Source organism: Schistocerca piceifrons, chromosome 3 (genome assembly GCF_021461385.2).
Source record: "Schistocerca piceifrons isolate TAMUIC-IGC-003096 chromosome 3, iqSchPice1.1, whole genome shotgun sequence".
NCBI classification, from domain to species: Eukaryota; Metazoa; Arthropoda; class Insecta; order Orthoptera; family Acrididae; genus Schistocerca; species Schistocerca piceifrons.
In genome coordinates this window covers 537,985,754-538,437,359 of record NC_060140.1, presented here as the reverse complement: position 1 = coordinate 538,437,359, position 451,606 = coordinate 537,985,754, and the positions used below count along the sequence as shown (strand labels likewise).

General features: G+C 41.2%; 4 protein-coding genes across 4 annotated transcripts; 3 read left to right on the top strand and 1 right to left on the bottom strand.

Moving 5' to 3' along the window:
• Positions 1-21,692: 21,692 nt before the first annotated feature.
• LOC124788816 lies at positions 21,693-24,095 on the bottom strand. Its single transcript, XM_047256097.1, has one exon. It carries the CDS (start codon positions 24,093-24,095, stop codon positions 21,693-21,695), a length of 2,403 nt encoding a protein of 800 aa, XP_047112053.1.
• A 25,482-nt stretch (positions 24,096-49,577) lies between these two features.
• On the top strand, positions 49,578-137,733 carry LOC124788815 (acetylcholinesterase-like). Its single transcript, XM_047256096.1, has 10 exons — positions 49,578-49,619; positions 66,593-66,727; positions 82,814-83,090; positions 100,625-100,810; positions 108,893-109,092; positions 113,537-113,687; positions 114,099-114,280; positions 121,862-121,991; positions 129,096-129,234; positions 137,568-137,733. The coding sequence occupies exons 1-10, from the start codon at positions 49,578-49,580 to the stop codon at positions 137,731-137,733; spliced, it is 1,608 nt and encodes a 535-aa protein (XP_047112052.1).
• A 639-nt stretch (positions 137,734-138,372) lies between these two features.
• LOC124788814 (juvenile hormone esterase-like) lies at positions 138,373-239,966 on the top strand. Its single transcript, XM_047256095.1, has 5 exons — positions 138,373-138,387; positions 188,170-188,304; positions 193,525-193,801; positions 201,505-201,690; positions 239,845-239,966. The coding sequence occupies exons 1-5, from the start codon at positions 138,373-138,375 to the stop codon at positions 239,964-239,966; spliced, it is 735 nt and encodes a 244-aa protein (XP_047112051.1).
• Positions 239,967-240,121: 155 nt separating this feature from the next.
• LOC124788813 (juvenile hormone esterase-like) lies at positions 240,122-412,558 on the top strand. Its single transcript, XM_047256094.1, has 14 exons — positions 240,122-240,322; positions 241,693-241,843; positions 244,115-244,296; positions 254,220-254,392; positions 271,604-271,739; positions 312,437-312,571; positions 335,307-335,583; positions 355,279-355,464; positions 359,545-359,744; positions 368,716-368,866; positions 384,236-384,417; positions 391,047-391,176; positions 398,472-398,610; positions 412,390-412,558. The coding sequence occupies exons 1-14, from the start codon at positions 240,122-240,124 to the stop codon at positions 412,556-412,558; spliced, it is 2,412 nt and encodes an 803-aa protein (XP_047112050.1).
• Positions 412,559-451,606: the final 39,048 nt, after the last annotated feature.

Here is a 451,606-nt window from a genome sequence, read left to right as displayed (position 1 = left end):
GTGATGACTCGGAGGCTCGGCGCGAGCATTTCGGAAACTGGATGACCTGTAAGGTGTTCGAGGACTGCTGCAGTGAGTGTCTCCAACCCGTGGTGAAACCAAATTGAAACCAAGTCCAGGCGTCGTGGATTTAGGAGGCTATTCCAGACGTCGTACGCAGGGCAGGCTGGTAAAATGAACCCACAGTGCACCGAACACTCCTAACAGAGGGCCCCCACAGCAGACGACCCACGCAAGCACCAGTGATAACATCACGACATTGGCAACTACTACTGAAATGTGCACGTGACAAACGGCAGTGGACGTTGGCGCACTGGCAAAGCGCCCCGTGGCCTGGTGAATCCCTGTACCTTCTTCAATATGCCGACGGTATAGCGCGAATCTACCATCTTACTGCGGGACGGTGACAAGCTGGTCGTGGCTCCATTATGCGCTGGGGAACATTCATATGGGCATTCATGAATCCAGTGGAGCTCGTGCAAGCCACAATGACGGCCAAGGAGTATCGTACACTGGTTGCAGACCACATACATGCCTTCATGACGACCAATTTCCCGACGACGTTTTTCATCAAGATAATACGGTGTGTCACAAGGCCAGTAAGATGATGGGGTGGTTCGAGAAATACAGTGGTGAATTCCAGTTAATGCACTGGCCATCCAACTCGCCAAATCTGAACCCGATCGCAAACATCTCGGATGTGATTGCACGTGGCGCCAGAGCTCATCGCCCCGTCCACGGAATTTGCGGGAATTAGGTGACTTGTGTGTACAGGTGGGATACCAACTTCCTCCAGCACCTACCATGGCCTCGTTGCTTCCATGCCACCACCCGTCGCTGCTGTTATCCAAAGGTGGATATACTGGCTACTGGGTGGGTGGTCGTAACGGTCTGGGTGATCAGTGGGTTTGCTGGTGGCAGTAACTTGTTACTTTGATATAATTTTACGAAGTTGTTCTACATTTTCATTTGTTTGGATACGCAGTGGGAATGGTATTGTCTCGGCGGTGACAACTTTGGATTCACATCCGGCTATCTGCGTTTGCGCAGGTACCACATCGTACGGACGGTTGTCCTTCTGCTGTATTAGTCTTTCATGCATTCGCAGCCTAGCTTCATCTACAATACAGTAAAATCCAATTTATCTTGATGTCCGTGACGATACAAAAGACATAAGAGACGAATGTCTCATTCAAGCGTCGAACGTGTTTTCTAGATCTGTGGAGACAACTAGCAGTATTAGCAACAAGAGCATTTCCGGCAACAGCATCAACAACATCAGGAGAAACGCTAAACATCCAATAAATTTTGGAAAAAGGAGTCAAACTGGAATCATTCGAGTAATGACAGCTGGTCTCTCTAAAATTAAAATAGTGTCTTCAGTCTTTCTTGTGTCTAAATGCTTTCACAGTCTACACATCTCAGTAAGGAAACTGTGCTGTACTGGTTCAAAAACCAAATGAATGGGAAATATGTCACAGAGGAAAATAAGGAGAACACAAAAAAAGAATAAATGTTAATAGAGCAAATGGTTCCTGGAATGGGAACAACAGAATGGTTATGACAGAGACTGGAAAGAGGAAAAGAAAATTAGCAGGTCACATGTGATGAGTTTCGCTGCAGTGAGAATAATAACTCTGGAAATAGCCAAGAGGAAGTAGAACCTAAACAATTCCAAAGGCCAACAATTATTTACACAAGTTTAGTAAGGAAACTCACAATTATAGACCTCAACTACAACACGTAGCAGGGAAAATACATCTATAAGAAATGGGACCTTGGGTCGACACGACGTAGACATCAGCAGCAAATGAAAAGAATGGGAAGTAATATTATCTAGGAAACTCTTCCTAATGTTCCTCAAAATTATATTTATTTAATCACAAGGCAGCGTTGATCTTCTTGGGCATCTTCATTTGACACCGGAAGATGGCCTAAGAAACCGAGAACCGGTTTGTGAACAAATAAATATAATTTTTCAGAATATTAGGAGATATTTTCTTTTTTATGTTTTAGTCATGTTCTGCCAATCATCAACGGAAAATTCAGTTAACGTTAGAGTCCAAAGAGTTTAAAATAGATATAATACTGGGAAATACTAGAATACGAAAATAAACGAAACTAAGAATAAGGGGGTATTCTGGTGAGTAGCGAATCAAGAAAATTTAGAGAGAAAATTCTAATATACAGTAATAATTCCAAGATTCCTACGTTGGTACCATTGGAAAAGACTTACACATCACATGCAGGCCAGTCAGACAGTTTGAAGTGAAAACTATGAAATACATGAACAGGTGAACCACACAGTTAACAATATCTGTAATATTGGTGATGGAGGAATTCAATTTACAGAAATGAAACGTGCTACTGACAGTAATTTTGTGGTAGAGAAGGAAAACATGATGAATTATATTACACAAGCTCATATATGTGCCAGTGATATTGTTTGTGCCGACAATATTTAAAACCTTTCAATGCAAGGTAACATGTCACTGATGTAATTGTTAACTGATATGAATAAAGTTTCTGGTAATGAAGATTTTGTGGCAGCAATCGATTCTAGATAAATAATCAATCCTAGTGTCACATTACATTAATACTTGTTCCATAGATGAAGAATACGAAATTTCGCAGAGATGTGGAATGTGTCAGTTTGATATAAATATTATTCACGCGATTTTTTTTCTTTTTTGTTTTTACAATTACTGCTTTACATCTAAAAATTACCCTATTGAGTAGAAGGTGTTGTCATTCAGATATTCTTTTAATGTGTTTTCGGATGCTGGGTGGCTATCTGTCAGACATTTAATGCTATTTGGTAAATGACTAAAGTTTTTTGTGACTGCATAATTCACTCATTTCTATGCCAAAGTTAGATTTAACCCAGAGCAGTGAAAATAACGCTTCCTCCCAGTGTAGTAGCTATGCATTTTGCTGTTACTTTTGAATGGCGACGGGTAATTAATATCCAATTTCATAAGTGAATATATGTATTGCGAAGGTACTGTAAATATCCCGTGTTCCTTAAATAAATGTCTGCAAGATGATCTTGGGTGCGGTCCAGCTATTATTCTCGTTACACGCTTTTGTACAATGAATACTTTTCCTCTTAATGATGAATTACCAAAAATGTGTTGCCATATGAAAGCAGTGAATGAAAATAAGCATAGTAGGCTAATTCACATATACATTTACTACCACAATTTTCAATAACCCAAATAGCAAAATAGCTGAACCTGTTTCAACAGATCATCGATGTGTTTCACCAATTAAATTTTTTATCAGTGCACACACCCAGAGTTTTGATTGTTCTGCCTTAGCAACAGACTTCCGTTCAAAGCCTATTTTTAACAATGGTGTTATGCCATTTACTGTACATAACTGTATGTATTGTGTTTTCTCAAAATTTAGTGAGAGTCCATTTGCAGAGAACCACTTAATAATTTTCTGAAAGACATTATTTACAACTTCCTCAGCTAATACTTGTTTGTTGGGTTTGATTACTATACTTGCATTAGCCGGCCAGAGTGGCCGTGCGGTTATAGGCTCTACAGTCTGGAACCGAGCGACCACTACGGTCGCAGGTTCGAATCCTGCCTCGGGCATGGCTGTGTGTGATGTCCTTAGTTTAGTTAGGTTTAATTAGTTCTACGTTCTAGGCAACTGATGACCTCAGAAGTTATGTCGCATAGTGCTCAGAGCCATTTGAACCATTTTATACTTGTATACTCGGCATCTACATGAATGTAGAATGGCATGTGTTTAGTACATACTGAGGACAATAAGGGACCCAAGACTCACTCTTTTGGGACACCACATTTGACACATCTCCAGTTACAGGACTTTGCTGCTTTTTACAGACTATCTCTACTGTTAATTTCAACCTTCTGCATTCTTACAGTTAATATAAATTATACCATTTGTGCACTGTTCCACTCAAGCCACAATACTTAAGCTTATCTTGCAGAATTTCGTGATTCACACAATCAAAAGCCTTTGAGAGACCACAACAAATTCCAAAGGGTGATGTTCGGTTCTTGAGAGCATTTAATATCTGAACAGCGAAGGCTTAGCATTTTCTGTTGAACAGCTTTTCTGAAAACTAAACAGACATTTTGTTAGTACTTCATATTTACATATACGTAAAGTTACTCATGAATGCATTACTTTTTCAAGAATTTTGGATGAAACCGTTACAATTGAGATTAGGAGATAGTTGTTAGCATCATATCTAACCATTTTTATGCAATACCTTAACAATAACACATCTCAGTCAGTCCATTAAAATGTTCTGCTTCATAGAGCTACTACATATGCGGCTGAGAATCCTACTAATCTCTTGGGAACAAGGTGTTAGTACTCTGCTGGAAATGCTAACAATTCCAAGTGAAGTTTTACTTTAGAGTGAATTTATTATCTTCCTAATTTCAGTAGCAGAGGTGTGTTGAATTTCAGTTTTATCAGATTGCATAGGTATTGCTGCCTCCGTATACAGCCTTGCATCTTATAATGAACAGCTGGAACCCGTACTATCCGAGTAGAAAAGTCGATCACTGATGTCAAATTGAAAGAAGAAAGTAATACTTCAAGGTCATTCTTTCTATCAGGCTCTTTCACAAAATCTACATTGAAATCCGCACAAACAACATTTTGTTTCCCCCTGTGTGACACATAGCACAACAAAGAATTAATGATGTTAATGAAGTTTGTTTGATTGAAGAGATACTGGCGTATGTTTTTGTGTAAGACCGTGGACGTATTCTATTTGATAATGATGTTAGCAATGAATGAATGTCAAGAGAGGAAATAAATTGCATCAAGGTCTTGGTGCCAAAATTCTTTTAAAAAACGTTTCAGAGTAGATAAATATGGGATTGCAAGTAGGACTACAAGGTGAACGAGAAACAAAAAGTAAAACTTTTCTTCGTTCATATCTTTGTGAACCTGAAGATACTTAACCAGTGTATTCAACTGGCGATTTCAGTGTAGAAGGAATGTGATGGGAGGAAGAAATAGAATGTGGAAAATTATAAGTTGGAAATGTTGAACCTGTCGTCACTATAGGTGTGGGAAAGGTAAAAGCGAAGCTCAGTTAGCAGCTGCAGTGAGTGTGCACATAAATCTGAATATTTTCTTGGACAGGTAAGAAGTTATAGTTCTGTTGAACTTCATATAAACAGTTAGGAGTATAAATTTAGGTTGTAGCTACAGAAAGTCAATGAATAAAGAAATATTTCTAGAATGCTATACAGAAGAAAGTAATGTGAGTTTTAATTGTGTTGCTGAACACATGCAATCATTTTTTGGTGGGCAGATTTTTTGTGTATCCAAATATGAGGATGAAGGCTGGTAGAAAATGTGGATAAGCCATTACAGAAAAGGAGAAAGCCCTGGCTGTGTGTACAGTGGAGTTGGTTAAGAGTAAGCGTACTGAAATCAATTATGTATCCAATCACTTGACCTGAATGGATAGCTGAGTGCATTAGCATGCTGCTTCTGGGATTCCGAGGGGCACACTAGCCCCAGGTCGAATCCGCCTGATGCATTAACGACGAAGGCTGATGTGCCATCCAACCTGGATGTTTTAGTCGGTTTTGCACATCCACCTACGTGAATGCTGGGATGCTCCCTATTTCTCGCATCAGATACATGATTTCCAGACATTTGAAAACACGTTCTCACATATTGACATAGGACAACATGAGAGGGAGACAGATGGGGTGTAGTAATTTCGTACTGCGAGGGGTGGTGGGGGGGGGGATGCATGGCGACAGGAAGAGCATACGATCATCCCCTTATACTAATATGGCCAAATACAGGTTGATAGCTAACCCTGTGTATATACGGGATAAGGCCAGGAAACAGAAGCAGTATCTAGAAACTGTAAGGAAAAAGAATTCGATGCTTTGTGTAGACGTACTCACGCATTTTGTTAATAGCAAGGACAGGTTGTAGATTCTGAATCTTCTTTTAAGATAATAGTTGTATATTACTGTTAATTATATTTCATTAGCTTCCGATATCATTATTCTTGTTACTGGATTCATTAGTTAAGGCAAGTGAAGAGCTTATGATCGTAATCACTCGATTTTGCATCGCATTTCTTGCCATTGACTTTGGTGTTTTTGGTTCGTCGCCCAATCGAAGCCAACAGCACAAATTGTCTTTTCGAGCTCACCAGAAAAAAAAAGGAAACGACGACTTCATGATAGTCGACAGTGCTGCTTTACGTAGGTTGTCTGTAGCCTCTGTGTCCGCCATACTTTCCTCAAGTTCTTGAGCTCAGCTGTTTGCCACGTTTGGAGGTGTTCTACCACGCTTGTTTAGCTACTAGACACAGCTGTCGAACGGACACAAGTGGACGTTCATTAAGACGAGAACTGATATTCAAAATTTAATTGCATCTGTCTCATAACTGGCGATTTATACAGGTTTTTAGTCAGATTTTCAATATACCACGCAATACAGAGCACATATTGCTTTCGATAAAATACCCACTAGCATCTGTTCAGAGGGCCCTAAGGGTATAACCCGGAAGCATAAGGGAGACAGCAGCACTCCTCGGTAAGGATATATAAATCTGATATAAATCCAATATAACTGATGTTCAAGCTATACAGTCTGACACATATCACAATAGGCAACACACATACAGCTAAAAAATTAAAATATAATTAAAGTAAGATAAAAATCTTTATAATCAGTATTTTTCAATTTTGACCAGTTATACTAATAAAGATATTTAACTACGTAATACCTTATTTTGTATTTAGATAAATTTCGTTTTCTACAGTCAACGTACGCAGAGCCTTATTCATCCAGATATAGGAGTAGCAAAAACTGTAACAGCAATTCGTTTTACATATCATTCACTTTCGTTTTATTGAATTGTAGCTTTTTGACATAATGTAACTAGAATTCTGTCACGAATGTATTCAGAATTAATTTATTGTGACCTCAATAGCAATTATCAAATTCAGTTTTTCGCTACTTTTTATAACTACTTCCTACATTTTTCGGGCTTAGGTTATTTTCTTAAATTACCTGCATTGTCTTGCGTATTTCATTGCTTGGAAGTTTCCTATGAACAGTCAGTGTAAAATCTGCAATAATTAATTAATTCGGTTAAATCCCGTATTGGACATTTTTTTCTGTAACAGGCTATGGCAAGGAATTTCTGTACCAAACGTTTCGAGAATGTACGTAATTTCATACTGGCCAGTGTATGTGATTCAACATATTCAAGTTTCATTTCTCTGCCTACGTGTTATCAAACTGTGGAAAAATGGAACACATGACGCTAAAGAAGCCCTTGGACGATTTTAATTCGTCTACTGAGAGCGACCAAATGGCCTCCAACTGGAAACAGTTATTACCAGTATATACGAGTATATTTCCTACATGCTGACTTATTTTTGTTCATCCTAATTTCGATTACATTGATGTCAGCGTCATGGATGTTCTCTAGATATAAAATTGATACTAATTTCACGCCAAGGATGCTTTATCCCAACCACAAATGCAGCATACATAATTACTGAAGTGCCATTTCGTTTCTTGCAGCAGAATTGGGGCTACAGCTAAATAGGCGAGTAATGTTTTTCTGACAAAACACACTGAAAACTATCAGCCTACTGCTTACATAACTTACGGGAATACAGCCGAGTAATGTCGTCTACAAATGTCGGTATTCCGACAGAAGAGCACCCTGTCATTTTCTAGGCAAAACTGCACCCGGATTCATTCCCGTAAGTTATCTGTACATTGCACATGGCAGGAAAAACTAAGATCTCAAATCTGTGTATTGTATGTATAAAGTTTCATCTTTCTCAGAGGCATGATACTGGTATCTCTGTCTTGATGATATGAAGAGTGGCATTTAAATTTATCTTATCACGTAGACAATTTACCCTCTCTTCCTTTCAGACCCGGAGAGATAAATCGATTCAGTTAAAATTAGACTGGACTTGTGTCAGTAGAGAAGTTGGCATAGTAACGTCTTTTTCGCATTACGAGTATATATAATTAAAGAAATATCAGAAGAATCATACGTCACTTGCCCATAGGGGTTCGTGCGTTACCAAGGATAGGTAGTGATGATAAATGCTTTGATAAAGTGCTTATCCTTTACTTTCGAATAGTCCTTGTATCGCAAGTAATTCTAGATTGCTTGGTTAAACTCTCAATTTTCGGCTTGTTATGAGAGCGACCGTGAGATAAATATCAGCAAGTTTTGCCCATTACAGAAAAGGGAGTTTTATGAAGTTTGCGAGTGCAACACTTGCACTATTTATTTACTTATTTATGCATTTATTTTACCTGGCAAGATTAGGGCCTTCAGGCCCTCTCTTACACCTAACCAGGCATACTCAGATTCAACAAATTTCAGTTTCTACAGAACATTAAGGATATATAACATGTTATACAGTATTAATGTTAAAGAAAAAAATAGAGATTATAAAAGTAGTACAATGATAAGTATAACAATCAAAAAATAATTATAACAATCAATAATAATAATAATAATAATAATAATGACTATGTATATGAAAGTAAACATATTTTTCTTTTATGAATGTCAGTCCTATTGCTAGTTGGGAATTTTCTCGTTATATTCTTGCAGCTTGTGAGTTATTCTCATCAAGCAGAGACATAAGACGATGGAATGGGGTGAAAGACATATAGAAGAGGTAGATAGGTTAGAGGAAGAGAAATAGAATGGTAAAATTCGAAGCTATTATGGAGAGTAGAAAGAAAAAGATGAGAGGGGCACAACAATGGTGGCTATACCGTCCCTAATATGTAAGTCTTAAGTTCCCTCTTGAATGTTGAGTGGTTTTGGATAAGACGCAGATCACAGGGGAGCGCGTTCCATAGTCGTAAGGCTCTCATGGAGAATGACACGGGGAAAGATTTTGTGTTATGTAAAGGTACAGCCAAGATGCTAGACGTATCCGATCTGGTATTGCGGTTGTGGAATGATGATAGGTGTTTAATGTGAGAAGATAAGTATTGGGGGCACCAGTGGCTAGGAAATCGATGAAGTAAGCACATCGTGTGGAGATCGCGTGCCTTATGTGGGCGTATCCAACCTAACTGGGAGTATGAAGGACTGATATGATCATACAACCGTATATTGCATACGTATCTAACGCAAGCATTCATCACTAGCTCGAGGCATCTCGAATTTTCACTATTTGTGCCGTGTTGAACTACATCACAGTAGTAAAGATTAGGCAAGACTAGTGTTTGGACTAATTTTTGTTTAACATGGGTTGGAAATATTTTTCTAAATTTTTGAATTGCATGTAGGGAGGAGAGCGATTTCCGGCAAGCTGTGACTGTTTGTTCTTCCCAGTTCAGATGTTCATCCAAGATTATTCCAAGGTCTTTCACTGTTTTTTGGTATGGTAGTTGGGTACCATTGAGGAGTATTTGAGGGACTGTTTCGCGAAAGTACCGACTGATTAACTTTGGATGAGATATAAGTATGACCTGGGATTTCTTGGGGTTTAGTTTCAGACCTAGGTTCTGTGCCCATCGAGAAACAGAGCAAAGATCTGCGTTCATACTCGCTACTGCGTCAGCAATGTTCTTGGGGCTTGCACTTATGTACAGTTGGATGTCGTCAGCATATAGATGGTAGTTGCAGGAGTGAATCACGGAAGAAATATCATTAATGTACAGTGAGAAGAATAATGGACCAAGGACGGAGCCTTGGGGAACTCCAGAGTGCACGTTTTTCCATGATGACTTTTCCGACTCACAAATGACTTGTTGACTTCTGTTTTTGAGGTAGCTGTCGAACCAGTGTATTGTGCTGTTTGAGAAATTCAGCTGCTTCATTTTAATTAGTAATATATCAAAAGCCTTGCTAAAGTCAAGCAGTGTTAGGATGGTAGCTTCACGTCTGTCCATAGCATGTTTAATGTCATCAGTTACTTTGATTAATGCAGTTGCTGTACTATGGTGCTTTCGAAAGCCTGACTGATATTTGTCGTGGATGTTATGAGTTTTGAGGTAATCCGTCAGCTGTTCATGGACGATGTATTCTAGGGCTTTAGATATTGCAGGAAGTATGCTGATCGGCCTGTAGTCACCTGGCGACTTAGGGTTGTCAGTCTTGGGTATAGGTTGAATTAAACTTTGCTTCCACTCAGTAGGATATGTACTACTGACAAGAGACAGGTTGAAGATGTCTGTGATAGCTGGAGAAATAATGTTTACGACGTTCTTAATCATGCCAATGCTCACTCCATCATTTCCTACTGCCTCGGAAGAGATTCTCATAATTGCCTTTGTGCCGGTAGTGCCATGTTTTACGAAAAACTTGTCTCTCGAGAGATTGATATCTTGGGGCTGGTAATTTGTCGCTGCGTGGCAGTTTACGGCTGTTGAGAAGAAATCGTTTAATTCTTCTGCAGACGCTTGATAAACAGCCTCAGATCTTCGCTTCCCTATACCGAAACTGCGCAGCTTTTTCCACAGTGCAGCAGGTTTTGATATGCCGCATACGACAGAGCGGGCATGTCTGATTTTGGCATTCCTCACGCTTTGCTTGGTTCTATTTCGGAGTTTCCTATAAGCTTCGTACGCCTCGGGAGTTGGGTTACGCTTGAAGGCCCTATGTGCAGCATCACGTTCATTCATTAACTGGAGTGATGCAGTGGTGAGCCACTGAGCGGGAGCTCTCTTTACCTTGACAGTGCGTTGAGGAGCATGTTTATCATACAGTGCAATAATTTTGCGACATAATTCCCGAATTTTTCCGTCTAAAGTCGGTTCATTTCTTATATCATGCCAAGGGATGTCTGAGCAATCCTTTTGAAGAGCGTCATGGTTAACATTTTTTAGGTTTCTGTAGGTTACCAGGTGAGATTTTTCTTTGGTAGTATGCACTGAGTAATTTAAGAATATCACGTCATGAGCAGAGAGTCATGGAGCGGATGTCTGATAGGCGCGAATTATTTCATCTGGTCGCTTTGTTGCTATTATATCTATGAGTGTATGGCTGAGTGGCGTGTGATGAGTTGGGTCCAGCGGTGTTAAACTCATATCATTGGAGTGGAACAGTCTCCTTAGTTTTTCTGCAGAGGGAGATTTTAACTGTAAGTCGATGTCTGTCTCGCCCATAATGATTATGTGTTCATACAGTATCACGAGCGAGGACAGGGCAGACTGAAAGGAGGACATAGCACCGACGTTTGGAGGTTTATAGATTACTCCAATTAGCAGTTTCTGATTTGATGTATTTATTTCGAAAAACAAGAACTCTGCTTCTCCTTCGCCCTTTGCATCCGATGTGCATAGTATAGTAGGTCTCAGATCAGAGCGAACATAGGCACCTACACCACTCCCGCGTGGTGTTTCACGATCGGCCCTTAGGAGAGAGTAACCTGTGATTCGGATAGCGTCCGAAGAAATGTTTGGTTTCAACCAAGTTTCAGAGACGAGGATAATATGGAACAGCGATTGGCAGAACAGGTCACAGAACTCGTCGAAGTGAGCCGTTAGCGACTGAGCGTCCGCGTGGGCCACAAAGAGCCCACCGCCGGAACCGGTCCGTCCCATTGTGGCCGCCTGTAGGACCGAGCGCGCTCCGTCTACCTGCTGACCGGAAGAGGGACAAAAGTTGGATTTCGCGGGGAAGACATATTTACAGGTGTGTCCAAGGTCGTGACTGACTCAAGTGTCTGTGGGCTAAAGGTGAAAGACAAGCTAGAGGTATCGGAGAAGGGAGCGAAAAGAAAGATGGAAAGTGGCAGTAGTGGTTACGAAAAAGATAGTAGTAGTAGCAGTGGTAGTGACGAGGATGAAAATAACAGATATAGAAAGGCGGTTTTAAGAAGATTCCTGTTAATGGAGAATGTTAATTCCCGTTTGACTGACAATATGAATATACATGAGCACTTATGATAGACAAAGAAGCAATATTTATGTGAAACAATTGACTGATTTTAAATAGAGTACTTATGGTACATATAGAAATAACAAAGCAATATTTAAGTAAAAAAAATGAAAAGAAAGAATAAAAATTAACTTATATTAGACAGAGTACAATATGAGACTTTGTGTCCCGCGAGATTTCGCTCAGTCTTTCAGTTCGGACATATTCGTCACCGTTTTCCTCCCTCCTTCCGTCTTGACTACGATCCTGCCATCCTGGGTCCATACATTTTGAAGGCCGAACTGTGTGATCGCAGTGTTCAAAACTTTTAGTCTTTCGCACGTCAGATCTTCCCTCAGGGTAACCCCACTTTTGGCGAGTTTTCTTTTCTGAACAAACACTTTAGATCTTTTCCGGTTTGACACAAATTTAATTATTATGGGCCTGGGTTTCATCGCACCTGGTATCATGCGCCCAACACGGTGGCTTCTGTCAATATCGGCCACGTCGATCTGCACGCCAAGTTTCTCACGCACGAGGCTAATGGCCAGGTCGTCGGTGTTTTCACGATCGTTTTCAGCTACCCCGAACAAGCGCAAGCTGTTCCTTCGCTGATACTGCTCAATTTCATCGGTGGCCGCAGACAGTTTAGCTTCTAGGTCGGCGGCTTTTTTCTCTTGTGCGGCCAGGGACTTTTTAAGAGACTGGATTTCGGTGCTGTTGCGCCCGACAGACTCTTGCAGTTGTCCATGACCGCGGCCGTCACAGAGTCCGTGATGGATTGCACTATTACGTCTAGCGTGTCCTTACTGTGCAGCGCCGCACTCACCTGGGACCGGACGAGCTCTCCGATGTCGGGAAGCGAACGTGAAGCGAAGGAAACGTTAGCGCTAGGATTTCACCCGGAACAAGTCCCGCCCACTCACCCCCACCGGCCACCGGTTCACCCCCGGCACTCACCCCCACCGGCCACCGGTTCACCACCGGTTTTCCCAGTCTTTGTTCGTGGACTGGGCATCGTTTCAGTTGACCCATGTGGTTTCCGCGTTCGGCTGCACGTTGCGGTAGAGCATTGTTCTTTTAGCCGATTTATTTAACATATTTCGCGTGTGAAGTGTTTTGCTTGTTAGAAGTGTTTCATCGTGTATTGCGTGTGAAAAGTGTTAAAAGTGTTTTATAGTGTTCAAAGTGTTTTGGGTGTGTTTTATCGTGTACCGTCTGTGTGTGAACTATTCGTGTGAAGAGCGTTTCGTGTGTAGTAATAGTGTTTAATAATGAGTTCTTTTAAGTGTGAAGTTTGCGGCAACGAGTATAGTTACCGCAAGACTCTGAAGAGGCATATGTCTACAGTCCATCCACAGAAGCTGAGCGAAATGATGCCTCCTGTTACAGATAAGGAACCTTCGTGTACATACCAATGCTACATATGCGACAAGGATTTTACTTGTAAAGGTAGTTTAAAACGCCACCAACAAAATATTCATGGCCAACCGCAACAGCAAGGGTTTAAGTGTACAATGTGTGCATTTGAAACCGATTCAAAAAAGTGCTGGATCGATCATTTTCAGTCTGCACACGGATTATGTGTGAAACCAGAAGCCCTGGAATTCTCCAGTGAAGAAGAATTTTTAAAATGGAAAGAAGAAATGGAATGTGCTACACATTCCAAATTCATTAAAAGCTGTGGCACTAAATTTTACGATGAGGGCCCCACATGTTATTACGTTTGCCATGGCTCAGGTCAGTTTACCTCCAAAGGTGATGGGAGAAGACATCTGAAATTGACAGGAAGCAACAAAATTAATGGCAAGTGCCCTGCAGAGATTAAAGTGCAGTACAAAGAAGGAAAATGCCACGTAACTTTTGTGTCCACTCACGTTGGTCACGATCTGGACCTAAGTCATCTCAACCTGACGGAAAAAGAACGGATGAAGATAGCTGAGGACATTGCTGCAGGAATCCCATTTCCTACTGTCCTCCAAAAAATTCAAGAAACAGTGCAGAGTTCGAATTTGGAGAGAGTGCATCTTATAACGATGCAGGATTTGCATAATATTGCAGCTGCGTATAACCTGTCTTCAAAGTCAGTCAGACATTCAAATGATGCGATCAGCGTTGAAGCTTGGGTGCAAGAAGTGCAGCAAAGTGACAATCCATGTGTATTGTTCTATAAGCCTCAAGAAACAATTAATGATCTGTACCCTGAACTGAAAAGTGAAGACTTTGCATTAATTATAATGAACAACGCACAAGGCGAAATATTAACAAAATATGGAGGTGACTGTATTTGTGTCGATGGAACTCATGGCCTAAATGGCTATGATTTTGAAGTTACAACATTACTTGTACTGGATGATATGAGGCAAGGATTTCCATGTGCTTTCCTCATATCTAACAGGAATGACTCAGATGTTTTAAGTATATTTTTCAATTGTGTTAAGTCTCAGGTTGGACAGATTTCCCCAAAAGTATTCATGACGGACCTGGCAGAATCGTATAGTATCGCTTGGAACAAAACAATGGGACATCCTGAAATGAGACTTTTCTGTACCTGGCACGTCGATAGAGCCTGGAGGGCCAATATTAAGAGCAAAATTAGAAGTTTGGACAAGAGAAACGAGGTGTACAAACTTGTTAAATCGTTAATGCAGGTAAGAGATGTTGCTGTGTTTCAAGAATCGTTGGTAAAAGCATTGCAGAAACTCAACAGCGATCCAGAGACTTCTGAATTTTTTCACTATTTCGAGACGTATTATGAAAAAAAATGTGAAGTGTTGGGCATATTGTCATAGGATGCGATCTGGACTCAACACAAACATGCACCTGGAGAGCATGCATAAGACATTGAAATATATACATGCTAATGCAAAGCAGGTAAAACGTTTGGACAAAGGTATATCCGCTTTGATGTCGCTTGTAACAGCAAAGCTGTTTGACAGGCTCATTGTCAACGTGAAAGGGAAGCTAACAAGTAAAATGAAAAACATTCGCCGTAAACACAAATGCAGCATTCTGATGAATAAGGACTCAATTAGGAAGGTAGGCAGAGGTTGGGAAGTGCCAGCCACAAAATCACATGAAGTTTACCTTGTACAAGAAAATAATATCTTCTGTAACTGTAAATTAGTGTGCACTGACTGTAAAGTGTGCATTCATAGGTATTCCTGCACGTGTATTGATTATAGCATTAAGTTAAATATGTGCAAGCATATACATAATGTTTGCCAACTAGACAGTACAGAACAAAATCCTTTTGAAATTTCTGAATTACAAGATGCAGTAGCTACAGATGTTGGAGATATGTCTTGCATTAATGAGAAAGAAGTGATTTTGAAGCAAGTAAGTGGAAATGCTAATTCCTGCACCCCAGAAGCATTGGCAGAAGAGAAGAGAAAAATTATTTCTAGGTTTTCAGAAATTGTTTCTGGTATGTCAGCTACTGAAGTTCAGCTGGCTAACAAAATGGTGACTTCGTTGAAGGTTCATTAGCCCACAAAGAAGTCTCAAGAGGAAACTTTTGCCCCAGAGGAGGCTGTTTTCAACAAAGAAGACAAGTTCCTCAAAACGCATATCCATGGCAGTTCCTAATGCAGAAGAAACCAACAACATCCTGAGAACACTTCTGGATGGAGGTCTGTACCATTAATTTGCAACTATTTGCACTTAATATTAAAATATTTTAAATGTTCATGTGCCCAAATCTGTTGTGATTAGTTCTACATTGGGATGTAGTATGAACATTCTGACATGAAAATCACTTCAAAATTTTATCATTACATAACATGCCTCATACAAATGAAGATAGAGACATAAATTCCCTATCAATTCCACCTCTTTATACAAACTGATAACCATAATCTAGGTTATAATACATATGTAGTTACTCCTTCAGGTAGACAATAAGGCAATAATCTATTGTGGTAGTGCATATGGTGTTACTTCTTTAGACAGATAGGGCTGCTACTTGACATTATTATCATTCGGTACATTTTCTACAGTATGACATAGTATCAATATCCTTCAGATATCTTACCATGTGTGCTTCAGTATTATTATTACTATTTTGTCATACTTCCCCTTTCAGATTTTATTTATAAATTTCATGTTCATGTGATGTGGAGTTTTTTCATGTAGTTCTAGTCTCTGGCTGAATCACTCTCACTGAAAAACCTGTGTGTTATGTTTCAGCTCCCACTATGGCTCGGATAGTATTTTTTGTAGTCTAAAAGCATTGAGGAAATTAGTTTTCTGAGAACCCCAAAAAATAATACATTAGGTGATGATTGAAATAAAATATGCACAAGATATATTTTTTTAAAATTTAATCAGTGATATTATTTATGGTGTTCATGATTTTGTTTTGTTACTTAGTATCCTGCATTGTTAACTCCACGATATCATTTTAATTACTGGTACACATATCTTTTTGACACATTTTTTGTATCAAATAGTGTATTTCACATAAACATTCCACAGCCTTTTTTTGTGGTGAAGTGAACAATTCCTGGGTTAGCACAGTTAAATTATTTTTTATTTGCTGTGGTGTGCTGCTGTATTTCCACTCAGTCATTCTATCAGTATTGCTGGAACCTGCAAATAAGTTTTAACTTAGAGTACACAATGATATGTCATGCTTTGTTCAGTCTGATACCATCCTCTACACAGATGACTCACAAGTAATAGGCTGCTATAACACTGATGAAAATTTAATATGCCGCATTGAGTAAATGCTTGGAGAATAATGTGCTTTCTCTGTATGGCAGATTAAGTATACCATTAGAATTACTGAGTGAAAACACAGTGGCACACACAGCAGTGAGACATGCAACAAGCATTACCTGGTATGTGATGGTAATTCCATGAAATGGACCACACTTCATGTGATATATCTTCTATTTCACACATCTCCAGTGCAATTTTTCTGTTCTATGCATGGAACATGATTTATAATCCTGTACCTGTCAGTTCGTATGTGCAACAAACTTTGAGTCAACCAATGCAGCAACAGGTCCAAAATAGCACACCAGGTATTAGATTAATTCTGTGTTACACACAATACTGAAATGCCTTGTGAGACATCTCTATATTCATGTATGCCCAATGTTACTTCCCTGTTCCAATATACAATGCCTGCATTCTGATTTATTGTTTAATTGTTTACTTACAGAGCCTGCCACAGAGTGTGATCAGCAAGGTTTTGGTATGCCATGGCAGCAAGACCTTCCACACACCACACCAGGTATGAGATTAATTCTGTGTTAGGCACAATACTGAAATGCCTTGTGAGACATCTCTATATTCATGTATGCCCAATGTTACTTCCCTGTTCCAATATACAATGCCTGTATTGTGATTTACTGTTTAATTGTTTACTTACAGAGCCTGACACTGAGTGTGATCAGCAAGGTTTTGGTATGCCATGGCAGCAAGAGCTTCCTCACACCACACCAGGTATGAGATTAATTCTGTGTTACATACAATACTGAAATGCCTTGTGAGACATCTCTATATTCATGTATGCCAAGTGTTACTTCCCTGTTCCAATATACAATGCCTGCATTGTGATTTAATGTTTAATTGTTTACTTTCAGAGCCTGACACTGAGTGTGATCAGCAAGGTTTTGGGTTGCCATGGCAGCAAGACCTTCCACACACCACACCAGGTATGAGATTAATTCTGTGTTACACACAATACTGAAATGCCTTGTGAGACATCTCTATCTTCATATATGCCCAATGTTACTTCCCTGTTCCAATATACAATGCCTGCATTGTGATTTACTGTTTAGTTGTTTACTTACAGAGCCTGACACTGAGTGATCAGCAAGGTTTTGGTATGCCATGGCAGCAAGAGCTTCCTCACACCACACCAGGTATGAGATTAATTCTGTGTTAGGTACAATACTGAAATGCCTTGTGAGACATCTCTATCTTCATATATGCCCAATGTTGCTTCCCTATTCCAATATACAATGCCTGCATTGTGATTTACTGTTTAATTGTTTACTTACAGAGCCTGACACTGAGTGTGATCAGCAAGGTTTTGGTATGCCATGGCAGCAAGAGCTTCCTCACACCACACCAGGTATGAGATTAATTCTGTGTTAGGCACAATACTGAAATGCCTCATGGGTCATCCTTATATTTATGTATGTCCAATATTTCTTTCCTGTTCCAATACTCAATGCCTGCATTGTGATTTAATGTTTACTTACAGGACCTGTCAGTGAATGAGTTTAGAACGGTGCTTTCGATAAACCATGAAAGCAAGAGCTTCCACACAGCACATCAGGTATGAGATTAATTCAGTGTTATGCACTATACAGAAATGCCCTGTGACTCATCACTAAATTCACATATGCTCAATGTTACTGTTCTGTTCCAATGCACTATGTCTGCACTCTGGTTTAATATTTACTTTCAGGGCCTGTCGGTTTGTCTGTGTGACACAGCAAGTGTCACTGAAAATGGCAGCAACACATCCAACATGCCACCTTAGCTAGCTATGTCTGTCCCAGTAGCTGTGTGGTTAGAGAGACTGATAGGTACGCAGGGTCTCAGGTGCAATTCCTGTCCAAGTCGGAGAGTCTAGCCTCTCGGGGGCAGGGTTATGTGTTGCCATTATCACCATTTTACCTTTTTATCAAATGCAAATCACCAAAGTGGCATCATCTGGTGAAGACTTGCAGTAGGCAGCCGAATGGTTCTGCATAGGATCTCCCGGACAGAAATGCTATACGGTCATTTCGTTTCACTCTAGGTAAGAGACTGATTCTATGTTATGCACATTTTTGAGATGAGTTGTGAGTTATCTCAGAATTCGTATATGCTTAGTATTTATTAATATTTATTTGCAGGACTCTAGAGTAAGCAGTGCGTAGCTGTGTACACTATGATGCTTTGTCATGACTGACACCTAGCATGGCAACACAGCATGCCACTATAATGGTGTCAACAGTGTTGGATAGTTTGTCTGCTCCAATGGATGGTGGTGCATGAGAAATAGACTTGTCAGGAAGGCCAGTTGGACCTCTGTACCCCAGGTTTGCAGTTTGGCCAGTGGATATTTGGAGCAAATCCACTAACACGCAGGTATTTAAAAGTTTATTTATTTATCTTTAACATCACAGGATCATGTTTCCATATCTGCATCCATCCCTCCATCCCCCGTCCCCATTCCCCAGTGAGAGGAGTCATAACTACTTTGTGAGGTCATAACTATTTTGTGAGTTTGTGCATGGAGCACATAAGGCTCCTAGTAATTGAATCCTTTCTACTTTTCCAGGCTGCATTAACTCTCCCGTGCTCATCCATCCCTGTCCTCACTTCTTTCCCTCTTCCCTTTCTTTATATCTCTGTTTCCTTGCTTACACTGGCCTGGCAATCCTGGTTTTTATTCTTCTTGCTTTTCACTTTCCTATTTGGAGTGTTTGGTCCCTCTTTGGAGTTTGAACTCCTCTAAATTTGGTCTCCATGGTGTGAGCCACAAGGGGAACACCACCATACATGAAGTCTTTGGCATGTGGCCTTACCAGCTCTTCCATTTTTTACCTGAAGCCATTGTCCATTTCATGCTCTACAGCTAGCATGGTGCCCATTTCATGTGCTTAGGGTGTTATGTACTCTTTTGCTTGTGTCCTCTGACAACACAGGGATCACAGTTCTGATACTTGAGCTGCTACCTCCCTGTGTATACCTAGGAGTAGTGGCTTGTCGTTCTGGAGCATTGGAACTCTCAGCAACAGCTCATATTCCAGGTGGCCATTGGTGTGGCTGAGTAGTGCATTTTGATGTCCATTACTCCTCAATAGCCTTTGAATATGTTTCAGGGTGTCATTTCTCATAGTGACCTCATCTTCCAAACTGGTGAACTTCAGGGCAGTCTGGAATGGCAAGGCGTTCATTTTGTTCAGAAAGGCTGTAAGGACAACCACATTGATAATGACCACTTTATTCGGGTGTCAAGGTTATGGTTTATCAGTGTGATGCGAAACCGTATTGCTTCACATCAGATTCCTTTTTGCTCAGTCTTGGGCTGACTCTTTGAGTCCACCACCTTCCCAATAAACTTCTTGCAATAAGGGGACTCGTACCGCATGGCCTACAGCGGATCTACCCTCCTCTGCTATCTTTGTATTGGTCATACCAGGTTGACTCAAGCCTCTTACTCCATAATGATCTGCCCCCGCCCCCCACCCCTCACTGTAATCCATGTTTTACTAGACTCCCCCATCTTTTGGCCTTTCGCATTAAACATGCTCTTCCACTCTTCATTGTTACAGACATTAGCAGACGACCTTGCGTAGTTACATCTGTCTTCGGTTATCATCCTAAAAGTGGTTTGTCCCCTATATTTAAGTACCTGAATTTTCTTCCATAACTGGAGGCCTTCATCATTGCCTTCATTCCGGCCAGGTTTCCCGCCCCCATTTCTCTCCATTTTGTTTGGAATTTTGTGCTGTTTCCTCCCCACCTCCTCTTCTTGTGTCATCTTCCCCTGGTGTTGTCCCGATTGTCACAGTCATGGTATGATGTGGGGACCGGCGTGGGTTTGCAGTGATTCCAGCACCCTGTTGCACATAGCATGAGTGAGGCACATTATGATCTCCCCCTACTCCTGTTCTTTATTCTTCCTGCAACCCCAGGGTTCCTTCTGCATCTTTGACTGTTTTCTTTTGCCATCGACTAGACTGTGCTGTTGGTTTTTTGCTCCCGCAGCCTCTGACATTTTGGAACTTGGGACTGATGGCATCACCATTTGATCCCTCTCCCCATTCAAACAATCAATCAATATCTGCATCCAGCAGACAGCCAGTGAGACTTAGTATCTACTCTGTTAGCATCTGTGTCAGGATGTTACTTGGATTAATGACAAGTTTGAAATTATTACTTGTTTCCAAATACAAAAGGCATTTTTGTTCCCTGATAAATTAGGGGTACAAACTATGTGCCAGTATTATGGAAATAACAACCAGTTAAAAATAAAACATTCTGGAATATGAGACATTTGGTTACAGATAACTTTTGAAATAGGGGATTTAAAAAAAAAGTAAAATATATACTACAAAGTGGAATCAAAAAGGCTTTCAGCTGAGTTGTATATCAGAATGACTTATCCACTCATTCCTAATTCCACCTCCATGTGTTTATACGGATCATGAAATAATATTTATTTATGAAATTTATTTTTAGGTAAATGAGTTACATTATCAGGAAAATTGATTGTGAACAATCAGATGTAGATATTTTCCCAGCTAGAATAAGAAAATATTTAACCTGTTTAACAGTTGTATGTGTGTTACTCATCTAGCTGGATAAAAAATAAATATATATTACAAGTTGATGATTGTAACTTACTCTGTTTTAATTTAGGGATGGGTGACAAATGCATAGTCATCAACAGGTATTACACTGAGCCTGAATCACAGTCATCACTGCCCAGCTCGGCTTGGGAGCGGAGTGACCTAGCAATGCTACCATTCTAGGCTGGTGGCAAAAGCAGCATCAGTTCCTGGCAGTGCATAATATCCCACACAGCAGCAGAACTGCCATACCAGAGGATGGTGAAGATGTAAGGAAGATTGATGTTTGACATCCTGTCAACAGTGAAGTCATCAGAAACAGAGCACAAGCTGTGGCACTTTCAAGGACAGAGAAGAAAATCTGCCTTGGCCTTTCAAAGGAACCATCCCAGCATTTGCCTTCAGTGATTTAGGGAAATAATAAAAAACCTAAATCTGGATGGCAGGACACAGAAGAGAACCAACATGTTCCACAATACGAGACCAACATGCTAGCTAATGTGCTATAAATCTTCATCCAGAAGTGTTCTCAGGATGTTGTTGGTTTCTTCTGCATTAGGAACTGCCATGGATATGCGTTTTGAGGAACTTGTCTTCTTTGTTGAAAACAGCCTCCTCTGGGGCAAAAGATTCCTCTTGAGACTTCTTTGTGGGCTAATGAAAGAGATACCACTACTGGTGCGAACAGCACCTACATTAACCTTCAACGAAGTCACCATTTTGTTAGCCAGCTGAACTTCAGTAGCTGACATACCAGAAACAATTTCTGAAAACCTAGAAATAATTTTTCTCTTCTCTTCTGCCAATGCTTCTGGGGTGCAGGAATTAGCATTTCCACTTACTTGCTTCAAAATCACTTCTTTCTCATTAATGCAAGACATATCTCCAACATCTGTAGCTACTGCATCTTGTAATTCAGAAATTTCAAAAGGATTTTGTTCTGTACTGTCTAGTTGGCAAACATTATGTATATGCTTGCACATATTTAACTTAATGCTATAATCAATACACGTGCAGGAATACCTATGAATGCACACTTTACAGTCAGTGCACACTAATTTACAGTTACAGAAGATATTATTTTCTTGTACAAGGTAAACTTCATGTGATTTTGTGGCTGGTACTTCCCAACCTCTGCCTACCTTCCTAATTGAGTCCTTATTCATCAGAATGCTGCATTTGTGTTTACGGCGAATGTTTTTCATTTTACTTGTTAGCTTCCCTTTCACGTTGACAATGAGCCTGTCAAACAGCTTTGCTGTTACAAGCGACATCAAAGCAGATATACCTTTGTCCAAACGTTTTACCTGCTTTGCATTAGCATGTATATATTTCAATGTCTTATGCATGCTCTCCAGGTGCATGTTTGTGTTGAGTCCGGATCGCATCCTATGACAATATGCCCAACACTTCACATTTTTTTCATAATACGTCTTGAAATAGTGAAAAAATTCTGAAGTCTCTGGATCGCTGTTGAGTTTCTGCAATGCTTTTACCAACGATTCTTGAAACACAGCAACATCTCTTACCTGCATTAACGATTTAACAAGTTTGTACACCTCGTTTCTCTTGTCCGAACTTCTAATTTTGCTCTTAATATTGGCCCTCCAGGCTCTATCGACGTGCCAGGTACAGAAAAATCTCATTTCAGGATGTCCCATTGTTTTGTTCCAAGCGATACTATACGATTCTGCCAGGTCCGTCATGAATACTTTTGGGGAAATCTGTCCAACCTGAGACTTAACACAATTGAAAAATATACTCAAAACATCTGAGTCATTCCTGTTAGATATGAGGAAAGCACATGGAAATCCTTGCCTCATATCATCCAGTACAAGTAATGTTGTAACTTCAAAATCATAGCCATTTAGGCCATGAGTTCCATCGACACAAATACAGTCACCTCCATATTTTGTTAATATTTCGCCTTGTGCGTTGTTCATTATAATTAATGCAAAGTCTTCACTTTTCAGTTCAGGGTACAGATCATTAATTGTTTCTTGAGGCTTATAGAACAATACACATGGATTGTCACTTTGCTGCACTTCTTGCACCCAAGCTTCCACGCTGATCGCATCATTTGAATGTCTGACTGACTTTGAAGACAGGTTATACGCAGCTGCAATATTATGCAAATCCTGCATCGTTGTAAGATGCACTCTCTTCAAATTCGAACTCTGCACTGTTTCTTGAATTTTTTGGAGGACAGTAGGAAATGGGATTCCTGCAGCAATGTCCTCAGCTATCTTCATCTGTTCTTTTTCCGTCAGGTTGAGATGACTTAGGTCCAGATCGTGACCAACGTGAGTGGACACAAAAGTTACGTGGCATTTTCCTTCTTTGTACTGCACTTTAATCTCTGCAGGGCACTTGCCATTAATTTTGTTGCTTCCTGTCAATTTCAGATGTCTTCTCCCATCACCTTTGGAGGTAAACTGACCTGAGCGATGGCAAACGTAATAACATGTGGGGCCCTCATCGTAAAATTTAGTGCCACAGCTTTTAATGAATTTGGAATGTGTAGCACATTCCATTTCTTCTTTCCATTTTAAAAATTCTTCTTCACTGGAGAATTCCAGGGCTTCTGGTTTCACACATAATCCGTGTGCAGACTGAAAATGATCGATCCAGCACTTTTTTGAATCGGTTTCAAATGCACACATTGTACACTTAAACCCTTGCTGTTGCGGTTGGCCATGAATATTTTGTTGGTGGCGTTTTAAACTACTTTTACAAGTAAAATCCTTGTCGCATATGTAGCGTTGGTATGTACACGAAGGTTCCTTATCTGTAACAGGAGGCATCATTTCGCTCAGCTTCTGTGGATGGGCTGTGGATATATGCCTCTTCAGAATCTTGCGGTAACTGTACTCATTGCCGCAAACTTCACATTTAAAAGAACTCATTATTAAACACTATTACAACATACAGCTACAAGTGGTAAAAACAGCCACAATGTACAGTATATCTTTAAATCAACAAAATGGTTGAAATGGCTCTGAGCTCTATGGGACTTAACTTCTGAGGTCATCAGTCCCCTACACTTAGAACTACTTAAACGTAACTAACTTAAGGACATCACACACATCCATGCCTGAGGCTGGATTCGAACGAACGAGCGTAGCGGCCATGCGGTTCCAGACTGTAGCGCCTAGAACCACTCGGCCTCTCCGGCCGGCTTAAATCAACAGCTTAGTTCATGGTTCATTACTAGAAATAAGAGTAATCTACAGTAAAGATGCAAATGTAGTTACTTTGGTGTTGAAGGTGTTCATTGTTCAAGAACACACCACTTAAATAATTTGTCTCTTCAAAACATGTAACTAGTAATACATTCAATTTAAGGGAAGGTTAAATGGGTTACTGGTGGCTAACTTCCTCAACTCCATTCACAAATTTATTTGTAGAACTAACTGATGTACCAAGTCTACCAAATAACACAAACTGTTTGGAAAATTTTACCTCTGTACATGTTCGAATGAGAAATATATTCTGCATTAGTAAGAGCGGACTCTGATTTTCTGTTTGATGGTGCATGTCTACAAAAGGTTAAGAATGTTTTGTACTCCAGTATATTGTGGATTTACATATTGTCTTTAAAGTTTACTATTACTTCTTAAATGATGATATGTTTAGGACTTATTTATTTACTTCATGTCCATGAAAACCACTTCACATAGAATCTGTGGATGATTTATTAGCATATTTATTCTTTTGTAAATAGATGTATCATGTATGTTCTCACTGTGAGCTTGTATGAATGTATGTTTCTGTGTAAATGAAAAATATTATGTCATCTCTCAGTTCTCACATTTTGATCAGTGTAATTTGGCAATCTCATTCTAGATTTGCTATGTTATTGGTGCCCAGTATTTTTGTTTGATTGTGTAATGTCCATATAATGACATATCGTCATTTACTACATTTTGGCACACTGTAGGATATAGTTTAATGTATACACTATTTTATTTTTTATTTGTGTCTGTTACTTTTTTTAATAAATGACCTTTGGGAGTTATTTGTCCTTTTATATAATTAGACTCATGAGTATTGTCTTCATTGCTTAAGTCTCAGAGTATTTTTGGAAAATGGGAAGTGAGCCAGTAATGATATTTGGCTCCCTCAATAAACAGTAATCATAATTTAATTGGAGTTCTGAGTTATTTCAAAACATTCAAGAAAGCTTATTATTTTGGGTGAAGCTGCAACACATGCTTCTGTCCCTTTGGAAATGTTCAGAGTTGTTTCACTGTAGTAAGCACTGAAAATCTTTTAATCATTTATTATATATAAATACAAAGATGAGGTGACTTACCGAACAAAAACGCTGGCAGGTCGATAGACACGCAAACAAACACAAACATACACACAAAATTCAAGCTTTCGCAACAAATTGTTGCCTCATCAGGAAAGAGGGAAGGAGAGGGGAAGACGAAAGGAAGTGGGTTTTAAAGGAGAGGGTAAGGAGTCATTCCAATCCCGGGAGCGGAAAGACTTACCTTAGGGGGAAAAAAGGACAGGTATACACTCGCACACACGCACATATCCATCCACACATACAGACACAAGCAGACATATGTGTGGATGGATATGTGCGTGTGTGCGAGTGTATACCTGTCCTTTTTTCCCCCTAAGGTAAGTCTTTCCGCTCCCGGGATTGGAATGACTCCTTACCCTCTCCTTTAAAACCCACTTCCTTTCGTCTTCCCCTCTCCTTCCCTCTTTCCTGATGAGGCAACAATTTGTTGCGAAAGCTTGAATTTTGTGTGTATGTTTGTGTTTGTTTGTGTGTCTATCGACCTGCCAGCGTTTTTGTTCGGTAAGTCACCTCATCTTTGTATTTATATATAATTTTTCCCACGTGGAATGTTTCCTTCCATTATATTGATATCATTAATTTTAATCATTTATAATAGAGTTAACACACCAAAATTATTTCTGACTGTTGAACTTCTGCATTACTGTTGTGCATATCACACTACCAAAGCCAACTGACTATTTGACCTATCAGATGTCCACTTGTATGTCACTTACACTTTGTTTCCACATTTGTTTGATTCTGATGTATTAAGTTGTTATAAAAAATTTACTGAGGCAATAAAAGTATGTCGTATTAGAATTTGTGCTTTTTTATTATTTCCTTGCTCATTTCACATAGTTCCAAGCTAGTAATTTTGTGCGAGATCTGAAGTGGTGCTGCAGAAACTTCACAATAATGTAATAGCTTTGTGATTTTGTTCTGCATAAAAGACACCAGTATTTGAAGACCCCTTCATTTGGATTAGTATTGTTATTTTGGATGACAAGTAACTTCATAACCATTTCTTACTAGCTGACTTTTTCAGATGATCTTTGTAACAAGTTTGCACTTATGCACCTGAAGTATGGCAAGTGGTCTCATTAGCTACAGAGAAATGAAAGTGCTACCCAAGAGCCTGTTTATATGGTCTAGGTGTGACTGGATGTAATCTAGAATAACAAAAATTTTCATATTCTCAAAATATTTTACTAGCTCAAAAAACTATTTACTAAAATAACCAAACCTTTGACATGAACAAGCAATTTTTTGACACTTGGAGCACTATGCAGAAGGCCTTTGAAGAGAAGTGGCAATACTAGTGATATTTGTCTCTGTTAGTTACAATAAATTTTAGATAAATCATGAAATATATAATCATTACAAGTTACAATATGCAATACACGTAGGCTTCCCACCCATATTCAAATTCTAGGGAAGTGCTTTTGTTGTGTTACAATATACTTACAACACATGTGAATGTTAGAGTTTTGAACCAACATGAATTTAAAACCAAGCTAACTGCATAACTCAGTAATCATCATTTAAAGTTATGGATCTGTAAAAGACTATGTTAATCCAGAGTCACTATGTAGGCTACATATCAGAGAAAGAATAAATTTCTTTTGTATGTACCTACTTGTGCATTTACTGGTATCAACAATTCATTAATACCTTGACTGCAGCTGTTCCAAAAGTGGCAGCTTCTATGAGAGCAAATATTGACAACATACTTCACTTCCAGAAGATCATTTTATATCAGATGGGTTGGAACTGTGTATTTGGTCAATTGCCTGACAAATGTAATGAACACATTCATTAATGGTTCACTCGATGAAAACAACACAAAAGGTAAGCATTTTCAACTAAAATATCTGATTTCTTTCACACTTGCTGCATTCAATGATCATGGTTAGTGATGAAAAACTAACAATCTGTAGAAGTATATGGCAACTCTGTGGAAATTTACAAGTTTGGAAACAAATTAACACATTTCAAGATAAATGACTATAATTATTATTCTAACACATGTGCAGCAATGGAAATCCTATTACTGAAAAATAAATTTGCATGGTTTTATACATGAATTCACTTACTCCAGTTACCCTTCACTGTGTCCCTCCCTACTACAGATTTGTATTGGCTAAGAATAAAGATGGCCATGGGTGTGGTGCACCTCTGTTAATTTCAATTTGTTGTTCTGTGGTTTCCTTTAATTGAATAACATGCAGGAGTGTATGATATCTTTCACTTCCATTTTCATCAGTAAAATAAATAGCTGGCCAGTGTGGGTGAGCAGTTCTAGGCCCTTCAGTCTGGAACCGCGGACCTCTACGGTCACAGGTTCAAATCCTGCCTCAGGCATGGATGTGTGTGATGTCCTTAGGTTAGTAAGGTTTAAGTAGTTCTAAGTTCTGTGGGACTGATGACCTAAGATGTTAAGTCCAATAATGATCAGAGGCATTTCAACCATTTGAAAATAAATAATTGTCTTTTTAATCAGTTTATTTTCTTAAATGCATAGATGATACAGCAATCCATTCGGGTGGTTTGTAATTCCACAAACAGTCAAATAAAAAAGCTTGTCTTCCCGTGCATCAGTTCAAAAGTCATAATGTACAATTTCTGAAATTATACAATACTTAACACTATAAAGAGGTATAATTTATATTTTTATAGAAAATGGGCAGATGATGATTTACTGAAAATGGATAAAAACCATGACTTTTGGTACACTGCATTTGGTATAAAATGTTACTTTGCTATTTCATTGTTTTAGTAAATCATTTAGAGACCACCAAAAAATTTCATACAATATTTGGAAACACCTTTTTATATTTTAGAAATGATACAATAAAGTAGTTCATTTAACTCATTTACTGCCATAATTTTATATTTAACACTATGGCTGCAGGTTCCCACAACAGAGGCTGATGCTGTGTGCTTGCCAGCATGGTGGTGAAACATCCATCACTGTGGATGCAGCATTCAGAGTGTTTGAAGGAAACATTATTGTGCTCTCCAGACTGATTTAAGTGAGATCATATTGGTCATCAGAATGAGTCAAGGAGTACACGCTGAAGTAATAAACAAATCACTATTTACACAGTAGTCAGTCCAATTTCATATGCCATTGTATCTGATTGTCTGCAAGATGATAAGCTAGGTGTTCATGCTATTAATCAGAAAAGAGTACTTCATGAAAAAAAACTTATTATCTTAAAGTGATGGAAATATTCTGCGATGGAAACAGATCATCAGGTTTGGCTTCGCGTGAAAGCTAGACAAACTCTCACTACTGACTGCACGTCTTCTGTGCAGTGTACAAACTCCCTAAATAAAAGTTGTAATAACGTAAGTTCCAGTGGTGAAGGTGAAAACCTGAGCTGACCAGGTACAGCTGCACCGGAATAACAACAGGTCTCTCCCAAGCACTCAAGTGCACAGTCTTTGTACCATCAGGAAATGAACAGTAAAAGAGATTGTTGTTTGGAAATGGCACAGACTTCCAGTTCATACCTAACAGCAACCAGAGTAATCAAGAAGAAATATTCCTAAATTCTTTCATTGTGTGTTACATTAGTGAAAAATTGTCATTGTTTAATGTGCAGTGGGTTATTATTAAACCAGATTCTGAATGAGGACATTAGCACTAATTTGTTGGACAACATACCAAGGAACAACGTGAAAAAAATTTAGTTAAATCGCTTGACAGAAAGGGGAAATAATTTGTATGGCCAAAAGAGGATGATACAAGTTGGCAAGAACCTATCACAGAATATAGGGAAAGATTAAATTTTTCAGTACCGAAATTAAATCTTTCATATTAAATCTGTTATTTTAATGCTCTTCATTTGGTCATAAACCTTAAACTGCACAATTATTTTAACATTTCAAGTATACAATCCAGTCTTTCACAATAAGTTATACTAAACATGTTACATCTGCAACATTTCATATACCGAGTTCCACAAGCCCAACACAGAGCCAGTAGTATTATTAAATTCCCTCATTCTATATTAACACTAACTTCTATTTTTTTTAGGAGAAGATGTGTGTGGAGTGCTTGATAAGATCTTGGTTGTATGTTGTTCATATTGAGGTATCTCCATACAAAACTAAGTAGCATATGGATTTTATTTTCATGTTATTCCTTCACTTTCAATAGTACCAATGTTATGTCTGTAAGGATGGAACTGTCCACAGATGTTTTAAAAAAATTATAGTATACAACCTATCTCTCCCTCACACCCTATTATCAGCACTTTGCCAGTGGAATTAATGTAAGTTGTAGAACATACAATGATGCAGGTACTCGTTAACATATAAAAACAAACAATTAAAAAGCAGAAGTGCCTCTTTATTCATATTGTGGCGAAGTATATATGTACAGTTCAAAAGTTTTTCCAGCACATTAAAAATTGATTCCAAGGCACAATTGTGAAATTACAATAGATTATGCAAACAGACATAATGTTCAGACTTTTTGGAGTGAATGTTAAATTAATATCTTCTTAGGTGTTAAATTTTGCCAGATAGTTAGAAGGCATGTTACAAAAAACGTCCACAATTGGTCTCAGATGTGCCAGCTACTTCCACAGCAAACATAAGAGAAAACAAGTTAGCAATGGATTCTTTAAATACGAGAACTCAGTATTCACATGAACAGCCTATGAACAAACATGCTTCTATGCGAAAAAAAGCACCCAAAACTAAAACTGGAAAAACCTACCCTAAAAGAATAAATTGTTTGGAGAAAGTGGAACCACAGTATACTTGACACTTCAGTTTCAGAACTCAGACAATATATGTGAAACAAGCACCAATGTTCACTATACTTCCAAAGGGCATCAAAATTACTTTGCACCACATGAAGGACGTTTTACATATGTGAAACACTGCAGCATGTATTTCCTCCATAGCTACTCAGTGACAAACAGACATATCATCATCATTATTATTTGTAAAAATGGTTTGAATGACATTTACGAAATTAATAAATCTGTTGGTTAAAAACAGACAGGGCAGAGAATAACGACAGATTATTTTCCTGAAACGTTTTCAACTGCATATAGGACACTAATCACACAGAAACAGCCACAATTCTTTATAACCTCGTTTATAATGCGCAGGGATGGCATTGAAAGAATTTACAAGTTAAAATTCACCCATTACCCATACAAATACTAACGAAATATGACATTTAAGCAAATATCTTACTGCTTTCATTAAGCATATCTACTTTACGGTATTATTATATTCTTTAATGTTCGTGAGCTACTATGAGGGCCTACATAAACAAAACGACTTTGACTTATATCTGTATAATGTTAATTTTAGACAGTAGAGTTATTCGACTGCTTCCGTGGTTTTACTACCAACATAACAGATTGAAGACCATTGTTTTCGCATCGTATGTTTGCTCTGTTGTATCCCTCAAATGAACGTATTATAATAAGTGAGTTAGTTAATGAAAATTTGTCATTATTGCCCTTAAATAACATCACGTTATTCTTTAGTTTTCTCTTGCTGGCGATGCTTTCAATTCTCTATAAATATTTTTATTTCTTTATTAATACACATTCATATTATATTACTATACAGAAAAACTTAAATTTCTTATCATTACTTAATTTCATCGCAGTCTAAAGTGTGTTGGAATGAGACGATAGCAACTTCGCTGTAGCTTCCAGTTCGCGGAACTGGCGGCTGTTTAGGGGAGGGCCTTACACTACGGATAGGCATGGAGGGGGGTGAATGGGCGGGACTTGTTCCGGGTGAAATCCTGGCGCTAAGGGCACGTGGGAAGCGAGGCCTCACCTGCCGCCGGAGACCGGGCGCCCGCGCTGCCTACGCCCATGTAGCCTCGTCTGCTGCCGCTTACTCGTGCTCTACCCATTTTTCACTCACTTATCACTTATCACTTGTGGTAATCAACGGAGAACAACACACCACGGCAAGTAACACGGATGCACACGTTGTGGACTGCCGCACTTCTCTGTAACACCTTCAATGAGCGGAAAAACTCGCGAGCCAAAGAAACGCGCGTCACTCAGTGGCCGCCATCTTACAAGTGTTTTCATTCACAGACGTCATAAAAAGATGGCGGTACAGCTCTTTTGAATATACAAAGTTTCATAACAGAACATAACACCATCAGCGTTATAATTACGCCAAATTTTTTGTCTTACGAGAACAGAAAATTTCGCAAAGGAGGTCAGTTAGGAATTTAAGGGTTTTGGGATTTTAACAGGAAAATATTTTCGAAATATCTTTTCTTTATGAGAGATTTGGGACCTCTTTCCTGATCCCGGCGGTTGCGAAATTAAGTCCTGGAATGTAAAATCTGGGCAGAATGGATGAAGATATGAATTTGAAGGGCAGGGAGTTGACAGGAGGCAGTTGTATGATCAGTTTTGTTTTGTGGTACTTTAGTAGTTTAATGGGGGACTGTTTTCTATCCTGGCATTTGTGAGATTCCTTGGGGTCGATAGGATGAACGGGTGTTGGTGATTTGATAAGTAGCACGGTATGTCGTTATGTATTAACTGTGGGTCACCACACAAGGCGTCTCTTCTCAAATTTTTCAAGGGATTCATTAGTTATGCGATTGGCAATGTGAGGCCACAATGTAACCCTCGACACACTTTACAGCGATTACCCAAACAGCTGTCTTGCACAACTCAGTCCCTTCTTTCCCCTTGGTAACGTTACGGGCATCATCAAGATCATGTTCTCTTCAAACATTAGACCTTTCAGTTTCTTTGCGTGTTACGGTACCCGACGTCGACCATTTTAACTGCTCTTAAAAACATCATCTCCGTTTCTCGTGTGCGACTTTCTTGACATTTACTTGTAAGTCACGACGGTCCTTCTTAAACAAGCAATTGAACTGCCCTTGCCGTATAAAATTTAAGTCTTGTTTCTTTCTCAATTTTAATTTTTGGAGATCTGTTTATTGTTCCACATATATTCCCAAGCTTTGCTAAGTACTTCTCTACATCTTCATCATACTCAAATATGACTTCACAAGTAAATAGTTAAAAATGTTTGCCCATCTCCATTCTCTTATTATTCACAATTTTTATATTTCCTGGATGTTTTCTTTCGAAAACCATTGATTTTGCCTTGTTATCTGAAATAGTCCAATGAAGAGTACTTCACGGATCCTACGTAATAAATGTATTCGCTTTTATAATTCATCTTCATTTTCCGCCAACAATGAGGCGTCGACTGCATATTAAGAGCAATTGAAACAGGATTTCCCAAATTAAAAATCTACTTCAGTTTCTGAATTGCGTCATCTAAATAAATGTTAAAAATTGTGGGTGAAATCCTGCAGCCTTATCTTACTTCTTTGTTTCTGGCTATATACTGTGTCAGAGTATCACTTACGTATAATATTACAGTCATGTCTTTGTACAGACTCTTTACAATGTTTAATCCTCTTTTCCTTGTAATTATTCACAGTTTCTTTCTATGAAAATTGTCGGGTGTCTTAATAAAATCAAGGAATGCTAAATTCATTTCAGTGTTATACTTTCTTTGTTTTTCGAATATTGTAACTACTGAATCTGGCTCCGACTTGCCCCTACGAAAACCCATTTGTTCTTTGCCTAATAAACTCTCAATTCTAATCTTTAATCTCTTGTTCACTATACTTAGGTAAGTTTAGTATGCGGTGTCCAGTAAGCTAATTCCTTTGTTGTTCTCGAAGCTGTTGCGGCCGCTTTCTTTAAATAGTGATATTACTTGACTTGCATCTGGAATGCCACCACTTCTCCATCACATATTACATACATGTTGTAGCCTGTTCGTAATAGTGTGCCTCCATATTTTAGCATTTCAGCTTTTATATCATCTAGACAAGTATCTTTTTATTCTTTGTGGAGTTGAGGGCTTCTCCTAATTCATAAATACATAAATCGTCTACAGATCCTATTTGAATTTCATTCTCTTTATTCTCTGTGGAGAGTGTTTCTTCATACCACAAGGTCTAATAACGTTCTATCTATGCCGCTTGGAGGATGTTGCTTATTTGAGCAACTTCTTTTCCTGTTTGACTGAACATTTTCATTGTTTTGTAAACTTTCATTTTCTCTCCGTGAATATCACCATCTATTCCCCTTATAAAACTACGTCAAGATGGCTGAACAATTCGTTTGTTCGATTTGCCACAGTTCTGTCTGGTTATTTTACTTTGTTGGTTAACTGAGATTCCTAAAACTCTCTCTCTCTCTCTCTCTCTCTCTCTCTCTCTCTCTCTATATATATATATATATATATATACGTTTATCTAACTTTAGTGTCCAAATTTTTAAACCTTTCTTCCTTTCTTCTTTTCGATCTCTTTCTTTTGTCCTAGGGAGATACGATACTGCGTGAAGAGTTTGACAGAGCACTGAAAGACATGAGTCGAAACAAGGCCCCCGGAGTAGACAACATTCCATTGGAACTACTGACGGCCTTGGGAGAGCAAGTCCTGACAAAACTCTACCATCTGGTGAGCAAGATGTATGAAACAGGTGAAATACCCTCAGACTTCAAGAAGAATATAATAATTCCAATCCCAAAGAAAGCAGGTGTTGACAGATGTGAAAATTACCGAACAATCAGTTTAATAAGCCACAGCTGCAAAATACTAACACGAATTCTTTACAGACGAATGGAAAAATTAGTAGAAGCCGACCTCGGGGAAGATCAGTTTGGATTCCGTAGAAATACTGGAACACGTGGGGCAATACTGACCTTACGACTTATCTTAGAAGAAAGATTAAGGAAAGGCAAACCTACGTTTCTAGCATTTGTAGACTTAGAGAAAGCTTTTGACAATGTTGACTGGACTACTCTCTTTCAAATTCTAAAGGTGGCAGGGGTAAAATACAAGGAGCGAAAGGATATTTACAATTTGTGCAGAAACCAGATGGCAGTTGTAAGAGTCGAGGGGCATCAAACAGAAGCAGTGGTTGGGAAGGGAGTGAGACAGGGTTGTAGCCTCTCCCCGATGTTATTCAATCTGTATATTGAGCAAGCAGTAAAGGAAACAAAAGAGAAATTCGGAGTAGGTATTAAAATCCATGGAGAAGAAATAAAAACTTTGAGGTTCGCCGATGACATTGTAAATCTGTCAGAGACAGCAAATGACTTGGAAGAGCAGTTGAATGGAATGGACATTGTTTTGAAAGGAGGATATAAGATGAACATCAACAAAAGCAAAACGAGGATAATGGAATGTAATCTAATTAAGTCGGGTGATGCTGAGGGAATTAGATTAGGAAATGAGACACTTAAAGTAGTAACGGAGTTTTGCTATTTGGGGAGCAAAATAACTGATGATGGTCGAAGTAGAGAGGATATAAAATGTAGACTGGCAATGGCAAGGAAAGCGTTTATGAAGAAGAGAAATTTGTTAACCTCGAGTATAGGTTTAAGTGTCAGGAAGTCATTTCTGAAAGTATTTGTATGGAGTGTAGCCATGTATGGAAGTGAAACATGGACGATAAATAGTTTGGACAAGAAGAGAATAGAAGCTTTCGAAATGTGGTGCTACAGAAGACTGCTGAAGATTAGATGAGTAGATCACATAACTAATGAGGAAGTATTGAATAGAATTGGGGAGAAGAGAAGTTTGTGGCACAACTTGACCAGAAGAAGGGATCGGTTGGTAGGACATGTTCTGAGGCATCAAGGGATCACTAATTTATTATTGGAGGGTAGCGTGGAGGGTAAAAATCGTAGAGGGAGACCAGGAGATGAGTACACTAAGCAGATTCAGAAGGATGTAGGTTGCAGTAGGTACTGGGAGATGAAGTTTGCACAGGATAGAGTAGCATGGAGAGCTGCATCAAACCAGTCTCAGGACTGAAGACCACAACAACAACAACAAGGCTCCACCAACTGCTTTCTTAACTGCAGTTTTCATATTTTTACATTCCATCTCTGTTTATTCCGCTTTTCCCTTCTGCTCGAGTTCTTAATTAAGTTTCCTCCGGTACAGTTCTCATATACTCGTGTTTAGTAGATGCACTTTGTGGATTTATTCCTTCATATAATGAAATAATAAGCGACCAATTGCGTAAAGGAAATCTTCACCGATTTCTGACACTTAGTGCCCTTCTTCAGATGGTACACCTTTCGCATTATTTACGACTGTCAATAATAAAATGCATACAGAAAAATGCTATGGCCATGCTGTTCATAGCGTCTGTATAAAATTAGTATAAAGAACCAGGGCATACATCATGCCAGAAGAGGAGCTAATCAGCTAATCACTCGTTTCTTCATCTTTTCTACAGTCAACTTTTTGTTCTTTCGCCGTTGGGGGAATATATCTATTTAGACATTACCAAGAAATGTTCAGAACCTACCGTGTGTCACATCTCCAGTACACACTCGCGTCGTTAGTTGGTCTTCTAATTTTTCATTAACGATAATAATGTCAATGATGGGTATAAGGCCTTGAGCTGACCATGTGTAATTATGTGTACTTTCTTAAGAAAGAAAGCATTGGTTATTTCCTCTTTCTTAAAAGAAACAATATCTCTCAATGTTCCATTGTTAGTTACGACGTTTTCTCCCACTTTTCTCACAACCTTTGGGTTAGATTTATTCCCCACTCTTGAGATTAAATCTCCTGTCAACATTATTTGAAGATTATTGTTCTACTTGTCTGCCATAAGAATCTGTAGGCTCCTATTTTTTCTCCGCCAGCTACATAAAGTGAAATGAGAGTCAAATTTTGTCTCTCGTCTATGACAGTTAAATCGAAAATTCATTATTTTATATGTCTATACACTATAATTCTCTTTTCTTACCTCTTATATACGTAAATGGCAAGGGGCATTATGGGCAACTCAGTGGAGTTGAGGTTCGCGTGAGCGAATTCGGCGAAAACTCGTCTTACGTATCAAAAGTAACCTTGATAAAACTAGTAGTAGCATCCGCCACAGTTAGAAGAATCTTGAGGACATGAGTACCTGTTTAGGAATAGATTACTTAAAGTAACGGGTGAGTAAGTCGTCTAAAGTGCCGGGCCATGCGTGATATAGTCACTAATATCCTAGCTCCCTTTTGGGCCAATGTAACCCCTTTATATTCCGCACAGTGGTTACCAGTAGAACTGTTGGAAACCACCCAATCCCTGGCTTAATGTTCCAGGGTAGCGGACGTTGTCAGACAGAGTTGACAGAAATCGTGCCAATACGAGTGGTAATGCAGTAATCGGAGCAAAGACTAAGAACTGGGATAACTTGGGCGTAACTGGGCAAAATCTGGGTGAGCTCATGGGAACGTAGGATCGACAAATAGCACGTCTGGACAGCTGCGTTCTGTAGGCTTCTACGGACTACAATTCCGCGTGGTGCTCGTTGTAAGCGTGTCGACGCTGAGTTACGTTGCTGCAACGGTCCAGTGTAACTTGAACAAGGTAGGTCGACCCTGGCTATACCTGGGCGCTGGTCACAGGTGCAAGATTGGCGGTCGTTGCCTAAGAGCGTTCTCCACTTGCACGGTCCGACCAATTGTTAAGAGATATTTTTCATTTTTATTTATTTATTTATTTGAATGCCTGTTCCTTCGAAAGAATGGACACCAAGCAGAACTCGCAGCTGTGAAACACTATATGTTAATTGCAGGGGGATGACTGCTATTAGCTGCAGCGGGACATTAAGCGGAATCAGCGGCGAAGAGCGAAAATGTGTACCCGACCGATATTATAATCCGGGATCTCCTTACTGGGCAGTGTGGTAACCACTGCTCCATCCGGGGCACGGCGTTATCGCAGCTGCACGGTCTGTGTCGGTTCGCCTCACGGCCAATCCAGACTGAAGCGCCTAGAACCGCACGGCCACACTGGCCAGCAGCAAGGATCACTCAGGTGGCTAGCGAGCAGCGAGGACACCGTAAATACGTCAAACTTCAAAAAAGTCGAGTGTATTTTATAATTCATACAGTCCCACAACAATATCTCTGTCCGTGTGGATTCTTGTCTTGTTGCAAATAAGACCAAGCTGTACGACATCGTACGACCGATAAAACAATGTGTGCACTTGTGACGTTAGTCGCGTGCGGCCGTTGAAATCCTACATAACGTTAAAGTGACTCTCCTGAAATTATCGATCACTTACTCGGATGACAGTCGTGGATCCCGACCAATTCGAAGAGCAATATGATGGTACGACAATCTGTACTGTCAATAAATCACGATCCTGCCACTATGAAATTTCAACATGTGGCTTTAGACGTTCCTACTTTTGACACTAGACGTAACCCAATTTCCTCACAAGCAACGTAGATCCAAACAAAATACGCGAATGAGAAACTCACTGTGAGATCTTTCAATAATTACGCGTTGCAGACGGAATTACTATTACCAAATGTGTGCTTTTATACTGAAATTCTAGTCATTTGCATTGCCAAGCACGTACTACCCTCCATACCAATTTCACGTTTGTTTCGCGCCACCTTCATTGGCTTCTAATTCAGAAGCCTGCAGTGAAGTGTATGACAAAAGAGGTGGAATAATGTTGGAAAAAATATTGACCTTCAAGTTGCTGTAAGTTTGAATGGAAGCCAATAATTTTTTGTAAGTGAGAGTTATATGTGTTGATGCATTGTTTGTTATTCTTTCCCAGGAATCGCCGCTTCGCTTGTGGGAACATTACGTGTATGATCACTTTGCTATATCTTTTTGTAATTTTTCGGTGCTACAGTCCTACTGTTCAGACGTGTGGCGCTACACAAAAGTACATATTCCAGTTACTGTTTTGTTATCTCTGAAGAGTAAAAGCGTCAGATTCTTCCACTTAATCAGTTTCTTGAATTCAATCAACAGAATAGACGTTTTATTAATGAATATGATTAAGATCTGATAATCCAAATATAATCCAAATGTGGCGCACAACGGACGCTGCCTGTGTTCCGTTTTTCCCTCCTCTTGTTAACCTGATGGCCTCCGTACAGCGACGTGCTGACTGGGGACGTGGCTGTTAGCTTGTGCCGCGGTTATAAGCCACGATATTTTTATTTTATAATTTAATTTGAATACTGTATCATCCATTTCAATATCAGTTTGGTTCAAATTAACTTGACACGATTTTGCTCCCCCTGACTATATATGATTAATTTCTTTACATTATCTGCAGTTCATTTTAAAAAGTGTTTTTCTTTTTGTGTTCCAAATTCTGTATAACAATTACTCCATGTTGTTGTTGTTGTTGTGGTCTTCAGTCCTGAGACTAGTTTGATGCAGCTCTCCAGGCTACTCTATCCTGTCCAAGCTTCTTCATCTCCCAGCACTTGCTGCAGCCTGCATCTTTCTGAATCTGTTTAGTGTATTCATCTCTTGGTCTCCCTCTACGGTTTTTACCCTCCACGCTTCCAATACTAAATTGGTGATCCCTTGATGCCTCAGAACATGTCCTACCAACCGATCCCTTCTTCTAGTCAAGTTGTGCCACAAACTCCTCTTCTCCCCAATTCTATTCAGTACCTCCTCATTGGTCACATGGTCTACCCATCTAATCTTCAGCATTCTTCTGTAGCACCACATTTCGAAAACTTCTATTCTTTTCTTGTCCAAACTAGTTATCGTCCATGTTTCACTTCCATACACGGCTACACTCCACAGAATTACTTTCAGAAACGGCTTCCTGACATTTAAATATATACTCGATGTTAACAAATTTCTCTTCTTCAGAAACGATTTCCTTGCCATTGCCAGTCTACGTTTTATATCCTCTCTACTTCGACCATCCTCAGTTATTTTGCTCCCCAAACAGCAAAACTCCTTTACTACTTTAAGTTTCTCATTTCCTAATCTAATTCCCTCAGCATCACCCGACTTAATTCGAATACGTTCCATTATCCTCGTTTTGCTTTTGTTCATGTTCATCTTATATCCTCCTTTCAAGACACTATCCATTCCGTTCACCCACTCTTCCAAGTCCTATGCTGTCTCTGACAGAATTACAATATCATCGGCGAACCTCAAAGTTTTTATTTCTTCTCCATGGATTTTAAGACTTACTCCGAATTTCTCTTTTGTTTCCTTCACTGCTTGCTCAATATACAGATCGAATAACATCGGGGAGAGGCTACAACCCTGTCTCACTCCCTTCCCAACCACTGCTTCCCTTTCATGTCCCTCGACTCTTATAACTGCCATCTGGTTTCTGTACAAATTGTACATAACCTTTCGCTCCCTGTATTTTACTCCTGCCACCTTCAGAATTTGAAAGAGAGTATCCCAGTCAACATTATCAAAAGCTTTCTCTTGCTCTCATCACAGCACGTGCCCCAGAAGAAACTGTCAGCCCAATAAATGTTCTGGTTTTTGCTTACAATACACATTACAATTCACATACACTGAGTCAAATGTTATACGAAACCTTGGCAATTCTTTTACTTTCTCAGAAACAGAGTCCACAAAGGGGTCAATCCAGTGATGCCGCAGTACAACTGTTTGGGTGAGGCTGATGTGTAAGTCGCTGTCAGGTTTAAGTCCAGCTATGCTCTCCAACAGATTACAAAATACCTCTAGCAAAGTATGTAGCAAAGGCGATGGATCACATGGTGTATATACAAATGTCATTCAGTTTCCTCTTTGATGTGGAAAGGATCTTACTCGTCCTTCATGAAGCGATGGATCATCATCTGTTCTTTCATGTTCATCTTTATTACAGAACGAACGTAGAGCAGTTGGAAGAGGCAATAATATCTACATTCCTTTTCTTTTCTTCTGTTGTATTCCAACTTTCTGGCACTGTTGTCTTCAATGAAACTCTGACTGAACTGAATCTTCATCACTGTTATCACTAGAACCGTAACCACTTAACGCCAGTTGAGGAGTCTCGGAGTACAGCAACCATGCAGGCAATACAAATGTCTCCCACGCGTGTCCTTCTGCTGTTCTGGTTAGCGGTCACTGTCAAGTTAAACGCAGCCCCGCTTTCAGTGAGTTATCATCCGGATAGCGGAATAGTTCAAGATGATCCTACACTGATAACAATCTGCTTTCTTAGAATAGACTAAGATATGGAGCATCCTTGAGCGTAAAACGAATGTCTGTAATCCTTTATAAAGGCCTGCGATAATAACAGAAATACAGTTCCCATCCTCCTTGCGTTCTCTCGTCTCTGATTTGCATCAATAAGCCTGTGATCCATAACCACAGGTATTGAGTATTTGACAGTCAGTTGAAACCTGTTCGATGCGTCGGAGACCTCATTGTGAGCATACACCTTGTCTCTATCGAAACGTTTCCGCTTGAGGGCATTGCTGCCTCTTATATGCAAAGCAGTGCTAATCTGATTCAGGTGTATAAGCACCGACCTGTTGGTGAGGGATCAGTGCAGCATTCCTATCTTCCCGACGTGAGTGCAGTGAATGCGGAAACGTGAACTATGGCGAGGTTATTACCAAATGTGACCAAGCAGGACCAACGTGCTGGCTGCCGAAGGGCAAACAAAAGTAGACTTCCATCAGAGAAAGAAGATTGTGTGTGGAGCATCATGTCTGCCTAAATCCACCGTTTTGGAATGGTGACCCCAGCGGTGGTGCTGCTGCATGACATTGCAGTCACGATAACGCAAATGTCGTAGCGCGGAAGTTACGCCAACTGAATTTGGAGAGACTCGACCGCCCTCCCTATAGGCCTGACTTCTCGCCATGCGATTATCACGCCTTCGGTCTCTAAAACCGATTTCAAGTCGACGTCCCTTGTTGGACAAGGATGTGCAGCAGGCAGTTACGTACTTCTTCACGCAGCAGGACACGGTGTTTTAACAAAGTGATATCTTCAGCCTGGTGCGTCGAAGGGATGATTGCCTCAATGTTCACTGCGATTTTGCCTGTTTAGGAGTACCGATTCTGCACTTAAAGCCTTCGAACCGAAGCCCTCTGATTGTCTGAAATATTTCATCGTTGAAGACTCTGCACTTGGCTTCGACGGCTTAAGATTCTAAAATACAAAGTATTAATTTCTGCAGGATAATAAGTATATTCAGAAGTGCCAGATTTATGTCTCGTGTCAGAATATCCTTTATTTACGTTTAGCGCTAGCAGCTGACTTTGTCTTTTTGGCATCAAAGTATCATAATCTTCATCTACATCTACATTTATACTCCGCAAGCCACCCAACGGTGTGCACTTTACGTGCCACTGTCATTACCTCCCTTTCCTGTTCCATTTGCGTATGGTTCGGGGAAGAACGACTGCCGGAAAGTCTCTGTGAGCGCTCGAATCTCTCTAATTTTACATTCGTGATCTCCTCTGGAAGTATAAGTAGGGGGAAGCAATATATTCGATACCTCATCCAGCAAAGCACACTCTCGAAACCTGGACAGCAAGCTACACCGCGATGCAGAGCGCCTCTCTTGCAGAGTCTGCCACTTCAGTTTGCTAAACATCTCCGTAACGCTATCACGTTTACCAAATAACCCTGTGACAAAACGCGCCGATCTTCTTTGGATGTTCTCTATCTCTTGTCAACCCGACCTGGTACGGATCCCACATTGATGAGCAACACTCAAGTATAGGTCGAACCATTGTTTTGTAAGCCACCTCCATTGTTGATGGACTACATTTTCTAGGGACTCTCCCAATGAACCTCAACCTGGCACCCGCCTTACTAAGAATTAATTTTATATGATCATTTCACTTCAAATCATTTCGCACGCATACTCCCACGTATTTTACAGAAGTAACTGCTACCAGTGTTTGTTCCACTATCATATAATCATACAATAAAGGATCCTTCTTTCTATGTATTCGCAATACATTACATTTGTCTATGTTAAGGGTCAGTTGCTACTCCCTGCACCAAGTGCCTATCCGCTGCAGATCTTCCTGCATTTCACTACAATTTTCTAATGCTGCAACGTCTCGGTATACTACAGCATCATCCGCGAAAAGCCGCATGGAACTTCCGAAACTATCTACTAGGTCATTCATATATATTGTGAAAAGCAATGGTCCCATAACACTCCCCTGTGACACGCCAGAAGTTACTTTAACGTCTGTAGACGTCTCTCCATTGAGAACAACATGCTGTGTTCTGTTTGCTAAAAACTCTTCACAGCTGGTCTGATATTCCGTAGGCTCTCACTTTGTTTATCAGGCGACAGTGTGGAACTGTATCGAACGCCTTCCGGAAGTCAAGGATAATAGCATCTACCTGGAAGCCTGTATCTAATATTTTCTGGGTCTCATGAACAAATAAAGCGAGTTGGGTCTCACACGGTCGCTGTTTCCGGAATCCATGTTGATTCCTACAGAGTGGATTCTGGGTTTCCAGAAACGAAATGATACGCGAGCAAAAAACATGTTCTAAAATTCTACAACAGGTCGACGTCAGAGATATAGGTCTATAGTTTTGCGCATCTGCTCGACGACCCTTCTTCAACACTGGGACTACCTGTGCTTTTTTCCAATCATTTGGAACCTTCCGTTCCTCTAGAGACTTGCGGTACGCGGCTGTTAGAAGGGGGGCAAGTTCTTTCGCGTACTCTGTGTAGAATCGAATTGGTATCCCGTCAGGTCCACTGGACATTCCTCTGTTGAGTGATTCCAGTTGCTTTTCTATTCCTTGGGCATTTATTTCGGTCAGCCATTTTTTCGTTTGTGCGAGTATTTAGAGAAGGAACTGCAGTGTGGTCTTCCTCTGTGAAACAGCCTTGGTAAAAGGTATTTAGTATTTCAGCTTTACGCGTGTCATCCTCTGTTTCAATGCCATCATCATCCCGGAGTGTCTGGATATGCTGTTTCGAGCCACTTACTGATTTAACGTAAGACCAGAACTTCCTGGGATTTTCTGTCAAGTCGGTACATAGAATTTCACATTCGAATTCACTGAACGCTCCACGCATAGCCCTCCTTACGCTAACTTTGACATCGTTTAGCTTCTGTTTGTCTGAGAGGTTTTGGCTGCGTTTAAACTTGCAGTGAAGCTCTCTTTCCTTTCGCAGTAGTTTCCTAACTTTGTTGTTGAACCACGGTGGGTTTTTCCCGTCCCTCACAGTTTTACTCGGCACGTACACGTCTAAAACGCATTTTACGATTGCCTTGAACTTTTTCCATAAACACTCAACATTGTCAGTGTCGGAACAGAAATTTTCGTTTTGATCTGTTAGGTAGTCTGAAATCTGCCTTCTATTACTCTTGCTAAACAGATAAACATTCCTCCCTCTTTTTATATTCCTATTAACTTCCATATTCAGGGATGCTGCAACGGCCTTTGATTCCCTGCGCTTACAGACTCGAAAAGTTCGGGTCTGTTTGTTATCAGTAGGTCCAAGATGTTATATCCACGAGTCGGTTCTCTGTTTAATTGCTCGAGGTAATTTTCGGATAGTGCACTCAGTATAATGTCACTCGATACTCTGTCCGTACCACCTGTCCTAAACATCTGAGTGTGCCAGTCTATATCTGGTAAATTGAAATCTTCACCTAAGACTATAACATGCTGAGAAAATTTATGTGAAATGTATTCCAGATTTTCTCTCAGTTGTTCTGCCACTAATGCTGCTGAGTCGGGAGGTCGGTAAAAAGAGCCAATTATTAACCTCACTCGGTTGTTGAGTGTATTCTCCACCCATAATAATTCACAGGAACTATCCACTTCTACTTCACTACAGGATAAACTACTACTAACAGCCACAAACACGCCACCACCGGTTGCATGCAATCTATCCTTTCTAAACACCGTCTGTGCTTTTGTAAAAATTTTGGCAGAATTTATCTCTGGCTTCAGCCAGCTTTCCGTACCCATAACGGTGCTTTCCATCAGCGCTTGAAGTTCCGGTACTTTACCAATGCAGCTTCGACAGTTTACAATTACAACACCGATTGCTGCTTGGTCCCCGCATGTCCTAATTTTGCCCCACACCCTTTGAGGCTGTTGCCCTTTCTGTACTTGCCCGAGGCCATGTAATCTAAAAAACCGCCCAGTCCACGCCACACAACCCCTGCTACCCGTGTAGCCACCTGCTGTGTGTAGTGGACTCCTGATCTATCCAGCGGAACCCGAAACCCCGCCACCCTATGGCGCAAGTGGAGGAATCTGCAGCCCACATGGTCGCAGAACCGTCTCAGCCTCTGATTCAGACCCTCCACTCTGCTCTGTACCAAAGCTCCACAGTCAGTCCCGTCGACGATGCTGCTGGTGGTGAGCTCTGCTTTCATCCCGCTAGCGAGACTGGCAGTCTTCACCAAATCAGATAGCCGCCGGAAGCAAGAGAGGATTTCCTCCGATCCATAGCGACACACATCATTGGTGCAGACATGAGCGACCACCTTCAGATGGGTGCACCCTGTACCCTTCATGGCATCCGGAAGGACCCCTTCCACATCTGGAATGACTCCCCCCGCTATGCACACGGAGTGCACATTGATTTTCTTCCCCTCTCTTGCTGCCATATCGCTAAGGGGCCCCATTACGCGCCTGACGTTGGAGCTCCCAACTACCAGTAAGCCCACCCTCTGCGACCATCTTGCAGACTGAGGGGCAACCTCTGGAACAGGACAAGCAGCCATGTCGGGCCAAAGATCAGTATCAGCTGGAGACAGAGCCTGAAACCGGTTCGTCAGACAAACCAGAGAGGCCTTCCGTTCAGCCCTTTAGAATGCCTTTCGCCCCCTGCCACACCTCAAGACGACCTCCCACTCTACCACGGGTAAGGGGTCAGCCTTAATGTGGGCAGTAACCTGGGCAGCCACAGCTGTAGTCCAATCGGGGGATGTGTGGGACGAGCTGGCCATCCCCGACAAACCCCCATCCGGACCCCCACAGTAATGCCCATTGGCAACAGCCTCAAGCTGTGTGACCGAAGCCAACACTGCCTGAAGCTGGGAGCGAAGGGATGTCAACTCAGCCCGCATCCGAACACAGCAATTGCAGTCCCTATCCATGCTAAAAACTGTTGTGCAAAGAACGTCTGAACTAATCTACAGAGAGCACAAACAATTCGACACAAAATTTAAACGGTTATTAAAATACAAGATTGCCTAGTAAATGCAGTAATGCTGCTACTTGCGCATTGCTGACACACTGCTTGGCGGCGGAAGGAGACTACGCAATTTTACACTATTCAGGTACTAAAACGTGATGCTACAACTCTCAGATACTATAATACGCCCGAAATTTATCAATTAAACAATGCAAGTACCCAAAAACACGCAAAGAAATTAAGAATTAAACTATGTAACAAATACGTGAGCTAAGAGTATACGACTTGCTGCTGGCAGCTGCTTATCCAACGGCGGCAGGGAGCACACTGATGCTTTTGGCTTATCAGTGTATTACGGTATAGTCCGGTATTTATGGAGAAAAATAAATTAGTCTATTTCTGCTACTACGTTTCAAAGTGCTAATACCGTACAAAACGTCTCACCGTACATAATCTTGGTGCCTTTACGCTGGTTTACAAGATTGGCTGCCCGTTCTCCTATTTGTGTCTGAGAACTTTTTTAATTTTCATTCTTGTTCTTTACGCTTTGCATGTGAGGAGGGGAGCAATGTATTCCGCGTGAAAGAAAGAAAGATCTGGAAATTTAAGACACAGGGTGTTTAAAAATATTCATCGTATTTCACAAGATGACACGAATGAAGATTTGTAGAAAATGTTTACTTACGTACTCAAAATAAATGTTTACCTTGGCGCCAGTTGTAAGTTAATGGTTTATGCAGTTGCCAGTTGGGTCTCGCACGAACAATTTAAAGACATCTGTTGTTTATACAACGGGACGTTGGACGCATTCACGCACTGAGTAGAGTTTTGCAAGTAGTCCACAAAACTTGTTTTGGCAGCCGAGAATTAGTCATTCCTCGTGTATCTGTCGGTGCGTTTTTTTGTGTCGGTTGTTTTTCAAACAATACAGGATTCCTGTAAGCGGAGGCTTCCGTGGTCATTGTCACATTCAATAAACTACTTCTGGGTATGTGACCGTATAGCCAGTGTGTAAAAATGTCGGATGTTTCGGCCACTGTTTTAAATGGTCTTCTTCAGCGTGCTTTCTGTGCAAAAATACCCTGACGAAGACCTTTTGCAACAGTGACCGAAACGTCGGAGAATGTTATACATTGACAATACTTTCTCATACTTGGAAGAATTTTATTGACTAATACAGGAGCAACAAGCCCTTCTTGATAGTGATAGACCATGTTGGGTTATGCGTCATTCTGAGCCTGGACATGGGTGAATGTAATACCGTTTCACGTTTACTGCTCAGTGATGAAACTACGTTCCTTTTAAGTGGGAAAGTGAACCATTACAGGCCAAAAACATGAAGAACACAGATGTCAGATGCCAACGGCGAGCACGACAAATAGTCCCAAAGCTCCACGCGTTTTGCACCGTTTAACGAGAAAAAAAGATTTGCGAACCATTCTTTTCTTGTCGACGTGTTGGGACAAGTCTTCCTCCTCTATTCTGAGACCGTTTCGAAAATGATGCAGGACCATGACACTGACAGCTGCATGTAAGAGCATTTCTTAACAATGAGCTACATGAATGATGTGGATCTCGCATTGCACTATGTGCCTCTGTAATGATTAGGTATTTAATTTCAAGACATAAATGTCCTCCAGAAAGTACGATATACCATGAAATCTCTCTAAAGTACGTAAATCATTTGTTTTCTAGAAAAAAATTGATGGACGACTTAGTCTTGCATCTGCTCTTGTCTTTTGCTCCCTGTTTGCTCTCTCGAATGGAGGCACAGAGAAGAAGGTTCTGTACTCCATTTTGTAATGTAACTAATCAATGGGAATGCCCTTTGTTTCATTCGTTTTCATAATTTTTGTGATACTTTCCCAATGACTGTTAAGCATTGATATGTTTCCAGCTAAGTAGAGCGTTGGATGGCGATGGTTGGGTGACACAACCATCACGCGCCATCAGCGCGCTATCGAATATGTTAGGCTGATTCACAAGTTCGTAGCATTTTTGTTTTTCGTGTGGGTATTTATCAACTATCATTTTTTATTTGTAGTTCACTGTCGCTATTTGAGTTTATATGTTTCTCATATTCTCATTTTAGATAGTGAATGGAACTGTGGACGCTAGAAAATGGAGTGCCAAGTGAAGAAATCGAAAAAATTGCGACATATTCTTCAGTTTCAGTTCAGCAGAGGGGTGACAGCATCGGGGACAGCGAGCAACATTCGCGCTGTGTTTGTCATTGGAAGAGAAAGGCAAGAAAATAGTTTTCTCGTTTTGACATTAGTGACTCTCCACGTTCAGGAATACCTTCGGCGATCGATGAAGATCGTTTAAACGCATCATCCACAATGATCCACGTCAGTGTACTAGAACCTCTGTTTGCCGGGAGGATTCTCTTGTAATGAACAGATATTTACTGAAGAATGTTGTTGATATTTAATAACAAAAAATTGCTAGTAAACATAACAAGAAAGACGTTGTATGTTATTCCAACAACGCGCAGTATTGTTCGCTGCACTTTCATTCACATCAGTGAATACAGAAAGCAGGGAAAGTGTGTGAAGTGTAGTACCTATATTATTTAGAGTACCAAATAAGCCACCACACCTGAATCTGAAGGGAAAACTACATAGACTTGATAATAAACCTCAAACGTATTAGGGCTGTTTTCCAAAGCAAGAAGAAATCGTTTCCACAATTGTTGCTAAATTTGAGGCACAAAAAGGAAGAACGTTTACCACTTTCGATTTTGAAGCAAAGGTAATTACACATATAAAAATATTCGTGTATTAAAAAATCGAATAAGCCCTAGTAATGGGCGAATCATTAGAAACCAAAAATTTTGTATGTGTCAAGAAAAATGCCTGTCATAGTAAGAACAGACAACTACATAAATATATGCTTTACATGCACAGGATATTTCAGCAGAATAAGCTGCAATTATACACATATTCGTAAGTATTTCTTCAAGAGTAAATTCTAGCTTACGTCCCTGAATCAGTGAGCTTTGGCTGTTCTTACATTTATTTCACAATTTTTACTGGCTTCTGATATTGCACAAACTCTTGGAGGCAAAAAAATAAAACACGTATTTCGTAAATCACGAAGAAAAGAGATGAAAAACAAACACTAGCCCTACGAACCAAGTGGCTGTGCTTTCTCACCGACTGAAGTGCTATAGCTGTTCAAGCTATCAAACAGTAACACCTTTTGCAGCAGAGACTGTCCTGACTGTATACATTAGACTGTGATAACTATAATTTGACAAATGGTAAATGTTTTCGGATGAGTTGTGAAACATATATATGCGTTCCGAAACAACTTTGTGATCATTAGGATGTCAATTTTCAACTTTTTAAAAAGGTGATGCTCTTCGACTATCGAGTTCTAGTATTTTCATTCAGGTTTTAATTTTTCGGTTTTGTTATTTTAGTTACAGATACTTGTAATCTCTGATAATGTAAGTCAATGCCAGTTTCCATAAATGTAATTAGTATACAACATATATTTAAAGGGCGGAAGAGTTGCTGTTGCAAAGTTAATACATAAAGAAAAATCAGCTAACGTTTGCCATGTGAATTAAATTAAGGTACGTTTCATAAAATTATTATCTGAATTTAAATTTTTATTACCAATATCTGTGATTCAGGAGGTTGTGAGGATGAATTCCCACTGTAATGCAAAATTATTTAAAGTCTATAAAGAACACAACGGTTTTCAACAATATTACACTACAAGTGTGGAAAATCTCGTTGAAAAATCTCTATTCGGAGCAATGAAGGAAATCTATGAATTCATGACATATCTCTTTCAAGGTTAATTTCTCTTACCTGAAGAGCAAAATTATTCTTTAAGAAGAATATGCATTTTCATTCCTTGAATGGAAGTATGAACATTGTCTCTGCTATCAGAAGCAGTTAAAGCAATTTATCATAATTTCCTATTCGAGAGTCAGCTGATAAATTATCAGAATATTGAAACTTCCTGGCAGGTTAAAACTGTGTGCCCGACCGAGACTCAAACTCGGGACCTTTGATTCAAAAACCAGTAAGAATGTAGCAAAAATATTATACAACCACCTCTGGTGCTAACTCCCTGAAATTATGTCTCAAACAGAGGCTAATGATAGTGTTCAAAAAGTGATTTAGGCTAATATGGCTGAAGTGATGCTGGAGGCAGATGGAAGTGAAGAATGGGTAAAAAAAAAAGGCAGAATAAGTAAATTACGCATAAGGCTGTCTTTACTTAGTTTGCTAACATCGGTTGCCCGCCATGTTAATCTCCAGATGGAAAAATTTTCTGCAGCCGAATTTCTGTCAACACCAACTTCGACAAAGATCCTTCAACATAGTAGAATGATCCTACTTAAGGAAGTGGAACGGGTAAATTTCGGAAGATGATTGTTGTCAACAATGTTGTAGAAACAGATATCTTATAACACTATTATTCAATCAGTCATGTAATTCATAAAAAAAATTTGCCTTTAATATTGGAATGCTTTTGCATTGTGTGGAAGTTACTGTAGGAAGCAGAAAACGTGGCGTAATATGGGATGAATTATAAATCATTACTGAAGTGCCAATTAGTTGTTTCCTTGCAGTGGAACTGGTGCTAAAACTGCGGTTGCAAAAAAAGGAAGGAAGAGTTAATGTCTGGTCAAGAACGGGGTCATTACAGACGGAGCACAAGATCGGAGAAGGGAAGAATGGAGACGGTACTCCATCCCATTTAAAAGGAATCATCCCTGAATATGCCTTAAGTAATTGAAGTAGATCACAGAAAACTTAAATCTGGGAGGCCGGATAGGGACTGAACTGTAATCCTCCCGAATACGCGACGTGGGTAACTTTATACAAACTCATTGAAGTACCTAGGCATTACAATTATGGGGAACTTAACCTTGATCTATTACATGTATAATATTGTGGGGAAGACAGCATTTTATTGGCAGAACGCTTAGAAGATGCAGCAGGTTTATTAAAGAGACTGCCTATGCTACTCTTGTCCTTACTTTGGAACAGTACTGCTGTGCAGTTAGCGATCCTTCCCAGATAAGACTGACAGAGGACATAGAAAATTCCAATAAAGGACAGCTCGTTTTGTATTATCCCAAAATGGAGGAATGAGTGTCACGAATATGAAAAGCGAATTGGTTTGGCAAGCATTAAAACGAAGACGTTTTTCTTTGCGGCGAGACATTTTCACGGAGTTTCGATCACCAACTTTCTCCTCTAAATGCGAAAATATTACACTGTCGCCAAGCTACTTATGGAGGAATGATCATCATGATGAAATAAATCAGAGCCTGTACCGAAAGATTTAAGTGTACATTTTTCCTACTTGCTGTTACCGAGTGAAACGATAGGGAACTAGTTTGAAGGTGGTTCGAAGTACTCCCTCCCACGCGCTTATGTGTGAATTGCAAAGTAGGCACGTCGATGTAGATACAGATGAAAGAAAAATATGTAGTAGCTGCCTAAAGATCTTCCTTAGTCAGGTACATGGCATCGATGTTTCTGTCTAGTTAATATAATGATTGCCTTTTAAGTTTATCTTATCAACGAGCTACACCTTGTAAACTAATTATCCTCTCAAACCTGGAAAGGTCAATTGCATCAGTACTAATTTCACGACGATCAGAAAATAAGCTGACATTATGCAACCACGTACATATTGTGAATATAGAGGATATAATGGATTTATAGTACCTTAGATAAATGTGCTGATTGTTTTTTTCTCTGTGTCAAACAATCTTCCCACAAACCCATCACATATTTCACTACCTGATCTTTTCTACACAGTCCTAAGAGTGCCACTAAATGGTCTACGCCTGCAGTACGGACTAAATGTTTTGCATCCACATGTCCACACTACAAAGTCTGGGGTGCCGTCAGGGGCAACAAGAGTTAATGGCTTGGTCTTGTCACGTGTACTTCGAGATACTAATTAACCTAAAGACATACTATTCCTAAAAATATAATTATTAGTGCGCAAATGAAGTAAATAGTTATGTAATGGTGTTCAGTAAACTGTCCTCGGTCGCCAATAAAAATACGGGTACCGTTACACTCTGCATATCTTAAGAAACACTGAAATAAGTATCCCACTTGCTAACAGGCGTTTATATGTTAGCAGTGTTACATAGTGGTGATTTTTTCTTTGAATAAGTACTTATTCTCTCATTTCATTTGGTGCTCGATTCACAAGTAACCGTAGAATACTTAACTACAGTCTATATTTCCCGCTTGCTGTACGAGTAATCGTGACTTAAATATTAGAAAATTTTGCACGTAGTAGAAAACTGATTTTTATGACGTTTACGAGAGCAACACTGAAACTGTTAAGTGTTTCCATTTTCACACATCATAAAATAATGGAAATGAAGTCCGTTTCTACACAGGTTGTAAAGATTGCCATTACTATGAAAAACAGAATCACCGTTATTGTGACGACAAATTTTTTACCGAGCGACGAAAAGATCTGCAAAAATTTGAGAACGTGATTTAATATCTCGAAATTGGCGATGCGAATAAAAATACAATACATTTTCTTCCGGTAGCAGCAGATTTTGCGAAAGAAGTCAGTTTGGAATTTAGGGTTTTCGGATTTAATTAGGAGAATATTTTCGGAATATGATTTATTTTTTTGAGAGGTTTGGGATGTGTTTCATGATCTCAAGTTCTTGTGGTATATCAGATCTGGGTACAAGACGACGAGATATGAATATGGAGGGCAGATGACTGAGAGGACAGAATAGTACGGGCAGTTTCAATTTGTAGTTTTTTAGGGATTTAGTAGAGAACAACTTCTCACGCTGCTGTTTTGAAGACCCTTCGAGTAGATGGGATCGGACAGGGGTTGATTTTGGGCTGGTAGGCGGCCTTGTACTGTATGTCGTAGTGTATGAACTGCGAGCCATTGTCTGAGGTGTTGGGCTGCGAATTCGTCAAGGGATTCACTTGTGGTTCAATGTCAGTATGGGACCACGATGTGACACTTGGCACACTGCACATAGAAAGCTGTCTTGCACCACCAATCCATAATTCGCCGTTCCCAGAGTAACGAGCGTCACAGGCAACAAATACGTGCAGTAGAGATTAGCATAAACGACCTCATTCTCAGGAGAGTAATCGTGTTGACACAAGTAGTATGTGCCTTGGATAGACTATGGTAAGACAGTAATTTGAAGAGTAATTCACTAGCATCCGAGACTAGACTCTTCAGTGATCACAAAAAATACCGCACGGTATTTACCCAAAACTACTAGAAAACAACCAGTTCCAAAACATAGCACAACGGTCATTCTGCCGTTTAGTGGGAGTTGCGTTAGAGGAAATGCGACGACATTTTTGAACGTGACTCGTCGAATGTGGTGAGATGAATTATGCCGCAACGAGTGTCTGCTTTGGACTTGATTACCAGAGGTAACGTCAGAGTAAGTCGTCTGAAGTTTTGGACCACGCTTGGTAGTCACAAGTATCTATTTACTTTTGTATACAATGTAGCTCCTTGGCAGACTGCAGGGTGGTTACCAGTAAAACTGCCTAAAATCGCCCTATTGATGCTTTAACGTTCCAGTGTAGTGGACATTGTCGGATAGTAAGAGGTGTGTGGTAGAGGTAACTTGTAAACTTCTTCGAGTGTTATTCGCTAAAGGAGGTGAGAGAAATTACGCAACTGAAGTATTAATGTACTAATATAAGCGAAGACTAAGAACCGTGACAACAAGAAGTGGCAAATCCGTTCCAAAGAGGAAAAGAAACTTGTCGAAAAGAGGAAAAAGTCACACAATGAATGTTTAGAAATCTACTGAAATTAATTGTAGATGTTCCTAAGCAAGGCTATGGAAACATCAGTAGAAGACTTTTTGCAGACCCTGAAACTTCAGCAGAAAAAACAAGTGTAGATCTGCAACTCATCTATCGTTTCAGTGTCATTCTAGAAGCTATTGCTAGTAGACATAAGACAGAAATAATAAGTTGATTTATATATATATCCATATATGGCCACACATATATCCGTTAATACATATTTATATCAATGGCATCGTATGTACAAAAGATTTTGGTGTCTTCCTCAACTGTCATTGCATATTACCCATAGGCAGTTTATCAGAAGCATCAGGGGAGGCCTGCAGTTAGACATAATAAGCTCGCTACTAATGACACCTGATCTATTAATAAAAGGTACGAGGCCGAAGTCAAAAGAAACAAGGAAATCTTTCTCAAAAGAAAGATTAGATTTACTGCTCTCAGGTGCATGACGGATTAGGCATGTATCTCAGGCTGAAAATGAAGAAGAAGAGGAGTCCCCAGTAAAAAAGACTGCTCAGATGAACAAGACTAAGAGGCATCATTTGAATAATACATAGTATTGTAGTCAATAAATAAAGAATCTAATGAAAAAAACAATAATTTTGTTTAGTTCATATTATAAAGTATGTAAGTACGTTATTACCCTACAAATACGTACAAAAAACCACAGTAATTTTGGACTACTTTTGCATGAAATCCTATCTGTGGCGTTTAGTATGGCTCTTCTGAAATAATCAATTCTGTATTGGCATGACAGGCGTGGATCATAAGCAGTTTAAACAAAAAATCGCTGCTTGATAAATCGCTGTGTCGATGCACGAAGTACTTACACTAGGTGTAGCACAATCTTACAAACAACGTAGATGCAAACGCAGTACGTGCGTGTGAAGTTAACGGCGCGACCTTCCATTATTTGCACATTGTGCATATATTTTCTCTCAACTGTTAACGTTAAAGCTTCTGTAAGTTTGAATGCGAGAGAATAATTTTCTATGACTGAAATTTAGGCGTGTTTCTGGTTTGGTTTCTATGAATAACGATAACAAATGGCCTTTATTTCATCAATTCTGATAAATATCGAATAATATAGACGTTTTTTTCGTAATACGAAACAACAATAATATCTAAAAGGAAAAGGGAAATGCAACACATACTTCATGAGTAAGAGTGATTAATAATGTATTCTCGAATGGAATGCAATTGAAGTACGTTGCAGTAAGTAAACACAATAAAAAAATAAATAAAAGGAAATAAAAAAAGCCCACAGAATATACTCGAGATTCCCTTTTATAGCCTTAACGCAAACTACTTCGATATATTATAGTTGTGCTATATAGAACGAGTTACAATTCATTGATTAATGGATATTTAGTACTGTCATCTTTTGTTGTACGATTTTCATTCTCTTCAAGAGACCACATTTCTTCCTCTTATCTGCCTACGGTTCACGTAACACTCAGTAATGTCGAAAATTTGTCTTCGTTATTTCCCAAAAATCTCAACTATATTTATGGAAACACTCCACGTATGACTACTTTGTATCATCTCTGTGTAATTTTCGCTGCGCAGTGCTAACTATATAGACACTTAGAACATGCAGAATTACGTAGTCCAGTTGCCACTTTGTTATCTATGAAAGCTCTCACTTCAATCAGTTTATTGCTTTATTAGACCCACTCAACACAGAAGACTGTTTATTAAGTAGGTGATTAAAATATGATATTTTAGATACGACAGCTAGGTGCAAAGGACGCTGTCTGTTTTCCCTTTCTCCCTCCGCCTGATAACCAGCTAGCCTTGGAACAGTAATGTGCTTACTGGAGACGTGGCTAATACCTCGTGCTCCAGTTGTAAGGCAGACGGGAGTGTCAGAGCACGGCAGCCATGCAGGCAATCCGAAAGTCTCCCACGTGCGCCTTTCTGCTGTTCTGGTTGGTGGTCACGGTCAAGGTAAATACTGCCCTATCTTCAGTGATATCTCACCCTTGACAATGTTTACGCTGAAATACAGAAAAAAAATTTAAGAAGAATCTACCTCAAGAGCAACAACCTGCTTTCTTAGAAGCAGACTGAGATATGTAGCATCTTTGAATGTAAAATGAATGTTTATAATACTTTGCATAGTCCTGTGTGGATAGTTGAGGTTACTGTTTCAGTCTCACTATGTTCCTTCTTTCCTGATCTGCATCAATAAGCGTCTGATGCGTATCGGCAAGTCTTAAACATTTTATCAATCAGGTTAGCCCTTTGGATATACTGGGGATCTTACTGTGGATTTACGCCTTGCCTCAATCATTTTCGTCGCTGGAGGCTGTAAACTCGGCTTTCACATCATTTCATTCTAAAAAAATGTATTGTTCTGTCCAGAAAATACCAATAGTAATCTCTCGTAAAAGAATACCGACTTTTTCCCGTCAAAATCTCATTATGTTTTGACTTGTCAGTTTCTTACGGTACACTCCAACATTTACGTAGCGAAATAATGTACTCTGTTTCTGCCACTGAGTTTTAAATCGTGAATCCTGTACAAAACGCATCACGATGCACCGTTCAGGCACCAGAGTTAATCCTGGCTTCTGAACGGTGGTTTATAATCTACCTTTTGTTCCTTCTCTAACGTTTTTCTCTCATCGTTGAGCTTTGCGTGTGAGTAAGAATGTAATATATTACCCCTAAAGGAAGGGAAGGTCTCGAAATTTAAGATAGAGGGAGTATAAAATGATTCATGATATTTCACAAGATAAAATGATTGACGATTAAGAAAAATCTTTAATCATTGAAACTAATTAATTCCCTTGGTACCGGTTGTAAGTTGCTGATCTATGTGGTTGTCGGAAGAGGTATTCCTGTACAGCTCCCAAGCTAGCTCATTCATTGCCCAACGTATGTAGTGTCGAAATGCTGATAATAAAGTAACAAAAGGCGTTTTGGTTAGTCCATCTCACAGGATCGATTAAGTTACAACTGCGCGGCGTGCGTTTCGCCGCAAGTACGTCACTATAAGTCACAGAATTTGACGACGGTACCAGTAGTTTCAGGAATATGTTTGTTTATGTAAGGGAAAATCTACTGTAAAAATCATTCTACAGATGTAAATAACAAAAATGTTCTTGAAAATGTAACGATTATAAGCCTGAAGATGCGTCTATACTGTTGTTGTTGTCTTCAGTCCTGAGACTGGTTTGATGCAGCTCTCCATGCTACCCTATCCTGTGCAAGCCTCTTCATCCCCCAGTACTTACTGCAACCCACATCCTTCTGAATCTGCTTAGTGTATTCATCTCTTGGTCTCCTTCTACGATTTTTACCCTCCACGCTGCCCTCCAATGCTAAATTTGTGATCCCTTGATGCCTCAGAACAAGTCCTACTAACCGGTCCCTTCTTTTTGTCAAGTTGTGCCACATACTCCTCTTCTTCCCAATTCTATTCAATACATCATTAGTTATGTGATCTACCCATCTAATCTTCAGCATTCTTCCGTAGCACCACATTTCGAAAGCTTCTATTCTCTTCTTGTCCAAACTACACTCCTGGAAATGGAAAAAAGAACACATTGACACCGGTGTGTCAGACCCACCATACTTGCTCCGGACACTGCGAGAGGGCTGTACAAGCAATGATCACACGCACGGCACAGCGGACACACCAGGAACCGCGGTGTTGGCCGTCGAAAAGCGCTAGCTGCGCAGCATTTGTGCACCGCCGCCGTCAGTGTCAGCCAGTTTGCCGTGGCATACGGAGCTCCATCGCAGTCTTTAACACTGGTAGCATGCCGCGACAGCGTGGACGTGAACCGTATGTGCAGTTGACGGACTTTGAGCGAGGGCGTATAGTGGGCATGCGGGAGGCCGGGTGGACGTACCGCCGAATTGCTCAACACGTGGGGCGTGAGGTCTCCACAGTACATCGATGTTGTCGCCAGTGGTCGGCGGAAGGTGCACGTGCCCGTCGACCTGGGACCGGACCGCAGCGACGCACGGATGCACGCCAAGACCGTAGGATCCTACGCAGTGCCGTAGGGGACCGCACCGCCACTTCCCAGCAAATTAGGGACACTGTTGCTCCTGGGGTATCGGCGAGGACCATTCGCAACCGTCTCCATGAAGCTGGGCTACGGTCCCGCACACCGTTAGGCCGTCTTCCGCTCACGCCCCAACATCGTGCAGCCCGCCTCCAGTGGTGTCGCGACAGGCGTGAATGGAGGGACGAATGGAGACGTGTCGTCTTCAGCGATGAGAGTCGCTTCTGCCTTGGTGCCAATGATGGTCGTATGCGTGTTTGGCGCCGTGCAGGTGAGCGCCACAATCAGGACTGCATACGACCGAGGCACACAGGGCCAACACCCGGCATCATGGTGTGGGGAGCGATCTCCTACACTGGCCGTACACCACTGGTGATCGTCGAGGGGACACTGAATAGTGCACGGTACATCCAAACCGTCATCGAACCCATCGTTCTACCATTCCTAGACCGGCAAGGGAACTTGCTGTTCCAACAGGACAATGCACGTCCGCATGTATCCCGTGCCACCCAACGTGCTCTAGAAGGTGTAAGTCAACTACCCTGGCCAGCAAGATCTCCGGATCTGTCCCCCATTGAGCATGTTTGGGACTGGATGAAGCGTCGTCTCACGCGGTCTGCACGTCCAGCACGAACGCTGGTCCAACTGAGGCGCCAGGTGGAAATGGCATGGCAAGCCGTTCCACAGGACTACATCCAGCATCTCTACGATCGTCTCCATGGGAGAATAGCAGCCTGCATTGCTGCGAAAGGTGGATATACACTGTACTAGTGCCGACATTGTGGATACTCTGTTGCCTGTGTCTATGTGCCTGTGGTTCTGTCAGTGTGATCATGTGATGTATCTGACCCCAGGAATGTGTCAATAAAGTTTCCCCTTCCTGGGACAATGAATTCACGGTGTTCTTATTTCAATTTCCAGGAGTGTATTTATCGTCCATGTTTCACTTCCATACATGGCTACACTCCATACAAATACTTTCAGAAATGACTTCCTGACACTTAAATCTATACTCGATGTTAACAAATTTCTCTTCTTCAGAAACGCTTTCCTTGCCATTGCCAGTCTACATTTTATATCTTCTCTACTTCGACCATCATCAGTTATTTTGCTCCCCTAATAGCAAAACTCCTTTACTACTTTAAGTGTCTCATTTCCTAATCTAATTCCCTCAGCATCACCCGACTTAATTCGACCACATTCCATTATCCTCGTTTTGCTTTTGTTGGTGTTCATCTTATATCCTCCTTTCAAGACACTGTCCATTCCGTTCAACTGCTTTTCCAAGTCCTTTGCTGTCTCTGATAGAATTACAGTGTCATCGGGGAACCTCAAAGTTTTTATTTCTTCTCCATGGATTTTAATACCTACTCCGAATTTCTCTTTTGTTTCCTTCACTGCTTGCTCAATATAAAGATTGAATAACATCGGGGAGAGGCTACAACCCTGTCTCACTCCCTTCCCAACCACTGCCTCCCTTTCATGCCCCTCGACTCTTGTAACTGCCATCTGGTTTCTGTACAAATTGTAAATAGCCTTTCGCTCCCTGTATTTTACCCCTGCCGCCTTTAGAAAGAGAGTATTCCAGTCAACATTGTCAAAAGCTTTCTCTAAGTCTACAAATGCTAGAAACGTAGGTTTGCCTTTCCTTAATCTTTCTTCTAAGATAAGTCGTAACGTCAGTATTGCCTCACGTGTTCCAACATTTCTACGGAATCCAAACTGATCTTTCCCAAGGTCGGCTTCCACCAGTTTTTCCATTCGTCTGTAAAGAATTCGCGTTAGTATTTTGCAGTTATGACTTATTAAACTGATAGTTCGGTAATTTTGACATCTATCAACACCTGATTTCTTTGGGATTGGAATTATTATATTCTTCTTGAAGTCTGAGGGTATTTCGCCTGTCTCATACATCTTGCTCACCAGATGGTAGAGTTTTGTCAGGACTGGCTCTCCCAAGGCCGTCAGTAGTTCTAATGGAATGTTGTCTACTCCCGGGGCCTTGTTTCGACTCAGGTGTTTCAGTGCTCTGTCAAACTCTTCACGCAGTATCTTATCTCCCATTTCATCTTCATCTACATCCTCTTCCATTTCCATAATATTGTCCTCAAGTACATCGCCCTTGTATAGACCCTCTATATACTTCTTCCACCTATCTGCTTTCCCTTCTTTGCTTAGAACTGGGTTTCCATCTGAGCTCTTGATATTCATACAAGTGGTTCTCTTTTCTCCAAAGGTCTTTCTAATTTTCCTGTAAGCAGTATCTGTCTTACCCCTAGTGAAATAAGCCTCTACATCCTTACATTTGTCCTCTAGCCATCCCTGCGTAGCCACTTTGCACTTGCTGTCGATCTCATTTTTGAGACGTCTATATTCCTTTTTGCCTCCTTCATTTACTGCATTTTTATATTTTCTCCTTTCATCAATTAAGTTCAATATTTCTTCTGTTACCCAAGGAGTTCTACTAGCCCTCGTCTTCTTACCTACTTGAGCCTCTGCTGCCTTCACTACTTCATCCCTCAGAGCTACCCGTTCTTCTTCTACTGTACTTCTTTCATCCATTCCTGTCAATTGTTCCCTTATGCTCTCCCTGAAACTCTGTACAACCTCTGGTTCTTTCAGTTTATCCAGGTCCCATCTCCTTAAACTCCCACCTTTTTCCAGTTTCTTCAGTTTTAATCTACAGTTCATAACCAATAGATTGTGGTCAGAGTCCACATCTGCCCATGGAAATGTCTTACAGTTTAAAACCTGGTTCCTAAATCTCTGTCTTACCATTATATAATCTATCTGATACCTTCTAGTATCTCCAGGATTCTTCCATGTATATAACCTTCTTTCATGATTCTTAAACCAAGTGTTAGCTATGATTAAGTTATGCTCTGTGCAAAACTCTACCAGGCGGCTTCCTCTTTCATTTCTTAGTCCCAATCCATATTCACCTACTATGTTTCCTTCTCTCCCTTTTCCTACTCTCGAATTCCAGTCCAGTCACCCATGACTATTAAATTTTCGTCTCCCTTCACTACCTGAATAATTTCTTTTATCTCATCATTCACTGCTTCAATTTCTTCATCATCTGCAGAGCTAGTTGGCATATAAACTTGTACTACTGTAGTAGGCGTGGGCTTCGTGTCTATCTTGGCCACAATAATGCGTTCACTATGCTGTTTGTAGTAGCTTACCCGCAAACCTATTTTTTTATTCATTATTAAACCTACTCCTGCTTTACCCCTATTTGATTTTGTGCTTATAACCCTATAGTCACCTGACCAGAAGTCTTGTTCCTCCTGCCACCGAACTTCGCTAATTCCCACTATATCTAACTTTAACCTACCCATTTCCCTTTTTAAATGTTCTAATCTACCTGCCCGGTTAAGGGATCTGACGTTCCACGCTCCGATCCGTAGAACTCCAGTTTTATTTTTCCTGATAACGACGGTCCTCTTGAGTAGTCCCCGCCCGGAGAACCGAATGGGGGACTATTTTACCTCCGGAATATTTTACCCAAGAGGACGCCATCATCATTTAACCATACAGTAAAGCTGTATGCCCTCGGGAAAAATTACGACCGTAGTTTCCCCTTGCTTTCAGGCGTTCGCAGTACCAGCACAGCAAGGCCGGTTTGGTTAATGTTGCAAGGCCAGGTCAGTCAATCATCCAGACTGTTGCCCCTGCAACTACTGAAAAGGCTGCTGCTCCTCTTCAGGAATCACACATTTTTCTGGCCTCTCAACAGATACCCCCCCCTGTTGTGGTTTACCTACGTTACGGCCATCTGTACTGCTGAGGCACGCAAGCCTCCCCATCAACGGCAAGGTCCATGGTTCATGGGGTGACAAAATTATTTTCGGTGAAAACCGGGACACATTTACCCAGCTGCCAATGGACACCTCAATTCACATGTACCCAGGTTTCTTAGTTTTAAATATTAATGTTTTGTTGATACATTTTGCTAACCCGATTATTATAACTAATAAGAGGATACAAAAGATTGATATAATCTAGATTATCTGTACAATTAATGACATTTGATAAACATATACAGTAATAAAGAAATGTATTACGATTTTACAAAATTTTACAGCCATTCAAATTTTAAACAATTAATATTAACATGAGCTTTAATATTACTGAGCACTTGTAGATGGAATTGACTGTCCTTGGAGAGAGGGTATTTTTCACTGCCTCCGGCCTTCTTGATCATGTCTTTGTTCTTTGAGACACAGTGATAAAACTCGGCAAAATCTGTTTTGTAGTTGTACAGGATCTGCAGGATTGCTTCAAGAGAGTCCACCTCCATTCTGTTTCTTTCATCAGTCCACTGGATATTCATGAACCAAAATATTCTTTCCACATTGGCATTACGGGCTGGGATTGCAAATAAACACCTTGCAATTATTACCAACTCAGAGTAATGCTGCGACAGTCACAGCTTTTAAAAAAACTCACTCACTTCTCATGACATTCCAATGGTGTTTTTTTTTTCATCATTCCACTTGTGAAGAATTTCTTCAACAAAATTTGTCAGTATGCCGAACTGATCAAAGAGAATGGAATCATCGATTTCAATCTCTTTATTCTTCAAATAAGAAACTGTCTCTTCGACACTTCCCTATTTTGGAACTCTCTTCAGTAACATCCAATCAAACACCGGCGATGAGGGTAAATATGAGGCGCTCCACCTGCTGAGATATTCTACACAAGTGACATAAAACTTGTTATTCTTCTCTAAAACTCCTTTCCGCTGCTTCTGATACTTCTGCTCTTTTAAGGACAGATTTAACATTAAAAGAAATGAACTGTTGTTCTCTCTTCTTAGTAACAGTTTCCAGAGTATTTTTCAAAACATCGTTTACTTCTGTTACACTTTTCGTGCTTCCCTCAATTTCCTTTATCGCATGCTGCAAAGTGCTAAGCTGACTGTGAATGAACCATAAGTAGGCTTCACTTAAAGGGTTACTGAAAAACTGAACCAATGTTTTGGGGGTTTTGTCTTCATTTAGGAAAAAATTTTTTAACGGTTCAAACAGGCGGATTACTCTTTCAACTGCTGGAAATAGTGATAACCAGCGAGTTTTCGAGTGATACATTACATTCATATATTCAGTTCCCACATAATCACAGTACTCCTTAAGCCTCTCTGTTCTAACAGTATATATGTAGAAGTGTGAGTATACCTTCATGACGATAGTTTCAACATCACAGCTTAAACTGCCAGCAGATGTCTGCACGCTATTGTGTAAAACATGTGCAGGGCACCCTATGCCTTCAATGTTTTCATGCAATGTTGCCTTTTATTTGGTAAATACGTTGCATTTGCCTTGTCTTTTTAAACCACCAAAGTTTGTGTTGGTGTTATCTCCACAAAATGCCACACATTTATTTTTCTCAAGATCAAACATTTCGATAGTATTCATACAAATTCTTGAAATTTCGTCAGATGTTTCATTAGGTAGGGAACTCACCTTCAAAAGTTTGGTCTGAATTCCCTGATCAATATCGAAAAACTGAACAACAAACGGAAATATTTTAATGCCCTTATGATTGCTGGCATCAGTGGATATCCCGTAGAAAGAAAAATTTTTGATGTATTCAACGCTTTCCTTTACACTCTGGGGAGTAATAACTGCTTTCACTAATGCTGAGACTTAAGTTCTTGCTGAACTAAACTTTTTTGCAATGGAAGAATCATCAAACATAATGCTGTTAAGCTTATTAGTGCAATCACTAGATCTATAAGTTTGGTGATGTTTTACCGTGTGGTAGGATAGTGTAAGCTCGGCTGCTCCAACTTTCGTCTTTTCACTTGACTGATGTTTCACAAAATAAGTAGAGTTTTACTGCAGCTCGGTGCAGTGTATCTGTTAATGTGTTTCTTTGACCTGATGTCATCAACTACGTCGGAACGTCCACCATGACTTATACTAATAAAACAGTTACATACGGAACACTCTGCTTCGTAATTAAAACGACTGTTTTTAATGAAATTCCATTCCTTGGAATAACAGTCACTGAACTTGCAGACACATTTCGGCATTACGTCTCACAGTACTGCAGCAATAATACCACTAATATGAGAAAAAAAACTACTGCAGTTTGTCTGACAAAACATCAACTACTACACTGTTCTGACAATGAGTGTGTGAGTAAGTGGCGCGACAATCGGACGGTTTCATAGTTGTGTTACAATAATGCAACTTACTACTTGTTGGCCAAAGTACCGCTCAAAGTAAATTATTGCCTGAGTGTATCAATACTGATACTGTGATTATTAGTATGGGACAATGGAGGTTTTTGACAAATAAGCTAAAATATATTAATTTCTTGGGTTGTATTTCCTTTAATATAGTGAAATCACAAAAATTTGAGAAAGTTTCGGGACACCGGAACATAGTGATGAAAACCGGGACAATCCCGGTTTTCCGGGACGTTTGGTCACCCTAGTCTATACTGACGTGAAACGGGTAGTTGTGAATAAGGTTCCTTATAGATTTATGCAGCTTTTCGACACACGTCATCATTTCTGACTTTTTTAATTGTTGTAACTTTTACGAAATTTAAATTGGTATTGAGTGAAGATTCTATTCATCGATATTCACAATGCCTCAAATCTGTATTTACCCTCCCCAGAATGTTGTTTGCATCATTGAATGGAGTTTTGCGTGTAGTGCTCATAAATAAACTCGTCGTGCTAGGCGGGAGTTAGCGATTCCTCGTGGGGATGTCGGAAGCATTTTTTATACGTTGTTTGCTTTTCAAACAATGACGCCAACGCAATAATTCCTTCATGCATGGGGTAACAATGTGTAGAGTTTAGTGTCATTAAGAGTGTGGAGATAGAAAACAGAAATGTCATTTCAAGTCTAGTGTTCAGTGATAAGGCAACAACGAACGCGAACTGTTACAATTTTAAAATATGGATAACACAGCAAGGTCGAGCTTGAGTCTCAGAGCTGCGTAGTTTTACGACCGTTTTCCGAAGAAAACTGATCGATGGAAAACACATCGATGTACACGTGGCATCTTCCTCAGATATGAGAACATGTCGAAAAGGTTACAGCACCACCACACTGGCAGCTGCATCTAACAGCATTTCTTAACAATGGGCTGCCTGAATGATGGGTGGACCGTGACCGGTGTACGGATCTCACATTGCACCGTTGGCCTCCATTGTTACGTGACCTCACGGTACGTGATTTCTTTTTGGGATGGTTTTCGCGTGAGTTTCTGTCTACGTGGCTCCCCTTCCAATTACTTTGGACTACCGTCTGGATGTTTTGTCGTGTGGTCCATGGAAGGACATTGAACATATGTGAAAGTGGAATGAGACCATTGGTTTTAAACGTATTTGTAAAATGTATCTAAGTGGGGTATGCGCATGCAAGTAAAATACAATGCCTAAGTTCAAGTTGGAGAGGGGAGAAAGGAAATGAAAGGGACTGTTAATGATAGCTACATCGGGTCTTTTTACGGAGTGGGCGGAGAAAAGTGAAAATGTGTGCTGTACTTGGATTCGAACCAGGGATCTCCTATTTACTAGGCAGGTACGTTAAACAATGCGGTGCTCAGACACCGTGTTTATCGGAACTGGGAGGACTATTTCGGTACTCCTCCCGGCCGACCCACATTGCCAACTAGTGCCAACTATCAGAACTTTCCGTCCATGACCTCCATGCTCGCTAACTTGAGATGCCAGCAAGAGGGTGGGCGTAATTGCGTATCCTCTCTGACGGTAGTAGATTCATTGCCCATCTAGGCTAATCAGTTATGTGAAGGCGTGGTGTCTCTTCTTCCGGACGTGTCCAGGTGTCAGCCCAAACAAATTCTGCTCATCTCATTTTTCATACAACGCTCAGCGGTGACAGAATGCTTGGGTTTGTTTCCCCTTTACAAACAAAATGATTTATAAGTCGGAATATTATATGTCCATTTGATAGGGCGCTACCACGTTATTCTTATGTGATATTCATTTAACCGATATCTATTAACAGGAACAATATAACATGAAGAATAATCGGTATTCCAGCGGCTATTCACTAGCGCACTTTTGTACGGCGGTATCAGTCAGCGCGAGCGAGGGCAGAGCTGTAACTACTTGTTACTCCTCATGTTTTATTGTCCCTCTTAACACATATCGGTAAAACGAATATTGCGCTATGCTAACTTGTTTGGGCTGACTCCAGCAAGACGTTGCAAAAACAAAATTACAAGCATCTGTCGAAACACCAGAGAAAATGGCCCTGACGGCTGTTAGGAGAGTCAATTTGTATATCCTTGTAAAATCGGATGGGTCTCCGACAAATAAAAACTTTATAGTAGTAGGCACAAGTTAAAATTCATCCCAAGTTTCTGTCCTTGTGCATGTAAAAGGTATAGTCTTCTGAATCTGGATGAACCTTTTTGAATCACGCTGTAGAACCCTTTGCATGAAGTACAAGATCTTGTTTCAGTGCCTCCCAATGCGCTATACTGAGTAAAAGTAATTTAGCAAAGGTTAAACGATTTTACTTGAACTACAAAACGCTACGTATGCTATCCTCCAAGCATTCTCTATGTTTTACCAAAAGAACGTCGTCTTTCCTCAAGGGATTTCCATTAGAGTTCGCGAAGCATTTCCGTAATACTCGCATTTCGACCTAACATACCGGTAATAAAACACTTTACATCATCGTAGGTTATAAATTACGTAGACTAAATTCCACTGATTTGTAACGTATACACATCAGTAATGCTCATTCCACTAAGAGTATTGTTTTTCGCGATCATCTCTATTTAAGTTAAATTATTAGATAGAGATGCAACCTCGTTACCGTATTTACTACAGCAAAAGATATTCGACACGTAAACTTGCGGAAATACCAGTAAACAAACAAGTAAATGAGCAACATTTAAATCTGCTGCTACAAATCACGAAAGGAGTACTGCTTCACACTGTTAATGTTTTCGGTGTATAATTGGCAGGCAGAATACGCAGTATATACAAGCAATACACATAAAAATATAACACAAAATGTTTAGCAACAGTACTTATGTAATGGAGAAAAGAAATTTGGAAAATGCTGCAAAAGAACTCTGCACAGCTAAACAACCAAAGACAAAATAATAATACAAACCAGTAAAGCAAACGTGGTGGTCAACAAACTAATCGTCTTTCTCGTACGGCAATGTTAGGATAAAGCGTTTTGTTTACAAACAAGTACTTCTCTAAAAGGTGCGGAGAATTGTCCACCAATGAAACAGTTGTTCATATTTGATGCATCCACATATTTTAGGTTTTGTATTTCGAATTTTTGAACGTTCGCTTACTCAAATATAACAACGCTCCGACAGGGTGAAGAGGTGCTGGTGGCCGTGCGGGAGGGCGTACTGAGAGGCAGCACAGCCACGAGCGCCTACAACACGACGTACTCCACCTTCCTGGGCATTCCTTACGCCGAGCCGCCGGTCGGAGACCTGCGCTTCGAGGTGAGTGGACAGACGGACAGCACTTGTATCATTATTATTATTAAAAGCTCGCTTACAGTGAGATTACTTTCTCTCAGATCGGTTCACGGAGAGCTGTGAATGTATCCCGTGAGCAAGTTACAGTAAACTGGTTGATAGTCAAATAAATGTAACACTTTATGAATCCAGAATGAGATTTTCACTCTGCAGCGGAGTGTGCACTGATGTGAAACTTCCTGACAGATTAAAACTGTGTGCCCGACCGAGACTCGAACTCGGGCAAAGGTCGAGTCTCGGTCGGGCACACAGTTTTAATCTGCCAGGAAGTTTCACTTTATGAATGTTTGCTTGTTCAGTGGACGTATGGCACACGAATGGAATGAATCTTTGATATACCCTATTTGAAAAAAAAGGCGATAAATTAAAATGCCAAAATTACCGAGAAATAACTCTACAAAGTTCATGCTGCAAACTGTAGGCTAAACTTACAAATAAGACTTTAGTACCAATAGTGGAAGCACGTATGTTGGAGGTATAACATGGTTTTAGGAAAGGTACATCATGTTCGGCCTTACTTTTCACTTTGGCACAAGTAACCGTGAAAAGAAGGGAGTTTAGATTGCCAGCTTACTATGTTCTTTTTGAAAAGGCGTTTAACAAGGTTGAGTAGAAAAAATCTATGGGAATCACCCTTTCTCCGCCATGTGCGTTATACGCCTATGTGATGTACACTGATTTTTCAGTTTTCGCCGTGTGCATCATAAGCGATCACGTGAGGACTCGTGAGTATTTGTCTGTGTTGCATATATTATCAGAGTTGTGCTGAAAACAAATGGGCGCCACTTTCTACCGGCCAGCGGCAAAAGTTCTTTGATGGTTTTGTAGTGCATTACTGGATGACTGGCAGTTGTTACCTGGTTACGATACATAGCACCTGTATGTGATCCTTGCTGGCAATGGCGTTTCGATTACATGGTTGGCGTTGCGTAGTCCTTGTCTTCAATAAGACTTTGTGGTTTTTCGTGAAAAATGGATTCACAAGAGCTCAGATCCAAAAATGATTGAAGGAATCGAGCTTAAGTGATGAGTCACTGTTCGGAAGTGGCATTAATTCCCACGAAGACAATCGTCCTCGTTCCTGGAGCTAGAGTAGTAGTGAAGATGAAGTAATTCCATTAAAGAAACAAAACATACACATGCAAGTTACGAATGATACGTCCATAAGTTGGGAAAACGAAGTTCATCTTCCACTGACCATAACAGCAAAAGTGAGCTGTCACCTACAGAGATATCGTGTACTGATGGGCTCCCTACTTCACGAATAAAGTGGTCTGACGTGCAGGGGAAAGTAAACTGTTTTGTTATTTCTGGTAACTGTCGATTGGGCAATGCACTCTTGGTTAATCTTCCAGCAAATATTCGTCTCATTGACGTTTATAATTTTTTTCTTGATGAAGAAGTATGCAATTTCATTGTGAAGGAAACAAACCGTTAAGCTGAACAAAAGATTTTTACTGGAACAAATGCAGAGACATTACCACCGTCATCAAGACTGACGTTATAAAGTAATATCAGCGTTGATAATTTGAGGAAATTTATGGGACCTTTGTTGTGGATGGCTCTTGGTTAGAAGCGATATTAGAGCCGGAAGCTGCTTTTTAAAAACCAGGTATCTTCTACTATGTCCCGAAATACACTGAAGCGCCAAAGAAACAGGTACAGGGATGCGTATTCAAATACAGAGACATGTAAACAGGCAGTGTTGTGTACATAGTTCCGCGTAGTCAACGCGTACACAACTTTCCCACTAGAGCGCGCCCCGCTAAGCACAACAGCGCAGGCGCAGCGCTCGTCCGTCTCCGCACTACGAGATGGCGCTGTCATAGAAACGGACCAAATTCTGCTTCCGCCGATCCGCGTATTAATATATAACGCAGCCAATGAGATTGCTGCTAACGTAGAACCTTTTCTCCTCGCGGATCACACTCGCGCAGTGATACCTGAACGCGCGAGGTATTATAACGAGTGTACAGACCTCCGATTAGTCAGTCTGCATTGGTCTGCACCAGTCTGTGCCAGTCTGCATTTGTCTATACCAGTCTATAGTCAAGTTTCAGTCTGCGCCTAATAAGATTACCATATTCCTGTACATAGCCATAAAGATAAATGTATAGACACTTCGTCAAGTATCAGAGATATGTGAGAATAAGATTAACGTACCAAGACCAAAGGAACTTCAGATTGTCAATTGTAAACAGCATCCAGAATCAAGTTAAGTAATGTCTATGCTTTTTATTATTTTAATAAATGTGTGTGAAAATTAATCAAGTTCTGTTTAAAGTTGGTCACCGTCAATCTGCTACTCTAAGCGTGCAAGTGGCATTTCTATCGTCTGACCTAACGGCAGAAGACAAACACGCCACGATAAGACCATGAGACATGTTGCTGACACTCGCCTACTTCGTTAGAACGACAAGTCAAATAATATGATGGTGTGTGTACCGAAGGTGTTACAGTACGCACACCACAGGCAGAATACAGCGCTACGGTCGGAAACGCCTCTGTAATACAAGGGTCTGTCGCAGTTGTTAAATCGGTTGCTGTTGCTACAGTGGCAGGTTATCGAAGTTGAAATGCGTTTGAACATAGCGTTATAGTCGGCGCACGAGGGGTGGGACGCTACATCTCCGAGATAGCGATGAAGTGGGGATTTTCCCGTACGACCGCTTCACGAGTGTACCGTGAATATCAGGAATCCGGTAGAACATCAAACCTCCGACATCGCTGCGGCCGGAAAAGATCTTCCAAGGACAAGACCAATGACGACTGAAGATAATCGTTCAACATGACAGAAGTGCAACCCTACCACAAATTGCTGTAGATTTCAGTGGTGGACCATCAAAAAGTGTCAGCGTGCGAATCATTCAACGAAACCATTAGCTTTATTAGCTTACCTTTTTACATTAAGGTGTATGATGCACGTTAGTTTTTGATACCAAAGGAATCATCGATATGGGCTTTCGGAGCCGAAGGCCAACTATTGTAACCTTGGTGACTGCAGGACACGAAGCTTTACTCCTCGCCTGGGCCCGTCAATATCGACATTGGATGTTGGTGACTGGAAACATGTTGCCTGATCCGAAGACTCTCGTTTCAAATTGTAGCGAGCGTATAGACGTGCACGGGCATGGAGACAACCTCATGAATCCATGGATCCTGCATGTCAGTAGTGGACGGTTCAAGGTGGTGGGGGTTCTGTAGTGGTGTGGGGCGTGTGCAGCTGGAGTGATATGGGACTCCTGATACATCTAGGTGTGACTGTGACAGGTGACACATACATAAGCATCCTGTCTTATCACCTGCATACATTCATGTCTATTGTGCATTCCGTCGGACTTGGGCAATTCCAGCACGACAATGCGACACCCCTACACGTCCAGAATTGATGCAGAGTGGCTCCAGGAACACTCTTCTGAGTTTGAACACTTCCACTGGACAGCAAACTCCCCAGGCATGAACATAATTGAGCATATCTGGGATGCCTTGCAGCGTGCTGTTCAGAAGAGATCTCCACTCACTGACACTCTTAAGGATTTATGGACAGCCCTGCAGGATTCAGGACGTGAATTCCCCTCATTGCTACTTTAGACGCTAGTTGTCCATGCCACGTCGTGTTGCGGCACTTCCGTGTGCTCGCGGGGCCGTACACGATATTAAGCAAGTGTACCAGTTTCTTTAGCTCTCCAGTGTATGTTGGATTTGCTACTTCGTTGTACATTTTTGCGACAGTGAAAATATAGATGAATATGACTAGGTTTTCAAAATGACGAAGCTTGTGAATCGTCTGAACAAAAACTTCAAAGAAGCTTTCACTCCAGGTGAAGGAGTTTGTACCGATGAAACAATGGTTTCATTTCGTGGAAATTTATGCTTTCGCCAGTTCGTTTCTGGAAAACGTTTTAAATACGGACAGAAATTATCCAAAGTGGGTGCTGTAGGCGGATATACACTACGTGATCAAAAGTATCCAGACACCTGCCTGAAAATGACTGACAAGTTCGTGGCGCCCTCCATCCGTAATGCTGGAATTCAGTATGGTGTTGGCCCACCCTTAGCCTTGATGAGAGTTTCCACTCTCGCAGGCATACGCTCAAGCAGGTGTGTGTGTGTGTGTGTGTGTGTGTGTGTGTGTGTGTGTGTGTGTGTGTGTGTGAATTCCTAAGGGACCACACTGCTGAGGTCATCGCTTCCTAAACCTACACACTACTTAAATTAACTTAAACTCACTTATCCTAAGAACAACACACAGACCCATGCCCGAGGAAGGACTCGAAATCCGACGGGATGGGGCTGCGCAATCCATGACTCTGCGCATCAAACCGCGTGGCCACTCCTCCTCATACAGTTGCTGGTCGGTTTCTTGGGGAATGGCAGCCCTCTCTTCACGGAGTGCTGCTCTAAGGAGATGTATCAATGTCGGTTGGTGAGGCCTGACGACAAGTCGGTGTTCCTAAACATCCCAAAGGTGTTCTATAGGATCCAGGTCAGGACTCTGTGCAGGCCAGTTCATTACAGGAATGATACTGTCGTGTGACCACTCCGCCACAGGACGTGCATTATGAACAGATGCTCGATGATGTCGAAAGATGCAGTTGCCATCGCCGAATTGCTCTTCAACAGTGGGAAGCAAGAAGGTGCTTAAAACATTAATGTAGGCCTGTGCTGTGATAGTGCCACGCAAAACAACACGGGGTGCATGACCTCTCCATGAAAAACACGACCACACCATAACACCATCGCCTCTGAATTTTACTGTTGGCACTACACACGCTGGCAGATGACGTTCACCGGGCATTCGACATACCCACACCCTGCCATCGGATCGTCACATCGTGTACCGTGATTCGTCACTCCACTGTTCAATCGTCCTATGTTTACGCTCCTTACACCAAACGAGGCGTCGTTTGGCATTTATCGGCGCGATGTGTGGCTTATGAGCAAGCCCTCGGCCATGTTTCTCACCTCCCGTCTAACTGTCGTAGTACTTGCAGTGGATCCTGTGTGATGCTATGGATAGACGTCTGCCTGTTACAAATTACGACCCTCTTCAACTGTCGGCCGTCTCTGTCAGTGAACAGACGAGGTCGACCTGTACGCTTTTGTGCTGTACGTGTCTCTTCACATCTAGGGAAGTTTAGGAGTGTGGAAATCTCGCGTACAAACGTATGGCAACTGACTCCCAATTAACTGACCATGTTAGGAGTCCGTGAGTTCCGCGGATTGCCCCATTCTGCTCTCTCACGATGTTTAATGACTGCTGAGGTCGCTGATGTGGAGTACCTGGCAGTAGGTGGCAGCACAATGCACCTAATATGAAAAACGTATGTTTTGGGGGGTTTCCTGATACTTTTGATCACACAGTGTGCTTAGAATGTCAAAATGTACCGTGGAAAAGAAGTTAATGTTATAAACGTAACAGCAAATGTTTTAGAGTTAATGGAATCGCTTCTGAATTCTGGGAGGACATTCTTTGAGGATATGTTATACACTTCTCATCTAGTGGGAACACTCCGCGGGAACAGAATGGGTAATCCAAAAACTATTATCAGAAAAAATAATGGAGAATTGGGAAATGGCGGATGCGAACAGCAACAAAAGGTGGTTATCCGTAAGTGGCGTGCATTGCAGTCAAGCTCATGCTTGAGGAAGTCACTGAAGTGGTACCGCAAAGCGCCTTTGAATGATTATTCAATAGCACTTTTGTAAATGATGGTACTTTGTATCTTCAGATTACAAAATGAAAAATGGGTATCAATGCTTTCCATGAGGCTACTGCTAATGAATTACTCGGGACTGGCGATGTTCAGGGAATCACGAACTGGTTGTAACTGCAGAGAGACCACTTTGTTAACAACTGTTAGCACAAACTCTCAAAATGAGAGGGTGAAACGATGCTATCAAATACATCAAGCTGGTGTCACTGAAATGCCAAATTTGTTCTCAGAGTTTCATGCACAAGTGTGTGATAATGTCAGTTTTCTATTTTGATAATCAAAGAAATTATGCCGGCCGTTGTGGCAGAGCGGTTCTAGGCGCTTCAGTCTGGAACCGCGCGACCGCTACGGTCGCAGGTTCGAATCCTGCCTCGGGCTTGGATGTGTGTGGTGTCCTTAGGTTAGTTAGGTTTAAGTAGTTCTAAGTTCTAGGGGACTGATGACCTCAGACGTTATGTCCCATAGTGCTCAGAGCCATTTGAACCATTTGAAAGAAATTATGTAAGACGCAGTTGGAGGTTTTACTTGCCAGTAGTAATGTCTTCCTCAGATATATGAGTATGCATCAAGAGTGATGCACATTGCCATATAAAGCATCTAGTTGCATCTTAAGTTTAAAATGGGTCATGTGCATCAAATCTGATCACACCGTATTTAGCAAGTTAATACCGATTTTTTACAGTTTTACACGTGATCGACTTTACTAACTTAAATTTTTTAAAGTAATATGAAGAAAAAAGTCATGGTCAAAACGGAAAATTTACCGAAATGATACCGGCAGTCCAAGTGTTAAGGAATTGGGAGATCCTGCGCATCTTGTTGAAGAAATTCAGTCATTATATAAAAATAATAATACAAGGACCCGTACTGTGAGTAATGGGACGGAATCTGCCGATATTAATCAAGGAGGTAGACAAGGCTGTAAACGGCCCCCCTCCACCCCCCACCCCCCCGTTCCCACCGTTTAATTTTTACATTTACGATATAGTTAGAAAATAATTGACTTTATTAAACGACACATTATGACTTGATACTTTTAATTTTATGACTATGCTGTTTGCTGATGATCAGAATTTAACAGGAGAATCTAAAGAAAAGGTTCAAATTTCGGAACACAAATTGAGTCAAATTGCCGCTAAATTTGGAATGGGGATATCGACAGATAAAACAAAAGTGATGCACTTCAAGGATTGGAATCCACAAGGGCGAAATTTGTTATAAATGGTCAACTAATTAAACAAATAAGGCAATTTAAATATTTAAAATACAATTTTAAATTTCCAGAGTCACATGATGTAGAGATCAAACTGGCCAGATACAGACATTTCTGTGGACATATACAACGTACATTAAAACATAACATACGGAAGGAAACATTAGCTGGCCGGTGTGGCCGAGCGGTTCTAGGTGCTTCAGTCTGGAACCGAGCGACCGCTACGGTCGCAGGTTCGAATCCTGCCTCAGGCATGGATGTGTGTGATGTCCTTAGGTTAGTTAGGTTTAAGTAGTTCTAAGTTCTAGGGGACTGCTGACCTCAGATGATAAGTCCCATAGTGCTCAGAGCCATTTGAACCATTTGAAGGAAACATTATTTAAACTCTACAAAGTAATATTGTTCGTTAGTTTGATGCTGTATGCTAGAAATGTTGAAAAGTAACATGTGATTAACTACGACGAATCGAATCATCAATGATAAAATTCCTCCACTTCGTAGCGGATATTCGTTGTTGGACCACTAGAGAAATGATGATATTAGAGAACTAGAAGTTGAACCTATTATAACTACAACTGAAAAATACCGACCGAACTGAGGAGACCATATCCCACTTATGTCTAACGAATGAATAACTAAAGCGGCAGTACAATGTAGCCCAACCGGCGAGATACGTAGGACGTTCCTTAAAACAGATGCCATGAATAGCTCTGAGGCGAAACATTCCAAAAGACCTAATCCTTGAAGACGATGATGATAAATGTAACATCTGAAACAACATGTGTCGGTATGAACTTACTCTTTGATGGCGAGCGGCATGGATTTGTTGCAAGTAATAATTCCAGTAAACTATTTACGTTCCTTGGAAACGTATATTTAGGTACGTGGGATGACAAGTTTTGTGACTGACGACTGACGACTGACTGATTATTTCGCAGGAAAGTTTAAGTTGCCACCAACCATCCGAATTAATGTTTTTCCCATTTCACTGTCACTGCAACTGAAGTTCTGCACTAGCAGCACGGTGAAAAACTTTAAAAAGATACATTTTTCGGTCTACAGCATTGTAGATGGCGTATAAGTTGCACCAGCCGTTCATGTGAACGTCCACAGGTCACGCAAGTCGTGAGAATCAAGTGGGTGGCTATGTGACAGTTGGTTGTGTAAGATCAGCCCGGTGAGAAGAGTGAAAGTGGAGAAAGAGGCAGAGTGACGGAAAGGAGCTGCCGAGTATGGACTTTTCCCTGAACACTACGGGTATAAAGTTGATGGATTTCTTGGTGGTTCAACAGGCCTGCAAGGAATACTGTATCAGCTGCAGAAATGAATACGGTCCTGAAAATATCCTAATTGACAGGTTCCGGAGAGCAAACGTTACAAAGGGAACTGAAATCAATGGACTTTTGGAATCTGGTACCTTGCTTAAGGGCACTGCTCACAGAGGAACATTATAACTTGCAGTGATCGAAATTTTATGCAATATATTGAGTGTACTTTGAGTTCAGGATTTGAGTATGAAACAAAATGTAACACAGTACCTTAAACTGCACTTATGTACGGCATTTGCATGTTAAACAGCATGAATCAGAATATCTTAAAAAGCTCAAAAAATCTGGAAATTACGCAGTTAGGAGCGACAGCCACAAGGCTGTAAATGGAATTAGTCACAAACATTTATTTTTATAAACGAAATTGCTTTTCGACTAAGGCTCTCCAAGTACTATTTATAAATTGCTATCATAAGTGAAAAGGAAATAATGATTTGCCCATCAGTAACAAATTTCTCGTGCTTGTAGCAGGGCTTCCAGTGTTGTTGCTATGATATGAGAGCCTCACATGAATGAGAAGGCTTTCAAGCAGGCAATAGTTAAGCTACTCCTGGAGAGACTGGAGGCGTCCTCGAGCAGGCAAGCTGCGTCTTGTGGCAGTATGAAGGCAGTGGATGGATGTTCTTTGGTCGTCGGGCCCCGTCTGCCAAAGTCCGGCGACAGGAATGTAGTGGGTCCGCTACTGCTCCCACTATTCCCTCAGCAAGAAGCCACTTACAGACTTTGAAAGTATTTCTAAAAAGCTTTTCTTCCCTTGGCAAAATGCATGTCACATATTTGACTTCGGCGGCCCATATCCTCTGGGAGTGTCCAGCTGTCTACTCTGTCCCTGCATTTGATAACGTCTCCTTTTTGGCAGTCTGATAATGTGGATCTGTGCCCCTTCAACACTTCTCAATAGCAGAGACCGCTCACTGTGCTCCAAAGATTTTTGTTCCACTGGCACACAATAGCGGCAGTGTGGAAGCCATGGGGTCTTTCAAATGTGGGCAAGTGTGCCCCACAGGTGGTGGCGTAGCCACTTATTCAGGGGTCGATCAGCTGCTTGTCTTACACTGAAGAGAGAGTGTCTGGAGGGGGGCAGCCAGGGTTCTGTAGAGGCTAGATCCCTTCATAACGTCCATATTATATTGGTGACACGACATCCAGAGACGAATACATTACGTTTCTCCCGACTTAAAACACGCAAATCTCAACTGTACCCAAATTTCTTCCATAAAACTGGCAGTAGCCTACACAAAAAGGTCTTACACTGTCTTTCTATGACCCATTCACATTCAAATAGTTGCACTCCATGTTTGTCCCGTAGTGATCAAAATCTGTATTTAATGTCCCTAACACTGGGCGTCTCTTATTACTTGTACAATCATAAAAATTGTATCTCAGTGGCTATACAAGGGGTTGCCTATTCATAGTGCATTGTTGCCAGATATCACTCATCCCCTCCCCTCTCTACCTCTGCCTTCCCCCACAACATCATGCAATGTTACCAGATTTCTGAAGGTCAATTTCTCCATTGTACAAAATGGCGGAAAATTCAAATTTTGTTGGGAAATTCAAAAACAGGCCAATTATGCCACCCATATGATGTCACCTAGGAAGCAGGGCTGTTCTCTTAACTATAAATAGATAGCAAAAAATCCAAGATGGTGTATTGCCATACTTGAATCAAAGAGAGGGATACTGGCCCAACTTGCACTGTGGCCCAATATTCCCCTGAGACAAAGAATGTTTGTTTGCCCTACAGGCCAAAGTCTGCGATTTTGGAACAAAGTGCAAGATCACCCCTATCTCCTCTGTATCAGTTCCAGAACAAAGGGTATTTGTTTCCCTTGCAGGTGCAGGCCTATGTGCTAGACAGAAGAGGCCAGTCTCAACCTGAAGAAGTTTTTCATCATTTAGGTAGTAACCAGTCTGGTGAAGTGCTTTCAGTGATATGAGAACAGGGTTTCCCAAACTATTAACCATTCATATGTTTAGGGACCTGCAGTCATGATTGTCACACCATGGTCACCAGGTTCTACCTTGACATTCTCACCGCTCGCTCCAAGTTGAGGTCCAGCTATCCAAAGCTTAAAGCAACCCCCCAACTCCTCTGCTGCCGAAGTATAAACATTTAAGTCTCCTGTGATGTAACCGTACGTTGGATCCTAAATTTAAGTCCACCTATGCTACGCTTAAACTACTGCCAGGAATAAGATAGTAAAAATGTTGTACCTTTATTTAAATGAACACCACACTATAGAGTGGCCCCTTTGCATCATGGCAAATTTCATGACTGCCAGACCAGTCAAGAAGTCCTCGATTATTGACTGCCTTGTGAGAATAAATTAGCTGCCCTTACGACGCAACACCGTATCAAGTGTATTCTTTGTTTCCTCGACGTACGGTGTGCAGCATACTTCACGGTGCAATCCGACAAAATCCTAATATTCCTAAGGGATGTATGGAGTTGTGTATCTGCAGATAGGAATTAGAATTTCTGATAGTCTCAAAGATGGCGAATGAATGATGTACGCCACAGTTTGAGAACTTGCATAGTTGCAGTTTTCAAGACAATGAAAATTGTTGATTAAGAAATGCACTTGTGCTACTGATGCCAAGAAAATGACAACGAATAGGGATTCAGTGGTAAGTATTCCTCTGAGCGACGGTGCTGAGAAGCGAATCTGCATTTTGTAGACGTGGCTGCCACATATATAGGAAGAGAATTTCCCATCATGTAAAACACATTCAGTTTATTTGACGGCTTGCTATCACTTGTTTATGCTTTTGTGTTGGATGAGCAAGTTGGTTGCTTAAATGAAGAATGACCAACACTTTATTAACAATTTTTTTGTGACTGCTGGGAAGTCGGAAGTTTGTGATGACTGATTAGCTGAATAAAAGATAGTTATGGCGTTAAGTTCGACGAGAAGTGTAGAAGAACAGGGGTCGTTCATGACTGGAAAGATTTGAGCACCGCAATTCTGGTGCAATGAATAGGAAGGGAACCGAAGTGTAAGTGGCTAGCGTACACCCACTAGTTTCGCGAAATTTTGAGTTCTGAGCATTCAAATGATTATGTAACAACCGGAAAGCTAGAATCGAGAGAGTTTCTTGTAAAGACAAGATAAATATTTCACTAAGGAAAGCGCTTTTCTTTTCCTCTGTACAATCCAAATTGATGTAGCTAACACGGTGTAGAGGGACGTCTTTGTTTTCCTGATTCTTTGGAACAATTTAATGGCATCTTCTGAAGGAGGGAGAAAATAATTGAAATATTTATTATATTTTACGGGTTTAAATGTAATAAACTCGAACTCACTCCTTTCTGTTTACTTTTTGGTAAATCACTGACCACATAAGCATGGACTAATGATAATTTTAACCTCTGTCAGGTAACACAGTGGGTCTAGATGGTTACAGGGCTCTGCAGTGGCGGTCGTGAGCAGCTCAGCCGTACTTTTTTCTCATATCACACAAAACTGTCACGCAAGGGTAGCTGCACACCGTGAGAGTCTGAAATGGACATTGAAATGTACGTAATTAGTGGCTCTCCCCCACATTGTTAGTAGAGGCCACTCCAGCAACCAGTATAAAAAAAAAAAAAAACACCCTTACGGACATGCCATGAAGAACAGGCACTGTCACATGTTACGTTAGTAAACAGAAGAATAGGTAGGTGTATGTAAGTGATTGGACTGGCATTAGAGTTCAACTGGATAGTGAGAAATTCAGAATTGAAAGATAAATTAGGTAAGAAAATTTAGCGCCACAAAAACTATTCAAAGCATTCATAATATACACTCCTGGAAATGGAAAAAAGAACACATTGACACCGGTGTGTCAGACCCACCATACTTGCTCCGGACACTGCGAGAGGGCTGTACAAGCAATGATCACACGCACGGCACAGCGGACACACCAGGAACCGCGGTGTTGGCCGTCGAATGGCGCTAGCTGCGCAGCATTTGTGCACCGCCGCCGTCAGTGTCAGCCAGTTTGCCGTGGCATACGGAGCTCCATCGCAGTCTTTAACACTGGTAGCATGCCGCGACAGCGTGGACGTGAACCGTATGTGCAGTTGACGGACTTTGAGCGAGGGCGTATAGTGGGCATGCGGGAGGCCGGGTGGACGTACCACCGAATTGCTCAACACGTGGGGCGTGAGGTCTCCACAGTACATCGATGTTGTCGCCAGTGGTCGGCGGAAGGTGCACGTGCCCGTCGACCTGGGACCGGACCGCAGCGACGCACGGATGCACGCCAAGACCGTAGGATCCTACACAGTGCCGTAGGGGACCGCACCACCACTTCCCAGCAAATTAGGGACACTGTTGCTCCTGGGGTATCGGCGAGGACCATTCGCAACCGTCTCCATGAAGCTGGGCTACGGTTCCGCACACCATTAGGCCGTCTTCCGCTCACGCCCCAACATCGTGCAGCCCGCCTCCAGTGGTGTCGCGACAGGCGTGAATGGAGGGACGTATGGAGACGTGTCGTCTTCAGCGATGAGAGTCGCTTCTGCCTTGGTGCCGATGATGGTCGTATGCGTGTTTGGCGCCGTGCAGGTGAGCGCCACAATCAGGACTGCATACGACCGAGGCACACAGGGCCAACACCCGGCATCATGGTGTGGGGAGCGATCTCCTACACTGGCCGTACACCACTGGTGATCGTCGAGGGGACACTGAATAGCGCACGGTACATTCAAACCGTCATCGAACCCATCGTTCTACCATTCCTAGACCGGCAAGGGAACTTACTGTTCCAACAGGACAATGCACGTCCGCATGTATCCCGTGCCACCCAACGTGCTCTAGAAGGTGTAAGTCAACTACCCTGGCCAGCAAGATCTCCGGATCTGTCCCCCATTGAGCATGTTTGGGACTGGATGAAGCGTCGTCTCACGCGGTCTGCACGTCCAGCACGAACGCTGGTCCAACTGAGGCGCCAGGTGGAAATGGCATGGCAAGCCGTTCCACAGGACTACATCCAGCATCTCTACGATCGTCTCCATGGGAGAATAGCAGCCTGCATTGCTGCGAAAGGCGGATATACACTGTACTAGTGCCGACATTGTGCATGCTCTGTTGCCTGTGTCTATGTGCCTGTGGTTCTGTCAGTGTGATCATGTGATGTGTCTGACCCCAGGAATGTGTCAATAAAGTTTCCCCTTCCTGGGACAATGAATTCACGGTGTTCTTATTTCAATTTCCAGGAGTGTATGTTTTCACATCCCTAACACGGGAAAGTAAAAGACGACTACTAGTTAATGGAAGGTATCTGAACATCTTAGTTTTACTGATGACGCTGTACTTTTTGCCTTCAGCGCAGAAGTAGTTCAGCAACGAACGCAAGCTAACAAAACTATTCTGAAAATAGGCTTGAATACTACTTACCATAAAACGTAAATAATGTGTAAAAGGCGATAAAAAATTTTCCGTTTGACGGCGTTAATGCACCGTATATGCAATGTAACGCGACTCCAATGCGTACAAGCACATACATGCAGGAAAGGTATTAATGTGGATCCGTGTCTTTCCGACGTGCGTGTTGTAAATGCGAAAACGTGAAATATGACGTCTTTATTAACAAATGCGTCCAAACAGGACCAAATTCCTGTTATTCTTCTCTTACAGTTAGCGAAGGACAAACACCGGTAGACATCCATCACATGTTGAAGGAAGCCACCGTTGTGGAATGGTACAACAAGCTTCGTGCTGGTTGTGATTCAACACAAGACGCTGGTCGACCTGGGGGGGGGGGGGGGCAGTCTGATCCATTACCGACAACAACAAGCCGCCCTTTGACGATGCTGTGATGTTATCCATCGTCCTCTCATTCCAACTATCTTCCAGACAGCTGATGTCCTCCCTGTTCGCTGATGACCGGGACTCACTGCTTACTGATTTCAAGGTACCTGGTGTCTGCATGAATGGAGAACTGCATTGAGAAACACCGGAGAGATTATGGCGTGCAATTAAGGCTAAACGTCAGGGAAAACAGCGCCAAGGGCAGCTGAAGCTTGATGATAATGCACCTCCCCAAATCGCAAATGTCGTAATGGAGAACTTACGCCAACTTAAGAGGGAGACACTCGAGCGCCAGCCCTACGGTCCTCATCCCCCCCGTACGATTATCACGCCTTCGGTCCCTTAAGAAGTGTCCTGAAGGGTCGACGATTCCCGTTGGATTAGGATGTGCAGGAATAAGTTGCACGGTGTTTTATGAAACGGGTATCTTCGCTCTGCTGCGTCAGTTCGATGAATGTCTCAGTGCTCAAGGTAATTTTGCCTGATTAACATACCGCTTCTGGACTGTACGATCTTCGAGGGAAACTTTTTGATCATTCCTTCTTTTAACCAACGTATAGAAATGAACGTGGTACAAATTAACAGTGAAATCATAGGATCGGGTGACATGTTCCGATTGTGATAGACGATTACTGAACAGAAAGGAATAGAAGTAAGAAGAATTTTGTGGTGTCACCGCCAGACACCACACTTGCTAGGTGGTAGATTAAATCGGCCGCGGTCCATTTAGTACATGTTGGACCCGCGTGTCGCCACTGTGTGATCGCAGACCTAGCGCCACCACAAGGCAGGTCTCGTGATACGAACAAGCTCTCGCCCCAGTTGTACGGACGACCTAGCTAGCGACTAGATGTACGAAGCCTTTCTCTCTCATTAGCCGAGAGACAGAATAGCCTTCAGCTAAGTTAATGGCTACGAACTAGCAAGGCGCCATTAGCCTTACAGTGATTGTAATTAAAGTCTCCTGTGTATCGTCAAGAGCGATGTACCACAATGATTGATTAAAGATAAGTATTAATCCAGCTACGTACTTTTCTTCATAGCATTAATTACGTAGCCTGTTCCAGTATTTCACGCCCGTCTGCGTTAGTCTAGCGTGCATTTTCAGCCATCTCGACCTACAAGGTGTTGGCCCAGCTGCCGACACATCAAATTTAACTGGTGTGCAATGCTTTGGTAAACTAAGTGGGGCTGTTACTTGTGATCCTCCAGTATGTAGACGAAGGAAACCTTATAATCAGTTTCGTTACAAGTTTTGAGTTAAGCACGTGAGGCGTGGAATTTTAATGTGCAGAGCAGTTGAGGGTTGATTAGCGAGCAAAGAGGCGATGCCGGGGATTAATACAGGGAAAAAGAAAGGAAATAAATGGGCTGGGGAATGGACTAGAGTGGGGAACGAAATGCAAATGGCAAATGTAGCCAGAAGAATTGATGATAGCTGGATTCCAAGAGATAGGGAAAGACTAAGACGACAGCCTAATGTAAAGTGGGTGGACGATATTATAAAACTTGTATAAGTACTTTTAAAGACCGTAATTCATGGAAAAAGTCTATAGGTTGACCTTAACAACCAGAGGTTGCAAAGCAGTTAATGATGATATTATACAGGGTGTTTCGGAACCTCACTGACAAACTGTGAGAAACGAGAGGCATACCAAGAGGCTCAATTTGATTAAGGAACATATTGCTCTCAGTCCGTCATTTAAGCCCTCTGGATATCATATGGCTGATGCTGGTGATAAGAATGAATGATAATAACTAAATTCGTCATGTCTATAAGCACAATCGAACTAAATATCAACAAAAAGTATATATATATATATATATATATATATATATATATATATATATATATATATATATATATATAACAATGGCTACCATTAACACCAAAAACACCCCAGTGGTACAAGACAGTAGCGACTATGAACAATGTCAGTATAATTGTCATCGAGTTTCTTCTCATATTTCAACCAGAAACTGATTTCTGTCAGGCGCCACGACCAGTAGCGGCCTGGGAGGGCGTGTTCAACGCCACAGAATACGGCAGCGACTGCGTGCAAGAGGACGGCACCGGTTCTGAGGACTGCCTCTACCTGAACGTGTACGTGCCTGGCGTTCCGGAGGAGGGCGCAGGGCTGCCCGTCATGTTCTGGGTGCACGGCGGAGGCTTCTCACACGGCAGCGGTGCAGGTCTAAAGTTCGGGCCTGATTTTCTCGTCTCGTATGGAGTCATACTCGTCACTGTCAACTACCGATTGGGCCCGCTCGGTAAGTACGTGTAACAAAAGTAAAGATGGCAAATAGCCCTGCGATTTAAGTAAAAAATAAAATACACTGACGAAAAAAATCGCAGCATCAAGAAAGAATTGTGCGACATAACCGAAAGTTGGTAGGCGTGTTTGTACATCTAAAAGATGATGTCTATTCAGATTTCGCACCAGTCGTGTACGGATGGTGCTAGTCACGCCGCCACGAGGATGCAAATCAGGTTTGTTTTAAATACAAGCTGTAACTCAAACGGTCATAAGCGTTACTTACCTATGAAATTGGACGTGATGATTTGATGTCAGTCAAGAACGGCTTTAAGGCGAAAAAGACGCAATTGTCAGTACCTTACTCAGTTTGAATGAAGTCGTGTAACAGAGCTACAAGAATCTGGATGTTCCCTTTGCGATACTGCAGAAAGATCTGGCAGGAATGTAGTCACTGTACATGATTGCTGGCAGCGGTGGTCACGACAATGTACGGTGACAAGATGAGCGGCTTCTGGACGGTCATGCGTCACTACCGAGAGGGAAGACAATCGTCTACGGCTTATGACTCTGGCGCATCCTACTGCATATTCAGCAGCATTTGGAGTAGCAGTTTGCGAACTGTTACAAATCTCTTACTTCAGGCACAGGTCCGGGCAAGACACCGTGTACCGTTCATTCCACCTACCAAAAAATACCGCCGTTTGCGACCTCAATTGTGTCAAGTAAGAGCTCATTGGAAGGCAGCGAGGGAGGCAGTTATGTTTTCTGACGAAACTGGTTCTGCCACGGTACCATTAATTGACGTGTGTTAGTCAGAAGCAGGCCAGCTGAGGGCCTGCAACCAACCTGTCTGCATGCTAGACACACTGGACATACACCTGGAGTCATCCTAGGGGTACGATTTCCTATAGCAGCAGGGGTAGTCTTGTGGCTGTCCCACACACCCTGACTGGAAATACGAACGTCAATATGGTGATGGGAGCTGTTGAGCTGCCATTCATGATCTGCAATATTGGTCGATCAAGTGCAGCAGGCATGGAACTCCATCCCACAAACTGACATCCGGCATCTGTACAACACAATTAATGGACGTTTGCATGCTTGCATTCAACATTGTGGTGGTTACACCGGTTATTAATGCACCAACAATTCTCATTTGCAATGGCTTATCTTGCACTTACAATAAGCTATGTTCTTGCACTTAAATAACTTACCTAGAAAATGTATTCCAATAATTTCATTACTCTACACTAAGTAGTAGTAGTAGCTTTATTCATCCGTAGATCTCTTTTTACAAGGATTTAGGACATGTCAGAGTATTTACAAATTTAGATCAATTTAAAATAAGCTAATTCATATAGCATATATTTACAGACTTATAGTTAGAGACAATCATTAGATTTACTCCTGATATACAATACTTTTTTTTACAAATGACTTATTACATAATGTAACGCCACATTGTTCACTCATATTTCATTATCAGTCACAGCACACATTATACACACATTGTTTCATAACACTTCACTCACTATACACACACACACACACACACACACACACGCACACACACACACACACACACACACACACACACACACACACGCGCGCGCGCGCACACTGGTGACCTCTGGGCCATTTTCTGTACCGCAACTTCCCATTTGCTATTCTGAAGAACTTATTCAGCATCCCTCCATAATGAGTGTGATGTTGAGCTCAGAAAGAGGAAGAGGTATTGGTACTGTGTTACGCACAGCTTGGGGGTAATTATTTCTAGAAAGGAAAAAAGAAGGAAAAAAGAAGGTGTTATATGGAATGTTGTATGTTTTATAATCATTATTATTATTATTATTTATTTGTATAGCATTTGTATCAAACCCCTACTTTTGTTTTAGCTAAGTAATCCTTCAATGTATAATATGTATGGCCTAACAGGTACTTTTTAGCTGCCTTTTTAAATAAGTGTATTTTGGCAATTTCTTTAATCTCTTTTGGTAATTTATTTTAGAGTTTTATTCCATGGTAGAAAATGCTGTTTTAGTTTTACGTTTATTTTTTCTTGCTAAATGTAAGTTGGGTCTATCTCTTGTTGCATGGTTATGGACAGAACTGTCTGTGCAGTGATTACCAAAGTTATTTTTGATGTGTAGAACTGACTGGTAAATGTATTCGCATGGAGCAGTTAAAATCCCCAATGTTCTGAACAGATCTTTATATTGAGCTCGACTAGTATTTTTGATTATTATTCTTATGGCTCCATTCTGGCGTTCATATTTTGTGCATTTGTTCCCCAAAAAAGAATTCCGTAGCTAACAACTGAGTGTACATATGAATAATATGTAACTAAAAGACACTGCATGTTACACATTGATGACAGGATTCTGAGGGCATAACATGCTGATGCCATTCTGTTTGCAAGTACCTTTGTGTGTTCACACCACTTTGTTTGAGAATCAATATTCATTCCTAGAAATTTTGCATTTGTTACACAGTCTATAGAGGTGCCATTTACATTTAATTTAACATTGTCATTTTTCCTCTTCAAACTGAAATTCCGGGCATTAGTTTTCTTTATGTTCAATGCCACTTTATTACTTATTGACCAACAATAAACTTCCTTGAGGGTTTCATTTGCTTTCTCGACAAGGAGTTCTCTTTTTTTCCCAGTCATTATAATATTGCAGTCATCAGCAAAGAGGATTTTTTCACTATGAGTAACACTACTGTGAAAGTCATTGATGTATATCAGGAACGGTATTGGTCCTTACGGAACTCCTATATTAATGTATTTTGATTCTGGAAAGTGTTTTACTAAATGTTTATATCTATTTAAATTCATTAATCTATCTTTCATAATTGCTTCCATTGTTTTTGAGAAGACTGAAAGCAGGGAAATGGGCCAGTAATTTTCTATGTCTTCTGCATTACCTTTCTTAAGCAAAGGTACAACTCTTGCCTGTTTTAACTGCTCTGGAAATGTCCCTGATGTAAAGGATTCGTTTATTATATTTGTCACTCGGTCTTGTATAATCCCTTGCATTGTTTCAGTACACACATTCGTACTTCATCTAAGCCTACTGACGTTTTATTTTTTAGTTTTTGAATTGTTTTACTGACTTCATTCTCTGTGGTTGAAAGTAACATCATTGTATTTAGTGCAACATTATTTAAAGGTGTTATATTTGTTTGGGGGAACTTTCGCTGTAACTTCTCTGCAATACTTGAAAAATGCTCGTTTACATAGTTTGCTAAGTGTTGTGGATAATTTATTAGTTTATCCCCCTCCCTAAGCAGTATGTTATTCTGTGTTGGTTAGCCTCTCCCCGTTTCCTTTTTTATAACATCCCGGACTGCTTTGCTTTTATTCTCTGCATTATATACACTCCTGGAAATTGAAATAAGAACACCGTGAATTCATTGTCCCAGGAAGGGGAAACTTTATTGACACATTCCTGGGGTCAGATACATCACATGATCACACTGACAGAACCACAGCCACATAGACACAGGCAACAGAGCCATGCACAATGTCGGCACTAGTACAGTGTATATCCACCTTTCGCAGCAATGCAGACTGCTATTCTCCCATGGAGACGATCGTAGAGATGCTGGATGTAGTCCTGTGGAACGACTTGCCATGCCATTTCCACCTGGCGCCTCAGTTGGACCAGCGTTCGTGCTGGACGTGCAGACCGCGTGAGACGACGCTTCATCCAGTCCCAAACATGCTCAATGGGGGACAGATCCGGAGATCTTGCTGGCCAGGGTAGTTGACTTACACCTTCTAGAGCACGTTGGGTGGCACGGGATACATGCGGACGTGCACAATCCTGTTGGAACAGCAAGTTCCCTTGTCGGTCTAGGAATGGTAGAACGATGGGTTCGATGACGGTTTGGATGTACCGTGCACTATTCAGTGTCCCCTCGACGATCACCAGTGGTGTACGGCCAGTGTAGGAGATCGCTCCCCACACCATGATGCCGGGTGTTGGCCCTGTGTGCCTCGGTCGTATGCAGTCCTGATTGTGGCGCTCACCTGCACGGCGCCAAACACGCATACGACCATCATTGGCACCAAGGCAGAAGCGACTCTCATCGCTGAAGACGACACGTCTCCATTCGTCCCTCCATTCACGCCTGTCGCGACACCACTGGAGGCGGGCTGCACGATGTTGGGGCGTGAGCGGAAGACGGCCTAGCGGTGTGCGGGACCGTAGCCCAGCTTCATGGAGACGGTTGCGAATGGTCCTCGCCGATACCCCAGGAGCAACAGTGTCCCTAATTTGCTGGGAAGTGGCGGTGCGGTCCCCTACGGCACTGCGTAGGATCCTACGGTCTTGGCGTGCATCCGTGCGTCGCTGCGGTCCGGTCCCAGGTCGACGGGCACGTGCACCTTCCGCCGACTACTGGTGACAACATCGATGTACTGTGGAGACCTCACGCCCCACGTGTTGAGCAATTCGGCGGTACGTCCACCCGGCCTCCCGCATGCCCACTATACGCCCTCGCTCAAAGTCCGTCAACTGCACATACGGTTCACGTCCACGCTGTCGCGGCATGCTACCAGTGTTAAAGACTGCGATGGAGCTCCGTATGCCACGGCAAACTGGCTGACACTGACGGCGGCGGTGCACAAATGCTGCGCAGCTAGCGCCATTCGACGGCCAACACCGCGGTTCCTGGTGTGTCCGCTGTGCCGTGCGTGTGATCATTGCTTGTACAGCCCTCTCGCAGTGTCCGGAGCAAGTATGGTGGGTCTGACACACCGGTGTCAATGTGTTCTTTTTTCCATTTCCAGAAGTGTATTACTTTGTCATTAAATGAATTTTTTGCAGCAATCAGCACCTTCCTATAGATCTGCTTGTATAGATGATAGAAAATTAATAATTCTGGATCACTGCGAGTCTTTTCCATAGAACTGAGGTGTTTAAGTGTTTGGGAGGACTTCTTAATACCTGTAGTTATCCATCTGTTTTGTGAGATATTGATACAGACATGCATACTTTTCAACGTTCAATTTAAACAATTGGAGAATTAAGAGAATTTCATATTCACATTGGTTTCCTTATACACTTCATCCCAGCTTTGCTTTTCTAGTTCTTTTAAAAAATCTTTTATTTTCATTCCTGATAGATGTCGTTTGTAGGCTCGTAGTTTAGGGAATGATTCGATGCCTGACTTTACTGTTGTTATTTGACAGAGATTGTCTGATAGTCCGAGATCTTTTACAGATACATCACATTTTTCCCTGTCCATATTTGTGGCCCCATGGTCAATTACTGATGAAGTCGTTGTGGTAACCCTTGTTGTACTATTGATCAATATGGATATTACAAACTTTGAGGGATGTTTATGAAGGTGCTGCTGGATTCATTTATGATGCTATGTTGATGTTAATGTCCCCACAAAGAGTTATGTTGACCTTTGTACTTGAGACTTTATTTATAACTTCTGTTAACTTATTGAAGATCTATACACACACAAAATGATTAATTTCTTGGTGATGTCAAGCCCTGTTAATTCAATAGCTGATATTTCAAAGTGTTTATCTTCACTTACGGTACTGAGGACATGTCTTGATTTGAACTGTGTTCCTTTTCTGATATAAATGCATGATCCTCCACATCTTGAAGTAGTTCTGCAGGAAGAGTTTGCCTTTTCATACAATGATAATACTACATGATGGGTTTCTGTGTCTTTACACCAGTGCTCAGTAATATAAACTTCTGTGCAAGTCAAAGATTGGAGCTCAACTTGTAATAGTTGTATTTTATTTTTTATTGATTACATGTTTTGATGGAGGATTGTTAAGTCTGTGAAATGCCCCATGTAACTCTTTCCAATGTTTTGTTCCTTTGTGACATCTGGTTTATGTGATGTTTTAGGTGTTAAAATCTGTCTTTTGAGTGATTGTTTCAGCATTTTTTTAAAGTGCTGGAGATACTCTTTAGGCAGGGAAACCTGTTGTCTGGATTTATCCTTAAAAATATCTACTTTTCCTACCTATGATAACAGGTATTTGACCATGTGTGGCTCGAGATCCACCTCCTATAGTTTAAGTATTTTCCGTTTGTGTAATATCACAGTAACTAAAACCTAAAACATAGCCCATGATCACCATGACTCATCGAACAGCTCCGAATTTTCGTGCAGTCAACACACCTCTGTGTTCATCAAGCAAGTTCAACCGGAACCAACGAATGCTATTCAGTAGTTACACTTTGCACGTGGATTCTTTAAACATAAATAGCATATTAAGTTCCAGAGCCGTTATCCACCAATTCCGATCGACGCGTTTCTCAGGCTCAGCTACAATGACGTTATATCGCGCTTTCGATTACATGTCGAAACAGTGTGGATAATATCCATTGCGACTATCGATGTACATCCCAATACATTTCCGTGAGTCAAAGAGAACAGGAAAGGTAAGAGCATCTGTGTTGTCTGTTCATCAGTGTTTGGTAACAGTTACAGAGGGAGTGTGAGCATAAATTAAATCAGTGCAACCATCATGTTCGTAGCCTACTTTAATTGACTATATATGTGCTTCACAACCCGCGTTAGAAGTACAAGGGTGTGCTGGGAAGTAATGCCTCCGAAATTTTTATGTGAAAACTCTTAAAACATCTTATTAATTTATGAACATCGTCACGCTGGCGCACAAACAAATTTTTCCCAACGGGAGAGCAGTTTGTTGATACCGTCCCTATTGAATATTTGACTTTGTTGACGGGGTCGCAAACTTACTTCTGCACCACTTCATCACTATCAAGGTGAAGTCCTCGAAGGTCTTCTTTAGGTTTTGGAACGAGACTAAATTCGGATGCGACCAAGTTGCGTCTCTATGGAGAATGGTCGATGACAGTGAACCAAAGGCGTCAGGTTGTTGCAGAAACCGTACTGCTCGTCTGTGATCTGGAATTGTCTTGCTGAAGGAGGGGAAGCTCCTTCAGGGGACGAACACTTCGAATAAGAAACTCGGTAGCAGCACGCTGTTTCTTAGGAACCAAACAGTTACGTTACACAACGTAGTGTTACACGCTACATTTCGGAGATCTGTATCGGCAGAGGCTTGCAAATATAAAGACATGAAGGATAATGTTAATAACATTTGTTTTATTTAAACATGTTTAAGCTTTTACACATTAGTTTTCGCCCTCTACAGCTCCCTCTATTATCATGGGAGTTACCGCCTGATGTCTTAACAGATCTCCTATCATCCTGTCGCTTGTTCTTGTCAGTGTTTTCCATATATTCCTTTCCTTGCCGATTCTACGCAGAACCTCCTTATCCCTATCGATACCAGTCTATCAACTTTTCAACATTCTTCTGTAGCGGCACATCTAAAACGCTTCATTTCTCTTCTGTTCCGGTATTCCCACAGTCCATGTTTCACTAACATTGAATGCTGTGCTCCAGACGTAAGTTCTCATAAATTTCTTCCTCAAATTAAGGCCTATGTTTGACACTAGCAGACTTATCTCAGCCAGTAGTGCCATTTTTAATGGTACTCGTCTGCTTTTTATGTCCTCCTTGCTTCTTCCAGCATGGGTTATTTTGCTCCCTAGATAGCAGAATTCCTTGACACCGTCTACTTCGTGTTCCTCAATTCAGATATTAAGTTTGGCGCTGTTATCATGTCTGCTACTTTTCATTACTTTGGTTTTTCTTTCGTTTACTCTCCATCCATTTCCTGCACCCATTAGACTACTGGCTCGAAATGGCTCTGAGCACTATGAGACTTAACATCTTTGGTCATAAGTCCCCTAGAACTTAGAACTACTTAAACCTAGCTAACCTAAGGACATCACACACATCCATGCCCGAAGCAGGATTCGAACCTGCGACCGTAGCAGTCCCGCGGTTCCGGACTGTAGCCCCTAGAACCGACGGCCACCGCGACCGGCCCCATTAGACTACTGATTCCATTCAACAGATCCTTTAAATGTTCACCATTTTCTCTGAGGATAGCAATGCCGACAGCGAATCTTATCACTGAAATTCTTTGACCTTGAATTTTAATCCCGTTCTTGAATTTTTTTTTATTTCTGCCACAAATTCTTCGATTTATAGATTGAACAGTGAGGGCAAAAGACTACTCCCCGGCCTTACACCCGTTTTAGTCCGAGTACTTCGTTTTTGGTCTTTCAGTCTTTTTTGTTCCCTCTTGTTTCTTGTACGTATTACATATTACACGTCTTTCCATACTGCTCACCTCTATTTTTCTCAGAATTTCTAACATCTTGCACCAGTTGACATTGTCGATCGTTTTCTCCAGATCGACAAATCCTATGAACGTATTTTGATTTTTCTTTAGGCTTGCATCTATTATCAACCACAATGACAGAACTGCCTCTCTGATACTTTTGCCTTTCCTGAAGCCAAACTGGCTGTTATCTACTAGATCCTCAAATTATTTCTCTATATTGCTTTGTATTATTCCTATCATGAACTTGCATGTATGTGCTGTTCAATTGACTGACGACAGTTCTCGCACTTGTCAGCTCTTATTACCTTCTGAGTTGTGTGAATGATGTTTTCTCGAAAGTCTGCTAGTACATCACCAGTGAAATACGTTCTACACACTAGCCTGAACAGACGTTTAGTTGTCGTTTCCCCCAGTGGTTTCAGAAATTCCGATTAAAGTTATCAATCCGTTCTACCTTATTTGCTCTTTTGAATTCTGATTCTAATACTGGATCCTCTATCTCTTCCCTTTCGATTCCTATTTCTTTTTCTATTACTTTGTCAGGCAAGTCCTTCCGCTCATAACTTCAATATACTCTTTCCACTTATCCACTCTCTCCTCTGCCTGTAACAGTAGAATACACAATGCACAGCATAACTCCCACTACGTTCTTAATGTTACCGCCCTTGTTTTTAATTTCACCGAAGGTGTTTGAGCTTTCTATATGCTGAGTCAGTGCTCCCGCCAATCATTTACTTTTCACTTTCTTCCCATTTTTCAACGACCACTTCGGCTTAGCTTCCCTGCTCTTTCTATTTCTTTCATTCTTAAAGGACTTCTATCTCCGTATTCTTCAATTTCCCTGAACAATTATGTACTTCCTTCTTTTGTCGATCAGCTGATGTATTTCTTCTCTTACCCGTGGTTTCTTCGTTGTTAACCTCCTTGTAAATGTGCTTATCTTTCCCATTTCTGTGATGACGCGTTTTAGAGGTATCCATTCCTCTTCAAGCGAACTGCCTATTGAGCTATTCATTATTGCAGTATCTACATCCTCAGGGAAATTAAAGCTTGTGTCTTCATTCCTTAGTACTTCCATTTACCACTTCATTGTGCCCTGTTTTTTCCTGAATACTCTCTTAAGCTTCACCCTACTGCTCATCATTACTAAATCGTGATCTAAGTTTACATCTGCTTCTGGGTACACCGTACAACCCTGAGTATGATTTCGGAATCTCTGCCTGACTACGATGTACTATAACTGGAATCTTCTTAACTTCCCCGTTTTATCCAAGCATATTCCATCCTCTTATGATGGTTGAGTATTCGCTATTATTTGCTAAAATTTATTGCAGAACTCAGTTAGTGTTTCTCCTCGCTCATTCCTATTACCAAGCCCATATTCTCCCGTAACCCTCTCTTCTACTCCTTTCCCTATGACCGCATTCAGCCCTCCATGACTATTAGATTACACAAGCCAACGATGGAAAAACTTTTTTGCTGAAAATACCTTATTCTTATGTTTTTTAGGGTGGTAAATCCAAATAAAATCCAAATATGATACTTAAAAAACTCTATCACCCACCATTTCATCAAATTTTACAGCTGAATTAATTAAATTAAGCGATTTTTTAAAGAATTTAACAGCTTTTATATAGTTAAAATAATTTAAAGCGGAGGTGTAATGAACGTAGATGACGTTGGTAGCAGCGCTGAAAAACGTTTGTTGGCAAAAAAAATCGATTCTATTTTTGTGTTAACAGACGCTGTTTTGTTTACTGTCAGCCTCACTTCACTTGCCCATTTCCTGTACATGTGCTCAGTACAATCTGTAATCGTGGTTGTAAAAACTCTGCTGACAGTTTTTGTTATATTTGTTGTGAATTTGCGGTTAAAAACACCAAAGAAACATTACAGATCTTGTGAGAAAGGTTCAACTATCATAATCTTGATCTAAACTTGGTGATCAAGACAATTCTTGGGCGCCGCATAAGGTATGTTATGTGTGTGTTGAAGATCTGAGAAAATGGTCCAGAAAGGTGAAAAAAGCCTTTAGATTTGCTGTTCCTATGATATGGAGTGAGCCAAGAAATCATTCCGATGATTGCTACTTCTGCAGTGTTGATATTACTGGTCATAAGTCGAAAAACAAGAAGGTACTAAGCTACCCTAGCCTTCCGTCCGCTATCCGACCAGTACCGCATGGTGTAGATTTTCCGGTTCCTGAACCACCAGGTGATGTAAATTCTATTCCAAAAGAAGTATTTTCTGATGTACAATGTGATTTAGATGACCAGATGATGATAAATTCCATTGTAATACAGAAAGTCTAGAGTTCACATTGTTTACTCAGACCGAAATAAAATGGTTCAAATGGCTCTGAGCACTATGGGACTCAACTGCTGAGGTCATTAGTCCCCTAGAACTTAGAACTAGTTAAACCTAACTAACCTAATGACATCACAACATCCATGCCCGAGGCAGGATTCGAACCTGCGACCGTAGCGATCTTGCGATTCCAGACTGCAGCGCCTTTAACCGCACGGCCACTTCACTCAGACCGAACTTACGGGTTTGGTTAGGGATCTCGGCTTAAAAAGCTGAATTGCTTGGCTCTAGATTAAAAGAAAATAACTTAATGGCAGTTGGAATCAGCATATACATGTATAGAAAGAGAGAGCGGCAATATTCCAAGTTTTTTCAACAAGAAGGTGATTTAGTGTACTGCTCAGGCATTCCCATTCGGATGAACGAGTTTGGTATTGAATACAAAAAGGAAGACTGGAGGCTGTTTATTGATTCATCCAAAACTACTTTGAAGGATGTTTTATTATACAGTGGTAACATGTATGCATCTATACCTGTTGGACACTCCGTACATATAAAAGAACCCTATGAAAACCTAAAAATAGTGCGAATTAAAATAGGCTGTTCAGCTCATGGTTGGATGATATGTGGCGATCTAAAAGTAACATGCATGTTCCCTGGTCACCAAGGCGGCTTTACCAAATTTCCATGATTCTTGTGTAAATGGGATAGTAGGGCTAGGGATCAACTATGGTGCAAAAAGAACTGGCCTGTGAGGGAGGCCTAATGAAACAGTTTGTAAAGGCTTTGCCTAAAGATGGACCATGTTTTAAGTATCTCTGCTAAAAGTTTCCACAGCTTTCAGAAACTAAACTAAAAGAAGGCGTCTCTGTCGGAACTGGTATTAGAAAATTGTTGTTTGATGTTAACTTTGAAACGACAATGACCTTAAATGAGAAAGAAGCATGGGTATCATTCTAGCAAGTCGTTATAAAGTTCTTAGGACATGAAGAAGACCAGAATATGTTTCTATTATAGATAAAATGTTAAAGAAGTTTAAACTTTAAGATGTTAAATGAGCCTGAAAGTTCACTTTTTGAACAGTCACCTTCATTACTTCCTGGACAATATGGGAGATGTTAATGAGGAGCAAGGAGAGTGTTTTCACCAGGACATTAAAGTGATGGAAAAACTTTACCACGGCCGTTAGAAATGGTTCAAATGGCTCTGAGCACTTTGGGACTGAACTTCTAAGGTCATCAGTCCCCTAGAACGTAGAACTACTTAAACCTAACTAACCTAAGGACATCACACACATCCATGCCCGAGGCAGGATTCGAACCTGCGACCGTAACGGTCGCGCGGTTCCAGACTGTAGTGCCTAGAACCGCTCGGCGACCCCGGCCGGCGGCCGGTAGAACACCAGCATGTAGGGAGACTACTGTTGGTCACTTCTCCGAGAAGTTTAGCAAGCGACTCATCGTACAAAAATCTACACAAGAAGCTCCAAAGAAAAAAGAGAAAGAAAATACAAACCAATTCCAGCTGACAAGTGAAACCTCTATTAACACATATCATTGTTTTAAGTAGCTTACTGTAAATACAAACCATGCTTATATTGCAACAAAGCGTTTCATTAATTTCCCCGTTTACCGTATAGCATAGGATTTTTATACTATATATAAGAAAAAGCATATTGCTCGAAAACTACAGGTGATACAAAAAACCTAAGGCTAGATTTGGATTCAGCTCATAAAAATCTATAAAGATGAGCTATGGAAATAAAAAAAGTTTTTCAAAAAAATATTTCGTTGACCTGTGTTATTCATCACCCTTTACGTACCACATTTCCGTTCAATATCCCCATATACTATCTCTATCTCTTCATCTTCTGCTTGCGTCGTCGGCATGCATACCTGTCAGTGTTGGTTCTCTGTCGAATCTGGCGAAAATAACCCGATCATTGAACTACACAGTAACACACTATCTGCCGTACTCTCCCATTCATAACGTATCCTACTCCTGTTATAATATTTTCAGCTGTTACTTCAATCACCCCTAATATACATAGAGTGAACCTTTACCTTCCCTTTTCTGATTTTCTAGCTTCCTTACCAAATTCATACTTCTGACGCTCCACGCCCCGACCCTTAGAATGTTATTCTTTCTTCGGTTATTCAGTCTTTTTCTCATTGTCTCCTCTCATTTGGCAGGGCCCTGCCGGAGATCCGACTGGGGGCTAGTTCGAAATCTTTTGCCAATAGGAGGGACCATCAACACAAATTTTCAACTGCAGGCCACATATTCTGCGGATACACATTATGTGTCTTTAATTAAGTAGTTTACATTGCCTTCTGCGTCCTCATGCCATTGATTATTGCTAATTCTTCCGCCTGTTATCAGCAGTTCTCCACCCAAAGGGCAAGAGAGTGTCCTGAATCTCTGTCCACTTCTCCGTCAACTTTGACAAGGCCGTTGGCAGAACGAGAGTGGATTCTTGTGCGGACAGACTTCGGCCATTCGCCAGCCGAAGTGGCCGTGCTGTTCTAGGCGCTGCAGTATGGAACCGCGAGACCGCTACGGTCGCAGGTTCGAATCCTGCCTCGGGCATGGATATGTGTGATGTGCTTAGGTTAGATAGGTTTAACTAGTTCTAAGTTCTAGGGGACTAATGACCTCAGAAGTTGAGTCCCATAGTGCTCAGAGCCATATGAGCCAACCATATGAACTTCGGCCATTATTGTTGATGATTTTTACTCAGAATTTAAGCAACGGCGAGGTTCGAACCAGGCCGATGATCTTTAACAGGCCTAATCTCTCTTTCATCATTGAAAATTCGTTTACTGGAGTCCTGTACAATTTTTAAGTGACAAAAAAATATCATTTTACGCCCCATCACGCAAAGAACCGTGTACGCATCTATATTTGACTCAAGCAAAGCAGTAAGCTGAAAGCTGAGTGATCTACTGCTCTATTGCTAAAGTATCTTAATATAAACGAAGCTAATCTGCGTACTATGCTATAGTAGATTTTCGAAAAACGTTTTACTTTATGTGTTAAAAATTGCAAAACCACAGGTTTAGGACTTCCATGATTTTTCATCATGCAGTTGTTCTGAAGTTATTGCCACCAACTGGATGTCACATAGACGACTTGCATGTCCACATCCAGTTATCCATCTGGGGAAAGGAGAGCTACTGTGTAAAGTGGAATCAGTGCCACGTTTCGTCTCTGGTGACTGTCCACATCATTGACAGGTGAACAAGTGAGCAAGTCGGGATTCGATCCCACAAGCTCTTCGTTTCCACCCACATGCTCTACTTCTAGACCACCACATCAGGTGTAAATCTGATTATGCTTGCTGCACTCTCGACTCACAGCTGCTCTCTCGAGTTGTGGCGGACTGTTCGCCAGTGGCAATGGCGTCGTTCTCAGAAAATAGCTTGAATTCATCATAATTCATACAATTTTTACGAAATATTTATGAATTATATGCAAAAGCTGTTTTCTTCAATCTGTTTACCTGTCAGGGAAAAGCGAATATAAATCCCTACATCAGCTCCTGAGAGTAGCCTACACAGGCAGACGGACCCGAAAAGGACCTTCAAGTTACATTCTTAGAGACTCTACATATTACTAGACATAATTCTATGAACGTATCATACACATGTTTAGATATAGTCGTACACACATACTCTGTGTTCTTTTATTTTTAACTTATTGTGTAAATAGCAGTAGTTCCGTTGAATGCTAGGTTTGCACGAGTGGGTAGAAGTATAATTCATATTTTTGGGAGTTTTTCTCAAAATTTGTACTGCATTTATCTAAATACAGATTCTATAAGACAAAATCCCGGAAACGAAAAGAAAAATCCATCGCTGTGCATTAAGAGAATGAAACACACTTCTCATCAAAATTTTCGTACAGAAATTAGCCACCATTTGTGTTACCAACTACAGTCAAAAAGTAAAGGGCATTTGATGATACGAGTATCTAAATGTTGACAGATCAGTTTAAATATAAAGGAACGTAGCGCAATCTATTAATTTTTTACGAAGGCGCATAAATTATTGTTTGGATTCAGTGGTCGACTGACTGTAGACTAAACAATGTTTTCGGAATCAGTAGCAGTCACTAGTTGGGAGGCGGGTGCTGAATTTTATTTAGTGCCCTGAAGGGTCTACAGCTACTCCACTTCATCGAGAACTATACCTAGTTATAGGCCTATACTAAAGAATGAAGCATAGTTAGACAATTGCGTGGGGACTTGGTAAAACTGGGAGTACATATCTGAAGGACGAAGAGCGAGGTCGAAGACCCAGTATACAGATTAAAAAATCGTCATTTCTGTTGATCTGTGGAGCGTGGGTCAACAATTTCAGCTAACGTGTACTGCGAAATTCTCACCAAACTGTACATACAAATTCAACGGAGCGGAAAAGAGGTCAGGGGTACTACTCCATGATAGCAAACGTCCACATACCGTAACCAGAACCACGAATTTCCAGTGGGAAATTTTGAAAAACGCTCCTTACAGTCCTGACTTTGCCAACAGCGACAATATCCATTTCTTGTATTTGAAAAAATGACATTATGGACAACAGCCTAAGGATGACGAGCAACTGAAGGATATATTTAGAACAACTGCTTCAATTTCCAGGAGAAAAATTTGTTTGTGTGGGGTGACGAAACTTTTGCAACGTGCTTAGAAGTGAACATTGGTTACACCGATAACGAGAGGCCCGATTCTTGTGGGAAATTAAACTCTCTTAAAAGTTTTTTTTTCTAAGGGATATATTTTTATATTACCGCAGGACCGTTATGCCTAGTTTTAAAAACCATGTAGTTAGTAATGTATTACGGATCAAAAAAACTCTGAGAACAGAAAATTTGTAAACGTCATGGTTATGGAGTCACATTTCTCGCAAAACTCGTGAAAGTTAATGCATTATTGGTAGCTTCTAACAAAGATAGTAAAACTGAAAAGTAAATATGGTGACTATGTATGTAAAATGTAAAAGAATAAGATGCAAATGTTGTAACACTTGTAAATATTACCACCACTAACCTAGACGAAAACAATATTTTATGCAAAGGCTGAAAGAGAAAACCAAGTGCAGTTTAGACTCCCATAAGTGGTGTTACAACAATTCAATTCTATTTTCCGTATAACTGAATGGGAAAACAACTAAAAATGCAATAACAGTCACTGACCTGTAAAATCTGGCAATGTTATATTTAACCTGTAAATGTTTAGTGCTAGAGACTGTTATAATATTAAGCAAACAACATTTTCTGTTTAGGTGTACAATATTATATAAACGAGGAGTGAAATACACTCCTGGAAATTGAAATAAGAACACCGTGAATTCATTGTCCCAGGAAGGGGAAACTTTATTGACACATTCCTGGGGTCAGATACATCACATGATCACACTGACAGAACCACAGCCACATAGACACAGGCAACAGAGCCATGCACAATGTCGGCACTAGTACAGTGTATATCCACCTTTCACAGCAATGCAGACTGCTATTCTCCCATGGAGACGATCGTAGAGATGCTGGATGTAGTCCTGTGGAACGACTTGCCATGCCATTTCCACCTGGCGCCTCAATTGGACCAGCGTTCGTGCTGGACGTGCAGACCGCGTGAGACGACGCTTCATCCAGTCCCAAACATGCTCAATGGGGGACAGATCCGGAGATCTTGCTGGCCAGGGTAGTTGACTTACACCTTCTAGAGCACGTTGGGTGGCACGGGATACATGCGGACGTGCATTGTCCTGTTGGAACAGCAAGTTCCCTTGTCGGTCTAGGAATGGTAGAACGATGGGTTCGATGACGGTTTGGATGTACCGTGCACTATTCAGTGTCCCCTCGACGATCACCAGTGGTGTACGGCCAGTGTAGGAGATCGCTCCCCACACCATGATGCCGGGTGTTGGCCCTGTGTGCCTCGGTCGTATGCAGTCCTGATTGTGGCGCTCACCTGCACGGCGCCAAACACGCATACGACCATCATTGGCACCAAGGCAGAAGCGACTCTCATCGCTGAAGACGACACGTCTCCATTCGTCCCTCCATTCACGCCTGTCGCGACACCACTGGAGGCGGGCTGCACGATGTTGGGGCGTGAGCGGAAGACGGCCTAACGGTGTGCGGGACCGTAGCCCAGCTTCATGGAGACGGTTGCGAATGGTCCTCGCCGATACCCCAGGAGCAACAGTGTCCCTAATTTGCTGGGAAGTGGCGGTGCGGTCCCCTACGGCACTGCGTAGGATCCTACGGTCTTGGCGTGCATCCGTGCGTTGCTGCGGTCCGGTCCCAGGTCGACGGGCACGTGCACCTTCCGCCGACCACTGGCGACAACATCGATGTACTGTGGAGACCTCACGCCCTACGTGTTGAGCAATTCGGCGGTACGTCCACCCGGCCTCCCGCATGCCCACTATACGCCCTCGCTCAAAGTCCGTCAACTGCACATACGGTTCATGTCCACGCTGTCGCGGCATGCTACCAGTGTTAAAGACTGCGATGGAGCTCCGTATGCCACGGCAAACTGGTTGACACTGACGGCGGCGGTGCACAAATGCTGCGCAGCTAGTGCCATTCGACGGCCAACACCGCGGTTCCTGGTGTGTCCGCTGTGCCGTGCGTGTGATCATTGCTTGTACAGCCCTCTCGCAGTGTCCGGAGCAAGTATGGTGGGTCTGACACACCGGTGTCAATGTGTTCTTTTTTCCATTTCCAGGAGTGTAAATGACAGGTATGTGTTCATTTTATATAATATAAACGTATTGGAAAATCCAAACAGAATGGACAGAAACACCATCTACCATGCTACTTCATCTAGATATGCACTTAGTACGTTGTGAGTTTGAAACAGCTAAAAGCTTTCAGTAGCAGGAAACTGATATATAGCCGACTCAGGAAGAAAGTGTTGAAACATCATACAAAAATGCTAAGGGACTGACACAAAAATGAAAAGTTTTTGTACGGTGCGCAGGATAAAATACTAGAATCAGAGCTCGTTTCCAATCCTGTTGCAGGCTTCCTGAGCACAGGTGACGAGGTTGTTCCTGGCAACGCTGGCCTCAAGGACCAGCAGCTGGGGCTCACCTGGGTGCAGAGGAACATCGCCAGCTTCGGCGGGGACCCACAGCTGGTGACTCTCTTCGGTCAGAGCGCTGGAGGGGTCTCTGTTTCACTGCATCTCATGTCGCCTGGGTCTGCAGGTTAGTAATTACTTCCAGAGATCAGTTTGACTCACTAACAGTGTGTGTGTATATATATAGGGGACACGCAAATGAAAATGAGACAAATGGGAAAAAAGTAAGTAAACCGTTTATTATTTCAAAGGCAATCGCAACAACTGTTAATATATTTATTCCATTGTGAGAAAAGTTGGTCAGTGCTTAATCGGAAGTTGTTTACGATTGCCTTTGGAACCGTAATGGAGCGGCCCCACATGTTGTCAGTGTTGTCAGGGGTACGCTGCAGAAGTTTCGCTGGGAAGCTCTTAAACATCCTGCATAGAATCCTGATCTCTCGTCATTCGATTTCTATACCTTGAGAGGTCTGAAGGAGGACATTCGTGGCTGTCGATTTTCCTTGGGCAACGCAAACATGTTTCCGTGAAGGTACTGAATTTCCTGTTCCACAGCAGGATAAAGTTATTAAGAGCTATGGCGATTACTTTTGGAATAATAACAATGTACCTACCCTTTTCCATCTGCATCGATTTCATTTGCCACTCCCTTATATTACCGCTACATTTCTGTGTTAATTGTTCCTCTATCTCAAATTTTTATTTAGATATATCCACTGTTACCTTCAGAAAACATCAGTTTAATTAATGAAATGAGGAAAGAACAAAAGACACTAGCAGATGCAATGAGAAAACCGACTTCGTACAACTGAACGTAGCAAGACAGCAACTAGTCGAATATGTCAAAATCTAGATATAGTACCGCTGAACATAACAAGACGCCAACTAGCTTCTAGAAATGTGTAATGCCTTAATTTAGAGAGACAGGAAACGTGGCTAAAGTGGGCAACAGTGATATCGAATCTATTGGATAGCAGATGTTAGGATTTTGTAACTGACTGTCATCACTTGCTTCGCTCAAACATCTACGTATTTCTGCAATAGGTCACTAAAAGATGGTAAAAGTGGCTGTATGCACGATAATTAAATTCTACTTAACTCTTGCTGGACAGGGCAGCACCAGACTAGAAATGTGGCAACACAGTCAGAAACAATCGATAACATTTATTAGTAGTAATGGTACAAGACTGTGCTTAGCGTTGGTAACAGTTTGATCCATGGCACTCTATTTCCAATGCTAATACAATGAAATCTATATAAGTCTACTGTCTCTAGACAATCTATGATATTGCCACTATGTCTGAAAGTACTATGCAGGCACACCGCAGATGGTGACTGATGGGTCAGAACCGTAGTTCTGTGAACTCACGGAACTATGTTTCGTGGCGTAATTGCCGAGGCTGCTACACTATAGGACGCAGGCGAACTGCAGGAACTGAGAGTGTCCCCTCGACCCGTCAAGTTTTCTATCTGCTGGTGGAAGGATCTGGATCCGCGCCAGCTCTACAGTCGAGATGGGGTAAGGGGATGGGTAACGCTTATTTCATGAGACTTCCTGCAAAAGTAGCGTCGTTCTGACGTCACAGCCAATATCGGCAACAGCAGGAACTGCTACCGACTTCGTTAGCCTTCGATGAGGGCCTCTCTCACATGGGTAACATCTCGCACATGTCGGTGTCGGTGGAAATATACCACCCGAACTACCACTGGTTTGCAGGAACTGTTGTGACATAAGTGTTACCAGCGAAATACTTGTGACAAGGAAGAATATGAATGTTATTTGTTTCTCTCGCAGCAATTTAAGCTGTCCTCTTAGTTACCAGGCTACACACTCGGAAAGCGCTACATACTCGGAATTAAAGAGCCAAATATTTGTGAGAAGGAGGAATATGAATTTCATTGCTTCACGTTTCAGTTGCATCAATTGAAACTGTACTCATGCATTCCTGCCTAACCACATACTCGGTAATCGTCACATGTTCAGAAAAAAGAGCCAAATATTTGTGAGAAGGAAGAATATAAATTTTATTGCTGCTCGTTTCAGTAGGAGCAATTAAAGATGTTCTCATAGGTTTCTGCCTAACGACACACTCGGAGATCCGATATTATGACACACAGTGTAACATTCCTACTGTCTGTTACTCGCAGCGTCTCTGGCGTCGCGTTTCATGTCCCTCTCGCTCACACGGTCAGTGTCCACTCACTCTTAGCATTGTATGGTGCGAGAGACAAAGGCCGCAATGTATTGCTCGACAGAGATACTCGGTAACGTCTGTTGTCGGGCTTGCGCTGCTATACTATTAAAGAAGTCTAGGCAAAGGTCGCCAGCCTCTGAGTCGCGAGACAGGGTTTGAAATTATCACTGCTCCTAAACTGTAGCAAATGTCTTCCAGCAGTCTTACCATTTTCAGAAATGCTTAAATATCCGCCTACTGTATTTGAAAATGACACCCAGTAATTTAAACTCCGGCTGATCTCCTACAAAACAAACCAGAATAACTGTTCGAAATCGAAAAGGGAAAAAACACACGAAAACGCCTCACTTCTAATTTACACGGGAAGAAACAGAATTTATTACCTTCAACAATTACAGCTGGATAAGTCTGCCTCGTTCATTGTACACAACCTCTGGTTGCATACTGGCCCTACACAATGGCATCCCCGCTCCCTCCCCTCCAATCAAATACGTGAACGCTCACTAAACTACAGTACTCGCGTAGAATACCGACAGATGAAGTAGAATTCCACGCCTCCACACGGGAACGCAACAGCGAAGTGTCATAGAGCTTTCTGTACTGAGAGAAACAATTGTATTTATCACTGTGGATTACTCACTCGTGACTTGGTACATACAACACTACAGAGACGACATCTGCGCTACACAGAACTCACAATTCGCATCCTATATCCGCGAGGCTGGCCGTCCCATCTTCGATCTCGCGAACTCTAGCAACTACATAGAGATGCGCCAATGGTTTAAAAAGGTTCAGTAAAAGTTCTTCAAAACAAAAGGTTTGTTTAAAACTGTCCAGAATCCAAAGAAAAATTTGGAGCTGTGTAGGCTGGGGAAACTACGAATATAATATTTGTTTGAAATCACCAGCAGGTCTCATTTTTTCGATTGTTCTGGTACTACTGTACAACTTCGATCTCACACCACTTACAGATATTCTGATAAAACCGCAGATGGGGGAGGGAGAGATGGCAGCAGAACACTGCTCTGCTCTACAGAGCTTAAAAGAACCAAAATGGAATAAAAATTTTTTTAAAGAAATGCACTATATGTAAGTGTTTTAGAATATACCAATGATTGCGTGTATGTTAGAAACAAACCCTGCACTGTATTACACGACAGCATCATTTGATTAGAGGGCCCTGCATTCAAGAAAAATAACGGGGTAAGGGAAGGTGGGTTGATCCTTTGAGGTACATAAAGAATTTATGGAGCTACTTGATTTGGGTTGGTTTGATTGTCGGGATAGGGGGAATGTGAGTCGATGATTGGTAGTGAAAAAAAAGGAGATTCCAGAAACAGATAGCTAAAATGGAAGCCAGGACAAGTTCAATCGAAGTGAAGGTGAGGGAGCGAACGGAACCGAACGGAGCCCCTAAATGGAAAGGGATAAGGGCAGTGGGTTATAGGACGGGCAGATGCCACAGTGGATGTACGTATGGCAGCACACCAGGAGTTGTGATTAGGAGAGGGAGAATGGGTTGTTGGAGTTGAATTTGTAATAAGTGTGGGATCTACGAAGGTGTTCAGTGACGGCAAGGAAGTGGGGAAATGAAATGAGTCGGTGAAGGATTGTTGTACGTTGGAACTTAACACGGACTATGGAAAGCTGACTATCTAGGAGAGTGGAGAATACTATTTTATTTTCAAAACCTGAACGTAAATGGATTTTAATCGCATTGGTTGGATGCCTGTGAGCAGTTACTTGAGTGTAAAGATGCCACTCTCTTCGTTAATTAGGGGGGGGGGGGGGCAGCATGCCAATGGGTATGTAACGTTTGCGAATGCCGCATATGCCACAAATCCGGATATTTCACCATCTCTTTGAAAGGGAAGTCAAGGATAGGTCTGTTACTCTGCTGTCGTAGGTACGCACTGTAATTATCCAATTCATCACTAAATTGTGGTGGCCTGGGAACTGGAGACTTAAGCAACGAATAAATAAAACAGAGCTGCAATAAGCTTTCAAATTAATTGTGAGGCGCATTGTCCTCTAATAAACAACCTTTACACCAGCAAGGGATTGATAGCTACATTAAGTCTGGCAGCTATTGCTTAAAACGAGATCACACGACAGACAGCGATATCAAGCAAACATCTTACCTTATGCACCTTTTCATGATGCTTCCATCGGTCATGTTAAAATATAATTCTTCTCACGAATCACGTACTCACTACGAAGGAACACTTCACTCACGTTAACCATTTCTAAACTCCAGAAATTCGCCCCAAACACTTTGTATTTTAAAATAGTTACAACACGGAAAAATAATATGTGTTGGAACTAAAAACACTACCATCACGCGACCAGTCGGGCATCTGAGTGGTTAAACTTTGAATAAACAACATCAGAAATCCAAAAAACGACAAGATGTACGCTGAAGTCACTTACCCCATCATGCTGAGACAGCAGTGAGAACGCTGTCCTACTGTCGATCTAATAATCTTCACAACTGGAAATGATGCTTGTACTTACGTGCAAAGTTACTTCCTACTAGTACACGATACTGCGTATAATATTTGCAAAAAATCCTGTCGCTACTCAGATGCTGTTTCGGACATTCGTGTCCGAAAAGCGACACTACTCCGAAAGTATTGAATCCTCCCTAGTCGTCGAATATGGGGTGTCTAGGAAATCTTTCTCGGACCGCTAGACAACAATTCGAGCAAATCGTATTACTTTGAGAAGTACACAGATGTCTCGCAAGCAAAGGGCGACATGTAAAATAAGAAATCTCTTCAGTATATACAATTCCTAATACAAGTGAAGTAATACAGTTGCCTCTTCTATTCAGATCGCTAGTCGTGAAGCTTCTGTAGAGTTGAACCACGGCCAGTCGGCGCGGCGCTTATGTCCTCTTCGCATAGAGCCCACTGCTGTCGCATTGTCGTCTTGGAGAGGGGTCGGTCAGCGTGCAATTGGCTGACGTCTTCTTCGTAGCCCTCTCTGCTCTCTCGATTCTGACTGGCGCGCCGGCGCTTGACTTTACACCAGAACACTTTGTATTAAATCGGAGATGAACGTTTTTGTGGTGCGTTAATTTATGTGTCCTGCTCTACGGCAGCTCACTAACAGCTTCCAAAGCGCCTTTGTTTTTCGAGAATGTCTACACACCGCCTGGTGCCCTCTCAGCTGAACATATGCTTCCGCACTCGTAAGTTGCAGTAGATGTACCTGCTTTTAAAAATGAATGAAGACATACGAACTGAAACAGAGGTATCTGACCCATTAGGTATTGTCCTATAATGCCTTCTTTAGAGTAAAATTGAAATAAATAATTGTTAACCTAAGGCTTAAGAACTCCTGGGAGTATTTTATGTCTTTCTACGAAATCTTCATCTATAACGTAGCAGACCAACACCGGGATTCGAAAACGGCTTAGCAGTTCCGCTCGCCTTCAAGCCACCGGAAAGGTTTATACACGCGAAGATTCTCCTAAAACAATAGCGACGTTTTGTGTGTTCCCGCGCAAACGCCACACTCAAGTAACTTCCGGATACTTCACTCTCGCGTCTTTCTTCTCCTATCAACTCACTGCCTACCATACACAGCGTTCAGTTGCAAATCGTTGCCTTTAACTTTAGGTGAAGCCTTTAGTTATCACTGTTATTACTAAATGTAAGTTAAAAGAAAAGTAGAGGAAGATACATTTATACATTACTACGTAACGTAGTTGCTACGTACGATTGGAGAATGGTGCAAGAATGTGATCCCTTTCTTCGGTCGTTTAATAGTTTTAGTCTGTCGTGAGCTTTCTGTTGGATGGCTGGTAGGTGAGATTTTAGCGTTAATTTACTATAAAGGGTTTGCCCGAAATACTTTAGGGCGTCTGTTAATTCGAGAAGATCGTCATAAATGGTGAGATAAAAGCCATGAAGGCTGATGCTGCAAATAGTTCATCCCAAATTTAGTGCTTAGGCTTTCAGAACGATTAATCTCGAGCCACTAGTTTCCTTGGGACGTAAACTGGTTGATGTGAATCTGGAGGGAGCGCTGATATGTCTATGGGGTATGTAGAGAGCTAGCAAGACCGTGTCTTCACATATTGGAGGAGGTGGTACAGGTGTGTCAGCAGTGTAAAGGGTTTGGAGAAGAATTCCGCTTATGCAAGACACCTTAGTAGTTTTGTTTTCACCCAGACATTCTTCAGCAGTTTTTGTGCTATCTTCAGTGATTTTATTTGTTTATTTTTCTTCTCCAAGATTGTTGTTACATGTTATCTTCAAACAAACTTTTGGTAAAAATATTTACATTCGTAAAATGAGCGATTATTGTCGAACATTTTACGCTGGTTAGCATACATTGCGGAGTTGAGACAGATATCACCGTGTTGAAGCATTCTATGTTTATTTACGGTATGTCTAAAGATTCTAGTTCGTTTACATACCTCGCATGAAGCTCTGGATGTTTATGCTAGTAGCTCTAGGTTTACTGGGCAATCTACAGATTGTCATCTGCAAACAGTGAGACGTTATTTTATTTTCCTGTCTGTTATGCATTTTCGACCGAGAATCACTGTGTATTTTGTTAATTAGCGTGTTACTTACAGTTTTTGATGTCTGGGTGAAACCAAAACTACAAAGGTGTCTTGCATAAGGAGGAATTCCTGTCCAGTTTTCTTAGCAAGCACAGAAATAAAAAGAGCTGCAATATTCACAACATGTGTAGTGCAAAGGGTACACAGGAGTGGAGAAGGACAGAGCGTTTGAGCACACTAGCAGTAGGACAGAAGGTACGGTAATTGGTAATGTTGAAAGTGACAAAAATGGGCTGTTACACAGAAAAGATCGAATTTGGTAGATGTAGCTATCTGCAGGTGCGTATTTCTGGAGTTTGAATAGGAGACTAGAATGGATACACAATCAAATGCTTTTTCTTGGTCGAGGGAAACAAAATGGCTAATTAACAGTTATGAAAACAATGAGATAGTAGATAGGTTTGATACGGGAGTTGGTCATCACAAGAGAAATTTGGACGTTAACCACACTGGTTTATAGGCAGGGGTAAGGGCTAGTTTCGATGTTTATGGACGCGTTGAGAGATGATGAATTCAGAGATTGCTATACATGGGTGCCAGGCAGATGTAGTGGTAGGAGGAGGTCTCACTAGGTTTATTGCGTTTTAGGAAAAGTTGTTTTTTGGAGATTATCCATGTTTCAGGATCATAACCTGTAGAGGATGGTGGCGTAAAGTGTTGCAAGGGTTGCTAGGAAGGACAGAGTACATTGTGTTAGATGTCCAGGTAATGAAGTTGTGATCCGTTGTAGTATTACCTATCTTGTGAAGTACTTCTTTAATGTCGTTTGCGGTGATTGGTGTGTCCAGTCCTGTATGTATAAGTATGTAGAATCAAACACCTTTCAGCCGCCTAGTTTCCGAACTTATTTTATTTGACTGCCAGTTTCGGCGATTTACTACGCCACCTTCAGGCCCCTGACCGACATGAAGGAAGATTCCACTTCGGTTCTGGTCAAAACAAGGGCCAACAATACAGGTATTAGTAGATTTCTGTGGCATCTGGTCGGCAGATGATAATTGAAGCACACGAGGATGCCACAGCGTGGACCTATAGTATCACAGAACGTACCAGCACGAAGGTGTACATAAGCACGCATCTGGGCACACCATGCGTTGATGGCAGTCTCCTGAATTCGCTTGGAGTGTTTCCAATGCCAAACCCCATAACGAGCTTCAAAAACGTATACAAGCCAAAACAGAACTGCATTTCAAGGCTAATAGTTGCAACAAGAGGGCATACAAATTTAGAAAAACCGTTGGTATCGGTTCGCATCCAAGAAATGGTACTCTGCTGGGAGGAAAACTATTTAATTTGGTGCTAGACGAATGCCTAAATACGAGGATAGACATTGCGGAACTAGTTTAGTAACATTATTGTTATATGAGAATGTTCGTAAGTTTCAGGCTGTTTTATCTGTGTATTCAGTGTATCTTCTTGAAGCCTGTTCCTGCTGCAGGTCTGTTCTCGCGGCTGGTGGACCAGAGCGGCACCTTCGTAGCTGGCATGTCCGTGGTACGGAATCCCCGGTATCACGCCTTCAGATTGGGCTCCGTACTCGGCTACGAAGCTGAAAACGCACAGGAGCTGGTGCAGTTCTTACGCTCTGTAAATGCCACTGACCTCCTAGTGGATACGTCGCTCTTAATGACAGATGAGGTGAGTACTGAGCTTCACTTGAACCACACTATCTTCGAATTGAAATATTTATTGTCTTACACCGAAGTTTGTTTTGGACTGGTTTTCTTATCGCAAAACTAAAGTGGTAAATTGAAGAGTTGATACCATGCTTCGGCATCTACTTTTAAAAGGATACTGCCGATTACCTTCTACACTCCCAGCTTCTGCTGCGCTTACAATGACATCATCGACTGGACGCTATAACTTAATCGTTCCTTGTTCATTTTTTAATATCCATTCTGAAAGAAGAATAGACCACAAATAAAAAGTAAATGTTACATTCAGATACGCTCACTTGTTCCGCTAACGCAGTGGTACAAAGAAAATATTTCGAAACATTCTCCTCGGTAATAGGATACTACGTTCAATTTAAGACAGGATTGCATGTGATACACTAGTTACTAATAGTAATGAGCATGTTGTTGTTATTGTGCTCTTCAATCCAGAGACTGGTTTCATGCAGACTCTTCTTCTCCAAACAATTACTGTAACCTAAATCCTTGTGAATTTGCTTAATGGATTCATCTTTTGGTCTTCAGTCCAGAGACTAGAGCTTTAAAGCATTCTTTCATTTTTGTTCATAATTTTACTAAATCATAGTCACATGCATAGCTGTAAATCATTAGCTAAATATTTGAATAATCATTATGAATAATCACACATACATAGTGGAAAGTTATTATTTTAAATTCTGGTAATAAAATAAAGATGTTTTAAAATCAATGACTCAATACGTACATTATGTGATCAAAAGTACCCGTACACCTGGATGAAAATGACTTACAAGTTCGTGGCGCCCTCCATCGGTAATGCTGGAATTCAGTATGATGTTGGCCCACCCTTAGCTTTGATGACAGCTTCCACTCTCGCAGGCATACGTTCAATCAGGTGCTGGAAGGTTTCTTGGGGAATGGCAGCCCATTCTTCAAGGATTGTTGCACTGAGGAGAGGTACAGACGTCGGTCGGTAGGGCTTGGAACGAAGTCGGCGTTACAAAACACCCCAGAGGTATTATATAGGATTCAGGTCTGGACTGTGCAGCCAGTCCATTACAGGGATGTTTTTGTCGTGTAACCAATCCGCCAGAGGTCGTGCATTATGAACAGGTGCTCGATCGTGTTGAAAGATGCAGTCGCCAACACCGAATTGCTCTTCAGCAGTGGGAAGCAAGAAGGTACTTAAAACATCAATATAGGCCGCTTCTGTGATAGTGCTGTGATAGTGCCACGCAAAGCAACAAGGGGTGCAAGCCCCTTCCATGAAAAACACGACTACACTATAACACAGCCGCCTGTTGGCAGTACACACGCTGGCAGATGATGTTCGCCGGGCATTCGCCATACCCACACCCTGCCATCTGCTTGCCACATTGTGTACTGTGATTCGTCACTCCACACAACGTTTTTCCACTGTTCAATCGTCCAATGTTTACACTCCTTAAACCAAGCAAGACGTCGTTTGGCATTTACCGGCGTGATGTGTGGCTTATGAGCAGTCGCTCGATCATGAAATCCAAGTTTTGTCACCTCCCGCCTAACTGTCATAGTACTTACAGTGGATCCTTATGCAATTTGGAATTCCTGCCTTTTACACATTACGATCTTATTCAACTGTCGGCGGTGTCTGTCAGTCAACAGACGAGGTCGGCCTGCACGCTTTTGTGCTGTACGTGTCCCTTCACGTTTCCACTTCACTATCACATTGGGAACAGTAGACCTAGGGTTGTTTACGAGTGTGAAGATCAAGCGTACAGACGTATGGCACAAGTGACACCCAGGTTCAAAGTTCGTGAGTTCCGCGGAGTGCTCCATTCTGCCCTCTCACGATGTCTAATGACCACTGAGTTCGCTAATATGGAGTACCTGGCAGTAGGTGGGAGCACAATGCACCTAACAAGAAGAACGTATATTTTTGGGGGTATTCGTATACTTTTTATCACATAGTGTAACTTGCAAATTTCTTAATCAATAAACATTCTACCCAGTAAAATAAAATGACAGCACTATACAGGCCTTCAAGTTTCCACCTAATATATTGCAGTCACACAGTTAGATTGTCTTCCGAGAATGATGTCCCCCTTTCAAGGACGGTTACAAAATTTATTTGTTTTAAATTACGGACGGTTACAAAATTAATTTGTTTTAAATTACAGTTTAAATCTGCATCGTTCATTTTGCAGTAAGTCACTTGACCGAGTAAAGTTTGTTAAAGAATGGTGCTCTCTGACAGAAAGGTGTGGTAATTATTGAAGCATGACATTTTAAAACACAACAGGATGGACTCAAGTACATTCAGAGTAACATAGCGAATGACAGAATGCCATTTCTTTTTCCTAATAATCTTTATTATTATTTCATTCCTCTTTTGTGGGCAGCAGAAGTGTTGCTGCTCCTAATCCATACATGTTTATCTATGTACAATGACTCAAAAAAGACGTTCAAAGGTGAACTTGAAATGTAAATTTAATTAAAATGAATATTCATGGTATGGTGTTGTTGATGTAGTTGCTGATCTTCATTACTTTGACATGTTTGTGTTGTAGCTGCTAATGATTTTCTGAGGCTCGTCGATCAGCTTACAGCTGATAGTTTTGAAAGAACACGACTGTAAAGGTAGAGATCGGAATGAAACCTGGATAGGGAGCTGTTTTACGAATGAGATTTATACTTCTTTAGGGTTGATATGAAAGGAAAGGGTCTCACTGTGGACTGAGTTCACTAGGATGAAGTCTGCTGATTGGAGCAGTGGGGAAGTAGAAATAAGCAAATATATCTTGCCGTGAAAAAATGAAATATAGTGGTTTGGAGGTACACGACGAAGGAATGTAGGTGAAGTTGGAGACTAGTTTTCCTTCTTTGAGGACATGGAAGTACGAGAAGGGGATACAGGATGATATGCAGAGCAATGTTGTCTTCAACGGTGGACATCATGTGTAAGAGTTAATTTGGATGAAGAAGTGTATTAAAGGCGACCGAATACGTTTACTTCACCTTTAGTGGGAGCAGGTTTTGCATACATTTAAAGGAATAGGGTAGGTATCATACGTTAGACGTAATACATAGAAGTAACTACCTTTTCAAAGATGACACTTAGGTGGGAAGAGTGTTCACTGCATTCGGTCAGACCGTCATTGTGGGTAAGTCGTTAATAGTCACAGCGAGCATGGGATTGGGAGTGGTAAAATAAGGGAAGGCGTTGTAAGCGTCGTAAGCAACGAGGCGATCGTTTGTGCTTGTGAACGATCCTTAAAGCTACCTAACTACCACAGGATAGGCGTAAATGACGTGTCGCTGGCGGCAACGGTGCAGAGTTCAGAAGTACTGGCGTTCTGTGGGAACAACGAATTTACTGCAGGTACTCGTTACATGTCATTGAAGCATCGGACGCGGGTACGAAACACTAACGTTACAAATTTAAACGAACACAACGAGATACCAGTAACGCATAAATTAAGTTCGGGGCCTGCGGGAAACAATGTCATTCTTGTCATTTTAGTGTACTGTTTATAAGAAATTATGTTTTAAAAAACATAATTTCAGAACAAGGTTTTATGATAAATGACTTCTCACTGTAATTTTTATCAGAAATTCTCAAAAATCGACATCTAAAATTTTAAAAATTAAACAATTGCGTGTACCATGTAGGCCCTACTCCATGTGCTGACGATGAGGACATCGATCATGTCTTGTTCGACTGTAAAGATCAACGTGATCCTACAAATACTCTTGACACATTACGATTGCACCTAAAAATGAACCACTCCCTACTGATTTCGTAGTTGTCTTATCATTGGAGAAATCGTGCGAGGTACACATTCGTAACTAACTCGCCTTCTGCTGTTAACGTGATGCTTCTTCTGAAACCAGTAGATGATCTAAATGATTTAGTTGTTTAAAAAGGAAGTACAGTCAAATAGTTTACAAGTAGTCAACTACGTATAATATTGTAGCTTACTGTTAGTTACCAATACGACAGCAGCTGCTTTTAATAGAATTTACTTATATGTCAATAAAAGTAAGGAAATAAAGAACTATACCCACACTGCGGTATCTAAAGTAGAAGTACAACTTATGAAGAAACGGAATCGATGTCTTACCAGTTTTAACTGAATTTATGAGGAAATGCAGTTTATCAAGGCGGAAAAGTAAAGTAAAATGAAAATTTCATGCGATGAAACAAGAGTTTACTTTGCAGCGGTGTGTACCCTATATCAATTTCTGGGGAACAAACTATGTACTAGATCGTATCTCGAATAAGCGAGAACAGCATGGGCAATAAAACAACGGCAGCATTGGTAAAATTTATGATAACATGTAATTTGTCTATTATACTAAGCAAGACAACCTTCCACATAAGAACATAGATTCAACAGAAGCCGAAATTTGTAAGTTTAGTTACTGGGCTGATTTTCTTTTGTTTCCAGCAAAATCTCTACTTCTCATACATCGTATGGGCACCTAACACCGAACCAGACATCGAGGATGCATTCATATCAGAATCTCCTATTCGTGCTGTGAATGAAGGTCGCTTTAACCAGGTGCCCATCATGACTGGCGTGACCTCCGCTGAGACAGGTGAGTGGTCGCAAACAAACTTCGCCTTTTCTGCTTTATACAGTGAAAACCTCAGGCAGATTCTAGTGATGGTCTGAATGTCACCAAATTGCAAATACCTCTTAAAGGTTCTACGGAATAACTTTGGTATTAAAATAAGAAGTTTTCTAACAATTTGTTCATAGTTTTTTTAATAAAGCAACTGCAGGACAACAAAATGCGAAAAACGTAAGTAATTCGCATAGAGGAAGGCCCTCTAAAATGTAATTTAAGAACGTGCTAGAATTGAGCGCTCTATTGTTTACAATGTGCAACAAGGTGTGAGTCTGCGTGGGTTTAATAATTCGCTATTTTGGGAAATATCTGTGGTATATAAGGTATGTTAATTATTTTATGATTTTGCTGTTTGTTGTAATCACCTTTTTCTTTTAGGTGCTGATATTGTAAATAAGTCAGACCTTGTAACTAACCTCAATAAAACATTTGAAAAAGTTGTGGGACCTTGTCTACATTTGCCGACGATAGAAGAGCAGACTCAAGCAGCAGAGAAGCTTAGGAATTTCTATTTTGGAAACGAAATTATCTCTGCCGATTATCCGGAACCTTTGGTTCATGTAAGTAAGACTACTGTTGAGCTAATTTTTCTGTGTAGATGCTACGCAGTAAGAATTATATATTCATTATAATTTTATCAACCGAAACAATGCATTTCCCTAACCAGTAGGAGCAATAGCAGTATTAGAAAGGCGTCGTCTGATTTAGGCAATCGTTGTGATTTGGTCTGTGTTCGGTTCCCTATCAAACGCATTAGATATGCTTGTAAGTTACACCAGTATTTAGAGCAAAGTATAAGTTAAACGTCAATTTCAGCTACTTGGGCCAACGAGAAGAAATTTGTATTTCTTCGACGATAGGATATGTGGTTAACTATGAGCTTTGAACGTGGTAGAAATTAGCAGGTTTACGTTTCTTGAGTACAAAATGGATGGCCTGTTGAAAAATAGGTGTAACATTCGGAACACTTTAAAATTTAGATCAGAGTACGAAACAGCTGCACATTCTATGTCTGAGAACTCTATTGTCTCTTTACCGGAATCGTAATAAAAAGTAGTAGCGTTAAGTCTCTTTGACGACAGGCAGCATGACTTCCAGTTCTCTTTGAACCATACACAGGTTCTCTTTCATGTTTATACCGCAAGAACATTTTTAAATTCTTATTAATGCAGTAGTGCAGATCGTATGACCTCATACCGAACGATTTTAGCCCACTGCTAACCTAATGAAGAAGTATTGAATCTAATCTGGGAGAAACTTCACTAAATGAAGAAACAGATTTTTAGAAGCTATTTTGGGACTTCAATTTAGTGATCGAGGGCGTTCATGTTTGGTTTTGTGGGTGGTTTTAGGGGTTTAGCGGAGAGGGGGGGGGGGAGGGTGAGTAAATACGCAGACGTTGTACATGGATGGACTGCAGAAAACAAGTTAAAAAGGATGTAAGGAGTAGTTACTACGCAGATTTGTAGAAACCGGAAATGGACAGGAGCGATTAATAGATTACAAAAGATACGAAAATAAAATTTATAAGTACAGAACTTCTTCTAACCACAAAACCAAACTGATTACGTTACGTAGTAGCGGGGATAGATGTGCAGTGTCACAGCAGTACCCCAAAAATTCTGAAGGGATGCCATCTACACCAGGTACTCTTTATTTAACTAGGTCCTTCAGTCAATCTGTAATTTTTTAAAATAATATCGCATGATCCTTCTAATCTTCATCCACTTCCTCCTTCCATTCCATTATTTTCATCTGAGGTTTCTGTGCATACATTCCTCTCCCGTTTCCGCCTGTCCTTCTTTGTTTAGTACTGGCTTGTGATACGACCTCTCGTTGCTCATCTATTTAGTTTTTCTGTAATATTTTCCACAGTCATGCATGTTTTGTTTTCATCCTGTAGCTAATCCCGTTTTGTCATTTGTACTTTCTATCAATCTCATGTACCTTACGTCTGTATCCTCACTATCCTGCTATATTTGCCGCATTTTTTATTTGCCCTTTCGTGAATTAAATTTCACATTTCTTGTGTTTCCGAAGAATTTCTGCTAAGCCTAGTGTTTTAGTCTAGTTTTTCCTTTGCTGCCTTCACTATTTGGTCTGAAAGCTCGCAATTTTTCTTTTTTGTGTTCCAGTCCAGTATATCTGTCAGTCGGTTGTTAATGTACTCTTCGGTCACTAGGCGCTTCAGTCTGGAACCGCACGACTGCTACGGTCGCAGGTTCGAATCCTGCCTCGGGCATGGTTGTATGTGATGTCCTTAGGTTAGTTAGGTTTAACTAGTTCTAAGTTCTAGGGGACTAATGACCTCAGATGTTAAGTCCCATAGTACTCTGAGCCATGAGCCATCTTCGGGCACTGCGCAGTCTAGGATTGTTTCAACTTATCCACTTCCCATCTCCTTAATTTTCTACCTTATAATAACTGCAGCATCAGTATACAACAAAGCGTTTATGACCAGAGTCCATTTCTGCTAGTCGAAATGCTTTCCAGTATCAATTTCGAAATATTAACCATTTTATAATATGTATGAAACCTTTCAGTTTGCACAATCTTCATCTAACGCAAACTATTTCTTTCATGATTTTTAAATATATTATTTTGCATATGGTGAGACTGTGCTCCTTGCAGGCACTTTCGCATATCATTAATCGCATATCATTTATTTTCCCAGTCATGTTTTCTTTTAATTTTCCTTCTCTTGTTCTACCCGCTACCAAATGCTGTTCTTCCATCTCAACAAAATTTTTGTCTCCCTTAACACATAGCATAATCTTTTTGTCACTACACATTTTTCCAGCGTGTTCATCGTCTGTGGAGTTTTCAAGTATGCGGACTTTTTTTTATTACTGTGGGTAGTGTATTTGTCTCTATCTTGACCATCAAAATCCGTTCACAGAAATCTTATGTTGATATGTTTGCACTCACTCGACAAGAAGTCCTGTTTTTCAGCCAACATATCTCACTAATATATTGAATACCTAACATTAATCTCTCTATTTCTATTTTTAAGTCCTCTAACCTACCACTATGGTTAAGGGGATCGAATATACACACTTAGAGGTACAACATGAAATTCTTTTCATTTAGACGACATTCCCTTGAATAGTTGGCGCCTGCACATTCGAATGGGGGACTACTTCCCTACGCAATTTTTTGCCCGAGATGGTGCAATTATCATTTCGCCCTGCGGTAGACGTGCATCTCCTCGGAGAATACAGCGCCTGTGCTTTTCCTTGCTTCCTGCCTTGTGACAAGGCTATGTTAAATGATGTTACAAGGTCAGAGAAGTCAATCAACCAGACTATTGCCGGTATAGGGCTGCTTCTATTCAGTAATCACGTGTAGATCTGGGTTCTCTGTGGATACCAATCCGACTTGGTTACAGCAGTGGTCGCCCGCAGAAGTTTGTCTTGCGGTGGGGGGGACAAGACTCTAGGATCACTGTTTGTGATGTAAAGGAATTGCTTATTTTTTGACATGTCGTGGCATAAGAAATAAATTCTATAGATGATATTAAAAACTTATCAAATCCCACAGAAATCATCTTTATGCACGTAGTTCATAAGTAAAACAGGGAGAGGGGGCGGCGAGTCCCTGCTCTTGTCCTACTTGTGAACGCTTATGGTTGCATCAGGAGTTCAGCGGTCTATTGTTGAAGTACACACATCAATGCCCATAATTCTTCAGAGAGAACACTTGGTTTAAATGTCCTGTCCACAATTTGATCGTTAGAGAAGGCACAGTATTTGGAGGTGATAAAGAGTGATGTTAACAATATTAATGATAATAATAATAGTAATAGTGGTATAACTAGTAGTTGTAGTGGTAGTAGTAGTAATCACCATCAGTATAAATCAGATTTATTTCAAATAAACAGGTCATTAGGCCGTCGCCGAGGACAAAAATATACATATACATTAACATAAAATATAACGAAATGATCAACATATCCGGTCCACGACTCATGACTGAACAGAAATGCAAGATCAAAAAAATTGAGTACGTATGTTTGCCCATTTACTTTGGTCTCGGGCGTCTGGATGTGCTTCTTTCAAGATCACTAACGTTTTGTCCTTCCACCTCGTTCGCGGCGACCTCTCAGACGTCCACCATTTGGCTACTGTACTCATGCTTTCTAAGGGAGAGTACCCTCTGCTCGGAGAACATATCCTGTCGACCGTAGTCTTCTTCTTCCAATCACTCTCCCAATATCAGCTTTCTTAAACAGCCGATACAGATCTTCATTGTGCCTTGTTCCCCATCTTCCATTATCTGTATTGTATAGTGGCCCATAAATTTTCCTTAAAATCTTCCTCAGTAAAACTCGGATGCGCTCTTAGATTGCCAGTGTAATTACCAAAGGGGAAATCATAGCAGTATCAGTAATAATAATGAAACAGTTATAGTAATAAAAATGATAACAATGGTACTATTAGTAATTGAATCACTGGTTTTAGGCTCGTTTCCGTCATTTATTGGAGCTTTTCTAGTTTCTTTTCTCGTTCTCGTTCATCATATTGTTTTTAATATTCAGGCAGCATTCAGATATGCGCTGATGTAACTAGTTCAATGATTTCATTGTTCACAAGGACGCTCCCTGTAAACTGTTGTTTTGAAAAGTGTTGTTTCGGAATTATATGTGAACGTTTTTATGTTAAATATATTGGAGCATAACGTGATTAACTTGTTGGATCCCGATTTTCATAATTTTATTCTCCATGGAAAGTTGATAATGAGCAAACAGTTCTGTCGTAAAATTATTGTTACATATTATATAATATTCTGTATCTGTATAAACTGACGGAAAAACGCTGTAACACCAAGCAATAATTAATATAGAGTAATGAAATTTGGAGAATACATTTGTCTACGTAGCTTATTTAGGTGATTAACATTGCAATATCAGGGTTAATGTACGCACGAGATAAGGCACTGAAAATATGAAATGCTAGTACATTAATAACCCGTGTAAACGCCAGAATGTTGAATGGTGATACGCGGACGTGCGTGCATTGTGTTTTACAGGTGCCAGATGTCAGTTTGTGAGATGGAGTTCTATACCTGTTCCACTTGGTCGGTCAAATAGGTTGTGGATGACGCAGATGTTGCCATTCGAAGATGTCTCATATGTGCTCGACTGGAGAAAGATCTGGTGATCGAGAAGGTCAAGGCTACATGTCGACACTCTGTACAGCATTTTGGGTTACAATAGCGTTATGTGGGTAAGTGATAACCTGCTGGAAAATATCCCCTGGAATGCTGTTCATGAATGGCACATAACGTTTAGTCGGGATGCGTGGCACAACCAAGAGAGTACTTCTGCAGTAATACGAAATCGCTCACCAGGCCATAGCTCCAAGTGTAGGGTCAGTGTGTCCAGCTAGCAGACAGACTGGTTGCAGGCCCTCAGCTGGCCTCCTTCTTAACAACAAACGGCCCTCACTGATAGAACCCGCTTTCACCAGGAAAACACACCAGACGTCTATCCTACCCTCCAATGAGCTCTCGCTTGACACAATTGAAGATTCAAATGGTGATGGTTTGAGGTCAGTGGAAAGCGCTCTATAGGACGTCTGGTTCGGAGCTGTCGTTGAAGTAACCGATGTGTAACAGTTGGTTGTGGACTATGGTGCCAACTGCTGCTCAGTTTGCAGCTGCAGATGCAATACGATGCGCCAGAGCCATGCGACGTACACGGTGGTCTTCCCTCTTGGTGGTACCAAGCGGCCTTCCGAGTCGAGATCTTCTTGCGATCGTAGATTCCCGTGACCATGCTGCCAACAATCATGTACAATGGCTACATTTCTGCTAAATCTTTCTGCAGTATCACAGAACGAACATCCAGCCTCTTATAGCCCTTTTACACGACCACGTTCAAACTCTGAGAGCTGCTGATAATGGCGTGCTTGTCGTCTTAAATGCATTCTTGGCTAACTTCAACTCACTACGTCCAATTTCAAAGGGGAGTAAAGATCACGACCGTTACAGCGTGTATTTAAAACAAACCTGATTTGCATCCTCACAGTGGCACTAAATCTGAAGAGACATATTTCAGATGTAGATGTACCAAATTTCGTTTATGTCGCACAACTACTTCTTGGTGTTGCAATTTTTTTTCTACAGTGTATTTTGAACTGCATCGTTAAAATGTCCTTAAAGCTGACGTCGTGTGACTACATGATTTGTGTTGGTTATAAAATTACCGGTTTTGTATAATACCATATTGCACTGCCTGTGTTATTCCTAATTGCGACACCGTGCAAGCCAGTTTCCAGTAAAACGTCTCCCCTGTAGGGGAATATGCATGATGGATGTACGAGTACAAGCTATAGACGTGGTTGACGACATATGGAAGTCTGGATCTGACCGTGAGTTGTGCTCGGAATGCCAAATGGTAAGGTGACCGATCGCGATAAGCGGGAAATCCAGGTTCCAGTCCTGATCTGGCGCAAGTTTTCATTGTCGTCATTATACAACTGCAGATTGTCCATACTCTCAACTTCGAGTGCATTTAATGTAGTTTTGTATAATTCCGATACCGCTAGTTTAACATCATAGTTTTACTGTGTTGCCATTCTTTGTCTTCTACTGCATAGTCCCACTGATTATCTTACAGTAATAGTGGGGCTGTTGCGCCCGTCATCATACTCTAGACACCAAACCGTCAAGAGTGTCATCTACATTTATACGCTGCGAGCTACGTTATGATGTGTTTGGCGGCGGGTACTGTTGCGGAACATCCTGTTCCCGCGCCAGTCGCGGATGGAGGATGGAAACAACGACTGTCCGTAAGGTAGCGTCCGAGCTCGAACCTCTGCAATTACCTTAATGGTTTTTTGGCGATGCATGGTGCACAACGTCACTCTTGTTAAGTCGTCCATCGCAGTAGGACGAGCATCTAGATGGCGCATTTACGCTCAATTAATGTCGTGACACCAGCCGGAGTGGCCGAGCGGTTCTAAGCGCTACAGTCTGGAACCGCGCGAACGCTACGGTCCTGCCTCGGGCAAGGACGTGTATGATGTCCTTAGGTTAGTTAGGTTTAAGTAGTTCTAAGTTCTAGGGGACTGATGACCTCAGATGTTAAGTCCCATAGTGCTCAGAGCCATTTGAACCATTTTTAATGCCGTGACGGAATGCGCCGTTTTTATTTAGATCTTTCCTAATTCTTCCAATAATCATCTCTAGTAAGGATACCAGATTGAGAGGAAATAGATAACGGTCGAACAACCGTTCTATAAACTACTTCTTGCAAATGGACTGTATTTCCTAAGGAATCTCTCATCGAATCATAGTCTGACATTTGACTTTACTATTAGCTTTATGTGCTCGTTCCACTTAAAATTATTCTGTGCATTTTTGATGGATTGGAATATTTCCAGTGACTGTTCAGCAACCGTGTAGTTAAACAAGAATTGATCTTTCGGCGTATTTTTACGCAATACGTTAAATTTATTTTGAATGGGTGACAATTTCCGATTCATGCACCAAGCGTCGACCCTTTTACATGTATTTAAGCTTTCGCTATAAGTTAGTAGCGTTGGGTATTGTCTATATACAATAGCCTAAGCAGCGAACTGTTTAACGGAGGTTCCGACGTAACCATTGGGTAATTTGTATACATAGTGAACAGTTATGATCCTGTAACATCCCTTGGGGCATGCTCTAGCTACTGATACGTCTAAAGGTTTCCCTGTGTTAAGAATTTTGTGCTGTGTTCTGTTCGCAAGAATGACGAAGACAGTCCGATGGTCCATACACCTGTATTTTGTTCACTAGGTGACAGAGTATTGGAGGCCTTCTACAAATCGATGAACACGGCATCCCCTTGGGCGCCGGTATTGACTACTTTCAGGGTTCCATAGACGTCTTCATTGTATGACAGTCTGCACAAAGATGTGGATCTTAATCACTGATGACGGAGTAGATTATGAAAATCATCAACTATGTCTTCGTCAATTTTCCGGGAAAATTACGAAGATTAACATTTTTAGCGCTGACAAGATTCGAATGAACAACCACCACAAAGTCTTCGCAGCACTGTCGTACTCAGGGTCAAATGATATTTCAACAATACGCAACTTAAACCGTGGCATATATTTCAATATACATAAGTAATAAATTTCTTATTGTTGCAGCTTGACGTAGATTTAAATTTCTTCAACCCCACCGATGCGCTGGTCAGAAGGATAACTGAAGTAACTAACGTATCAGTCTACTACTACGAGTTCGACTATCATTCAGATGACACCTTCGTGAATGAATTTGGTAAGTGAAAAGAGACACATTTTAAGATAAATACTCTGGGAGTTGAGAATGTTCTACGGTATTGATAAAATTCTGAATTCCCTGCATACTAATTCTTCAAAGTGGTTTACAGAGCACAGATGTAGATGTGGACGTAGAATTAGAAGTGATTTATTTTTCGTAAGAACGAACCTACTGTTAATTTTAATATTTCTGAAACTTTGAATAAAGCTATAGTGGTTTCCTTCAGACGATTTCACTACTCCTACACGTTCAATAAAATCTCGGTATGACAATGAAGTCCCCCACTATATGAATACTACCTAAACAAATACACTGCGGAGACCATTGCCAATCACTAGCAGGGGCCAATCTCAACAAAGTAGTAATGTGGCAAACTGCAGAATGGTTACCAACACCTCTGATTCAGTTACTCTAGTGTACACTAATTGTGGGTAGAGCATCACTTTTCTGGAATGTTAAAGTTCTAATCTTCCTAATAAATCATTAACACCGTCAGTCAACACAGCAAAGCAGCTGACGATCAGACATGCATTTTAGACATTTCAAAGATGCCTCAGGATCCAAAAACGTGGGCTTACCTTTGGTTCGCTGCCATGGCGTGTGGCTAGGTGGCGCTCTGGGGCTGGGAGATAAGCTGAGCAAGGGTCTGAGCTGGCGTAGTGACAGTGAGGTGAGGGCACCGAGTTCTGCAAGACCGTTTACGAGGGAGTGTGCACTACTGGGCGTGCTGCGCGCCGGTGGCAGCCCCGCAGGCTGTGGGGGCTGGCTGCATTCTGCAGTGGTCACGTCCTGCTGACCATGCCGTATTTTGTTGCATGTTGGCTGACACGCAGAACTGCTTTTTGGCGCCTTCCATTCGTTCATCACAGCCATATATGCGGAGAACAAAGGCGACGTTCTGGAAGAGAGGGTATTGCTGTTCTCAACTCTGGATCCAAGCACTCTAATTCCTTCCGTATGCATTTGTATTGCCAGTATAAGAATTGGCTTTAGCTTGTATTTTAAATGACTATCTTCACCTGCTTTGGCTCCTTCTATACTTAATGTGACGTTTATTAAGTTTGAATGTGAGCGATTTGTTTTAAATTCACGTATTTATTTCTATAGACATTTGGTGGAAATATTGGTGTATTCTGGTATTGCCCAAACGATGTGCTAAGCTTAAATTATGGTTACATCACTGGGAAATTATTCTGCTGGGTGTAAATTATGATATATCATGTAATAATATTGCTATGCATTAATGTGGCAGTACGAGAGGAAGAGAAACAAAAATACTCTTTAATACTCCGTGGCGTAGTGCGCTTAGATGACTAGTCTACAATAAATCGAAGTCATTGGGCGATGCTGAAAGAAATTTGTATATACATCTATATTTATCATAGAGAATCGCTAATTCATGTACGAAAAGAATTTCATTGACACTAAGGTCAATAAAACTTCGTTCATTTCAAAAAGGTACATGTTATTTCCTAAAAAGTATACTCAAGTGTGATCCATTAATGAATACCAGCTCAATAACAATTTCGACGGGAGCGTTCAGTTCTAATTAAATAATTTGATGCTTTCTTCGGAAAAGAAGTCATTTCACGGATCATTTTTCTGCCACCAATGTTTCTAAGAACTGAAGGCAAATCTGATTGCTATGCAACAGAACCGCGACGAATATTTCTCAGAAACTTTGATTAACACCTTCAGCTTCAACACAGCATCTGCAGCAGCTGGAGCAGATCACCATAACAACGGAAGCGCATGGACTGGAAGCAGTTTCACCCATCGCCCTGTGTCCCACCAACGGTCTATGTATTCACTATACAGAACACACACACTGACAATCACTCATACATATAAAGTCACAACACAAGGTGGTGTGGGAAACATCTCAGCATAAAAGGCTCTGTATGGGCAAAATACAAATAACAGTAAGTGAAGATAGCTGAGTGATTTTATAATATGAGTTGTTATTTACTCGTGCTCACAGCTGAAACTATGGTAAACTGTAAGCTATAGCAGCTTAATTTGTCTTGTTTTACCTTACGGACTTTTGCGTGTAGCGTGTGGTGAGGCATTATAAGTGTTGGTAACGTAAATGTATGTCCTAGCTAATATTTTACTACCAATTGTGTATTTAAAATTCGTGTAAATTTATTTTGCTGTCTAGTCCGCAGATTAATTTGCATTTCTTCGTGCTTGCAAGCTTCTTCACGTTACTGAGGTTTGAAGACAGTAAGGCCCACGTATTTCGTGCGATTGCTCGAATTCGTGTCCGTCCCAAGCGTAGTGGCCTGGTGCAGGGTTTTACTAAAGAAAATTTTATATTCATACTGAAGATCTAATTTGGCATACGACTTTCAGCTCTTCTGTTTAGACTAATAAGGTTTTGTATCCAAGGTATACTTCCCATCGTAGTTTTTACTCTACGCGCTTGGGTGGGACTACCTCTCTTGCGTCAATAGTCAACGCCTGGGTGGATGCGACGGTCGGGCTGCCATGTCCCCACATCGGACGACACGCCTTGTCGTCTGTAACCATTCCAAAGGGACTCTGCCTCTATATTGTGCCTGTTGCAACAAGTCCACACAACTAATTGTCAAAGTTAAGTTGTTGTTTATTGTGGTTGAAAACTGGCCTTGGGCATTTAATACTTCATGTAATAACTGAAACTAACTCTTTTTTTCATTTTTCAAGAAGTTGTTTACTGTACTGTTTGATTTTTTTGTAGCTGATCTATTACTGTGTGAATATAATTTTATGGTTTAGTCCTCCCTTCGCTATAATTACATTGTCCCGATCTTATTTCTTTCAGGCCTTTTTTATGGATCAATGTTAATTATTCTTGTGATTTTGATCCAGCAAATTTTCTTAAAGCGTGCAGTCTTTTTATTCAACTACTAGTACTCAAGGGGATGGTCCCACGCAGCAAATGAATTTGATTTTTTTATTATTTTTTTAATAATATTATTCTGAGCGTTGGCCAACCTGTGAATCTTGATTTTGATGTTATTAATTGGTTACATTACTTAGCCTTGAGGTTGGTAAAGCAAATTCTGTGTCAATACACTATTGGCCATTAAAATTGCTACACCAAGAAGAAATGCAGATAATAAGCGGGTATTCATTGGACAAATATATTATACTAGAACTGACATGTGATTACATTTTCACGCAATTTGGGTTGCATAGATCCTGAGAAATCAATATCCAGAACAACCACCTATTGCCGTAATAAAGGCCTTGATACGCCTGGGCATTGAGTCAGAGCTTGGATGGCGTGTACAGGTACAGCTGCCCATGCTGCTTCAACACGATACCACAGTACATCACGAGTAGTGACTGGCGTATTGTGACGAGCCAGTTGCTCGGCCACCATTGACCAGACGTTTTCAGTCGGTGAGAGATCTGGAGAGTGTGCTGGCCAGGGCAGCAGTCGAACATTTTCTGTCCTGCTGAAATGTAGGGTTTCGCAGGGATCGAATGAAGGGTAGAGCCACGTGTCGTAAGACATCTCAAATGTAACATGCACTGTTCAAAGTTCCGTCAGTGTGAACAAGAGGTGACCGAGACGTGTAACCAGTAGCACCCCATACCATCACGCCGGGTGATACGCCAGTATGGCGATGACGAATACACTCTTCCAATGTGTGTTCACCGCGATGTCGCCAAACACGGATGCGACCATCATGATGCTGCAAACAGAATCTGGATTCATCCGAGAAAATGACGTTTTGCCCTTCGTGCACCCAGGTTCGTCGTTCAGTAGACCATCGCAGGCGCTCCTGTCTGTGATGCAGCGTCAAAGGTAACCACAGCCATGGTCTCCGAGCTGGTAGTTCATGCTGTTGCAAACGTCGTCGAAGTGTTCGTCCATGTGGTTGTTGTCTTGCAAACGTCCCCATCTGCTGACTCAGGGATCGAGACGTGGCTGCACGATCCGTTACGGCCATGCGGATGAGATGCCTGTCATCTCGACTGCTAGTGATACGAGGCCGTTCGGATCGAGCACGGCGTTCCGTATTACCCTCCTGAACCCACCGATTACGAATTCTGCTAACAGTCGTTGGGTATCGAGCAACACGAGCAGCAATGTCGCGATACGATAAAAGGCAATCACGATAGGCTACAATCCGACCTTTATCAATGTCGGAAACGTGATGGTACGCATTTCTCCTCCTTACACACAACGTTTCACCACGCAACGCCGGTCATCTGCTGTTTGTGTATGGGAAATCGATTGGAAACTTTCCTCATGTCAGCACGTTGTAGGTGTCACCACCGTCGCCAACCTTGTGTGAATGCTCTGAAAAGATAATAATTCGCATATCACAGCATCTTCTCCCTGTCGGTTAAATTTCGTGTCTGTAGCACGTCATCCTCGTGGTGCAGCAATTTTAATGGCCAGTAGTGTAGATAGTTGAAACTAACCTTCTTTTAAACGATTGTTTAATTAAGAAGTTGTTTCCTGAATGATTACGATAAATATATATTTTATGTTTGAAATCAAACGGTGAACGCTGTTGAACAATCTAGTGGTGAAATGCTTCCGTGTGAGAGATTTCCTAGAAATACCTTGGCGCGCAATGTGCCCTTTTTAACTCCTTTCGACAATTCTTTCCTTTTCGATTTCTTCACATCTTTCCTGCAAGCATTTATTCTTGTCCGCCGCGTTTATTATTTTTTTAATTCCTATTTGTACGCTCTTCTTTCACCAATAGGCTGAAGTATTTCATCTATTAACCAATGATTCTCCTAATTTGATTTCCTAATACTTATGTCTGTCTTTTCGTCCTCTGTGATTGCTCGTTTTAGAAATGTCCTCTCCTCTTCATTTTAACTGCCTAGTGTGGTATTCCTTATTGCAGTATCCGCAGCCTTATCGAGTTTCAAACGCATCTAATTACTTCTCAGTATTTATGTATCCCATTTCCTACCACACAGGTTCTTTCAGACGATTCTCTTAAACTCCAGTCCATTCGTCGTCATTACTAAATTGTGATCTGAGTCTATATCTACTCCTGGGTACACCTTACAACCCAGTATCTGACTTCGGAATTAGTCTGAGCACAGTGCTATCCAACTGGAATCTCCCGTGTCTTCGGGCGTTTTCCACGTATACCTCCAATAGTTGTGATTTTTGAGCTGAATATCCTCCATTACGTGTTGAAATTTATTGCAGAGCTCATCTAGTTATGAAATGATAATTAAATCAGTACCCTAGGCTGTCGACAGGCGTTGATATACATCAACGGTGACAGTCGAAAATGTGTGCCCCGACCAGGACTCGAACCCGGTATCTCCTGCTTACATGGCAGACGCTGTATCCATTTGAGCCACCGAGGGCACAGACGATAGTGCGACTGCAGGGATTTATCCCTTGCACACTCCCCGTGAGACCCACATTCCCAACTTTAATGTCCACACACTACATTCGTAGTGCTCGTGCCAATTACACTCATTACTCGCGGCAGGCAATCTTACCGAGTCCCCTAAGAGTTCGGGCAATGCATGTACATCCAGCACACAAGAAGAAGGTCAATTATGTAATGTAGTAAAAGTGGATGTACTTATCTGTAAACTGCATAAAACAGAACGACATTGTTTACAAGCTGTTCTTTTCCTTTCCAGCACGAATTCTGACTCTGAGAGCCCATGCGCTGTCCCGCTTGCACCTATGTGGATAAATCTCCAGAGCTGCCTGCCGGCGGTGAGAAGTGTGGGCAGTGCTCACTGAGCTACACGAATTCGCCCCTCTCTCCTGTGGCGGCCACTTTGCATATTCGTATGAAGTTTTCCGCTTTACTTCATCGTTTCCTTGTATTCGGCGTTCTTCTCTGCATGCACCACGGTGCCCATTGGAAACCGAAGGTACTACTGAAGAAAGTTAAAAATTAAGTGTGCAGAGAGGTACATAGCCTAGAGACATGTAACATCATAGGCTATGGGAAAGACCCTATAGAAAGCTCTTACCATATGAATAAATACATTACATTAGCGTACCATATTTATCACTGGAAAGACAAGCAGAGGGAGAAAATGGCAGGTGCAAATAAAATCTACAACATGGATAAGTAATTTGATTTACGTAGAAGTAGGAAGACTATTTCAAGGTAGAAAGACATGGAGAATGGCATCATAACATTCTAAACACTGATTATACAAAACATCACAACTTTGCACATCGTTTTGAAGCCTTCCAGCAGATATCACTGCTGTGTGATGTCAACGTAAGGGCCGATCAAAAAGTTTCCGTTCGGAGGCCGTACAGACCAGAATCGATATTTAAATCAGACGAAATCGTGTTGAGCGTTGAGGTAATCATCCCACCGAGGCATCAATTTCAAGATACCCTTTTGGTAAAATAGCGTGTGTTGCAAACGTGAGGAGGTGCGTAACTGCCTACTGTATATCCTCGTCCGACAAGAATCGTCGACCCTTCAAGCCTTTCTTAGGGGACTGAAGGCGTGATAATTACATGGAAGTGTCTCCAACTTGAGTTAGCGTAACTTCTGAGTTACGACGTTTGCTCTATGATGGAGTGTGTTATCATATAGAGGCAGCACCCCTTGTCGCAATAGTTCACAACGATGATTTTCGACAGACATGCTGCCCCATGATCATCTTTCATTCTCCAGTGGTTGTTACTGGTGTTTGTCTTTCGGTAGCAAAGAAAAGAATATCACGGTGGTCCTGTTCGGACGCGTTTGGTAATAACGACTCCAGTTTCCGCAATTACTGCACGCTCGTCGGAAAGACACTAATGCCGCACTAATCCCTTGTCTACACGTCGGTGCTTACGTGCCAGCATCGGAGTCGCGCTACGTTGCCTATTTCCTGCAGCAACGCTCTCAAACTGACAGAAACTTTATGTTTACCCCTAATACATTACAGCATTCAGCTAAACTAAACGTAGTTAAAGTACTTATACTTAGCGCAAAAGGTTGGTTAAATGTTTCTTCGGGAGCGACAACTGCGCATTCCATGCACTTGTATCTGCGCACTTATTTTATACGTTAAGTCGACGAACTCTCAGAAGCACAATATTTCCATAAGTCAATCACGATAATGAGTTAGTGAAAAGAAAGTGTATGCTTGTTACTGTTGTAGGAGTTGGACATGGCGGTGAACTACAATTCCTCTTCCTGCGGAGAGATCTAGACATTAGTTATAATCTGGATCCAGAATCAGAAGAGGATCAAGTACGAAGAAACATTCTGCGCCTCTGGACCAACTTTGCGAAATACGGGTATGTGTATATTCAACATTCAAAATAGATTCAGGACTTAAAATAAAATATTGTAATCGTTTAGGACTCAAGGCCTCGATAATGTACGCGACTGCTAATGAATGGTGATACGTGGAAGACGCTAACTGATTTTCTTTCTGTTTTAAAACTAAATTCATTTGCCAAACAAAGTGTCCATGTCTATTTACACTACTTTCAATTGCCTTTTACTATCACCAAATATTCAGTATAACTACCCGTAAAACTACTGGGAAACTCACTCACTGAGATGTCAAAATCTATGAGTTCAACCCCGGAAGGCAAAGCTACATGTTTTTGCATGTGGGAAGCCCGCGATCTTTCTCAGGACACCATTAAGGTTTTTCCGCCTATTACAAGGAACACGTAATATGTTTGCGGGCTGTACAAGGTGCATATTGTTGCTACTCTCTCTATTAAATTTATCATTAGCGACACAACGGCGGGTGAAATACTAAATGAAGATACTTACAAAAGATGTTAGGATTCTACTGCTATGTCACCAATACATTAAGAAGCAAAATCCCAACTGCTTATATTACTGAGGAATAGTAAGTTACAAAACTTTAGGTTCTCCATGTTGGTTAGTACAGCTGGAACTGGAGCGAAATATAATCGAATGGGGATTTAAAAGGCTAAAAGGAAGTGCAATAAAAAGTGCAGTTAAAAACAAGACATATGCTACAGTAAGTTGATAAGGGCATGGAAAAAATTTTGAGATAGATTTTATACTCAACAAGAAAAAAAAAGTTAGAGATATTAAACGATTGTCAGAACATCATGACAAGTTTCAAACAGAATCAAGAGTTGTTTCAAAGTAATTAAGCAACATGTTCAGCATCTTAGAAAATGAAGATAGTAGGATTTTCTAAACTAAGTTTCCGTTGTAAATGAAACGAAATGTTGGCAGTCAGTGTGGATTTCCAATTCTGACTTATAGCAGTAGTGAAAGTTAAAATTATCCCAAAAATGACGGTTCTTCAATGAGAAATAGTGAGATGCGTGAAGCGAATTACTAGAATGAAGTGGGAAACAAATAAATGTATGAGGAAACTGAAGAGAGTGAAAGGCATAATTATGACTGCATTGAAAATGGAATGGAAACACGGAGGACATTTAGCTCAATGAATGTCTACAGATAGGCTAAGAAAGTCCTGGAAAGCACAAGAGAAGATGACGAGGTACGGACTCCTAAGTTGAAGTTAAAGGATGTACCAACTCCAAAATTTTTCACCGTTTCCACGCAATTTATTGCTGAGAAGATCCTCGTGTATCAGCAGGAATCAGCTGTACTTTCAATATATGACGATGTTAACAGAACAGGGATCTGAATTTTGTCATGTCAAGGAAGTACCGACTAAAACTTCGTCTCTATGAAGGCTAACCAGTATGTCATGAAGTGAGAAATATTTTACAAAAAAAATGTTCAAATGTGTATGAAATCTTATGGGACTTAACTGCTAAGGTCATCGGTCCCTAAGCTTACACACTACTTAACCTAAATTATCCTAAGGACAAAAATGGCTCTGAGCACTACGGTACTTAACATCTGAGGTCATCAGTCCCCTAGAACTTAGAACTACTTAAACCTAACTAACCTAAAGACATCACACACATCCATGCCCGAGGCAGGATTCGAACCTGCGACCGTAGCAGTCTCGCGGTTCCGGACTGAAGCGCCTAGAACCGCACGGCCGCCGCGGCCGGCTATCTTAAGGACAAACACACTCACCCATGCCCGAGGGAGGAGTCGAGCGTCCGCCGGGACCAGCTGCACAGTCCATGACTGCAGCGCCTTAGACCGAATATTTTGCAGATCACAGTCGTGAGGAATACGACAAAATTGGCACATTAAAGGAAAGTCATTAAGTAAAAGCTATTCTACTGTGTAGCTTCACTAGTGAACACAGCAAAGTTTCGCAGCTGGAGATACATCGTGAAGTCCTGTCCCTCTCCACCCTCTCGCTCTCCGTCCATTACCTCCTCCCCTCTTTCTTCGTCCATCTCTTCCTCCTTTCCCCCTTCCTCTATACATCATCTCCTGCCCACTCTCTCAATCCATTTCCTCCCTGCCCCCCTCTCGTTCTCCTTTCACTACTACCCTCCTCTATCTGACACTGAGCCTTGTTTATTCGTATTGCAAACGGAACATTGACTGGAAACTGAAATCGCTTACAATGAATAAGTAAATTGGTTGGGATCATTTGTGTATGGGGTATGACAGAGACCTTTCCAACTGCAGTAGCTTCAACGACATTATTTCGCATAGTTTTAATCAGAAAATGGGTGGGATTCAGTGTTTTAGACGTTCAGATTCCATAGGGCTATTCTGACGATAATTGGACTAGCCATAAATGCCACTGTCCGGTTTCCTGTAAAACCGATGGCGAGGAAAAAAACTGCATAGCATGTTGTTGTGTATAAAATTTTTGTTTGGAAAAAAAATGAAATGCCGTGTGGCTAGAAATTATATAGAAGGGCTAGAAATGTATGTGGGAGAAACAAGTAGGTAGCCCAATTGTTTACGCGCTCTACTATAGTAACTGAAACTGCCTGCGAGGAAGAATTAGGAACGGCACTTTTGTACAGCACAGCGCAGCATTTTCTTTCTTGCGAACGGTATTAACAGATAACTGCGAATTGTCGTTTAAAAATGTATAGCCTACATCCCTCTAAACGTTTATCAGAGTGTCATGTAAAAACTGGAAATAGATAGATCAGGAAATTTTGGAGATTTTTGCTAAAAATACGTGGTGACAATTATCGAACTATATTAAAATAAATCGTCATAACTTCTGAACGGTTTGCTTTAGGACGTTCGAACCGCGAAGTTGGCTGCGAGGGATGATGAGAATTAACATGCGCACGCATGGTTTTGTTTAGCGATGAGGTCCACTTTCACTTGGATGGCTTCATTAATAAGCAGAACTAATGCATTTAGGTGACTGAGAATCCGCATTTCGCGATCGAGACGTCTCTTCACCCTCAACGGGTGACTGTGTGATATGCAATGTCCAGTCTTGGAATAATCGATGCTATATTCCTTGATGGCACGGTGAATGCCGAACGGTATGTGAAGGTTTTTGAAAATGATTTCGTCCCCATTATAAAAAGTGACCCTGATTTCGACAATCGTGTTTCATGCAAGACTGAGCTCGACGCCATTGAAGCAGGAGTGTTTGATATACTGGAGGAGCACTTTGTGGCCAACATTCTGACTCTGGGGTATCCATAGGCGACTGGCGTGGGCCTCGATTGGCCATCACATTCTGCAGATCAGAACACTTGCGACTCTTTTCTATGGGGCTATATTAAAGACAAGGTGAACAGCGATAACACCAAAACTATTGGTGAGATGAAAACAGTAACTGAGGAAGTCATCGACAGCATTTATATTCCGACGCTTCAGCGGGCCACACAGAATTTCGCTATTCGTCTGCGCCACATCATCGCCAATGATGACAGCATATCAAACATGTCATAACCTAAATCCGAATATCCGTAGTGACGTTTACGTTTAGAACAAAGTGTGTGTACGTCGTAGCTTGCAACTAATTTACGATTTTTTCATGTAGTTCAACAATTGTCACCCTGTATTTCTTCTTTACATTCACTACCGTTGGTAGACAGTGGAACACAACAGCCAGAGGTGTTTTCACGATGAAATTTATTCGGCCGATTAGGGACATGACACCATACCTCCACATGTACAGCGACGGTGAAAATTCAATATATCTTAGAGAGTAGCGCCACCATGTGCTGCTATCACTGGCAGTAGACATCGTGGCATGGAAAGAAAGAATATGCTGCTGGGGAATACTCAGCGACGTAGTTCGTAGGCGCGTCCACAATGCATCGACCGTGGCTGAAGGAGGACCCCAGCGAGCAAGTTGCTGGCTGAAGAAATCCCACACATGGACGACATATCAGGCGAACGGGAAGACCAGGAAAGCTGTAGTAGCCGTCGTCTTCGATGAAGGCGTGCACGTTCCTCGCCGCATGCGGTCGGGCGTTGTCCTGCTGAAATATGGCATTTGAAACGGGTTGCAGGAAAGGCAGTGCCTCGTGCTGTAAAATCTCCCTGATGCAGTAGTAGCGGTCCAGGTTGATCTCAAGACGTAAGAGGCGAGGTCACGTGTTATAGGCAATGGCGTCCCAAACCCTCATATTTTGCGTTTCTCCTCATTGCAACTCAACAATAGTCTGTCCAATAGCTTTCACCACGGCGGCATCGAACGCCTATGGGGCCATCACTGTAGGACAAGTGTAACACTACATTCATCCACTCAGCGTGTCGGAGTCGGTGTTCACAAGCCGATTACAGTCTGTGGCATTGGTGGGTCTGGTCAGTATATGCCAACACAGTTACATGCGTGCCACCAGTCAACCTCACAGAAGGCAGTGTCGAACAGTCGATTCAGACGTGTCTATACCCGCTGCAGCTCGCCTACGTCGCGCCAACATTCTGGAATAAGCGGACAAGACGGCGGTCTTCTCGCTCTTTGGTCTCAATGTGTCGTCCAGTACCCCGTCGGCTCTCTTCTCTCCACTGGTTCCACATACGCCTCACTGCTGAAGGAGCGTGCCGTCTACGAGCCGCAATATTAAGGAATTACAAATCCGCCTCACAGAGACCAAACATTCTGCATCGTTCGAACGGAATCACATGCCGATATTCCATCCTGTGATGTCGGGGAGACATAGTGGCCCTTGGTTTTACGTTTTTACTTAGTATGACGGCTGACCGTTGCGAAACACTGACTTCTACAGTCACACGAAAGAGAGCGCTGTTGGGCCTATGTGCACATCATCTCTCTGCCATTTAAATAACTTATTATGGTTCTGCTGTTCTGCACGTCCTCTTGTTGTGGCGTGTTGCAGAACATTGCTTCTGACACCCAAACCTCCAGATGTCAGACACTCAGATTAATACCAAACGTTCTAAGTCGATAGAGTATCAACCAAAACACAGATTTAGTTCGTACTATGTGCTGTCGTCCAGCTGCACGGGCGTTAAGGTTAGTTAAAAGTAACACCAGAACTGTGCAGCACAGAAAGAGCGTAACTATAAGTAATATGAGTAACTTCCGTGGGAAAGCGTTAGACTGTGGTTCCAAGGGTCGTGGGTTCATTCACCAAAGATAACAATATTTTTACTGTATTATGCGTGAAAGTGTTACAGGGGGCTGTTAATACTTCCTTACATGTGATGCAACTGTTTCCTTGTTCTACTGTTCCGTTTGTTTATGAATATTCTGTGAAACTGCAAATGCACTAGCTGCTTCAACACGAGTGGTGTCTGTTCCGTTACACATGTCCGACAGAACACTACATCTATCTATACAAATGTACTTAGGTTTGCTACTTCCAGCTAACGAAGCGAAAGCAAACTGCCAAAAGAACATTGCTGCACACTCCGAAAAGACCTTTTATATGCCACGAAAATGTTCTCCCATACAGTAGTTAACACAAACAGTCGACAGTGGGGCTTGAACTCAGAAACTGGGGTACGAAGACTTTACGCTGTACTAACTCACCCACGAGAGAACTACAAAACTGACATTCACAGATACGCCTTTCCTGATCCCCGCAGTTGTAGTGTTATTTTTAAATTCCGTTTACGCATGTTCTGCTGGACGAAAGCACTTAACGAGAAGTAATCGGTGTTTTGGTTGATGCTCTACCTACATACAACGCTTCGTAACGATATGAGTGTCTGGCATCTGGAGGTTTGGTTTTGAGTGTTTCACATTTTACGAACGGTAGTGTACTATCTACATATTTATGTACCATACATTACAAAAATATGTGACCTATGCCTGTCCAAGAGCTGATTAGGATATCAGAAGTAAATTGGGCAAGAAACTTTCTCCATTTTCGGTAACAACGCTAAACAATGACTTGCCTCTACAGGGTATAGCACTGTCCGCTCACATTAATGAGACCACCAGTCAGAAGCCTGAATAACCATCTTTTGCAGAGCGGACCGCTGCGAGACGAATAGGAAGAGATTCAGTGTTGTTCCGGAAAGTACAGACAGGGCTGAATCCACTGCTGTGCCCACTTGCGCTGCTTTTCTCGGTCGTCGAGCCAAGGTGGAGACAGCCTTACCGATATGGTTACACGGATTCTCCGTTGGGGATAAGCCTGAAAAAGTTTAGTGGCCAGGAGGGTACGGTAAACTTATCGCAGTGTTCTTCGTACCGCGCCCGTACACTGCCGACTGTGTGGCACGTGGCATCGTCCTGCTGCTAGTGGTCATCGTGCCGAGGAAAAACAAACTGTATGAAGGGGTGGACATGGTCCCCAAGGACAGACGCATACAGTACTTATGATGATCTATTGTGCCTTCCAGGACGACGAGATTACGTTTCACGACGTACACGTCAGCGGCCGTCCGTCAGATTGCGCATAAAACATGATTCATCTGAAAGAGCGACCTGTCGCCACTCAATGGGCGTACACTTGAGGTATGGGTGTGCAAAATCCGCATTTTGTCCCAAGGAACAGCAATCAACGTGGGTGCATGAACAAAGCGCCTGCTGCGGTGACCCATACACAGCAAAGTTTGCTGAACGATCGTTGAGGACACACTGTCATTATTCCCTAGGTTAATTCCGACGGTCAGCTGCCCAACAGTTGAACGACTATTAGCTCGTACTTATCTCAGCAGTCGTCGTTGACCTGTGTGATCTACAGTCCGTGGTGCACCACAATTTCCTTTGCGCTGGTATGCATGGCGCCATTTTGCCATACACAATATGAATTAATCACAGACGGACGTGAAGCGTTTACAGACTTTGACGTTTAGGAAATGTTTCCACCCGTCGTCCCCAAGCCAACGATAATGTAATTTTGGACGTCAGTAAATCGCTCCGTTTCCGCATTATGACAGCGAGTGCACTATTTTCCGCGTCCACCACCCCTATTCGACACGCTTTATATACCCTCCACTGCTAGTGCTGCCACCTGACGTCTGTGATTGGCTATTGCACGTTGATGTCAAACACACGCAGTGATCACATTAATTTGACTGGACCGTGTAGTTTAGATCACATAACAAGCACAGAAACTATTTTCCGAAACACTCTGACTTTTGATCAATAAGGACTAGCCACGTGATAGGGAGCAAGAACGTGTGGTGACAAATATCCTTCCTTTTTGTGACCATTCACAAAGTACCTCAATTATATTGAATAAAATACAATGTAAACGGTTGCAACAGATTATTATGAAAGTACACACGCAACAGCAGGCAAATTAGTTCTTAAAAGTAATGTAGACCTTCACATTACCTGTTATTTGTAGGTAACTCAAACCCAGTATGTCACTTATGTTGGATATCATTTTATTGGCCAATGTCTGAAGTTGTAACCAGTTGCAGGACAACGAGAGATTTGTCCACAGACAGGGCCAGAAACTATATTCTCATTACGTAGCTTGCTTCTCCGGTTAGCTACCGCTAGTATAAAATAAGTACAGAGAACCTACTGAAACGTCCCCTTAGAAAAATTAATGAATTACTATGCAGATAAACCTCTTACATTATTTGATTTTCAAACAGCTGAGCAGAACTGAACGTACTCAGATATTTCGCTCTTTACCTATTCTGATCACCACTAAACTGACACACAATATTTTTAGCGCAACGCAATCTGACTTTAAATAATCCCTACAAATAATGGCCCTGGCCAACATTAACCTATATCTTTCACAAATCACTTACCTCACAAAAATCTTCGTCACTCGAACTACTGCAATACAGTGAGCGCCAATACTGCCAGGTAAATAAAAGATTCAAACTGCTGAAGGCACTAACTACGAATAGGCATAGTTAGCAAATGAAAGATTTTGGTAGAGAACAAACAATGTATTTACCTTAATAGTGTTCAAAAGTCATAGTATATATATCAGTTAATGACATCCAGTGTTACAAATTTACTGTGTCTCTGATGGACACACGTCCAGATCATCCGCTCTCAAAACTCCGCCATTTCTCTCCCCACATCCACCACTGCTGGCGGCTCACCTCCAACTGCGCAACGCAACGCGCTGTTAACAGCCAGCTGCCCAACACTACAATGGCGAATATTACTCCAACAATGCAAACCAACCACAGCCTTCACACAGCACAGTCAGTGATTTTCATATAGAGCGCTACATGGCGTTACCAACATAAAACCCTAAACAGCCTACTTACACTACTTTGCAACCAGAATGTCAAGTCGAATGCAGCAGTCAATACATTAGACGGACAAAATGTTATCAGAAGTGGACAAAGTTAAGCTTTAGTAATAAGTGCATATTTTCCGCAGAAACCCGACACCAGTTGCAGATCCTGTGGTCTGGGAGCCCTACGACATGACGAGGAGAAGCTACCTTCTGATACAAGCCAACATCACGCTCGGTCACGACAAGGACAAGGACCGCATGGACTTCTGGGACGAGAATGTACCGCTGCAACCGTTCCCTGGAACATAGGGCCTACTGATGAGAGCACACTCTGGAGACACGGCACTGTCAGGGTTGCTCCGTAATATTGTTTGACGTGATAATAAAAACGGATTACAGATTACACACATTCATTTTAATTTCAATAATGTGAAAGGATGTCTTCTTTGTGGTTTGGCTATTCAAACGTATTTAGCTCCCAGTATTAGTTCTTGTAACTAGAAAGCTATACCCCTAATCACTTGCTCTCTACAAAGCTTTCGTTACTTACTTTCGTTCCTGATACATGTAATGTTCAGATGTCTGAAATGACGTTAACATTGATCGATAAGCGTGCAGAGGTTTGTTGAGAAAGCAATATTCAGAAACGTTTCAATAAATAACTTGGTGCCAAATGATATATTGTGATCTCTGTAGAAAAATAGTAGGTATATGAAGGTAGATCTTCTTTTGTCACATTCTGGTATCTTTTTTAGAGTTGAATAGAACTTGGGTGGAGGGGAGTATGTCCGTTCATTATTTAATGATAACCATTTGAGTGAAGAAACCGGTGTACAAAATTGTTGTTGTCCTGTGGTACCTTTTATTGTAGAGAAGGCGGTTCTTCGACGCTGTAAAAGGAGGTAAGTGAAAACCGATTAATTCCTGGCTGGCTTCAACTGTGTCACAATGGCTGCTTGCGCGGTATGTAAAAATTAAGAGTGATTCTCACCCTTTTCAAGAGCTTGTGATCTTTAACTTCCCGATTTCACGGTCAAAACATAATAACAGTTTTCTACAGGTCATTCATCAGAGAAGTCCTCTGCCTCCTCCACACCGATCTAAACCGAGATAGGTGTATCTTTTTTTTTCTAGGTCATGAAACTAACCATAATCATGGCATATGGTACTAGAAGATAATCCGTTCGTGCCTCTCTCGCTAAGGTAAATCCCTTTTGTGTGCTGAGAGTAATGATTCCATACAAAATCATCCTCAAATAAAGGGCGTATACGATTTTCAAAATCGTTAAATTATTTTTCTCTCACTGATTAATAAGCAGTCATCGATTTTTCTGTCGCCGTCAGTAAAGGCAAGCCTCACAGAAAGAGATTTTGCACCGGCGACCGTTTACAGGACGTAAACATACACATATTTATCGTATTTATTTTATGCATTTGTACAATGAACGACGCTATTGTTACATAAATGTTTATTTCGTGCTATTTGCAACAGACCGCATGATGCCGAGCAAACTAGAATAATAAGGAAGCATTTTCCAACATTCTGAGACATTAAACCAGAACAGAAAAATCTGGAAAAGAGGCGATCCTGAAATATTTTCTCGACGGCACCAAACCAGCAGGTCAAGTAAAGAACACCAGTTCTCTTTCGTAGCGCTTGTCAAATTTAAATGTGGGCGTAGAATTGATTTTTTAGGAGATACACTGTCTGCTAAGCGCAGAATTTGGTTTCATTTCTAGTACTTTCAAAATTTATTATTTTTAACGTAGTTTGTAATTGCATAAATGTTCCACAAGATGGCGGAAAAATACTTTAGTAGCATGAATAATATGCTCGCATGACACAATAAGTGGCAGCTAAGAGTCATCACCGTTGGTTAGAAACAGATGATTGCTATGCTTAATCTCCCAATTTTTTTGCGAAAAATGGAGGGAAAAAGTTATTAGGGCGTATAGAAGTCGCATGTGAGCAATAAATACAGCAGAACCACAGAATAATAAATATAGACGGTGGCCCATTCGGGGAGTGAGGGAGTACCCCCCCCCCCCCCCTTTTCGCGTCCAGGAGTTACACAGTTATACAATCGAGATTATACTCAACATGAGTTTTGTACCAAAATGCATCTGGAGCGGAAGAAAGAATTAAAAGAGAAGAGACGAGCAGTTACCATTCATCAATATCAGCAACAAATAACAAGGGAGATAGAAAATCTGACAGCGCTCAACACAGGCATGGCTGAAAATTTTAATTTAAACGAAGGATCAAATTCTCTCGCCTGCAGGGAGACTCTGGGGACGACGCTGGGTGGTAACTCACTTAGCGCACAAATTACGCAAGAAAACAGTAATAAACCAAGGGAAAACCATTTGCAAACAAATGTAAAGCTAATATAAAGCCAAAACAAAGATAACAGATATCATAGCGATGCAGTAGGTCCATTTTATGTATTTGTAGAGGGACTTAATGGTAACGTAGGTAAATACCACCCCATGGCCTTGGGGAAGTTACTATTTATCTCAGATTCTGGGAACAGGCAGAAAATCACAAATCTCAAGGTTGTACGGAAAAACAGAATTCGGATTGATTTATCAACAAGAGAGGCTGCAAACAAGTTTGCACAAGACAATCCGCTGCATCAGAAACAGATGATAGCATACATACTAAACCACAGAACACATTGGCGAGGAGTTGTTAGTAATGTAGATACCGAATTAACAGAGTTAGAGTTGAAAGACGCTATTCAATCCACAATTATAGTCACCATGTACGCCGAATGATCAAGAGCATAATTAATTTAGAAACAACGAACTACATACCCGGCAAACTTTTGAGGTCACATTCGTATCGCATTTCCTACCAGAATATGTGACGATGTATGGAATGATATGCAATTTTAGACTATTCATACCCGTAGTGAGGCAGTGTCTTAAATACCTTGTGTATGGCCATCTTAATAATCAATGCGTGGTGGCCGAGAGGTTATAGGCGCTACAGTCTGGAACGGCGCGACCGCTACGGTCGCAGGTTCGAATCCTGCCTCGGGCATGGATTGTTGCGGTGTCCTTAAGTTAGTTAGGTTTGAGTAGTTATTAGTGGACTGATGACCTCAGAAGTTAAGTCCCACAGTACTCAGAGCCATTTGAAGTAACCAATGTCAGTCACAGACTCGAAGCAATCTGTGTGTGGGGACCCACGAGACAGTTCAGTGAAAAAGTGAAACAATGGACTGCGCCCACTGTAAAGGGAAACACACATCGAGAGATACGTCTTGCCCAGTACACCTCAAACAACAACTGATTAAGAAAGCATTAGCTACATACGTTATATCCTTTGTAAGGAAACTGAAGAATATGTAAACCAAAGACCCTATGCTGCTGTGGCGGGGAATCTTGGTAGGAGTAAATGGGATTGGGAGAAAAAGTTTCCCCCGTAAAAAGTATTCAGCACAGATTCAGCACAACTATTCATCACAGTAGGCCGAAAGAAAGACTACGCCAAGTCCTTTTGTTAATAAAAATTTACCAATATCTCCTGTTAAAGAGAATCCACATACACCACGGCCACATACTCCTGAATCACAACAGGAAATTATATCCGGAATGGAGGATCAGAATACGGAGACAGTCGAACTACTGGTGGAGGAATAACAAATCTAATAACACAGTTTACCTCATTAACCAAAGACGGTTTCGGTCAAGCTAATATATACAATATGGCTGCTTGGATACTACCAAAAACATAAATATAGATAAAGACAGAAATAGGTCATACTTTAGCTTTACTCATATAAACAGAAAAGGGATATTGAAGTTCCCCTGTGCAATACCAGATCCTTATATGCTAATAGAAAGTCTTTCATACACGAACTTTATAATAATGACTACTCTATCGCTATTATAAGCATGGCCTGGATGAAACAAAACGTGTGTATTAGATGCCAATGATATGCAGTAATATAATCGGATCGAGAGGATGGAAAAGGTGGAGGAGTTATATTGATTAGTACAACATTCAGCTATAAACCAATTACCATGCCACTAGCTAACACTGACTGGCAAGCAATAACAGTAGAAGTAAGTACTAACAAATGCTGACTCTCCATTGCATCTGCATTTCAAACAACACATGAATACATGTTGGAACATACGCCAAAACCATTCCAAATCTGTGGGGACTTCAATGACAACCACACAGCGTGGCGGTGTCATACGAATGATAAAGCAGGGAGTACGGAATGTCTCGCATTAATGATTATAACATGATCATATACAGTGATGGATTTGTAAATTTAACCAAGGACCGTGGATGAGACCAACTGCAGTGTATGGAACATTGGCTTTTCCCTGTATGAACCAAATTACAGAATGGTCGTTTCTGCTGGGTACCGTTGGATCAGATCATTTCCCTATAACTGTGAATATACAATGCGAGAGAAATAACCGAGCACATATTGCCAACACATTGGCTTGGAGCATGAGCATATCGCCAAATCCTTGAAATTAGAGTTGAAATCAACAGAAAAAACCAGCCTCGATACAGGGCCTATACGCAACTAAAGAAAAGCATATATCAGGCAGCAAATGAAGCCATCCGAAAACGACCTCTATCAACAGAATGAAGGCGACCGGGTAATCCACGTCTTCATCTATATGGATACTCCGCAAATCACATTTAAGTGCCTGACAGAGGGTTCATCGAACCACCTTCATAATAATTCTCTATTATTCCAGTCTCATAAAGCGCGCGGAAGAAACAGACATATCTTCCCATGTGAGTTCTGGTATCCCTTATTTTATTATGATGATCGTTTCTCCTTATGGAGGTCGGCGTCAACAAAATATTTTTGCATTCGGAGGAGAAAGTTGGTGATTGAAATTTCGTGAGAAGATTCCTCCGCAACGAAAAACGCCTTCGTTTCAATAATGTCCACCCCAAATCCTGTTTCATGTCAGTGACACTCTCTCTCTATCTTATTTCGCAGTAATGCAAAACGTGCTGCTCTTCTTTGAACTTTCTCGATAGACTCCTTTAGTCCTATCTGGTAAGGATCCCACACCACGAGCAGTATTCTAACAGAGGACGGACAAGCGTAGTGTAGGCAGTATCTTTAGTAGATCTGTTACATTGTCTAAGCGTCCTGCCAATAAAACTCGGTCTCTGGTTAGCCTTCCCCACAACAGTTTCTGTGTGTTCATTCCAATTTAAGTTGTTTGTAATTGTAATTCCTGGGTATTTAGTTGAATTTACGGCCTTTAGATTTGACTGATTTATCGTGTATCTAAGTTTAACGGATTCCTTCTAGCACTCATGTGGATGACCTCATACTTTCCGTTATTTTGGGTCAATTGCCAATTTTGCAATTTGTTTTGATCTTCCGATGACATTATTAGCCGATAAACGACAGCATTTTCTGAAAACAGACTAAGACGGCTTCTCAGATTGTCTCCCAAATCGTTTATGCAGATAAGGCACAGAAAAGGGCCTATAAATCTACCTTGGGGAGCGCCAGAAGTCACTTCTGTTGTACTACATGACTTTCCGTCATTAACTGTGAAGTGTGACCTCCCTAACAGGAAATCACGATTCCAGTCACGTAACACACAATTTCACTACCAGCCGCTTGTGTGGTACAATGTCAAAAGCCTTCCGGAAATCTAGAAATACGAAATCAATTTGAAATCTCTTTTCAACATCACTCAACACTTCGTGTGAGAAAAGAGCTAGCTGTGTTTCGCAAGAAAGTAGTTATCTAACTCCATGATGACTATGTGTCAATAGACCGTTCTCTTCGAGGTAATGCATAATGTTCGAATACAATATATGTTTCAAAATCCTGCTGCATATCGGCGTTAATGATATGGGCATGTAATTTAGTGGATCACTCATATTACCTTTCTTGCATATTAGTGTGATCTGTGCAAGTTTCCAATATTTAGGTACAAATCTTTCGTCGAGTGACCGGTTGTATATGATTGTTAAGTACGGAGCTATTGCATCAGCATACTCTGCAAGGAACCTAACTGACATACAGTCTATACCGGAAGACTTGCTTTTGTTATGTGATTTGTTTCACTACTCCGAGGATGTCTATTTCTACGTTACTCATGTTTGCGGCTGTTCTTGATTCGAATTCTGGAATTGTTACTTCGTCTTGTTTGGTGAAGGAATTTCAGAAGGCTGAGTTTAGTAATTCTGCTTAGGCAGCACTGTCGTCGATATTATTTTCATTGTTATAGCGCAGGGAAGGCATTGACTGTTGCCGACAGCAAACTTCGTGTACGACCAGAATCTCTTTGATTGTCCTGCCAGGTTTCGAGACAAAGTTGCGTTGTGGAAGCTATTATAAGCATCTGGCTTTGAAGTCCGAGCTACGTTTCGAGCTTATGTAAAAGTTTGACAATTTTGGAGATTTCGCGTCCATTTAAATTTGGCATGTTTTTTTCGTTGTTTGTGCAACAGCGTTCTGACCTGTTTTGTGTACCAAGAAGGATCAGCTCAGTCATTTGTAAATTTATTTGGTATAAATCTCTCAATTGCTGCCGATACTATTTCTTTGAATTCAAGCCACATCTAGTCTACACTTCTATTGTTAATTTGGAAGGAGTGGAGATGGTCTCCCAGGAAGGCGTCAAGTGAATTTATCTGCATTTTTTCGCTTTCTTTTTTTATTTTCAAAAACTTTTATCTTTCTCTGTGTATTTATCTCTTCTCCACATTTCTGCCCCATATAGTAATACTGGTCTGATTATGGTTGTACATATTCTTACTTTGGTTCCTCTTGAATTTTGGGTCACAGTAGCTTGTTGAGTGAGTATGACGCTCTGAATGTAGTTTTTATCTTCGCCTCTATTTCTTGCTTCTCATCGCTTTTATTGTTTACTACTAGTCCCAGATATTTAAACTCCTCTACTTCTTCAAATATGCGGTTATGGATCTACAGAGTTTCCCATCGTTTTGTTCTGTAATTTCTTTCTACTTTCATGAATTTTGTTTCCTCATCATTTATTTCTAACCCAGCTTCGTTTGCTTTTTGAAAGAGGCTTTTTATCAGTATTTTAAGGTCATCCGGGTTTTCAGCGATTAGTTCTAAATCATCTGCAATGTCCAGTACGTTTATTTTTGTTAATATTGCGATTCCCTCTTCTGCTTCACTTGCTGCATCCAGCGCTTCCTGTATTACAATTTTGAACACGAGGGACGATATTCCATCTTCTTGCCTGATTTCTGTTTTTGCGTCAAGCCCCTTGAAATATTCTCCATTTTCACGACCCTTTCGAGCCTTTGTGTCACTTTCACAAGATTTACAATCTTCTTCGGTATTCTGAATCTCTGCATTGTCTTCCACAATTTATCTCTGTATATACTGTGATGGGCTAAATAAAATCAAGAAATAGAATTGCCATTGTTTTGTTGTAATCCCAATATTTAGATATGGCTTCTTTCTGTATGAATATCTGGTCAATAGTTGAACGATTCTTCGTATATCCCGCTTGTTTCTCATTTATTATCTCTCTTAAATATGGTTGTAATTTTTCTGAAGGCTCTTGGAGAACATGTTATAGGCGGTGCTAATTAATGAGATGCGTCTGTAGTTACTGCATTGTTGTTTGTGGCCCTTTTGTGAATTAGTATTATGACCGCTTCTGTCCACTTCTCTGGCCTTCTTTCATCATTCCAGATGTTGGTAACAAGTTTATGTATTTGTTTTGCAGTTTTTATTCCTTCCTTCTTAAACAATTCAGCTGTTATGCCATCTTTCACTGGAGCTTTGTTATTTTTTTCTAGTCTATTGTCTCTTTCATTGTCGGTGGTAGAAACAGTATGGAACAGTAGAGTATGCAAATAAACGAAACTGAGAACAGGTGGTATACTGGTGAGTATCGAATCAAAACTATTTTTAAGAGAGAAAATTCTAACATACAGTAAGAATCCAGGAAATTTGTGTTTTTAGCATTGGAAAAGACTTATACACCACATGCAGGCCAATCAGACAGTCTGAAGTGAAAAACTACGCAATGTGTGAACAGTTAAACCATGCAACTAGCGACATCTCTAGTACAGATGAAGGAGGAATTGAATTTACAGAAAGAGAATGAGCTACTAACAGTAATATTGTAGTTGAGAAGGAGAAAATGATGAATTATATTACACAAGTTAATATTATTGTCAGCGATATTGTTTGTGGCAACGATATTCAGAATGTGTCAGTGCAACACAACAGTCCACTAATGAAACTGTTAGCTGATTTCAATAACTACACTAATGTTAGCAGTGAGTGAATGTCAAAAGAGGAACTACATTACACCAAGGCCTTGGTGCCAGGATTTTTCCAAACAAACGGTTCAGAATAGGTAAGTATGGAGTTGCAAGTAAAACTCTGAGGTAAACGATAAACTTAATATAGAAATCTTCTTCATTGAAATCTTTGTGGGACTTATGCATCCTAAATGATGATTTCAGTGAAGAGGGAATGTAATAGAAAGAAGAAACGGAATCCGAAAAATCACAAACTGGAAATGTTGAGCCCGTTGTCACTATATATGTGGGAAAGGTGAAAACTGAAGCATTATTAGCAGTTGTAGTTAGGGTGCACACACGTCTGAATATTTTCTTGGACAGGAAAGAATTAAACACTTCTGTGGGACTTCATACAAACAGTCAGTAGCAGAAATGTAGTTTGTAACTACAGAACATCAATGAATAAAGAAATACGTCTAGAATACAGGACAGAAGAAAGTAATTTAAGTTTTAGTTGTGTTACGGAATACATATAATCAGTTTTTGGGGGTAGATTTTTCGTGTATTCAAATATTAGGATGTAGGCTGGTAAAAATTACGGATAATCCATTATAAGGAGGAATCCCTGGGCATGAGTACACCAGAGTCGGTTAAAAATGAGCATAATTAGGTCAACCATATATCCAGTGACTTGACCTGCTCAGGTAGTTGAGTGCGATAGCACGGCGATTCTGGAATTACGGCCTTGGATAGAAACTTCCCGGTGATTGACGACTTGGGCTGGTGTACTGCCCAACCTGGGTGCTTTTAGTCAGTTTTACACATCCAGTTACGTGAATTCATTAGTTACACGATTCTCATACATTTCGAAACACTCTCTCACACATTTACTTGGGGTAATAATAGGCAGAGACGGATGAAATATGATAATTTCGAACAGGATGGGGGTTGAGGGTGAGGGGAATAGGAGGCAAATAGCATTCAGCCATCCCCTACCCTCTACCACTAACACTGCTAAATCCAGATTGACTAGCTGATCTCGTGAAGATAAGGGTTGAGAGTAGGAAACGAAGAAGTATCCAGTGACTGTAAGGAAGAAGTTTTCGATGGTTTGTGTAGACTTAGCGACGTAATTGTAAACAATAAGCACAAGTCGTAGATTCTGAGTCTTCTTTGAAGATGATAGTCCATAAAAGCATCACATTTAAGCCATTTGTAATCGTGTTAGTGAACAGGGGTGCTTTCAGAGCTAGGCTATGGGAAATGCTTAATACAATGCTTAATGGAACCTTATAAATATGAGAAGAGTACCTTTTATAATGCGTTTGTTATTCTTAATTAATGAAACAAGTCAATCAGAGATGTATTGGTTGATAGAAGGCTTAATAAAGTAATTGAAAATGCTAATAATCTATCCTCTGTCCAGACAACTTTGGGTCTATCTACTGCGATCGAATTAAGATTCCACATATTCTAAACAGTTTTATTTGATACCACAAGTGGTATGAAATTCCGTTTTCATATCTCCTTCTTTATATGTCAGCCTGTGGCTGCCGAGTTTTTCTCCCGCGACCTGTGTGGTACCTTTTCATTGAGCTGTGTTAACAGATTTTGCTTTTCAGGTGATTTATTTTCCAACTCAGTAACATTATTATTTAATTACGTTAATTATATTTAATTCACTACTGACACTTTTATTTCTGGAAGCCAAGCGAAGAACTTACGATCGCAGCCCTTCGGTTGTCAATCGCGTTTTCTGCCATCGACTGTGGTATATTTGGTACGTTGTTCAATCGAAGCCAACAGCACTTAATGTCTTTTTGAGCTCGCTGAGCACCCCTGAAAATGAGAAAACGACGGCTTCATGATAGTCGAAGTTGCTGCTTTACGCAGGTATTTGTAACCACTGTATCCGTTATCCTCTCCTGACATATTTGAGCTCAGTTGTTTGCCACTTTCACAGATACTGAAGCACGTTCTGCTTAGCTACTAGACGCCACTCTGCTGTCGAACGGGCACAAGTCGACGTTCATTAAGACATAAGCTGATGTTAAACAGTTGATGGCTTCTGCGTCATAAATGGCGATTTATACAGTTTTCTAGTCAGGTTTTCAGTATTCCACGCAAAACAGAATACACATTGCAGTCGCTAATATATCCTCTAGTATCTGTTCAGAGGCCTTGGAAGAATATAACCCGTGAACGTAAGTAGAGGCGACAGCATTTCTCCATAAGGAAACATAAGGATGACCTATAAAATCAGTGCAACTGAGGTTTAAGTTATGAAAGCTGACATATATCGCAATAGGCAGCTTACATAGTTAAAAAATTAAAATATAAAGTGAAATAAAAGTCTTAATAAGTAATATTTTTTCTATTTCGAGATGTTATGCTGATGGACGTATGTAACTAAATTTAGATAAATTTCGTTTCCTGTAGAAGATGTATTTAGAACCTCAGTGACTTAGACTTAAGAGTAGTAACTACTGTAATAGCAATACATTTTACAAAATTTTTTCAATATTCAGTTTAGTCTTACTGAATTGTTGTAGTTTTCTGACATAATATATTTAGAATTCTATCACGAATCTGTTCAGAATTAGTTTGTGGTGGCCTTAATAACAACTATCAAATTTCGCGTCTCTTCGCATTTATAGAATTGCTTTCTAAGTTTCTTTGGGGTTACGTTATTTTCTTAAATTAACCCTGCTGTGTGACGTATGTCATTACTTGAGAGTTTCTTCCGTATCAGAAGAAGGTCAGCAATAACTAACTCATTCGGTTAAGCCTCGTACTGTGCATGTTTTCTCTATCAGGTTAAGGCAAGGGACTTTCGAACTTAAACGTTTTGAGAACGCATGTAATTGTCCCAGTTTCATATTGGCCAGAGTATGTGATTCATTATACTAAAGTTTCATTGTTATATATATATATATATATATATATATATATATATATATATATATATATATATATATATATATATATATATACTGAGATGGTATCTGTTCTTTCGGAAAGAACAGATACCATTGGTGACCATGCAGCTCGTTAGAATGAAATTACAATGAAATAAACACCCTTAACTGCTTACAGGCGTTGACATACGTCAACGGGGACAGATAAAAGTGTGTGCCCCGACCGGCACTCGAACCCGGGATCTCATGCTTAGATGGCAGACGCTCTACCCTTTTTTTTTTTTTTTTTTTTTTTTTAAATCTCATTTTGTTCGCTTCTGTTCGTTGCATCTGCTCGGGGCGGACGTCGTAAGACAACCGTTTAATTTCGTTATTGATCGATTAACTCACTTTTTTTGTTACAGAGGGCACGTAACCCTCTGACAGAACACGCTGAGCTACCGTGCCGGCTGTACAAAGACGATAGCGCGACTGCAGGGATTTATCTCTGGCACACCTCCCGCGAAACCCACATTCTCAACGTATTGTCCCGCACTACATTCGTAATGCCCTCACCCATTATACTCATTACTCTGGCGCGTTATCGATCCCCGTAAGAATTCAGGCACTGTTTGTGCATTTGCACGGAAGAAGAAAGAACAGATACCATCTTACTATATATATATATATATATATATATATAGTTAAGGATCACCGGCCACTTGACCGTCTTCTTCTTCTGTGCGAATGCACAAACAGTGCCCGAACTCTTACGGGAATCGGCAACGCGCCGCGAGTAATGAGTACAACGGGCGGGGGCACTGCGAATGTAGTGCGGGACAATACGTTGAGAATTTGGGTTTCGCGGGAGGCGTGCCAGAGAGAAATCCCTGCAGTCGTGCTACCCTCTGTGTCCTCGGTGGCTTAGATGGATAGAGCGTCTGCCATGTAAACAGGAAATCCCGAGTTCGAGTCCCGATCGGGGCACACATTTCCATCTGTCCCCGTTGACGTATGTCAACGCCTGTAATCAGTTAAGGGTGTTCATTTCATTGTAATTTTCTGCCCATGTGTCATCAAACTGAGGAAACAGGGACGCTGGAACGAATTGCATTTGTCTACTGAGAGCGACTCAATGGTATCCAACCAGAAACAGTTACAACCAGTATATGTATTTCATAAATGCTTAACCTAACTCAGATTACAATGACGTTAGCATTATGGACTTTTTCTACATTTTTAGCTAATTCTAATTCTCACCAAGGATGCTTTATTTCCATGATGTTAGATACAGTGCAAATAATTACTGAAGTGCCAGTTAGCTGGTTTCTTGCAGCAGAAGTGGTGCTAGAGCTAATTATGCGAGTAACGTCCTATTAACAAGTTAACAAGACACTTTGAAAACAATCTATGTGCTGTTCAGATAACTTACAGGAATGCAGCCGAGTAATGGCGTCTACAGTAGTTGATATTTCGACAGAAGACCACCCTGTTATTATTTTCAAGGCAGAACTGCACCCGGATGTGTTCCTTTAAGTTATCCGAACATTGTGTACGCCAGAAAAAATTGAAGTCTCAAATCTGTGTACAGGATGCATACATTTTTATCTTTCTCGGAGGCACGATACTGGTGCTTCTGTCTTGATGATATGATGAGTGGCTCTTAAGTTTATCTTATCACGCAGCTAACGTTTGATAAACAGATACCCCTCTCTTGCTTTCCGACTCGGAGAGATAAATCGATTCAATTAAGATTGATACTTGTGTCAAAATATAAGTTGACATTCTGTAACCGTGTACTCTGTTTACTTTAGAAGTATCTATATTTAAATATGTACTAAAGAGGCATCCCTTGAGTACAGGGGTTCATATGTTGCTAAGAATGCGTAGTGATGATGTTTTGATTAAGTACTTATCCTTTAATTTCGTGTAGTCTTTGTACCGCAAGTAACTCTAGATTACTTAACTTCTGAATCTGCGCTCGTCATAGGAGCGACCGTAACTTAGTATTAGCAATTTATACGCATGACAGAAAAGTGATATCGTGAACTTTGCCTGTGCAATATTTAAACTATTAAGTGTTTCCATTCACACATGTCATAAAAAAATGGCGATACAGTTCGTTTAAATATACAGAGTACCATTACTACACACAACGCGATCAGCACTATAGTGATGCCTAATTTTTTTCGCTTACGACGACAGAAAATTTTTCGGAGGTCAGTTTGGAGTTTAAAGATTTTGGAATTTTAACTGCAGAATAAGTTCGGAATATATTTTCTTTCTGAGATATTTGGAACGTGTTTCCAGGGCTCGGGGGTCGGGAATTTAGGTTTAGGAATTTCAGATCTGGGCAGAATAGGGCGAGGATTTGAATATGAAGGGTAGGTGACTGAGAGGAAGTACTTATGTGATCAGTTATAATTTGTAGTATTTTCAAGAGTTTAGTGGGGGACAGCTATTGTAAACTGGCATTTGTGAAGGCCCTTGGAATCGATCGGATGGACGAGTATTTATGATTTGATTTGATGAATGGCACGGGGCATGTTGTTATGTATTAGCTTCGGGTAATCATGTAAAGTGTCTGGTGGCGAATTTCTCAAGATATTCATTAGTTATCCTAGGTCAATGGTATATCCTCGACACACTTCACGGCGATTATCCAAGTAGCTTCCTCTCCCCAATCCCTACTTTCCCGTTGTTAAGGTAACAGGCGTCATCACGTTCATCTTCCCTTCAAGCATTAGGCCTTTTTTCATTAGGCCTTCTTTTGTTTTGCCTGTTACGGAACCCATCCATCGCTCCTTCGGCCTTCCAGGACTTCTCCTCCCAGCTGGCTTAAACCTTCTAATGTGCAGAGTTGATCTTACTCCACTCATTCTTTCGAGATGTTCATTCCAGTCTCCTATTTCATTTTATTTCATTGATGATATTAAATGTATTCAGTTCTTCATTAACTTCCAAATTTCGACATATGTCGACTCCTGTGCGTCCCTGTAGCGCTCTTAAAACCCTCGTCTCTGTTGCTTGTATGCGACTTTCTTGGTGTTTACTTGTAACCGACGTATGACCTTCGTGAACAAGCATTTGAACTACCATTACCTATAAAATTTCAATCATCTTTTTTTCTTAATTTTACTTTTTAGACATATTTTTATTCTTCCACATATATTCCTAAGCTTTGCTTCTTCTCAGTATCTCATACTCACATGTGGTCTCACATCCTAAATAGTTTAAATGTTTGCCCATGTGCACCGTACTTTTGTTAGCCACAATTTTTGTCCCTACTGAACGTTTTCCTTTAAAAACCCTAGATTTTACTTTCCTTTCTGAAATAGTCAAATGGTAGTCTTCACAGATCATACCTAATAAATGTATTCCTTTTTATAAGTCCCAAATTAAAAATCTCCTTCCATTTCTGAATTGCGTCATCTAATAAATGTTAAAAATTGCGGGTGAAATGTTGCACTATTGTGTAAATCATTTGTTTGTGACTACAGGCGGTGCCAGAATACTACTTACATCTAATAGACCGTCTTGTGTTCGTACAGACTCTTCAAAGCATTTATTGGATGTTATTGACACCCTCTTTTCTTCAGAATTCTTCACAGTTTCTTCCTATGTGCATTATCCAATGCCTTAATAAAATCAAAGAATACGAAATTATTTTTCACCTTATACTCTCTCTCTTTTTCGATTATTTATATATTGCATTTGATGTCGACCTGTTCCTCCGAAATCCCATTTTTGTTCACTTAATAAACTCTCAGCTGTGATCGTTAACCTCTTGTGCGCCATTCTTGCATAAACTTTGCTTACGATGTCCAGTAAGCTGATTCCCCTGTAGTTTTCGCAGTTACTGCCATCTCGTTTTTTGAACCGTGATATCAGCTTTGGTTGTGGCCACACTTCTGAAATAACTCCATTCCTCCAACACACATTAAATACATGTCGTAACTGTTTTGTAGTGCTCCATATTTTATCATTTCAGCGTTTATACTATCCAGACTAATATCTTTTTTATTCTTTGGATTCTCTTAAAACGTCCACACATAAATTGTATGTAGGTCCTATTTCAATTTTATTCTCTTTATTCTCTGTGGAGTTTGTTTCTTCATATCTCAAGCTCTTATAATGTTCTGTCCATATTGCTTGGTGGATGTTATTTATTTTAAAACCTCTTCTTCTGTTTGATTGAACATTTCTGTTGTTTTACTAGCTATCTTTTGCTCTCCGTGAATATTGTCCTCTGTTACACTTATGAGGCTATAAGAAGAATGTTATTCAATTTGCAGAAGCTGTATCTTTTTTTATAAATTTCATGTCTCTGCTTTGTTGATTCTTTGACATTTTAAAAGTCTTGTTTTGACTTTGTAACCCTTCTTATATTTTTCTTTTTTCCTAAGGCTTCATAAGGGGCTTTCTTAACTACAGTTTCAATATTTTTCCATTTCGTATCTATATATTCCGTCTATTTATTCCGCTTCTTCTTTCTGCTCCAGTTCTTAATGAAGTTTCCTCGAGTCCAGATCTTGTAGGCTCGTATTTAGTAAATTTACCACTATTTTGTGAATTTTTTGCTTCAGCTTTTCTTTTGTCAACTTCTCCTTCTTTCTCCATTGTGGGTATATTTTATGTATATTTTTATATATATTTGATATAACACCAAGAAATGGCCAAAACCTACCTTATGTCACTGCTCCTGTACGCACCCGCGTCGTTACTTTGTCTTATAATCTCTCAATGTTCCATTGTTATTTATGATGTTTTCTCCCATCGTTCAGATAATTTCTGGGATAGTTTTATTCCCTATCCGTGCGTTTAAATGTCCTGGCAATATAATTTTATGCGTTTTGTATCTACGTGTCCTAAACTACTTGCAGTTTGTCATAGGAATCGATAGGCTCCACATGTTTTTCCTTCCTCAGGTACATAAACTACAAGTCACGTCTTGTCTCTCCTTTCTCACAGTTAAATCTATAATTCTTTATTTTATATATCTATACACTATAATTCTCTCTTCATATTTATTGTATATAAATGAAAACATGCATGATGAGGAAATAAGTGTAGTAGAGATTCGCGGAAGCAAAGTCTACGAATTCTCGTCTGACGCATCGAAAGTAATCTTGCTGAAGCCAGCAGTAGTGTCCTCGTCAGTGGTTCCTACAACGTCGTTAGAGGAATCATGCCGGCACCAGTACCTGTACAGGAAGGGGTTACGTGAAGTAAATGGTGAGTACGTAGCCTGAGGTGTCGGGCCATGCGTGATAGTGACTAGTACCGAAGCTCCCTCTTGGATGGAATGTAACCTCTTAGAATCCTGCACACCATTGAAGGGTTGGAAATCACCCTATTGCTGGTTTAATGTTCTAGGGTAGCAGGCACGCTGTGAGATAGTAGGGGATATGTGGTAGTGGTAACGTCTAAGAGTGCTCCACCATTACCCTCCTAATGAGTTGAGAGAAATCACACCAACTCGAGTAGTAATCTATTCATCGTAGCGAAGGCTAAGAACTGGTGGAAGTCGTGTGTAACTGGGCAACATTGAAGTCAGCACAAGAGAACCTTGGATCGTCGATCAGCAGTTTTTGCCAGCCGCGTCCTGCAGCCTCTACAGGCTACAATTTGAAGCAATGACGCCTGTGCGGATGCTGAGGCAGAGCTACACCGGTGCAGTGTGATTTGAAAGGTAACTCCATGCTGCTTTATCCTAGGTGCTGGCCATAGGTACCAGCTCCTGGCGGTTGGTGGCTTATAAACATGCTCCTCCACTTGGATGGTCCGATCCATTTTTAAGGAGAATTATTTCCTCTCACAAGCACCAACTGACGTTATGTAGCTCTGGTGGTAGACAGAAGCAAGGATCACTCAGGTGGCCAGGAAACAGCGAGGGCACCGTAAGTACGTCAAAACTTAGAAAGAAGAAGAGACTGTTTTGTAATTCTTGTAATTCATATAGACCAACAACATTATCTCTGTCAGTGTGGGTTCTTGTACTGCCGCAAACAAGCTCAACCTGTACGAAACTGCACAACTGAGGAAACAATGCGTGTCCTTTGTGGCGCTAGTCGCCTGCGGCCGTTGAAACCCTGAGTGGCGTTTAGTTAACTCTCTCGTTTAGTGTGACTCTCCCGAAACAATAGATTCCGTATCCGCATGACAGTCGTGGATCCCGACCAACTGTAACAGCAGTATCGCGGTACAACAAACTGCAGTGTTGATATGCCACGATCCTGCGGGTTCAAAATTTCGATGTGTGGTTTGAGATGCTTCTTCTGACACTAGACATAATCCATTTTTCTCACAAATAACGTAGATCCAAATGCAATACAGAATGAGAAACTCATCGTACGATCTTCTATTATCTTCTATTATTCCTACCAACTTTGTGCGTTTGTATTGAAATGCTAGTCATTTACATTCCCAAGCATGTAATGCCCTCCATGGCAGTTTGACGTTTGTTTCTTGCCGCCTTTATCGAATTGCAGCTGTAGAAGCCCGGATTGAAGTATATGACGAGCAGAAGTGGAATAATTTTGAGAAATAGTACCTTAAATTTTAAAATTATGGCAAAGCAATCAGTTTTTCTTTCCTTTCGGGCTTTATTAAAGCAAATCTAGATTTCGGATAGTGCCTAGCCATTATCAGTGCACTATTTCAGAGTTTGAATACATGTCCTACATCACTCACCTGTTGTTCGCGTTTTTGTCACAGTTCATTCAAAACAAAAGAGTGAAAAGCTTGCAACGTATTCCTTTCTTAGACGCATGCCATAGTTCGTGTGAAAATAAAGTAATTTACAACTGAAGCTGTATTTTCAACCTGTGCTATGAGAAATTAGTATAAATTTTAAATGTAAAGTTGGTCTTCAGCAGTAATATCAGTGAATTCAGAATCAGATTGAACATAGAGTTGGTATTTGACGGTTGCAGGCACAACCCGCTGTTAGAGTATCCTAGTATTAGCCACTGATGATTCACCCGCTCAGCATCAGTGAGTGCTAGAAGATGGTGTACTGAGTCACCAAAAATAATTGCATCATAATAAATAACATCAAAACGACGGTTGCAAGTGTTTCGTGGTATTATGTATGCGAACGGCCAGGAGTCCGACAAACTATTAATCAAGAGGGTTGACAAACAGAAACTTGAATAAAATGTAAGTCAGCATGAAACTTCCTAGCAGATTAAAACTGTGTACCAGACCGAGACTCGAACTCGGGACCTTTTCCTTTCACGGACAAGTGCTCTACCAGCCGAGCTACCCAAGCACGACTCACGCCCCGTCCTCACAGCTTTACATCTGTCAGTACCTCGTCTCCTACCTTCCCAACTGTACAGAAGCTCTCCTGCGAACCTCGCAGAACTAGCACTCCTGAAAGAAAGGATACTGCGGAGACATGGCTTAGCCACAGCCTAGGGGATGTTTCCAGAATGAGATTTTCACTCTGCAGTGGAGTGTGCGCTGATATTGCAAGTACACTCGCAGATACGTATGGCAACTGTTCCCTGATGCCAACCACTTAGTCACTCAGAATAGATTATGACAACACGTCCCATCACTTCGTTAGCGAGATGAGTTCCCTCATTCTTCAGCCTGTTTACATTTCGACTTACCTTATCATGTACAGAGTGCAGTCATGTGCACGCTTATGCTACGTCAAAATTCTGGTTTGGAAAGCCACTTTCCATAACCCTTGGGAGGAAAATTGTTCAGTCTGAGATACCAGTAACCACGGACCAGATGTCGGCCACGTTTGAACTCGCGACCCCAAACAATCCATCAGGAGGCGTCAGCTCTTTGATATTGATGCCTGAAAAATCCCTATCGAAACACATGTTCCCTCTCTTTCTTTCTCAAATGGCTACTTCCTGCCCTGCGATCGTCTCCTGTGTGACACACTAACCCCTCCTTGCCCACCCAGTTAGCCATGCGGTCTAACGCACGGCTTTCCGGAGTAGGAAGGAGCGCCTGGTCCCCGGCACGAATCCGCCCGGCGGATTTGTGTCTGTCGAGATCTGGTGAGCTAGCCAGTCTGTGGGTGGTTTTAAGACGGTTTTCCATCTGCCTTGGTGAATGCGGGCTGGTTCCCCTTATTCCGACTCAGCTACGCTATGCCGGCGATTGCTGACCAAACAAGTTCTCCATATATGCGTACACCACCATTACTCTAACACGCAAACATAGGGGTTACATTCGTCTGATGTGAGACGTTCCCTGAGGGGGGGGGGGGGGTTGGGGTGCCTGGAGGCCGAACTGCACAATAACCCTGCAAGAGTGGTTCGATGTGGGGCGGCGGAGGGGTGAAGTTGACTGCAGTAGTCGTTGTGGGGTTGTAGACCACTGCAGCTGCGGTGGGGGCGGAGCCTCTATATCGTTTCTAGACCCCTTGTTAACATACAATACAACTACTATTTTGTCCTGAATAAAGTAGTGGATACCTGGTAAACCACCAGTTTGACTAATTAAATTGATTCTGTGTGTGACAGTTTTTTCTTACATCGTACTGGAGAAGACAAATACCACTACACTACAGAGTGCACCGCGATGTATTTAAAAGCACAAAACCACGATCCTAATAGTTGTCATGGCTACATGATTGAGATCGCTGAAAACACTCACACAAGCTACCCACTCAGCTCCCAGATGTCCACATGCATCCCGTTCCTTCAACACTGCCAGTGCCAACGCTCAGAGGACAGAGAAAACTGACACAGAGACCATAGCTGCAGTCGTGGACGTGCATGTCTGCCAGAATGCACGACCTCGGTCATATAGCGCATCTGGGGATGACTAGAGTGGAAAGAATTCGGAAGTTATTACTTTGTGAGAGTGGTATGCATTTGGTCGTATCAAGAACTCTGTTACAAAGCCTGCATCACATGACGCAAATGCTTTTTCTTACAAGGAAACCTCGCCATCGCACTCCCCTCAGATTTAGTTATAAGTTGGCACAGTGGATAGGCCTTGAGAAACTGAACACAGATCAGTCGAGGAAACAGGAAGAAGTTGTGTGGAACTATGCAAAAAATAAGCAAAATATACAAACTGAGTAGTCCATAGAGAAGACATGCAACATCTAGGAAACGGTGGGCTCCGTAGCGCCGTGGTCCCGTGGTTAGCGTGAGCAACTGCGGGACGAAAGGTCCTTGGTTTAAGTCTTCCCTCGAGTGAAAATTTTTACTTTCTTTATTTTCACAAAGTTATGATCTGTCCGTTCGTTCATTGACGTCTCTGTTCAGTGTAATAAGTTTAGTGTCCGTGTTCTGCGACCGCACCGCAAAACCGTGCGATTAGTAGACGAAAGGACGTGCCTCTCCAATGGGAACCGAAAACATTTGATCGCAAGGTCATAGGCCAACCGATTCCTCCACAGGAAAACACGCCTGGTATATTCTATACGACACTGGTGACGGCATGTGCGTTACATGACAGAAATATGTTGTCGACCCACCAAACATGTACACTTGGCGAATGGGTGAAAATATTCTTCTACCTTGACCGATTTAGGTTTTCTTGTGGATGTCATAATCACTCCCAAAAACGTGGTGAAAACATAAGAGTTTGTCACATAAACTGCAAAAAATGAATGCAACAGTTTCACAGTCGCACAGTTTTCCCTGTGCTGTGTTAAAACATATGTTTTTAACGTTTTCAACTTTTTCCGTGTGTGGACTGTCAAATCCTGCATATGTCCAAGCAAATCTGAACATGTCCTGGAATTTTGGAGAGCGAAGTTGATTGTGTGTGAGTGCCTGAACTTTGATAATTGTCCGAAAATAAAAAATTAAACTTTTCACGCGAGAGAAGGCTTGACCGTAGGACCTTTCGTTCCGCAGCTGCTCACGCTAACCACCGGACCACGGCGCTACTGAGCCCATATTATCCTTGATGATGCCTATCTTGCGCATGGACTACTCAGTTTGTATATTTTGCTTATTTTTTCATAGTTCCAGACAACTTCTTCCTGTTTTCCCGATTGATCTGTGTTCAGATTTTCAAGGCCTATCCACTGTGCCAACTTATAACTAAATCTGAGGGGGGTGCGATGGGGAGGTTCCCTTGTTAGTGTTGGAAATAGCCATCACCAGAGAATTGGTGCAAAAACTATATTCCTTAGCCAAAACTATAAATTGGGTAAGATTCTATTACGACCTGCCAACTTCCCCTATGTGGATGGAAACACACTCTCGCATTCTTGAGATAAAGTCAGACTTTCAAAAGTCTAGCACTCAGCTCATTTAGAAATGTGCTACCCCTTCGCCGAACCTATAGGCTAACGACCCTGGGCAAAACTCAATGTGGCCTCTGTCTATGCATCTCATGACTGTTCCTCTGCCTTTAACCAACCGATAATGCATACACACATACAGGAAAATAGTGCATTTGCGCTAGGTGTTGACAACTGTACTACATTTAAAAGCAGTTTTAGAATACGTGGCGAGAAGTGATATCATGATTACATGGAAAGAAGTGATATAAAATCAATAAAATCACGAAACTTGACGGAGAATATGTATAAATTGAGAGAAAATAGGCAAAAACGCGGAGAAATTGAGGTAGAATTAGGGAGTACTTGCATGTCTTCTACTTGGTGGAGGAAAATTCTTGTACATGGGTATGAGTGTGTGACGGCGAGAGGAATACAAGGAAAAGCTGACATGGAAGCACTAGGAACATGGGAAACAGTCATTTTTTGTGGGCAGCGACAAGACAGTTGGAATAGATTGTTTAACGAGGATGACCACTAAATGTAGAGAAATATATATACGTCAGATCACTAGCCCAAGTGTAACCCCAAAGTTACTAGCAACCTACTTACAGATTTTTATAGTGTGTCCTTGGCTGAAGAGCATTGTATTACCAGATGGAGGACTACGATATACAACTACAGAATGGATTGTGTGTTTGAACCTGTGAGAGACTGTTTAGGCTATTTAAGCCCTAACAAACAATATTTACAACGAGCTTCTCCGTACTCTCAACCAGTCACAACCATACGGTGTCAGCTAACAAATATCTTATAGAACAGGTGCTACATATTTCTTAACAACATTCTGCTGTATGTCTATTGACGTATTAGGGATGAATTCAAGTTGACTGCTGCCTTTAATGCTTTGCTGAAAAAGAGTTCCATCTGCTTCTAAATTGTCATGGATGGGCATTAAAGGATGACAGAAAGTAGGTGGAGTGATCGGCTGAGAGGGGTTGCAATGAGGTATGATTCAATGGTTTAATGATGCATTCTAAAGAGAGAGAGATGTTGCAGTATGTCATTTATCGCGCATTTAATCATTTTTCTTCCGTTGCTCTCTTGGGGTGCATCAGTTATATGGTGGAACTTGGTGTTCGACTCGTATACAATTGTGTGTGACCTAGAGCGCTAGCTACCAGCAATCATTAACAGCAAACCTCTCCATACCACAGTCAGCAGAGAACTTACAACGCGTATGTGGATAATTATGTTGTGTTTTTTTTTGTTGATCGGTTTTGAAATTACGTTGTTGCGAGGCAACCCAACAGCGAACACATAGAGTACGAACTGGCGTGAAATTTACGTAATGAGAGATAATTACTACTGCAGTACTGGATTTAAAGCATGAATTCTTGTTGAAACTAAATTTGGTACCATGAACGGTCATCGTCGCAAACGTAAGAAAAATACAATGCAAAGTACCAATACTGAAGTCACACAAACCGTATTTTGCAGCAAACTTCGTGCTTCACAAAAAGACAGTTGTTCGATTACTACATATATAAATATTTAATAGAAGTGACTGTTAAGTTACGCTGATATTGTTTTACCTCCAATTTTTCTATGGTTGCAGATCGTACAGTCCACCCATTAAATATGGATGATTAGCGCATATATATATATATATATATATATATATATATATATATATATATATATATATATATATATATATCTTGCAGGATGGAAGAAATTAATTCCTCTTCATATGATTGCAGGTGAAAGTCATGCTTATAAGTAAAATATTTTCTGGCATCTAGGATGCATATTTTACCACACATAGCATTCATAACATACATTGTTGATGCAGGAGTGAAAATTATATGTCCTTATTATGTGAGGTCTAAAACATAAGTACTGTCAAGCGTAACTGAAACAAAAGTTGTTAAGGCAAGTTGAATATTCTCCTGATATCACTCTTTTGTTATAAAGACTGTTTTAAAAGTCTAGCCTTGCTGTTTTATGTGGCAATGTACCAGTTTCTTATTACTAATGAGGAAAAGAAAATATTCATATAAACTGATATTGTGAGAAAAAATAAAAAGGTATTGCACGATGTCCGTCGATGGAAAACCTATTTCAACACCCTCCTCTATATGAACAAAGATATATGGAAAGTACTCCTTCCCCCTGCCACATCTAGGACATAAATCGAGTCTTCAGTTTTATAACTACAGTGATTCTAACTTAGTGACAGGGGATAGTGAGGTACTGCAATCCCTGTGTATACATTGGCTTGACAAACTTTGTGTGTATAAGAGGGTGTGTTCTGTTCATGGAGTTAATGCAGCACGGCGTGTAATTTCATATATCAAACATTCTGCTACGCGTTTGTGTTTATGTTCTACGATCATTTCTCTCTTCCTAGCACCTTGGTATGTAATCCAGACACTACAACCATTCCAGACAATAGATAGCACTAGCTATTTGCGTAAAACGTTTCTAAGTCCTTACATCTGGAGCTCCATCATGCATAACTCAAACGATCCTCTTCTTCTTCTTCTTCTTCTTCTTAATCGTCTGTTAGATCACCATGACACACTCAAATTTATCAGTCTCTTATCTACACTGATAAAGAGCACTAAAATCTTCAGCATGCAAGTATCTAGAGAAGACTGTACGTAATTGGACTGGTGGTGTGAGTAAGATTGGTGCGAAACAGTCTTCACAGAACAGCAGTTACAGTACAGGAATGAGAAACGCGGTCTATATCACTAGTGCTGATCAGTAGAAGTTTGAGACAGGTGTTAGACACTTTGCGAGAGCAAAGTATCGAAGTGTGTTGATTATGTGGAACTCAGGTCTTTCTGTTACTTCACGAGATCTCGAATGTAGCGGGTATAGTACCATCCTACTTATCATCAGTTTCAAATTAAATCGGAGACAGTATTGCAGGAAGGATTGGTTAAAGGCAGAGGAAGAGTTACGAGATGCATAGAGAGACACGATATAGAGTTTTTCTCAGGGTTCTTAGCCTATAGGTTCAATGAAGGGGTAGTTCTTTTCGAAATAGAGGCCTGAGTACTAAAGCTTTGTATTGCCGACTTTATCTCACGAAGGTGAGAATAATTTGTGTTTCCATCTACGTAGGAGGAGATGGCAAATCGTAATGAAATCTTACCGAATTCATAATGTGTTTCAGCTAAGGAAGTTAGTTTTTGTTTCTCCTCTCTGCTGAGGCTATTTCCAGCACTCAGACACAGCATTTGTGTCATGTTATGTAGACTGTATAACAGGGTTAGCAATATCTCCACATGTTTGTGACTCTCAAAGTAATGGAGGGGGTGGTTTGGCAATGATACAGAGCTTGTGTACCATGCTAAAGTGTCATATAGCGTAACCAGATCGACGTGATGAGATGCTTCGTTGATGTGACAACTCATCGAGAATGGTGATTTGGGCCTTGAGTAATTGAGTGAAATACATTAAAACTGCGGTGAACCTGGTAAGCCAGCCAGCGTGACCGAGCGGTTCTAGGCGCTTCAATCTGGAACCGCGCACCCGCTACGGTCGCAGGTTCGAATCCTCCCTCGGGCATGGATGTGTGTGATGTCCTTAGGTTTGTTAGGTTCAAGTAGTTCTAAGTTCTAGGGGACTTATGACCTCAGATGTTAAGTCACACAGTGCTCAGAGCCATTTGAACCGTCTGAACCTAGTAAAATTACGAGAATTGAGGGAAAATACATAAAGTGATGAAAATACTATAAAAATATGGAGATTTATTTCTCTACTGGTGGGATTGACAGTTGATGGTACATACTACATGTGCTAGGTGGGTTTAAGTCCTGCAGAATATCCCCTCATTCCACATAAAAATGAAAGGCACCATGTGTAAAGATTTGAAGGCAAGGATGACTACCACTGCGATCAAATACCTGAGTGCAATAATCAGCGCTCAGGATCTTTTCTAAAACCGGAATGCTGAGCCATCTGCTACCCCATCAATATGGAAGATGAGATTAAGGGTAGAGCTCATCACCTTTTGACATCAGATTGGGTATTTTTTTTGTGCCCAGGAACTGGGTGTTTGTGTTTTCCCCGTCATATGATCATCATCGTCATCGTTAGAGTGACTAGATTGGATTGTGAAAAGAAAATGGACTGTGTAAAAATTGGGACTTTGCAGAGGTGCTGATGAGCATGCAGTTGAGCGCCCCACTAACCAAACATCATCATCATCATCACATTTGGACAGCTGTTTGGAAATGCTCCACAATGCTGCAAACTCTACAAGTTTCCATAAGTTCTGATGTCTTCTACACATTTGTCAATAAGAAACACTGCCTGTGTATTTTATTTCAACCATCCTGTGTGTTGTGGGAGCAGCATAGTTTACACAATGTGCTGTCTAGCTTTCTGTGTTAGCCAATGGATCGAAACGTCTTAATATCGGTTTAGCACCTGACACAGACCTCAAGATCGTGGTGGAAAAACAAATTGTATGGTGGTGCACAAAGCTGTAGTCATACACTGGTTGGATGTGTTACAGCAGAAAAACAATGTATGAAACTGCTTATGAAAGAACAACACAAGAACCTTCTCTTATGACTGATAGTCTGTGGGATGTGGTCCTCCCACAGTACAAGTGACCAAACTTTGCACTTTACTGTGCAAGCGACTTTGATCACTGGCCACCTTCTCCACTGGGCAAATACCTGGAAGTTTAATGGTATCGTCACATATGTTTGATATCAGCATGCAGACGGTATTTGTTTCCAATACATTGGAAGAGAGGGACAGGGTAATTACGTTATTGAGTTCTGTACTGGGTGATGTTAGTGAAACTTTTATAGTTCATAGTTTGTTGAATGATCCAAAATAATGAGGGGGAAGAGAATGTTTGGGAGAAAGACATGAATGCACCCTGAGAGTGCAGATCTACATTGAACTGCATTACCTGTATGTAGTTTGGGAATGCATCACGATGCAGTAGGAAAATCCTCGTCCTTCTTCCAGTTTCTGTATGATGTGAAGTCTTCCCAATTTCCCAGATAAGAAACACCCTCCTGCAGAGAGGGTGAGGAGAGACTGAGAAACATTCATAGATTCAGAAAGACTGCTAAAACCATGTTGGAGTTTTGCTGCATGGGCTCCTTAGCTGATGGGTTCGAAAATGGTGATTCCTTTCGAGATATGCGAGTGCCACAAATGTGATTCACCAGTGGCTGTAACAATTAAAAGACATCTGCATAGGATCCAATTCAAATGATTGGCTGAATGGAGAGACTTAGTTCCAAATGGCGGACGGAATTTCCAGCAGAGAGCTAACATTATACATCTAAAAATCAGTGTATTGGTCATATAACTTTGTACATTTCTGAAGACTTCAGTCTAGATTGCACTTTTAAGAGATTCTTCACGTAGCTCTCCATCTACTGTATGTGATCATTCTCAGTCAATTATCATTCTCCCTCTCACCTATAAGCCCGTGGATTTACTGCAGAGCCCTGTTTCACCATATACATGGTATCGAGATAGAAAGCATTATAAATATGGTTTGTTACCGTGGGAAATATCTAGCAGCAGAATGAGGGTGTTGCAAGTACGGTCTTAATACCATCTTCTTTAACCGAATCACTTCCTAAATTCGGTGAGAAGGATGATTTTATTACAATCTTAAACCGCTGGCGATGTGCACTCGCACTTCCAATCTGTTAATATACATCCCAAAAATCACCGTCTATATTGAGTGTTGTGGTATTTGTGTGGAAGTCCACTTCATTCATAAGTTATACCATACCTCGATTTATAGAGCATATATAGTTTTTAACGCAGATGTCATTAGTGATACTTGTGTGTTCCTGTAGAATCAAGACTTTTTTATGCAGTGTGACAGTAACATGGTCGTTATGATCGTGTTTTTAATATATGGTCACTTATAAGGCGATTATGTCTCTCTTCTTAACACATTGGTACCACGCGCAACAAAAACTAATGCAGCAAGTTGATCCATCACGGATTTTCGCTCAGTATTGTTTAGTGCCACCAGTACTCAGTTATTGGCGAATTAATAAACTAAGTAGGGATGTGTGATAGATTCGGCGTGATCAGGAGGCTTTTAAAGTATTTGTTGAGCTGTAATGTTCTATGGTCAGTGTTCCAACATGTTCATAAGAAAATGACTATGTTCAGTCGTAAAGAAATTGTGGATTTGACCTGGAAAACTGCAATTCCAGCACATTGATAACCTGAAGGGGGATAAAATATTTCACTTCGAAAATTATGTCCAGTCATAGGAGGATATAGATATTAATATTTCAATGTGAGATTCGACTCAGAGCAGAGCCTTTGGGAGGAGGTATTTCCGATACTTCACTCATTCTGAAGTGTCATCAGAGTGGGCTGCAATCGTAATATTTAATTGTAATTACAGTGATAAATACATGGTTGGTTTCCTATGACAAGTCTGCTGGTCAAACAGGTAAATAGCTGTGGTGGCCTATGACCAGAACAAACTGACATTTCCAAGTTAATGCTGTCATGAGTGGCGAGTACAAAGAAAAGTTCTGGCCAGCTGGCCAGTCTGTTCTTGCCCACAGCTGTGGGGACAAGTCCTGGTGGTGACTTCTGTGGCATCCTCTGGACAGCTGAACAGTGAACTAATACTCAGTATATGTTAGGCTGTCTCCATGTTTGGGTGTGTTGCATGTTTTCTCTGTGGAAAATTGAGCTATTGGGGAAATTGAGCTATTCAGTATCGATCACTGTCAAGTGTTAGTGCTGGACATGTAATATCCGAATTCTTTCCATTCCAAACATCCTTGGATGCAACCTTTGGCCATGGTGGGGCATTCTGGCAGATGCACACGTCCATGACTGTGGCTGCAGTCACTGTAGCAGTTTACTATGACCTCTGAGCATCAGTGATGGCAGTGTACAAAGGGATGGGCGCGCTGTGTGTGGACATTTGGGAGTTGCCTGAGCTGTTTATATGACTGTTTTCAGCAATCTCAGGCAGCTAGCTGTAACAACTACTAGGATTGTGGTTTAGTGCTTCTTGATACGATGCAGAGCACTCTAACTTGTTGTGGTAGTTGTTGTTACTATCATGCAGTAGACCCATTCTTCCTCCTTCTACATCCTGGTGTAGTTCATTCTCATAAGGATAGATTAATCTCAGTTTGTCAAAAATCAACCCCAGGGGTTCATTAATCAATAAGCTGAACAAAATGTTAAGGGGTGGGGGAGGGATCACAAATCATTCAACTTTGCCCCTAAATGCATGTAACCTGCACTAACAAAACGCTGCAGAAACCAAGTTACCCTACTATTTATGTTAGTATAAACTCAGTCATTTACACCTAGGATTAGCAAATACTACAGTGACCAGTTTTATGCAGAATAGTCTTGTTACAGTCTTTTGACACAAGATACTTCCTGACACTAATGTGATCAGTATCCATTTGTTGAGATCTTAATAAAAACTGCTAAATTAGTTTTTCATTTCGTTTGTAGAACAACTTGTGATATTTCTTTGATGTTTTTCTTAAGTAAACTGCACTATCTTAACGTGTATCATTACTTGAAAGATTCTCTCAACTAACCAGTATAAGATCAAAAAACAATTAAATCATCCTGCTAAATCTCATACTGCACAACTTTTCTCCCACAAGCTATGGAGAGTGGCTTTTGGAACCAGAATTTTGACATAGCGTAAACTTGCACATAACTGTCCTGATTTCAGATTGCACTCTGTATATTATAAAGTAAATCGAAATGCTATGAGACTCAAGAACGAGGGAACTCATCACGCTAACGAAGTGATGGGACGAGTTGTCACAATCTATTCAGAGTGACTAAGTGGTTGGCATCAGGGAACGGTTACCATCTGTATCTGCGAGTGTACTTGCAATATGCTGACTTATCTTTTATTCTTGATATGGTTTGTGGGACTTCTGGCCATTTGCTTACACGATACAATGAAAGACTTTTAACCGTCGTTTTAATGTTATTTATTATACAGAAACTATTTTCGGTGACTCAATACACCATCTTCTGACCTTCACTGATGCTGAGTGGGCGATCTCCAATCGTATATGCCAACCTGTCAGTGGTCAACATTTATGAAGTCTTTTGTAGAATACTGTAACAGCGATGTTGTGTCTGCAACCATCAACTACTAACTCCTTGTTCAAGCTAATTCCAATTTCACTGATATTAACACTATTGACTCACTCTAGATTTAAAATTAATACTAATGGCACGTCATGGTTGCTGTTGTCACGTAATATAATATGAATTATAATAAATTAATAAACTGCTGATTAGTTGTTTGCTTGCAGCTAAGTGCTGAAACTTTTCTGAGGAAAATTAAGAACTGTTTAACTTCCTGTCGATAACGGGGGTGATTACAGATGAGCACAAGATCGGAGAAGGGAAGGATGAGGAAGGTAATCGGTCCCCTTTAAAAGTAACCATCGCAGTCTTTACCTTAAGCGATTTAGGGGAATGACGGAAAACACAAATCTGGATTGCTGGACAGGGCCTTAACAATTATCCTTCCGAATGAATGACTTGATTAATTTTATACAGACACACGGAAATAACTGCAATTCCGAATAAGTTAAATTGGAACTACCAGATTGATAATACTGTGCGGGAAGAAAAACCTAAGACTGTGTTTTATTAGCGGAATACTTAGAAGATACAACAGGTCTACTAAAGAGACTGCCTACACCACGCTTGTCCGTCCTCTGCTAGAGTTTTACTGTGCGATTTGCGATCCTCCCAGATGAGATTGATGGATGACATCGAAAAAAAAGTCCAATGAACGGCAGCTCGTTTCATATTACCCTGAAACAGGGGAGGGGGTGTCATGGATATGATAAGCAAGTTGTGTTGGCAAGTACTAAATCGAAGGCGTTTTTAATTGCGATTTTCAAGAAATTTTAATAAGCAACTTTTTATTCTGAACGCGAAAATATTTTATTGTCGTCAGGTTACATGGGGAGGAATGATCATAATAATATAGTAAGAAAATCAGAAAGATTTTCCCATGTGCTGTTAGAGAGTAGAATGACAGGGAAATCATCTGAAAGTGGTTCGTGGTATCCTCTGCCAGGTGCTTAAATGTGAATTGCAATATAGTCATGTAGATACGGGTCTAGCTGAAACGCAAATAGATACCAGCTGGCTAAATATCTTCCTTTGTCAGAGACATGATTTCGATGCTTTATCCTAGATGATGTAATGATTGTCTTTTAAGTTTATCTTATCAAGAAGCTGCGGTTGATAAATAAATTACCCACTCTTCCTCTCATACCTGGAGAGGTCAGTCGATTCAGTACTGATTTGACGCTACTGGGGTCAGAAGACAAGCTGACGTTATGTAACCGTGTACATACTGCGAAGATACATCGTGTAACGTGTATAAGTGTAGATATTTACCTTTTGTAGTATTCAGTACGCTATCAAGTACAGTGCTGAAGGTGGTTACCACTATTAGGTTATGTTTATGAAGGCGGTCCAAAGCTTTGGACTGCCTTAACAAATATGACTTAATGATCGTATAACAACCTTTAGCATTGCAGTTGATAATGACATAAAAGCTGAAATCTGGATGGTACAAAAGATAAATATAATAACACACAGTCAAATTTCGGTTTGCTCTTTCAAAAAGTATTACATAACTGTGGCTCAAAGCCATCGAAAAATGTTTATATTTGGTACCTTAAAATGGATACGAACGCTGATGAGCCAAAACAATACGACCACCTGCTTAATAGCTCGTTTGAAACTAAATAATGAGACCTGCTGGCTTTCATCCTATCGATTCGTCTCAAGAGATCGTACCCTTTTGGCACTCGTGATGTGGTCGCGAGGTGACGCGCACGAGAAACGATGGGCGCGTTTAAGGATGGACTGTGTAGGGAAGAAGTTTAGAGGTCGATAGCCGATTATATGTTGTTGAGGGTCCTGACTCGTGACCTGCCTTTCCGATGCTGTTGGACACGGAATTCCACAGACGTACTAAGGTGATATCGTTGTACTTACGTCATTCGTTGAAGACACAATCTCCGCCCTCCGTGTCACAAGTGTGATGAACCTGAGACAGATCACTGGTTGGTTCTCAATCACGAAACTCTTTGCACAATTAATGTCGTGGTTAGTCCCTACGAAACTTGTTGCGCCAATCGGTTTGTATGTAGTATTTCGTGTTGACGTCTGATGGCGTCGATATTCAGGTTTACCGTTTAAAACTTGGAGGTTACTGTGTATTCTTTCTTAATCATAATATTTAGTCTGTTTCAGAAATCAAATGGCTCTGAGCACTATGGGACTTAACTTCTCAGGTCATCAGTCCCCTAGAACTTAGAATTACTTAAACCTAACTAATTTAAGGACATGACACAATCTATGCCCGAGGCAGGATTCGAACCTGCGACCGTAGCGGTCGCGTGGTTCCAGACTGTAGTGCCTAGAACCGCTCGGCCACCTCGGCCGGCTTCAGAAAGCACTGTGCATCATTGAACAGATCTGTGCATCAATGTACGATCATTGCGTCAGATTTCTCTGCGGAGTCTTGAATGTTTGGTCCGTCAAGGACGTGTAATAATTGTAAGACTAATTTATCATTTTATGCCTTTCCTTCAGGGAATATTATGTTACTATGAGTTGAATTGGTTGTTTAAAATACCTGGCATTTGAGTGTCATTTGGTTACTGCTTGGAGGCAATGATAATATGCTTCACGTGTTTTGATACTACTTTGATGTTTTTTTACCTAGTATTGTCCTAAGCGCACTGCCTTGAGTTCATTAGGGTAGGATTATTTAATTCAGGAACTTAAGTTGTACCGTTCTCGCATTGGGACGCGCTATTTATTGGGTCCAAATTCTTGCGATTTGTTACATCTCCGAGCCTGGGTGCTTGTCTTTGTTGTTCCCGTTTATGCTTCAGGTGTACCCAATGACAGTTGCGTGTTTTGAAGTTAATACTGTTTGATGGACTACATGTGAAACAACGTCGGTCTGAAACTTGTACACCTCGCACGACTGGTCTGGACCACAATTGCTGGTCGAGCGTTACAACTGGCCGTTGTTCACGCTGCCTGTTGTATAAGACGTTCGTGTCTGTATCTGGTTGGCGCCTGGAGCTCAGATACATATGTAAGACAGGTGTCGTTTACCGGTGCAAGATTCACAAACTTAAAAGAAATTTCTGTACATGTAATTACTGCCTGTCCTTTTCAGGCATTGACTAAATCCTGTTTTATATGAAAGACGTGCATGTTTAAAGCTGCTTTTTGCATTTATTTACTTACGAATCCATTTGCCAAGCGTGTCGTTTACTGTATGAAGCCATTTTCTTCACTGTTCTGTTTATCACGAGTTTAGTCTTCGGTATACTTAACACTGAAAGCGTTATTTGTAATCGCATTAATACAAACCCGCGAAATTTGCCTTAACGTAAACTTGCTTCTGGCGTCTGATTTGTAACGATTGATCCCTATCATTTTACTGTTAGTCATGGCACAATAGTACCATGAATGTTGCATTAGTGTAAATCGGCTGGTTGAAAGAAAAATAATGTCTCCGTCTTCGTTAATTGGGTTTGGATGGGAATATTTTAATAAATCAAACGCAGAAAAAATCCTTAGAATGAGATCTTTAATTACCAATATTTTTTCCACATAATCACCAGCCAATTGGATACATTTCTGCCAACGATGAAGAAGTTCTCTGAAGCCGTCACGGAAGAAGTCGACACTCTGTTTCCGCAACCACAGTATCTCAAGCATAATGATGTCCCCGCAGATCGTCTTTCATTATCGGGAACAGATGGAAGTCAGACGGTGCTATATCTGGACTGTATGGAGGATGCCGTACAGTGGTGAGATTCTGTTGCTCTGCTGTGGTGGCATCCAAGGTACCCATCGTGCGCAGATCTTCCGGTAGCCAAGCAAAACAATAATGTGGCCCACACGTTCTTTTGAAACGCCGACTGTGCTTGCAATTTATGAGTGATACGACGATCGTCCTAAATCAATCTGTCGACAATATGCTTGTGAAACTGGGTGTAGCTGTCACACGACGTCCAACTCTTTGTTTGTCACGCAGGTCAGATTTTCCTGCCTCAACATCTTTAAACTTAGTCGCCCAACAACGCGCATAAACTGCTTTCATTCTCTGATGAATCTTCTTTGGGGTGACATCTTCTGCTGTGAAGAATGCAATGACTGCACGTTGCTTAAATCGCATTGACCGACCGTCAGCGTAGGGTTCCATACTTTGCACTGTAACAACACAACCGTTCAATGCTAACTGGATCTGTAGAGAAGAGGCTACCGAACAAGCCAGTACTTGCCGCATACCAATGCTGCCTACTGTTCAAGAGTTACTTTTCAGTCAACCTTCGTAGTAAACACTGCAACGGCAAGGTGTTCAGGGAATTGTTATTTAATCCTAGTTTTTTGCTTTTGCGGATTGTATCTGTATCAGAATTATTGCGTCAAGAGCAAACTTGTTCCTTTTTAGATATCTGTTAACCACTCATTTGGAAAAAATTTTTCGTTATAATTGTTGTTTGAATTAATGTTTATATGAATAAAACATTTTGTGCAATAAAAGGTGGATGTAGTTCTCCCTCCCACAAGGTGCAGTACTTCCACTTATTCAATTATGGGAGTTTTATGAGGCGCCGATGCATCCCCTTATCAAATACATCACTGGCTCTGCGTATCAGGGATACGACAATTTGTTGGTAGGTTTGTGGAGGTATGTGACATTAGATGTCTACGCACAGGTCGTATAATCCGCGTAAATAACGAGGCACTGCTTTGCGTGAGTGGTAATGGCGCTCGATAGCAACACAGACGGTTCCATAGAATTTACATCGGGCGAGTTTGGTCGCAGAGACATCAACGTGAGTTCACTGTAATTCTCCTCAAACCACTGTAACACCGTTTTGGGCTCCGAGACTTGAACGATTATACTTGTAAAAGATGGCATCGCCGTCGAGGATGACATCAAGCGTCAACGGATGCAGGTGGCTCTCAGCTCTTAGCGTGTCTTTGATTACTACCTCAGGTCCCATGCAAGCGTAAGATAATGTCTCCCATAGCATAATAATGATGCCACCACCGTGCATCCATGGCGCGCTGCACATTTCGAGCAACCTATCACCTCAAAGACGGTGTTTGGGAGACGACATAGTATACCAAAATGTGATTCATCCGAAGAGCCGACATGTTTCCTTTAAGCGACGGTCGAGTCCTGATAATCCCGTGGCCACTGCAACCGTAATTGACGATGTGGTTGGGTCAACAGGTAAACACGTAGGGAGTGTCAGCTGTGGAACTCCGTGATCGACAATTGACGATAAATGGTGTGCTCCAGAACACTTGTACGTGCACTAGCGTTGTGCTTTTTCGCCACAGATCACCATCTGTCCTACTTTACAGAGCAGACAAGTCTCATAACCCCACGTTCTGTGAATGGTCGTGGACGTCCAGCCTTGCAGCGCCTAGTGCTGGTTCCACTGTCCTTCTACCTCTTTCTATAGATGCTCACGACAGTAACACGTGACCATTCGACGAACTTCGCCGTTTTCGAGATACTCGTTTGTAGGCTGTGAGTAATATCTCCTATTTGTCAAGGTCACTTACCTCAATGGATTTGCGCATTTGCAGCCCATATCTTCTCTAGGGTGATCCCCGACCGTGTCTGCTCCACTTACATATTTTTGTTACCGCATCACGTCCCGGCAACGCCACCAGGAGGCATGCAACGTCGCGGTGGACAGTGGTCATAACGTTTTGGTTGAACAGTGTATAAGTGTGTTCGCTGTTTTTTCTCTGCATCAAACAGTCTTCCCTCAAACATGTTATATAATTTACTACCTGATGTTTTCTGTATGGTCCTAACTGCACCACTAAATGGACTACGCCGGCAGTATGGACTAACTGTTTCGCGTCCGCAAGTCCACACTTCAACACAAGACGTGCTGCCCAGGGAAGACTAAACTTTAATGGCTTGTCACATGTGCTGGTAGGTATTAACTGACCTGAAACGTACTACCCCTAATAGCTATAATCATTAGTTTGCAGATAAAGCAAACGCTGATATAATGTGGTTCAATACACAGTTCTCAGTCACGAATGAAAATATCTGCACTTACACCCATTAAATCTGGAATACCTCTAAAAAAATGCAAGAATTAGCGTTTGCCACTTCGTCGTAGGCGATACATGGTGCTGATATTTTCTTTGAATAAGTACGTGTGCGTGCACCAGTGTTGTTAATTTCTTGTGGTCCTTGAATCACAACTAACTGCAGAATACTTTTCTACTGCCGTGTCCCTCGACTTCGCCTTCGACGCCGCCAACTCGAACGCATCTGTACTTAACATGTTATTGTCAGCTCAACAGACTGTTTGTGTTCGAAGTTTACAAGTTCAAATAAACAAAGTTTAATTACATCTACCTGTGAGCTTGTGGATGTATTCTGAGTGAGGAATACTTCAACTACAATCTAAATTTACCGCTTACGAGTGATCGTTAGATAAACATTAGTAAGACTTACACGTTACAGAAAAATTACATTCTTGACGTTTGCAAGTGGAACACGGAAATTGTTAAGTGTTTCCATTTACTCACACAATAAAAATAGGAATGAAGTTCGTTTAGATGTAATATACGCATGGTCTGTAGGATGTCAGTACTATGCGGAACGCTATCACCATCGTTGTGACGGAAAAACACTGAAAACCACCACCTGAAGGTGCTACATTTATTAGCAGATGTGTTCTGGAAGCTTAGTCGCGATTCGACACAAGCCATCTTCAGGAAGATAGGGAAGTTATTAAAGAATTCTGCTTTACCAGACGAAGTGGCGAAAAAATTAATGCCTCAGGCCACCGACCTCCCGGGCTTTATGGATTACCGAAGATACGTAAGGAAAACGTCCTCTGAATTTCAGCACTTGAGACAAGTGTTGAAAGGAGTGCTTAAAGCAAGAGAGCTATTGCGAACGGTTTCTGGCGCCACTGAAGAAAGACACCTTGTGAATCGGCTGAAGAGGTCAAACCGGCAGAAAATTGGGACTTGTGCGCCGAGACAATGCTTATAGCAAGAGAGTTATTGCGTACAGTTTCTGGCGCCACTGAAGAAAGACACCTTGTGAGTCGTCTGAAGAGGTCAAACAGGCAGAAAATTGGGACCTGTGCGCAGAGACATGGAAATGAGACCAGTGTGTCGGTCCGCCCCTAAGATAGGAGATACGCTGCTCCCTGTCAAAGACGACACAGCTCTTCGTATGGTCAGTGTGCCTGGTATCCTTTGCGAATGCGGCAGCATCCACATAGGTCAGACAATTAGCACAGTTGCAGAGCGTTGTGCAGAACACAAGCAACATACTACACAACGTGAGCTCGACAAGTCGGTCATGGCTGAGCATTCCCTGGAAAATGGACACAAAATAATCTTTGAGAACACGAGAGTCTTGGCTCTTGCGACAACATACTGGGTTTCCGTTATAAAAGAGGCAGCTGAGATTAGAGTGAACACCAACAATTTTAACAGAGTCCAGGGTTACACACTCATCAGGGCGTGGGGGCGGGCTTCGGATGTCGAAAGGAAGCAATGACGAATGCTAGACGCTTGTAGGGAGGCGGGAGCTGCAGTTTCAAACGTGGCGCCGGCCCCTCGCGCCAGCTGATGCCACTCGGTCTTCAGGTGTGCCGGAGCTGTTATGAGCTGCCACGTACTTGTTGGCCATCTATGATGGGTGCCTGCGGCCGCAATAGTGACTATAAAAGCGGCAACGGTTACGAGCCTGGCATCTCGAGGTTTGGATCCCCCAACTTCCAAATCAGAAGATTCCGCCACCTGAGCTACTCTCAGGGTGGAACTGACGTTTTTGGAAGAGTCCCCTCCCCCTTCGCCGTCTGCCACTGCCGTCCGCCAGCCGCCGCCCGGTGCTCGCCGCTTCCGTCGCCGCACACTGTCCGTCTGTCCGTCACCGCCCGCCTGCTGTCAGTCTGTCGCCGCCTTTGCCATGAACCCTCCCACCTCCACTGTAATCTACACCTCCCACTCCTCCACTTCCACTATCACTTCCTGGAGTGCCGACTCTGGCCTCCCCACTCTCATCTCGCCTCCCCTCCTCCCTCTCATCAATTTCCCATCTCCTCCCCTGCTGTCTACTTACACCTCTACTCCATTGCTCTAGTCTCCACACCACCTGCAATGGCTCCCCTTCCTGCCCCTGCCTTCACGTATGCCTCAGCTGCCACCTCCACTGCTACACCTCACCTTATCTTCTGCCCCCACCCCCACTCATATCACATCAGGCTAGCTACTTCCACTACACCTGAAGGATCTGCCACCCACCACCTCCCTCTCATCCCCGGCCCCCTCCCCACCACCTACCAGGCTACCCTCACCAAAAAAGCACTTCAATGCCAATACTGCTCCCGCCACTTCAAAAAAAGTCACCACCCCCTCCCCCTCCTTCTATTGTCTCCATGGATACCACCCCTACTCCTGTCACTCACACCCCGGCCCCCACCTTCTACACCTTTGTCCTCTCAACCCCCAACCTAAGGTTCCTCAACACCCACACCCTCACCATGAAGATATGAAAATATCTTCCAGGTGCTCCCAACTGGTTCCCTGCAAGGACTCAGTCATTATCAAATCCCCCTCCCCTTTCTGTCATATGGTCCTCCTCCATATACTCCCATGTATCATGTTTGACCCCAGATTCCTGACACCTTCCTCTCCTATTCCCCTCCTCGCCAGCTGAAGCCTCCCTGTCATCTCCATCCTACACTGCAGTGATCACCAAGCTCAGCCCAGTGCTCATTGAGGTTGAGGTGCTGGCTGAACTAAACTCTCACCCTGACCTTGAAATCCGCTCTGCTTGCCATATCCACAATTCCTCCAGTCCCACTTACCCCATACGGGCCTTTTTGGAGTCCACCCCTTTCATCGACCACCTCCTCACCCAGGGAATCGTGATTTTTCACCGCCACATCCCAGTTGAATCCTCCAAATACCCTCCACAATCCTATTGCTGCCAGTGCTGCTTAAAGTATAATGATCACCTGGCCCATAACTTTAAAAACCTCCCCACCTGTCCCCATTGCAAGGTCACCCATTCTTTCAAAAACTGTACCAACCTCGCCACCTTTCCATCTTGTAACACCTACAATGAACTGCATCCCACCTACTCCCACAAATGTAGGGCTAAACCCCTTCCTGCCACCCTCAAGCTTACTATCCCATCCCATCAACCTCTCATCCACCCCAACAATTCCCTGCATCGGCCCCTCATGGCTGAAGACATCACCTGTTACTGAACCACATTCCTTGAAAACATCCACCCTTTCCAACACCACTGCACCACCCACTCCTTCTGTCTCAATGATTTCTACCTTCTCCCTTTTTTCCCTTCTCCCTCACACACCTACCCTTGGCAGATCCTCCCACTTTTCCCTTCATTATCAAGTGTACTGGGTCAATGTTGTGTTTGGGCCATTCTCCAATGTTGTCAACTCATTTGGTTTTAATTGTGTGCTCGACTTGCAGTTTTGCTGTCTGTCATTGTTCTGTGCTATCCACGTGGCTGTTTTAATCGTTCTGTGACTTTTTATGCACTGGTCGTACTCCACCTTGTATCTTTTAATCATTACAGTGTGTTTGTTTGTGTGTAAAATACTTTTTTAGATTTTCTCTCCATTTTACAGTCACCCCTTTTTGTATGCTTTCTTCCATTGTGTTCCCCCTTTTTATATCTATCTTCCGCCATGTTTTCTCCTTTATATTGTTTTAAATATCTTCCTGTATACTTGAAATGTCCATCCGCTGAAGAGCAGCTCCTATGCTGCCAGCAGACCCCCCCCCCCCCTCCCCGGATGGGGAATGGAAAATACAATAAAGAAAAAAAATCAGCCTGACGGTCATTTGTTGTACTCCTGACTGTGATGGCGGAAATGGCCACCGAAAGCTCGAGAATTTTATTCAGATTGAAGTGGCTTGAAAACCGAGAAGATTTTATTCTTACCTGGGTCTTTGCGTATATCCATGGAGTCGATAGGATTGGGTGTAGGGTGTTTTTGGGCTGATAGGTGGTATTATATGTTCTTATGTGTTAGACGCATGCCATCGTCTGAGGTGTTAGACTACGAAGTCCTCAAGAAATTCTTTTTTATCTGATGCCATTGTGGAGGCATTATGTGACCGTTGGCACACTGCACGGCAACTACACAAGAAAGCTTCCAGCACCAGTCCAGACTTTGCCATTTCTAGGGTTACGAGCATCATGGGCAACAAATATGTGGAGAAGAGGTTCGCGTAAGTGATTCATTAGAGCGATAGAAATCTTGCTAAGCTTTAGGAGTAAGTGACTTTGTCAGCTTTTGGCATGAAGAAAACACAGGAACAATAATTTGAGATGTCAGGCGATGACATGAAATTCGCTAGTGTCAGAGGCCCTTATTTGATCACAACAAATATCTTACAGGTTTTGCTGCAGTGACTCGTAGAATGTGGTGAGATGAATCTTGACATCTGTTTGGGAAGGGTTTACCAGAGATAAAATCTGTGTAAGTCGTCTAAAGTGTTGGGCCACGTGTGATTGTCACTAGTATCCTGGTTTCATTTTCGGACACAGTGTAGCCACATGGCAAACCGCACGGTGGTTACCGTGAAAACGGTCTAAAATTGCTGTATCCATGGTTTAACATTCCTTGTTAGCAAACGTTGGCAGAGAGTGGGTCTAGGAGGTGTACGGGGGTTGAGGTAACTTCTAAACAACCTCGACTGTTATTCGCTTAACGAGGTGAGAGAAATCACAGCAAAACGAGTAGCAGTGTATTCATCGGAGGGAAGGCTAAGAACTGGAGCAGCAGTGGTATTACTGGGAAAAATCAAGGAACTACAAGGGAACCTAGGCGCGACAGTAGGCAGGTCTGGCCGACCACGTCCTGTAGCCTTCTAGGGGATACAGTTCGACGTAGTACTCTTTGTGCTGATATTGAAGCAGAGATACAATGATGATGTGGTGCACGATGCCCCCCCCCCCCCTCCCCCCCTCCTGACCTCATAGCTTTACTTCAGTCAATACCTCATATCACTCCAAACTACTAGTTACTCTTGGCAACTTTGTGCGTTTGTGCTGAAATGGTACTTATTTTCATAGACATGAATGTAGTTCCATTCCTGCTAGTTTAACGTTTGTTTCGTTTCGCGTTCATGGAACAGAAATGTTAGCGGTCTGCAGTGTAGTAGAAGAGCACAAAAGGTGGAAAAATGTAAAAAAAAAAGAAAAAGAAAAAGTAAGGAACTGCTAACGTGAATGTCCCATTAAGTTTGAATAAGCACGAATAATTTTCGATATCTGAGATTTAAGCGTGTTTTGGTTTGTTTTATATAAATAAGGATAAGAGATGGGCCGGCCGAGGTGGCCGAGCGGTTCTACGTGCTACAGTCTGGAACCGCGCGACCGCTACGGTCGCAGGTTCGAATCCTGCCTCGGGCATGGATGTGTGTAATGACCTGAGGTTAGTTAGGTTTAAGTAGTTATAAGTTCTAGTGGAGTGATGATCTCTCCCATAGTGCTCAGAGCCATTTGAACTATTCGATAAGAGATGGGTTTCACGTCATCATCTGCAATAAATATGGAATAATGCCCTGAGGTGACGAAAGTCATGGGATATCTGCTAATATCGGGTCGGATCTCATTTGGCGTTGCGTGATATGGACTCAACAAGTCTTTGGAAGTCCCCTGCAGAAAAATTGAGCCATGCTGCCTCTATAGCCGGCATAATTGCGAAAGTGTTGCCGCTGCAGAATTTGTGTATGAAATGACTTCCGGATTTTGTTTCTTAAATGTTCCGTGGCGTTCATATCGGGCTAGCTGGGTGGCTAAATTATTCGCTCTAATTGTCCGGAATATTCTTCAAACCAATTGCGAACAATATTTGGTAGCTGAACGTAACCGAGGAGCCAGTCCATCCCATGTAAACACAGCTAACACCATTTGCAGGCACCGACATCTTGCACAGTGCCTTATTGACAATTTGGGTCCATGGTTTCGTGGTGTCTACGCCACACTCGAAACCTGGCATCAGCTCTTACCAACTGAAATCTGGACACATATGACCAGGCCACAGATTTCCAGCAGTCTAGAGTCCAACGGATAAGGTGACGAGCCGAGGAGAGGCGGCACAGGCGATGTCGTGCTGTTAGCAAAGACAGTCGCGTCGGTTGGCTGCTGCCACAGTCCATTAGCGCCGAATTATGCCACGATTTTCTAACATATATTCGCCCTACGTCCCACATTGATTTCTACGGTTATTTCAGGCAGTGTTGCTTGTCTGTTAGCACTGACAGCTGTACGCGAACGCCTCAGCTCTCGATCGTTAAGTGAAGGGCGTCAGCCACTTCATTGTCCTTGGTGAGAGGTGAAGCGTGAAACTGATATTCTCGCCACACTCTTGACGTTGTGGATCTCGGAATATTGAACTCCCAAACAATTTCCGAAACGGTGTGTCCCACGCATGACCTCCAACTACCATTTCGCGTTCAAAGTCTGTTAACTCCCGTCGTGCACTAACAATCACGTCGGAAGACTTTTAACGTGAATCATCTGTGTACAAATGACATATCCTGAACGGCTGTTTTATGCCTGGTGTACGCGGTACTACTGCCCAAGTGTGTATGTACATATCACGGTCCTATGACTTTTGGCATCACAGTGTATAAGTGCGTTGGTTTCGTAATAGGAAAAATAACAATATCTCAAAGCAAAAGGGAAATGAAATTCATTTTTTTGCATAATTTGACTAATAATAAGTTCTCGAATGAAATTATAATTTAAGTATGATGCAGTAAGGAAGCAGGTGTTAAAAAAATGCACTCGAGACTTCCTTTTCTAGCACTAGATGTCAACGTGTTATGTTTTGTCTGTGTGGAACGAGTCACAATCAGTTGCTTCTTGGATATTTAGTTTTGCCATCTTTGGTTATATAGTACGTGATTTCCATTCTTTTGAAAGGACCACTTTTTCCGTCCCATCCAGCAGACCTTTTTCCCACAAATCCACGCTGTGTTTGTGGGAACATTCCGTGTAAGACTACTTTGTAATATCTTCACGTAATTTTCAGTGCTACAGTGCTACGATTCAGACGTTGGCATATGTGGAAGCACATATCTAGTTAATGATTATTATCTGGACTGTAAAGGCGTTGTCAGCTGCTCCCATTTTAATCACCTTCTTCAACCCACTCGACATTCAAAACGCTTTATTAAGTATTTTCAAGAAAACTGATACTGTAGATACAGTGACTGGGTACAACGGACGCTGTATGCCTTCGCTTTCTCCCTCCACCTGTTAACTAGGTAACCTTTGTACAGCGACTTGCTTACTGGAGACGAGGCTAATACTTCGTGCTGCAGTTGTAAGGCAGTTGAGTCTCGGAGTACAGCAGCCAGGCGTCCAGTCCAAATGTCTCCTATGTGTGTTCTTCTGCTGTTCTTGTTGGTGGTCACGGTCACGGTAAGTAAATTCCTACCTTCAGTGGTATGTCACCGACGATAATGTTTACTTTGAAGATCAGCAGAGTAATTCAAGAACAATCTGCATTAATACCAACAAGCCGCTCTCTTCGAAACGGATTTAGATTTGTAGAACCCTTGAGTGTAAAATGAATCTATACAGAACTATGGTTTGTAAAGGCCTTTATCGATTAGACAATAATATTCCCGTATTCATTGTATTCCCTCTCTCCTGATTTGCATCAATGAGCTTCTGATACGTGTCCGCAAGTATTGAATATTCATCAGTCAGTTTGACCGTTCGAAATGCCGGGTCTCAGTGTGGGCATACGCCTTGTCTCAATTATTTTCGTTGCTAAAGGGTGTGCTATCAGCTTTCGCATCTCCTCATTCTAAAACATGTATTATTTTCTCCAGTTTTAACCAGTCTGAAGTCCCAGATTTATGTCTCGTGTCAGAATACACTTTTTTTAAATGTAGGACTACCATCTGCTTCTGATTTCTTTTTACTCCAACGAAATGCCTTAATATTCTGGCTTATCGATGTTTTACGCTATACTGTAGTATTTAAGGAGAAAAAATACGTAGTCAGTATGTACCACTAAGTTTTAAGTCGTTAAACCCGTACTAAACGCCTCAGTGTTTTTAATCTTGGTTCCTGAACGGTGGGTTACAAGAACGTCTACTTGTACTCCTGTTCGTTCCTTCGAATTTTTCTAACGTTTCCTTACGATTAGTATAGTTTTACATGTGAGCAAGAACTAAGAAAAAAAAGGCAGGTAGTCGGCTCGGCATTGATTGAAAGATTAGTTGAGTGTCGGGTGTCCTCGTAAGGGGTATCGTGCCAGATTTTGTCCAACTGGCAAGTTAGATGGTGAAAATCCCGAGCTGGTTGGAATGCCCTGCCCTTAATGCTCCAAATGTCCTCAACTGAGAAGAGATCCGGCGAACTTACTGGCCTAGGTAGGGTTCGGCAAGCGCGGGAACCAACTCTTGTCGTTTGCGGGCGGCTACCATCTTGGAGAAATGTAAGCCCAGGATGGCTTGACATGAAGGGCAACAAAACGGGGCATAGAATATAATCACCGTACTGCCGTGATGAGAGGATACCGAGGATGAGAACCAAAGGGATCCTGCTACGAAAAGAACAGACACCCCAGACCATTACTCCCAGCTGGCGGGACATATGACTGGTGACAGACTGGAATCCCTCCTCAGTTTGGATCGGCCCCAGACACGTCTTCGACCTGGAATCTCAATGAATGGAAGTAAAATTCCAGTTAGTGATGAGTCACGCTTCGAACTGAGTCCCAGTACCAGTGGAAGTGAAATTAGAACTTCGACCTTAAACGTAATTGTAAAATATACCTCAGTATTGTGTGTACTCGTACACGCTTGTAATATATATGTTGTTGTTGTAGTTGTGGTCTTCAGTCCTGAGACTGGTTTGATGCAGCTCTCCATGCTACTCTATCCTGTGCAAGCTTCTTCATCTCCCAGTACCCACTGCAACCTACATCCTTCTGAATCTGCTTAGTGTATTCATCTCTTGGTCTCCCTCTACGATTTTTACCCTCCACACTGCCCATACTAAATTGGCGATCCCCTGATGTCTCAGAACATATCCTACCGACCGATCTCTTCTTCTGCTCAAATTGTGCCATAAACTCCTCTTCTCCCCAACTCTATTCAATACGTCCTCATTAGTTATGCGATCTACCCATCTAATGAAACTTCCTGGCAGATTAAAACTGTGTGCCCGACCGAGACTCGATACTGGCAGAAGTACAGATGTGAGTACCCGGCGTGAGTCGTGCTTCGGTAGCTCAGATGGTAGAGCACTTGCCCGCGACAGGCAAAGGTCCCGAGTTCGAGCCTCGGTCGGGCATACAGTTTTAATCTGCCAGGAAGTTTCATATCAGCGCACACTCCGCTGCAGAGTGAAAATCTCATTCTGGTACCCATCTAATCTTCAACATTCTTCTGTAGCACCACATTTCGAAAGCATATAACAACTTTGTAGTCCTTCGCAAAAGTTAAAATTCACCTCAGGTTTCCTTGTTTATACATGTAGGAGATATAGTCTTGTGAAGCTGGATGAACTTCTTTGAAGCACGCTGCATAAACCCATTCACCAAAAAGAACATCTTTGTTTCAACGGCTCCATTTGTCATACGACGAGTAACAATAATCTGGAAGAGTGTAAACGGTTTTGCTTTAGTCACAGATTACCTTTTCCATACTGAATCGCTCGCGACTCCTAGCCATCAACAAGTTTTGAGCTGTTAGTCGGAATTTAATCTTTAATTTTTTTACTAGATTATTTGCAGAAACTTGTAGACTCTGATGGTGTAAATAAATATAATTTTCCATTAATTTAATTGGTATATAAAACACATTTCAATCAGCAACTGAATTACTGTTGCTAAGCGAATGTAAATATTTAGTCAATGTTAGCCATGTGGATTAAGTTACGGTATCTTTTACTAATATTATTTCCAAATTTTAGTTGTTAGTAACCTTTGAAGAAATGAGAACCACTTGCATGAATATCAAGAGCTCAGATGGAAACCCAGTTCTAAGCAAAGAAGGGAAAGCAGAAATGTGGAAGGAGTATATGGAGGGACTATTTAAGGGCGGTTTCCTTGGGGGAAATATTATACAAAAGGAAGAGAATGTAGATGAAGATGAAATAGGAGATATGATACTGCGTGAAGAGTTTGACAGAGCACTGAAAGACCTAAGTTGTAACAAGGCGCCTAGGAATAGATAACATTCCTTTAGAACTACTGACAGCCTTGGGATAACCAGGCCTAACAAAACTCTACCATCTGGTGAGCAAGATGTATGAGACAGGCGAAATACCCTCAGACTTCATGAAGAATATAATAATTCCAGTCCCAAAGAAAGCAGGTGTGAAAATTACCGAACTATCAGTTTAATAAGCCGCGGCTGCAAAATACTTACACGAATTCTTTACAGACGAATGGAAAAACTGGTAGAAGCCGACCTAGGGGAAGATCAGTTTGGATTCCGTAGAAATGCTGGAACACGTGAGGCAATACTGGCCCTACGACTTATCTTAGAAAATAGATTAAGGAAAGGCAAACCTACGTTTCTAGCATTTGTAGACTTGGAGAAAGCTTTTGACTGGAATACTCTCTTTCAAATTCTGAAAGTGGCAGGGGTAAAACACAGGGAGCGAAAGCCTATTTACAATTTGTTCAGAAACCAGATGGCAGTTATAAGAGTCGATGGGCATCAAAGAGAAGCAATGGTTGGGAAGGGAGTGAGACAGGGTTGTAGCCTATCCTCGATTTTATTCAATCTGCATATTGAGCAAGCAATAAAGGACACAAAAGAAAAATTCGGAGTAGGAATTAAAATCCATGAGAAGAAATAAAAACTTTGAGGTTCGCCGATGACATTGTAATTCTGTCAGAGACAGCAAAGGACCTGGAAGAGCAGTTGAACGGAATGGACAGTGTCTTGAAAGGAGGATATAAGATGAACATCAACAGAAGCAAAACAAGGATAATGGAATGTAATCGAATTAAATCGGTTGATGCTACGGGAATTAGATTAGGAAATGAGACGCTTAAAGTAGTAAATGCGTTTTGCTATTTGGGGTGCAAAATAACTTATGATGGTCGATGTAGAGAGGATATAAAATGTAGACTGGCACTGGCAAGGAAAGTGTTTCTGAAGAAGAGAAATTTGTTAACATCGAGAATAGATTTAAGTGTCAGGAAGCAGTTTCTGAAAGTATTTGTATGGAGTGTAGCCATGTATGGAAGTGAATCATGGACTACAAATAGTTTAGACAAGAAGAGAATAGAAGCTTTCGAAATGTGGTGCTGCAGGAGAATGCTGAAGACTAAATGGGTAGATCAAATAACTGAAGAGGAAGTATTGAATAGAATTGGAGAGAAGAGAAATTTGTGGCACAACTTGACTAGAAGAAGGGATCGGTTGGTAGGACATATTCTGAGGCAGGAAGGGATCACCAATTTAGTATTGGAGGGCAGCGTGGAGAGTAAAAATCTTAGAGACCAAGAGATGATTACACTAAACAGATTCGGAAGGATGTAGGTCGCAGTAGGTACTGGGAGATGAAGAAGCTTGCACTGGATAGAGTAGCATGGAGAGCTGCATCGAACCAGTCTCTGGACTGAAGACCACAACAACAACAACAGTAATGAAACCCGGCACGTATTGCCATACCTGTTCATATTTATTTACCTCTGTATATATAAAATAGAGCGAGCTGTATGTCATCTAGAATCTGTAACTCGTAGACAAATATGGAAAAACGATAGGTAGCTCATACTGATTAGATTACATTATTTTTATTGGTATAAACTGACCAACTGTTTACACATTTTTATTGATAATTGCTTGAATGAACAGTACTTTCGGGTACGCCATTGACAATAAAACTTAACCAACTTAAAATAATTTGTAGTAATGCCAACATTTAGTGTAACGCGAGTGGATACAGAGTATTTTTTTCAAAAATGGCTCTGAGCACCATGGGACTTAACTTCTGAGGTCATCAGTCCCCTAGAACTTAGAACTACTTAAACCTAACTAACCTAAGGACATCACCCACATCCATGCCCGAGGCAGGATTCGAACCTGCGACCGTAGCGGTCACGTGGTTCCAAACTGAAGCGCTTAGAACCGCACGGCCACACCGGCCGGCGTATTTTTTTATTTTTTTTTTATTTTTATTTTTTTTTCGTTTCGTCATTTAGAGTGCAGACATATAGAGTTTTAGAGTTCCTACAATAGAGCAAACAATATGTAGCTGACCATGGAAAAATATGGGTTTTCTAAATTTCATCCAGCGATGCACAGTGACTCCCCTTGAGCTATGTTGGCTATCACCGCGAAAGCAAGACGCACAGGAAACTGTTGCCGTTTGAATATGAAAGGCAGATTAGTGGTACCCGTGGAATGCGCGAAATCATCACATCTCTTTTACATTTGCCGTTAATTATTGTTGCTTCAGTCACATTCAGCACCAGTTTTTCACAGAATTTCTGGTTCCGTTGCTCAACTTTGGCTTGCTGAGATTCCGAGAGAGCAGTATTTGTGAACCAACTTTTAATCTTAATATATGCTGTGGCATTCCAGAAGGTCCAATGAATTGAGAAATTCTATTGGATAGTTAATGGTTTAATCCACATCTGTAACTGTGTCGATGAATCTGTATTTCCTAATCGCACCAGGAAATTTCAGATGAATCTTTTTACTAATTCGACTCATGATTCTTTGAAGCTAAGATAGCTCGCTCGTATTGCCAAACATGATTGCAGAAGTTGTTAGCGATTTTTGGAAAAACATTCTGTCCAAGATCTTCAACTGATAACTGAAGAAAACAGTCGTTCGGTGAGAACGATATCACCTATGTTTCAGGAGGAAACGAAAGTTTGTGGCTTCCCATATCCAAACGTGTTTCACATGTCTCCAGAGAGTCAAATTCTTCAGGCATGCCTTCAGCTCGTCTACTGCTGCTGATCGTGGAATGACGGGCAAAATTTGACGGAAATGAACGGCAAGCAACATCAGACCTCCGTCCCTTTGACATTGATCGCTTCGAAAATTTTGCAGAGCATGCCGTAATGCTACAGCTCAGATCATGTGGGCCACGTTACATTCCTCCCAAATGATGATTTGGCGTGTTTTTAATATATATACCAGTCCAGATGTTTTCCCAATGCTGCAAAGAGGATCTACAGATACACTTAATTTCAATGGCAGCTTGAAAGTCGAATGCAGCTTGCGTCCTCCGCCAAGGAGCGTCTGTGCAATCCCCGAAGATGCCACAGCCAGAGCAATCCCATGCTGCAACGCCTCGTCGGGGCGAGTTACAGCAAAGTGGATAGCATAAAAACCCGCTTCATGCAAAAATACGTTTATGTGTCAACTGTCATTATGATTGGACAAATGGTGTCGAAGTCTATTAATCTCAAACTGATATACCAAAATCCATTTTTAAATATAATATTATCATGATCTGTGATTCAGGCAATTGTGAGCAGGAATTCCCGCTGTATTGAAAAGCTATTTAAGGTAAATGATGTACAGGAAGTTTTACAAAAATATTTGAATAGAAATACTTAGAATCTCTATGCAAAACATCTATTTTGAGAATTGGGTACGCTTTATGTATTGATGACACAGCTGTTTAATTTCAGTTATACCTGCTGAAAATTACTTTTTAAGAAGAACATTATTTTCCTTGATTTAATATGCATATGAACCTGGTTTCTGTCATCAGAAAAAATTAAACCGACTTATGAGTATATGGCTTCATATTCAACCCTTAACTGACATATTAACAGAATATAGATCCGAAAATCAGTAAGGTCGTACCGAAAACATTACGCAGCCATCTCTGGTACTTATTCCCTGAAATTTTGTCTGTCGTTATTTGACGACAATATTCCAACAGCAGTTAAGACAAATATGGCTGAAATTAGGCTGCAGGTAGACGGAAATGAATACTGGGTAAAGCAGGTATAATATACACCAAAAGGAATGTTCTTATTTTGCAACGATAGAGTTCCTGTTTTTCAGACTTTTGATGTAAAAATTTTACTCTGGTGAATTTCTGTGAGCACCAACTTCGACAATGACCCTTCGGCTTGGAAGAATGATTCTACTTAGAAAACTCGAAAGGGAAAAATTCAGAAGCTGTTTGTGAACTACGTTGCGAAAGAGGCGTCACACGCATTAAAGACTATAACAGTCTCAAAAAAGATGAGAATAAGAATCAGATTGTTCAATAGATCTTGCTGCTGAATTAAAAAAAAATATCCTACTGCTACAAAACTCTCCTTCAGGAAAAAATGTTTAATTTCTGTTTGAGTTCATCGTATTTTCATTCGATAGAGTGTAAATAAAAATGCAGTTTTCTTATAAAAGTTGCATACATTAATAACTCAAATGGCTCTGAGCACTATGGGACTTCTAAGGTCATCAGTCCCCTAGAACTGAGAACTACTCAAACCTAATTGACCTATGGGCATCACACACATCCATGCCCGAGGCAGGATTCGAACCTGCAATCGTAGCGGTCCCGCGGGTCCAGACTGTAGCGCCTAGAACCGCCCGGCCACAACGGCCGGCATACATTAATGCTAAAAAAGTATTTACTTTTTTAATTTTTCCCGTGTACCAGATAATTCTGGAAAATTCGGTGCAGAATATTGTTAACAGATTTTGGGGTGCTCTGCAAGTGTGCCCCATAACTAGTTCTTAGAATAAATAAAGGAAATCGTAAAATTACTAAAGGGTACACCACATTGAAATGGAGTTAACCATTGTCTACTGTGTTCCATCTTAAACGTGTTTCGGGATTTTCTAGCATTTGTTGCTCGCCGGCCGCTGTGGCCGATCGGTTCTAGGTGCTTCATTGTGGAACCGCACGACCACTACAGTCGCAGGTTCGAATCCTGCCTCGGGCATGGATGTGTGTGATGTCCTTAGGTTAGTAAGGTCTAAGTAGTTCTAAGTTCTAGGGGACTGATGACCACAGATGTTAAGTCACATAGTGCTCAGACCCATTTGAACCAACTTGTTGCTGACTTTTTATATGTCCTGCATTTTTAAAAAAAACTGGAACAAGATTAGGAGGCTGTCAGCATGAAAATTTTGTCATTCGAGAAATCACTTGAAGGTTGGAACGGCCCTTGTAATCATTAAGTTTGAGCGCAGTCTTACGAAGCGCTAGCCAGGTACAGTGAATAGCAGTATCATAATGATCCTTCTTTGGTAAATACAAAAAGTAATATTTGTTATAACTCGTGTATTCAGTTAACTGAAATGATGTGGCGTTACTGCAGGGTGACGACGTGCTGGTGACCGTACAGCAGGGCACGCTGAGAGGGACCACGGCGACGAGCGTCTACAACACCTCCTACACGGCATTCCTGGGCATCCCGTACGCCAAACCACCTGTGGGTGACCTGCGTTTCCAGGTGAATTACAAGAGTTAGACAGATTAGTTTGTGGATCCAGATTCCGTTAAAGTCACTCTACCTGAATGTAAACAGTCAAGTGTATTCAATATTACGGCGAATAGTTTTATAAGAAACAAAGTAATATGATTACGTGGAATTTGACTTTATTTTCAAAGTACTGTCTTTGGCTGGCAACGCACTTACTCCAACGTTGATTCCATGACTGTAAGCATTTCTGGAAGGCTCATTTTGGAAGAGCGTTCAACCGCTCTGTCGTGGTGCTCTGAGTGTCGGGAACAGTGTCAAATTGTTTTCCTTTAAATACGGTTTTAATGTATGGGAAGAGCCACAAGTGGCATGTTGTTAAATCTGATAAGGCGGATGTCAACTGACAGGAACAATTTTTCCCGCCAAAAACAGGCGAATCAAATGCGAGGTTGTGGCACGGCACGTTGTCGTGATGAAAAAGGAAGCAATTGGACCATTCTTCTGGCCGCTTTCTTCGAGCATCTTTTCGCAAGCGTTTCAGTACGCCCCTGTAATATTCGGCGTTCACAATTCAAACGAACTCTGATAACACAATGCACACAATACAGGAAAAAAAAAGAATGAGCTCGATCTTGATATTCGATTTTGACTGAAGGGCTTTACTAGGGCGAGGGAATTCATTGGTTTCCCATTGAGAACTCTGAATTTTAGTGTCAGAGTGACACCCATAGCGCCAACTTTCATCTGCAGTTAAAGGTGTGGACATAAAGTAAGGATCTGAATGAAGACAATCCTTCATCTCCACGCAAACTGACACGCGATGTTGCTTCTGTTCATCACACAGAAGTCAGAGGAGCAAATTTTGCAGTCACTCGTCTCATTTGAAAATGTTGATTTAAACCGCTTTTCACGGGCTCGTACAAGATGCTAAGATCTATGGTAAGCTCTCGAGTAGTTAATCGCCTGTTTGAACGAAAAAATTTTGCCAAGTTTTCTTCTGTTTTATTGGTTCTGTTTTATTGGTTTTGTTGGTTATCTACCGACTCATCTCTGATTTTAAATCGCTCATACCACTTGTAAAGAGTGTTCAGAGTTCCAGCATTATCGACATACACAGTTTCAACATTTCATGAGTATCTTCGGCTCTTTGTTTCAACTTGAAACGGAACTCAAGGCCCACGTGTTGTTGGAAAACCGTGATGCGCGACAGCCACCCTAAACACAAGCTCATTCCAGCCTCTCTGGATGCTGACTGACAATTCAGAACGTATTCCAAATTGACGCTGCACACACACACACACACACACACACACACACACACACACACACACACATATATATATATATATATATATATATATATATATATATATATATATATATATCCTCTACCGACCGGCGTCAATGGATGTGGACATGGAGAGGCTTGTCGTCACCACACCGCGCTCCTTACCGTTGTTAGTTTTCGTCAGCAGAGCCGCAGCTTTTCAGTCAATTATCTTCTCAAGGGCTGAATACCCTCTACTCGCCAAAAACGCTCTGTAGACCCGGACGGTGACCCATCCAAGTGCTAGCTTGGCCCAACAGCGCTTAACTTCGGTGATCTGAGGGGAACCGGTGTCACCCTGGTATAGTATTTATAACTATAGTTTCAGTTAAAAAAAAAAAAAAAAGACAAGGGCTCCACTGCTCAGGATGACATCAAATTTGAACAGCATATTGTTGATGCAGGGGGAATGTCATGGAACAGATGGCATCGATAATTCAAACGAGTAGTGAACGGCCTTCAGTTGCATGGGTACGTTGTTTTGCGAGGAATGGTTCACAACTATTACAAAATTGTAAATGCAAGTATGTGTGTGCTTTTGGTCTGATGTTGTTGCAGAAATATCGGAATCTGAGCTACAACTAATAAAGATATTAGTCCTGTGGGAACTAACTGATCCTTCTTTTTATAGAACATTAGATTCACAAAATGTCACAACTGATACATCTTTGGCAAAAACTACATTTTTCAGTTTTTGAAAAGTATCGCTGCCTGCAATGGGCGGTATGCTTCTTTTTGTAATTTGATTTCCCCAGTTTCTACTTTTGAGCAATTATCATGTGCAGCTGGAAAAAATATCAGTTCATGTCGGACATGTCCACACGATTCATAAACACATATCTTTCCCCGATCCACTTGACAACGGTTCAGATGCAGAAATCGCGATAGTGGAAATAAAATGAAAAATATACAGTGAAATATCACAGTGCTACCGATTAAAATTTTTATTACGTCCTTGGTCTATAATAAAGGTCATGCCACCCGCTTTTCTTCAATTTGGAGGTAAGTTCTCTGTGAATCTGTCATTAACCTATTGCTAAGTTGTGAAGGTTCAAGGCACATCACATACAATGTTACTAGTGTTGTCCAAGATTGTTTTTCAATCAGCTCTAAGCAAGATATCTATCTGCATCCTCACACTTTACCTTTTCGGCCAGGTTGGACATTTCTCGAAACAACAAATATGTACTTTAAATGAAAAAAATACAAGCTATTCTGGCTCGGTGACTCACATGTTAAGAGGTATGGATACAAAGGCTTGAGAGTTCAATCCCAGTCGGATCAGGAATTTTTGTGTTTTATTTATCAACTGTTAACTTCTGGCAAAGCTTGTTAATGTGGAAAAATTCTTTAAACTTTAAGTCCCATTAGTACAGGCTGAAAAATTTGTTCGAAGGTGAGAGGAACGCCAGGGCGTACCACCCACAATGCATGTATCATATCTGAAATTCTTTGGTGATCGATGTTAATTTAACTTATTTTTTTGGTGCTAATTGTAACAAATTCATCGGTATACATCGAGAGAATTCAACTACCTAAAAAGTAACCAACAACGAACTATGAAACAAACAGACTTGCTGTACAAGGAAGTGGAAGTCAAGCAGGGATGTGTGACTCAGGTGCAACGCAGACCTGATGGTGCTGCGTCTTCGAAGTTTATTCACACATCCTTGAGCTGTAACACTTCCCTGCCCTTACCTGTGATGCAGTTGCTTGTTCACTGTGCTCCAACACATGAACTCTGATGATAAATTACTCTAAGACAAGAACACTCTGGCAAAGATTAGTACATCTGTAAATGAATAGTAAACAAATCTGGCAATGTCCTCCAATGAGGCAGGTTTACATTTTTTACGTAAATTGCTCATAGTTATGAATGCATTTTATTAGATCTCATTGAACTGAAGTGACCGTAACTACATCTGATCAACACTTCATCACGGCTTGAAGAAAAAGTTATATATGTATGAATTTACAATTCTAGCCTGTCGCAACATTGTTATATTGTGCGGCATGTAAATTATGCTCACTGTCACGTGGAATTGAAGACCACATTTACAGGACGGTTTGTTATCTGCTGGCAACCAATAGCCCGATATTCTCCAAAACACAAAAAAAACTAAACCACCGTCACGAACAACATGTCGTCACCGACACCGTAATGACTACCCTGAGGAAGTAAGCAACTAGACAAGAAAAGTTGCCCGCTTTGAGTGTAGGCCTATCACATGGTAAGCTGTGCTCTTTATCTAGAATCGCAAATCTGTGTAGATTGCCACAAATCAAACCATACGTTGTCAACACTAATCAGAAATAAAATACCCTAAATTCAACATTTTATAGCATAACCGACCCAAATTTCAAATTTATGAGGTAAGTCTTCCTTAACGAAGTACTCATTGATGATTAATTGCAGGATAGCTAGGAAATTGCAGGGACATTCATTCCTAATTTTCTCCTGTCGTTGCAAATAGTTCCAGGCTTTTGCTATGGAGTACAGCGAGCCAGTCGCGGTGTGACATTGTGTCTGTGTTTGTCAAACTGGTATGGCATGCGTTAACCTTGTGAACACAAATGTCGTAATCTTGGCACATGGTGGTTACCACTGCATAAATATAATGCATATATGGAAGAGAGGACAACGCCTTCTCACTGAGGACGTTGAAATAAACAATCTGGATCGTGTTCATAGTGAACTGAATGAACGGGCCTAAGCCGTAAAAGAGATCCTAAAAAGTGACTGAAACACCTCTTGCTCGAAATATATGCTCCACAGCGTGCAGGTTAAACATTTCATTCGGCTGCTGGTTCATCTGAAGCCTTACATTATCCCCACACCGCATGTCTCCAGAGGGACGCTATTCAGTTTCTGTATTGTTTGAACCAAAGAAGACGTCGAGCTTTATGTGACACTGTGAATAATATACTTTACGCATGTTGCGAGCTCTGAACGTCCATTTAATGCAATTACCTTCATGTAATGTTCTCTCGAAAACAATTTAAAATTGATCTCCGTGCAATGAGAGCAACAACTTCTGTCGGATGTGAAACAACTGTGACTGACAATGTGTGACATCTGTCTCCAATTCCAGTTAGTTAAGGCTTCTTACAAACACTGCTCTTATGCCATGTTATATGGTTGCAAGTGGTGCACCATTCTTTGTAGACATGTTTAACAGTCCGCATTGACAGACCAACAAATCGAGCTACTTCATTCACTGTGTGGTGATTCTCATTCTGTCAAGTTTCCATATTGAATCATCTGACTGCTCTGAATCCGCTCATTGATGAAGGATATACACACCACATCATTGCCACGTCTTAACTTACAATTGGAGGGTGACAGGATGTACTGGTACCAGATCTACGTGAAGTACAGCGCTCCAGAACAAACTGTGTGCTTGTTGGAGAGCGAGGTTAATGTTTTGTCTGCTGACAAAATGTGAAACAAAGACGTTTATTATTTTAAGTTGCGTTTTCAGCTGCTCAAAGAGAAGTATATTGATGTATTGTGTGTTATATGTCAAATGACAATATTTAGTTTCCAATATAGACTGTTCTCTCTTATCGAGGTAGCAGCAGAAGAATAACACCTTACAGGAAGGACGTCGCACTTTGTACAGGAATCCTTCTTGAAAATGCATCCAATAGGGGGACGTCCTATGTGGTCTATATTAAGATTTAATTTCTCGATATGTTTTATCATCTTTAAACAAATACGTGGCACTAAGGAGAACCATGGACTGAGCGCTGATAGAAATCAACACAATAACGAAATGGAGAATACCTTTGTTAAAACAAATGTTCGAGAAACTTTAAAATCTCCGTTAGTTATAAGGCAGTGACCTTCAGATCATGTTTATATGAGACAGCATTATGTATATGTGCACGTGCTACAGAAGATGACACCTATTTTCCGGCAGCCTCCGCAACCGGCCACTGGCTGGGAGGGCGTCCGAGATGCCACGCAATACGGCAGCGACTGCGTGCAGAACACGGGCGAGGGCTCGGAGGACTGCCTCTACCTGAACGTGTACGTGCCAGGGGTGCCGCAGGAGGGCTCCGGGCTGCCCGTGCTCTTCTACGTGCATGGTGGAGGCTTCATCAAGGGCAGTGGCTCCGACCAGAAGTTTGGGCCGGACTTCCTCGTCTCGTACGGAGTTATACTGGTCACCATCAACTACCGCCTCGGGCCGCTCGGTACGTATTACAAGTGTAAACCATTATAATGCAGACGAGAGAAATTAATTTCTCAGAATACTAACTACATGGTGACGCAGTTGACACACCACCTAGAATACGTCCAGCACGAGGAAGTACATCGAGGTGTGGTACTCGTCAAGTTACCAGTGGACAACGTGGGGAATACTCTAACATATTCAAGTAATTATTAACGTTTATGACATCTGAATTACGACACAGAGTATTTAAATCGCGTCATATCTTTTTTCTCTGTCATTTGAATGGGTCTCCAAAGAGGACTCTAAGGACTTCACATGTGTGTAGCAATATAACAAATATAATCACAAACGACTGCCCTGGCATCAAGAGAAGAGGTTCAACGAACGTCTGCCCTACTGTATCACATGTAAGCTAACAAGTTACTCATTTGTTTGTTGGTATGAGTACAACATCAAGTATAAAAATTAGTGACCTTGAACAACGACAGATACTACACTGAAGCGCCAACGAAGCTTGTATAGGCTTGCGTATTCAAATGAAGAAGTGTGTAAACAGACAGAATACGGGGCGGCTGTCAGCAACGTCTGTATAAGAGAAGTAGTGTCGGGTCCAGTAGTTAGATCGGTTGCTGCTGCTGCAGTGGCAGGTTATCGAGATTTAAGTGAGTTTGAATGTGGTGTTATAGTGGGTGCACGAACGATGGGACACAGCACCTCCGAGGTAGCGATGAAGTGGGGATCTTTCCGTACGACCTTTCCATGAGTGTACCGTGAATATCAGGAATCCCGTAAAACATCAAATCTCCGAAATCGCTACGGCCGGAAAAACATGCTGCAAGAACGCCACCAACGACGACTCGTGTATGACTGCTTGACACAAAGCGTAACGCCCCACCTGGGTCCGTCAACACCGACATTGGACTGTTGACGAATGGAAACATGTTGCCTGGTCGGTCGAGTATCTTTCAGATCTTATAGAGAGGATGGATGCGTACGGATATGGAGACTATTCATGAATCCATGGACCCTGCATGTCAGCAGGGGACTGTTCAAGTTCGCGGAGGCTCTGTAATGGTGTAGGATGTGTGCAGCTTGAGTGATACGGGACCCCTGATACGTCTACATACGACTCTGACAAGTGATACGTACGTAAGCATCCTGTCTGGTCACCTGCACCCGTTCACGTCCATTATGCATCCCGAAAGACTTGGTCAATTCAAACAGTACAACACGACACTCCACACGTCCTGAATTGCTACAGAGTGTCTGCAGGAACACTCTTCTGAGTTTAAACACCTCCGCTGGCCACTAAACTCCCCAGACATGAACATTATGGAGCATATGTGGGAAGCCGTGCAACGTTCTGTTCAGAAGATATCTCCACCCATCGTACTCTTACGGATTTATGGACAGACCTCCAGGAGAGATGTAGTAAGTTCCCTCTAGAACTACTTCAGATATTAGTCGAGTTCATGCCATGTCGTGTTGTGATACTTCTGGGTGCTCCCAGGGGTCGTACACGTTATTAGGCAGGTGTACCAATTTCTTTGACTCTTCATTTTATAAAGTTATTGAACTTGTATTTCATCTCGACTTACCGCAATAAAGGTCCACGCTATACTGCATTTCATATCTCTGGTAGTTGTTAGTGTCTCCTTCAAGAATTGCTGTTTAATTTTCTCCACAAATAAATGTCCAAAGGAGTTTCATCTGGGTACGGAGCAGACCATTTAGCGTTTACTAAACCATTCAGAAATCTACGTATTACCTTCAAGACAGTTTGTAATGATGTGTGTGGGATGGTCGGCACGTTTACCATGTTGATACCAAACTGACAGCAGTATTTCGAATGGGATGTCTTCCAGTCTGCGGCAGCATATCTGTTAAATATTTGTACTTATTAAAATTTTTATAAAGACACTGCCATCAACTATGCAATTCTTGAAAACTACACATGATATGTTGACTAACTAACGAACTTGTTTAACCACTTCATTCAGCTAACGCAAATTTTTAAATGACGCGGTTTCACTTTTCAACATTCTTAGACAATTCAGGGAACTTCAATCGATTTGAAAGCCATTGCATGAAGCTATTAATGGACCGAAATGTGGAACATACGAAACGGGTTGGAATACGGTATTCGCAAAACAGTTCTTTCTGTTATCCCATTCTGTCACCCCTTTTGCCTCATAGTAATCTATGGGTTCTGTGCTACCGCTGCTTAAGTGTTGATTCAATATCCCTCATCAATCGCGGTTGCTTTTCGTTGGCTTATTTAATTCTTCACACATCGAGTTACGGTGATCTTTTAAATAATGATTTCAATTACAGATCGTGAAGCACGACGATGATAACTTTCAGTTACAAACGTACCACTACTCCAACAATCTGGTGACATTCAGCTTAAACGAAAGCTATACCCTCTCTTTTGTCATCCACTTTGTGAAAGGGTAGAACAAACTGTCTTATCTCCTTGACACCAGAACACAGTTTGTAGTACTTGAAGAGCACGAGTAGGCACATCAGTCACTACTGAGACAAGTGCCTGCTTACATATACATCTACATGGATACTCTGCAAATTACATTTAAGTGCCTGGCAGAGGGTTCATCGAACCACCTTCACAATTCTCCATTACTCCAATCTCGTATAGCGCGTGGAAAGAATGAACACTTACATCTTTCTGTAGAGCTCTGATTGCCCTTATTTTATCTTGGTGGTCGTTCCTCCCTATGTAGGTCGGTGTCAACAAAATATTTTCGCATTCGGAGGAGAAAGTTGGTGATTGGAATTTCGTGAGAAGATTCCGTCGCAACGAAAAACGTCTTTCTTTTAATGATGTCCAGCCCAAATCCTGTATCATTTCTGTGACACTCTCTCCCATATTTCGCGATACTACAAAACGTGCTCTTTCTTGGAAATTTTTCGATGTACTCCGTCAGTCCCATCTGGTAAGGATCTCACCTAGAGCAGCAGTATTCTAATAGAGGACTGACAAGCGTAGTGTAGGCAGTCTCCTTTCGTGGGATTAGCCGAGCGGTCTGAGGCGCTGCAGCCATGGACTGTGCGGCTGGTCCCGGCGGAGGTTCGAGCCCACCCTCGGGCATGGGTGTGTGTGTTTGTTCTCAGGATATTTTAGGTTAAGTAGTGTGTAAGCTTAGGGACTAATGACCTTAGCAGTTAAGTCCCATAAGATTTCACACACATTTGAACCTTTTTTTTCTTCTCTTTGCAGTCTCCTTAGTAGGTCTGTTACATTTTCTAAGTGTCCTGCCAATAAAACGCAGTCTTTGGCTAGCCTTCCCCATAACATTTTCTATGTGTTCCTTCCAATTTAAGTTGTTCGTAATTGTAATACCTAGGTATTTAGTTGAATTTACGGCTTTTAGATTAGACCGATTTATCTGTAACCGAAGTTTAACGAGTTCCTTTTAGCACTCATGTGGATGACCCAACACTTTTCGTTATTTAGTATCAACTGACACTTTTCGCACCATTCAGATATCTCTTCTAAATCGTTTTGCAGTTTGTTTTGATCTTCTGACGACTTTATTGGTGATGAACGACAGCGTCATCTGCAAACAACCGAAGACGGCTGCTCAGATTGTCTCCAAAATCGTTTATATAGGTAAGGAACAGCAATGGTCCTATGACACTACCTTGGGGAACGCCAGAAATCACTTCTGTTTTACTCGATTACTTTCCGTCAGTTACTACGAACTGTGACCTCTCTGACAGGAAATCACAAATCCAGTCACATAACTGAGACGATATTCCATAAGCACGCAATTTCACTACGAGCCGCTTGTGTGGTACAGTGTCAAAAGCCTTCCGGAAATCCAGAAATACGGAATCGATTTGAAATCCCTTGTCAATAGCACTCGTCACTTCATGTGAATAAAGAGCTAGTTGTGTTTCACAGGAACGATGTTTTCTAAACCAATGTTGACTGTGTGTCAATAGACCGTTTTCATCGAGGTAATTCATATTGTTCGAACACAATATATGTCCCAAAATCCTGCTGCATATCGACGTTAACGATATGGGCTTGTAATTTAGTGGATTACTCCTACTACCTTTCTTGAATATTGGTGTGATCTGTGCAACTTTCCAATCTTTGTGTACGGCTCTTTCTCCGAGCGAACGGTTGTATATGATTGTTAAGTATGGAGCTAATGCATCAGCATACTCCGAAAGGAACCTAATCGGTGTACAGTCTGGACCAGAAGACTTGCTTTTATTAAGTGATTTAAATTGTTTCGCTAATACGGGGATATTTACTTCTACGTTAACCATACTGAGAGCTGTTCTCGATTAGAATTCTGGAATATTTACTTCGTCTTCTTTTGTGAAGGCATTTCTGAAGGCTGTGTTTAGTAACTCTGCTTTGGCAGCACTGTCTTCGATAGTATCTCCATTGCTATCGTGCAGAGAAGGCATTGATTGTTTCTTTCCGCTTATATACTTCACTTACGACCAGAATCTCTTTGGATTTTCTGTCAGGTTTCGAGACAAAGTTTCGTTGTGGAAATTGTTGTAGGCATCTTACATTGAAGTTCGCGCTAAATTTCGATCTTCTGTACAAGATCGCCAATCTTGGGGATTTTGCGTCTGTTTAAATTTGGCATGTATGTTTCTTTGTTTTCTGCTACAGTATTCTAACCCGTTTTGTGTACCAAGGAAGATCAGCTCCGTCGCTTGTTAATTTATTAGGTATAAATCTCTCAATTGCTGCCGATACTATTTCTTTGAATTTAAACCACATCTGGTCTACACTTTTATTATTAATTTGGAATGAGGGGAGATTGTCTCTCAGGAAGGCGTCAAGTGAATTTTTATCTGCTTTTTTGAATAGGTATATTTTTCGCTTTTTTTTCGAGGATTTGGGGATTACAGTATTCAATCTCACTATGCTCGTTATTAACTCAGGATTATTTCTTGCTAAGAGGTCAAGTGTGTTTTCACAACCGTTTACTATTCGCGTTGCCTCATGAACTAACTGCTCGAAATAATGAATGCGTTTAGCACAATTTCGGATGATGTTTTATGCGTACCTCCGGAATTAAACATTTATTTTCGCCAACATATCGAGGGTAAATTGAAGTCACCACCAACTATTATTGTATGAGTCGGGTACGTGTTTGAAATCAGACTCAAGTTTTCTTTGAACCTTTCAACAACTGTATCATCTGAATTGGGCGGTCGGTAAAAGGATCGAATTATTATTTTTTACCGGTTGCCAACAATGGCCTCTGCCGATACTAACTCACATGAAGTGTCTACTTCTATTTCGCGACAAGTTAAACTACTTCTGACAGCAACAAACCCGCCACCGCCAACCGTGTTTAGCCTATCCTTACGGAACACTGTTAGATTCTTCGCAAAAATTTCGGCTGAGCTTATATCCGGCTTTAGTCAGCTTTCAGTGCCTATAACGATTTGTGTATCAATGATTTCCATTAGCGGTTGGAGCTCTGGTACTTTCCCAACATAGCTACGACAATTTACAACTGTTATATCTATGGTTCCTGTATCCAAGTTTTTCTGTGTTCAGCCAGCTCCCTTTGTGACTGAACCCTTACATCTCTTACACGGAGAAAGACGATAGTGGAACTTCCTCTAGCGACTGTGGGACGACGGTGACCGTCCTATCATCTGGTCAGTATTCAAAGGTCATAAATTATGTGTCTTTCTGGTGCCATAGGAAAAGGTATGGTATTACACAAAAGACAAAGCTGACCTTATAATTTGGCAGCTATGGAAGTACAGTAAGGTCGATGGGCTGTGACCCTAATGAATGGAGGATGAAGAAGCGTGGAGCATAGTGGTGAGGGCCTGTCAGGTGGCCCAGTCGGTAATGAGACAGCGTTAGCGAATTATACATTTCTTACCTTCGCTTTTACAATTGGACCATCTTCTACAAGGCAGCAGCGAGGAGGTTTGCGGACGCAGCGTGCAGAAGTGGAATGCACTGACGTGTTCAGCTCAGCCGTCCCTCGAGGGCGTCGGCGTGGTCATGGAAGCTAACGCGAGTGACACTGGGCAAGTTTGCCCTCCTGGGCGGTGGCAGGCATTGCTAATCCGGAGGTGACGCCTCTCAGCTCTTCGATTCTTTTCACTAGGGCACATTCGTGGACTCTGAAGCCTCCAGCAATCCTGCATAGGACGTCAGTAGTGGTGCACCCCATGGTTTGTCCACTGTCAGCGTCAGCTCACATATACAAGTTGGGAGGGGGGAGGGGCAGGGGGGGGGGCGGGGCAGCAGGAGCAGCTATCACGCAGCAACAGTACAGTGACAGCTTGACAGTACTCCAAACGCCATCTGTTTGGCCGCGATTCAGCTGATGGTAAAAGATTCCAGTCTTCACATCAGTGGAAGAGAGGTCGGCAGCTCACAACAGCGAAGTCCAGAGGACCACTCTGGCTGCCGTCTCAAAGGTAGTAGTCATCTGGCGAATGGCAGTCAGCACCTCATAGGCCCAGCCTATAAGGTGGCTCACTGGGACTGGTATATAGAGGGACTTGGGAGCCTCAATATTTATAGCTGTCTGTCAGAGGAAATGATGTTTGGCGAGGTTGACTGAATGTAGCCTAGTTTGTCAGCAATCTTCATTGCACCTCGATGTCCCATCTGTAGCTTACAGCCTTTCAACTTGGCGCTTTCTGCAGTGCAAGTGGACTGCAAGGTGTTCTTTATAAGATTTATGTTTTGTTATGGTTCCTTGCAATGCTGCCAGAATGCCACTATTTTCGCTTTACAGTGTGATCATATTGTTGAATTTCTTATTCGAACATCTCAATTGAGCAATGTGTGGCACTGGTCTTGCTTGTATGCCACGACATTTGCAGCATCGGCTCTCTTGTCTGTATGTGATTCTGGTAGCAACATTGCACTTGAGCCTGCATTGAATTGGCTCAGCAGTGACTCCGGAAAGCTTCAAAAAATTTTACATTCGCCCAGTTTATCTTTCTTTAGCTCAGCAGTAAATGGGAATATTCGGTATATTGTCCAATAAAGATAACCAAACTCTACACATTGATATAATTACTCGTTCTAAAAATATTTCCATTGGTATCTTGGCTTGTCTATCTCAGTTGCTCCACTCTCTGCATATTTCTCAATGTTATGTACGATGTCAAAAATAAATGTTATTTAATCAAAGCAATAACATTAATCAATGCTGTTGCACCACTAAGCAAGTATGTAATCAAAAGAGACCTAGATACGTTTCTAGGGATTCTCCATTACCTGTTCTGAATGTGCGAGCATCAAATACAAATTCTGGTAAGACATGAGCAATAATATAAGTGGTAAGGTCTTTATTACTGTTATCTGTGTTGTACGAAGAGATTATCACTCGTGATCTGATGAGTCTGCATCTCAGACCGGAAATTTAGGAATACAAAATTTGGATGGCTGGTCACTCCCAAATAGCAGACACGACCATAGCTGAGTCAAACGGATCCTTACAGAAAGGTTTCATCTGATTTCTAATCATGTCCAGCATGAGAAAACCCTTTATACACTCTGAATCGGCCTACAGTCAATACAGGCACTTACTATACGCTGCTGCTGGATAATGAACCACTCTGGTTACTATTACAACTTCGTGAAGAATTTACAATGGGATTCATACTTTCAGTCATTGTTTCAATATATGTAGTCAGTCGGAGGCGCCCAGATGCGATAGCTTTATTAAGAGGTCAGTTGGGTTGCAGGCTTCCTGAGCACTGGCGACGATGTCGTACCTGGCAACGTGGGCCTCAAAGACCAGCTGCTGGGGCTCTCCTGGGTGCAGAGCAACATCGAGCGCTTCGGCGGTGATCCTCAGCGTGTAACGCTGGACGGGCGCAGCGCTGGAGGCGTGGCAGTCTCCTTGCATCTCATGTCGCCGCAGACCGCAGGTTTGTACAAGGCAAGATCAACATTTATCAGGTGGACACTAACAGCATGTGGTGTTTGTCAAATAAAAATGCACTGATATTTGAATGATGTCTTCTTCTTGGGTAAGGGTACCAGGGTACCAAATTGACAAAGTAGCATATTCTGTGGAAGGTGGACTTTAGCTGGAGGTTGTCCTCTCGATTATACAAGTTTTTCGAACTGAGCGTGGATAATTTTGCAGTAGTCACTAGGAGTATGAGATAGATGGTAGGAGTCTATGGTCGGATGCATATGCATAGCGAGACAGGAAGTAAAGAATCATAAGTCAAACGAGTTATTGTGAATGCTGTGGTTATTAAAATAATATAAATTCCGGCGGATTATAAGAGGTGGAATTGTACTAAAGGGAAACATATTATTAATGGAATATCTCGTCGGTTCTTCGAGAAACCTAGACATATTATTAACTTGAATACAACGTAATAGTATTGTGGAACACTAATACGTTGTATTCAAGGAAACATAATAATTAAATAATTCATTGGAAAGGATGTAACGAAAACTTGTGAATCAAACTCGCCGGAACGCGTCAGATATTAATGGCACAAGTATTACAGATAAAAAGTCGTGCAGGCACTTTTCGATCTCGTAATTGTATGAAATTGGATGTCAAAGCTAAAATCTGTACTTGTCAGGATTAAAAAACAGTAAAATTACCATTTTTCTACGATCTAAAAGGCATAGGGCGATTTATATATCTATGGTGCTGGTGTGAACTTGTTTTCTTCTACGGTTTGCTTCCGTGGTTCCCGTTTTTTAATCCTGACAAGTACAGATTTTAGCTTTGACATCTACATATTTTAATTAAATATTTTTAATATAAAAAAGATCTACTGAATACAGTATGTGCAAATGGAATGTAACAAATGTACCAGACGCCACCTGTCGGTAATAGTATTATAATTAATATAAATGACGTGCACTCTGCCAACCAATTTTATGTGACATAGCATGTGAAAGTTGCTGAATTGGACGGGTTACTCCTGTAACTTAAATATCAGGTACGTTCTGGTACATTTGATGTTGATTAGATAGGATGAAAAAGATTTGCTTTCGTGAAATAGTAAATTAGTATAATTATTTTTACAGATCTGAAGATGGTTCTGAATGAACCGAAACCGGTCATATGAATAATAAAAAATTTGCAATCAAGACGGATTTAAAGTAACATTATAAAATCACTGATTGCTGTTATCCCATAAGACATTATGTCTGTTTTTGCAAAACACGGTAGAGTGATATTAACACGAATGAAACCAGTTTGTGAGTCAAATATGAGTTTCAGAGTCAACTGAAATATAGTTAGCTTAAAGTAATTGTCTAAGTAATAGTGATATTAACAGCTAGCCTTCTTAATAAATGGCTACAGTCACAAATATTACATTTCTAATAAATTTTAATGCAAAATGCTGGTAACACTCACACAATCACTGCTCTCATACTTTGCTTGCTCACCTGCGTGTAACTTCCTCTCCTTTAGAGAAATAGATTAAGATAGTCTTGATCAAACTGAATATTTCTAATATAGTACAAAGAGGGTGCAGGTTTTACAATAGGTCAGTTTACTTTGTCTCTTTTTCTTGAGTGGTTAGATGGCAACCCTTAGTGCCATTCTACAAGTCCTGCAGTTATTATTTATTTTTATTGCAATCGACAAGTTTTGCATTCACAATTTTCGTTAGGTGTGTATTATGTGCAACTCATGAGGTTCATATTTCAACATCTTTGACTTCACATTCCTCGATTTCTCACGGTTAAAGCGTCTAGCGCATTGGCGGACTAACGTAATATATTTTCCTCTTTCAACATAGACGATCAACAAATATTATACACCAGAAGATGTAACTTATAAGTTGCGAAACCGGTTGTGTGAGTCTCTAACCCAATTTAATAAATACAGCTATCCCGAATTATTGGACTTTTCCTTCCGTTTTCTTTTTTAAAAGTTTTAACATCTCTTTGTAAATACCTGTGTCATACAGTATCAATAATCAATCAATTACCGCATGTGCTTTCAGAAATATTTGATTTTTTTCATCCAGTTTCTTCAAAAGACTAGCCAACTGCATGCCAGTTGTTCTTTTAGCCTCTTGAAAGCAATTAAGCAGCGGGGAACTTTTGAACACAAAAAAAAACTATACGTTTCCTATAGACAGCATGGATGTAGGCAGTTTTAGTATAGATTCCACAGTGCCTCTGAATGTAATTTCTGTTACGAGATGAACTGGTGCAGAAACACCTCATTCAAAGTAACAAGACGGTACACAGAGGAAGTTACAATCATTTCAGATCACTCAAATAACAGATGGGATATTTATTACCTTGTTTGCCTCCCATAAAGGTTTAACAGGAGAGGTGTCAACCTTGCGCAAATAGGCAATTATTCACATAACATGAACCACAGTCTTTCTTACCATAGACCTCACCTAATCATACTTAGCCACTAATCATTAATCATCACATCGTGAGTAGTGGAACAAAGAACGATACAGTGGGCACATTGTATTTTTTATGTCAACAGACTGGTCACCTACCTTAGTCTCCTTGTGTAAACAAACCACATACTTGATTGACACCCTTTTGTAAACAAGGCGACTGCTAGATGATCTTGTGTAAACAAACTGCTCACTTGGCTGTACCCTTATGTAAACAAAACGGCTGCGAGATGCTTTCAGCTGTGTGTAAGCAATCTGCCCTCTTGTGCTTTAAGATACGTTCATGGACGTCTAATTTGTAAAAAATACTTTCATCCTAGAGTTAATTACCATAATTTATGATCCAAAATCGCTGTTTTCACCAAGCCCTCTATGAGTAGCCCACATCCACTCTTAGTCAAATTTATGTACATCTGATTTAAGACCAGATGCTTTTAACATTACCTTACCAAAATTTAGTGTCCAAAATGCTCAGGATTCTATCACCACTCGAGTAGGCCAATAGGGTGACATATGATTGGCCTATCAGACACCAGTGTTATTTAGCAATTATTTTGCAAATTTTTCATATACAGATTTTGCGAGAAGTTTTACATTGCGTTTGTAACTTCTGAACCATCCAAAGTCACAGTTCATTGGCATTTAATAGCTGTTTCCCTCCCAGTATTTCAAATACCTACTTTTGGAGATCATCACCCAAAGACACATGAAGGTACCAGACTTCTAATGTTCAATAATTTCACATTATTAAGACACAACACTACATTATTTAAGAGACAACACTAATATCCAATGTTTTAATATCTACAATGGCAATTTGTTACAATTTTGGGGCTAAACTTTTAGGACAGTTCCATCCTCTTCACCCAAATATTCCAAGTAATTTTTTAAATTTTTATTACATAAACATCAAAAGACACATGTAAATGCAATACTTTTTATTTTTTTATTTATTTATTTCTTATTTAGCCTAATCAGATTAGGGTCTTAATAACCTGTCTTACATCTGACCAGTGACAACACTTACAAATAATTCCATAAAAATCAAAGTAACAACAACTGGCATTCTTAATAAAACGATAACTGGCAATAATAGCACAATTAAAGTAACACTATTAATGATGTTAAAATAATGAAGAAATTTAAAATCATATTAATTAGTTATTATATAAAAAACTCAATATTAATTTGCATTGTTAATACAAAGAAACATTTGGCAATAATAATAAGAATATAGTAAAACTATTAATAAATTAATGGAAACATTAAGAATGATATTTTGTGAGAACAAAGAAACCACACAATAGGTGCTGAACCTACACTCTTTTATTGCTTGCATGACTAATTTAGGATCTCTTAAATTTTCTTCACCTGGTGCAAAAATATAGTCATTTAACAATCTGAGGTCATCCTACGCGCAATGTTGTCATGGAACTAAGTTTCGATGTCAGAAGAATAAAAGGGAGGACATAAATTTCACAACATTGTTTGCCCTGTGCCACCCGACCAGGAGCACACAGATGAAGAGTGTTCCCACTTAGTGGTTTTTGGGTGGCACAGGACAGTGGTTTTTACGGAATTTATCACCCCCCCGCCTCCTCTTAACCTTCTGACACGTAACTTTTGTTCGAATACAATTTTGGGATATGGGTGACCTCAGATGCTGGAAGATATTAGTTTTTGCACCAGATGATGGAACTTTAAGTGTTCCAAAACCAGTTGTGTATGTAGTAAAAGATGGTTGATTCAACAACTGTTATTCAGTTTCTTCATTTTACAAAATTGATGCATACAATTGCAGCTGCCCCACGAGAATAACTGTTTAAGAATTGAATTGGTTAGTTTAGCACTTTTGAAGCCTTGCTGGTATTAGAAGAAGTGGAAAGGATAATGACAGAGGAGAGCATGGAAATGAAAGTGACAGTGGCTGCAAGTAAAGAAGAGAATTTCAGTAGAGAACGCTGTAGAAAAGCGAGAGTTGTCAAGTGTGAGCTGCAAGAAGCAATAGCTATTGTGTTAGACGGTGGGCCATTAGCTGTCTTTTGAAGTTTGTAAGGATATTAATTTCCGTAATATTGTATGAATGACTGTTCCAAAGTTGGGTTTTTGGTACAGTAAATGATTTAGAGAACAAGAGAGTTTTGTTTAGTGGAAAAGAGATGATTTCACTTTTTTGACAACGAGTATTTCTGCTGCTTTGTTCAGGTAGTAATGTAAGCGTTGAGAGAAATAGGAAGAAGTGCAGCGACTGAGACGACGATACAGCACACAACCATGATAAAATTTCATAGGTAGAAGTGATATGGTACAAATAGCGTACATGACAAATGTATGACACAGGCATTCATCACCATTCCCACCTGACATGAGCTCTCATACAAAAGTTTTAGGAGAATATGGTCACCATAATTAAGTATGGAGAGTATTAGTGAATTTAGAAATTCTTTTTAAGCTCGAGAGGAAATACTTTTTTATATTTCTGTAATGAATGAAGTGATGCTGACACCTTCTTACAGACTGCAGTTGTGATTCAGTCCAGTCTAAGTGATGGTCCAGAATTATAACCACATTATTTACTGAGGAAGAAAAGGTTATTTCTGTGCTGTTTAGGGTTAAGTATGGAAGAGATTATTTGAACTGAAGAGTAATAACTCTTTTGTAAGCCAGTTGAACTGAAGAGTAATAAGTCCTTTGTAAGCCAGTAAGATTGTTTGCGTTTTAAATGGGTTACGTTTCAAACCTATGTTCTGTGTCTATTCTAATGAAGCAAGTAAGTCAGCATTTACAGTCTCGAAGGCCGTCTGCAGATCTGTTGGGTTTGCACTTAGGTGTAGCTGAGGGTCGTCAGTGTGTAAATGATATTTCAAGTGGGAGATAATAGTCGATACATCATCGAGATATAATGGCAAAAGTAAAAAGCGTAATACTGATCCTTGGAGTACCCCAGATACTGGATTTCTCTATTGTGCCCTTTCTGTCCCGAACATTACAAACTGTTCTTGGTATGCAAGGTATTAGTAGAGCAATTCTACAGCACTTGAAGAAGCCTTTTTGATCCATACCGGCTTTGCGGCTATCGGTATTTGTTCAGGGGCGCTAGCCTTTCGACGCTTGTGTGTCGGTCGCGCGACAGTGAGCGGATCGAGAGGCGAGCGCGAGTGAGTTGGGAGGTGGAGAGAAGACAGTGCGACTACCCAAGAAGGGGAGGTAAGCCGTTCGGCGAACAGGCGTTTTTAAAGGCATTATACAGGCGACAGTTGTACCGGCTGTGTCCTGACATGGTCTGCGGAGCCAAGCAGTTGGTGGCCGTTAATCGATTACTTCTTGTTGGGAGATTGTAGTGGCGACCTACTTCTCTGATGTTGTTGGACGATGATTTCGCTGGATTGATAAGGTAACGTCGTTGTAGTCATGTTTTCCATTGGCTATGCACCTTCTGATTCGCGTATTGCGTGTGTACCTCACCTGTGACAAACTATTAGCGAATGCTGAGTTATGAAAATCTGTTAGTTATCCATGTGTGGTAGAACCATACGCAATTTGTTGCACCATTCTGACGGAACTCTTGTTGCTTGGTGTCTAGTAGCATCGGCGTTCTGCCTTGCCACCCCATCCATGGGGCTTATTGAGTATAATGTTTTAAAACTAAGTGTTTAGTTTGTTCCAGAAAGTCTGCTGGATTTTAAACTGTATGATGTACCGGGGTACGTTAACTCCGTGATACACTTGTGCGGAGATTTGAATGTCGGTGTCCACCAAGGGGTCGATTATCGTAAGGATAAAATATCATTTGATGTTTTTTTCTGGAGCATCACGAGTGGAAGTGAGCTCAATCGGTTACTTAAAATATCTCAACCCCGAGTTTGTTTAATTGTTACTTGAAGGCTAAATTTAGCAGTAGCAACTTGTTTTGACTCTTGCGATACTGCTGCAATGCCTTTTATTTAAAGTTGTTTTAAGTGATTGATTCTGGCTTTTATTAACATAGCAGTGTTCGAGTCATTTGATTGTAGCGTATTGTTGCTGCGTCAGCACACACGATTTGTTGGGCTGTAATTGTTCTACATCTGTGCATAGCTTGTGGGTCTGGGCTACAACTTCGGGTTCCCGAATGCTCTTGAATCTGACGGAACTAAACGTTCCGTTAACACCCAGGCGCACCCAATATCAGGCCTCTGAATTAACCGTTTGAGGGGGAGGAGCACCCGGTAAGTGAAGTCGGACGCACCTAATGTATTCCGCGCCTTCGGTAGGGCCGATAAGTCGGTTCCGAACGGCACAACCAGGTGTGGCCCGTGTTGGCCACTCCGTTCGTGTTCGCACTTGGCAGATGCCGTGAGTTGGGGACTATTTGCAAGGGAAGTGTTCGATATAGCTCATTGCCTCTCTAGTTGAGAGTCCGTATATAACGCTACCCTTTCCTTTTAAAAATAATATATTTGGGCAAGGTTTTAAGACTCTCTGTAAGTGTAGTTACGGTAGCCCTTTGGGCGTGCAATGTTTTCTATTTTCTACAATAAAGTATTACTTTTCTCATTTGACAAGTTGTTATACATTTGTTTGTAACTAAAGCAAACTGATGGGCTTTGCGTATAAATGTTCTTTGACTGGGAGTTTATTATTGTAAATGTTATTTCTTCACTATTTGTTAATACAAAATACGTCTATTTACAGTTCTTGTGTAAAGTTACCTTTTTTAAGGTACTGTCTTTCTCACATGAAGAGTTATTATATTTGCTTGGATACTGAAAGCCAACTGATAGGCTTCATGTATATATGTTCTCATTTGAAGTTTATGACAATTGTTATTTCTGTTCATTGACTTTAATAAATACTGAGAAAAGATGAGTGCCCCTTGCCCTAGGGTCCAGTCCTTCCGCTTAGTCCTATGGGCGTTTTATGATACGCCGAGGAAATATCGGTTTCACTTTTGACATTTGAGTTTAGCAAGTAAAACATCAAAGGTCGACAATGTTGAAAGCTTTGCTGAAATCCAAAAAGCACTTAATAGTCGCCTGTTGTTTGTCCATTGCTTGTTGCAATTCGTCAGTCACTTCTATAAAAACACTCATCGTGTTACGACTTTTCCAGAAAGCAGACTGGTATTGATCCAGAAGATTATTTGACGTTCTGTAATTAGTAAGCTGACTGTCATCGATGTATTCTAAGCCTTAGATAATGTGATAGAATGAAAATATGGCTTTAGTCAGAAGGTTCTTTTGCAAATTCGGTTTGGACAAGAGGTTTTATGAGTCCCTTTTTCAAGACCATTGGAATCATGCTGAAGTTGAGGGAATGGTTAGAAATATCCTTTGTTATTGACCGTAATGGATCGACAAGGAACTGAAAATTTCTATCGTAATATTCTCGTGATCTGTAGCTGCCAACAAATTCGTGCGACTTCCTGGCTGCATTAAGGGTTACCGGCTGCAGAAAAATATTTCTTTTGTGCCTACCACAGATACATCGCGAGAATCGATGGTTTTTCTCCTTGTGCTCTGGTAAAGTATAGATGTAGGCGTGATCAAACAATCATTTCGATCCTCAATAAGAACTAGAGGTTCAGCTGCAGATTGAGGTGTGACTATTCCTCAGGTCGGAGGCCCTGTGCAAACCCTCAGTTAACCAGTGGGAGTATCTGAATTTTGTATTCCTCACAGACTGACTGACAAATAACAAAGTTAATTATCTAAAGAAATGCACTAATACACGAATAGTTTCTTGTATAACAAACAGCGCAGTTAATTATTTAAGTAAATACACGCTTAATGTTTACCGATTCTGTGTTTCACAGTAAGGACCTTATCCTTACATTATTAGCATATTAAAAACAGTGGCCTTCACACCATGAGATTACTACCAGTCTACCTTAGAAGAGTGTGACATTATAAGATTTTAGCAGAATTGAAACTTCCTGGCAGATTAAAACTGTATGCTGGACCGAGACTCGAACTCGGGATCTTAGCAGACTTGTAAATAACGACGGAAAATTTAATAAAAGTATCCCTGTAGCAATTATGAAAAAACAAAGACAAAGAATCACTAAATTACGCTCTAAACAATATCCTACACTTTTTCTCCTCTCACCACCACTGGTACAGAATAGGATGGGGACAGTTACGTCTTTATTTCAGTCAAGTAAGGCGTGTGAAGGCCTCTCCAGCCATTCGGTTCACGTCACGTTGGGGAGCTGTAGCAGACAGTTTCTGCTCCTGCTGTAAGCCACTGCCACACCACTCACTCCACTGTGTGTTGAAATCTCGATGGGTGCCACAATTCATGAGGAGGACACAGCACCTCGGCCAACGGCCAGACTTGAAATAACAGAATTAGTGTTCCCCCTCTAAATATACATTGAGGCAATGGGCACATCAACGGAGAATTCATTGTATGATCTGTCGCTACTGACCTGTGTGCCAATGAGCACTCGGCAGAGATGAAGATGTCCACAGTGGATCTTGTATTTATACAGCCTTAAACCATAATAATTTTGTACCTGTAATTCCAGAAATGTGGTGTTATTAACATTCCATGACACTGATATAATTCTCTCCATAGCAAGAGATATACAGAAGTCATATGTGTCAGCTGTACTCTATTTAAATGTGTAATGACAGTTATACCAGTGCACCACAGTAGCACACTGCTTCCTGCCAGCGATGTTCTAGTTTCCATTACAGTCATTTTTAATTTGTCTTTTCTCAACATACCTTATGTGCAGTACGTATTAAACAACGTGCCCCAGTATAGACCTCCACAAATGTTCTTTGGCTGAAAATTTTAATAAAATGATGAGACTTCTATCCAGTAATGACACGAAAAACCAACTACCACCGCCAAGGTCATGAACCTCCAACACAAAAGCATATTACGCTTTCTCTCACTGGCTAAACACGTTTTACTACCCAAAAGTGTCAAAAAATACTTTATGAACAAGTCCATTTCACACATTTCGCTCCAAAGATGGATCTTCCTCTACTACTACCATTTAGCATCCGTCGCAGTTCTGTTAGCAAATTTTCGCGTGGAAAGAATGTGCAGTCATTTTACGAGAGGAAATATCGCCCATATCATATTCGCTTTGACTTCTGCAACACTGAACCACTCCTGTTGCACCAAGCCTCTCTTGTAGTGTCTACCACTGAGGTTCGTTTAGCATCTTACGCCAATCAAACGATTCCTTGAGAAAACGCATAACTATTTGATGGATGTTCTATTAATCTGACTTGTTAATGGTCCCAGGCTCACAAGTAACGTTAAAAAATCGGTCTAACAAGTGTTTTGTATATCGCTTCTTTCGTTGATAAGATTCCCCTTGGCATAGCATCTGCTGTTCCTACTATCTTCTTTACGTACTCATTTCACTTTACATTGGTCTGATTGGTTACTTTCATACAACTCCCACTGTGCTCTTTGGTCAATAGTGTAACAGAACAGCAGCTGGTCTCTTCGCCTATTTGTATGCAGTACATTATATTTATTTACATTCAGCTCTATTGCATTACAGAGTACTAACTGTCAGTACTCTCCGTAAAGCGCTAGTCTACAGCTGTTGCATACCTCCTATAGAGAACAGCATCGTCTGCGAACAGCTTGCATCACGTAACATGATTTTATCAGTAGTGGTGTTTTGTAAACTACTTCTTTCGTGGATGAATTACATTTCCTTATGATTTCTCTGTCAGACATTTAGTTTTGATTTATGTAGTCATTCCATTTTAGGTCACTGTGGATACTTACTCCTGGGTATTTCATGATAGTTACAACTTTCGGCAATAACTTAATAAAACAATACTAAATTTCTTCCTGTATGAAATCACAATAAATTACATATTTTTTCCTCTAATCTCTGTAGCAATAATCGAGTACTGTTTTGTAAATCACTTTCTTTGTGGATGAATTATATTTGCTTAAAATTTTTCTCACCCAGGCACATAGTTTTGCTTACATAACTATTCCACTGTAGGTCACTCCTGATGCTTATTCATAGGTATTTTGTGTAGTTACTGCTTCCAGAAATGGTGTAATACAATAGCACTTGATTTATTCTCTAAGTCAGCACAATATGTTGAGACCTATGGAACAACAAGATGTACAATTCGCAGTCCATCGTATATTCTCAACTAAAAATTAGGCCGAAACAGTCTGAACTAATACAGTTATGTAAATAAGTGATGTAATAAACTAAATTCTGAGGACTGCAGCTTTAATGGAACATTTGTCGATGGCAACAATATAGGGAAAGATGGATTGATAGTTCTCCAGAACAACGGTCAAATAGGCATGTTGATCCACTTCAAATTATTATACTTTGATTAGTACACCTGACCTGATATTTTTCGATTAGCTGTATATAGTTTCATTATTGTTGTTGTTTTCGCCATAGATTCAATTTTTATCACCTTCTCTATTTCCAGTATTTTTTCACGTTCGCTCAACACGTTAACTGCCCTTATAAATGAGCAATCTCTTTGGTAGTGAATGGTTTAAATCCACTTCACATAGGTTCTTCTTTCCTCAGATCTGCGGAATGACAGTTTTTGGGAACGAATAATAAATGGGTAATATCTGTATTTAACGGAATCGTGGGGAATTATCTCCTAAAGGAGCACACACAGTAAACCCCAGATCGATTTGTGACATTTTTTATTACTGTGATCCGCAATTACAGATCTGTAATCATATGTATGTTTTAGAACATTTAACGAGCGTCTCTTCTTTATGTGTGCTAGTACTCTAAATCTAGTTATGGAGGAAATTTGGTTGTGTGTACTTATTAAAGTATCTACCTTGGTATCATTTTACTGTCAGATGTCACTCCCAACCGAACATTACGTCTCACCCAGGAAATTGTTAATGTGAAGATCACCCCTTCCTTGTTAATATGTGGTGCTGGGAACGTGAATGAGGGACAACACTCTTGAGGATAAACACAAGAGGTCGTTCACCTAAAACTATTTTTTCTTCTACACATAAGTTAATCAGCCACTTCTTCCGCCTTCCCACTTCGACCCTTGGACAATAAGCCCAGTATAATCATTAGGTGTGTATGGTGGTGTATTTACTCTGTTATGGCTGAGGGCGTACTGTGTGGAGTTCTGAGATCACAGATCCATGTTGTCGACTATTGTGGACTATGTGTCATACGTACGAGACGAGTACTGCTCAACGTCCTTTCCCCGAAGGGAATTAATTCACTTCGTATTTTATAAATTAGAGAGAATTACCACGCCGCCACTAATACCTTTGCTTATAAAAGCATTTCTTTAAAGACACGGAGTGACGTTAAGCTTAAATCGTCGCTTTGGCACTGTAGTGTACTCTCCATACAATACACATTGGCGCAATTGTAATTTGCAATGGGTGCATTATTTTCCTAAATACCGATAAGGTTTTCGAACAAAGATTTTATTGCCAGCAAAGTAGGTTACCACAGCTCTCCTGTAATGTGCAGATGCCTAGAGTAAATCGTAGAAATTCTGTATGCTTACCTGTAACTTAGGACACTAGTGGAAATAATAAAAGAATTCCGATTTTGACAGAAGGATGGACGAAAATTTTTTAGTGATGTATATTTATTTAAGTACAGTGGACAGTATTTTGTCTCCTCCATTGCCAAGTCACCTTTCGTAGTTTTTTGCTGCGGTAACACAATATTCAACGTTTGTGTTGGCAGATCAGTGTTTTAGCAAATAAATGATGTTTGTGTGTGCCACACACAAAAATTATATTTGACATAGCTCAGAGCACTTCACTGATAGACGGTAAATTCAAGTCCTAATGTTTTTGTAAGTCCACAGTTATGTTTAATGTATTTTGTCTACTTCCTTTTGATTGATTGCAGAGCTTTAAAATAAAGCCAAACGTGCTCAGTGTAAATAAAACTTTTGTTACAGTCGCGAAAGACTGAATATTTCTCAATATTACATACGACACCTATGTGGTACTTAAATGAGCTATTGTTATACAGTACATTTTATATGAAATTTAGGTATCTTGTCCACATTTCATTCTCAACATTGTGGCAACTAAAATGGACCATACGGGAAGTATACTCTATGGACTTTTACCTCTGAAAACTCTTCAAATCTTCGTGCCGTGGTTTACTATATTTAATGCTGCATAATAACTGCGTTGAACATCGAAACAAAATTAAGTCATTTATGGGGGGGAAGGTATCAGTCAAGAAGATGTGCAAAAATCAAATTTTTGGGCCAAATAGTTTTTGTGGAATCGATTGATAAGAGTGTCAAAGCAGTCGGAACACGATGTGTCTGCACAGGCGAGCAGTGCAGTGACAAAATCGCGCACAGCGCAGAATGCAGGGAGCACGTCTTTGTAGCAGCGAAAGGGTTAATGCGGCCGTGGTGGCTTTACTTCATGAACTGCGCGCTCCCCCCTAAACGTAAGCTTGCGAACTATGCTATACTACGGCGCTGCTTCTATTGGCGCGTGCGTCGTGTGCAACTAGCAACGCAGCAATCTCCCGCGTCTGGGCGGGTATGCGCGAGCCGCCAAGATAAAAGAATTGAACTATAGTAATGTATATTTATTAAAGTATCTTCTTCAGTGTCTTTTCTAAGCGACATATCACTCCAAAGCGAACATCACATCATCTGCCGGCCGGGGTGGCCGAGCGGTTCTGGGCGCTACAGTCTGGAACCGCGCGACCGCTACGGTCGCAGGTTCGAATCCTGCCTCGGGCATGGATGTCTGTGATGTCCTTAGGTTAGTTAGGTTTAAGTAGTTCTAAGTTCTAGGGGACTGATGACCTCTGAAGATAAGTCCTATAGTGCTCAGAGCCATTTGAACCATTTGAACATCACATCTCACCCAGGCATTACTATATGACAACCGAAGTGAAAAACAAGGCAATGCTAGCCAACTGTTACCGCTGAAAGGTATCCTAGGATGGTGGGCACTATGAGGTATGGACGATGTTGGTGTTGGCTTTAGAATGACTAAGCCAAATTTTTCCACGAAATAATACAGACAATTGGGTGTGGAAATAACGCTGATCACTGGTACAAAGGTTGGATGAATTTTTTGTTCACAGTAAGAAATCTGTTATTGTGCTTAAATACTATGATGAGAAACTTGCTGTTCTTAACATCCACTGAGACGTAAATCACAGATTAATAGCATGCTCATTAAGCAAAAAGACATGTATCTGAGTGTTTTAGAAGATGCCTCCCTAATCGTAAATCTCGATGCATGTATCATATAAACTAATGTGACTCACTCTGTCACAGTAGTACCATTTTATGCATACTGCCACCAACTACCCCAGTAGTGGCATTATGCAAGCCACGTGTATTGCTCTACTGCTATAGAAAAATTTAAGCTGCAACAGCGGTGCTGCTGACCGTTGTGGCCGAGCGGTTCTAGGCGCTTCAGTCCGGAACCACGTGGCTGCTACGTTCGCAGGTTCGCATCCTGCCTCGGGCATGGATGTGTGTTATGTCCTTAGGTTAGCTAGGTTTAAGTAGTTCTGAGTCTAGGGGCTGATGACCTCAGACGTTAAGTCCCATAGCGCTTAGAGCCATTTGAAGCATATTGAATAGCAGTGCTACATATATGTTTTAGACTCAAAATCTTTAATAGAGACTTGCTTAGGTCTGTTCCACACACTGCATATTTTTCTTAAGACGTGTGCAGTACCATGTTCATAGGAACGAATCCTAATTTGGTAGTACCTCTATATTTGACAGTATTGTGACGAGAAATGTTATGGACTGAGAAGAAATATGTTTCTTGTGCTTTAGTATAACACTTATGTGTCACTAGCATTCAACACATTTAGATAGTCCTCTACAGAATCAGATACAAAATATTAATTGCAGGGTTACAAATCGCAGCCTGAAAATATATTTCTTTTAAGTGGTCTCCAATGCTCTCTCCCCAATTTTTTGCAAATATGCAGCCTAAGTAGTGCTTCCGTGTCGGAGCAATGGTATTTTGGTCTTGATATCAAGTCTCTAGAATGTATCGTCTTTCATCTTTTACATTATAGGTATGTGATATCATCCCTCTCTTATATCGTGCTCACAGCGTCTCCTGCAAATTTCGATTGCTCCCATTGGATAATGCTTTTTGCTAAGTGTATCTATAAATTAGTGCAATGTTACTAAAGGATTCTGACATGCTGGTGTACGAAAAGAATTATAATTGTTATGCAATGAATTCTGATATTCTCCATGGTATACTTCTCACTGGAGCCTCAAATCGTTACTAGGTTAGCGTAGTGTACGAGTTCCCCTGGAGTGCTATTGCCATAGCACACAGCACTTGTTACGAGATGACACAGAACTGCGTAGTACAGAACAAATATATGGGAGTGGATAATGAATTATAACTACTACGTATCGGAGTCTGCCAGGTTAACAGAGTGTACAACATAGTATTCCCACTTCGCAAAGCACTTGTTACCAGATGATAATCGAGCGAGGTGGCGCTGTGGTTAGCACACTGAACTCACATTCGGGAGGAAGACGATAGGAACCCACGTCCAGCCATATTGATTTAGGTATTCCGTGATTTCCCTAAATCGCTTCAGGCGGATGCTGGGTTGGTTCGTTTGAAAGGGCACGACCAACTGTCTTCCCTACCCTTATCCAATTCGATGGGACCGACGACCTCGCTGTTTAGTCTCCTCCCCCAAAACAATCAATCAACCAACCAAACAAATGACACAGGACTGTGTAATATGGGTCTTAACAATAGTATTCTGTAGGGAATAAAATGATGTTATGAACACCATGAAACACATTCCGTGCCGACAAATGGTGGTATTGTCTATCAATCATATATTTTTACACTGAAATCACGATTCTTTAATGTGGATCAGTGTTCATATCGGAGTTTTATGATTATGTTGTATCGACTGCCATCATGTTAAGAGACAAAGTACTAAGATATTACTTGTCTCAATAGAAAATGTTGATGTGCAGTATACAACGTTAAAGAACGACAACTAACTCCCTTAGGAACATATAAATGTATGATTGTTTGGCGTATCTACCATAGATTTTGTGAGTGTGTACCTTAAATTGTATGAGACTATGTATAATATAGGGAAAAATCAGTTTGTCTCACAAGGAATAGCAGTATTTCGTGGGGCAGTCATTTTCGATAAGCATACCATGGTGTGATCACCGTGCACTAGCATTTAAGGTAAATGGAGATATATTGTATCCTCCATTCCATACACTGTATAAAGAAAGCTTTTCTGACACGTGTTTGGCAGTTTCTTCTGTTCGAGCAACAGTTTATATATATCCTTCATGGAAGAGTTTCTGCATTAACTGCACATAAAGGGATAGTTTCCTGAATAGGAACTGGCTTTAGTCATTTGGGTACATGGCTTATTTCCCTTAAGAACTGTGGAATAACAGTATGTGCATTGTCCATACCATCATATGTTGACACAATATAACCACCCTTTTTTACGCAGATGTAAATGGTGTGAGGCAATTTATAACCAGATTTTCTGCAGTGTATTCACGAATGTAGTAAGCGCTTCTAATGCTTTATTTTCCAGCAAATGGGGCATCATGTGATTATTTTCCATTAATATATACAGTAAATGGAGATATTCCGTATTTCCCTTTCGTATGTAGTTTTTCTTTTTACATATTCTGTTTGTAAATGTATATGTAAATTCACTATTTGACGGACCTGGTGTGGGCTCTTTCCTTTACCATTAAACTGTGATACAGATCTTCCACCCATCGAGAATAACTACAATGTGCTAGCAGCAGCATTTTCTCCTCTTCTTCCTACAAATGTCTACCCAGAAAAACATCTCTAAACACACACATATCAACTACAACAGCCACCCCTTATATACATTTAACGCCTGACATGTAGCGGAGTGCACCAAGTGGTACAAGTTTCTTAATTACAGTTTTATGCTTATTGATTATTACACAAAGTGTCACTCAAAATGTCACTTCATAACCCCAAAACAACTGTGACACCAAATCTCACCGTTTTATGTGTTAATAACACATAATACTAATTAGCTGCAGCTGTCAAACCTTCGCATATACTCTAAATATCCTAAATGTAAGTAACTGATAAAAATAATTTCGAGGAATCGTCTTCAAGCAATTGTTAAACGTACAGCTCAATAACATTTTTTGTGAATGTGCTGGTTTGGCCCCAACACGATACAGTCTGGACAGCTCGCGATGCCGTCTCCCAATATTTTGCTTGCCTTAAATAAAGACGAAATTGGCTTCATCCCATCTATATCAGAGATTGATGTTAGCAGAAAAAGTGTAGGGAACTGTTTTTTACAGTGTATTTAGCTGTTTTGTGTTATGAGATTTTTAACGTTACTGTTTAGATTATTTTTTATTTTTCGTCCTTGTATTTACAAGTCTGCTAAAATCTTATACAGTCAAACTCCTTTAAGGCATCCTTGCAGTGGTGCAGACAATTGTTTTACCACGGTATGTAGCAAGTTGTTTAAATAATGAACTGTTAAACATTTGAAGTCTCATATTTATGTGTGCCTATGGATGACATTCTAAAAAGATATTTGTTTGACCTACATTGGGGGGGGGGGGGGAGCTTAATTGCTCCAAAACTGTAACACATTGCCTTGTTAAAAATTAAACCATTAGATATTAGTGTTTTTGCTTAAGTAATCCACTGTGATTATTGGTAAACATTAAAAGCCACTTCTCACAAAAAACTGCTTTGTCTTGGATGATGAAGTATGTATTTGGTATAATGGGAAAATATGAACCAAAATTGTAACAAATTGCCACAGAAATTGTCAATATGAGTGGTAGATTCAGATGTTGCAAAGCCAAATCCAAAACCTCTAGCAATAGCTGTATAAGGAAAATTTGCAGCAGAATATATGCTAAATAACACTGGTGCCCATCACGCTATTTAAATGTAACTTGATTAGTCTATAGGAGTGGAGGTCGACTGACATACAGAGTATGAATGACAAATCCATTTCATGGAGGTGGCTACCACGCCCAAAAGAGAGGTGGGGTGACTGATGGTGGGGGTCAGATCCCACCAATAGGAACGTGTCCATAGAGTAGAGAAGTAGGAGTAGGGAGAAAGCCCTTTTTTGGGTGAACAACTGACGATACTTGAGATTATGCTGAAACTTTGATTTGTATAAACATGTCCTTAGCACAAATGAGCTGCTGAATGGGGTGGGGAAGGACAGCCATTTTGTGTCATAATTTATTGTAATTAAGATACAGTCAAAAACATTTGGTTGTATATTTCACTTGCATAAGCGCAACCAGGAGCGCAAGTAACCAGTTTGTTTACGTAAGGCTAGAAGCATCTTACAGCCATTTATTTACATAAATGGTGCAGACAAATCAGCGGTTTGTTTATGTAAGGGAAACAGCAATGCCGCTCAATCAGTTTTCGTGAGGGGTATCGGCCATGTGTGTCTTTGTCTGCTTAAGGAGGCTAGTATTATGGTTTCGTGGAAAAAGAGTTATACTTAAATTCGAGTTACAGTAATTATTCCCCCACTCCAATATTAGCATCTGACAGGGGGAATTTCACGCACCCTATCAAATGCAGCCAGGAGCCTTCACTCCATCCTTTGTGTTTAATATCAGTGCCAGCAGACGAGATCGATGGTAACTCGGAGGCATCACACTTAGCGACTGACAGACGCCACCAAGAGCTCAAGCGATGGGCCGCCCGTTGTGCCACCTCTGTTAGTCCACTTTTGTATTGGTCCACTACACTTGGAACAAATTACTATTTAGTAAGCAGTTTCGTTTGTAAATTAGTTTGCATTTATCCTTAATCTTATCAATGAGCCTAAATCTGCCAAAATTAAGTCCATGTGAGATTCCATTTCAATTCTGTTTCAGGCATTGCTTTACCTCCAACAGTTAGGATATCTAATTGTTTTATCCTGTTTGATGTAATTAAGGTCATAAAGTAGGTCTAGCAGGAAGAGCTTGTAAGACAAAGAAAATCTGGTGTAAATGAATTTAATAGTGCAGATCATAAGACATACTGGCCGTCAGGTACTAACATGAGCATTTTTTTAGTAGATAGTGTGTATGTGGATGCCTGCTATAGGTCTGTTCTCACGCCTGGTAGACCAGAGCGGCACCTTCGTCGCTGGCATGTCCGTGGTGCCGGATCCTCGGTACCACGCTTTCAGACTGGGTTCTGTCCTCGGCTACGAAGCGAAAACTCTCAGCAGCTGGTGCAGTTCTTACGCTCTGTGAACGCCACTGACCTCCTGGTGGATACGTCCGTCTTAATGACGGATGAGGTAAGTCTTGCTTTCTGTTGTGTCAGGGGATTTCACACTGTGCGACACTTATTGTCAAGCAACTACAAACTATTACGTACTTGGGTTACTTCCAGAAAATTGAACGCAATTAATAAGGGGCCACACATCAACTGTTCTCGATATACGTAAACATCCTTAAGAGGATACCTACTAAAGGTCATAGATAAATGACGGTAAAACGTGATATATTCTACACTCATAGGTCTTTAATTCTTGGTGAATGTAAGAAGCAGGGTTGCACATTGGTAGCTGATTCGTTAAGGGCAAGAAAAACCTTATGAACCTGATCATTTTTCCAGAAATTCATCGTTTAGGTACTTGAGGCCAAATGATTTAAACCACTCAGCAATCTGTGCAGCGTAGCGCAATCAACGATGGGAGATCAGACAAGAAATGCTTAACGTCGCAAATTTTTTACATTGCTAAGGGAAAGTCCCACGAACAATTTACCAAAAATCTTGCTGGTTAGGCCTGAGCATGGGGGTGGAGGTTGGAGGAGTTTAAAACTCATTTTTTGTGTCTTCTTTGTCTCGAAAACCGCAGATTCTAGGGAAAAAGGTTCACAGTGCAAAGTCAAACTACATTCATTTCCTACAAAAAAAAAAAAATCCTATTAATTTTCTATCTAGGACTAATAGTTTCCGCGTTGCAGAGGATGTAAAAACCGCAGATAATTAAAATTAGAGTTCAAAGGTATGACGGTAGCCTCTATCATTAAATGAAGTGCGTTTAGGACAAATATTAGATGTGTGTGTCACACCTAAGTGCAGGAGAACAGAATTAAGGAATAAATCTTGTTCTAGAGGTGCAACAGGCGAAAAGCAGCGGGGGTGGAGTTTAGAAGCTTGAGCAAAGGTAGGTCGCCGGATTATAGTCTTACAGTTACCTCCTTCATAGGTCTGCAAACCGGAGGGTAAGCAGGCGATTGCCATTCTCTCTATCCCGGTACATATAAAAATCATCTACAAGGCGTTCACAAAGTTATACCGACCATTCAACAGCTCGAGTTATGAATTATTGAAGATGAAGTATGCAAACGTGCCTGGCCGTGTTCATTTTCAAAGATCTCTGTTAACACTACATGGAATGCAGGTATGAAATATTAATAACACTAACACGAGAACGCATAATGACGGGATCTACGTAAATCTCTGTACATTGTTCTACACTGCTAAAGGAGAGCTTGGACATCCCGTAGAGTAGTTATAGCCTTCCTCCGGGAAAGAAAACTCCCCCACCATGGGAGCTGCAGGCTCTTCAGTTTACAGACAGACTGTCCATCCCTTCCACTCTTGTTCCATCATATGAGTAGACAAAGTAACTTCACTGAGCTCGTGTTTACATATTGGAGTCGTTTACAGTTTACTGAATACTTATTTGCAGTTGTTAAGAGAGCCATTGCGTAAAGAAGCTCCACATCTGGAACTGTGGAATGTCTGCTACACTGGAAAGCCTGTCCCAAGTCTAACACGCTGCTAAAATGTATTCGACAATATTGAGTACATTGTCTCCGCTATCAATGGCTGGAACAATTTTCGAAAAATAATGGGTATCAAATACGTGAGCGCTCCCAACATCTGAAGAGGCTGAGGGGCTTAAATTGACTCCCTCTGTAACAGAAGTAGATCACGAAGGTGTTACGAACCTTCATATATTTCAGCGTAAGTCAAGTAATGCATTATAGCAGATTACCTTTCTAGATTTAAACAAGTTCAGTCCCATTCCATCATATTTGCACCAATCTTGGAAGATAGGCTGTGGATATGTGGTAAGTGGCTAACTCAGTGCAACTCATTCTCCAACATGCCACCAGTTACTGAACTTAAGAAATAAGTGGTGAGAAGTGCAGTAACTTCCTGGTCATCCATTAATTCACCAACAAACAGCACGGTTAGACAACATTACAGTATGCTGTCAACAATAGACAGCAGCAACATGCCACATTTACCGATCCAATCTCATTCCCACCAGAATCACTGAAAATATCACCCTTACAAACTAAGCCGTGCTCAATCGTTGTTTACAGTAACGTATTTTACAAAGAAGTCCATTCAACAACTAAAAATAAATACCCACTTAATAAATAAAGAACAGCTACACTATGTAAACACAAGCTGAAGGATGTTATTTTGTCTACATATGTAAGAGAACTAGACGGCAAATTCTTGGGAGGTACAATCTGTAAACTGAAAAGTGAACAACGGTCGTGGTGGGGGAAGCAGCCTTTCCAGGAAGAATGCCACAGCTGCATGCAGGATGGTTAAGAAACAAGTTCCCCTTTAGCACTGTAGAACAGTGTACAGTGGTTATGTAAATTCTGACTATTTGTATTTGTGGCTTTAGTATTAATAGTAACTCACACTTGTATTCTATGGAGTGTTAACGGACGTGTGGAAACCAAACACAGCCTGGCACGTCTGCACACTCCACAGCAGAGTAACATATAAGGCGAACTGTGGAAGTGCCGACAAAACTTCGCCAAACACACTGTAGTTGCTTTCTTGTGATATAGTGGGGTAGAGAGAATGAGGAATCGTCCGCTCGCTCTTCAGTCTGCAGACCTTTGAAAGAAGGAAGTGCACGACCACAGTCTGGCCACCCACCGTCCCTCACTCCTCGCGCCACCACCCCTCCTCCCTTTGCAGCGTGTTACACCCTCTTAATATTGTTAGCCTGCTCTTAGATGTCGTACACACATTTAATATTTGTTGTTAGCGCATATCAATGAATTATAAACATTAGAACTCTTATTTTTAATAATCTGCGATTTTTCCATCTTCTGCAACGCAGAAACTATTAGTCCTCGATAGAAAATGAATAGGCTCTTCCTCATTGGAAATTTAATGCAGTTTAATTTCGTGCTCGGAAACATTTTCATAGAAGCCGCGGTTTTCGTGATAATAAAAGATTAATACAAAAAACTTACCTTACACGCCACCATTCTCATCCCCCCCTCCCCCCCCCCCTGCCCCAAAATTCACACCCATTGGCCCGGATTTTTAGTATGTTGTTCATGAGATTCCCTCCAACCAATCTACAAAATGAGCGATGGACAAATTTTTTCCCTCAGTCGACCAATTTTGGACTTCGTTGGCTGAACCAGTAAACTGAAGTGTCGCAATGGGAAACTGCTAGTTTCTGGGACGCCAACAATATTTTGCAGTGAGGCTGCATCACAGACAGCGACGATATGTAAGACCAGCTACCACCAGCATCCACAGAGTAAGACCAGATTAGGTGCCAAAACGTCCATCTCAGTATGCAATATAAAAAGTATGTGGTAATTCATCCTCATTGTAAGCGTTCTCAAGGCATTTGAACTCTGTAAAATTCATTGGTAAAACAAAATACGCAAGTGGTTACGAACACTTTGGTGACGGAGGTTGCATCGGTCGTCACGTGAAATGAGCTCTGGAGAGAACGAATTGCAGAAGAAGTGACGTCAAGCTTTCTTAGCCACGGAATCAATTACAATTAGTTAGAAACTGGTACAAAACCCAAGTGCTAATGGCGCACTAAAGAAAAAGGTGTTATATGAGAATTTATTACAATTATCGAATACCATTAATCCCTCGGTAAGGGGTCAGTATTTGTAGGGACGTGACATTTTACTCACCCGGTGAAATTAACAGAAACGTTATCATGATATAAGGATTGGATGAACAGAAAACAGTCACTCAAATGGAATTTGACTATCCAGTCGTTTTGTGTCTTTCTAATCGACGTGTGAAGCACGAAATTTTCCTGACAGAGTGAAACTCTCACGGTCGCATCCCGGCACAGATCCTATCACCAACTTTGGACGAAGGTGTAGCCCGCGTGGCGCAGTCACAACGTTGGTAACGATGTTGGCCGAGGACTGATAAGTTACCTTTAACGGAGTGAGAGGGCGGAAGTTTCCTAGGATGCGTAGGACAGATGATTTAGGCACGGAGAGGAGATGTTGGAGAGGAGATGTTGACTTCGTAGGAAGTGACTAATGGTGGAAAAACTTAGAAATACAATTTAAGAACAAATTTTTTCCCGATACTTCAACTTTAATCGAATTAATCGAAGAGATCTCTTACGGTGGCTTTATACATTTGCACATCAGTGTTTACTCCCTACCACCCTGCATGACAGTCTCTTCCAGTAACTCCTGACTCCTGAGTTCTGTCTTTCACTATCAGAGACGAGTCCTCTCCTTGTAACTTATTACAACATATAATCTAATAATCTGAACATAACACTACACAAGTGCGAGAAAACGCTTGTTAGTCCCTATATTTTGACACACATAAAATACCAATTACACTAGTCAACAAACTCAAATTTTTTCTGCATCTGGTTTGTAAACTGTTGTATTTGTCCAATTTTGGGATGCTGAGTACACTGGTAAAATCAGTCTCTCCCCATCGCATCAGGTTTCCCAGACACGCAGTAAAACTAAAAACAGTACTGCCAAACACTGACAGAACTAAAACAAGGAATAGGTATTCACAATTTTAGAACCCAATATTATTCAATATTTATATTTGGACATGAGGCCAGTATAAGGACTAAATTAGTCCACAACATATTATTAACTTTAATGTCCTCTGCTATTCGAAAAACGCAAGAGTAGTGCTCTTCTTTTGCCTGCCGTTTCATCGGTCTCCCTCAGAACCCAGCAGTAGTCGCTCGGCGTGAAAGGGTTCCAGTGACCTTGATAAATGTTCTATCGTATAGATGTCTTGATGAGATCGTTCACCCTGCTGATGCTTATGGCTCCCAAATTTCCAGGAAAGCAATCAAGTGGCAGTGTAAGATTTGAGTTTTAAGCGGCATTCCTTGTTCCTGCAGCTGGCAAGAATTCATAATGGAAATATGGTTATCATATCTTCTGTTGCCCAGAAAGCCCCTCACAACTGCTTTGAAAGAGGACTAGCAGCTAATTCGATATCTGTCAGTTAAATATAAACAGTTGGATGTTTCATCAGTTTTCTTATTTGTGGTCCAACAAATATACTTTATTTCAGCTTTGCTTCACAAATTTAGGAAAATTTTCTTTAAAAATACTGAAAGCCTGACAGTAAAAAAATCCTGCACACCAAAATACATACTAATTGACATATAACACCCGTAACGGAAACTGACTTTCGATTAGTGTTACCATCCATTGAGACTCACGCAGTCAGACACGATATTCACACAAGGAGAGAGGTGTAAGGCACCACTTGTTCCTCACTACACTCTGACACCTAGAAAATGCCAACTATTGCTGGTTGCCAGTAATGGAAAGAGACAGAAGACAGGCAGAAGGCTAAAGTTACTAACGGCTGCAGCAGCATCGCAGTGTCACTGTGCAGATACTCCAAAGTTAGGCTGTAGTACTGCTTCTTCTACTCCCTGGCACTGACTGCGACTGTCACTCCCTTGGTCTTCTGCGCTTATCGCGAGTGTACTGCTTCTTCAGGGACTTCTGGATGAGTTTCTCTAGAAGCGTTGCTTTCCCCTTAAGGTCTCTTTTGAACAGCACGTTGCAAGGCATCCCAGATATGCTTAATAATGTTCACGTCTGGAGAATTTGGTGGCCAGAGGAAGTGTTTAAACTCAAAAGAGTGTTCCTGGAGCCCTCTGTAGCAATTCTGGACGTGTGGGGTGTCGCGTTGTGCTGTTGGAATTGTCCGTCACAATGCACAATGAACATGAATGGATGCAGGTGATTAGACAGGATGCTTACGTACGTGTCACTTGTCAGTCATACGTAGAGGTATTAGGTGTCCCATATCACTCCACTCCAACTGCACACACCTCACAGCATTACAGGCCTCCACCAACTTGAACAGTCCCCTGCTCACATGCAGGATCTATGGATTCATGAGGTTGTCTCCATATCCGTACACGTTCATCGGCTCGATACAATTTGAAACGAGACTCGTCGACTAGGCAACATGTTTCAAGTCATCAACAGTCCAATGTCTGTGTTGACGGGTCCAGATGAGGCGTAAAGCTTTGTGTTGTGCAGTCATCAAGGGTACAAGAGTGGGGCTTTGGCTCCGAAAGCACATATCGATGATGTTTCTTTGAATGGTTCGCACGCTGACGCTTGTTCATGGTCCAGCAGTGAAATCTTCAACAGTTAGCGGAAGGGTTGCACTTCTGTCACGTTGAACGATTCTCTTCAGTCGTCGTTGGTCCCGTTCTTGCAGGATCTTTTTCCGGCTGCAACGACGTGGAAGATCTGACGTTTTATCGGATTGCTCATATTCATCGTACACCCGTGAATTGATCGTACAGGGACGCCCCCACTTCATCGTTACATCGGACATGCTGTGTCTCATCGCTAGTGCGGTGACTATAACACCACGTTCAAACTCATTTAAATCTTGATAACTTGCCATTTTAGCAGCAGTAACCGATCTAACTATTGCGCCAGACACTTGTCTTATATAGGCGTTGCCTGCCGCAGCGCCGTGTTCTGACTGTTTACATATCTCTGTATTTGAAAACGCATCCTATACCAGTTTCTTTTGCGCTTCGGTGTACATCTTGCATACAGACGTACACGTAATTGTGCTATATTGACCGTGATTGTGAGCGAACCACTTTCGCCTCATTGTGGGGACACTGTAATGTTAACTCCACTTCTCACTGGCCCAGCGTCACTCGCATTACGCCTTCGCAGCACTACGTGCCAGCATGTGCTAAAGTTACTACTTAATAATGTTTTCTTTCTTTCAATAGCATATTACTTCTTACATTAATAACATTTTATAGCCATGACCACCCCCATATTAAGAAAATTGACCGCGATGACCCCCTGCCAACTAAAATAGTTTATGAGCACTTACACAGTGTGCCTTTAATTCATTTAAATGTACTATGTCTGATGTTACATGTTGTTTCGTAAAACGTAGTTACGTAATATACAAATTTCGTTTGTGCCTTCTATTACACTAGTATAGTTTATCTCCTTCTTCACGAAGACGCTTCTTATAAGTGACAACGTTGTCTGTCCTCAGTCGAGTAGGCTTGGTTGTATAAAGTAGTCTTAAAACAAATCGACTAGTAACGATTTCTACTGTCAAAACTGTCTGTATCAAACTTATACACGTATCTGCAACACGGACAACGCAAACAGCAACCTACAACTATTACTAAAGATAAGGTGGACTCTTCTCTAAAGGTCCATTTCCATTTACTGTTAGTCAGTCATCGGTTCCATATACCCCAGTCTTTTTACAGCTACCCGTAAGTAATGTAACCTAGTCGCCGCATTTCTTAACAGTAATTCTAGCGGTATCTCAAAAAGGTTAGACATTTTCTCAGTAATCGATTTCTATAATAATACTAGGGACACTGTCCCTTCTAGTGACTTTGTTCTGTACTAGTGTAGCGGCAGTCGCCGAGCCGAGAGGACGCTCAGCATGGCAGCAGCAGCAGCAGCAGCAGCTGCAGCTCTTGTGAGATAAACTTTAAATTAATTTAGTCTTTGTTTTTTGTTCACGTGTTTCTGCAAAGAAGTGAACTGTACGTGTGTATTTTACTGTGTAGACTAGTGGTTAAGAAAGTTATAGTAGTTTTTTGTTTTTGCGTAATTCTTGTTAATATCGTTGTGTGGGGCGGCTTCCTAGTGTAAATTTTCCGTGTAGAGAAATTTATTTTTGTTTAAGTTCTTGCGGTCTCAGAGTTCAGCAAGAAATCTGCACACTAACTTTTAGTATTACTTTATTCTCCTTTGGTATATTTTCAAACCCAGTAGCGCCATTTGAGACCTCATATCTATTTTATACGCAGTATGATATGACTAGGAACTGTGCTTGTTGTGAGAGGACACAAGAAGAGTTGGCAAATGTCTGTAAACAGCTGGAAGCTGCGTTGGCTACCGTCGACAAGCTTCTAGCTAATGCTCGAAGTTGCCCTGCCGCCGGGCCCCAGCGACGAGACCTGCGACGCCTTTGGTGTGACTGGAATCCCCTGGTGGCCCGGACGTCACTTCGGCTTCCGGTACGTAACATCTGACCGATTCGTCGTCACTCCAGAGTGGGTGGCAGACAGTGGTGGGTCCGCGTGTCACTGGGCGGAAGGCGAAAGCGGGTAGCAGGCCGTGCGGCTGGCACCCCACGCCATAGCAACAGGTACGAGGTGCTTCCCAGTGTTGATGATAACTCTGAGCCAGCAAGGGATGCCTCTCCTGTTGGGCCAGCGGTAAATTTTCCTGCCCAGTCTGGACAAGTGTAGAGGGTGGGTACGCTAGTCATTGGGAAATCCAATGTTAGGTGGGTGGTGGAGCCCCTCGGGAAGATAGCAGGCAAGGCGAGAAAGAATTCCGGTGTGCATTTGGTATGATTGCCGGAAGACCTCATCCGTGATGTGGAGGCGGACCTGCCGGCGGCTATCGAGCGCTCTGGGTGCAACCGACTGCATGTAGTGGCACATGTCGGCACGAATGACGCCTTCCGCTTGGGTTCTGATGCCATCTTCGGCTCTTTTTGGCGGCTGGCTGATGCGGTGAAGACAACTAGCAATGCACGCGGGGTTCAGGCTAAGCTATTTGTAGCATCGTACACAGGGTACTTTGGAATGGAGCAGAGTGGAGCAGAGTGGAAGGTCTAAACCAGAGGCTAAGACGGCTCTGCGACGGTATCAGATGCGAATTTCTCGACCTCCGCTGTCGGGTGCAGAGTTGTAGGATTCCTCTTAATAGGTCAGGTGTGCACTACATGCAGGAATCGGTTGCTAGGGTAGCAGAGTACGTTGTGCGTACACTTGGGACTTTTTTAGGTTAGAGGACATCTCTCTTGGGAGCAAACACGATTTGACTCTTAAATTAGCCACAGTTACCTCAGACAATCTTTGTCCTCGCAGATCAGAGATAGAAAAGATTAATATGATTTTAGTAAACTTCAGGAACATCCAAGGAAAGGTCCCAGAATTAGTATCGCTTATTGAAAGTTATAGTACACGGATAGTACTTGGAACTGAAAGCTGGTTGAAGCCTGAAGTCAACGACAACGAAATCCAAAGTTCAGACTGGAATGTTTATCGTAAGGATGTGTTAGTCGCCAATGGTGGCGACGTGTTTATTGCAGTAAAAAATTCGATAAAATCTAGCGAGGTTATCACGGATTCCGAATGTCAATCTCGGTGAAACTGAGTATCAAAGAACACTCAAAAATGCTGTTCGGTTGCTTTTATAGACCACCTCGGCCAGGATCTGTAGTTGTAGAGCGCTTCAGATACAGCTTCCTGAATATCATTAGTAATTTTCCTGATCATGCCGTTGTAATAGGGATAACATCAATTTGCCAGGTGTAGACTGGGAGTGTTGTGCTATCAAAACTGGTGCTGGAGACCGGGAATAGTATGGCATTGTTCTCGATGTCTTGTCTGAAAATTACCTTGAGCAGATACTTACAGAAACAACTCGTGAGAGTAACATCTTAGACCTCCTGGCAACAAACAAACCAGAACTTACCGAATCAGTTAACGTAGAGGAACGTATCAGTGATCATAATATCGTGACAGCATCTATACCGATTGGTCCTACAGGGAATGTTAAGAAAGATAGGAAGGTATATTTGCTCAACAAGGGTGACAGGATACAAATTTCAGAATATCTCAGCAGTAAACATCAAATATTCGGTGATGAGGACGAAGATGTGGTGAACAAATAGAAAAAAATTCAAATGCATAGTTCAATATGCCCTAGACAAGTATGTTCCGAGTAAGGTTTTAAGGGATGTGAAAGATCCACCATGGTTGAACAGCCATGTTAGAAAAGCGCAACGTAAACAAAGAGCACTTCAACTCAGATTTAAGAGAAGTAAAAACCAGCTGACAAACAAAAGCTGAATGAAGCGAAGATGAGAGCAAGGAGAGCAATGAGAGAAGCGTTCAGTGACTTCGAAAGTAAGACGTTGACAACCGACCCGAGTAAAAACCCTAAGAGATTTTCGTCGTATGTGAAATCAGTAAGTGGGACAAAATCATCTATTCATTCTCTGAGCCACCACACCGGCACCGAAACGGAAGATAACAGAGAGAAAGCCAAAATACTGAATTAGGTCTTCCGACGTTGTTTCACCGCAGAAGATCTTAACACTGTCCCTCCTTCAATCATTGTGCGAACGTCGAAATGGCAGATATTGAGATGACCGATCGCGGAATTGAAATGCAGCTACAATCGCTTAGTAGTGGAAAGGTTTCAGGACCACATGAGGTACCTATAAGATTCTATAAATATTATGCGAAAGAACTTGCTCCCCTTCTAGCAGTAATTTATCGTAGATCACTTGAGCAACGAAAGGTACCCAAGGACTGGAAAAAAACACAGGTCATTCCAGTTTTTAATAAAGACCGTAAGACAGATTGTGACCGTACAAACCCCCGTTACTAGATGAATGGGTCTAGTATGCAAGCATTGCTTTGTGGAGAGCGAGTGCGCTACATGGTGCGTGATGCGCGGAAGCGCGTGGCGCGCCCGAGCGAGATTCGCAACGGTCGCTGGGACGCCTCCGTCGCCACGTGGCCCGCAGCTTGGGGCACTGTTTGGTTTTTCGCGCATTACGCGAAAACTATGTAACTTACAGTGAAGAGCGATGCGGCAGTGGATTGTGGTCAGCAATATGCACCTTCTGAAAGATCGATCTTTATCTTAAGTCACGAGACGAAAAAGTTATAGTAACCTCAAAATCGGTTAATATCACGAATACTGAGAGAGCAATAAAAATAGTAAATACCAACATACAGGGATGAGCGAGCACTCATTAAAAACGTTTCGTCATAGCGGATCTAGTGCCGTGGTCATATGTTAAGATTCATAAATAATTAAGCCCGCAAAGAGCAATAAACAAAATTTGAGGGAAAATTGTTTAAAAAATTCAGTAGAAAATTCATGACGTAAAGAACGGCACTATATAATATTTTGGGTGACATCACACTTATTTTAAACTAGTTAAGGTATATTATACACTTAACTTGCAATAGTTTTCATTGTTTGCAAATTATTATTAACATTTATCGGCCATAATTAATTAATTATTATAGATATGAGTATTTTGAGCAACGCAATGTGTAGATCGCTATAGATTACTACTAGAAGCGGTGCTATATGCTGTTCTATGTTAAAACTTTGCAGCACAGATGTAAACAAACAAATTTGCGCCAAGTGGGGAAATTTTGCAAAAACTAAAACTTGATTTACGTGTGATAGAATAATCCTAGAAATTAATGTATCATAGTAAATAAGATGTACTCTTTAGTGCGGTTCCGATGGTGTACTTATTTCTATCACCCTAACTGGTGAGATTGGTACTTGCATAACCAGTGGGGGGTTGACGTCCGAGCATATAAAAGTGAGCGGCCATGTTGGCCAAGAGGTCAGTCGTTGGTCAGAGGTTTTGGAGGGTGGGTGGCGAGCAAGCCCCACTTGAGAGTGGCCAATGTGGTCGTTTGAGAATTCTTTTTCGCGCCGATTTATTTCGGCAAAGAGTATTGTTTAATAGTGCAAGTGTGCAAGAATATATTTGGTGAACTGGAACTGCTACGATTATTTGTGTGAGTACGATTTACGAGGTATATATCGTCGTAAGTGAACATGTGGCGAACTGTGATTTCGCGTCAAAACTGTTAGAACAAAGAGGACAGTGGGACTTGTGGTTCTGTTCGAATTGATTGAGTAATTTTCGTTTATAGCAGTCTACATTACTGCTATTGGGGGCTCGGAGTCAAATTATTATTAAAGTAAAACTGTAAACCCTCTCACCAGTACTAATTTCATTGTGTGAAAGAAAAGGACAACACCAATAAATAGTGATTGAACTGTGTCGTGAAAAACTGATTTTGCTATAATAATCGCCTAATTTTTGTTCCCTAGCATAAACTGTACTTATGTCTGAGTGAATAATTAATTGAAGAACTATAACAAATGCGCGGGTGTGGAAGTGTACTAATGCACCAAGTATGGAAATCATCCCCTGAGACTTACGTGAGAGCCAAAATTTGCAATAACATTTTTTAACCAACATTTGTATGTCAACATTCGTGTGATCTGCTGCAACCGCACTTCTTCTTTATTATTAACCGCCCCGTCGCAAGGCCGTAAGACAGATCCCCACAATTATAGACTTATATCGTTGACGTCAATCTGTTGTAGAATTATGGAACATGTTTTATCTCAAGAATTATGACGTTCTTGTAAAATGAACAGTTCCTCTATAAAAGCAACATGGATTCCGCAAACAGATATCCTGCGAAACTACGTCAAGCCACAAAGAAGGTTGTGCAGTTATAGTGGATGTCAAAAACACTTTGGACACGGATGGGGGTCTGTAGATGTTGGCATGGACAAAATAGCTCCCTAACTCGTGGTATCAATATGTAGTCGTTCTGACCAAATGATCGTCCACACGATAACAGATCTGAGTGATGGATTAATGTGTGGTTGGAAATGGCACTGATGGCTGTTGACTTTGTCCGTGTTGCTTCGGTACTTAGTCTGGAATATCGATAGACGGGGTTTCGTGGGGGTGTGACTACATATAAACAGAAACGGGAAGAGCTTGTTTATTATGGTTGATTAACGAAACTATATGGGGCTGAAACTCTGGCCACAGATTACATGTATCCATTGGAAGAAGAAGTAACCTTTAGGATAAATCGAGAGAGTATGTTCCCTTGAATGAAGGATATCTCCTTCAGCATAGCATTTTGCGGAAAACACTCGCAACACAGATATTGGCACACCAAAAGGCAAACTTATTAGACCTCATGAAGAAAATGATACCATTTGGACAAATAACACGGAACATTTCACAAACTTAATAATTCATCAAAACTTGCCATCAATAATTAATTAATACAATTTGAATTAAACTCTACTCACTGAATAGCAAATCAATTTGTGTTGCTGAGTGCTATCGTAGACACACAGATGTGCAACACATAGGATTATCGTTGTGTGAATTGGTTGGCTCTCACTGCAGGAATACTCCAGAGAGAGGTGGACTCTGCGTCAGATAAGAATCCAGGCTATATTTAGATATGATCCTGACACATAATGTGAAAGAAATACTTCCAGATATCAGCTAACGAATTAACAGGACTTGAAATCAACAGAAAATTATTGATTTTGTTTGGATATCGATCACTGTGCAATACTGTGGATACCTATAAATTAACAGAAGATCCAGATGACGTCCCATCCACGAACATTAGTGCAATTTTATGTGGGGAAGAAAACATAAATGTCTAGATGACACTAGTAATACTCTCTAAGCATCCTTCAGTTTTGCCATGTCCCTTTTGGTAAACAGCCCAATAATAGTAACTACAACAATAAAGTCCGTAATGGACGTTGTGGCCAGGAATATGTACAGCGAAGAATGTGATGCAGTTTTAAGAGATCTTGGACTTTTTCTTCATTTCTGACAGGTAATAACAGTAATAATCAGGCATGGGAAAGATACCTAAATTACTGACCTGTAAGAGACTTTAAACTTTTTCATGAGGACTGGCAAACTGTAGTTAGGAGACGTGTACTGAGAAACCAAAGGAAATGCGAAAAAGCTGTGGTCCTAACATTGTTTAAATTGATCTTTGAAAAGGCATTTCCAAATTAATGCACATGAGCAGCATTATCTCACGAAAAAATGGATACGAACATGTATCAGAAAGTCTTTTTAGTGAGTTAAGTACATTACTTCCACGGTTCAGTTTCTTAAATTACCACCAGTTTACGGGGGGTCACTCACTGCTGCAAAAAAGTAATTTAATGACAAATAATCACAGACAAGCAAAACAAAACAGGCTGGTATATCATTAAATAGAAGGAGGTAAAGGCATTATAATATATTAATAAGGGACAGGGATAAAGTAGTAAATGTTGGATGCCAATTAGTAAATACGTGAATGCTCGTTCTTCAGGTAATACGTTTAAATTACAACAAAAGGTCTCGAAAACAAATATACCGGCTGTAAATAGTTGAGCACATCATGTTATATTACCCAGACATCATGAACGCAGTAAAACTGTAAAACATCTAAAAAATTACAAATCATAACCCTTGGACGGAACATCAATATGTGCACTGAACTGATGTACACAGAGTATGCAAACTTGACAAATATAATAAATTAATAAGTTAACCATTTGTGTTAGGGAACTTCCCAGATTATTGAAGGCATGAGTTGCTCATCCAATAAAGAAAGATAATGTAGAGACATAGAAAACTACTGACTCATTACCTTCCTGCCATCATTCTCAAAATAATGGAATCAGTTTTGAAGGACAGATTACTTAATTATTTGAATAAATACCACCTTATAAATGAATCACAGTTTGGATTCCATAGTGGCAGAAATACAAAATCAGTCCCAGAGAAATTCACAAAAATTATACATGAGGATGACTGGATGAATGTTCGACATTTCTGAGTTCTTCCGGGGGTTTTTTGATATAGTTGACCCTATGATTCTACTAAGGAAGGTCGAACCATAAGGCGAGGGAAAGGTGACTAATTACTCATTCCAACCATGCCTAGCAGGTAGCATACAACAAGCAGAGGTGACACAAAACTCAAAAGAGTAATCTCTCAGTGAAACTCTTATCAAAACCGAAACACATTACAAGTTCCTCAGGATAGTATATTAGGGCCAATACTGTTCCTGATGTACATAAATGACTACCCCAACTACGTTAGTCTTGGGGAATAAACTCGTCTTGATGATGACACCGTATTATAATCACTGAGAACATGAGAACTGCTTGTAGAAAAACAATTAAATTATATTTAAAGTAAACTTCTGTAGACCTGGTGACAAACACAATTTCTAGGATTGAGTGTTGATTCTTGGTTGATGTGGAGTCAACATGTAACGTCCCCACAATCCAGTCGGTTAAACCACTTGACTGTGTGATCTTGTACCTAAGAATTTCAGAAGGAAGACTATCGGTTTTGAATATTGCTGAATCGAAATTAGGAAACAAATGAAACACACAGTCAAGAATTGCAGTGATGTCTCACTGAACCATTACAAAATCTTTGATATAAAATTATTAATGAATTGAAGTATTTATATTAGTACTGACTTTTCACACAAGGAACTGCTAACACCGGCTGAATAATTCAGTTGCATCAGTAAATCATAGGTAACTTTGAAATAACACCGTTTGTCAGACCAATTCGATGTACTCTAACAGAAAACCAATTAATTATACAACTAGTATACCCAGTTTATGATAATTGGTTATATGATCGAGTATGGAATTCTGTATCATGTCTGTTGATGCATGTGTTCCCCGTAATTACTTAACATAATATACCTGAATCATTGTGCACGGTAGTTTTCAGTCAATATCGGCAATACCACAAAATTTTCTGTCAGTATTGTAACACAGAAATGACCTTGAACACTACAATACAGAGACATTGTTGCAGACTCACGCTTACCTTCAAAATTAAACAAATTACAAAATTAAAATATCAAACCGCCAAGAGCCGTTATGAAAGTTGGTCCGCTGAAACAACGCTGAATTACTGCGCACCAAGGGATCAGCACACAATAATATAGATTAAAAAGAAAAATTCGTTCAATATCTCACTGGTTTGGTGCCAGTGTTGAGCATAAATTAAATAAGTACCTTAAATAAAAAAAAACACTATGACAAAGGCCTCTTACTATGCCAACTGTCTGTTACTGGACTTAGATTTCCTCATGAATTTTTCATAGGAATGGTATTTGGTATAATTCTGTTTAATCCTGTTATATATTACGATATTCGGTGGTGCGAATAGGAATCTTAGAGTCAGGAACACGTCTCAGGTAATAGTGTAATAGGACAATGATGTAGTCTGCCACACACACTATGCTGATGCAAAAGCTTGCACTGTAGTAAAAATAATGTTTTCAGAAGTGTCACAGAGATCCACAATTTCAATTAGTAATCACTCTACCAATTTTACGGTCTAACGTCGTAGAGTCCTGGTCCGCAGCAGCAGAGGCCTAGAACTGCTCCATATCCAAAGATTGCGACATTAATATTGTGTAGTGGCATTGAATTTTGCCAGAGTTTTCTTCCCTTTCCGCTGCAGTTTACGAGTATGAGGCTTGTGAGAAACTCACATGCTCTTAACCCGTGCCTCACAAATGCAGTCGTGAAGTCTCCGGGTCATAGTCTTGTGGAATGGCAGGTAGAACAGTGCAGTGCGGTGTACTGACAGTGACTATAAACAGCATGGAACATAATCACAGTTTAGCAGATGTGGCGGACTGTTGCAGAAGGCTAGGGTCACGTGTAGCAGTACCAGCGGCGTTTAACGAGGAGATTTCAAAGGAAGCGCATGATTATGTGTTATCTGGTCATGGAGGGTATAGAGCAACAAACCAGAGAGCAGCCTAGAGATACTGGTGGAGAGGAACGAAAGCGGATGAATACCTGAAGAATTTCACACAGAACACACAGTGAGCTGATGTGAACCTTAGGTGAGTATAGTTGTGGAGGCTTGTTAGAAGCATCGAAACAATTGAAATACTGGGGGTCGATGGATTAGGAACGTTCAGTCATATACCAGCAGCAAACCGATTCATATTAAGAATAACAGATCACTTTTCTTAGTCTGTGGAGATGGTTGTTATGCCAAACCAGCAGGCAGTGGCAGTCGCACAAGGAATGGTTAACAACTGGATATTGAAGTTTGGAGTACCAGACACGATAATTACAGACAAGGTGCGAACTTCATGTCAGACCTATTGAAGGAGCATAGTAATTTATTGCATGTGAAGTAGTTTTGAACTAGTTTTCTTCCCATGGGCCAGCAGCAGAATAAAAGAGATACGTAATACAACTGGGAAAATGTTAAGTTACTATGTGAACACACATCATATTGAATGGGATGTGTGTGGGTGAATAATTAAAAAGTATACACAAATGCTAAGATCTCCCCGTATGAGATTACATATGGAATATTCCATCACCATTTTATATGATAAAGGCAAAGAAAGGTAAAGCTCGGGAGTCGGTATGCGAGTTCGCGAAAACAGTACCAGAAGTATGGAAACGAATACGGAAGGCGAATCCGAATGCTTTGGGGAGGCAGGAAGAATCAGCGGGATGCACAGCCAGTATATCACAGTATAAAGTAGAGCAAAGGGTGATATTTCTAATCCATGCCGACCGCAGGTGAGACAAATAATTTCATCACAAGGTATCAAGAATATCAGGTGGTGGAGACTGCATCGCCACTTAATGTGAAACTTCAGTTGCTAGCAAAAATATCAACAGTACATGTTGGGCATCTACTTTTCCGAGGTCGTCCACAACTGACTGCAGAAGTTCGAAGGATGGAGCCAGAGAAAAATGCAAGGAGGAGGAGGAGGAGGAAGAGTGGGAGGAAGACAAGACGGTGTGGCTAAGCGAGTACATGACGCACCATATTTGTTAAGATCAAGAAGATAAACGGTGTTGTCAACAATTTCTTTTGCTCATATGTTTGCTTATGTACAGCAGTGAAGCGAATAAATTATGTTAGAGATCTTTCCTGTTATTTTGTCGTTTGTGAAGAGGCTTGATTGTATAATAATGTCGTGTGACGAGGGCCTCCCTTCGGGTAGACCGCTCGCCTGGTGCAAGTCTTTCGATTTGACGCCACTTCGGCGACTTGCGCGTCGATGGGGATGAAATGATGATGATTTGGACAACACAACATCCAGTCCCTGAGCGGAGAAAATCTCCGAGCCAGCCGTGAATCGAATCCGGGCCCTTAGGATTGACAGTCTGTCGCGCTGACCACTCAGCTACCGGGGGCGGACAGGCTTGATAGTGGCAGTAGAGTGGGCGGAGGAATGAAATTTGTCCCTGTATATGATGCTACATGTCGAGGGTAAAATTGCGGGGAATAGCAACATTGGATTTTGTCACCTGAACAGTACTTGTCGGGGTTACAGAAACCATGAAGCGGGCTACCGTCTCAGGTCAGCCTACTCATGCGATCTAGCAGACAGAATTTACCTGTCTACTACCACATGCCGTCAGTAGAGATGAAAATCGACCCAGCGCGGATTTATATTCTCATTAGATTCCAGGTAACAAGAAGACATGCACAGTTTCAGTGTTACGTCATTCACACACCCAGTGAAATGTGGAGCTGTTAGAAAGCTTGTGCAGTTGAGGATCCACGGGATATTATTAATTTCGGAAAAAAGGCAGAAAATATGCACTAATGACGAGGAGGAATTACAACGGTTTCGAAGGGAGAAGTTCACAGAGTGTCCTACCAGAGTAACACGAACCATCCAGAGTACATGCGCAATACAGCTGCTCTTAGACAAGCAGAAAGGACTAGATTGTTGGAAGAATATCGTGGAACCCATGCAGCATTTCCATCGAGCAGGTTCTCATACGATTTACTCAACTTATGACGACATGCTGCATTTCCAGCGAGCAGGTTCCCATTTGATTTATTCAACTTATGACGACAAGACAGCAGTGTTGCGTTGTTATTGGCAAGAAAAACTGAAGGAGGCCAGACATATTGAATTTAAGGGAAGTTGGTTCTTAATCAATAGCACTATATGTGACATAATGGGACCAACCTTTCATCAGACAGCCTTGATTATGAGAATCACGTAGGTGAACGCCTCACAGTCACAGTAGCACTGGCCAGATACACTTTTGCAGTTATTCCCAACGGCGTACATAAATATCAGAATCAAACACCAGAAGCCAACTTAATCGATTCCCTGGATCTATTCATTATCATGTAGGAAAGTGGCATTTCAGCCGAGCAGTAAATGCAGCGTGTAGAGAGGTCCAGAGAAGGACAATGATACGTAACAGTTATTCTGAGTGCCGGAATACCAGTTCCAGTGTGCATAGGTTTTATTCATTTGAGGCATAAACCATCAATAGCACAGATTCCAGTAGACTGGATTTTACGAGCATAAGAAAGAGTGAGAGCGTAGCCTTTTAGTGTAGATGCAGAGAAAGTGTAAATTTAGGGTTAAGAGAAAAGGAAGCAGTGCGACAAGAGTGAAAGTTAAGATGCCGAAGGGACAAAAGCAGTGCAAGCAACAAGCATCATAGTAATATTGGATGCAGTTTCTATCCCAGTTGGGCAAATCGTCAGTTCTTTGGTTTTTTACTTTCCTGTACTCATATGTAGTATAATAAGAAACTGGTTTTAAGGCAGACCATGGGACCAGGTCTTGATCATAGAGGTAGCGTACCGATGTGTAGGCATATTAAAGTGAAGCATATTAATGTGTATAGGCATATTAATGTGAACGTAAGTGGCGTATTGCAGCAGCGCTACCATCAGATGAGCACAGGTTCTCACTGCAATTATTCAAGGCCAGTCTAATCTTGTGAAGCAGGTTAGCAGGCTGAAATATCAGCCGTGATGCACACACTGTTGCAGCAAGGGGCAATGCAGATTTCCACACTGACAGCGGCGGTAGTGTTCTGGGATACGTGATATTAGCTGTGCATATGCACAACCAGCGCACCGCTGCTGTCCTCAAGTACGGGACATCTTTGTAATGGATTTGTTGTTTGTCATAGAGCCTACTATACGATGGTTTGATACCAGATGAGGACGTCACACGGATCTGCCAGTAGATGTCACTGGATCGAGGAACTGGCACGGCAAGTGAACAGCTCTTTACACTGGTTCTCTAATTGGACTTAGTGACAAAATGCAGATGGCGATGCCAGATCATTTCCGGCAGCAAGCCCGACTTCTGCCCGGGGGCCAATGGATCGCACCCCTTGCTCACCAGCCTTTCTTCGCCATCACAGTATGGGTGACTCAGCGTGCCATGACGCAGCCTGGCAACGCCTCGTGCTTTAGCAGTTACGTATCGTCAAGTACACGCCGCTGGCACAGGGATCGCATGGTCAGCTTACGTAACCAGCCTGTCGACGCTCAGAAGACTAGCCGAGTCAGCGTTGTAGGGTATGCAGACAGGCTGTCCACCAGAATTTAGCAGATAGCTCGCCACTGTGCTGTTGTAGCAAGCAGTTCAGAAGCGTCAATAAGGAATTTATTGCATTTCCAGCTTCCTTTCTCTGCAGCCTCCAGGACTACCGTCATGCCTCCACCACTTGCTCCCACCATCTGTCTCATAGTCACCCCATCCTGCGCTGGGCCATTATAACTATTTTCAAAACACAGAAAGCCCTATGGCAATAACTGACATAAATGATAACGTGACTTATTGTAAAGAAGTCTTCAGAACGATGAATACTTCCACTAAACAAAGGGCGGCACATTTACCAGTCGCTTAGACGTATAAAATAACCTTGACAGTTCCTGCACGGCTAACTCAGTACAGTCCAAAAGAAGGTATCGACTTAACTAACATTCAAAAAGGAAGGTTAAACACAAAACAAGCTTTTTCAAACAAAGAATGAATTTGTATCTTAATTGGTCCAAAAAGATTATAGAGATTAAGGAATATAATGGATTATTTAGTTAAATAAGAGTAGGTGATCGGTAAAAAATACAACACAACTAAATAATAACAATAATGAAACATCTCTGTTATTCCAGATAAAACTTCTTTTAATGTTTTATTTATTGTTTTCTTTTTATTCGTCGTTTGCTTTTCTGGGCATCTTGCTCCTGAAGTTCTGCTATTTATAATATCAGCATTTTACCCAAATAAAAAGTTGTGGTACACAATGTGGAAACAGAACACCGTTGGTGTAGTCTTTCATGTCGTCTAATATGTGTAGTGTGCACAGTGACTTGTAGTGAGAAATGAATTTACAGTGCACCGTGCTGTTTGCATCTTTAAATACCTTTTTACAATACAGTTCTGTATACGACACATAAACGAGCGAGTTTGCGCTGTTTTTAAAGAGCATGAGATTGAATTCAGTTAGGTTTCCTTTGATTTTCCTAAATTGAGACAAACCCTGATTTGATTTCTTGGCCCATCGATCGTCGAACTAGGTCTAAGTATGTAAATGTCTGTATATACGAATCATTTTTATTTCTGTGTTCTTAAATCGTTTTACCAAGAGAAGTTCAGTATCCTTCTAAAAGCGATTCATGGATGAATAAAAGTGCTACTAGCATCAAATTTTGCATCTCCTTCGTGCTAAAGCTTCTTTCTGGTCGCTTCTTAAATTGACATCTTAGTGTTTAATCTAGGTGACGCGATTCAGAAGTTCACCAGTGAAACTGCAATTTACCAAAGACGCTTATTAATCGACGCAATGAAACAATAAAATTAATGCACTATTTACATTTCTCTTTCAGCAAAAACTGTACTACTCTTACAGCGTTTGGGCTCCTAGTATTGAACCAGATATCGAAGGAGCCTTCATAAGGGAGTCACCAATTCGTATACTGAATGCATGCACTTTCAACAAAGTACCTATCATTATTGGCATTACGTCTGCTGAGACTGGTAAGTGTACATAGTGTGAGTACCTTATGCACGACAAGCCATGACTTAGTACGGTATGTTCCCAAGAGCTGAAAATCACTGATTAAAGTTAAGTCCTACGCTGCACTCCAGTTTTCAGATGATTAATTCATCTCCATTTTACAATGCTTACTCACTAATGAATGTTTGGCATCACATTTCCATCATGTAGTCCCATCCACTGCCTGCTTTTTCCCATATATATTCTTTCTAATTCTGTTACGTATATATGGCTCGCTGTTAAAACTTCCTCATTTGCCACTCTCGCTGTCCACGGTATTCCAAATTTTCTGCGGTATATCCTTACCTCAAAGCTACTTTCTTAATTGGTTTACTTTAAATGGTGGGAACAGTCATACTGTAATTCTTAATAACGTGTTTTTCAGAAGTGGAAAGGAAAGGGATCGCCATAGAACAATGTGTAAATCATAACTTTTTAGGATTCCGCTCCTCAGTCGGTAAAAGCGGAACCATTATAGCATAAATTTGTTGCCCATCCGTCTGTCCATCTGTCTGTCTCTCCGACTCTTAAGGCCCCTTTTGCTCTGAAACGGTTAGAGATCAAGTTGAATGTTACATCACATACTAAGGTCTACGGACCCTTGCCGGGGCAAAACATCTAAGTCATTGCAATAAAAAGATACATACTTTTCTTGATAATCGCAAACTCACTCATCGGAACATGTAGGGAACATCCCATTGACCCGGAATCCTGAAATTTGCAAGACGCTCAGTTTTACGGAACTAACAGGAATGAATCCGAAAGTTGTTTATTTGCAATTATATCACATAAAATATCCTTTTTGGGATTACAAACTTACATTGCATTCGTAAACCGTCAAATATCTCAGGAACTGCTGTAGTGATTTTAATCTGCCCCTTTTCAGTAATACGTAGAGTGATTTACTAGGAAGCTTTGCGTGTATAATTTACAAATATTTCGTACTACTTGCTGCGATATGACGAAGCGAAGTCCCCTGCCACTGTTAAATGATGCATTTCCGTTCTAGCGATGACTGACCCTGAGTCCGCCGACTCGCCGCACCGGTTTATTCGCCCTACAAACATCCCCCTACAGTTTATCATACTCACGATACCTACAACGTCAGTAACGTTTCAAAGCAAAATAATACTAGTAACTGATGCACTTCCATTGTTTGGAATGAGGTTTCAGTATCACATAAAATATATACTGAAGTGTTCCACACACTAATTCGACATTTGCGTAACCACAGCAGCCCTAGGTTCGGCTCTAGCGTTGTCTTCTCTCACATCGTTCAAGTAAGTACAAAAAGGACGATCGCAGCTTTAGTAACACATGTTAACATAACTCAGAAATTAATAAATGACACATTACGATAACGAATGCGAAATGACATAAAAAATTCGAACTTGAAACTCAGAAGTAATATATTCTCAAAAGTCTTGGAATTTCCAGGTGAGATTAGTTGCCACTATTAATATCGATAATAGGGAAAAATAGTCGAGATTCTCCATTCTCGGGGTGGATGAACTGTCTATATACGTTGTTAAGTTTGTACGGAACCCTCGGAGCGCGAGTCATAGTCGTCCTCGTCCAACTTTTTATAAAACTTCATCTTTCTGTAGGTTGCAATCGGCTGTGGTGGTGTCCATGTGTATGCTTTTGTTTGTTTAACAACACCGATTTCAACGCGTTCCGTGCATAGTATATATTGATATTGTACTGTATTTTACATCTTGTATACCAGTCTCGGCGCTACGACCAAAAGTCTAATTACTTTCGCACTTCTATTTCTATTACCGAAACTGTTGGTACTGAATCTAAACTTTGAAACTAGATCATTATAGGATACAAAAGTACGAAAGAGAGCGAAGGCTATGAAGACGATGATTTTCAATAACTCCATGTATGCTTCAAGGCCTGGGCCTGGGTCCTGATAGACAATACACATTTAACACTTTCACGTAGAGCAGACGGCTGCTTAGTGTCGTAGGCTGGTTTGGGGCGTGAGATGGTTGTTAACACATTTATCCTTAAGAATTATTGAAATGGGCTGGAAAGTCGGTATATACCATACCCACTGTTAAGTGCAAATATTTAGGACAATAGTACGCGCTGACCATTTCATAATCATAGATGATTAATATAGTTAGTGAGAGCGGCGTAGCACTTAGGATAACTTATGAATGCTGTTCCTGTTGACGACGTATGAATGCTGTAGCACATAGCTATTTTTCGATGAATTATTACTAATATTTTATTTTATCTAGGAGTCAGTATTCTGAATAACTCAGATGTTGTCGCGAACCTCAACGAAAATTTTGAGGCAGTGGTGGGGCCATGCCTTCATCTAGAGACGACGGCTGAACAGACACAAGCAGCGCTTGAACTCAGGAACTTCTATTTCGGCAACGAAACTATCAGCCTCGATGATCCTGAACCTTTGATCCATGTAAGTAAATTGGTAATTAAATATTTCAGTAGATATGAAATACGATGAGATTTTTGTATTCATTATAACACTTATTACATTTATTAACCAGTGGAGTGAGGTGGTGCAGTGGCAAGATTCTGCACTCGTAGTCTGGGGGCTATTCTGGAGGTTAATTCTGGTGGATGGTAGATCAGATTCCCAAGATTTATGTTTCCCTTGACTTCCTAAAATAATTAGAGTCGAATGCCGGGATATTTTCTGTGAAAAGACACGGAAGAGTTTCTTCCACGTCGTGCCACCCTATGATCCTGTTCTCCAATGACTTCGACGTGTATTGTACCTACGCTCCTCCTCTTTCATTTCTTAGTAACCACTGACACTAGTAACTCCACGCTACGAGAACGACTTTCTTATGGGATACCCTTGATTCGGAACAGTTAGTCTGCCTGCTGTGTCAGTACAGATACAATCCTCTCCCGGATAGATCTAATCTACCCTTACGCACCTCTGATCAAGCGAGTTAGCGTCACTAATGGGAGAATGCTCACTGTACTAGAAGGGTACTTATTTAGAAAGGCTGGGAATGACACTTACACTGCAGCCTGCAGTAAAGAACTTACCAGAATGAGTGACTCTATTCAAATGGTGTTAAATAAATGAATTAGGAGGCAGAGCGAGTGTGATGGGGCTCGTAGAGATAATTTTGTTTAAGTTTAAAGTACTACGTTTCGAGTGTTATTAAATCTGATTGAACTTACGTTTAGCCACATCATATTAACGTTGTATTTCGGTGGGGAAGTTGAGCATAGTTTCTGGAGTTGTAGATAGGTCACGAGTCAGCAGTAACACGGTAGCGAACGCTCTGGAACAGGCATGTATAATGTTCGCCGTCCATGCTAGAGTAACGAGCAAGTCCGATTTGCATACCAAAATTCGACAGTCAAGAATCGCGAGAAAGGTTAAATACGATTGAAAGGAGGAGCAACTTACATCTGCTGGTGTGTGAAACTTGGGATGGGACTGGAGAAAAATAACGAGCGTAGGATCTGCTTCCATGCGTTCTGATACAAAAAGAAGAGAGACGAAGAAGTCGGATCACAAAATCGAGACAAACTGATCAAACAGATGCTACATCACAGTGCACACTAACCAGCAGTACCAGAAAACTTCCAACCTTTTGGAAGGTAGGAGATGAGATATTGTAGGAAGTAGAGCTATGAGGACAGGTCGTGAGTCGTGCTTGGGTAGCTCAGGCAGTAAAGCACTTGCCCGCGAAAGAAAAAGCTTACCGGTTCGATCTCGCTCCAGCGAACAGCTTTAATCTGTCGGGAAGTTTCATATCAGTGCATACTCCACTACAGAGTGGGAATTTCATTCTGGAAAAATCTCGTAGTCTGTCGCTAAGCCGTGTCTCCGCAGTATCATTTCTTCCATGGCTAGCACTGCAGGCTTCGCAGAAGACATTCCGTGAAGACTGGTAGCTAAGAAATGAGTTACTGACGGGAGAAAAGCTGTGAGGACGTCGTGTCTGGGTAGCTCAGTCGTTAGAGTGATTGCCAGTGAAAGACAAAGTTCTCGAATTCGAGTCTTCATTCGGCACACAGTTTCAATCTTCCAGGAAATTTCAGAACAATTGGGAGTTGAATGTAAGTGAAACAGAGCAACTGTTATCGGGGAATAAAATGAAACACGAGAAAGGCAGTATCTGGCCTGTAAGTTTAGAGAACTCTGCTTTGAGAAGAGTTCTGGACAAGAAAGCTTGGGAAATCTCACCATACACCGATGAAAAGCGCAGTTGAAGTGAGCACACCCACAATGGTACAGCGAGAACTCGCAGTGGCAAGTACAGACAGTGATTATGACACGTACGCAGATACGAGAAACGCCGATGACTAAAGTAGGAAGTGGTACAGATCTCGACCAAATAATGGAGGTTTCCGTGTCAATAATGAGAGACGAAAACAAGCAACACAAATCATCAATAGTGGTGGAATTACGTGAAAAATCAGATAACCCTATGAAAGAACTCAAATAATCGATTGGTGCCAACGGCTTTGGCGCAGTGGTTAACACCGGTTCACATTAGATAACCGAAGAAAAGAGCTATCGGAGTTGGCTATCATTTGGATGGATGACCTTCCGGATCTGCTGAGCGCTGTTGGTAAGCTTGATCCCTTCAGCCCTTGCGAGGCTAACTGAGGAGCTGCTTGACTGGGATGTACAGGCTCCGATCTCGTAAACTAATAACGGGTTGGAGAAAGCTGTGCTGAACAAATGCGGCCCCCCTCCCCCATATCCAAATCCAGTGACGCCTGTGAAGATGACAAGGGGTTGGACAGGGAGGTAAAATCAGATATTCGAGTAATCAAACAGAATCAATGAAAATGAATGGCGACTTTTGGGGGAATGTTTGAAACGTAGGAGAAAGGAGTATGTGAGGAGATAAAAACGGGACGGGAAGCACAGAAGAAAACGAACGAAAAAATAAAGCAACAAAGAGGGAGACACGAAAAAGGAATTAAAAACATTAGAGGATGATAGAAACAGTAGCATCTGAACGTAATAAAAGAGGTAGACAAGACAGCTGTTCTGGCAGACATGAACTCCCAAAGCAAAAGAAATCACTGTACGCGTAGAAGAAATCAAACAAAAAGTGGAAGACGTGAAACGAGTGGTAGAGGGATGTTAAAAGAAGTACACAAACAACAGCACAACTGATCGAGCAAGCACCAAGTAGCAAACTAAGCAGTGAAACTGGATCAATGAACTGTACCGCAACAGTTGTAGTTAAAAGTGGCCCTCTTGTGGAAATTGTACACAATTCAATAATTTCCAGCCTAACGTAAATTTACATCCAGCTGCATTCATCAGATTTTCACGACGTACTGCCGGGAACATGGAATGACAAAATGTAGATTGCTTACTTCGTCAACCAAATAGACGACGAACCATATAATTCGGATTCGCAATTGGAGAAGGAAGTTTAATGTAAGAATAGCTCGAGAACATGTTCTTAAACAAATGCTGCTCAAAGTGCAAGCAGGACGAAATTTGAATTTCAATATGCAGTCGCCTGTATAATCTATAGGTGGATCGGATACACGGTGAGTTTTTAGAAAGACAGCTGGAAACAGGAAAATACCACCACGTACAAAGACTATCGCACGAAATACGTAGTCACTTAATAGGATTGATGATCAAAACCGTTGAATAAGTTAGAATACGAGGAAAGACAGCCGGAGACGCAAAGAGAAAACTTCGGTAACGCAGGATCACAGCTCGAAATGGGAAGCGAACCAGAAATAAGTGGCAAAACATAATAGTAGAGGCGGTTTTGATTACAAATACCGCGAGCAAAAAACAACAGGCGGGCGAGAAGATGAAGAAAGACGCGGCTCGCGAGGGAGATACGAAGGGTGGAGCCGAGAAATGTCGCGGAGCCGGTGACCAAGGACGGCGCGGAAACGAACAGTAGTTTCAGGAATAGCCCACTTTCAAACGAACAGCATGGGGCCAACAGAGGTAATGGATGGGATGAGAAATATGTAGTGTAGTACCATGATGATACTACAAACTTGTGGAGGTAATGGGAAAGAGTAAATGTGTCAATTTGAGGTGTGTGACTCTGGTCCGGAAACGACAGAGTCGAAACTTATAAGCGAAAATCTTGCTGATACTTCCGACTGTTGCCTCTTCCGTTGTAATCTCTTTGCTTTCCATATTCTGAGAGGTGGTAGTGTGGACCAATACAGAAAAATCGTATTGAAAACGTGGGCTGTAAAATGCGTACATTAAATGCTAGGAGCACTTGTTCAGTAGAAAAGATGTGTTTCGCAGTAATAAAGATGATCAAATGCTCAAAGCTGAAAGTGTCTGCTTCAGAGCCCTTTTTACTAAACATTTTTTCTTGTTTTGGTCTATACTACCTATTCCAGAAATACGGCAATAAAGAGCTGACAGTAGAAGAGGTCCGCTGTCAAAGTGTCAGAAAAAGAGTTGGTCATTTCCGGACCAGGGCCTCTTACCACAAACTTCTCCATAATCCCTGAAAGTTTGTAATATCATTATAAACTCATCCTGTACACGTCATAAAAACAGATTTTAAATTACGAAGAGGGAGAACTCGTAGAGGAAAGTATTATATTGTATGAAAAGACAGTAACACTACACATTGTGGAGGCAAAAATGTACGCGCGAGAAGGTCATTAATTGATTCAGGAAGCCAGTTATGTGCGATCGGAAGTAACGTGTAGAGTGAACTACGTAAGTTGAGAAGTGAAATACTGCGTCTGCGGATTAATGGACTAAAGATAAAAAGCTAATAATGTTGGTGAATATGGAAAAACAATTGACTGACAAGTCGAAATAGATTTACAACAGTAACTCTAGCTGCACGGTGCTGAAATAAGCTAGAGAAGAAATCAAATGTGGTTCCTTGAACAAGGAAAAGAGAAAATGGTGAAATTTTTTGAGGAAACAATATTAGGCAGTATACCAGGCCTTTGCCGAATATACGAAGTAGCAGCTTATGAAGACGAATAAAAAGAAGTAGAAGAGAATTTGGTGGACAGTAAACAATGGAGGGTAAACTCGTCCAATGAAGAAGAGGAAGGTGCATTTCCTCGGAAAAAAGTGAACAGAAAAATTTTTGCGATTGCAAATTTAGGATCTGAAGAACCTGGTAGCTGAAAGAATTAATAGGAAAATACAGACAAGTTTTTACAAATAAATCAGGAGTAATTAAGGGTCCACTAACCAAGATACAGATAAAAACTTTTAATTCATAATTGAGGTACAAGATACGATAGGCAAAAAAAAAAAAGGACCTGTGGGGAAATTCTTACATCAGGCGTAATAGAAAGAGCTCATAGTCAATACAACAGCCATTTGGTTGTCCTGGCAAGAATGAATGGCTACGTGAGGTTTGTCCCACACGTTCGAAAAAGTTAACAAAGTGGAAAGAGGTCACCCTGCAAATACACTCCTGGAAATGGAAAAAAGAACACATTGACACCGGTGTGTCAGACCCACCATACTTGCTCCGGACACTGCGAGAGGGCTGTACAAGCAATGATCACACGCACGGCACAGCGGACACACCAGGAACCGCGGTGTTGGCCGTCGAATGGCGCTAGCTGCGCAGCATTTGTGCACCGCCGCCGTCAGTGTCAGCCAGTTTGCCGTGGCATACGGAGCTCCATCGCAGTCTTTAACACTGGTAGCATGCCGCGACAGCGTGGACGTGAACCGTATGTGCAGTTGACGGACTTTGAGCGAGGGCGTATAGTGGGCATGCGGGAGGCCGGGTGGACGTACCGCCGAATTGCTCAACACGTGGGGCGTGAGGCCTCCACAGTACATCGATGTTGTCGCCAGTGGTCGGCGGAAGGTGCACGTGCCCGTCGACCTGGGACCGGACCGCAGCGACGCACGGATGCACGCCAAGACCGTAGGATCCTACGCAGTGCCGTAGGGGACCGCACCGCCACTTCCCAGCAAATTAGGGACACTGTTGCTCCTGGGGTATCGGCGAGGACCATTCGCAACCGTCTCCATGAAGCTGGGCTACGGTCCCGCACACCGTTAGGCCGTCTTCCGCTCACGCCCCAACATCGTGCAGCCCGCCTCCAGTGGTGTCGCGACAGGCGTGAATGGAGGGACGAATGGAGACGTGTCGTCTTCAGCGATGAGAGTCGCTTCTGCCTTGGTGCCAATGATGGTCGTATGCGTGTTTGGCGCCGTGCAGGTGAGCGCCACAATCAGGACTGCATACGACCGAGGCACACAGGGCCAACACCCGGCATCATGGTGTGGGGAGCGATCTCCTACACTGGCCGTACACCACTGGTGATCGTCGAGGGGACACTGAATAGTGCACGGTACATCCAAACCGTCATCGAACCCATCGTTCTACCATTCCTAGACCGGCAAGGGAACTTGCTGTTCCAACAGGACAATGCACGTCCGCATGTATCCCGTGCCACCCAACGTGCTCTAGAAGGTGTAAGTCAACTACCCTGGCCAGCAAGATCTCCGGATCTGTCCCCCATTGAGCATGTTTGGGACTGGATGAAGCGTCGTCTCACGCGGTCTGCACGTCCAGCACGAACGCTGGTCCAACTGAGGCGCCAGGTGGAAATGGCATGGCAAGCCGTTCCACAGGACTACATTCAGCATCTCTACGATAGTCTCCATGGGAGAATAGCAGCCTGCATTGCTGCGAAAGGTGGAAATACACTGTACTAGTGCCGACATTGTGCATGCTCTGTTCCCTGTGTCTATGTGCCTGTGGTTCTGTCAGTGTGATCATGTGATGTATCTGACCCCAGGAATGTGTCAATAAAGTTTCCCCTTCCTGGGACAATGAATTCACGGTGTTCTTATTTCAATTTCCAGGAGTGTATATACAAAATCATGAAAGAGCTCGTAAGCCAGAAATTTTGTATCACTCTTAATTTAACGTCAGGATACAATAAAAACGTGACTAGACCCTGAATGAGGACCATACCCCACCTTTTTACATCACAGATGCAGAATGTTGCCTTTCGGCTTGAACACGTCGGCATTCGTTGGGACCATGGACCGAGTGTTAGGGGACGAATTAAAGAAGAAGATTATGGTATGTGTGGACGATATTTTGATAAGAAGCAAAACGTGGGAGGAACATATGAGGATGTTGAAAGACATATTTGAAAGATGCGCTCTACCAGGTCTTTAATAAATCTGAGTTTAAGCAGAAAGCCGTACCGTTGTTAGGATATCTCATAGACAGGAAGGAATCAGCTCTGACCCTGATAAGCTGAGGAAACAATTAAGATGCTTCTTCGCTATCTAGTTACAGTGTCAGTTCGTCAAATATTAAATAGCGAGACACTACACAGACTCTTACGAAAAACAGGTGGTCCTGAATGGATAAATGCAGAGATGATTTAAAAAAAAATTGGTTAGGAAGTTGTTTGAAGCGCCTATATTATCACACCTCAAGGTAACAGAAACTTTTCACGTAGGCTTGGGGTTCCTATTTAATTTGTAACAGTTCTGATGCAAATGCCGTGAAGTGTTTCCTACAGTCTAGAAATCGAGTTGAACTTACGAGGGCTTAAGTCAAGGGAGTGCAGTAGGTGGTATAACACTTAGCAGCCCCATCAGTCAAACAAATCAGTAACAGCTTGTACTGTACGTGCTTGAGCATTGCCCTGCAAAATGATGGTCAGGTCCTGCAGAAAGTGTCATCACTTATGTCTCTAAGCTGGTCGCAGGCTGTGTTCCAAAAATGAACAGCATCGAACTGCTACAAATATGTCGGGCAATTGACAGCACCGCTCGAACTGTCAACACAACTGGCACTTCTAAGAGTATCCTTCGCCTTCCACATCGCTGGCAACGGATTACACACATTGCTAGTGACTACTCTGAAGGTCAGTAAAACTTCACGTATCTATTTTCTACGAGCTGTAAATAAATAGTTGCCACTATTAAAGTTCCAACCCTCGTAATTTTTAACACGATTTATGTCCACTGATGTAAAAAGAAGATTTCCATTCACTACTTCATTCACCTTCTTATGGACTGTTATTCTTACTTTCTAAATTATATTATGTTGTTCGTCAGGGTTCCGCCTATCTCCATATCCAATGTCATCGAAATCTATTCAGCGATTTGGTCGTGAAAACGCACCAGGTAGTTCCTTTCACGTGTAGTATCAGTATGAATAATGAGAATGGAAGACAGAGCGAAGTTCTCAGATTGATAAGTCCTTAAGGTAGGAACGCATTGTATCTTCCGTACAGTTAAATGTATCCAGGGTGTAACGAAAATATAAGCTTGCTAGCAAATCCTAGATGGCTTTTAGATGATGCCTTGAGGAATATATTGTGAATATGAACTCATCTGTGGAAAATTAATCCAGCGACACCGTGCAGTGTTGTAGCTAGAAGAGAAACTATTGCTGCTAGACCATCCACCTCACTTATAAAGCTGATGTTCCGCAAGCGGAAATTCTAGAAATGGACCTGAAGGTATTTGGGCCGTTCGATGGCCTCTAACATGTCCATACTTGTCACAACAGATTCTGCCAATTGTAGTGACGGGGCGCTCCGTAGCTCGTTGCGTATTATTATTGGGGATCAGTCCCTATCCTTAATTTGTTACTCAAGGCAACCTCTACAATGAATGAAAGTTGATCAGTGATAACATTCTCTGATGACGCTACTATCTTCTGTAAAAGTGGTGAAGAATTAACCCACTTACTGAATGGGATGAACAGCGAACTGAGAACTGAATGAGGATTGAGAGTCAGTAAAGAAAGTGGATGGTATTAAGAAGCAGTGGCAATGAAATCGGTGACAACCTTAACATCAAAATATTGCCTCACATAAAACACAAATTAAATTGGAAGCATGGTAACCCAAGATAGAGGAAACAAGGAAGATACATGAAAGAATCATTTGCGAAGAGAGCATTCTTTATGAAAGAAAATATGTTAATATCTAGCATTGGCCTTAATCTGGGAAAGTAAGTCTGGAGCACGGAATGGTGATCTAAGTGGATCATAGTGTATGAGGAAAAATCGAAAATTAGTTATTCGAGTCGTTTGAAATTTCGTTTAACGGAAAGGCGCTAAAACTTAATAAATTAAGTGAGCTGGGTTGAAGAGATTCTCCGTAGAATTGATAAGGGAAGCAATAAATGTGGAAACACTGACTAGAAGAAGCGACAGGATTAAAGAACATACGTTAAGTCATCTGAAAATAACTTGCATAAAGAAGCCATGGAGTGCAAAAATTTTAGGAAAAGAGAGGGTTCAGAATATACAGAACAGATAATTGAGATATCAGCTGTAGGTGCTACTCTGAGACGAAAAGATTCTCACAGGAGGCTAAAAGAAAGTTTCTGCACTTACGATAGTCTTAGTACACTGTAGTATGTGGCAGTCGTAGGCAGATCTACATGTACCAGTTCGTGGCTTCCTTATTAAACAGCGAAGACATCGTTCTGTATGCGAAGGATTGCAGGTTACGAAATGATACCGTTTGATATTCTAATGATAATGATTTGCAGTGCTTTATATGTATCTGGCGAGTGCTGCACCATCACGACCGACACATGTTCTCACTCAATAACAGGCTGTGTAGGCCTTCGACATTTAATCCACAACATAACCGGTTTGTTGGTGATCGCAACAGCATTTTCCTTTCGCTACCGAATACCAGAGGTTAATATTTACCCCAGGATGAGTACTCGCATCGGTCACCTCCCACTGACGTTTCTTAACTTTCGACGTAGGCGGTAATGTGAAAAACACGATAAGATTTATTGGTACATAGAAGAAGTAGCGATAATGGAAAGTATATAACATATACTATAGGAGAAAAAATATCTTAACCCAAAGCAGTTGACAGGAGTTGCTGTTCGATGCTGTAAATATCGGAATCATTTGAATCTTCGACTTGTGAACACAGAATCACAATGGGTAGGCCGCAAAACCAGAATGCATCAAGTACACATTCAAATCTACACCAAAGCCCAGGCATACGTTGGAATAGATATTTCACCCAGACCGTTACGTTAATGAAAGAACTATGCCACAACTTCCATTAAACCACTGATAAATCGAGATAAAGTGTCTCTTGTGGGATCTACTTAGGGACCTACGTTATTTTGGTGGGGCGCTGTCTTATTTAATTATTAGGGTTGAGGCAGGCTTCGACAAAATGGCTCAAATGGCTCTGAGCACTATGGGACTTAACAGCTGTGGTCATCAGTCCTCTAGAACTTAGAACTACTTAAACCTAACTAACCTAAGGACATCACACACATCCATGCCCGAGGCAGGATTCGAACCTGGGACCGTAGCTTCGAGAAAATCATGTAGTGCAAGCCCTCTTAAACCTTAATATACTATCAGACTCTGTTGTAATACATTTGTCTCATTTTTTCAGCTTAGTGAAGACATAGATTTCTTCAACCCCACTGACGCACTCGTCAGAAGAATAGTGGAAGTTTCTGATTTACCAGTCTACTACTACGAGTTCGACTATCGCGGGGTGAACGTACCTACAAACGAATGGGGTAAGTTCAAGCGGAGGCCGTACACGAAGATACAATCTGCAACGTTTGTGCCTTGCTCTAAAAAGAATTTGCAAATTTATTTTACACATCACCCGGTTTTGGCTCTGAAGGATATTATCAATGTGGCTATCTCGAGCAACGTGAGTCTATTCTATCTCGCACCTGAATGGATTCATGTTAATTGAGACAGCCACAGCTGCTAATAGCCTTTTGGGTCGAAACTGATTGTGCCAAAAATAAATGTGTAGCTAGTGCGGAAATTCCCTGAAGTTGCGAATTCGCTGTGTGTTCATGTGGATAATGTCAAACATGCTTCCACTATTACTTTTAGTTATTTCTGGATGTAGTCTGGGAAACTATCACATGATCAGGTTATGAAACTTAGAATCTTAATATCCAGTAAGGAATAATTTTACCCGTTTTATCAGTTTTTACAGCTATGACGCTTTGATGGAAGACTGTGGCGGTTCGGTATATTTTCAGTATATTTTAGCAGCAGCAATTGACTATGGAAAGGAAATTGCTGGGAGTTGTGAGGACAATAACGTGTGTTCCACGACTCCTTATAAACCAGAGGATAGACTTTAACGAAACTTAAAACATATACACATACACTCCTCGAAATTGAAATAAGAACACCGTGAATTCATTGTCCCAGGAAGGGGAAACTTTATTGACACATTCCTGGGGTCAGATACAGCACATGATCACACTGACAGAACCACAGGCACATAGACACAGGCAACAGAGCATGCACAATGTCGGCACTAGTACAGTGTATATCCACCTTTCGCAGCAATGCTGGCTGCTATTCTCCCATGGAGACGATCGTAGAGATGCTGGATGTAGTCCTGTGGAACGGCTTGCCATGCCATTTCCACCTGGCGCCTCAGTTGGACCAGCGTTCGTGCTGGACGTGCAGACCGCGTGAGACGACGCTTCATCCAGTCCCAAACATGCTCAATGGGGGACAGATCCGGAGGTCTTGCTGGCCAGGGTAGTTGACTTACACCTTCTAGAGCATGTTGGGTGGCACGGGATACATGCGGACGTGCATTGTCCTGTTGGAACAGCAAGTTCCCTTGCCGGTCTAGGAATGGTAGAACGATGGGTTCGATGACGGTTTGGATGTACCGTGCACTATTCAGTGTCCCCTCGACGATCACCAGTGGTGTACGGCCAGTGTAGGAGATCGCTCCCCACACCATGATGCCGGGTGTTGGCCCTGTGTGCCTCGGTCGTATGCAGTCCTGATTGTGGCGCTCACCTGCACGGCGCCAAACACGCATACGACCATCGTTGGCACCAAGGCAGAAGCGACTCTCATCGCTGAAGACGACACGTCTCCATTCGTCCCTCCATTCACACCTGTCGCGACACCACTGGAGGCGGGCTGCACGATGTTGGGGCGTGAGCGGAAGACGGCCTAACGGTGTGCGGGACCGTAGCCCAGCTTCATGGAGACGGTTGCGAATGGTCCTCGCCGATACCCCAGGAGCAACAGTGTCCCTAATTTGCTGGGAAGTGGCGGTGCGGTCCCCTACGGCACTGCGTAGGATCCTACGGTCTTGGCGTGCATCCGTGCGTCGCTGCTGTCCGGTCCCAGGTCGACGGGCACGTGCACCTTCCGCCGACCACTGGCGACAACATCGATGTACTGTGGAGACCTCACGCCGCACGTGTTGAGCAATTCGGCGGTACGTCCACCCGGCCTCCCGCATGCCCACTATACGCCCTCGCTCAAAGTCCGTCAACTGCACATACGGTTCACGTCCACGCTGTCGCGGCATGCTACCAGTGTTAAAGACTGCGATGGAGCTCCGTATGCCACGGCAAACTGGCTGACACTGACGGCGGCGGTGCACAAATGCTGCGCAGCTTGCGCCATTCGACGGCCAACACCGCGGTTCCTGGTGTGTCCGCTGTGCCGTGCATGTGATCATTGCTTGTACAGTCCTCTCGCAGTGTCCGGAGCAAGTATGGTGGGTCTGACACACCGGTGTCAATGTGTTCTTTTTTCCATTTCCAGGAGTGTATATACAGAGGAGTATATAAGATGAAGATCAACAAAAGCAAAACGAGGATAATGGAATGTGGTCGAACTAAGTCGGGTGATGCTGAGGGAATTAGATTAGGAAATGAGGCACTTAAAGTAGTAAAGGAGTTTTGCTATTTGGGGAGCAAAATAACTGATGATGGTCGAAGTAGAGAGGATATAAACTGTAGACTGGCAATGGCAAGGAAAGCGTTTCTGAAGAACAGAAATTTGTTAACATCGAGTATAGATTTAAGTGTCAGGAAGCCTTTTCTGAAAGTATTTGTATGGAGTGTAGCCATGTATGGAATTGAAAAATGGACGATAAATAGTCTGGACGAGAAGAGAATAGAAGCTTTCAAAATGTGGTGCTACAGAAGAATGCTGAAGATTAGATGGGTAGATCACATAACTAATGAGGAAGTATTGAATAGGATTGGGGAGAAGAGAAGTTTGTGGCACAACTTGACCAGAAGAAGGGATCGGTTGGTAGGACATGTTCTGAGGCATCAAGGGAACACCAATTTAGTATTGGAGGGCAGCTTGGAGGGTAAAAATCGTAGAGGGAGACCAAGAGATGAATACACTAAGCAGATTCAGAAAGATGTAGGTTGCAGTAGGTACTGGGAGATGAAGAAGCTTGCACATGATAGAGTAGCATGGAGAGCTGCATCAAACCAGTCTCAGGACTGAAGACCTCAACAACAACAACAACAATACATATAACACTTACGGTCGGGAATAAAGTATTTTGGGGGTAAGAGTAACGTAGCTCCCATTGTGGTGTGGGAGACTTCAGGAGGTGGACAGAGATAGATTGGAGGAGGAGATCGACAGATAGAGGGTACGCGAAGAGGAACAGGCGGAGTGCAGGGGAAGAGAAGATTGAAAGAAGGGGGAGAGAGAGGGGGGGGGGGGGAGGACGAGGAAGAAGAGATAGATGGGGAACGGGAGGGGAAGAAAAAGTTGAGGAAGGTACGGGAAGTGTAGGAGGTACGTAGAAGACGAAAAGGGTTAGCCGGCAGGTAAAAAAGGAAGAGGGTATGAGAAGGTAGGTGAAAGAGGGTGCGAGGTGCACAGCGGAAAGTGTGTAGCGAGGCAAGTGGAAGAACGACGTTATGAGGAGAGAACTGGTAGAGGGATAAGATGCTAAGAGACGTATAGAAGAGTGTTGATCTGAACCTGGAAACAACTGCTTGTGAGTTGTTATTGTAGAGTACTTTTCTGATACGTAAGTCTACATATACATCTAAAAAACTTTCAGCTGCTAATGAGAAATCTAGACGCATTATTGAGCTTCCCGTTAGACAAGAAGAAATAGTAGTTTGTGGAGATTCCAGTACAAATATCTTGAAAGGTATGAACAGGAAAAACGAACTAGAATCGCTAGTTGGGTGTTTCGATCTAATTTCAGTGGTCAGTGTAGTTAGTGCTCAGGATAAAACAATGTCTACATGATTGTTAATGGACTATCTGATTAGGATGCACAATTACTGGAAAAGCACAACGCAAAATCTGTCAGCCCTGAGGTATTTGACGCGAAACAATAAAGGTTTATTAATGAAAACAGAGTACAAATTTTGACGAGTAGGTTAAAAGGATTAAAAGAGGTGGTACAACGTTATCCAGAAGATCCGCTAATAAAAAAATCTCAATTAAGCTCTGGATAGTTATGGGAATTGAATTCGCATGGAAGGCGAAGAGGGAAATTTATACAAAAGCCAGATTAAGTCTAAATCCGACATGATTTGGATACTACACAAATGCTGTAGTATTTTAAAGAAAATCATTAAAGTGTCAAAAGGTTTGTGACAAGCTGGGCTTTTATTTTTAACAAACCTGTTTAGCGAGTGTTATATAATATCCACCGGAATGTGAACATGGTATGTGCTATGCAGTCGTAATGGTACTGAATGTAAAACGACAAGCTTTTTAAAGATCAGAAGTTCACAGACGTAACCACTGAAGTTTCAGTTTTACACAATAGCTCTAAACCTGTAGCCCCTAGCGAAAGCGTATCCCAGTACAAAATTAAAATTCATTAGATTTCCTACAAGAAGGGTCCTTCACCGTTTTCTTCTAGGACCCTTAGTTTATCCGTAGAGTGTAAGAGAATATTCGAAATCTCGCCCAATGTACATGCGCTGTAATTTAGTTGGTTTTTATTCGCCAGTTTGCGGTGGTTTACCAAATTAATAGACCCAATTGTTCTGCATGAATGTGTTCGTCTCCACTTTCTCTACACTACGTCGTAAACAATTATAGTTTAGACCCTGTGTACCTATCGTGACTTTTCATGCGAGAAAGGGGACAGAAATAATGCGCAAAAGCCTTTCCTATAGCCTTCTCTTCACAACTTGAATGGAGAAGACCACGACGATTACTAGGATTACGCTTACCGACTTTATATGCCTCACAATCAGTAATCACACTTCTTATATCTGTATTTAGTGTTGGCCATGTGAGTTGCTCCTAAATCGCCACCATGGATGTTTAGATCCCCAGACGTAATCCAATCAAAGGTTCATGAAAATAGCGAAAATTGGCAAGGACGAGGTCCAGGGCTAGGCGAATTTCTAATTTTCCATCTTAGTCCATTTTTAACTTGGTGACCTGAATTCGTTCAGCAACGTGAAGCCTCTAACACCGGCTACAACTGGTTCCTGATCATGTTTTTTCCATTAAATTAACAAAAGCAAAGGCATTTCGGCTAATACCGTTGAAATCCATGGCCCACCTTCGGTATCATGAAACGATCCCGGATAAGTGTTCTCGACCTCAATCAAATCTGGAATAGAAAAAACAGGAGCACACATTTATCGAGGCCTCCAGGATCTACTTATTTGACCCCATCACACGCTTTATAGAAAACCGAAAGGCGAAAATGCGGAGAGTCCAACGCTCAGGCACCCAGCTGAAGGCCTCGCTGTCGGTTTTCGACAAAAATCCTTATTTTTGAGGTAGAACTTAAATTTCTCCTAAGTGTGAAGGACCGCTAACGTTTCTAACTGATAGACGCAATATTTCACTTCAGTTACAGAAAAGGGTCTAGCAGCGTACACGGCTCGTATTCTGTCGCTGTCATGCACTTGAGGAGTACAGCTGTAACCTGCAATATTTCTTTGTGAAAGAGGAAGTGTATCAGTGGCCACCTGCTGACTATCGGTTCACTAAAAACTTTCTGATTATGGCTCAGCTAATTCAAGAGTCAGGCTAACGGGAAACATTTTGTTCTGAATTCTTTGATGCACTCTTGATCAGTTCTGATCCCAATGGTCAGTTTAACTTTAGATGGTTTAACATTTGAGCCTGATACTGCAAAAAAGGCCTTTGCTTAAGTGATCTAAGTCTTCCTGAAGGTTTTAATATTTACTACTACATCGTCAAGTTAATTATGAACACACTCAAGCTCACAACAAAACTGAGCCCAATAAACAGAAGGAACTGCTGCATCTTTCGTTAAACCAAATGGAACTGACTGAGTAAAAATCTATTCCTGTCAGTACAGAATGCTGTCAGAGGTTCAAATTCTTCTGCTAAGGGTAACTGTTGTTTGGGCTGATTAAAGTGTTACACGGTAAAGTAGCGCATCCTGGCAAATCAGGTGAAACAATTGCGTAAGTCCCGCAGGCGAACTAACTGCCAGACAATTGTTTTATTGAGAGCACAGTAGCCTACAGATCGCGCTATTCCCCTTGGGTTCCAGAAAGAGAGATGAAGCATGGGATAAACTGGATGGCCCATTAACTAGACGGATTGCCTTATAATACTTACAGCAAATAATCTGCCAATAATCTGGCATAAAACTTCCACTTTTGAAGCGGATACGTGATTTATGTTGCTTAACAAACGATCACCCCCTTGGACAACTGAGTCTAAGATGGTAACACCGAATGTATTGATCAATAAATCTGGAAGCTGATTGAAAAACCTTAAAAATCTGTTTGGTCTCCGCCTCTTTCAAATGTGGCACTGATTTAATAGGATTATCATCAACGGTATTTGCACCTGGGGTACACGTAAGGTCACAAAATTTGCCAATCTGGTGAGGCTGAATTCTGAAATACAATTTCTTTCCAGAATAATCTAGAATAAGTGTGGTAATTGCAGTAATGTCACAACCTAGCCATGACTAATGTGAATGCACACACTATCGCAAACCTCAGCTACCAACAGTAGCAACTGTCCATTCACGGACAAGCAATGCTGACTGACGAGTTGCAATAGAGAGAATTTTCATGTACTGCAGAAATAAAGTACCACTCGCAATCAAAGATGCAGACGCGCTACTCCCTGAGTCCCATGAGACTCACGCAGGTCCATGGTCAACAGCTGTGCACAAATCGTTCAAATGGCTCTGAGCACTATGGGACTTAACATCTGAGGTCATCAGTCCCCTAGAATTTAGAACTACTTAAACCTAACGAACCTAAGGACATCACACACATCCATGCCCGAGGCAGGATTCGAACCTGCGACCGTAGCAGTCGCGCGGTTCCAGACTGCAGCGCCTAGAACCGCTCGGCCACACCGACCGGCAGCTGTGCACACAAACGGAAGAGATTGCTTATAAGAGCTCTTAGTCTATTACATTCTTTAAGTTTCAGCGAAATGTTACTGACAGTTTCAGGTTTTCTTCGGTGATCCCTAAGCATAATGCCGAGAAGGTGGTTCTAATTTGTTAGATACATTGGCAAGTGTCACTTCGCGAGAGTATACTGGTAAAAAATGCTTATTAGTGAGCTGATTCCTAACCCTGCTAGATAAATTCTCCTGAACAACCTATTCAATCTTTCAGTGTCCCACCGATCTGCGAAACCTCAGCAACAACTATACCAAATACACTCCAACTAAATTTAGTTAATGGATATTTTACTTGAAGAATAAGCTAATGAGATACACGCTGAAGCGCCAAAGTAACTGGTATAGGGAAGCGTATGCAGATCCAAAGATATGTAAACAGCCAGAACACGGTGCTGCTGTCGGCAACGCCTATATAAGACAGCAAGCGTCTGGCGCAGTTGTTGGATCGGTTACCACTGCTAAAGTAGCAGGTTATCACGATTTCAGTGAGTCTGAACGTGGTGATATAGTCGGCGCACGAGCGATGGGACACATCATTCCCGATGTTGCTATGAACTGGGCATTTTCCTGTACGATTATTTCACGAGTGTACCGTGAATATCAAGAATCCGGTAAAAGATCAAATCTCCGACATCACTGCGGTCAGAAAAAAATTCCTGCAAGAACGGGACCAACGACGACTGAATAGAACCGTTCAGCGTGACAGAAGTGGAACTCTTCCCCACATTGCAGCAGATTTCATTGCTGGGCCACCAACAAGTGCCAGCATGCGAACCATTCAAGGAAACATCATTGACAGGGGCTTTCGAAGCGAAAGCCCCACTTGTATACCCCTGATGACTGCACGACACCTCGCCTGTGTCCGTCAACACCGTCATTGGACTACTGATTACTGGAAACATGTTGCCCGGTCGGACGTGACTCGTTGCATCGAGGGGATGGACGTGTACGGGTATGGAAACAACCAGGGGACTGTTCAAGCTGGTGAAGGCTCTGTAATGGAATGGGCGTGTACAGTTGGAGTGATATGGGGCCCTTGATACCTTTAGATACTTCTCTGACAGGTGACATGTACGTAAGCATCCTGTCTGATCACCTGCATCCATTCATGTCCATTGTGCATTCCGACGGACTTCGGCAATTCCAGCAGGACAACGCTACACCCCAGACGTCCAAAGTTGCTCCACAATGGCTCCAGGAACACTTCTCTTCCGCCGGCCACGAAACTCCCCAGAAATGAAATTTATTGAGCGTTCCTGGGATGCCTTGTAACGTACTGTTCAGAAGAGATCTCCAACCCCGTACTCTTACGGATTTATGGACAATTCTGCAGGATTCATAGTGTCGGTTCCCTCCATCACTACTTCAGACTGGTGAGTCTTGGGACAATCTGCAATGTGTGTGGTCTTCTTCAGTTGCCATTAATGAATGAGAAAGTTGAAGGATACGAGATGTTCTAACCGAATGGAGAACCAAAGGGTTTAAGAGTTTTCTTGCACATTTGCAGTAGGTACTGAATCATCAGTAAAGTAGACTGAGGTAATTTATTAAAATTGTTTATATGTCTCTATATCACCACCATTCAACAATTCATCAGCTGATGCTTCACTTAGCTGAGAGGAATCACATATACTATGAAATGATGTGCCTTCCGATTCTAATGCTTTACGTACGACCTGCAACTGCATAACCTTACTTTGAAATTCATAAATTCTGGAATTTGTTCCAGATTTGTATTTACTGGCTTTAAATCCTGAACATGATTTCATAAATGGTTAATCTGAATGAGAACTCAGCAAATTTGAGCTTGTGATGGACTACTGGACTAAGAACAGAAAGTTTTCCTGCACACCTGCGAATAAGGTAGAACAAACAATTACAGCAGCACTTAGGTCACTCACGTTCTCTATGGTTACTTCTAGTGGGCAGCCCAACTCACCATAGAGCTGCACCCACAGCACGGTGACACTACATTCTGGCAGTTGTTGACTATTAATCCTCAACTGTTACTGCATACTTTTTAAAGCATGAAACCCCTGTCCGCCTCTTTGACTCCTTTGTCAGTCACAAAGGCACCCATAACATGTACTCAGACGAAGGTATTGCATGTAACAGTATAAAAAAAAAAGAAATCCATCGTTGCAACTAAATGAAAGGCAATTTGATTTCTGCCATATTTATGAAATACCCTCACAGGCCTGTAACGCATGTTTGTTTTTATATGCATAATAAATGCATTATATAGTGGTAACAAATGTACTACTCTGTTACGTTTTCTCATGTATTTATTTTCTTTTTCAGATCCGAAACAACTTTTGTAGCACTAGTTTCATGAGGTTAAATAATCGTCTGTCATTACTTACGATTTCCAGTGTTGCTATCCCATTTGTGTGGTCCTGAAAAGTGTTCATTTGGTCTCCACATAACAGATTTCCGATTTCCGGCGTTTTTCGTGTGTTCAGAGATCTTTCAAATCTGAAAAAAACATGAGAAAACGTAACATAGTAACGTATTAGTAACTAACAGATAATTGATATATTGTATACGTAAAAACAAACATGCATTACAGGCTCGTGAAGGTGCTTTATAAATAAAATAAACGAAACGAAACGAATGCAGCAAAAAACAAACTGAATTTCATTTAGTTGCAAGGACGGAACATACCTCCATGAATTTTTAAGATAACTGAGGAACGACAGAAATGGGAAAAAAACACAACAAATTCATTTAACGAAATAGACGAAATCACGTTTTCAACAGGTTTTTTTTAAATTTACACAATTTTGTTGCCATCAGGCTTGACACAAGTACGTAAGAATTAGAATCACATGCTAGACATGCGCTAAAAAATTATAAAATTTGCAGTATTGCACCTAACGTAGTATAAGCAGTAGCTTCTGTGACCAGCAGTCTTGATGTGCACACCGCCTGGTATGATGATGCATGTTTACGGTTTTTCCAGGGTATTAAACTGGAAACAAAACATTTGACAAACTCTCATAAAAACATGGAAACCAGTAAAACATTGACAATAAAAGACATAATAGCAAAAAATTCCAGTCTAACACATAAATGATGATGATATTTTTTAGTTTCGCTATAGATGACGCTGTAATCGGAAAAATGTTTCAAAATGCAATCCAGGGGCAGAAAATCGTATGTTTCAAAATGCTGTCCAATGACACTTGAATTAATCCCACGTCTGTAAGCTGCTGGGGTAGGAGAGGCAATTATTTCATAACTTTTAATGAGAAACCCGGTTCGCAACGTTGTATGCCTCCAACATAACGAAAAGAGGACTGCTCGGCGCGCCACTGCGACCGTGTAAGCAAATCACGATTTATCACAACAGACAGTGCAGTCCCATTAAAAGTTATGAAATAACTGCATGTCCCACCCTCACACCATGAAGGTGGGGGAGGGGGTTAACACAGGTATCAGTGGACAGCATTTTGAAACATCCTATTTTCAACCCATCTTGATTTTTCGTATTGCAGCGCCATCTGTTTCGGACCCAAAAATTTTTCAGATAAAACTTGTGAATTTTGTTTCGTAGAATCGAAATCTGGAATAAACCCGAGGATAAGTGTTTAAGATTTCTAAGTTGCTCCCCACCCTCACACATGGCGTGGGGAGGGGGTTTGCATTTGGTACCACTGGCCGTACCCCTCTCAGACGAACAAATTATAACCGTAAATTTTTTGGCTGTCATGTTTGTTTTAGAGATATTTCCATGTCTTCATATAAGTATATATGCAGAAACTTACAAACCCAATAACACAAAAATGACGGAATCTGGATTATAATATATTCTACATGTAATCCCTGCAAAATGAGTTTTACATATAATTTACATAATTATTTACATATAATTTTTTTTTTAATTCTGGCAGTGAAACTTTAACGACTATAATTTAAAGCACAACAAGATACAAACAGAAATACAATGATACTGAAAGAGAATATTAACCTGGCCAGTTAAATAGTTTGCTAAGATCCATCTTACAACTACCACGCGCAGAAACGCACAAGTCACTCTGCTTTGATAGATGAGAGAGCTATAAGCATTGGTTATAAAATGTATCTTACCAAATAAATTTTTCTTTGATGCTTCGCTCGTGGTGTGGTGAACAAAGCATGCAACTGTCACCATATTATGCACAGTTGCAATCAGTTTGCCGCTAACCAGATCCTTCAGACTACATCATGTTCAAGTCAATGTCTTCTCAGATGCCGTATAACGCTTCTCCAACGGACAGGAACATGGAAACAACGAACGCTTGTGCCTCAAGTTGACGGAAGAGAAACGTATTCACATTCAACATAAAGAAAACTTTGGTATCATTATGAAAACACAAGAATCACAATTACCCATTGTTTTGCTGTAAGTACACTTAAAGCCACTAAGAGAGGATCTCCTGCTTGAATGGCAAACGCTCTATACGTCTAAGCCATCGAGGACACAGAGGATAGTGCGACTGCAGGGACTTATCTCTTGTACGTTTCCCCATGAGCCCCACATTTCCAACTTATTGTCCACATACTACATTTGTAGTGCCCCTGCCCGCTATACTCATTATTCGCGGCAGTCAATCTACCATTTCCCGTTAGAGTTCGGGCAATATGAGTGCATGCACTGAAGGAGATCATTGGCCGATAAGCCTCATTTATATGAATATGGCATCTGTTCTTTCGGAACATGTCTGAAAGAATAGATACTATTGGTTATTTTGTAGCTGTCGAAGAATGAAATTACAATGAAATCCAGACCTTTAGCTGCTTACAGGCGTAGATAAATATTAACTGGGACAGTTGAAAATGTGTGCCCCGACGGGGACTCGAACTGGGGATCTCCTGATTACATGGCAGGCGCTCTATAGTGAGCATAGTGGGCAGGGGCGCTACAAATGTGGTGTGTGGACAGTAAGTTGGAAATGTGGGTCTCACGGGTATCATGTCAAAGGTAAGTCCCTGCAGTCGCTCTATCCTCTGTGTCCTCTATGGCTCAGAGGGATAGTGCGTCTGCTATTAAGCATGAAATCCCGGGTTCGAGTCCTGGTTGAGGGGACAGATTTTCAACTGTCGCCATTGATATTTATCAACGCCTGTAAGCAGCTAAAGGTCTGGATTTCACTGTAATTTCATTCAACACTTCTTTCGTCTCACTAAGCAGCACCAAGTAATGCTGCTCACGGTCCAGAAGGATATCAAGCGAAAATGTTTGTTTTTCATTATTCCCTAAAGAGGGTGAGGAAACTGTTAAAACTGTTTTCCGAAGTGGTCAGCATCTAAATGAAGGATACTGCTCCCAGCGACCTTCACAATCCAAATCCATGTTAACTATAGCTCTGTTCCTTTGTTCTAAAACTGTATTTAGCCTTAAGTATATCTGTGCAGAATTTGCCCAGGGGCACACCACGACATCGTTATTTGCTTCGACCTTACATTGTGATTTCAATGTAGCAAACGGTTCCCATAATGCGCAAACCTTGCGACCTCAGTGACACTTCCGCCACTAGAATTTTACTTAATGAATCAATGTCGGTCAAAGCTGATAGAAGTGATACACAGCCAGTACTCACATTGCACTCTTGACGTTAACTGAACTGGATGTCCCAGCACTCTGGCAGTGTAGCTGCTGGGTCGCAATGAGCAGTGCTTTCTATAGCTGCCCATAATTGTAAAACTGTTACCGATGTAGTGCACGAACTGACCTCTCTATAAATGACCCATAAATGTTCTATGGGTTTCATGTCGGGCGATCAGGGTGGACAAATTATTTGCCCCAACGTCCAGAATGTTCTTCAAACCAGTCACGGACAACTGTGGCCCTGGGACATGACGCATTGTCATCCAAAAAATTCCATCGTTGGGGAACATGAAGTCCATGAATGTCTGCAAATGGTCTCCAAATGGCTTAACATAACCATTTCCAGTCCATGATCGGCTAAGTTCGACCAGAGCATCCAGTCCATTCCACGTAAACACAATGTGCACAAGGAACCCCCAGCTTGCATAGTGGCTTGTTGACAACGTGGAACCATGGATTCGTGGGGTTAGCGCCACAGTGGAACCTTACCATCAGCTCTTACCAACTGAAATCGGTACTCATCTGACCAGTCCACAGTTTCCCAGTTGTCTAAGGTCCAACCGATACATCAGGAGTCCAGGAGAGGCCCGATGAAGTGCTCTTATCAAAGGTTCTTGCGTTGGTCGTCTGCTGCCATAGCCTGTTAACGCCAAATTTCGCTACCCTATCCTAACAGAGACGTTCATCGTACGTCGTACATTGTTTTCTGCGGTTATTTAAGTCAGTGTTGCTTGTCTGTTAGCACTGACAACTCTATGCAACCTCTGCTGCTCTCGGTCGTTAGGTGAAGGCCGTCGACCACTGCGTTTTGCGTGGTGAGTGGCGATGTGTGAAATTTGTTATTTTGGCGCAGTTTTGACACAGAGGATTTAAGAATACTGAAATCGCTAAAGATTTCCGAAATGGAATGTCCCATGCATCTAGCTGCAACTACCATTCCGCATTCAAAGTCCGTTAATCCCACTGAAACATTTTCACATGAATCAGCTGAGTATAAACGACAGTTCCGCCATTGCACTGCCCTTTTATACCTTGAGTACGCGATACTGCCGCCATTCGTACATGTGCATAGCGCTGTCCCATGACTTGTTTCACCTCATTATTTATTACACTAAAAACTAAACTCCATCAGAACAGGCCTTGGAAGTCCCAACGGTACCGACCAGCTGCCGTGTCATCCTGAGCCCACTGGCGTCACTGGATGTGGATATGGAGGGACATGTGGTCGGCACACCCCTCTCCCGGCGTATGTCAGTTTACGGGACCGGAGCCGCTAGTTCTCAATCATGTAACTTCTCAGTTTGCCTCATAAGGGCTGAGTGCACCCCGATTGCCAGCAGTGCTCGGCAGACCGGATGGTCACCCATCCAAGTGCTAACCCAGCCCGACAACGTTGAACTTCGGTGATCTGATGCGAACCGATGTTACCACTGCCGCAAGGCCGTTGGCATTTCTTACACTACAAGACGGAATAGTAACAAGAACTGGTTTCTATATGTGGAAGCTGCCTGGTATTAAGAAATAACAATAAAATGAAAATAAATTATACTCGGAGGCTTATACACAAGGAATACTCTAAAGACGTAACAACAATAGGAGTAAGGAATCTAAAATTCAAGATATCTTTTAAAACAGAAAACAGATGGAAGCAGTACGTTAAGTAACCATAACAGGTCCTCAGCACTACACAACAAATGCACTATAAGTCTTCCGTGTTTCATCCAGTGAAAAGTCACTTTGGAAGCGTGTCTGGAGTCCGCATCCAAATGCTAGCGTGGATGGTATGAATGGGTAGTATTTCAGTAAGGAAGTGTGCTTGAGCTGTGCTTCTGATCAAATTGGTTCTATATCCAAGAAGGGGTGTGGATACTGGTATATTGTGCTCGTACTGTAAACTCTGTCATCAGTTTTGTCAAATACTGTGAGTCATGAAATATTTACTATGCAGTTCAACCAAGAAATCTGCATTAGTGATTGTTGTTAGTGAGTGTGCAAAGAATGAGTAGAAGACGGTAGATAAAGCAATACTTCATCTGTCCGCAGCTTGTGGTCGTGCGGTAGAGTTCTCACTTCCCGCTCCGGGGTTCCCGGGTACGATTCCCGGCGGGGTCAGGGACTTTCTCTCCCTCGTGATGACTGGGTGTTGTGTGATGTCCTTAGGTTAGTAGGGTTTAAGTAGTTCTAAGTTCTAGGGGACTGATGACCATAGATGTTTCAAGTCCCATAGTGCTCAGAGCCATTTGAATACATCTGTGAGATGATTTCTTCCTCGTCTTGAATTTTCACATTTCCCAAATAAATGGTGAAAGTCATTCTTACGTATTCGTGGTATTCTGTGTAGTTATTTACTTTGCTGATGCAACCCGTCATTCAGTACTGTGAACGATGTTGACCGGTAAACGTCTTCGTTTCAGGTGTTGAACACGAAGGAGAGCAAGGATTCCTGTTTCTCCACAATAACGGCGACCTTAATTATAACTTGGACCCGCAATCCGAAGAGGATCAAGTACGGAGGAATATGTTGCGCCTGTGGACCAACTTCATAAAATATGGGTATGAGTACTTGTAATTACTATTTAGCTTCTGTAGAAAATTTATGCTAACAGAGCAGCTCAGGAGAATCAAAATACTAACTAGTGTGTTTTTTGGTAACTGTTCAGGAGTTGGACGTCATTTCTATAATTTGTCGTATTCACGTCTATGTATAATGTTAATATTATATTTGTGAAACAAATACCCCAATATGTATGATAGATCTCACCTTTTCTGTCTCTTTTATTACTGAGTTGTATGAAAGACAAATACGTTTTACTTCAGTGAACCTTCTCAGAGAGTAACATTATCAGCACATAATAATCGTAAATTTTAATAATCGTAAATTTCCAGCAAAAAAATTTCTCTCTTCTATACTGGAAACCAATAATAATAAATTGAAAAGATACCTGAGTTTACTTAAAATTTTCAGAAGGTGACAAGTAGTGGCAGTTCTGTAAACTGGCTTTTTACGTTATGCAGCCGAAATGCGTTTTGCTTTTCATATTACCTGTGACTAGGAATACCGTCATTTAACATATAGAGCTCACCCGGTTCTACATACTGAAACGTATGTTTTCATCTGCAGTTGAGTGCAATCTCGAAATCTCTTATGTGGACTCAAATACTTTTTAAGACGAAGACTCATTCTACTGTGATATTTTCATTTGCGCTGCACAGTTACACGTGTAAACTAGCGGTCTGTAATATCATTACATCGAGTCGTAGATCGCAAAGAAGCTTTGAAGGAAACTTATGTGCTTGGATGTTACGTTAAAAACTACAAAGAGAAAATATACCTGTGATATTACGACGCTGACGATGGGCTGTCAACTGTCGGCTGTGCCATCCTCTGGTAACAACGTCACTAGCTCTCCTGGGCGTAAATGCGGCATGCAGTAACCGGAGGAGATATTTCAAAAATAGTTCTTTTTTTGATCCCATTGCAGTCCTCATGCTAAGAAGAAGAGTTGACAACGTTAACACTCGAGCCAATATGTTTTCCACTCAATGGTCGATTGGACTCTGAATCTAAACCATGCCTGTTGTTTCTGTGTAGTGCCAGACATTAACGACGCTAGAGGTTTCTCGTTTTTCTTAACCAGTTCCCGACTGTTCGTGGTGACTCACTGCCCGGATTTCAGCTGGTCTCAACGTCGAGCTGTCAGAGACAGTCGAACAATTCTACGATCATCTCCTGTTGTTGACTTGCTGCCCATTTTGCTTGCCACACTCTAACCACTTATTCTGGAGACATTCCTCTACAGCAAAGCATCAGCGTTATCTGTCCGTATGATAATCTATGTCGCTCATGCCAAAGATTCGACTTTTTCCCAAGTCGAAAAGTTGGAGATAAATTGCACATGCACGTCCCGTGTGGCTACTGTGTTGAGCGCTGGTTCTGATGAGGCGATGCGGTAACACACCCAGTAGACATCGTATTCTCATATAACTCTTCATTTGTAGAAGTGGCTTTTTTCTATGTTGAAACAACGATTAACTTTTAACCACCACCTCGTGCATGGAAATACAGGAGTATCAGTTGGATAGCATTCAGGCTAGGTTTTATTTCACGACAGGCACCTTCGGATGTGATGTTCATTCAGTTGTACCAGAAGACTTTGCTAACAGTTATCATAAATTGTTTCACCCATTGCGAGATCGCCAACAAGAAAGAAAGACTTCTTTCGCACTAAGGCCATAAGCTCTGAGTAAAACAAATTCATCTGTTTCTTTCGCTGCGGACGTGGTGTTACCTGTTTCACGATGCTTTAGTTTCGCAATGTCTAGTATTGTACTGCGCATTTTATCGCCAATTATATCTGTAGTTGCTGTTCCGATATGTCGGTCAAGGAAAGTGCGTCCATGAATGAATTGTTGCCCATTTTATAGATTTTATATAAAAAAGGGAGAATTGTGTGACGGTACAATGATCAACATCATTTATTTGAATGAATGCTACGCTACACAGCTGCTTCTGGAAGTTGTACAAACGGAGCTTCACATAAAGTCAACATCTGTTTTACGCTACTACGCAACACATACCAAGAAAACGTCCGCCCCTGGTAGCTGAGTGGTCAGTGCGACGGAATGTCATACCTAACGGCCCTGGTTCGATTTCCGGCTGGGTCGTAGATTTTCTCCGCTTAGGGACTGCGTGTTGTGTTGCCCTTACTATCAACATTTCATCCCCATCGACACGCAAGTCGCCGAAGTGGCGTCAACTCGAAAGACTTGCACCAGGCGAACGGTCTATCCGAAGGGAGGCTCTAGCCACACGGCATTTCCATTGTACTAAGACAATGTGAGGAAAACAAAGTAATATTCGCAGAATCGAAGTCTCTGGTCCACACTAAAAACTTTCTACTTCCTCTCGTATGGAACATCTCTGATATACATATAGAAAAAATACAGAAAAATAGAAAACTCGCTTCAGCAATATACTACAAATTGCAGATGATAACATACCAAAATCACGCGCAATCACAGATTCACAGGAACGTTTTCTACAGGAATCCAACCCCTGAGGCGGATCCCGTGGTGTGGGAGCCGTACGACCTGAGCAGCCGCAGCTACCTGCTGATGCAGGCCAACTTCTCGCTCGCACACGACAGGCTTGGCGAGCGAATGGACTTCTGGAACGATAACGTACCACTAGAACCGTCTCCTGGGACCTACTGATGGAGTCACATTGGAAGTCACGTGGAAGTTTCGAAACTGTCGTTCAGTAACTCATGGAAGTAGCATGAAATATTTTAAATGTAATTTTTCTAAATAACAGCTGCGAAATAAAATATTTGGCTGGACATTGTTTTTATATTTTGCTGTCTTTCATTCATTTTAACCAAACGTAACTATACTTCAGGCAATTTGTTTACTCCGAAACTAATGTCAGTTCCTGACCGCTTGGATGGACCACTTGAACGTATTTCTTCACAGGGAAAAATATCGAAACTTCGGGGTCACAAAACACACTTACTCTAGAAATCCATAGACGCTGATTTCACAAAAAAGAACTCCGCTGTTCTGTGAAGGTGCTCTATTTCTATAGCTGTTTTACGTTCACCAAGAGGGGAAAATTCTAAGATATATACATGAATGGGTTACAGTGTTGGCTGACAAAAATATTTGTTTCTGTTCCAATTTAAATATTACCTGAGTATGTGAATGATTCGATAAAATTACTTGTGTAGCCGCATTCCAAGCTGATCTAAGTAAATTATAGTGCAAAACCACCATTCTATGGTGGTCATATTTTGCCGGAGAAATAAGACCACGTCCTTTCTTGTGGTAGACTCTAGTTCTTTTACTAACGTATCTTCAGTTTTCTTAAGTCTTGCTTCCATTATCAAGCGCTACACCAGAACCACTTTTTTGGTTTGGTTTAAATGGCTCTGAGCACTATGAGACTTAACTTCTGACGTCATCAGTCCCCTATAACTTAGAACTACTTAAACGTAACTAACCTAAGGACATCACACACATCCATGCCCGAGGCAGGATTCGAACCTGCGACCGTAGCGGTCGCTCGCCGCTTTTTTGGCACCTTTATCTTTCCCCTGGCCGAAAGGAGAATCTCAGTTTTCTCTTTCAGCCATATGTATATTATTATTATCAGTAACTTCGATGCAGCAGCTGTTATGTTGATTGCAGGAAATCTCTCGTATTTATTTGCCTTTGGTACCTATGAGATATAGTGGATTACATTCTTCTGAAAGCCCAGTGGTCACTAGTATCACGAATTCTACACACTAACCTAATAATCGTTCAATGGTTCGGATGTCACAGTTGAGAAATTCTGAAAGAATGGTAGATATTGGTCGTCTGTTTGTGAGTTATCTAAACCTCTGTCAAATTCCAACTCTCATATCTGATCTCACGTGTCTTCCAAATCGACATTTCTCTCCTTGGTGTTTATGACGAAATTACTGTTTACTCTCAGTGTAGACGCCGACGCTTTTAATATTCTCGAACACAATTTTTAGATTTTTAGATGCGGAACATGTCCATCCGACTACCGTTTAGTTTTCGATCTCTTTACATTCTTTTTGCAACCATTTCACTTTAGCTTCCCTACATCTCACATGTATTCCATTTCTAAATGACTTGTATTGCTGTGTTCCCTTCTTCTCCCGAACGTTGTATTGCTTCATTCTTTCGTCACGTCGTTGAAATATTTGCTCTGTAACTCAAGGATTTATAGCAGTTACCTTCCACGTGCTTTGATTTGCCAATCTTCAGTGATTTCACTTCTTAGGGACGTCCATTCGTCTTCAACGATTGGCAACTGTGGTATTCTTTATCGCACTATTCTCGTCCTGAGAGATCTATTGCACATCATCATTTCTCAGTAGCTTAGTATCCTACTTACATACACAATGATTGTTCTTTGCGATAGCACTGACATAGACAATGATTGTTCTTTACGATGCTCTTACACTTCAACCTTCTCTCCATCAGAACTAGTGACGTGAATGTGTATCTGTTGCTTGGGACGTCTTACAACGACTTTCTCATTATTATGTAATCCACCTCGTACCTTCCCAGCCGACCGGTGTGGCCGTGCGGTTCTAGGCGATTTACTCTAGAACTGTGTGACCGCTACGGTTGCAGGTTCGAATCCTGCCTCGGCCATGGATGTGTGTGATGTCCTTAGGTTAGTTAGGTTTAAGTAGTTCTAAGCTCTAGGGGACTGATGACCACAGATGTTAAGTCCCATAGTGCTCAGAGTCATTTGTACCTTCCCATGCCTGCAGGCCTTCTCCAAGTATAACTCTTATCTTTTGATTCTTGAACAGCATGTTTGCTACTACCTTCTGAAACTGACTTCAGACTTTAAGGAGGCTTCTGCTATCTGTTTTTTTGAAACGGGCCAACATTCTCTCTTGTCTCTGTCCTATTTTCTTCATCTGCTACAGCGATCCAATACCAAATGATTGTTATATACGAAGTTACCTGTTCAGTGCCCTCATAATCTCTCTACTCTTCATTTTCTGCTCGAGACCTCAGGATATATTCCTGAAGGACAGTTGTTGGTGTTCTAAGATGCTACTCCAGGCGAGTGTAAAAATGAATGTGCGCAACGGAAAATAAAGCGAAAATGAAGATTTGACTCTGTCTGACTACCCCCGAAGCAGATTTTGCTCTTTAACACATAAATTACATAAATGAATGATTAAGGGAACTAGTAACTACAAAATGATAAATGTTGATTCTGATTTTACAGTTCTTGTAGATTAAAACCCCTTTTATATATTACAAATGTTTATATATCAATGTCCAATGGACATAAAGAGACACAAATGAATTTCCTAACTAATATTACTGATCAATTGCTCAGATCTGTCCCTTCTTGTAGCTACGCGATCTAATATAAATAACGCGAGATGACCGACATTACCAACGTACCAAACACTAGAAGACAATAGTTTCAATGATGATCTACAGGGGTGTGCAACCTCAGTGGAAATAAAATTTACATGATCACAGCTGTTTAGCATTATAGACCTAATAAGCCGAAGCAATTAGCAATATCACCGCGTCCGATGCGTCGGAGTGGTGGTTTGCGTACATGTCTGCGACGATGGAAGAACTCTAGCCACAAAATAAAAAAAGCTCATTCAGACGCTAGGACGGCAGAAGGCGGCCCTCTGACTAGTATAATCTAATACTGCCTTCTCTTCTATGTTTTCTACAGACAAGAAACGCGAACTCCCAGCCACAAGGACGGAATTCAGATAACGTCTCTCCGTGAGTATAGGCAGAAGTAGTGCTCTCAATCACTGAACACTGCGTACTCAACAACGACTCCCTATCCGGAGATGAAGTCCAGAATCTTGTAAGTTCACAACAGTACAGTGGCTAACCATTCTAACTATAAAATCTCCTGAGAGCAAAGACAACAAGACTGTCTGTACCAACAAAAGCTGATACTGAGCGACCGTCAAACACGGGCGCTCAAAACTGAAGACCACATTCTCTCCACCACTGGCTTACCAGGAAGCTCGGCTCCCTTCCCTCGTACTTGCAGAAGGCGAATCATATACTCACTCACTCTCATCTGATACTTTCTCCTCTTTCGGGAAATGTGTAGCGGAGTTTGTCGCCTTTCGGGTTTTACTCCATTTGTTCACTTGTGTGTGTCATTATATCTGTTCAAATGTTCAAATGGCTCTAAGCACTATGGGACTCAACATCTGAGGTCATCAATCCCCTAGACTTGGAACTACTTAAACCTAACTAACCTAAGGACATCACACACATCCATGCCCGAGGCAGAATTCAAACCTGCGACCGTAGCAGCCGGGCGGCACCGGACTGAAGCGCCTAGAACCGCTCGACCATTGCGGCCGGCTATTATTTCTGTGATTTTTGGGTGTCTGCGTAATGTGATGAATGTTCTGTGTGTGTCTGGTACTTGCCTGAGGTTGGCCAGAGGCGAATCATATTCTCGTAAGCACGGAATATTCTCCCTCTCTACATATTCTTCCGAACGCTGGCCAAACATATTTTAATCTTTTGTCGTCCAGCGCGGAAAGTTTGCGAGGAAATAGCTATACCCGTTAATTAGAAATTCATACAATGGTACGCTTCTCAGAGTAAAAATCCTCGGAAATAACCCAGCCTGCGTGATTTCCGAGGTAACGCTTCCTCGTTCCTATCTGTGGCGTCCAAGATTTTCAGAGTTTCTGAAGTATTATCCGGTTACCCCTCCGGCCCCGCTACAACTGTTGCCGTATTGTGCTTCAGCGCTCATGTGCCCCGACCGTCCGTCTTTGGCTACTCTCTGTCTTACGCAGACCAATACATCTGTGCGGGCTTTTCCACCCAGGGCCTGAGTTACGCCTGCCGTTTCATTTCCATTGGCGTTTCAACCTCTGCTAGTACAGGCAATCATTCATCACGCCGTTCTGATAATAAAGACAATCCATCAACTTTAATGCAATAAGCGTTAACAACTATCTACAAGGTGTACGCGACAACGTCAGTCTTCTCTAAATATTCAAATATACGACCTACAACCCATCAAATGATACCTAATCCTGGTTTTAAATCATGGCAAAGTAGGTAGATGAGTTCTTCTAAGTGTTAGTTAGCTGTCATATCTGATGAAAATACTCCTACTACTGACGGTTCGTAATAACTGTCTCTTTTCCCGACATCCCTATTCATAACAAAACCTACTACTGTCATTCCATCGTCTGTTGCTGTGGATATGAACCTCGAATCTTCTAATCAGAAATCCTTATCCATTTCACTTCACTGACTCCTACTATATTTATACTGAACCGCTCGGAAGTAGAACCTACGGATTCTAGAAAGGCTATAAAACCGTGTACAAGAAACTGCTACCGGTTCAATAATTACAAATTTTTGCAAACTTATATTAAGTCCTCCGAGATAGAATACATTGTGGAGATCCTTTTTCAATATTTCTTGATAAACCAAAATGTAAAATATTTGCCAGAAATCGATCAGCCAGTCAAAGATAAGTAAGAGCACTGATAGACTCTGAGAGATAATGACATAACTACGCTCTTCAATTATTAGCTTTACTAGTAGTCTTCGTTTCTGTTTTTGTTCGTCATAAAGTGCAGACGTATTTGTGAAACCTGGTACTATATTTATGAAAGGTTATTTGAATAATCATCAGTTTAAATCAAAACGATATCTCCGCGTTTGTCATTATTTATGGAAGCCTATTAACACACTTTTCTGGTCCAGTACGGTTATTATTTATACGAGATGAATACTGATAGAAGCGGCGATCTTCGCGACGACGCAGTACAAAAATGGAGATAGGTGAACATGCCCTTTTCTTCCTTTGTGGCCGCCATTTTCATTTTTTTAAATTTGATCATTTGTCGCGACACTAATACCTTCATCATTTATCTCTTTCTTAGGGAGCCCGATTCCTTTTGTTATAATTTTTATCCGAGTCTTATTTCCATCTTAAGCGATATTCTTTGCAACGAGGCCACAAGGAAAGGTAAGCCTAAGAAAATGCGTGCGCCTACCTCTCCCGTAAATTCATTATATGCGATTGACTTTTACAGTAATTATAATTTCTCACCATCATCCTCAAATGCAAATGTTATTAGACAGCACACTCACTCGCGATTGTACGAGCCTTTTCTCGTTGCTGCAGCCAGTCTGGTGTTAAACATTAGTTACGTTTTATTAATATTCTGTGGCATAGTTACCACTTGTGTATATTGCTATTGCTGCAACACTGCTTCACCGCTAGAATTATTAGGCGACTTTACAATTAAGCCTATTTTTCAAATTACTCCACCGGCCGGTGAAATAATCGGAAAGATTAAAAAACGACGGAGAATACGAATTGCAATGGCGAGCGATTGCCATGTCCATTACTGAACCAGTCAAATAATTAAGTTTGAGATTTTAAAGTAATTTTTCCCACTTCCATTACTGTATTTACAACTATTGTTCTTTGTTTCATGCTATGGAAACTCAGTGCCGGATACATATTGGGGGGGGGGGGGGGGGCGATCCTCTCCCACCAAACGACGCGCGCAAGAGGTCTTTCCCGCGTCTAGCAATACTTTTTTTTTTGTTCTAATAAAACCCCATGTCATTCCAAGCATGTGTGTCAATTTTTACCTCTCTATCTACATTATTCCGTGGTTTATTAAGTTTTCAAATTTATAGTGACTTTTTGATCACCCGGTAGATAGCTAACACATACTTACGAGAAAAGTTGCGGCCATTCTAGTAATCTCGATACGTTATTCTGTTTGGCATTTCTTTGAGCAAAGTCGCGAATATTCTATTTGCCGAATAGGAAGGTAGTTTACATTCAGAAGCAGAAATATTATTACGGTAAAAGTAAAGGTGGCTCATGATATCTTTAGCGCCCCCTCGTTGAGGTATCCTGTATCCGCCACAGCGTCAACTGCATACTATACGAGAATACCAATACCTTTACCAGTACCAGTATATAAAGCTGAAAATTATTTACACTGAATATTTATTGGGAAAATTTTAAACCATCATCCAGTCAGCCGAGCTACACAAGACAATAAAGGTAGAGTGACAGAACTATTACGCTTCGGTTGGTCGTAAATGTGGGATTCGTGTGTCATTTCTGCGATACCCATTGCGTAGCACGCATTTCTTCAAAATTTTTCATTTCAGAAGTTTTTTTAGATTTTATATTAGTATTGCACGTAAAGATATCACAGGATGGCGGACGGATTTTAGTAATTGTGCGCGAGTTCGTTAAGCACTTGTCTATTGTTCAATCAGATATACATTTTATAGCCGTGATTTTTATGAGCAGCGCGGCGTCATCTGTGGTTTGTTTAAGGGTGGTGCGGGATTTTTTCAGTAGTGAAAGCTGGTCGTACACTATACAACGAATATTTACAGACCTGGTGAAGCTCAGGTCACAAACTAATACTATGGAGGATACATCCGATGACGAAACTATGTTTCAACCAGTAGTAAACGCCGGTGCGGCTGGTGCCGGCGGAGTTTCGAGTCTTCCCTCATGCATGGGCGCGTGTGTTTGTCCTTAGGATAATTTGGGTTAAGTAGTGTGTAAGTTAGGGACTCATGACCTTAGCAGTTAAGTCACATAAGATAAAAAGTAAACCCCGACGTAGAAAATATTCATGACAGTAATACCACGGTCGCAGTGACTAGTGGTACAGAATCACAAGCAGTAGGTGATACTTCACATGCGCTTGAAACTATACCTGATTCGGCATTTACACTAATACCAGCAGAGCGTAATTTTCTGCAACTACTGAAGACAATGCAAACCGAGCTGATGACGTAGATAGGGAATGTTTCAACACAAAGTAATAGCGTAAACACTTAAATAAGCAATGTCACAACACAAATGGGCAGTTTGGAAAGCAACATGAATGCACAAATGAACGATTTGGAAAACAATATGAATACAAAAAAGAACAGTTTAGAATGTATCATGAATACACAAATAATCGCTGAAATAAACAATATTTCAACGCACTAAATAACTCAAACAGGCAGTTTAAATTCACGAATAGACAATGTTTCTACATAGATGGGTAGACTAGAAACTAATTTAAAATGTCTCACAGAGACGAAAAATAATTTTACTGCATAGATTACACGACTGAAAACCGAAGTAGCTGATCAGATAATCGAAGTAGTACGACAAGATCTTAACACTATAGACAAAGAAAACTTAAAGTCTACTGTCAATGAGGTACCTGATCAGATTAGGAAACTCACTGAAGATATCAATAACATCCCATTACAACAGACCACACTTACTACAGACATGCAGTAGGCAGCAACGCAGATAGAGAAGATGGCGAGAAAACAGAGGCAACAATTCGATGATTTATTGCAAGAAAAAGATGTAGACATAAACCGGACTTTGGAAACAGAACTGAGAAAACCAATAAGTGATTCCATGGAACAAGTTTATACTAAACAAAACACAACTGTCACACAAATACAGAACGACGTAGAACACATTCAAAAAACATGATCACAGGATTTACCCTGTTGGAAAAATCAGATTCAGGAACAATTCACCAGGCAATTTAATATTTTCAAAGAAAAACATCGAGAGATCGCGGAACAGGAAGAGGAATTTGAAAAAGTAACTCCAGTATAGACAATGGTGTGCGAAGCGATTATCCAGCTGCCAGTGGTAATTTGTATTCGCCTAGATGCGAAGTATATGGCGATCAACGATTAAACAAAGCAAAAAGACACCAACATGCTGCCGCCTTTGTGGCCGAACGGTTCTAGGCGCTTCAATCCGGAACCGCGCTGCTGCAACCGTCGCAGGTTCGAACCCTGCCTCGGGCATGGATGTGTGTGATGTCCTTAGGTTAGTTAGGGTCAAGTAGTTCTAATTATAGGGTACTGATGACCTCAGATGTTAAGTCCCATAGTGCTTGGAGCTATTTTTTGAACCGACATGCAGTAGAACCAACTCTGACGACAGTTTTACTTGAAGAGATCTTAGTAAAACATAGACAATTTCAAGTGTTTATACGTGAACGTAAATTTGTTCACCCTGTAATTTTCATTAAATCATTTAGAAATGTTTTGCCTAAAGCCTGGTCAGAATAACAGAAAATCCAATATATTACTGGCTGTATACATGAAGACGGCCTTTCTGGATGACGGAAATGGCAGAAATTTGTGACACATAGTTGAAACACGCGTTCCTGTTCAAATATTGGTCACGATACGTGGAAGAACGTCTAAGAAAATCGGCGTTTGGTCCAGAACAAAATAACCCCAAGTTTGGACCACAGAAAAAGTATTTCGGTAAGTATCTCAATAAAACAAGCTTTTGGGACGTACCAATATCTCATACGGATGTGTTGCGAATTTTGAAAGCAAAATTACCTATCCATATAAGAGAGAAGCGAGTCCAGATACCAGCAAGTAATCTAGAAAATTCTTATATATCCTAGATTCGATAAATCTAATTACCGAAGACGCAAAGCGAACGAGAATAATCAGAACGATTATGGGAACGGTGGAGGAAATCAGCACCCTCCGCGGCAGCCGCAGTACAGCGCGGCTGAGTCGCAGCCTTCTTTTGTCCATCCTGCCGCCCATCAGTAGATGCAAAGCCTGAATTTGGGGAACAATCTAAATTCCGGCTATAATCAGAATTACAACCAAGGCTTTAAGAGAAAAAGAAAAAAACGGCGATAGGAATTATGTGGGATTCTCCGGAAATGGCGACCGGAATTGGAACAGACAAGAAAATAGAGCCAGTTCCAACCTCAGTTTGGCAATACTAATAACGTGATGTATACTGGGAACGTTCAATGGCAATATCGAACAGCAGGTCAACCGTTCCAGTTCAAGGCACAGAACAATATTACGCCTGTAATTTCTGTATCAAGCAACGACCCGATGCACAACGCAGGAGTAACGCACCAGCTGTAAATATTATTGAGGTAACAGACGAGACACAAACAGACAGCAAAGTGTCGTTAAACTAGAAGTCCCCACATTAAGCTCCTCAATGTTGGCTATGCAAAGTCGTGGGGGCGATCCATGCACTCAGGACAGTAATTTCCTGCCATATCAAGATGGGAACGACATACGTGACGTTTTAGCATAATCAGATTCTTCCTCTTTGTACGAGGAAGACGGTATCGTACAGGCAAGCGTTCGGGCAATAGTACGAAGAGTGCCTACCAGTATCCTTCTCGACACTGGCGTGAAAACCAACGTCTTATCGAAAGCATTCTTTAAGGAAATTGATTGTTAATCATGACAATAAATCTGATGTAAACATTACGTCATGTATTCTTCCGCTTGCTTGAATCTCATTGGATTTAATTTCACATGGAACGGGAGCCAAGATATGACCGGTACAGTCTAGTACGATCATAGGTATACGTTTCATGTTGTGTTACAAGCACATAGACTGAGCAATAACGCGGGACAACAGCTTTACCGGCTCATTAAACTTGGACAGTACTGGCCAGACAGCGGTCGAACTAACCTGCAATGGTGTGAGCAGCTGCTGTTCAGACGTAAAAAGAGACAAGCAAAGAAACAATATAGCTTCGAATGTTATTTAATTTTTAAAAAGAACGAAACAACATTCGGCAAAGCTTCAGCACTACCGCACGCTTCTCTGATGACGATACGGAAAGCATAAGATGATCTCGTTCTCACCTTACATAGTGTTCCAATTACAAACAAGAGTCATAAAAATTTCTAATTTAAACACAGGGTAACTTCTCTGAGCGGGCTATATGTGATACGAAAACGTACTGCACGGATTTCACCGTACTGTTGAATACTGAAGCCAATGAAGGTATTAATTACAGTCAGTCGTCAGGTATCTTTTAGCACCTTCGTTATCCGGATCCGACAAATACGTTTCAGTTGTGGAACTGTCGTCTGTTACGCTGATAACGAGTCGATCGACAACGGTTGCCACGAAGCCACCCTGGCGCCGCGTTTTCCCCTCTTCTGAGATGCCGTACTACGTCCCGCCAGTATTCTGCAGTGACATGTGCAAAAGCTGCATGCATTAGTTCAAGTATGTCTGGCCGCTAAACAGCCTTGTTATTCCTCGCACCAAATGCCTTAACTTGGCTCCAGATGAGTTCTGTTGGGTTCATATTTTAATGGTACTGTGTCAAATGTAAAAATGCATCATTTGTATGATGTGCTCGATGCTGTGAAAATGACAGTTTTCCATTTTCTACGACACTTATCTACGTCTTTGGTATAAAACAATGGACATAGTCCAAATAAAGAGTATTTGGTTTTTCATTTTTGCCTTCAAAACTTATACTGTTATATTTTCTTTTTAAACATTATTAAGTCTTTCATAAAATATCGATAACTAAGAATTTATATTTGAAATGAAAACAGGAATTTCGCTTGCAGTATGCAATTAGAAACAAGAAGACGCACATTACTCATAAAAAATTATGACGAATTTTATAATTACGAGATCTAGGTATTTCAAATTGAACGAGGATAAAAGAAATGGCTCTGGCAAGACTTGAACCAGTGAACAATGAAATGAAAGCAATTATCAATATGTTACGCTACCGATACCGCCATACATACAAAAAATTGGTGTCCTGGGTGTATCTAATACATTCTGTAGAAAAACTTCAAAGCAGGTTATCTCTGTGAATTTATAAAAAACATTAAGGACAACCTATTTCTCGGCGCTTTTTAACCGTGTTCCACTGCGAAACAGTGAGTAGCCTCGGCCATTTTCATACCGCGTGTCAACAGCGCGACATCCAAAGCACAGCAGTGTAGAGACTGTGACCGTACTCGATTTTTGAAATAAAGGCTACATAGCTAAAGCGTGATTAAGAAACACGGTGGTAGCTGTTAACACATTTGAATATCTTCAAGTTTCATTTAACGTAACTAAGTAGCAATATATCTCATACATAAGTAGGACCTACTTCTAAGAGCGTAACAACACCAGTGTACGTGTACTACGGCTTCTGACCAATCATCGCGTTTGTGTTTGTTTACATCAAGTTTATTCTTACTGTGTATGGAGTATGGTAACGAGTCTTTACCAGCATACCCTGTTCAGAACTGCGGTATTCTAAGCGCCATCGCTGGCAAGTCCCAGCTTATAAAGATACAAACTATGGTTGAAGTGCAGATGGGCGAGATCGTTTTCCAGTCTATTTTCCTGTTGGTAGAGGGGTTAATAGAAAGATGTATTTTTGGTACGTATTTTTTGAGAGACAAGTGGAATGTCAACTGTCTATTAATAGACGAAACTGTGTTATCGATCTGATTAAGGTGGAAGGTGGGAGTGGCGAACCTTCTCAGACGATAGATATACAGATCCGAAAAATTAATCGGTTTCATTGCCTTAACTCAGCAGAGCAGTTGTGGCAATGCGTCGAACCTGAAAAAATTGATGGCGAAATTGAGGAATCTACGGAAGTATGTCCTCAGGAAAAGGAAGAACTCACAAATGTTTTGTTTAATCACGCACGTGTATTCGACAAAAGACCTGGTGTTATTAAAACCTATCAGTACCGCATGGATGTCCTACCCCCCAACACTTTCTACAAAAATACGAACTTTATACCATCGTGCCAAAGTGAAGCAGTAACCCAAGAAATAAAACTAATGTTATCCTGGAACATAATAGAAGCCTCACTCTCACCGTACTGCGGCCAGCTACTCGCGGTGAAGAAAGATGACAACAGCGTAAGGCTTGTTCTCGACGTCCGGGAGGATAATAAGATTATTGTTCCTGTTACTACCCGGCCAGAAAATTTGGAGGAGCAAATCCAATCACTTCCATGATCTCCGGAGCGTTGTCTTCCGATAGTAGAAAGTAAACAGCTTTTATTTTCGTCGGCAGATCTTACCAGTACTAGGTTTTCCATTTCGGGTTAAACGTCAGTGCTGGAGGTCTCATAACTGCACTTGACACATTTCTAGCTCCCGATCTACTAGACAAGCTCACAGTCTACATTGACGATATTTTAATCACCACCGCTACCTGGGAGGAATATTTAGCCCTACTTGAAAGGATTCTACAAAGACTATGAGTGACGGCCAAACTCAAGAAATTTGGAAATTTGTGGTAAGGACTCCAACCAGACCGCTGAGGTCATCGGTCCATAGACTTGCACACTACTTAATCTATCTTAAACTGACTTACGTTAAGGACAACACGCACACCCATGCCCGAGGGAGGACTCGAACCTCCGACGGGGTAAGCCGCGCGAACCGGCTACTCCGCGTGGCCAACCTCAAGATGTCAAAGTTTGTGAGAAAAAAAAACATTAAATTTTTAGGCCACATAATCTCACTTGCGGGGATAAAGCCAGACCCTGAAAAGTTGATGGCAATAAAGAATTTTCCTTATCCATGTGCGAGGTTGTGTTCTTTCTTTCGACGTTTGGTACCTATCCAACAGCTTAGCAGTACTGCTTTGTTAGGATTGTTGAGGAAAGACAAATAGAAGATTTGGACACCACAGTGCGAAAACGACTTCAATGAAATAAAACACGCTCTGATAAAGTCTATCATCCCAGGCCACTCTGATGTGAGCCGTGACTTTTGCATCGCCAACGACTCATCATTTTCAGGTTTAGTTGCTTGTCTCTTTCAGCTGAACAAAGATGGGGGCGCCGATGACATCGAAGTAATCATGTTTGCTAGCAGGACACTTTCCGAATGCGAACGAAAACATTCAACAACAGAGTTAGATGCTCTCTCAGTCGTGTGTGCATTTAAAATTTTTCACTATTATCTGTAAGGTAAACACGTAAGAGTATACAGCGATCATACAGAGATCATACTTGTAAAGGACTCTAAATTTCGGAAGTATTTTTTGGATATGTGCAATAACTCGGCTAACATACAAGAAGAAGATAAAAGATGTAAAAAAGTAAGATTTCAGCCATACGAACTTTACCATGATGTTTTGTTTTCCAGGAGGAACATTGACAGTGATGTGTGGTGTGTTTGCATCCCTAAGACATGTCAAGAGAATTTAATTTGGCACACACATTTCACTTGGGAACGCTATGGTGCCCTTAAGTTTCGTTAGAAACAAAATATGTATTGTTACTTCCCAAATGTGTTTCGACACACTCAGAAGATTCTAGAAGCTTGTATTATTTGCCAGAAGGCTAAGCCTTCAAACCAGAACGGTGAAACGGAATTGCATTCCATCATACATAAGAACCCACTAGAGTTAGTCTGTATTGATGCTACTGGATGCCTGCCTTCTGCTCGAGGAGTGGTGAAATACATTATTGCTGTATGCGATGCTTTCTCCAAGTTTGTGAAACTATATGCAACCAAATCTACCGCAGCCAAGCCTATAATTAAACACACTTCGAATAATTATTTTAGGTGTGTTAGAAAACGCCAAGCGACATCATCCGACAATGCAACTAATTTTACTTGCCACGCCTGCAGACAATTTTTAAGGGAACAGCAGATCCGACAGATTTTAATTTCAAAGTATAGCCCGCAATCTAATCCCACTAAAGAGTGTTTAGAGAACTTAATAGATTAATGAGTACCTATGTAGCAAGTAGGCTACCGAAGTAGATCGAATACCTAAATGCCTTCGAACAGGTAGTAAACAACTTGCCTATTTCTGACACTACTGTTCCAGTGTACGATTTAATCCATAACGAGAAGTAGCACAATCGTTGGGTTAATCCCATCCCGATTATACCTAGGGAACAATGAAGCGCCGACCGCGGTGGCAGTGGGGTTCTAGGCGCTGCAGTCTGGAACCACGGGACTGCTACGGTCGCAGGTTCGAATCCTGCCTCGGGCATGGATGTGTGTGATGTCCTTAGGTTTAAGTAGTTCTAAGTTCTAGGAGACTGATGAGCTAAGATGTTAAGTCCCATAGTGCTCAGAGCCACTTAACCAACAATTAAGCATGGAGGACAAGGTAGGACAAGTGCTGATTTCCATCAACGACAATGCCAAACGCAGAAAGAAGAAGTTCGACAGCAAATTAGACAAGATTTCACAATTCAGAATAGGAGAGAATGTTTTGCTAAGTCACACGTTAAATTGTCTTTGTTAGCTAAAAGGAATACGAAATGGCAAAGTATGTATACAAGACCGTACACCATAGTTTAAGAACCTTTTACATCTAAGTTTATGCACATGAACAGTAATTATAAGCTAGGATTTTGTAAGAGATATTTTGTGGCTAATGTAATGATGTAAATATTATACAGCAACATGAACTGTTTATGTAATGCCAATTTTGTTCACAGAGGAAGTGTTTGTGGATGTCATACACTATTGATCTAGGACACATTTAAAAAATCGTGGCTAGTGTTTGAGCACAGTGTGTATGAGCTAGATTTGCTGGAAAGACTTTTTAATCACAGTGGCATTTCTTTAGTTTTAAGTTTGCACGTACAAGCTGGGACAAAAAAAAGCACAGATCTACTATGGAAGCCAATTAGTTTGTAAGTAATTTTTTTACACATCTAGTGTATCAACTATGTATGTAAGGGTAAGTTACGCAAAAGACGCACTCCCTAAGGCAAGATATTATACGATGGACACGAGTACATACTATAGCTTTAAGGAAGGTTTTTATCGGCGTTTCCACTACACGGAACTAGTAAATATCATGTTGGAAGACAAGTTGCATTAAGTATGGCAAGTTTTTTGTTTGGTAAGCAATCGAGTTTTTTGTTGCTGAAAAGGAAAGAGGCTTCTGATTATATTTATCGAACGACCTAGCCTTAGTAATGTGCATCAAACTACACTTTCGTTCTTAGAGTATTCATGTGCTTTGGTAGCGATACAGATGTTTTTACACGGATAAAAAAAATGGTTCAAATGGCTCTGAGCACTATGGGACTTAACTGCCGTGGTCATCAGTCCCCTAGAACTTAGAACTACTTAAACCTAACTAACCTAAGGACAGCACACACATCCATGCCCGAGGCAGGATTCGAACCTGCGACCGTAGCGGTCACGCGGTTCCAGACTGAAGCGCCTTTAACCGCACGGACACACCGGCCGGCTTACACGGATACGAAGGTGATAAACATACTATAGAGGAACCTTCAGGAAACAGAGATTTTATGTAAATACGACACCGTCATATATACATATATAAGATAAGTTGCAAACACATGTCCTGAATAAAACACTAGCCAGCATCATTGGAAACACAAATATTTACAGGTGCAGCTCCAAGATATACTCCGAGACTTCACCTAATGTCGAAATCCAGGGTAGCTATTTTCATGTCACTATTATTTAATGCAAGATTATACAATGTAGCACGAGCTCTGACAGTACACGGCATACCATTCAGTTGTGGATATGGATATGAGGGTTTTACGGTCCAAAAACAAATCACATTGGGTATAGTCCATATAAATACAGGCAAGCTAGAAAAAAATGTTACCTTCTTAGTTATTGAATTTAGCATATGTTAAAATGAAGGACTAAGTAAGGAACACGTATTATTTGTTTTCACCAAAAAAATTTCTACTCCAAGATACAGTCCTCCAAAGATGACACTGCATATACCATTCTGAAGATGGGAATTTTGGAAAAATTTTGAAATGCTGTATCTCTGGAACAGTTCTAGATTTGTTGTTGGGGCTTTTTTATTTGGAAGATAACTGCTTTATGATTACAAATAAATCCTCCATTTGGACTTATCTGTCAAAGTTCTTTAACTATAGCGTTCTGAACCTTTTTATAATTATAGAATTTTTTTCAGAAATGTCCATCCATAAAATTTAAATTTTTTTCTGATGATCAGTACCATATAGTTCTACATTCGCTGAAAAGGAGACCTTCCTCTTTTAGGGTTGAACAGGTTTTATAAACAATTGAAATTTTTGCCATACATAAAACCTATTTTATTACCACATTATCACATAACAAGCTCATAAAAATCAAAACCTAACCTTATTGTACATAATCTTAGATTTGAAAGATAAATAAGAGACTAATTTTTCAAGCATTTTAAATAGTTTCAAAATGGATGTGAAAGGTCCAAAGACTTAAAGGTTTCAATTTGTACAACTTCTATGCTCTCTGTTTTGCACTGAAGTTAGCCAGTCAATGAACTAAAAATGTGTTCCACTGCTTCAGTATCTTACATTGATATAGAGTTATGCCTTCCTGCTGAACCAATAGGAACTGGAGCACTTACAATCTTCAAACCATTGTGAACAGGAAGTGAGCACTGATGGCGTTGTTGCTGTCCTTGAGTTAGAAACCTATATCCAACAGCTGGTCCATATGGTAATATAAAGTTCACTACAATTTCGTTTAACTGATGTCTATAATATCTGCAATCCACCAATCACAGTCATACACACACGCCACAAACATCCCCCTTCTCAGGTTTTGACTCTGAATATTATTCTGCTGTTTCTGAGGTGTTGGCCGAACGAACTAAATTTCTTCTTTCTCGCTCTTTAAAATGTGTGCAATATGAATTCGCCCATCACTTTTGAGCCCAAAAATGTTTCTTCTGAATTCCTTTAACAGGGGTAGTTTTTTTGGACCATTCTTCTTTTTATGCTCACGGAATTCTTCGATTTCCTCTTTGGACAAAAGAATGAGGGCTGTAGATGTGTAATATTTGACGACTCTCGTTAGATCCTCAGCATTCTGTATAGCAGCTGTATTTTGGTCGGGAAAGATTACGTTTTGTAGCATTGTGCCTCAGCAGGCCTCCCACACCATCACAAGGCCCCTTCCCGTGACCAGTAGCTCTGTTTACCCAGTCAGTTGGCACAAGCGACTTATTCAATTCAAACAGCTGGTGACGATTTTTAAAATGACTAGGAGCACCATCAGAAATAACGATGATCGTCTCTGCCCCTGTTTGCTGTCGAAGAATTTTTCGCATTGCTAAAAAAACATGTACTGAGTCATGTCCAGTGTCATTACTTATAACTGCAACACTTGTGGTCTTGTTTTGAGAATATGTCACTCCTGTAAAAATTGAAACCTGATCATTACTCCAATTATACCCTTGTACTTCTTGTGAGAGAATTACAGTCCAGTTCTCAGCAAAATCACAGTAAAGAACTAAACATAGTTCCTCAGCTTGTATACACACTTTCACTTCTGCAATGTGTTGTTGCAATTTCTTCAGATACTACTGTGTGACTGATTTCGCTGACCATTACCAAGTTCATCAATGAAACTGTCAAAGGCAACAGTTTTCTTAATTAGTGTATTTCCTCCCATGTCGCATGTGTAATGTCTGCAGAGTTATCTGATAAATCTTCAGGGCAAAGTGTCTGTAAAGACAGTCCTCCCTTTCCAGGGCAGTCGCCACATTCTTGAAACAAACAAGCCTCCCACTTTACGTCACAGACTACTAATGACTTCACACGCTCAACCAAGGTGTCATATGTCAAATGCTCCAGTAAGTTCTTCAAAGTTACCACACAAAATTCGCGCAATACACACATAGGAAGTTGTGGAACTACCCACTTAGGTCTTAGTGCATAAAATTTTGATATTCCAATATGTGAAATTTTATAGTTGTTCTTATACACTGCAAAGTTTCCTTAATATTATGAGTCATGCACCTCTTCCCTTTCACAACTTTTTGACCTTCAACTGTTTCAGTTATAGAGTCTTTTTTGCTGGCGCTCTGGCGAGAACAGCCCATTTATCTTCCAGAAAAATGCCTGCACTATTTGAACTTGAGCTGCATCTACAGGATGACCATAATAGGGATTTGGTCTTCCAAAGACTCCTTTTACAGATCTCACATTTCTTGATTTGTCTACCAAGTACTTTGATCCTGACGGAATGTGGTTCAAAATTGTTTTCGTTGAAAATGTCTCCGGAATAATAGTTAAAACTTGCACCAAGCCTATAATTAAATGCACCTATTCACTGTAGAATGCACAATATTCAACAGCTGAATTGATATTTGAGAAAAATTACTGGCAAGAAGTGCAAGAAAGCTTAGTTCATTTTCTTCTGAAGATGGAATTCCTAATTTGAAGATTGTGGTCAGTATGCTGTAGTGTATTCATCCAACGCTTTAGTAATTTCTCTGCACATTCTTGATGCACAGAGCTGACGACTAGCCTTCACTGACCACGGTTTCTGAACACGACCAACACCTACTCTGTAATTGACTGATTCAGGGTATGTAATTCCTCTACTGATGCAAAATCTGCATCATCTGCACCATGGCAGGTTTTACCTTGTTCAGATACTATCACAGTTGTTATTATGTCAAAACATTTAGAACACAAAGAGTCATCACTGGAAACATCTTCACTTTGAAACAAAGTCTTCACATGAGAACACTTACTCCCAACCTGAAGAAAGTCTGTGTCTTTGTTTGTCTTGTATATCACTCTTTTATGGACATGCAGATACTCAGCACACTTCATTCTCCTTCAGGAGACATTTCAAACATTCCTTTTCACAAAACACACTGCAACTGTGTGAACTGGCAAACACAGAACTCACTGGATGGTCTCAGATTTCTTGGAAGACCCTTCAGTAAACAAATTAGCACTGAACAACTACTATATAGAAACGTGCAATGAACAACCACGACACAGCAACTGATAAGAAACTACAACGAAGTGTAAGAAATATCTGCAACAGTGAAAGCGAAAAGAAATAACTGCAACAAGGACAATAGAAATAACTATTGTAACAAAGAAATTGGTGAGAAACAACTTCAGTGAAGTCATACATTACCCTTGAAAGTTAAAAAAATTATATTGTAAAGTAAAACATGTCCAGTTTGTGGGGTGGCCGGTGGAAAAATTTAGTTATTATATTTTCTTTTGTATTGCCGTTCTTAACACCGGCCCTCTAACTACAACTGCACAAACGCGACGCAGCTTCTGACATGGAGTGCGCGCTGATATGAATCTAGAAGACAACTGGGGCCTTACTCTAGCTCGCACGCCCTTATTTACATAGTCGTGATACGGACCGTCGAAGGAAAAACTGGTTTAAATGGCTCTGAGCACTATGGGACTTAGAAGTCCCCTAGAACTTAGAACTACTTAAACCCAACTAACCTAAAATATACATCCACGCCCGAGGCAGGATTCGAACCTGCGATCGTAGCGGTCGCGCGGTTCCAGACTGTATTGCCTAGAACCGCTGGGAAACGCCGGCCGGCCCGCCGAAGGAGCAGCCGATAACATTTGCCTTACTGACTAGCTGCTGGGGATAGCAGAACACCATTTCAAGTTACTAAATAATTAATTGCTTGATTCGATGAAGGCTAATGAAGCTCTCGATTTAATTGTGCAATCAGCACACAGGGAAGTATCTGTAATAAAATTCTGATGTGGCTACGCTAAATACTTTTGGCGGGAGAACTTTTTTAGTTCTACTGTTCGTAATAGATGCGCTCTGAACTTGCCCTTTGGAGAGACGCTACAGCTATAGTTTTATAGCTACCTTTATGAAACTTCTCACATATTTGTTATTATGGCGTATCTCCATTCTACCTAAATCTAAACATCCTAGCTTTATCTAATCACTTACTTAATCTATCATGCTTCCGAACTTTTAGGACACAAAAACAGAAAATCATTAATTTCAACCAAAATACTGCTTTATTACTATATTTTGAAGTTTCTAGTTCCTTCCTGTTGCGCCGATGATTTTTACATAAAGTCCAAATTTCGAAAACTTTTAAAGTTACCAAACTGAAACTTAACACATTATTATTTTAGCTTCATTCCTGACATGCTGTCAACTTTTTAGATTATTTGCTTTAATTTTAAGGTATTGTGCAAGATTCGTGACGTCATAGCTAGTTACAGCGGACTAGGCTGGCACACAATGGAAAGCATATGAATTTTATATTGCGTAAGAAGGCTGCTTCCCCACATCACCCTCTACTTAATTTTTTTGAATGTAAATTAAAAAAATTAATTACAAAAAAGGAAGGAAGAGCAAAGCTGGACGCCGTACGAAAATGGAAAAATTGAATTTTAAACATTCAGAAATATTAAAAGAAGAATAATTATCTACTTTAATTATTTAGTTTAAAATTGCAAAACTAATAAGAACATTTATAAAATTCATAAATTGCAAGTCTGCAAAATTGATGGCACTAATGCCTTGCATATTAAAGTATTCATTTAACAGGTATTAAACGAATGGCATGACACTGCCTAGAAAATCACTCAGAATTTTAAGTAGTTTCGAAAAACAATTAAACAATTTGGCATACATATTGCCTCAAATACACAAACAGATAAACATGTAAAATTATGAAAATGTCTGGCTCATGTTTCACTGAATTATGTGAAAATCGTAAACCTATTAAATTGTCTGTAGATATTTTTACATACATAGGTACAAATAAAATTACATGATTATTCTTGTGTACATAAATAAATAATGAAATGTTGCCAGTCTTTTCTACACCTGAAAGAGAATATCACAAAACATAACACTTCCGTTATTACATACGTTGTAGTAGCCGCTTTGGCTGGCGTTCTACATTTTAATTCATAAGGGTGGAGGAGGGAAGTTGCTATGGTGTGCGTCCTTCGCGTCCACTCTATACTACAACGGGGAAAGGGGAGGGGTCACTGTGAGTCGTGTCCAAATCACTCCACGCTTTCATGCAGCTACCAGGCTGCTATTATCTGGTTTGTACTGTAGAACAAACAAAAAGAGTGCCTGAGACTCTGTTCATTAAACAACTAAGGGAGGGTCAGAGTGAAATGAGGATACATATACACTCCTGGAAATTGAAAAAAGAACACATTGACACCGGTGTGTCAGACCCACCATACTTGCTCCGGACACTGCGAGAGGGCTGTACAAGCAATGATCACACGCACGGCACAGCGGACACACCAGGAACCGCGGTGTTGGCCGTCGAATGGCGCTAGCTGCGCAGCATTTGTGCACCGCCGCCGTCAGTGTCAGCCAGTTTGCCGTGGCATACGGAGCTCCATCGCAGTCTTTAACACTGGTAGCATGCCGCGACAGCGTGGACGTGAACCGTATGTGCAGTTGACGGACTTTGAGCGAGGGCGTGTAGTGGGCATGCGGGAGGCCGGGTGGACGTACCGCCGAATTGCTCAACACGTGGGACGTGAGGTCTCCACAGTACATCGATGTTGTCGCCAGTGGTCGGCGGAAGGCGCACGTGCCCGTCGACCTGGGACCAGACCGCAGCGACGCACGGATGCACGCCAAGACCGTAGGATCCTACGCAGTGCCGTAGGGGACCGCACCGCCACTTCCCAGCAAATTAGGGACACTGTTGCTCCTGGGGTATCGGTGAGGACCATTCGCAACCGCCTCCATGAAGCTGGGCTACGGTCCCGCACACCGTTAGGCCGTCTTCCGCTCACGCCCCAACATCGTGCAGCCCGCCTCCAGTGGTGTCGCGACAGGCGTGAATGGAGGGACGAATGGAGACGTGTCGTCTTCAGCGATGAGAGTCGCTTCTGCCTTGGTGCCAATGATGGTCGTATGCGTATTTGGCGCCGTGCAGGTGAGCGCCACAATCAGGACTGCATACGACCGAGGCACACAGGGCCAACACCCGGCATCATGGTGTGGGGAGCGATCTCCTACACTGGCCGTACACCACTGGTGATCGTCGAGGGGACACTGAATAGTGCACGGTACATCCAAACCATCATCGAACCCATCGTTCTACCATTCCTAGACCGGCAAGGGAACTTGCTGTTCCAACAGGACAATGCACGTCCGCATGTATCCCGTGCCACCCAACGTGCTCTAGAAGGTGTAAGTCAACTACCCTGGCCAGCAAGATCTCCGGATCTGTCCCCCATTGAGCATGTTTGGGACTGGATGAAGCGTCGTCTCACGCGGTCTGCACGTCCAGCACGAACGCTGGTCCAACTGAGGCGCCAGGTGGAAATGGCATGGCAAGCCGTTCCACAGGACTACATCCAGCATCTCTACGATCGTCTCCATGGGAGAATAGCAGCCTGCATTGCTGCGAAAGGTGGATATACACTGTACTAGTGCCGACATTGTGCATGCTCTGTTGCCTGTGTCTATGTGCCTGTGGTTCTGTCAATGTGATCATGTGATGTATCTGACCCCAGGAATGTGTCAATAAAGTTTCCCCTTCCTGGGACAATGAATTCACGGTGTTCTTATTTCAATTTCCAGGAGTGTATTTTATCTCTCAACTCGTTACTGAAACAAAGTTAAAAGAAGTGTTTTCTGTTTCAGTCTCATGGTTACTTTACTGGAATGAAATCGGTAAACAAATGGCTCAAACGCCATTAATCACGTATTAAAGAAAATTCCATGCCCAAGGCATACAATCATGAAACCTTTAAATCCCAAATTATTATTTCTGGGCCGGAATACCGAACCAATGCTCGGTACATTCCTGACACATCTGTATTTATTTACAGGCTGACTCATCGTCAACTATCTCATTCTTAGAGATTAGCCGATTACTAAATTAACTTATTGGTCCTTCCCTGCTGTGTCAGTTCCACCTTTCATTGAAATTGAATTATGCTGAGCTATTAATAATACCACGTCTGCAGCTATGTTATACAATTACGTTGCTAGTGTATGTACTTATGTAATACTCACTGTATTAACAATTTAAAGCACAGGATAGCACATTGATTTCATTTCTATGGTGTATTGCACCTGATCAGTTTGCTCACGTGGCAATCCATTACCACTCGATCGGATGCTGAAACCGCAGGTAGTCTCTCTCGACTATCACTAAAGTGCATTAAGTAATCATGGATATGCGTTATGCTAAATTTCTTAAACCTATAGGACACCATGAGCTGCTTCGTCTCATCTAACATAAGGGTACGTACGGTCGCGTTCACGCCTCCAACTCATAACCTTAATATGTGTAGGAGTGTCCTAGCACACACTGCTCCAAAATAATGGCCAGCTCCTACCTCATAAATACTTCAAGGACGTGTTCTTCACGTCTCAACCACAAACACCAGTTTCATTATTAGTGCCATTCCTTGCTATACTAGGTGATTTCATCATTACAACTTATCTGCTTATATTCCATAACACTAAGCAATCTATTCTACTATCTACAGTTAGCTCTGACGCAGACAATAGGTCTCATTGCCACTTCAGCTTCAGCTTACAAACGAATTTGCATACATTTTTAATATTACTGTGGAACCATTTCTAATTAAACAACACTTTGTACTTACAATATTACCAAGGTTCTACCTAAAACGTATATATACATACTTGTTACTCAGATGCATTTATGTCTTCATTACTTCATACCTCTTTTGTTTACTTGGCACTGTTAGATATATCACATCCAGTAGTTTCTTCACTAATCGATGGATAGAATAGTTACAGAACTCATGGTTTGTTACTGGCAATATTTGCAAAATTTCTTATGGGTGTGGATGTGTGTGATGTCCTTAGAGGTTATTTAGATTTGAGTAGTTCTAAGTTCTAGGGTACTGATGACCTCAGATGTTAAGTGCCATAGTCCTCAGAGCCATTTGAAGCATTTGAACCTGAAATGGGGAATGAATATCTCACACAGCTGGGACTTCACACCTGCCACACTGTGTAGAGGTTACATAACAACCTCCTCCCTACAGAATTCATGCACTACCTATGAACCTCCTTAGGTGGATCGCGTTTCTGAGACCTAATACTATTTTACTCTTTGGGTACTCCAGTCTATACGCATTTGCATGTGGTTTTCCCATAATCCTGAAAGGTCCTTGGTATACGAACATGAATTCCTTGTTTCCGCATTAATTTTCTTAGAATTTTCCTTCTTTTTGATAATCTCAAAACTGGTAGGTACAGCTTTCGCGTCATGGAGCTTTTCCTTTCAAATGCTCGTTTACTTATATTTGCCCTAGCTCTTAACTTTTTTTCGTCGGTAAATATTTGCGTTAGAAGAGGGAATTCGACCATACCTGCTATCACATTGTGCGGTTCTTGGCCAAACATCAATTCGCAAGGTGCAAAACCAGTTGCATCATGCCTTAGGTTGTTAACGACATTCTCAGAATACTTCATGTGCTCGGCCCAACTTGAGTGTTTCCGAGCACAATAACTCCTGCAGAGCCTATTCAATTCCCGCATAATACGTTCGCTCATATTTCCTTGAGGGAAATACGCAGACATTTTCAGACGTTTCACTCCAGCCTTAACCAGACGTTTTTTAAATCTATCAGATGTAAATTGAGGCCCATTGTCTGACAGCAAACTCTTCGGAACGCCAACATTCACGAAGAAATCTTTTCCCAATTTTTCTACCAGCGTCTTGTCATTAGCTCTTTTATTTGGCTATAGCTTAAAATATTTACTAAACCCATCTACAACAACAACAACATGGGTTCAATCACCTCGCGAAGCAGGAAGAGGGCCGAACAGATCACAGGCCAGTAAATGTAGGGTTTCAAATGGCTCTACTGAATGCATATCCCCTTGTATTCTGGTGTTAGCAGCACGGACTTTCTGGCACACTACACAAGATGCTAGACGCTTGGCAACATGGTGGTGCATGTTGTCAAACACAACTTTCTCCTTCAATTTGGCAATGCACTTCTTTGCACCGTAGTGTCCATACCTCAGGTGTACATAGTCCATTAGTAAGTCTACATGTTGTGAGGGAAAGCACAGCTTCCACCCTAAAACACCTACCTTTTTCCCTCTAACCAGAATACCTTTATGCAAACAGTAGTATTGCGAAATCTTAGGATAGTTTGCATCTTTACTAACTTCAGCTGGTCATCTGCATTCTGCTCACGTCTCAAGTTTTTAATTACCTGTTTTAATTCATTTTCTTCCTTTAGTTCATGCAATGCAAACATTTGTACTTCATTTGTGTCTTGCTGTAATTCCCGCGTCATCACAGAGCTCCGCACTTCTAGATAACCCATCAGCTACCAGATTGTCTTTTCCTCGGATATATCTAACCTCAAGGTCAAACTGCTGGAGATACAATGACCATCTTACCAAACGAGCATTCCTCAACTTACAGGTCTTTAGAAAGGTCAGCGCCTTATGGTCACTATAAACAATTATCTTATGACCTAGTAAATACTGCTCAAACTTCTGCACCCCAAATAGAATGGCCAATCCTTCCCGTTCTGAAATACCATAATATCTCTCGGCTGCCTGTAGAGATCGACTTGCAAAAGCGATAGTTCTGTGCACTTCTTGTTCGCTCTCTATTTCTACTTGGAATACCTCCACGGCTATACCGTTGTCACTTACCTCCACAGACATACAGAATGGTTTTTCAAAATCAGGGTGATTTAAAATAGGACTATTAATCAAAGACTGTTTAAGCTCCTCGAAAGCCTGTTGGCATTCTGTTGTCCAAACCCAAGGGATATCCTTTTGCAACAGGAGGTGAAAACAGGTCGCATTAAAAGATCACTAACAAAACGCCAACAGAAGCCGAAAAGACCGAACATCGATCTCAACTGCTTCTTGTTTGTGAGAGCCTCAAATTTTTAAGTGACCGCTAGCTTGCCTGGGTAGGGCAAAATACCTTTTCCACCTATCATATATCCCAAGAAATATACCTCTTCTTTAACGCACTCTGTCTTTTCAGTCTTTAGTTTCATTCTACCGCTATCAATAGCCTCTAACACGTTTTCTAACAAATCTATATGCTCTTCCCAAGTGGGTGTTGCTAATAAAAGATCATCTACGTAGACTGTGATTTTATTAATTAAGTCTGGTCCTAATACATGGCACATCAGATGTACGAAGGCGCAAACAGAGATATTAAGTCCGAAAGGGACCGCATGGTACTGGTAACAAACTCCTTTGTACAAGAAAGCTGTGTACTTCCTTGAACTTTCCGCTAGTGGCAAATTCCAATACCCACACGTGATGTCCATAGACATTAAGAATTTAACTCAACGGAACTTTTGCAACAACTCGTCCATGTTCTGCATCCTGTCAATTTCCCTAACCACTATTTCATTCAACCAACGAGCGTCCAAGACCAATCTGACACTTCCGTCTCTTTTTGGTACAACAACAATGGGATTATTGTACTCACTGACCGCTTTTTCAACTACCCTGCACTTTAACATTCTCTGTATTTCATTCCGAACCGCTTCCTTCCGAGCAACATGTATTGAGTATGGCTTCCAGAAAATACTTGGCAAGGTTTTACCTTCAATTGACATTCATAGCCTTTGACCGTGCCAGGTCAATTTGAAAATACCTTATTATGCCTTTTTAAAACGTGCCTCAGTTCTTCTTTCTGACTAGCTGAGATCTGTCAATTTCTTGTAATTTAGCTTCTGTTTTGTCCAATACTAAGATAAACATCTTCGTCTCAACACCTATTTTTCATAACTCGTATAGGCAGCTCCCAAGTCTCATCATTAGTTACTATGTGTTTGTCAATAAATGGTACTGTAAGTACTCCAGTTATTGGCAAGACCAATTTTAACTGGTTTCTTTCAAAGTCAACAACACCCTGATACTTTGACAAGAAATCTATGCCAAGTAGAACCTCGATACTAAGACTGTTTGCTATTAAGCATGGATGATCAATTACATTACCATTAACATTAAAGGACAGCAAAGTTTCTTGCTTTACCGTTTTTGACACCTTGCCAGTGGCACCAATTAGTCTCAGTCCTGATACCCTCATTACTGTAAGCTTATCTTTAGTAGGTAATGCATCAAAGAAAGACTGAGACAACGCACTCACCTCACCGCGACTGTGTAAGAGACAGCGTACATTGATACTTAATATATTTCCTAGTATTGTAGGGTGGCATATTCTAGGCTGTACTGGTGGTTCCTCAAATTCATCCAACAGTTCCATTTGGATTTGTCTCCAACTAAAGTGATTGACATCTGTCTTCATTAAATTAAGGAACAAGGTGTGTAGGGGTTTCCTGAACCACATTTTCTGCTGCCTTTTCCAGTCGGTCTACTAATTTCAAATCAAAACACCGCACGACTTCATTACATTTAGTTTGCTGAACGTGACCCAAATTATTGTGGTCGGAGCGACTCTGCGCCTCCAAACCGGGCATAACACTAGTTACAGCTAAACCACTTTCATTACTATCGTCGGGTTCCTTCTCAAGTGACAACTGGTCACAGCCACTGGGTTCATTGACACACAACAGGCTACCCTCTACATTTTCACTTACCTCCTGCCCTAAATCTATCAGCACAGTATCAACATACTGCACAGGCACTTTAGATAAGAGCACACCATTCTCATCGTAAATATAAGCACGAGTTTCTTCTACTTCTTCACCTGACAATTCAGTACTTGGTAGCTCTCCCCTAACATTACGTTGCTGCGTTTTCTCTTGCTCTTCCCAGTTAGAAAACTGCACTAACACGGCATCAACTAAATACTGTGAGTGGTTTAATATTTCTGCTGTATCATTGGATGCTAGCGACTCATCACCCGAATGCTCAGTTTGAGTATTTTGATCTGTCTTACCAATCGCTGTAATTACTGGCTTAGGAAAAGTAACTGCCTGGTGAGCGCCAGTGTCCTCATAGACGGGAACTAGTTTTCCTGCCCCTGCCATCTACTGTTTCCCTTATTGCCATTATAGTTAACTGGAACAGCATTGCTTTCAACACTGTTGTTTACCCGCACCTTTTCGTTACAAACAAAGTTACTATCATCAGGTTGTCATTGTTGGTTATGGTTATTATTTCTCCATTTCCTACCTTTCTTAGAATGGCGAACACTTACTGTTAGCATGCTTACATTGCCATTCTGCTCATTCTTAAAATTACTATTAGTGCTATTACTATTTCTATTATTACATGCCTGCTCCTCATTGACAGCAACACGTTCTACACGTTCCAAATAATCAATTAAACAGTCACGATTATCTCTAGGGGCGGAAATGATTCTAGGTTTCCAATACCATGGCCATTTACCTTCAAGACCAAGTATTATGATTTCAGGTTTCAGTTTTTCCGTCAAATGTGACAGACGTGAAATCCAAGATCTGGCAAACTCCTTGATAGATTTAAGCGTTTCCCACTCCAAAATTGCGTTTGCACCTACAACTTGTTGTACACTACCATTACCAGAAGGTACTGAAGCTACTTTAGTCTCAATTTTAGCAGTGTTAGTGCTAATAGTTTCTACTTTCATTTCAACATTACCTACTCTTTGCACAACATAAGTAGTATCAGTCTTAATTGCTTCTATCTCTGCTTGACATATGTTCACTTTTCATTAACATCTTTAAATCTATCTGAGCACAGTTCAGATTCCGCCTCTATCTTTTCTGTTAACTTTTTCTCCAGTTTCGCATCTTCCTGTTGGAAGTCTTTGCGAACCTCGGCAACTTTGGTCTTTACCGTTTTATGTATCTCAGATAATTCCTGAGCAACCTTTCCCTTAATGTTAGCATGGTTGGAATCAATCTTACAATTTAAACTGTCCTGATCTGCTTTGAGCTCAGCTTTTAAATCCTCTTTCAACTTATTGCAGCCAGTCTTGAAGGTACTGTCCATTACCTCAAACCTTTTATTAAAATTTGTTTGGCTGACCACAATTCTGTTATTTAAATCCTCTTTCAACTTACTGCAGCCAACCTTGAAGGAAGTTTCTAATTCAGCTGTCACTTTAGCATTACTGGCTGTCATTTTAGCATTACCGGCTGATATTGCCTGCAATATTACATTTAAATCAATTGCCCCAGTATCTTTGGGTTGTTCATTAGAAGGTTTCTTATCACAATCAGATGACGAAAAACTAGACCCAATACTAGAATCATCAAACCTAATGAAACATCTGATTGCTCTGTTACATTCAACTTCTCCTTTTTAAACATTACCGCCTCTGTTTCATTTTTAAATAATCAGAGAAACTGTCATCCAGTAAATTAACAATCTCAGATTTCTGCTTTACTGGAGGGGTTTCTGTCATTGGTCCATTGTCTCCTTTGACATTATTGTAAGGGGACAATGGTTCGGATTTCAATTTAACATCACTATTTTCAAGCAGATTTACATTTGAACCGTTGTCTGGATTTGCACTTTCTTCATCAGACAGCGGTTCTGATTTAATTTTAACCTCAGATTCTTTTAGCGGTTCCTTTGCCAACAGTCTTTTAGAGAAGGTTAGTAAAAAGTTGAACAGCTTTTCACTTAACTTAGTTCCTTCTGCACGACGTATGGCGATGCCGGTGCGGCGTACCTGGATTACTGATGCGGCGCGGCGCGTTGAACTGCAGACGGCACCTCCACAGCTGCTGCTGTGTTTGTGTGTGTGTGTGTGTGTGTGTGTGTGTGTGTGCGCGCGTGTGTGTATGTGTGTGCGACCCACAACAGCAGGCGCGGCTCCGGCCACAACAGACGATTGCAGTGGGGTGAGACTGGCTTCTTGCGATGCCTGTGGCACAGCTCGATTCAGCGCCAGCTTCGTCAATCCAGATGTATTGTAATCCAAGGCGTCGTTAATCCAATTGGGTCGTCACTGTGCACTCGTAACACTGTTTATCACTGTTCTATTCTTCAGTTGCGTGTCGCATTTCACTCGGAGTCCCAATAATTAAATCACTTTCACTCAGTTTAACAGTGTTTTTCCCGCCCGATGCACCATATGTGGGGTGGCGGATAGAAAAATTTAGTTATTATATTTTCTTTTGTATTGCCGTTCTTAACACAGGCTGTCTAATTACAACGTTGGCAACCAGAAAGTGATTAGCGAAAACGTGATGCCTGTAATTACAGTTCACTGTGCCCACTCTGATGGAGAATAAAAGTTATTGATTATTGAACTTCATTACTCTGAGGATTTAGGATGATGCCTGGGATTAATAGAAAATGCACTTTACTATAACGATTTTCCCTGTGTTCTGAAAACGATAAAGTGTAAAATTCCAGACAAATGATTACCCATATCAGCTATTGTAATATCAGAGCTGTTCAGAGTCTATTGCATGGATCTTATTATCCCTAGATAATGAAACTGTTCACTACTCGTTATCGATGTATATGTTCAAAGTGAATGCTCGCCAAAATTTGATGTTAATACTCATCAAACGCCACGCTAGTAATGGTAGAAAGTCTGCCCTGCCGCGACATGTGAAAATACGACGTACGCAAACTGAGACTAAATCACTGAAGTCGTTCCACAGTTAACACTTTACCCCAACGCGAACTCATTGTTACCTGCATACCGAGTTACATAATACGGCATCCAAAGCTGTTCCAGGCAACTGCACAAACGCAACGCGGTTTCCGACACGGAGTGTGCGCTGATTCGAATCTAGAAGAGAACTGGGGCCTTACTCTAGCTCTCACGCCCTTATTTATATAGCCGCGGTGCGGACCGCAGAAGGAGCAGCCGACAACATTTGCCTTACTGACTAGCCACTGGGGCTAGCAGAACACCACTTGAAGTAATTAAATAATTAATTGCTTCATTCGCTGAAGGCCAATGAAGCTCTAGTTTTAATTGTACAATCATCACACAGGGAAGAATCTGTAATAAGATTCTTATGTGGCTAGGCTAAATGTTTTTGGCGAGAGAATTATTTTAGTTGTACTCTACGTAATAGATGAGCTCTGAACTTGTCCTTTGGAGAGACGCTACAGCTACAGTTTTATAGATACCTTTTTGAAACTTCTCACATATTTGTTATTATAGCTTATCTCCATTCTAAGTAAATCTAAACATCCTAGCTTTATCTAATCACTTACTTAGTCTATCTTGCTTCCGAACTTGTAGGACACAAAAACAGAAAATCATGAATTTCAACCAAAATATTACTTCGTGAGATCCAGCATGCTATTTCCATCAAATTACAATGAAAAAGGAATCTGAATATAAAGTTTGAAGTTTCTAGCTCCTTCCTGTTGCTCCGATGATTTTTACATAAAACTCCAAATTTCGAAAACTGTTTAAGTTACCAAACTGAAACTTAACACATTATTTTAGCTTCATTCCTGACATGCTGTCAACTTTTCAGATTATTTGCTTTAATTTTGAGGTATTGCACAACATTCCTGACGTCATAGCTAGTTACAGCGGACTAGACTCGCACACAATGGAAAGCATATGAATTTTACAATCCGCGAGTTGGCTGCTTCTCTACAAACTTAAAAGTGGAAGCTCTCCTTTACAGAAAATAGAGTGCTACATGGTACTAATCAACAGAAAAAATTCTATCTTTCCGGGATAAGTACTTCTGAAAAAAAAATGTAAATTATAAAAAAAATTCAGAAGACGACAGTAAAGAACCTTTGACAGATACGTCCAAACGGAAGATACCGTTGTAATCACAAAGCAGTTATCTTCGACATGACAAAAACCTTTAAAATGGTTCAAATGGCTCTGAATACTATGGGACTTAACTTCTAAGGTCTTCAGTCCCCTAGAACTTAGAACTACTTAAACCTAACTAACCTAAGGACATCACATACATCCATGCCCGAGGCAGAATTCGAACCTGCGACCATAGCAGTCGCGCGGTTCCAGACTGTAGCTCCTAGAACCGCTCGGCCACCTCGGCCGGCTGAAAAAACCTCTAACAAAATATCTAAAACTGTTACAGAGAGTCGGGATTTTAAAAAAAAATTCCGAAATCCGCATCTTCAAAATGGTGTTCGCTGTGTCATATTTGGAGGCCCGTATCTCGGGCAGGAATTTTTTTGGAGAAAACAAAAAAAAAAAAAAGTGTTTCTTACTTACTCCTGAATTTTAATATGTGCTAAATTCAGTAACATCCGAGACTATGAAGGTACCCCCCTCCCCCTGCCTAAAGTGATACGGATTATACCATTTACATGTTATCAGACAGATGAATATCTTGACCTGATTGTGTACCAATTATAGTCGATTGAAAATATTTTGTGGAAAGCTGAGAGGTGACAGAGACGTCAGTGGTCACGCAGAGAAACACATGTTATAATAGAGACGAGACATACTCACAAGGACATACACTGAGTAGCAGTTGAGTACTCACCAACCAAGTTTCATTATTACGACAGTATTTCGTACCATGTTTGAGTGTTTTAGTTCTGTTTTTCTTCTTTGTATGTAATTTTAGGTATACAGTTTTGTTTTACGTTTTAGTCATTTTGTTTACCAATATTTGTGCCTTTTCCATGCATGTTCACGTGAGTGCGGGTGACGCGGAGGTGTGACCCCCACAATTACTCGCGGATAGTTAAAAGACAGATTTTGTCTCACTTTTTCTATGCACTGATTAGTGCAGTCATTTATTTTTGTTACTATTCGAAGAGGAACTGCATCTGTAGCACATTTCTGGATTGATTAAATGCTGGCGCTCTTGAAAACGTGTTCTCTTGCGCTCTGTTAGGAGTAGAATCATATCGCGACCGTGGATTTCTATAAGAGAGGCACTTACAGGAGATGGAGAAAATAATTTATGTGGGCGTTAATTGCTATCTGCAAGGTCGTTGCTGGTTTATGTTTTAGTCTATGTGCCAATTCCCCTTCATTCTGGAATGCCACAGCAATGTTTTTGGAAAGCATTTACCAATTCTTTCCGACACACGCCCTTTGTATGTCAAGGTGACAAACTTCTTCTTAAATTTAATTTTCCTAGAATTATTACTGGTACCCGCGGATATGTTTTTGATCTTGTTAAACGTATTTGTAACATCTTGTGTCCTGTACCCATTAGCTGCTGCTACTTGCTTAATAATGCCTAGTTCTTTCTGCAACTCAACCTCATTTAGTGGCAATCTCAGGGCTCTGTTGCACATTGCATGAAAGTACTCTCTTTTATGCTTGATAGACTGTTTCACATAGTTAAACCTTCATCTTGAATAAAAAACTTGTCGTTAAAGACATAACTATTAAAACTCAATGTGAACTCTAGCATATCCACGTGTTCGACGATTTCACCCATGCTCATTGACCTATTCTTTATCAGGTTTTTCCTTATTATTTGCAAAGTTTCTTCAACTGGTATATTAGTGTAGAGGTCCACGATGTCAAACGGGGCTAGGACGGTGTCCTCTGGAATTGCAATGTCCTTAACCAGCAACGACAAAGCAAATCAAATACAATTTCGGAGTGTACAAGATCAAATGTGCTGAATGTGACAGTTATTATATAGGGCGGACAGGGAGGAATTTTGAAATTCGATACAGGGAACATTGCAGTCATAGCTATCGGACAGCATTTGGAGCGCATGTAAAGGATAGTAAACATGTCGTGAGCATTATAAATGAACAAATGGAGGTGCTACATAAAGCTCCAAAAAGTCTCAATCTCGAAGAGATTGAAATATATGCTCATCAAATAGAAAAACCCAGGCCTCCTACTAAATGAGCAAAGTGATTTTATGCACAGGAGTTATTATGAGATTTTTAAAGACATGTTTGAGGCTTACTCTTGAATGCAACAGCACGCCCCAGTAAGAACCAGCTGCAGCGGAACGGCCCTCAGCCTACTGGCGGCGAGGTGAATTGGGCGAGGCGGAAGAGGACTTGGCGGGGCGCTGTATACGTTCTGACGTAGGGAAATTCTCTCCGCCACCAATCAATACAAAGAAGAGGAAACGCACATTTTCGAAAAGAATATATATATTTTACAATATTTTTAAATTTATTTAAAAATTTTTAAATTAGCGTAATTTATTTCAGTTCATGTTCCACTCAAAAAAGATTATTCATATGCTATTTCTTTAATACTGTCTTATTATTGAAAATATATTCGCCATTAATATGAATGGTAAAAAAGTAACAACTTAGCACAATTGCACGAATCTTAAACATAGAGGGCACTTTTTACTTTTACCAATCAGGCTTCTCCAAACTGTGATATAAGGTTTTAACAGATTAAAAATTACCTTAGTAACTGCAATGTATGGTATGTTGGCATTCCAAAATTTCTTTTTGTAAACTAAGATAGTTCTATCAGTAATTATATCTCTTTTGTTAATTATATTTTTAACTTTACCTGACAGCCTGAAACCGCTCATTGAAAATAAGAAGTAGCGACCAAAGACTTAAATGCCGTATTTTTATTCAAAGAACGATCGCGGCAATCCCAATAAGACAATCATGTCTAGTTTGTGTAGACATAATTACACTCCGTAATCTTTAATTATTAGCAATGCATCAGTTTTTCAAGCATCTCTGTGTTTATTGCTTCGTGTCTCCTGAACTTAGTGTGGTAACATGATATACTTTTGCGATAAATTTAGTGGCATATGTGAATGCTGCCTCCGAAATTTATTGCAAATACAGCCCTCAGCACAAATGTAAGACATTTAAACGTCATTCATGATGCGGGAGGTATTCACGCATGTCATTGTTTATGACGTCATATCTCCTGAACTGTGAGAGGTAGGTTTTATGACTATGAGGGACGTGTGTACTAAGTTTCGTGGCAATCGGTTCAGCAAGTTAGGGGGAACTGTGTAAAACAGACACAGACACGCACACGCACGCACGCACACACGCACACATAAACACACACACGCATACACACACACACACACACACACACACACACACACACACACACACACACACACACAACACGCACACACACACTCACGTCAAGCTTTATGATATGGGTGGTTTCATCCTGGAACGTCTTGTACTTAGACAAACAGGGCTTAGTAAGAAGACTCACAATTGTATACCTCAACTGAAATACCTTATAGGACAAATAAATGTGTAAGCTAGGACCCTTAGTAGACCTGAACAACTTTACCTTGTAGACATCAACAGCTAGTGAAGATAGTGTAAAGTGTCTAATAAAGACACAATACTGGTGAAGTAACGAGTCGTTAAAAGATTAGTGTCAGTATAACAGAAATAATATGAAAGTGAACAAAACTAAAAAGAAGAGAAACTTTGTGGAGTAGCTAATCAAAGAATATTTTGACAGAAGAAGTTGTAATGTAGAATAAGAATTTAAAGAATTTTGCTTTGGAAGCATTAGAAAAGATTTACACATCACATAGAGTTCTAGTCAAATAGTCTGATGTGGAACCTGTGCTATCTGTGGAACAGTAGAAGGAATCTCTTACAGTATTTGAAGAGAGAAACTTTCAAACGTGCTCCAGAGTAGGACTCTTAACTTTTGGATCTTGATTTACGGAACTGAGAACAGACAGAGTATGAAAACCATTGTTCGTATTGCGTATGTTAATTTGCTAATAATCGAGTTGAACTGTGGACTATTTAAGTTGGTGGATCTTTCGTGAATTGTTATTACGAAATGGACATGGTTTTCGCGTATCTTTGATGATTGTTTAGTTTGGAGATTTTGATACCATTCTCCTAACACTCTCGACGTAACTTTACTGCATTTGATAAAGGTATCTTCTATCTCCATTTCAATTCAATAATGTAGGATCACTTCCCGTTTATTTGAGATGTCCTTTCTTGAATAAACATTATTCATCACAATTCCCTGTCATCTAAACCAATTTAGACGTAGCAGTAGACCCCGTATTATTAAATTAATCTTTTATGTTTTATTTTATTTTATATTTCCGTGTAATGTATTAATTCGCAGTTCTAGCCTACGCACAGTGTATTTGACTGCAGCATCACAACTACAGGTTATTATTTACGCCGAATTAGCTGCGGGGTATGAAAGCAGACGTGCACTCCTCGATCCTATAACTACATCGAGCTGTTCCTTTTAAACAGCGTCGTGCATAGCCCCAGTATCCAAAGTACGACTAACCGCAGGTAAGGTTGGGTTGTGTTGGGGGAGGAGACCGAACTGCGAGGTCATCGGTCTCATCGGATTAGGGAAGGAAGTCGGCCGTGCCCTTTTCAAAGGAACCATCCCGGCATTTGCCTGAAGAGATTTAGGGTAATCACGGAAAACCTAAATCAGGATAGCCGGACGCGGGATTGAACCCTCGTCCTTCCGAATGCGAGTCCAGTGTGCTAACCGCAGGTAAGGACGCAACTGGTTTTTCTAGAATGGACTGCAACATCTTAAAAAACTGTCTGTTACTCGTGGTTCTCTTGACATGATCACATTTTTTCGACGTATTTAGCAGACTCATGGTGCAAGAAGCCCTCACAATAATTTCGAACTTCTCCTTCCCTTTCTCCCACAGGTATCCCCTATGCTTGTGGTAATATTCCCTGAACGACCACTTTGTGATACCCTTGCGTAATTTTCGTTGCTACAGTGCTTCTATACAGACGAGTCGCATAAGCAGAAACATGTAGTCCAATTACTGTTTTGTTATCTCTGGACTGTAAAGGCATTAGACGCTCCCACTTCAATCACTTTCTTGAACCCACTCGACAGACACTTTATCAAGTAATGTGATTAAAATGTGATAGCGCAGATACAGCGACTGGGCACAAAGGACACAGTGTGCTTTCCTGTCTCCCTCCAGCTGCTAAGCAGCTAATCTTTGTACAGTGACGCACTTACGTGAGACGTGGCTAACAGTTTGTGCCGCAGCTATAAGGCAGTTAACGTGCCCCAGTGTTTCGTATCCATGCAGTCAATCCAAATGTCTGCCACGTGCATCCTTCTGCTGCTCTCGTTGGCGGCCGCGGTCAAGGTAAACGCAGCCCCACCTTTAGTGATACCTCACTTGTGACATCGTTTACCTTACAGTTCAACAGAGGAGTTCAGAATGAGTCTGCATTAACAGCAACGACCTGCTTTGTCAGAAACAGACTGAGATTTATAACATCCTGTAGTGTAAAATGAATGTTTGTAATACTTTATAGAGGTCTTTGTGGACAGTCGAAGTACTATTTCCATCCTCATTGTATTCCCTGGTTCCTAATTTGCATCATCAACTCTCTGGTCCGTATCTGCATGTATTGTATATCTGTTAATCGTTTGAGCCCTTTTGGTATACCGTCGATCTGACTGGGCATACGCCTTGGTTCATTTTTGTCACTGGAGGCTGTACACTCTGCTTTCAAATCTCCTCATCCTAAAATGAAGTGTTATTTTGTTCATTCTCATAAGCATATTTCAACGAATCTAAAGTCTGTGGAAGAAACACTTTTCTTTTCATGTAACGGTAGATGCTGTGTTTCATTGTCTATTTGCTATCAGGAATTCATAGTGTTTTGGCTTATCAGTGTTTTACTCTACACTCTACTATTTACTGAGAAGGTAATGCGGTCTAGATCCACTACCAAGCTGTAAATCGTGAAGCCCATAGAAATGGCCTCACCGTGGTTACTCTTGATGCTTGAACGTCGGGTTACAAGAACGTCTGCCTATACTTCTATTTGTCACATCGAATTTCTCTAATTTATTTCTTCGAATGTACTAAGCTTTGTGTATGTGCATGAATGTAACATGTTCCCCCTAATGAAAGATATGTCGGGAAATTTGGGACACAGGATGCATAGAGAATGAAGATTTGAGGAAAATCTTCTCTCAAGCATAGAAACTAAACGTCTATCTTAGCACCAGTTGTAAATTTACGGTTTGTGTGTTCGCTGGTAGAGGTCCCACTGTACCGACAGCTGGCTCGCTAGCTCAGACTACGGTAGCTTAGCACAGAAGGCGTTCTGCGTCTTCGTTTCAAGGGATGCGATAAAGTGACAACAGTGAGGGACTATGCCGCCTACAGACCAAGGTATTCCACGGCCGAATGAGCAGTTTCAAGACACTAGTTGTTGATGTAAGGTGAAATCCATTGGTCGCCCCAGTGACGTAGAAAACATTCACGTGAATTTTGTACGATGCCCTCACAAGCACTCTCGTCATGCTAGCCGAGAATAAGCCATTAAGCATGTTGCTGTCCACTTGCCGTTGAGCAATCTTTGTTTTTCAAACAACGCAGGATTTAATTGCAACAAGAACTTGATGACAGAAGAACACGTGTGGGGTTATGCGTGGTTATGAACGTCTAGATGAAAGATAACAATGCCATTTCAACTTTAGTGTTCACTGATCAGGCTACATTCCACTTAACGGTGGAAGTGAGCCGTCACAACGTAAGAACATGGAGAACACAGTTGTCACATACTGTAGTCGAACACTAGAGGGACTCCCAAAGGTTCACGCGTTTTGTGTCGTTTCCCGAAAAAAAATTTCGGAGTGCTCATTTTTTGAGGACGTGTTGAAGTTATGGCTGCTTATTCAGTTGCGAAAACATACTGAAAATGATGCACCACCACCATACTGGCACCTTCTTGTCAGAGCGTTTCTTAACAAAGAGTTGCCTCGGCGACGGATTTGGCTATAAACGGTATCCGGCTATCGTATTTTCCCACTGGCCTCTAACGTCGCCTGACATCATGCACTTGGCTTTTTTTTGGGATGGTCCTTGTAGGCCTCCGTCTACGTGCATCCTTTCCCAGGAGCTGTAGCCGAATATCGACGCCGCATAGAATTATCGGAGCAAGCAGTGTCTAAAGACACACTCAGCAAAGTATGAGTCGTACCCCTTCATCTAGAATATCCTTGTTGTAGCGTCTTCCGATGTGCTGTATTATGCAATAATAATTTGGGGATAGGGTAAATGCTTTTGTTTGAATTACAGAACAGTTGCAGACGAATTGCTTTTGCTAAGTCAGTATAATAAATCACTGGCCATGCGAATAATGTTGTGCGACTTTGCGTTTGTGTTATAATCTAAATTTACATTGTTATTATCAGGAACTATGGTTCAGGAAGCTCCAGTACGAGTGCCCCCTGGAAGAACTGACCCCCCCTATAAGTAAGTTATTTGCCGCGAGGAGTGGCCTCGCGGTTTGAGGCGCCATGCCACGTATTGTACGGCCTCTCCCGCCGGAGGTTCGAGTCCTCCCTCGGGCATGGGTGTGTGGGTGTTGTTCTTAGCATAAGTTAGTTTAAGTAGTGTGTTAGTCTAGGGACCGATGACCTCTGCGGTTTGGTCCCTTAGGAATTCACACACATAAGTAATTGAAGATCAGTTACGAATGAAAAGATGGAAAATGGAAATGAGCGTTTGGCGTCATTGGCCGGGAGGCCCCTCGCGGGGCAGGTCCGGCCGCCATATCGCAGGTCTTATTACATTCGGCGCCACATTGGGCGACCTGCACGCCGGATGGGGATGATATGATGATGAACACAACACAACACCCAGTCCCTGAGCGGAGAAAATCTCCGACCCAGCCGGGAATCGAACCCGGGCCCAGAGGACGGCAATCCGTCACGCTGACCACTCAGCTACTGGGGCGGACAATGAAAAGATAAACGAGACTTTTACACTTAAAATGCGTGTTTCTCTTCGAGGTACTTCATTCTGGGGCGTTCGGAGGTGAGAAATGAAGGCAATTAATAGTCTGATGACTTACAGTTTTCAAGATCAGTCTCTCTTACGAGGAAAGCAACCTATTAAGAAGAATATGCTCTAACGTGCTATGAACCTGGCTTTTTAGTATCGGAAGTGATTACGGCAGATTGTCATGATTTGCTATTCAAACGTCAACCGATAAACTATTAGAATTAGTGAAAAGCCTCACATCTGATAATAAGAACTCCACGAACCGTCTCAGTCACTTTCAGGCCCACTTGAAAATGGCCTAATTTGAAGGTTGAAACCATTCGTGGGTTTAATAAATTTCTTATTAGCAACTGGACAGGTTTTCATTAATTGATCATCCCGTAGCGTAATCAACACCCTCTGATTATGCAGAAACTAATAAACATCACAATACTGATCCCAAGAAAAATTATCCAACCATCTCTGGTATTCAATTCCTGAAATTATGTCCCTACTCTTATTTATTTATGAAGATACAACACCGTTTAAGGCAAATATGGCTGCAGATACGCTGCAGGCAGGTGGGAGTGAAGAAAGAGTAAAATAATAGAAGAGCTACATCCAGCATCAAAGTGATTTTTCTTCATTTTCAAAAGTCGGGTTCTCGTCTTTTTGAGCTCCAGGTCCAAAAGCTTTCCTTGGATATTTTATATTTATGTCGACTTCGACAAAAAATCCTTCGATATGTAAGAATGATCCTACTGAGAAAAGTAGAGCAGAGAAAATTGAGACTACTGTTGTTGGGAACGATGTTGTTGAAGAATGTAAAAAATACCCTACAACTGCGAAACGATTTCTCAGAAAAAACGAATGTGTAATTTCTGTTTCAACTCATCATTTTTTGATTCTAGTAGTTGTAAATAAAAATGCATTATTCTCATAGAACTTGCGTATATTGGTGCTACACATCTAGTTTTTTTCCCTTTTTAACATTTTTCGGAAGTGTTTGAAAAATCAACCAAACAATTGCAATAGTCGTCTGGAATTGGCCTACATGATTGTCTCATAGAATTAAAAAAATAAAATATTGCAGCTGCACCACCTTTGGCTTAATTAACGGTTGTGTATTCTGTGTTACATTTTGGGAGTTGCCTAGCAGCTGAGTACAATAAGAAATAATTACAATAATCTGTGTAATGCTGTAATCAAAGTGATGTAACGTTGCTACAGGGTGACGAAGTGCTGGTGACCGTACAGCAGGGCACGCTGAGAGGGACCACGGCCACGAGCGTCTACAACACGTCCTACACGGCATTCCTGGGCATCCCGTACGCCGAACCACCTGTGGGCGACCTGCGTTTCGAGGTGATTCCCAATAAAGTCAGATATATTCACGTTGTGCATCCTGAAACTAAATGTACGGCTTGATTGCTTTACCGAGGCTTAATCTGAAAGCATGCAGTCAACGAATTAGTACTTAATAACGCACAAAGGAAACGTAAAACTAACAAAGGAAAAAAAACAGTCTACATCGGTATGGTTGTCTCCAGACTTCGTGGTCTCGTCATTTCCTTCTTCAATTTTCGTTTCGATACTTCTGATGGAATTATCTTCAGGATAAATGAAAACGACACTGCTTTTTGACTGCGTTTTTGTAACAGGGGAAAGATCATGAAGAAGAGTCCATCAGAAGTATAGAAACGTCATTTGCATAAGAAAAAACTGAAGTGGGACATGATGTGGCCAAGTAGCCTACCAACTTCTACCTTTAATGAAATGGGTATGGTGTTTAGTTAGGAATTATCCACAACTGCTACAAAATTAAAATGCAAGTATTTGTGTGTTTATGATCTCATTCTGTTGCAGAGATATCAAGAGTCCGAACTACGAATAATAAATAACTTAGTTCTGGGAGAACTAATTGGTTCATCCATTGCTGGCCGTGGTGGCCGAGCGGTTCTAGGCGCTTCAGTCCGGAATCACGCAGCTGCTACGGTCGCAGGTTCGAATCCTGCCTCGGGCATGGATGTGTGTGATGTCCTTAGGTTGGTTAGGTTTAAGTAGTCCTAAGTCTAGGGGACTGACGACCTCAGATGTTAGGTCCCATAGTGCTTAGAGCCATTTTAACCATTTGGTTCATTCTTTCAAAGAGCTTATATTCAAAAATAGTCACAATTTACAAATGTTTCAGAGAAACTACTCTTTCCAATTTCTCATTGATAATAGTACCACCATTTGACTTTAACTACTTTTTTATTATTTTCCCTAGTGATATTTCGGCTTCTAAGCATACAGGACTGGTATGACTGCATAACATGTCCTCATCAGAATATTATAATTTACTTACTGATCCTTCCCAGATGCACTTACTAAAGGCCAAAAGCCGACGTCTTGAAAGAAGAGGTAATAAACAAATATACATAAGATGGTAGCAGGCTTGTAGTTTAAAGACATCATAGTGATTGTGCCCCTCATTAAGGAAAGATCATCTACGTGTCTTCATTTGGAGGTGAGCTCACTCTGCTGTTATTAACTTACTGATGAGGTGTGAACGTTTAGCGCACAAAGCATGCAATATGTCTTGTCTTGTTTGACATTTTTCTTGCTTCAGTTCTAAGCAAGATGTAGATCTGCAGCTCACACTTTACTCTTTCTGCTTGTTGGCCACTTCTTGAACCAACAAACTAAATCTGTGAATAAAAGAAAAAATTTCTGTGGCGCGGTGGCTTAGTTGCTAACATCTAAACTGTGGATTCAAAGGCATTGGAATTCTATCCCCAGTCTGTTGCAAGACTTCGAATTTGCATCCGGAGACATTGCAAGCCCATCCATCGTGGACACCCTATTGTCTTGTTTCCACGCTGTACAGAGATGGCTGCGATGTCTCGGATCATTTTTCTCTCGAAGCACACAGTTTGCCTCTTTCGAACCAAATAGCTTCTTAACGGACCTCATAAGGCAATTGTGATAAATATTGCACATTTTTTTCAGCGTTTAAATTGGCTGTAAATAAGTGCAAACAGCCACGTTTCCAATCTCTAAACATCGTTTGACCCACTTCGCCACGAACGTCTTAGTTTCTAAGAATTTTAGCAGCAGCTCCATACGAAAGCTTTGGTCCCTTGGATGGTTTGCAAGGAACACTGCCTCGTGACGCTTCAGATATTTTGTACTCATTTTAAACTGTAACCGACAGATCAAAACATTCAACTCACACACTGTTTATCCATACACTGTGCAAAAGCGCATTAATTTCAGATTCGAGACCACTACCAGAGATGCGGACGTTGTCTTTAAAATTATGGTGTACACTTTCTTGTAGAACTGAGTGTATATCACTGCTGTGTTGAAATCAACATTCAGGCGCGTGATGGCTTAACCTTACAAGAAAAATGAAATAGCCGAAATTCAATATCATGTGACTTATCCAGCATAAAATTGAAATTTGTGAGGTAACTGTGTAATGTCAAATATCCCTACGCATTAATTATAAGTGAATCTATTGGAAAAAGGTTGGAGGAAGACGCACAGCACCCAAGCCTTGCAACATGTGTAACAGCGAACTGCTGGGAGCCATGAGTGCAGTAATGACAGGTGTGTGCAGTCGAGTGATAAGATCAACCTGCTGGTTCTGTGCACTCGTAGCCCATACACACGTCCTCTGCCTGTCCTTACCTGCACTGCAATCGTTCGTACGCTGTACTTCAACTGGTGTGTCATAGCTACGCACTGAATTAATACAAACGCAACTCAGGAAGAAGACCAAACACTATTAAATAAATAGCACGCACTGTGGCAAAAACACACTATATTTTAGAGCTCCAGTGTTCTCCAAATACTTTTGAGTACAGTAGTAACAAAACAATAGCAGACACAGCCGCCACGACCCAGAATTTATGGAGCCTATGTGGTATCCACCAAATTATGCAGAGAAGTAACTCATTTGCATTTAATTCACTAGCGACTCTCGTCTGAGATCACAGTAATACTGCTACCACGTGGAACTTTGAAACCAAATTTACACGGCAGTTTTGAATCTGACAGAGAACTACGCTCCATTTTCTTCCAGATTTCAACTGCTGGCACCTACAACTATGGACAAAAGATCATCAGTGACTATTTAACACAATGCCAAGAAAGTTCACACAAGGTTGACAACCATCGCCCTACTTACCAGCAACAAGATGATGAAATGAACCACCATAAACCTTGTTGATGTAAGTTACCAACTCTAAGGCTGTAGATATTGTCACACTCAAGAATGAATCTTCAAAGCAGCAACGAAAGTCAGTTCCTGTGCAATTGTTTATATTTTCACTTTCTCAGTCTAAGTTGAACGACGAAAAAGTTTATTCTGCCACTGAGTTGGAAATGCCATCAGCTACAGATCAATACCAGAAGCATCCTATTTTGTACAAGGCCTGTGATCTCTGTTTATCATATTTTAGCTTCTTGTAACATCAGGCAAATCACTTCCCTAGGTTAGTTCAAATGAAATTAAATGAGGGTACTACATTGTTGGCCGGGATTCTCCACCCAGGAAAGTTCGACTTCCACGGTTCAGATCTTTTCAGTTGTCACCATTTGGAGATTTGTGTGTCGACGATGATGAGGACGACACAACACCCAGTCCCCGAGCGGAGAAAATCTCCGATGCGGGCGGGAATCGAACGCAGGCCCACTGCGTGGCAGTCAGAAACGCTGACCACTCGGCTAAGGAATCGTATCCTAATAAATACAATTTTGTTATGATAATGCTACATGCCAGTTCCTACAATACCTATCTCCGGCAACTCTACGCGAAATAACTTTATGACTGTGCTGTGTCCTCAAAAACGTATTTTTTTACACGGAGACCTTTCGCTTCTCCCATCTTTCAATGCTCGAGGTGAGTCCAACTGCCTATTGCTAAGGGGTGTCTGCTCCCACAAACTGTGTCTTATTTTTAGTTTTTCCCGACAATATCCCTGCATAAATACTTCCTGACGCTTCGCTCCTTGCCCGCCAAGTCTCACTTGCGTTTTTAGCTGGCGCCAGCGGCCATCAGTGCTACAAGGATCGGACACTCCCATGAATTTCGATGCAAGCTCTTTCATGAAATACTTACCGATTCTAAGGTTGGTTTAAGATGTGGTTTGCACCAATCATAATTAAACCAAACAGAGCGTGTAGTGATGATATCTAACACGACCGTGTATTCCTTACGGTACTGACTTGGTTACGTAACTTAAGTGTTAGAAAATGAGATTGGTCAGTGAGCTGCCAGATCACTGTCACGTCTCAAATCGTCTCCATTGATTTTAAAAGTCCAAGACATTTGAAAGTCAATACCTGCAATAGAATTTTCTGTCACAACGAGAATCTTAACTGGAAATACAACCTCTTAGTTTTAAATAACTTTATCTTTCACGTCTATTACTCCCACCTTCTCCTTCATTCCAGACCTATTTTGTCATATTATTTACTTTAATTATATTAGCTTAAAAATCATAAATAACCTGCAAAAGATTTAACTGCTGGACATAAAAACTAATGCACTTGAGATTCCCGATACTACCAAGTTCATAATGCCTACTCCTCTGTTTACTTCTCTTCGCTTTGAATCTCACTTCCTACTATTCTCTCCCACTTAACAACACTCACTCACGACATTTGTTCTCATGGCTGTAGCGATGATCGTTGCATTTAGAGATAGCTGTGAAAGGACTGTTGTCTCTTGCATGGGGGCTTAATTAAATACAATATGATTGAAAATGATTTTAATAGCTGTCTGTCCGATTACGTAAGTCTCGTAAACGGTTGGCCCTGACTAGTATTATTACGCTATCTGACTGCTAAGAACAATGTAAGAAAATTTTCATAAACACAGTTAATTAAGTCCCCAGCAACTATAAAACCTACAAAATCCAAGCACAAATGTAACTGTTCTGTATGTGGGAGTGTGACTCAACGTATGCATCTGGCACGGTTCTTTTCCAACAAGACAAGAATTTTTAAATACCAACTATACAGACGTGACAAAAGAAAATTAGAAAACTATAATTACGCAAGAAAACCAGAATTCCACTCTAATCCAAGAACACAAGCCAGATGCTTTGTTGACTGAACCTGTAGTGACACATTATTTCAGATACACAATTAATAAAAAAAACATTGTAAGTTTTACCTTCATATATATTGACGAAATGCACACAATAACATCTGCTATCTCTCCCATCAAATAACTGCATAAGACATGGAACAACACTCTTTACTACAACATCTTACTCCGACTTCACGACAACCACGAGCTCTGTACTAGCACTGTCCTCTCCGATCTCATAACAAGCACTCTGCTACGATCTCTAAACACACACTGTCCTCTCCGATCTCTTTGGTAGCACTGACTGCTACGAACTCTAAACAGGCACTGTGGAGGCGGCTTAATAGTACTCTTTGGCGCAATCTCTGGCGCAGTGGCACAGTGTAGCCACCTTTCATATGCCCCTCCTCCACAGGCCAGAATTTGATGGTATTTTTGCCAGCATTGGTGGTGAAAATACCACCAAATTCGTCCACAAAAATACAGACAAAAATAAAAGATAATATTAATACCTAAATATCACATAATTAGTTAAAAATTTAGGCTTTGCACTGACCTTTTACTAACCTAATATATGAAAAATAGTAAGCAATACAACTTATTTTCATACATGTGACTTTACATAAGAGTTCACACAATATACAAAAAATCAGTTTATACAAATGTTCACATAAAATGCTTTCAATGATTAGTTTATACAAAAAAAGATACTAACAGGTGACATCTTTTCAGTAGAAGCAGTCCATCAGTTGCACCCAGTAAAGTTTAGGAGGTACCCCCAGCAACAAGTCACATTAGTTCAGTAGAGGCAATCCATCAGAGGTACCCAGCAATGTTGAGCAGGTGCAGACACCAACAAGTGACATTATTTCAGTAGAAGCAGTCCATCAGTTGCACCCAGCAATGTTGAGCAGGTGCAGACAGCAAGAAGTAACATCATTTCAGTAGAAACAGTCCATCTGTGGCACCCAGTAATGTTGAGCAGGTGCAGACAGCAAGAAGTAACATCATTTCAGTAGAAACAGTCCATCTGTGGCACCCAGTAATGTTGAGTAGGTGCAGACACCAACAAGTGACATCATTTCAGTAAAAACAGTTCATCAGTTGCACCCAGCAATGTTGAGTGCAGGTGCAGAGAGCAACAAATGACATCATTTCAGTAGAAGCAGTCCATTAGTGGCATCAGCAATGTTGATCAGGTGCACACAGCAACAGGGGACATCTTTTCAGTAGAAGCAGTCCATCTGTGGCACCCAGCAATATTGAGTAGGTGCAGACAGCAACAAGTGACTTCATTTCAGTAAAAACAGTTCATCAGTTGCACCCAGCAATGTTGAGAGCAGGTGCAGACACCAACAAGTGACACCATTTCAGCAGAAGCAGTCCATCAGTTGCACCCAGCAATGTTAAGTAGGTGCAGACAGCAACAGGGGACATCTTTTCAGTAGAAGCAGTCCATCAGTGGCACCCAGCAATATTGAGTAGGTGCCGACAGCAAAAAATCACATCTCTCAGCAGAAGCAGTTCGATAAAATTCACTAGCACTAATCACACAGTTCATCAGCAGAAATTAAACACGACCAAATATCACACATCATATTGAAAAGTGCAGGTAACAGTTCAGAATATTTATCTTCACTAATCAGACAGTTCAGGCATGAACAATAGTTTGAATGCACATACAAATGCTTTTACAGTAAGATACAAATCATAACAAACACACAAATGATATCAGATAATTATCCTATTAACTATTACAATACACAAATACCAGTAAACCTATAATATTCATGGGTGTCAGTGCAAGCCACTACCAACAAATAAAATAATATTTAGGAGATAGGTGGGTAGGATTAGGAAAGGAAAACACACAAAACACACTCACGCATCTCTCATCCACATTAAATACTACTGTGTAATTGAATAGTGTTAATTGTGTAACTGAAATTCTGTCTAAATCTGATGTTCATCATGTGTATCAAGTAGTACTGGCAGCAATGTATAACAGTCAATAATAGTTAGTCAACGTCATAGTCATCATGTCAAGACCAATGTTTGCCAAGCCAGATCAAAATGTACTGTTGTTGAACAACTGTCAGTGAGCCAAGATATGCAATTACTTCCTCTCTCCAAAAAAAAGTATATACTGCTTAGTGATTTAACAAAGTGTGTGTATAGACTATCTTCCTTCTATTTTAGTGTTCTAGTCTGCTCTCTTCATCCTCCTTGTTCCATAAGACCAACAAAAAAAAAAATATGCTCCTCACTTACTTTACCTCTTATACACCAAAACTCCAATAATCATACCTCAATAATACGTCGATAAATATAAACCTCAGCACCAATATCATTTCACTTCCATAACAACTCAACTTCATATAATCTCTATACCTCAATAATACGTCGATAAATATAAACCTCAGCACCAATATCATCTCACTTCCATCACAACTCTTTCCTCTAGTCAGTCTCCTCGAACAAGTACAGATAAAATCCTAATGCAACTTCAAGTCAGCATCCCATACAATCCGAAGACACATTGTCAACACACAACCTCTGTGTAATCCATCTGACCCAAATTTTCTACTCATTATAAATTATAAGATACATTTTGGTTCCTTGTCCATCATTAAATAAAAGAAATGCATACCTGACCTCTAACAGACTTAGTTCGAATAACTCTCAGTAATTAAGTACGATTACGGAGTGTGAATGATCATAATATTTCACAGTGTGTACACCACTTCAAGAATCATAGCAGAAGCAAACATGTGCAGTATTTTTTGTGTCAAGTGTCACTTCCTATTTCAATTGCTCACGAAAAATGCAGTGTAATAACTATTAATGGTCTAAACCTAGTAATGGTATGTCATGTCGTTAGTTTCCTTCCTATTAGCATAAATTTATACAGCTTCCATAAAACCTCAGCTCATGTGACTTCTATGACTTTCTTGTACTAATGTCGTTCGTCGAATTATAGCAGTTAATTTTCTTATCTTAAAAATATAAGGCACTGAGCGTAAGCAAAACATGCAATAGCGAGTAAATATACCAGTAAAGAACAGAATGTCAACAAGTGTATGCAGCACAATTCCTACAACGAGGCTCTGCCAAGCGAACAATCTATAATTAATACAGTAGTGTGACCTAAACTCTATGTTTATACACAGTATATCAGCATTTCTATACACCAAATTAAAGAGCAGTTATGGCAACAAAACAGAAATGTGTAAGCAAAACTTGCAATAGCGAGTAAATATACCAGTAGAGAACAAAAAGTCAACAAGTGGATGCAGCACAATTCCTACAACGAGGCTCTGCCAAGCGAACAATCTATAATCAATACAGTAGTGTGACCTAAACCCTATGTTTGTACACTGTACAACAGCATTGCTATATACCAAATTAAAGAGCAGTTATGGCAACAAAACAGAAATGTGTAAATATGCAATCCATACAAAAAGCAGCAAACATGTCATTAGCATCATATCAGCATAAGCAAATAAATGTTCATATGTCATCTTAATAAGTAAACATGAAGGCGCAAGCAGATAAATCACAAAGTATAACTTACATACATATCAGCACAGTAAATCAGGTTACAATTATAATTTAAATAAATAAGCACAGCAGACACATAATAAGAAAATATGACATCAGTGAAAAAGCAGTGCAGCCAAGCGATGCATAATATACACAAGTTACAACCCAGTTCATTAATAATCATTGTCAAAATCAGTTAACGTACGCAAGCACGTCGCTTCACACGTAAATTCATAGAACATGAAATTAGCACAAAAGTATGAATCACGTAATCGCGAGCAGCAAATTACGTCTAAAGTACGTACCTAAGTGGAAATAGGTTACCTGTAAAATGAACTCAATTAATAGTTACCTTTTTAGTTTATTAGTTTCTTCTTGGAAATTACATTCTTTCTGAAATTTTCTCGATAGCAAGTCGTCTTAACGTCGGAGACACACAGAGTTTACCTGAAGTTCTTAAATATTTTATACAACCGTATCCTGCAAAATACTGAATGTTAATAACACAATTCAACAAGTCACTATAGCTTTATACTGAATTTAGTCGGAGAAATTAGACTGTGTATTTGTTTACGGCTGTCAGTGCATTCGCACTGAGCGCTCGATCAGCTGTAGGCGCGTGACGTAGGAAGCTATTGTTTGCGCTCAACGACTGCCTTGTACGGCGCGCAGACTTGACTGTTGCTTTGAGTATGTGCCGCCGCCAAAACACAGCGCGGTATCCTTGTACTCTCCGCATGTTTACATCTAGCTGTTGGTTTCTCACAAGTATGTCATTCCACAAAAAAAAAAAAAATTTCAAAAGTATATCATTCCACAAAAATTTTGGAAACTGCGAACCTCACGTTTTGTGGTAGGTACAGCATAATTACGAACAGCGTCTAATTTTTTTTTTTTTTTTTTTTTTTTTTTTTTTTGGTCAGGAAGAATACCTTCTGTAGAAATAATGTGACCGAGAAATTTCATCTGAGAACGACCAAATTCAGATTTTTCCAAACTCACTGTAGTGCCAACTCGTGCAAAAATACGTAATAATGAATCCAAAATTTTGTTGTGCTCACTCCCAGAATGTTTAGCAATAAGAATGTCGTCAACATAAGAAGTAATATTGTCACGAAGATAAACAGGTAAAATTTCATTTTAACTACGAATGAATGCTGCAATAGGTACAGTAAGTCCAATCGGTAATTTCCAAAGTCACTTTTGGGTAAAACAGTCATATCCGGTTAACGTTTACTTAATCTCTAGATAGATTGATAGTCGAAGTGTTGTTTTGACAGATGCAAAGAATAGTAAAAGAGTAGGCAGCGGTACAGAAAACTAAAAGAGAAATAGCACCACTACAGCTCGGGGCCCTATGCTCGCTACGGCACATATTCACTTAGAGTAGTGAATCCCCTGAGGACCTTAATAACTGCACATAATTTCAAGTTTGTGATTTAATGGCAACTTTGGCGAAAGTGCGTACGTAAATTGATCTAACCATGAACATGGATGTATGTCATTCTTAGAATTGCGGAAGATCTTAAATTTCCGGACAGTCAAAAAGTGTTTATAGTCGAAGTTTTCGCCTCGTGGCGACAAAGACCTACCGCGTCTGTCCCAGTCCGAATGTCGATTATTGTAAAGTTCGCGCGCCTGGCGCTCTCTTGTTGCATCCCGTAAATGAAACAAATTATTTTCTTCAAACCCCTCTGCTACCTGTGATTCTAAATTTTTTCTGCTATCTTTTCCTACAATTTCGCCTTCGATCTGCTTGACTTGCTTTCGTAATGCCTCAAATTCCCTTTTCACGCGTTCATTAAATTTTCCCTGATTTCCAACATGCTTATTTATGTTCTGGTATTCTTCGGTTTCTGCAAATGGCAATGGTGCTGTATCATCCGAATCTCTGTCCCCATGTAAACTAAGATTTGTCAGTTTATCTGAAATTTCCTCAACTCTTTCCGATAAGTCACCTAATTGTTCTTTCTGTTTATTTATGTCTTCCGTAAGTGTCGCGACTCGGGTTTCATTATTGTCACATTTGGTAGCTAGCTGTTCATATTGTTGTGTTAGGTTATTTAATCTGTCATTTGGTACGGATCTTTCGATTCTCTCAAATATTTCTTCCTTATCCTTTGCACGTTGTAAATTTAACTCTGAAAAATTCTGTACTATCACGCGATCTCTTTCTTCCTGTTCTCTATCCTGTTCCCTTTGTCTGATTTCTACTGCAATTAATCTATTATTGTGAGAATTCAGAATCGGTTGTACTTCCTCTCTGATTTCCTTCTTTAATTCATCTTTCATATTTTTGAAACATGTCCCTATTCTTGAATCTAACCGTGTTTCCAAAGTTCCCATCTCTGTTTTAATTGTTCCAATCTCTGTTTTTAATTCAGATCCAAACCGTGTTTCCATTGTTCCCATATCAGTTTTTAATTCAGATCGTAAAGTTCCTATCTCTGTTTTTAATTCCGATCTAAACCGTGTTTCCATTGTTCCCATCTGTGTTTTTAATTCAGATCCCAAATTTAATATTACACCCATCAACTGCTCCATATCAGCCGGTTCGAAATTCTTTTCGCCCCTAACATTTCCCGCAAAACCATTTTCCTTCGTCATAGCTGTAAAGCTATCAGTGTTCGATACTATTCCAGAATCTTCTATCGTTAATCTCGGATTCTGTGGATTTTCTGATTGAGAAAAATTTTGAAATGGTTCCGGACTATTTCCCCGACTCATTACATTGTTTTCAACTCCATTATTCATCGCACTGTTTTCCTGTGTTGGCGAGTTCGCCATGTCAACAATTTCGTCATTCTCACTATCCATCATTTTTGCCTTTTTCATAGATCGCGTAATCATTTGCAAAACATACAAAGAATTCGTCACTGTACGAAAATTACACACGGTGACTCTTTATCTCAACAATACCATTCAAATGCAATGACTCCCTCAAACACGATCAATCGAACAATTGAAATAATTGCACAAAATTGTCAAACGCGTATACAAGGCAATAAAAATTAAATTTTGAAAAATACCATTAGAAGAATGCCAATTACCAAATCTACACATGCAAAATAGACTCCAATTACTAAACTACAAATTACTACAACAATACTACTGTCAACTACTTTTACAGTCAGAACAATTCCAAGGGACGATCCGAAGCAGCGGTCGCCACGTGCATGGGGGCTTAATTAAATATATATTGATATTGAAAATACTTTTAATTTTAGTAACTGTCTGTCCGATTACGCAAGTCTCGTAATCGGTTGGCCCTGACTAGAATTGTTACGCTATCTGACTGCAGAGAACAATGTAAGAAAATTTCAGTAAACACAGTTAATTAATTAAGTCCCCAGCAACTAAAAAAAACCAACAAAACCAATAAGCACAAAAGTAACTGTTCTGTATGTGGGAGTGTGACTCAACGTATGCATCTGGCACGGTTCTTTTCCAACAAGACAAGAATTTTTAAATACCAACTATACAGACGTGACAAAAGAAAATTAGAAAACTATAATTACGCAAGAAAACCAGAATTCCACTCTAATCCAAGAACACAAGCCAGATGCTTTGTTGACTGAACCTGTAGTGACACATTATTTCAGATACACAATTAATAAAAAAAACATTGTAAGTTTTACCTTCATATATATTGACGAAATGCACACAATAACATCTGCTATCTCTCCCATCAAATAACTGCATAAGACATGGAACAACACTCTTTACTACAACATCTTACTCCGACTTCACGACAACCACGAGCTCTGTACTAGCACTGTCCTCTCCGATCTCATAACAAGCACTCTGCTACGATCTCTAAACACACACTGTCCTCTCCGATCTCTTTGGTAGCACTGACTGCTACGAACTCTAAACAGGCACTGTGGAGGCGGCTTAATAGTACTCTTTGGCGCAATCTCTGGCGCAGTGGCACAGTGTAGCCACCTTTCACTCTCTCTCTGCGTTGTTTCCTTCGGTTGTTAGACCTACGACAAGACATGGGAAAATGATGCGGCATCATCACCTCATTTCTTTTTGCCGTCGGCGTCTCTGACTTCCAATAAGCTTCGTCTGCGTCTCAACCGAGGGTTTGTTTCACCAACCTCAGAACTTGGCCGTGCAGTGCTACCCAAATGTCACCAATTGGCGATAAGCATGATAATTCTTGCTTACGGTCTACACCCACTTCACTTTTTCTTTTTTCTTTGTCGTGATATCCTCTGGATTCCATTCGCCTGAAATGTGAAAACATTTGAAGCCTTTCCTGATCTTTTCCAAGTTTCTAACAAAAATTAACAAAAAAATTAACCAGTTTAGATAGTCTTTCAAGTCTTCGGAATCAAACAAATTGAATTAACGAAAATTACACATTCTAGGCCGACGGCCTTGCCACAGTGGTAACACTGGTTCCCGTCAAATAACCGAAGTTAAGTGCTGTCGGGCAGTAAAACCGACCACTTGCCCGTTAAATAATGTCAAAAATCTAACAACCCTGCATCGCTCTCACTAAAAAAGTACCACAATGTTATACACTTAATCCACACAGTGGCGTTGTTACGACTAGCAGGGAAGTAAGTGATCAGTTCGATGGGCGTCCGTCGCAGCAACAATACCAACATGCGACGTGTGAGGCGCCAGCAGTCGGCAGCCCTACCACAAATGAAACGGTGCATGTCGGTGTCGACAGCGGCGCATCTGGGGCAGAGAGGGTCCTTGGCAAGGTGTATCATGTGTAAGCGTTGTCGGCTGGGGAAATTATCAGTCGTTATCGCATACCACAGCGCCCTGACCGTGGTGGGAAGGAAAGGCGAGTGTATGTTACTCCACACCCGTCTCCAGCCAACCGCAGGATGGCGGTGTTCAACCACATTAGCAGGCAGCGTCCGTTGAAAGTAGCGGTAGAAGTCTTTGGATCCCGCGTGGTCGCTAAGACATCCAACAGATAACTCATATCGACCAGGTAGGTGCGAATGTGACACAGTTCTGGCGTGATATGCTCAACAGGAATCGGCGACCGCAAGGACTGAGGCAACACCTCCTGAATCAATGTACCAGGGAGGGTGTCCTTGTCCGAAGTACGTAAGCGATACGTCGCACGCAGGAAGAGAGCGCGCGCCCTATTGTGTACGTTTATTATTCCAATGCCGCGTGCATGTGTGAGCAACATTAGCGTCTCGTAACGGTTCTTGACTTTGGTAATGGGCACTGGCGTATTCATATTCAATCCTCTGCCCATATCCATGTTGTGCGACTTCACTTGTGGCCACCTTGCCGTATCGTTGATGCCACACGACCGCCGTACTTATATCTTCTGCCGACTCGACAAGAAAACTACATTGTTCGCGCAAGCACAACATTTAAAATGCACATGGTGGAAGCGAATGCCCTCCAAAGGCTGTCGTAGACCATGAATTGCAGGCTCGAGGGCAACGGCAAAGAGAAAGGCTGACAGAGCACATCCTTGTCGCACCAAGCGCTCAGTAGTGAACTTTAAGCTAGCGGTAGCCATTGACCAGGACTGCGGAAGGGCTCCGTGGATGAGACGGAGAACCACACCTGCGGAAATTGGCGACAGTTACATCTTCTCTAAGCTCTACAGAAGCGTAACCATTTGAACATCTTCTCTAAGACAGCCTGCAAGAAATGGAGCTCAGCTCGGTCAAATGCGTGACCTAGGTCAAGCCGACATGATCGCCACTATATCTCTATACGAGCTTAACGCCGTATGTATATTACTGCCACATCCCAGACCTGCTTGGTCGACATGAAAGGCATCTTTAAGAACATCGAGGAGGCGAGCACGAAGAATGAGGGGAATAGCTTGTAATACCAATTCACTAACGTCAGCGACCGGTAGTCTTGTGAACTACACCCACCCCTCCCCTTTGGCTTTGGCACAGTGATGATCATACCCTCCAACAAATATGGAGTGGGGGGGGGGGGGGGACGTGAAAGTCAGGATCCAGGAGTTCGCAGCACATGTGCTGCCAAACTTCCCCCATCAGGTCAGAAAAGGTACTGTAAAACATCTAGCGGAAGACCATGCGGTCCAGGGGGTTTGTTTCTCGCGCCCCGCGTCAGGGCCATGTGCGTTTCTTCCTACATGACGGCCTCCAAGAAGTGGCGTTGCATTGCGCCCTACCTGAAGGTGGCAGATCGTGCAGGCCGTCCTCAATGTCATTGTCACGCCGTTGATCTGCTTGACAGATAGTGGGGTAATAATATGTGAGGGCACGGGACATGGCTTTGTGTGTCTCTGCGCGTTGCTCGTCTGCAGAAATAACTGCTTTGATGAGTCATCTCGTACGGTGTCTCCGTTCTCTGACGACGTGATAAAGAGAACTACGTCCCTCTGAGATGTAATCTTACAGTCTCACTCGAACCTGCGTGCCGTGCAATCTGTCAGCCGTGATCTGCAGAAGCCGTGCCTGTGTCCGGTAGACGGCCATTTAGCGCTCTGGCGAAGGTTGTTGTGACGCTAGTTCTCGCAAGACCGTGCAGTAAAATTCAGAGGTCGATCGGAACCAAAGTGCCCTATCTCGTCCATACGCCATGAGCGTGCGGCGAAGAGTTGGTCTGGAGCAGTATGTCCACCATCGTGTTGTGATATCATAGGTATGACACGTCTCTCACATTTGTGCCAGGCAGCAGTGACGGTTACACGGCAACATTCTCTTACTGGAGAATGTTGAACTGAAGAGTCCAAGGTCCTCTACTACGGCTCGTCTGTTGTCGTGGCAGAGTCACGGCGTAGATGAAGGCCTGATTGTCGGTGAATGCAGTGGGCCACAGCTCAGCACCGACAGTTGGTGCCTGAAGACCTCGGGAGACGTAAATCCTGTCCAACCTGCTGGCCGAGTGGCTGGTGAAGTGTGTATATCCACGTCGGCCACCTTGGATTAGTGTCCATGTATCACGCAAAACGAGATCCCTGACCATAGCATGAACGGCTGGACATGGGACATATGAGGGATCTGACGCTCAGGGCGTAAGACGCCCACCACGAAGTGCTCTGTAGCGCCTTGAAACAATGGAACTAGGTCAGTGGAGTACATAGAGTGGTCGCTCTCGACGCTTTGCAGCACCAGACGGGGCATACAGATTCACAAGGCGGACTGCCGCCGATGGTGAGAGCAATGCCTCTCGCTGATGGAAAATACTGAATATCCGTTGGTTCGATGCCATCGCATGGTAGTATGGCCGTACCACCACCACCGATGAAGTTGGGTTGACGTAAAATGCATATCCGTAAACATCCAGGCGCAGATGAGGCCGTACATCTTGAAGGAACACGATATCAATGTCCGCCGCCGAAAAAATGTCTCTGAGCACTATGCGACTTAACTTCTGAAGTCATCAGTCACCTAGAACTTAGAACTAATTAAACCTAACTAACGTAAAGACATCACACGCATCCATGCTCGAGGCAGGACTCGCACCCGCGACCGTAGCGGTCACGCGGTTCCAGACTGAAGCGCCTAGAACCTCACGGCCACACCGGCCGGCCCGCCGTCATAATGATGTCCCTTAACAACTGGGTTTTGGTCGTAGAACTAATACGGTTGACATTGACTGTACCTGTCTGATACACCAGGGTCATTTGATAGTACGATGACGTATCCTGCAGTCGTTTAAGCGAGTAAGCGGCACGTCGCCCGTCCGGCCGTCCCTGCCACTCGCACCGTATCTATTATTGATCGGCTAAGATAAGATGTCCGTCCGACGATCCGCCGGCCCCTGGCATCTGGTTGTCGCTCGAGTCTGATATCATTATTTTCATCTCCATCTCGCACCCCCAATCACCAACTTGAGGGGTAGTACGTTAGGCAACGCATGGCGTTCATCTAATATCATAGCCGCAAAATCGCCAGGGGGCTCGTAGGTCAAGTGAGCATCGTCAACTTGGCATTGTCCTCGGGCGGACCTTGCCAGCAGCGAGCCAGGAACCGTTGGAGTGAGATCGACAGGCCGGGCCGCATATGGATTTTCCTCGTCCTCCTGCAGAGTGTCACCATCTTGCGAAGCATTTCATGCAGACAGCCTCCTCTTCTTCCGTCGCTTGGGCAGCTTCTGCTTGCGGGAACGTGTGTCCGCGTCCTGTGGATCACGACAAACAGTAGGCACCTCCCGCATCTCCGTGTCCGAGCTCGAATCGATCTTCTGGTGTTCTCCTTCCCCACACGGCTGGAGTAAAGACGTGGCCGCTGTCGTCGTGGTCGTGGAAACCGGGCCCGCGGAGGTCGGTAACTGTAACGAAACAACGTCCGCGTCCGTCATGTTCCTCGCTGCCTCAACGTATGTAATAGGCTGCGTTGTCGATTACGATGTAGGCGGTGTGTCTGCACGTGGTACCTGGACGATTCGTCGCTGCAGGCATTCAGAGTGTACATGCTCTTCCTGCCCGCACCCTGAACAAGTCCGCCGTTGACCGTCACAAATGACGATCACTCGACAGCCAGCAAAGATCACGTACGATGAGATATGTTTGCGCAGTTCGATTCGCACCTGACGCACTTCATTCAGTACAGGATACGTTCGAACGTATGCCACTTTTCTTCCATGTGACTTTGTACTTCCCAGTAAGGCCGCAGCGCGTTCACGACAAGCGTGACCGGAACTTCAAACGGCAGCTCGAAGATTCGGATGTTCCGAACGCCGAGTCCTGCATGGTCAACGATATACATCGGTGAAACGGTGAATAAGCCCTTCGCACGCTGCTTCATCGACAAATTTCAGGTAAGCTGTGCTGGAGACGAGCGAAAGATTTATACCGAGAAGTTCCTGTGGAACGACGTGCATTACTTCAAGCAGGAAATAATCTACCTTAGGTCTTGTGTACTGTGCATGGAACGTTAATTTAATCGTGGCCTTTCTATAAGAAAGCGCCATCGTCGTTCTAGGTGATCTGTTTACACCGCAATACCGCTACCCGCGCGAGTAAACAATGGACCGCTTGCGGAACGCCGCACAGAGCCCCGCGCACGTCCGCTTCGCAACACCGCTGAGAGCCGACTTCATCATCGGAAGTACCCAAGCACGACTCACGACACGTCCTCACAGCCTACTTCCACCACTACCTCGTCTCCTACCTTTGAGTCTCCGTCCGGCACACAGTTTTAATCTGCCAGGAAGTTTCATATCACCCCGCTGCAGAGTGAAAATTTCATTCTGGAAGCATAGACGAAGTGTTTCAGGAGGAATAATAAATATTTTAGGAAGCGGTAGTACTGATGAATTGCAATAAAAATGACCTATAATATACGTCCAATTTTTTTGAGTATAGAAATAAAGCCGTTAGTATGTATCACAAACCAACTTAAAGCAAAGGGATATAAGGACGTTAACGGTTGATTTTCAAAAAAATACACCGCCAACTTCAATGTACGTTTGATTTCTCTTGATAACACCACATGTAGCTCTTCTGAGGTCGTCTTTGAGTTCTTTTATGAGGGCTGCACTACTCATAACCCGAGCTATCAAATCGGCTCTTGTGGTTATTTTTGCTTTATAGACTTCGCCTTTCAACCATCCTCACAAGCAAAATCCAAAGGGGTAAGGTTCGGGGACTTTGGTGGCCGTGAAAAGTGCCCATATCTACCGATGCATCTCCCGGAGAATGTTGGGTTTAGATGATGTCAGCTGACGGCTACAGTGTGCAGGAGCCCGTCCTGCTGGATGAGCAAAGGCACTCTTTCAGCGAAGGCAATCTCTAACAATAACGGTGGAAGCTCATTTTCAAGAAAGTGCAGATAACAAGGTCGTCTAAGACGACGCGGAAACACAACAGGCCCAATCAGCTGATTGTCTGTCAAACCACACAACACATTTACAGAGAAGCGTTGTTGAAAATGTGTCTCCACAATGGCACTGGGTTGGTTTTCTTCAGACCACTGATGTGAATTATAAGTGTCACTGATGCCTTCTAGAGCGATATTGGCTTCATCAGGAAGAGTGAAAATGGGAAAAATGGGACTGGACAAATTCCCAATCGTCTATCTTCATCCCCTGCCAGAAGGTGTCGAATGGGCTGTAAATGACACGGATGGAACCCGTGCATATGTAATGTCCGCTACACTCTTGCATATGGAACATTGATATGTGCAGAAGTTCTACGTGTGCTTGTTGAAGGACTACGTTCTACCGACTGAATAATGTCCTCTACTTCATCCACAGTCTGTTCATTTACAAGTTCAACAACGTGCAGAGACTGATATCGACAATTTTGACATCCCTCCTGGCCAATGTGATGTACCACGAGCTGTTGCAACCGGTCAGACGGTGAATGTTGAATGCTATGAAGCGTAATTACTCAATCTGAATTGTGTGGATAAAGACAACGCCTGTAATACTTACAGAAACGTGAAAGTCAGTCTGCTTTATGACAATGCCAAATTACTTGTAATCGAGTGAAGAAACCATTCATGGGACGTCGATGGGATATGTTACCGCAACTTCCACATTCACCAGACATCACCCCTTGGGAGTGCCATTTTTTTGTTCATGCAGCATAGCCTTTCTCAACATCATTTCACACATTTTAATTACCTCAGAAACTGTCTCCATAAATGAAACACCTTAAAAGAACCTATTTCTTTTTATTGTGAAATCCACTTGTTAAAGACGGAAAAGTTTGTGGCTGCCGAAGTACACTAATTTCAGTAAATTGTCTTATTCCGTTCCATTCAAATAAAAATGAGTTTCCCATCCAAAAAGCAGAGATAATTAATCATGTGCCTAAAGCTATCTCGTTCCAAGGATGTCGCTCCTTGTTCGAAAGTCCTGATGAAAAGTCCATCTGTTACGAGGACGTCAAGCATGGTCGATGATTAATATCCGATTTGTCGGTATCTTTTATAACTTTAAACAAATGCAGCTTATGTTTGTGAATCATGGACTCACCACTGACGAACTGCAACCATTATAAAAGGCGTGACACCTTATTTATAATAAGAACCTGAACATGTTTACAACCTCCAATGGTTATAAGGCACTCACTTTCGGACCATCTTGTTACGAGACAGCAGAATATACATTATTAACGTTAAAAAACCGACAAATTGCAGGACATTTTCCTGACTGGAAATGGCTGGAAAGGTCCTAACAACATGTGTACGGAAATAAATCGTTGTCACGGCAGATGGCGCTGACGAGTGATAGTTCCTCTGATCACGTGCCGCGTGTTTCTTGCGTGTTGCACGCTGAGTGATTGACGCAGTGTGTTGTAAGCGACAGAGTGGTTCGGTATTCGTGTCGGGAACAAGCTGAGATGGTATTTGTGTACTGGCAAGAATGTGGAAACGGTCGAGAGTCAACATGGCTATACTAAAACAAGAACCCTCACAGACACCAGCTACATCATACAATACTTGAAGCTAGTTTTGAGCGTTTGTGTGATATGGTTCCTTTGAGATAGGCGAACGTGCAGGAAGGCGGCAGACGGTGCAAAAACCAGATTTGAGGACCAGGTTCTACAGGATATTCAGGCGAACCCTTGTACAAGCTCCAGGAAAGCGGCCCGTCAACACGGTGTAAGGCGAAATACGACTATGTGTATCCTGCTTGACAACCGGTACTATCCTTATCACTTGTAACGAATGCAAGGATTATTAGCAGCGAATTTTCTACAACAGAAGGATTTTTTGGATGTTTCTTTCACCAGACCATCACAACTATGGGATTTCTGTCATCTGTCCTGTTTACCGACAAAGCAATATTTGTGTATTGTGTATTTAAACCGGAGACCTAGAAACGACGGAGAGGCTTCGTCCCGCCGAAGAACTCAGTGGTTCACAACCAGGGTTATTGTGCGGTTCGACCCTCAGTGGACACCCCCCCCCCCTTCCCAGGGGAACGAGTGTAACCGCAAATGTCTGCGTGGTGGTGTAATTATGGTGTACGCTTTCGTGGAGACAGTGCTTGCGCAGCAATCGCCGACATAGTGTAACTGAGGCGGAATAAGGGGAACTGGCCCACATTCGCCGAAGTACAGGGTGTTTCAAAAATGACCGGTATATTTGAAACGGCAATAAAAACTAAACGAGCAGCGATAGAAATACACCGTTTGTTGCAATATGCTTGGGACAACAGTACATTTTCAGGCAGACAAACTTTCGAAATTACAGTAGTTACAATTTTCAAAAACAGATGGCGCTGCGGTCTGGGAAACTCTATAGTACGATATTTTCCACATATCCACCATGCGTAGCAATAATATGGCGTAGTCTCTGAATGAAATTACCCGAAACCTTTGACAACGTGTCGGCGGAATGGCTTCACATGCAGATGAGATGTACTGCTTCAGCTGTTCAATTGTTTCTGGATTCTGGCGGTACACCTGGTCTTTCAAGTGTCCCCACAGAAAGAAGTCACAGGGGTTCATGTCTGGCGAATAGGGAGGCCAATCCACGCCGCCTCCTGTATGTTTCGGATAGCCCAAAGCAATCACACGATCATCGAAATATTCATTCAGGAAATTAAAGACGTCGGCCGTGCGATGTGGCCGGGCACCATCTTGCATAAACCACGAGGTGTTCGCAGTGTCGTCTAAGGCAGTTTGTACCGCCACAAATTCACGAAGAATGTCCAGATAGCGTGATGCAGTAATCGTTTCGGATCTGAAAAATGGGCCAATGATTCCTTTGGAAGAAATGGCGGCCCAGACCAGTACTTTTTGAGGATGCAGGGACGATGGGACTGCAACATGGGGCTTTTTGGTTCCCCATATGAGCCAGTTCTGTTTATTGACGAAGCCGTCCAGGTAAAAATAAGCTTCGTCAGTAAACCAAATGCTGCCCACATGCATATCGCCGTCATCAATCCTGTGCACTATATCGTTAGCGAATGTCTCTCGTGCAGCAATGGTAGCGGCGCTGAGGGGTTGCCGCGTTTGAATTTTGTATGGATAGAGGTGTAAACTCTGGAGCATGAGACGATACGTGGACGTTGGCGTCATTTGGACCGCAGCTGCAACACGGCGAACGGAAACCTGAGGCCGTTGTTGGATCACCTGCTGCACTAGCTGCGCGTTGCCCTCTGTGGTTGCCGTATGCGGTCGCCCTACCTTTCCAGCACGTTCATCCGTCGCGTTCCCAGTCCGTTGAAATTTTTCAAACAGATCCTTTATTGTATCGCTTTTCGGTCCTTTGGTTACATTAAACCTCCGTTGAAAACTTCGTCTTGTTGCAACAACACTTTGTTCTAGGCGGTGGAAAAAAATCCTCTGTTCTAAGGAATAAACCATGTTGTCTACAGCACACTTGCACGTTGTGAACAGCACACGCTTACAGAAGAAAGACGACGTACAGAATGTCGCACCCACAGACTGCGTTGTCTTCTATATCTTTCACATCACTTGCAGCGCCATCTGCTGCTGAAAATTGTAACTATTGTAATTTCGAAAGTTTGTCCGCCTGAAAATGTACTGTTGTCCCAAGCATATTGCAACAAACGATGTATTTCTATCGCTGCTCGTTTAGTTTTTATTGCCGTTTCAAATATACCGGTCATTTTTGAAACACCCTGTAGATGGAAAGCCGCCTTAAAAACTACTCACATTGGACCTCGACATTATTCCGCTGGGCGGATTCGTGCCGGGGATCGGTACGCCTTCCCATGCGGGAAGCAGCGTGTTAGACCGCGCGGATAGCTGGGCGGATTCGTGCCGGGGATCGGTACGCCTTCCCGTGCGGGAAGGAGCGCATGAGACCGCGTGGCTAGCTGGGCTGGCAAGAAACCTGTACCTAAACACGCATCATCAATCTTCATGATCGTCATCTGTGGGCTACAGGCAATCCATGGGGAGTGGTTGAGGCGTCCCATCGGCTTCGGTTCAGCATCAATGTGTGGACAGGGCCGGTCATTATTACCCACTGCTTTGACGGAGAAACATACCTGGACATCCTCTGGTATACTCCTCCTGGGAAGTTTGAGAATTTGTCTTTGGCAGTACGACAGTTTACGTGGTTTCACCATGAAGCAGCACCGCCCCATTTCCGCATTAGAATTCACCGTCACCCCAAAAAGTCTTGGATAGCACACGGAGGCCATGTAGCATAGTGTGCTAGATCACCGGACTTAAACCTCTTGGGGGCATCTGAAAAGCTTTGTGCGTCCTGAACCAGTTCTTGATGTGCAGATCCTTCAACAGCGTATTGACGAGCCTGTGACGCTTTTCAGAGAGAGAGAGTCCGGAACATGTGAAAGAGTTTGGAAATCCATGATGCAACGTGTGAAACGCGCACTGCATACCATTGAAGCCACTTCAAACATCTGTTGTGACATTGAAGCGACACAGCTCTGTACTGCGTTCCAGGACAAATAGTTATCGTTGCATGCACGCCGTCCATTTCGACCATGTTCATAGGATCTTTTTCCTCCACTTCCAATCAGAAATCTGTCCTGCAGTTTGTCGACATTATCAGTGTTCATGCTGTGTATGTACGCTTACTACATAAGCTGACAGTTAATTTCCGGCAGCCTCCGCAAGCTGCCAGCGGCTGGGAGGGCGTGCGCAACGCCACGGAGTACGGCAGCGACTGCGTGCAGGAGACGGGCGAGGGCTCGGAGGACTGCCTCTACCTGAACGTGTACGTGCCAGGGGTGCCGCAGGAGGGCGCCGGGCTGCCCGTGCTCTTCTACGTGCACGGCTGCGGCTTCGTCAGGGGCAGCGGCTCCGACCAGAAGTTTGGACCGGACTTCCTCGTCTCATATGGAGTTATACTGGTCACCATCAACTACCGCCTTGGGCCGCTAGGTACGTATTACACAACGTAACATGCAGGTAGCTGTGCTAGGACAGAACTGCACTTCTAATCCTGACACTTAAGTATTGGAATAATTATTGTAGTGGACGTGAATGAATGACCGCATATAGCTGCACGGCTTGATTGGAGGTGCATACCTCAATATTGCTGTTTATGCGTAATGAGTTTCCGGTCTCGGAAACTGACATACGGCCAGGAGATCGGTGTGATGACCACATGTCCCTCCATACCCGCGTCCAGTTACGCCCATGAGCAGACGATAAAACGGAGGCCGGTCAGCAACGTTTGGCCTTCATGGCCTATTTGGAAGGAGTTCGGTTTAGTTTTTATGCCTAATGAGTTACCCGCATTTCATAAATAAATTCTAAAGATGCCTCAAAAAGGCGAAATGGGTCAATAAAGCTTCTGGTTTCATTACAACCTATGCTAATTTTCTTATTGAAAATATATCAATTAGGTTGCTGAACCATGGCTATAGAATAGGGTATTTACAAAAAATATTGTTACGTATACAAAGTGAATTACCTCCTTGGAACACTTACTGCAGGGTGAGGCAAGGAGACAAGCTTCCGAGAATATATCCAACGCGAGTAAAAAACTAAGCAGTAGCGGACAACGCGGTGACTTCCTGAACTTCTTGAGACATGAATCTTCTGAATGCTTCGATGTGGCCCACCACGAATTTCTGTCCTGTGTCAACATCTTCATCTCACGGCAACACTTGCAACCAACGTCCTTCATTATTTGGTGGATACTTTCGAATCTCTGTCTTTCTCTACAGTTTTTGCAACCCTATAGTTGCCTCTAGTACCAGGAAAGATATTCCCTGATGTCCTAACGGATAACCTTGCAGCCAATCTGTTATTTTTTCAGTGTTTTTCAATATGTTCCTTCCCTCGCCGATTCTGCGCGTCGTCATTCCTCATCTTATCAGTCCACCTAATTTTCAACATTCTTCTGTGGCACCAAATCTCAAATGCACCGATTCTCTTATGTTCTGGTTTTCCCACAGTCCATGTTTCACTACTATACAATGTGGTGGATCAAACGTACATTCTCAGAAATTTATTCCTCAAATTAAGGCCTATGATATTAGTAGACTTCTATTTGTTAGGAATAGCCTTTTTCCAGTGCTAGTCTGCTTTCTATGTCCTCTTTGCTCCGTCCATCATAGGTTATTTACTGCCTAGGTAGCAGAATTCCCTAACTTCGTCTGCTTCTTGATCCCCAATTCTTCTCTTGGCCAGGAGTGCCCTTTTTCCCTGTGCTAGTCTGCTTCTTGTGTCCATTTGCTCAGTCCCTCATGGGAGGTAACAGAATTCCTTGATTTCACCTAATCCGGTAGTTAAGTTTCTCGCTGTTCCCATTTCTGCTACCTCATATTACTTTCGTTTGTCTTCGGTTTGTTCTCAATCAATAATCTTTACCCAGCAGAATGTTCATTTAGTTCAAGAGATCCTGCAATTTTTCTTCACTTTCACAGAGAACAACAATGTCACCAGCGAATCTTATCACTGACAGTCTTTCACCATGAATTTTAAACCCATTTTTAAGATTCTTTATATTTCCATAACTGCTTCTTCCATGTATAGATTGAACAATAGGGGCGAAAGATTACATCCCTGTCTTACACCCTTTTTAGTCCTAGCGCTTCTTTCTTTGTCTTCCAATCTTATTGTTCCCTCCTGATTCTTGTACATATTGTATATTAGACGTCTTTCGCTATAGCTTAGCTCTATTTTTCTCAGAATTTCGAACCTCTTGCACCATTTTATATTGACGACCGTTTTTTCCAAGTCGACAAATCCTGTAAACGTGTCTTGATTTTTCTTAGGACGTGCTTCCATTAGAACCGCAACGGCAAAAGTGCCTCACTGATGCCTTTGTCGCCGGACGAAGTGTCCGAGCGGTTCTAGGCTCTACAGTCTGGTACCGCGCGATCGCTACGGTCGCAGTTTCGTACCCTGCCTCGGGCATAGATGTGTGTGATGTCCTTAGGTTAGTTAGGTTTAAGTAGTTCTAAGTTCCAGGGGACTGATGACCTCAGAAGTTAAGTCCCATAGTGCTCAGAGCCATTTTGATGCCTTTGTCTTTCCTGAAGCCAAAAGATCAGCATCTAACAGTTTCTCTATTCTTTCCTTCATTCTTCTGTATATTAATCTTGTCAGAAACTCGTATGGAAGTGTTTTTTAGCTGATTGTTCAATAATGATCGCCCTGTCGACTGTTGCAAGCTTCCGAATTGTGTCGAGGATGCTGTTGCGAAATTCTGGTGGTAAATCATCAGTCGATAAATTCAACAGACCAATGTGAATAGTCGATCTGTTGCCATGTCCCGCAATGATTTTAGAATTTCCAATGTAGTGTTATCTGTCCCTTACGCATCCTTTGATGTCACGTTATCCAAAGATATTTAAAATTCTGATACTAATGCTGGATCCCCTATCTCTTCCTTTCAACTCCTGTTTCTTCTGTTACACCGCAAGACATGTCTTGCCCTTCACGAAGAACTGCAGTGTACACTTTACACATGTCCGCTCTCTCCACTGCGTATAACGTTGGAAACCCGACAGTACTTTTGGTACAACCACCTCTGCTTTTAATTTCACAGTAGGTTGTTTTGCCTTTTCTATGCACTACGTTAGTCTTTCCGAGACTCATTCTTTCTCGACTTCTTCAGATTTTTCATGCAGCTAGTTCACCGTCAGCTCCGTGCGTATCCTAATTATTTCACTCCTAAGTGACTTGTATTTTACTATTCTTGAATTTCCAAAACACTTTTAATCTCTCTTTCGCAGATCAACTGAAGTATTTCTTCTGTTATCCATGGTTTCTTCGCAGTTACCTTCCTTGTACCTATGCTTTTCTGTCCAATTTCAGAGACCGCCTTATTTAGAGATTTCCACTCCTCTTCAACTGAACTATTCATTATCGCAGTGTCTATGGTCTCAGAGGACTTCAAGCGTATGTGTTCATTTCTAAGTACTTCCCTATCCGACTTCGTTGCGCATTGATGCTTCCTGAGTTGTCTCTTCGATTTCATTCTACTGTTCATTATTACCAAATTTTGATATGACTCTGTATCTGCTTAAAATTCAATATCTGAATGCGGAATCTTTGCCCGACCATGATGTAATCTAACTGGAATCTTCCCGCTATTCCCAACCTTATCCAGGAACACCTCCCCCTCTTAAGGTACTTGAACACAGAATTCGCTATTACCACATGTAATTTACTGCAGAACTCAATTAATCTTTCTCCGCTCACATTTCTACTACCAAGTCAATATTCTCCCATAACCCTTTCAGCTATTCTTTCCCATACAACAGCATTTGAGTCCGCCTGTTTATTAGATTGTCATCTCCCTTTGTGTACTTAATAACCCCTTCCTCATATCCTCATATACTTTCTCCATCTCTTCAACTTTTGCTTGTGATGTCGTCGTGTAAACGTAAATTATTGTTATCGGCGTTGGTTTCCAGTCGATTCTGATGACAAAAATTCTATCACTGAAGTGTTCATAACTACTCACTGTCTGTTCTACCTTCCTATTCATGAAAAGTCCTACTCCAGTTATACCACTTTCTGTTGCTGTTGATAATACCCTATACTCAACTTACCAAAGGTCCTCGTCATCTTTCCATTTCTCTTCGGTGACTCTCAGTACGTCCTCTCAATATGTCTAGATTGAGCCTTGGTATTTTCCTTTTCAATTAATCTAGCCATTCTACTACGTTCAGACTTCTGACAAATCACTTCCCGACCCGTAGAACCTTATCGTTTCGTTGGTTATTCAACATTTTCTTCTTGGTCGTATCCACCATGGCTGACCCTTCCCAGAGATCAGAGAGAGGACAAGTCCAGAATCTTTTGCCAATGAAGAGATCATCACGACACCTTTCCAGTTACTGGTCACTTGTCCTGTGGATCACATTACCTGTATTTAATGGAGCGTTTTCCGTAGCCTTATGTATTCCCGTGCGGGCGATCGTTGCTGATTCTTCCGCCTTTTAGACGTAGTTTCCCACCTCAAGGGCAAGAGAGCACCCAGAGCCTCCATCCGTTTCTCCGCCCTCTGTGACAAGGCTGTTGGCAGAACCAGAGTAGCTTCTTATGCTGGAAAATATCGGCTGTCTTTGTTCATGATTTTGATTCAAAACTGAATTACTTATGAGGTTAGAAACTAGCCCTTAGGATTCTATGCTTACTAGGGAAAGACACCGCCCTACACCAGTGAAATGTTCAAGTAATCTTGGCCATTTATGACTTCTAAATTAAGAAACATTTTTTGAACTGGAACTGTATAATTTTCATGTGACATTTGGAAGAGTCTTCGAAGAGAGCTTCAGGGACTTGACAGGTGTTGATCTTGAACAAAAGGTGGCAAGATAACAATAGCACAGACCACTTTCCCGCAGTCGGGAGGTGTGGTACCACAAACCCCTAAGCTGCTGTACCAAATATATACAACAAGTAACTCCTGTATTTATTTCTATGGTTACCATATGAAGTACACAGATTACTTATCCTGAACATCGGTACATGCTATAAATCTATTCTGGGCAGACCATACAACAACCATATTTCATCTCGAATTGTCAGATTTCATTTCACGGGCATTCGTTATTCCTTTGGTTTTCCCTACAAATAAAAATACAGAGGAGTTTCGTATGCTGAGCGAGTACCGGTAGGTCATTTTGTGTTTCCCAAACCATCCATTGATCTCCATATCATCTGTTAAGATTGTCTGTAACTATATGTGTGGGACTGTCAGCACATCCACCATGTTGATATCAAACTGACAGGTGTATGTCCCATAGTACATCTTCCGACCTACGGCAGCATGTCTGTTTGACACTTCTGGCTATTTAGACTCGTATCAATAAATTAGGAATCAATGGCATTTCATTAATAACGTGCATCACACGGTGATAAATTAACGATGCTTTTTATCCAGATCCCTTAACTAGGGTGAATTTTCGACTGACTCCGTATCATTTTCCAAAATCCGTCCATGCCATATACAGAAATGTAATACCTAAAGCTTTAGATGTGACGATATGTGGACAATTAGAAATGCTTTTGAATATAGTATTGACAGAACAATCCTCTCACTCACTCAGCTTGCCTCGTAGTGGTCTGTGGACCGCTGATAATATTTTAGTTCTTGTTCCCTCATCACTTGATGTTGATTCTCGTTGAATCATAGGAGGCAATAAAAAAGTTTCCATTCGAAGGCTGAACAATCGAGTAGTAATTGACGGAAAGTCATCGAGTGAAACAGAAGCTATTTCTGGCGTCCCTAAAGACAGTGTTGTAGGCTTTCTGCTGTTCGTAATCGATATAAACGATTTGGGAAACAATCTGAGCAGCAGTCTTCGGTTGTTTGCAGATGACGCTGTCGTTTATCGCCTAGTAAAGCCATCAGAAGATTAAAAAAATTGCAAAAGTTTCATAAAAAATACCTGTATGGCGCGAAAATTCCCAATTGACCCTCAATAACGACAAGTGCGAGGTTATCCACATGAGCACTAAAAGAAATGTGTTAAACTTCCGTTACACCATAAATCAGTCAAATCTAAAGGCCGTAAATTCAACTAAATACCTAGAACTTACAATTACGATGAACTTAATTCGAAAGAAGACACAGATTATGTTTTGGGGAAGGGCAATCAAAGACTTTGTGTTACTGGCAGAACACTTAGAAGATGCAACATATCTATTAAATGGACTGCCTACACTACGCTTGCTGTCCTCTTTTGGAGTATTGGTGCCCTTTGTGGAATCCTTACCAGATAGGGTTAATGGAGTACATCAGGAAAGTTCAAAGAAGAGCAGCACGTTCTGTATTATCGAGAAATAGGGGTCAGAGTGTCGTCACTGACATGGTACAGGATTTGTGGTGGACATCATTAAAACAAAGGCGTTTTTTGCTGTGGCGGAATCTTCTCACGAAATTTGAATCACCAGCTTTCTACTCCGAATGGGAAAATATTTTGTTGCCGCCGACCTACGTAGGGATAAATGATCATCATAATAAAATAAGGGAAATCAGAGCTCGCACGGAAAGATATAGGTGTTCGTTTTTTTCTGCACGTTGATAGAGATTGGAATAATGGAGAATTATTGTGAAGGTGCTCAATGAACTATCTGCCAGGCACTTATGTGTGATTTGCAGAGCATCCATGTGATGTAGATGTAGATGAACTGGTATACCAGTCAGGCAGAATCGCCGTGTGCATTGAGGGAATCATCCCACCGACGCACTAGGCTGAAGATAACCGTTGGTATAACACCGTGTCCTGCTGCCGAAGATGTCTGGAAGTTCCTCCTGTGCATCTCTACCCGACAGAAATTGGGAACCCTTCAGGGGACAGAAAGTTTGCGGAAATATCAGGTCTGTAGGACGGATACTTGAGTGTCTCCCACTTGTCCATAAAGATGAGGCTGGCCTTCCAGATCGATCAGACTCTTTTGTGAACTTCGACCAGTATGGAACTTGGCGTAGCATTCCATAGTGGCGGTTATCACTAGACATGCATCCCCATACATATTCTTGAGTCTCCAGTGGACGTCTACAAGTATTTTTCCTTCCACAGCGTCCTGTTAGGACACATTTGGTAATAACGATGCCATAGATCACGTTAATTTTTTGATCGCCGCTTATAGTTTATTCTTCACGCATCAAGATTTTTAATTTCTTGGGTGTTTCGAAAACCACTTGAAATGACTCATCTCTTTCTTTTAGCTTTTTTCCTTTACAGTAGATTTTCTTTCTTTGCGTTCGTTGTTGTCATCATTAATCTGTCGACTTGGAGCTTTTTTTCCTTCCTGGAATCCCACGCAACATTTTACTTTTTCTCTGAATGTTTCTCTTTTTCCTGTTTTCCTGAAATCTCCTTTAACTTCTTTGACCCACGTCACTGATATTTTTGGGTAGTAGTTTTTCGATAATTACCTAGTGTCCATTCTTAGGTGATGTACGAAAGCAAAGACACAATTTTAATCCCGTAGCCACTAAGAATCAACACAAAAAAGGATTTAAAGACATCAGCTACCAGAGGTCATTAATTAAAACCAATGGGAAAAGTTGAAAATTTGTGTCAGACAGGGATTTGAACCGTCTCCTTCTTAGTAGGCAGATGTGCAGACTGCTGGACACAATAATCACTGCAGCAACGCTAGCGCACCTGGTAGACTCAAATTCGCAACTTATCCACACACTACCGATGTAGTGCCACTTGTCCATTATTCTCATTACTCGAGGCCTTTCACCAATTCACATAAAGGTAGGAGCTTGGTGTGCATCTGCACTGAAGGTAGCATGTCCTCACCATAAGTACACTGGTATCCAAAATTAAAGCAATAAGCGGAAATTTTGCAATGTTGCATTTATTTTGCCACAAAAGAATACAAACAGTTGATAGTATACTTGAAACAATGTATGGGATGCAGAACGTTAACAACTTGTGGGGCGGCGGGTGGAAATTATTGTTATATATAATGTAGAATGTAATGTAGAAAGATGCATTTCCCGGCCGATTAGCAACATATGTGGGGCGGCGGGTGGAATAATTGTTATTATAAAATGTAGAGTGTTCCCATTATTTATTTATTGCTGTTGTTTGCCGTCCTCAACACTGGCTCTCTAACTACAATATTGGCAACCAGAAATCGATTAGCAAAACGTGAAGCCTGTAATTAGAATTCCTAGTGCCCACTTCATCTGAGAAATACACTTATAGCTACAGCTTATAGGTCTGAGGAATTAGGAGATTGTCTGGGATTCATAATCAAAAACCATTCTCTATAAAAGGTTCACTATATTCTGAAAGTCACAGACAAAAAAAAGGAATCCACACAATCCAACTACCAGAGCAGTTCAGAGTCTAATGCGCTGATGCAACTGTAACTGTTCAAATTAAAGGTTTAAGTGGATGCTCGCCATAATTTGATGATAATGTTCATCAAACGCCACGCTAAATAATGGTAGATTGTCTGTCCCGCGGCGGCACGTGAAAATACGACATATGCAAACTGAGGATAGATCATTAAGGTCATTCCAGAATTAACATTTCACTCGAAAACGATTTCATGGTTACACGTATCCCGAGTAACTTATTACGGCATCCGAGGCTGTTTATAGCAATGATACCGATGCGACGCGACTCCCGGCACAGATGATATGCTAATCAGCGTCTGGAGAGAACTGGGGCCTTTCTCTCTCACGCAGCGTTCTTATATATAAAGCTGCGGTGCGAACGGCTAGGGGAACGCCTGATTTAATCGGCTCTCCCGACTAGCCGCTGGGCTAGTAATGCACCACTTTAAGTTATTGAATAAATCATTGGTTCCTTTGCTGACGGCCGATGAATCTCTCAATTTAAATGTGCAATCAGCACACAGGTAAGTAATCATAATAAAAGTCTGACGTGGCTAAGTCAAATATTTTAGGCGAGAGAATTAATTTAATTACACTACACGCAGTAGACGAGCTCTGAACTTGCCCTTTGGAGTTACGCTATCGCTATAGTTTTATAGTTATTCAGTTGATACTTCTCATATCTTTATGATCATAGCGGGTCTCCCTTCTACTTAAATTTAAACATCCTAGCTTTATTTATTCGCCTACTTAATCTATCTTGCTTCCTCAATTTTTAAGACAAAAATCAGAAAATCATAAATTTCAACTAAAATTTTAATTTGTGAGATCCAGAATACTGTTTCTACTAAATTATTATGAAAAAGGAATCTAAATATAAATTTTTAAATTTCTAGCTCTTTTCTGTTGCGCCAATAATTTTTACAGAAAAACATCCAAATTTCGAAAATGGTTAAAGTTATTGAACTGATAGAATATCACATATTGAATTAGCATTACTCCTGACATGCTAGAAACGTTTCAGTTTATTTACTTGATTTTTAAAGTATTGTGCAACATTTATGACGTCAGAGCTAGCTACAGCGGACTGTCTGGCACACAATGGAAAGACAGATGTGAATTTTATACGGCGTGAGTAGGCTGCTTCCCTACATCACCTTCTACTTAATTTTTTTAATGTAAATGGGTAAAAGAAAGAAAAAAAATTAATTACAAAAAGGGAAGCAAGAGTACAGCTTAACTCCATCCGAAAATTAAAATTTAAATGTAGACATATAGAAATATTAAAAGAAAACTGATTACCTACTTCAATTATTTAAATTTCTTGCATGTTCACTGCCTCTTAAGGAACATTATCACTCAAAATTTAAGCAAAATCAATGAAACACTTTGGCATACATATTGCCTTAGACAGACAGACACATAAAAATATGTAAAGTTATGAAAATCTTAAATCCATTAAATACATTTTGCATACATAAATTCAAAGAAAATAACACAGTTATTCATGATACATAAACAGATAATTATATCTTGGCAGTCTTTTCTAAACCTGAAAGAAAATTTCACAAATCATGACAATTTCATTTTTACACACGTGGTTGTGGCCGCTTTGGATAGCGTTCTACACACAAGGGTAGAGGAGGGGAAGTTGCTATGGTGTGCGTCCTTCACGTTCACTCTGAATTACATGGGGAAACGGGAGGGGTCACTGTGAGTTGTGTCCAAGTCACTCCACGCTTTCACACAGCTACCAGGCTGCCATTATCTGGTTTGTCCTGTAGAACAAACAAAAAGAGTGGCTCAGACACTGTTCATTTAAATTCTAAGGGTGGGTCACAATGAAATGGGGATATATATACATTTTATCTTTCAATATGTTACTGGAACAAAGTTAACAGAAATTTTTCAATTTTACTCTCGCGGTTACTTAACTGTCATAAAATCGGTAAACAATCGTTAGTCACATACTAGAGAAAATTTATGCTCAAGGCATACAATCATAAATCCTATTTAATTTCAATTTATTATTTCTGGGCCGGAACACTGAACCAATGCTCGGTACATTCCCGACAAATCTGCATTGTATTTACTTAGCTGACTCATCTTCGATTACCTTATTCTTAGAGATAGTATGAGTATATTTGATTAGTAAGTGAGTATATTTGATTAGTAGTTGTCTTCTCAGCTTCTTTGCACATGTGAGTAACTTGTGGCAATAGTACAGTTCTGAGTGTTCAAAACATACCACGTTTAGTTGACTACTAAATCCACTTACACTGCTACTGTGTCAGTTCCACATCTGAAATTATGTACTTACTTCATCGAAGTGTATTTATGCTGAGCTATAAATAATGTTTCACGTCTGCCATTATGTTACTCAATTATGTTGCTAGTGTATGTACTTATTTAACACTCACTCTATTAACATTTAACGCATAGGATAGCACATTTATTTCATATCTATAGTGTATCGCAGCTGATCAGTTTGCTCACGTGGCAATCCATTTCCACTCGATCGGACGCTCAAACCACAGGTAGTCTCTCTCGACCTACCACTAAAGTGCATTAAGTAATTATGGACAAGCGTAATGCTAAATTCCTTAAACCTATAGGACACCATGAGCTACTCTGTCTCATCTAACATAAGGGTACCTATGGTCGCACTCACGCCTCCAACTCATTACCTCAATACCTGTAGGTGTGTCACCGCACACCCAACACCAAAATAATGGCCAGCTCCAACTTCAGGGACGTGTCCTTCACGTTTCAACCACAAACACGGTTCAATTCTATTACACTGCCATTCCTTGCTACACAAGGTGAGTTCATTTTTACAACTTATCTGCATATTTTTCATAACACTAAGCAATCTCTTTTACTATTAATTAGTTAGCTCTACAGCATACAATAGGTTTCACCGCCACTTCAGATCCTGCTTGTACACGAATTTGTATATCTTTTTAAATTACTGTTGATGGACCATTTCCAATAAAACAGCAACTTTGCACTTATAATATTACCGGGGTTCTATACATACTTGTTACTCAAATACATTTGTATCTTAATCACATCATACTTCTCTGTTGTTTATGTCACTGTTAGGTTTGTCACATTAGGTATTTTCTTCACTAATTGGTGGATAGAATGGTTACAGAACTCATGGCTTGATAGACATGACGGAAAATTTTTGTATTGCAAAGAGGGAGTCGAAACTTTGGTGGATAGGAAAGATGAAGATAGAGTGAGACCTGAAATGGGAAAGAAGATCTCACCCAGCTGGGACTGCACAGCTGCCACACTGTGTAGAGGTTACAGAACAACCTCCTCCCTACAGAATTCATTCACTAACTATGAACGTCTTTAGGTCGATCACGTTCCTGAGACCTAATAGCTTTTTACTCTTAGGGTACTCTAGCCTATACGCATTGGCATGTGGTTTTCCTATGAGCCTGAAAGGTCCTTGGTATACGAACATGAATTTCTTTGTTTCTGCATTTATTTTCTTTGATTTTTCCTTGGTTTTGACAAGGACTAACTTACCTATTTCAAAACTGGTGGGTACAGCTTTTGCGTCATGACGCTTCTTCCTTTCCAATGCTCTTTTTCTTATATTTGCCCTAGCCTTTAACTTCTTCTCGTCTGTGGATATTTGCGTTAGAATAGGGAATTCTACCATATCTGCAATCACATTGTGTGGTTCTTGGCCAAACATCAATTCGCAAGGCGCAAAACCAGTTGCAACATACCTTAAGTTGTTAATTACATAATCAAAATACTTCATGTGCTCGGCCCAACTTGAGTGTTTCTGAGCACAATCAGTCCTGCAAAGCCTATTCAATTCTCTCATAATACGTTCACTCATATTTCCTTGGGGGAAATACCCAGATATTTTCAGACGTTTCACTCCGGCCTTATCCAGACATTCTTTAAATCTATCAGAAGTAAATTGAGGACCATTGTCTGACAGCAAATTCTTCGGAACGCCAATGTTCACGAAGAAATCTTTTTCCAACTTTTCTACCAACGTTTTTGCATTTGCTCTCTTAATTGGGTATAGCTTAACATATTTACTAAATCCATCCACAACAAAATCATGGGTGCACCCACCTCTCGAAGCAGGAAGTGGGCCAAACAAATCACAAGCCAGTAATTCTAGGGTTTCAGTTGGCTCTACTGAATGAATATCCCCTTGTATTCTGGTGTTAGCAGCACGGAATTTCTGGCACACTACACAAGATGCTAGACGCTTGGCAACACGGCGGTACATGTTGTCAAACACAATCTTCTCTTTTAATTTTGCAATGCACTTCTTTGCACCGTAGTGCCCATACCTCAGGTGTTCATAGTCGATTAGTAAGTCTACATGTTGCGAGGGAAAGCACAGCTTCCAGTCAGAAACACCTACCTTTTTCCTCCTAAACAAAATGGTTCAAATGGCTCTGAGCACTATGGAACTTAACATCGATGGTCATCAGTCCCCTAGAACTTAGAACTACTTAAACCTAACTAACCTAAGGACATCACAGAACACCCAGTCATCACGAGGCAGAGAAAATCCCTGACCCCGCCGGGAATCGAACCCGGGAACCCGGGCGTGGGAAGCGAGAACGCTACCGCACGATCACGAGCTGCGGACCCTCCTAAACAGAATACCTTTATGCAGACAATAGTATTGCGAAACCTTAGGATAGTTCGCATTTCCTAAATAGCTCTTCACTAATTTCAGCTGGTTATCTACACTCTGCTCACGTCTCAAGTTCTTAATCCCACTCTTTAATGCCCTTTCTTCCTTTACTTCGTGCAACGCAAACATTCGTACTTCACTTAGGTCTGTTGCTGTAATTCCCGCGTCATCACAGAGCTCCGCACTTCTAGATAATCCATCAGCTATCAGATTGTCTTTCCCTTGATTATATCTAACCTCAAGGTCAAACTGCTGCAGATACAATGACCATCTTACCAAACGAGCATTCCTCAACTTACAGGTCTTTAAAAACGTCAACGCCTTATGGTCACTGTAAACAATTATTTTGTGCCCTAATAGATACTGCTCAAACTTCTATACCACAAATACAATTGCCAATGCTTCCAGTTCTGAGATGCCATAATTTCTCTCTGCTGCCTGTAAAGATCGACTTGCGAAAGCAATAGTCTTGTGCACTTCTTGTTCGTTCTCTATTTCTACTTGGAATACCTCCACAGCTATACCATAGCCACTAGCATCAACAGACATACAGAATGATTTTTCAAAATCAGGATGATGTAAAATACGACTATTAATTAAAGATTGTTTAAGCACCTCTAACGCCTGTTGACATGCTGCTGTCCAAACCCAAGGGGTATTCTTTTTCAGCAGGAGGTGAAGACAGGGCGCATTAAAAGCCTGATCACTAAAAAAACGCCTATAGAAGCCGAAAAGACCGAACATCGATCTCAACTGCTTCTTGTTTCTGGGAGCCTCAAATTTTTCAATGACTGCTAGCTTGCCTGGGTCAGACAGAATACCTTTTCCACTTATCATATATCCCAAGAAACCTATTTCCTCTTTAACGCACTCTGTCTTTTCAATCTTTAGTTGCATGCCACCTCTCTCAATAACCTCTAACACTTCCTCTAATAAAACTATGTGTTCTTCCCAGGTAGGAGTTGCTATTAACAGATCATCTACGTAGACTGTTATTTATTAATTAAGACTGGTCCTAAAACATGGCACATCACACGTACGAAGGCACAAACAGAGATATTAAGTCCGAAAGATACCACACGGTATTGGTAACAAACTCCTTCGTACAAGAAAGCTGTGTACTTCCTTGAACTTTCCGCCAGTGACAAATTCCTATATCCACACGTGAATTCCATAGAAGTTAAGAATTTTGCTCCCTGGAACTTTTGCAATAACTCGTCCATGTTCTGCGGTCTACCACTTTCCCTAACCACTATTTCAATCAACCAGCGAGCGTCCAAGATCAATCTGACACTTCCGTCTCTTTTTGGTACAACAATAAGAGGATTATTGCACTCACTGACCGCTTTTTCAATCACACCCCACTCTAGCATTCTCTGTATCTCCTTTCGAACCGCCTCCTTCCTAGCTACATGTATTTGGTATGGCTTCCTGAAAAACACTTGGCCAGGTTTCACCTTTAATTGACATTCATGACTTTTGACCACGCCAGGTCGATTTGAAAATACCTTATTATGCGTTTTTAAAACCTGTCTCAGTTCTTCCTTCTGATTATCTGAAATTTTATCGATTTCATGCAATTTAGCTTCTATTTTGTCCAAAATAATTGCTTTTTCTTCTTCTGTGTTTAGCTTACTTTAACTAAGATTAACACCTTCGTCCCAATATCACCTATTTTTCAGAACTGGTATAGGCAGCTCCCAAGTTTCATCATTAGTTACTACATGTTTATCAATAAAAGGTACCGTAATTACTCCGGTTATCGGCAAGATCATTTTTAACTGGCTTATTTCAAAGTCAACAACACTCTGATATTTCGACAAGAAATCTATGCCCATTAAAACCTCAATACTGAGATTGTTTACAATTAAGCATGGATGATCAATTATATTACCATTAATATCAAAGGGCAGCAAAGCTTCTTGCTTTACCGTTTTTGACACCTTGCCAATAGCACCAATTATTCTTAGTCCTAATACTCTCATTACTGTAAGCTTGCCTTTACCAGGTAATGCATCAAAGAAGGACTGAGATATCGCACTCACCTCACTTCCACTGTCTAAGAGACAACGTACATTGATACCCAACATATTCACTATTATTATAGGGTGGCTTATTCCAGTTTGTACAGGTTGTTCCTCAAACTCATCCAATAGTTCCTTTTGGATTTGTCTCCAACTAAAGTGATCGACATCTGTCTTCATTACATTTAGGTCAAAGTGTGTAGGGGTTTCCTGAATTACATTTTCAGCTACCTTTTCCAATCGGTCTATTAATTTCAAATCGAAACACCGCACGACTTCATTACATTTAGTTTGCTGAACATGACCCAAATTACTGTAGTCTGAGCGATTCTGCGCCTCCAGACCGGGCATAACACTAGTTACATCTAAACCACTTTCATTATTATCGTCGGGTTCCTTCTCAAGTGACAACTGGTCACAGCTACCGTGTTCATCGACCCCCAACATGCTATCCTCTACATTCTCACTTACCTCCTGTCCTAAATCATTAGTACAGTATCAACATCCTGCACAGGCACTTTAGATAAGAGTAAATCATCCTCATCGTAAATATAAGCATGAATTTCTTCTGCTTCTTCACCTGACAATTCTGCATTTTGTAGCTCTTCCCTACCGTTACACTGCTGCGCCTTCTCTTTCTCTTCCCACTTAGAAAGCGTCTCTATCACGGTATCTATCAAATACTGTGAGTGATCTAATATTTCTGCTGTATCCTTAGATGCTACCGACCCCTCATCCACATATTCAGTCTGAGTATTCTGATCTGTCTTACCAATTACTGTAATTACTGGCTTAGGAAAAATAACCGCCTGGTGAGCGCCAGTATCCTCTTAGACGGGAACTAGTTTTCCTGCCTCGGCCTACTACTGTTTCCTTTATCTCCGTTATAGTTAACTGGCACAGAATTGCTTTCCGCACTGTTGTTTACCTGCATAATTTTGTTCGGAACAAAATTACTATCATTTGGATGCCATTGTTGGTTCTGATAATTATTTCTCCAATTTCTACCTCTCTTAGGATGACGAACACCTACTGTTCTGATGTTTAGACTGCCATTCTGCTCGTTCTTAAAGTTACTACTAGTGTTATTAGCATTTTTGTTATTACGTGCTTGCTCCTCATTGGCAGCAACACGCTCTACACGTTCCAAATATTCAATGAAACGATCCATATTGTCTCTAGGGGCAGATATAATTCTAGTTTGCCAATACCATGGCAGTTTGGCTTCAAGAGCTAGTATTATCATTTCAGGTTTTAGCTTTTCGGCCAAATGTGACAAACGTGAGATCCATGACCTGGCAAACTCTTTAATAGATTCCTTGCCTACATTGAAGAGTTTTCCACTCCAAAATTCTCTCAACACTTCATTTTGCTTATTGCTAGACCAATACTCATTAATGAAAGCTGTTTTAAATTCCGCTAATGTTATACACTTCAACATAACATCAGATGACCAACGCATATCGTCACCTGCTAACCGGCTTCTAATAAATGAGATTTTCTTTCGTTCAGACCAAGTTGATGGAATCACATCTTCAAAATCGTTCCAGATATCTAGCGGGTGGATATTTTTATCTTGATCGAACCACAAGAACTGCCGACACCCGATAAAAGCGGCGTTTGCAGCAACAATTTGTTGCATACTACCATTACCAGAAGATACTGAAGCTACTTTACTCTCAATGTTAGCAATTTTAGTACTAATATTTTCTAGTCTCATTTCAACATTATCTACTCTTTGCACAATATGAGTAGTATCAGTTTTGATTGCATCTATTTCTGCTTGACATATGTTTACTTTTATATTAACATCTTTAAACCTATCTGAGCACAGTTCAGATTCCGCCTCGATCTTTTCTGTTAACTTGTGCTCCAGCTTCGCATCTTCCATTTGGAAGTCTTTTGCGAACCTCAGCAACGTCGGATTTTACTGTTTCAGAAAATTGTTGAGCAACCTTTTTCTTAATATTCTCATGATTGTAATCAATTTTATAATTCAAACTGTCCAGATCCTCTTTCAACTTATTGCAACCAGCCTTGAAGGTATTGTCCATTACCTCCAATCGTTTATTAAAATTAGTTTGGCTCGCCACAATCTCATACTTTAATTCAGCATTACTGCTTTTGACCTCAGTTATTTCAGACTGTAATTCAGCTGTCATTCTAGCATTACTGGCTGACAATTTTGCATTACTGGCAGCTATTGCTTGTAATATAACATTTAAGCCGGCCACGGTGGTCTCGCGGTTCTAGGCGCGCAGTCCGGAACCGTGCGACTGCTACGGTCGCAGGTTCGAATCCTGCCTCGGGCATGGATGTGTGTGATGTCCTTAGGTTAGTTAGGTTTAAGTAGTTCTAAGTTCTAGGGGACTGATGACCACAGCTATTAAGTCCCATAGTGCTCAGAGCCATTTGAACCATAACATTTAAATCAATAGCCCCAGTATCGTTGGGTTGCTCACTAGCTGGTTTTTTTATCACACTCAGGTGACGAAAAACTAGCTCCAATACCAGAATCATCAAAAAGAAATGAAACATCTGATTGTTCAGTCATATCTAACTTATCCTCTGATGACTGTTTCGTTTTTAACTCATCAGACAAACTATCATCCAATAAATTAACAATTTCTGATTTCTGCTTTACTACAGGGGTCTCTATTATTGAATCATTGTCCCGTTTCACACTACTGTCAGGAGACAATGCTTCACATTTCACTTTAACATTACAATTTTCATGCATATTTACACTTGAACGGTTGTCGGGATCTACAGTTCCCTCACCAGACATAGGTAATGATTTAAGTTTAACCTCGGTTTCTTCTGGCAGTTCCATCGCCAACAGTCTTTTAGTGCAGGTTAGTAAAAATTTTAACAGCTTTTCACTTAACTTAGTTCCTTCCGCACGACGTATGGCGTTGCCGGCGCGGCGTACCAGGATTACTGATGCGACGCGGCACGTTGAACTGCAGACGGCACTTCGGCGGCTGCTGTTTGTTTGCGTGGCCCACAACTGCAGGCGCGGCTCCGGTTGATCCGGCAGACGACTGCGGTGAGGCGAAACTGGCTTCTCGCGATACCGGCAGCGCCGCTAGACTCAGTGCCAGCTCCGTCAATCCAGATGCGTTGTTAATGCAATTGCGTCGTCCACATGCACACGTAACACTATCACTGTTCTATTACTCAGTTGCGTGTCGCATTTCACTCCCGAATCCGAATATTTAAAAATAACTTTCACTTTTACTCAGTTTCTTTCCCGGCCGATGCACCATATGTGGGGCGGCGGGTGGAAATTATTGGTATATATAATGTAGAATGTAACGTAGAAAGATGCATTTCCCGGCCGATTAGCAACATATGTGGGGCGGCGGGTGGAATAATTGTTATTATAAAATGTAGAGTGTTCCTATTATTTATTTATTGTTGTTGATTGCCGTTCTCAACACTGGCTCTCTAACTACAATATTGGCAACCAGAAAGTGATTAGCAAAACGTGAAGCCTGTAATTAGAATTCCTAGTGCCCACTTCAGCTGAGAATTACTCTTGTAGCTACAGCTTATAGGTCTGAGGAATTAGGAGATTGTCTGGGATTCATAATCAAAAACCATTCTCTATAAAAGGTTCACTATATTCTGAAAGTCACAGACAAAAAAAAGGAATCCACACAATCCAACTACCAGAGCAGTTCAGAGTCTAATGCGATGATGCAACTATAACTGTTCAAATTAAAGGTTTAAGTGGATGCTCGCCATAATTTGATGATAATGTTCATCAAACGCCACGCTAAATAATGGTAGAATGTCTGTCCCGTGGCGGCACGTGAAAATACGACATACGCAAACTGAGGATAGATCATTAAAGTCGTCCCAGAATTAACATTTCACTCGAAAACGATTTCATGGTTACGCGTATCCCGAGTAACTTATTACGGCATCCGAGGCTGTTTATAGCAATGATACCGATGCGACACGACTCCCGGCATTCCTTTGCTGATGGCCGATGAAGCTCTCAATTTAAATGTGCAATCAGCACACAGGTAAGTAATCATAATAAAAGTCTGACGTGGCTAAGTCAAATATTTTAGGCGAGAGAATTAATTTAATTACACTACACACAGTAGACGAGCTCTGAACTTGCCCTTTGGAGATACGCTATCGCTATAGTTTTATAGTTATTTAGTTGAAACTTCTCATATCTTTATGATTATAGCGGATCTCCCTTCTACGTAAATTTAAACATGCTAGCTTTATTTATTCGCCTACTTAATCTATCTTGCTTCCTTAATTATTAAGACAAAAACCAGAAAATCATGAATTTCAACTAAAATTTTAATTTGTGAGATCCAGAATACTGTTTCTACTAAATTATTATGAAAAAGGAATCTAAATATAAATTTTTAAGTTTCTAGCTCTTTTCTGTTGCGCCAATGATTTTTACAGAAAAACATCCAAATTTTGAAAATGGTTAAAGTTATTGAACTGATAGAGTAACACATATTGAATTAGTATTACTCCTGACATGCTAGAAACGTTTCACTTTATTTACTTGATTTTTAAAGTATTGTGCAACATTTATGACGTCAGAGCTAGTTACAGGGACTGGCTGGCACACAACGGAAAGACTGATGTGAATTTTATACGGCGTGAGTAGGCTGCTTCCCTACAAACTGCTAAATGCATAACGGTAGACAAAAATGTTCTTCCATTTTTTTCCAACTTAACGGATTTCCACACACATTCCAACAAGTGGTTAAGTTTAGCTTTAATCACTGTTAACAAAGTGAGTTCCTGCCGCTGTTGTTGACTGACGTATTCTCAGCACATTACCCATCAGGAAGTTATGGTTCGGTCAGGACGTGGGCATAAATCCAAGGCTACAACATGCGTCATCTGTCCACCATCAAGCAATTTTACTCGCACTGTAGAGGCTTTTGTTAGAAGATGGATTACTCCACGTACCAGTAAACATTTAAGTTTGATGAAACATTTTTGAGATATGAAATTCGCAGTTGTTGCCTTTATTGCATCACCCGTTATCTACCAGTCGTGTGAGGTCCTGACACAATAGCGCTGTTAAGATGTCAGTTTGATTTCAGGTTTCCTGAGTACTAGGGACGTGGTGATCCCTGGCAACGCGGGACTCAAAGACCAGCTGCTGGCGCTCTCCTGGGTGCAGAGCAACATTGCGCGCTTCGGCGGTGATCCTCAACGTGTGACGCTGGACGGACGCAGCGCTGGCGGCGACGCTGTCTCCCTGCATCTCACGTCACCTTTGACTGCAGGTTTGTACAAGGCAAACTGAACCTTACGAACTGGACAGTAAGAGGCTGTGGTGTTTGCCAAGTAAATATGCGCCGATTTTCGGACTTCGTCGTCTCCTAGTGTAAGGATACAAAATCGTTCGACGGTACCATATTCTTTGGGAGGCCAATGTGCAGAGTAGGGCTGGATTTACACATTGTATTACCACAGAATTTTGGACATGTACTGTGTGATGCGTCTTTCGCAGGATTTCCATGTCATCGTGACCAATCGTCGAAATTCCAGTTCCTGTAAGTAGGTAGCGTCTTTCGCAGGATTTCCATGTCATCGTGACCAATCGTCGAAATTCCAGTTCCTGTAAGTAGGCAATGTTAAGTTTCCACTGACCCCAACTGCACCATATTGTTTGACGTCGGAGGTTGATCATGTACACCTAAGAACCATGATTTCAGAATTTCGAGAGCCACCTTTCCACGTTCCGGACGTCCGAAGCTACCAGGGAAGTCAGATGAGATCCAAACGACCAACTGAGCAGTTCATGAATTACGTATATCTCAAGCGATCGCCGCGTACCACTTCCCAGAAAATGGAAATGAGCATTTGGCGTCATTGACCGGGAGGCTCCTTGTGAGGCAGGTCCAACCCCCTTGGTGCAGGCCTTACTACATTCGACGCCACACTAGGCGACCTGCGCGACGGATGGGGATGAAATGATGACGAAGACAATAGAACACCCAGTCCCTGAGCGAAGGAAATCTCTGACCAAGCAAGAATCGAACCCAGGCCAGTAGGACAGCAATCCGTCACGCTGATCACTCAGCTATCGGGACGGACACAACTTCCCAGTATCGTATGAGATTTAGTCGATGCACCAAGTAATGAAGTTTGAGATAGGTGGTGAAATTCGGGTATTGGTCTTCCCTCTCGAGAACACCCGCCGATAGTTATGTACTCATATCGTCTCAGAAAAAGCAGCGTGATTGTTTTAGAATAAAACTTGAGGGCTCTCGTCGTTAGTGTGTGCTGGATGGTGCATAGACATTCACTAGCGTGATTCCATGTACTGTTAGTGCCAGCTCTCATGCTTGCTGAAATAAAGTGACATCTTCTTCTGCAATACCTTCACGCCTGATAATGACTGTTCCACTACCTTGGTTGGTGGCTGGGTTGATGTACGCACCATAACCCAAAAATCGGACCAATTCTTCGTCTGTATCTCTTGGAACAGCACAATAGCGCAATGTAAATGTTTGATGCTCATAACGTGTCCCATAGCAATTGAAGGTAGGAACCGATTATATTTAAACTGATGGTAGCAATTCTGCATGCCAGCTTCGGCAACACCTTGCCATGCATTCTCATATCGGTTAGAATGAAATGTCGTACAGTCTTAAGCATTGTCTATCTACTGATCATGCCCTGTTGACCAGGGTGGCCTGTGGCTCTTCTTCGTCTGGTGAGGGTTCAGGAACAACGTCCTCCGCGCACGAAACGGGGCAATCAGATCCGACTAGCGATGATGCAAAATGAGTCATTTTCATTAGTGAGTGTATGCTGGTGGCATAAGAATCGATCAAACTGGGTGTCTACAGGGCGTTGCTGTGTTCTGGAGTCACTTGGTGAATAGTCCTGTTCGTGATGGGGATGGACATTGGCAACTGCACATCAGACCTCCTTCTTCTGGTGGGCATCTGACGTATTCATCCTGGAAACACGAGTCCGACTCCGTCATCGACGTCATCCTTCTACTTGGATCGTTTTGGTGACCTCCGTTTGTGGGGATGTGGTTCCGAGTCGGACGATAGGATACAGTCACGATGTTTAGGAGGCTGTAGACACAACCATGGCATGAAGATCAATATAACTTTGACGTTTGTCAATATCTTCATCCGGCACTAGGATCAAGGGGAGAGGGCCAGTCTCTGTTGTAGGTGGTCAGCATCGTCCTTCCCAGTCTCTGCAGGTTGTGAAAGATCTTGTGCAGGTGTTTGGAGGGCATGAGGTTAATGCCAACACGTAGGTGTATGAAAGGGATGTCACAGCTGAAAGAGGAGAAGCAAGTACTGTTCCAAACGAGCGCTGCGACACTATCACATCTTCTGTCGGCATTTCGAACGGAAGTTCGAAGATACAAATCATGCATAATCCCAGGCCGGCGTTTTCAGCACTTATTGAGATGATGTGGCTGTCCAAATTCTGGGATCTGTGGCCGTCTTTCGTCCATGCTAAGATTTCGTCGCATGTTGCGTCGTTTCTTAGTTTGATGCAAGCCATGCTACTAACGGTGGACAGACGTATTCCGATCATGTCTTCACGGAGTATCCTCACTGATTTTGGTCAGGCATATTCGTTTCACAAGATGAACTTCAATGTGGTTTTACGACAGGAGTTGGCAGTTCCGTCGTTGTCCTAACACGCCCGAATATCGCTGTGAAGGCAACCAACCGTGGGGCACACGCTGCAGCGAGTTTGTAAAGAGCTCCATCCGCACCGCTTCGCTGCCGATGGCGAACTGCGAACCATTAGGCTGTCCAAGTACGACTCACACCCAGACCCAAAGTTCCATATATCAATCATGTGTCTACAACCTGTACTCGTAAATCCATTATATACATTCCTGTGGGCGAATATTTACGATATGGTAGTGCCTGTTTTATTCTGTATTACGATACAATGATCATTCCTGTTAATTTGTTTACTATACAGCACCCCATAAAGATTCATGATAAAGTCAGAGAGAATGTGTACTAAGTGGCACAGCTGAGACATTTCGCACTGAAATCCTCGAATGCGCGCCTGTTCGCAGTGCGAATCTGCAACTTCGTTTTGCAACTCAGGAGTTAATTTCTCACGTCCTATTCAAATATTAAAGGACCCATGGATCAGTATGTGAGAATAAAGCTTTTCCACGAGTGAACAGCAACGTGGTTCACAAGGAAGTACTGCAAATGTTTGAAGCTGTAATACTGTTTCCATTTGGCTGTCAGCAATGTACCTTCCTGCACTCTTTCGAAAGGAGGATATTATTCGACGTGCTGTCGCGTACCTATCATCAATAGTCAGCCTGAATACAGTGAAAGAATAAGCTATAATCAAATAAAAAGAAAATAATGTCACGTAAATCTATGGCATGTAAGGATATACGAGCCGTACACACGAAATCACTGTTCACTAAGCACGAGTTTTCATTTGTTGACAGCATTAGTCACCCAGTCACAGTATAATTGTTTGTTTGTACGCCCTTTTCTTTTAAGAAACCGTAGGCAAATAGAAGTAAGGTATTTAATGGAAATGGCTTGTCATTCTGTAACCAATGCTTCCTTACAAAAAACGACATTCCGGTTGTTTTTATGGTATACAGAACATTATAAACAGGTCTTTAATTAAAATTTCTGTATTTGACAGCAGTCTCAAATTGTAATTACTGTGTGTAGGTGCAGCATAAAAACCCTGTGAGTCTTCTTTAGCATGGGTCTCATACACTCGAGTGGGTTGTATGGGGGAAGAGACCAAACAGCGAGGTCATCGGTCTCATCGGATTAGGAGAGGACGGTGAATGAAGTCGGCCGTGCCCTTTCAAAGGAACCATTCCGGAATTTGCTTGTAGAGATTTAGGGAAAGCACGGAAACCTAAATCAGGATGCCCGGACGCGGGATTCAACCGTCATCCTCCCGAAAGTGAGTCCAGTGTGCTAACCACTGCGCCACTTCGCTCGGTCCCATACACTTGACAAATATTATGGACTGATCACACGAGTATTTTGTAAGCAGTTCCCCCTCTAATCTGATTTACGTCTTCCCAGAATCCTTTCGAATCTGTTACTGGTTTTACCTACGACTGAGACTATTTAGGCATTCCATTTAATTTTCTTTGGAATTCCAAACAGTGGAAAGTAATAAAGATTTTATTGTGCTTAATACAACTAAGGTAACAAAAATCGTAAGCAGCTAACTGTAAGGCCTTGTAAGGTAAGGAAAACCAAATAGAAAGGAATTAAGTAATGCTGATCATACCACAGACTACCCGACAAATGCTGACTACCACGTTTAGGTATGCATGTATTGAGTGGCTGACGTGTGTGTGTGTACGCCTGCTGCAGGTCTCTTCTCACAGCTGGTGGACCAGAGCGGCACCTTCGTCGCCTGCATGTCGCTGGTGCGCGATGCCCGGCACCACGCCTTCGCACTGGGTTCCGTCCTCGGCTACGAGGCGGAAAACTCGCAGCAGCTGGTGGAGTTCTTACGATCTGTCAACGCCACTGACCTTCTAGTGGACCAGTCGCTCTTAATGACGGATGAGGTGAGCCCTGATCTGTTCTTGTGTCAGAAGATTTCACGAAGTTGGAGGAAACGTAATACCGGCTCCAGCAGCGTACGAAGAATGAGACTACATCAGGCGCCGAAACCTTCACCTTGGTTTCAAAAAAAGAAAAAAAGGATGAGTAGTATCAGCAAGCGCTCTGCAGGCATTTAAATGACAATATTATTAGATCGCTGCACATTTCACGGTCAAAGGAAATCCGAGGATTGCGAACACTTTTGTGACGAAGTATGCATCAGTCATCAAGTAATATGACGCGATGGGCCACCAAGTAAAAGTGCGGATATTGTAGTTTCCAAAGGTTCCCATTTAAATTTAATGAGCATCCCTGCTACACTTTTGTGAGGGCCTAAATGTTTCGATTTATAAACGTCTAAAAATCTAACTAAACAGTCTTGCTGAAGCATATTTTCTCAGTAAAAATCAACTAATAACTTTTTCTTCCGTCATTTGAACCTCTAAATCAGCCCAAAAAGCTGCAACAGCACAAAAGCTTTTATTATCGTTTTTGTTTAGATGTAACTCAACTCATGTGCATGACAAACTTATGTACAGTCTTTCACTATTTACTTACTCCTCTTTCTTAAATTACTTTGATACTGAGTGAGAAATTTGGGATCTGTTACAGGTTAGTTAGAGGGTATCTTCGTCTTCAGTCTTGTAGGAAATATATCTTCCTGGAACAGCTGGAAAATGCAAGGCAGAAGAAACGAGGTTGATTTGGAACTGGCTGTTGGTAAGAAGGCACAGAGAAAGAGAAAGTGACGTTATGCTGTCACTCCAACACAGTAGGTATCAAGCATTGTCCAAGAGCATCAGTAGGCCTGGGAGCAGCACATATGTAGCACAATTCAGCCATCATCTTGGACAGTGTTGTGCCTTGAGAAATGGGTGGTAACCTGTACAAGATAGCGTCGTTCACTTGTGGCACCAATTTACATTTTGTCGATCTTTTCTGACTTAAAGCTCGGTCACGCTTTAATAGAGCTGTGGTTGTAAATGCCACCGATGGCAGTTGCCTTTGCACATGTTGCTACGGTGATCGGTCGGGATTACTTTCGACAAATAAACAGTTATAGATAAAGTCTCAACAACAACAGTTAATATAATTTTATGCTTGGGTACAAGCATAAACACAGGTGTCATAGACTCCACCAGTAGTACCCTCACAAACAATCTTCCCATTACTGGCATAAAAGCAAAGCATTGTGGACGTTACTGAACAGAGAGCGAAAAACAAAATCACAATAACATACAAACAAAAGAGAGAGGATGAAGTAATAAATGACCCACATCAACTAGCGAACTTTGTTAAACGTCATTTTTCAGGTACTACAGTGAAATTACAACAAATAAAACACCTGTAAAATTTTGCACTAAGTACAATGAACGTATTACCAACCACATTGCAAGAAGTCAGTAAAATTGTTCAAAACTTCATATGAAATATCATTATGTGTGCTACAGAGTAGTATGCAATCTTAAGAAACACACTAAATTCATATTTTAGTTATTCAAATCAGAGAATTTTCAAAACTATTTAAAACATGTAAGCGTGGTGCTTCTAATTAAGGAAGATAATGTAGAAGAGTTAGAAAATTTCTAGCCCATTTTCCTGCTGTCAGTATTTTCAAAAGTAATAGAATCATATATGGAATACAAGTTAATGAATTACTTCAATAAGTATAACCGTCTAAGAGGATCGCAGCAGGGATTCCACAAGTGTTAGCTATACAGAATCAGCTACATAAGAACTTACAGATGTGGTACTTGATGGCCATGACGGGAATTAGTGCGCCACAAGCACACTCTTAGCCCATTCTGTGGCTTCTTATAGTCTTAATCATGATATTCGACTAACTAGAGTAGAATCATTAGCAGAAGGGGGTGTACTTAATTACTGGTTTCAATAATGCCAGGCAGGCAGGTTACATGGTACAGAGACTACACAAAACTGGAAAACGGCTGAATTCTTAGTGAAACGCTTGTACGAACAAAATACAAACACGTGTGAGTTTTTCGATATAGCATATTAGGATCAACACTATTCCTGGTACGCATAAATGACATAACCCAATAGTGTTATTCGTGAGGAATAAAATCTCTTCGCTCATGACATTAATATTACAATCGCTGAGAAAACAAGCGAAATACTTGTTCGAAAATCAGATAAAAACTCAATGAAGTTTAACATTTCCCATCTTTCAGTAAACTTACGCTGAACTACAAGAAAACAAATGCCACGACTTTCAGGTCAGGATAAAACTGTTAAATTATATGTAGTTGGTACCTCTACAGAGTGGATGACAAACACAAAATTCATAGGAATAAATAGTGATTCTCAGTTGGAGTGATATGACCATGCAGGGCCACCATAACCCAATCAGTTAAAACACTTGACTATGTGATCTTATAGGTACCTAGGGACTTCAAATGCAAAAGCTACCACGTTTTAATACTCCACTGTCTATATCAGAAAACACATTCAATTCGCTACCGAGAATGGCAATAACAACTGATTTAACTATTATAGTATATCTGACATGGATTTATTAATGGGTAAAAGGGGTTCAATTGTTACTGATCGCCGGCCTGAGTGGCCAAGCGGTTCTAGGCGCTACAGTCTGGAACCGCGCGGCCGCTACGGACGCAGGTTCGAATCCTGAGTCGGGCATGGATGTGTGTGCTGTCCTTAGGTCAGTTAGGCTTAAGTAGTTCTAAGTTCTAGGGGACTGATGACCACAGCAGTTGAGTCCCATCGTGCTCAGAGCCATTTGAACCATTTGCTAACGATCTTTCTCAAAAACAGACAATTGCGCTAGGTGATTCTTTCAGTTTCTTCAGATGAACATGGGTGATTTTGGAATAGTACTGTAGCTGTTGAACTGGGCAAACGTCTTGCAAAGTCAGATGATAAGAGCAGTGTCGTACGTGATCTACAACTTCATATATAACTCGTTTACATAGTTCTGTATTTTCTCTGCTGATGCAAATATATCCAGGAATTACTGAATAAACAAGCCTGAATTACCCTGCGGAATAGTTTTCTTAAAATATTCTTAATATGATAAAACATACTTTGATTACTGTAACACTGAAATGACCTTGAAAACAACAGCATACAGATTTCCACTACACTAACACTTAGCTTCATAAATTTATTTTTATATGTATTATTCAGAAAAGGAAAATAGAAGTTCACATCACTGAAACTATGAAATATGCACTGTTGAAACAAAGCTGAAATAAGGCACCCCAAATGATCAACACACAGTAATGTAGAAGCAAAAGCCAATTTCTTTCGTTATCTAAATCTGTAAAGTTCTTTTTAAAAGAAATATATATTACTTTTAATTAAATCATGTACCATATTCTATAGTTCATTTAAACTTCATCCAAAAATGAAGGCAGTAGCAGTGGATGCGACTTTTCACAGCGAATGTCATACAAATATTTTCTTGGTGTTGTTAAAAGTGAACAACAGTTACCGAAATTTGTAATTTTTTATTTGTTTGCGGTGTTCATGGATTCGTCCTCTTCCCTCCCTCCCTATTGTTAGTATACATTGCCACTGCTAGCATTGAACAACAATACTAACCTGAACGGCGGTGATTGCGCAAACTGGCTGTTAGTTAATTTAGATTTCCTTGTGAAGTTATTAAAGAAACAATACTTGGTGTATTTCTGTTAAATTCTACTACGTATTCGTGATTCTAGTTCATGCGAATAGAAATCTTAAAATTAGGGTTCTATCCTAGGTAACACGCCGGCCGGTGTGGCCGTGCGGTTCTAGGCGCTTCACTCTGGAACCGCGTGACCGCTACGGTCGCAGGTTCGAATCCTGCTTTGGGCATGGATGTGTGTGATGCGCTTAGGTTAGTTAGGTTTAAGTAGTTCTAAGTTCTACGGGACTGATGACCACAGATGTTGGGTCCCACAGTACTCTGAGCCATTTGAACCATTATGCTAGGTAACAGCATTATAGTTCTATAATGTAGTTTCCACACAGATTCCCCACCGTTACAAGACACTACATTACACAATAACAACTATTTTTCAAAATAATCACTGGGATTTGCAGTTTAAATTGATGATCAATCTAAGCGTCAATCGTTCAGTCTTGGGATGCCGGCGTCGTTGATGTGTCGACAGAAGTGCCGACACAGTGTGATTTGAGGGGACTGCAATGCACGCTATAAACACACGAAGGATGGCGTGAGGTCTGAAACAGGATACGTAATGAATGCTATAAAGAAAAGTACGTAGCTTTTGGAATACTTAACTTTAATCCATCCTTGTTGTATACATCGTTCTTGATGAGATATGCTTTATACTATAAGTATCAATTGCTATGTAAGGCTAATGGCGCCTTGCTAGGTCGTAGCCATGGACTTAGCTGTAGGCTATTCTAACTATCTGCTCGGCAAAGGAGCGAGGCTTCGTCAGTGTAGACGCTAGCAAAGTCGTCCGTACAACTGGGGCGAGTGCTATACCGTATCTCGAGACCTGCCTTGTGGTGGCGCTCGGTCTGCGATCACACAGTGGCGACACGCGGGTCCGACATGTACTAATGGACCGCGGCCGATTTAAAACTACCACCTAGCGAGTGTGGTGTCTGGCGGTGACACCACAGTCGTCAAATGTTGTAATCTTGTGGAAATATTGGTCGGCGACAACAATAATGTAGAACAGCTCTATATCCGAAGCTAGCGACAACTTATTAATATTGTGTTGTAGCATAAGCTCTTATCTCGGTTTTCGTCCCTACCCCCTGCAAGTCATGAATATCAGGCTTGCGAGAATCTCCCATCCTGCTAAATTAACTCACTCCTCTCAAATGCACACAAGCATAATCTGCCGTTTTCGAATCTACCTCGCTGTGCAAATCTCCTGTTAACACCGCAGCCCGCGAACGAATTCCGTCTGTCTGACTAGCGCGCTCTCTCGTGTGGCATGTTTCGCATTCACTGATGGGATGACGCACCAGTCCCAGCCTCTACAACTCTCTTTACTCTGTCGTATTCCAGTGACTATCTATTATCATTATAATCATTGCATTTTTTTTATTAAAGTGTACTATATCCAAAACGCACTGAAAGCGGTAAACCGTATATTTGAGATAGAACATTACAAATACACATAGATATTTGAAAATAGAATGTTGTTAGCAGATTATGGCTATAGGGTACTGTCATCGGTGAGTAATAGCCAGTGTTGTCTAGTTGCTGTTCGGATGAGTAACGGTACTGATTTTTTAGCTATGGAATTCTGTTCCCGAGAACAAATGCGTAAAATGTGAATACAGTTTTCAAAATACAGGCAATGCAGTAATCTGGCCAACTGCAAAAAATTCTTAAAAACATTGGGTATTTCAGTTACACATGTGAGTAATTTTCCCAGTTTTTAATACACATAAAAATACCTTTGATGATCACTGTAGGAACAGTGAGTACATATCCATGGTACCAGGTACTGACCTCATTTACATTTAACAAGGAAGAATAAATTAGAACTCAAAAACAGCATTTGTACAATAATTCGCGCAAGAAGGCTGAAGAGATCAATAAAATAAAATTTAAATGAGTGCTAAAGAAGTACCTGTTCAGCAATATATTTTCTACAGGGAAGATTTACTTACGTAACAGTGTGTTGGGTTTGGTGAGAACAGTAGCATACACATATTCGAAACGTAATACCCCTACGTTGCAACTACTCTCGTCTACTATTGGCTGTTCGTTTCAGTTCCATGTAATTCTCACGCGCTTCCTCTTCTAGATGTCTTCCAAATGCTTCAACCTAGTCGTTGTCTTCTTTATTGTCTCACCACTCTTACTTCAAGAATATTACATATCGATATTTTTTCGATAAGAATCTGTATGTATGTCGTAGATACATTTTTGCAGGATATGTCTATATATCAATATCGAAATGGCAATATCAAGCGCCAATATTTTTATTTTTTCCGCAATTTTCGGAAAATATTTCGAATTGTTCATTTGAAACAGTAATAGAAAATAATTTTTAGTTTCACCATGTGAAAAAGTCATACTACTTTTTGCGCTTGCATCACGTCTAATCTTTCTCTTTGGCTGTGTGCAGCACCAGCAAGTATAGGAGACACAAAGAAGTGGTCCAATTGCACTTGGGGGGCGAGGGAAAAGGGAAGGTGGCGGTGTAATTGGAACAACAAGATTCCCGATGTGAGGAAGTAGCGTTAAAAAAAATTAACGGAACTAGGGTGTTATTTTCTCTCATCAGCGTTCTTCAAAATCAGCTGCTGAAAATGAACAAAAATCTAAATAACAAGACTGGTCTTGGTGGTTGGAGACGTGTGAGGGGAAATGTTGATGTAATCGGCGCTCGGCGCTACCAACTGAAACTGCAACGTTTAACTTCACCACGCAATTTTGAAACTATAACTGCTAGGTCGTTGGGGTTGACAGAATTGAAAAAACAGGGAAATCGTCATAAAGGACTCTGGACTAATCCCATATGGGTCGAAACTGGACGACGGACAACTTTTATCGCGGCACTTACATGCAGTTACCATTGTTAGCAAAGTGGTTATCGCCAAGCATGAAAGTGCATTGTTTCCCTTCAGTTCGTGTTCTAAGGGGGATAGGCAGGCTGCTGGCTTGTTGATGTACGGAATATATAACAAGGAATCAATACTTAAATATACAACTCGAAAACGGGCATTATATTTACAAGTGCAGCCGATATTTTTATAGGACGGTACATCTATATTTTTTCTTCGATGTAACGATATATTTCCCCGATATATTGACATTCAATAAAAACATTCTTATAAATATCGATGTATCGGATTCCGGATATTTTTAAGAATGTCAGCAGTCTTGGTGTGAATACTAACTCGAACTCCCCAAAAAAGTAACGCAAATTTATGTGAATGAAAATTTAAATGTTCGGTGTTTCCAAATAGTATGCCTCCGAAAGTTAGACACCGATTGCTTTGAAATTTTGACAGAATGTTGGATTTAAATACGAGCGCGTTTCTATATACCTATTAGAGCGTCATATGCCATATTAATACACTTCGTAAAGCAGATATGTTGTTAGCAAACACTTCATGTTCCACTGCTGAAAACAAATATCCGAAAGTTCTTCACCAATTCCCTTGATGTTTCCATACAAAGTTGCATTCAAATATATAGGTATATAAATACACGTGATAATTTTTACACAATACTCTAATGAAAATGCAGACGGGCGTAGTCTATATATTTTTAGTAGATGTAATATATAAATATATGTAGTATGCAACAACGAAACATTGTTAACCATCAGGGAGATTCTATTAAAGTTTATTGGATTATAATTAGAATACTGCTACAGAATCAGAATTTGGAAGATCAATAAGTGAGACTCAAGGTTAAAGAGAGGGAAAAGTGGAGACGGACAGGGGGAGGGCACGAGCGGATGGATCGGGAAGATGGACATAGAAAGGTGGAGGAGATGATGGGCAGAGATTTTGGGGGAGAGAGGGGACTAGAGGAGATGAGGAGGAAGACACTGACAGAGGAAGGGAGAGGAGGTGATGGACATAGGGGTTGAACGAACGGAGGTGGTAGGGGGGGGGAGAGGGGGAATAAGGAGTTTAGGACGCATATTTAATTGCCATGCATATTAGAAACGTGCGTGTTTTCTTTTCTTTCCTTTCCACTTAACCAGACTGAATTACATCAAGGAGGGTCGGGGGCAGCTAGTAAACAACAATAATAAAACATCTCTGTAACTTGACTTTAGTGCTGTAATGTTTCATTCTACTTTTTTATTTTCTGGAATATATTGGTAAAAAAACTCTGTAATGTATAATAACATCACGTTATGCTCTTTGCGTGGTCAACTTCTCACTCGTTATGGAGAGTTCTGGTTCAATTTTTCAGTCAATCAAATGAGAAGTTGCTGTACACAAAACATAAACGATGAGATCCTGATGTCATCTGATAGAGTCTGTAGTGAATGGAGTCACTGCCAGTGAGAGATGAGTTTACAGTGTAGAACTAGCGTTTCACAGTATCAAATAGCTTGTTCTCAAACGGCACATAGAAATAAAGTGAATGAAGCTGCGTTGTTATGAAATCCTTGGCACTGAAATCTGGACGGAGGCTCCAGTCTCCATGGGGCTAATGTGGTCTAGATTTTTATGTGGTTTGCCCATATGTATTTGAGACTAATTCCGCCATGGTTCTTGTTACAAAGCCATGGGCAACAATCTGTCTCGTCCCAGTCAAATTAGGCCAGTCAGTGCGTAAAAGTCTTTATGTGCGTGCCAATATTTTAGTCGTGTGTTCTTGAACTATTATGTCATGACACATTCTGCATACTTGTATAAATAATCCATGGATGAATAAAACTGCTACTATTACTAAGTCTTGGATCACCTTCCCTACCACGGCATCTATGCGTCCGTCACTTTCGTATAAATTTTTAAACGACACCTAAATATTCGAGTATTGTGATGCGCTTGAGAAGTAATCCATTAATATTGTACTCCAATTTATTATTTTCCTGACTTTGTATATTATCTTACACAAACTGACAGTGCACACAGACAGTATCTCTTACGTGTATCTCTCTGGTTATTTCCTTCCTGTGGGGTTTCTCGATGAACGAAAGTTGCATTATACAATTACATTCATGGCGCCGAAGCTGAAACGGAGCTATGATGGACAATATCAGATCATAATTGTGCAGACAGAGTACAAATTGTCTGGATATCTGTAGCATTACAAATTAAATTCTTGTCGAGAGCGTGTAAATGTGTGCAGAAATATCGAATTTATTGTTACACAATCATTTACCTACTTACAATGTTGTAAAAATAAATTAGAGCAAATCGATTTACGTTACGTGCTGCGAGTAACACGCTTACAAACCTTTGCACTGAAAATGGAAATTTAATGCAGTGTTTTCGTTTGTCTTTCAGGAAATACTGTACTTCTCTTACAACGTTTGGGCACCTACTATCGAACCGGATATCGAAGGTGCTTTCGTACGAGAGTCTCCAATTCGGACTGTGAGTGCAGGCACTTTCAACAGAGTGCCCATCATGATCGGCGTTACATCTATTGAGAACGGTAAGTGTACGTAACGAGCGTGTCTCGACTACGACAAACCACGGTGTAATGTGACGGGCTGTCAAGCTACTAAAGTCACCGTTTAAAAAATGATTCTACGCTGTATTCCTATTATCAGAATTGCTTCATTCTTCTTTTTACTACAATGCTTATCAAATAAAGAGTATTTGGGATCATGCACTGATGCGCCAAGACACTATACCACCTACTTAAAAACGCATTGGACCACTTCTGGAGCGCAATTCAGCAGTGATTCTGCGTGGTATGAATTCGACAAGTACTTGATGGGTTTCCAGAGGTTTGAGGCAACAGATGCCTATCCTCAGGTCACACCCTTCCCGTAAATTACTGGCTGTAGGTTTGTGGCCGCGGACCCAGTTTGGTTCCATCTGATTCAGACAAGCCGAATTTGTTGGCAAAGGCACCAACGCGAGTTCACTATCACACTCCTCAAATCACTGCAGCGCGATTCCGACCCTGTGGCACCGACAGTTCTCCTGCTGAAAGATGCCGTTGCCGTTGAGGGAAGTGGTTACAGGTGTTCCCTAACAATATTCACGTAGTCTGCTGTTATGGTGCGTTCGATTACTACCGCAGGTCCCATGGAAGCACAGATGAATGCCACCCATAACATAATACTGCTCCCACCAGCCTGCGTCTGGGCCCCCCTATGTGTTTCGAGCAGCCGTCCGCCTGGATGGCGGCGTATGTGGACACGACCATCGACCTGGATTAACAATAAACCGGATTCATCCGATCAACCTTCGCTATCTCATTGATCTGCGGTCCAAACTCGGTGATCCCGTGTCCACTATAATCATAATTGACGATGTTGTTGTGTCAACATGGGAACGCTTAAGAGCCTGCTGCTGCGGAACATTATCCTCAACGCTGTACACAGAATTGTGTGCTCCAAAATACATGTGGCTGCGCCAGCACTAACCTCTGTCGTCAGATCTGCCACAGATCGCAGTCTATCCTGTTTTAGAGAGCGGGCAACCTTCTGATGCTACGTTCTGTGATGAGGTATGGACGTCAAACTTCTTGTCGCTTATTCGTGATTTTAGCATTCTTCAACCACTTCCCAATACGTGCTCATGACAGCAGCACGCAAACATCCTACGAGTTTCGTCGTTTTCGAGATTCCCACTCCCAGGCACCGGGCCACAACAAATGGTTCAAATGACTCTGAGCATTATGGGGCTTAACATCTCAGATCACCTGTCCCACAGACTTAGAGCTACTTAAATCTAACTAACCTAAGGACAGCACACACATCGATGCCCGAAGCAGGATTCGAACCTGCGACCGAAGCAGCAGCGCGGTTCCCGACTGAAGCGCCTAGAACCGCTCGGCCACAACGGCCGGCCGGGCCACAACACCCTGGCTTTTGTCGAAGTAGCTTAAGTCGTCGGATTTCCCCTTTTGCGCAACTTATCGTTCCTAGAATGATTCCCTATCCGTCTCTGTTCCACTCCTATGCTTCTCTTACCATGTCACCTGGCCTCAACGTCACCAGGCAGCATACAACCTTGCGGTGGACAGTTGTCATAATGTTTTGGCCTATTAGTGTATTTCCGCAGCTTCTCAGATGCCTCAGCTACTGAATTGCTGTTAATTTCTCCTACTGCCTATTTTTTTTCAGCCGAGCCGCCCTTTTTCTTCCATTTCCTCTTCTGCCTATCATTATCGGCACCAGATTGCTATCTTTCGTTTCGCTTGATATGTCCTAAATGCGCAACCTCTCTCTTCCTAGCTAATTGACTATTTCACAGTCTCTGGAAAGTTATTTAAAAACTTCATTTGTTATTCTCGATCTCCATGGTATCTTAAGTACTCTGAGGTATGTCCAGACCTAAAGGTATTTTATTTATGGGGTTTTCTTTTAACGACGAAGCTTCTACATAGGAAATTTTAAGCTGCAGTCCTTCAAACGTGTAATTAGTTTTCTTTTTTTAAAATTATCTCTCCTCTCATATGACAACAGACGAATCTTAAGATTATATTAGTGTCTGATGTCCTTATAAGTATATGTCCATCAAATAATAAAACGCATATGTCACATCACCATAAATGACACATAGTAGTAATTTTTCATTACTTTGAGCCAGCGGAATTGAACTGGTGATGAATATTACGTCTCTAGTTGGCCTATGCGTGCACTCCACCTCATTCACAGGTAATGACATCACTGTCATATTCAAGAGTTCTTCAACTCACAGATAAATGGCACTGTTATCGTTTTTCTCAACGGTATTCAGAAGCGATTCTGTTGAAACTAAAAACAAAATCAACAGGCATTGTTTTTCGCTCCATTAGATTCTACCTAGCCTAGGAAAAGAAATATTATTCTTCATTAGTGTATAAAAAGAAGAAACGCAGAAAAAAGTGTGGCCTTACAATATTAACATTGTGTTTGAGTTTAGAAACCAATTAAAGGTCTCTGATACTATAATGGTTCCTTTTTCTGTTTGGTGCCAGCCGAAGTGGCCGAGCGGTTCTAGGCGCTACAGTCTGGAACCGCGCGACCGCTACGGTCGCAGGTTCGAATCCTGCCTCGGGCATGGATGTGTGTGATGTCCATAGGTTAGTTAGGTTTAAGTAGTTCTAAGTTCTAGGGGACTGATAACCTTAGAAGTTAAGTCCCATAGTGCGCAGAGCCATTTGAACCATTTTTTTTCTGTTTGGTGATGATGAATAGGTCCAGTGATTTGCTGTGTCTTATAATATTGACTAGCTGTGTAGGTAGTGTACAGTGTGTTTGACAACAACAGCTTGCAACGTAAGACAATGGTGTAGATATGTCGAAAAGAAGAATAGATGAAGTCGAGATGGAGGAACAGATATGTCACATTTGTGGCTTGTCAACCTGGGAAACAACCTGAAGCAGACCAACAAAAGCCACCTAAGCTACAGCACATACGCGCCGTGCAACAGTTTGCCTAAAATCATCCCTGAATACTAGAAGCTTCCTGTTCTTGAACGTTCGAAACGTAAAATTGACAGCTGTGTAAATTTTACTTCAAAATATAGTAAATGTTAATAACACAAAATTAACAATTAAATCAATTTTTTATCTTGCGTTCTAACAATGTAAATACTGTGGTTGTAAGTATTAAGTTTTTATCGAACTGTAAACGTAAGTAGTTCTAGCGTAACGTTTACAAAAGTTTTTTTTTCTTTCATTATGCCCAAGGGAAAGTTTAAATGCACAAGGTTAACGAAATATACGAATAAGACGAAAGGATATTGAAATATTTCGCACGACAGTCGTGTAGGCTGGTGTAGGCCAGTTTCAGCTTGTTTCCCGGTCTGATAGACCGTAAGTATAACATACCAAATTTGTCATCTGTACTTCACCACTGTGGCACGTTGTAAACAGTTATCGAGTATGACCGCATCGGTATAGTGCATGTCGTTGATACATATTCATTGCATAAGAAAACTCAATTTCGATGCAAGTTATTACATTGCAGGCTGCAAAGGAGGAACATTTATGTCGGTCAACAGTGGTCTGTAAAGTAAGTTTTTATATAGACTTCTAAGTACAGATAAGAGCTGAATGTTTTGTGATGTATGCTGTAACAGTATTGTAAATTATAATCTTATGATTAGGGGTGTAAACTATTCTTGAAAGAATAATGTGTCAATACAGCGATTTATAAAACTTCGTCTGTACTTAGGTGCAACTGTATGTAACCATTTTTATTTGTATGTTTTTATTTATTTGACAACACCGTCTTCGTCACATTGTATGCATATTCTATTTTTATATTTTATTAGACGTGTTTCAAATTTTGTAGTGAATACTGTCACTCTCGGCGATGCAAGAAAAAGTTGAAACGTCCCCTTAGAAAAATTATACAGGACTGTGCTTAACCTGACACACAATATTTTTAGCGCAACGCAATCTGACTTTCAAAAATCCCTGCAAAAGAATGGCCCTGACTAACATTAACCTATACCTTTCACAAATCACTTACCTCACCAAAAATCTTCGTTACTCGAACTACTGCAAAACAGCGAGTGCCACTACTGCCAGCTAAATAAAAGATTCAAACTACAGAAGGCACTAACTACTGATAGGCATAGTTAGGAAATGAAAGATTTTAGTAGAGAACAAACAATGTATTTACCTTAATAGTGTTGAAAAATCATAATATACGTAACAGATCATGACATCCAGTCTTACAAATTTCCAAACTCCGCCATTTCTCTGCCCACATCCACCACTGCTGGCGGCTCACCTCCAACAGCGCAACGCTACGCGCTGTTAACAGCCCAACTGCCCAACACTACAATGGCAGACAACAATGCAAACCGGCCACAGATTGCACACAGCACAGCCAGTGATTCTCACACAGAGCGCTACGTGGCGTTACCAATAAGAAAACCTAAACAGCCTACTTACATAGCCCCCATGCTCCCCACAAGAAATTTTACAAATTGTTTTGGGCAGTGGCCAATAATGATTTGACAAAATTTTTTATAATTACAATAACAAAGGTATCAAATGCACACACTTATTGATACATTGTTGGTCAAAAGCTAAAATTTTCTCACAGTCCATAAAGACAGTCCTGATCGTTCATCACAGTAAAATAGCAGTGTTTTTCTCAAAGTCTGAGCAGTGAAAGAAAATGCACACAGAAGTAGTGGATTTCCATGCTGTCTTGAAGAAGTAGTGTTGTCCTTGCCATGGAAAGACAGTGCTGATTCTTGACATGCAGACAGGTAATGGGCCACAACAGAGCAAACCCACCGCAGAGTCAGTCGAAGTTTTGAGGAATATTGGTAGGTAGGTCATCACAGAACAAACCACTGCAGTCTTGTTAGAGATTACGGTATTGGTGGGCCACCAGAGGTGCAGACCCACTGCAGTCCTTGTAGAAATAATGGTGTTGGTGAGTCATCAAAGGTGTAGACCCACTGTAGTCCTTGTAGAGATAGCTAGCAGCCATCTGTTGCGACTGTGCAGGTGCACAATCACCATCGAAGAGTCTTGCAGAGAATATAGCAAGTCCATAAACCACAACTTGTGCACTCACAAAGTTTCTGAAATTGTCCTTAGAATCAGCAATGCTGTTATCCAGTCCCTTGCTGAATTATTAACACACGTGCAAACACTATCAGTCCCTACTTCTCACATATTGTCCATATACTATGACCAACAGAAACGTGTGCAGTGAAATGTAACTTACAAGTTACTTAATTTGATGAACTGGTGTCAATTACAATTTTATAATATAAGAATACAATAACAAAGGTACAAAATGCATCATTAAAGAACATAACAATACAGATAACATTTGTAGTAACAAACTTTACAAAAGAATCGAAATAACATATACATCAGTGTTACAGGAATTATGACATAAGTACATACATAAAAGGTCTGAATAACTTTCGAAACATCAACTTCACACGTGAGCATTAAAACAAAACAGAATAAATAATGTCTAAACATCTTTACAAAGAAAATAACATATTATTAGAAAAATTCTACAACATAACTCTTATTGGCTAAACACATAAAGACAGGAAAAACAGAAATATACAAGAGTACACAAACACATAGGGGGATAACACAATGGAAAGGACAGGGTTTGTTTTCAGTGTAACATTTGGTACTGCAGTCCAACCCAAAACTTCATTCCATAGATCTTTCGTCTTATTTCAACATTTGTTTCCACCAAAACATCCTATCCAAGCATATTTTCTGTATTTATATGTTCACATATTTCTTACCTCATTATTTATTTTCCATTATCTTACATCATTTATTTCCAAGAAAATCCTACCTAAACTTGTTGTCTCTAAACCCTACTTTTTTGTTCATATCCTCTTTCAAAAATGGTTTTTCCCCACTGTACACAACTGTTTTGGCCAAACCATTTTCTTATAGCTTCTCAATGCATTTCTTCCAATTCGTCATAACTCATTCTCTTATATAGCCTACCCCATTTTAAGCTAACTTAAATCTACTGAGCTCAGATGCTAAACTAAGGGACGAGGCAATGCAGCAGTACAAAACAATTAACACAAACAGCAATGACAAAATATTCAAATTGGCCAAGCAAGCAGCAATATTACAACTAATATTACGCAATGAGCAGCAAACAAGAAAAATAAATCAGTAGTAAAACTGGCTTAACAGAGTAATGTAAAGTGAAATTTAATAGCACTATGCCTGGCAAATAGCAGAAGCAAAAGCAATAAATTATATGTAAACATGACAACGCTCAAGCAGAAAAATATTACAGTAAAGACAACAATGCAGATAAGGGAAATGTCTATGTAATTAAAGTGGTGCACCACAACTTATTCTACAAAATAAATTACCAAGTACTTGAAAAGAAAATTATGAATGCAGTTCCTGTGAAGGTAAATGTCTTTTTGTGCTCCCTCATTTTTTTGAAAAAAATTATTATTTACTCGATCTGTAGACAGAAAATATTTATATTAGTACATCTATAAAATTTTATAATAACCAATGCAGAAGTGCAGCTAGAAAATAGATATTAAAGAAAATGAGCAAATATGTACAAAGGAAGGCACAAAACATCATTCATTAGCCATATGGCATTTCATAAGGTAGTACAGAAGATCTCTCAACTAGAAAGACAGTAGTCATAATCAGGTGTATAGACATAAAATATTTCTCATCATTTCATTAGACATTTCAGTAAATATAATAAATTAAGAGCACCACAGTGTTATCATATGTTTTCAAGTTTGAGCGTGTCGTATTTGCGATGTTTTCGACAAAGAAATGTCAATAGCGAGGATAATGGCCTCTTTTTTTTTTGCACCTAATGGCTTTCTTTTGTCAGATGACTACCTCTCAGCTGGGCGTCCAAAACGCATTACATCAAGGTCGCTTACCTTACTTACTCAAATATTTACGACAGCAGTTTCCGCTACAGTGGCAGTCTCATATAAAAAAAATCACAGGTTGAGAATTTGCGTTACAAATGTGTAGAAACGAAATCCTATTGATATAACAGTGTTCAAGAAATCTTCGTTGGCATTGTAATACACTCACGCATTTACATACATTTCATAACTCTTAAAGTACGATTCTTGGTTTCCAACATCTTTTTTCACAAACCAGAGTCCCTAACTTCAATTCATTATTCATATACATATAAACACGTAATCACATTCCTTATATAGCATCAGCTTATTGATCATAAACATACCTCAACAGAATAATACACATCTTCATCATAAAAATAAAATCATAACACCTCAGTCAAATCTCGAAAACGTCATAGCTTTCTGCAATAATGTCAAAACCTAAAAAAAAATTCTCTGCTCATGTCAGTAGTGTCGTTTACCTCAAACTTACTTTAAAAATCATGCTCCCTTACCAAATACATCATTCAAAGCTCTCACGGTATCACAATGGTTCCGGAAAAATATGAGCATTTCACAAAGTACAGACAAAATACAATTTCATAAGTGTGAAGTTATCCAACTGTGTAATTACGTAAACATCTGTTACTGATGTAGTAAAAAAAGTTTCTTTCTCTGTTAAATGATCAGATAGTTGTGTAATTCTGTGTTAGAGAAATATGGTACCGATGTGTAAAGTTGTATAAGCAAATACCATATTAGCTAGGGCTCCTTGTGCTTGCCAAACACATGATACACAAAGTAAGTGTGTACCCCCCTGAGGATTAATGTAATTATACCCTCAGGTGTTACAGATTACAGCAATGAAATGAAATGTATCACGGAAAACCTTTGTATCATTGTACTTCAAATATCTTTAAAAATAAATGATCTAAGTACAAATTTAATCACTCAAATACATGTCCTGTAGCGCTGAATGTGCGTCTTGCTGTAAGATAATCTCTGTGGAAATGTCGTAGTTATCGCCCTCTGTAAGCAAAGTTCTGCTGAAGCCAATGTACTTACCTCATGATACACCAAATTTCAAGTAAACCAAAATGTTGCATTAAAATCTCATTAGCAGTACTGGTAAATGTTCTAAGTATGTGAGCCTTATAGTCGTTACGTAATCGTGCAACTAACAAGCAAGAATGTACAAATAACAACATTGTGTCGTCTGTTCACTATAACAACGCATTCATAGTTTCTGTTGAAATAAGTTCTCTTGGTTTTTGACTGGATATTTAACTTCAAACGTTGTTGCATATTAACAGATTCTATGTCTGACAAAGCCTACTAGCAACGTAAAGTGAAAAGTTATATGGCAAAGACAAAGTTAAAAAGCAGATTATCTTTCAATAAACGGTTTTACATGTGAAATGTGGTGTAAACCTTTACTCTTTTTAGTACGCAGCATTTCAACTTCAACGCAATTGTCATGTGGTATACGTCGGATTCTGTAAGGTCCATTGTAAACTAGAAAGAATTTGTGACGCAAGTGTTTCTTCTTGTGTGACAATTAATGAGCTTTAATGAGAACTTTCTGACCAATATATAATTCCTTTGCATTTGCTTTACCGTGTAGTTTTCTCCTTTTGTCTGCTGCACAATTTATATTTTTAATAGCCAAATCAATTATGTCTTTGTGTCGAAGTTTACGTGTATTCGGAATAGGTACAAGCTCTCTGATTCTGTTTGGTGGTTCTTCATTCTTCAGTACAAGAGTTGGTGGTAAAGCAGTGGAGTTATGAGGCATTTCTTTCAGCACGTTTTGAAATAAGTGTAAATATCTGTCCCAATGCTGATGCTTTCTGTGACAATAAAGTCTGCAAAGCTTATTGATTTATTTCATAATCCGTTCGGAGGGGTTACAATGTGGTGAGTTTGATTTTATGATTCCGAAGCATGCTTGACCAAACAGCAGATCTCAATTGCAGTTCGTTATCTGAAATGACTTTACTAACGTGTCCAACTTCACGTAAGAAATTTTTAACAAAGGCGTTGGATACAGACCGTCCAGTGGCTTTACGTAATGGTGTGAAAGAAACAAATTTTGAAGTAAGTTCAACAGCGACTAGAACGTACGAAAATCCATTAGATGTTCTGACAAGCGGTTCCAAGAGATCAACAGCAGCAAATTCTTTTAATTTAGAACGAATGATAGGAAACAACGGAGCACGATGGGAGATAGTAGATGGTTTCGCCTTTTGACAAAGTTTACAAATAGACAAGACTCTTCAAATTCTCTTTTCCATATTGTTAAAATAACAAGTCGTTCGAAGAATATGATAACATTTTCGTGGGCCAAAATGTGCATAGCTGAAATGAATGTACCAAATGAGTTTATTAACAAAATCGTTAGGAATGCAAAGTACCCATAGCTTGTCATCAACAGTGCAGCTTTTGAACAGTATGTTGTTTCTAACCAGATAATAATGCCGAATCTGTGTGTGTGTCTTTTCATGCCATTTGCTCTTGATGTCTTTCCAAATCGGATCTTTATCTTGTTCATGAGCAATGTCCTTTAAAGATGTGCTGATGAAGTTTTCAAAGGCGACTTTCTGAATGTAAAGAATACTGAAATTTTTCTCGAGGGTGCCTTCTGTGTTACTTTTCTCTAGCCCAGCCAGTGCACGTGACAGTGCGTCCGCAACAATGTTCTCTTTGCCGTGAATGTAGACTATTGTGAAGTGGAATTCTTGCAGAAACAATGCCCAACGTTTTAACCTGTCATGATTTAATTTTGAAGACATAAGAAATTGTAATGCACGATGATCACTGTATACTTTTACGTGCTTACCAGAAAGAAAGAAACGGAATTTGTTAAATGCCAAAACGATAGCTAAAGCTTCTAATTCAGTAAAAGAATAATTTTTTTCAGATTTTGTTAGCACTCGGCTAGCAAAAGCAATGATTTTCTGAATGGTAGTGTCATTTTCTATGGCTTCTTGAAATAAATGGGCACCAAGACCGACTTTAGAAGAATTCGTGCTAAGGCAGAAATCTTGTGACAGATCTGGATGAGCTAGTATTGGCGCGTTAAGTAGCGATTCTTTCAAAGAATTGTATTCCAACTGTGCTTGTTCGTCCCAGTTCCAAATAGTATTTTTTCCAGTGAGAGAACAAAGTTTAGGTGTAACAAGAATTTTGCATATTCAGAAAACGACGGTAAAAATTTACGAGACCTAGAAAACTGCGGACTTGTTTTTTTGTGGATGGAATTGGAATGGCTCTGATTGCTTCTAACTTTTCAGCATTCAGCTGAATGCCTTCAGATGAAATAATATGTCCCAAAAACATCACCTTTGACCTACCGAATTCAGACTTTTCCAAGTTAACTGTAATTCCAGATTCTGCAAAAATACGTAACAAACTGTTGAGGATGCGATTATGTATGTTGTTCCCATGAACCTTCTGCTATTAGAATATCGTCCACATATAACGTGATGTGACGTTTTAAGAACTCAGGTAATATGGAATTTAGCCCGCGAATGAATGCTGCTGAAGAAATGTTCAAACCAAAAGGAAGTTTCGGAAACTGATAACAAACGCCGAAACAAAGGAAAGCTGTGTATTTCCTACATTCTGGATGAAGTTCGATCTGATAAAAGCTGGATCTGAGATCAATGGAAGACAACACTTTTACGCCATTAAAATTTTGAAGAAGTTCTTCCAATGTTTGCGGCCTGTCTGTTTCAGGAATAATGATAGTATTGATTTGTCTCGAATCTAAGACAAGCCTGATCGATCCATTTTTCTTCTCAACAACATGTAATGGATTGTTGCATGAGCTTACTGCAGGCTCAATAATGCCCTCGTCAAGCATAGATTCTATTTCTGTTCTAACACGGTCCCTATAATGTGCTGGAATTATGTATGGTCTAACACAAAATTTAGTATGCCCACGAACACGAAATTAGTATTGAAATCCCTTGATTGTTCCTGTTTTGTGAGTAAAAACTGTGGAATGTGCTTGTAAAATCTCAAAAAGGTCCTGCCTATCAGTGTCATTACAATTCTCAATTGTTTGAATTTTATTCTGAATTAACACATTAATTTCAAATATGCCATCGATATCAGCCCTGTCAGTACTTGCAGAGTGATTGTTAGTGTCTAGTTCCCTAGAAAATTCCGAACTGTTGTCTAACAGAAGGTAAAGCCAATTAATTTCCTCGTCATGGTTTGAGAGCCAATCTTCAAATTTCAAAGCTATTGACTTACCTTCCTTCTCTAAACTTAATTCAGCATCGTGAAAGTTTAAGATTGCTTTGTATTCATTCAAAAAGTCTACTCCCAATATAATTTTCGTCGACAGTAATGGAACAATAAGAAAGTTCATAGAGAAGCTGTGGCTTTGGCAAAGGAATTCTAAATTGGTTTGTTGGCGTACATCTACACTTTTTCCAAAGATTGCACCTTGTAATTTAATCTTACGTAACGGAAGTGTGGGGCAATCGTTCAATATGTTGCATTTTCTAAAAGCTGTTTCACTAATTACTGAAATGGGACTGCCAGAGTCAAGTACTGCCGTAAATTTTACGTCATTTACAGTAATGTGAATCACAGGATATGCAATGTTGTTATTTTTTACGTCGTGTTCCTGGAGTAAGATGTCCCTAATGTCTTCCATTTTTACGTAATTACTAGCTACGGCAGCTGCGTCGTCAGTTTCATAAGTACGTTTTGTGGCTGCCAGCGGTATGAGTCACTGCCTATTGTGTCTTTTTTGGCGCGCGTCGTGATTGGGATTTGGAGACCTAACTTCTACAAATTCACCTTGTTGAGAGGGCTCTGCTCTGTTTGAATCCCGCCAGTTCTGATGCAATTCAGGTTTGTCGTTACGATCATATCGTCTGTCGTCATGTCGGTAGATTCCATAGCTTCTTTCTTGTCGGTCACGTGGTGGAGAATTTCTCCCTGAATCGTAACTGTGCGCTGGACCGTTGCATCTGAAGTTATTCTGTCTCCCTTGATAATAAATATTTTGGTTCCCATATTGTCTGTTTCTCTGATTGTCTCTGTGATAGTCATTACCGCGGAGAGGTGATCTTTCCCTGTAATTATTACTACTCTGCCAACGGTTGTCATACGGGTGGTGTCTGTTTCGGTCACGATTTACGTTGAAAGAATAGCCTTGTCGTATATTATTTCTGTCATCGCGGAATTGTGACGGATGTGATCTGCAATTGTTGTGCTCCCGTTTTCGCGTTCCCCGATTGTCAGTGTCAATTTCCAGTTCTTGTAACAGTCCCTGAAAAGCTTCAATGTCTTTTTTGCAACGTCCTGCTAAAATAATATGTCGTAAATGTTCAGGCAGTTTGATTAAGCAAATGCGGATGAGTTCTGAGGGGCTGTATTGGTTTGACAGGTACTGATTCTTGTGCAACATGTCTTCAAAATATTTCACAAGACTGGAAAATTCAGATTGTTCGAAATGTTTCATCATTATGATGCTATGTTTTACTCGGTCTTGTGTAGCTTGAGACCAATATGCTGAGAGGAAGGCATGATAAAAATCTCCTTCACTGTGACAATCGTGAATGACCGATCGCATTCTTACAGCTGGTTCATTCTACAAGTAGCCATACATAAATTCTAACCTGTGCTCCAATGACCAGTTGGGAGGAAAACAATGAGAGAATTGATGGAGCCACGCTTGTGGATGAATGTCGTTGGCAGAATTCTCAAACGTTTTGAATTTACGTGTAGTAATGAACAGCTTATAGTCAAAATCATCGTGCCAGCGAGTAGCATATCGGTCATTGTTACGTCGTGTCGGCGGTTCCATCTCAAAATTCGGTGCACCTTGCCAATTTCTTTCATAATTCCCGAAATGCCCTGTGTTATTATTTTGTGGCTTTTCCGTATTTTTAAGTTCGTCTTCCCATGTTGGAGCGTGAGTGTCCTCTGAAATATGAAGTTTTTGTATTACTTGTGCCAACTGATCTTGTACTTCCCAGATTTCTCTTTTGTATTGCGTATTAATTAGATTCTGATTTTGTTTGTATTTCTTAATTTGTTCACACTCTTCTGTGTCAGTGATGGCTGCAGGTCTTGTGTCATTCAGATCATCATCTACCTTTGCAGTTAAGTTAGTGAACTGATCCGAAAGTTCGGCTACTTTCTCTGATAGTGTACTTATTTCCTCAGTGTGTTTTTCTGAACCAAGTTTCAGAGTGTCCATTTGTGTTGAAATCGAATCTACTGTGTCCTTTAAGTTTTCTTGAGTTTTTGCAAGTTGCGTAACCGAATCGGTAGATGCAACTGAGTCAATTTTAGCTTGCAAGGTGTCGTGATTTTCATGAACAATAGTTTGCAGTTCTTTTATGGCTGCTTCGTGTAATGCATTTTCATGACGCGAAAAAATAGGTTGGAAATGCTCACAAATTTGTGTTTTTACGTCATTACAGACTTTTTGACATTTCGATTCGATGTTATGTAACTCAGTAGTTAAATCTTCACGTGTTTGTTCAAGCGTGGTGTCTAACTTTTGAAGATTTTGTTCCATTGTGTGTAACTTTTTAAGATTTTGTTCCACTGTGTCTAACTTTTTAAGATTTTGTTCCACTGTGTCTAACTTTTGAAGATTTTATTCCATTGTGTCTAACTGTTGCTGTGTTTGTCTCTGATGTTGTTCCATTGTGTCTAACTTTTGAAGCCTTTGTCCCATTTGTCTCTGATTTTGTTCCATTTGTTGCATTAATTGCAATAATAATGTATTAGTGTCTGGAATCTGTTTCTCTATGCTTTTGGGCAGTGCATTTTCACCGGCAACATTCACATTTTGACAAGCAGAAAATGTGTCTTGACTCATTTGAGATAACGGTGAGGACCCAAAACCTAAGTGTACAGTATTTGCAATATTGTGTTCTGTCATTTCGGATTCCTGAGGCGAGCTGTTGCCGACCCATCGATCGATAATGCTCCCTTGTTCACTACCTGTTTCACTGTTTACACCATTATTTGCCGCCCGCTCCATTTCCCTATGCACAATTACCAAATTACTACTTTGAATGTCTGTTAATTCACTACACAGTGGTGCTGATAAGCTACGCTCGTCGTCACTATTATTTCTCAGTTTACTTTGAAGCCTAGTGTTACGTTTTTCACGCGCCATTATTGTCACAATATTTCACACGATAACACAGAAAAGCACAATTTGAAGAGCAAAAATAAGAGAACACATTAACATAGCACTGAAAATAATATGTAGTTATTTGCAAGCGCAGCTGCGATATACTTGGCGCAAATCTACATGCATGCCACAACTGTTTTACTGTATAACAATGAAAGACTGCAACTACAAAGGAGATTCTCTCTACAATTACGCGCTAGCAATAAACAATAGCTACACTAATTACACAAACTACAAGAAAAAAATCAGAACATTCCAGTGAGGTATCCTCGGCTAAGAGTCGACATACGAAACGTCCCCTTAGAAAAATTATACAGGACTGTGTTTAACCTGACAAACAATATTTTTAGCGCAACGCAATCTGACTTTCAAAAATCCCTACAAAAAATGGCCCTGACTAACATTAACCTATACCTTTCACAAATCACTTACCTCACCAAAGATCTTCGTTACTCGAACTACTGCAAAACAGCGAGCGCCACTACTGCCAGCTAAATAAAAGATTCAAACTACGGAAGGCATTAACTACTGATAGGCATAGTTAGGAAATGAAAGATTTTAGTAGAGAACAAACAATGTATTTACCTTAATAGTGTTGAAAAATCATAATATACGTAACAGATCGTGACATCCAGTCTTACAAATTTCCAAACTCCGCCATTTCTCTGCCCACATCCACCACTGCTGGCGGCTCACCTCCAACTGCGCAACGCTACGCGCTGTTAACAGCCCAACTGCCCAACACTACAATGGCAGACAACAATGCAAACCAGCCACAGATTGCACACAGCACAGCCAGTGATTCTCACACAGAGCGCTACGTGGCGTTACCAATAAGAAAACCTAAACAGCCTACTTACAAAGTCACTTGTATTTCTATTACAGATTGTTGATATGAATATAAAGTTCGAAACTAGGATTTTACGTGGTATAAACGTATGAATCGCAGCTAAGGCATCGAAGATGAAGTCTCTTAGTAACTCCACGATCGCTTTAAGCCATGGATCATATTCACAATAGATATTTACGACTTTCATATAATGTATGCGAACGTTAAGAGTCGTTTGGTGTTGTGGGTCGTGAGATAGACGTTACAGTTTTTGACAAATTTATTCTTAAGAAATAATTAACTGGTTTAGGAAGTCAGTGTACATCATACTCATTGCTGAGTGACGAAATTTTATAAAACAGTAACACTTGACGATTTCATCATGATAAGTGAACAATAAAGTCGGTGAGACCGGCTCAGAAAGTAAGTTAAGATAGATATGGATTACTAGGTATACTGCACATTTTAATTTTTCGATGAGTCATTAATAACACGTGGTTTCATCTAGGGGCCAATATTCTGAATGAAACAGACGTTGTTGCCAACCTCAACGAAAATTTTGAAGCTGTGGTGGGGCCATGTCTTCATCTACAGACGACGAATGAACAGACGCAAGCAGCACTTACAGTTAGGAATTTCTATTTTGGCAACGAAACTATCAGCCTAGATAATCCTGAGCCTTTGGTCCAGGTAAGTAAATACTGTGATAATTAAAAATTCAATCCAAAAAATGTTATGAAACTTGTGTTTTGGTTATGACTTGTGCAATGGGAAGAATGTGGACTTGTATTCTGGAGAACTGTTGCTCAAATTCCAGTCTGATAACGAAGGTTAAGATTTTTCTTGAATTTGCGAAATCATTAAAGGTAAATGGCGGGATGATTCGTCTGAATAGGCATTTTTAAGTTTCTTAGACATTCTTTCCCATTCCGAACTTTGAAATGAACCTTCAACTGAGTGGTAAGTACACAAAGGAAAGATCCTCCAGTCACGTGGTATGTTAAGATGCGAGTAATCGAAAAGTTTCGCGTACATATTATGCCGCGGCTGAGAGCACATTTTAATAGCCATGGGATTATTTCCCATAATCTGAGTGATTGCTGCAAGAAAACGTAATTACTTTGATGTTAAACACTTTCATTTACCTATCTCCCATCGTTGGGTATCTCTTACTACTTTTCCATGACCTTTTGACAGCGAAAGCGCAAAGAAAAAAATTAATGCGCTCGAACTTCTTCTGATACAAGGATAGATTCTTTCTCTAATGCGGGAATGATTAATGAAAGAGCCAACATGAAGCTCAAATCGTTTAGTCATTGAACACTGGGGTTGCAAACCTTTTCAAAACGGCCTCCTGTGAAAATGCTAACTTACAGTTACGTTTAATTAATTACATTTAACTGGGTGTTTCATATACTGCTACCAAATAGAATACTTTTATATAAATAACTCATTAATTATCAGAGAATAATTTATATGAACAACACATTACGTTTCCAACCAAGGTAAATATGTTTAAAATAGTAAGTGACCTTGTTCAGCCAAAAGGGGGATTCCGACACTTTCCTATATAAAAGATAAATGAAAAGCCGTGTAAGCAGCACCTTAGAAAGTAGCAACAAATCTCTGGTATTATATGTTTTTAGAGTACGGTGTTATTGAGTAGACCAAGGGTGTCATATTTTCCATTTTCTTTTAGAAAAATATACTTTCATAGCTCGTCCTCCATCTCTAATAACCTCGTGGTGGACTGTATATTAGACCATGAGCTTCCTAAGCAACAAGTGGTATTAGTATACGTTACGAGCATGGTTACGAGCGTCTACTTCCTTACCAAACACCTCTGATTAAGTTTATTTGTAGCTGTCTGTCCTCCATATCGTTGACGTTATTATAGCTGGATAGAGGCGCGCAGTGAAAATGACGCACTGCTTAGTAAACAAATTTTTCACAGTTTTTCATACTTACTTCTCTCTGTAATGCGATGGTAATGGTTTATAGGGTATCCGATGCTTAATTCACACTTTTCATAGATACTTCAACATCAATGCAAATAACCTTTCCTTCAACTACCACAGACTTGAGTAGCTGCAAAAGTGTATCATCAGCTTATGGTTTCAGATCATTGAGTGCTGTGTCAGACTATGAATGCATCACTGGCTCACCTATTCTTTCTATATCAGCTAATAGGAAGGCACCATAGATTTTCAACCCTATCGCATGTTGAAGCTTTGTAGCCATACCGAGCAATGTCAGCTGGTATCGCACTGCCACTAAGCACCGGAAGCAGGGCTTGCATCCCCAGCTCAGCATTATGTTATCGTATCAGTAATAATCGTTTCTATAAAAAATAGATATTGAAGTCATTTACCCGAAGATGGAACATAACGTCGTCAAGTCGCCGTCTTTCTAAGTCCGTTCGACTGTGAGATTTGGGGACACATTTTCTACGAAATGACTCTGCTACGTGGCCATCTCGCTATAAATAGCCATAAACAACAGTTAACTGATCAGAACGTTACATGTTAAAGACAAATAGACATGAAGTCTGTCACAAACAGAGTAGAGAAGACACGCAGACAGAGAAACAGCAGTGGAAAATGTGTTAAAAGTAAACAACCATCAACACTATATCAGCAGCTACGTCTAGATATACATTTACATGATTACTCCGCAATTCACGCTCAATTACGGGGCAAGGGGTTCAGAGAACCACTTTCAGAGTATTCCCCGATCGATCCATTCCCGAGTAGCACACGGGAAAAGAGAAACCTAAATCTTTCCGTGAGAGGTGTAATTTCTCTTGTTTGTTATGACAGTCGTCTCTTTCTATGTAGGCGGGAGTTAAAAAAATATTTTCGCATTCGGAGGACAAAGTTGGTGAGTGAAATTTCGTGAATCGGTCTCGCCGCAACGAAAAACGCCTTTGTTTCTATATTTGCGGGTATCATATTGGTAACAATCTCTCGTATTTCACGATAATACGAAACGAGCCGCCATTTTTCGAACTTTTTAGATATCTACCGTTAATATATCTGCTGCGATGCCTAAGTTAACTGCCACTAAAACACAGTCTTTGACTCGTCTTCCCAATAGTTTTAGTTTGATGGTTCCAATTTAAACAGTAGGAAATTGTAATCACAAGGTATTTAGTTCAATGAACAACCTTCAGATTTGTGCAATTGATCGTTTAATCATAACTGAACGGAAATTCTTGTATAAATGTAAATATCGAATGGCGTTCTTGGCTGAGGTATCCCACGGGATAGGTTCAGTCGTCTGTCGGAAGGCTGTTCTTCCTCCGCTCACGCTTGATCCTTTTCTTGCGGATGTATGAAATTTGTTTCGTAAGTGTGCGGAGTGTAGCTGTGGAGAGTAAAGTATACGTGGTGTACTGTTATGCTTGTTCGATGAAGATGAGATATGCACCAAAGGAGTTTCTGAGCTTAATGTCCCTTCTCAGTGGTGGGATCACAACCGGAACTATCACACTCCCTCAATTCATGGTACACTCTGAGGTGGTCTGGAATTTAATCCAGCACACTCGACGGCTAAATACTTTAATTGAGCACCAGGATTCGAACTGGCTTACTTCCGAGGCTAGGCCACCACAGGCGTGCGTTATTGACCTCGACTACAGTGGTGCGTATGTTGCGAGCTAATACCATTTAATATCCAAATGAATATATATTTTAACGTGGCTAACAGTCTGAAAGCTATTAATTTCTGTACCCACTCAATAGAAACTTCAATTACTTGGTACCAAAGCAAGCGGAAAAGCTGTCACATGGTTCAAATGGCTCTGAGCACTATGGGACTTAACATCTGTGGTCATCAGGCCCCTAGACCTTAGAACTACTTAAACCTAACTAACCTAAGGACATCACACACATCCATGCCCGAAGCAAGATTCGAACCTGCGACCGTAGCGGTCACGCGGTTCCAGACTGTAGGGCCTAGAACCGCGCGGCCACACCGGTCGCAAAAAGCTGTCAGATACTAACCATGAAGTAGTAGTTCCAGTGCCACATTTTCAGCTCTGAGAAAACGGAAAGCAATTAAATAACTGCGCAGTCTCACTGCGCTGAAACTATTAAGACTGCAGAGTTCCCGAAAATTATAAAGCAGTGTAGCGGTCAGCTCTCGGGTGAGACCTTTTGGGGGTATATAAGCTGATCAGGTGATGTTGTGACGCTATCTGTGTGGGAGGCCGAGCTGGGGAACAGGTGTGGACGGCTGTCATAGGCTGTAAGGCGTCGCTGGAATCGTACTTATTATACGAATACATGTGTCAGTTCTTTCGGACATGTCTGAAAGAACAGACACCACACCTTCATATAAATGATTCACTTTGATGGGCAATGAATCAACAAACTTCAGTCAGCTGAGGCACCAGCCTATCCTGGCTCACCGGCAGCTTGTGCGGCCCACCCCAGTGCTTTGAAAGACGGGCGTGCACTTGAGCGGGTGCCAGCAGCATATCACGGACGGCGGATGTCGTGAAGCTGGAGGCCCAGGACCCGTACCAGCAATACAATGTAGAGCCAGGTTCATGGACATCTTGTTCAAACTCGGGGGCTGTCGAACAGTAATGGCACCTTGCATGGCCCTTCCACTGGTTAAGTCCCACTACAGTCCGCTGGCTGTAGTCTCGGAGGTGAAATCTTCTCTCGGCAGCTAGCAGCACATCACGATTCGCCATTTACAGTATGTAACAAACAAAGCTGTCTTGACAGGCTTTATATATATGATCATCAAGATGTTCATAACAATCTGAAGATAGATTCTATCCGAAACGCGTCGAATATAATCATTGGTGTATCAGTTGGTGGTTTCTTATTGAGTGACCAATACAGCAATTGTGCAATACTCCTACTGATTTGCAGTATTGTTCCATTATTCCTGCTTGATTTTATGTCACAATTACAAGCCCCTTGTGTCACATGATATGAGGCGGATCTGATTTCGTGCCATCTGCTCCAAGTAATAACTTTAAAAATTTATATGTGCATGTCGTTTACTTGCAAGTGTCAGCTCTTGTTAAATAAGCACATTTTACAACTGTCGCTGTTCACCTGATAGTGACATGAAACACAATAACTTATAAAATAATTGATTCAGCCATGGCTGTTTGTATATGTTTCCACATAGGATCATACCCACGTGCAGAATTCAAGTCCGTAGCTTGTATTTCGAATTTACCGCCTATGACGTTCTCTTCTTACGCAAACAACTACTTTTTATGCATAAACCCAAACATGTTTCAGAATCTGTACCCCAAAGCCACTGGATAGTCCGTATTCATTCCTGTGATACGTAAACACGTTTCAAGTAACAATTATGTCTAAAATCTGTTCTTGCCTCTTGTTGTCATTACCTTAATTTTTCTATTATTGGGTTATGAAGGACCCACTGTACATTATTGAGCATCGGTAACTTGTCACCTGCAACTAAATTATGTTACTGTGCATTTTGTTCGCGAATGACTTTATTTCCAAACACAGTTCTGTTGTGAAAAAGTATCTCGTGACTATATTTTGTGATTATTTAAAGACTGCTTTCAAAATATCTTTTTTCCTCTGCAGTCTCATTTGTTCTTGAATCACAAACACAAACGTCGTAGGTATTTGCGGAACCTCATTAGCAATTATCTCATTCGGTTTACAAAACACGTTATTAATAAAGCCGTTGTGTGCCCAGCCCTGGTGATGTTCATTTGTTATATCCGTTTAGCACCAGATCTTAACATTTACTTGTAATTACTCTTCCTGTGTGTGTGTGTGTGTGTGTGTGTGTCTGTGTGTGTTTTGACTTTTTGGTAGAGTTCCTTTTGATGACATACGTAGTCTGTAATGTCATAGTGTAGTGTTGTTGTTCATAATCTGTCTTCCTTCTGCTAATGGATTCTGAAAGAGCAAATTTATGATATCGATATGGTAGGATTTTAGCATTTTTAAATCACTTTCTGTTGCAGTTGAGTTATGGTTATGGGTTAATCAGTGGTCCCCAAATGTGCTATTAGAGCTGGTGTCTAATAGAGCTGTGGGACTTTCTGAATACTTGGTTTTAAACTTGCTGCATGTTTTCACTCTGTATAATGAATGATAAGAGTTACATATAAGTGTATATATGTCTGATCCGTTGGATCTGTCTGTGGATATTTTCTGTGCTCCAAAGCTTTTCTATGCTGTGTTCTTTGTGCTGTGTCCTATTTGATGTCGCTGTTTCCTTAACATATTGCCTATTTTGTAAACTACTTTATTATTGTAGGTGAGTATGTGCCATTTTGTTTTGTGTATTGGTTCTTGCTATGTTTTAATATGAAGTTAAGAATATTATTATCTGCGACCATAGTAGCCTGTGCTCTCAGTAATGCAAGAATCCATTGATGCTCTGCAAGCACAACATGATTCATGTCGTACTTTGTTCGATCGCGACATAAGTGAAACTATAAAATACCTTTCTGCCATTTTTATCCCCATTATGCTGATATGTCAACGAGAAAGAATTTGTAGTGGTATATGTATGATGTAATGCTATTAATAATCATTATATTCGATGAAATTGTTAACCTGAAATAATTAATCAGTAATTAACAATTATTGTAATGTTTAACGATATTCTGTGTCTGTCTGACACTAAAACTAATTAAGATGTCGATCGCCCGTTTCCTATTGGCATAATTTTGTACCTGCATCTTCGCACTTCCTTTCCAAATATTCATTTTAATACTACTTACAACTAAATTGCTATGCCTTAATGCTACAAACCGTCAGATAATAGAGACATATAAAATAATAATTTCGGTACATTGCACGATACATATTGTGTCTTGTGTGCGATAATTGTGTGTTGCGTTTTTCGGTATTGTTGCGCAAGGTCTTACGGGCACGTCTTAGAGCATCATCAAAACTCACAGTAACAATACTCAGATGCAGATGACAAGCTACCAATATCCAACTATGCACAAAGCGTCCTACATAACATAATAATGTAGAAAAATGAAGGTAATGACAGAAACAGAGAAAAACCGTTTGTTGGTCTAATTCCGATGGAACAACTATTACTTAAAACAAATTAGCATTTTACAAAATTAAATAAGGAATTCCCACTCGCGCTGTCAAAGATGTGCTGAAACAAGTTGGAGGTAATACGAGTATGTAAAAATCAGTTATTTGCATAACTGGTAGAACTGATATCCAGTAATTTTTTCGCTAACACGGCTACTGCAAGATCTGCGAATTTTGAATGTATTTGGAAAGTAAGTCAAGAATATTCTGTACACTCGGCAGTAACACATATATTTCATTTTCTTACAGCTTAAGGTGGACATAGATTTCTTCAATCCCACTGATGCACTCGTCAGGAAAATAGTGGAAGTTACCGATCTACCAGTCTACTACTACGAGTTCGACTACCGCGGAGAGAACGTACCTACAAACGAATGGGGTAAGTGAAAAAAAATTCGACACCAATTGCAATTTTATTTTGCACATCACTTGTTTCGGTCCCGAGGGGCATTATCTCAGCCTTCGTCACTCATGACACTTGAGATAATCACACTTGACATTGGCTTTGGGGGCCGAAACCGAAACTGCGTGAAATAAATATATCTGGTGTTGAAATTACGTCAAAATCATTCCCTATAATTAAAGATGTCCTGTGTCTCCATTTAGATCATGTCAGACACTCTGGACAAAAAAAAAAAATCAGATCCTTATTACAGTATTACCCTCAGTTGTTTCTAAGTTTAGTTTGGGAAATTTCGGCTAGTTCACGTTATTAAGGTTAGGATGTTCTTAATATGGAATAAGGTATAACCTTGCCAGAATTAGTACTACAGTTGTGACGCACGGATAACAGCTTATGGTATATATGTAAACAAGAACACATGAAGAACAACGGGGGTGGGGGTGGGGGGGGGGGGAAGATGGTCAGAAGAAAGAAAGAGAGAACACAGTGAACGTATGAAGAGAATTTGGGAGAACGAAGAAAGAAGAAGAAACCAGAACTACTCAAGTTCAATCGCTCTCTTCAAAGGGAATAATCGAAAATAATAATAAATAATATACATATACTCGTCAGAGTTGAGCTTCTTCTTTCCTCTGTTGACAAAACAAAAGGCTTGTCTGTAACCAAAGTGCCATACGGAACCTTAGATAGTAGTCCTGATGTCTCTGATGCACTCCAAGTCTTCCAGACCTGAATATTTGCATCAGGGAAAGCTTCAAGGCCACCATAATCTGCATGATTCCCCCATACACTGTGTGTAAACATACCGGTGCAATGCATATCCGACGTTATTATCGTCGCCGTTGGCGGCGCAGTGTGCATGTGTGCAAGTGCTTGAATGCAATAGTCATTGACCTTGCTGGCCAATTCAATAAGCAGCAGCTTATTGGTGGTCCAAAAAGACTTTTGTGAACTGGGAGTGCAGTTCATTTGTGATGTTTGTGCTGTGATTGGAAGCAGTACCTGGTTGACCTTGCTTCTATACGGGGGAATCATGCACATTATGGTGGCCTTGAAGTTTTCCCTGATTCATATAATCTTGATTGGGACATCCGGACTATAACAGACAGTACAGGACTGCTAGTTAAGGTCCCGTATGGTACTTTGGTTCAAGATAGGCCCTTTTTTTGTCTACTGGAAGAAAGAAGAAGCTCTATTTTGAAGATGTTTATTTGGGCCAAAGTAGGCAATAACGATTGTAAAATAAGGATTGTAGGTGACTGTATGCTGTATTACAGGCAATAAAGTTGACCTTTATATCAAAGTTTTGTATCGGTCGGGTTCCCAGAACTCCTGAAGACAGACGTTGACTGCGGATACTGTAACATTGAGACAGTCCCTTTGACTGTTCAGAGATGTCACTAAACCCGCCCAAAGATGTAAACAACCACTCATGAGAAGCGCCTATTAGATGGAGGGGGTCTGGCAGCCGATTAGTTCCAGTCATTCCACCGGGAAAGAGGTACATTGCTCGTGTTGTCTGTAGTTCAACCATACCTAGACTGTCAATACCGCTGTACGATCGCGTCCGCATTGTTACTTTGTGCCAGGAAGGGCTCTCAACAAGTGAAATGTCCAGGCATCTCGGTGTGAACCAAAGCGATGTTGTTCGGAGATACAGAGAGAGAGAGGAACTGTCGGTGACACGACTCGCTCAGGTCGCCCAAGGGCTACTACTGCAGTGGATGACCGCTACCTAAGGATTATGGCTAGGCGGAACCCTGACATCAACGCCACCATGTTGAATAATGCATTTTGCGCAGCCACAGGACGTCGTGTTAGGAACAAACAGTAAGCAACAGGCTGCATGATGCACAGCTCCAGTCCCGACGTCCTTGGCGAGATCCATCTTTACAGCCATGCAGCGAGATACAGATGGCCCCAACAACATGCCGAATGGGCCGCTCAGGATTAGCGTCACGTTCTCGTCACCGATGAGTGTCGCATATGCCTTCAACCAGTGTATCGTCGGAGACGTGTTTGGAGGCAGCCCGGTCAGGATGAACGTCTTAGACACAGGTTTCAGATAATACAGCAAGGTGAAGGTCCCCTGCTGTTTTGGGGTGTCATTATGTGGGGACGACGTAAGCTGTTGGTGGTCATGAAAAGCGCAGCAATGGCTGCACAATATGTGAACGCCATCCTTAGACCGATAGTGCAACCATATCGGCAGCATATTCGCGAGGCATTCGTCTTACTGACGACAATTCGCGTACCCATCGTGCACATCTTGTGAATGACTTCCTTCAGGATAACGACATCGCTCAACTCGACCGAGCGAGGTGGCGCAGTGGTTAGCACACTGGACTCGCATTCGGGAGGACGACGGTTCAATCCCGTCTCCGGCCATCCTGATTTAGGTTTTCCGTGATTTCCCTAAATCGCTTCAGGCAAATGCCGGGATGGTTCCTTTGAAAGGGCACGGCCGATTTTCTTCCCCATCCTTCCCTAACCCGAGCTTGCGCTCCGTCTCTAATGACCTCGTTGTCGACGGGACGTTAAACACTAATATCCTCCTCCTCCTCCTCAACTCGAGTGGCCAGCATGTTCTTCAGACATTAACCCTATCGAACATGCCTGGGATAGATCGAAAAGGGCTGTTCATGGATGACGTGATCCACCAGCCTCTCTGAGGAATATACGATGAATTGCCGTTGAGGAGTGGGAAAATCTGGACCAACAGTACCTTGATGAACTTGTGGCCATTATGCCACGAAGAAAACAGGCATGCATGAGTGCAAGAGGACGTGCTATTGGCTATTAAAGGTACCAGAGTGTACAGCAATCTGGACCACCACCTCTGAAGGTCTCGGTGTATGGTGATACCACATGCAATGCGTGGATTTCATAAGCAATAAAAAAGGCGGAAATGATGTTTATGTTGATCTCTGTTCCAATTTTCTGTGCAGCTTCCCGAACTCTCGGAACCGAGGTGATGCAAAATATTTTATATATACTATGTGATCAAAAGTATGCGGACACCCCCAAAAACATACTTTTTCATATTAGGTGCATTTTGCTGCCATCTACTGCCAGATACTCCATATCAGTGACCTCAGTAGTCATTAGAAATCTTGAGAGAAAAGAATGGGGTGTTCCGCGGAACTCACGGACTTCGAACATGGTCAGGTGATTGGGTGTCATTTGCGTCATACGTCTATAAGCGAGATTTTCACAACGCTAAACATCCCTATGTCAAGTGTTTCCGATGTGATAGTGAAGTGTAAACGTGAAGGGACACGTACAGCACAAAAGCGTGCAGCCCGACATCGTCTGTTGACTGACAGAGACCGCCGACAGTTGAAGAGGGTCGTAATGTATAATAGGTAGACACCTATCCAGAACATCACTTAGGAATTCTAAACAGCATCAGGATCCACTGCAAGTACTATGACAGTTAGGCGGGAGGTGAGAAAACTTGGATTCATGGTCGAGCGGGTGCTCATAGGCCACACATCACGCCGGTAAATGCCAAATGACGCCTCACTTGGTGTAAAGAGCGTAAACATTGGATGACTGAACAATGGAAAAAACATTGTGTGGAGTGATGAATCACGGTACACACTGTGGCGATCCGACGGCAGCGTGTGAATATGGCAAATGCCCTGTGTACGTTATCTGCCAGAGTAAAATTCGGAGGCGGTGGTGTTATGGTGTGGTCTTGTTTTTCATAGAGGGGTCTTTTACCTCTTGTTTTTTTTTTTTTTTTTTGCGTGGCACTATCACAGCACAGGCCTACATTGATGTTTTAAGCAGCTTCTTGCTTCCCACTGTTGAAGAGCAATTCGGGGATGGCGATTGCATCTTTCAACATGATCGAGCACCAGTTCATAATGCACGGCCTGTGGCGGATTGGTTACACGACAATAACATCCCTGTAATGGACTGGCCTGCACAGAATCCTGACCTGAACCCTGTAGAATACCTTTGGGATTTTTTTGGATCGCACTTTCCTAAGTGCAGCACTCCGTGAAGATTGGGTTGCCTTTCCCCAAGAAACTTTTCTGCACCTGATGTAACGTATGCCTGCAAGAGTGGAAGCTGTCATGAAGGCTAACGGTGGGTCAACACCATACTGAATTCCAGCATTACCGATGGAGGATGCCACGAAATTGTAAGTCATTTTCAGCCAGGTGTCCGGATACTTTTGATCACATAATGGATATATATCTAAGCAACAACGAGATAGGATAATAAAAACGTGTCTGGTATTATGAAACCATAATAAAATACAAGATGCGTCATAATTAATGGCATAAACGCATGCAGTTGAAATTAAATGAAATAAGAGCACAAACGTCCGGTAAGCAAGGGTTCTAAAACTTTAAGAGGTATTCTCACTTCTTCCTCTTCCATAGTGCGAAACAAATCTGCTCAACCACCAGTACTAGTTTAGACCAATAAAAGGAAAAAAGGGTCCATTTAATTTGGGATCTGAAGTGCATACCTATAAGGGTATGAGTAGCTGTTCATCTTCACTACTGCGAAAGACGTATGTTCAACTGAACAGCTCTTCACGTTTGCATTGTTGAGCCCACATTTACTACACTTTCTTGTTTCTAGTACCGTGTACTATCAACTGTCTGCATTTACGACATTAATTATACCTATTGGAAATAAATAGTCTCAAAGACTTATACACAAGAAATGCTGCTGGGGATAATAATGATGCAATAAGAGCAGGGTGTACGCGTAGCGTGAAATTCAAATAAATATTTCTTTTATTAGGTAGTTATATGTAAATACACCTTAAATCACACGAGTGCATCCTTACGTTACTCATTTTTGGGAATGTTGAAGGCTGAAGTTTCTCATGATGACAAAATGGAAAGAGCGATCTATATTTAACTTGATGAAACATTTTATAGCCAAGATCGCATTAATTAATATTCATTATCGACGAGCGGTTTCAATAGCTGGAAGTGTCATCTTACGATCTTCAAAATTTACTGTCTATAAATTGAACACGGTTTACGAAAAAAAATTGAAGATCTGCAGATGGCAGTATCAGCAACTGAAAACGGTCGTCAATAATAAATATTAATGAATAGGATCATGAGTGTAAAACGTTTTATCAGTGTTGAAGGCATACGTCAACAACCCCAATGTGTCATCCCATGATTTTGATGTTGTTAAGCAACAATCGCACTGAAAGGGTTCCCATTGACCCTCTCTGCGAATGAGGGGTTCGGATAACAACCAGTGGTGATAGAGTACCTTACCTGTAATACAAAACAAAACTGCTTGAATGGTACTGAAAATGGTAGCGGCATCCGATATCAAAATTTCGTTAAGTCCACTGACATCAAATAATCATTTTACATAACCGAACGACGCCTTTGTCGTGGCTACACAGGTGGGAAACAGCCAAGAAACCCTCGAAAAATATCCACACTTATTGGTTTCCGAAACTTGCGTGAGACAACCACCACATTTGTCTGCTAGCTGCGAAATCATCACATATTGCTTGGTGTCCTGGGAAGGTTTACTAATAGAACATATTCTACAGGTCCGTATCATCGTTCTTATGCTGAAATCCACACCCTTAAAAGTAAGCTCCTCAGAAATATTGACACAAGTATTGAATACCTTTTAGAGTAACTGATGACAGTTGGCCAAAAGCGTCAGGACAAGCTCAGGGAGGACTGTAATCTTAGGGCGGTAATAGAGTGCCTTGCAATACACAGTCGAGTCCTTCAACAGACACGGTTTAGCCTCTTCACCGCTGGCCAAGCTGCTTGTTACCTGCTCCTGGGTTTCAGTCTCCTCCTGATACCTACTGACACCCTTTAACAGTGTGGGAAACATATATAAAACGAAATGGAATTAGCGTATTTAGAAGCTTCAACAGGAAATCAGTAGTGCACTCACTACCAATACACTGCAAAGTTTCACCTTTTAAGATACATGAACATTATGCATGCTCTACCGTATGACACAGACAGTCAATTCATTGTAACGTCAATAAAGCACAAAAGTGTTCTACTTTTGGACTGAAGTACAGAGCACACAATTCAAGGCAATGCATAAGCGCTGCCGGGACACTTCAGGAAAAAAAAAACTCTCGTAGTGCCAGGATCAAAAGTGACCGTAATGCTCCTGTGCACACTGGCCATCTAGACAGCCAATGGGCTAACAAAGAGAGGGCTCTGCAGTGTTTTTATTTTTCCTCAAAAATTCTCGGAGCACCTCGCTTTGCAGTTTTGCAAGTCTCTTAAATACGCTAAAATGAGATCCATGTTTCGTCCGCCTTCTAAGCCGCCAGCCGCCAAGTGTATCTCTTATGCCGCTGGCCAGGTGAGCCACTCGTTCCGCTTATTTCAGCAAGACCCCACGTGTTGGCTCCAGTCATTCTTAAGTGGACACCGGTGGCGCTAACTGCGGCCTACCCTGATGATTCCAGTGCCCTTTTGCTCTCAGAGAGAAAACTTCTTGCAGCTTTGGCGCCACCTGTAGTTCCGGACAGGACTACAACCGTGCCGCGATAATCACGGCACAGTGGTATCGTCCCGTATTTTAAAATGATTAGCCCCTGTGCTGTGCAAAGTAACGCTAAGAAATGGATGATCGAAAGACTCTCATTGGTACCAGTTTTATAGAAGAATACATTGATGTTCATATCCTTGTAATAAATGTATATTAGATTCTTCTGGGTTTCGACCAGAGGAATGTCGCAAATGAAATGTGTGTGATGTGCAGATTCACAAGGACGTAGGTTGGCTCGCCTCGATGATTTGACTGCGCAGCTTTGCTAAAAGCTGCACTCCTTACCCAACTGCCACGGTTCGCGCGGTTCCCTCCGTCGGAGGTTCAAGCCCTTCCTCGGGCATGGGTGTGTGTATTGTCCTTAGCGTAACTTAGTTTAAGTTATATTAAGCCTTTGGACCGATTACCTCAGTAGTTTCGTCCCATGGGAACTTGCCACAAATTTGGCGGCGGGCAGTGCGCTCGCACTATAAACTCTGCTACTGTTTTTCTCAAAGGCTAGGTGACTGCTTTGTAGATTCTTATTAATGGTGTACAGCGAAGTGTTACAAGACTCCAGATTAATTAAGATTTTTTCCTTGAGAAAGAGATTTCTTGGTTCAGTATCAACCTACCTTTCCCAAATTAATGAGGGACGTCATTCTTACACTATTGTTGCATTCTATGTAATTACTTAAGGTACAGGTGCAACCCGTCATGTTGTGCTCCGACCAGTTATCTGTGATCGGTACACGTCTCTGTTTCAGGCGTTGAACACGGTGGAGAGCAAGGATTCCTCTTCCTCCATTATAATAACGACCTCAATTACAACTTGGACCCACAATCTGAAGAGGATCAAGTGCGGAGGAACATGCTGCGTCTATGGACCAACTTCGTAAAATACGGGTATGAATACTTCTTCTTACTAAATAGGATTGGTACAAAAGTTTGATTAACAGAGGAGATCAGGGGATCTCCATAGCTAAGTCCAAATATGTGGTGTCTGTATGTAAATAATTATTGAAGGGTTTTATATTGTTTCAGTAATCTGTAGTATTTGTCGTTCTTATGTAATGATAATGCTATATTTATCAAACAACTATTACAACTTATAGAAATAAAATCACATTTTCGGTCTTCCACATTACAAAGATGAGATATGGAAGGTACCGATGTTTTACTTTAGTAGTCCTCCTCAGGATATCACTATCAGTGTGTAATGTACCAAAATTTACCGGCAAAAATTTTATTCTGTTTTTTCTTGAAATCGCTAATTAGAAATTACGAGAGTGCCTAATTTGTGTGAAATTCTACAGAAGATGACCACAAACTGAAATTTTCACTATGCTAACGAAATGGGTTTTGCTTTTCATATTCCTTCGGCAAGAGATTCCCTTATTTAGCTGCTGCAGAGACTACTTGGTAGTACATACAGAAATGCGTGTTGGAACCTGAAGTTGAGTGCGACCGCCTAATCTTTTGTGTCGCACAAATACATTCCAAGACGAAAGCTTGTTGGACTCTCTGCTTTTCATTTGCTTGCTTTGAGCAGTTATACGCGCAGACCTGTGAGGGAAATATATGTCATTAGCAGTTACCTTAAAAACTAGAAAAAGAAGAACAGTTGCGATAAATTCGTTAAATATGTTCTGTCAGCTGTGCACCGTGTTAATCTCTGTGAACAGCGTCATTGGATCTCCCGTACGTAAGCGTCAGCATGGTGTAACTGGAGTAGCGACTTCAATAGACCTGCTATATATTCCACCTCCTATTAAAAACTATTAACAGCATCCGCACTCGGGCTCTGAGATTTAGCGACACACTGCCTTGGAATTGGAAAGAAAATAGTTACAGTAGTAAAATATCAACATATGTTTTCATTCATGGGAGTGAAACTGCATAGTCATGTTAAAATTTATTAAATACTTAAGTATCATAGAGACAATCCGTTAGACATCATGAATATATTAAACACAATAACAATTTATTGAAGCAGTTCCATATGCAGAGCTCCGCAAAGAAAATAGGAGGGAAGATAAATGTTTTAATGATATGTCGACGTTAGATGCGAAGCACCAACTCCGATTTGAGAAACATGGAACAAGGAATCGTCCACGCATTTCCTAAAAGAACCACTACAATGTTTGTCTCTAGTGAATCAGCGATTCAAGGGAAAAAGATCTGTAAGGGTGAACGAGAATTTTAACTTCCCTCCTCCTCACCCAAAAAGCAAAAGTCTGTTATTTTTTCAATATTTCACTAGGTTTGAAATCAGTTAGCAGGAATCCTAAAGAAGTGAGAAGACTAGGCACTTGCATTTCATTATATGATCATGAAAACTGTGAGACAACATATAAAAGTGTCGATATCACTAGCTGGCGCATGTAGAATGTGGGAAATACGCAGAAACAGCTAATGTTTGCGAGCCATCAGCATGGGGGAACTAAGAGGCGATGGGCTGATCACAAGCAGTTCTGTGCTGGGATGTGTACAGCACAGCGCCGTTCTGGGAGTCGCCTTTTCTGGCTGTAGTGTGTGTACACATAGACCAGATAGCTGCTTACTTCCACATTTTGTTTAAATACCATACACTGCACAGTAGTTAACGGACAAGATTAAATACATACACGAAAAAAAGTTTTCCATCACCGCGGTTACGAGAGCACCGGAACCTGTACAGAAAACAGGAATAGAGATCAACATAAACATCACTTCCGCCCTTTTTATTGCTCATGAAAACCACATATTGCGTGTTGTACGACCATACCGTGGGACCTTCAGAGGTGGTGGTCCAGATTGCTGTGCACACCGGTACCACTAATACCCGGTAGCATGTCCTAGTCGCGCGATGTCGGTATCGTGAAGGAAGTCATTCACAAGATGTGCACTATGAGAGCATGAATTGTCGTCCATGAAGACGAATGTCTCGCCAATATGTTGCCTATATGGTTGCACTATCGGTCGGAGGATGGTATTCACGCATCGTACTGCCGTTCCGACGCCTTCCATGGCCACCAGCGGCGTACGTCGGCCCCACATAATGACACCCTAAAACAGCAGGGACCCTCCACCTTGCTGCATTCTCTGAAACGTGTGTCTAAGACGTTCATCCTGACCGTTCTGCCTCCAAACACGTCTCCGACGATTCACTGGTTGAAGGCATATGCGACACTCATCGGTGAAGAGAACGTGATGCCAATCCTAAGCGGTCCATTCGGCATGTTGTTGGGCCCATCTGTACCGCGCTTCATGGTGTCGTGGTTGCAAAGATGGACCTCAAATGGTTCAAATGGCTCTGAGCACTATGGGACTTAACATCTACGGTCATCAGTCCCCTAGAACTTAGAACTACTTAAGCCTAAGTAACCTAAGGACATCACACAACACCCAGTCATCACGAGACAGAGAAAATCCCTGACCCCGCCGGGAATCGAACCCGGGAACCCGGGCGTGGGAAGCGAGAACGCTACCGCATGACCACGAGCTGCGGACAGATGGACCTCGTCATCGACGTTGGGAGTGAAGTTGTGCATCATGCAGCCTATTGCTCACAGACTGAGCTGTAACACTACGTCCTGTGGCTGCACGAAAAACATTATTCAACATGGTGGCGTTGCTGTTAGGGTTCCTTCGAGCCATAATCTGTAGGTAGAGGTCATCCACTGTAGTAGTAGCGCCCTTGGGCGGCCTGAGCGAGTCATGTCATCGACAGTTTTTGTCTCTCTGTATCTCCTCCAGGTCCGAAAAACATTGCTTCGGTTGATTCTGAGACGCCTGAACCCTTCCATTGTTGAGAGCCCTTTCTGGCACAAAGTAACAAAGCGGACGCGATCGAACCGCGGAGTTGACCGTCTAGGCATGGTTGAACTACAGACAAATATAAAGGCCTTAAATTCAACAAAATACCTAGGAATTACAACTACCAACAACTTAAATTGGAAGGAACACACAGAATATGTTTGGGGAACGCTAGACACAGACTGTGTTTTATTGGCAGGACACTTAGAAAACGTAACAGAGATACTAAGGAGACTGCCTACACTACGCTTATCCGTCCTCATTTATATTAGTGCTGCGCTGTGTGAGATACTTACCAGATAGAACTCACGGAATACATCGAAAAAGTTCAGCACTTTTTGGATTGTCGCTAAATATGGTAGAGAGTGTCACTGAAATGATACAGGATCTGGGCTGGACTTCATTAAAAGAAAGGCATTTTTCGTTGAGACGGAATCTTCTCACGAAATTTTAATCACCGACTTTCTCTTCCGAATTCGAAAATATTTTGTTGACACCGATCTACATAGGGAGAAACGATCACCACTATAAAATAAGGGAAACCAGAGCTCATACGGAAAGATATAGGTGTTCGTTCTTTCATGGCACTATACGAGATTGGAATAATAGAGATGAACCCTCTGCCAGGCACTTGAATGTGATTTGTAGAGTATCCACCTAAATGTTAATGTTAAAAGCTACACGAGCCATGAACCTCTTTCGTGGTGGAATGACTGGAACTGATCGTCTGTCGGACCCCCTCCGCCTAATAGGCGGTGCTCGTGCCTGGTTGTTTACATCTTTGGGCCGCTCTAGTGACATCTCTGAACAGTGAAAGGGAATGTGTCTGTGATAAAATATAGACAGTCAAAGTATGTCTTAGGTATTCTGGGAATCGGGGTAATGCAAAACTTATTCTGATGTGTTTGTCTCAACTAGTAGTCACACAGTGTAAATTTCAGCTCGTTACTTATGCACGGACCCAGAAAGACTTGTCAGCTGTCACAGTATTATAATCTTTATAGCATCCACGAGCTGACACTGACTGTGAGGAAGCAAAATGGGTCAGATACGCAACATAGATTTCTTCTGTTCCATTACATGTGTATTACTGTGCCAATGGAGCATAATGTAAAAAATTCCCTCTTTTAAATTAGTAATAACTGTGCATTACTTAGCATGTTTCACGTTAAGAATAACACCTGCACATACACAGAAAGTGTGAAGTAACGCGACTGCTCTCTACAACAGTGTTTAGGTCACAGCGAAGGGAAAGCTAAATACTGTGTGTTACTGTCAGAAAACTTAGAAAGTATAGTAAATATACCAAAAGAGATTGCCTACATTACGCCTGTTAGCCCTCTTTTAGTGTACTGCCGCGTGGTACGGAATCTTTACGATATAGGATAATATAGGACGTGTCTAATTTACGTTGCATTTCTTACTCAATCCGCGTGTGCGCTCCCAGCGCTGTTTACAATAGATAATGTTGTACGCGTCATAAAGATTTTCCCAGGCCATTCTACTGTATATACGAAAACCATACCAATGATCAGACGTGTAACACCCGTATGCTACCTTGTGATACGTAGTGGATCATGTGTGGATCATGTGTGGAAAGAACGATTGTCGATAAACCATCATATTACCTCAAATTTTCTCGCTGTGGTTATTTCACGAGATTTATTTAGGAGGAAGTAATATGTTTACAAATTCTTCCTGGAAAATATTCTCTTGGATTTTCGTCAGAAAACATTTCCGTGATGCACCGCTCTTGTACAGTGTACCACTGCAGTTCGTTTAGCGTCTCTGTAACGCCCTAATGTCGCTTCGCCATCTAAACGATCATGTTCTTAGAACTAGTCTAACTCTTCCATTGATGTGACCTGATAATGTTCTTAAAATCTATAGAAGGAGTGTTTTTAAGCCACTTCTTTTGTCGATGAATTACACTCCATTAAGATACCACCAATACATCTGAGCCTAGCGTCTGCTTATCTGTACATTTATTTTAATGTAATCGTTCCACTTTATGTTGTACTGGATGGTTATTTCCAGGCATTCCGCGATTATTTTGGGTTGTAGTGATTCTTCATCAATCGTGCAACCATACAGGACTGGATATTTTGCCCTATGTGGGTACAATACATCACACATACTTAAACTCAGTGCCAACTTCCAGTTCCTGTAGCAACCATCGATCCTCTGCTAATCTGCCTGCAATTCGCTACACTCTACTCGCATTCCCATCTCCTCATCTGCAACCAGCCTCACGAAGTTTCAGACTTTATCCACAGGATAATTATATTAGTGCTGCTGCATTGCAGGTTAGCCATATCCAAACAAGTGACATTTCATCGATAGTGCCTATGTGTGATCCATATGTATTTTTTACTACTAAAGAAGAAGTTATTTACCACTGAAGTGTCATGGGCATTTGTACTCGAAATATAATGTATTTTCAAAAATAATAATATGGAAAAGTTTATTATGAAACAAGATCCAATAAATTTTTGTTCAGAGATCGGTAGGAGTAGTTGCATATAATGATAAGCAACCTGCACATCTTTCACACACGTGCTATTACTCTCCACCCCACAACACGTACACTGACAGGATATTTCTCGGTGTATATGTATTGAAACACAATCACCCCGCCCCCCCCCCCTCCATTTTTAGAATTTTTTGGCAGCCTAACTGTTCCCTTGCACAGTGAAGTGGTACATGCTGAAAAACACTAATCTATTTACAACTTTTTCGGTGATTGTGATCAGCATCTTGGAGCTGTAATCGTAAGTGTGCATCACGACATGCCACTTTTGGGAATTTTTTGTATGCATGGTGTTGCTCTTCCCACTGAAACACTTTCCCATGGAGGAAATTTAGTGGTGTGCAGTCGGTAAAGGAGCAGCCTCAATGTCTTAATACTGTGACATGTCTCTCCCAAGTGAACATTACATCACACCGAAGAAAATGTCTAGAACAACTGAAGAAAAACAAGGTAATGACAACCAGGTGTTAATTTCAAACGGTATCCTTGCTTGGGGGCTCACTTTAATGAAAGAAAGACTTTGATATGATTTTAGAAGTAAAAAGACCAGTTGGTTTTTGCAAAATGATGCAGATAATTTAGATATGGTAATAACACACCTTTGCTTGGATCAAACATCAATTAGATTCCTTTGTTCATGATTAGAGATCTGTACGTATTATGATAAGTAAATTCCATGTGTTTTGTATGCATACTGTTACCCTTAGGACTGTATATTTATTGGCAATCGAAATGAGCGTACGGCATTGTGGGCCGGGACTCCCCCATTCGGGGAAGGTCAGCCGCCGAGGGCAAGTACTTATTGCATTCGACGCCACATTGGGCCACTGGCCCATCGGAGATGGGGAAGAAATTATTATGAGGACAGCAGAGCACCCAGTTCCTGAGCGGAGAAAATCTCCTGCCCCAGCCGAGAATCGAACTCGGGCTCCCTGGCGGGCATTCCGCAGCGCTGACCACTCAGCTAACGTGGGCGGACTGTATATTTATTAACGGAGACGTTAAAAGGTGATGACATATTTTAAAAATAATTGCTTTTCGGTAAATTTTGTCTATACATACACAATACTATGACTTTTTAATTGCATGAAACAAGAGTGCGGCATTCGACTGCCTTTTAAATGTAGGGCGTGTAACTGGAACTGTTAACGTGGTCACATGACCAGAAGCGTCAGCATGTTGGATCCTCATAGTAAATAACAAGACATGAAACCGCACCTCATCAGTGTTCTGTGGTACCAGTGTTATCATATCTCGCTCCAAAGTGCTAAACATCTCTCAGCTATTAGGGATGCAGATGAGGCCAACCGATGAACTGTTTGGTTTGTGGTTGTTACTGAAGACTCTGGACAATATTTTATTAACATTGGTAACGTGAATTATTCGATAAATAGCATTCTCCTTAAAAAGAAAAATTTACATATACATTGCGGGACTGTTTCGAGACAACGTTGTGGTGGTTAACGTCTGTTATCATGTGGGATGTCAAGAACAACGAAAGAAGTGCAGGTTTGTAATATTAAAGAAAAAAATTACACTTATCTACTTGATAAATTCTTCAAGATCATTTCTGCAAGACAAGGTGTAAAGGAAAAAAGTACCACTTTTCCACATGGGAACATGACAGAAAGATGCATATTCGAATAAATGTGTTAGAACAATTTCGAAGAAATACACAAATCATGTAGGTGGAACACAAACTGATACTGTCTGATATTAAAACGGATGTCAAATGGATCAACTGCCTACAGTTTGCAGCATCTTCGTATACACGACTGTTATCTCATGGGCGTGGATATAATGCATGATTTTGCAGAGCTCTGTACGGAAATGAGGATGCGTGACTACCTAACATCAAACCACGAGTTTGGTGTGAGAGGAGACTACCAAGGAAACTGGAATTTGACTGGAAGCAACGATAAGACAGTCGGAATATACTGATTAACATAGACAAGATCCTCTGGTAGAATAAAGGTGTTTAACAGAGCAGACAGAAAGCGTGAAAGGAGCTCTTGTAGGAGTATCGAAATTTTCAGTACACACAAAAACTTTCGGTAATACCTAAAATAACCATTTTCGCTTTTTGTGTTTTATAAAAAAAATTTTATTTTGTATATGACTGTATCGATTACAAAGGAGGCAATAATATCATCAAAAGCAATGGATGCCAGTCTTCTGCAAATGGTTCTCTTGTCGTCATGGGGAAATAACATAGGCCTGACGAAAGACACCTTTTCGAAATCTCGCACCTGGTATGCAACGCTTCACAAAATAGCATCTCCTACACGTTAAAGGCATTTTAAGGAGCTCAGAGTAGTACTATATAAAAGAAGAACATTTTGTGCTTACAATAATGTCAAAGAAGGCAAGTGTTCACTTTTTATGTTAGAGTGAAAAATCCTTTCAGATGTTGTCAAATGGCAATTTGTCATAACACAGAATAAAAGTACAACACTTTGCGAGAATAAAAGGGCAGAGGATTCACTAATTTTTCTCAGTGTAGGGCCAATTTATTTGGTTTTAAATTTATATACAATAAAGTGTGCTATAATTCTGAAGGGGTTAACCACACAACATGCAAATTTAAATAAAAAAATTATGTACCATTTGGCAAAAGGCATTTTAAGGGTAAGATATATGCTGTATTTGTTTTTCAAATTTGCCCAACTAAACAGTTGTAACAAAATTAAACCTTAAAATGTATTATCTCAAAACCTCTTTTCCATTTCAAAGTTTCGCTGTTTCTTAACTTACCCAAATTTAGAAATAGAAATCTATTTTTAAAGAGATGTTCATAAATTATTGCTGAATTTAAAAATGAAAATAACTCAAAATCTAATATTGGCAAGATGCTCCTTTTCGCAATCCGTCCCAGATATGTCAAAACACAAGTGCAGGAGTGAACAAAGTTGCTGGTAACCATTTTACAGATTTTATAAGGTCACCATATATGCAGCAGTGAGAAACTTTTACTGTCAAAAGAACATGGTATTGCCAGACTAGAAGTACGATTTATAACCATGGAACGGACTGTGTGTTTGTATCTGTGAAGCAAACAATATTATTCCACAGGTCTTAGGAAAGAAAAAGAAATACTATGGCAAACAGACTTGAACCATTCTCTATTAAAGTTATTATTCCTCTAGGTACAGTTAATGCTTATGTCTACAAAAACTGATACTAGATCTGGAGGGGATCAAAGTCAAAATATGAAAGCTGAGGCATAAGGTTGAAAGGAATTGCCGTGAAGGAATAATATTAACTACTACCGGAGAAAGAGCAGCTTATTGAACACGTGCAAGTAAGGCTAACAAATTACTTTAAACAAATTGTATAGAAAAACTTGTATACAACAGTGGGATACAAAATTTCTGCTATAAACCATTCTGTATTGAAACAAAATGTGGACATAAAACCCACACTCATTATGAGCATGCTTGAAGAAGGAAGGGCGACTTGAAGGAGAGTACAGCAGTGCACACATTGTTCAGTAAAACTGCCTGCGATGGATTCACTGCCACAGAGCTTCCACAGGCTGACGGCACGATGGCTCCCAAACACTAGCTATTCCTGCTTGTTTCCAACATCCCACGTGTACAGTACACAACCTAAAAATCGCGCCAAACGCAAACTGCGCCTCAGTCTAAAATTAAAAACCAGAAAATTGAATTTTGCAAGCGGTTTCCGTTATAATCAACAGTTTTTGGCGTAATCAGCAGCTATAGGCTGTGGCGGTGCATGTTCTCTGTGACTGTTCATTCGTGCTTGTAGGCAAAAATACGCCCCTAGCGCTGGGTGTGGTGTGAGGTTGGAAGTTAAGGTGACCTGTGTCACTGGCGTGGTGTGGTTGCTGCAAAAGGATAGCCACAGCCATACTGAGCGTAGCACTGCAGAGGAGTGCGACATGCGTTGTCTTGCGTGGTCAGGATGTATTGCGTGACCGAGCCCGTCACGTGCACTGTGTTTATAATTAAATACTCCTTTATGGATGCCCTGCAATTTATTACAAATGATCCCGGATGTTTAAATACTGATAAAACCAGGTCTTCCGTTGCACCTGACTCCATTTTTCTGTGTCCATTCCTTTCCTTTTCCATTTCCTCTTATTGCTTTGAGTTCTTCTTCCATAAATTTAATCCATCTTTTTCTGGGTCTTCTCTGTACATGACTATCTGATAATATTCTTCCTTGCTTTATTTTCAATGCAATATTTATCTGCCCTGCTTTCTTTCTCTCTCACTGTCCTAAATACACTCCTGGAAATGGAAAAAAGAACACATTGACACCGGTGTGTCAGACCCACCATACTTGCTCCGGACACTGCGAGAGGGCTGTACAAGCAATGATCACACGCACGGCACAGCAGACACACCAGGAACCGCGGTGTTGGCCGTCGAATGGCGCTAGCTGCGCAGCATTTGTGCACCGCCGCCGTCAGTGTCAGCCAGTTTGCCGTGGCATACGGAGCTCCATCGCAGTCTTTAACACTGGTAGCATGCCGCGACAGCGTGGACGTGAACCGTATGTGCAGTTGACGGACTTTGAGCGAGGGCGTGTAGTGGGCATGCGGGAGGCCGGGTGGACGTACCGCCGAATTGCTCAACACGTGGGGCGTGAGGTCTCCACAGTACATCGATGTTGTCGCCAGTGGTCGGCGGAAGGTGCACGTGCCCGTCAACCTGGGACCGGACAGCAGCGACGCACGGATGCACGCCAAGACCGTAGGATCCTACGCAGTGCCGTAGGGGACCGCACCGCCACTTCCCAGCAAATTAGGGACACTGTTGCTCCTGGGGTATCGGCGAGGACCATTCGCAACCGTCTCCATGAAGCTGGGCTACGGTCCCGCACACCATTAGGCCGTCTTCCGCTCACGCCCCAACATCGTGCAGCCCGCCTCCAGTGGTGTCGCGACAGGCGTGAATGGAGGGACGAATGGAGACGTGTCGTCTTCAGCGATGAGAGTCGCTTCTGCCTTGGTGCCAATGATGGTCGTATGCGTGTTTGGCGCCGTGCAGGTGAGCGCCACAATCAGGACTGCATACGACCGAGCCACACAGGGCCAACACCCGGCATCATGGTGTGGGGAGCGATCTCCTACACTGGCCGTACACCACTGGTGATCGTCGAGGGGACACTGAATAGTGCACGGTACATCCAAACCGTCATCGAACCCATCGTTCTACCATTCCTAGACCGGCAAGGGAACTTGCTGTTCCAACAGGACAATGCACGTCCGCATGTATCCCGTGCCACCCAACGTGCTCTAGAAGGTGTAAGTCAACTACCCTGGCTAGCAAGCTCTCCGGATCTGTCCCCCATTGAGTATGTTTGGGACTGGATGAAGCGTCGTCTCACGCGGTCTGCACGTCCAGCACGAACGCTGGTCCAACTGAGGCGCCAGGTGGAAATGGCATGGCAAGCCGTTCCACAGGACTACATCCAGCATCTCTACGATCGTCTCCATGGGAGAATAGCAGCCTGCATTGCTGCGAAAGGTGGATATACACTGTACTAGTGCCGACATTGTGCATGCTCTGTTGCCTGTGTCTATGTGCCTGTGGTTCTGTCAGTGTGATCATGTGATGTATCTGACCCCAGGAATGTGTCAATAAAGTTTCCCCTTCCTGGGACAATGAATTCACGGTGTTCTTATTTCAATTTCCAGGAGTGTATATCAGACAAAGTCTTCCTACCCCATCTCAGTAACCTGAAATTTTCTTTCATAGCCTTTAGATCCATAAGTTACGTTACTGTAGGTCTTAACATAGTCAGTTATATTTCAATTATTTTATTTCTGGACTTCAATGTATTCTGAAAGGAACCTGTTTTCCATTTTTGCAGCTGTCCTGTTATCTTCGGTTAGTGTCGAACCCACGTATTTACTCTTCCATTCTTTGAAATTCTTTACCGTTTATTTTTGTTGTAGTCTCTCCTCCTTACGTCCCATCATCAGATACTTTTTTTGCCTGTGTTCACTTCCAGTCCTAACTTCCGTGATGCTCCTTCTAATAGACCATAATTATCCTTCAGGTTTCTGTCATTCCTCATACTTAATGCTACACCATTAGCGTACGAAACCACGTGGACCCATGGGTTAAATAACATAGTCCCAGGATTAATCGGTCTTTGCGCATTACCTTCTCTAGTGCTAACTTAAAGAGTAGTGCAGAGATCACATCTTCCTGCCCTCCCTACATGGAACTCTGTTGTCAACTTTTGTTCTATTCTGTCCTTACAGACTGTCACTTTTATTCTCACTCCCATCAGCCTCAATGATTTTATTGGGATTCTAAAACCTTTCATACTTTGGAGGGTCTATTCCGATCTAGGCTGTCACATGCTTATTTAAAACCGATGTACAACTGATGCAGTTGCCTCTGATATTCAGAAAACTTCTGCTGTAGACCATGCTGTGTTTAAATGAAGTTTAGCCATAACACCCGTCCATTTTATGTGCATGCACACTGTAACAAGAAAAGGCGACTCGTAGAACGGCATGGAGGCCTACTCATTGGAGTGTGCGACTGCCTGTGATCGGTCCAGTATCTCATAGCTCCCTCATGCAGTAGAGTCGATGGCTCACGAACATTAGCTGTTCCTGCATATTTCGCACATTCCATACATGGAAGTGTATGACTCGATAAAGGAGTAAAAAGTAAATTGACTTTCAGCCTTAGTGATGAATAGTTAAACTGAATTTCTACAAGAAATTTTTGTCGAGAAATGTACTAATAATATTCAGGATCTCTTAGCTGTGCTGGCCCATGCTCTCCTTGATATTCCTTTGCGTACTGGAGTCAAAATATATGTCCCTTGCATTTCACTCACAACAGGCGTGGTGTGGGGCTGTGGTTGGGAGAAAAGACGGTTCCAGCTCTGGCGTGGTGTGGGTGCCACAAACAAGTGGCAGCACACATAACGTGAGGTCCACTGTGGAAGCCGGCAGAAGGTGCTGGCCCGTTCAATCAGCGATGTATTGAAAGTCTGAGCATGCCACCTCCAGTGAGTTTGTATTTAAATACTGCCACACACATGTCCTGTGACGAGCTGCAAACTTTCCTAAATATTTAAATAAATAGACCACGTAATATGTAACTGCGTAAAACAAGTAGATCCTTGATAATCCTTGTGATACAGCGCGACCACACGAAAAATATAAGAACTCTTGCATTGTATTTTAGTAACGTATTATTGCTACACACATCTCTGTAGGGACTCAAGAACGTCCATAAATGTTTAAACAAATAATTCACTGCCACAGAGCTTCCACAGGCTGACGGCACGACGGCTCTCAAACACTAGCTGTTCCTGCTTGTTTCCAACATTTCACGTGTACAGTATACAACCTAAAAAAACGCGTCAAACGTGAACTGCGCCTCAGTCAAAAATTAAAAACCACAAAATTGAATTTTGCAAGCGGTTTCCGTTATAATCAACAGTTTTTGGCGTAATCAGCAACTATCATGAAATATGTAGCTGTTTTAAAAATGTCAAATAAGCTATCTCAGTAAGATTTTTACTTAATTTAACGTCGTCTTACACTGGATTATGTCCACTGTGATGTCATGGGGTGACGTCGAGGGTCGGCTAATATGAACTCTTACACATCCATCATGTTGGTGACTCTTTACCTTGCTGCCATCTTGGACCGCCATGTTTGATTTTGGCACTCAAATTGGGGACAATGTTTGATCAGAAATTAGTTGAGTAATAAGTTGTTTTCGTAAGGGCAATAAAGTGAATGATAAATAGGAGGTCCTAAATAAACACACTTCATGCAAGTTCACCAACCAACATTAACGGGAGGGGCGAAGGAGAGGAGAGAGTGTGTACTTGACCATGAAGGGCGGGGAATGGGCTCTCAGATCAATGGGCCGGTATGCCCATAGTTCCATTAGTGTCGTCTTATACTATATCATAGTCTGCAGTTCATCAACTATTTATCTGTGGTTGTAGTTCCGATACATCCTACACTTTGCTTAAGAATAGTGATAACTGAAGGAAGACTAGTATGATGGTACATTATTCAAAGTTATATAAATGTATGTTACACTATGCAGCTACTTTAGGCTGCCGTATGGACATAACTATGAGATTAAGTCTTGTATTACACTATTGCGCGACATGTACCAAAAACATGTAAGGAAAACTAATAATCGTTCACATAATCCCTAACTCAAGACCACTGCCTACAAGTCTATGCTTCTCCTCTTTCGTCTCTCTCTCCTATGTGGTCGCTCCTTAACAGCTACTGTAAAATAGTAAGAAAAATCGCTTAAGCGATGTGTTAATTGAACTGTAGGTAACATATCAAAATTAAATGTAATTACGGTTTCATTCGAACGTTTTCCCAGGAATCCAACCCCCGAGGCGGATCCTGTGGTGTGGGAGCCCTATAACCTGACCAATCGCAGCTACCTGCTGATGCAGGCCAACTTCACGCTCGCACACAACAGGCTTGGTGAGCGCATGGACTTCTGGAACGATAACGTGCCGTTGGAGGCGTTCCCCGGAACCTACTGACGAGAGTTACATGAGATTCTGAATACTGGATTAGCACCTCGACATTACGAAACTTTTGTTCAATATTTCACATAAGTAGTTTTGCATGTTTTAAAAGTAGCTTTTTACAAAAATCGCTGCGAAATGAAATATTAGTATAGATATTTCTTCCTATATCTCTGCTTTGTGTTCTTTGTTTAAACAAGTGACGTATCCGTACGTCACACTATTTTTTGTTTTGTACAACCAATATTTATTTGCGAAATTATAATTACGCTACCATTTCTCTGTAGGTAACTGTTTCCTTCGGAATAACCTTTTTTCGATCATCCTATACTGTAATAGAGTGCAGGGTATTCTTTAAGCCACAGGTGTGGTTTCATTAAAAACCTCGGTTGTTACCACGTTTCAAATCCTTTTGGTAACTGCGCCGACCTTGATGACGTCTAAGTCGACGAGGAGTTAGTTTCTGTCCACACACATCTGCCATATGGCCATACAATGTTCGTCACAGAGAACAAGTTAAAACTGCAAGTTCACAGAGCAGGCTTGCTTCCAAAATTCTTGAATGCTTATTTCACAAGAAATTTCTAATAGAATGTGAATTTCCTCAATTTGTGTAATTGTTTTACGAACACTAACAAGAGGAAATTTTTAGAGATATACTTGGAATGGTTGACAGTGTTGTGGCAAAATGGTTTATCTTGATGTAAAACACTACAGTTGAAACGCCCCTTAGGAAAATTAGTGAATTACTGTGCTGATAAACCACTTACGTTATTTGATTTTCAAACAGCTGAACAAAACTGAACAACCACAGACATTTCTCTCTTTACTTAAACAGATCATCAATAAACTGACACACAATATTTTTAGCACAACACAATCTGACTTTCAATAATCCCTACAAAAGAATGGCCCTGACTAACAATAACCAATACCCGTCATTAATCACTTGCCTCACAAAAATCTTCGTTACTCGAACTACTGCAATACAGCGAGCGCCAATACGGCCAGCTAAATAAAAGATTCTAACTACTGAAGTCACTAACTACTGATAGGCATAATTGGCAAATGAAAGATTTTGATAGAGAACAAACAATGTATTTACCTTAATAGTGTTCAAAAGCTGTAATATATATATATATATATCAGTTCATGACATCCAGTGTTACAAATTTACTGTTTCTGATGGACACACGTCCAGATCATCCGCTCTCAAAACTCCACCATCTCTCTCCCCACATCCACCACTGCTGGCGGCTCACCTACAACTGCGCAAAGCTGTGGGCTGTTCACATCGAACTGCCCAACTCTACAATAGCGAATATTACAACTATGCCAACCAGCCATAGACTGCACACAGCACAGCCAGTGATTTTCATACAGAGCGATACGTGGCGTTACCAATATAAAAACCTAAACAGCCTGCTTACATAGCCCCCATGCTCCCCACAAAAAATTCTACAAATTGTTTTGGGCACTGGCCAATACATATTTGTTAAAAAAATTTTATATTAACGCTAAGAAATACACTCCTGGAAATGGAAAAAAGAACACTTTGACACCGGTGTGTCAGACCCACCATACTTGCTCAGGACACTGCGAGAGGGCTGTACAAGCAATGATCACACGCACGGCACAGCGGACACACCAGGAACCGCGGTGTTGGCCGTCGAATGGCGCTAGCTGCGCAGCATTTGTGCACCGCCGCCGTCAGTGTCAGCCAGTTTGCCGTGGCATACGGAGCTCCATCGCAGTCTTTAACACTGGTAGCATGCCGCGACAGCGTGGACGTGAACCGTATGTGCAGTTGACGGACTTTGAGCGAGGGCGTATAGTGGGCATGCGGGAGGCCGGGTGGACGTACCGCCGAATTGCTCAACACGTGGGGCGTGAGGTCTCCACAGTACATCGATGTTGTCGCCAGTAGTCGGCGGAAGGTGCACGTGCCCGTCGACCTGGGACCGGACCGCAGCGACGCACGGATGCACGCCAAGACCGTAGGATCCTACGCAGTGCCGTAGGGGATCGCACCGCCACTTCCCAGCAAATTAGTGACACTGTTGCTCCTGGGGTATCGGCGAGGACCATTCGCAACCGTCTCCATGAAGCTGGGCTACGGTCCTGCACACCGTTAGGCCGTCTTCCGCTCACGCCCCAACATCGTGCAGCCCGCCTCCAGTGGTGTCGCGACAGGCGTGAATGGAGGGACGAATGGAGACGTGTCGTCTTCAGCGATGAGAGTCGCTTCTGCCTTGGTGCCAATGATGGTCGTATGCGTGTTTGGCGCCGTGCAGGTGAGCGCCACAATCAGGACTGCATACGACCGAGCCACACAGGGCCAACACCCGGCGTCATGGTGTGGGGAGCGATCTCCTACACTGGCCGTACACCACTGGTGATCGTCGAGGGGACTCTGAATAGTGCACGGTACATCCAAACCGTCATCGAACCCATCGTTCTACCATTGCTAGACCGGCAAGGGAACTTGCTGTTCCAACAGGACCATGCGCGTCCGCATGTATCCCGTGCCACCCAACGTGCTCTAGAAGGTGTAAGTCAACTACCCTGGCCAGCAAGATCTCCGGATCTGTCCCCCACTGAGCATGTTTGGGACTGGATGAAGCGTCGTTTCACGCGGCCTGCACGTCCAGCACGAACGCTGGTCCAACTGAGGCGCCAGGTGGAAATGGCATGGCAAGCCGTTCCACAGGACTACATCCAGCATCTCTACGATCATCTCCATGGGAGAATAGCAGCCTGCATTGCTGCGAAAGGTGGATATACACTGTACTAGTGCCGACATTGTGCATGCTCTGTTGCCTGTGTCTATGTGCCTGTGGTTCTGTCAGTGTGATCATGTGATGTATCTGACCCCAGGAATGTGTCAATAAAGTTTCCCCTTCCTGGGACAATGAATTCACGGTGTTCTTATTTCAATTTCCAGGAGTGTATATCAAATGCATACACTTATCGATACAATGTTGGTCAAAAGCTAAAATTTTCTAACAGTCCATAAAGACAGTCCTGATCATTCATCACAGTATTAATTACAATTTTATGCACAAAGTCTGAGTAGTAAAAGAAAATGTACACGGAAGTAGCGGATTTCCATGCAGTCTTGAAAAAGTAGTGTTGTCCTTCCAACAGAAAGATAATGCTGACTCTTGACATGTAGACAGGTAATGATCCACAACAGAGCTAACCCACAGCAGAATAAGTCGAAGTTAAAGAATATTGGTAGGTAGGTCATCACAGAGCAGACCCACAGTAGTCCTGGTAGAGAGTATGGTATTGGTGGGCTATCAAAGGTACAGACCAACTGCAGTCCTTGTAGAGATTGCCAGCAGCCACCTGCTGCGACTGTGAAGGTGCACAATCACCATCGAAGAGTCTTGTGGACAGTATAGCAAGTCCATAAACCACCACTTGTGCACTCACAAAGTTCCCACTTGTGCACTTACAATGTTTTTGGAATTGTCCTTAGAACCAGCAATGCTGTTAACCAGTCTCTTGCTGAATTATTAACACATGTGCAAATACTAACAGTCCCAACTTCGCACATATTGTGCATATACGAGGGCTATTCGGAAAGTGAGGTCCGATCAGTCGCGAAATGGAAACGACTATGACAATCCGATAAAGCTTTGCACAGATGTGTTGGGTAGTGTCTCTAGTATAACCCCAGTTACCATCACGTCGCTCTTCCCATTTCTGAGCTCGCAGTGAGTGCGTAAAGATGTCTAGAAAATAGTGTCTGCCGCCAAGTACGAGGGCCTGGTGAGAAATTTCGCCTGAAGCTATGCAGCTAACATTACATAACTGTCGTGCTGTTTCTTCTTCAAGACCATTCTCCGCCGCATTCTGCAGGGGCAATGAAGATGCTCCTGCATCGTTTTCAATTGGAAATGTTTGACTACCCACAATACAGCCCGTAATTGTCTTCCTCTGAGTTTCATCTCTGCTCACATGAACCGCTGGCTATGAAGACAACATTTTGGCACAAGACAACGAGCCGTAGGCCAGCGTAGAGAATTGGCGGAAAGCACTGGCGGCTGCCTTCTATAGCGAGGGTATTGGAAAGTTTGTACAACGCTACGATACACGTCTAAGTCGGATCGGCGACTATGGAGATAAGTAGCTGCAAGGTGTATCTAACTGTTGCAAATAAAACATTTTAGATTTTTACCGTGGTTTCCATTTCCCGACCTATCGGACCTTACTTTCCGAATAGCCCTCGTACTATCATCAACAAGAACGTGTGCAGTGAAATGAAACTTAATTTGAAGAACTGGTATCTATACAATTATAAATTTACAACATAAGAATACAATTACAAAGGTACAAAATACATCATTAAGGAAGATAGTAGTACAGATAACATTTGTAGTAATATGGGCTTTACAAAAGAATAGAAATAAACTTGTATATCAGTGTTACAGGAATTATGACGTAAATAAATTAATAAAATAATGAGAATAGTTTTCGAAACATTAATTTCACACATGAGCATTAAAAGAGAACAGAATAAATAATGTCTAAACATCTTTACAAAGTAAATAACACATTATTAGAAAAATTCTACAACATAACTCCTGTCAGATAAATACATGAAGACAGGAAGAACACAAATACACAAGGGTACACAAACACAGAGCGGAATAACACAAAAGGAAAGGACAGGGTTTCTTCTACTGCAGTATTTTGCAAACAAAACATTCTTTACTTCTTGGAGATCACCCTTCGTTCATCATTATTCCCAAAAGTCCTCTCTATACCTGTTTTCTGTAATCTATTCATATCCTCTTCCAAAATAATTATTCTTCATTGTACAGCAAGCTTTTTTTTTTAAAAAAAAAAAAAAAAACTTTTTTCGTATAACTTCTCAATGCATTTCTTCCAATTCATCACAACTCATTCTCTTATATAGCCTATGCCCTCTTAAGCTAACTTAAATCTACTGAGCTCAGATGTATAAACTAAGGCACAAGGCAAGGCAGCAACACAAAACTATTAACATAAACAGCAATGACAAAAAAATGCAAATTGTCAAAGCTAGTAGCAATAAATGTAAATTAGCAAAGCAAATGCAACATTACAACTAATATGAGCCAATGTGCAGCAACAAGAAAAATAAATCAGTAGTAAAACTGGCTTAACAGAGTAATGCAAAGTGAAATTCAGTAGCACTATGCCTGGCAAAAAACAGCAGCTAATTCAGTAACTGATACCTAAATATGACACAACTCAAGTAGAAAAATAGTACACTAAAGACAACAATGCAGATAAGGGAATCATCTATTCACATATTAGTGTCTATGTCATTAAAGTGGTGCACCACAACAACTTATTCTATCAAAAAAATTACCAAGTAGTTGAAAAGAAAATTATGTATGCAGTTACTGTTATTAGTCCCTTCTTATAGTTATTTCCTTTCCAAGTGCTCCTTTCCCGAAGAATGTGGATCATTAAATTATTATTTAATAGATCTGTTGACAGAAAGTGTTCACATTAGCAATTGCATTTAATTTTATTTTATAAAACCAATGCTGCAACGCAGCTGGAAACCAGATACCAAACGAAATAAACAACTATGTAAAGCAAAGCATAAAAATATCATTCAATAGCCATGTGGCATTTATTAAGTCAGTAGAAATTGTCTCAACTCTCGTAGAAAGACACTTGTCATAATCAGGCGTGCAGATGTAAGAATATTTCCCATCAATTCATAAGTATTTCGGTAAGTAGCACAAAGTACGTGCTCCACAGTATAATCATATTTTTTTAAGTAATAGCGTGTCATATTTGCGATGCTTTCTACAAAGGAACGTCAATAGCAAGGTTAATGGCCTCTTTCTTCTCCACCTAATGGCTTTTTCTCCAGGCAGCTGGCACAGCTGGGCGCCCATGACGCATAACGTCAAGGTCACCTAGCTTTCTTACCGAAATATTTACGAGAGCAGTTTGCGCTACAGTGATAGTCTCCTATAAAAAAATTTCACAGATCGAAAAATTACAGTAGAAATGCGTAGAAACGAAATCTTATGAACAGCAGTGTTGTGATACATTCATGCATGGATACACAAGTCATAGCCCCTAAAGTACGATTCTTGGTTTCCAATATCCTTTTTCACAAACCAGAGTCCCTAACTTCTATTCATTATTCATATACATATAAACACGTGATCATATTCCTCATATACCGCAGCATCAGCGTATTGATCATTAACATACCTCAACAGCATAATACCCATCGTCATCGTAATAATAACATCATAAAACCTCATCAAAAGTCAAAAATGTCGTAGCTTTCTGCAATAATTTCAAAACCTAAAAAAAATTCTCTGCTCATTTCAGTAGTGTCATCTACCTCAAACGTACTTTAAAAATCATGATCCCATACCAAATACATCATTCAAAGCTCTCATAGTATCACAATGGTTCGGAAAAAAATATGAACAGTTCACAAAGTACAGACAAAATACATTTACATAAGTGTGAAATTATCTAACTGGGTAATTGCTTAAACAAGTGTCGCTGATGTAGTAATAAAAAAGAAGTTGGTCTCTCTCAGTTAAATGATCAGATAGCTGTGTAATTATGTGTTAGAGAAATATGGTACCGATGCGTAAAGGTGTGTAAGCAAATACCATAGACTGATGACCACAGCAGTTGAGTCCCATAGTGCTCAGAGCCATTTTGAAGCAAATACCATATTAGCTAAGGCTCCTTGTGCTTGCCAAACACATGGCACACAAAGTAAGCGTGTACCCCCTGAGGATTAAAGTAATTATATCCTCAGGTGTTACAGATTACAGCAGTGGAATGAAATGTATCAAGGAAAACCTTTGTATCTTCGTAATTCAAAAATCTTTATAAATAAATGTTTTAAGTAAAAAATTAATCACTCAAATGCTTGTCCTGTAGTGCTAAATGTGGGTCTTGCTGTAAGATAATTCTGTGGAAATGTCGTAGTTATCGTCCTCCGTAAGCAAAGTTCTGCAGAAGTCAATGTACTCACCTCTTCATAAACAAAAGAGAAATGCTTTGCGTATAGATCTCGTAGTTATTACGCTTATTGCCATTATCAAGAAGGTACTGTACTGTAAAGTATTGTTGTGCTAAGGAAAAGGCTGTCTCATTGTAGCTATACCACAAAGTTATTACTAAAACATGTTTTACTTTCCAGAAGAATTCAGAAAAACTGTGCAGATATGAAACAGATACAGCGCCAAAGCAGTAATATAAATTGTGTCACTCACTAGTAGCATCGTGATATAATCGTGTAGCAGTCAAATAAACTAACCACTGTGTTATCTGGTATGTCTCAGAAAGTACTTTAAATCCAGATTGTATTTTCCAAAACGTTGCATTAAAATCTCATTGGCAGTACCGGTATATGTTCTAAGTATATAAGCCTTATAGTCGTTACGTAATCGTGCAACTAACAAGCAAGAATGTACACACACAATAACACTGTGTCGTCTGTTCACTATAACAATTCATTTGTAATTACTGACTAAATATGTTCCCTAGGTTCTAGACTGGATAGTTAACTTCAAAACATTGTTGCATGTTAACAGTTTCTAAGTGTGTCAAAGCGTACTAGTAATGTGGAGTGAAAAATTTTATAGCAAAGACTTAGTTAAAAAGCAGATTGTCTCTCAATAAACGGTTTTACATGTGAAATGTGGTGCAATCTTTTACTCTTCCTAGTATGCAGAGTTTCAGCTTCAACGCAATTATCATGGGGTATAAGACGGATTCTGTAAGGTCCAGCCGGCCGGTGTGGCTGTGCGGTTGTAGGCACTTCAGTCTGAAACCGCGTGACTGCTACGGTCGCAGGTTCGAATCCTGTCTCAGGCATAGATGTGTGTGATGTCTTTAGGTTAGTTAGGTTTAAGTAGTTCTAAGTTCTCGGGCACTGATGACCACAGATGTTAAGTCCCATAGTGCTCAGAGCCATTTTGTAAGGTCCACTGTAAATCAGTAAGAATTTGTGACTCAAGTGTTTCTTCTTATGTGACAATGAATGAGCTTTAATGAGAACTTTTTGACCAATATATAATTTCTTTGCATTTGCTTTACTGTGTAGTTTTCTCCTTTTGTTTGCTGCACAATTTATATTTTTAATAGTCAAATCAGTTGTCTTTGTGTCGAAGTTTACGTATATTCGGAAAAGACACAAGCTCTCTGATTCTGTTTGGTGGTTCTTCATTCCTCAGTACAAGAATAGGTGGTAAGGCAGTGGAGTCATGAGGCATTTCATTCAGCACGTTTTGAAATAAGTGGAAATATCTGTCCCAATGCTGATGCTTTCTGTGACAATAAAGTCTGCAAAGGTTATTGATTTTTTTCATAATCCGTTCTGACGGGTTACAGTGTGGTGGGTACAATGAAATAAAAACAGGTTTGATTTTATGATTCCGAAGCATGCGTGACCAAACAGCAGATCTGAATTCAGGACCGTTATCTGAAATGACTTTACTAACGTGTCCAACTTCACGTAAGAAATTTTTAACAAAGGCGTTGGATACAGACCGTCCAGGGGCTTTACGTAACGGTGTGAAAGAAACACATTTTGAAGTAAGTTCAACAGCGACTAGAAAGTACGAAAATCCATTCGATGGCCTGACAAGGGGTCCCAAGAGATCAACAGCAGCAAATTCTTTTAATTTAGAAGGAATGATAGGAAACAACGGAGCACGATATGAGATGGTAGATGGTTTAGCTTTTTGACGAAGTTTGCAAATAGACAAGACTCTTCGAATTCTCTTTTCCATATTTTTAAAATAACAAGTCGTCCGAAGAATATAACATTTTTTTGGACCAAAATGTACGTAGCTGAATGTACCAACTGAGCTTAGTATCAGAATCGTCAGGAATGCGAAGTACCAATAGCTTGTCATCAACAGTGCAGCGTTTGAAGAGTATGTTGTTTCTAACCAGATAATAATGCCGAATCTGTGTGTGCGTCTTTTCATACCATTTACTTTTGATATCTTTCCAAATCGGATCTTTATCTTGCTCATGAGCAATGTCCTTTAAAGATGTGGTGATAAAGTTTTCAAAGGCGACTTTCTGAATGTAACGAACACTGAAATTTTTCTCGATGTTGCCTTCTGTGTTACTTTTCTCAAGCCCAGCAGGTGCACGTGACAGTGTGTCCGCAACAGTGTTCTCCTTGCCGGGAATGTAGACTATTGTAAAGTGGAATTCTTGCAGAAACAATGCCCAACGTTTTAACAAGTGTAAGGTGCTGCGAATACTTAGAAAGATAGATCCCTTATCATTTAGCTACAAAATAGCAGGTCAGCAACTGGAAGCATTTAATTCCATAAATTATCTGGAGTACGCATTAGGAGTGATTTAAAATGGAATGATCATATAAAGTTGATCGTTGGTAAAGCAGATGCCAGACTGAGATTCATTGGAAGAATTCTAAGGAAATGCAATCCGAGAACAAAGGAAGTAGGTTACAGTACGCTTGTTCGCCCACTGCTTGAATACTGTTCAGCAGTGTGGGATCCGTACCAGATAGGGTTGATAAAAGAGATAGAGAAGATCCAACGGAGAACAGCGCGCTTCGTTACAGGATCATTTAGTAATCGCGAAAGCGTTACGGATATGATAGATAAACTCCAGTGGAAGACTCTGCAGGAGAGACGCTCAGTAGCTCGGTACGGCCTTTTGTTGAAGTTTCGAGAACATACCTTCACCGAAGAGTCAAGCAGTATATTGCTCCCTCCTACGTATATCTCGCGAAGAAGCCATGAGGATAAAATCAGAGAGATTAGAGCCCACACAGAAGCATACCGAAAATCCTTCTTTCCACGAACAATACGACACTGGAATAGAAGGGAGAACCGATAGAGGTACTCAAGGTACCCTCCGCCACACACCGTTAGGCGGCTTGTGGAGTATGGATGTAGATGTCATGATGTAATTTTGAAGACATAAGAAATTGTAATGCACGATGATCACTGTATACTTTTACGTGCTTACCAGAAACAAAGAAACGGAATTTGTTAAACGCCCAAACGATAGCTAAAGCGGTAACGGAATATTTTTTTTCAGATTTTGTTAGCACTCGGCTAGCAAAAGCAATGGTTTTCTGAATAGTAGTGTCATTTTCTATGGCTTCTTGAAATAAATGGGCACCAAGACCGACTTTAGAACAATTTGTGCTAAGGCAGAAATCTTGTGACAGATCTGGATGAGCTAGTATTGGCGCGTTAAGTAGCGCTTCTTTCAAAGAATTGAATTTCAACTGTACTTGTTCGTCCCAGTCCCAAATAGTATTTTTTCCAGTGAGAGAACAAAGTTTTGGTGTAACTAGAATTTGCATATTAAGAAAACGACGGTAAAAATTTACGAGACCTAGAAAACTGCGGACTTGTTTTTTCGTGGATGGAACTGGAATGACTGATTGCTTCTAACTTTTCAGGATCCGACTGAATGCCTTCAGAAGAAATAATATGTCCCAAAAACTTCACCTTTGTCCTACCGAATTCAGATTTTTCCAAGTTAACTGTAATTCCAGATTCTGCAAAAATATGTAACGCGCTGTTGAGGATGCGATTATGTTGTTCCCATGAGGCTTCTGCTATCAGAATATCGTCCACAAATAAGGGGATGTGACGTTTTAAGAACTCAGGTAATATGGAATTTAGCCCACGAGTGAATACTGCAGAAGAAATGTTCAAACCAAAAGGAGGTTTCCGAAATGGATAACAAACGCAGAAACAAAGAGAAGCTGTGTATTTTCAACATTCTGGATGAAGTTCGGTCTGATAAAAGCTGGATCTGAGATCAATGGAAGACAACACTTTCACACCAATCAAATTTTGCGGCCTATCTGTTTTAGGAATGATGATAGTATTGTTTTGTCTCGAATCTAAGACAAGCCTGATCGATGCATTTTTCTTCCTAGGACATGTAATGGATTGTTGTATGAGCTTACTGCAGGCTCAATAATGCCCTTGTCAAGCATAGATTGTATTTCTGTTCTAACACAGTCCCTATAATGTGCTGGAATTACGTATGGTCTAACACAAAATTTAGTGTGATCACGACCACGAAATTGGTATTGAAATCCCTTGATTGTTCCTGTTTTGTGATTAAAAACTGTGGAATGTGCTTGTAAAATCTCAAAAAGGTCCTGCCTATCATTATCATTACAATTATCAATTGTTTGAATTTTATTATGAATTAACTCATTAGTATCAAATACGCCGTCGATACCATCCCTGTCAGTACTTACAGAGTGTATGTTACTGTCTAGTTCCGTCGAAAATTCCGAACTGTTGTCTAACAGAAGGTAAAGCAGATTAATGTCCTCTTCATGGTTTGAGAGCCAATCTTCAAATTTCAAAGCTATTGACTTGCCTTCTTTCTGTAAACTTATTTCAGCATCGCGAAAGTTCAAGATTGCTTTGTATTCATTCAAAAAGTCTACTCCCAATATAATTTCCGTCGACAATAATGGAACAATAAGAAAGTTCATAGAGAAGGGGTGGCTTTGACAAAAGAATTCTAAGTTGGTTTGTTGACGTACATGTACACTTTTTCCAACGATTGCACCTTGTAATCTAATCTTACGTAAAGGAAGTGTGGGGCAATCATTCGATTTGTTGCATTTGCTAAAGGCTGTTTCACGAATTACTGAAATGGGACAGCCAGAGTCAAGTACTGCTGTAAATTTTACGTCATGTGAATTACAGGATATGCAATGTTGTTATGTTTTACGTCGTGTTCCTGGAGTAAGACGTCCCTAATGTCTTCCTAGCCACGGCAGCTACGTCGTCAGCTTCATAAGCACGTTTTGTGGCTGCCAGCAGTGTGAGTCATTGCCTACTCTCTCTCTGTTGGCGCACATCGTTATTGAGATTAGGAGACCTAACTTCTACAAATTCACCTTGCCGAGAGGGTCCTGCCCTGTTTGAATCCCTCCAGTTCTTATGAAATTCAGGTCTGTCGTTATGTCGGTAGTTTCCATAGTTTCTTGTTTCTCGCTCATGTGGTGGAGAATTTCTACCGGAATCGTAACTGCGCGGTGGACCGTTGTGTCTGAAGTTATTGTGTCTCCCTTGATAATAATTATTTTGGTTCCCATATTGTCTGTTTCTCTGATTGTCTCTGTCATAGTCATTAATGCAGAGAGGTGATCTTTCCCTGTAATTATTACTACTCTGCCAACGGTTGTCATACGGGTGGTGTCTGTTTTGTTCACGAACTGCGTTGTCAGAATAGTCTTGCCGTGTCCAGTTATTATTTCTTTCATCGTGGAATTGTGACGGACGTGACCTGTAATTGTTGTGTTCCTGTTTTCGCGTCCCGCGATTGTCAGTGTCAATTTACAATTCTTGTAAGAGTACCTGAAAAGCTTCAATGTCGTCTTTGCAACGTCCTGTCTAAATAATATGTCGTAAACGTTCAGGCAGTTTGATTTAGCAAATGCGGATGAGTTCTGAGGGGCTGTATGGGTTTGACAGGTACTGATTCTTGTGCAATATTTCAAAATATTTCACAAGACTGGAAAATTCAGATTGTTCGAAATGTTTCATCATTATGATGCTATGTGTTCCTTGGTCTTGTGTAGCTTGAGATCAATATGCTGAGAGGAAGGCATGATAAAATTCTCCTTCACTGTGACAATTGTGAATGATCGATCGCATTCTCACAGCTGGTTCATTCTCTAAGTAGCCACACATAAATTGTAATCTGTTCTCCAATGACCAGTTGGGAGGAAAAGAATGAGAGAATTGATGAAGCCAAACTTGTGGATGAATGTCGTTGCCAGAATTCTAAAATGTTTTGAGTTTACATGTAGTAATGAACAGCTTATAGTCAAAGTCATCGTGTCGGCGAGTCGGATACCGGTCATTGTTACGTCGTGTCGACCGTTCCATCTCAGAATTCGGTGCACCTTGCCAATGTCTTTCATAACTTCCGAAATGCCCTGTGTTATTATTTTGTGGCTTTTCCGTATTTCTAAGTCCCTCTTCCCGTGTTTGAGCGCGAGTCTCCTCTGAAATATGTAATTCTTGTATTACTTGTGCCAAGTTAGATATAGTGGGAATTAGTGAAGTTCGGTGGCAGGAGGAACAAGACTTCTGGTCAGGTAACTACAGGGCTATAAACACAAAATCAAATAGGGGTAATGCAGGAGTAGGTTTAATAATGAATAAAAAATAGTGGTGCGGATTAGCTACTACAAACAGCATAGTGAACGCATTATTGTGGCCAAGATAGACACAAAGCCCATGCCTACTACAGTAGTACAAGTTTACATGCCAACAAGTTCTGCAGATGATGAAGAAATTGAAGAAATGTATGATGAAAAAAAAGAAATTATTCAGGTTGTGAAGGGAGACGAAAATTTAATAGTCATGGGTGACTGGAATTCGTCAGTAGGAAAAGGGAGAGAAGGAAACGTAGTAGGTGAATATGGATTGGGGGTAAGAAATGAAAGAGGAAGCCGCCTGGTAGAATTTTGCACAGAGCCCAACTTAATCATAGCTAACACTTGGTTCAAGAATCATAAAAGAAGGCTGTATACATGGAAGAACCCTGAACATACTAAAAGGTTTCAGATAGATTATATAATCGTAAGACGAAGATTTAGGAACCAGGTTTTAAATTGTAAGACATTTCCAGGGGCAGATGTGGACTCTGACCACAATCTATTGCTTATGACCTGTAGATTTAAACTGAAGAAACTACAAAAAGGTGGGAATTTAAGGAGATGGGACCTGGATAAACTGAAAGAACCAGAGGTTGTACAGAGTTTCAGGGAGAGCATAAGGGGACAATTGACTGGAATGGGGGAAAGAAATACAGTAGAAGAAGAATGGGTAGCTTTGAGGGATGAAGTAGTGAAGGCAGCAGAGGATCAAGAAGGTAAAAAGACGAGGGCTAGTAGAAATCCTTAGGTAACAGAAGAAATATTGAATTTAATTGATGAAAGGAGAAAATATAAAAATGCAGTAAATGAAGCAGGCAAAAATGAATACAAACGTCTCAAAAATGAGATCGACAGGAAGTGCAAAATGGCTAAGCAGGGATGGCTAGAGGACAAATGTAAGGATGTAGAGGCTTACCTCACTAGGGGTAAGATAGATACTGCCTACAAGATAATTAAAGAGAACATTGGAGATAAGAGAACCACTTGTATGTACATTAAGAGCTCAGATGGAAACCCAGTTCTAAGCAAAGAAGGCAAAGCAGAAAGGTGAGAGGAGTATATGGAGGGTCTATACAAGGGTGATGTACTTGAGGACAATATTATGGAAATGGAAGAGGATGTAGATGACGATGAAATGGGAGATACGATACTGTGTGAAGAGTTTGACAGAGCGCTGAAGTACAAGAAACAAGGCCCCGTAAGTAGACAACATTCCATTGGAACTACTGACGGCCTTGGAGGAGCCAGTCCTGACAAAACCCTACCATCTGGTGAGCAAGACGTATGAAACAGGCGAAATACCCTCAAACTTCAAGAAGAATATAATAATTCCAATCCCAAAGAAAGCAGGTGTTGACAGATGTGAATATTACCGAACTATGAGTTTAATAAGTCACAGCTACAAAATACTAACGCGAATTCTTTGCAGACGAATGGAAAAGCTAGTAGAAGCCGACCTCGGGGAAGATCAGTTTGGATTCCGTAGAAATGTTGGAATACGTGAGGCAATACTGACTCTACGACTTATCTTAGAAGCTAGATTAAGGAAGGGCAAACCTACGTTTCTAGCATTTGTAGACTTAGAGAAAGCTTTTGACAATGTTGACTGGAATACTCTCTTTCAAATTCTGAAGGTGGCAGGGGTAAAATACAGGGAGAGAAAGGCTACTTACAATTTGTCCAGAAACCAGATGGCAGTTATAAGAGTCGAGGGACATGAAAGGGAAGCAGTGGTTGAGAAGGGAGTAGACAGGGTTGTAGCCTCTCCCCGATGTTATTCAATCTGTATAGTAAGCAAGCAGTGAAGGAAACAAAAGAAAAATTCGGAGTGGGTATTAAAATCCAGGGAGAAGAAATAAAAACTTTGAGGTTCGCCGATGACATCGTAATTCTGTCAGAGACAGCAAAGGACTTGGAAGAGAAGTTGAACGGAATGGATAGTGTCTTGAAAGGAGGATATAAGATGAACATCAACAAAAGCAAAACGAGGATAATGGAATGTAGACGATTTAATTCGAGTGATGCTGAAGGATTTAAATTAGGAAATGAGACACTTAAAGTAGTAAAGGAGTTTTGCTATTTGGGGAGCAAAATAACTGATGATGGTCGAAGTAGACAGGATATAAAATGTAGACTGGCAATCGCAAGGAAAGCGTTTCTGAAGAAGAGAAATTTGTTAACATCGAGGATTGATTAAAGTGTCAGGAAGTCATTTCTGAAAGTATTTGTATGGAGTGTAGCCATGTATGGAAGCGAAACATGGACAATAAATTGTTTGGACTAAAAGAGAATATAAGCTTTCGAAATGTAGTGCTACAGAAGAATGCTGAAGATTAGATCGGTAGATCACATAACTAATGAGGTAGTATTGAATAAGATTGGGGAGAAGAGAAGTTTGGCACAACTTGACTAGAAGAAGGGATCGCTTGGTAGGACATGTTCTGAGGCATCAAGGGATCACCAATTTAGTATTGGGGGGCAGCGTGGAGGATAAAAATCGTAGAGGGAGACCAAGAGATGAATACACTAAGCAGATTCAGAAGGATGTAGGTTGCAGTAGGTACTGGGAGATGAAGAAGCTTGCACAGGGTAGAGTAGCATGGAGAGCTGCATCAAACCAGTCTCAGGACTGAAGACCACAACAACAGGTTTCTATATGTAAGGCTGACATAAGCTAGTTTCTACACTCCAGTAGTGCACTACACTTGGCAACACACCCTTCGAGATATTCATTCCAATCCACACCTGTAACTCCTCTACACATAAATTTGTCCAGTTCTTGCTCCACTCACTCACATTCTGACCAGATTGCCGTTATTGCGCAAAAACAGCTCAGACTGCGTTGTGCTGCTCGAGGAAGTAAGGAAGGGCTGCACTCTATTTATTTGGAGCCCTTTTCTTTAGTTGTGGAGTATATTTGTCACAAAACACCCACACTTATCCGACTGTGGTCATCTGACACAGACCGCAAACACGTAAACAACTCCTAATTTCACCACGCAATAGCAAACAGCAGTATACAGTATCAGTAGACGAGCTCTGTACTCTTAAACTGTCCAAATGAAGCACCACACATTGCACAGACATACTCGCAAAATAGTCCAACAGACGCGCCCAAACACCACCTGCTGCCAAACCGACCAAAAGTCTCAGCTCGGCCTCCCCCAAACATGACCTCAACACAGTCGCATTCGCACCGATCACCGGAGAAATTGATATCACCTATGCATCTTAGATTACGCTCCAAGGCAGGCCACGCATGCATGCGGTTGGGGGGGGGGGGGGGAGGGGGTTCCAGAGTCTCCAGCCAAGTTCAGCTTCCTAGCGCTCGACACAGCCGACACATGTGAAAGCTGCATTGTTCTTCTCATGTATACCGCCAGCGTCTCTGGTCTGTACCTGCCTTCACGTCTATTGTCAGAATAGCTCATAGCTCGCTGACACACTCGATGAACGCGGCTGGGAAAACATTTACTACTCGCATGCAACCGAGATGGTGACGGAAAACCAATCACACTGATCTGCGCTGCAGGTGTGTGTAATCATTGAGAACACTCTATTTTTTTCGAACAACTTATTTAATCATACAATATATCTATCACGTTATCACAAAACACCGATCCCAGATGTGCCCTGGACCATGTTGCACAGCCCACAGACACACACCCAATCATGATTTCAGTACACACTATAGAAAACTGCTACTGAGTAATACATCACGGAGATGTGTAGATACGCTCAGTACTCGCAAACTATCCTAATAACGTATAGCAGAGCCTGCAGATTCGCTCGCAAAATAACTGAGCAGGCGTACGCAGGTACCCCCACTCTACACCCTGCCCACAGGATCGTGAAGTCACCCATTCGTCTGATATCAGACCTTGCACAGCCCCTGCTCGGCTTCCGCAAGCGTGAGTTGGCGCGTATAGCGTCCCCAGTGCTATATTACGAAAAGACTTAAAAACAGTATTTATGAAGAAGAGACATTTAAAAATTGAATAATATATTTTTATCATGTAGCCGTAAAATAATAATTTCTTTGGGTAGGTTTCGCTGCAAAGGAATAATTTATAACAAAATGATCTAAAGAGATGACAAGATACGCTCTTTTGTTAATTTTTTAGTCGTCTTCACTTCTTCTCTGGTCTTGATTGTGTATAGACGGACATCTTGCGAGTGCTGGCAAATGTAAGCATATTTGTATGAGTTAAGCACATAATATATTCATTTAATATTATTGTGCACTTTTAATTTGTAAGAGGTGATCCCGATTTCCTGTCCGCCTTCCGTGAATTAACCTGCATTCAAGTAATTTACAGTTCAACAATCGCAGCGGCCGATGCAACCAGCGACGCCATTACGTGGCGATATTAACTTATGAAAAATGAGCGGAAGCGAAATACTCGCCCGCTACTAACATAATATTAATTTTTCTCCACAGCCGCACGAAGTTGCAGAAATACTTAGCTTTAAGATTCTTATTTTCAGTACCATAGCCGAGAGCCAGAGCCAGGACTCCGACTACAATACAATGGTTAACGGAGGTAAGAAAAATACTCTCGCGTGTGTGTGGGCCGCAATTGTAATTAATAACTAAAGATTTCTTGCTTTAAAGTGAACTGACTAGCCGAGGAAATTAATATGAAAAGTTTATTACATTGTTCAACTTATATGCTCATGTTTTAAAAGATTCAGCGAGTCTAACATTCATTAACGTAACAAATAATTTGAGATTAATATTGTTAAAAAGGAGAACTTCAGGAAAGCATTTAATCGTAAATCAAAATTAAATGAAATATCATTTTTATTAAGGCCCACCACGTAAGTCGGCAACCATCAAAAAATAATAATAACAATAATAATGTATTAAATTACGACGGCCAACGGACGCGAGATTGGCGCCGCAACTTTGGGGCCCGATCAAAGAAAATACGAAATTTAGTAAATCTGACTCTATTGTAAAGAATGTAATTATGTATATGTGTAATTGTTGTAAAATATTAATGCCTATATGAATTCCTTTACATGTACAATAACAAAACCACACCCTGAGGAGAGCTGGAGAAGAAAAAGTGTAGAAAAGAAAAAGGATTACGAGAAAGAAAAACAAAGGTATGGCCTATTGTGCAAGCATCCTGTCTAGCTCTGTGCGGAATATCGAACCCATATGCACATGAGACACCTTCGGTGAAAAAAAAATAGTAAGTAAAGTGCAATTTAAATTGTGTGCATTTGAGTATTTATGCGTTTATTTTTGGAGGGGTTAATTAATCGTGTGTGTATTAGTGTTAAAGATTCGTCAGTGGCTTAAAGTGAATTTAGTATGGGTAAGATAGGACAACCTAAAGCATCCGTACCAAAAGAACAAAATTCTGTTAATATGGAAAGTGAGGATCATTTGCAATACGTAAACGAATCCCAAGCCACCGCCTCGGATAACATAATTTGCGGAGCGGGGGCGAGGATCTGTGGACGGTGAATGACGCTCCACAGCAGAATGGGAATAGAGTAACAACTCCACTGCCTGGGCAGGGGGGCCAATCGAGTGCTAGATTAAGCGGGGCACCACTATACTCACCGATTGCAGACCCATTTGCAGAGTTTCTGCGCAGGTTAGAGGAAAGAGATAGGGAAAGAGATCAGAAACTGGCTCAGATGCTCTATGAGCAAGAGCAACAAAGAGAACCGAAAGAAAGGGAAAAAGAAAGAATGTCAGAACAGAGGGAAAAACAAAGAGACGAGAAACTGGCTCAGATGCTACATGAGCAGGAGAAAAAATTAACGCAAAAGCTCATTGAGCAAGAGCAGCGCAGTGAAGCGAAGCTAGATAGTATCCAAAGCGAACTTGCCGAGATGCGGGACGCTTGCAAAGAAATCCCCGATCATGTGCAAAGCTTAGCCGGCGAGATGCAAAAATTACAGATATCGCAGGCTAGGCTTGAAGACAATGTCCAGGCTTTAACCAACCGCGTGGATAATGTGGAGATAGATGCACGGAAAAGTATTGACTCATATTTGGAAGTGCAAGCTCAAAAAGTAGAAAAAGAATTAAATGAATGGCTAGAAATAAAGGATCGCGAGATATCTGCAAAGATTGAAAGCGACGTAAAAACAGCTGTAGAACAAGCGACTGCGGCCGCGAATGTAAATATTGACGCTAGCACTGCCGCACTACGTGCCGAATTAACACAGATCAAATCCCGTGTGACAGCGGAGTTGCCAAATTGGCAACAGGAGGTCGCGCGGAGACTGTCTGCGTTGGAAAGCAATGTAAACAGTGGCGGACAGATCATGAATCCGACTCCGCGTACTGATTACTGTAATAACGCAGACTGTATGCAGGGTGCGAGTGCGCAACCGCAACGTAATGTGAATTATGAGCACGAACAACTTGCGATACCGTGCAGCGCACATCACGAAGTAATGAATGTCCCAGAATGTAGCAATCCGATGTGCAAAAAAGAGGACAATGTAATAAAACACAGGACATTCCAACCCTTCAATAGCGAGAAACGAAATTTCCACCCTGTTGTATTTATTAAGAGCTTCAGGAATGTGTTTCCCAGGACATGGACGGAAAGACAAAGAATACAGTTCGTGGTCTCCTTTATTCACGGTGACGCGGCACTGTGGGCGACCGACGTGTCCAAAAAATGTCTAACGATGCAAAAGTTTGAAGGTGCTTTCTTGCAAAGATTCTGGTCCGATAGCGTCCAAGAAAGACTACGAAAGGAGTTGTACAGTCCAGAAATGTACAATTCTAAGATGGGAACGTTACGCAAATATTTCGAGAAGTGTATAAACAAAACCAGGTACTGGGACGAGCCAATGTCCGATCGTGACATAATCAGATTAATAAAAATGAAGTTGCCCAGTGAAATTAAAAGATATTTCGTCAATGTGCCAGAATACGATATAGAACAATTCAAGGAAAAAGTGGATTCTGTTGACTTATTGATCGAAGATATGAAAACCGAAAACAAGTGGAACCATGCAGGCTGTAATCAACAAAGAGCCGATTACAATAGCAGCCACAGTAACGGTAGTAACTTAGTACCAAATGGTATGTAGACATACCGCAGAAATGTAACTGAACCGACAAAAGTGTTGTGCAGGCTATATTGCAAGCAGGTATGTACGGAGCACCAATACAGATAATAGTCGATACCGGTGCGTCAACTAATGTCATGAGTGCAAATTTTTACAAGTATTAGAGTCAAAATAATAAAATACCAGTATTTCCAGTGAAGAATTGTCGTGTAACAGGTGCAATAGGTGCACATTCTCATATCATAAAGCACCAGGTGCAAGTCGAGTTTACGGTAGGAAATGAAGCAATGAAAAGCTCGTTCCCAGCAGTTAAAGGATTAGGTGTTGCTTGCATCCTGGGGATGGAATTTTTACGCCAGAGGGACGCAAAAATCGACCTCTTGTGCGGGGAAGTAAGCCTTATGAATGAGGGCAGACGGGTAATTTTGCCGTTGTTGAGGACACGGGAAGTACACGGTAAATATTGCCGGAGCTTTCAGTCGAGATTCGAAGGAATACAGGTAATAAATTTATACTCTGACTTAAGTACAAGACAAGCATGTTATAAAGAATTTATTACTGAAGACAAAGAGGAAAAAAGGAAACTGATAGCCATGAAAGTCAGGGAGCCAGAACATTTGATTGAAGCACAACAAAACGAATTGACTCAGCTACTTACAGATTATGAGAATGTGTTTTCGGAAAAACCCGGTGTTATCGAGGGCTACATCTATAACATCGAAGTGGTACCTCACAATACTTTCTGTCACGCAAACTACACCATCCCGTGGTCAAAGAAGGAGGCAATTACGAAGGAAACAAGAAAAATACATACAAAGACTTAAAGAAGTTCGCTCAGTAGAGCAACGTTTACATATTATACGAGTAGTAGATTAACTTTATAGTGTATTTTTTTTGTGAGTAAATGTTCAGATTTTAGTGTAACATTTAAAGACAATGAGGCACACAAGATTAGTGCGATTCAATTTTGTAGATGTTAAGGAATAACAGTATTTTTAAGCAATTGCATTTTGAAAGAAAAAGAAATGAACGTAGGCTTAAGAATATTTTACAAATTTCATGTTTAAAAATGCGTTAAAAAACATTTTAAAAAAATGCAACAGCATGTAATGATGAAAGAATTTTTCATTAGTGTGTCATGCATGTTTTTGAACTGTAGTAGTAATGCAAGTTATGAAATTCAATATTATAGAGTATATGTTGTTCCATGTATTTATGTCTATACCGATTTTGAGATATGCTCAATCATAATTTACTAAACACCATGAGTGCAGGATGTACATCACCCAAGGTACCTCATGTGTTGTGGTCAAGGTACAAAGCACATCAGTAAATGCGACTACCGCTAAGCACTGTTAAAATATATTGTCATCTGCTAAGGCAGAGATTTGCACGAATTTATCGTGTAAACAAAAGTCACAAATCTAACACTAATCTAGGAACTTGTACGCCAGCCCTAGATTATAAAATGTGTACAGTAATGCGAGAGGCAAAGTTTTGTAAAGTCGAGCCTGGCTCTGGACTGCAAGTACGCAATGAGTGGGCAGACATGACGTGGGGACTTACAGATGAGACGGAAGTACAATTGTATAGTCAAAAAATCTGAAGGCAAGTACTACTCTAGGTGGAAAATGGAAAGAGATAATTAGTGCGAGAGACTGGTAAAATCCAGCACGAGCCAAATTCCAGTTCATACTGAATGAAATACATTAGCGTTTGAGAACTAATCGAAACAGTTACTTTAAGCAGTGTGAGAATCTGTGAAGGTGAAACTGTGATACGGACAGTGAAGTGCTAGCATTGAACGTTCAACAGCGGTGAAGACGCCAAACGCCAATATTACGCACGAAAAACTGTGAATTTACTTATAAATGTGAACGGTTAACGTGAAGTGAACCCAGAGTCAATATTTTTGGGACAAACTGTAATTTCAGAGAGTACAACAATGCGAAATTGGAAAGCGATGCGTGGACTGTTGCAAAACAGCGACCGCAGAAACGGCGAATGTTTGTGCTAAACTCGTATTGGGACACTCACCAGTGCCTGCGAGTGCGGCGAAAACATAAATAATTTTGTCAAGACAAAAACTGACGTGTAATGGAAACAGTATTCCATCAAATCTGTATTCACGGGAGAAGATCCATGTCATGTATTCTGCGGGACAGTGCTGGCTTGACACTCGGAAACTGGCGAAAACTTAACAACTGCCGCACTAATAAATGCTTCTTTCCCACTAGCGTAACCATCTGCAGCGGGAAACAAATACTACGTTGGTTGTGTGTATGTTTCATGTACTACGTCGGAGATGCGTTGCAGAGCTGACTCCTGCCAACAAGCGCGGGGGGCGAATATCATCCCACTCCGCCACGCCCGGGCGAGACAGAAGCGCATCGCCAACCGTGCAGCCGATCAGCTGATTCTGACGTTCCGCGACGGCGAGAGACACGCCGGCGTCGAGCGAGCGTTGACCTCTCCGCAGCTGCCGCGAACGCCGAGCACCGAACACACCAACCGACGCCGTCGCGAGCTAAACGTCGCGGCGTAGATCATCAACGACACAGCAATCAATTGCTATAATGACCTCATTTCTTTGCATAGTGCAACCAAAAAACATTTGTAATGTATGCACATCCTGTACTGCAATGACATCCCAGAAACAATTAGTGACAGTGACCAAAGCAGTTAGTCTGTCGCTCCGCCGAGGTTTCCCCCAGGGTTTCCCTACGGCCGGGCCAAATGGGGAGCGAACAGTTGACACCCCTGGGACTTCAAATATTCCGGACTAACTCGTGCTTGTATACCTTTGAACACTGCAAAAGTTGCAGCACTAAAAAGAAGCAGCCAAAATGAAACTAATTGTACTCTATATCCTTTTGTACATGACTGTATACGTAACCAACTGTATATTATATTGTTATGTAGATAACTTCATCTGTATTACACTTTCTGTGCAACACACCTCACTAATTACAACGGTTTAAACATATGATGTGACATATGCAGACTGTGAAAGAAAAATCTGCGTGTGGACACTGTGGACATGAAAGAGGAACTATTTATGTCAAAAAACACGAACATTTTTTATGACATAAACATTTCGGAGGGCAATATAGCGTCCCCAGTGCTATATTACGAAAAGACTTAAAAAACAGTATTTATAAAGAAGAGACATTTAAAAATTGAATAATATATTTTTATCATGTAGCCGTAAAAAAATAATTTCTTTGGGTAGGTTTCGATTGCAAAGGAATAATTTATAACAAAATGATCTAAAGAGATGACAAGATACGCTCTTTTGTTAATTTTTTAGTCGTCTTCACTTCTTCTCTTGTCTTGATTGTGTGTAGACGGACATCTTGCGAGTGCTGGCAAATGTAAGCATATTTGTATGAGTTAAGCATATAATATATTCATTTAATATTATTGTGCACTTTTGAATTGTAAGAGGTGATTCCGATTTCATGTCCGTCTTCTGTGAATTAACCTACATTCAAGTAATTTACAGTTCAACAATCGCAGCGACCGATGCAACCAGCGACGCCATTACGTGGCGATATTAACTTATGACAAGCCATCTAAAAACCTTCTCATAATTATTCAAACTTTACAACATTTTTTTAAAAAATAAGGTCTAATTTACACCTCCCATTCACGAAACATATCTTCAAATACGTAAACACACTTAATTACACAGCGGTCCCGCTGAGTACATGACCTTCAATATTACAGTTCTTAATCCAATAACCACCGAGACAAGTACTAAATGCTCAAAGTAATCCCACAGCGCCTTCAAAGCGAGTGTCCGAGCGCCGCCGGTGACATGTCAAAGCCATGTAGCTGTCCATCTAAACAGCCGTCCACTCAGCCCCAGGACCAGAATGCTGAAGTGGGCTTTCCCTATACCTGCTCTCCAGCTGTTGTCTAACGACATACAGTGCACAAATGGATTCCTGAATAGCGCATATCTCTATTTACCCCTTGCATCTCCAACAGGACATGTAAACAGTGTCTCCCCCAGCCAGCGAACCCGACTTCATTCACCTTTCGTTTACAATTTCCAGTCGCATATATAAAACCATATTCACTCCTGCCAAAACTCACTTAATAATAAAAAAGCATTCTCCCTTTCTATGCATAGATGAGTATGCATTTATCTTCACCCATCTGTCAATTTAAGTCAGAGAAAGACATATCTATTATCTTCTGCAACCTGTCTATAAACAGAAAGATCTCAGTTACTGCAACAGGAACTTGTTTTGACCATTCGTCGGAAATGCACGCAATGTTGTACACGGGAAGAAGGATGTATGTCTGACAGGACGCAAAAGTAAGCAATCTAAGGTTATTGCCCGTTTTTAAGTGCTCAACGTTCTAGTCTTAGGAGTGTGTCTGTGTTTATGTTCTGTCACTCTCTCTTACTCTCTCTCTCTCTCTCTCTCTCTCTCTCTATCTCCTACCGGTACCCTCAATGCACTGATCATGGACTCTAGAACAATACTTTACACATGATAGATCGGATTATTTGCTTAAAAGTCTATCGAGCTACGTTGTGTATAAATATCGCTCCATTCTTGTTCTTCTTAACTGTATGCTATTAAATTAAGGCACTTTGAGATCTATTACTATAGGTCGATATGGTGTGCTAAGCTCCAAGGCTTGGTTACATTTCGAGAAATGTGGTGCACTTGGATGGGTTAGGACTAGGAAAGCTCTATTCAGTCAAGAGAGGTGGAGTGTAGCTGTATTCGTCTGCTCGGTTGGGGAATAATTGGGTAGCCATGTTGCGGGGCAGGTAGGTCAATGCCAAGGTGAGGATTGTCTTTTAACGTAAGAGGACTAGATAGCTCTGTGACCACCATAGGCAGAGAGATTGATCGAGTACTATGTGCAAGGTCCTGGAAATATGTATAGCATTGTATGGTATAATTTGATCGTCTTTATGTGTTCGAGAATTAAGTGAGAATGGAAATGCTGAGCAGTCATCTATGAATAGTCGCAATGATACTTGCAAAGTAGAGGATGTATGGTTTAGCTATGATGCTGGAATTAAGAAACCAAGCTGTCACATGACTGCCCAGTGTTGGACTTACTGTAAAATTTTTCGCGATATCAGCTGTGATGAATCATATTAAAGTAGATCGGTGGTGTCTTATCCATCGCATCTGGGCATTGGGTACGACATAATGATTGACTGACAATGCTTGCTTGAGTTGGGGGAGAAATATTGATAGATGGACCGCAACTTCCAGGGTTGCTAGCACCGAAAACGGTGATCCTGTACTTGTGTGCAACAATGACCAATCACTAGAAGTGGAATGCAGAGTTATAAACTATTTAGTCACTGCGACATATGAGTTTAAATGCAGAGGTGGTCAATCACTTTCGAGTGAAGTCGCTACAATGCCAGCAGGCTCTTCTAGTTTCCTTGTGTTGTGGATGTGCTTTATTTAAAATCATTCAGTATTATGCTATCGACTGTAAGAATATGATTTATAAGGTGCAAGGTATAGTTTCCTGTGAGAGGCCACGCATGTGACTTCAAAGATGTGGCAGAAAGACGAAACGCTCGGCAGTGTGCAAAAGCGTGTTAGAAAACACTGTTTGAACAAGGGCCAGAGGCAGCTTCTCATTCGCTTAGAGTATTGGTGATCAAACTTTAGAGGGATCTCTGCAGCGTGTGTGTATATTTAATATGATCTTGTTCATATAGGCATCTGTCGTTTGAGGTGTTGGATTTGGCGAGCTGTTAGGAAGTCTTGGATGGTTGCCCTCTGAGTTGTTCGGGGGGGGGGGGGGGGGGGAGTATAGTGAATTCCGTTTATCCGCCTTGAAGGTGGATCACATTGGTTCCTTCCTGACTTTTTCACTGTTTGATGGTAGATGATAAAGATGATAGGGTGTTGAGGATATGTTGTACTTGTACCTAGTTTGAGGCGTACAACATTGCATGCATTTCCGGCGAATGGTCAAAACAAGGTCCTGTTGTAGTAACTGAGATCGTTCTGTTTATAGACAGGTTGCAGAAGGTAATAGATATGTCGTTCTCCAACTTAAATTGCAGAGATCAGATGGGTGAAGATAAATGCATACTCATCTATGCTAAGAAAGAGAGAATGCTTTTATATTATTGAGTTTTGGCTGGAGTGAATATGGTTTTATATATGCGAGTGGAAATTGTAAGTGAAGGGTGAATGATGTCAGGTTCGCTGGCTGGGGGAGACACTGTTTACATGCCCTGTTGGAGATGCAAGGGGGAGATAGAGATATGCGCTATTCAGGAATCCATTTGTGCACTGTATGTCGTTAGACAACAGCTGGAGAGCAGGTATAGGGAGAGCCCACTTCAGCATTCTGGTCCTGGGGCTGAGTGGACGGCTGTTTAAATGGACAGCTATGTGGCTTTGACATGACGCCGGCGGCGCTTGGACATTCGCTTTGAAGGCGCTATGGGATTAGTTTGAGCATTTAGTACTTGTTTCGGTGGTTATTGGATTAAGAACAGTAATATTGAAGGTCATGTACTCAGCGGGACCGCTGTGTAATTGAGTAAGTGTGTTTACGTGCTTGAAGATATGTTTCGTGAATGGTGATGTAAAGTTGATGGCGCAGATTAGCTACCACTGTAGAAAATAGCTGTCTGTTGCTGAAAGAAAGAATGAAAGAAAGGGATGACCTTGCTCCAGACCTGATGGATGAGTTATTAGATAAGGGCATGTGATAGTTGAATGATGGTATGTGTTTGGATATAGGAGTCTCTAAATGGCGGGGTAAGATTTTTTTTATGTGGAAATTTATGTAATCTATAGATAGTGATATTCTACTGCTAGTGACAACAGTTAAGAGCTGAAAAATAGGTACAAATAGCACGCTGGCAGAATGTTGCTGCAATGGTAATAATATTTAATTGAAGGTGGAGGTGGTAAATATGGACCAGGCTTTGAATATTGGTGTGAGTGTCGTATGTGCTTGATCCTCTGTATAAAAGTTTGACTCTTGAATTGCGTTCGGTATTTCTGAGTATGTGTAAAACTAATTATACTGTTGAAAGTGCGAGAAAGATAAGTTGATTGGTGTTTAGATAGAGGTTACGTTTGTAATTCGAAAAGAGGGGATGAGAATGGTAAATTGATTGATGGGCATGGTTTGTGGGGTGATATATGAGTGGCAAACTAGGGTTGAGGACGTATGTTGATGGTGGGACGGGTGTGAGGTTAGGTGCCGTCGCAGGTGTAAATTAGACCTTATTTTTAAAAAAATGTTGTAAAGTATGAATAATATTGAGAAGGTTTTTAGATGGCAGGTCATGCGACGAGGCGAGAGCAGGGATGTGTAGTTATGTTTAGTTAAAGGGCCGTGAAATGTCGTGTGAGGAGCAATGTGCAGTATGCTACAGCGTCATAGGAGGTAAAGACATTTGCTGCTATGAAGTGTCTCACGTATGGAGGCTGCGCTTTGGAATTATGCTACGTTGATATAAAGTTGACTTTCACCCACATTGGGTGGTCGCGCCTCGGGATCGCGGTCCTGGACGGACGTATGTGTGTGCTTTGACCGCTGACGAGCGCGTTGACCACGCCAACTCACGCTTGCGGAAGCCGAGCAGGGCCTGTGCGAGGTCTGAAATCAGACGGATGGGTGACTTCACGATCCTGTGGTCAGGGTGCAGAGTGGGGGTACCTGCACACGTCTGCTGAGTTATTTTGCGAGCGGATATGCAGGCTCTGCTATGCGTTATTAGGACAGTTTACGTGTACTGAGCGTATCTACACATCTGTGTGATGTATTATTTAGTAGCAGTTTGCTATAGTGTGTACTGAAATTATGATTGGGTGTGTGTCTGTGGGCTGTACAACATGGCCCAGGGCACATCTGGGATTGGTGTTTTGTGATAACGTGATAGATATATTGTATGATTAAATAAGTTGTTCGAAAAAAATAGAGTGTTCTCAATGATTACACACACCTGCAGCGCAGATCAGTGTGATTGGTTTTCCGTCACCATCTCGGTTGCATGCGAGTAGTAAATGTTTTCCCAGCCGCGTTCATCGAGTGTGTCAGCGAGCTATGAGCTATTCTGACAATAGACGTGAAGGCAGGTACAGACCAGAGACGCTGGCGGTATACATGAGAAGAACAATGCAGCTTTCACATGTGTCGGCTGTGTCGAGCGCTAGGAAGCTGAACTTGGCTGGAGACTCTGGAACCCCCTTCCCCCCCCCCCCCAACCGCATGCATGCGTGGCCTGCCTTGGAGCGTAATCTAAGATGCATAGGTGATATCAATTTCTCCGGTGATCGGTGCGAATGCGACTGCGTTGAGGTCATGTTTGGGGGAGGCCGAGCAGAGACTTTTGGTCGGTTTGGCAGCTGGTGGTGTTTGGGCGCGTCTGTTGGACTATTTTGCGAGTATGTCTGTGCAATGTGTGGTGCTTCATTTGGACAGTTTAAGAGTACAGAGCTCGTCTACTGATACTGTATACTGCTGTTTGCTATTGCGTGGTGAAATTAGGAGTTGTTTACGTGTTTGCGGTGTGTGTCAGATGACCACAGTCGGATTAGTGTGGGTGTTTTGTGACAAATATACTCCACAACTAAATAAAAGGGCTCCAATTAAATAGAGTGCACCCCTTCCTTACTTCCCCGAGCAGCACAGCGCAGTCTGAGCTGTTTTTGCGCAATAACGGCAATCTGGTCAGAATGTGAGTGAGTAGACAAATAACTGGACAAATTTATGTGTAGAGGAGTTACAGGTCTGGATTGGAATGAATTGTATGAGGTCCGAGCAGATGTAATTTCGATGCATTGCTCATGCGCTGCCTGCAATATGCAAGGTCTCTGACCAGAGAGCAGTGTTGACTGCAGTAGGACTTGTGTAGCTGTAGCAGTAAGTTGTTGGTAGTCTGGAGTCTGCTCTGGTATGGTATGGTGTATCGTGTTCCCTGGGCCGGTCGCGGTGCAGCGACGCTGGAGCCTGAGTATTATTGTATAAGGTAAAAAGCAGCCTCGCGCAAATGTTATCTCCAGTCGCATGTAAATGTTTTAAACCTCTCGTAATAATAATCTTCCTCATAAAATGTAACTTTTAACAACCATTCATTTCAATTTAAAGAATTTACTAATTTCTCCCATCCATGATCATCCCGATTATTGCAATAGAAAAATTAGTTGCTCCCTTTCATAAATGACAGGTAGGTCGGCCAGCATTGCACAGATCTGTGCCGGAAAAATTTATTGTAAGAGCAGATATATCCGGCGACTTCATTGAGGTAAGAATTTTTCCTTTTTTTATTCAGAATGATCTTTCAGGGCCATGACGCAGCACTGCTGTCGTCCAAAATTTACCAGGTTAAATTCACAGTGAATTATTGAAAAGTCATAAGTGAGTGACAATTTAATTGAGAGGTTAGTTACATTGTTTTGTTACCAGGTTACTGAATTTATTTTTTTTATTGGGACTTTACACTGAATGTGAACGACATAATTATAATTTTTAGTGTTGAGAGGTTTAGGAATTTTTCTGTTTTTGAGTTACGCTAAATGTGAATGAATTTTGAGCTTAGATTAAATCAGAAAGAATTTTGTGGGGAGATTAAATGTAAATGATTTTTGTGGGGAGGTTACACTGTGAAAGAATTTTGTTTTGAGGTTACACTAAATCAGAATCATTATCCATAATATTTATTTTATTTTATGGGGAGGTTACAGAATATCTTGATGGGTGTGGTTGTGTTGCCAAGTGTAGTGCACTACTGGAATCCAGAAACTGCCTTATGTCAGCCTTACATATCGAAACCTACGAGAAGTAAAAATTTCAAAAAGATATGTCGCAAATAAATAAAAGCACACTTGTTCCTCCTTCCATCAGCCCATGCACTGAACTTATTTCCGAAAATTAGCAGTTGTTTGGCCATTTGGAGGTAAATGTTTTGCATTATTTACTAGCAGTTCGCATGTCTGTAGGCTATGCTATGAGTTATTTTTAACTGTTTACAATTAGCAAGCTTGTGTCTAGAACATTATAAATGAGTTATGTAGGAGTGTTTTGCAGGTCTACATGATGTGGCACATGTCGGTGTGATACATATACTCCGTTCCTAAATAAAGTAAATTCGTTCCTCCATCAATGGACCTAGTGCAGGGTGAGTCCGTTTACCAGAAACCTGTAGGAAGAGGTTGAGTGCTGGTGGCTTAGTATGAAACAATTTTCTTAGGTTGGTGGCGGAAATGCAAGTGAGCTTTGTTTAGTGGCGAATTTCAAACTTGGCGCTAGTTCCTAGGAGGAGGAGGTGGTGGTCAGGTCCTCGAAAAGTAGTTGAAATTAGGGAGTTGAACATGTTTGCATATGTATACGAAATTGTAAATTCAAATATTAATATAGCGGGGTGGTGAGTTATACGGTCATGGTGGATTCCACTGTCGGCCAAACTCCGGCGCCAAACGTATCTTTTGTCCGGCACACAGTCTACAGGTTCCATCCTGTCCAGCATAAAGTGCTCGCGGGCACGGAAATATGTTTACGTAGTCGGACTCCGAGGTGAGCGCGGCTGACCGATTGTGGCAGGATCCTGAGGCGCCGCTCGCCACCCACCTGCCGCGCTGGCCGTGGGGGTGTGCAGGCACTGCTGGTTGCTTGACGTCAGCTGGCCAGGGAGCTGTCGATGGAGCGGGCTCAGCCGGCCGCGCGTACGTCAGCTGCGCTCTGGAGTTTCGCTGTGTGAGCATGGAGAAGTCAGTTGGAACACACCTGTATGACCATAATGTCTGAAATAAAGAGTCATTTTCCAGGTATTTAGAGAAGGCTATGTCCGTCGCGTGTACGGAGGGTGTGTGACGTAAGCGGGGCGGCAGCGGAACGATTGTACCATTATTTCACGCGCGCGAGAGCGAGTCAAATAGCAGGCGATCTAGTGCGGTCCAAACGTGCTGTCATATAGTCATGGGGGATTGCACTGCCGAGCAAACTTTGCCGCCAAAATTGTAGCACTGCGTTCTCGCTCGCACAGGGACACGTGGTGGACAGTGGGCGGTCTGCATTGACAGGTCTGAATGTGCCAAGGACAAAAAACTTTGGCGCCGAAAGTATTGCAGGGAAACGGCTGACCCTTGTGTGATACAGCTCCGAGGTAGACAATTTTGTGCGGGAAACATACGGAGGCGACGAATACACATGGTGAGCGGACAAGGGGCCACTGTGATGTCAAACTCGGCAAGTTCCAGCGTGTCCAGCGAAAACATGTTTACGACGTGGGAGCGATCCTGGGCTCGCCCCCTGTGCTAGTGGTCGGCCGTCTCACGTGACAGGTGTAGGCAGTGTCTCCGTGCGCTGGCCAGCGGGTGGCGAGGATTTGAACTAATTCAGTTGGAGTGCGGACGTTGTGGTGACTGCACTGCGATATCAAAGTTGTGTGTAATGACTGTTTTGGAGAACAAGTGATGACCGTACAGCTTGAAATATAGTTTTCTGTTCCTTCCCCCCTGCAAAATCAAAGGACGTAAATTACATTACAATAAGTGCAGTTTATTATTTGATGTGATTATGATAGGCTACCAGTGAAAAAAGATAAGTGACAGAGAAACCTCGTACATGTGATCAATTATGGTGTTGGGATTTGAACTTGTGATAGATTTTGTTGTGGATGTAAGGAAAATGGCTTTCTCACCGAGAAAATCGGACATCTTGAATAAATAATAAATAATAATATTTAATAGAAGTACAGTTTTCGAGAAAATATCGTGTTGGAATTTGAATTTGGCGCAATTTTCTAGTGGAGGTAGGCCTATAATAATAAATGATAATAAATGATAATGAATGATAATAAATGACAATGAATGATAATGAATGTTAATAAATAATAATGAATAATAATAAACCAAAGTAAGGTTTAGCAGTGATTATCATGTTGGAATTTGAATTTGGAGGGAGGTTTCTAGTGGAGGCAGGTCAATAATAATAAATAATAATAAATGATAATAAATAATAACAAATGAAAGTAAATGATAATGAATGATAATAAATAATAATGAATGTTAATGAATGATAATCAATAATATTAAAAAGACATGTACGGTCTTTGCATGCATTACCCTGTTGGAATTCAAACTCCCCACCATTTTTTCTTCTGGAGGCCTGGGTTAGTGGACATAGCCAAAATTCAAAATTCCCGCCATTTTTTGTTGAGGTTAGGTTAGTGGACATAGCACAATTCTCATATTTTCCCGCCAAAAGCCGCCATCTTGGATGACGTCATCGCCGCCATCTTGAATAAATTTGGCAACAATGCAACGGGCACTGGCACAAAGGTTGTCCCCCTACTAGTATCTACTGTGTCCTTTAAGTTTTCCTGAGATTTTTCAAGTTGTGTAACCGAATCGGTAGATGCAACTGAGTCAATCTGAGCCCGCAAGGTCTCGTTATTTTCATGAACAATAGTTTACAGTTCTTTTATGGCTGCTTCGTGATTCTGCAATGCATTTTCGTGACGCGAAATAATAGGTTGAAAATTCTCACAAATTTGTGTTTTTACATTATTACAGACTTTTTGACATTTCGATTCGATTTTAAGTAACTCAGCAGTTAAACCTTCACGTGTTTGTTCAAGCCTTTGTTTCATTAAGTCTAACTTTTGAAGCTGTTGCTGTGTTTGTCTCTTATTTTGTTCCATTGTTGTGTCTAACTTGTGAAGATTTTTTGCGATTGTGTCTAACTTTTGAAGCTTTTGTCCCATTTGTTACATTAATTGTAATAACAATGCACTGGTGTCTGAAACATGTTCCCCAGTGCTACTCAGCAGTGCATTTGAAAAGCCAATATTCGAATTTTGAAAAGCAGAAAATGTGTCTTGACGTGATTGAGAAATGGGTAATGACTCAAAACCCGAATTTACGGTATTTGCAAAATTGTGTCCTGTCGTTTCAGATCCTTGTGGTAAGCTGTTGCCAACCGACCGATCGACAATACTACCTTCACTAGCTGTTTCACTGTCTACACGATTATTTATTGCCTGATCCATTCCCCTATGCACAATTACCAAATACTATGTTGAACATCAGGTAATTCTTTACACGGTGGCGCTAACACACTGCTTTTGTCTTCACTGTCATTTCTCAGTTTACTTTGGAGACTAGTATTACGTTTTTCACACGCCATTATTGTCCCAATATTTCACACGATAACACAGAAAAGCACAATTTGAAGAGCAAAATAAGAAAACACATTAACATAGCATTGAAAATAATATCTAATTAATTGCAAGCACAACTGCGAAATACTTGGTGCAAATCTACGTGCATGCCACATCTGTTTTACTGTAAACAATGAAAAACTACAACTACAAAGAAGATTCTCTCTACAATTACGTGCTAGCAGTAAACAATAGCTACACTAATTACACAAACTACAAGAAAAAATCAGAAGATTCCAGTGAGATTTCCTCGGCTAAGGGTCGACATATGAAACGTCCCCTTAGAAAAATTAGTCAATTACCGTGCTGATCAACCCCTTACGTTATTTGATTTTCCAACAGCTGAGCAAAACTGAACGTGCACGGACATTTCTCTCTTTACTTATACAGATCATCAATAAACTGACACACAATATTTTTAGCACAACGGAATCCGACTTTCAATAATCCCTACAAAAGAATGGCCTTGACTGACAATAACCAATACCTGTCATGAATCACTTACCTTACAAAAATCTTCCTTGCTCGAACTACTGCAATACAGTGAGAGCCAAAACGGCCAGCTAAATAGAAGATTCTAACTACTGAAGTCACTAACTACTGCTAGGCATAATTAGCAAATGAAAGATTTTGATAGAGAACAAACAATGTATTTACCTTAATAGTATTCAAAAGTTATAATATATATATCAGTTCATGACATCCAGTGTTACAAATTTACTGTTTCTGATGGACACACGTCCAGATCATCCGCTCTCAAAACTCCGCCATCTCTCTCCCCACATCCACCACTGCTGGCGGCTCACCTACAACTTCGCAACCCTACGCGCTGTTCACATCGAACTTCCCAACACTACAATAGCGAATATCACAACAATGCCAACCACCCACAGACTGCACACAGCACAGCCAGTGATTTTCATACAGAGCGCTACGTGGCGTTGCCAATATAAAAACCTAAACAGCCTATTTACACAGGTAAAAATGAGGTATTCGGTTCCAATTTTAACACTTCCTGAGAACTACGAGAATCATTCGATAACATAACGTGCCTGGCCACATTCATATCTGATCTTATCAAATTATAGAGAAAACCCCTGTTGTATGAGGGTCGTGTGTTTTCAGTGAAACAGTTTCGTTCGATATTTTTTTTGAGAACATCTCTTGTTGCGATAGTGTCGTCTTGTTTGAAACTACGTGAAATATTTTAAACTCACCTCGCTTATAATTTTAATGGTCGCTCCACTATTCGATTATAAGGGAAGGATGCCTATTTGATGTGAACCTGCTGATTCTCTTTGAAAAATTTTCCATGGATACCATTAAGGGGCCTCTTTTATCGTGCTCCAAAAATATTTCTTTAAACATATGGGACATTTCTCTGGATTAGACGACCTTATTGTGGCATATTGTAGTTATTCCTTTTATTCTCACGTAAACAATAGAATTACCTCTCTCTATAATCTCTTTAGCGTAGTGTGCATTTAGTCTGCCTACTGTGCCATCCGGTGCTATTGAATTATCACTGAATGCCGTAGCTGATGACCCTCCGACATCTCCATTCTTCTGGATCGAATTATTCACTGATTCTGTTGAACTAAAACAGAAAAATATGTCTCAAATGTTCCGATTCATTCACGTAATACTCCGATTACCAGCGTCCACACCTCTATTCACTATCTCCAAATAGCAAAATAACAATATTTAAACTCAAATACCAACAATGCGCTGCAAATGAAAGAGGATAATCGATAAATAAACCTTTAGCACCCGGAATACCAACATGCAAAACAAAAACGCTACGAAATTATGCACCAGCCTAATATAATTGAAGACGAATTACGCGAAATATATTCGCAGTTGCAAATGTGAACAACCATCAGATTTATAAGGGAATGACGACGGTGGAAATTTGCGCCGGGCTGGGACTCGAACCCGGATTTCTGACTTTACGCAACTGGTTACCTTTACTGCTTTCGCTATCTACGACTCACAGCTATCCCCATTTTCCCCATGTCGTCGTTCCTGCTTCACATCCTGTACTCGTACACACATTATGTAACTCCTGTACAGATGTGGACATTTTAATTGAAATTCTCTGCACGGTATAGCCAAATAAATACCATATCGCAGTGAGTGTATTGTTAAGAAGAATGATCCAGCGTTCTTTCGGATATGAAATCTATTCGGAGTTGCGAATACGAACAAACACCAGCAGTACAAGGGAATGACGACCATAAATAAGTGCAATACCAAATCTCTGCCAGCGTATTCAGTGTTCCATGGGGCTAAAAAACATTATTTGGTACCTCCATAGAGTACTACTACAGGTTACCATATGACCTGGTAACAAGTGTTTTGCGACATGTATATCCCACTAAGCTAGTAGAGACTAGATTATATAGTGGGTGTGTTGCAAGCAGGAAAAGACAATCTGAGTGCTGCATATGGGCATGTGTCACATTACCTTAGTATAAAGCATCACACAGCAGATGTATTCTTAATTGACAATTGAAGCTACTTCTTTTCTTAATGTATCAACTATATGTTGGATGAAAAAAGATATCATGAATAATTACTTCATAGAGGGACGTTCATACTCTCTAGAGACATTGTTCCATATTACATAGTGAGAAATTGGTATGGGTGCAGCGGGAACATAAAAGAAATCCTTTTAAAGTTCAAGTGATGCACGTTGAAATGGACCATCAGCCGTTACTATTGCAATGTCCTTCTATAAACGATTACTAGCTTATAGATTCGGATAAATTTCTATAATTTTTTATAAGAATGGATATGTGCGCCTATTAACATTTGGGAGAAACGTTTACATCTTTCTCCACTAGAAACAACCTTGGTTTTTAAATTCTCATTTATAACTATGTAAATGGACTGTTCGAATTCGATCCTGTCTAAATGCTGTAAACATAGAGATACCTTCCAAAAATCCATATTAGTTGTATATGATGTGGAAGGCTCTGTTTTTAATGGAATGTTTGTAAATGATGGGAGTACCCTGCATGGCATCGTTGCACTTAAATAGCGATGACAGTTGTCTGGAATATATGTTACATGCATCTGATTCCATTGCACTGAAGACATTATGGGTTCTAAACTTAGAACTATGCATGATATTACCTGCAGGATGACGTCATGGAGAATTCCATTCCTCCTGCTTTGTGGTTTACTATGTTCCAGTGTCAGATGTAATAACACCCTAGAAATTCATAACAGTGACTTCAAACTTGATGGGTAGTAGGCCTGGACACTAAAAGCATATAGTCGATAAGAATATTCTGGAATAGATATCATGTGTACAACGGAGATCACTTATGTGAGAAATCACTTAAAAATGCAGCGCTAGCCCAGACAATAGATCATATTCTGTTTATAGGAAAGACAGATGGAAATTAACATTGTGTCTGCGTCAATATTAAATTCCCATCGAACCAAGGTATGTCCACAGTGGAAATTGGTGTTAGTTTGAAAGCTTGACTGTCGTCTATGTCAAATTGTTTGGGTTTCTGTGGTACAGCTAGCTGAGAATCCTTTAGTTATTTGGGGGCCTACTATAATTTACATTTATCATGTGTACTATTGTTTACCTCATTTGAATCTACTACTACAGATGCTGGAATTGTACTATACCAACTTATCCAAAGCAACACACAAGTCAGTATTAACTATTATAGCACATTTTTCTTTTACAAACACCAGTAAAATTAACCAAAAGTGAGTGATGTGATGTGCAGTTTCTGGTGTGTGTTGAGGGTGATTTTAAAGGCTTTGATGCTGTCTCATGCCAACACATTCCGAATGGGCAGTAAGGCTGCATACAACACACTGGAGAGAACGTCAAAAATCACTGCTAGTCGGTTCCTTTCTCTATTCCACTAATTTACTATTTAGTATTTTCATTTACAGTGTCAATATTGCAGAACTTGGATTCTCACTTTGTCGAACCTACCTCATTATCTCCAGTCTGGATCAGTATACCAGAATTTCCCACTGGTAACTGTTATTCACCATCTTCAACGGCACTCCTTTCTTATTCTTCTCCTCATCTGCACTCATCTTCAAAACATCTCGGGTTTGTATGTCTCGCACAACTTTTGTATGTATATATATATAAACGGGTACAGACATTCACACCACACACACACACACACACAAACACACACACACACACACACACACACATTCGCGTACACACAATGCAACAGGGTTAGGTTGTCTTGTAAATAACGAGAACAAAGGCGTATGGTATCAAATATATTAATTGACTTTTCTGGGACATAAATATATATAAATGGTAGGAACATTTCAAGTCTTTGTTATACAGTTTAGTTCTTTAAAAATTTCACATCAAATCCATTTCGTTATTCACAGCAGTACTATATTACCCAAATAACTGTTTCCTGCAAGCGCAACATATGCACAACATATTTCCCCCATTCTGAAAGACTAAACCCCACACTCCCCACATTACATCTCAGTAAACTGTACCGGCACCCTAATACCCTTCACTATTTCTCAACCTCCATCACCATACACCAGTCACCATCTGCTTCTATATCTACATTCAGATGCTTTAACTCACTAACAGTTAAATTACACATATAAATGAACAGTAGCACTAGGGCACTGGGAGCAGTTGGTATCTCATCTTCGACTACGTTCACAATCTGACCTTGTAGTATCACTGGAATGTCCTGTGGTTCTGTCGATGGTGCCATGATGGGTCCACTACTAATAAAGATCAGCAGGTTAAGGCTGATGAAATTGTAAGCCTCTGATGTACTTCTGTGACATGTGGACCGTTATACCAATTCTCAAATGTTTGGTGTCTTCATTGATGAGTGGCTCGGGCAATAGAAGATCTCTGTCCTGTTCCTACAAGCTGACCATTCGGCTGCGGACTGCTTGGTGGAGGTCCCTGTCGCTGTTGCAAGTCCCGATAATATGGGCTGTTGTGCTGCTGCAGGTCTTGACAAACTGCAGGCCACCACTATTCCAGGTCACTATGAGCTGGAAGGCACCATTGCTGCAGGTTTCGATTGTACTTCCGAACAAAGAAGAAGAGGTCGAACCGTTACATGCGATAATAATAACGACAAATGCAGACATAAACGTGTGAGTTGTAGATGTAATATTGTTAAACCAGGTGTTCTTACTCTCCCACTTCTTCCTATGCTTCTGGGAAGCATTGGATGTTCTCAGGTGTTGCTGATGTGTCATGTTACTTCCACTGACTGTGGCTGGGACAAATGTTCGCCTTACATCTCTGGTGTTGTCTCGCCCAAGTGTCTGTTAGTCTGGGACTGTGGAAGAGTATGGCTGGGTGCAACTTCAGCAGTTTGACTGTGAAGAGAACCGTTATTAGTTCAGCATATTACCATTCGTGTGATGTCACCACACAGTGTAGCACCTAAGAATAATATCATTTTCCTGCTGGAATTGTGGCTATCGCCTCTTGTGCAGTGCAAGACGCATACTGACTAGCCGTTTCAAACAAGGTGGGCACTTTAAGTAGCAGCAACTGCCCGTATCAGTTGCAAAATCCAAGTTATCCTGATGTTTTTGGTACCGTCTTTTGCATTATGTATAGATCTGTAAAGGCAAGATTTTTGTTCCTATTCCTTGCAATATG

What these genes read in the sequence shown, in the direction of transcription:
- LOC124788816 (XM_047256097.1), bottom strand. Translation starts at nt 24,095, where the DNA reads ATGAGTTCTTTTAAATGTGAAGTTTGCGGCAATGAGTACAGTTACCGC.
- LOC124788815 (XM_047256096.1), top strand. Translation starts at nt 49,578, where the DNA reads ATGGCTGAAGTGATGCTGGAGGCAGATGGAAGTGAAGAATGG. An exon ending in CTACCGATTGGGCCCGCTCG is followed by an intron (nt 83,091 to 100,624) that starts GTAAGTACGTGT and finishes ATCCTGTTGCAG; the next exon opens with GCTTCCTGAGCACAGGTGAC. An exon ending in CGCTCTTAATGACAGATGAG is followed by an intron (nt 109,093 to 113,536) that starts GTGAGTACTGAG and finishes TTTTGTTTCCAG; the next exon opens with CAAAATCTCTACTTCTCATA.
- LOC124788814 (XM_047256095.1), top strand. An exon ending in TGGGTGACCTGCGTTTCCAG is followed by an intron (nt 188,305 to 193,524) that starts GTGAATTACAAG and finishes ATTTTCCGGCAG; the next exon opens with CCTCCGCAACCGGCCACTGG. An exon ending in CTACCGCCTCGGGCCGCTCG is followed by an intron (nt 193,802 to 201,504) that starts GTACGTATTACA and finishes GTTGGGTTGCAG; the next exon opens with GCTTCCTGAGCACTGGCGAC.
- LOC124788813 (XM_047256094.1), top strand. Translation starts at nt 240,122, where the DNA reads ATGCAGATGGCGATGCCAGATCATTTCCGGCAGCAAGCCCGACTTCTG. An exon ending in GCTGGCACAGGGATCGCATG is followed by an intron (nt 240,323 to 241,692) that starts GTCAGCTTACGT and finishes TTTCTCTTTCAG; the next exon opens with CAAAAACTGTACTACTCTTA. An exon ending in ACGAAGATACAATCTGCAAC is followed by an intron (nt 254,393 to 271,603) that starts GTTTGTGCCTTG and finishes CGTTTTCTACAG; the next exon opens with GAATCCAACCCCTGAGGCGG.